General features: G+C 52.0%; 6 protein-coding genes, 2 long non-coding RNA genes, 1 other non-coding gene and 1 pseudogene across 21 annotated transcripts in view; 4 read left to right on the top strand and 6 right to left on the bottom strand.

Annotated features, from left to right (window-relative positions):
- LOC118609331 overlaps positions 1-63,457 on the bottom strand; it is a 65,653-nt gene extending 2,196 nt beyond the window's left edge. Inside the window, exons 1-4 of one of the 5 annotated variants that reach the window (XR_004953280.1) lie at positions 62,963-63,457; positions 60,738-61,053; positions 59,250-59,362; positions 46,804-48,493 (exon numbers count right to left, since the gene is read on the bottom strand). This is a non-coding gene — a long non-coding RNA (uncharacterized LOC118609331). Of the gene's footprint in view, positions 1,471-46,803; positions 48,494-58,998; positions 59,363-60,737; positions 61,054-62,962 lie in introns of those variants that run through there. The other 4 variants (XR_004953276.1, XR_004953277.1, XR_004953278.1 and 1 more) reach the window with 4 other exon arrangements.
- On the top strand, positions 62,010-67,462 carry PDX1 (pancreatic and duodenal homeobox 1). Its single transcript, XM_016156315.2, has 2 exons — positions 62,010-62,511; positions 65,879-67,462. The coding sequence occupies exons 1-2, from the start codon at positions 62,100-62,102 to the stop codon at positions 66,322-66,324; spliced, it is 858 nt and encodes a 285-aa protein (XP_016011801.2). The 5' UTR covers positions 62,010-62,099; the 3' UTR covers positions 66,325-67,462.
- Positions 67,463-78,050: 10,588 nt separating this feature from the next.
- LOC118609525 lies at positions 78,051-78,169 on the top strand (annotated as a pseudogene).
- A 15,678-nt stretch (positions 78,170-93,847) lies between these two features.
- CDX2 (caudal type homeobox 2) lies at positions 93,848-99,403 on the bottom strand. Its single transcript, XM_036228330.1, has 3 exons — positions 98,495-99,403; positions 95,071-95,216; positions 93,848-94,166 (listed from the first exon to the last, which is right to left on the bottom strand). Exons 1-3 carry the CDS (start codon positions 99,027-99,029, stop codon positions 93,927-93,929), a joined length of 921 nt encoding a protein of 306 aa, XP_036084223.1. The 5' UTR covers positions 99,030-99,403; the 3' UTR covers positions 93,848-93,926.
- Positions 99,404-107,386: 7,983 nt separating this feature from the next.
- On the bottom strand, positions 107,387-114,594 carry URAD (ureidoimidazoline (2-oxo-4-hydroxy-4-carboxy-5-) decarboxylase). The gene is made up of 2 exons (XM_016151899.2): positions 114,266-114,594; positions 107,387-107,733 (listed from the first exon to the last, which is right to left on the bottom strand). Exons 1-2 carry the CDS (start codon positions 114,438-114,440, stop codon positions 107,387-107,389), a joined length of 522 nt encoding a protein of 173 aa, XP_016007385.2. The 5' UTR covers positions 114,441-114,594.
- Positions 114,595-114,667: 73 nt separating this feature from the next.
- Positions 114,668-120,754, top strand: LOC118609332. The gene is made up of 2 exons (XR_004953281.1): positions 114,668-117,455; positions 118,793-120,754. It is a non-coding gene; the product is annotated as an uncharacterized LOC118609332 (long non-coding RNA).
- On the bottom strand, positions 120,449-173,773 carry FLT3 (fms related receptor tyrosine kinase 3). 3 transcript variants are annotated; one of them, XM_036228391.1, is made up of 24 exons: positions 173,675-173,773; positions 163,078-163,199; positions 158,107-158,306; positions 155,024-155,139; positions 151,055-151,184; positions 148,670-148,797; positions 148,202-148,341; positions 147,953-148,106; positions 146,835-147,003; positions 141,681-141,784; positions 140,889-140,997; positions 140,453-140,631; positions 139,401-139,507; positions 139,139-139,271; positions 138,955-139,059; positions 136,452-136,562; positions 135,446-135,599; positions 133,512-133,594; positions 132,623-132,750; positions 130,153-130,275; positions 128,276-128,387; positions 127,786-127,885; positions 127,218-127,323; positions 120,670-120,921 (listed from the first exon to the last, which is right to left on the bottom strand). In XM_036228391.1, the coding sequence occupies exons 1-24, from the start codon at positions 173,715-173,717 to the stop codon at positions 120,787-120,789; spliced, it is 2,991 nt and encodes a 996-aa protein (XP_036084284.1). In that variant the 5' UTR covers positions 173,718-173,773; the 3' UTR covers positions 120,670-120,786. The 3 variants fall into 3 exon arrangements, with proteins under 3 accessions (XP_036084283.1, XP_036084285.1, XP_036084284.1); XM_036228390.1 differs by lacking the exon at positions 127,218-127,323 and having other exon boundaries at positions 120,449-120,921; XM_036228392.1 differs by lacking the exons at positions 127,218-127,323; positions 173,675-173,773 and adding an exon at positions 167,266-168,568 and having other exon boundaries at positions 120,450-120,921.
- On the bottom strand, positions 137,125-137,243 carry LOC118609667. Its single transcript, XR_004953480.1, has one exon. It is a non-coding gene; the product is annotated as a 5S ribosomal RNA (ribosomal RNA).
- An 18,541-nt stretch (positions 173,774-192,314) lies between the features above and the next one.
- Positions 192,315-311,479, top strand: PAN3 (poly(A) specific ribonuclease subunit PAN3). 5 transcript variants are annotated; one of them, XM_016151895.2, is made up of 21 exons: positions 192,316-193,130; positions 213,357-213,478; positions 214,253-214,319; positions 215,925-215,995; positions 229,595-229,756; positions 252,094-252,241; positions 279,883-280,130; positions 281,193-281,249; positions 282,291-282,395; positions 283,164-283,221; positions 287,558-287,719; positions 287,952-288,068; positions 288,156-288,257; positions 291,725-291,890; positions 292,957-293,047; positions 298,118-298,257; positions 300,577-300,706; positions 301,116-301,180; positions 306,471-306,609; positions 308,812-308,941; positions 309,536-311,479. In XM_016151895.2, exons 1-21 carry the CDS (start codon positions 192,704-192,706, stop codon positions 309,544-309,546), a joined length of 2,718 nt encoding a protein of 905 aa, XP_016007381.2. In that variant the 5' UTR covers positions 192,316-192,703; the 3' UTR covers positions 309,547-311,479. The 5 variants fall into 5 exon arrangements, 3 of the variants coding, with proteins under 3 accessions (XP_036084287.1, XP_016007381.2, XP_036084288.1); XM_036228394.1 differs by having other exon boundaries at positions 192,315-193,130; positions 287,561-287,719; positions 308,812-311,479; XR_004953283.1 differs by lacking the exons at positions 301,116-301,180; positions 309,536-311,479.
- A 4,794-nt stretch (positions 311,480-316,273) lies between these two features.
- On the bottom strand, positions 316,274-455,851 carry FLT1 (fms related receptor tyrosine kinase 1). Of its 3 annotated transcripts, XM_036228396.1 has the most exons (30): positions 455,528-455,851; positions 436,100-436,196; positions 435,490-435,716; positions 417,566-417,690; positions 414,109-414,271; positions 413,881-414,017; positions 411,383-411,557; positions 410,480-410,597; positions 408,308-408,477; positions 407,794-407,953; positions 389,979-390,093; positions 382,754-382,862; positions 376,691-376,999; positions 372,266-372,412; positions 356,882-357,013; positions 348,115-348,221; positions 344,885-345,017; positions 340,337-340,441; positions 336,907-337,020; positions 335,186-335,274; positions 331,653-331,809; positions 331,129-331,226; positions 330,440-330,562; positions 328,797-328,908; positions 327,607-327,706; positions 324,398-324,503; positions 324,032-324,174; positions 321,914-321,998; positions 320,357-320,451; positions 316,274-318,766 (listed from the first exon to the last, which is right to left on the bottom strand). In XM_036228396.1, the coding sequence occupies exons 1-30, from the start codon at positions 455,589-455,591 to the stop codon at positions 318,565-318,567; spliced, it is 4,017 nt and encodes a 1,338-aa protein (XP_036084289.1). In that variant the 5' UTR covers positions 455,592-455,851; the 3' UTR covers positions 316,274-318,564. The 3 variants fall into 3 exon arrangements, with proteins under 3 accessions (XP_036084289.1, XP_036084290.1, XP_036084291.1); XM_036228397.1 differs by lacking the exons at positions 316,274-318,766; positions 320,357-320,451; positions 321,914-321,998; ... (10 more) ...; positions 344,885-345,017; positions 348,115-348,221 and adding an exon at positions 352,634-353,437 and having other exon boundaries at positions 455,528-455,649; XM_036228398.1 differs by lacking the exons at positions 316,274-318,766; positions 320,357-320,451; positions 321,914-321,998; ... (11 more) ...; positions 348,115-348,221; positions 356,882-357,013 and adding an exon at positions 364,372-365,088 and having other exon boundaries at positions 455,528-455,648.
- Between the last annotated feature and the right edge of the window lie 74,149 nt (positions 455,852-530,000).

Consider the following 530,000-nt stretch of genomic DNA (forward strand, 5'->3'; position numbering starts at 1 on the left):
AGTACACAGAAAAGATGCCCTTTATGTCCTCGGACTCCGGCGAGTGAGGCAGAATCGGCAGAGGGAGAAACGGGCCATGCGTTGGCTTGAAAAGGCTGAGCCGGGGGAGCGGAGGCAGCTCAGCTGGCGAAACCCGGGCTTGGACATGCATGGGTCACTGGTCAGGGGTGGCGATTGTGAAGAGCTATCCAGTCACGAAATCCATCTCGACAGTGTGCGCCGATCAGTCACGACCTTGTGGAGGCGACACGTAGCAGCCTGGAAGCGAGGAACTCGGGGTTTGCTCATTTGACCGGAGCACGGCGCTACCCTGGGGTCCCGTGCCACACACTCGCCATATGATCGAAGCCAAAAGGGGTACAGGAGGCTGGATTTCCTTTGCCGAGGGGATTACAGCCCGTACCTCCATGTTTAACTCTCCGCTCTCTGGCCCTGGAACCCATCCAGCTGGGGGTGGGGGTGGGGGGAGGCTGGGGGAAGCCGGGCACTTGGGCACCTTACACACTCAGCAAAGTTAGGGGCAGCTCCGGCTGGAACTGGCTGGAGCATCTCTCCATCCCAAGCCTGGAGTTAAAAATAAGTTCACTTTGACTAATTTCAACTTTTCCACCATTAAATCTGCACCTGCAATGTCAGGGGTCACCAAATAATAAAATGTGGCATCTTTGAAACTGCTCAGTCACGTGAAAAGGGCTGTAATTGAGTAGATGCATTCTCTGAAGCCCCACCAGAGACACACGGCTCAGGGCCAGAGGGAGGAGGAGAAGGATGGGGGGCTGGGGGGGGGCGGGGAGGGGAGCAGGGCCAAAAGCAAGCCAGGCTCCCGGAGGGTGCCCTGGGAGCAATGGCAGCCTCTGATGAGGTCCCTTGCTTTTGAAAGTCGAGACTAAAAATAAATAAATGTCCCGCACATTCACCCCGTACACACACCCCGCCCCCCGTGCCCAGGCCGGCGCCGCTTGGTCAGCAGTTTGACCTGATAAATGCGCTTGGCTGGCATCAAATAGTCCGGCTTTGACCGGTCCCATTTAAATATGTGAATTAGTCATGAAGCAGGACACAGCTTGGTGAGCTCGCTAAATTGTTGGACTCTATTGAAGGAGAAGGGAGAAGAAAGGGAAGAGGCCTTCAGCCCCTCCGTCAGGTGTGGAGGTGGGTGGCACCCCAGCCTGGGGCGGGCCTCCTCGCTGGAGCATCCGGGCTTTGCCCAGGGGGCCCTGGGTGGGGCGAGGGGGCGGGGGTCGCTCGGGGCCACTTTGGGCTCTCGGCACAGAGCTCCGTGGGACCCGGGCCTTCCAGGGGGCTGCCTCAGGTGGTAGATGTGCTTCCCGGCCCAGCCGTGCGGGCATCCATGGAGGGACGCCCCGTGCTCAGGCCAGCGGGGACCCCTGGGGTCGAGGTCTCCACGGAAAAGGCCAGCGTGAAGGGTCCGTGGGTGTTTTTTTCCTCAACCGCAACCACCGCCAGTCCCTGGGAGAGTAAGGCGAGGAGAGATGGGTGGTGAGAGAAATCGGGGTGGCTACCAGCAGGGTGAGGGCAGGGTGGGGGCCCGCAGAGCGAGCCGCATCTTAGCAAACACACGCGGGCGCCCGGAGTCCCTCCGCAGCGCCCCAGGGCGCACACATCCCCGGGGACCCGCCTCCACCTGCAGGGCCGCGCGCACGGACCTAAGGGGGTCATTCGCCTCCACGCTCCGGCTGCTTGGTGCGCTTGGGGAGCCGGTGGCCGCGGGTCCTACTGTCGCAGCCCCCTCTTCCTGGCTCGGATCGGGCGCCCTGTCCCTCGGGCGGCGATAACAGGATTATTACTAGCGCGCAGCCCGGGGCAGCAAGTCCTCGGCGTGGCCTGCGGGCCGCGAGCCGAGGAGGGGCGAATGCGAGTCGGTGCGTTTCCTCCAGCAGCAGCGTGAGGGCCGGGGGCCGGGGGCTGGGCAGGGGCCGGGCAGGGGCCGGGCGGGGGCCGGGCGGGGCCCGGGCGCGCTGGCTCTGGGTTCCCCGAGGCGCTGCAGGCCTGGCCGGCTGCTCGCCAAGGCCGAGCCGGGCCACGGAGGCCGCGCTCGGAACCGTGAAGTCGCAGCGCCCCCTGCCAGCGCGCGGCCGCAATAGCGGGCAGCCGGGGGAGCCCCCCGCCCCCCTCGGCCTGGGGAAGATCCTCCCAGGGGCGGCGGGGAGCAGCCCCGCCCCCCCCCCCCCCCCCCGCACCGAGAGCATCCGGAGCTCAGCGCCCCCGGCTCGGGCTTCCCTCCCTCCCCTCCCCCACCTGCCCCAGAGGCCCCAGGAGCCAGCGAAGGATGCAGCCCGCTCCCCCTCGTGTCCGCCAGGACGGCCCGAACCCCGACGCCTCCTTATTTGGTGGTGGTCCTCAGCTGACCGGATGCTAGGATAACGGCGGTCTCAACCATTAGTTTTTTTTTTTATTGATACGAGCATCTCCGTTATGTTTTTTATAGTCATCTCATACTACGAGCATCTCCACCACCGCTCAAAGATGTCATCGCTTGTGTGCTTTGGAGGCTTATCTGTCACTTCGGGGCCCTAGGAGCCCTGAAGAAAACAGGCAGATAAGCACTGCATGGATACCACCTACGAGAGCCTGTCCCGTGGTCCCGATGTCGAAGGAAGGCCAAGAATCTTACTTGAAACTAATACAATAAAATTTTAAAGACGAGAGAAAGAATGTCAAGAATCTAGTCCGAGTCCTGACTTGAGACGGACCCTTCTTCCCTGCTGGCCTCCACTCCTCTGTCCTTCCTAGGTCCGGTTTTCACTTTAATCCTTCTCCCAGAGCTACACGCCCGTTTCCCCCTCTCTACAGTGAAACATTCGATTTCGAACTCGTCCCACTAAAACACAGTTCTCCATGCTCTTCCCTTTATATCCCAAGCATCAAAACAACATCACTCAGTACACGCCGCCATCAAGCGCTGTTTCAAGCGTGGTATTCACGTGTCTCCCCGGGGAGCAGCCTTCGGGGGTGAATTGATCAACAGTCCGCCGAAGACACAGCTCCTGACTCGAGCGGGCTCTGGCGTGCGCTCTCTGGAACTGGCCCTTGTCACCACCAGAGACCCGGATGCGCAGAGCCATCCCGGAGGCCTCTCTCTTTCTTAGCTCCATGTCCCTGTCCGCCCGGCCTCCCTCCCTGTCTTCGGAATATGCTGCGTGTCTGGCTCCTTCTTGCCCCTCCACTGTCACCTCTGGAACCGAGTGGCCATCCATCACGAGGTGAGGCTCCTGCCCTCGCCCCCGCCTCCTTCCCCTCTGATCCTCACAGAGGGATCTTCCGAAAGCGACGTCAGATCATAGCAAGGATTGCAGACAAGCCCAGAGGCTCTCCACCGCGCTCCAGGACTGGACCCCAACCTCAGCTCCTTTGCCGTCTGCACCCCGCCTCACCCCCAGCCCCCTCGTCCTCACTGAGTCTTTGGCTACCGCTTTCCACCGGGTGTGTTTGTATTTATCCCCCAGGCTCGGCTTTGATGTCCCTTGTGTGAGCTCACGACCTCAACTGTTCTTTCTTGCTGGGTCACGTTCCTTGTGTCCACGCACTTACAGACACTGGTGTTATCTAGGGTTTACAGTCCGGCGCCCTCATTGGGCAGGAGGTTCGGTGACAGAGAGGACAGCATGTGTCTTGGCCACTGGTGTGTCCCCAGCACAAGCCCGGGTTCCAGCTGGAGCAGGCGCTCAGTCGAAGGAGAAAATGCACCACTGGCCTTTCTGAGCTTGACGTGCAGTTAGATCGGAGAGGTTTTAGCGGCCTGCCTGTGGCCTGGCACCCAGCAGGCGCAGGCGCATGCGCAGCACCGCTCGCAAGACTGCTGGGCGGATGGGAGGTGGGGAGGAGTGAGCGGCAGGCAGGCGAGAACCTTCTAGACGAGAGAGACTCCTCGGAGAGAATCCCTCTAGAGTCGGGCCGTGCAAGAATGCAACGGGAAGCATATTCGGTGTTTCTGTTTCTCGGGGGAAAAAAAACAATCTTTTGTCTTCATAATTCAGAGTGCTGAAAGTAAAGCCATCTCTATAAGACCCCTGTCGGGGAGGATAGCAGATAACAGAGTTTGGGGGTCTATCCCAAGGAGGGGGGCCCTAAAAAGCTACCAAGATCCTGCATGAGGCCTCTTTGGCGCTCCCCTGAGCAGAGCGCAAGGCTGCGGGGCGCCGGAGTGTGGGTCTTGGTGACTCAGCAGCCCGCAAGGCTGCACTTGACCCGAGAGTCCGGCGGGGCAGGGGCGGAGCCTCGCGCCCCCGCGGCGCCGGCCGACTGCACAGCAGAGGGCGCCAGAGAGCTGGGCGCGGGCCTGGCGGGGCGCACGGGGCGCGGGGAGCCCGACCCCGCGGGTCTAAGGCTGGGGTTGCTCCTTCTTCCTGCCCCTCCCCACGCCCGCCCCCTGGTCTGTGGCTTCGCGCTGTTTCTGGTGGGAAAATGCTAAATGGCCCTTGGGATATCTGTGAAAGAAGAGCTAGCTCTCATGACTACTGTTAATCAGGTGACAGGTGGTCTTAAAGAAGCCAAGAGCCTTCGGGATAAGGGCAGAAGTGGGATTTGTTTGGGGAGTTGGTCTCTCTCCTTTTAATTGGCTGTGGGGTGTGGCATTTCAGTGGTTAATGGGGTTTGGGGGGTTGGTTTTTCTATGTTCAGGTTAAAATTGTCTTTCTGGGAAAAGGTGCTTTTTCCCCCCCAGAGTGATTTGATGCATCTCTAGTGAAAAGCCGCAGCCGTGAGGTTCTGCAGGTGGGTGCGGAACGTGTCGCAGCTGCGGTGTGTATGCCCGGCCCCGTGCGCTGGCACTGCGGCCCGCCTTGCTCCGGCTCCCACCGGGCACCCTAAAGTCCCCGTGTCCTGGGCCAGGTGTGTGTGCGGCTCCGTGCCGGCAGGCGCCGGGTCCTTGTCCGCACCAGATTTTGCTAGTCCTCACGAGTTCAAGCGCATCCTTGCAGATCCCAGCTTGTCCTTGCTCCCCCGGCTTCATGTCCGGCTTGTCTTCCCTTCCGCTGGCCCTGACTGTCGACAGTAACTTCAGGGCCACCACCAAAGGCAGAGGCAGCCGCCAGCCTTCCAGGTACCAATTCCCCAGCTTCCTTTAACACATCCCTGATTCCTCATCCGCTGCTCTCGCCGAATGCTACGGCTGTGTCCGGGATTTTTATTTCGCATCCAAATTTGCAGGATCGTACGTATCACAAGATTGTCCCCGCTTTCACAAAAAGGATTTGCGCGTGACCCTTACGTGGCCGCCTCTTGTCCACATTTTCTTTTTTTGTGACCGACTTCTTTTAGTAAGTTGCCGGCAACGTTTTCCACTGTATGGCCACATCCTCACGTCTCTCTCTTTCAACCTAATGTCCTGCTCTAGCCCCGTCTCCCCTCTACCATGCACAGTCTCCGTGTCCCTGAGGTCGCTGGACAGTCCCCACCTCTGGGACATGTTCCGCACGCCTCCAGCCTAGGGCCCTGGCTCTAGCCTTTTCCGCTAGAATAACGATGCACTGTGTCCGGTCGCGGTCCCTCATTCTCATCCAGGCTCGATCCTCCCGCGGAGCTGAACGACTCGGGCAAGTCTGAGTTACTCACAGTCTCGCCGATCGCTCTGAGTACTGACCAAAACGTGGACAGCAGCGGCTCCCGACAACCAAGCGGCTACTTACACCACCAGGCCCTGTTCCTTATGTGTGCCTTCCATGGACGAATTCTTTCCTGTATTCCTTGGAATAATTCTGTGATGTGGCCAGTGTTGATATCCCCATTTTTCAATGAGGAAACTGAGGTCCAAAAAATGTAGGAAACTTTCCCAAAGCTACTTCTTTGTAGGAAACTAAAAGGAAACAGATACACAGAGTTCTGTGTTCTCTTCACTTGGTTACACTCTGGCTTCCTGGCCCCCCGGACAGTAACCTTTTGCAAAACTGTAGTGTAACAGTAGGACCAGAATGGCGACATTGATGCACCGACAGACAGGACAGTTCCATCACTACAGAGCCCCCTTCTGATGCCTTATTATCACCTCCCTCCTTTCTCCTCTACCTTGTCCTTAAGGACCGGGAACCACTGCTCTGTTTTCCATTGCTACGATCTTGTCATTTCCAGAATGTTCTATCGATGTTATCAGGTGGTGTGTCTGTTTTAGAATCATCCCCTCGAGCTTCATCCAAGTTTTTTCACATGTCGGTGGTTTGTTCCTCTTCCTCGCTGAGGAGTTTTCCATGACATGGAGGGACCACAGTTCGTCGAACCGTTCTCCCATCCCGGGACATCTCGATGGTTCCCAGGTTCCGGTTATGACAAATCCAATTGCTGCAAACATTCGCGAGCAGATTTTTGCGTGAACTCAAGTTTTCCATCTCTTCGGGGTAAATGCCCAAGAGTGTCGTTGTTGCTTTGTACGTTAGATGCGTGTTCAGGGTTTTTTTTTTTTTTTAACAAAATGCCAAACCATCTTCCAGAGTGGGGTACCATTTTTCGTTCCCGCAGCAATGCAGGAGAGACTCGGATTCTCCTCATCCTTACCGGCATTTCGTGTCGACATGGTTTTTTATTTTAGCTGTTTTGATGAGTGCGTTGTGGGATCTCGTTGTGGTTTTAATTTGCGTTTTCCTAACGGGTAACGATGTCGAACATCTTGTCCTGTGCTTTTTCACCATCCGTGTCTTTACTTCAGTGAAACGTCTGCTCATTTCTTTTTCTCATTTTCTGACAGCACGATTTGCCCTTGACTTTTAATGGCTGTATTCCAGATACTAGTCCTTCAGCAGATACTTGGTTTACAAATGGTTTTTTTTCCACAGTCTGTAGTTTGTCTTTTCATCTTCTTAATTGGGTCCTTCAGAAAGCAAAAGGCTTTCATTTTGATAAGGTCCAGTTTATCAATTTTTCCTTCTATGAATCACGCTTTTGGTACGAAGTCTAAGAACCCGGCCCAGCCCTAGGTAACAAAGATTTCCTCCTATGTTTTTTCTTTTTTTTTTTTCCAAAAGCTTAAGAGATTTCCTTTTCCCATTTAAGACTATATTCCATTTTGAGTTCATTTTCATATATGATGAGACTTTGGTCAAGGTTCTTCCTTTTTTTCTTTTCTTTTTTTCTTTTTATTCTCCTTCTCCTCCTCCTCCTCCCATCCCTTCCTCTGTTGTCTTTCTTATTTTTAACATACAGGTGTCCACTGGCTCCAGCAAATTTGTCAAAAGGGCTCCCCTTCCTCCGCGGCGTTGCTTCCGCGTTTTCGTCAAGAATTCATTATCGCGGACGGGTCCGCCTTGATTTCTACCGCCGTGTGGTCGGCCGTAATGATGAAGAGCGACTCCTCCTACTTTTTCTTCTCTTTCAAGCTTGGTGAGCTATTCCAGGTCCCGTTCCTTTTCATACATGTTTTCGCGTTTGTTGTCTACAAGCCGCCTAACGTCCGAAGTGCGATTTCATCAAGGTCAATGTCCGGGTGTCACAGGGACCTCTTCAAGGCATAAAATGCATCTTATCCGTCTTTGTAACTCCCGGGGCACCTAACGTGATGCTCGGCACAGAGCAGCTTCTCCATGAACATCGGCCTGGCGAGTTCCGGACCTGGCAGATCAAAAACCACACCTCCGCCTTCGGGCAAAGACGGACAACCGATTTCACAACAGGCAGAGTCCACCGTCTCCAGTGCTCCTAGGTCCATTTACACTTTCAGTTCATCGCATTCACTTCTTCTAGGTTTCCTTCCTAAAACCCAGAGGCGGCCTGAGTTATTTTGGTCGCCTGTGAGCGGACTGCGTCGCACGGCTGTGCACGACAGCTTTGCAAACTCCTCTCTGCCCTTCCCACAGGCACCCAGAGACAAAGCACATCATCCACCAGGAAGAAAACAGCGACCGAGATCAGAAGCTGTGCTAGGGACTGCACATAACGAAAAGAATTGTAGAACGTGATGTCCGCCCTCAAAGAGGGCGCAGTGCGAGCTGCGTGGCAGATGCTCCGTCCGGGGCGAGGTCCTCCTTACTGTGTTCTAGCGTCTTGCTGCAGCGGGCAGTGGCTACCGTTTCTAGCAGTTTCTATTACCTCCTCCTCGGGATTCCCAGAGAAAGGCCCGAGGCTTCTCGCCATCTCTCCTCTTATTCTTCAGCAAGAGGTTAAAATATTTGCCGTCGCCTGCCGTCCAAAGGATTAATAAGAGGGCTTCGAAGGCCTTTGGAAAGACGTGCTCCGTTGCCAAGGAAATCTATTATTATTTTTTCCTTATTCAGAAGCTAAAATAAGCCACAGGGAGGATCGCAACCCTCCACCTCCGCCTGCGTTTATCTTCAGAAACTGTTTTCTTTTCCATTCGGTATTAAGAAAACAGTCTGGGTACTGCGATTTTTTAGGGCCCATAAACCCATAAATCTTCCTTCCAGACTCAGGGTAAATAATCCTCCATGGCCCCATAACTGAGGAAGTCAGAAGTGTGCCCATGTGTGGCTTGAGAGGTTCTTTGCTCAGATCCTGCCGTGGCGACCCACCTGGGCAGTGCTGAGGCACCTTCATCCTTCTCAGCCTCTCGGCAGCCGTCAGCACGGACACCTGCTCCCTGCACCTTGAACTGACCTTTGTTTCTGTGACGCACCTCCTGGTCCGTTTTCCGTGCGCTTCACGGGACCCTCCTTCCCAGGCCGGACCCTGTAAGCTCGTGGTTTTCGGGGCTCGGATTGGGCCCTCCCCCTTCCTCGCTCTGTGCTCTGAGCAGGTGGGCTCACCTTCCCTGTGAGCTTTAGAGCCCATCTTGTCAGAGGGACACAATTCACCATCCTCTCGTTTCCATGTGAACGGCTTCTGGAGGGTACCGTCCGCCTGGCCTCTCATTTCACTTCTTGGGGGGCCCGGGGGGAGAACTGGGCTTGCCCTGCTTGGCATCCTGCTCTGTCTTTGAAATCTGCCCTCTGCCCTCTGCCACGGATGAGGGCTGAAGAACGAAGCCCTACCGTCGTTCACCTGGGCCGGCGGCATTGGACGTGCAGCGCTGTGTAACGTGGAAGTATCGCCAAGCCCATCTGGACGCGGACCTAGACCCACAGAGCCAGGCGGCTGCGTCAGGAGCAAAGCTGGTATTTCGTCCTCGTCTGCGAATTCCTCGGTCGGTTCTAGACTCCGTAGGGAAGCACGGGGTTGTTTGTCACTCTCTCTCCACGCACACGCATACACAGTTTTTATTTGCTGACAACACCCAGGGTTCCATATGGATCCCGGACTTCTCCCCTGAGCTGGTTTGCATCTCAACCTGTACGTCTCATACGCCGAACAAGCTCCGAGATGGGACGCGTCCCTTCCTGCACCTCAGCCTGCTCCTTCAGGTGCGCGGTTTACCTGCTGCAAGTTCCGGGAGCCAGACAGGTGTGTTTGAGCGCCCACGTCCCGACCCTCACAGCCCATCCTTCACCAAGTGCTCCCTCTCCACCGTCTCCGAGGCGGTTTAAGCCCAGGCCGCCTCCCGTGGAAAGTACGGCGACGGTCCCCTAACTGGTCTCCCGAATTCCCTCTGGTTCCACTAACCGCCACAGCCGTGCGCACTCGAGATGAAGATCTCAAGATCGGCGAAGAAACGCGACGCACGGCAAACGGAGGAGGGGTCGCGCCAACGTCTGCGACCTTCCCATCTGAAACGACAGCGGCGGAAGACGGCTGGGCAGAGACCACGAAGCTGCCAACCCGGAATCTTACGTCCAGCGAAAACGTCCTTCAGAAACGCAAGCGAGGCGACTCCATCTTCAGCCACAACGGAGTCGGGGGGATCGGATCTGCCCTCCCGCCCCGGAAACCTGGAAAACTCGGCCGAAGGCGCGAAATGATTGTTTTCGGACATGGGTCAACAGGCAGCGACGGACATTGCTCCCTGAAAGACAGACACCAGACAAGTTCCAAATGTGGTCCCCGGGGAGCGCGGGGTGGGGTGGGGGCAGCTGGACAGAGCTCAGGGGTCCCCCCGAGTCGAAGAGGCAGCGTTAAGCGGCAGTGGGTTTTACATAAAAACATGGAGAAATTGAAAGTAAGTGGACAGAAAATGACACACCATGCGAAGAGTAAGCACGAGAAGGCTGAGGTAGCTACACTAATATGAGATAGAGCGACTTCAGAAAAAAAAACCAAAAAACAGTATTGCCAAAGAAGGACGCTATTTTGTGAGGTCAATACATCAGGAAGACAGAACACTGTTTACAAATTAAATAGTGACAAATGGTTACTCGAGCCATTGTGCTGAATCACTACGTTGTACACGTGACGTTAACATAATACTGTATGTCAATTATAATGAAAGATAATCTAATAAAAGAGAAAAGGAAATAAAGTACATACAAATAAAATAATTTATTAAATGTACTTTAAAAAAAAAAAAAAAAAGGACAGAACAATTCCGTGTGTGCATGTGCCTAGTTAACAGAGCTTCAATATCCCAGAAGGGAAAAAATCGATGGAAATAACTCGCGATGGTTGCGTAAGGATACGAACATCTCAGGAACTGATAGACCACGAGAAAGGATTCGACAAAGAGTTAGGTGGATCGGACAACAGCGCTAGCCAGTGTTGTTTCACGAGTGATTGTAGATTACTGCACCCACCGGGATACAGCTGCAGAATGCTGCAGAATGCACGTGCCCCCCGAGGGCATGCACTCTGCGGCCCACGGCAGACTGTGTGCCGGGCCATACAACAAGGCTCAACAAATGTAAGAGAATGCAAATCACACAGCGCACATTCTCTGATCAAGATAGAATTACGTGAGAAATTAATAACGCTAATATCGAGGAAGGCTTCGACTATTTGGAAACTAGACAGGTCACTTCTAACTAATCGACGGGCCAAAGTAGAAGTCGTAAGAGCGATAAGAAAATATTTTAACCTGAACGATAACGAGAATAAGTCAAAATGTGTGTGGTATAAACGAACGGTGTTAGAGAGAAAGCTATAGCTTTAAACGCTTATATTATGAAAGTAGGAGGTTTTACAAAGAGAAACCTAAAGTTCCACCATATGGAGCTTTAAAAAAGAAGAGCGAAGTAAACCCGAGGTAACTAGGAGAATGGGAATGATAAGGACAAGGGCAGAAACGAAATGCACAGTTGGACAAGAATGCCAAGGCGCTTCGATCAGGAAGAAATAGTCTCTTCGACAACCGGACCTGGAGCAACTGGACCTCACGTGCAAAAGAATGACGTTGAGCCGCCCCTCCCGCAAAGTAACCCAGAACGGAGCAGAGACCTAAGACTTGAAACCACAAAATTCTAAAATGAAAAAAAAGGAGTAAATCCTGGTGGCCTTAGTGATGGTTTCTTACAGATGACCCAGAAAGATGTGATAAAAGAAAAAAGAGATAAATTCGTCCTCATCAAAATTAAAAACTTTTGTTCTTAAAGGATACCACCAAAAAGTGAAAAGGCGATCCAAAGAAAAGGAGAAAGTATTCGCAAAGCGTATATTTGATAAGGAACTTGTATCCGGAATATATAAAGAAATCGTACCAAAAAGACAAAACGCTCAATTGAAAAAACGGGCAAAGATTTGAAAAAGATATGGAAAGAAGCAAGAAGCAGATGGAAAGATGCCCCATCTCATTAGTCACTAGGGAAACGCAAACCCAAACCGCAATGAGATACGATTTTATACCTACTGCGAAGGATATATTCAAAAGTCCTGTAATCACAAGCGTTGGCAAGGACGTGGGGAAGCTGGAACCCCCACACGCTAATGGGGGGCATGCATAATGGCACAGCCACTTTGAGCAACAGTTTGGAAGACCTTCAAAAAGTTACACGCAGAGTTAGCACACGACCCAGCAATTCTACTCGCAGGCATATACTCGAGAGAATTAAAAACACATATTCGCACAAAACTCGTACCCAAGTGTTCGTAGCAGCATTTTCTTCATAACAGCTGAAAGGTCGAAACAACTCAAAGATCCATTAACTGACACACGGACAGGCAAATGTGGTGTATTCATCCAACGGAATGCTATCCGGCTGTAAAAAGGATGTGTTGACATGTTCTATGACGTGGGAGAAACGTGAAAATGTGCTGGGTGAAGTCAGAGGCAAACAGCTACACGTGTGCGATTGCATTTATTAAAACGACCCGAACAGACAAAGCTTTAGAGATCAAACATGAATTAGTAGTTATCGGAGACCGGGGGAGGAGGAGAGTGGGGAGTGACCGCTAAGTGGGGATGGATTTTTTGCAGGGAGGAGATAAAATGTTTTGGAATAAGATGACGGTGACGGTTGCATGACTATAAATATAGATAGATATAGTCAAAATCACTGAATTCCGTGCTTTAAAAAATGGGTGAACTTTATGACATGTCTGTTCTTCCTCAGGAAGCTGTCATTACAACCATGACGAAGTAGGGTTTGTTCCAAGAATTCGAAGCTGGATTAACATTAGTAAATCAATCACTATGTTTCATCATGTTAATAAAGTAAAAAAACACGATCGTTTCCATAACTACGGAAAAAGCATGTGAGAAAATTCAACACTCGTTTGTGATAAAAACACAAGAGCTCAGAATGGGAAACAAGCCAAACGTCCGACAGGTGAGTGCATAAACAAGATGTGGTATATCCATACAGTGGAATATCACTCAGCAATGAAAAAGGAACAAACACCTGCCACACACAACAATGGGGCTGGACCTCAAAATCATCATGCCGAGTGAAAGACGCAGGTAAAAAAGAGTACGGGTCGTGCGTGTCCACTTATCTAAAAGCCGAGGTCGGCGGCCAGGGCGGAAGGGGGGATGGGCTGCAAAGAGAAACCCGGAAGGGGCAGGACGTGTTACGAAGGTCCATTGCAACGGTGGATTCATGGGGCACAGATGCAGAAATCGACAGACGGGACACCGTTAAACCAGAAGGCTTGTGCATAGCAAAGGGACCTCCTCCCCCCGCCCCTGCCCCCGAAAAAACAGAAAGGCGACCCACGGAACAGGGGAAGTATCTGCTACTGACACTCAGCGTGACGGGGGTTTTCAGTGGATCCTGGGCGTGTGGAGTATTCACGCGTGTGACTCCAGGTCTCCCTGAAATCTGCCTGCCCCAACGCCGCCCTGGTGGGGACACAGACGGCTTCCCCTCCCTAGTCTCTTTCTGTGTGACGTTTCCTGCAGAAAAGTTATCCTGGGAAGGGAAGGGATCACACGGCAATATTTTACTGTCCTGTTTATCATGCGGGCTACGACATATTGATTAGAATAAACGAAACGCTTCTGCTGAACTTACTCCCGGGTTAGTCTGTGTAACCTTTTCAAATTCAAGGTTGTAAAACTGAAATTTAAAAGAGGCACAAAGAAAGGCTCTCGATGTCCATCATTAAAACTCTGAGACAATAACTCTGCGATGATAAACTATCGTTTTTCTCTTCTGATGTTGCCAAAGATCGAAAGGGCTGATTGCAGTGCATCGACATTCCTCCACCTGGTGTCCGGCCTGCTGGGCTGGGCCTCTGTTTTCATCGGCTGGGTCTGTCACCAAGCGGGCGGATGTTGGAAAGTCATGCCTGGGCTTTACTCTGTGTTAGTAAACGTGAGGTACAATTTCGGTGGCCACGTGAATTAATAAAACATTCTTGGAAAGTAACTTCGCAAACATCGATCAGGAAGTACACACCTGTGATCCAAGGACTCAACACGCAAAGACAGAGTCACGTAAATGTACAACTATAGATGGTAAGGGTCTTCATGGTGGGCCAACGTGCTAGTAGTGATGTCACAGAAGCTCGGTGACAGGGAGCCACGGCCTGCCCCCTGCTCGGCAGGGGTCTGGAAGGAACGCGACAATCCCGATGGCGGTCCCTGCCTCGCTGACAGTGGCAGAGGGACCAGCCTCCCTGCAAAGCCCACGTGTCCAGGAAGTTCTGGGAGCCATTCTCGGAGGCCACTCCCTCGGTCCATCCAGTGACATCGTGACCTTCTGAGTTCTAGAACGCACCACTAAGTCCCCCAAACAGGAAGCGGCTGCTGCCACCCCTGCAAATGCCACCCCCCAGCCCCCCAACACCCAGGACGCTGGCACCCAGACGCTGAACAGTCGTCCCCTGCGGGGGCAGCCACAGCCGCCTGCAGAAAGTAGCCGGGAGCAGCCGAAGGGGACCTATGACCCACCTCCGTGGGCCAGGTGCAAGGGGACCCCTGACCCACCTCCATGGGCCAGGTGCAAGGGGACCTCTGACCCACCTCCATGGGCCAGGTGCAGGCTCGTGTGGAACGCAGCCTGATTCGCAGTCAGATGCAAAGGAGCCCGGAGAATCGGGTTTTCCCTTTCCAGTCTGTGGGCAGAGAGGCCACACTAGAAAGAGGGTGACAAGTGCCACACCCCCCACCCCGGGGAGGCTCCGTTAGCATTTCTGGGTTCTTCCCACACTAGGAACCCCGGAAATCGGAAGTGGCCGGGCCACCTCGAGGAGCGCTGTTTACAGTAGGATGAAAAGGGTCCGATATTTTATTTTTTTAATGTTTTCCAGATCCTATTAGCTTTGGCTTAAATTCTTGAATATTGTCATGTGCCTCCCCCGCCAATGCTGAATCTGCCTTCTACGGACAGTCCTGACGGCCCAACCTAAACTGTACAGCCAGGGACTGTTTTTCAGGGAAGTGTTTTTAAAAACCAACTTCTCAAAGGAGCGCACGAGCCCCCGAAAGGTTAGGACACCCCGTGGAGCGGAGGAGGGCTTTCGCGTGACCGCGCTCAGCCCGAGGGAGCAAAGTTCTCGGGGACGGTGGGTGCTGGTGGCAGCCGTGAAGACGGGAATCCCCCAAGTGCCTGGTCCTGCTGAGACCCCCAACCCCTCCATCCCAAGTCTCCTTCCAGGGTCCCCGATTTATCGACCCCGAAGAGCTAGATCTGATTGTGCATCACGGCCACCTGGGGGACTAAGGTGCCAAATTCCAGCCCCGACCTTAAGGCAGACCTACGGAATCATAACTTTTGAAGCGAGAAACCAGTTTGACCAGATGTCTGAATTTTTAACATACTAGATGGGTGAGTCAGATGGGGCGGGAAGTTTAGAGACCCAGTCCCGAGGCCCGTGTGCTTTGTTTCTTCCAGGCCCCGCAGTCCTCCCTGGGTGCTCTCTGCCCCGTGCTGGCTGCCACCCGGTGCACAGGACAGTCCGGGCACACGCTCAGGGACAGGTGAGCACTTAGTCACTCCGTGACCCGTGGGCCCTTGCCCGAGCGTGCACTTCAGGCTTCTTGTCTGAACAGATGAACACTGTCACCTGCTGCAAGGTACTGGGAAAGACTGACTCATGGGAAGAACTTTGAAATCTGCAGATAAAAGGCCACGCCGCCGGTCCCCTCAGGTCCCTGTCGTCGCGGAGAGAAAGTCACAGTGAGGCGATCAGGGCCACTGCTTTCGCAGACCGCGGTAAGTGAAAAGGTCGGTCTGCTTCGCGGCCAGCACGTCTACGCCGTCAGCGACCACAGTGATCACCCCCGGGCCACGCCGCAGAAACACGGCGCTGCGGAGGGTTTCCCCAGGACATCAATTCCAGACGTTGCTACCTGGGCTCTGCCCCAGCTGCGGAATCTACGGGCCGCGTTCGCCCCGTCCTCGTATTCCCGTGGACCTTAAACACCCTTTATTACATCCGGCAGGAGTCAGCATTCCGCGGGGTGAAGGGCGGGGTGGGGGTGGCGTCTTCGCGGGGCAGACAGACGTCGCCAGGGGCCAGCGGCTTTCATCCTGCGGCTGCTGAATTTCACATCTATCAATACTTATCGGCTGAAACCGTGTCAGTTTTATACATGAAAACGGAGCGGTCATAAATCACGCCGTGGGCGGGGAATCCTGGGGGACGAGGGGCGGCTCTGCTGGGAAGCTGGCCAGCCGTGTGCGTCCTTTCCTTCTGCGCACAAGGCCACAGGCTGCTGACCCACCGAGGACGAAGGACCGGTAGGGCCCGCCGTTCATTCCGCTGGGCGGGGCGCCCCGGCCGACAGAGCAGAGGGCACGCGCCAGCCTCGGAAGCCTGGTCGCTGCCTCGATTATAAGACATTTTCGTATTTCCCTGTTCTTCTCGTAGTGTTTTAGGTCACAGGTTGGTAGCCACACATGCCTCGGAGCCCGAGGACATACACCGCCCACGACAAGCTTAGAGGCTGATTTCTTCGAGACCTAGTCTAATTTCTTTAACTCGAGGCGGCATTGCATGACCGACGACTCTCGGATCCATCTGCGGAACACTTACTGTGTTCACCGTCCAAGTACCCTCCAGGAACACCCTCAGGAAGACCCCGCCACCTTACAGGTGGGAAAAGCCAGGGTTGCAGAGGGCGAGCGACTCGCTCAGGGTCCCACCGCGCCGAGTGGCAGAGCCGGGACCGTGCACCGAATCTGGTGCGTTTGCAAAACCTGGGCTCTCGCGGCGACAGGATGACACAGCCTCCGTTAGGCTGGGCCAAGGGCGACGACCCCCCAGGAAACACCCCAAATACGTGGGCTTCGACCCCACACGCCTCTGTGGGGACCTCCTGACCGTGGAGAGAGGATGTCGGGCGGGGGGCTAGTTCGGAGAACGGCCCATTCCTTAGAGGTCCTGGCGGCGGCAGCTCTCAGACGGTCGCCCGCCCGGAGAACTCAGTCAGCAGGTGGCCGGCCCCTCTCGCGATCTTCGGGGGCCCGAGGACGTGCATCTCCGAGAAGCTTCCCGCCGACTCGCCGGCCCAGGAACCCCACTTTGAGAACCGCCGCTGCGGCCTTTGAGACGCGTCCGGCCCGCAGGTCACGGTCGTTGAGATGTCCCTCGCACGACCGGGCGTCGGCCTCGGCACCTCCCCCCGCCCCCAGCACTGACACGGCCCTTCCCTGTCCTCGGGCCCCCGGGGGACGGCTCACACGTGTCCGGGTCCTGCCTGTAGAGAGTTCTGACGGTCGCTGTCGCCTTCGGCCATCGTCCCCTCCCGGCGGGGTCACTAAGATAGAAAACGGCACGGAGAGGATGATGCAGTGCACCCGGGAATGGTGGCGCCCCAGTCATCGGCCGGCACCGTCTCCGGGGGCCCCAGATTTCCGCACGCCCTTGGGTGGCACGCCACGGGTCACCGCGTCACCCACGCTCGCCTCGGACTAAGGCGACGGCGGCCTTGCTAGTCGAGGCCACCCGACCGGATTCTTCCCGGGACGCGGGAGTGCGCCCGCGCTTTTAAGAAGAAGGTGCGGGCGGGCGCGGGCCAGGGACACGGCTTGCAGGAGAGATGCGCCTCTGGTCGGCGGCGGGCCACCGCGGCCACGGGAAGAAGCGGCAAACGGAGGGCTGGTCGGCCCGGCTTCGGGCGCCCGTCCCCTGCGCCGGCGGCTGCGAGCGTCTCTGCCTTTGTTTCCTCCCCAGTCGGGTCCCGCGTGTGCTTTCGAGGACCATCCCCGGGAAGGAGCCCGCGCCTCCCTCCCTCCTCCACCGCCTTCCATCTGCCTGGTCTCCTCGCCACACCCAGCTCCGCCTCGAGGTGACCTTTCCTCAGCACAGACGCCGCCGTTCCAGCCAGCGCTGGCCGCTGGTCATGTAGCCAGCCGGCGGGGACTGTGGCTGCCCTGAGCTCCTCCTGGCCCCCGTCCCCTCCGGGCACCCTGTCTGTGGCAGAGACCAGATTCTACCGAGCTTTCTGAGCAAGTCCATGGAGGGCTTCTGAGGTCCCACACTGCAGGTTAGACACCCTCTCCAACCGGGGACATCGTCCCGGGTGACCCAGCACCTCTGCTGGGGCTGTTTGCAGGGGGGGGGGCAGGGGGTCTGTGCTCAGCTCCCCTGCGACGCTGGACCCCGCCCCCCCCACCTCCGTGCCCTCTGCAGAGGCCCACGAAGCATCGCCACGGGCCCGGCTTGGGGTCCAGCGCCGGGAACTAACTCAGCGTGGCCATCACGCCAGTCGCCGACCCCAGAAACCGGTGCTCCCGGAGCCTCGGTCCCTGGCCTAGGGCCCCTCATGCAAGACAGGGAGGGAGCGACCCGTTTCCTGGGCCCGGGATGTAGCGGCCGTGGTGGAGAGGAACGTTCTAGGCGTGGAGACGACCTGGCAAACGTGGCCCAGACGCTTTATTCAAGCACGGGAGGCACACGGGGGAGCGCGCGACTCGTAAGCCGGGGACGTCGGCACTCGGAAGCGGAGCAGGGGTGCGACCGGCACCCCTGGAGTCGCCAGCCGCTCCCCCGCCCCCGCTGAAGGCGACCCCGGCATGACACTTCGTGCGCACGGGACGCAGCGCGGGCACTTCCGCCTCCGGCTGTGCCGCTGGGGTTTGCGTTCGTTTTTTTTTTTTTTTAAGTTTTTTTTTTCGATTACAGGTGACGGACACTATTATATTCGTTCCCGGCGTACGGCATGGCGATTAGACGTTCACGCACCGTAGGAAGCGATCGCCCCGCTAAGCCTGGTAACCGTCGCGCACCATGCGCAGTTACTACGGTATCATCGACTAGATTCCCCGTGACCACTCTTATAACTGCCGACTCGCACATTTCCATCCCTTCCCGTTGTTCACCCATCTCCCCCCAAGCCCGCTGCCCTGAACAACCATCAGCATGTTCTCTGCTTCTGTGAGTCTGTCCTGTCTGCTCATTTATTTTGGTTCTTAGATTCCACACGTGAGTGGAATCATACGGTATCCGTCTTTCTCTGTCCGCCTTATTTCACTCAGCTAGGTCCATCCACGTCGCCGCAGATGGCCAGATTTCATTCTTTTTATGACCGAGTGATATCCCACTGTATGTGGGTATCACGTCTTTTTTATCTGTTTGTCTATAGATGGGCACTTACCGTACCCTGGCTCTTGTAAATAATGCTGCAGGGAACATAGGCGTGTGTAAATCTTTTCGAATTAGCGCTGTGGATTTCTTTGGCTAAGAAATGGAATTGCTGAGTCGTAAGGTAGTTCTATTTTTAATTTTTTGAGGGCACTTCCTCCCATTTTCCATAGCGGCCGCACCATTCAACATTCCCACCAACAGTGCACGAGGGGTCCCTTTCCTCTGCATCCTCGCCAACGCTTGGTTGTTGATTTATTGATGACGGCCATTCTGACAGGTGTCATGGCCATTGTACGCTGATGCATGTGGATACTTGGGTAGGTGTCGCGAATGGCACGGCTATGGGCCAACCCGTCCATCTTTGATGAGCAAGGCACACACGCCCGTTGGACATGTGCCCGTCTGGAATTGCTGGGTCGTAGAGCATGTACGTGCTTTGCTTTAACGGCTCCTGCCAACGGAGTCTTCGGAGCGGCTCTGTAACTTATATCCCCACGTCAGCAACACTCGGTATTATTTTTCCGCCACATCGTACCACCCTGATGGGTGATGGGCGCACGGTGGTGTAACATCCTGGGTTTCATTTGTTTCTCCGAAGAGAATTGATATTGAACATTTTTTTTTGTAAGTTTAACGCCCACTTGAATATCTTCCCTTGCTCAGTTTTCTCCTAATTTCTTGATCCTTCGCTTTTGTTTTTTTTTACCCTACTTTCTGTCAACGTGAGTGAAAATTTGCATTTGTTCAGTCTACGTCTGGCTCACGTGCGTGTTCATGGCCAACTGTCAGAGAAAATAGTAACTACGTTAACAGCTAAGAGACATAGTATCGGTATTATCTCATTATCTGCATGATCCGATTTCCCGTAGTATCGTTACTGTGTATTATCTCATTTCCCCTTCACGAAGACCCTAAGAAAGGCCTTGTACCTTGATCCCCTTTTGGCAGAGGGGTAAACTGAGGCACAGGGCGGTCAAGCGACTCACAGGCGCTCGCACGGCTGAGTCGGCGGCTGCGTTGGGGTTTAAGCCCAGGCAGCCCGTCTCACCCTGGGGCGTCTGCCGCTAACTCTGCGCTCGCTGGCTTCCAGGCGTGGGGGAGCATGCGCCTAGGCGCCTGGCCAGACAGGCCCTCGCGGCTGGGGGCTCCCTCCCCCTCCGTTTCCCCTAGTGGCAGCCACGTCCCCTCTGTCCCCTCTGCTGACTCGGGGCTCCTGTACGGGGGAGGGAGGAAATGACTATCTCACAAACCGGTTCACGACCAGCAAAGTAGAAACTGCTTAGCACTGAGGCATGTCACAGTCGCCATCAAGCGCCCGCGCCCACACGGGAGGAAAACCGACGGAAAATGCTGGAAGGTATCCCGGTGGAAAATACAGGCTCCCTTCTGGCCCACGATCACCCACCTTCGAGCTAGAACTGTGGTCAAAATAATAGTAACAATAACAACATGAGGGCATATCTCTCATAAACTCGCAATTGGCCCCGTCCACCGTTTGAGTAAACAGAGAGGCCTTGGACCTTGACCCAAAGACCGACGATCTTGAACTCCAGTGGGGAAAAAAAGGGAGCACGAAGAGCCAGGAGCCAGCGCGCGCGGGCAGGGACCGCTGCCGTGTCCCTGCAGAGGGGGTTGCAGGGCTCTCCTGACAGCGGCCCTGTTGGGACGGGCTCTTTGCCAAATCCCACAGGACCCCGAAGGTGCCTGGCCCTCCACGCAAGGGAAAACCAAGTCCTGCCAGTCTGGGCTCCCCTCTGTCCCTTGCTCCCCAGTGTGGCCCCCCCCCACCCTGCCTCCCTGGCCACCTCTGTCCTTCTGCTGTGTCCCCCGGTCCCCGCCTCTCCCACTGCTCCTAGGGGACAGACTCTAAGAGGCCAACGTGAAATGGCACGTTCTGGGGTCCCCGGCGGTAAGGAGAGGAGCCCACCGTGGACGGGACAGCGGCCACGTCAGCTCACGGACACCCCCGCCCTGCTCACACCTCCGCGCCTGTCCCCGTGTGTCCCCCCTACCCCGGCCCCTGCACCTGTCCACGTGGAGCGCACTCGACCAAACGGGAGCCCACTGTGTCCCCCGCACCCCCTCCCCCCACACTGTGTCCCGTGACTCGCCCGCAGCTCCACGGCACCTGGCCCAGCATGTGGCTCACGGCAGGTGTCCCTCTGACCAGCTGTGAGGGACCAGGCCAGAAAACGGACCGAGATCCTGACGCTCGGTGGGAAACGAGGCCCCTGTGACGCGGCCCGTAGTGGATGCGCCCGATGGGTGAGCCCGGGGCGAAGCAGCCCCCGCCCCCGCCCCCTCCGGGCGGGCGCGTCTCATCCCGGGGGCATCGCCTGCTTCCACGGGATTCCGCATTCTCTCCCAGACCCAGGGGGAAAGAGGAGGAGCGGGACCCCAGCCAAAAGGGCGACTAGGAGTGATTATGCCCCCCTGCCCCCCCTCCCGCCCCCCGAGTTCCACGAACACCAGCCGCGGAGAAGGGGCGGTATTGACCCGTCGGGTGGACGTCTTACTAGCCAGGTCAGAGAAGGGGCAGCCTCGCTGGCCTGACCAGCAGCCTCCTGGGCCTGTCGCCTCGGGTCACCTCGGGCCACCCTGCAGAGAGGCCACTGGCTCCCCCTGACCTGGTCAGAGGCTCGGCTGGTGGGGGCTACCCAGGAAAGAAAGGGTCGTAGCAGCTTCAACACAGCGGGAGGTGACCAGACACGGAGCATCTGAGTCCTTGCAAGCACACTGCTCAAAGCCAGCCACCCGTTTACACACTCTGTGGCCCCGACGACTGCATTCCAGTCAGCGGCCAGCATCCTCTGAGGCCGGCAGCCCTCGCCACCTCAGGAGGAAGGCCGTCTGGGTCTGAGAGGATCTCATTACCAAATGATTTTTGCCCGGAAGGGTCCAGGCGCTGTGTAGCATGGGGTCACCCCTCACTTTACAACTCCGATTCTTTGTGCCTCACCTGCTATTAGCCCCTTAAGTGTTCTTTTGGAGGGCCGGTCACAACCCTGGACCAGACACCTGGATCCTGTCCTGACTCTTACGTCGCCCGGAGTCAGACTCAGCACAACCCGCCCACCAGCGCGAAATCCAGAGGCCTCGCCCACCATCGGTGAATCCGTACTGTGGAATACTACGCGCTCATGAAAAACGCACAAACACAGGGTGGTCTCTAAAACATCCGGCTGGGTGACAAGGGCAAGGTTACAGAACAGTGTCATGCAGACGGGGCTGTTCACATGAAAAGGAGGAAGAGAACATGTGTACGCATGTTCACACGGTCTCCGGAAGACTTTTTGAGCACCTGCTAAAACAGGCTGTCTCCAAGACGGGGATTCGGAGGGACAGAAACAGGGCAGCAAGAAAGTCGTTTTTCGACCTTGACCCTTCCGAAGTTCGAGAATGCGAATATATGAACTATTCATTAAATGTTTTTTTGTTGTTGTTAAATAACATTAGTTGGGTTCACGAGGTAGACAGGATGAGAAAGAGAGGCGGAAGTCAAAGCCAATTCTGAGACCTCTCATGTGGTCGCTGGATTAGCTAAAATATGGACCCTAAGAAGAAAAGGAAGGTTTGGGGGAAGGCGGATAAATTTGAACTTGGACTGTTGAGGTGGAAATGCAAGAAATACTCAAACAGCGATAGTTACAAGGAAAACGAAGGCATGCCAAGAGGCAAGGTCGTATTGAAAATGTAGATTTGGGCTCGTCTTTTCAGAAGGGCCGTTTAAAGCCATGAGAGTGGATGATCGGCTAGTCTATAATAGAAAGGGACCGAAGCCTCACTCAACCTGCTTTGGAAATGGAAGGAGGGGAATCCACTGAGCAAATGACTATGACGTTTAAGCAGTGACACAGATATGGCTGAATTGAAGGATTCGTCTTCCTTCTCGAACCTACCGAGTGAGAACGTTTCTCCCCTCAGAATCTCGATAATGTTTTTTCGAGGCGATTCAAGAAATGCAGCAGGGAAGGAAAGAAAACTAGGAGACAGTGCTGTGGGGACAGGTGGCCCCGAGGGACGGTTTCTACCTTAGGTTGAGAGCTGAGCCGATGTGGAGGGAGCGAGTTAAGATGGAAGGTCCTGCCGCACTCACAGAGCCTGGCGTGACGAGCTCGGCTACAGGACCCCTGGGCGGAGGCAGAGAAGTTTCCACTGGCCCTGAAGGGAAGGAGGAAAGAGGGACTTGGCTGTGAAGACTGTCCCCAGAGGAAGGAAGGATATTACTTCCTCAAAAAAATCAAGCCTAGGCCCGCCCCCCTCTCAAGATGGAAATAAGATCATGCTTAAAACAAACAAACAAACACAAAACACGGCAGCTTAAAACAATACCAAATTTTTGTTTTTTCGTCAGGAGTCTGTGATTTGGCGGGGATCAGTGGGGACATCTACTGATGTCAGCTGGGACCTCGAAAGGGACCCATCCCCAAAACGCTCAGTTACCAGGCCGGCAAACGGCCCTTCACTGAGGCTTCCTTTTCAGGAGGTCTCTTGATGGACAGTCTTCCTCGCAGCCTGGCGCTGGCTTCTGAGAGCAACTATCCTGAGGAAGAGGGGTAAAAAAGAACTAAAAGCCCCCTTATTCCAAATGACTCTGAAAAACACAAATCGAACTGCGTGAAGAAATCCAAGACTAAAAACCTAGCCAAGAGTTTAAGGTTCGGGGGGAAAGATGGAGGACAGAAGGTAATTATCAGCTTTTCCTTTTGCAAACTTCATTAAAATATTATTTTAAGAACCAATAAGTCTGAGAGGATGAAGAGAATGGGAGAAGCAGGGAACAAAGTTTTGGAATTTTAAACCAGAGAGATAAATAATAGAGATAGAAAGAAAGAAAGAAAGAAAGAAAGAAAGAAAGAAAGAAAGAAAGAAAGAAAGAGGGAGGGAGGGAGGGAGGGAGAGGAGAGGAGAGGAGAGAGAGAGAGAGGAAGGAAGGAGAGTACTTCATTCCTGCTACATTACAGTCCTTCCCCTTCACTCTTACTCCTACCGCCCTCTCTCTCCCTCCTCCATCCATCCTCACCACTCCAATCCCTCCCCTCCCCTACTCTCTCTCTCCTCTCCCTCCCTCACTCCGCTTCCATCCTGCCTTCCTCTTCCTTCCTTCCTTCCTCCTTCCTTCCCCTTCCCTCCTCCCCTCCCTCCCTCCCCTCCCTCACCTCCCCCTCCCTCCTCCCCTCCCCTCCCTCCTCCTCCCTCACCTCCCCCCACTCCCTCCCTCCTCCACCTTCCTTCCTCCATCCCAAAGAAAGAGCCTGAGCCAATAGTGGAGAAATCACAAACCAGTATGATTGACAGTTCATACTTCAACACAATCTAAGAAATTGGCTACATCAGTAAAAGTGGTGGCGATCATGGGGAGTGCTTCAAATACAGCGGATCGATGAAGGTCTGTGAAAAAAAGAAACAATCCCCACAATCCGGTCCGCCGCTCCGCAAGCTGCCTTTCCCACGCCCCACTCGAAACCGGAGGGGATGAAGCAGCCGTTTCGGGATGGATGGATAGGCTGCAGGTGGAGTCGAGGCGGAGAACAGGTGGGTTAGTGCGTGTTGGATGCTGAGGCCCTGGGAGGAGACTGGACTCTTCTCCGGAGGACATGCCCCGTGTGAGAGGGTCTGCGGAGAGTGATGTCCAACATTTCTCCAGTAAATGCCCCAGCCTGAGTGTGAGCACTGGCGAAAACTCGACCCCACAGTGCTTGACATTTCCTGCAGCTTTCTCGTCGTTCTCCACTCTCTGACCTTTAGACCACCGAGGATTGCCAGTCGCCTGAGGAAGTCTAACCTAACACATAGGGACCAAAACGCACAGAGAAAAAAAATCGACGTGGAGGAAACAGAGCTTGCGCAGGAGGAGAAGTTTATAAAGCTACCACGGGGACCCTTAGAGAAAGAACAGATACTGCACCCCGAAAACGAGAACGGAATGCTATGTCTCGATGAAAAGTCAGAGAACGATAAGAACTGTTGGAAATTTTGTAAATATAACGGAAGAGATGGGAAACTCAGGAGAAGAAATAGAAATATAATCGGGGGAGACTACCTAAAAAATAGACCAAAAAGTCTACAGCCATGCCACCTTTGAACAAGTCCAATCTCATGTGATCTCGGAAGCTACGCAGGGTCAGGCCTGGTTAGTGCTTGGATGGGGGACCACCTAGGAAGACCAGGTGCTGCAGGCATAAAAAACAATAATAAAAATAAATAAATAAAGGAAAAAAATAGACCAAAAAATCAAAGATATAGAAATAAGGTGAAAAAAGTTTTTTAAAAAATTAGAACTCCAGCCCAGGAGGCGCCACATCTCACTAATGGATTTGGGGGGTACGGGTGGAGGGGGGAAACGGAGGGGAAATGCTCAGAAATGAAACCATCTCAAAAAGTTTCCCGACATTACGAAATATGAGCTTCCTGATTGAAAACGCTTCCTGAATGCCTGGCACATTAGATGAAAATAGATTCGCCCCGAGTGACATTTTGCAAAATTTCAGAACAGTAGGGACACAATGAAGCTTCCCCGAAGAAAAAGAAAGACACCCAACATACAGGATCAGAAATCAGAATGGCTTTGGAGTCTTCAAATCCCCAAAGCAAGCAAGGGAGCAGTGCTCTCAAAGGCTGAAATTTACTCCCCGCTGAGACTGTTTATCAATAAAGCGTGAGCGTAGAATACGCCACCCTCAGCCTGCGTGACGAAACCACGCGCTCCCGAAGGCGTACGCTGTATGCAGTTTTATTCTTGCCCACATGTCTGTGGCTTAGCAGAAGATGACTCGTTTTTAGGCTGCGAAGTTTGCAGGTCACCTGGGGAGGCTCTGAGCCACGTGTGAACCCCGACCGGTAATCTAAGCAGAACTGCAAGGTACTGTAACTGTAACTTGGAGAGCGAGGGGGTGGGAAGGGTGACTATGGGGAGACGGGGGAGGAAGCTGAATCCTGGATACTCTGGAAACAGTAGTACAGGAAGAGCGTGAGCTAAGAGCCCGGTTGCCTGGGTTCGAATCCCGACTCGGTCACTTAACGGGATGCGTGATCTTGGGCAGGTTATTGGCTATCTCGGTCCCTCTCCCGTAAGATGGTGTTAATTACACTACCCACTTTTCAGCACCGTGAGGACCATTAAGTAAATTCCTAGATGGGGATTGCCCAGAAAAGTGCCTGGCACATGCTGAGTGCCGTATAAGTGTAGAGGTGCTTGATTCTTAGGTGCGTTCTAGTTTGAGCGAAATAAGAACTAAAGATAAAGAAAGAGGAAAAGTAAGAGACGGCAAGCCATGGCTGAGGAAGACAGCGTTCTATCTCTTTGATGTCGGAAGGCCAAAACGGTCCCATGATGTTAAAAACGGAAGCTAGAGATCGAAATATCGACTTCCAGAAGCACACGGGAGGTGTCTGTAGCAGGAAAAACTTGCCGACTTTCACTTAATCCAAGAGACAGCAGTGCGTTTGTAATTAGTAAAAACAGCTGGGCTCAGAAACGTTCTAACTCAGCGGTGCCCAACCTTTGTGGCCCCAGGGACCGGGGCTCCTGTGAGACTCTGACGCCTGAGGACCTGAGGCGGAGCCGAGGCGGTGATGCTGGTGCTGGGGGGCGGCTGCGGATGCAGGTGAAGCTTCGCTCTCTGGCCCACGCTCACCTCCTGCTTTGTGGCCTGGGTCCTAACGGGCAGCAGACTGGTCCGCAGCCCCGGGGGGGCTGGGGACCCCGGCTCTAACTGCTGCCATATAATATTCACTCTTCTTGGACATACTGCTCCGGTCCTCCCTGCCTCCTGTAAGTCATTTGCGGTCCGTTAAGAAATATCTGTGAATATTCATAGTCCCAATGCTCGCACTCTCTCTCTCTCTTTTAAACCACTGAATATTAAAACACTAAATAAGTTTGTAAGCTTAAAGCAAATTTATCGTTAAAATCTCCCCTTTTTTCAATTGTGCCATTCTCCTACAACTTATATTTTCTAGATAGGTTTGCTCTCACCTATTAAAATAAACAACCAACCAACCAACCAACTGATCCCTGAGAACTTGTCTTAAAAATAAAAAGAAAATCGGCCAACGAAATCAGAATATGAAATCACTCCATATAAAATTAATATAAGAGAATGGGCTGACAAACACACACCTGCATTTAGGATGTTTTAAAAGAGAAATGAAGGCGTAATTTCGACTGAAACTAAAGAAGAAAATGCAAAGCAAAATCAAGCAGAAATAAAACCAAAATAGGTCTATTTAGAAAACCATTAGAAATCCTAGAAATGAAAAAGAGAACTGTTGAAATAAAATATGCAACTGACGGGATAAACTCTAGCTATGCCACAGTCAAAGATAAGACGGTGCACTGAAATATAGTAGTGAGAAATTAAGTCAGAATGCCGTACAGAGAGGCGAAGAAAAAATTAATGAGAACCAAAGTGACCTGGAGATAAGGTGGAGAGATTCCAAAATGCAAGAACGAAGGGCGAGGCAGAAAAGAAACCTTTAAAAAAATATGCAGGCAATTTTTCCAGAATTGAAGAAAAACGTTCTCATGTACATTGAATACTAACCCAGAAAAAAAAAAATTCCACACACAGATACATTCTAGTGAAACTTGAGAGCACGAAGGATAAAGGGACAACCTTAAAAGCCAAAATAGACAAAAGGATCCATTATCTACCAAGGAATTTCAACAGGCTTCTTATCAGAATGGTAAACGTCAGAAGGTAATGAGGTAATACCTTCCAATGGGCTGGGAGAAGTGTCTGTAGGAACCATTATCATCTAATTGCCCTGCATTTATAGGAATATAGGGAGAATTTACATAATCAAAGGACCGCTGCGCCAACCAATGTTAGGCCAAGTATTTAATAACAGGAAAATGAGTAAATAATGGTTTAGTCAAACAACAGAACACTAAACACCCGTTAAAATGCATAACTTTACCTCCACCCATTGACAGGGATGTATCTCAAAATTATAAGGTACCATCGGCCGGGAAGATATGCTCAGGCCTCTGAACTCGTCAACTAAAGGAGAATTAAAAAATCGAAAAGAAGAATTAACGACGAGGTTAAATCTTTTCCTTCCGAAAAACCTCCTCCTGCAAAATATTCCTGTGACAGCTTTTCAACATCCAGGTGATCCTATTTATAATTGATCTCTTCTCAGCCTTTTGGCTAGAATCGGCGTATATAATTTGTGATCGATTCCCGTTGATTACTCTGTTGACTTATGAGAGAGTGCAAAAAAAAAAAAAAGAATTATCTTTTAGTTGTCAGGAATGAGGAAAAGCAAAATATCAAGAGCCAGCTTCCTTTTATTCATGAGGAGCTAGACCAGGAAGCTAAAAATGCTTGAGAATAACAATGACATCTTGTCGACAGTTGATCCCCAGAATGGCAAACGCAATTATTTGTTTGAAATGAAGTATTTTGCTAGGATAGTCCCCAACTGGCCTGAGGACAGGTAAAAAAAAAAAAAAAGTCAAATATGGGAGCTTTTCCCCAACTATTAAATAACTAGACAAATAAATACTATTTTTTAAATTTTAAGAAGAGATCTTATGTTTAGAGTATTGAGGCTGTTTTACGTACTACCTCCCAGTTAGCCCCCCTCTCTGGAGTCTGGTGTCCCCAAATGACACAGGTACTTCTGACATGCCTCCTTGGTACCACACGCCCCAAATAACATCTGTCCTCTCAGCTAGACCGAAAATTTGCGAATGCAGGGACTGCCTTGTTCATCTTCAGAGCGCTAATGTTTATGCCTGACTGCCGTGGTGTTCAGAAAGCGTTTGCTTGCTAAATAAATCAAAGAACGGGTCACAATGTAATACTAGAGGATGTTAGCAGGTGGCGCCATGTTTTCTGTTTGAGCAGAAGAAAAAGAATAACTGGGTATTTGAGAAAAGAAATCCAGCGCACAGGGGCTTGGGGGCCGCAAAAGCACCCTTACTTACTGATACACTCACACGGGTACCTGGGGGAAAGTACACCTGCACACCTGTTAATAAAAGTCCCTTTCTGCGAGGGACTTTTAAACGCAGGCCCAGAGTTTAATTCACGCCACTGTGTGGGGTCACTAACTCTTTCCGTGGTTAATTTTAGAAAAGTGAACCCGCCCTTTATAAAAAAGCTGTGTCTAAATTGTCGCCTAGTGAAATTACAATAAAACTATGCGCAGACATAAATAATCTGAGCACAAAAATTCCTTACATTTTAATGAAAGAAAAGCTCATATAATTTTCTAAACAAAAGAACCCAAGAAGTGATTTAGACATATTTAACAGATATACAAAAGTTTTAAAATTTGATTTTTGTGACAAGACGACATTTAGCTGCACCGATATCTAAATTCTCTATGTTTCCTGGAAAATCTAAAGCCTGGATAATTAATGAATTACTCAGTTCATATGTACCCAGGGATTAAGTGTTATGTGAACTAGCTTTTACATCCTTTCCGGAAAGAGAGCATTCTAAATGTTTAAAAAATTGTGGGTGGGCTTAGTAGCCAGGCAACTGTTCAATTCAACGTTTATTGAATGCCCCCTCTGAACCAGGCACAGGGTTAGATATTAGGCAGGCTCTATTAAAATATAATAAATTTTATTTTTTAGCTATAACAAACGGCACTCATGCGGCATTGAAAAATTAGAAAAATAAAAGCAACCATAATACAACCATCGCTATGAACATGTGCGGTACTTCAATCTAAGTTTCTTCCCTAAAGTTTTTAAAATCTAAAATTTTAAACCTCACTATACACGAGTTTTTTTCCCACCCAGCATTTTAATAAAATTATTTCTCATGTTACTGAAACTAACTTCCTAAACAAAATTTTAATCTTATTTAATAATGTACAGATTTTTACAGCTTTGCTAACTGTTGAGAAATCTGTCCACAGAAAAACTGCATCTTCCACACACACGCCAATAAAATATGAAAATGCCCACTTCTCCACCTTTATTACTGAGTAGGAAGATTCCTTTAAATATTTGCCAAAGTAAGGGCAAGGCTTATTATCTTGAGTTTTTCCCTGTTTTCTATCTTACATTGCAAGTTAAAGTTAGCATTTTTCATATGCTTAACAACAGTCTATGTTACTCCTTTTATAAATTCCCCATTTATTTTTTTTAAACTAAGTTTTCTATGAACATGAGAAAAAGAATTTGTCCTTTTCTTACTGATCTGTTAAGACTCTTTGTATTTTAAGGGCACTAATTTTCTTGTCTCATGTATTGAGATTTTTGAGTTTTTCAACGTAGGGAAGCTTTTAATTTTTATATAGTTGGTCATTTTTTTCATGGTTTCTACTTGTAGTGTCAGGTATAGGAAAGAATTCCCGACTTTAATATTAGATTCAGTTATATTTTTTTCTAGTTTAATATTATTTCTTTTAAAAAGTTTTAATACTTCTGAAATTTATTTGGCATAAGGAGAGAGGGATCCATTTCTTAAATAGCCATCCCTCACAAAAATAATAATTAAAACGCCACCTTCATCATAGAGTAAATTCTAATATGTACTTTGATGTGTATCTGGATATCTCCTTTATTTTACTTATCTGTTGAACTATTTTGGCCCTAGAATTATACTGTTTGATTATAATTATATAGGGCAAATTTCTCCTGATTATATTTTTTTTCAAAAATTTAAAAAATATTCTCCTATATTTATTTACCTAGATATATTTTATAGAAACATTCAGTCATGTTCCCCAAAAAGCATCTCACTGGAATTTTTAATTGAGTGTCATTATATATATATATATATATATAAACTTGGAAAAAATTGATGGCTTTACGATATTGAGTCTTCTCATCTAGAAATTTTATGCAAATCTTCTTTTAAGTCCTTTGACTTTAAGGATTTAAGAAGACTTTTGTAGTTTTCTTATAAGGGTCCTGCATATTTCTTGTAAAATTTACCTTTCCATTTTTTTGTAATCATATATTGAATCTTGTTTTAAATTACATCTCTAATCATTAATTATTGGTGATGACACTTTGGGCATAAGCTTCTTTTCCTGTATTTTCAAATCGTCTCTTTATAATAGACCTCAAGAAATGGGGTAACTTGGTGTAAGACTATTGATACATCCAAAGACCCTTCTTGCCAAGTCGTTTTAAAAATTTCACACTCCAAGTAAAAAATCTAGAAGTACCTGTCATTTTTGTAAAGCAATAATTAATTTGAGGGAAATCATATATCCTTGCTTCCCGACTTACATTTTTTTTGCAACTTGTGAAGACGAACATTTTCCCGTAAGTGTTGGCGATTTTCCAGTCATCTGCATAAAAACATTGCCACGAGTGTAAATGATGTTTGCAGGACTCAAACGCTATTGGATGAGCCAGAGTTTGTCTCATCCAGGGATGGGCTAGATGGAACCATGTTTGATTACAGAGATGGTTGGGGGCCACCGGGGTCCAGTCGGTGGGTGTCTCACACTTTACGGGACAGTCCCGCATAATAACGAATGTCATACAGAGCATTGCTGTGCGTGAAAAACCGATCTACAATTGTCTGCGCATAACCTGATTCCCTTTTACACACACACGCATGTGCGCCATTTTGATATACACTGAAATTTCTAGGACTGCGACTGTAATGTAAATCGAGACAAAATTTCACTTTGAGTTGTTTGGTTATTAACAAAGATTGCTCAACAATTCCATTGGAAAATTATGTCACCGATGACATTGCCAACACAGCACATCTTTTCTGATCTGTTTTTGTAACTGCGTCAATCACAACACTTCTAAGAACAGTGCAAGAATCTGACTAAATAATGGAAAATTCTACTGTAGTCATGCTCAAATGTTTACATGTAAAAATACATGTTGGTTTACAACAGGTTATTTAATTTTCATTTATCCTATGTATTAAAACCAGGGCAAAATATTTTAATACTATTATTATTATTATTATTGAAATATACATAGGTTATATTGTCTATAAATTTAATTTCGAGATAGTAAAGGGGGCATTGCAAAACACTGGCATAAAAAGGGGATCTTGACACATTAAAATATTAATGCCCTATGACCAAATTTATACCAGGAAATCAAAAACTGGTCACTATTATAAAATATTTTAATGTAATCCACAATACTAATAGACCTAAGGAGAAAAGTCCTATGATTACCTCAACAAATGCTGAAAATCCGTTGATAAAACTGAATGCTCATCCCTCAAAACTCTTGAGAAATAGACTAGATGAATACTTCCTTGACCACTATTTTAATCACGTTATTTTAGTTTCTGTATTTTGAGGCTTTGACATCTGGGTCTTTGCCGAGTTCAGAGGGACCAACCCTGCCCGGGTTAGCTAGTTCCTCGACATAGTAATCAACTTGCCTGCGACACTACCTCCTTTATTGGGGTCTCACATTCCAGGCCACCATCCACCTCCGATCACCCCAGAGCCAATTAAGAGGCAAGCAGAAACAGTCCTTAAACTCAAAGGCCCGTCCAAACCACTCACACTCGCCATTCTGAGCCTGCTCGCCTGGCCCCCCACTTTCTTCCCATGGAAACTGCGGTAAAGGCTCCTGACCACATTTCCCCCCTCACTCCCTCCTGACTGCCCCTGGGCTCCCCCATGTGACCCCCGTGGTGCGGCACGCCCCCTTCTTTTGGATCTGTGAGTATAACAAGCTATCTTTCATTGGACGTCCTCTCCTGATTTGTTGGCCTTGCCGTACTTAAATAATAAGAAAACCTACATTTTAAAACACATAGCAAAATATATAAATTTCAGTCCTGAGGCCAGCTTCTTTTTTTTTTTTTTAACGGGGATGCCTAAGAGCTAGTCCCGTTAGCCGCTAATGAGGCTAGATTCCCCCCCATCTCCACAACCGTTTAACATTGTTCTGGAAGCACTAGTCAGAACAAAGAAAACAAAGGCATCAGGAAAAGAAAATTGAAAATAAAACGAGCTAAATTTGTAGACGACAGAATAGCATGTCTGGAAAAGTCTAGAAAACCAATGATAAGACAATCCCAACAATGATTCTGTAAGACAGCAGGGCATAAAATTAACATGCAAAAGTAAATAGCGTCGACTTTCAGTTTCTGGTCGGATACGGAAAGAGTCTGAAACTCATCACTCACAAGGGGAAAATAAAAAAAGCTGAATGAACTGAAAATCGACACTCTTTTTTAGATCCGTCAAAGAATCGAGGTCACAGGGCAAACGGACACCCTGAAAACTGGAGAGACAGACAGGCGGACGCAGAGAATCATGGTTTGCAGGGAGCAGCTGGAGACTGGCAGGAATGTAAGCCTTAGAGCACTCTTCTCTCTCAAGAGAAAATGTTTCTCCAAAGCCTGGGAGACCTGGGTTTCACCAGAGCCCAACAGACCTGGGCGGGAGAGAAATACCCAGCTCCAGCCCCCTCTACCTGTCCTCACCTGACAGAGGGGGAAGGGTGGGCGTCTGGCTGAGAAGCACTTGTGAATGTCACAACCCAGGGCTCACTCAATAATAAAGCAAGAAAAGACTGAGATCTCATCCTAGAACTCCACAGAATGTTCCCGGCCTCCCACACCTCGTGGCCACACCCGTAGGGCCCCCGGTGAGTACAGCTGGAAGAAAGGCAAATCTCGGACCCTCTTTAAGAAGGAGTCTCTAGGGAAACACAGAGACAACAGGGAAGACAAAAAACAGGGACATTAGGAGAAATCTGAGCCCTGGAAAAATATCACAGCCACAGCGAAGAATCAACGCACCCTAACTCCTCACTCTAAAGGCCTATTTACCTCCGTTTCTTTCACTCAGTACATCTTGCCTGGCTTCCAATGAAAAATCACAAGGCATGCTAAAAGGCAAAAAAAAAAAAAAAAAAGAGTCTGAAAAAGAAAAAGCAACCATCAGAACCAGATTTATATACAGCAGAGATTTTTGGAATTATCAAACCAGGAATTTCAAAAACCATGATAATATGCTAACAGTTCTAATGGAAAAAAGTGTGCAATGTGCAAGAACAGATTGGTAGCAAGCAGAGAGACAGAAACTCTAAAAAAGAATGGAGAAGAAATCCTAGAAATCAAATACACCATAACGTAAATAAAGAATGCCTCAGATGAGCACTTTAGTAAATATGACACAGCCAAGGATAAAATCAGTGAACTTGAACATAGATTTAAAAAAAAAAAATGAGGAAGATCTTTATGAACCCATATGGAAATAATATTAACTTGGAAAAAAGCAAAATAGAACATAGATAGTATGTTATCTTTCGTGTAAGAAAGAAAGGAAAATTAGAAACTACACATATATCTGGTTATCATGATCCAGAGAAACACAGGACCAGATGATGATGAAGCTGGTTACCAAAAAGGACAGGGGGATGGAGTAGAAGGGATACAGGAGAAAAATGACAATTCTAGGAATGTAATTTTTGCACAGTTTCGACTTTTGAGAGCGTGTTAATATTCTACGTATTCAAAAATAAAAGTAAATCAACAAGAATGCCTCCTTTCAAGGAAACGAAAAGCTAAGGCTGAAGGCAAACAAAAAAAATGAACCTGATCATATGTCAAACGAATACCGGAACGATCTACATGGGGAGAGAGGGTGCAGAGCTAATCCGAGTAACCAGTATTTTAAATTGCGGTAAGATATACATAACGTAAAACATATCTCCCCTCGATATGGGACGGGGTGAGTTTGGAGGGGCGGGCAGGGTGAGGAGGAAGATAAAAAATTGCCAACAAATACTGAACTCTTTTTAGTAGGTTTATTTATAGTAGTGCTATGGCAAGAATTCTGGAACTATTTGAGATATATTATAGGGTTGAGCCAATGAGTCAAGTGTTGCTGTTGTTGGAAGCCAGTTCTCATTGTAGATAAAGTTCACACAATATGGAATGTGGGAAGCCGAGAGACAACTCTGTGGGGATGGGAGATTTTGGCATAAACTCATTTTTTCTAAAATATGTATGTATACGTAAGTGATTATGTGCACATGTATATATGCATGTGTATGTGCATTGTGTATGTATTTGTGTAAATGTTCATGTTTATATTTCCCAGGATTGTCTGCCAAAAGAGGTAAGAAGCAAAGAAAGCCCGATAGTGATGAGCACCCCAGAAGCCAGAACTTGTTCTCTAACATCGTTCCCCACAAAAAGGAAGGAGGACATCTTGGAAAAATGGCTCATTCCGGCTTCACAGGATATATCTAAGATGAACTTGGAATGTGATGCCAGGAAGTAAGGAAATACTTTTTATAAAACTGATGGATGCGTGCCATGGAAACCGGATTAAAAGGGCTCCCACTGCCCAAATCTGGCACAATTTTTTGAGCACCAAAATAATTAGTATAGTAATTAATTATAAGCCATTCAAAACTAGGAATGCATGAGTCTTGATCACAGCAGAGTCCCGAGGGCCGACTGGAACTGTTGGGGGGACTTCACAGCTGCCAAATCGTCATTTTGTGACCATCAGGGTAGTCGGTCGAGGATCACTAGTGGATGAATGGATAAAGAAATGTGGCGTATGCCTATAACGGAATTGTATTCGGCCTTAAAAAGGAAGAAAATTCTGACACGTGCTACAACGTGGATAAATCTCGGAGATGTTGTCTTAAGCGAAATAAGGCAGTCGCTGTAATGATCCCACCCGTGTGAGGTACCTAAAACAGTCATGTCCGCAGCACTGAAGACAGAGCTGGGGGGAGGAGCCAACGGAGAGCTAGTGTTTAATGGGGACAGAGTTTCAGTCATGTGACATGCAAACAGCTCTGTGGGTGGTGGTGAGAGCCGTACACAGTGTGGACGTACTGAATGCCACCAGAATGCGCACTTACAATGGGTAGAACATCAATCTTGCTGTCTGTATTATAATATTTAACATATAATAATATTTTCATCTCAGAAGCTAAGCAGGGGCGGGCCTGGTTAGTACTTGGATGGGAGACCACCAAGGAAGACCAGGTGCTGGAGGTGTGCAAAATAAAAAAAAAAAAAAAATAAGAGATTGCAAGCTGACAAGGTCCTTGCAATCTGTGAGGTCAACCAACGTTTGCCTCATCTTAAAAAAAAATAATAATATTTTTAAAGACTCGTCTCTGCATGTTGAACCCAGAAGGAAATTTTGACAAAGAGCAGGATTTTGCATTGTTTAAAGCATCTCTCCACCCTGCTTACTGGCGGCGGTGAATAAATCTGGCTGCAACTTGACCAGGGGATCGAAATTACTGTTATTTATGTGGGGGGGGGGGCAGATCATGTGTCTCCGGGTGCGATGTCCTGAGAGGCAGACCAGGAACAGTGGACAAACGCAAAACAAATGTTCTCTCAGGAAAATGGTGTTGTAAAAGACAAGTGATGGAAACGTTTCAGGTTTGAAACTAATAATAAAATAAAATGCTGGGGGCGGGGAGCCTAAAGAGACACGTGCTACCTGACATTAAACTTGATCTTGCACAGGGCGGGGAAATGCTATAAAGGGCATTATTAGTTCAACTGACCAAATTGGAATATTAGTAGCAGACTAAAGTATTATGTCGATAAAAAATACTCTCAAGTTGATAACGGTTCTGTGGTCGTGTAAGAGCGTATTCCCATTCTTGAGAAATGCAAATCGAAGAAGTTGAGGGTCAAGAGCTGTGATATTTGTAACTTGCCCTCGAGTGTTTCTAAAAACCAAACCGTGTGTGTGTGTGTGTACTCTGCACCTAACATGTAATCGATCAATGTTTGCCAACAAAGGAAGGAATTAATTAATAACCAGTTGCCTTTGTCTGCTCGGGCTACTGTGATGATATTCCATAGATGGAGGTTAAACAAAAGAACAGAAGCCATGTACGTCTCACAGTTCTGGAGGCTGGAAGTCCAAGATCAAGGCGCTGGCTAATTCGGCTCCAGGTGAGGTCCCTCTTCCTGGCTTGGGGACGGCCACCTTCCTGCTGTGTCCTCACATGGTAGAGAGGGGACGCTGGTCTTTTCCTCTTGCAAAGATGCTAATTCTATCCCAGTGACTTATCTAAACCTAATTACCTCCTGGGGCACTATTCATACAATAACTAGTCCTCCGGCTCTGATTCCCAGTTCACCCTTATACCTCCCCTCATTCAGGGCTATTTCTTCGGGTCATTGAGAGGTTAAGAGTCTTTCTGCCTTTTTACCTGCAGTCTCTGGAAAAACTATTGTCTCTGAGGCCACCTGAGCCCAACACCTGGTGATTTCCCTGTTTTCTCCCCATAAAATTTTCTGAACCGAATGACCTTTTCCTGCTCACGCCCTCTCCCGGTCAGCCCTCTTGGCCTGCCTTTGCTTGCAGCTTCTCGATCCTCATGCTTTCTGCATCCACGCTCGTCATGCAAGTTTTCTACTTTCTAATCATCACTCCTCGCCCTCAAAGAGTCAGCTCCAAGAAATGGAGCTTCAAGAAACAGTCAGCTCCAGGCCAGCGGTAGTTAAACCCTCAGGTGTTGAACCAGTCAACATGATGGTGTCAAAATAAAGCTAACGTCCATGGAGGACTGACTCAAGCTAGACATTATCCTGAAGTGTGGTAATTGCGACATTTCTTTTTCAATCCTCAAAGAAGCATTATTTTTTACCCCATTTAGGAGCCAAAGTTTGAAATAAGGCCTACAGAGTTCACCTGTTCGAAGTGACCAGTTCAAAGTCCCAAAACTAGTCAGTGGCAAAGCGAGGACTTGAACTTGTCTGTCTTCACTCCAGGACTCGTGTTCTTAACCACACCGCCATACCACCCTCCCCAGTGGAAGGATGTAGGACAAGAAAAAGGTCAGGTAAAGAATCTTGGGAAACATGTAGCTGAAGCAAGGATTTGTCCCCTTCCGGGTCAGATGGGAAACTGGATGCAGATGTCATTTGAAGCGGGAAGAGCCAGGCGAGGAGGTTTTTGACCTGTGCCCATTGTTTACGGTACACACCTATCACATCTGCCAATTACAATTGTCCCTAAAACTTGCTTGCCTAGCTTTAGGTACACTCTCATGACGTCACAATCTATAATGATGTCAATGTTTCTGTCACCGTAGGTCCCTGAATGACTGCGTGTGACAGACCTTCCTTCTCTCTACTGTAGGCCGTAAGATTTAGGAGGTTATCTGTCAAGTGCCTGATGTTACCTCAGTTAACACTTAAGGAGATTCAGTTAAAGAGTAAAACCAGCTCTCCAGAAATTAAAAAAAGAATTCTTCCCGGACTTAAAAATTCAACAGCTGAATTGAAGGACAGAATGATCACCCTTGAGGTAAAAGAAATTTAGGTTTTAAAGACCACATGAAATAAATAACTTCAAATCGGGAACAAAAAATACAAAGAGAAGGAATGTATAAAGGAAAACGAAAGACACTTGGAAGAGAGACCCCGGAACCCAGTAGTAATAGTAGTCCCAGGAGGACAATAATGTGACAGATCGAAGAAAGAGCGACATAGAAATGCTCAGGGAGAGTTTCGCTACCTCGCAGACTGACTTGCGAAGTTTTAAGTGAGGTGATAAAAGCGCTCACGCCTAGGCATATCCTGGTGAAATTTGAAAATTCCAAAGTTAAAGATAAATTTTGCATGCTTCCAGACGCAAAGAACAATTTACTCAACAAAGAAAAAAAAAAATTCAACCAGCACTAGGCTTTTTATATGCGGCACCCAAAATCAGTGGAATAATGGAATAATGTTTACAAATTACTAAGGGAAAAGGACTAAGAGCCAAGAATATATAACATGTCGAGATATTATCCACTCGTTAGAGTGAAAAAAAGGTACTTGCTGGAATGTAAGGATGTAGAGGTCAAAAAGAAGCTTGTCAAAGAGGAGAAGGAGTGAGGGCGAGGAGAAGGAAAAAAAGAAAAAAAGGATAAAAGGAGGAAACAGAAAAGGAGCCGATGGTAGGGAAAGAACTTTGCAATATGTATGGTTAATCTAAACAGATAACGATTGACGGGGGTGTGTACTACGAACACAGAAGATCCTTGAAATACGGGACATACAGTGAGGGAAAGCCTAATCATAGTCTGGAACTAAAGTAATATTCATCTCAGCAACACCCAGGAATTGGGAGTTAGATGAGTACATGTTACAAGTAATTACCGTCTCGCGCCTGTTAGAATAGCTGTAATCAACAGGACAAGTAATAACAAATGTTGGAGAGGATGCGGAGAATAAGGAACCCTCACACACTGCTGGTGGCACTGCGAATTGGTACAGTCACTGTGGAAAAGAGTATGGAGGTTTCTCAAAAAACTAGGAATTGATCCAACAATCCCTCTACTGTGTATTTACCCCAAATACTTGAAAACTCATATTCAAAAAGATATTTGCACACTGATGTTCATAGCAGCATTATTCACAGTGGCCAGGACATGGAAGCAACCGAAGTGTCCTACGATAGATGACTGGCTAAAGAAGCTGTGGTACATATAGACAACGGAACATTACTCAGCCGTAAGAAGAGATGAAATACTGCCATTTGCGACAAACTGGATAGACCTCGAGATAATCATGCTAAGCGAAATAAACCAGACAGAAAAAGTTGAAAATCACATGATCTCACTTATACGTGGGATATAAACCTAAAAGCAAGAAATGAGCAGGACAAACAAACAGAGACTCACGGACATGGACGATAGACTAGTGGTTACCAGAGGGTAGGGGGTGGGGGAGGAGCGGGGAGGTAGACAGGGTAAAGGGGGTCAAATATAGGGGGGAGGGGGAGGTGAAGTGGGTAAAGGGGATCAAATATATGGTAGCTGAAGGAAACTGGACTTTGGGTGGTAAACACAGAATATACAGATGTCAAATGATAATGTACACCTAAAATTATATAATTGTATCAACCAATGTTACCCCAATAAACTTAATTTAAAAAAAGTAACCACAATAAACTTTTCTTTTTGTGGAGGACGAGGAGAGCCCTGTGGGGAAGGAGCATTTGCCGAAGTTTGAGTTCATTATACCCAAGAGATTTTTGACAAAGATGCAAAAGCAACTTTATGGAGAAAGGATGGTCTTCTCAATAAATGGTGATGGAGCAATTGTACATCCATAACTTTTTAAAAAGACCTAAATTTTATACCTTGTATGAGAATTAATAAAAATGCATTATGGTCTTAAATGTAAAACCATAAAACTTTCAGAAAACATGTCTGGAAATATACTCTGTATGATTTCAATTCTATGCAATGAATGGTGGTTTTGCTCGATAGGCCAGGAGATGGCTTATCTTGGTGATAGGGCGTCCGAACAGAATTATATATTCTGCTGTTGTTGGTTAGAGTGTTTTATATTTGTTGATTAGAGCTCATCGGCTGATTATACTGTTCATATCTTATCTTTTATGCTTTGCCAATTTCCCATCTAACGGTTCCAACAGCTGCTGAAAGCAACGGATTGAATTACGGATTTGCCTTTTGTTCCTTTCAACGGCCTCGTTTTTTGCTTCGTGTCTTTTGAGGCTCCACTGTTTCCAGAGTAGACGTTTGGCATTGTCGTGGCTTCCTGCGGGATTGATTCTCTTATCGGTGTTACAGCTTCGTCTCCAGTAACTGTCTCGACTATGAAGTCAATTTTAGCTGATGTCGATAGAGCGACTGCTTTATTATTATTATTATTATTAATGTGTGCATAGCGTATCTTCTTCCATTTTTTACTTTTGACCTACCTATGTTGCTAAATTTGAAGTGAGTTTCTTGCAAATAACACATAGGTCAGTGGGTTTTTTATCCACCCTGGCAACGTTTGCATTGTTGTATTTTGACAATTTACGTTTGAGGTAATTATTAACATGTGTGCACTTAAGTCTGCCATTTTAACATTCCTTTTCTGTTTTTGTTTTTTCTCTGCTTCTCTCTTCTTGCCTTCCTGTGGGTTACTTGAACATTTTTAGGATTCCACCTTGATTTGTTTATAGCATTCCTGAGTGTATCTCCTTGCGTAGTTTCCTTAGTGGTTGCTCTACATATTATAATACACACATGTGACTTACCACTACCTATGGGCATCGGCGTCTTACCACTGTGTACGAGGTGAGGAAACTCCTCTTCCATTTAAGTCCCTTTACCTCCCCTACTTTTAAGCATCCATCTCTTGAGTACTAGATGTTGTTATTTGTATTTCGATCATCGAATATGATTTACAAACCTCATAAGAAGAATAGTCTACTGTAGGTACCCATGTTTCTGCTGTTTCTATTGTTCTTCCTTCATAATCCTCCAAGGATTTTTCTTTTATCATTTATTTCTGGTTGAAAAACTTTCTCTAGCTGTTCTTCTAGGGTAGGTCTGCTGGCAACGAGTGGTTTTAGTATTCCTTCTTCTACACATGGCTTTATTTCTTCTTCATTCCTGCAGGATAGTGTCAACGGATACAGTATTCACAATGAATGATTCTTTGCTTTCAGCTCTTGAAAAATGTTGTGCCAATGGCTTCTGACCTCTATAGTTTCAGATGAGAACTCTGTTGTCATTCAAATTGGTGTTCTCCTATGTGAGACCTGTCTTTTGTCTCTGGCTGCTTTTAAGATATGTTGTCTTTAGTTTTCAGAAGTGTGATTATGATATGTCTTAGCATGGATTTCCTTAGATTTATCCTGTCTTGGGTTCACTCAGCTTCTTGAATCTGTAGGTTTGCGTCTTTCACTAAATTTCCAGCCATTATCTCTTCAAATACCTTTTCAACCCTACTTTTTTACTCCTTCTCTTCTAGAATCTCGATGATACAAATGTTGGATCTCTTATTATTGTCCCACAGGTTCCTAAGGATCCGACTATTTTTTTTCCAGTCTATTCTCTGTTTTTTTCAGATTGTGTAAATTCTACTGATCTGTCCTCAAGATCACAGATTCTACCCTCTGTCATCAACACTACTATTGAGCTAAACCAGTAAAATTTTTATTTCGATTAGTTTGTTTTTCAGTTTTATAATTTACATTTAGTTCTTTTGTCATTACCTCTTTGCTGAGATTTTTAAATTTTTTTTCATTTGCTTTAAGAGCTCTGTAATTTCTTGTCGAATATTTTTACGATGTCTGCTTTAAAATATTTGCCAGATGATTCCGACATCTGATTCATCATGATGTGGCTCCAGTTGACTGTCTTTTCTTGTTGGAGTCTGGATTTTCCTGATTCTCGGTATAATAGGTGGTTTTTATTATGCCTTGACGTTTCATTATTCTGTTAGAAGTCTTGGGTTTTAGTTAAGTCTCTTATTTTAGCAAGCAGTCGCCGTGTTTAGATTTAGCACTCATACTCCTGGCTAATTCTGTGGACTCCGGGTCTAATGACAAATTAACTTTCAGTGTCATTTGGGTCTGCTTGGTGTATCCGGTGCAGCTGGAGCCTCCACTTGTCCCCGCATGTGCTGCCTAATGGGGCACGAGGGGCTTCCAGAGGCCAGGCCGCCCGGCACCTTTAGGCGGGAGAGGGGAGTCTCGGGCCCCAAGCCGCCCCCTCGCTGTGGCGGGAACGGCCTGGCCAGCGTCCTCCAGCCTCCTGATACCTCGCGTTGGAGGAGGGGGGCTCTCTGGCCGGGCAGGGGAGACGAGCATGCCCCTCCGCCACCTACTGTGGGTGGGCGGGTTTCCTGAGTTATCCCACTTGCTGGTGCTACTGAGCTCACACGGTACTGTGGGCGGATCTCCTGTTTGGTCTGGGAGAGGAGATGAGCCCCCCGCCTTCCCCGCCTTCCCCGCCCCAGCTGCCTTCTGTTGCTAGGTTACAGGTCGTCGGGAAACGGCAGGCCTCGGTCACGTGTTTCTGTTGGTTGGGCGGTTGTAAGATGCTACTGGGTTCGCGTGGTACTGTGGGCGGATCTCCTGTTTGGTCCGGGAGAGGAGATGAGCCTCCCCGAGCTGCCCTCTGTTGCTAGGTTACAGGTCGTCGGGGAAGGGCAGGCCTCAGTCACGTGTTTCTGTTGATTGGGCGGTTGTAAGATACCTTACCGCTATGCAGTTCCTCCTTTCCAGGGGTCCCCAACCAGTCCACCCTCTTTCCACCTTCCAGAACTGTCCTTTAGTTTCTCTTCTGTTGTTTCCAGAGGTTCGCGTTGTACTTAAGAATGGGAAGAAGCAGAGAGAAATGAGTCTACACTATCTCCCGTTGACCACAGGTCTAATCTCCTTTTAGGGCCTCTACCTGACTAAACCCAGCTCCCAGGGAGAGATTCAAAGCGCACCGCGATGTGGTTCAGAGAGGCGCCCCCGGAGCTGGGAGCGGAATGGAGGCGAGCAGAGAGTGGGCTCAGAGAGGCAAACGAAGGCTGTCCGGCGCAACAACCATTCTCGCGAAGGAAAAATCAAAACGCTTTTAAATATGCGAAGACTGAGATTATTTACCCGCCAATACCATCTTTAAAAGAATATCATCCGACCCCTGTGTTCATTGTAGCATATCTACAATAACTAAAACATGGAAGTAACCTAAGTGCCCATCCATAGACCATTAGGTAAAGAAGACGTAATACATATATACAATGGAATATTACTCAGCCATAAAAAAGAATGAAATCTTACCACTTACAACAACATCGATGGACCTAGAGGATACCGTGTTAAGTGAAATAAGTCTGGCAGAGGAACGCAAATACCATGCAATCTCACTTAAATGTGGAATCTAAAGAACGAAATAAATGAACAAACAAAACAGAAACAGACTCATAGACACAGAGAACGAACTGAGGGCTGCCAGGTGGAAGCGGGCTAGGGGCGGGGTGGAAAAGGGGAGGGGTCACGAAGTACAGCCTGGTAGTTACAAAACAGCCCCGGGGATGTAAAGCTTAGCCTGGGGAATTAGTCCCAGGGATGTAAAGCTCAGCATGGGGAATACAGCCAGTAATATCGTAATAACTGTGCGCAGTGTCAGGTGGGCACCAGACTTACAGGGGGAGGGGAATCACTTCGTAAGTTACATAAATGTCTAAGTGCCATGCTGTACGTCTGAAAATAATATAAAATAGTATTGAATGTCAACTGTAATTGAAAAGTAAAATTTTAGAAATGCTACAAACACGGAAAGAATCAACAGTCAGAGAGTGAGAAGAAGAAGGAAGGGGAGAGAGAGAGAGAGAGAGGAGAGAGAGAGAGAGAGGAGAGAGAGAGGAAGAGAGAGAGGAGAGGAAGGAAAGGAAGGACACGGAGTGAAGGAAGGAATGAGAGGAAGGAAGGAAAGGGAGAAAGAGAGACGAAAGAAGAAAGAAAGAAGAAAGAAAGAAATAAAGAACGAAAGAAGAAAGAAAAAAGAACGGAGAGACGAGCGTGTCAGAGAGCAGGAGAGTAGAGAATAGAGCGGAGGGAGAGAGAGGGAGGGAGGGAGGGAGGGAGGTGAGGAAGGAAGGGGGAGAGAGAGAGAGAGAGAGAAAGAAAGAAAGAAAGAAAGAAGAGTATCATCTGAAGAAGAAAAATAATCTCAGAGAGAAGGATGAAGACTCAAGAAAGTGAGACTGGAAATGAATAAAATATGTTGCTATATTCAATTAAACATTTATTAACCACCAAGAGATCTAAATCTGGGATTTGGAAGAGATGCGCCGTATCCTCATATAAAAGTAAAAAGGAACACGCTGGGTGTTTTAATGAACAAAGTGCACTACTGCCCCTGTCTTGTTCTGAGGAAGACAGTAGTCTTAGAAAACTTTAGACTTTGTGTGAGAATTTACAGTCATAATTGACATTTAAAAAAAATGTAAGGGAATTACTAAAAGAACAGGAATTTAACCTATAATTTCCAGTCATGTATGCAAGGAAATGGAAAATGTTACTATTTTTTATCAATTTTTTAAAGGCAGGAAAAAGAAGAGAGAAGAAGATAACAAAGCCCCCCCCAAAAAGATGGCAAAGCGAAAACACAGACTCGTTCGCTCGCACGCTTCAAAGGCTCGCGGAGCACAGAGAAGCCTCGGACAAACCATGTGGTTCAGCAAAAGGCACATCGTGCCCGGCTGGCCTGCCTGCCTGCCTGCAGTGGGACCCAGAGCTTTGAAAGGAGTCAGGCGTCAGGCGGCCTTGCTTTCTCCTGAGAATTGATGATTAACCAGCTCTGTGAAGGAGGCATTGATGCGGCGTGGGGGCGGGGGGCGCAAAAATCGATCCTAGGAACCTGTTTCCTCTTCTCTCTCTCTCCCCCCTCCCCAGCCGCCGCCCCACCCACCCGAAGCTGGGCCTTCAGGTCCATTCCTTCACCGGCTTCCCTTCCTTTCAGGCCTCCGGGCCTAATCGGTGAGCACATCTATGTTTTCACGAGAATGTCCCCAAACAATGAAACAACCAACAGCAGTCAGTGTAGGGAATCCAATCCGTCCCAATCCAATCCATCCGATCCACGTCTAAGTCCCCAGGACTTAGCACCACAGCGACCAAGACACAGAGGCTGTGGAGATGGGAGGGAGGGGGGGGAAGGGAGGGAGGGAGTGGAGAGGGGGGGAGCATCCATTGGCACTTGTTGTGCACCTGCTGCGTGCTACACGCTGAGGAAACGGAACCGCAAAGACATGGCTTTTACGTTCGTGGGGTCCGTGCAGGACGGCGCAGAAGGGCCTCAGCGCCATTCGTGGGACCCTGAGAGATTTCACGGACTGAAGCACCGAAGCGTTGTGCTCCCCGGCTGGTCCCTGGCCCCCCCCAGCCCCAGCCTCAGCTCCCCGGCCAGGCGGCCCTAACAGAAGACCACGGGCCAGACCGGGTGGCATCTACACCATCACAGTCGGCGGACGGGGTGACTTCTGTGGCTTCTACACCGCCGCAGACGGCTGCTCACGGCTCCGGAGTCCGGACAGAGATCTAGGCGCCGGCAGGTTTTAAGTCTGGTGAGAGCTTGCTTCTTGGTACAGAGACGGCTGTCTTGTTGCTGCGTCCTCCTCACAGGGCGGAAGAGGCAGGGAAGCCCTCTGAAGTCTCTGCGACAAGGGGACAATTCCCATCCGCGAGGGCTCCACCCGCGTGGCCTGTTTCCCAAAAACCCCACCTCCAAATGCCCTCACGTCGAGGGTCAGGATTTCAACACACGAATGTTGGGAGGACTAACGTTCAGCCGCCGCGGGGCCTGACCTTTGTGGCACCAGGGACCGGGGCTCCCGTGAGAATCTGGCGCCTGAGGATCTGAGGCGGAGCTGAGGCGGCGATGCTGGCCTGGGGGCGGCTGCAGGTACAGGTGAAGCTCCGCTCGCTCACCTGCCACTCACCGCCTGCTGTGCAGCCCGGTTCCTAAAAGACCGGTGACCCACACAGGTCTGCGGCCTGGGCTTGGGGACCCCTGGCCCGTACCACCCTGCCCTGGCCCTCCCTCTCCCCACTCAGGCAGAGCTGATCAGGTTCATTGTGCGGTCAAGTCATGTGACCGAACAACCCGCTGGCAGAACGCTATGACCGCTCTTGTCTCCTTGTCCCTGCCGAGTGTGAGGTGGTCGCACACGGAACTCGCTGGCGTGTGTCCTGGGTCACGCGTTGGTTGTTCTAGGCCCCAGCATGGCGGTGTGCCCGGCGTTGGAGCCGAGCCGCACACACTTCCACGAAACGGGCAGGGGGAGAAGGCAAAGCCTGGACCGGGTGATGCTTACCGCGCACTGAGGTCGAATCGTGTCACAGGACTCGAAACACTCGGCGGCTTCCACAAATGGTGCAGAATAAACATTAGGGAAAAGGAGAATTTAAAAACCCGTGTAATGTCACATCTCTGAGGTGCCTTCAGAATGCCGAGAGGTGATGTCCTAAGACAGCTCTGGAACCTCGGGAATTTTCTGGGTGTCCCTGTTTTTAGCACTTCTGGGTCTGAAAATTAAGATTCTCGAATGCCTCTTCCCAGTACGAGAAAGGGCTCCCAGGCACGCATGAAGGGCGCCCCGGAATCGCAGCACCGAGGTCACCACGCTATGGAATGAGAGCTGAGCTGTGAGCAGCAGCCGGGAGGCCACTGTGTGCAGCTGTCGTGGGGACTTATTTATCCACCTGGGAGCAGAATTTTCCAGGCAGGGGAGGAGCAAACCTGTCTTACTTGTGGCCAAAAACTGACCTAGCTACCGCCGTACTGGCAAGTGTTTTTGTTTTTTTTGTTGTTGTTGTTTTCTCTCATCTTTGGGGCTAAAAGTGAGGGAGGGAAGAGTGATAAGATAAATCATCTGATTTTGAAAATAACTTTTTTACTCACAAGTGAACAAAAGATAGTAAAAGAACAGAAATTACATCAATGTGCCTCCATAAATAATTTCTCTTTTGAGCCTCATGCCAACGCCATGAGGTCATATTCGTACTGTCATTCCATGGTTGAGAAAAGCAAGGTTTGTCTCTATTTATTTCCTAGGCTGCCATAACCGATTACCACAGACTCGGCGGCTTAGAATGACAGAAGTGTGCGCCCTCGCCGTCGGCGAGTCTCGGCAAGCTGTCAGCAGGGTTGGTCCCTTCTGGAGGCTGTGAGGGAGAAGTCACGTGACGCCTCTCCTGGCTTCTGGGGGTTGCACGCGGCCTCAGCATCCCTGGGTTTCAGACACATCACCGTTCGGATCAATATGGTATACTCTGCAAGCTCTGCCTAACGTCGACAACTCAGTCCACACGTGCATTCAGGGTGCCAAAAGGTGATTTAGTGAGGTAGCTCTGTAACCCTAGGAAACTCGTCTTAGCGAAGCTTCTACCGTAGTGACCCCTCCGTGGGCCGCAGCCTTACCTAATTCTTCACAAAGGTCTCCCAGTTCTCGAGTTCTCGAGTTCTCCCAGGCGCTGGGAGAGCCTTTCATCAGACGTCTCGCTAATGGCTGGTCCCGCAGATGTCCATTCACTGTCACCATCTGCCCTCCTTAAACCACGGCCCCCGACTAGCAGGGACAAGTCTAAAATGCAGATCTCCTGGCTCTACGTGCAACGCACCTTTTCAGCTTGGCGGTTTCCTCGAGGTTTTCGAGTTCCATTCCATCGGCACTGCACGTGCGGTGACCACCTCTGGCTCCCGGGCCGGGCTCTGGGAGATGGCCCCAGCATGAGAGCTGCCAGCTCACCACCCAGGCCTCCGGGACACGCCCTCAGGTTCAGAGAATGCCCGAGGGCGCTCACCTTGCAAACAAACAAAGGCCTGAGCAAAGGACGAAGAGGACAACAGCTCATGACGAGGAGAAGCTGTTTTTCTCCGATGAGAGGATAAGGAAAACAGAGGAAAAACTCTTTTGTGGACATGGACAACATCCCAGCAGTGGCTGGAACCTGAGAAATCGAACAAGAAGGGAAAAAACGATAATAATGGCTCCGCCTACGTATTTCTCTTACAGGCGTGGATCACGGGCGCCCACCCCTTGGTTTTGAATTTGAATCTGATTCCATTTTCGGCTTCGTCCCCTCCCCTTCCTATGCTACTTTCCGCTCTGTTGACCTTTGAAGGATAAACAGAGGTTTGGCGGGATCAGCGCGGAGGATCCAGGAGGCAGCTGCGATGCCGCGAGCAGTTCCTGGGGTATTTGTCTGGAGTATTTGGTGCTTAGTGGGAAAGGCGGCTTGAAGACAGGGTTGGCACCCAATCGAAGGACTCGTTGGGCTTTTTGCTAAGGAATTCGACTGTACTCCTTAGCCAATAGATGCTTGCTGGAACAGAGACGCTTTGACTGAGAAAATTATAAAACTCGTATTGTGGGAAAAATAAGTCTGGCGGTGAAACACACGTCTTGAGACGAGACGGGCGGCTGGGAGCCTTGGCGGACGCCCGTTTCAACAGCCCAGACGAGACTCGGTCCTCGCTCAACAGCGGCCAAGCGTACCAAGGAAAGGCCATTCAAGAGCTGGCTCGGAGGGTGAGCGGACGGGAATTGGGAGCCTAGCGGATCTGGGTATAAAACAGAAGGCAAGAGCATTAGATGAACCATGCTCCTCGCGAGAGACTCAGCAGGCTCACTCAGGACTCTGAAATGACTTTCCTGAACCCTGATCGACAGCCCGAGAACCGCTGTCTGGTCTCGCTTCGTACGGACACACAACCGTTTTCTCCCGAACCGGCCCCATGCACTTTCCTTTACCGACGGCACGATTCCCGTCTCTCGTCCCGGCCCCGCCACGCGGGGGTGTCCTCAAGAATTTACCCACGGTTCTCTTCCCTTTTCATATTCGATCTTTCAGGAAGGCAGTCGGCACCTAGGTCTCTAGCTCTGCACGCCCCCAGTCCTTCACCTCCAAACGCCTCTTGAATCTTCACCCCAAACTCAGCACACTCAAACAGCACTAACCGTTAGCTTTCTCTGATAGCTCTACCGACACCCCGTTTTCAGGGATAAAAGAGCATAGGTATTGGAGTCAGAGTCTGTGTGAACATATGACTCAGCCCACTGCTAATGAGGCAACTCCAGGCAAGCAAATCGACCTTTCTTTACCTCTGCTGCTTTGCTAGGGAGACAGGGGTAATGATACTTAACTCGGAGGAACGGCGTGAGGTGCAAATGAGATCCTACGGGCAAAGGGTCCGGCCCAGGACCTGGCTCAAGGTCATCACTCCGCAAATATTGGTCCCCGCCTCCTACACCCCGTCCTCTACTGCTTATCCAACAGGTCACCAAATCCTAGTGTCTTCCTGTTACATTCTGGATCTTTCCCTTTGTTTTCCATTTCCGGTATGATTCTAGACCTCACGTTCCCATACCTCCCCCATTCTTTTGCTCTTTCTGAACTCGTCTAACTGCTTCAGTCTCCCGCATCCTGGCTCGTGCGCCATGGTGTCAGACTCATCCTCCTAAAGCATCGCCTTCGTCCTGGTAGATGTACTTGATGCGCACGGCTGGGCACGCGAATAAATGTTTCTGAGACGTGCGTATGGGTACGTGCGTTGGTCCCTCACACCCTTGGTTTCTTATAACTTATGTGGAACATCTTTTCCGCGGCCTCCACTGCCTTTGTACCGTCCCGCGGAGGTGAGCTCTCGGTCAACACCACCGTCGCCCGGCAGCTGACAAGCCTGTTCCTAGAACATTGCTCAATTTACAGCGACTTCTTTTCTAGAAGACACAAAGTTCACGCATTCATCGAATTCCAGAAAACGGCAGCAGCAATGGGAAGGGGAAAAGGCAGAGTGATTTTAGAGGAAAGTCTCCAGCCAGGTGGAGCCCATGACGGAAGACAATACCCTGTCCACGGGGGCGCTAATGACAAAACCCTGAGAGATCGAAGGCCACGCCGGGAGGCGTGAGAGGCTGTGGGGCAGTCGCCAGAGGCTGGGGTCAGGGAGGGCGCCACGGGGGGTCGTTTAACGAGAAAGGAGCTTTGGTTTTGCAGCTGGACATTAGAGGTAAATTTCATGAAGACGGTACATTTCATGCCACGGGTTTTGTTAACATGATTAAGTCTTTTAATATCTAAAAAGAAAAAAGAAAGAAAAAAGAAATCCTGAAGGAGCTGAGGCCGTGCGCCGCGGCTAGGGAATTACCGGAGCAGGAAGGACAGCGCCCTCAGATCGGGGGACGAGTCCTCATCGCGGCTTGCCTACGTCCCCAGCACGACCTGCGGTCCTCCTGTCATCCCCCCCATTCGTCTCCGCGACAGAGATCATCTCACAGAGATCATCTCGCTGCGTTTAAATCTCCTCCCAGTTGTCCGACTCGCCCACGAGACTAGAGGGTTTTTTAAAGCAGAGGTTCTCTCTCGACTATGGCTTCCCCTACACCCAGCACAGTGCGTGGCACAGAGTAGGCATTCCATAGAAAATTGTTGAGTATGAGGGAAGGAAGGAAGGAAGGAAGGAAGGAGGGAAGGAAGGAGGGAAGGAGGGAGGGAAGGGGGAAGGAGGGAGGGAGGGGGGGGAAGGAAGGAAGGAAGGAAAGAAGGAAGGAAGGAGGGAGGGAGGAGGGAGAGAGGGAGGGAGGGAGGGAGGGAGGGAGGGAGGGAGGTCTAGGCACTCTATATATGCATTCTTTCTGGAGCATCTCCCACATATTATTAACTCACGGAATACAGTTCTACGTGGTATTATCATTATCTCCATTCTCAGAACCCGGAACTGAGCTACAGAGAGGTCAAGGAACCTACTCAAGGTCATACAACTCATGAGTAGAGATGCTGGGATCCAACCTAAGACGGTCCAGCCCCAGAACCCATGCCTTTCGCCGCTCACCATGCCGCCGTTCGGTGCATGGGACATACAAAACACTGGCCAGCTGGAAGTCCAACGTTAAACTGCTAACGAGCGACGAGGCCGGCCAGATCCTGTCTGCTTTTAGGAAATAACTGAGAATTGGACCACAGAGAAAAGCCGAATCGTGTCTATATGAGCGCCGTGTTGGCCAGCTTCCAGTAAGAGGCGGATGCGCCACAGTTTAAGGCACCTGGAGTTCTCAGGGTGCGGGGGGGGGGTGTTTATGGGCTCGCTGTCCTCCCCCTACTAGAAGATAAGGCCTCCAAGGGACAGATCATATCTCGTCCTGTTACATCCCCAGAGCCTGCCACAATGCCTGACGCAGAGGAGACAACTAGACGAGACTTGGTTGAAGGGAGGACGAGAGGAACAATCTTGAGCCAAATTAACATTTACAGCAACACATCAATGTCACAGTTCAGCGCACCCTGAAGTCTATGCATTTCTAATAGTAAGTGTTAGAATTATAATTTCGCCTCTTGCAAACTCGCCGTTTCGTTTCATTACGTTTACTATTCTTGTGGAGCAGGTACCTACGGCCAGAAATTTGAGCAGTAAGGACCCGATGTATAAATTCTCTGCACATGGCATGAGTAACCCAATCAAATAAACAAACGGGGATCGTTGGGAATATTTACAAGGAAGCGACTTCTGCAGGGTTCCGGTGAGTGCCAAGTGCCATCGACCCAAACGCCGGCAGCGGAGATGAGAAGCATGTGTCGGGTACGGATGGGATCCGGGTAAACTTGGCCGTGTGAACGATGTCTCCCCCGGGGGGGCTGGGGCGGCAGGGGGCTATGAAGTTCCCGAAACCCCATGGAGAATTTCGTGTGCTGACACACGCGTGCGTCTTTCTGGGGAGGTGATGGGCAGCGTTCACGACAGCCTCAAACAGCCACTTAACTAAAACCCCCAAGTCGGAGCTCCGGGGTTACTATCAAGGCTTCCCTAGTTTTTAGCACCCTGTCTCCCTCCCAGGCGTCAAATGAGGAAAAACTATGTGACTCCTCTGAGTGGAACGGAGCCGTGCTTCAAGGCTCCATAGGGATGGAGAGGGTAAGAGAGAGGAGACGAAATTCGTGGAAAACCTAGGAACTTGGTGGACATGTGCGTTGCCCACAAAGTTGCCTGCTAAGGTGCTGGTTACATCCGTCATTGTAATTAGTGATTTTCTTGGGAGTTAAACAAAATCGAGTCTCCTCAAGGACAGTATCGAGAAAAGGGAGCTACAACGAGTTGAGAGGAATGAGGAACTACGCCTGTTTACTCCTTTTCAAGATCATTCCACCACCCTTTGGAAAAAGCTCTGAAACATAACTCAACTCGGTTAAATTCTTTTTTTTTTTTTTTTTTCAGCTGAAATGCACATCGACCATCGCCAGTTCATTTCTCTCCTCAGATAAGAACCAAAGTCCTAGAATACTACGAATACTAGAGATGGAACAAGATCGGCATTCTCTCAAAAAATGGCCCTGAGGCGGGGTGAGAATAGGTTCGTGAGGAAACGCAGCTGGAGAAAAAGGGGAAATTTGAACGTTTCCTGCAAGCACTTTTCCTTACTGAATTTCTCTAGTTATTGTATGTAAGTTTGGCTACCGGTCATATAAATACAAAAAGGTAAATAGTGTCACTCCACTCTCTTGAGAAAGCTCCAAATTCTGTGTAATTACAGGCCGGGAGACAGATAACACCAGGCTAAGGGTTAGAAACGTCTGTTTGCCTTTTTTGTTATCACTTGTCACGATTTGCTGGGAAGGTAAGAAAACACTGCTATTTATCTGGACCCGTGGCAATCTCTAACTCCAACTTTTAGAAACTTCAAGGTTCGCCTGTGACCATGTTGGCAGAGTCTAATAAATTGCTTTGCAAATGAAGCAGATGACGCTGATTGATTATATTCTACAATAAAGCATGAGCGAAAAGTGAAAAACATGTATTTTCTTCCTCTAAAATGAATTTGATGTCCGTGTTTGCCTCTTTCCCAAGAAAACCAGTGGAAATCAGGCAAGTTTACATATAGGTTGCCCACAAAATCTGGGATGTATAGAAAATATAATTTTTATATATATACAGAAAGTACAAAGTATCATCTATGGTCACCTGTGTTCAGACTTTAAGGACATCCTACAAAAGGTGTTAATCCAGAGACAATGAACTGTGAAAGGATTGGAAGATGAACATTCAGGCAACAAACGTGGGTGCGAATTGGAGCGGCAAAGACAGACTAACCTGCGTTTTTAAGCTCCTCAGTTTCCACTTCCCCTTCAGTTATCTAAACAAATCGGGGCAGCGTTTCATTTAGTTACTTGCTGTGATGAACACCTGCCCCGTGGGAGAGACGGCTGTCCTCAAACCAAGTTAGGGTTAGCTCGTGACTCTTGAACTGAGTCATCAGCGTTCGCATGCAAAGAAATAAACGTGGAATGCCCCTATCAAACCAGGCCCAGTCCATGCTGTGCTTTCAGAAAGATGTGTCGGTAGGGAGAGCATTTCCTGGCACTGAAGACTCAGACGTGAATTATGGAAGGTCTAGGAAGAGCTTTCGGTATGGGGTGAGTACTGAGATAGGAATGAAAATCAGGTTGCCCGGATGATCCAGACGTTCGAACGAAAATTTCCCACTTAAGGTGTTCAATATTCAAACCATTGTGCAACAGTCGAAGTTCCAGAAAATAAAAATAAGAAATGATACGCATTAGGCTTAAAGACCCAAATTCTTTCCCATGTTTTCAATTACCGTGTCTAAGTGATTAGAATTTGGCGTAATTCCTACCTTAGGCACTTTCTCTAAGGAACCTAACCCAGTTAGAAACGTTTAGTTAAAAAAAAAAAGTTTACTATCCAGAAAGTTTTCCTGTTTCCAAGATAAGAAAGCCTGTTCTGCCATCCCAGCAGGCAAGGGCTGTTTAAGTTACTAGATAACAAAGTTGTTATTGATTCTATTATTTTTACTCTTCCTGATTCCCTGCAGTCCAAAGAGAGTTTGTCAGACCGAGAAGGATTTTATAAAAAAAAGAGCAGTAGTTGTCGTTGTAACAGGCCTCATGGTGACAGATGGGATCCCGGTGTTTTCTTGCTGCCCTTTACTCAGAAACAAGGAGAACAGAAAGCAAATAACCAAGAAACCAGCGCGCTCCTAGTCTCTAGACTTCTCAGCCCTGAGCCACAGTGCTTGAAAATCAAATATCACCCTTCTCCCGAATCTCCTTTTAGCCTGTGGTTGTTAACCAGTCGAACATTCCCTTATCACATGCTCATGTGGGCGGAATTAAACGGAATTAGCTGCAAATTATATAAAATTCACTTACCTTTAAAGGAAGCTATTTGGTCATGTTCAGTGAAGACAGCGTGGCATTAAGACACAGGTTAATGGTCCTGCCTGGAGATGAATCAATTTGCCTTGGTTTTATTGCCTCGCTTTATTTGCCCTGATGTGTTCGCTACTGTGGCTGGAGATCCTGGGCCCACACCGGAGCGGCTTCCACACCCCAAGGAGAGTCCTGCTGTCTCTGAAAGGGCTCGTTGGGGGTGGGTACAGTCACAGAGGGAGATCCTGCCTTTCTAGTTCCTCCATCACATCAAGAATGGATGTGTAAGAGAGGAAGCAAAGTCTGTGCAAACGTTCAGGATTTACCTGTGTTTTATCCCATGTAGAGATTCAATCAAATAACATGCTTTATAGACTCCACCAAAAAAAAAAAAAAAAAAAAAAGACTGTTAGAACTAATAAATGAATTCAGTGAGGTTGGAGAACGCGAAATCGATACACAGAAATCTGTTGCATTTCTATATACCAATAATGAACGATCGGAAGTAGAAATTAAGAAAACGATCCCATTTACGATGACATCAAAAAAGCATAAATGACCTAGGAATGAATTTAACCAGAGACAAGAAAGACTTGTACTCTGAAAACTGTAGGACAGTGATGAAAGAAATCGAACGAGATTTGCATAAACGGAAGGATATGCCATGCTCGTGGATTGGAAGGATTCATGTCGTTAAAATGTCTTTATTACCTAAAGCGTTCTACAGATTCAATGCAATCCCTAATAAAATACTAACGACATTCTTCTCAGAACTAGAACGACTAATGCTAAAATTTGTACGGAACCACCAAAGTCCCCAAATCGCCAAAGAAATCTCGAGAGAGAGCGAAGTGGGAGACGTCACCGGTCCCGATGTCGAACTGTACCGCGGAGCTGTAAGAATCGAAACGGCATGGCGCGGGCGTAAAAACAGACACTTAGATCAGCGGAACGGAGCAGAGATCCCAGGAACAAGGCCTCACTTATGAGATCGATCAAAGCACCGCAGAAGAGGCGAAGACGGGCTCCTCGATAATTGGTATCGGGAAAACTGGACCGATACACGCGAAAAATAAACCGGGGCGCTCGCTTACGCCATATACGAAGTCAAACTCAAAACAGATGAAAGACTTAAATGTAATACCCAACGCCATAGAACTCCTGGAAGAAAACAGACGTAACTAACTTTTTAACATCGGTCTTAGCAATATTTTTGAATGTGCGACGAAAGCAAAAATAAACAAATGAGACATCAGACTAAAAAGTTTTTGCATAGCAAAGGAAGCCATCGACGAAATGAAAAGGCGGCCTACTAAACAGGAGAAGATATTCACAAACGATACATTCAGTAACGGGTTAAGATCTAAAATATATAAGGAAATCACGCAACATAACACCAAAAAAAAAAAAAAACCCAATTACATAATGGCAGAGGATCTGAAAAGGCATTTCTCTACAGAGTACATACAGATGCCCAACGGATGTATGAAAAGATGTTCGGCATCACTAACCATCAGGGAAATGCAAATTAAAATCACAGTGAGACACTACCTGCCACCTGTCAGACAGGCCGTCATTAAAATAAATCAACAAATAAACGCTGGCGAGGACGTGGAGAAAATGATACCCTGGTCCACTGTTGGTGGGATCGTGAATTGCTCCGGCTACTATGGAAAACGGTATGGAGGTTCCTCAAAAAACAAAAAATAGAGCTGTCATAGGACCCAGCAATGGACTACTTCTGAGAATTCATCTGAAAACAAAATCACTGACTCAAAAACATATATGCACCCCCACGTTCATTAAGCATTTAGCTGCGGTAGCCACAACATGGAAGCAACCGAGGTAGGGGGCCATCGAGAGAGGCGTGGAGAGAGAGAAGGTGTGGTCCAGATTCACGATGGAGTATCAGCAACAAATAAGGATGGAATCTTGGCATTGGCAACGACGTAGATGGACCTACAGGGTATTAAGCTAAATGAAGTTAGTCCTAGAAAGATGAATAGTGTACGGTTTTCCTTGTATGTGGAGTTTAAAAACAAACAAGCGAACGAATGAATAAACCAAACAGAAACAAACCTATAGACACAGAGAACAAGCTGTCGGTTGTCATAGGGATGGGGGTGGGGGATGGGTGAAAAGAGAAAGAAAAGCATGCTTTCTGCACTGACCTAGGTGTTTTTCTACAGCGTTCAGACAAGTTCGTTTTGATTCGAAGGCCCATACTTCATGCTCATTTTCTAAGAGTGTCTGTGAGTCTCCATACAGTAAACAGATTATCATTTAAACGTGATGCTATTGCTGTTCTTATTTTCGATTCGTAGTGTGCATAAGAATGGCCTTGGGTGTGTCTGAAATGCAGGTTGCCAGGTTCCACCACACCCACACGTGGTTTTTCGGAAGGCACAGGATTGAGCTCAGAAATTCGCATGTTATAAGCATCCCAGAGACTTTTTTTTTGAGTGGTATAATTGGTATACAAGATTCTATACATTTCAGGTACACGCCATCGCAATTCGATATCTGTCTGTCCTACACGGCACCCGCCACAAGCATCCAGTGTCTTCGATACATGCGGTTCATGAATCACACTACCCTGTGAATCCGGGTTATTTCACTGATCAGGAGGAGTCTGTGCCTTCGGGACTCGCCTAAAGGTGGATGTGGGGGACAGGCAGAGGAATCCCTGTGACGAGGGTGTTTCTGCATCTTCACAAAGAAAACCAGGGTGGCCGTGACCACTGTCCCCAGCCAGAGGACAGGGGAATGGAGCAGGAGCCCAGGCCTGGCCCAGCTGGACACCAGAATCAGTCTCTGGTGTCCAGCTGGGCCAGGGCTGGGCTCCTGCTCCCATTCCCCTCTCCTGAGCCCTCTGAGGTTTTCCTCTGCGTTTATGAATGACAACGGCTTCATCTTCGACCCAGAAGTGAAAGGACCGTGGACATGAAGCGGCCTCCGGCCAGAGGACAGGCTCACACCTGGATTCTACCCCTACGCAGATAGCTGATCCCGACCGGGACGTGATTAGTTGGCCGCTTCTGGTCTTTCTTTCAGGCTTTCCTGGGCTTGGGGAAGGCGAAGCCCCTGGACCTCTTTCTCTCTCTGCAGTGTGCGGAGGGTAAGCTGGAGAGATGCCACCCAACCCCCGCCCCCACCCACCTTTAAGCGCTTCGGGGCACATTCCCCTAAAACGCAGGGATCCTTCCATCCATTGCTTCCTGCCAGTGTTCCTGAGTGGACCTCCCAGGCCTACCCATCTGGGAATGTCCTTGTGCATGACTCATGCTAATAGCTTGGCGACTTTTGGATGCAGTGATGAGGACTAGTTAAATGCTCGTAGGTGCGTTGAAAGCTACGCTAGGGCGGAGAGAAACACACGACCACTTACCGAGCGCCTTCGGAGCACCAGGGACATTACGCATTGTGTCTCGGTGATTCTCACAGAAGCAAAAAGTATTTCTTGTTTGTCCACTGCATAGGCAAGATAGCACAGTGTCACGCCCAGCAGAACAGGCCTCCTCAGCTTGGATCCAGGCCCTGCCACTTACCGGCCATGGGATCTGAGCAAGCCGCCTCACATCTTCTCTATGCCTCGGCTTCCTCCCCAGCAAAATGGGAACGAGAATGTCTACCCCATGGGGCTTAGTGAGGATCAACGTGGTCACATGCTTGCAGCAGAGCCTGGCCCCACGTGTGTGCTATTATTACTATATGCAGTGGGTCTGCCTTACGGGTCCACTTTACAAATGAGGACGGGGAGGCGTAGCTGAACTTGCCAGGGGACACGCAGCTTGCGCAGGGCAAAGACTGGTTTGGAAGAGGGGTAAATGCAGCTCCCAAGAGCTTTCTCTCATCCACGAAGCCAGAACATATTTCTACTGCTGGGTTTCTCTCCCTCAAACAGATTGCGGACAGGCACACAGGAAGGGCTCCAGAGATGTTTCATGGGGAAAAAAAAAAAAAACAGTGTGGAAAATATTCATCCTGCCAACTAAGAAACCACGTGGAATGCAGGATGGTTTCGGAAAGCTGGCCGCCCTGACCTGGGCGTGTGGGTCGAGCCTTCCTCAGGCTTCTGCTGGAAGCTGCAGGTAAGAAAGGTTCCCAGGAGAACAAAAGATTAGTCACAGGAAGCTGCGATGGGAGGGAGGGGCCTGGAAGGCAGAGAAAGGGGATGTGAATGGAAGCCAGGAGCTGCTAACCCAGGACGGAGGCGGGAGCGGGAAATGCCAGGGCCGGCATTTCTGGGGACCGCGAATCGGGCTGAGGAGCAGAAAAGGGAGCCCGAGTGACAGCAGGCCAAAGGGACGCCAGAGGAGGGGCGCGCAGGGCGCCTCAGGGCCACTGCTTCCGCCCACACCCTCAGCGGCAGAGTAACCTGTGGGCCACATAAGGATTAAACTGGAGTAAATGGCGGGTCTGGGGGTCCCGTGCCTGGGGAGGACGCGCGGGGGTGGGTCGAGCGAGCAAAGCACGGTCCTGGGGTGCGCGGAGTCTCCCCTTTTCTCTCACACTACAGAGAGCTGGTGAGCTAGAAAACAAGATGAGTGTCCCCTTAAATTAGACGTTGAGGCTGTATTTAGCTACACGATGGTGGCGGGGGGCGGGGCTGGTTGAATTTTCTGGAGAATAATTTCCACTCTCCACTTACTGTTTTGCCCTAGAATTCGACAGAGAACCTTTTATTCAAAGCCAGAGGTCCTTTTTCCTGAGAGAGGTTTTCCTCGGCCTGTCTCAGACCTGGGTACCAGACCTTGAGGAAATCCGAGGGTATGAGCAGCAAAGGATGGTCCACCCTGGGGAAAAACACACCGCCTGCTTCCAGCAGGGAGGAAGGACTAAGGTCCTGAAATGCCACGTAAATTATGCGAAGAATATTCGCATTACATCAATCACACCGTTCGCTTTTGTGTTTCAACGCGGCACATAATTTAATTTTGATTTTTAACAGCGAATTCGTTATCAAAACAAATGTGCTCTAATTAGTTCGTTAGGAACACATCCTTAGAGTTAGGTGAGGTTTCTCAGTTTTTGTTTGTTTGTTTTGTTTGTTTGTTTTTTATAATGGAAAAGGACGGCTTAGAAATTTTTATCATGAAGCCAATTTCAGCCTTTGGCGTGCTCGAGAAGCCACCAAACAAGACTCGGCCACTCACCGGGGAGCGAGGTGACCGGCGCTCTCCAGGACGCAGGCGGGTCCCGTCAAGGGGCGGAGGGGACAGCGCAGGCAGGGACCTCCAGTATCAGCGAGGGCTATCAGGACGTCCTGCTAATAAACGACTTTTTCACTGTCCACACTATAATTGGTTTACAGCCTTTCTTGTTTGTTTATCCATAAGAGCCTCTGTTAAATGGCTCGGCAAGGCGCTCTCCTAATGGCCCCATATCGCTCGGGGCCTGTAGGAGGCGAGTGCGACGCAGGCGTCAGCGGGACGCGGAGCGGAAACGCATTTCACCTGTAATGGACCTGGCGGTTTTATGACACCAGGAGCTGCATGCGCAGGGCAGAGACCGCACGAGCCCCGGGCCGGGTCTGCGGGTGAAGTTTTTTTTGTTTTTTTTTTTGTTTGTTTTTGTTTTGTTTTTTTAAATATATATGGATAGGCGTTATAATGAGCCCATCCAAAATTCCTGTTCGCTTTCTCCCACCCGGCAGTTGTAACAACACTAGGTGGCTGTTTGAGTCGGACCTTCCCCGGGCCATTTCTTTAGGCACCGAGCGGCAGAAAGCGCCACTCGCGACAGTGAGCGCGCGGCTCGGCCGGGCCCCTTCGGCACCCCTGCTCCCCGCCCTTGGGCGCAGCCCCGATTCTGGGATGTCGCCCACGAGCTTTGCTTTCTGCTGAGCGCCTCTTTTCTTTCTGCAGGGCCGAGCAAAAAAATATATTAAATGGGAGCAAATGAAGCGTCGAAACGGAGACCAATTTACAGAAATGGGCAATTAGCGAGGAGAGCAAAGTAAACACTCCGGGTCGAGGGTGGCAGGTGAGGCTGAGAGCAGGGGCGGGGGGCTGCCCCCCAGTCCAGAGTCGGAGGGGGCGAGGGAGGAGGTGCGGAGGGGGGAGGCGGCGGCGGAGGGGGAGGGGAAGAGGGGTTGATCTTTGTCCCAAGCGGACGCAGGGAGCTCGCCGCCGGCTCATAACCGCGTCTCCAAGTCAACCCGCGGGCGACCTGACAGATTATCTCCGAGGGTCAACACCCGGCGGCGCAGCGACCCCCGCCAGCCCGGCGCTGGGATCGATGTAGTCACCCGCGGGGCGGGCGATAGCATCGCGTCCTCCGCGGCCGCCGGGAACAATGGACTCATTGACGCGCGCGCAGAGATCAGGCGCGCGGGTCCCACGGCCTCTCTCTCTCTGGCCTCCGAGGACCACAGGTGGCCCTTTTCCCTGAAGAAATGGCCAAAACTCCCCTCCCCCCCACACACACACACCCGCCGGGCTTCCCCCGCGAGCTGCGCGCGTCACCAGCCTCGGTGGCCGGCGCGCGCGCCTACGCGCGGGAGGAGAAGGCGAGCGAGCATCTCGCCAGGCGAGGACCGCGCGGCCGAGGCCAGACTCCCCACGGCGTCTGAGAAGCGCGCTCCACCCGCACGCACGTAAAACACAAGCATGTCCCCTGGGAGCAAACACGGGGACAGCTACCTGAGAGAGGGCGCGCTGCGGCTGGGCGCGCAGGAGTCAGCTGGCAGTGATTTCGCTCTTGCTGGCTGCTTGTGGTAGACGCTGCGTCCTGCTGAGGCTGTTTGTCGCCGAGGTGCCCGGTTGTTCTAAAACCCGATGCTGCGGTCCGAGGAATGGGGTCATTTCGGCACAACCTGGTCCGAGGCCGCCCAGGACGACCAGGGCGAGAGGGGAGGTGGCGTCGGTCAAGCGCAGGCCCCCCCCCCGGGGGGGTGCGGGTGCCACTGTGACCTGGAGATTGTCCATCCTCAGCACCCTCGGATCCGAAAAAGCGGCCCTGTTAAAGTAGGGACCCCAGAAGTTACCCCAGCGGTGGACCCCAAAGGCTGACGTTGTCAAAACAAAACAAAACAAAACAAAAAACGCAGCGCTTTGATTTCTTTTCTAAACGCTCTGCACCCCTCCCCCTCTTGCCTTATTCCAATCGGACGCGGGCGTTGACGTTTTCGCGGCGAAGGGCTCCAACAGGGCCGGATCCGTACCGAGGGTCTGGAAACCCCGGCCCCCCCCACCCCTGCCCCTGCCTCCCAGCCACGAAAGGGGACGCCCCTCCTTTCCCCTCTGGCCTCATTAGGATACTGCATTCTGCGTTGGCCGAACGAGTCCCGATTTACCTAAACCAAAACTAATAATACCTGTTGGTTTAAAAAAGAATTTAGAAAGCCACCGTGAATGCTTCTGAAGTCACCCTGCAGAAATCAGATAAAAAACGAGGAATGCGGGCTCTTTGTGTGTCCGCTCGCTGACATCCTTACATGTCTCGGACGTGAAATAGAATCAACCAACCGCGTCTAAGGCGCGGCGCTGGGGTCTGCAAACTTGTTTGACAGTTTTAAAAAAAGTTTAAGTGTACGACCTCAACATATATATTTAGGAAGTGTAGGAACGAACTACTCTCTTGTGTACATCATCAAACGTCCAAGGAAAATAGTGGGGAGCGTGACGAAACGGGTTCTCTCAGTGAACAGGAGTCCCAAGGTTTCCAGGCGCGCCCCACTTTGGGGAGCCCTGCCAACTGCCCATACGGAGATGAGTAAACTCAGCTGAGACGGAACATTGAAACAGATCAGGTGCTCTCGGGGACCTGGGCCTTGCTTCTTAAGGCAGTCGGCCAGGCCAATTGTGGCCGCGGGCTGAGCCACGTGGGGCGCAGCAGAGCCTATGGCGCGGCGGCCGCCCGCCAGCCCCGGCGCGCGGCGGACTCCGGCTGAGCGGCGCAGAGCTGTCAAAGCGAGCAGGAGCGGCGCTGGCACCGGGAGGGCCGCACGCTCCAAGCGCCCGGCTCCTGCTCCCCGCGCCAGGCGCCCGGCGCGGGCGGCAGCCATGAACGGCGAGGAGCAGTACTACGCGGCCACGCAGCTCTACAAGGACCCGTGCGCGTTCCAGCGCGGCGCGGCGCCGGACCTCAGCGCCAGCCCCCCTGCGTGCCTGTACATGGGCCGCCAGCCCCCGCCGCCGCCGCCGCCGCCGCCCGCGTTCGCCGGCGGCCTGGGCGCGCTGGAGCAGGGCAGCCCGCCCGACATCTCCCCGTACGAGGTGCCGCCCCTCGGCGACGACCCCGCGGTGGCGCACCTGCACCACCACCTCCCCGCTCCGCTCGCGCTGCCCCTCCCTCCCGCGGGGCCCTTCCCGGACGGAGGCGAGCCAGGCGCCCTGGAGGAGCCCGGCCGCGTGCAGCTGCCCTTTCCGTGGATGAAGTCCACCAAGGCGCACGCGTGGAAAGGCCAGTGGGCAGGTAAGCCGGGCCGCCCAGCCCCTGCCTCCGAGCGCTGCCTAGCGCCGCTCCCCGTTCGCGTCCCCGGCGCCCGCGTGCAGGCCGGGGTCGGAGGGACTGAACCGCGCAGGGTGACAACGAGGCCGTCCTGCACAGACGCGCTTTCCCGGTCCCTGTCGGGGCGTCTTTGCCGCTCAGCTCTCCTGCTGGGAGCGTAAACCCCTTCCTTCCCCCCACGCTGCGCTCCCAGCGAGCCCGGGCCCGGCCGAGCGCAAGGCTTCGGACCCTCGGGGTAATCCCTCCCGGGAGTGCGCGCGGAGGAGGCCGGGCTGGGCTCGGGGCGCCTCTGACCGGCCGGGGCGCGCCTGCGGGGCCCCCGCGGCGCACTAGAGCGGCGGCGGGCACTCAGGGGCACCCCGTAGACGCAGGAGAGCAGCGGAGGAAGCCTGCTCTCAAGCCGGCGGGGACTCACCGCAAGGCCGGGGACCCGCCGCGCACCTCGGAGCCGGGCGGCCGGGCCGGGCGTCTGCGGCGCGAACTCACTTTTGCGCGAACGGAGGCGTTCGGGGCGGGGGCCCCCCGCGCTGCTTCCAGGAAGTGGCTGGAAGGAGGACGGAGATGCCCTCCCCGCTCAGCCGGCCCGGAGGAGGGAGCCCTGCGTCCCCGCCGCCCCGGGCCGCGGCCCGGGGTCTCCCCGGAGCCTGGAGGCGAAGAGCCGAGCGGTCCCCGGGCTGTTCTCCGCCCACACCCGGCCGCGATTTCCGGCGCGGCCCGGGCCGCCCCCGCCACACAGTGTTACCGCGTCCGTGCCGCGGCCACTTCTGGTCACGCCTGTACTGCAAACAGTTGACTTTCCTTCCAAAGCGCAGTCGCAAGTCGGGGGAGAGGCTCCTGTCTGCGGGCTCTGGCCCTGACCTTGACCCTGACTCAGCCAAGCAGGGCTTGGGGGGCCCGGGTTCGCCCACGTCGCCGGGGCTCGCCTCGCCTACCTAGTTCATTCTCTCGCGAGGGCCGAGTGTGAGCACAGGACCGAGGTCCTCCCCAGCTCCAGCGAAACCCCGGCCCAAGGGGGCCCAAAGTGTGCAAGGCGCCTCTGCGCACTTACGTGGCCCGCAGGGCCAGGGCCTCAGGCCTCGGGGTCTCGGGGCGGCGGGAGGACGGCGTCCCTCGATCGGGGGTGGGGGACCGCCGGCCGTTGGTTTCCTGCCGGAGCCGCGGTCCCCCCAGGGCTCCGTCGGTACCCGCAGAGCCCTGGGGACGCGCGTTTCCGGCCTTCCGCGCCCTCTTGGCCGCTTCCTGGGAGGTGGGAGGGGAGGCGAGGGAGGCCCTGCGGTGGGGTAAGTCCCCACCCCGCTCCTGCCCAAGAGTGGCACCCAGCGCTGGTGGAGCTTGGGCTCTGGGGGACCCAAGGAGCCAGAAAGTAAAACCCGTGGGGAGCTGGGCCCTGTCTCCTAAGGCCCTCGGCCAGGCCCAGATCGGCAGGGCAACATGGTCCGGCTGCAGCAGCGGGGCGGAGAGGCCTCCAGCGCCCCCTGACCCGCGCAGGCTCAGCCCACGGGTTCAGCCGACCCCCTTCCTGGAACCTGCCTGAGGGTACAGCTGCCCAGCTGGGCCTCGCTGGAACTTTTCGAAGGAGCCGAACTTCACTGGTCTGGGAACCCGCCTGCCCTCCCCTGGTGGGGTTCCCTGCTCCCGGGGACAGGAAGTGACCAAAGGGCTTTCGTTTGCAGTAGGGGGTCTGAATACTGATAGCCACGGGGATTTCTAAAAAACTCCACCTGGGAAGCGAACCGCCAACGCCTCGCCTCCCGGGCCGCTCTCCCCTAACCCGCCGCAGCGGCACCTGGCCGGCTCCCCAGCACCACCACCCCCGGCCTCCGCCTCGGCCTACCTCTCCTGCCAACCTCAGGGCTCGGGTCCCCAGGTTGTGGCCACAGCGGGGCCCCTCACGGCACATTGGGGAGGCCCTCTGGGAGGGCCAGAGCCCCAAGAGATTGTGGGTTGAATTTAGGAACGTAGAGGGGCCTTTGAAAACGTCCCTTTAAGGCGCTGAGCTTGTCCCCCAAGCAAGGGGAGGCTTGGACTCGAAAGACCCAGAGTCGCGGCGCAGGGAGCAGCTCCTCTGCAGACTCGGCAGAGCCTCTGCCTCGGCTTCTGGGAGCCCAGTTTCGGCCTGGGGGCGGGTGACCCGGGCAAGTTCCAACGTGTAATTAACCCTACCTCAACCCCCTACATGCAGACGCACACACTCGCTCTTCAACTTCTTGAGGAGAAATGCTCCGTCCCTAACACAGACAGGTGTAGGCCTCTTCCTGGGGTTTCGGTGGAACTCACCCCGCTGGTGCCTACAGGCCCCTGTCGCAAGAATCTGCTCAGAAAGGAAAAAGTGGGACCTCCAGGAGCTGGGCGCCGAACACGGAGCGTGCAGGGCTCATGTCCCTGCCGGCGGAGACCTTGACCCGCCACCACCGCCCTCCTTAGAAAGGCTCTCCGCTCCGCAGCCGGGGCACACCGCAGTGCCTCGTCTAGGCCCCTCTGCTAAGATTTGGGGCCCAGGACATGGCGGCTGAGGCCCAGAATAGTTTCTCTTCTTTTCAAAGGCAGAAAAGCCCAGCAATATTATAATGATACATATATATTATAAAATATATAGTTATATTGTGTTATAATATATTATAATATATAGTTACATTATATTATAATATAATATATATAGTTATACCAGCGCAAGGTTTCTCAGCGTTTTTATTAGCTCAGAGTTTCTCCAACTGAAGGGTGCACCTGTTACTCGGTGGTGGAACCAATTTACTGGGTTGAGATCTTCTTGAAAAACTAAAGAGTGACCAAGAAGAAAACTAAGATAGCATCATGGGAGGTAAAGGTTGATTTCATGTTCTGAACTCTTTTTGTCAGTTAGAAATCAGTGCGGGAACCGGGTAGTGCTCCGAAATGTATTTCTCGTGGTGGTGGGTCGTTGTGGGAAAGTTAGTTTTCCTGTTTTAAGTCCTGTAGTGTAGTCATTTTATTGCCTTTGATGAACCGAGTAGCTTTAGAGTCCTACTTTGCGCATTTTAATCAGCATCAGCACCGATTGAGAGAACCCATCCAAGGATCACTTGTTATTAGTCCTCCACCCCCTACCCCCCCCCCCGCCCCCTCAGGGTCCCCAAGAGCCCAGGCCCGTGACCTCCCAGAAAAGGCGACAGTCACCAGGGAGGGCGGCCTGGGCCCGTCCTGGGCTCTGGGGTAGGGGCGGGGGCTTGCACGGAGGAGGCAGGGGTCCTAGGGTTGGGGCCGAAGGGTCGGGTCGCGTGGGCGGGGCAGGAGGGGACGGGTGGGGGGACAGGGGGGAGCCCCACTCACGTGCCGTGCCGCCCGCCCCCCGCAGGCAGCGCGTACTCGGCGGAGCCCGAGGAGAACAAGCGGACGCGCACGGCCTACACGCGCGCGCAGCTGCTGGAGCTGGAGAAGGAGTTCCTGTTCAACAAGTACATCTCGCGACCCCGCCGGGTGGAGCTGGCCGTCATGCTGAACTTGACCGAGAGGCACATCAAGATCTGGTTCCAGAACCGCCGCATGAAATGGAAAAAGGAGGAGGACAAGAAGCGCGGCTGCGGGACCGCGGCCGCGCGCGGCGGCGACGCGGAGCCCGAGCAGGACTGCGCGGTGACCTCCGGCGAGGAGCTGCTGGCGCTGCCGCCGCCGCCGCCCCCCGGGGGTGCCGCGCCGCCCGCTGTCCCCGCAGCTGCCAGAGAGGGCCGGCTGCCTCCTGGCCTCAGTGCGTCCCCGCAGCCCTCCAGCGTCGCGCCCCTGCGGCCGCAGGAACCCCGGTGACAGATGGGGGCTCCTCCCTGCCAGTGGCTGCGACCACTCACAGGGGAGGCGCGGCGGGCCTGGGACCCCGGGTGTGGACCGCCGGCCCTGGCGGTTTGATGGGGCCCCCGCCAGCGGTAGGAGGGCAGAAGCCCCGCTCGCAGGCACCTGTGCATTTTGGGGGCCAGTGGGGAGACGCTGGCCGACCTTTCGGAAAGAGAAGACACATTTTCTGTAAATCCGGGGCCTCTTCTGGTGATACTGTTGGACTTGGCCACGCCTGTCGCAGTATACGGGTAGCAACGATCCAGAACCGAGTACCTCTTCGGAGGAAACGGTTCTTCAAAAGACAACAAAATCTGTGCAAATTGGACTGCTCCCCAACACACGGCAGGCGAGCTGGATGGGGCGCCTTTCTCTGCCCAGCAATTGAGCCATTTGGATTCAGGCTTCCGCCTTATTTAGAAAGAATTGAGAGGACATGTCTGAGGGTTCAAAGGCCCAGTAGAATCGATGCCCCTGGACTAGAATAATTCTTCCCCTTCTTCTTCCTTTTAAAGTCCTTTTAGCGCGCACTTCAGCCTGCATCTCTCTCCTCCGAAGGAGAAAAAAATTGTGCAAGGGAAGCTAAGCAGCGAGCAGCAGCAGGACTGACTTGTAGGGACAGAGCAAGAGGAGGGTACTGTCAGCCCCTTGGGGACTTCCAGACGGGGGAGGGGAAGCTGGGCCTGGAGCAAGCGGTTTGGGGGACAATTAGCGCGGAGCCCTGAGGCATCTTCCTATTTAGAGTGCGCATTTAGTTCCTGGTCACCTGGCTGCGGGGTTGGGGGGAGGCTGTATGGAAGGTGAGCAGGGTGACCTGGCCCACTCTGTGACTAGACCTGGCTATAGTCACAGAGCCAGTTTGATCTCCACATCTTCAGAGGTGATGTAAGTGCACGCGCTTGAGGAGTTTGGGAGACGAGTTATTTTTATTTAAAGTCTTAAAATGACCTGACCGTTCCTTGCACACAGGTGTGTGGTTTCCAGGTCAGTTCTGGTTTGAGGGTCTGGGCTTTGCACGCAGGCGATGTTTGTGGGAAACGCTTAATAAATGTGGATTACGTGGAGAGGGATGTAAAGGGGTCCCCTTGCTTTGTGTCTGGTCTCCGTCGCAGTACAATGGTTCCGTTTTATTTCCAATATTAAAGCAGCACTGATTTTAAGTTATCTAAGCCGGGACGGCTGGTCATTAAGAAGCACCCAGTGTGTGTTGGGGGTTGGGGCATCGTACGGGTGGGTGGATTTTCGGTTTGGTTTGGTTTTGTTTCATTTTTAACTTAAGAGTCACTTCTCAAGATGGATTTCTTAGGAGAAAGAGCCCTGAGGCTTGGAGGAAGGGGGTGCGGCCGCGGAGCAGGGGAACCGGCCAGAGCCCCCAGGGGCCCACGCGGCTGGCCCCGGCCACGCCACGCCGGTCTCCTCTTTCCTCCCCGAGTGAGCACTGGCTCAGTGAGGCCCTTCCCTGTGGCTCATCAGAAGGACAAGTCGCTGAGGCTGCAGCCTGGGGACCCCAGAGTGTCTGGTGTTAGAGACAAACAGGCTCTGCCTGTCAAGGGGCTTCCCACCCCTGGGCCTGCATGCTCCTCCCAGCATCTCAGCCCCTCCGTACCCCACGCTGGCAGCCCCCCCCCCCGCCCCCGTTTGCTCCCAGGAGTCACTACCACTATTTTCTTTTGCAAAGAGACTCGGGCTTGGACTTTGTTCTGTTGTTGGTTTTTGCTTTTTTTGTTTTGTTTTGTTGTTGTTTTATTGTTGAGAGAAATCAAATCCTTCACTCCTCCGCGGACAGAAAGGGGTCCTTGCTCATCAACGGGACCCGTCGCCTGCAGCCTCCCCACCCCCGCCTGGGCTCCAGAGCCCAATGGATCTGCCTTCTAACCTCGGGTCCCTCAAACACTGAGCCATGACCCAGATACGATTATTCAACTTCCCTGTGCCTCGGTTGCCTCATCCCTAAAGTGGAGGTGGTTCCTGCCGCGCAGAGTTGTGAGATTTAAATTGAAGAGCAGTGTGAACCGCTTGATTCGGCTTCTAGAAGGTACTTATCCCTCCACACTGTCAGCTGCTTTCTGACTGTCCGCATTTTCGGAAGCCGCCGGGAGCTGCTGCTGCTGCAGACGCCATGCGGGTCTCCTGGCCGCAGGCCGCCCTCTGCTGTGACAGATCCCTCGCTGTCGCTGTGGATGTGGCTCTTGTTCACGGATCTTTACTGTGCGCCTCCTCCTAAATGACCTCCTCTGATTTCCTACAGCCACCTCCGCCAGGTAAGTGACTGTCGGCGCCGTCCATGAGGGCGGCCCATGCTGAGTGGCAGGGGGACCCGCTGGGGCTCAGCTGCCCAGTTGGTGGAGACACGGAGACTTGTCTTCTGGGGCCGAACAGGTTTCCAGGGCTGCACTCCAGCCCACTGCCCTCCTGTCCCAGTGTCGCGGGGTGCCCTGACCCACCGCACCTCTCCACACGGGTTCCAGAGTTCCCCAATGCAGGGAGCAGAGGCGGCCTCCTGGGACAGGCCAGGGCGAGCAGGGCGCGCACACTGACTCGGGAGGACACGCAGCCGCAGTCCCGCGGCGGGCGGGTCGCTAGGCTTCGTTCAAAGCGCCACTGCGCGGCTTCCTGGGCCGCCGGCGCGCGCGCCTCCTGCGGCAGAGACCTGGGCCCTCCGCCCTGGAACTGGACTCCAGCCCTCCTTAACGCCCCGTGTCCTTGGGTAAATCACTTAATTCTCCGTTTCCTCTTTCACAAAATGAGCTCCTATACGAGGATGAAATGAAATGACGTCTTCGCCGACTCTATGGCCCGCCTGCAGCGCAGGGGGCTGGTGGAGGCGATGCCAGCAGAGGCCCCGGAACAGGCCCGCTGGCCAGGAAGAGGGAGGAAGGGGTGCAGGCCGAGAGCGGCACGGGGGCACAGAAGGCTTTGTCCCGCCTCCCGACTCGCGTGGGGCTTGACACGCGAATCCCCAACTCTGCCCAGCCACCCTTTGCCAAGTGGCGAGTGAACACTGATCCACGGTCCCAAGGGCACGGGGCGCTTGGAGCTCCGACCCGGAGCCCCGCACGGACCCAGTATTCCAAGAGAGGAGGCCGAAAAGATGACATCGCTCTGGAGGCCGGAAAAACCAGCCAGCCCAGCCCTGGGAAGGGCCGCTCTCTGCCCATCAGGTGATCGTCTCCAGGCCCCAGAACTGCGAAAGTGACGCGGACCGCCTCCCCTCGGGGCAGCCGGCCGCCCTCTGCCCTTCCCGCTGACGCGTGCTCTTCTCAAGCGGAAAACAGACTTCGGGGGCCTCCAGGAGCCACTGCGGAAGGGCAGGTTCCCACGAACGCTGCGCGCAGTTCCCGCACGAGTGCGCGCACTCGGCTGTGCGCTCTGGGACCTGGGGACCGCGGGCTCCGACACGGCGCGAAGAAGTCCAGGGGCCCGCCAGCTCCTCTATTCCCCGAAGATCCTCGGAGCTGCAGCCACGAGCCCCACCGCTGCTCCCCGAATCCGCGGCGCGCGGCGAGGTGCGTTCATGGAGCGCCCCGGCCTGCGACGGACCCGGCGCGCACCGAGCGCCAAGTTGAGCTGAGCGTGCCCGGCGGGCACCGCCCGACCGACCGCGGCGGCATCGTCCTGGCTCTGTCAAAGCTGCCGGTCCCGGGACTTGGAGAATCCGGCGAGGGTTCCCCGCCACACACAGCCTCCCGCAGAAGTCGCTGACAGTGCGGGCTTAGGGCGGGGGGCCTTGGAGAGCCTGGCGCTGTGCGGGACGCGGCCGGCATTGTTGCGACTCCTTGCGAATAGCATAGCACCGCACTGTGCGGGAAATCGCTCTTGGCAAACAAAAGCTCCTTTTCCTCTGCGGGTTTTTTTTTCTTCGTACATGTTGGCTAACACAGTTACTCTAAGAAGGTCACGCCTTAAAAGCTAAATTCGCACGTCACAATGACAGCTGAGAGTTGGTGGTGATTCCAGGTTCTGCCTGGCGGCTTGAGCAGGTTCGACGTCAAATTCCCTTGTTCCTTAAAGTCAGAAGCCTGAAGGCAGCGCTTACCCGGCCCCCACTGTGCGCGGGCCACGCTGGAGTCTCACAGTGCTGGCCCTGGACGCGCTCGCAATTTTTTAAAAAGCCAGTCACCTTTTCCGATGGTCGCCGTCACAGCCGCGGGGATTGGGTGGATTGCGGATGAATTTACCAGAGCAGAGAGGAGTCACTTGGGTTCCCCGCACTTCTCCTTTTAAACAACAAAGGCTGTTGGGATTCCCCAAATTAATTGTGGCCACCTAAGGCTAGCGCTGTCACCCCCGGCGGCCTCTCCGGAGCCTCTCCTTGGGCTAATTCGGTTCCGGGCAATCCAAGTATCACGCTGTCCTTTCAAGTTGGTGAGTGGGCCCGTTCTTATATTCCCATTCTCTCTCTCCCCCCCTCCCCTTCCCCCCTCCCCCTCTCTCCTCCCCCTCTCCCTCTCCCTCCCTCTCCCCTCCCTCCCTCCCTGCCTCCCTCCCTCTCCCTCCATGTGTCCCTGTAGGTATGGCCCGGCCCCATGGTCTCTGTCTTGTTGTGTCTGACTATGCCCGTGGCTTTGTGTGTTTACCGTTGCGCATGCAGCCTTGGTTGCAATGGTGACAGTGATCAGCGTGTGTCTAGGGGCCAGGTTTACATTCATACGTTCTCTTTCTTTCCACTGGCATGGCCGTCCGCTAAGTGTCTAATGACATTGCTACTGATGGAAACCGTCCCCGCGGGTAACCGCCTCAATTCTTCATGTTGACACAATGTTTGAAAGCAGGAAAAGCCGTCTTTAGAAGAACAGGGCTTGGAACTTGGTAGAAGCTGGCTGCTAAAGTACTGCACGATTGCATAAGGAATTTCATTTTTTTTCTTTCTAAGAAAAAGTGCAACACGAAGGTCTTTCCTGACACCAACAGTGTCACCTAGAAACCCTCCTGAAAATCAAGTAGTTAGAAAGGTCAGGAGAGGGACGTTCTGGGTTGTCATGGGACCAAATTGTCCTCAGACCCAACTCTGCCAAGCCAGGCGTGGCAGCCATAATCCTAGTGGGAAACTGAGGCAGGACAGTAGGAAGCAGAAAGGCTGCCCTGCAGAGGAGCTGGGAGCAAGGTTAGCTGACAGCCAGCCTTCAGAAAATCGCTGCCTACAGACAACCTGAGCAGCGTGAGGGGACTTACAGGTAACTCTGGGGAGGGAGGGGAGGTCGAGCTCTGCAAATAGTGGCTACCAATTGTCGTTTTAAGAGTGAAAGTGACCCGCTGACATAGGTCTTTGGAGTTACCTAGTGATAACCTGTCAACGCCATGATGGAGAGTGTGCTATATAGTTAGATCATCGCGAGACAGAATGGGTACAATAAAATTCTATTGCTGGTTTTTTTTGCCCCCTTGAAGTTCTTTTTTTTCTATAAATGAGAGGTCGTGGCTTCTGAAAGCACAAATAACTCCAAAACCGAAAGTAAATGAGAATCTTGCACGCGGGCTGATGATATCCACACAAGATTCTTGTCTGCATCGTAGGGCACGCTGAAGTCTCACTTGCAGGGATAATTATACATGTAAAGTAGGGGCAATACTTCTGCTGTGAGTAATTTCTATCGTTCGAATAACTTCCATTATTTTCCCCAAATCACAATGAGTCTGATTTCCAAAGGAATGCGTTTAAAAAAATCACTTCTCCCCTTTACACATGCTCTAAAAATTCAGAAGTTTCGCATTTCTAGATATATCTAGAAATACTGCCAAATTAAAATTGATATATTACATGGAACTATTTCCACTTAAATAGTTCTAGAAACTGAATGAAAACATACAACATCATCTCCAAGAGTTTTTTAAAATTAAAAATACTATGTAATTGAAGTTGTTGCAGTAAATGCATGGTTTATTTTTATTTAATGCTGAAAGGCTAATTTTTAGGCCAGAGGTATAGTAGAACAGATTATTTCTCCCCTGGACCAGTTGACCTTTCACAGGGGTACAAACAGAAAGACTTTCTAAAAGCACAAGCCAACTTTCCAGTCGCCTTTCGTCCTCACGTCCAACGGAGGAAAAAGGGAAGGCTCTCCGGCCTAACGTGGACATTAAAATCGCTGCTTCTCAGCACCTGAGGCAGGTGAGCTAGGGCAAATGGCTTCATCCCTTTGAGCCTCTAACTCACCTGTGAATGAGGGATAACGCCATCTCGCCATCTCGCCATCTCGTGGGAGAGTCACGAGGATTAAATAGAGTAATGTGTGTGAAGAATACGTTAGCAAGTGGGCGGGGTTCTTTAAACACCACATGGTTCCCCCAGAAGCTGAGGTCCTTCTTGTCCCAGTAGGGCAGGGACACCACGTAGCTCAGTGGGCCTCAGAGGCCACGACAGTGACACAACCTGAGTGTGTGCCTTCTTCCTCGGGGCCCTTGGATCCTGCTTCTGGCTGGGGCAGATAGGTCTTCATACGAGCTTCCTACGAGCAACTGGGCTGCAGAACCGCATTGCGGCTGCCCAGGCAGGAGCAAAAATAAGCCACCAACTCTATAAAACACAGACTCGAGAGCCAGCCACCTCCATGTGACACCTCAAAGAGTGCTGAGGCCCAGATTCCACGAGTTTTGTAAGGCACACCCATTTCAACTAATTCAGGGAGTGTCTGTCTGATGAACAAATCATGGAGTCTGTTTACAGAGAGACGCATCAGGAGGAAGCGTCGGGGAGATCGCAAGTGTGGGGGGGTGCACTGCGTTTTGCTGGCTCTGGAGACAGGGCTCCCTGGAAGGACTAGAGGGAGGCCTCTGGGAGCGAAGGGCGGGGGGCGCCCGGGTGAACAGCAAGGACATACAATCGCAGGACCCGGATTCTGCCAGCCATCTGAATTTTCCCAGAGCCCCCGCGGAGGAGCCCTGCTGGCCGGCAACTTGACTGCAGCCGCGGGAAGCCCAGGGCACAGGGCCCCGCTTGGCCAAGGGAGGCTTCTGGCTTGCGGGCACTGGGAGACGGTAAGTCCGTGTTGTTCGAAGCCTTCGATTTGTTACTGCAGCGCTGGAAAACGAATATCGTCCTCTTTCCTGTGAGTCGTGCTACCCCTGCTCAATCAACCTCTCATTTACAGGACTCGGGGTCGTGGAAACACCAACTTCCAGCAGGCCGTAGAGCGCAGCCTTTCGCCTAGATGCGCCTTGTCTAAGCGAAAACGGAAGGGGTAAGGCATTCAAGGAAGGAGGGTAGGATAGATGTTGGCGACAGCTGGCGGCCTCCCCTCTTGTGGCCAAGGGTCTGTGTAAAAAAATCGTCATCATTTGGTATTTACTGCAAAAAAAAAAAAAAAACAGACAAAAATGATAGCCGTTATTACACCTAGCCCATACATGGAGCCTGTGTTTGGATAAAAGGACGTTTGTTCAGACGAACTCGTGCGTTCGCTGTCATCGGTGGGCACTCTGCGACGCAAGGTTGGCCTGGTCTACCAGAAAGCTCACCGCGAAAACTTGCATGGCGTTGGAGTTCATCCCTGTGTCCTGCCCCAGCATAGCATATTGAAGAAGGCCGAGACGCAATCAGAAAAAATTGGCTTCTCCTTCTGCATTCACGGTTCATCGCCCTTCTGAACTACTTGACGAACACGTTGGTACCTTTAAGTCTGTTTTCTCATTAGCAAATTAGGGGAAATACCCGCCTCACGGGGTTGTCGTGAGGGTTAAATAGGATGATGTATGCGAAACTTACTTTTTAATAGGGAAACAGGCCCTAATTGTGAGAAGTAATTAGAAAACGTTGGGTCTCCCTTTCTTCTAAATCAGTGTTTTGCAAACAGCAGGTTGTAACCGATTAATAATCGCTGAAGTCAGGTTAGCGAGACGTCATCAGAGTTTTTTTTTTTAATTAAATAAAATAGAAACAGTGTGTTATGCATAGCGAGGATAAGGATTGCTTCATGAAACTTTTTTCAGTGATACATGTATACATCTCAGAAGTCCTAAACGACATTTCTACTTCGGTCGCCATACCAACTTTTAAAAACACTGCTCCGAATAATGTTCGACCTTCATTTTATGTGTCTTAAACCTTTTCGTTTTAAATGCCCTGTTTGGTATGAGCCTTTATTGGAAACCAACTCAAATCCTGTCGGGAGGGAGAAACTTGGGCTAAAAGTGAGGGAGGAAGGGGCGGGGTAGGGGACGGAGCTCACGCCAAACCCTTTTAAATCCAGATAGGATTATGAAGCTTCCATCTCGGCCACCAGCCACCCCTCCCGTGCTGTCCTTTGTGCAGGTGGAGCTAAGCTGTGACTGAAAACGACGCTTCTCCCTGGACGGCTGGCTATTGGCTCACCCAGCGGGAGGCGAGAAGAGCCTCGGATCCAGCCTTTCTGCTTCCTCTTCCTGGCAGTGACACGGGGCCGTGTGGCCTCTGACACCTGTGGCTGCTTCCGTCTGTCCCAGTTTGCAGGTTTTCCAGAATCGGACACGGACGGTCTCACGACGACCCGCTGGCCAGCAGCCTCCTCAGCGTCCAGGGTGTGCCTCCCCCGCGGCTCTAAGTGCCCATGTCCTCCCGTCACCCCAGCCTTGGGCGTCTTGCAGTCACTGCCTCGAGGATACTTTAGCGTTTCCGTCTTACTTCCTTGGTTTTCCAGTGTCTGATTCTTCTCCCTGTCGAGGTGACTGGCTTCGTTCCTGTTTTCTGACTAGCTCTTGAGCTGGGGGCCGATTCAATGTGCTTTGAGGATAAGGGTGAGTCATTAAGAGTGGAAATTACAGGATTTATATATTTTTTCAGCTCTAAATCCTTCACTGAGCATCAATTCTCGGCTCCTTGGAGACCCCACGTAGACCGTTCGTGACCGGCCAAGAGAAAAGCATTCCGTTTGCCCATGTGAACACATCCGACCGCTTAGCTTATCCATTTAAGGGCTGAGCTTTGGGATCCCTATAAAAAAGATACAGTGTGTTTTTGTCCCCACAGGACATGTTGTTAAGGAATGACATGGAGGAAAATCTGTCATTCATTTAAAACATTACGTTATCCAAAGTTCACATTTTGTTTGACACCGGAAGCTTAGGAAGCATGCTATTTCTTATGTTGTATTTATGTTTTAAACCCTGTATATATACACTCACACGTTCATTTCCCGTGTTATTTCATAATGAATTTATGGGGGTAAATGAAGCATGTTAAGAGAAACGTCCTCGTATGTCTCCGAGCCCTCTTAGCCCCTCCACGGGCCGCAGAACGTCGGGGCTGTTCATTCTCTCTCCCCAGACTCTCACACCTGTGTGGTCCCTGCTTCCGGCTGCCCTGGTTTCTCCTTCCGCATCCTTGCCCCCGCCCCCAGGTGTGTCGCCAGGTGTGCGGCCCCAGCCGAACTGCCCACTCTCTCTAGCGCCATCTCCCCTAGGCCAGGGGTCTTTCTAACACGTGAATGTGATCACGCCTCTCTGTTCCCTGAAGCTGGTCAAGTCCAAAGCCCCAGCCTGGACTCTCAGGTGTCCCCCACCCCTCTCCCCCCGGTCCTCTGAGCCCACAGGTGTACGTGCAGGTGCGGAAAACCACTGTCCTGTCTCCAAACGAAGTTCTCTTGCCTCTGACGGGCAGGGCTGGCCAGCTGCCCCTCCCCCGCCTTCTCCTCCTCCTTCGTCCTTAGTGAACATTTACCGGGGAAGAGCTGTCCCAGGCTCTGGACGCGGCGCCGCGTTCTCTCCTAAGTTTGTTCTCCAGGAACCTTCCCGAACCTGCACAGCGTCCCCCTAGAGTATCTAGTTTCTGAGACGCACCCCTCCCCCAGGACGTGGTGCATCTCTGTGTGGTCCCCGCCCACACGGAACCGGGGTGGGCCTGCGTGACACTTTAGCCAGGGAACTGCAGGAAAACTGCTGCTGTCCCCCCGGTTCTGGGCCTGACGCTTAGGAAGTCTGGCAGCGTGCTTCGGGGACAACCAGGTCAAAACCCCAACCGCCTTGCTGAAAAGACAACATGGAGCGTCCGCCTGAAGAGGCTCCAAAAAAAACCGTGGAGGAGGAGGAAATCCGCCGGCCCGGGGTCTCGGTTGAGCCTCCGGCCGTGGCCACCATCAAATGGTGGTCACATGAGACCAACAGAACCCCCAGGCCAGGCCGGGCCAATCCGCAAAACTGTGCGAAGGATGAACCCCCTAAGTTTGGGGCGGTTTGCTGTCTGCAGAGGACGCGTTCCCCTCCCCCGCTCTGCATTCCCACAGCCCCTTCCCTCCGCCCCTCATCAGGCTCCTCCTTGAGTCGCCTTGTCTGTGTCCCCAGATCGTCAGTTTCTTAAGGGCGATGATTACGTTCTATTAATCTCCTTTATCTGAAAAGAGTCACACCTGAGGCGTTGCGAGTAGGTGATTGAGGATTCACTAAATCCGTGGGAAGCCAGCCACCGCTAAGGCCTTTGGCAACAGGCTCGTGTCGCTATGGTCGGAATGCAGAGGTCTAGGAACAGCTGGTACTGCCGCAGCCGCCCCACGTCCGGAGCGATGGCCATCAGCGGGACGTGGCGTTTGGCCATGCAGATACATCTGCTGGAGCCAGTCAGCCACGACTCTCACGAGAAGAATGACCTCCGCCTGCCCTCTGCCTTCCAGATATTGTACGAACGCACCTCGCTGGCAGGCCCTTACCTGCATCTGGAAGTTTCGCTGCAAAGACTTCTGGAAAGTATAGGTTTTAGCCTTCCAGCTCATGCTAAGCAGAGGAGACTCTAGATGGAGTTAGAAATGAGTATGGGGGCCAATCGACAAACATAGTATGTTTCTGTATCCCTTCCCCTAATGCATTGATGCTCTAGTAAGTAGAAAGTCTCACGGACACGTGTTGAATGAATTGATGAAAATACACGTTAATGAGCTTATCATTCGGTCTAGCCTAGCCTATAATTATGGGTTTATCGTGGCCCCCTTTCTGTGAAGGATGCTGGGAAGGCAAAGGTGAATAGACAGTGAAAATATTTCCAAAAAGCAAAATGCACGGGTAGAGCCGAGCTGTGTTGCGGTGAGTGTGAATTTTGTAAGGTTCTCGCTGTTGATTCTCCGGTCTGTATCTTCCTTACACTCGTGAAAGTCAACAGGTAAATACAAAATCCATTTCAGATGTTAAACTTTTCAACCTGTTTTGCAAATCTAACCAATTTCTCCAAAAGTAAGGAGGTTGCTTTTTCGAGGCCAGCCGTGTAGCTGATCCTGGAAAGCATGCATGAAGCATGCGTAAAGAAAATAAATTAGCCACAAAGCCTGTATTCTTGAAAATAGTCACGGCGAGGGCCATGTTGACAGGTAAACTCTGTGGCTTCACCTTGAACTTTTTTTACCTTGGAGGTTAAATAAATCACTTCACACATGCTATTTATTTACCCAAGCTATCACTTACAGAGCCACATAGCTGTCAGATCCTGAGAGATGAAGAGGAGGGGAGACGGAGGCAAGAAATAGGAACTCAAGTCTCCGATTTCTTTTCTTAGTTCAGACATTAGCTATAAAGGCGGGTTAAGATCGCCAAGTCAGCCTTGTTCTCTTCACTACTTTTAAAGTGCAGGTATTAGACAGGTAACCATGCAATGCTGATGAAGTATCAGAAAAGTCCTCATCCATCCCATTATCCCTGCCTACTGCATCCTGAATTGCTCAGAGGGTTGCGTGCCCACAGGGCTCCTGTGCGGGACAAGCCCGTCCCCCTACACAATTAGCACAGCTGTTTATAGACACAAGACCAGAGTCTGCGGCCATGCCATCCTGAACGCGCCTGATCTCGTCCAATCTCAGAAGCTAAGCAGGGTCAGACCTGAATAGTACTTGGATGGGAGACCACCTAGGAAGACCAGGAGCTGTAGGTGTTAAAAAAAAAACAACAACAACAAGATGAGGATTTTTTAAAATTAATTGATCTTAATTGGCGATTTCTTTTTTTGAAACTTTTTGTGTGGTTTTGTGGTTTGTTTCCATGACTATCGCTGCGATCTTGGGCTCTTTTTATAAGGTGTTTTATAGTCGTTTTTAAAGGCTAGACAAAACCATAACCAAAAATTAATAATAGTTAACTCCGGGGAGGGGAACGAGCCATTCATTTATGTTTCACTCCATGTTCTTCTGAATTTTTGTATTTTTGACAATGGGAGTGTCCTAAGTCAAAAGTTAACAGTCAACTTTCTAAAATGTTATCGATGATTATGAACAGAGGAATTACAGAGGATTTTCCGATTTATTTTATTTGCATCTTTCTTTATGTTAAGAAAAAAAAATGAGCGTGATTCAAAAGCACGTTGACTAAATCGTCACTTTTCCGGCAGAAGGTGCAGCAAATACATCAAGCACGACTTGGTCTGCCCTTCGAAGTTTGTAAACCCTTCCTCGCCTCATTAATCATTGACTGGCCTGGGGAGCCCCGGCAACCAGAAACGAAGGTGGGGGTGACGCTACTCGGGACTTGGGGAGGCTGCCTGACTCAGGACGCCTTCTTCTTCGCCCTGGAGGGTTCAAGGCCAGGCTGGCTGGCTGGGGAGTGGGAAAGCTTCTAGGCCCGCTGCTCCGCCCTTCCGTAGCTGTCAGCACCCGGTGGGAGGATCCCAGGGCCGCTGAGCAAGCGGCCTTTGTCACGGGAACTTCATATGCAGTGATTCCTTATTGTAGATTTTTTTTGTCCGTTTGCTTGTTTTTAATTCCAAAAGCGTGAATGAACTGACTGCTGTTGACCAGGTCCTGTGCTGATTCCAGGGCATAGAACGAGACAAAATACGGGGTGCCTGCGCCCAGGAAGTCCGCCGGCAAAAGCAAGACTCGGACGGGTAACAGGGTGCATTAGGACACAGGGAAATAAGAGATGGGAATCGTAGCAGAGTTTGAAGCAGGAGCCGAGGAGAGGGGAGCGAAGAGATTCGTGCGGAGGAGACAGCTAAGCCAAGGCCGGGAGGCTGCAGAGAGCGTGAAGGAAGGACAGTCCCCGCCTCGCTGCGTTGCCGCACACGCTTCGTGGCGTGCGGCGACACACGTCCGTTCATTCGCGTGCAGCCCCGGAGGTCAGGAGGTCAGACGTCGAGAACCCAGGTGTCGGGAGGGCCGCGTTCCTTCTGGGAGCCACCGGGGTGAGTCGGTTCCCTTGTATTTCCAGAACCCGGGGGGCCACCTGGGTTCCTGGGCTCCCGCCCCTCCTCCCTTCACTCCAACCTCTTGCTTCCATCACCAAATCCCCCCCCCCGCCTCCCCCCTGTAAGAACCCTTGTGAGGACATTGGACCCACCGGATAATCCAGGATAATGTCCCTGTCTCGAGACCCAGTGTCCAAGCACGGCCAAGCTCCTTTCGACTTATAAAGCAACATTCCCAGGTTGCAGGGATGAGGACGCGGAGAGGGTGGGGCCCTTATTAACGCCCCCACTGTCCCCCGGGGACCTTTACCCTCTAGGTCATCCTCACAGCTCTCCTTCCTCCGGGCCGCCTGCGTGGCTCCTTCCCAGGTACTAGGTAAGCGCGGGCCGTTTCCCGAGCTCGTCTCGCACGTCAGTCTCTACATCTGGAAAATGGGAACGCGCCCCAGCCCATTGGGATTTCGTGAAGATGAAACGAGGCCGTGTATGTGGAGCACTCAGAGCAGCGCCTGGAACAGAATAAGCTCCGAAGGGATCCACCTGTTGCTGTGGTCACTGTTGCTTTGGGGACCCAGGTCTCTACTCCGGTGTCACCCCTGCGAAAATGCCTTCTCTGGCTCCCTACCTAAAGCGTCCCTCTAGTAATTCTCTACGTATCTCTCTGTTTCTGTTTTTCTTTGTTGTTGTTAATTGTCGTCGTGGTTCATAGCAATAGACACAGTCTCGTCTGTGGGGTGTAATTACTCGATTTATCGTTTTCCCTCTGCCTCCTTCATGTCTCATTCATCGCGGATTCCCCAGCACCCAGTGTGACGATTGGCACACAGTGGGGTCGCACTAAACGTCTGTCGAATGAACAAAGCAAAGTCCCGAGCCCTGTGTCGTCCAGTAGAGCAGCCATTAGCCACACACATGGCTGCTGAATGCTGAAAAAGTGATGATTCCAAACTGAGATGAACGGACGGACGAAATACACATCAAACTTGGGAGACCCGGCATGAAGCAAAGGATATTAAATACCTCATTCATAATTTCCATATTGTCTACATGCCAAACTGATAATAATTTGGATGTATTAGGTGAAATTAAATATATTAACATCAATGTCAGCTCTTTCTCTCTACTTCTTTTTAATATGGCTACTAAAACATTTGAATGACATGCGTGATTCAGATTTTATTTCTATTGCACAGCATGCCCTGGAAATCCCTGTCCGCATGTGTGCTAAAAGTGAGTTTGAATCCTTGATCCACATTTTACTAACTGTGTGAACCTAAGCAATTTATTTAACTTCTTTCAATAAAAATTAGCTGTCATTAGCTAAGTTCCAAGGCAGATATTTTTTTTCTTGTCAGAGAAGTTCAAAGCTTTGTAACTAACAGAAAATAGAAAAAAAAAAAAACAGGATAATATGAATCTGGAAATTTAGCAGACACTTCATAGTGGTTTAAGGGTGACCTTACACTTTTAGTTATTTATATTTCTGATGGTTTGTAGTTTTTACAATGACCGTCACGCTGGAAAGAAAAAAAATGGATGTATTTTTTTAAATAAATAGCAGTTTGCAAAAAAAGAAAAAGAAAAAACCCTTAAATTTGCTCCTTGTAAATGCCCATTTTCAAGACCTAAAACTGAAGACGCTGTCCCAGGGGGTTAGCAAGGCACGGACATCTCTCTCTCGCCTCAGCTCTGACGATGGTCTGTGTGTAAATGCCGGGGCCATCGGCCACCGAGCCTGCTGCGGGCCACTCCCGCCGCGTGCTGGCCTCCCATTCCGGGACCCGCTAAGCCAAACGAATGTCCAGGAAGGAACCACGTAAAAAATCCACACACTTCTTTTCCAAATTGTTCCTTTTTCCATTCCGACGTTCCTCTAATCATTTTAGCAATGTTACGATACGCAACACAGAGTCTCGCGCTTGGCAGATCCGTAAAGAGGGGATGACTCATTAAAGGGATGAATACGCGAGTGAATCCGATGTAACCAGCATCTCCCCGCTTCCCATCCTTTCGTTTCTGCTTCTCGCTGTTTTCATTATTAGACTATATTTTTTTTTTCAGCACATTTGCTTCCTTCTTTCTTTTCCCTCCTCTAATGCCAATATGCATGGATTTCTTTATGTTTCTTATTTTTTCTATCACTTACTTTCACGCTCTGGTCTTCTTTTAGTATAGTTCCCGGTGAGATTTTTGGGAGACTTGTTTGGATTCTCCATTCTGCCTCAGAGTCACAATCGTGGTTTCAAAATAACTCTTTATAAGTGTAGTATATTAGCATTTATCTCAGAAAGGAGGGTGTGAAAACTACACACACACACACACACACACACACACACACACACATACACACACCATGATAATATAATCAATAAACCAGAATGTGGACTATCCCACGGAATGAATAAACCGGTTTTCTTCAACAAATAAATTATAAGATAAAAAAGAGATTGAGGGTTAATCTCTGCTGCAGATTAATACAGCCATAAGAGATATAGCGACCAACCATAACTTGTGAACCTTTTTTGTATTCGAGTATAAACAAACAAAACCATAAAAGAAACATTTACAAGACTTATGAGACAATTGTGGCTTTGAGCACAAAGTAGATATTTGAAGATACTAAGGAATAATTGTTATATAATTGAGGTATAATTGATGTATAACATTATATTAGTTACAGGTATATAACATAATGATTCGATATCCGTATATAGTCAAAATGATCACAATGATAAGTCCAGCCACCATCCATCGTCATATAGTTATAAAACATCTTTTTCCTATAACAAGAACTTTCATGATCCACCCTCTTAGCTACCTTCAAAAACACAACGCAGTACTGTTAAGCGTAGTCACCACGCTGTACATCGCATCCCTAGGATATATTGATTTTAACTGGAAGTTTGTACCTTTCGACCCCCTTCACCCATGTCGCCCACATCCCGCCTCAGGCAACCATCGTCTGTTCTCTATAGCCACCTCTGTTTCTTTTATGTGTACCGTTCTTTGTCTCTGAAAAAAATTCCGCATATATGCGAGATGATGCGGTATCGATCTTTTTCTGTTGGACTTACGTCGCTTAACACGATGGCCTCCAGGTCCATCCAGGTTATCTCAGACGGCAAGATTTCCTTCTTTGTTATTGCTGGCCAGCATTCTGTTGTATCTATGTATCACGTTTTCTTTACCCACGCATCCATCAGCAGACATGTAGGTGGCTCCCACATCTTGGCGATTGTAATTAATGCTGCAATGAACATGGGGTGTATACCGTACATCTTTCTGAGTTAGTGTTTTCACTTTCCTTGGATAAATGCCCAGCAGTGGAATTGCTGGGTCACATGGCAGTTCTATTTTTAATTTCTTGAAGTACCTCTCTGTTATTTCCCACAGTGGCTGCACCATTTTACGCTCCCGCCAATAGTACATGAGGTTCCCTTTTCTCCACATCCTCACCAATACTTGCTAGTTCTTGTCTTGCTGATGATAGCCCTTCTAACAGGTGTAAGGTGATGATATCTCATTATGGTTCTGATTTGCATTTCCCTAATAGTCAGTGATGTTGAGCATCTTTTCATGTACCTGTTGGGCATCTGTATGCCTTCTCTGAAAAAAATATCTATTCAGATCCTCTGCCCATTTTTAACGAGGTTTTTGGTGTTCTTTGTTTGTGTTTGCTCTTTACTATTGAGTTGTATGAGTTCTTCGTATATTTTAGCTATTAACCCTTTATCAGACATATCTGACAAAGACAAAGCTTGGGGAGGAGAGAACCTGGGTGTGGAGGAATGCAAATAATTTGTGGGCAGAGGACGATCCACAGAATGCATGACAAGCCTGAGGCTGCCGTGCGGTAAGGGACCAAGCCACGTGAAGAAGAGCCTGTGAACAGTCCCAAGAGCCCAACTTTGGACTCATCTCAGCCTAAGGACCAAATACATGAGTAAAGAAAGCTCTAGATGGTTTCTACCCCAGACACTCAAGTCATCTGCGCGTGCAGACATTGCTGTGCACTGTCTGGATTTGTGACCCACGGGTTCCATGAACATAATAAAATGCTTGTCGTCTGACACTAAGTTTGAAGTTGTTTGTTATACTGCAGTAAAAACGCCACTGTATTAGTTTCCCGTGGCTGCTGTAACAAACTATCACAAATTTCGTGGCTTACAACAACAGAAATCGATTATCTCACAGTTCTGGAAGCCGGAATTCCAAACTTAGTATCCCTGGACTGAAATCAAGGCGTGAGAGGAGCTAGCTCTGCAGACGATAGGGAAATCCCTGCTCCCTGCCTCCTCCGGCTTCTGATGGCCGCTGGCATCCCTTGGCTTGTGGCTGCATCACTCCGGTCTCCGAGGATCATCGACTCTCTCACTGCTCCTTTCTCATACCGTGTGTGCATGCGTGTGACATCTACTTCTGCCTCTCTCTTATAAGGACACTTGTGATAGCATTTAGGGCCCACGTGAATAATCTAGGCTAATTTCTCCAGCTTGGGATCCTTAATTTAATTGTATCTGCAAAGACTGTTTGCAATGGTGGTTTTTGGTGTTTTGTGTTGGTTTCCATGTTGGTATTGGCTTTTTTTCCCCTTTCATACAAAGTAACATTCACAGGCTACAAGGATTAGGAAATAGATATCTTTTAGAGCGCTGTTTCTCGGCTACCACAACTGCAGAGTCATAAAGATCATATTTCGGAGGTGGTTCCATAGCGTAGTGGTTAGCATGTCTGCTTTACACGCAGAAGGTCCTGGGTTTACACCCCAGGGGAGGAGAAGGTCCTGGGTTCCTGCTCCAGTGGAGCCACAGTCCATGGTCTGTGGCCACGCCACCCTGAATGAGCCCAGTGTCTGATCTCAGAAGCTAAGCAGGGTCGGGCCTGGTTAGTACTTGAATGGGAGACTACCTAGGAAGACCAGGTGCTATAGGCATAAATAATAATAATAATAAATAAAAGATCACAATTTATGTGGTCTTTTGTGTCCTGCCTTTTTTGATGTATGAGCCAAAGGTTTAAGTATTCCCCAGGTTATTAAAAACTCTGAAAACAACAGCTTTAAAGGTTATATTATATTCTACTGAATGGATGTACTATAATTTACTTATCCAAAATCTTAATGTTGGACACTCACTTTCAACTTCCTATTTCTGATTATCTCCTTGGGTTAGTTTTAGATGTGGAATTACTGAACTTAATGACTATTTCAAGGCTTGTGAAATATATCGACAAAGTGCCATCCAAAAACGTGTGCATTTACAGTCTTATCATCAATATAGGAGATGCCTGTTTCACCACACCCTCGCCAGCATGGAGTATTGGGTTTATTTTTAGTTTTGTATTATTTGATGATACTTCTTTGAAAGTCTAGTGGTTTTCTTATCGTTTGCATTGAATTCTTTATATATTAAAGATAACAATCCTGTCATTTTTATAGCAGATACTTTTTTTGTCTTCTGTTTTGCTCTTAAATTTGGAAAATCCTGTTTTCGATAGTTATCCATTGTTTTCTTTATAACATGTTGCTTCGCCTTTATACTTAGAAAGTCTGCCACATTCAGAGATTAGACTCAATGGTGGTTGAAGTAGCCTGGTGTCTGACATCCGAAAAACCTGGATTAGAACCTATCTCACGGGGGTAGAGATCAGTTGTCACAAAGATTAGATAAAAATCTAGAGAATAATAGGTCCACGCAAATCAGAGAAAATGTAAATGTCCGATAAACATGAAAATATGATCCACTTGCTGAACAATCATGCTTGTAAAATTAAATTAGTTACCATCTTCTGTTCATCAGATTAAGAAAAGGTTAAAGGATAACCTCTAGTGTAAAGAGGACATGGAGAAAGAACTCACTCATAGGTACCCGCGGTGGTAGTGTGAATTGCCAAACCTTTTTCGAAAGCGGCAACTATATTTATTAAAGTAAACATTTACCGTGTCCTTTGACTTATCATTTCCAATCTAAGTAATCTATCCTTTAGAAGACAAAGCTACAAAAGAATATATGTGAAAAGATGTTTGCGTTTGTACCGTTTATAATAGCCAAATGCTGACACAGACTTGAATATCCATCGGTAGGGATGTAATTAAGTAAATATGCTTGTTTTCGGTCTCTTCCTTCTGGAAAGGAAACTCCCCGAGAACCGGGATTCTTATCTGTGGTCCTGATGCTGTTTCCCCAGCACCTAACAAAATAAACATTCGAAGAAATCATTGAATAAATGAGTGAATAAAATTCTGGTATACCTAAATTTATAAAATGTGGTGGCTATTAAAAAGAATCCGTTGGATTTATAAGTAGCGACCTTGGGAAATGACCACGATATATTATTATTAAGTGATCCAAGCAAGTCACAAAGGAAAACGTGACTCTGTTTGGGGTGCTTTTTGAAAAGGAGAGCTAAAAGGAGAATGAGATGATGTATGTTTGTGTACGCACAAAATCATTCTTGGAGGCATATGGCCCAGGGTGTTAATATTGGTATCCCAGAGGGCTAGGACTCAAAGAATGGAGGAGAAGTTCTTAACTCATCTTCACGTTTCTGCACAGCTTAAATTGGTTGGAAGGAATTGTCATTTCTTAAAACAATTAACAAAAGCTTAAACCAAACCGGACTCTGCTACGGGAAAGACAGTATGTCAGAATCCTTTCCCCGCACGGTAGGACAAAGTGTCCTTGTCACTGTGAGATATCACATTGGTTTCTTGCCTTAGTTTACTCGATTTCTTAACTTTTGCTAAACACCTCAGGCCATCGCAGATAAATTTCGCTCCCCGCACCCTCCAGCCCGCCTCTCCTTAGTTTGCTCTGCGCGGTCCCTTCCTGCCGGTCCCTCTCCTGTTAACCCTGCTGACTCTCCGGCCCGCTTATCTCTGGACTGCGCCTTGCAGCCAGAGCCGCGGGCGGGCGCCGCTTCCGCGCGGCTGCTCGCCGTGTGCGCGCGCGACCTTTGCCACCTCCTGCGCTCGGGGAGCCGGAGGACGTTTGCAGAGCACGTGGCCCAAGGGTCCTTATTCCAGCGCCCTGGTTTCCGGAATGCGCCCCAAACACGAGTCCCACCTGCAGGGCCGCGGACCCCGCTTGGAGGAGGGGGAGGGGGAGGGGGCGACGTCGCAAGGCGACGTGTCCGCGAAGCGCCTGCGCGCCTCCCCCACTATTAATATTAACTGGTATTGAGACTTGGCCCTTCTGTCCCCGGGGCTTCACCCAGCAGGAAGTCCAGGGCGGCGGTGCGGGGAAGGGAGTTGGCAGGCAGAGGCGACCTTGAGTAAATTATTTAGCTGGGAGCCGAGATGAAGAGGGGTTCCGCCCTCCCCGCCCCCGCCCCGTCCTCCACTCTCCCCAAAGTGGGCCGGGGTTGGGGACCAGCCCTCGAGCCGCCGCTGGTCGTCGGAACCGGGGAGCATCCGGAGGCCGGGGGGCCAGGGACACGCTTCCCGGCGGGGGCGCGGCGGGAGCGGCGGGCGGCCCCGAGCCCACCGCGTCTCCGGGGAGAGGGCCGCCCCCGCCCCTCCGGGCGGCCGCGGGAAGAGCCGGGGGCGAAGGTGCGACGGCGCACCGCGGGAAGGTGGACAGGTGCAGGGGGGTCGTTCGCACCCGCAGTGCGAGGCGGCACCCCGTGCGATGGGCCCCCGACCCCGTGCGCTCTGCTGCGGGCCGGCGAAGCAGCCGAGGGGCGCGGAGGGCGCGGGGTCCCCCGCAGCGTCCGCCCCGCAGCATGCCCCCAGGCCCGCGGCCCCAGCTCGGCGGCGGGGCGGGGACTGGGCCACCAGCCGCGGGGCCCCGGCCCCGAGTCCTCTCCGCCGGGGCAGCAGCGCCGCCTGCCGGGCGCCTCGCGCCGGTTCGGCCGCGCCACGCGGGCGGGGACACCGGGCCCGCGGGACACGGGCCGGGCCGCGGGCGGGGCCCCCGTGAGCGCGGCCGAGCGCCCCCGCGCCCCGGTCCTCGCCGCGGCCCCGTCCCTCCGGCCCCGCCGTGCGCCCCCGTGGCCGGGGCTCCGCGCGCCTCCCGACCACAGCGCGGCGCGCCCCAGGACGTTTAATACCCGTGATGACGAGGCAACTGCCGCACCCCGGCTGCCCCAGAGAAGAAAAAGAAAGTGCCTGGGACCTCGAGGCGCGACTTCCGGGGACGCGGGCGGCGGCGACACAGTGGCGTCCCCAGCGCCTCCCGCCTGGCTGGCGCGGCTCCCGGGCGGAGGCCCCGCGGCCGGGCCCCTCGCTTGTCCCCACACCTGGGGGAGGCCGGCGAGCGCGGCCCATTTGGACACCTGTCGTCGGAGGGCGGAAAAGACAGGACGCCCGCGGAGAGCTGGCGCGGCCAAGTGGCCTTGGGGAGGGTCCAGGAGCCTGAAGCCAGGTGACTCGTCCATCCAGGCCGCAGGGGAAGGGCGAGGCCGCCGCTACCTGTGTCTTCCCCAAGGCCTGGGCCGCCGGCACAGATGTCTTGATACCGGGCCCAGCGCTTCTCCCGAGCCTGTATTAGACAACCGGTCTCTTTGAGCATGAGCAGGGCCTTATTCCATTTTTTTTCTGTCTAAAATATTCAAAGATTCTAAATTCAGAGGTAAAGGTGGGAGGCAGCGATAAATGAAAAGTTCCCGCTGAAGAAATAGCTCGCCCCCTTCCCTGTTTTGTCTGGCTTTAGATTTGCAAAAGTAGCTTTATTCCGCGCTACCAAGTCCACCTAAAAACCGACTCACTGAACAGCTGCTGATGGCCTGATCGTTTGGTCATTTAGTCCATTTGGTCATCTGGCCTCTTAGCTGTCAGTTCTGGCCAAGTGTCCACCCGAGAGGAGCGACCCTAATACCAGATGTGCATTTCAAGACTCTAACTCAAGAAATGAGAAGTAAACGCTGATTGTGGGTTTTCTGTGGACTTAGGATCGTGAACAAGGACTGTAGCTGAATAAACATCTCATGTGTTCAACAAGATATTACTAACATATCTAAAAGTATAAAGATGTGTAGGTGAAATTCACAGGCATGATGAACATTTTAAGAGGAACGAATGAAAATAGAGGAATTCGACTTGCCGATATTTACATTATTTGCAATAAAGGAGTTCGAGGAAGAGAGTCACATTTTTATTTTTCATGTGTGTGAATACCAGACAAGCAGGCTTTCTTTTTTGTTCTTTCCGCATGCTTCTGCATTCCTATTTATTGGACAATGGTCTCTGGCTCTTGTTTAATTAGGTCTTTATTCTGTTTGTTTCCGGAAATGCATTTACACCCTACCATAATGCTGCCTAGAAAACGGAGTGTGTGTGTGTGGAGGGGGAGGTGCTGAAAATAGAATCTAGTTATGTCGAGTTTTGTTGTGGTTGTTTTTTTTAAATACATTGTGTACACAGAGTTAAATAACAATATAATGAGTGTCTTTAGAGCCTGCCCAGGTCACTTTTAACAGCTCTTAATCTGTGGTTTAGGTGCTTAATCTTTGCCGCTGATTCTGCTAATTGACAATAAATTAAAATTATTTTAGTGCCATACAACACGCCATTGTACCTGAGCTCCTACCTTGTTTTTCATTGTTTGCTTTTCTGAGGTCGGAGAGGAATTTATGAACTGCCACTTGTATACAACCTATTTTATTATTGTCATCCTGCAGATACAATGTGTCATGATAACAGACCATCAATCCTGGAAGTTCTGAGATAACATATGAACAATTTTAAAAGAATCTCTTTCCTAGAAATTAAAAACACAGGTAGTAAAATGCATGACTGCCTGGGTTCTTACTTATCGATAAAATATAAACTCAATACATGAGCTGAATATTACTTTTAAGGAAAGTAATGTACGTGTGTGAGAGAATGGTTGGGTTATCATTCGATCTCAGGGAGCTCCTTATGGATCGCAACTGGTCGTGCTCTGGTCTATGGGTTTGATCTCTAACCCCGAATCACCAGCATCCTGCAGAAAGAACAAACTAGTCATTTAACTCTGAGGCTCTGACAAGCCAGTCGATATTATCTATGTCCACTGAGATCAAGGACAAATCCCAATTTGGAAAAGCTGTTGTTAAATATAACGTTTGGGTACAAGAGACAGAAGAACCAAAAGGTCACCTACGCGTCTGCCCCCACCTTCCCTAAACTGATTCTTCCAAGAAGAACGTCAAGGTAAATGTTGGTATTGTCTCAGTAACTGAAAGATTCTACTTTCCTTGTTTGGAGTTTGAAGGGTTTGTTTGTTTGCTTGTTTGTTTGTTTGTTTGTTTGTGTTTGTTTTTGTTTTTCCTAGCTCTAATTTCATAACCTTCAAGAAAGTAATGCTATAAAAAATATATATATTCTCTCTTCTCTCTGATTTGTAGCTAAGTAAATTTAGTGATTGTTTTGGCCCTGTATCTCTCAGCTCATCCCACAGTTATCAATAAAACCTGCTGGGCTGCTAAAATCATAGTCATCCTCTTGACAAAGAAGGGGAGAAGAGGGAGGAAAAAGGCAAAGGAAAAAAATGGCTAAATGTGAGAGTTATGGGGACTGGAAGTTTGTATGGTCCAAATGAGATTTAAGACGATGATTTCAATTTAAAACATTTTAAAACTTAAACACTTAAAATCAAATAACAAAATGAAGAGTGCAGAACTGATATGGAGATGTTGGGACGGAAATTGTTTCAAAATGAACTTCAAAAAGCGTCCTGATCAATTTTAAGAAGGTTCCCAACCACAACCTCAACGAATCTGTCTCCTTCCTGAGTACAACTGTGTTTGGGGAAAGAGCGAGTAAGCTATGCAGATCAGAACTCACCTTCACATCTGAAAGGTTAGTGCTTCCCCACTTGAGATCTGCCGTAGACATGGAGACTATGGAAATCAAGACACAACAGACTTGAGGCTGTTTTGAAGTAAGCAAACCCTAATGCATTAGAAACCACTCTGGGGTGGGGTCATTCTATCGTGATAGAGACGTCCTTGTTCAAAGGTTCTTTGTAAGGACCCTTGAGCACTTTGCAGAGAAGATGGTTCATGATGAAAAGCAGCAGGCCTTCTGTGTGATTACCCGGATCCCCTTGTAAGTGTATGCTGTAACTGGCAATCGGGGACATCGCCTCATTTGGTCCCTGTATTGCAGATGCGGAAGTGGTGGCTCAGAGCTTGTGATCTCCCCAAGGTCATTAAACGAGTAAATAGCAGCCTGTCTCTAAAACCAGGTGTGAATAGGGCCCCTAAAAAACGTATAACCTCTCAAGATTCTGCAGCTGAGATTTCTTTCATTCCTGCCTTCCTTTATTTTTTTCCTGGGTCCTTGTGAATAACATCACAAGACTATTGCTGTTTATATATTTAGATTTCTGTTTAAGATTGTTTTTTTTTTTTTTTGACTGACACAGGCCCCTTACTGGATACTATCAGAAAGAAATGAAGCTTTTACCATTGAAACTTTTATTGCTTTCATTAGCAGTCCATCTTGTTAACTTTATTGGATGAATATGGTAAAGCCACGAAGTACTCACAGGAAAAAAAAAAGAGTCAGGCCAATCTCTCTCCATATACACCTTTTTTGATATGAGTTCCACAATGCTGGTACTCCCCCCTCCCACCCCATATTTATCCTAAGTTCTCAGTCTTTCCATGTATTAGTATCTCGTGCAAAAAGACCCTTTTAGAGTGAATGGTGGGCAGCTCTGTCCTGCCAACTTTGTTTTTCTTGAAGATCGAACACATCCAAGAATCTTCTGCGCCTGCCTTAGCTGAACTTCGTTTCGACTCGGCTCAGGGCCATAATGGGGGCATCTCGCCGGGCCCCAGTTTAGAAGCGGCCGGGATGGAAAAGACGCCGGAGCTGGCACTTTGCAGCTGGGGCGAAACGGGGTCCGTTTCCGGGTCCCCTCCGGAGGCGACGGGAGCGCGGCCCCGGGTCTTCCCAGAGCGCGCGCGCCCCCTGGCGGCCGGGGCCAGGAACGGGGCGCGGGAGAGCCGAGGGATCCCGGGGTCCCCCCACCCCGCCCCGCCCAGCGCCAGAGGCGCGCGCGGCCGCGAAGTCGTTCTAGCAAATACAAACCCGGGCGTCGCGGCGCCGACCTCGCTAAGCGCCCGCGTCCCCGGGTTCCCTCGGGCTCACTCCGGGGGTGGGGGGCAGGGGGGTGTCCTGGCGTGGGAAGCGCGGTGGCCGCGCTGGCTGGCGAGGCTCCGCATGTCCTGCCTTTCGCGGGGCGCCCGTGGGACGGTGGCGGGCGGGTCGCCACCCTCCCCCCTCGCCGGAAGCGCCCCGCGCGCGCGCGCACCGCCGGCCCGGCCCGGGCCGGGCAGGGGAAGCGCGCGTAATCGCTTGCAGCGGGACAATGCCGACTTTTGAACCTCTAACCACTAAGCAAACAACCCTTGTGCTCTCGCTGCACTGTCCAAACAAGGTTTATTGACAGGCGTTTCACGGCAACGCATAGCAACCGCGGCGGCGGCGGGGGTGCGGGCGTCGGGGCGCGGCGGGCGCGCTCCCCTCCCGGCGCCCCGACACCCGGGGGCCCCGACGGCGCCCCTGCTCCGCGGACCGCGAGCCGCCTTCCCGCGCGGAGAAGCGGCGCGGCACGCTCCCCCGACTCGGAGGCCAGCCCCCCATCCCGATCCCCCAGAGCCCCCTTTGCCAGCCCTGAGCATGTGCCCCCCGGGAGGGCCACCGGCCCCGGGAGATGCTGCGGGCGAGCGGGCATGTCTCGCAGCTCTGTCGTCCTCCCGGGCGCTCGGGGCGCCTCCTCCCTCTGCAGAGCCGCCGAGGAGGGCTGGGGGGACTGACGGGAAGACCGGAAAGGGCGCGCGAAGCCCTCCTCCCCGAGACAGGGCCAAGAACCTCAAGGACAGCGGCCGCGCCCCAGCCGATGGGCGCGTAACAAGCAGCCACCACTCAAAGGATCTCCTTAGGCTGGTTCTTGACTTGTTGTTTCAGGGGGTCAGGGGATGGGGTGGGGTGGGGTGGGGTTAAGGACAGCGCCCGACAGTGCGAGGGGTGGAGGCAGAAAGGGGCCCACGTCCATGCCGGAGGCTCACAGCACACCGTATTCATGGAAATGTTGCCTCAGGGAAACAGGAACTAAAATATTTTAACTTAAGGCTCCTGTTTAACTAGCCAGATCGGGAGGCACCCCAGGGAGAAGGGAATCGCTAGGGAAGGGGACCGACTGCACGACTGCGACTGCCTCGTGGTGAATCCGATGACACTCTCTGAGGGGGGCTCTCTGACCCCCAGGCGCCCCCCCCCCACCCAACCCCCGCCGCTGGCATTTGCGTTTTGCCCAAAGGCTCCCCCATGAAAACCACACGTTCCACAATCCAAGGCTGGGCTCAGGCTTGGGGGCAGGGAAGGTCTCGAACCTGGTCCCTCAAGGCTTCTGACGCTCTGGGGTAAAACGAGGTTGTCCAGATAACCTTTTCCACACCCCCCTCCTCCCTGATTGTGCTGATGCTCACCAGCAAATCGAGACGATTTTCACTTCTTAAAATAATAACAACAACAATAATAATTCTGGAACGAATCCGAAGACAACAAATACAGAATCTGAAATGTGGAAAGCTCATTTATCTTTTTTTTTTTCCTTCCTCTTTAGAAAAAAAAAAAATTCAACCGTGTTCAAATACGCCCACTTCCCTTCACCATCTCACGTCACCCCCCCCCCCTCTGGATCCAGAAGGCTTTTTAAAGGCCGGCCTGGATGTTACACAGGCCGACAGCACCAACAGCAGCAACAACTCCCCATCTTCATCAGCCCCGAGATTGTGAAAATGACAGGAAGTCCAGGTCAGCTCTGGCATTTACAGCACTGACATACATCCAGCCCAGAGAAGCTCTGGTGACAGGCTTTCTAAACAAGGCTCTGTCCGGGGGGGCCCCCTTGTCAGGCCTGCAGTCCAAGAACCACCCCCCTCACAGCCCATCCAGTGCACATTGACCAGCCGAGCCATCCCTGGTCTGGGCAGGGAAGAGAAGAAAGACGACCCCGGAGGGGTGGGGGGTGGTTAAGCGGTCTTTGGTCCGTCCAGGTCCCTATCTTAGCTGCCTCTGGCTTCTGCAGTTTAAATCTTGCTGCCCTTGAGGCAGGAGGGGCCAGCTGGTCCTTGGACAGCAGCCAGCAGGCAGTAGCCATCTTGGCTCCAAGCACTGGAGCCCACCCCCCACCCCCGAGTCCCTTCGTCTGCTCAGCTCCGACCAGAGATGCAGCCTGCGGATTTCGAAGGCCAAGAGCTGCGGAGGAAGGGGCCGAAGCCCGGTCCGTTTCGCCAGTCCAGGCCCTGCTTCCGCCTGGACCACGTGCTGGTCATTTTTCTATCTCCTCGCTGGCAGAAAGAGTCAGACCTGCGACGGTCGAAATCTGGGACGCTGTCTTCCTTGGGGCCTCCAGCCCCGCTTGTCTTGACCACGCCTGGCCCGGCGCTTCCTCCAGGGCTGGATGAGATGGTGCACACCTGTGGGCGGGAGCAGAGGGTCTCTCCCCTGCGGCTCCGGAGTCCACGCTCCTCGTGGCTCAGCCTGGAATTGCTCGCTGCTGCAGGCCGCTGCAGGTCACTGGGTGACGGTGGGGTTCAACACGCCGCCGGCTGGCCCCAGAACCCCAGGCACAGAGCCAGGCAGGGGGCCCTGCAGGGAAGACACAGGACTCAGGGGCTCCGGGACGCTTCTCAGGGGCCCCGGCTGCGGCGGGAGCGGCTGGGGCGCGGGCGGCGCGGGCGGCTGCTGCTGCTGCAGCTTCTTCTTGTTGATCTTCCTTTCCTTCGCTCTGCGGTTCTGGAACCAGATTTTAACCTGCGAACGGAAAGGTGGGGAGAGCGGAAGGTGAAGGAGAGAATGGGCGTGGGGAGGAAGGACGAGGCGTCCACGCCAGTACCAGGACCTCCCTCCGCAGCGCCCGGACGGAAGGGCCCCGAACCCCGGCTCGGCCTCCCCTCAGGTCCCTCCCTGGCGGCCCAGGCCGGGGCCCTTCCCCAGCCCCATTCCGGCTCCTGAGAGCAGGGCCTTCCTCCCTCCTTGGTCCCCGGATCTCCTTGCAAAGGAACCTTGACCTACAACTCCACTGGGAAAGCTCAGAGTCTCCCAACTGTGGACAACGGAAACCCAAGGTTCTTGCTACGCTGAGCAAGAGGAGGCCGGTCTGGAGGTACTTCGGCCGCCGACCTTTGGCCTCTCGGCGCTAAACTGAAAAGCAATATTCCTCACCTTGGGGCCGAAAATGAGACTTAATGTGGGGCTTCCTGGCTGCGAATGTGGCCAGTTTTGTTTTTTCTAGACCATGTAGAGTTCAGGAGCCCGGCCTCGCCCCTTTAGTTTTTATGGGCAGGGATCGGCTTCCTCCATTAATTTTTTTCCCCCTTAATACAGTGCTGGGCCCGAAGAGAATAGATCTTTAAGTCATTTTTTTTTACCCAAATAGAATTCTGGATTAAACTAACGTTGTTTTTTCTTACCCCTCCCGACTCCCCAAAATAGAAAACAAAACAAAACAAAACTTAGCGTCATCAATAAAAGGCAACCACAGGTGGAAAGAGCCTTTTAAAAACGCCCTCCATCCCGTTGCTTTAATCTGCCCACGGAACTAGGTGGGTGCTCTCACCGGACCTCTAACTCCCCTCCCCCCCACCGCCCCCCTCCCCTGAACGCGACCGCGGGGCCTGGCGGCCACCGGCCCCCAGGGGAGCTGCGCGGTGCCCACCTGCCTCTCCGAGAGCCCCAGCGTGGCGGCCAGCTCGGCTTTCCTGCGGATGGTGATGTAGCGGCTGTAGTGAAACTCCTTCTCCAGCTCCAGCCGCTGGTGATCCGTGTACACGACCCGGTATTTATCTTTCGTCCTGGTTTTCACTGGAGGAAGAATTAGGGCTGAGAACTAACTGCAAGGCGGCCCATCAGTCATGGGTAATGACAAACCTCCCTAACCCAAAGGCCATTTCTCTTCCTGCGCAGCCCCGGGGGGCCGGGGTTTGGCTGGTACCTGCGGGGTCTGACAAGACCCCCCAGAGGGTCTGGGGGTGGGGCGTGGGGCTCTCCCCGACAACTAAACTAACCTTGGAGGTTAAGTGGTTTTTTTTTTTTTGGTTTTGTTTTGTTTGTTTTTTGTTTTTTCAATTGAGGAAAAAACTGAGAATTTCATACACAGAGAAGAAAACGAAACCCAAACACCTTTTGGTGAATCAAATACCGTGATGGAGCCCTAGGCCCAAGGGGACAGGTGTGGGACAGAGTCCCAGGAATATTCAGATTTTCAGGCCTACCAGAGACCGTGGTCGCCCGCAGAAAAGCAGCCGCGATCGTGGCTGTGTGGTGGGGGTGGAGGAGGGGTGGGGGTTATTTTCTGATGGCTTTATTCCAAGTGGAAAGCGGGGTGCAGGAGGGAACAGGTGTCCTCAAACCATCAGAGGTACCCCCCCAGCGGACTGCGGCCCTCTGGAGGAATTCCGAGCTGGGGCCTGGCAAGCAGAAAGCCCCTCCCACCGGGGACATTTATATATATTTATATATATATTTTTATACACACACACACACACACACACACACACACACACACACACACCTCTGGAACCTGCTTTGGCATTTCCCACTTTTTTCTTTGGCAGTCTCCTATTTATTTCGGCTGCACAGCCCGCCAGAGCTATCCTAACCGGGATCTGTGCTCATTGGATTGTCAACATATTAAACCTCGGATTGATTGTTTTACTGAAGGGCTTTGACAAATAGAGCCGGCGCAGTGGGAGCAGGCCCTGCCTAGCCCGGCCTCTGCACCGGGTCTGTCCTGGGTCAGCCCTCCGCCCGGTCCCCGCCAGGCCGGGGCCCTTATGACAGCAGAACTGGTTCTATCGCCCAGCGCCCAGTCCGACAGGAAGATCTAAAGGTCTGGGAGCTGCTCAGAGGTGTTTAATGCCCCGCAGGCCGACTTTGTTCAGGTAAAACCCTTTGCAAACCACAACAAAAGCGCCCTGGGAAGATACAGGCCGGGTCAGCGGGAGCTCCCCCAAGCCGCTGAAAGGGGAACACGGCGCAAACAATGCAGGACAAGGCGATCTTATCAAAGAAAAGCCCTTTCAATGCCTTAATAACAACCGCATTCTGTTTGAATTACCACTACTGAGCAAATGGCGGCCCGGCTTTCATCCCCCTCTGCGCCAGGCGCATCAGCATAAACACGGCCCGCCAGGCGCATTTGAATGGGCGCAGCGGCCCCGACCCCGCGCCCGCCGGGAAAGCGAAGGGGACTCACACGTCCCGAGGGCCTTCCTAGGGGCGCGCGGGTCCCCACGCGTCCCCGCCTCACGCCACGCGAGGCCGCGCGCGGGAATCGCAACCCGAGGCTCAGATCGGGTCGCGCAGAAAGTAGAGGCGCGCCTGGCGCTGGAGCCAGGTCGGAGCCACAAAGGACGCGTCTCCCGGGCTGCGGAGCGGGGCGCGCGGGAGTCCTCCGAGCCCGGCTCCTCAGGAGCAACTTGGGGTGCTTGGGGACGGTTCTTGCCAGGGTGCTGCCCTTTCAAGTATCCCGGAGGCGCCGGGGAGCGCGGTGACCAGGACCCCTGCGCTCTGCGGCCCGCGCGCAAGGGTCTTGGAGGCGCCCCGCACCCTCTGGGAACCACGGAGGGGGCTGGAGGAGGGGACGAGATGAGAGGGACTTGCCAGAATTCATTATTGACTGCGAAAGTCACCACCCTCTTTCCGGGGCCCTAAAAGAGACAATGGCAGGGCCGGGAAGGTGTATATCAAAGCGGGCCGGGCCGGGCACCACCCCCTCGCCCCTGACAGATGACGCTCCGCAGAGGAGCCGGGCTCCGGCCCGCGGCCGCGGCCCCCCCGCGTCAACATCACAAGGGCGCCCGGCGCCGGCTGCGGCCTTGCCACCTCGGTGCGGGACTTCACAGCGGCCTCTCATCTGCTGACCCCGCGGCCCGGGCTCCTGCGGCTGCCCTTCCTCTCCCCCGCCCCGCGCTCTCCCGGCTCCCCGAGGCCCCCGGGCCCCCGCCGGCTGCGTCCCGGGCAGACTGGGGAAGGGGAGCCTTCTTCGCGAGCGAGGTCTATTCCAACGCCAGGAAGGGACCAAGTCGAGGTTGCGAGGCTGGCCCTGTGGCCTTTACCCTGGGTGGCCGCGTTTCCCACCTGGACGGTCCTGGCATGTGCCCGGTGGCGCAGAGACCGGTGCCCAGAGACAACCCCCAGCGGCGCTCGGATTTACACGGCTGTAACAGGCCATAAACCCCTGCGAAGTGGCCACAACCCGCCTGCGGCCTGGCTGGGTCGCAAAGGAGGGAAGAGGGAAAAGCGGAAGTGCAGCGGGCGGGGAGGGCTTCACGGAGGAGGGGGCCGCCACCAGGACGCCCCCTCACGCGCCCGTGCGCTCTTCCTGCCCGCCTGGACACACGTGCCAGGCCAGAAGCGAAGACTTGGCACCAACGCGCCCCCAGTCCCGCAAAGCCAGGATCTTGGCAGGGACATCCCCTGAGCAAGCTTCTTGACCGCATGCGTGTGCACGTACACACTCACACACACACGCACACGCACGCACGCACCCCGAGACCCTCGGGTAGGGAGAAGGGCCCCTGCCGGAGCAGCGCCTGCATGCCCACCCAGGTTTCCTCCCGCCCGCAGCTTCTGGCGCTTAGCCCTCCCGTTTCTGATTGAAATGACCCCTTTACAGATCAAAGGTTCAAAGGCCGGGCGCGCCCCCTTCCTCGTTCCCCTGCAGCCCACACCTCTGCCCGGTCTCCCGACTCGCTGTGGCGCCGATCCCAGGAGTCGGCCGCGCCGCCCTCCGGGTCCCCGGGGCCACCGCTCTTCCTGAGCAGTGAGACGCGGAAGGAGGGCGTGGGGGGAACGGTCGGGGCGCGGCGGGAGGGGTTCCCGGCCCCCTCCCCCCGGCGACTGGGAGCTGCGCGCCCCGCGCGGGCGGCGGCGGCGGCGGCGAGGACGCGGTCCGCCCCGCACGGCCGTGCTGCTGCTCTGCCCTACTCTGAGCACGGGGTGCGAGGCCCCCCGATATTCACCCCCGACCTCCGCCAGCGCAGGCGCAGGAGCTGGGGGCGCCCCCAAGGCCCCGAGCTCCCCGCCCCTCGTTCCCGGCGCGGATCCCCCCAGACAGGCCGGGGCGCGCCGACGCTCACCTTGGCTGCCGAGCGCCGGCTGCGCGGGCTTCCGCATCCACTCGCACAGGCTCCGCCGCTGGCCGCCGGGGGACAGCTGCTCCGCGGCGGCGGCGGGCCCGGGAGCGCCGGGGTTGAGAGTCTGCAGCAATCCCGAGGCACAGGCCGGCGCGGCGGGCGGGTGGTGCGGGTGGTGATGCGGGTGGTGGTGCGGGTGGTAGTCTGCGGGGCTGCCGTAGCCCATGGCGGCGGCCGGCGACCCCCCGTTGAGGCCGTGCGCCACGGCGTTGGCGGCGGCCGCGGCGCCCCCCGGCGCGTAGCCGTTCCAGTCCTCGCGCAGCGGGGCGCCGTACGCCGCGGGCCACGACGGGCCCGGGGACTGCGCCGTCTCCAAGTTCGCGGCCGCCGCCGCCGCGGCCGCCACATGGTAGCCGCCGTAGTCCGGGTACTGCGGGGGGCTGACGAAGTTCTGCGGGGCCAGGTTAAGGCCGCCGGAATGGCGCACGGAGCTGGGGTACATGCTCACGTCCTTGTCCAGGAGGTAGCTCACGTACATGGTGGCGGGGGCCCGACAGCCAGCCTCACCATGCTGCCCGGGGACGCACGCTGACCACGGCCGCCGGCGGGCGCGCAGGGGACGCGGCGAGGGGGCGCGAGGGGCCGCGGGTGGCTGCGCCCCAGCCCGCGCGCCGTGCTGCGCTGGCTCCTCGCGGCGCTTCTGCCTCTGAGGCGGTCCCTCCCACTGGCCTGTCTCCTCCCTCCCACCCTCCCTTTCTTCCTCCTTTCCTCCCACCTCCTTCCCGCTAGGCTGCGGAGGCGGAGAAGACCCGCCACAGGCTGGCGCGAGTGAGCCCCGGGCCGGCGGCCTTGCGTGATTAACGAGTGTTTACAGGACTCTATTAGTAATGACACAGACACCAATGGCCGGAGACGTCGAGGCGCAGCGCGCACCCCGAGCACGACCCTCTCTCCCCCCCCCCGCCCCGCCCCCGCCACCACCCGCAAACGCGATTTGCATTTTAAAAGATGCGGGGAGGGGGAGCTCGCGAGAGGGCCGCGCGACCCGATCGCAGCTAAATATTCAAACCTTTATTGTGGAGAGCTTCCTCCTTCTAACCTGGTGCACTTTAACCTCCAGTCACAGGTTCAAAGAATGAAAGCAAGGGACTTGCAAGAGAAGGGGGTGGCGGGGGAAGAGCTGTCTTGGTGGGAATCTGGGCTTGGGGACTGAGGAGTTGGGTTTATGCATTTGCAGAAGGGGGTGGGGGGGGTTGTCAAGAAGCTCCTTCTACCTCAAAGATAAAAGAATAGGGAAACCAGTGCTTTGATGACGACGTTTCCAGCCAACCCAGGAGGTGACAAGCCCAGCCAGAGGAGATGGTCCGGGTTCCTTCCCCCTCAGCGCCCCTGGCCGGAACCACGGCGGGAGGCCCCCACGACTGTCACCGCTGATCATTTATTTTCCTCCCCAAGGAAATCGTCCTCCCAGAGGCACGAGATACATTATGACCCTAGCTTCAGGCTACCTGTCCGAGGTCATCTAGCATTTTGGATGAAAGTTAGAGCAATTTATTTATTCATTCATTTATTTATTTTTTAAAAGCATTTACACTCATGGCTCAAAAGTCTTAACTACAAACCGAGGTAGAACTCAGGCTGGGTGGGGGCAGTAATGGAGGGGAGCAGGGGGCGGGGTGCTAGAGCACAGGTAATAAATATTCTGTCCCCAGAGCCGGGCCCTGGTGACACCGCGTGTTTGTGAAAATTCGGCGAGCTACACGTTTGTGTTTATTAGACTTAAAGAAGTGGTTAGAAAGCGAGGGGAAGAGTCTAGAATGTCTGCTCGTATGTGCCGAGGTATTTTCATGTGTTACACATAATACCTAGGCCTTAAAAAACACTTTCTCCTTCACAGAGTAAAATATTCTCAGAGGAAAATTGGTTTTCTTCATCTGCAGAGGACGGGAAGGGAACCCCCGCCCATTACTTGTGATTTCTTCTGAAAAGCATCGAGTGAGGCAAGGTTGAGAGGATCCACCCTGGTTTTTGAAACGGTGTCCCAGGGGTCGGGGGCTGGGAGTGGAGACTGTGGGGACCTTGCAAGCAGGGCCTGGAGGGGGATCTGCAGAGACGGGAGCGCGGGATGACCACGACATTCTGCTCGCCCGCATCGGTGTAGCAACCCCGGGGGAGCTGGCCCGCGGCGGACCCCATCCGCCTTCCCGCGGACCTCAGAGCGCGGCAGGCTGGGATTCGCAGGGCTAGCCCGAGGCCCGTGCAGGCCACCTGGGTGGCTTTGAGTGCGCTGCTCGGGACAGCCAGGCGCTGGCCTCTCTCCTGGAGACCTGCCCTTGGTTCTCATTGTCAAGCGCTCTCTGGCGTTTGTCACTTCATCCTGTCATCTCTGGGGCCCTTTGCAGTGAGTGTCCTTTATCTCCCTTGTTCCTCACTTCTCCCTAGACTGGGAACAAAGCCGGTGTCCTCCTCTCTGCTTCACAGGTGACATGCACCGAGCTGCCCTGCGCGCAGAGGCCAGGCCCGAGCAGATGCAGGGCCTCCTGCTTGCTGGTTCCGCCCCTTCTCTGTGTTTCTTAAGGAAAGTGGTTAAAATGGGATTGGGGCAGGGGGGACAGGGGTAGGCCCAGCACTCAAGAGACGGACGACCAGGTCATCCGTGTGGACTTTCTGGGCCTGGCTGGTTCAGCTTCGTGTCATCAGGCCTCTCAGAAAAAGAAAGAGAGAGAGAGAGAAGGAAGGAAGGAAGGAAGGAAGGAAGGAAGGAAGGAAGGAAGGAAGGAAGAAAGAAAGAAAGAAAGAAAGAAAGAAAGAAAGAAAGAAAGAAAGAAAGAAAGAATTGCAAGCCCCATTACAGAACTCAAAGCCCTGAATGGGGTACGTGTGTGAAAGGGGTGTCTGCGGCCCTGATGGGCAGGAATGTGAGAGGTTAAGTGGTGGGCGCTGCAGACGTTTGATCTAGAAAGCGTCTTCCTCCTCTTCCTGGAGACACAATCCCTCCTTCCGTCCCCCAGCCCCCCTCCCAAACCCCGAGCCCTGGAAGCTAGCCGAGGCCGGGCTCGAGCCTGTGTCTTCGGAATGTGGGCATTCTTTGGAACAATCACTTTATTGGGGACGGCCGTCCCCTCCGCCCCGTGGTGGCCGCTTCCTGCGTTTTTATGGCCCGGCCGCCGGCCACTAGCTAATTGTCCCCCCGGTTTTCCAGCTGTGTCTCTGTGCCCTGCCCTGGAGAGAGGGCTGTGGCCTGCCCACCCAAATGGGGGTGGCCAGCGTTGCTGCGGCCCCAGGGGTCATGCCAGGCCCCCAGGGCTCCTGGAGCGCAGGGAAGCCTGAGGCTCGCTTGGGGTACGAGGGCTGGAGAAAGGAAGCGATGGTGGTGCCAAGGGGACTCCGTGGCGGCAGCATGGCCCCACCCATGTGTCCGGGGTCCAGGCTGCTGGGTGAAAGGAAGGGAGCGCACGATGATGGCCTTGGACAAGCTCCCAGAGGAGAAGTGTCCCCTCACGTCCAGGGAGAGCCCATCGGGGCGCCCACGGGGGCAGGGTGGGGTGAGCAGTCCGAGAGAGGTGGCTGATGGGAAGGGACCCTTGGCATCTGCTCATCCGATGGCTTAGACTCCGGCATGTCTTCATTGGGTGCCTATGCCGAGTCTCGCCCTGGACAGGGGGGCTCCTCCGGCCTCTGGGTGCAGGCGAGTGGCCCTAGGAGGAGGCAGGTGCCACCCGTATCAGGGCCCGAGAAAGGCTTTCTCCGTCCTAGACCCCCAAGCGCTTGTCCGCTTCCTTAGAGTCTTCGGCCCGAGCTGAGAAGCGCCTCTCAAGGCGTCGTGGAGGTTCCCTTCCAGCTAGTACCTCTGGTCTTCAAGCCCTCCACGCATCCAGCCACCCAGAGAAGCCTTCAGCAAATCACTGTGGAGGAGGCCAAGCTTCTTCAGGGCTGGGCTGGGGCTGGGGCTGAACTGGGGTCCCCGGGCGGCGGTGGGGAGCCAGAGCTAGAGCAGGCTTTTAAAGGCTAAAGAGTGTGAGAAGAGAAACCCAGGGAAATAAAGTGTCAGGAATACTACAGGGGCAGCCATGACTTGGTTATCGAAGGGACATCTCTTTGTTACTGACAGTGTAGAAGCCATTCCACATTCCTCGGAGAGGGTCGGGGCTTCCAGGATCCCGCCTGGCGGCAAGGACAGGGGCGCAGAGGGGGATGGGGCCACCGGAAGGGGCGGGCTGCTCCTCTGGGCAGATGAGACACTCCTTGAATCCACAGATCATTGACAGGGCTCCCTCCCTGCTCAAAGGTCCCCGGTGTTTGCTCCAGCTTGGGGGACCCTGCTTTCCCCCATATTTGTGGCTCCTGGAAACTAGGGAACCTGTGACCCTTGTAACTGAGAGAGGGCAGGCTGTCTCTACCCACCTGAGCATGCAGGTAGATACTTTCTGTATCCCTTAAGATCAAGGAAATGATCCCTCTCCGCCCCTGCTCAGGAAACCCTCACCCTGCATTGGCCCGTGTTCCCAGGATAATTAAGCGACAGTAAGAAGGAAGAAAATGTGGTCTGATAATATTCTTCAGCTCAGCAATTTACATCGCTGGGGAGAAATGACTCAGGCTCCACTCCTCTGGAGTTTAGGGAGTTCCTCGGCCATTGCATCCAACAGCACCCCCCCCACACACACACACACAAAGGAAGGCTTGGCGACTCCTGGTTTGACCCCAGCAGCCCCACCTGGCCCGCCAGGGGCCACTCTGCGAGTCTCTCTAGAAGGCAATGATGATCACGATGATCACGGCGTCCTTCCTGTGGGGATCACGATGATCACGGCGTCCTTTCTGTGGGGCTGCCCAGAGTCCACCGCCTGCTCGGCCCCTTCAGGCCGCATGGACCCCACGTGTTCATCCTGCAAAGCAGGCGGGGGCTGCAGCCGCCCACAGCTGGCCAGGCCCCATTCACAGGAGCAGATGTGTCCCTAACCAGCGGAGTCAGGAATGTCCCCCCCCCACCCCAAACAAACCGAGCGTCTGGTCCTCTCTGACCGCTAAAGGAAAAGTTCTCGAATTTGCGGGAAGGTCTTTGGGAAACAACCACCTTACTCCCCGCCGTGGGGGATCCACCAACTGTTCTGGTCTAAAAGGAAGGAATACATTTTTTTTTTTCCTGCTCTTCTATCCAAAATAGGTTCTCAAAGCCAGGAGATCTAGGAAAACAAAGAGCCTCAGAAGAGGGGGTGGTATCTGGGTGCAAAAATTCGGTTTTGCTCATTGGGCAAAGTAAATGGCGAGGTGACCATTTTCTTCCTTTGGGCTGAAGTTAGTCTGTGGACGCTGTGTGGATCCCATGATGCAGTCCAATTCCGTGTGATGGATGAGCAGAGGGGACAGCTTAACACACCAAGAGGGGGCACCCAGGGTTGCACCCCTGATTCAGGGAGGACCAGGCTCTCGGGCCAGCACCAGCTACGTGTTATCACGTGGCCTTCGGTGACCATTTGTTCGCTGGCCAGTGTCTCGTGCCAACGGTGACCATTGTTCCTCGCATGAAAATACGTTCCGAGGAAGCCCTGCCCGGCAGGCTGCAGAAGAGGCTCAGATGAAGACCCAGCTCTCCCTGACTTGCTGGGCCCATGGGGAGAGGTAGCGTCCCCAGACAGGAGGCAGGGGACTCCGTCTCCGTCTCCGTGTAGCCTTTCCATTTTACCAAGGAGAAATCTGAGCTCAGAGACCGTGGGTGACTTTGCCAAGGTCGGCCAGCTAGCTCTGCCAGTCATGAACATTGCATGAGCTCCCATAGGCGCCTTCTCTGGAACCCCTCATGCTCTGGGCAGGTGTCGATTATTACCAAGGCTGGTGCCACCCTGAAAACACTGGCCCACCCCCAACACGGAACCAACGAGGATGACTCCGGGAATCCCAACTCCCCACCCCCCAACAGTACCAGAAAAATCAGGTTCTGCTGCGGGGACAGTTCAGAGTACTTTCCCTGTCCTGGGTTTTTTTTTTTTTTTTCTCCTTTACACAGGCACCTGCTGATTGCAGTTTATTCGCTTATCAGATGAAGAGTTTTCTCTAAATTCCATCCTCGATTTTCCCCCAATCGCCAAAGGAGGTATCCATCTACTTTCGTCCCACAGTAAATATTTTCTGAAAAGAGCTCTTGCTTATTTTTGAACCAGATCTGATGTCCTGTGGCTGTCCTCTGATGGAAAGGGAGTGGTGGCTATGCGAAGAATGTGCGTTGAGATGTCTTCCCCCACCCGTCCGTCCCCTTCTTCCCTCGCTGGTGGGACACAAAGACCCAAATAAGCCTCGCTCTCTGGGGAAACAAAAGGCGCCCCACTCGGGTTCCGGGCTGGGCCCGTGAAGTCCCGGCGTGCGTGCGCACTGTCGCGCGCCGTCCCTCGGAGCGCGCGCGCGGGGCTGGGGCATTTAAGGGGGGAGTGCAAATCGGCGAAGCAGCCCCCCCACCTGGGAAGGGCCTGCGCATGGGGGGGCTGAAGGGTTCCTGAAATGGAGATCGGGGCCTCAGCCTCCGACTCTCTTCTTAGCGTCGCTGTCGCTTCTTTAAGGAATCGGTAAGTCAAGCGTAAATGTTCACCCTGGCAGCTGCTCCGACCCCGTCTGCGCCCGCGACCCTCGCTGGGCGCGCCCCCGCCACCCTGCTGCCGCGGCCGGTGCGGTCGGGGCTTGTCACCCGCGTGCTGCGTACTGGAGCGCGGAAACCCGCAGACATCTCGCCAGGCCGAGGCCGGAGCAAGGCCAGCGCGTCTCGCTGTTGGAGCCAAAGAAAACCGCCCTGCCTGGACAGGCGACCCAGCCGCACGAGGGACAGCCTCCGCCTCTGCTCCCACCGGAGGAGAAAGCGAGAGCCACCGGTGGCCTCGGCCAGGGCCCGGCCCAGCGCGGCGCCGAGTCCCGCGTCGCGCGCCCGCGACTGCGGGGGCGCCCGCGTCTTTGAAAGAGTCACCGCGCAGTCACGTCTTCCTCCCCTTCACCTGAGGCTTCTTCGAAGGGGCGCATCCAGCGTCTTCCCCCACCCGTCCCCCCTCCTGAAGAAACAAAGTGTCCCCGACCAGCTTTGAACCATTGAGATGTAGCTGTGAAATGGGAGATACCCGGGTCTGCCCTAGAGGAGGCCTGGGCGACGTCTACACTGGTCTGCAAACACCGTTGGCAATTTCCCTGGGGAGGCCCGCCTAGCTCAGGGTGAGGGCGGCTGCAGAGAGAGCCCAGACTCTGCCCCTGGGGGCCCATCCTTCCACAAGCTGGACTGAGCCAGGGCTGGGCAGGGCGCCTTGAATCTCGTGCCTTATTCTGAGTGTCAGGCCAGGCACTCCTGTCCTGGGCCACGGAAATGCTGTTTGCCAACCAACAGGTTTCACGTGTGGGTGTGGAGAAAGCCCCCAGCTGCCCCGGGCAGGGGGAGACAGGCTCTAGCGCCCCACCCCCCCAAGGGCTCCACCAGTGCCTCAGGGTCCTACAGGACAGAAACAGAGTCCGGAGTTCCCTCCGGGGTGTGCACCTGGCTTCCCCACACGCAGAGAAGGCGTCTGACACAGGTCCCGTCTGCAAAGACGCTGGTGGCCTCGGCTCACTCCCCTGGGACCCCCACATCCCCACCCGTCTCACCAGTTTCTGGCCCTCCCCCTCCCCACAACAGGGAACCCCGTAAGACGGGGAAGGGGAGTGAGGTGCTTAGACCACAGCCCCTGGTGCTACCAGAGTTTCTTCTTTCTGGTGAATTCGAGCCCCCGGCCAGAAAGGGCAGCCTCCTCGCTTTCCACGAGAAAAGGCGCTGTCGCTGCTGCCGCTGCTGCCAACCCAGCCCGAGCGTCACTCGCGGAGGTCTGGTCCGGGGGCGGCCGCTTCTTCCCCTGGCCGCGCTGAGGCCGCCGCGCAAGGCCTGTTCCGCCTCCGCCGACAGAAGCCTGAGTAGTACTCGCCGGGGTCGGGTAGACCTCCCGGCGTGTGTGGCTGAGGGAGAGAATGTGCTGGGCTCGTCCTGCGGTGGCCGCCGTGGTGGACCCTGTGGCCGCCAGTGCAGGGAGCGGCTGGGGCCCCGGAGAGCCCATGCGCTCCCCAGAGCCGGCATGCTTTATGCGCCCCGATTTCCCTCCACGGCCCGCGTTATCCGCGCTCTGGGGTCGGTGGGAGCCAGAACACCCGTGACCGCTCAATGAGCATTACTAAATTAGCATCATTATCATTATTACTATTTTACATATTTTTATTTCTTTAATGACTGATGGGTTTCCCGTGCAGTCTGACCAGCCAGCTGTCCTGGGCGGCCCACCTCGGGGAGAGACGCGAGGCCTCCCGCCCCCGACTTTCAGGCGCGTGGGTCACGGAGACGCCCCCGCTCCCTCCCGCCCACCGTGCTCGCACACGGGGCCACCCGCCCCCCGCCCCCGCGCGCCAGGCCAGGCCGGGGCCCGAGCTCGCGTTCCCCTCCCGCAGCGCGAGAAAGCCGCTCCCGCTCAGGTGTAAATGTCGGCGCAGCGAACGAGGTGGAGAAGAAAAAACGAACAAACAAGAAACCAGACAAACCGCTGCAGAACACAAGATCCCTTTTCCTTGCGGCTCGGGCCGGGCGGGAGAGGGTGGGGAGCCACGCCTGGCTACCCGGCGCTTCGGGATCCAAGGCCGGCGGCGCCCGGGGCCGCAAAGGGCGTGAGAATTAAAGCAGTGAGCTGGATACATCGGGGCAGAGCGCCAAACTACAGGGATATTTTGGGGACCGTGCGCGCGCGCGTGGACAGTGTGTGTGTTTTGGGGGTGGAGGGGGAAGAGGGGGGACAACAGAGCTCATGATTCCTATGATGGCCTCGATCCCCCCTTCCTTTGTGCAGGGCAGGGCCGCGGTCCCCGCGCGTCCCGACGTGCGTCCCGGGTGGGCGGCGCGCGCGGCCGCTACCGCAGCGCGCGATCGCGGCCGAGCAGGTCGGCGAGCCGCAGGCGGCCGATCTTCTTCACCTCGCCCAGGGCGGTGCGCAGCTCCTGCTCGGGCGGGCACCGCAGCCGGCGCGCCAGCTCGCCGGGCACCGCCGCCGCGTCGCTGCGGCGCGCGGCCAGCACGAACGGGAAGCCGAAGCGCGCGCGGTACTGCGCGTTGAGCTCCGCCAGCCGGAGCCGCTCGCCCGCGCCCAGGCGCGCGAGGCCCGCGCCGCTCTGCTCGCGCTGCGACTCGGCGCTCAGCGTGCCCCGCTGCAGCTCGCTGCCCGCCAGGTCCGGGTGGCAGCGCAGGACGCCCTCTTGGCCTGCGGAGAAGCACAGACAGACGCGCGACGCCAGCGCGTTACGCGCCGCGGGCAGGGCGCGCGGGGCTCCCGCCCGCCCCTCCGCCCAGCGGCTTCGGGAGCGAAGCCACGTCCCCGGGGGTGGGGCGGGGGGTCGACGACGGGGTGTCCTGCAGGCGCGAGGCGCCCAGCGCGCCCGCCCCTCAAACAGATCCCGACCCTCGCGCCCCTCCGTCCCTCCCTTCGGCCTCAGCCGGGACCCGGGGGCGGGGCGGGAAGTGACAAGTCTGTCCTTTGAGACCTTGGGGCAAGAAGAGCGGAGGGGAGAGGCCGCTGAGACTCGGAATTTACGACTTGCTCGGGCGGGAGCAGGGACGCGATAAGGGGCCGGGGCGCTTCGTACCTTTTCAAAGTCCTTTGCTCTCAGGGGGGCTTTGATGTCGGAGAGGGCCGGGCACAAGGGCCGGGGAATGGGGTGCGTTCCGTTCCCAAGGAGAAGGGCGGGGAGGGGCCGTGGGGGTGACATCCGTGGCGCTGGGCCAATAAATGCCCCGGATTTTGCGATCCTTCTGGAACCAGGCGCCCAGAGAGCCCTGGAGACGAAGAGCTTCGCGGAAACCCACGTCCAGCCGGAACCCCGCAGCGCTTTGGATGAAAGCGGCCGCTCTCCACCCACCGCGTTTCCCTTCTCCGACGCGGACCCCGAAGACCGCGGAGAATAACGCGTTTCCTTTCGTTTCCTTTCGTTTCGTTTTTTTTGTTTTGTTTTGTTTGGTTTGGTTTTGGAGGATAGCTCCTCGTAATCCCCAGCCCTCCAATGGGAACCCCTGGTGTAATTCCTGGGATTTCAAGGCCTGATCCAGGGCTTTCCCTGAGCCCCCGGCAGCCCTTCCGTTCAGCTCTTCGGGGAGAGGATCGGGATCCTCAGGGCGGGGCGCGAGCCCAGATGCGTGACTGGGAGCTGTAGGCTGGCCCGGGAGGCTAAGGACACCCAGCCTGCTGAGTTGCTCGATGTTAGCGTTAAAAACAACTCATCTACCTAAAACGCAGTGCCTAGTGCCCGCGAAGGTGGGCAAAAGGCTGGTGGTCTCAGGCGCCGTCAACCCGGGGTTAACTGTCCTCTGGGCCGGAAACAGGCAGGGGACTCTGTGGGAAAGGGAACCATTTTAAACCCCCTTCACCGCGGTGTACACCTCGCCTTACTCAAACCACAACGTTTCTGGGAGACTGGGATTAAATCTCTTGGACCAGCGTCCTGAGAGGTGGGAAAACTGGGAGGCTTCAATGGAGACCCCGAAAGGGTTAGGTGACCTGCCCAAGGTCACTTAGCCAGCAGCTGACCACGCCTGGATCCTAGACTCCAAATTACGGTCATCTTCTGGGCGCTGGCTGCCCCTGCAGGGCTAAGGGGAGTTTAAAACGAAACTCGGATCCCCAGTAATCTCATCTCATCACCACGCGGTTTTAGAACCCTCTCCTGGGCCTTGTCCCTCGGGCCCTGCAAACAGGTGACAGGCCTTTTCCCACATCCTGCATTCAGCCCAGACTGACCAGGTAGTGTGAAAATGCAGGCGTTACATTTCCTACATGGGGGACCCAGGCCTGGGCCTGGCGGCTGGACCACGTGGCCACCTGATCCTGGAGACGACCTGGCTCGGGGGGAAGGGGGACTGTGAGTCCTGGGTGGCCCTATAGCTCCCCACCTAGCAGGACAGCCCGAGTTGCCTTTTTGCATATGCGGATTCTCAAAGCATCCTCTAGGTGAGGGGGCAGTCCTGGTCCCCTCACAGGACCCTCTGTCTCTGGGCTTCTGTTCCCCCTAGACGCCCAGCTCCAGCTTGGGACCCGGCATGGGGGCAGGGCCTGTCCCCTCACTGTCCCCCCCGGAACTCCCCTGCCTCCCCGCAGGCCCCACCTGCCTCCTCCCTCTGGCCCCTGCGCGCCCGCCTCTCACTCCCCTGGGTTTGTCTCCTCCGAGGAGAACCTCGCCTGGGGTTAATGTTTGCCTAGGAGCGAGCCTGTCATATCCTCCATTTGCAGAGAGGAGAGGAGGCCCAGAAGGGGGAAGAGCAAAGAGAAGGAGAAAAGAAACTAGAAAAAGAGGACTTGACGCACCCCCCCGCCCCCGCCCCCGACACACCTCAGCTGCAGGAGAGAAGGTGTAGGGAGTCAGGCCCATCCTCCATCTTTATTACCCCAACCACTGAGCCCGTGTGTACCTCTCAGGAAGACCCCCTGACCTGCAGCGAGGCTCCATTCTCTCTCCAACGTGCACCTGTCGGCACTCTCTGCCTGGCCGTAAAGCCCAGAGGGGTGGGTACTTCCCACCTCCCTGCGTCCAGTCCTGTGGGGCCCCCCACCTGCAAGGAAGGCCCAGGCGCTAGCTAGCCAGGCCAGTCGGACGTCTCAACGCTTGACTGCCCTTTAGCCCTTCTTAAAATCTTAGACTTCCTGACTATGCGTGTCCCATCTCGAGGTGTACGTGTGGCTACGCATTGATTGTTGCAGCCACGAGTCCTGGGTCTTTGCACCTAGAAGAATTCCGGGTGCAGAGCCGACCCGCCTTGTTCCAACAGAAGAAGAGCCAGGCAGGGAGTGGGGGCCGCCGAAGAGCAGGCACGTGGCCTCGAACCCATTCCAGCCCGCCGGTGTCCCTACGTCGGGGCCCGCCGGTGCATGCTCCCTCCTGGTACGTGGACCAGCTTTCTCTCCGCCGAAGACCAGCCTCTCCACCGGCGTTCTTGGAGCCGGTCCCTTCCCATCTCACAGACCGCAATGTCAAACAGTGTCTCCGCCACAATCCGCTGCTGCCTTGCCGTCAACACGCACATCAGTCCTTGACCCACTCACCCAATGACTAACATTGGAGTGCCCAGGACTCGGCACTCACGTACCTGCCCATCTGCGTTTACACTGATGCCCTACGTGTTCTGGTCTAGTTCCGTGGCTTCAGGTGCCTCGATTCTCTGATGACACCCAGATGTAGCCTCGCCCACATCCCTCCACGGGGCTCCTTCGCTGTGATCCACCTGGAGACGACTCTGTTTTCATCTGGGTGAATCCTGGGCGTCTCAGACGTCAAAAAACTCCCATTCTCCGTCCTGTCCTCTGGGGTCTAGAGTCTGTCTAGACTCCAGCCAGCTGCCCGCGCTAAAACCTTCGGAGCCAGCCTCGATTTCTCTTCATTTCTGATCTGCCTCCCGCAACAAATCTCTTCCCCCTCCCCCACAAAAAAAGAATCAGTTGGCTCTAACTCTAAAGTCTATTCCGAAAACCCAGCCACAAGTGTCCGTCTCTCCTGCTCCGATCCTGGTCCAAACGACCGGCACCTGTCACTACTGCCACCACGGCAGCCCCTCCACCGCACCCCTGTCCCCTCGCCTCCCCCCACTCCTCACTTCTGCCCGACCCAAACGCGACGCCTTAAGGAAGGCCTCTGTGAGTACGTGTCTTTTCCTACAGTATTACATATTCTCTTCTACTCGTTTCTAGACTCTGGGACGATCTTATCTATTCACGTTGATATCTTCACTAGCAGGTAAGCTCCCTGAAGGCAGGGGCATGTCTTGTTCACTGCTCTGTCCCCAGTTCCGAAGACAATTCCTGAGGCGTCATAGTGGGCCCTCGATAAAAATTTGCATAATTCTGGGGAAGGAGTGTTATAAGGCTGAATGCCTTATACCTGTGTTCAGGGGATTCGTTAGCATCCAACTCCCTCATTAATTCGATGACTGTGTTTTGAAATAAGTGTCAAATCACGAATCGTTGCCATTTTGCAGTGCCAAAGAGAAATACACAATTCTATTACGACACTTTTACTGTTCTTTGATTGTTAACACAGTACTGACTTTTAAATCAGTACTGAATTGGCTCATCGCTGGCCGTGTGTGTGTGTGTGTGTGTGTGTGTGTGAACCTTCCTCTCTTTACTATGGCTGTTCCCCAGTCCTGGAGGTCAATAACTGATGGCCTGAAAAGGTACTTTGCCTGGCAAGGCAGAAGCTGATTATCGATCCTGGACCGCCACCTACCGGCTAAAAGTCAGCACTGCACAGCCTGACTGGATTGCCAACCTTTTTACCCTACCAACGGGATCTGCGGTTTCCGGTGAACTGCGGCCTGTTTTCTGAGATCCGTTTAAAACAAATTTTGGCCAGGTAGGCCACCGTCCCTGACACGCCTCTTTAAAGGCCCCTTTTGCTTTTAGAATGAAAACCGAATTGCACCCAGTTTTTTTTTTTTTTTTTTTTTTTTTTTTTTACTATTCAAAGAATAAAGCTAGACTATGCAGTAAATCCACCCCCGGATTTTTTTTTTTTTGATTATTTAAACAACCAGCACAGGATCTGGGACATCAAGCGTTAATGTTAATTCCATAAATTAGGGAACAGATAAGTTGAACCTCTGGAAACTGTTTCTGGACTCTGCTTCCGAGTCTTTGGAAAATCCTTCGGAAGCCGTCCGGCCGACCACGGGGTTCGAATCCCAGAGCTGCCACTTGCCAGCTGTGTGTCCTCGATCCAATCCCTCAACCTCTCTGCGCTTCGCTTTTCTCGTCCGTTAAAATGGGGCTAATAATGGTAATTCTCGTTTCATGGGACCAGCGTGAGGATCAAACGAGTTTGCACGTTCGGAGCGCTCGCCTCGAGTGCCTGCAACACAGTGACGGTTGGAGCCGGATCCGGCTCGGCCGTTGCTGTCACTGTTATTTGCTAACGGCAGCTGTCCAAGGTCGTTGAGGTGGCTGGGCAGAGGACCCACCCAGACAGCACTGGGGCTCTGCTCCCAGCTGCCTGACGGGAGAGCGGGGACCAGCAGGGAAGTCCCTTAGCGAGACCTTCGCCAACCCCAACTAGAGCTTCTGGTCACACAGGTTGGGGGTGACCGCTCGTGGGAAAGGGGACAGAAACGGGGGAACTTTTACTTTAATATCTAAGCTCCTCCTGGTGCAGCATAAGCCCCAGAATGGGTGCTGAATAACGGGATAAGCCATGAACGCCAGATTTAAATTATTCACACTGTCAGAACTTTCTGGCACGTTCCCTTCCCAGGCCCAGCACCCCTTTGGGCATAGAGACAGGTGGTGGGATTTGACTCTTCGTTTTTCCTGATTTTAAAAAAATGGCATTCGCACCCTTGGGGAGTAGCTTCCCCCTGGGGTGTGTGTGTGTGGGGGGGGGACTCCCGCCAGGTGCTTTCCCCCGTCCAGCTGCTCGGCAGGCTTTGGGCCGGCGAGCTGGAGCCTCTTCACTCCGCAAGCTGGACACTTGTGCGTCACCAGTCGGAGGCTTCGGTGTCCTGCGGCCTCCCTAGTGCCTGAGCCCAGGGGTGCGGGGAGGGCCAGCTGGGGAGAGGCCCCGAGAAGTGGGTGACAGTCAACACGGCCCCGACAATTCTGTCGGTTTGCTTTTTCAACACTAGCCCCCATGCTTCCTGGATGCGCCTAAAATGAATTCAAATGAGTTTCTCGCTTGGGAGACAGTCACCTGACGATGGGAACCCCTCCCGGATGTCAAAGTCCTAGGCCGATGGCCTCACCTGGGAGACAAGAGAGCAGCGGCTCTCTGTGCCCCAGCTCTCTGCGGCAGGCCCTCCGTGGGGACAGCCAGGCCCTCGTGGGGACCGCCAGGCCCTCGTGGGGACAGCCAGGTCCTTTGTGGGTCAGCCAGGCCCTCCTCGGGGACAGCCAGGCCCTCGTGGGGACAGCCAGGCCCTCATGAAGACAGCCAGGTCCTTTGTGGGGACAGCCAGGCCCTCGTGGGGACAGCCAGGTCCTTTGTGGGGACAGCCAGGCCGTCGTGGGGACAGCCGGGCCCTCGTGGGGACAGCCGGGCCTTCCGGGGGAACAGCCAGGCCCTCTGTGGGGACAGCCAGGCCCCCGTGGGTACGGCCCACCATCCTGGCTGCCTCTGGGAAGCTTGAGGACACCCTCCACTGCTGATACCCGGCTGTTCGTCCGCCTCAGTCGCCTGAGGTTCGCTCGAGCCTCTTCCCGCCCCTCACCCAAAGGTGCCTCCTTTCCTCTCTCTACACAGAGGAAATCCACAATTTCTTTCCCTTTCTCCAGAGGAATCCGTTCAGATTTTTGTCTTTTTCCCGTCACTTCCCCCAGGACAGGCCGACGGGAATGAGTTTTACTCTCCTCAGCAGTCCGGCCCGAACTGATCGTTTCTGGTAAAAATGTCAGCCATTCGCTCTTTGCCCCTGGGCTCCGAGATATCCTGATATGCAGCTGTCTCCTGGCAGGCTGCACACAGGCCGGTCCCGCAGTGAGCCGGCGCAGCGTGGGGGCGGGGGGCCCAGCCTGACCTTCGGCCTCTGCGCCCCAGCGAGGCCAGGTTTCCTGGTGACCTCACAGCTTTAATATTTAACAGCCACTTTGCAGGCGCCAATATACGTTCGCCCATGTCGACCCCGGGTCAGGAGTTTCGGGACAGTGAACCTCACTATAAAAACGGCTACACGCACGTCCAGGCCGGCAACGGCGAGGCGTGGACTCCCGCGAGCGCTCGGCCGAGGCGCTCTGCGGCCCCTCGGAGGGGCCCGGGCCTTACCGGGCACTGGGAGGGTGTCGAGGAAGGCCGAGAAGTGCTCCGCTAAGTCGTCCGCGTCGCGGAACGGGCGCTGGGACCAGACGGCGGCCGCCACCACGGGACACCGCTCGACCACGTTCCCAAACACGTCCACGAACTCCCCGAAGTCCATGGAGTTCACCGTCCCGATGTCCATGGCCAGGAGGCGCGGGGGCGGGGGCTGTCCTCTCCGTGAGCGGGTGACGCCGGCTTGTGTCGGCCGAACGCACGAGCTGTGCTTTATGCGGGGCTTGTGCAATGCGCAAACACAGGCCACGGTTCCCGACCCGGGCAGGGCCGGCCCGTGCGTGCCGAACGCCTCCAATCGAACCGCCCCACGGTCCCAGCCGCGGGGGGGGGGGGGGGCCGTTGTCACTCCCAGCATTCATTTAAGCCACATAGAGCTCTGGTGTCGCGAACATTTTAAAGCCAGCGTGATCCAGAGCTTCCCTGGTAATGCAGAGATAGGTCACGAGGCGACCCACTCGGAAGTCGGCTCCTCCTGCTGCTGGTGAGGATGAACGGGGTGCGCAACTCTTTCTCTGCCTCTGATGCTTACCGCGGTAGACAGTCGTGTCCATGCAGAGTCTGGCCGGTCCTCGGCCATCTCTCAAACGCCGCGGTGCGTGATTTCCCCCCTGCACAGGCCCCTCCCTGCCTGACTTCGTCACCTCTCAGCCCTGACGGGGTTCGTGAGCCTGGACGTGGGGTGTCTTGATGGCTTCTGCATCCCGGGTGCCTAGAACCACACCCGCAGCGGGCGGGCACTAAACCCCCCAGGGGGGGGTGGATTAGCCGCACTGATTAAAATTCTTCGCCCTGATGTTAATCTCAAAACCAAAGCCCAGTGGGGGATAAACGCAAGGCGATCCAAAGAATTTAAACATGAGGAAAGAGGTCGCTGTCATTCCCCTTTAGATTAGGACGTGGAAACGCCAGCGTTTTTCCAAACACCGTGCCGGCCACACGTTTGCTTTCATCGGAATCAAATCCAAGGGGACAGTAACCGCGCCCGCGTTAACGACGCGGCCACATTCGTCCCTGGGATGTGCGAGAGGCGGGTGACACAGTAGTGCCTGCGATCATCTATCGGCGGTTGCAGATTTGGTCTCGACTGTCTCCGGGGACACGTCCCACCCCGACGACCTGGGCCAAGGTCACGGGGACCTCGTCCTTTGCGCAGAAGCGGATGAGACGCGCTCTTCGGGGGGCGGGGGGGGCGAGCCTGGTGTCGGAGCTGCGCCCCTCGCCTGTCTTGTGTTCAGACGTGGAGGAGGCTGTGCGGGATCGACGCACGTGTGTCGCACGCCCACGTGTGTGTGGGGACGTGTAGGATCCCACGGTGCGTGTGCGGCGCCCGTCCGTGGCCCAGGCGTGACCGGGGGACTTCTGATCCGGGCCTCGCCACCTGCCGTCTGAGCTTAGGCGAGACATTGACCTTCCCAGTTTCTTTGTCCATACGCCGGGGGTCATAACGGCATCCACCTCCCGGGGCTGTGGCCACGGTTAAGTGAGTTGCTACACGAAAGTGGTTAACACAGCCCCCTGCTCGGGGCCACGCGGGCGCCGACCAGCGCTCCCTCTGCACGGACCGTCTGTTTGACCAGCCACGGACACTTCTCTCCTTTTCCTTGGACCTGCGGGTTTGTCTGCAGACCCAGGGAACGGCCCGAGAGCCACATGGTCACCTTCTCCCTCCACCGCGGCCCTCGGCCTCGGTTCAGGGTCAGATACGCCTTTGGGGAGAGGGAAGGTGTAGTCAGCCTAGGCACCCCGCCCCGCTCCGTCCGTCCATCCAGGCTCCCGGGGCAGGGGGTGGAGAGAAGGGGACCCCAGCTCCGCCCAGTCTTGTCCCCACCCCTTTTGCATGCATGACCCCCCACTATCTCCTCCTCTTATCTCTGCACCCCAAGGGGCTCCTCAAGCATGGGGCGTGGAGCCTGGGGGTTCCCCATTCCTCTGAGAGACGCAGGGGAGAGATATCTGAATTCGCGAGGGGAAAATCCTTGGGCTCAAGGAGATGCTGGCACGTGCGGTGACCCCCTGAATCTCCGGCCCCCACTGGAAAGCTACCCTCCTTTTATTCTCCCGTTACACCAATCACGCGATAATGGAATTCCAAATAACCTACGACACACGGAGCTTGAAGGCGCGGGGGGTTGAGGAACGAAATAGGCATGGATATAGAAACGACACTCACAAATAAAAAAAAGAAACAGATAAATTAACGATACGAAACTAGTGTGGCAGCCTATGCCGCACTAAACAGCCCTCTGGGGCTTACCTGTTTGACCCCGTTTGACCCTCGGCAAAAAGCCGAGTTATTGAGCTGTGCACTAGAAATAGGTGAATTGTACAGTATAGGAACTACGCATCCAAAAGCTGGGTTTTTAAACTTAACTTATATAAAGACGTGGCCTCACAATTTGTGTCTAACCGTATAAGATATGGTTCTTAGATTCCGGCTGCTGAGTATATGATAGTTGACTTTGCTTTAATTTTTCTTTTACACTGAAAGACTCGTAGCAGCAGCTGGAGAAAATTATGAAAAAGCCAGGGTCGGATTTTTATTTCCTTTCTCCGTCGAAACAGTTCACGCACCCGCTTCCTTCAACGATAGACAAGTTTTCATGGACGGAGCGTACGCAGGACTTTTTCTCTATGCCAGAGAGACGAATGGCCTTCCTACGCACGCATCTGCAGTTCAAGGCCGATTTTGGGGGTCGGGGCTCCTGTACCCCTGCTGCTTCCGGGGGGCTTTCCCTGGCTGGGGACTGAGCCAAAGCAAGAGGAAGAGCCACAGGAAGGAGCCGAGACAGCCACGGGGCCGTGTGGCTCTGAGGCGGGCACGGAGCATTCCAGGTCAGGCCTGCACGTACCGCCTCCCTGGATCCAAGCGAGTGGCTTAACCTTCTGAACTTGGCTTCATGGGCTGTTAAACGGCCACACGACGAGCTCCCACCTCACGCTTCGTTAAGTGAAACGATGCACGGGCAGCCTTGAGCGCAGTTCTGGGTCACCGTGTGTCGTCAAGAAATGTTCGTTTCAAGAACTCAGCAAAGCAACCCTTGAAGACGTCCCGCTAGATGGAACACGCCAGTTCCAACAGGACACACTCCGTGTGCTGCACCCCTGTGAGGTCCCCGGAGGCGTCCCATCCACAGTGTAGAAGGTAGAACGGGGGGTGCCGGGGGCCGGGCGCGGGGCGTGGGGGGTTGGGACTTGGTGGGGACAGAGTTTCAGTCGGGGAGGATGGGAAAGTTCCGGAGATGATGGCAGGGAGACCTGTATAATGCAAACGTACCTGATGCCACTGAGCTGTACGCTTGAAAATGGATAAGACGGTAAACTTTACATGCCCACCGAAGCCTTTTCTGCCTCATTCAGATCATTTAGGTTTGAACACAGGCTGGGCCTCTAGACACTCAAAGGATGAGACTTTCTTACCCAAAAATTCCCCCCACCATTCTTTTTTTTTTTTTCCTTCCTGTTGCTGATGGTGATTGTGGCATAGACAGAAAGGAATGTGAATGCTGATCTCACTTTTTTTTTGACAGAGTGATATTGGGAGTGGCAGAGGAATTCAGAGAACTCTGTTACTGTGAAAGTCCTTCACGAAGGACTCAGGAGAGAGAAGGCAGGCCGTGGGGAGGGAGGGAGGGAGGGGTAGAAAGGAAGATGGATAATTGAAGGGCTGGAGCTGTGATAAGAGGTCACCCAGGACATCGTCTTGCTGCGGGCCAAACACCCCTGGGTGCTTTTCTTAGTCCAAAAAAATCTCCAGGAAATAGACTCTTTCAGTGCAGGAAGCCAGTCCAGGCTCACACAATACTGAGCATGAAAGATGCTCCAGGAAGAGGTTCGAGAGTCAACCGTGCGTGCAGGTGAATGCACGGCCCCCAACGGAACGACAAAAACCAGGTCCCGTCAAAAAAATCTGACCTTAGGCTGCTCATTGCCGTCGGGAAGGTGATCGGTCACGCACCTAGAATGCACGACGGCCATCAGAGTTAAGAAACGACTGGATGCTGAATAAAGGGACAGAAGTTATATGTAGAGAGGGTTGTTTTCCTTCCGATCAAGTGCTGGACCTTTTCTGGAATTCGGCTTCTTAAAACGTGTCTTTCCAGGGTCCAGGTGCAGTAACCAAGCCAGGCCTGACGCGCGGGTTAAAACGGCGGTCCTGGGGCGCCACCTGCTGGCGGGAGCGCGGCAAAGGCGCGGCGGGCGGGGCTGTCCGAGCCGCCGCAGCGCCGCGCCCCTAAAATCGCGCTCGCCAGTTGTGTTCTGACCGTGCTACCAGGTGTCTTTCCGACGGGGGGACGCAGCTTGACTCAAACTGAGCCTGAATCCGCGGCGAGAGCTGCGCTTCGTGGAATCTTATTTCATTTTCCGCACTCTAAATGTCCCGTCCGCGTGGGAAGTTGCGAGATGCGAGAGCCTCGTGTGACACCCACCGTGAGCGGGTCTCAGAAGCACGACGCTGATTTTTTTTTTCTTTTTTAAAAGAAAGCAGGATCTGGGAGTCTGCACAGAGCGTGATACCATTGCTACAACGCTCGCGAGCAAGAGGACATTGCTTTTCAAGGACATCGACTTCTTTGGTGCCTTTCCTGCCGCCACAGGGGGTGTGCTGGGTAGGTGACTGTACCCCAAAAACGACCTTGTTTGGCTCTGTCGGCAGTGCGGTCATGTTCAGCACGTGTGTGAGTCCTGACCGAGATCGCTCTGTCCGGAGGGAAAGGAGGACGGTCCCGGAAATGTTCACTCACTCGTGCTTTCCTCCCTGAGACCCCTGATGAGGTTTTTGACCAGCAGTTCAAGAGGGCGTCCCCAGCGCCTGTGACTCCACGCCCTCAAACCCTGTCAAGATGACAGAAGGATACATACCAGAGAAGATGAATCAGTATGGCACTGGGCGCTAGGAAGAAGGCCCCTCACCAACCAAAGCAGAGAGGGCTTTCTGGCGAGGGCCAAGCATCCGGGGGAGACCCCCGGGCCAGCCTCGGAGGCTGTGAGTCGGCCCGGGCACACGCTCCGAGGTTCGCAGGCTGTGGCAACGGGGTGCACGGGTTCACCGCATCAGCAGAGGATCTGCTGGCCTGACCGGAAGGCCGGGCCGAGGCGTGGGCTGCCAGAGGGACCAGAGCAGCTCCACAGATCTAGGACTGGGACGTGCTTGTCACGGTCGCCAGGGACGAGTACCGTGTGAAGAATAAGCTCCAAGTCCTGAATCCCGGCAGGGTACAGAGTTCCAGGACAAGAGGGCACATTTATTCCAGCTCAGAAGTGACCGATGCGACTCAAGACTTCAGGATGACGGATCTGTCGGTGACTCGGAAAAACAATGGATGAAGAAGAGGTAGGAAGGAGAGTGAGGTGAAGAGGGATTAGTGGATCTGAGTTTATGGTGGCCCTAGTCCGCAGCCAGGGGTTAAGACCAGAAAGGGAAGCGCGAGTGACAATATTGGATTGTATCTGTGGGCCAGACGTTGATCTAAGTGATTTACATGTTTAGATAACATACGCCTCTATTTATAACATACAGACATGATCTATGTAATGCATCTAACTCTTACGGCAACCCTATAAGGTAAACGCCATTAGGATCCCATTTTCCAGAAGAGGAAGCTGAGGCCCAACATCGCATAGCTACGAAGTGGCGGGAAGAGCTTTCCAGCCTAGGCGGACTCTTGTTTGTAACCCCTACACTAGAAGGGAGGACAGGAAGGAAAAAGAAAGGAAAAAAACGGCAGAACGTCACCACATTCTCCACCCGACATGTAATGACAAGTCCAAGTTTATCGGCCTGGGGGCTGGAGGGTGCTAAGCTTCGAGGGACTAAGGGTCTGCATCAAGGAGCTGCAGAGGGGACGGCAGGTGACCACCATGAGCTGTTCTCCTCCTAGTCCGGGGGCAGGAGTCAAAGGCCCTTTTAAAACCGATGAAAAAAGTGGGCCTTCTCGGTAAGGAAAAAAACGCACTCGACAAACGAAATATCACACACAGTTTCAGTAGGTCTGTGATCTCCAGTCAAGTCTCGACCTCGACGCACCACATAAACAGCTCAATAACGAACGTTTCTACAGTAGAAATTTTATTTCCATTCATAAAATATATCACTAAATAGCTGAAAAAGTTACATATTATTTTAAAACATAGATTTTTAAAAAATCATATCGGCTTCTCCTTAGCAAAATGCTTTTCTGTTTTTATGTATTTACAAGAATATACTATACCTTGGGGACACAATTCTCACTCGAGCCAGCCTGAGAAGGCCTTCGGATGCAGAGCGAATCACCGGCTCCTCCTGCCTCGCGCGGAGGCTGATTCGACGTCACAAAAGTCCCATTGAAAACAAGAGTGAATGCAGAGAGCTCCTAGAGACAAGCCCAGCAAAGCAGTGGTTGAGAGTATACTTTCTTTTGGTGATGAAGTTGACTCGTTTTGGTCTTCGGTAACCTTCTGAAGGTAGGCGGACTGGGAGGGGCGAGTCCGTAAGACTAAATTGTTTCTCTAGAATCTTCGACGCGAGCCTCTGGGGCAGACAGCCCTGCATCCACCTGTCTGCTGTAAGGTCGCCTGTTTTGGTAGATGGAGGGGCATTCTGCAACATGGCCGTCCACGTTCTGATACATCTGAATACGGGAAAGATGAGGGACACTTGTTACCATCTGATTACGATTCACGTGTCACGTGCCGACGTGGCACGTCATTACTTATTTTTACTACACGCCTGCCCGAGAGGCTATTTATTCTACGTATCAACTGACAAAGCAATTCGGGTCCTTTCATTGACTCTCAAATCAAGTCATGGTCAAATATTTGATTTCGTTCTTACCCCTACTCTGAGACAGAAAATCGCCAACTAGAAGTCAGAAAGCCATGGCAGAAAAAACCACAAACGAGAAAGGCCACTCTGGAGTCTTCACTTGGGAGTTGAGCGACTTGTAAACTTTTCCCCAAAACAGAAAACAGCTCTACTTTTTTTTTTGGGGGGGGGAGGAGGGTCCGGGTATAAAATTAATACCTATTGATCTAGATAATGAACGCAATATGGAAAGTCGCACGGCAAAACGCTCAGACCATCAGGAGTCCCCCCACGACGTCGTCTTGGAGGGCGCGGACTGCTCGTTCTGTTTCGGAACCCGGTTTTGAATGATGAACACGGTGTTCGTGCGTCACATTGCCAGTCATACTGCTCGCTCGTCGCACGCGCGACACGTTTTCGCTAGTCACCAAACACGAGCGCATCTCGTCACTTTAACAGCAGCCCGGGGTCCTGCCGATGCGCCATAATCGACTTCGCGATGGGTCACTTACACGGCGCGCGGTGCGAAAGCGCACACGGGAACTCGTCTGTCTGTGGGAGTCGCGAGGGGAGTGGTTAACGGGACGCACCCGGGAACCGTGACCACCTGTCTGTGGGAGTCGCGAGGGGAGTGGTTAACGGGACGCACCCGAGAACTGTGACCACCTGGCTTGTGCCGCCACAGGCGGCTTTCCTGACTCCTACTCCCATCGGCTGGGTCTGGAAAGACCGGTTTCTGTCGCGCGTCACCCACAACGGCTCTTGACGTCTCCAGCAACATTTGCCACCCCCCACCGGCTTCTGCTTCATGATAAGCAAAGCCGAGAGCATCTTGGTCCTTCCTCGACAGCCGTTTGCGTTTCGTTGTGAGCAGCCTGCTTATCTCCTTGGCCCTTTCGTATGGGGATGATACATTTTTCGTAGTATTTTTAAGAACTCTGTGACGTAGGAGTTGTGCATTCTTTACTTAAGTTTAAAGCTCCTTCCCTCCCCGCCCCCCCCCCCCGCCCATTATTGTTTGTTTGTTTGTTTTTGACAATCAGTTATAGCCTTAACTGACTGGACAGTCTCCTCCTCTGAATTTTTCTTTCTAGAAAACAAAAAAACATGTATATCCTTTCGATCCCGGTCTGCATGATGACAGTCTGCCTGCACCCTTTGAGACGAACAGTCACAATACATCTTTTTTTACGACGCGGACGTGGCAGTTGGCTGAACCAAATATATCTGTAGCACTAAATCTCTAACCGTCTGACGGAGCCTGTGACAAAAACACCAGTAACGCTCCGAAGCCGACGCGTCCACGCCTGACTTCGTTGTCTGTGACATGCAGACCCGTTCTTCCCGGATTTTCTGTTTCGCTTCGCACTCTGCCGAACACTCGGCCCCACGGTCTAGCTCTCTCTACACCCACAGCCAGTCACTGGGTCCGGTTCCGATACAGCACATCTCATACTGTCTCTTTAAGTGACTTTTTTAAAATGAATTTTTTAACTGCACAGGAATACATGACACGTTTTCCTTACAAAGGTTTGACACTCTAGATTTTCCAGTATATCAATGTAAAGAGGTACCGAAGAGTTTCTTGTGCTTTTGAGAATGGGTCTCCTATCCATCGTTATGTTCGTTTCATTCCGAATGTTATTTATTGGCCCTTCATCTTTTTTCTTAACTGTTCTCATCACAGTTAGTGTGCTTCGGTGGCACATTGGGTACTTTGTTAAGTTACAGTATTAATGCGTTTTGAATATTATATTTAAATAATGTAATATTCAGATCCTAAGTCAGACGCTTACTGTGTTACTTTGGGCAAATTACTTAACCCCTCTGTACCTCAATTTATTAATCTACAAAGGAAGTAACAATAGAACTTGCTTCATTAGACTGATGTGAGGATTAAGTGAGTTATTATGGGTAATGTATTAGTAGAGTGTGTGATCAACACTCAGAAAACGTTAGCTATTAATTACTCCTATTAATCCAGAAAACAACTTTCGGCTCTCCTGACCATCTTCTATTCTTACTTTATTTTTGTCATTGTTCTCGGTTCGTGTAATTCTGCCTTTATCTCTAGTAATCCCTTCCTTCTTCCTTCTGCTCCGCCCATTTTCCTCCTCCTCTCTCTCCTCCTTCTTTATGTTTTTTATTAGCTTCTTCCGTTGAAAGTTTAGTCATTTATTTTTATTCCTTTTTTGTTTTCTAATAAATGAACCGAGAGCTATCGATCTGGCCAGCTTCCACAGGTTGTAATCAGCGGCGTCTACTTTTATTTCTTTTTCCTTTTCCTCCTTTTTCTTAACCAAAGACTTGAGTTTCAATTTCTGATACGCGACTTTGGGGCTTTTTTTGGTTGCTATTAATGATTTCCCATCCCATGGCACTGAGGTTTATGACTATGGCCTGTCTGATAAGAATTTTATTCATTTCGAATCCTCTTTCTTAAGAGGCTTTACTAATTCTTGCTATTCTGTGTTACATATTTCCATGACGCCTCCGTTTCTCTAGTCCCTATTTTGCTGGATTGGTCGTGTTTTCCAGGGTCTTTGCTCTCCTCTGCAATGAACTGGAGGTTACGTGTTATATTTCTTTTTTACCCGTAGCTATATTTACACTTTTCACACCCATTTTATTCTTTATCCGGCAGCGTGGCCGCCCCTGTGCAGAAGCCCCCTGGACCACGCCCCACTGTTTTATGAGTGCTTTTCCTCACTCTTTCAAAGTATCCTCTGTCTTGGGTTGTCCCCGTCCGTCCAGTCTTAACTGCTTGTATTGTCGCGGGCATTTCCCGCCGTCTCTGGTCCATACAGATCTCCTTGCTTTTCGAAAGCGATTAATGACGGCATCCCTAGCCGATGCCCTTCCTTGCAACTCCTTTGCCTGCGCGTCCCCAAGCTCACTCGCACGCTTCCTTCCCGCCGGAAACATTCGCCTCCCCCTTCCCCTACGCTCAGCATTATGCCGGCGGCTGGTTATACAACGGTGAGCAGCACAGGGTGGTCTCTAACCTACTCCCAGGCTGACGTTCATTCACTTATTTACTACGAAACGCCAGCAGCACCGTCCCCAGTGATGAGAAAAACAGACCGGTAAAGCAACACCGGCGCATTCCGTGATGTGCGTCTCATCAAGTGTCAGAGGATTCAGAAAGAGGGGGCTGAAATCTGACGTGGGGGGCTAGGGAAGCCTTCGAAAGGCGGAGACGATCTGATCAGGTTTTTTTTTTTTTTTAATTTTTAAATCGAGGTATAATCGACGTACAACACCGTATCAGGCGTACGACGTAATATTCGGTATTTGTGTATACCGCAAATGATCGCCACGACAAGCCTAGTGGCCACCCGTCACCGCACGCAGCGATCTGGGTCTCTGAGACGCGTGTCGGAGCGTGTCTGTCCGTTCTAACATCGTCATTGGGTCACCATTGTCTGCACAACGCCCTGGCAAGTTATTCAGCGACCTCCCCGCTCTAGCTCCACGGCGCCGGGGTTGGGCTGCATCCGCAAGTACTAACGGGCGTTTTCTCTACGCGATCCCTTCCCTTTCTCCCCTGATCTCTGAGGATGATTTTCGTCCCCTCGTCCCTGGTGAAGCAGACGCAGAGACTCTACAGGGACCGTTCACATGAGAGCCTGGAAAGATCACCCCGGGCACCCCGGCGAGGCCTGTTTTCCCATTGGAGAGACGGGATGTGACTGTCCCTCGGGGACGCAGAGAGGTGGAGTGGCGGCAGAGGACGGGGTTTGCTCATCACGGGAGGGTCGCAGGTGTGGTTGTGTAGGTTATGCCTTGCTCAGAGGCGCTCTGCCAAGTGGCCAGGTGGGGACCGAAACCCATCCGTGTGGAGATTGGAGCCCGCCTGCCCCCCCAGCCAGGAGTAAGGGCGGCTCTGGCTGTATTCATCCCGCCCAGAGGGGGCGCCACTTTCTAACCTAACGCCGGCCTCCGGGGGCTCTGATTCTGGGAGGGGGACGCACCTGCTCTCCCAGAGGGCCGGGGAGAGAGAGCATGTAGGAGCTGGGGGCAGGGAGAGTTGGAGACCCATCCTGTCCTTGTTTGCCCTGAGCTGATCGTCACCCACGGAGATCCTGCCACTCAACGATTCCAGGTGCCCGAAGGCCCCCTGGAAAAGCAGGAAGGGGATTTGGACATCCCTTGGGGGTGGGTGGGGACCTGAGGGGACAGCCGCATGCAAGCCCGAGGTGGCCCCGAACAAAGCCAAGGGCGTCCTCCCCGCCGTGGACCCTCCCGGTCACACGGCCCTCGCAGTCTTACCTCCTCCACACCCTCCCCACACCGTAGCCACAGCCATTCACGCCCCATTCCACTCCTTAGCGCTGGCCCTTTATCTACACCGCGCGTCCAGCCCCCAAACGCCCCAGCACCCAACAGCCAAAACGCTCATTCGGCCGCAGTCCTCGATCTTCACAGTGGGGCTCAGAGCCCGGCCCTGCGACTCTGCACCCAACTCCCCGGCGGGTAGAAAGCGCTCGGCCCACCTCCTTCCTCGGGCATCTCACTGGTTTCTCTCTATAATCCTTTCGTTCCCTTTCATGGAGTCATTGGCTGTTTACAGGTGGTCTGCTCAGTAGCCTGTACGGTACTGGGGGGCTTCCCATCCCCCCCCAACCTCTTCGATCTACTTCCCTGGCAATAACTCAGTTTCCATATGAGGGAGACCCCAGAATTAAAAATGGTCTCTCTCTCTCTCTTTCTTTCTTTCCTTCTTTTTTTTTTTTTTTTTTTTAGGATACTTCTGTTCATAAATCATACACTTCGACTCTACAGTTTTTAGCACAAACTAGGGACGGGACTCGGCTTCAATTCTCTTTCCTTTGAATTTGACTCTTTAAGAGAGTTATGTCTCTCTTGCAGCGTTTAGTATTTGCAGCCTTAACATTCTCTGTCCACTACTGTAGACAGGTTTGCCTTTTGGGCATAAATATCCCTAAATAGATCATAGTTTGGGGTTTCCAATGGTTATGGTTTATTTTCTATTTTCTATTAGTTTCAGATGTGCAATACAGTGGCTAGCCATGTATGTAACTTATAAGGCGATCGCCCCCAATTAACACCCATCTGGACCTACGCATGGCCGTTATAATAACATGGACTCTATTCCCTAGTCCGTGCTCCACATCTCTGTGGCTGTTCTGTACCTACCAATTTGTTCGCCTTCATCCCTTCACCTTTTTTGATTCTCAAGAATTTTGAAGAAGAGGACAGACGACCCCTTTAGAGAATCGGATCCGTATTTAACGTTTGTCGAGGACTAGGGGCCGGTCGGGTGCTCGGCCTCTCCACGTGCGTCCTCTTAATTCTTCCTTACAGCTCCGTGAAGTAACATCCGTTAACCCCATATTTCAGGGGGGGAAAGCCAGACCCAGAAAAGGTTACGTGACTTACTCCAGTCACCGGGAAAGCAAACAACGGAGCCAAGGTTTGAGCCTAGGCATTGGGGGGGTTCGGGGTCTTGCGCTTCGTTCGCTTCCTCTAGGGGGTCCTCCTTTCACTACGGCGGGTGGCACCGACGAGGGGGAGGACTGGGAGAGTAACCCCACGTTCCCAAAGCTCCAGCGCCCTCCGGCCTGGCGACCCGGTCCGCGGGCGAGAAAACTCAGGCCCCGGGAAGCAGAGCGACTGGCCGTGACTCACACGGCCACCGGGCAGAGGGCACAGCTGGGAAGCGCCCGTGGTTCAGGCTGATGCTCTGCGCCACGTGACTGACGGGGCACGTGTTCCGTCCCGAAACTGCGTGTCGACCGGGAGAGGCCCGTGACACCTGGCGGCCGGGGGTCAAGCTCTATTTAGGCGTCTAGCCCTCTGCACTGCACACTTAAAAGCATTTAAATTCTTAACCGATTGGCTGAAATCTTCAGGAAAACTCTTTTCCCCCCTAAAATCACTTATGGGTAATTATACCTCACCCTATGCAACGTTTTTTTTTTTTACTTTAATTACATTTTTTTTTTTTTCAATTATAGTTGACGTGCAATACTATATTCGCTTTAGGTGACCTCCAAAGGGCAACCATGAGGATTACCCTTGGTGTCAGGTTCTTAGGGACTCGGCAAAGAACGTCCTCGCTGCTGTCCTTTGTCACGCTCAACGTGTGACGCCACATACCACTTCTTCCGCGTCCGCCAGCTGACAGCCCAGAAACGACGTCAGGTTGGGGAAGGACGGCCGCTTCCTTGAGTCAAAAGCCCAGCAGGATTGCATTATAAAGTATCTGTAGGAGCAACGGCAAGATGGGGAGATCCGAATGGAGAAAAAAGGGGACCGTCCTCTACCCAACGAGCACTGCCGAGTGCCAGGGAGCCGTTTACGGCTCGCTCGTTCTGCGGCAGTCACTAGACCCGACTGCGAACTCATGTCGGGAAGGACCAATTCGATGGCGGACAGAAACTGCTCTTTAAAACACGTGGTGTGAGCCAGAGGCGGGAGGTGGAGCCTCGGCATTCGCAAATCCCTCGGGCAAAGGAACGAAACCCAGACGTGCGGGTATCTTAGGGGGGGAAGCGGTTTCATTCAGAAATCCTCCCAGACAGAAAAGAGTTTTCTTTTTTAAAAAGAGGAATCCCGTGAGCTTCGCAGTACGGAGTTTTACTTTTTTTTTTTTTCCTCGCGCATTCGGAACGAGACAGCTGCATTTTTCTGATTTCAGACGCTTCGCGGTCTAATTCGAACTTACATTTCCTCCGTGGCATAAAACGGCTGATCCATCTGAAACCCGCTCTGAATGAGTTTGTAGAAGTTAGCGTCCACCGGAATGCCCGGGTAAGGATTGACGCCTGAGGAAAAAAACACACAAGGGCGCGTAAGCATCTAGTCATTCTTCATTTGTTTATTATTCACTCGTTCAGTTAACAGACGGGTAGACAGAGCTCCCCAGGAGTCAGAAGCTGCATCGTGCCGGTGGGCAAAGGCTGGTTCCTGCCTTCGAGAGGGTTACAGGCTAGTGAGGAACACAGACTACAGACGCCAGCAAAAAAACGAACAAAGAAATAAACGAAAAACCATAAAGCGACACCTGTTGTAACAGAAGTAAGGCTCAGGAGCTCTGGGCACATTTCGGGTGGCATTTTATCCACTCTTTGGCTCGGGAGCCGGCGGGAGGAGGCCGAGGGACAGAATAACCAGGAGCCCTGTGCCCGGGGAAGGCCGCAAAGTGCGGAACGTACCGAGTGAGAATATCTCCCAGAGCAGTATTCCGTACGACCAGACATCACTCTTAATGGTGTAGATCCCTTCGAATAGGCTTTCGGGAGCCATCCACTTCACGGGCAGGCGGGCCTGTGGAAAACCCAAGAGAGCAATAGTGACTTCTCCACGGACAGACATCACTTCTCATCCCTCGTGAGCTGGAAGAGAAATATTATCTTCCTGAGGCCACTCTTGGCATGTCACTGAGAAAAACCCCATCCCTCAAGCCGAAGTGTTTCGCTTGCGAATTAGCGTTCGGACTCGGCGGCCTCAGAAAAAGAGCCACCTGTGTCTTTCAAACGCATCCTGAATGAAGATGTGGACCTGGCAATCGGTAAGCTTAATGGTGACAGTTTCCGTGAGGGGCGGCAAGCAGGTTGGATGCCCAGAGCGGAGTAGATACTCCCGAGTTAGCGGGTGATTTTGCGAGAGCGTCCTTTGGAGGGACTTTAGGGAAAACGTCCTCAGCGAGAAGGTCGTCACCTCCAGAAACGACGCCAGCCCGTCTTGTGGGGCTTCGATAATTTCCGGTCGCACGGAAGTGGGGGTTGGAAGGAGTGCAGCCTCAGGTTAGAGTCAGGACAGACCCAAGGACAGAGGCGTTTTTCACTGGCGTCTCTTTCATGGGTTGGGGGCGGCCCTTCACGGCGCACATCTATGCCACTGAGTAAAATCAAAGCTCGAGATCGAAGCCGGGCTTAAATCCGTCACAAACTGACCAGCTGGCAGAAATCGAGCAGGCCGGCCTGGCGAATCTGACTGATTAAAGGGACTGACTACCTGTGGCTCAAAATGGGACTCCCCTGCCCGCACAGGAGGCCGTCGGCCTGTAGGGTGAGCGCCGCACCGCCATCAGTGGGCATGTGTTATATTTACGATTCCAGCCACAGTGAGCAAGACCCAGGCCTGAAATCAGCTCAGACGATTATTCGAGTCCAGCATGGATACGGCCGAGTTTGGTTTTCAACGTTTACCGGACGTCTGCCCTGGCGGGAGCGTCCAGGATTCACTGGTTCGTTCCCATGACAACACTATGAGGTACGTGTATAATCCTGAGGTGACCCGTGTCCTAATCACGGGCAAGTTACGTTTCTGCGCCTCAGCTTCCTCACCCACGAACAGGGACTCGGAGACTAACCGACTTAACCTACGTGCAGCGCGTAGAGCAGGGTTTGGCACTGTATCAGCATCTGTGGGTGTTGCGCCTTCGCAAAAGGGGGTGTAAAGCAGAGTGAAAGCCCCACAACGAGTAGCCAAGAAAGAGAGGAAGAAGGGTGTCGCGATGCGTAAAAACCATCATCTTTCAGCGGCGCAACGTTACCGCCTAGTCTGGCGGTTCTCTCGCACACGACACACTCGTCCTCAGTTTTTTGTTGACGACAAGGTTCACTCACATCATAGGTTTCCCTGTGTAACGCTACTAGGAAGGACAGATATTTGTTGACTGATCTTTAATTTAAATGTTGAGCCCGTTAGGAAGTCGTAGTTCATATTTGATCTCTGCGCTGCATTTTTCAAATGCTTACTCGTAACTATCACCAGATCCCGTCATCGGAAACGTAACTCGATAGTCGCTTTATAGTTAAGGGAACCGAAATAAATACTAATGGCGGGATTCGTTTTTAACTGGGGACGGCACTCGAAGGACCCTAAGCAACCTATTCCGAGCAGCCCAGGGATTGCCGCAATGCTGCCGATTTGCTCGGTTCTCATCACAGACGGAAGGAAGCGGCAGAAAAGCCTGCTAAGCCTGAGAAAGCAAACCCGAGGACGTTGGAGGCTGTTCCTCGATGCGCCCTGACGCTGAAAAACACACGGAACTCAGCGGAACGATGCGTAAGAAACGGCAGCTCACGTTGCCCCGGATGACGTAGTTGGAGTCACTCATGATGTCCCGGGCCAAGCCGAAGTCGCAGATCTTCACCACTTTCCCACGGGTCACGAGCACGTTCCTGGCCGCCAGGTCTCTGTGGACGCACTGCAGGGGACGAAACCGGAGCGTTATTTACTGAGTCAGGTGCAGGGGACCTTGGCGTGCAACCTTTGCTACAGCTTCCAGTTCAGCAGGAGTCACAGGTGACGGACCACGGGAACTTCGCCAAGGTGTCTTATCTTTACCGGGCCGTGAACAGTCATCGTGAAACGCGACCCACTCTGTGAACTAGGGGGCCCGGTTCATCAGCTGCTGGTTCTGGAATGTTCCCTGACGCCTGCCGTCCGCCTCCCAGGCCTCCGCCCTGGGGACCTGCACGGCCTGTCTGGGCGGGATCTGGCTGGACCCCCCGGCGGCCTCCGGTGCTGCCCGGCCGGCCCCTCCCGCATCGGGCACTTCCCCTGTGGGCTCTGCAGGCGACTCGGCCCTGTTCGCCTCCTGCTGCGGTTCTGGTTCCTCCTGCAGCTCCGGGCTCTGTGCCTGAGCCCGCTGTCCTTCCCCAAGGCCGCGCCCCCGCCGGCCACATCCTCCCCTGAGCCACTGCATCCAAGCCGACGGATATGACTGCCGTCACCCGGATCCCCAGTTCCTCTCCAGTTCTGACCCCCACAGCGGTCTGAGCATCGTTAGGCCGACCAAGCACTTCCCGGCTGAGCCTGCTTCGCTGCCCGAGGAACCTCTCTCACCACCTCTCCCGACAAGCTTCCCCCTGATTCTGCGCTCCGACCCGCAGCCCACATTCCCTGCTGGTTTTCCTTCGGAAAGGCCTGTCCACCTCTCCTCCCCGAGTGCCTGTCCCTCCCCTGGGTTCCTAGGACTTACTGGAATACAATATTTATCGCACTACAGGCTAATCCTTGCTGTGCATGTCTGCTCGCCCCTCTCCCCTGACGATGAGGTCTGACTCTGTACAGGCGGCAAACCAGGGCAGACGATCCAGGTGGTACCACACCCCACCCTCCCCGCCAGCCCCGGCGCCAAGTCTCCAGAGACACCTGCGAAAGCACCGTCATCGACGGGCAGGTAAACGACAGAGGAAGAAGCTCGAGACCAGGGGTCTCTGGCAGCCGGTCAGAACGTGAAGAGAAGAACGTGCCGCAGGGATGAGGGACGGGGAAAAACTGAGGTTATTCTTTATTTTTTTTACCTATTGAGCAAGGATGCCCAAATTTGCAAAAGAGAAGCAAAGAAGGTAACGGGCATTTTTAAGAAAAAAAAAAACAAACCCTTGAGCTTCTAACTGGAGTCGTGTTCAATAAACGGATTAATGTGGAGAAAACTGACTTTTAAACACCGATTGTCTCCTATGAACACCGTAGAACTCACTTATCGTGGTCCTCGTTTTTGCCCGTTAATGAAGTATTACAGGTGTCTTCACGTGGACTCTAGATGTTTCTTACCACGTTTATCTCAAGATGATTCATAGGTTCGGTTGCCATTGTGAGTAGGATTTCCTCCCCCGCCCCCGTTCCTCAAAGCTCTTGATTTATTTCGTGTCAGTCTTTTTTAAACTGAGACATAACTGACGTATAACATCATACTGCAGACCGTCATTGTTTAAAGGAAAAAAAAATACAGTTGGAACGGTCCCCTCCCAATTCAGGGAGGAAGAGAGAGAAGGCAGAGGGAGGGGTGCGGACCGGACAGGGAGGGAGGGGGTACAAGAATCGAGGAAAAAGGAGGAGGAGAAAGTTTGGGGAATAACGAGGCCACGCGAGGTCAGCGGACGAGGGCGGAAGCAGCCAGAATGGCTTGAATCTGCTCGCGGGCGGGAGGCCCGAGAAATGTCAGGGCGCAGCCTGGCCGAAAGGCAAGTACAGAAGGCATGCGAAAGGGAGGCGGAGACCAGGTTTGAGGCCAGGTTTGAGGCCGGCGCCAGGCCTTCTGGTCACAGCCCTAAGGGATCCGGGATTATCGGCCGAGGAGGTGATAGGCGCCCAGGGCCACCACCCATCACAGGATGGACGGACGCTGAGCAGCAGACAAAGGTGCCCGACGTGGCAAGCTGGGGACAGGTTATCTGAGCCTCCAGTCACCCCTGGGGCCAAATGCCCGTGGGGAAGGGAATCACCTGACAACCTGAATGGTGGGAAGAAAGGCCAACGCCCCACACTGTGCGTGGGGAGGGATCCCCGGGACTTTCTACCTGGAAATTTGAGAGGACCGTGGGCAGCCTGGGAGGACAGTGACAAGCACCACCTAATCAGGGGTCCCAAGTCTTTATACTATAATTAACCCTAAGTGACGCCCACGGTGGATGAGGCCGGGAGAGACATGTTAAGGGACAGGAGTTAAAACAAATAAGAAGGAAAACAAAACAAAAAAAAGCACCTCTCATTTTCAAAATTATCTCTGGTCCTTGGTGTGAGTCTCTTCTTTAAAAGGAGCTTACCGACTTAAATTCCAGAAATTCCATCCCTTTGGCGACTTGATAAGCGAAGCAGAGAAGGTCTTCGAAGGTAAGCACGTTCAAGTCCTCCTCGTCTTCCGGCCTCTTCCGGTTTTCGTATTCCGTTTCGTCTACAAGATAGGACCAGGCCTCGTTTTTTTTTTTTTTTTTTTTTTTGCCAAAATGCTAAGAAGCTGCCTTATTAAATCTCTACGGGGAGGTTCTGAAAGCCCCAGGGTATTAAAGTTTGTGCCAAGACGCACCAACAAAGCTCTCGGATCATCATGCGAGCTGAGGAGTCACCTAAAGATTCTTTTCTGCTAGAGGGATAAAGCAAATCCTCCAGGGGCCTCGGGGAGAGATGGCTCCCTGCTCTGCCAGGAACTTCAGAGGCTCTTTGGCACTGGGTAGTGTTGTCACATCGAGGAAAGAATTAACATCCATCAGCCTGTCACGTTTTGTGAACCAGATGATACAATCAATGTTCTTCCACTTAATCCACCTAATAGTCCTCGGAGAAAGGTATGAATTAGGCCCATTGTGAGTCAGGGGGTTCAATAATGCATTCAAAGTCACGAGCCGGAAAGGGAAGAAGCCCGATGCGGACGGACCCGAACGCTGACTCAGAACTCACCCTCTGCAGTGGGGGCTCTGATTAATTTATGGCCAAATGAAAGAACCCTCCGTGCTGAAACATTGACATGAGATTCACAATGTATAAACCATTGGGTTTTAGCTACTTTTAAAGCAAATCTGCATTAGTAAGGCCTGTGGATGACAGCGGCAGAGAAAGAACACTTTTGCACTTACACACTTAAAAAAAAAATGGCAAAAGCAGAAGTCTTGTATTCCTTTCTCTTTCAAAGTGCTACTAATTAGAATACAATATTACCTTCGGATTGAAATGAATTCCCATTGAAGCCTGAGATTTGATCCCCGTCCTGGTGAATTTGAACTTCTCTCGAACCGGGCATACTGTTAAAAAAAAAAAAAAAATTGTTATTTCATTATTTATGTTCTTCTTCTGAGTAGACGTTTTGTAAAAAAAAAAAAAAAAAAAAAATACAACCCATCAAAGAAATGAATTCCGATTATAAATGGGCCTTTAGATTAAAAGCACAGCATGAGCTTGTCCTTTTCTTTTCTTTTCTTTTCTTCTTTTCTTTTTTTTTTTTGTGGAATTAAAAACATCTGTGTAATGAGCCAGCCTCACTGGGGAAGATGTGGGCCCGTTATCTGATGAAATCTTACGGCCTCTGTCCCTCACCACGACTCTGTAAGATGTAGTGTCCAAGTCACGTGTCACAGAAGAGAACTTAGGCTTCAAGTCACGTGTCACAGAAGAGAACTTAGGCTTCGTGAGATGAGCATGATTAGCAGAGATCACGGGGCCGTAAAGACCGCCTCTAGGCCTCACGCCTCGAGGCCTCACGCCTGGGCCCCTGTCTCTAGGCTCGGCCCACCTTCCCTGTCTCGGCTCCTGTCAAACGGGTCTAGAGACCTCGGAGTGTCCCACATCCTCCTTTTTTTTGAGGTGGCCTTTGTAAATCTCGTTCCCTTTTCCTGTGAGATGAATAAGTAGTAAGAATAACAATCTCTTTGATGGAACTCTTCGCTGAGAATTTTGGATATAGACAATGATTCCATTCACTCCAACATAAAAAAAGTTGACTCCAACTTACAGCTTCCAAATCTTTGGAAAAAGCTTGATGCGTTCCAGCCACAAATGGTCCCAAAGGAACATTTAATACCCCAGCGACAGACTGAACCTCAGGTACGAAGCTCGCCAGCCGCGGTCACTGCTGGTCACCCACATCTGACTCACTAGGATAAGCGCTGTGTTCTAGTATGTGGGTGACATTACGTAACTTTCTCGGTTTCAGAATTCGAACTGAGAAAGGAGCGTGGAAGGCAGGACCGGAATGACGAGGTGACTCGCTAAAGGGCGACCACACAGAGACCTGAGCGGGGATCCCCTGTGGGGGCCTTCCAGCTTTGAGAGGCTGGGTCTCTGTCCTGAAACTTATACGCCAAGAAAACAAGGCTGCAACGGCCAACGCGGCCTCCAAAAGTCCCCCAGGGAAGACACGAGCCTCTGACCAACGTGCCATTAGGGTAAGGGAGAGTTTTCACGTGTGCAGGAAAACTGGGGGGCGCTGTGGAGGGAGGGATCGCTCGGGACGCCCGCGGGCTCATTCCGAAGGGTGTTCCCCAGCTACCACATTCGAGTGATTAGCGAGGAGTTTCCAGACTTCTCCGGCCTTCCTCCGCGCCCGCCTGGGACGAGAATCACGGAGGGCTGGCGCGGGTGGAGGACGGTCCGAGGCGGCGCACGGACACTAATGTGACCGGCCTTTACTCTGTCCTCACCACGTCGCGACAACGGATCCATCTTACTTTCTTACAATCCAATTCGTGAGTTTGAAGCTCTTCTGTGCACTCCTCCTGGGACCTCCGTGAAGATGTCCAGGGCTTTGGGGAAAAGGTTCGCCCTCTCTACCGTTACCTATGTGTCAACCAGGGGGTCGAATAACGCACATTTCCCCAAGCTGGATGTGCGTTTGCGTGGGATTTAGGCCCAGGAGGACAGGCGCCGGCTCAGCGACCGGCCCTGAACGAAAGGGAAAGTCCTCCTCGTTTTCAATTGACAGGGAAACTAGCCAAGACAAGCGACTTTTCCAGGTCTTCGGACTCACACAGATGACGCGACACTGGACGTGGCCCTTAGAAACTGGCCAGTGGGGGGGGGAGGGGAAGGACGCCGTTGAACCATGATTCTCCGCGCTCTAGGATGTGCGATTGTGACACTTTGACCTAGTCTCTTACCTGGAATTTGGATGCGACTGGAAAGTGGGATAAAAACTGAAATTGTGCTCCTTGAAAATCTCCGTCCACGTCCTGTGAAATTTTTCTCTTTTACTTCTTAGATAGTTGAGAAGATCACCATAGCAACAATATTCAAAAATCAAGTAAATGGGTCCTGAAATAGTGACAGTTTTCACTATGGGTATTCAAATACCAAACGTTTTGTTTTTGTTTTTGTTTTTTTTTTCAGATGTCTGCGTAGCAGAGAACACCCCCCCCCCCCCCCGAGAGTTCACTTCTCCCCTCACTCGGGGAGAACACAACTTTTTCTGAGCCTAACACGTCTTACACTTGAAACGCGACTTCAGCTTTGAGCTCACACCCATTGGAAAGCAATGTCTTCTTGCTGGTTGGCCCTGGGTGCACGTGTGGCCTCGCCAACAGCCCCTACCCGCCTAGATGCTCCAGTTTGCAACTGGAAATAATATACATAACGGGCACTTGGTAAATGTATGTCGATTTGTTGTTTGCCTGCGGAGGGAGAAATACATCCCCGATCTCCCCTTAGGTCCAGTTTCTCTTTTTTTCTCTTCTTTTAGGCCCAGGTCCAGGCAGGCTGTCCCAGACGGGATAACCCTCGGGCACATCGCTTGGGAATTTCTAGGCAGAAGCGAGAGACTCAGAGCGCATGCTGCCCGGAGATCTGGGAAAACAAGCTTGGGAATCCGCCTTGGCTGTGTGACTGTGAACCAGCCCCGCCCGGGCAGTGGCCCAGCTTGGTGGCCGCATTCACGCCACCTTCCCAGCTGGGGAGAGGCAGAGAGAGAAACGACAAAATGGACTTCTGGTGTGGTGACCGCTGCTAAGGAGGTTAGAGTCACCGGCCACTTCCCGGTGGGGGGAGGGGCCTCATCTGAGTCTAATCCCACTGCGACTGAGGAAAAGGGGGACTGAGTGACAACAGGTGTCCTCTCGGCCTTCGGGCTGAAATGCTTTCGACTGGGAGTTTTCAGCGGGGAGAGATTACCTGTCTGTGTGCACGCTCCCAGCAAATTCACGATATTCTCGTGGTTTCCCAGATGCGTCATCATTTTGAGTTCAGACATGAGAGCTTCTCTTTCAGAGCTGTCTGCTTTCTCTATCAAAGGAAGGGCATTAAAAATAAAATAAAAATAAAAATAAAATGCAAAATGAAAAAATAGAAATGTTAGGTCATTTAATGCACTGACACGTCCCTCAGTTCAGAGCGGGTCCGCACAAAAATTTTGAAAATACGCAAACTAATCCGTGCGTTTGAAATAATAATATGCTGTGTTTTCAGAAAGAAGTCCAAAGGTTATAGCATAAAAGTCGAATCTAATAAGGTGCCTTTCTCCTGGATGCTTCTCCGTCTGCCAAAATAAAAGTCCTTGATAGTGACCCTCAGAAAACAAAACAAAATAATAAGATAATAACACATGCTTGCTGATGAGCTCGAACGTCCTGTGTCATTGAGGCTGATGTGCCAGTGGCCGGGGCACCCCTGCCCGGGTGGGTGCCAGACCCTCGAGGCCAGGGGAGGGTCTTCGGACTCCCCTCTCCGGGCTCCGCACACCAGGCAGCCAGCATCCGCCCCTCCGCTGACTTATCTTTTTCTTACAAACATAGTGACTTTCCTTACATTCCATGAAGATTTGTTTTTTGTTTTTGTTTTGTTTAAACGCCCACGGCACCTGGTCTTCCCAGGTGGTCTCCCAACCAAGTACTAACCAGGCCTGACCCTGCTTAGCTTCTGAGATCAGATGGGATCGGGTGTGTTCAGGGTGGCGTGGCCGTAGACATTCCATGAAGACTTGATTAGCGATGTCCAGGTCTCACGATTTGGTCCTGGGAGGCGTCCTAACCATCGGGGGTGTCCTTATTTCCAGCATCTCGGCTTGGGGCGTGCACCGTGACCAGTTAGCATGTCTCCCATTGCCTCGTGTTTGATAGAAATGTGTGGCTTTCACTCGTTCCTGTCTTAGCCTTCATGGCCAAAGTAGTATTTGATGCTTAACTTTTTAAAAATGTTTTTAGATGCCATTACCTGACATTCATTCATTCCTTCATTCCCTCAATGAGTGTTTATTGTCTCGATGCCTCATGCTGGGTATGAGGCGATATGCCAGGCATGGGTGGGGGGGTGGGGGGGGGTGGGGAATATGACAGAAAAGACTCAGCCTCTGTCTCGCTGCGGCTCAGGGTCTCCTGGGAGAAGGAGACGTGACCGAACCATTCCGCTCTAACGCGATCAATGCAATGTGGCTAATGAACGTAACGGTGCTGTGGGGCCCCACCAGGAGGACACGGCCCCTAGCCTTGGGGGAGGGGCCACCACACGTCTATGCCGAGACCCGAGGACATCGGGAGTTAGCCGGGTGAGGAACGCACAGCGGGGAGGCAGAGAGGAGAGGAACTTTCCGTAGAGAAGTAACGGAATGAGCACAGACCGAGAAGAAAAGGGAGCACAGCAGCATGGGTACGGACAGGCCAACGGGCAGATAAAGACAGTAACCAGACACTTAAACGAATGTCCCAATTACATATCGCGATGACCCCGGGGGAGTCAACAGTCTACAGAGAGCCAAGACGGCATAGGGCGGGACCTTGATCTCGTCCCCAGAGTGAGAGGGTCCCCTGAGGAAGTGATATTTAAGCTGAGACTTGGAGGAGGAGTTGGGCGGAGCTGGGGTGTGGCGGCGGGGGGCGGGGGGAGCATGGGGCGCTTAGAGGAACCGAAAGAAGGCTGTGAGCTTGGGGCTGGGCGGGGAGCTGCCGCCAAGCCCCGCGGGGCCCCTGCGGGGTATTTCGGGAGTGATTGAATGAGACTGGAAATGTTATGTACGAAAATGACAGGATCCGCTCTGAACTTCGTAATCGTCACTTGGGCTTCGGGGTGGAGATGCTGAGAAGAGGTAGGGGTGCTCAGCGGGACAGCGGACGGGAACACTTCTGGGGCGTTAGGATGGGGACCCTGTCCGGGATGCGTCCTGGGTTTCCCGTTCGCCCGCCTGTGCAATGCGGCTGTCATGGGCACTTGTGCCAATCGCGGAGGACGGCACATCGAGGGAGGGGCGGGGTCGGAGGACTTGCTGGATGAGCTGAACCCCAGGGACTTTTGACGGGCGGTGGGCCCCAGTCAGCAGCGGGGGGACAAGGGGCGGGGAGCGGTACAGAGTCCCAGCTCACCCTTCTACCCAGTGCCTGCGTCGAAATGGCCGAAACAGCATCCGCCTGTAGCAACGGGATCCCCAAACCCCGAAGCCGAAAACAAAAACGAAAAACTGAGCGAGAAAGAAGAGGCGGAGTTCGGGGTGCACGACCTGCATCTTACGATCGCGACGTGGCCGACGCTAAGCCCAACGCCCTCTCCCTTTGCAGCCTCGAAAAACGGCAAGCAGTGGCCACAGAAATGATGGGAAAGAGGTGAGAGGTGAGAGGTGAGGGGTGAGAGGTGAGAGGCCAGGGGCTGCGTGGCCCACCGGGGGGGCTGTCCTTCCACTCCACTGTACCTTTCAGCATTTTGACCGCAACTTGAATGGAGACTCCTGTTTTGCTGATTCCGTAAGCTGTTGCGTTCATCACTTTTCCAAAAGCACCCGATCCTAGCACTTTGCCTGCAAGACACATGGCGCGTTCAGGACCCCCCCACGGAGAGGAGAGGCGACGGAAACGTCTGGAACAGTCCATTCTTACCGAATTCTAAATTTTCTCTTGGAAACTCCCATTTGAGGTCATATTCGTATTCTCTGAAGTCGACGTAGAAGTATTCATTGTCCGAAGAACCGGTCACCTGTACCATCTGCAGCTGGCTTTCATACCTAAATTGCTTCGGAGATGAAATAACGAGCCAATTAGCAATGGGCAGTTCTTCCAAAACAGGAAACGGCGATGCATTTTTACTTGTTTTTTGTTTGTTTGTTTGTTTTTGGTTTTTGTTTGCGTTTTGTTTGTTTACCTTTTTGTACTTGTGACAAATCAGCATGGTTAAAACGGCAATGAAGGGGAGACAGAGCCCTATGGTCGCGTAGAACGAGATGTTGTCCTGGAGAAAACGGAAGGGACCTGCAACCAAAGAGCATCACTCAGCAGCGAATTAGTTTTCCCGATCGACAGCACAGGTAAAGGCCACCACAACCTTTGGCATCCCGTTGAGTCACCATGATTGGCAGCCCTCTACTAGTACGAGCTCTCTACCAGTACCCCACACAGCTCGAAGAAAATAAGGCATAAAGCGGCTGTCCCCAACCTTTCTGGAACCAGGGACCGGTGCCCCTACGATAATCTTAACACCCGAAGATTGGAAGTGGAGCTGAGGCGGTGACGGTAGTGCTGGTGGGTGGCTGCGAACCCACCTCCTCCTGCGCGGCCCGGTTCCCAGGGGGTTGGGGACCCCTGGTATAAAGGACGCATTTCCTTCCTAGAAAATTTTAAATGATTCCGAACCCTTTCTTGAAAATCAATTACTAGGGTTATAAAAAACAAAAATCACATCTATTTAATTGGATATACAAGTCAGATTGAAAAAATAACTTTGTGTTCCCCGATGAAGAGACTGTGTAAGTGTGGAGAAGGTAGTTTGAGTTGCTGGTGACTCTACGTGGCAAGTATAAGGGACTGGGTTTCAGAATTGCTTAACTCAGGAGGGCTCTAGAAAACCAAACGAAAAATGCTAAAACAGCAGACTCATGGCAAAACAGGAGATTAAGCGAAAGGGAAAATGGTGGCGGCGCCGAATTACTAAATCTGTTTCTCAAGAATCGGGTCTTTCGGGAGATACTGTCGGAGTTCACGGTTCTACCCCATCATCGCCCAGCGCGTGAGTCATCGTGACGTCAGCTCCCTCTGCCCCCAAACGACACAACGCTGTACCTCCGTGGGGATTCCTGCCTGACAAAAAGCCTTCTCGGGTCACCTGTGGAACCTCGACTCTCTTGTAAAAGTCCCCAAAGAAAAGAGAAGGACAGGGACTAACTTCCAGCGGGGAATTCCTGAAGGCCCGCCGTGTACCTGGGGAGTTCAGAAGAATCGTCTCGCAGGACGTGCCCAGGGAATTGTACGCACAGCATTTCACCAGAAACCCTTTGACGGCCTCGCTCATGTTCAGAGTACTGCTCGATATCCACTGTCCAAACACTTTTCTGTTAGCCTTTTTACTCCAGATGCCTTCCGTGATTTCTTCCGTGCAGCTGAAAAGATACAGCAGACGAGGGCACATTAGACCGGCGGAGCCACCGGACCAACGAGCTCGAAGACAGGCACATCTACTCTGATGGTCAGAAACCATCTAGGACCATGTGTGATTACGAGGAACTCGTAAGGTGAGCGTTTCAAACACATCATCGTATCTTCTTAAACTGTGTTCGCGAGAAAGAGCCAACGTGTCAGAGAGAGTGTGAGGTCCGTGTCCTTCCTACATGAGGGACGACGCCAACGTGTGTCTTACTTGGGAGACGTGTCTGAGCATTTCTTCCAGGTCCAAGACGGCAGCGGGTATCCATCAGAGGAACAGGAAGCCTGACTTTCGGACGCCTCGGCTAGCACCTGAGGTTTCCCTGAGGAGAATAACATGGACAGTAAGCAACGTGAGGCATGGTACTTTCCAGAAATGGTTTCGAGGTCAGCTGCGTACAGGCTGCCTGTTTACTCCGAGCAGTCTATGCTTCTGGGAGGGTGTCTCCTGCAGGGTGACTCAGGACGTCTGGCTATTCCCTCCTTTGCCCTTGTCACGTACCCTTCTGCAAGGCAGGCCTCCCCCCGTCTGTGGCCCACCGCCGCCCCGCGGCCAGGCGCCGCACAGAGCTGAGGCATAGCCCTCTATTTCCCCGCCCACTCCAGAATGACTCTCGGCTTCACAAGTATCTGCAAAAATCCCAACGAAATGCACTCTCGTCTTTTTATGGACCAGAGATGCCAAAGTCATCAAAACAAGTAAATGGCAGGTAATACGACCTCCGGCTTTTCCTCAACATGACCTTCCAGAGTTCTAACGTCTGTAAAGGTCACAAATAAAGCAAAGAGGACATGGGACAAGTCTCTTAGCTTCAAAGGATGAACACCGAAAGTGACACATGTATAAATAAAGCCGGGTGACACCAAAGTAAAATTTCAAAACACTTCCTGTGTATAAAAAGTCTGACGACATTCCCTCTACGCCGTTACGTAGCTCTCCCTGGTCACAGTTAATAAGTCATTAGGGAGTTATGAGATTAAAGTCGCATTTGACAATTTAACTTACTTCGTATGTTCAGCGTGAATATTTTTGTGAACTGGGCGTCATCATTTTCTGCATGGAATATGTATTCTCCCGGCTGGTGTTTATGGTTGCAAAACTTAGATAGGCTGTTTGGAAAAGAATTAGAGACAGACTGATTAGCCTGACTCTTGCAGGAGATGCTGAGGTGAACGACGGCACCCACGGGAGCCATCTCCCCGGAGATACTCAGTCTCCGACGTTCAGTAAACAAGGAGGCGTCTGTGTGCTGGGCCCTTGCTACTCCGAGTGCAGTCCCCGCGCAGGCAGGGTCGGCCTCGGCATTGTCTGGGAGCCCGTCAGAAATTCAAAATCTCAGGCTCGCCTCTCACCTGCCGACGCCGGAGCCTGCGTTTTGAGATGCGCTCCACGTGATGCTCACGCACAGGAAACGTCGGGATGGGCGGATCCGGGCTGGGGGCCTCAGAAGGTTCCCGTCCCTACCGGGCTGATCCATTTCCCAGAAACCTAGAAGAACCTCTCTATGGGCGGATGAGCCAGCGACTGAAAGATCAGCTCTCTGACTTGGGTCAAAGTGGGACCTATGACCGACACAGAGGGCAGCTAACGGTGATGAGAGATTTCCACCGAGTTTGTACGGAAACTTTGGGAGGTCTCGGCAGGCTCCAGCACCCACTGGGAGGGCTCGCCAACCACTCGACACGTTCTGACACGGATCACGATCTCGGGGGTGGTCGCCGTGCCCACGGGGCATCGGGTGCTGGCCGTCACAGTGGCATGTGGGTGGCGTTGGACAGGCAGGGTGCTGGAGATGCCTTTGTGCATTGGAGAAATAGAAAAAAACTTCCCTTAGAGTAAGAAAAGCTCAGGCTTTTTCGGAAGGTATTTAATCAGGCCTCCTGTGTGGAACCTGCTTGAATTTAACAACAACAACAACATAAAAAATGACTATGTGTTTTCTACAAGGTGCTGGGTAGAGATGTAAACAGGAGAAGGCTGAGCAGAGGCGGGCCATACGCGAGGAGTCGTGTGGGCTGCAAAACACCCATAAAATCTGGCTCCTGTCCTCAGAAAGATCATAACCCGGGGAGGGGAGACAAGACCTGCATCGGCAGAAGAGTCAAAGCCCACAGAGGATCAGAGGGTCAAGGGCCAGCGTTGCCGGGACAGGCTCCGAGGACTCCGCGGAGGGCGGGCTCGAGCCAGGTCTTTGTGGATGAGTCAGTGTTAGTGAAAAAGAAAGAAAAGACTCTGAAGAGACATGTGTGGCTACGGCAGGACTTGAGGCACGAGACGGGGACTCAAAGGCCACACGGAGAGTGACGGGGAGACCTCTGGACTGGAGCAGAGGTGCATCCTGGGAAAAGAGGGCTACCTGGGTGGGCGGAGCCGACTGCCCGGCGACCTCAGAAAGCCAGCTTAATTATTTAGGCCTGATGGGGAAAGGAGAAGATGCTGGGGACCACCGAGCAGGAGTGGGACAGAGTGACCGGCACTTTTGTTCAGACCGATGGCGGGAGAAGGAGCCCGTCGGACCCCACGTTCGCTCCTGCGTCCCACCGTCATTGGCGGAGCCTATGTGTGGGAGGGCTCGGGGGGACCGCGGCGAGTCAGGAAAATAATGGGTTTGCGACCCCACGGAATCCACAGCTTGGTGGCGCAGGCGGACCGGACGAGAAAGCAGTCACGGCGCACTGCGGGGCGTCCGAGGACAGCAGCAGAAGATCGGCCTCGGGGGGTCAGAGCATGGGAAGGTGAGTGGTGTCGTCTAAGGGAGGGACACAGGAAAGGAGAGGAAAGGGGGCACGCAAGGGGCGTCCCCGAGAAAACGTGAGGAAGAGGACAGAACTCCGGCTGATCCCCCAAAGGTGGGATCACGGTCTTAGCAGCTGACAGCAGCTTTGAGGCCCTGTTCATCTGACCCCAGAGTCACGCATCCTTAACCTCAAGGCAAAAGGGAACTCGGAGGGCTCAGCAATGAGAGGAATTCACGGCCCTGACCTGTCGAGTTAGCACTCAGCGAACTTTTCTTTCGTTTGTCTTATCTCGTTTGTCTTACCAGACGGGAAGGCTGAAGGCGTAAAAAGGCCTCGGGGGAATGGGGTGAAAAGGGGGAGGGGGAGTCAGAAGTACAATCTGCCACTTATAAAATCAGTCGCGGGGATATAAATAACGGTGTAGGGAATAGAGAACATAATACCGTAATAACTGTGTGCGGTATCGGATGGGTACTAGACTTATCGAGGGGTACGTCATGCGTTATGTAAACGTAACCACCATATTATTGTGTGTCAATGATCATGGAAAAAGTATTTTTTTTTTAAAAAAAAAAAAGACGTAAAAAGGGGATTTCTTCTCCTGACCTACTTCTGCAAGGACGGAAGGGCCGGCGAAGTGGAAGTGTTGAAAGCTTGGGAGAAAGCCAAATGATAACCCGAGGGAGAAAAGGAAATCACCTACGCGAGATCCCCGGACTTTAAGGGACAGGGTTTAAGTGGTCCAAGAAGAGAAGGATGTGAACGTCTTTCAGGGAAAATAGAATTCTCCCTGGACAACAGCCGAGGACCCTGCAAAGGATCGAGAGAGAAGATAAGGAAAGAAGCTCTGTGGCTAGCCAGGGACCGTGCTGAGAGCACCCGACCATTTGACAGAAAAAGAAATAACCGATACAACTGGAGACGACCCCGCAGCCCAAAGCAAGGCGTTGGCGAACTCTCTCCTTTCCAAGTCTTCCATGCTATCTCACGGAGCACTCTGGCCAAGGCGCATACGGGATAGGACCCGAAATGTCCCTGCCCCTCATAAATGGCCTGAACACAAGGTGGCTACCCGGGTCGTTTTAAACTGCTTGCGCTCCTGTGCACGACGGTCAGCGCTCGTGACAGTGGCAACCGTGGGGCTGAGCCTCCTCTGGAAATTCCAGGGGGACTCACAATCAGGCGGCCGGGAGAGGCGAAGCTTCCTCTTTCTCCTAGTGTTTTTCTAGAAATGGCCAACCAGCACGAGGCGGGAGATGAGCAAACTGGAGTTTACAGTGACATCATACCTTGGTGACTGAGGTGTGTTCTCGTTATGACCACGAGAAGGGTTTTCTCCCCTACACGATCAAAATACAGGTCATTTTTACTTTCCTTTCAGAGCCTCGAGGGAAGGAGGAGAGAGAAAGGACAGGTTCTTTCAGGAGCTACGAAGTAAAGGGCGCTTTATTCAAAGACCAAGGGATTATCGAAGTCAAATCAGAATGTGGAGAATAATAAAAGCGGGTTTTGGGGAAGCTGAGAGCTTGTGACACTGGAGAGCCAAGAGCTCGCTGACCAGACAGACGGAGGTGGCTTTACGAGCACCGAGGGACACCTGATCAGGAAGTGGGTGATCCTATCTCCCTCAGGCAGAAGTTTCGCTGGGGCGGGGGGGGGGGGGTGCAGCCCACTGAGGTTGAATCTGATCTGTTTGAATTTCTGTCCTGAGTTAGACACAGAGAGTCGGGGGGCGGGAGAGAGGTGCCCACAATTTTATTTTGGTCTATACAATACCATGCTCATTTAAATTTTATTTCAGGGGGGCCGACAAGCCAGGGGGCGTAGAAGAACCATTAAAGAAAGACTCCACAGTGAAGCATGGCCCGGCTCATAAAGAGGCATGCTTTTATTTTTAAATAACCGAGGTGCATGCTTGCATTTTTGAGAATCTCACACTCTTGAAATGAGTTGGTGTCAAACAGAGGCTTTGGAGTGGACGTTTTTGCCGGAATCCCAGTGCGGCCATTGCCCAGTGGCATGACCTTGGGCAAGTCACCTAACATCTCCATTCCTCAGTTTCCTCATCTGCGAAATGCAGCTAGTGATAGTATGTATCTGCCTCATACGGTTGTTGGAGAAAGTCTTGTTACGTTTTTATGAAAGCGGTTTCATATCAAGTGCCTGTCATAGTGCCCACTACACAGGAAACACGGTATATCGATTAGCTGATCATTATTATGAGGCTCATTAAGTCCAGCAATCATTTTAAATAAATAAAAAACAACTTTAGATGCTTTGCTCTGGGGCATACAGTAAGTGAGGAAATCACACTAAAATAAAAAGAAAGATGCAAAGATGCCCAACAACAGGAATTAGTTAAAACAAAATTTTCTAAAAAATGGAACACTGCGCAGCATTAAAATGATGATGTAACTAATGTAAGATATAATAATATACTTATTAACGTAGAAAGACAATATTTTACAATGAAAAATCAGGTTGTAAACGGCACAATTAATTTTCTGTTTGTCCAAAAACCTATATTTGTATATTTCTATCATGGTGGTTACCAAAAGTCTGAGATATAATGTCTGGAGGTGGGATTATGGGGGTTATTTCCATTTTTATGTTGAAGGCAATTTCAGAAAAAAAGAGTGAAGGGAATCGACCCTGGCCTGTGTCACTGGTCCAGCAGCTCAGTCTATTGCCGTATTTCATAAAATGAGATTCTGAGGATTAAAGGAGACAACCCACATAGAGGACTCTGCACAGCATCGTCTGGCACGTGGCAACAACCCAGGAAGTTTCTTCCGTTCTCAGTGAGTGCGTGTGGGTGGTACCTGCCAGCCGAGGCAGGCAGGGCTGGGTTGGAGCCCTGGTATTTCGCCGTACCCTGACATCTTTTCCTTCCTTTCTGTAAGCGCTCAAGGCTCATCATCTCCTTCAGAAAACAAAACAAAACAAACGAACAACACCCAACCCTAGCAAGAGGCTCTCCTGGCTTCTTAATCACACATCACTTATTGGTTCGAGAGCTTGCTTTTCTGTTTGTCCCAGAGAAGAAACGTGTGTCCCCACCTAGAACCCAGCCGAGTACCACACCGCTGCGACACATTGTCTCAAATTGGAAGCAATACTCTGGTGACTCAGAACATGCCAAGGAACCCTACTCAGACTCACAGGACTCTTTCAGTTTTGTGTGTGTGTGTGCGCACGCGCGTGTGTGTATGTGTGCATGCACGCGTGTGCACAGTGGCTTACACCTGAATTGATTCTATTATTGTCCATTTCTGTGTCCTCGCCTCTGCTGTGGGTTTGCTCGTCTTCGGGGTCAACTCGATAACATGTGAACTCAGAGCACGAAACCACCCTTCTGCTAAGGCAGACGGAGAAGCCGGGCTGAGACCGTGTGCGAGTCGAGATGCTCTGTTTGCCTTACCTGTACCCGTCGTCGAGGCCACTTTGTTCACAAGGAAAAGATTTTCGGGAGAAGGTCCACGTGCATCTGATTTGTGGATATGCTTTAAACTTGACAGAAAAACAAAACTCTTCGTACTGGTCAATTTCATAATCTTCCCTTGTTTTGGAAGCATTTATAAATCCCTTTTCTGTAACAACAACAAAAAAAGCATTTATAAATTAGATAACGGGATGAATACAGAAACATATCTAGACGATAAGTACCTTTTAACTCATGGGTCGAATGCAAGAAATTAAATTTGGGTCAAATTTAAATCACGCTGCAGGTCAGATTTGATAGTCCGACAAGAAACGCAGACATACCCCATCATAAGCCTGAGCTGGATGCCTTCGGAGTCACGATTCCTCTAAGAATTGAATGTAATCATTGACTCTTTTCCCCGAAAATACATATAAATAAGCCTACAGATTTTGCAGACAATTTCAGATGGTTGAAAGAGCTCCTTCAGCTCAGCTGACCACGTACAGAGAAGGGGTCCCCACCCAGAACCGCTCACAGTGACGCGTCCCACGTAAAACGACCTCAGGCCACAAGGAAAAGAACGCTCTAACCAGCAACACTCACAAGGTCTCCTGTGGAACCTTCCTTACGAGTGTGAATAAGGGAATGCCTTCAAATCTTCGCCTTTTCGTGAGGGCCGAAGGCTGCCACCGAATCTGAGATTACTTAAAGCGTGATCATTTTCAAATCCTCCATATCTCACCCAAATTTGAATACATCTAGGGGCTTGTCCGGCTCTCTCGGCCACTGCTCACTCCCTCTCTGTTAGTTCTTACAACAAGTTTTCATTAAATGCCGATTTTGTGCCAGGGTCCACGGGGTAGAAGGAATCACCCCTGCCTGACCTTACAAAACTCACAGTCTACCGGAAGACAAAATTCCACGCGATGCGCTAAGTAGGAAGACAGTGACATTCAAGCGGGCTCGGTTTAACCGGCCCAGAAGGGAGCTAGTGTCTCTCTCAGCGTTTCGAGTGCAACGTGAAGTTAAAATCATAACCGGCGGCACACACCTCCCAGTCAACACTGAAGCAACTAGAATTACGAGCGAAGAAAGCGCTGAGCAGCCCGCATTACCTATGACGGTGACCAGAGCCGACTGGCTTGCGTGCTTGGAAGAGTGGCAAGTGTAATACCCGGCATCATTTCTTCCCGCTGACGATATAAAAGCAAACAGAATCCGTATCATAGTTCTGTTTGTGGCATAGGTACTCATCTCAAAGTAGCTGCCCTAGGTGTCAACAGAACAGAGTGAATTTAATGAGTTCGACCTGTCCTATCGGGTCGCGGTTTCTGCATCTTCAGAAGGCAAACGCGGGCTGTTACCTCGGCCAGCGCCTTGTTTCCTAACTCCCAGCTGAGCCCGAATTTGTGGTTTACGTGAACGGCTTTGCACCTGACCCATAAAGGTTCTCCCACTTTCAGGAATAACTGCGGCAATGTGGTCCGAGGACTCTGATTTAGATCTAGAAGACAAAAAGATCCCGAGTTAGAAAAAAAGTGATTTTTCTCCTTCACCGCAAACTATATCCTGAACGTTCTGAAGATGTTCGAAGGTGTGAACGTCATCTCGAACGTTACGAACCTTTCATCATGTTATCAATCTTTAAAATTAGTAAGTTAATATATCTTTTATGATTTTATTAACTCTCATAGCAGTTATGGAATCCATTACAAGTCGATAAAAGAACTGGAGGATTTCAGAAGTCAAATGATTAGATTGTCACAGTTAGTCCCGGATCGTTTCTAAGGAATAGTCACTAAAAGTGGAAATCCGTAATGTTATGGTCTTACCTATTGTGAAGAGCTTCGTACACTCCCTCCCAAGCTTATTTCTTGCACAGCATTTTATGTCTGTGCCAAATAACTCGTAGAGTACGCTCGCCTCCTTTGTAATCACATCTGGGCTTTCTCCCTTACAGCTGCAATTAGAAAATAAATGCCATTTCACTAAACGCAGTTTAAAATGACAGATGATCGATGTACCGTATGATCCAGCAATCCCTCTACTGGGTCTTTAACCCCAAAGACTTGAAAACTCATATCAGAAAAGATGTTTGCACACCAATGTTCATAGCAGCATTATTCACAGTGGCCAGGACATGGAAGCAACTGAAGTGTCCTATGATAGATGATTGGCTAAAGAAGCTGTGGTACATATAGACAACGGAATATTACTCAGCCATAAGAAGAGATGAAATACAGCCATTTGCAACAACATGGATGGACCTCGAGATAATCATGCTGAGCGAAATAAGCCAGACAGAAAAAGTTGAAAATCACATGATATCACTTATATGTGGGATATAAACCTAAAAGCAACAAATGAGCAGGACAAACAGACAGAGACTCACGGACATGGATGATGGACTAGTGGTTTCCTGAGGGGAAGGAGGGGAGGTAAGGGGGAAAAAATGAATGACAAAAAAATAAATATAAATATAAATAAATAAAAATTAAAAAAATAAAATTACAGATGAATGTTCCGGAGAGGAACAAAGTTGAAGGTTCTAGGGCCTTTTAAAGAGTCCTTTACAAAGAGTCTATTTGAGAATGCAAAGAAGGGGACCGGCGAAAAGGTAAATCAAACCTAAATCTCTGTTTTCAGCAAAGTTCAGACGAGAACCAGTCAGTCACTCGTGACCTCAACTAACTAGAATGACGCTCGAGAGAAGTGCGTAATAAGATGGCTTTAACGTTTGTGTTTGGTGGCCTCCTTCTGTTGTTGTTTACAGAGAAAGGAAGAAAAGAAGCCTTGAGAAAGAAGACACGGCGGCGGGGGCGGGGGGAGGAAGAAAGGAAGCGTGACTCGATTTTAACGCGTCTCAACACGTTACGTATCTTTTCCTTGAGGCCGTAAGGGGACAGAGAGGCTCATTGCCAAAGGCGTCAGCTCTCCCAGAGCCAACAGGAGAGCTGAGCCTCGGGGTCACTCCTGAGGGACGGCGCCACGTTCCGGGACCTCGTGGGCCCCTCCCAATCCCACCTGAGCGGGAGGACTTCGGTGGCTCAGGAGTTCCCCAAAGCAGATGTGGCTTTTACTGTCTGTGTTCAGTCCCGTCTCGCTTCTGGATCACTTTGCTGAAGTGCATTCTTTTCTTTGTTTATGCATCATTCCTTGAGGTTTATTATTATTATTATTATTATTATTATTATTATTATTATTTTAGGACAATAATTGGGTTCACTGTAGGAATTTTGGAAAACAGAGAAAAGCCCAAAGAAAAGAATTTTAAATGGCCCGATTCCTACCACCCAGAGATGACAACTGTCATTAGTGTGTAGCCTTCCGATCATTTTATTTTTTCTATACACACATTTCATATCTATCTACAGGTGATCTCTTTTCCTTTTCCCTCGAAAATCCGGGATCATATTCATATCATCTAGTAACCTTTCTTATCTATTCTCCTCTTTAGTCCTATTTTTCAAAAAAAAAGTCATTTAGTAAATTTTAATTAGTTCGAATCGCATGAATTCTGACTTTGTGAAAACTTTTCTTACTTCGTGAAAACTTAGCTATGGCACATACAAAAAAAAACAAAAGTAAACAGTTATACGGTACCTACTATCTGCCAGGCACTGTTCTATGTGCTTTGCAAATTTCGATTCGTTTAATCAACCTAGCAATCCTTTAAGTAGGTATTTTCGACATCCCCATTCTTCTGATGAGAAAGGAGAGGTCGAGGAACTTGCCCAAGGCCACACGGGTAGTCAGCAAACCAGGGTTTGAACCCCAGCTGGATTCTGTGTCCTTCAACAATCATATTAAGCCACTTTTCCAGAATAAACAGAAGAATCACCAATTAAACATTCATTCACAGGGAAATTTCTTACTTAGAGGGAACTGTACGCTAAAATCCGTACCTTCTTTGTCCCCCGGCCAGATGCTCAGGGAGCTAACAATCCTATGACTTAAAAGCACTCTTACTTGTGTCATTTAACATCCGGGGAGGACTCTGTAGCTGAGGAAAACAATACAGGAAAACCCCAAAAGGGATCCTTACTAGAACATTCCATCGTCCTCCCTGGGCAGGCCATGCTGATCGCTCTCTAAGGAGCCCAAGTTGCCTGCTAACGTGGTGACAAGTTCCACCGTCCAGCCCGCGTGATGTCCACTACATGGGGAAAAGACCACAAAAGTAAAGGCAGGGGCAGCTACGTCCACACGTGCCGTACCTTCCACTCTGTGAGTCGCAGAACACCCATTCCACGGTGGGTTCTGGAATGCTCTCAGACACACACACCAGGGCGTCCTGGTCTTCCATTTTCCTGAAATACGGTCTCCGTAAGGTGTAAGGCAGGGCATCTAAGGCAGCGCAAATTACAAACATTTTAATATTTTTAGAATAAGTGTCTTAGCAGCCCCCCTCAGAAAAAGAACATCCTACATCATTAAAAAAAAAAAAAAGCTATTGTTTTACACTACAGCAATGTCTTCTGCTCTGCTCCAAATATATATAATAATAACATATCCCCTCCTCACTGAGATATTAAATTCAACCCTGGCTGAAACGCCAACGTCAGTATTTATCCGCTTAGCCAAGTTCTTCGGGCATTTCGTACATCTGTAGACAACTAAAGTTGAGTGGAACGAAGCCACGTAAAAATACGAATACATCGATACCCATAAGGAAAGGAAAATTGGAAATAACATAAAGTTGAAAACCCATACTAATAAAAAAAAATATGTAAATAGTTTGAGACCCAACTTTCTTCCTATAATTTTATCTAGATCTCCGTAGACATTGGTTGATTTAGAAATGATGAAATATAGTAGGATGGACTTAGAACTGGGACCAAGTGAGAGGTTGGGTTTAGACTCCTACTCACAGGGACCATCCTTCCTCGTCCCTCCCCCCTCCCCTGCCCTCCACGGTGCTTAACGTCCGAACTTTCTTTCTATTTCTTCTTGACCCACTCTGGGGTCAGGAGTTCACTACCTCCCTGAGACGTTTACTCCAGTTTTAATAAATCTTTTTTTTTTTAAAGAAAGTTTCCCTACGCTAAATTTCAATCTCCCTTTTTATAATAAATTTCAAAGTTATTATTTACTATTTTATATAGGTGCGTATATGTATGTATATACACACAAAAGAATATACGAAGTGTAAAATTTGGAAGCGTGATAATAAAAATGAACATAGCCGTGGGCCCACGCCCGACTCAATAACCGCAAATATTAATAAACATCTTCGAGTCTACTTTTATGTTTCTACCCACTCCTGACCCCAGGTAACCCGTCTCCCGAATTTTGTGGTTATCATTTCTGTGCTTTTAAACAGATCCTCCCGACATAGATCTACGGCCCTAAACAATGTGTTAGTTCGTTTTGCCCGTTTTTAGCTTCAACGGAGGGTGTCCCTCAATGAGCAGGGACACCTTTTTCTCTCCGCTTTCTCACGGTTTCATTCTCTCACTCAACCTTACGTTTTATGCTATACTTCATTCGATTTTTTTTTTCTTGTTACTGCTACGTGGTATCCCATCGGTGAATAATACGTTATAATCTTATTCCACTTCCTGGCGGGGGATGTCCGGATGGTCCCCAGTTTTCTGCATCCCCAGCAATGGCTCTCTGAACGCTGTGTACGCTCCTGCTGAGGCGGCGTGTAGGCATCTTAGTCACACGCCCAGCAGTGGTATACACGGTGTGAGCACGTTCCGTCTTACACACCGTGACGATCGCGTTTCCCAAAGCGGTTGCTCTAATTTCCACCTACACAGCAGGCTGTGAGGGTTCCCAGCACTCCATGGGCTAACCACATCGAATTTCCAACCACTTCATGGGTATAAAATGATATCCTGGTGTGGTATTAATTTGCATTTCTCGATTACTAATTGAATATATTTATTGACCATTTAGGTAACATGTTCTGAAAGTAAAATGAACACTCCTGTCTTTTGTTCATTTTTGTTATTGTTTTTTTTTCTTATTGATTTATAGATGCACTTTGTCTGTTATGACTATTAATCCTTTGCTGATTATGTGAATTGCAAATATCTTTTCCATTTCGTGGTGGTTTTTTCTTTCTCCCCCTGTAATTTCTGACCATCGGTCTCAATTCTACCTTCTAGAGAAATTTTTTTTTAAGTGTCATTTTTGCTTCCACATGACAATCTTTCATACATTTCAAGTCAGAAACCAAGGTCAAGGGAGATAATCACCATGCAAGGTATTCGAACTAGTCAGCCCGCCAGAAGAATTCCTTCTCCATTACCCGGCAACCGACCTTCTCCTCCCCCCAAAATAGTTCCTTCCCTATGCTTTACATTCCCAATTCCACGAGCTGCTCCCAACTTAGGGAATCCCAAGTTCTTCACGATTCTGGTTGCTCTGTTTTGTCAATATTCATCACTAACGCTGCAGAACTGGAAATAACAATCTTCCACGGATTTCCTGAACCCAGACATTATATTTTCATGAATGCTGCCAAGGTTCAGATCTCCTTTTTCAGCAAGCTTGCCATACCGTTGGTTACCACTGAGCTTGTGGTTTGCTAAACCCTTTCCTCTTTTTCACGTGGACTTTTGCCAAGTCTCTCCCACCTGATTTTTTTTGAACCCACCACCCAGCAGAATGCTAAAAGCAGGTTACAATTTACTAGAATGATTGTCGTTAAGTTTTTACATTGGAAATCTTGAGTGAAAAGAAGGTACCCTAAATAAAATAGGGACCAAGCATAGGCCCAGTTACCTGAAAGAAATTCGACTATAAACACTTGGTGACAACTGGGGAGGGGGACAGGGAACGAGACCGAAATCAAAGGGCAACAGAAGGTACCTCTTGTCTTTTGAGCCTCTAGGGCTCTGGTCCCATGAAGTTCAGAGTCCTTGAAGGGCTTTGCAGGACGAATTTTGATTTTTACCTACTTTTTGCCTTACTATAGAACCAAACACCCCAACCTCAACCCTGGGAATGTGACACTTTGTGAATCTAAACAGCCACACGTGCCCTTGCTGTTGGTAGCTTGGGCGGCAAGGCCCAAGCCTGGTGGAGCAGAAAGTGGAGACCTGGCCATACTCGGCTCTGGCCGGGCCCATCGCCACCCCGGGGGGTCCCTTCCCTCGGCTGCGTGAAGACAGCAGCATTGTGAGGACCGAGAGGGTGTATGCAGAATGCCCTCGGTGAGGGTTCCTCCTGAGCAGGGCACCCCTGGGGGCTGGAGGCGCACGCACCACGCCCCAATTTTGTGTCTTCCAGTCACTGACGAGGAGGGAGGCCCGGCAAGTTGGACCGATGGGCAGCCAGGGGACCTAATTTAAAATGGCACAAAACTGGGGTTTCTGAAACTGTCCTGGTCCCTAGAGGCAGTAGGGCCTGTGTGAACGCACCCACCTGTCACAGGACGTAAAGCGTTCGGGCACATGGCGTGATTCTGTACAATCGCCAGGCCCGTGCGCAACTGGGGGGCAACAAGGAGACACCCGCCGGAAGACACAGGCAGGTGGCATTTCCGCCAACCGCACGTCTGCCTCCCTGGTCACCGCTTACAGCGTGTGTAGTGACCTGGCCTCGGCGTACATGCAGTCGCCAATGCGTGGTTACTTGACCTCCATTTTTACGTTACTAAAATTGAATGAAATTAAGATTTTGCTTCCTGGGTCACGCTGGCCACATTTTAAGTGTCCGACAGCCACCTGTGGAAGGCGCAGACGCAGACATTGTCATCATCACAGAGAGTTCTCTCAGGAAGTGCAAAGATCTTACAAGCCCCTGAGGTATATGTACTTTGACCCCTATTTTATAGATAAGGGGATAGAGAATTAGGGGGCATAAGCAACCTGCCAACGGTGGTCACATCAGATCCAGAATAAGAACCTGGGACTGCTGATCCCAAGATCAAAATAAATATTCTCCATTTCTTCCCTGTCAGCCATCTGTCACTGACAAAAAAAAAAAAAAAAAAAAAAAAATTGGGGGCCTGGAAAGAGGAAAGAGGAAAGTCCTGGGCTTTTCAGGGTGCTCATACTGATAGTCCCCATGGGTCAGGCCGGAGAGTCTCGACAGATTATGAGGATGGCTGAAGATTCAAGCACATGTTGGTGGAGAACAAATGTCGTGTCCAGAGCAGATGGGGACAAAGCCCAGGGGTTCTAAACAACGTCGTGGCCAATCGCGAAGACCTAGTAGTGAGCTGCACTTACTTCTCATACTCACTGTAAACAATACTGTGTAATTGGTCGCTTCGCTCTGAATAAAAAGTAGGTATTCTCCAGCCTGGGTTTCTGTCATTTTCAAAATGAACATGGAAACAACTCCCCTGAAAAACAAGAAAGAGAACTGGCTATTTCGGAAAGCGTGTGAAACTAAAAACACAAAATTTCACCTTGAGTCACAGGCGGTGGGGCGGCTGCCGTACTCCCTCTCTGACTGTGGGCGCGGACGGCCGCTCCGTGAAGGACACAGCTCGCGTCACGTGCCCAGCACTCAGCCTGCGACTCGTTAGTCTGACCTTGACTTCCAACCAGTCCCTCCCTCGGGAGCAAGGGGCCTGCATTCGGGCACCTCCGCCTCGCGCTCCCCAAAGCCCCTCGTGGGGGGGGGGATCTTACATCCAAAAACACAGAGGCTTGGTGGCGTGTCCGCAGGGGCAATGGCGGACCATTCCCTTCAAGGACAAAGCACGTCCCACAACCACACTCTCTCTCTAGATGAAAGAGCTCAAGGAAAATCGGACACGAGGTATTTTCCTATGAAGTAATAATACATCGACATGTCGCATGGATGTGAGGAGGAAGCTGTCTCAATGTCTGTATTTTTAACTTTTCAGATGTTTCGTAAAGATATATTTGGCCAAGGAGGTTCTCTTCGGAGAAACAGCTTTGATGTGTGTTTGCTGATGTCTGTTCTCATGAAAGCCTAAAATATTCTCTAGCAGTTCGCTGAGTGAGGCCGGATGCGAGTGTACACCTTCTGGCTTCAGCCCCTTACTACCCAAAGTGCGGCCTTTCTTCCATCATCTGGGAGCCGACAAAGATGCAGACTCTCGGGCCCCGACCAGACCTACTGGACCAGACTCTGCATTTTAACAAAATCCCCAGGCCACCCAAACGCACACCTCCACGGCAGGACCCCGAGCGACAGAGTTCAAGAGTATTTGTGCTTTGAATGATGGACCTAGAGGGAGATTATGCTGAGTGAAAGAAGTCAGACAGAGAAAGACAAATACCACAGGATTTTACTTCTACGCGGAATCTAAGGAACGAAATAAACGGACAAACGAAACGGAAACGAACTCATAGATACAGAGAACATTTCGATGGCTGCCGGATGGGAGGAGGGGTTGGTGGGTGGGTGAAAAAGGGGAAGGGATTAAGAAGCATAGACTGGTAGTTACAAAATATTCACAAGGATGTAAAGCACAGTATAGGGAATATAGTCAGTAATCCTGTAATGGCAATGCGTATTGGAGGGATTACTTCATAAACCACATAAATGTCTAACCATCATGCTATACACCTGAAACTAATATAAAATAATACTGAGCATCAACTCTAGGTGAAAAATAAATAAAAATTTAAAAATAACCAAATTTTTAACCTAAAAAAAAGAGAATATTTGTGATCATACTCATATTGACAGTAAATTAGAGGTTATAGATTTGATTTGTTTCTGCAGATTTTTGGTAATGTGCCTTCTTCCCCTGAAACACTTGCTCTCCTTGTATCATTTGAATATCGTACAAAATTAGAGGCAGTTATCAAAGCTTAGGTGTTGGATCTTTCTGGCTACAAGTCAGAGTCCAGATAAAGTTTTCACTAAAAATGTTTTGGTACTAAGTTAGCTAACCCACACAAGACCTGTGACTTTGGCTAGCCAACGGGCCCGCCTCTCCTAAAACGAAAAAGACCACCTCTCACTGAGTGGAAGAATCCTACCTTTTCACTCTGCTTTTGGGTCGCCATCCAGTCAGAACTTTGGTGCCATTGAGGTTTAACAAGATCATTGGAACATTTTTAAGTCAAAATTCTTAATAGGAGAGGGTTTTGGTTCAACTCCAAGACAAAGGTAACCGAAAAACAGAAGTGAGTAATACAGTTTCAAAAGAGGAAAGGAAAATAAATGTGTTCCGAGATTTAGAAGCAAAGTTCAGAATTACAGACACCATCCTGAAAATTACTTAAGAGTTTACTTGATCTTAAAGAAACAAATAGAGAAACTTGGTTCTAGTCCATCCCAGAGATGATCCCCCACATCTGATTCAAGCAGCCTGACCGATACCCCCATTAGGGTACTGGGTGTCATTTACTGCCTTGTTTCTACAGCTACGGGGCCGCCGGAACACTCCCCGCACGAACGAAGAATTAGTGAACGAGGAGGCTTAGAATTATTTAAATGGCCCGTGGCACTTGCTTCCTGTCCCTCTCTGGTCTCAGTGAGAGGACAGAGTCAGCGAGGGAGGGCAGTAGCAAGGACAGCAATTGGGACAGAGTCGGGTCCGGGCTTTGATTTCAATCCACGACTCTCGGCTGAGACGCTTCTCTGGGTCATGAGACCAACGTTCCTCTCACGCAGATCGATTTCTCACTAAAATGTCGTATGGATGTCATGTTGCAATTCTGCTTGTCATGCTGCGAAACCAAATAGGTAAAGCCAAATGTTCCTTCCCCAAGCATTTCCCAAAAAGAAGCTTCTCGTACTGTGACCAGAATGGGATGAAAACTTTCTTTTCATCTTTAAGACAAAGTCCAATTAAAAAACAAGACTCCTTAAAAATGCCAAATAGTCTGTTTACTCTGCTTTACATTTTACCAGCTACTACTCACTGCTTTCTTAGGCCCTGACTATACCTCTATATCTGTATGTAATTTTTTAAATTAATGGTCTTTTTTAGAGCAATTTTAGAGGTACAGAAAAATTGAGCAGAAGGTACAGAGAAATCCCACATACAGCCCCCCTGCCCAGGCTTCCCTCTTATAAACTCCTTTCTAGGTGTGCTGTATTTGCTACAATTGGTGAACCAATATTTATATTAACTAACAAAGTCGATGGTTTATGTTGGCTTCGCTTTTTGCATTGTACATCCTATGGGTTTTGACAAATATATCATGTTGTGTATCCACGTCCTCACTGTATTTTTGTTCATGATTTCGCTGGAGATCAGTGTTACGATGGACAGGTACATAAATTTGAAAAGAAACTCTAAACGAAGCAAAAAGCATTTTGACGGTGATGAAGTCTTCCTCCCAAAATCCTTAACATCTGCACATCTACCATTCTCCCTTACCTGTTTTGCGAATCGAAGTGTGGCTGGCAATTCAGGGAGCTGTGTTTAAAGACCCAGAGACAGGAAATGTCCCCTGGGGTGCTGACCAGCACTTGGAGCGTGACGGATGCGGACGCCTCGACCTCCAAAGCTGCTTCATAGACCGTCCCTGAGCTCCCGGTCCTCAGGGCACAGCCGAGGTCTTCTGGAGATTCTGACGGCTGTGTCACAGAAGGGAACAGCGTGAATTCACGACAAGAGCGTGTTCAATGAAGTCTCATCTCAGCTGGAACCTTGACCAAATACACGCATGCCGACACACCGCACACCGTGCCCAAGGCGTCAACGCACGTCATAACCCATTGAAACGGCCCATTAACTGTAAGTCTCTAAAGGAACTATAACGTAAGGCCGCACTACTGAAGTGTTTTACAGGCTGTGAAGGGTTGAATCGTGTCCCCCTAGAATTCGTATGTTGAAGTCCTACCACCCGGTAGCTCAGAATGTGACCTGTTTAGAGATGGGGTCTCCACAGAGGTCATTGAGTCAGGGTGGGCTCTGCTCCAGTTTGACTGGTGTCCTTCTAAGAAGAGGAAATTTGGAGACGTGCCACGTGAACGTGAAGATGTCACGTACAAGCCGAGGAGAGAGGCCCGAAACGGACCCTCCCTTGGAACCTTAAGGAAGAACCAACCTACTGACATGGAAAGCCCAGGTTTTTAGCTTCCAGACCTGTGAGACAGTAAATTTCTGTCTCTTATGCCACCCGGTCCGCGATACTTTGCCACGGCGGCTCTAGCAAACCAATGTGCAGACCACAATCACAAAACGTGTAAATGTTTTCGTGATTATTTGTATGCAGATAAGAATCTACACAGTAATAGTAAATTGGTATTTGTGTTAGAGGGAATTGAAAAGCCAAAATATTTGCTGGGCGGATATTCCCCAGAGGCTCATTGCCTCCCTGCGCTCCTTGCCCGCTTCAAAAAGTCGAGATCTATTAAGAGGAGGGTGTGATACCAACTTCTGCTCCTGGGCCCCTGACACGCCGCATTGCTTACACACACACGCACACGCGCGGACACACACAAAGCTTCGTTAGGGGAAGAGCAGGGGAGCTCGTCTGCTACTGAGCTCGAGTCGTATTTCTGGTTCTATTTGTTCACTTATTCGGTTAGTATCAGGTAAGTTCATTCGGTCAGTATCTGATAAGGCGCTAGATCATCTGCTGGGTGCTCTGGATCTAGAGAGAAAAGAGTTTTCTTAAAGAGTTTTGAGTCTAGTAGGAAGAAATAAATAAAACACGAAGTGAAATACAAGGTGTCCCATAAAAAGATACGAACTACTGTGACAGGTAACTTTAAATGCCCCGGAACGTCAGGAGAGGCAGAGGTGGCCTCCGAACGGGGGGTGGGGCGGAGGAGGAGGGGGGCACACCTTACCGAGGTCTAGCCATAGAGCTGAGTCGTAAACGATGGGTGTAGAATAAAGTTTTTTGAAAAACTGACATCTTAGAAGAAAATATCTGCAACTTATATTACAAATAAAGGACGAATACCCCTGACATGCAATTCGTGAAAAGTGAGGGACGCCGAAAATCACAGCAGAAAAATGGGAAAATGAGATAAATAGATAATTCTCACACACACACACACACACACACGCACATACACGCACAAAGGATATAAAGAATGGCCCTTGAACAGATGAGAAATGTTCAAACTTACTTATAAATAGAGAACTATAAATTAAAACAAGAAGTGAGATATATATATGTACACATATATCTCACTTCTTATTTATTAGACTGGCATGAGCTTTAACGTGTGACAACACATTTTGTCGGCGAGGCCATGAGGGAACAGCGTCTGTCACACGTAGCCGAGGGAATGCAAACTCGCGCGGGCCTTCTGGAGGGGAATTCGGCGACATGCCTCATAACGCTACATGCGCACTCACTGTTTCGATCTCACTTCTAGGAATATACCTCCGGCAGTGACCCGCAGCGCCACTCGTAATGGCAAAATGTTGGAAATAACCTAGTGCTTGTACTCAGGGGAGCGGCCGAATGCGCAGAGCGGCAAAGCCACAGGACGGGGTCCCGAGCAGCGACAAGGGAGAAAAAGAACAGTGAGCAGACCCGCAGGGATGTCCTGGGAATGTTGTCACGTGAAGAAAGCTGGATGCACAAAGTATCGACCGTCAAGTGCGCTGCTGCGCTCCATGTAAAAAAAGAAGCGGATACAAGGAGATACGTTTGTATCTGCTCATCTGTGCACCAAAAAAAAAAAAAAACAAAAACAAAACAGGATAATACTGCAAATCTGTAGGGATTGGTTAAGCACAGTAAGCATAGGAGGCGGATGGGAAAAGGATGGAAACTTGGTAACAGGGATGAGGAGGGAGGGACATTTCTCCGAGCATACCTTATTACCTAGCCGTGGCTTCTAGGACCATAATCCTGCTTCCCACACCCCAAAAATAAATAATTAAAACCAATCGGGATATGGGGGGAATTCAAAATGGCACACACGCGTAATGAACTTGATGGGTAACGAATAAATAACGTAACCGTAGTGAAGGGGGTGGGGGGGGGGGAAGAGGAACCTGAGTAGTTTAGGAAAATAATACTTCGGATACAATAAGGTGAAAGACAGAAAGCGCGAACACGAATCGTGCGTGCCGGTGGGTAAGCCCGTGTCTCAGCGGGGTGTGGGGTGATGATTCTGAGACTAGTTCCCGTACGCGCTAGGATCGAATACATGAGGACATTCTCATCGCGGGAGCCGGCTTCCTACCTGTCAGAGAGAGAGGTGTAAGTAAGGAAAGAAGGAAAGTAAGAATGAACCGTTTGGTGCCACACGGACATCAAAGTTATCAGCATGAAGTTATGGTGATCGCTAGACGGAGAGATGGTGGAGAGATAAATATCGTGGGAAGGGAGGTTAGTGCACATGTGCGCGTGCACACATGAAGTACGTGTCTATGAATCCACACCGACACGACGACATCATCGATTGAATGCATAAGAAAAATGACGGTAAGGGATAGCTCTTCCCAGAAGGACGTCGATTAATAAGCGTAGAGGGAACGAGGGAAGAGGAAAGTCAGCATCGGGCACATGTCGCAGTGGTGACTGTTGTGGACAAAGATCCAGCAGCGGGAGGTAAAATTAGCAGGTGGAAATTGGAGGAGGAAAAGGGTGTTCACATCCCCCTCCCACCCAAGTACTCGCTCGTTACAAAGCAAGAGCGGTAACTGCAGTGGAGAAACTCAGCGCACCACCCGAAGCTTCAAAGAGAAATGAGAAACGCTGGACAGGCTCAGACGTCCAACAGAAACGAAATGGGCTGCGGGGAGGGTGACATCGTCCGATTTGGGTCCCAGGACAGACTGGTCACCTTAGAGCTAAGGAAGCAGGTGCTTTTTTATTAGATGGCTCTGTCTGCTAACAAGGGCTGGTTCATTCAAGACGCCGCCGAGATGCAGATTTCCAGAAAGATGCCTCATCTGAGAACTGTGAACTGTGAGCGAAATCAAAATCTTTCTTTCTTTCTTTTTTTTTTTATAAAAGCCACAGACACCCGAAAAGGCCCACTTCACACAGAAGTGGGGAAATGCCCGAAATTACTTCAGCGTCAAGGAGATGACAGCTCACGACGAAGACGGCTCCCCTTTGCCAGAGTTGGGGTTCACACAGTCGTCTGCTTAGTGTTGTTTAAGAACCACCGACTCCTGGATATTGCCTAAGAATAAAATGCACACTATGTGAAGAAATAACACAAGACTGACTAATAGGAACCAAGGCCAGTCATTGTTATTTTTTTTTTAAGGCTGTGTTTTATAAGAAACACAAAAAACCTATTGCACACCGATTTTAAACTTTGAGACTATTTCTAATGTCTCTGATTTGTTAGGGAGGCCCATGGGTTCTCACGTCATGTGTTTGTGTGTTATAGCTACGCAGAAAACAGCAACTGCGTGTTCGTATAAACCCTTAACCAGAAATGTCTATGGAGTGGGCTAACCGAGGCTCGCTTTTTATCATCCATAGACTTCTTTCTTCACATGAACATCTAATGCTTTCAGTTCTCTGCCGTTCGAACATCTTTCATTTGAGTAAATATCTAGGCGAAGTTCGATGAATAAATAGCAAGAAGGAGAAGAGGAGTTAGAATCAAGGCTGAAACTGGAAGGGGCCAAAAGCAGATTATGGAAGAATCTGCACATCAGTCTAAGTCCTGGGCCGTCACCGAAGGTCCCACGTACTTTAGGACGAGTAAATAGCCTGGTGGCCCATCCGAGGTGAGCAGCAGAAGGAAGAAGCCACCTCCAATATTCCTGTGATTATAAGGGAGCTAACGAGGGCTCGGCTCAGGAAAGTGGCAGCCAGACTAGAGAATGTGATGTGCTTATATGAGAACTCGTAAAGGAAAAAAAAAAAAAAAATGATAGCACTTGGTAACTGACCTAATGAGAAGAAGGCAAGGGAGAAGTAAATACTCCACAGTGAGGCTGAGCCTCCAAGCCTGGGAACGGGACAAGGCCAAAAGCAGAAATCGATTAATACAAGAACAGGAGCAGGTTTGGGGAAACAGAAATGAAATAAATGGTAGAGGCGGACTCCAATGACCAAACGGAAAACATATTTATCTCTACGCAGGAGGCGGCTGGAAACGGGGGACTAAGGCTTGAGAGAGAAGCCTGGATTCTCTCTAAGGAGAAAGAGAAATCCCTGCCTCTCATTCAGGCCGTGTATCAGCGTCCTGCCCAAAACCAAACCCAAAGAGAACGTGACCCTCGACGCAAGGGAGAGCCAGGTAGTGATGAGCATAGATGCTCACCTGCCCCAGATATGAGTACATGATATACTTAGACACGTAAGAAGAAAGGCCCGTGTAGACCTGGGTCTCCTGACAGTGGGTCTCATTCGCTTACAAAGTATGGTCTCCGGAGAAAATAGCTAAAGTTACGATATTAATATTACTTTACCGTGGGAGACGGTGGTGATATCCCCGCCGATGAATCATTCTTCTTGTGATTGATTAAAAGACACTTGATCGCAGGCACATCTCGATTCATCACGGTCTCAAATACGAAGGCCGAAAAAACAACTGCAAAACAAAACAAAGGCAAATATGTATTCGTCTTGCACCAGAACGACAGAATGGAAGGTCATCGGGGAAAATCAGACAGCAGGAAAGTTTGCAGGAAACACAGTCTTATCCAGAGCCTCTTACTGAGCGGAGGTTCTCAGTAGTCCTCGGCCACACGCGGCAACGAAGCTTTTAAAATCAGGCGGGTGCAACCGAGGAGCTCATTGTGAGAAGACGAACCGCTTCTTCTTCTTCTTCGTGGATGCTTGTGGAATCTTTCCTTTGTGCATTAAGGTTTTCAAAATTATGTGCTTTTGTGAAGGTCTATTTCCATCCGTGGCGTCAGATACTCGGTGGGCCTTTTCAATCTAGAAACTCATATTCTTCTCTTTGGAGACGTTTTCTTCAATTGTCTCTTCGAATCCTTCTTTCTCCTTCACTTTATTCTTCTAATATTAAGATTTTTTTTTTTTTTTTCCAAATGGCTGATGAACCTTGACAGGCCGCTCATGCACGAATGAGGCACGTAATCATCACGTTAGCTCGGCGCACAGACCTGCTGTCTGATCTTCTGTGTGTGGTTATCTCTAGGCGTGTTCACGGCTGGTCATATTCCCCAAAGAGTCAGCCTGCTGCCCACGTTGTAGGCGCTGGTGCTGGCAAACTCTACTCTTTTGGGATCCTGCAGTGGAAATCAGATGGCTTCTCAGCTTTCTCAACCCAACCTTACGATTCGGCTTTCTTCGTATGTTTTCAAGCTTTAAACATTTTATTTTCTCCTTCCCCCTTTGTCTTTATATGTTTATGTCTTAAAAATTTTTTTTTAATTGTCATTTGCACGGACATTTGAGCGTACACAGGAGGTAACATGTATGTAGCTCGTAATCTGCTCTGAAATCTCAGTATTGCAGCTATGGGAACTACATATTAAGACACATTCACTGTTTTGTCTTAATCTGTCTGTATTATTTTATTCTTCATGGAAGAAGCCACTAGTATATACCAATGCTAGTGGACCATACATGAAAATTCACTCTAAATTCTGACGTCCTAACAAATAATGTTTATTTCTCTAGAACCATTCACATTCGTACACATAGTTTTCAATTAATTGTATCGATAGCGTAGAAATCATTTTATATTCTGATTTAAACATAATGTATCATGCACGCATTTCTCACGATGCCGCATAGAATTGCTTTGCATTCCTTCAGGAAATCTAAAATGGCCCGGTCATTTCCCCCGTTGCTATCATCGTGTTATGGCTTTTCCCTGCCATTTGAAATACTTCGCTAAGACTCTCACTTTTAAAATATTATTTCCTTGGTATAAATTTCTGGAAATGGAATTAGTGGATCAAAGGATACGAACATATTTAAATGGGTCTCGATATGCACTGCCGCGCTGTTTTCCGAAGATGCTTTTCTGTTTGATGTTGCCACGCGGGAGGTGAAAATGTAATAATTTTACTACAACCTCATTAGCGTTCAGTCATTATGAATTTTTTATTTCCCTTAATGCAGCCCCTAGTCTTTTAGAGAAAACCAAATGAGCACAACTGCAAGGGTAAGGGGAAAAAAAAGAGAAAAAAAACGACTAAAAAGAGTTTAAGAAACTTTCCTGCCCTGCTCCTTAATGTGTTTTATCCCGACTCTTTTTTATAGGTTTTATTCAGCATAGTTAACATGCAACAAACTGAACACATTTAAAGTATATAACCGGATAAGTTTTGACATAAATACACACACACACACACACACACACACACTCACATCTATAAGATGGTCATCGTCATCAAGAGAGTGAACTTATCCATCACGCTCAAACATTTCCACGTGCTTAATTAACACGTAATCCCTCCCTCCTCCCCACTTCTGGACTCCTACAAACAAAGCTGCTGTGACCATTTGTATAGAAGCCTTGGTACAGACATACGCTTTCATTTTTCTTCGTAAATACCGAGCAGTGGCACACCTGGGTCAGGTGGGAGGTGTCGGTGTGACTTAAGTGCCAAACTCTTCTCCAGAGAGGTTTTATACCTTTTTATATTCCCATCGGCATCTTCCGGGAATTCTAATTGCGCCATATCCTCACCAGCGCTTGGTATGGTGAGAATTTTTTATTTCAGCCATTCTAATAGATATTTTATTTCTCACTGTAATTTTATTTGCATTTTTCTACTTGTGATATGGAGAATCCTTTCAGATGCTTCTATGACACCTGTGTATTCTCTGGTAATATGTCTGTTCACATCTTTTGCCCAAATCAAGTCTTTTTAAATTATGTTACTGATTTTCTTATTATTGAGTTTTTACTGGTATATTAACAACATGTAACATTGTATAAGGTTAAGGTATAAAACATTATGATTTGATATATGTATGTATTGTGACGTGGTTACCACGATGAGTTTAATGAATATCCATCACCTCACATATTTACAATTTCTTTTTTTGTTAAGAGAACTTTTAAGATTTACTCTTAGCAACTCTCAAATACATAATAAAGTATTCGTAACTATCACCACCATGCTGTACATTACATTGTGAATTTGATCTGGTGTCAGATTTTTTTGCATTCTATTAACTATTTGTGAACTTTTTTTCTGGGACACAGTTAAGTTTGTTTGCAAATGCTTTGTTCCTTTCAGGTCTTAAACTTTTAAGTTTGGTTAGATGGGACCAGAGCGGTGTTTAGTCCAGGACTAATTTTTTCCCACTGGTGGGCTTCATCAAAATTGATAATTCATGCTCTTCAAAAGACACTGGTCAAAAATTGAAAAGACAAGCCACAGATTGGGAGAAAGTATTTTCAAAACACATATCTGAAAAAGGACTTGTATCCAGAATACACAAAGGACATTTAAAACCTGATAATAAGGAAAAAAAAAAATCCTGATTAAAACAAAACAAAACAAACAAAAAACGGGCAAATGCTTTCAGGAGGTACTTCAACAACAACAAATATATAGGTTGGTAATTAAGCACACAGAAAGATGATCGACATCATCAATCATTAGAAAAATGCAAAATAAACCACAATGACATATTGCTACACCTGTATTAGAACAGTTAAAAAAGCAAAAGCAAACACTGACCATACCAAGTGCTGACAATGACGTTGAGAAACTGTGACTCTCAGACATTCTTTGTGGGCATGAAAAACAGCACAATCGCGTTGAAAAACTGACAGTTTCTCCTAACATTGAACGTTCCTTTAGCATACAGTCTAGAAACACAATAGCACCCCTAGGTATTTACCCAAGAGAAATTCAGAGCAATGCTCACACCAAAACCTATATTAAAAAATGTATAGCTGCTTTATTTATAACTGCCAGAAACCAGAAGCAAACAAATGAACTTCAGCTGGTTAATGGATGAAGAAACCATGACACATCCATACAATGGAATAGTATTTAGCAATAGAAAGGAAAAATATAGAGATACGCATAAAAAATCAACCGACATACATAACAACATGGATAAATCTCAAATAAAAGAGTCTGTAAAAGAAACAGACTCAAAAGGCTACAGGTTGTAAAATTCCAGTTGTAGACATCCTGGAAATGGGAAAATGATAGGAAAAGAGATCCTGGTTGTCAGGGGCTGGGCGTGGGCATGAAGCCTGACTAGAAGGACGGAAGGGAAGTTTGGGGCAAAATGGAAATGCTCGACATCATAACAGCGGTGGTAGTCATGTGACCGTCTGTGTCAGTTAGACGCATGAAACCAAACACTGAAAAAGGTGAAACTTGGTATACAAACATGGTACGTCAATCCTGGCCTTTAAAAAGCCAAGGGAAGAGTTTGCCACCCTCGGAAAGTGAGGTTCTTCCCCAGAAACCGTCCCAGAACTTCAGGGGCACTTCCCAGAGTCCAGCTAAACCCACCACAGAAAGTCAGGGCACCCCCCATTGACAAACCTTTCCACCCAAGTCCCTTCCGAGGCAGAAAACTGGATGGGGCTTGCGGATTCCCAAGTCTCTCTTCTCAGGGGAGGGAGAGAAGGGGGAGGTTATCCGCTTTGATAACTTCGAATTTCAGCAAGTCATTTATTTAATCACGTTCAGCCCCATTTTCCTCACCTGGTAAGAGAGAGAGAGCACAAAAGACGGCTGCGGCGTAATGAGGAACTGGACTTCATTCCCGGCGCCCCGGGGAGTGATGGGAGTGTCTTTTGTCATTCAGAAGGGGCCCCACTGGAACGCCACCGAGTTTATGCTAATGAGGTCACTCAGATAGCCTCAGGGTGGGGCTGGTCAGCAGAAAGACCCCGTGACCGGAGGGCAGGAGCTTTCAGCCCCGCCCACTGACCCGTGGGCAGGGAGGAGGGGGAGAAGCGTCTGCAGGTGACCTGCGTCAAAATCCTCAGGCCCAGACAGGTGATGAGTCTGTGGGTCGGTGAACGGGTGGGGGCGCTGGAGAGGACACGGGCGAGCCAGGCCTCTTCCCACGCACCTGCCCCGCGCATCTCTTCCTGGCTGTTTCTGAGCTATGTCCTTTTATGATCACCTGCTGATCCAGTAAATAAAATGTTGCCCTGAGTTTCGTGAGCTGCTCGAACCACAGGAGGGGGTCAAGGGGACCCTCTGGTCACAACCTGTCGTCAGAAGCCCAGGCCACGCCCAGACTGCAGGGACGTGGGGGTCCTGAACCCTGGACCTGCGGGATCCGACAGTGCGTCCAGTTAGATAGCGTCCGAGCTGAGTGATATCGTCGGACGCTCATGCGGAGCCGTGGGCGCGCTCGCCGCGGGGACGCCGCCCCCGCACGCGTTGGTGGCCCGTGCCCAAGCGCTCGCTGTTAGCGGTGGTTGCACAGCGGCGAGACACGCAGAGGTGTGCGCGTGGTTTCCCTTAGAACTGAGCAGCTCGACCTGTCCGAACCCAGTCTGCACTTTCTCTGCGAGTTCTCCTGCCTTGGACCATCGTCCGTTGGCTGGCGAGTTACTGCTGCGCTCCCGAGCGGCCCCCAGGAGCCTCCGCCTTGGGTTGAACCCGCCTTTTTCCTTCCGAAACCTACTCCTTCTTCCATCTCCTCTCCCTCGGTGGTGACACTAACGCCAGAAACCCAGAGGTCACCTTCGGCTGCTCCCTCTCCCTCACCTCCCAGCATCCCGGTATCCCCAAGCCCTGACCTTTTAATCTCTCGATAATTCCCAAATCGATCTGCGGCTCTGCCCTGACTCAAGCCCCGCTGGGCTCTGGCCTGGACGACTGCCAGCATCTTCCTAGCTGGCCTCCCTGCCATGGTCAGGTCAGCCTGCCATCCGCCCTCCACATGGACATCGGAATCGTCTTTCTCAACTACAATGCGGAGTGCGGCGCTCCCACTTAAAACCTCTCGACTTGCAGCGATGTTCCTTAGAGTTGCAGACCACTTGGAAAATCTATGAAGCAATCAACCCTCTCTCCAAAAAATTTAAAATATATATATGTATATATATATACACCACGTGTACACCCACCTCCCCACCCCCTACACACACCCCCACACCCCGAGGGACCGCGGAATTCCATGCAGACCGTCTTGGTCAACGTGCTAAAGTCCGAGTCCCTCGTCAGGTCACTAAACACTCCTTAGACATCACACACTGAGCCCGTGGCACCCCTGGCACTCGTGGAACGCTAACCATTGCCCGGTCTTTAGACAGTCCTCCGAGGGAATAGCCTCGCGGGCTGGCCGCTGCTCCCCCAGAGGCCTCGCACACACCGCCTCTCAGCGGCCGGAAGGGAGTTAGGACTCCCTGTGGGCTCTGGGATTCTTCCTCGCGCTGTACCTTTTTCTTCGCTGTCCTGTTTGCCTGGAATGTCCTGGTCCTGCCCTCTCCACGTCAAACCCTTCCTTATCTTTCCATCTGGGCTCTGGCTTCGGCTCTTCTTGAAAGCCTACCCTTATTTTCCCAGCTGGGTTCCAGGCCCCACCCCTGCACGTGGACCTCAAATCGCTATGCCATTTTCTTTGTATATTCCTGACCCTTTCCCGGTGACACTCCCAGCATTAGACGGTGAGTTCTGGGAGGGCGGGTACGAGGCCCTGGACACAGCTAGTGCTCAAAGTTTGCCTGAGAAGCAAAATTGGAAAATCCTGTGACTCTGAAGCCTAAATATTTGTCCAGGCTTTATGTGTCTCTCTTTCTGCAATGTACCTGCCCGGCAAGGAATGCAGCCGCACCTTACAGGTACCAGCTGATGAAGGACTAAGATAATGCTTATCTCCCTTTCAGAAATGAGGAACGAGTGTGGAGTAAAGGACATTTCCCGTGTCGTTGGTCATAATATGTCCGCCTGTGTTTCTCCGAGCCCAGAACCCCTCACATCAGAAAAACTGGAACTCGACCAGCAACGCGTCCGAAGACCGAACTCAGTCTCACAAATAAAACACGACAGTTTAGAGATCTAACGACACTATCCTGTTCTAGTGGAGACCGGAAATAATCTCAAGGAGGGTTCTTGGCTGCCGATTGACTTATAATGACAGCAGTGAAAAAAAAAGTTTTACTGTTTAACCTAAAAAATACCAATAGTTCCTCTTTTAAGGTCTTATGCAATTTCTCTAGCCACAAAAGAACGCTGTGTGTGTACTTTACATTATTTTTAAATTTCCTCCACGTGTGTTAGTACCCATAAAACAGAATTGCATGATTCCAGTTGATGAAAACAAACGTTTTCATCACTTGAGGACCACTGATGATACAGCTTGAGAAGGTATCAACCAAAAGTAGGAAAATCACCTAGGCATAAAGCTCACACCTCCCCCTGCTCCCCCTCCTTCAAAAAAAAAAAATAAGACAGAAAAGCCTCCAGCCACGTAACTGTGGCTACCTAACTGAGAAGTGGTCAAAGCTTTTATGGAAGTCAGGGTAAAAATCTTAAGATCACAAAGTCACCTGGTAAAAGCCAGACAACTCTACTCAGATAAAACGCCTACTGTGAGCGTCACAAGAGTTTGCCATTTCAGAGTGGATGAAGGATGCAGCATTGTGGGCAAGACGGAGCTGGGTGAATTATAAAGCGGACGAAGCTAATTTCAGCCCTTCAATGTCCCCTCTCCGAACTCTTATTCCTATTCTCTGCATGGTCCGTTTCAACATCAAGAAAAAGGATAAACTACAACACTTCTGAGATGACGTACTTTTTGTCAAATCAGAATCTTTACCGAAGACTGAGGCAGTATCTGGGATTTCTGTGAGGAGTCAGCAAGATTCTAATCTTGAGCATTGACTGTGAGGGCTCTTGTCACACTGCTTTCTGAGTTTCGTCGGAAAATGACAAGACAGAGGACTAAGAACTGTGGAGAAAGCGACAAGACTGGGCCGTCCTGTGCGCTTCTCTAGCGAGCAAAAAGGCTCTCTGGGAGCAAAACGTCGTCAACAAATTTGTGCAAAGAACCATTTAGAAAATTACTTCCTCCTAAACCTAAAAGATGGTCATATTTAACTCAGGAACAGTCCATTTTTTTTTTTTTTTTCGAAATGGCAGAGCAGTTTCTTTCCCACAACCATTAAATACAGAGCAGCCATGTTTGCGTAGTTTTGGGGAACAGAAAATCTGGATTTCTGTCCTGACCTGGTGGAGGCTTCTCTCACTGAAGAATGCTATTTTTCTTCTATAAATATTTCATTATCGCAAGAACTGTTACGGAAGCTTAGGCTGACTGAAAGCAAGCTTCATGCTCAAATGCTTTTCCCGGGGAAAGACGATCTCCATACATTTCTTAAACAGAATTGAATTCGCTATTCCGATGTAAGTTGCCCCAATGCCATCTCTTTTCTCTTTGTACCCCTTGTGCCTAGCACAGAAATGGGTATTCCATGAAAGTTTGTCCAGGAAGAATGTCATCTGACGTCCCTGGAATCTAAGTAAGCGGTCCTCCCCGTTTAACAGCGCTCCACCTGGCTGTTTTTCAGTTAAATGACAGGAGAATTCAACAACAAACATCTTCACCGATACCTAAGACTCACTGAACGTGCCTTTTTAGTTATAAAAAGTAGAGCCATTCTTTCATGGACATTGTTCACAATTAAACCCAAGACGATGATTTACTACTACATAGGTACATGTGAAGTACCTAGGAAGAAACGAATAGCCAATCTAAACGTGTATAATGGTGACAATTCAAACCAGACTTTTAGAACTGAAGGGACTTTAGCATCAGGTCACCGGGTCTGGTGTCTTATCCAGTCCGAAGCAACCTTTGCCTGGCAACTCTCCCTCCGCCTCCTCCTGGATCATAACCCCTTTAAGCAAGCAGTTCACAAGAAGGTAAACACAGTGACTTAAGGGACCAGGACAGAAACGGCAAGCGAAACGTGTAATTCAAGGCTTTGGATGTGAATTTCCTGACACCCGTGAAGGAGATCGCGTGTCCTGGGTATCGACGTAGTGACCTTCTCCTATCCAGGGTCAGCACACAAAGCGGTGAAGGCCATGGCAAGCACTTTTCCGATCTAAATAGCTTTACACACTGCTTGGAATCATCATCAGTATTCGCGAAAGGCAGAGCTTACGGTGTCAGGGGAACGGGGATCGCATCTTACAAGTCGAGGGATCTAAAGCTCGGAGACGTTTTAAAGCCCTCGCTCCTAAGCTCCTCACTCTGTGCATCTATCGTCAAGAAAATCTGTAATACTGAGATCTGGCAACGCTCAGAGGACCTGGAACTCCCATACGCCGCTGGCGGGATGTAAATTGGTACAACCGCTATGAAAAACGGTTGGACGGCACCCAGCAAAACTCAATAATCGCCATCCCCGGTGATCCAGTAGGGCTGCTGTGGGTATCACCCTAGGGCATGATGGGCGTGTACGCCCACTGAAAACACGTAAAAGGATGTTCACAGCAGCATCATTCACATCACACAAAACCGAAAACGGCCTACGAGTTCTTCCGCGCCAGAACGGATGAATAAGTTGCATAGTCTATTCATTGCTAAGGAATAGCACCCAGCAATTTAAAAGATTACCACTGTTAGTGAGGCCGGGGTTGAATCTCATAATCACAACGTTGAGTGAAAAGAAGCCGGATGTAAAAAGAGTGAATAATCATGGTCTGGTTTACGTGAAGTTCAAAAAAACAGGCAAACTGCTGGCGTTAGAAGGAGAAATAGTGGCTACCTTTCCGGAGGTACCGGCTGAGGCAGGGCGGGGCTAGACTCTATGTCTTGATCCGATCATGATTATGTGGGCGCCACGTTTGGAAAAACTAATGGAGTTGCACTGTTCAGATGCGTGCGTGTTTGCTGTAAGCAAATCATACCTCGTTTACAAAAAATCAAGAGGTGGAGAAATCTGGGGGCTAAATAAAGACTTCAGCTTCAGCGTAGTCGCAACTATGACCTGCACACTTTCCGAAAGCCTTTGTGTGCCTCTGAAAAACTTACTACTCAGCGTCCTACCTAACAGAAAGCTAACTTTTTAAATTCACAGACTGGAAAACATAGCGCACTATACGTTTGAAACACACATATTTAGCAACTAGTAAAAATGTTTAAGAAACGCAAACTTTGGTTTCCCACGCCTTTCCTCCGTATGTTACATTTCTTACTCTGTAATGATTTGTAACAAAAGTTATTGCACATAATTCCTGCACGTCTGTATTCGAAATCTCATCTCTATTTGCCACAGAGGCTTCAAGTTAGAATCTCAGAATCTGGGAGCCGGGAGATCCAGTTGCAAGATGGCAGAAGGAGGTCAGGGACCCGAGGCTCCCAGAACTCTGTCTCTGTCACCCCCAAACTGGGGTCGACCCTCTCATCTTTCCAAACGGATGAAATGGATAGAAAGGGATCTCATCCTCTCTCTCTCTCTCTCTCTCTCTCTCTCTCTCTCTCTCTCTCTCTCTCTCTCTCTCTCTCTGCAGTAATATCTGTGCTATGTGGGAACCGTCAGCCGAGTCCTTGAAACTCCCTTGGGGTTTAAAGCCAGGATCAAAATCCAGTCGTGAGGAGGAAGAGGCAACCGATATTTTAGCATGTAAATCCCGTTTGCGTGACATTTCCAACGTGTGTGTGTGTGAGGGGGTCGTCATTAGGGATGATTCGCTTTGGGGGCGAACGCGGGCGAATTTTCCAATCAGAGTTCACTCCATAAATAGAAAACCCCGAAAGAAGAGCGAACGACGCCACCCGGCAGCTCGGGTACCCAGGGTCGGTCGCAGCGAGGTCCGGAGCCTCCCGGCGCCGGCCTCGGAGCCGCGGATGCGGGCGGCGGGCCGGGCTCCGGGGCGCGCGGGCCGGGCGGGCGGAGGGGGGCAGCGCAGGCGGCGGGGCGGCCCCGGGGCCCCCGGCGGCGCCTCGGCGAGGCCGCCCGCGGAGTCCGGGCCGCGCGGGTCGCGACTTCGGGGAGGAGGCCGGGGGCCGTGCGGCGGGGAGGGCGGGCGCGGGTCCGGGGCGAGCCGGGAGGGCGCCGCGCAGGGGAGGGGACGCGCGGGCGCGGCGGGGACCCGGAGGCGCGCGCCGGGCCCCCAGGCGGGCCGGGGGCGGGCGGGGTCTTACCGAGCAGCGGCAGCCGGCCGCCGCGGCGCGCCAACGCCTGCATGGCCTCCGGAGCGCGGGGTCCCCAGGCCGCGCCGGCCCAGCGCTGCGATGCCGCCCCGAGCGGCGCGCCCCGCGCTGCAGGTGGCTCGCTGAAGGATGCGCGTCACCGACCGCAAATTCCCTCGGACTGGTGCAAAGTGGCAGGGGGAGGATCCCTCTCGCCACCCGCAGGCGCCAGGCGGGCTCGCAGAGGTTGGGCCGAGCCGGAACCAGCGCCCGGCGCGGCGCCGCAGCCGGGCCCACGTGCCCGCGGGGTCCGCAGCCCGCGCTCCGCGGCGCCGGGGCCGCCGGGGCCGTGTCGCCGCGGCGGTCGCACGCGCTCCGCCGCCCTGGCTGGGGAGGAGGCACGGCCGGGGCTGCCTCGCCCGCGGGAGCCCCGGAGCACGCGTTCGGGTCCGGGGCACCGGGCTGCGGAGAGCCAGAGGCCGCCCTCCCTGCGCGCGCGGGTCTCCGAGGCCCCAGGACGGAGCCGAAGCGCGCTGCACCTGCGACCCCCGCCCGCGACCCCCGCCCGCGCAGCCCCGCACGGAGGGGTGCGGGCCGCCCTCTGCTGCCCCTGGTCTCCCCCGCCTCTCCTGCGATGCCCGGACCCGGTCAGCAGCGGCAGCAAGAAAAACAGGCTCGGCCTCAATGTCGACCCAGGAGGGAGGCTAGAACCTATCACAGACACAAACGCGAAACAGTGCGTCCCAAAGGATGTCTTGAGTCAGCCGCGCCATGCTGGCTGTTCTTCACTGCGTAATATTTCAGGTGGAAAGTTGCTTTATTTGCAGTTAAGTCGAAGATTGGGACGCCCTGGACGCCACTTCTGACCCCTCCGTTAACCGGCCCTTTGAGCTTCCTTAGCTGCCGGCCGTCCTCCCAGACTCCCGCTTTACTCATCTGTAAATGAGGGCGATGGACCACATGGCTTATAACGTGTCTCCAAATTCTAGGAATTCCATGCTTTAAATTACTTTAATCATTTTCTGATAAGCATAATAATCATTTTCTGATAAGCATAATGATTAAATTACTTTAATCATTTTCTGATAAGCATAATAATTGACAGTGTTCGGTCTTGGCCATACGAATACGACCCTTTTCCTCCACCGTAGTCTATAGTAAAATAATCCCCGCCTCCTCCCACCCCCCAAAGGCATGACGAAAACTTTAAAAGTGTCTACAACGGTGCCGCCATTGTGCACAACAGTGTGGCAGTCCCTCCGAAAGTTAAAAACAGCATCGCTGAGTGATGGAGCAGTACCACTTCTGGATAGATGCCCAAAAGAATTCAAAGCCGCGGCATAAAGAGGTATTCGTGCACCTACATTCACGGCAACGTTATTCACAATAGCCAAGAGGTTCAGGCAGGTCAGATGTTTGTCTGCGGATAAACAGATACACAAAATTGGATGAATGGATAGACAAAATGTGGTATATGCATACCGTGGAGATTCTGACACATACTACAACATGGATGAACCTTGAGGACATGCTAAGTGAAGCAAGCCAGTCAGGAAAGGACCAAGATCATACGATTCTACTTATAGGAGGGACCCAGAGGCATCAGATTCATAAAGACAGAGAGTAGAATGGCTGTGCCGGAGGCTGGAGGCAGAGAGAAAGAGTGCTTGAGATGGCAAAGTCTGCGTTACGTGCATTTTACAGCAATGAAAAATTAAACGAAATTTGTAAGTGTCTCTCTTGGGTCAGGCACAGAACCAGTGGAAAGGGCAGGAGTTAAGCGAAGGACAGAGAGAGAAAGACGATGATTCAGGCCGGTGGGTAACGGGAAGAAGGGTGGGCTGGCGAGCCTTCGCCTGGCCGAGATCTAATGCACGACCTTTTATCTATAGCTTGATTACTGCAAGCTTGAAAACAAACAAACAAACAAACCAAAACCTCAATTCCGAGTTTACGCAGTATCAGCTCAGGGTGAGGCGCTGCTGTTCAAGAACACAAAGTCATGACGATACCGCTACCTTTTCAAAGAGTCTCAGACACACTGCGGAGCGCCGCGAGGAGGGGTGGTCAGAGGGGAGAAATTAGGAATTGTTTCTGTGCGCACCCGATTCGTTCCCTGGAAATCGGTGGAGAAAAATGATTCTAGAAAGAGCCAATTTTATTGATGGAAAAATTTTGGAGTGTGACGTATGGGGTACCACTTAGAAGGTGAGATAGTGCCCACCGTTCTTTGAAGTGCGCCGAGAGTCAAATCTCTGATGGTTCCTGATTTATTGCTCATGACGCCCGTTAAGAAAGGTTGCTGTACATTCTCTAGAGCCCTCCATCGCACTGCTGATTTTGCACACCCGAGTGTAAATGGTGTTTCCAGAGCTCATGATATGAATGAAGCCCATTATAAAGAGGCTGCTAAGAAGCAACCAGGAGGGATAAGATGAAAAAAGAAATTGGAAGAGTGAGTTTGTTTCTGGGCCAAATGGAATGTCTCGCATGAGTCCTCCAAACTGTATTTTAGCTAGATTCTTACCACCGTAAAGCTTCGCTGCTGCATAGCCATGAGTAAGCGGCCATTCATCTGAGAACATCCCACAAATGTCTTCCTCTCTTCCTTCAACGATTGTGACATGCTTTCAATGGCAATCTATAGGTGAAATGCTTTAATGTCATTTTTTAAATCCAAAGCTTTATATTTTCCTGAAAACAAGGGACAAGCAAAAGGAATATTTGAATAGGATTTCTGGGACTCCAGTTGAAATATAAACTATATAGTTCATCTTTCTTTACGCATCTTTTATTAACCGAGCAGATAGGACCAACTGTTAGTTAGCGAGGATTCGGCGCCGTGGGTAACTCTCACCCACTGCTAGTGGGACTCTAAGTTGGTATAAGCATTTTGGAAGATTATTTGACATTACTTACTAAAATTAAACACGTGCATACCCTACACCCATCAGTTTCACTGCAGATACATACACACCTTAGAGAAACTCACATGTACCAGGAGACATGAACCAGAGTGTTCATAGCATCGTTTGTAATATCGAAAAATGAGGGAAAACGAATGAACTACAGTTTCCTAAAACAATATGGATGACTCTCAAAAGATATAACGTTGAAGTGAAAAGCAAGGAATGGAATAATAGACAAAAAGACAAAATTAAACAATATTCACTTCAGGAACAGATTCATAAGGGGCATAAAGGAAGTGGAAGAATAATTATCACAAAAGTCATGATTTTTCTTACCTTGGTGATACTCCGTTGTCTTTTTAACCTCTGTGATGGGGGCTGAATGTTCGTTTTATTATTATTCCTTAAACTATATAATTAGTTTTATATACTGCTATGAATGTGACATATTTCACGATGAAAGAAACTTAAAAACAGAAGCTTGGCACAAGACTGCCGCCTCTGAAACACTCTTACCCAAATAAACAAATAAACAATGTTTGAATCTGATTAAGATCCGAGGTCCAACTATCAATTTACAGGCAATACATGGGACATGGAGCAGGGTAGACAATGACACAATAATACGATCAGAAAATTCCAGACCCCAGAAAACTTTATAGAACAAGTAACGGTTTCTTTAACGCAAATTTGCAATACAAAGAGAGAAAGCATTGGAGGGCTAAACTATAGACTGAAAAACGAAACTAACAGACATATCGAGCAATTTCAACGTGCAGTTGGAGATTTTTTTTCCTTGAATTTAAGCAAACAAATTTGAAAAAAAGAAAATAATCAAGAAAACGTGACCCTGATTTTATCTTTGACATTAAATTATTGTTTAAAAATTTTCGTGTGATAATATTACCCTTATGTATTTTCGAAATAGTGCCTAGCTTTCTAGAAGGGCATTTGAAACCTTTACAGACAAAATGACATAAAATGGGAAGGTCAAGAGGGGAATGGGGAATAACTAAAGAGTTTAGGGCCTCCTTGACGATGATGAAAATGTTGTAAAGTTAGATTATGGCGACAGTTTCACAACTCTATAAATATACTAAAAACCATGGAGTTGTACACTACACAGGTGAACTATAGGGCCTGTCAATAAAACTGTTAAAAATTATATAAAGTCTGGAATTTCCTTCAGAATAATTTGATGTGGGGGGCTTGAGTGGAGGGATCAAGATTGGCCATGCGCGACAGCGACTTGAGAGAAATAAACTTTGATCGTATTCCATCCACTGGATCTTGGGGTCTCTTTGTGACAACGGCTTAGGCTGTACCCTGACAATTTTCATTCCCACCATTCCTTCATGTAAACCGGAAGGGAGAGTCATAGTGAACTAGAACTTCAAGCTCATTATTGCCTATCCGGTTTCTACACTGTTTCTGTCTGGAAGGACCCATTTCCTCGCCTCGCCATTTCCCTTGCCTCTTACAGTCTGCCTAACTCTTATTCACCTTCTAGATTCATCTGAGACTATTCTATGGTCTCCCCACTGCACCCCAACTGTGAGTCAGGTAGATCCTCTTGTTTCTCAAGTCTGGGAATAGGACTTTATGTTTATCCCTCTCCAACCCACACCCCGTCCACAGCCTGAACTGTGATTTGCACTTGTATTCATAGACCCTAACACAATTACTAGCAGGTGGTATGCTCTCGGAAGTCATTAAGTGTTTGCTGCATTTGTTGACAGGTTTCTAAAACGCTTTTTAATACAGAAAATTTCAAACATACACAAAAAGCAGAGGGAACAATCAGCTGGTACGTGTATCTATCAATCACGATCATTTTGCCATCCCTGGGGATGGGTAGAGTTCAAGAGCAGTCTTCGCAGATAGTGCTTGTATTAAAACGGTTACTTTGGTGGGGAGAATTTCGATCGCTGTGGCAAGCTGGTAAGGAGATACTTTGGAGCAAGGTTTTTTTGTTTTTGTTCTTTTGTTTTGTTTTGTTTTTTGGTGGTGGGGAGGATCTTCAAATCAGAGCAGGCGTTTTCAAATGGAGAGGCAATAAAAGAAATAAAGAGTGATTCTGCATTCCTTCTTTCAAGTAACACCGATAAATGCCTTCGGAGTGCTGGGCACTGGAGCTACATAGGTAAGGGAGAGAATTTCCATCTTCAAAGAGGAAGGTGATCTAATGTGGCTCGACAGCCACATAAACAAATGCTTGTACCAAGGGATTCTAGGGGCCCGACAGAACGCATGGCCAGTTCTCTGCAAAACGTTCCCCCAGCCTAGATCCCGGGCTTTACCTCGTGGAAACTGCTTTCTCTGCAGCCCTCTCAAACGCTACTTCTTCTCCTCCGATTCCGTGTATGGTGGAGCCTGGAATATGAGCATCCTCTCAGCTATTCACTGCTACTTACACACCACGACCTCTTTTTTTCCCTCTTTTAAAAAGAGTATTCTTTTTCCAGCAGAGGTGTATATGCTTAACACACACACACACACACACACACACACACACACACACACGCGCACGCACAAGGAGGGAGTACACAGCATACACAAATACCCTAAGTGCCAACTAGTAGCTGTTAACAATTGGATGTTACTCCATCCAGATGTTTATCTACACATGCATGCATACAGAGATTTTTTTTTAAATTTAGATTTAAAAAATAAGGTCATCTTCGACATGCTCTTTTATAGCTTGCTTTTCAAAAAATCAAATGTCCATGTTGATTTTTCTACAAAGTTAGAAATTCCATCATATGGATGAATCATAATTTATGTAATCGATCCACATTGCTGGGCATTTTATAGCTCTTTTTATTTATTTTATTAATATTCAGCAAGGTTACAAATTTTAGAACTTAGTTTTTTAAAGCTGTGGAGCTCAACTTACGAATCTTATTTTATTCATAAATCTAATATAGTTTGTCTTGAAATTTGAAACACTCATTTTTATTTGTACTTGATTAATAATCATCTTATAAATTCCAAGTATTAATTATAAATTTATTATTGAACCTCCCTAAACATTTAAGACTTTTACCAAATTCTCTTACACATTTCAAACTACAAGTCGCACATTTAGTCAATTTATTCCTCTTTAGCACTTCAAATACCTAATGAAGTCTAATCAAACTTCCAGAGTATTCAAGGAGTATTTACATGAGTAATAAGGCAAAACTTGTAGACTTAATAATCAGGTCCCCTTAAGTGATAAAACATTGATTACAAGTTTAGTTAAATATTTCTAAATATTTCACTCGAAAACGTAAGTCTATCGTTGGTGGGATTGCAAATTGGTACAGCCGCTATGGAAAACAGCATGTAAGTTTCTCAAAAAATTAAAAATAGATATACTTTCTGACCCAGCAATTGCACTTCTAGGCATTTATCCCAAGAAAAAAACAAAACTATAATTCTTAGAGATCTATGCACCCCAATATTCATGGCAGCACAATTTACAATAGCCAAGATATGGAAGCAACCTAAATGTCCATCAATAGACAACTGGATAAAGAAATTATATTTCATATATACAATGGAATATTACTCAGCCATTTAAAAAAATGAAATTCTACCATTTGCAATGATGTGGATGGACCTTGAGGTTATTATGCTGAGTGAAACAAGTCAGAGAAAGACAAATACCATATGATTTCACTTATATGTGGAAACTAAGGAACGAAAAGAACAAAATAATCAAAAATGGACTCACAAATACAGTGGACAATTTGGTGACAGAGGGAAGGGGATTTGGGGGGCTGGGAGAATGGGGCGAAGGGTTAAAGAAGCACAAATCAGTAGTTGGTAGATGGTCACAGGGGAGCATGGCAGAGGGATTGCAGTCAGCATTAATCTGATGGCAGGCGGAGGGCCAGGGGAGGGAGGGAGCAATTGGGGGGGTCGTTTTATGAACTATTTAGATGCCTGACCAATGTACCGTATATTCGAAACTAATTTAAATAAGTAATTTTTAAAAAGTAAGTCTAATATGTCAGACTCTCTGAAACATAAAATATCTCAAATTGTGAAGAAAACAAACAGTGATTACAAAACATGACAAATTGCACACCTGAAACTTACTGGATTTTGTTAACCAATGTCACCAAAAAATAAATTGAAAACAATTTAAATAAAAATAAATAATGGAAAGGAAAAAAAAAAACTTATTACAACATCTGTACAAAAGTATTAACGTTGTGATTTGGCATCAATGTTTTTACCATCCAAAAACTTATATTTGTCCTTTCCCAGACTTGCAAGTTCACTCGTCTGACTATGAGAAGCTCAGGCGGGCTGCGACCTGTGTTTGAGATCATAGGTTATAGGTCATATGTTATAGGTTATAGGTCATAGGTTATAGGCCTGGCATCAGGGGGTGAGCACCTGGGTACATCTTCCGGTCTTTATTTGGCCGATCGCTTTTTCAAACCATTTTTTGTTTAATGAAAATCCTGATGTATTCCTCCTCGTCACTGCCATTCGTTCAAAGCTATAACCTCTTACGCAACTTTTCATTTCCTGAATCGAGTTGAGGGGACATTGTACCCCACTCAGTCACTCTCATCATTCATTCGCACCTCTCCACTCGACTGTTATCATGATGAAGTCCACTCATCCACCCATCTACCCTCAAAGAACGTAGTCACCCTTGCCGCCAACGGCTTTGACCTCCATTCAGAGGTTTATTTCCATGGTTACAGCACTCGAAACTCCTGCACCTCCGAAATCTTAAATTTCAATATGTCGTGTTAATAGCAACTCTGTATCAATCCCTGGTCTGCACCTCAATTCAAATCTATTAGATGTGCGTGATTAAAAACCCGCTGGGGCTAATCTGGAAGGTGAGCTTCAGTAGACTTTTAAAGGAAGGGGAAGGAAGAACGTGGTTTGATGGACAGAAATATAAAGGATCTGTCACCAAGTGAGACGCCGGCTACGTGATGGCCATGTAGGGAGACCTTGGTGGGTGAGTCAGGCCACAGGGGAAAGCTTCTGTTGGGATACAGTGAGGGGTGACTTAGTTAGACAGAAGGAGGAGGATCAATTTTATATGAGGGATTTGACTTGAAATGAGAATTGGGAGTCATTCTCAGAGCAGCACAAATTCGCAGGTCACGGAAAAACAGCAGGAAGACTTAAACCTTGACGGTGACATGGAAGAGTCTCGAAGGGTGACGAGCCATTACGTGCCTACGGACAAAATCATTCCTCAGCACTCTGGCTATGGGTTTTTATAAAATACGAGTTTCGGAGAATTTTAGTAGTGCAGTTATGATTTTAGGGGATGAACCGTATTTTGTATGTTTCACGGTGTTGTTCCTCATAAATCATGAACATCATCCCTAAAGACCCCAGCATCCTAGCAAACAGTAAGCAAGTGTCTTCGGTTAGTTAGGATTACAATAAACACATACGTATCAAAGACATTTGATTACATCTCTAGATTATGGATAACAATTTTAAGAGAGTCACTTTAACTAGAGACTCTCCTGGCTTCAATCGGTCTCAGTGAATGAAGGCATTATTAATTGATTTTGGTTAACGTTAAAATGGGTCATGACTACCTTATTCCTTCCTGGTGGCAGGCAGCTTTTAAGATGGTCTCAAGGATTCACATCTCCTAGGATCTATGTCCTTGTGTAAAAACCTTTGACTGGAGACTGGACCTAATGCATCACTTCAAACACACAGAAAATGGGAAAAATGACATTTATGAGGCATGCCATTTACGAGGCTGGGTTGCAAAGAGATGGAAGCTTCCATCTTGCTTCTCCTTCGTCCTCTCTCACTCACTCGCACTGAGGGAAGTTTGTTACCCATCCTGAGCTTCCCCATGTGGCAAAGCAGTAATGTCCCCGGCCAAGAGCCAGTGAGGATGTGAGGCGGGAGAGTGGGAGTCAAGACAGTGACCCTCCCCGATGGGTCCTGAAGCCCTGGCTTTGATCGAAGCCTGTGGGATCCTGGGAGCCAGGAGGAATCGCCCTAAGCCACACCCTGAATCCCCACCCACAAAACCTGTGAGATAACAGGTACTCCTTGTTCTACGCTGCCAAATGTTGGGGTGATGTGTTAAGCAGCAATAGAGAACTAATAAACTCCCTTTTCTTTAGTCTCTATTCAAACCTTAATAAATAAATTGAGAAATGTAGGGAACTTGGGTCAAGCAGAAAATCATTAAATTCCACGAAGGGATGAAAAGTTGGAGAGCTTTGAAGATGAACAATGAGAATTTACTAGGAATCATATGTAAAAAATTATATATATTTTTCTATCATCAGTATAAAACTCCCTTTGGGTTGTCATTTTTTTTAGTAGGATGAATGCATTTGTGTTAGCTCATCCACGCATCAGTCTTCATAATTTGTAAGGGTCGTTCGTTTAAAATAAAATTCCTCCTCTGGATATTCCAGTCTCAATCAAGTCCTACTTTATCAGCACAGGGTGCGAGGGTAGCACCCATAGTAATGCCAAAATGGTTGTTCAGGTCTTTGGCCATCTTCACGTGGCCAGTCTGTGCCCCGCGCTGTTCTTGACGAGCCGATATTTACGGTTATCCACGGCTGCCCACGGAAACGCCGTCGTGGTCCAGGTCTGGATTCGTCTTGTAAATACTTGAACTGTGTTTGCATTTCCTAAAATTTAGAGTTACCCAAAGTAGATTTGCATACCCAAACTGTTCCAAGCATACTTAGAAGTTTTCCTATTAATAAACATAGATGAGTATCAGTTGTTACATTTCAATTCATTATGATAGATGTTAAAAGGGAGGAAGTGTAGGGTGCCGAGGAGAGACGGAACAGCAGGGACCTGATGTGAATTGGACGGCAAGAGAAGGCTTGTCCGCGGAGAGCCGAACGGAGGCCTATCGAAGGATTTGTACAGGTTTGTCAGACAAAGTGTGTGTGGCGTGTGGAGGGGCCGGGGGGCTGCATCCCGGGCAGAGGTGATGATGGCGTGTACTAAGGCGTGGATGTGGGAGTCTGGTGTCCCCAAGAGCTCCAACAGGGCCCGTGGGGCCGTGCAGACAGGAGGCGAGCTGGAGAGATACATGATAACATTCGTTCTGGGCTTTCAAGGTCATGCCCAGGAGTTTAGATACATGTTGAATTCAAGGGGAAATGATGAAGGTTTTAATGGGGTGCGATGGGGTGTGATCTGATCCTCCAGTTACAATTTCTACTTTTTACTTTTCCCAGCTGTATTGAGATACAAATGGACATGTAACATTGTGTAAGTTTAAGGCGTGATGATTTGATACATTTTGATATATTTTGAGATGATTACAATTAGATAAGTTAACACATCCATCACCTCACATAATTATGTGTGTGTGTGAGTGGGCACGCTCACGCTGAGAACATTTAAGGGCTACTTTCTTAGCAATTTTTAAACTCTAGTCCCCACGTCGAATATTAGGTCCCCTGAACTTATTCATCTCATAACTGGAAGTTTGTACCCTTTGACAACTTTTTTTTTTTTTAATGTTTGGCTGGTTTTTGGAGAATGGATTCTACGAGATGCAGTAGGAGGCTAACACAGTCATCTAGGAGAGAGGTGACAATGCCCTGAACAAGGGCCTTGGCAGCGGATGGGAAGAGGAGAGGCTGGCTGTATTTTGAAGGTAGGGAGTTAGGGAGGAGGAGTGCTTAGGATGACGCTCAGGTTTCTGCCCGAAGGAACTGGATGTTTGGAGATGCCCTTTAATAAGATGGGAAAGGCCGGCCAAGGAAGTCTGGGGAAATAGCGAGAAGGCAGTTTGAGTGATGGTACGGTTGCAACGTCCGTGAAAATTCAAGTTCGACGTCAGGTACACGTTGTGACATACACAACAAGAGGTCAGACGGAAGGTGTACGTTTGGGAGTCGCCGGCTAATAGATGTTGTTGTCGCTGATTTTTAGTTTAATTCCACCGTGGCTAGAGACTGCATATGATTTCAGTCCTTTGGATTTCGATGAGAACTGCTTTACGGATCAGCATGTGGGCAGGTTTATAAACGTTCTGTATACATTTGGAAAGAATGTATATTCTGCCATTGTAGGTACAGTGCCTAACAGGGCAAATTTATTAATCATATCTGCATTTTCTGTATCCTTGCTGATTTTGTCCGCTTAGTCTATCAGTTTTTGAGCCCGACTTCGATTGTGGATTTGTCCATTTTCTTTTTAGTTTGGACAATTTTGCATTACCTGTTTTGAGTACATATTATATATACAAGTTTGGAACTATTAAATCTTTTTGGTGACTTTAACTTATCCATACGAAATGTCCTTTGCCTCTACAAGTATATCTTGTTGTGTCTGAGTTATAAATAATTTACCAGCCTTTATTTATAATCAATTTTTCGATTCCTGATTTTAGGGTAGCATACTGTGGTATACTTTTCAAAGATGGCTTCAACAATATCTCCCATCTCACATACTCTTCTAGAAACCACCTTCTCCTCTAAAAGGTAGAGTGGGCCCCTACCCCTTGCATCCGGGTGAGTGGATGCCTGCTTCCATGATTAGTCTGCAGCGGAAATGCTGCTGCGTGAACCTGGCGACTCGGCTGCCACGCTGCCCAGGCAGCCCGTGTTTGAGGACGAGGTGTAGCAGAACTGAGACTCTCGCCTGACAGTCCTGGGCGGTCTCCTATGTGACAACTAGCATCGACTTGCCAGCCATGTGAGTGAGACCCCTTGAAAATGGATCCCCAGCTCCTAGATAAGCGGTCTTAGCTGACTGCGTGGGGCAGAGATGGGCCATTCCGGACAAACACAACAGAAATGTCAGATTCACGAGGAGAAATCAATGACTGCTATGGTTTTCGGCCACTGAGTCTGGGCGCGATTTGTCATTCGGCAGTAGATGAGCAGAGAGTGGGTGGGGTTTAGCAGTGGTGTTCTGGATGACTTGGAATTAGTGCTCTGATCTGATTAGGTTTAAGGGTATTATTTACCCTGTTTCCACTGGTCACGGGGGCACAGGTTAACTGCGCCGTTGGATTAAGGGTTGAGACTGCACCTGGCCATATTTGGCTTTTCATGGTTGTAAATCAAAGAAGGGAATTATCGTGGTAGCTGGGTGACAGATCCTATGCAGGGGAAACTGGACTCCTGCCGCACAGATAGATAGGACAATCTTCTTGAACGCAGGAGACCTCCTGGGGCGTTCGGACCACTCCCCTGTCCAGTGACTAAAGCCAAGGGCAAACGAGGACTGCCCCTAACAGACAGGATTGCTAAAGGCCTGGGCCCTTCAGGAATGAAGGCTTGGGTCATCTCAGCCGATAAAGAGTCATGAATGGCCAAGGGCGCTTGCTGACGGTCAGCCATGACCTTGTGATCAGGCTAAAGAAACAGGACTGGAATGGCTCTTTCTTATTTCGGATTTGAATATAATTGTGTACGTTAAACACCTTCTTCCTCTCCCCTCCGAATCCCCTACATTTGTGTTAATAGTAAGTAGGCTACAGGATATCAATAGGACAGTGTGTGTGATTCAGTTAGGAGTGAGTATCAGCCAAGGATAGACAAGGAGACTGTATCCCCCTCTGTAGGGAGGGTTGCTGGTTTTACGTTTATGAAGGTCAGCTGATCATCTTCGCTGGAACCATGACTTTGCTACCATTTTTATTTTCAGGGAAAAACATTTACAGGAAGAGCGTGCATAGATACCACGTGGACAAGTCAAGGACTGTGGTGGCTTTGTGCTGTGTCAAATGAGCTAACCTGGAACTTGTATTTAGCAGAATTCGTTTCCCAGTTCGGGTCTTCATTAGCGCTGTGCGCAGGAGGAACTTGCACGTGGTTTGGAAGGTGGCAGTGGAGGCCACTGCTCCGCAAGGTGCCCTGACGGGTGTGGGGACACACTGGGGCGTGAAGCTCCCTCACCTTCTGTTTTTATGGTTCCTGGGCCAGGTGCGCACACGACACCATGATGTCCCTGACGCCCGTGGGGAACAGACGTGGCTTCCAGTTCCTCCTCACGAAGTCCAGTTGTCCTCTTAGGCTCCAGCGTGGCCTTGCTCCCGTTGGCATCCAGCGCCCGGTCCACCCCGTTGGCGAGGATGACCCAGGGTGGCTTCGGCTGACGCGGACGCCAGCGCTGCCCAGACGCCCCCGACTGGACGAGAGCGCATCGTTACGACGAGCTCCTTATTCTTCATCACTCACGGTGGTTGTACTTCTCTGATTGAACCCTGATACGCACGTCTTCCTTGTTTCTTAATCCAACCTAGAGTCTTTTTTTTACATTTTATTTTAAGAAACTTCATTTTCCATCATCTTATTTCCATTTCCTGTTTCAGAGTCCGCTGAAGAACGGCTTAAGGCCTGAGCGGGGGCGGCCGAGCAGACGGACCCGCAGGGCGCCTGCACGCCTCCGCTGGCCGAGCAGCGAACTTTCCTCTGGTTTGCATTCGGGCAAACATCCAAAGTCCGAACTGAACTGTTTCCTTGCTCTGTATTGGGCGAAGTGAGGGGGGTTAACAGACTGTGCGAAAGACAGTTTCTTGCTTTGGGGGGCATCGTTTTAATTTCACTAATGGCGTATCTTATTAAGATTCTTGCTTTGACGGAAATATATTTCTTTCCAGCGAGTCTCCTGATTTAAAGCTTTTCATCAGAGTATAAACTTGAAAAATCTGCACTGAAACAAGTATCTAATCTTTGAAATAGTAAAATCGATTATTTATGTTGAACATTATTGAATATAGAACGATCAGATTTAAAACTATGATCGTGAGCATATCATATGTAGTAGAAATATTAAAGTGACTTTCTGGGGTCAGGGTGCCAACGGAAATGGTGGCAGTGGGCTGTGCTCAGGCAAAGATACTTCTGGAAGGCTGGGCTAGCTGAATGGGAGCATAACAATGATATGCTTGGTTATCGGGGTTATTTCCAAATGACAATTAATATTAAAATCATATATTCTCACGGAAATATAATACAAATGAGAGTCTCTAAGTCCTTAGAAACTTGTAAAGTAAGGTAGCACACTGCTTTTGGTACCACGAAGGCTCAAAAATCTGTACAACATACACAAGTATGTTAAGTATGATGACGGTGACAAAAGGTCTCGGATACTTGAAAAAATCTCTCAACATAGCAGGTATTTCTAAGTGCCACGATAGGAAGGCTTTGTTTTAGCGTACCAAAAATGTGTCAAAACCAGGTTAACACTGGGCAGTTGCTAATAGCTTTGTATAGAATTACAGAGCAGAATGTAGAGCATGAGATGACAGAGAACTTTATGAATATACAAGACATATACATATAAAGGCAGTTTTGAACTTCATTTCTGGGACTCACTCATCTATATGCAGTTTCCACTCTAGTATTCTGACACTTAATAACACAATTGCCAACCAGCCACTCGGAAGATGTGACGTTCCCGCCCTCCGCCCCAGTTATTGGTACTTAATACAAATTAATATTAACATTAGCTTTTAGCAATCTATTGCTTGGGGAATGTTGCTGGAAGCCGCCCAGACAAAAAGTAATTCTCACACTGCATCCCAAAGCAAACATAATTGATGCATTATTTGCAGTTTTGAATATAATCTTCATTAGCATGAGAATGACTCAGAGTTGAGTAAAGATTTATTTCCAGTTAAGGATACTCAAGCATGAGCCTTTCCTAGAGACACACCTACTATAGGAGAACGCAGTTGCCTACAAAACGTGTTTTTAGGAGATACGCAAAGCAAGAAAAGTAAGACCCTTAGATAATTTTTATCTGCATCATGTCTTTTCCATTCAACGATAGGTCTTAGACAATAATGGCACACACGTCTATCTTCCTGTGAACACTTCTAAGATTCCAACTGGACTAATTATCAACGACGCCTCAGAGGAACATTGTTCTGCATGCCTCCTTGAGCACAAAAGTGTTTTTCTAGGGTAGATAACTAGAGTGGCATTGCTGGGGCACGGGGTGTGGATATTTAAAATTGCATAGATATTGCCAAATTGCCCTCCAAAGTAGCTGTGTCAGCCTGCCCTCCTCCCAGCAGTGTTTGTTTCTGGGATTTTCATTTATTTTTATTAAATTAATTAATTATTTACTATGTTCCTGGGATTCTGAAAAACAAAAACGTTTTTGGTTTTGATGACAAAAGGTTCACAACGGAAAGGAAGGGATACCTTAAAAATTATTTAAGGGCGGAACTTTACAGAGTCACACAGTAAGAGAGGCGAAACAGAGAAGATGCTGGAAAGGGAAGGACTAGATTCCTGAGGGAGCGCTAGGGGAGGCTCAGAGCACGAGAGAAAAGCTTAGTCCTGGATGGAGGGGCTCCTGTTCTAATAAGTCAGGGCAGCGTTTTCTTTTCATGGCTGCATTAAGTAGAAAGCAGAAGGTTTGGGATGAGGGGATGGAAGATCGTGGGCAGATTTTTAAATGGGTTACACAGGGAAAACGGGAAGGCGTGCGTCTCTTGAAGCGTGTTCAAGGAACACTGACTCCACGAGGTGACTAGAGCGAAGTGTCCTGTAGTAAAAACTTTTTTAAATTTTGCATATTATATCCTGCTTTTAGAGAATTAAGACATATCAACACAGTAAAGGCTCTGAAAAAGATTTGAAGTAAATAAAGTTGTTTACCTGTTTTCCCAACTTTCTCACCAACAAAACTTTTTTCTTTGTGGAATGCCAATTAAGACTGTCGAGCCAGTCTTCCATGAAATATACCTTGAGAAACATGGCACAAGCAAAAATTCGAAGAAATGGCCAGAGTGTCCAGCTTGTCTTCATAAAATTTATTTGAAAACAACGAAACCAAAAACACAGACTAATTTAACATCCGTGTACTCACTCCTCAGAATTAAAACATTAAGATTAAGTTCCAGTAAATTTCGATACTTTCACAAATTTGAAAAGTAGAAGAAAAATGAGAAAAACCAACTCTGACATCTTACCACCTTAGTAAAACTACTGTGTTTTGAGAAAGTTACTTTAATTTGTATATTAGTTTTTTTTTACTGTTTACATCATTACAATAATACAGCATACATAATTTTGTATGTTAAATATTTACACTGTATCATAGCAGTAGTGTACAGCTATCATTTTTAATAGCTGCATAATATTCCAAGTAGTAAGTCTACAATTTAGCCATTCTCCTTGCTTTTAGAATTCAGGTTGTCTCGTTTTTTATTTTTTTGCAATGAGCACAATGGAGCATAAAACTTATTTATAGTTATTTGCATAGGATTTATTTGCCAAGTAGATAATAGCTTAAAGGTTTGTGAAAATACACTGCTCACTTGCTTGAGGAGCGAGAGACTGTATCATCAGCGATGCATTAAAGTATCCGTCTGCTGTTTTCCCCAATTCAATTCAGGTTTCGTTTGTTAGTGTGTGTCAATTTTTCCGGCCAATAGAGAGTTACAAATCCTAACCTGTCATTTAGTGAATTATGTATCCCCACTGGTTTTGTAACACATTGTGATCTGCTAAATGTGCTACGTATTTCTTCATCTGGGTAAGAGATAACATTCTTTTCCTCATAAAAAGAGTCTAAGGACAGAACCCAAAGGAGGGCTGTAAAGACCATGCTGACATGTATTGATACCATATTGTTCAAAAAGCTCCAAAGCCACTTTGTTGACACTTCCATTACAAGCAATAAAGTGTACCGAAGTCGCCTAACTCTAGTTTTCTCCATCTTGTTCACCAGGATTTAAGAGAAAACTTTGGCAAATTGAGGGGTGACTTATCTTTGCATTTCTCTCATCATTCCCAGTAACTCCTGAGGGCACATGCTATATCTTACACAGTTTTGTATTTAGGAGCCTAGCAGAGCACAGGCTTGGTACATAGTCCATGGCAGATTTTCATTAAGGGTTTGTTTAATGATATGCTAATTTGGCATGAACTTAATGAACCGCTGTTGTCTCACCACAGACACCATTTTCCAAGCCATCCATAGACGCGTATGTTCATTTAGAGATGGCAAAATGCGTAATGGAAAGAGCACATGTTTTGTGAGTGGAAATCCTGAATTTACGTCCGGGCTTTGCATTTCACAAGCTGGAAATTTTGCCTAACTCCAGGCCTTACTCAGTTTGCTCATCTACAAAACGGTGATAACCCATCTTCTTTACTTTCCTCATAGGATTCTTACAGGGATGGAAAGTTTTTTTCCTAAGGGGAAATCTGATTATGTCCTTACTTGACTTTTCAAAACCCCGTAATTTCCCTGCCTACGATTAGTGACAGTACTACTAATAGCAATAGCTATAATCTACTGAATTCTTACTAAGCATAGGACGCTTTACACACTGTTAGTTTATACTTTATGACGTAGGTGCTATTTGATCTGCTTTACAGATAAGGCACAAAGAAGTGAAGCAACTCACCCAGAGTCACACAGCTATCAAGTATAGGTGCTGATTTAGAGACTCAGATCTGTCTGAATTTAAAAGATGTTCTCAACTCCTGCTGTAAGGTATCAACATTCTCCCTAAAGTGGAACATCTGTTCGATCTTCTAACAGCCAACCTGATAGGTCTGCACTGTAGACACTGGTTTATAATCACCTGGGTACTTTCTGCCTCCCCGGGGAACCAGAGGGTAAACAAGGACTCGGTGAAGACCTAGCTCCTAGCACAGTTCCTGGTCCATGTAATGGGCATTAATGAATATTTGTCGAATAAAGAAACATGGGGAAATGTTTTTAAACGAAGATGAAATACAGTGTTATTTTCGAATTTAGCCAAGGAACATCGCCAGGCTTACCAGTCTGCGGTCTATGGAATCCACATTTCCCCCTTTCCGCAGTGTGACGCACTTGGCTTATAACCATTCTTCTGTGACCTGTTCGCCACAATTCCTTAAATACTGCCAGAAAACATTCCCCCTTCATAATTGCAAAACGGCTTTCGGAGAAAATATTTTACAGAGGAAAGAATGAACATGTTAAAATTACTTGTCCCTTTATAAAGATTTTTTAAAAGTCCTGGAAACTTTTTTTTTTTGTAATATAGCAGGGCAAACCGTCAGAGATCGCTGAGCAAAAACTATGTTTTAAAAATGAATTTAAATCAAGACAAAGCTGACGGAAGAAAAGCAAACTCGTACATTCATAAATGAGACCCCCGTGTGCTTGCCTAGGCCGTGCTGTCGCAGGTGGCATCTTATTTTTCATATTTTACTGAAGGCTTTCAAGAACATAAATGCAGAGAACACGCGCACTGAACCCTTTTTTTTTGGGGGGGGGCGGTTCAGCTTTTCCATCAAATGCCCAGACATTAAGGTGATCGCAGCTCTCGTCACCTTCGGAGGGACAGGAAAAACGGCAGGGTGGGGAAAACGAGGGAGAGAAAGCGTGGCGCACAGGGCGAAGCTATTCGAACGGAACGCCGCGGGCTCGGGCTCCGTCCCCAGGTGCGGCCCCTAAACCCAGGACCGCTGGCATTCGGCTCACGTCGTCCCTCCCGTCCAGAAACCGACCTCTGGCTCCCTACGTACGAGGCTGCAGCCAGGGAGGGGGGCGCTCGCGTCGTGAGAACGGCGCCGCTCGAAGGGGCGTCCGGCGGGGACGGGGATGGGGATGAGGACGGCGATGATGCTGAGGACGGTGGTGATGCTGAGGATGCCGCGGCCGCCGCCCTCCCGCCCGCTCCGGGCGCCGGACGCCGCGCCAGGCCCCGCGCGGCGCTTCCGCTTCCCACAAGCCCCCGCGGCGCGGCGCGCATGCGCGGCGGCGCCGGCCGTCTCAGGAAGAGGAAAATGGAATAAACAAGTCGGCGGGCCCCGCGCGCGAGAGAGCGAGTGGAGGCAGAATTTAAAAATAAACCGGGGCCTCCGCCCTCCGCGCCCGCCCGCGGCCGCCACCGCCGCCCCGCCCCTGGCCCGCGCCTCCGAACTCCCCGTCCGGGCCCGCGCGCCCACCCCGTCGTCCCGCGCGGCCCCTTTAAGAAAAGAGAACGAGAGAGTGAGTGCGAGCGAACCCCAAGTCCCCCCGCCCCTGCGGCCTGCCCCCTCCCCCCGCTCCCCGGGCGTCTCCGGCTCCCGCAGCGGGACGGGCCCGGCCGCCCGGGCTTCCGTGCGGCCCCGGCTGCGCCCCGCGCCCGCCCGCGGTCTATGGTGGCGGCGGCTCGTCGGGCGGCAGCGGAAGCCGAGGCCGCGGCGGCGTTGCCATGAACAGCGGCGGCGGCCTCCCGCCCCCCGCGGCCGCCGCCTCCTCGCCCTCCTCCTCGCTGGCGGCGGCGGCGGCGGCGGCCCCGCCGGGGGTCGGGGGCGGCCCCGGCGGGGCGGCGGCGGGAGGGAAGCTCAAGTACTGCCGCTACTACGCGAAGGACAAGACCTGCTTCTACGGGGAGGAGTGTCAGTTCCTGCACGAGGACCCGGCCGCCGGGGCCGCCCCAGGCCTCGGCCTCCATAGCAACAGCGTCCCCCTGGCGCTGGCGGGCGCGCCGGGCGCCGGCTTTCCGCCCGGAGCGGTGCCGGGCGGGGGCGCCGGGCCGCCGCCGGGGCCCAAGAAGCCGGACCTGGGGGGCCCGGGCGCCGGAGCCGCGGCCGGCGCAGCAGGCGGCGGCGGGATCCTCGATGGACCGCGGCTGGCAAGTGAGTGCGGGCCGGGCTGGGAGCGCGGCCTCGGCCCCGGGGCGGCGGCGGACGCGAGGCCTGGGGCCGGAGGGGCCGGATGCGGCCCTGCGGCCGGGCGAGGCCTAGGCCGGGCGCGATGCCGCCCGCCTCCTTCCTGCTTCCCCTCCCCGCAGCCCCGGGGGCGCCGCGGGCAGAGGGCGCGCCGGGCGCCCGGGGACGTGGGTGGGTGGGCCGGGGGGATGCGAGTGGGGGCGGCGAGGACGGGGGAGGGGCCGTGGCGTGCGTGGTGTGTGTGTGTGTGTGAGTGTGTGTGTGAGTGTGAGAGAGAGAGAAAGGGGGTGTCGTTTCCGGGGGGTGTGGAAAGGGGCCGGCTCTGCGGGCACATGTGTTTCGCGTGCCCGTGTGCAGCGGCGCCTGCCGAGTGTGGAGGTCCCCGGGTGGGTGGGTGTGGGGAGGGGGCGGGCGGCGAGGGGCGGGCTCAAGGCTTCGCAGGGAACAGAAAAGTTTGTCTAAGGCTCAAGCGGGAGAGGTTTTCCCAGGCAGGACATGCTTTCGAAGGATTAGGGGTGAACGGACAGCAGCTTTGACAGTGTGTCAAGGTTTAGTCCAGGCTTTGGAGTAGGAATTCCGCCAAGACTTGCGTGTCAGCACAGCCTCCTTCCAAGCTGGGAGAAGTTCGCTGGGCGCCAGTAAGGCTGACTTGTCTAACTTTGTGTGCAGCGCAGTCTGAGCGTGGAGGCTGCAAAGCCCGTCGTGTCCAGCGAGCGTTTGTGTGTGGCTTAGCGCTTGAGTTCGGAAGTCAGGGCCGCGTGTGTTTCTTACAGTCATTGGGCATCATCGTTTGATTCGGCGCTTTTTAGTTGTTTATGAGCAGAGTTTACACTTATGATAAGTGTTTTCATATCATCTGCTTTACAGGATATTGCCCTTAAGGAAACAGGACAGCAGGTGTCAGATTTTCCTTTTCTGCTTCTGAATATATTGAGCATTCCTAGACCAAGTGGGAAAGTCCTACCTTTTGGTGAATTCTGAACAGTTTTTGATCGTAAAACAATTTGATAGGCAACTTGGAGGTCAGAACACTTTTGTCTTTTTTTTTTTTTTTGAGCTACAAATGCATTTGATGTTGTAGCATTTATTTGTTCTTTGAGGATTATTAAGTGCCTTCCTAGAGATTGTGTGTGTGTGTGTGTTTAAAGATTGTGTTTCTTTTGCTGGGGTGGCTCGACTTTAATGCGGATGTATTTGGTGAGGTTGATAGGCTAAGAAGATTAATTTGTTACTTAAAATGTTTTGTCACAAATGGTTATGTTACTGGTGGAATTTTATCACTTTGAGAAGCAACTTTGCGTTTTCAAGATAAATTTGCTGGTGTGCGAGTTGTGGCTGAAATTAAGAGTAATGTTTGAGTAGTAAGCAGTGAAATTGAACAGTAGTTCTGTTACTTACAGAGAGCCACTTTACAAAGTGCTGGTATTCGATTGAACATTTGATCTTTCTAGGATTCTCTAATCACAGAGTAGTAGATTCGGTACATGAAAGCTAGCTAAAGATGGGAGGCGGAGGAAAAATGCTAGCAATGGCTCATTTCATGTCTCACAGAAGGAAAATAAGGCTATAGGGCCTTGAGAGGACAAGCATTTATGCTAAGAAGGCATTTTACAGTTCGCAGTTGCGCAACAGTTACTTGATGAAATAGCTGAGTTCTGTATCTGGATTATGTGGGACCCGCTTTAATTTGACAGGGTGAAGCCTAAGGCTCCTCTTTTGCACCGTAGGCTCCTTGGTGACTCTCAGTAACCTAGATGCGACTCCTTAGGAGGGAGAGAAAACTGCCTCATGTCAGTAAGTGGCGAGTAAAATTGCTCAGGGGTCAGGGAAAGAGGATCGTGTTGGTCACTTAATGGCTACTTTGAACTTTTACACCCAGTTCATTTTTCGTCTGCTTTTTACCTTTACTGTTATCATACGTCGTGCTTCATCTTATACTAGGTTTGTTGAGTAAGTGTGTGAGGCAATAGAGGCCGGTCCCAGATGGCAGCTTAGGAGGCGGCCGAGCTCACCGCCCCCCCGCCCCCCACGAACACACCCAACGTACATCTCCGTGTAGAGCAGCTCCTGGGGAGAGACAGCTGAGGGCTTCTGCATAACAAGCGGCAGAGGGGGAGGGGGGTTAGATCGAGATCGAGGGAGATCGAGGGAGATCGAGGGAGATCGAGGGAGATCGAGGGAGATCGAGGGAGATCGAGGGAGATCGAGGGAGATCGAGGGAGATCGAGGGAGATCGAGAGATCCCAAGATCACCTAGAGGAGGTTAGGGAGCCTCGCGCGCTCTCCGGGATCTGAGGGAACCTCCAGGACCGGAGAAACCAGTGAGCGCCGTTGCTCACATTCTCCTTCCACCTGGATAGTGCAGGTGGGAGCCCTATCCAGGTGCCCTGCTGACGTGCAAGGCAGCAAGTGTGTGTTCCCAGCCACCCCTCTTGGAGGAACAATGGGGCAAGGTAGACTGTGTGCCCCTGACACCCCCACCTCCCCACACACCTGGAACGTGATTTGGCGGGTCACACGGGGCACTGCAGTGCATGTCCACCAGGCTGCCTCACCGGGATTAACATGGCGCTGAAGCGCAGGGCCACCCGCCTGCTCTGCCCAGAACCCGTTCTGGCGGAGGACAGCTGGAACGGTAGCCGCCGTGCGTGTGGGCACACAGGCTGCCCACGCCGGACCCTTCTTCTAGCCACAGGGCACCTCCAGCACCACGGGTGCCTCCCCAAGCCACCTGGGTCACAGTACACAGAGGCTGCTTCTATGCAAGACCCCTTTTGTAACATTGGGAGAGCTAGTGATTTCATCTAATTCACAGGAACAAGCACAGGAAGTCAAAAGAATGAGAAGCCAGAGGAATATGCTCCTGATGAAGGAATGAGAAAAAACCGTAGGGAAAAAACTCTAATGAAACAGAAATAAGTAATTTGACTGGTAAATAATTCAAATAAACAGTCATAAGTAAACCCACCAAACCTGAGTGCGGAATAGAGGAGCTCAGATTGTCAACAAAGAGAAAATGTAATAACCGACCAATCAGAGCTGAGGACACAATGCCTGAAATGCAGATACATTTGAAGGAATCAGCAGCAGATTGGATAACACAGAAAAGCGATTACCCACCTGGAAGCTCGAGTAGCGGAAACCATCCAATCAGAACAGCAAAAAGAAGAAAGAATTTAAAAAAATGAGGATAGTTCAGAGTCCTCTGGGGCAACATCAGGTGCACTAACATTCTCATTACAGGGATCCCAGCAGGAGAGAGAGAAGGGGACAGAGTGTATTTGAAGAAATATGGCTGACAACTTTTTTAATTTGGGGAAGGAAACACATTTAGGTCCAGGAAGCCTGTAACCCAAAAAGACCCACACGAAGACACTGTAATTAAAATGGCAAAAGTTAAAGAGATAAACTTGAAGGCAGCAAGAGGAAAACAAGTCACATACAAGGGACCCCCCCGCACCCCCTCCCCCATAAGGTTAATAGATGATTTCTCAGCCAATACTTTGCAGGCCAGAAGAGAATGGCAGGAGATATGCAAAGTGCTGAAAGAAAGGGACCCACCGCCTGGAATACTCTGCCTGGCAGGTTAGTCAGAGTTGACGGGGAGGAAAAGAGTCTCACAGACAAGTGAGACTTAGGGTTCATCACCACTGAGCTGACTTTACAAGAAACGCTAAAGTATCTGTAAGTAGCAAGGCCAGAACCAGAAATAAGAAAATACATGAGAGAAAGAAATCTCAAGGGTAAAGGTAAATATAGAAAAATCATGGTGAATCAGCTTCTTAAATAGCTACCATGAAAATTTAGTTAACTAAAACTACAATAAATAAGGGATATACAAGACAAATAGATCTAAAATATGATGTCAAAGGCATAAGTGTGGAGGGGAAGTAAAAATGTAATGTTTTCAGAATGTGTTTGAATTTAAATGTCTTATCAGCTTAAACTAGACTGGTACAAATGTTGATAGATATATATGAACCTCACAACCCAAAAACCTGTAAAAATACCCAAAAATCAAGAGAAAAGAACCCAAACAAAACACTAAAGAAAACAAGCAAACCAAAAAGAAAGAACTTGAAAACAAAAACAATGAACAAAATGGCAATGTGTCTACCTATCATTAATTAAGTGTAAATGGACTAAATACTATAATCAAAAGGCATAGGGTGACCAAATGGAGAAAAAAATAAGACTCATCTATATGCTGCTTACAAGAGACTTATTTCAGATAGACACAGATGGAGGCGAAGGGATAGAAAAAGATACTCAATGCGAGTAGAAATGAAAGCTGGAACAGCAGTTCTGATTCAGATGCTCCCTGATTTCACACAGTATTACAAAGCTGTAACCATCAACACAGCAAGTTAACTGGCGCAAAAACAGACCCATAGACCGGTGGAACCAGATGGAGAGCCTAGAAATAAACCCTTGCTTATATGGCCAGTCTTTGACAGAGGAAGCAAGAATGTGGGGGAATGACAGTCTCTTCAGTGAGTGGTGTTGGGAAAACTGGACAGATACAGGCAATAAAATGAAAGTGGACCACTCTAGTACATGACATACAAAAATAAACTCAAAATGGATTAAAAAATGGGAGACCCGAAACTGTGAAACTCCTAGAAGAAAATATAGGTAGTGAGCTCCTTGACATCGGTCTTAGTAGTATCTTTCCGGATAAGTCTCGAGCAAAGGAAATAAAAGCAAAACTAAACGAATGGGACTAAATCAAACTAAAAGGCTTCTGCGCAGTGGAAAAAAACCATCCACAAAACTAAAAGACAACCTGCTGCATGGGAGAAAATATTCACGAATGGTATATCCAGTAAGGGGTTAAGAACCAAAAAATATAAAGAACTCATGTAACTCAACATCAAAACAGAAATGACCCAATTAAAAAATGGACAGAAGACACAAATAAACTTTTTTTAAAGAAGACATACAGATAGTGAACAGACGCATGAAAAGATGTTCTGCATCACTAATCAGAGAGATGCAAATCAAAGCCACAGTGAGATGTTAACCTCATACCAGTCAGAAAAACAGGCAAAAAAAAAAAAAAACCTGAAAAAACAAAAACAATATAACAACTGTTAGGTTGTGGGTAAAGGGGAACCCCCCTCCCCTGCACACTATTGGTGGGATTGTAAAATAGTGCAGCTATTATGCAAAACAGCATGGTGGTTCTTCAAAAAATTAAAAATAGAGCTGCCATACAACCCAGCAATTCTGAGTATTTAACCTTAAGAAAATTGAAAACGCTAATTCAGAGAGATGCATGCACCCTATGTTCATTGCATCATTTACAATAGTCAAGCCGTGGAAGCAAGCTAGGTGTCCCTTGATAGATAAAGATGATGTGGTACACACACACACGGAATATTCAGCAATAAAGGAAGTTTTGCCATTTGTGACAGCATGGATAGACCTAGGAGGCATTATGCTAAGTGATGTAAGTTAGCAAAAGACAAATACTGTATGATTTCACTTGCACGTGGAATCTAAACAAAACATGCGCACAAACAAAACAAAAACAGACTCCTAGAAACAGACTAAACTGATAGTTGCCAGAGGTGGGTGGAGGGAATGGGAGCAGAAGATAAGGGGACTAAGAGGCACAAACATCCAGAGAAGAAGAAAGGTTTGCCTTTAAAAAAAAAAAAAAAAGCCGAAAAACAAGTAGACGAGGCAGTTCATAGCACATTCTAAAAGGCATTGCTATTAGAAGTAATTTAAATTTTGTCAGTTGCTGACTTGATCACTGAGACAGTTTTATTTTGCTTATTTTTTTCTTTGCTGTTTAAATGTAAGATCGTGCAGTGTTTCTTTAGCTGAGAGATCATAAATTGATCTGCTCTGATAAGCTGGATCTACCTGCAGAAATACGTTGTTTGGCATTCTTCTGAGTGAGTGAGAGAGAGAGAGAGAGAGAGAGAGAGAGAGAGAGAGTGTGTGTGTGTGTGTGTGTGTGTGTGTGAAAAGTTTATATTGAGGTATACATACTTTGGGGAAAATGTACAAATCATACAAATCATACATTCTTGTAATTTTCACAAGATGAATCCATAGCTTGTAATCAGCACCCCAGAAATCCTGCTCTTGCCCCCTTCCCAGTCACTCTCTTTTTCCAAAGGTAACTACTGATTTCTATCACTACATTCTAATACTGTAGGTTCATTTTTCACTTTCTTTACGGTTTTTATGAACTTTATTGGAATGGAATCGTGTCGTATGTCCTTTTTTTTGCATGTAGCTGTTCAGTTTTCTCAACACCCTTCGCCGAAGAGACCGTCTTTCCCTCTGGGTATCATTGTCTCCTTTGTTACAGATTAATTGACCGTTTGTGTGGGCTTTTTTCCTGGGCTCCGTGTTCCTTTGGTGTATGCGTCTTGCTTTCATGCCAGGACTGTGCCGTTTCGATGAGCAGCCTTGTAGTGTCGTTTGAGATTAAGGAGCATGTCCTTCCAGCTGTGTTCTTCTTTCTCAAGATTGCTTTGGCTTCTCGAGGTCTTCTGTGGTTCTGTACACGTTTCATGATTGTTCAGTTTTGTGAAAAATGCCATTGGTATTTTGACGGGACTCTCATTGACTCTACAGATCGCTTTGGGTTGTATGGACATTTGAACAACATCGATTCTTTCAATCCATGAGCACAGTGTATCTTGCCTTTTTTGGTGTGGTTTCAGTTTCTTGCACCAGCGTCTTAATGGTTTTCAGGGTACAGGTCTTTCATTTCCTTGGTTAAGTTTATTCCTAGGTATTTTACTCTTTTTGGGACAATTGTAAATGAGATTGTTTTCTTAATTTCTCTGATAGCTAATTGTTAGTGTTTAGAATGCAACCGATTTCTGTATAATGATTTCATATCCCGCGGCTTAATTGAATTAATTTATTGGTTCTAATGGTTTTTTTTTTTGTTTGTTTTTTATGGCATCTTTAGGGTTTTCTATGGATAGTATCATGTCTTCTGTGAGTAATGAGTTTACTTCTTCGCAGTTTGGATGTCTTTTAATTCTTTGTCTTGCCTAATTGCTGTGGCTGTGATTTCTAGCGCTGTGTTGAGTAAAAGCGGTAAGGATGTGCATCCTCGTCCTGTTCGTGATGCAGGAGAGGAGCCTCACCTTTCACTGTTGTGCGGTGTGAGGTGCGGTCTGTCATCTCTGCCGTTTATTATGTTGAGGTACCTGTCCCCGCGTACCCACTTTATTGAGAGTATTTACCAAATGCTTTTACTCCATCTATGGAGACGATCGTATGATTTTTCTCCTTCATGTTGTTCATATGGTGTATCATGTTGATTGATTTGTGGATGTCGAATGAGATTAGCGCACCCCCTCCCCCCTCCCCCATCATAATTTCCTCAAGAGTCAGCCAAGTTTTTGGTCTGTATAAAGAGTTCATGTGTTTTCATTGGTGAATTTCTCTTTTTTAACTTGGAAAGTTTATATCCATCTTTATTTTGGAGCAACATTTTATCTTTTATTTTTATTTATTTTATTATGGTGACATTAGGTAACGGAATTCAGTAAGTTTCAGGTGTACAATTTAGCAGCAACTTTTTTTTTTGTTTGCTCTCCTATAGGCATATGTGCTTTTGTGTGCAAAACTGTGAATATTTACAATACTTAGAAATGATACTTTAAAATTTCATTATAGTATTTCAAGGAGCATTTATTGATAGATTTGAATATTTATTTTTTATTTCCAAGTTGGTTTTTATTCGAGTTTTTAAATGATAGATGTCATAAACTTCTTTTGCAAAAATTTCCATTGGAACAGCAGTGTATAAAGTCATAGTGAACCAGTCTCCTCATTTTATTGCCTGGGGGTCAATCATTATGAGTGGTTTTTGTGTGTGTAACCTTACATTACTCTTAAAGGCCCTGTTTCCAGATAGAGCCTCAGTGGGGTCAGGGCTTCGGTGTATGAACGGGGGAGGGCGGGGCTGGGCAGTTCAGTTTGTAGCATGCACGCGTGTGCGCACACACACTCTTGAGTTTTGCAACAGTATTTTTCACATTTATTTTCCATATTAACTTACTTTATATTCTATTTATAAACAAAATTTTGAGCCAAAACAATAAGATAAAATATTTATTTTATGTACTGTTGTCATATGGTTGTTAAATCAGTACATAAAGTATCTGCGTCTCCTTTCAGCGTCTGGGAATTACTGCTGGACGAGGGGTCCCGAGATTTTGCTTTCCATGCTCTCCTAGAAAATAACTCTGCGATCTTAGACTTGTCATTTAGTCCACATAGTGAGACATGTCTTTATCTGTAAAATAGGAGAACGGGGCATTGAGGACATGTGTTTTCTAAGTATTTTATGTCCTAGAAAACAAATTACATCATGTTAAATCATTAGAATTTCTCTTTCTCTCTCAACAACTTCTAAAAACACTGACTGCTCAGCCCTTTAACTTCAGTCTAGGGAAGGGCGTGCACATCTCACTCATCTTGGCTGAATTAATTGGGGTGTAGATAATAGTCCTTCATGAGAAAGCTTTCTCCTTTTGATGTGTCTTTTGGTATCTCTCTTGCTTTTTCTTTAAAAAGAAGGGTGGTGTTCCTGTTTTTCCAAAAGTAGTTTTTAATTGTATTTTTAACATTAAAAATTGTAGATAAAGGAAAATAGGAACAGTATCTTTTGTTGTAATTAAAAATGTAATACATGCACAGGTTTAAGTTTTAAATTACATGAAAGGGTACACAGTGAAAAATAGTCTTCCTCCTTAGTTGCCTGATTCAGCTCTTTTCAATTTATTATGTATCTGTTCAGAAATATTCTTTGCTTATGCAACCATTCATATGTTTATATTTCCTTGCTTCTAGTACGTACTTACATACATACATGTACGTGCACACACAAAGAAGCCTGATGCACTTTGAATTTTCTTACTAAATTGGTTATCTTGTAGTTTCTTCCACATCCACACATAGAAATCCATCTTACTCTTTTTAATGCTGCATAATATTCCACTGCAAATTATGTTATCCTTTTTAATGGATATTTAGATTGTTTATAGTTTTTATAGCCTTTTGCTATTACAGATGAAGGCACTAATCTGTTATATATATATTATGTATATTTATATATAAATTTACATAACATGATGCATATGTTAAGGAGCACGCAGACTTCTGTAATCTGCTGCAAACTCGGTATATCGAAAAAACTATGTAAACAAATACCTTATGATTTCACTTATATGTGGGGATCTAACAAAAACTTGAACTCGTAGATAGCAAGAACAGATTGGTGGTTTCCAGAGGCTGGGGTGAGGGGGGGGGTGAGTGGTGGGCGAAATGGGTGGCGTTGGTCAAAAGGTACAAACTTCCAGTTATACGATAAATAAGCCCCGGAGATACAATGTACCACAAGGTGGCTGCCGTTAACAATACTATATTGTATGTTTGAAGGATGCTGAGAAAGGAGATAGTAAAAGTTATCATAAGAAAAAAATATTGTAACAGTGTGTGTGATTGATGTTAACTAAACTCACTGTGGTTGTCATTTTGCAATATATACATGTATCAGATCATGTGCACCTAAAATTAATACACTGTCATATGTCAATTTATATCTCAATAAAAAACTACGTATTTTATACAGCATTAGCTGAAAGTAAGGTATTTGAGATAGTCATCCCTATCAGATCTGTTCCAGCAAAATTTTTTTCACAGCTGCTCTCATTTAGAGATAGTTATGTAAATCTCTTTTGTAACTTAATAAGGTAATATTTGTACATAATTGCTGGGGAATTTCATTTGTGTATTTACTAAAAGCCTAGAATTGTTATTTAATAGTCTCTCATTGTTTATCCACATTCTTGATAAGGATACTTCAGGCTGCTTCCGTAAACGTTAGGTAGAGAATGAGGAAGCTGGAGACACTGGAAAGGACTTCGTGTATCATTCGATTTCTTTCTTATTTTGCTCATCTGTTCCTAAACTTATTCTTTTTCTTCATATTGCCATTCTTGAAGCTGACTATGTACTTGATGGAGAAAATGAGACTAGGGAGAAGAAAGGCAGAATGGAATGGGTCCTTTAAACCCTTGTGGCTCACGGACTTCACAGCGGTGTGTCAGCTCTCTGAGGAAGAGCCTTCTGGACCACACAGGACCTGGAAAGGCAGGACCAGGAGTCTTTTCCCTGCTCTCAACACTTGGAAAAACCATCAAGGAAGCGTTTAAAGTAAAACTTTTAGCGAGGTCCTCTGATATGTATCATGAAAAGATTTAATGTATACAAATAATGTGTTAGAAAAAGTTAGATTATGGCAAGTTTTCAATTTAGTATGATTTGGGCTGAAAGAGATTCATTCACTCAGTGAACAAACATTTATTGAGCACTTGACTCTGTCTCACGTACTGTTTTAGATTCTTGGAATACATTAGTGAACCAAATAAATAAAAGATTTTTCTCTGTGGACCTTTCATTTTAATTGGTTAAAGTAGACAATAGTTATAAACATAACCCCCATTTTAAAGTATAACAGAAGACAGATGCTCTCAAAAACGAAAACGACGACTCTGCCCCTGATTTCTCAGTGAACCATGGGCTTGGGGGATCTGCTACTGATATTTTGCCCAAGGAGTGCAAATTTCCTCTTTCCATGATGAAATTCTGTATCGCTTTACTGAGAAAACAGTTAAGAACCGCGGACAACTTCTCAAAACGTTTATTGCTTGATCGGTAGCTTTCGATTATGTAGAAAAAGCAGTTATCTTGGCACAGATCCCAAACCAAAACACTTTTATTGGAAGACGTTACTCAGTAAGTAAGCAGATGGACAGTACTACGTATCAAGCAGCTTCGCCGGGGAGCCCCGTTTATTTAGTCGTTTGTGGTCAGCCGTGCGGCCACACCATCCGGGAAGGCCTGCGGCGCTGGAGCGCCCCTGGGAGCAGGTGTACCAGAGTCTTGCCACACTGCAGTTCTTTCTGATCGAGGCTAAGTGTCAATGCATATGTTACAAAACATGCGGGTCGGAACAGTGTGCTGTCTGTGCCCCAGTGTGGAGCCGTAGACTCTCGGCTGGGCGCTAGCTGAGCCACACAGACCCATCTAAAACTGCTGTCACAGGAGTTTTTTTGGTCTTGCCATATAGGCACGGCTATGGTCTATATAGTAGGAGGACTTTGGCGAGGGCCAGTTTGCCAGACAGGCAACTTTTAAAAGTGTCAGCTTGCCTCTGTTTTATGCAGATGACTTATTCTTTAGTAAACAACATGGTGTCCGTGTACTCTGGCCACTGACTAGAGAGCGTAATTCTCAAACGTTTATTTACACCTCTGTGCCAGGTGCACAGGCATTGGGGGAACACAAACGTGTGTAGTCTAGTAAAAGGTTTTGAAATGTATACATTTCGGCATAGTACGATACGCCATAGATATAAAATGTATAAGAGACTCTGTTCAGGGATATATTGGAAGGTTTCTTGAAGAGGCGATATTTGAGCTGCTTTTTTGAAAGATGTGTGAAACACCTGGCGGAAAAGAAGGGCGTGCTAGGCAGGTGAGAGCAAGGATGCGCAGAGGTTTTGAGAGAAGGCGCCGTACGTGATTTTGTTGTCTGGTCATCAGGTGTGATAAAGAACAGGCTGTATGTTGCGGAGAAGGGTACCAGACAGACGGCGTGGCCGCATGGCGAAGGCCCTTCTAGGCCGCGCTCAGTGCAGTGGCCAGGTCTCTGCCTGAGGAATATGGCCTCGGTAGTTCCTCTGGGCTTCCAAGGGGGCAGACAGAGACCATCAGCGTGGGTAGTCTTAGAGAAGTTGAAGGGAGAAGTGCTAAGGACTCGATTCAGCCGAGCAGAATCAGCATAGGGGACCCGTTCGAGAGGGGTTTGGCAGAGCGGCCACCGGAGGGAATGGACGAGAGAGAAAGGCGCCAAGATAGATGAGTTTTTAGCTTAAACGTACTTGCCGCACGTGTCTCGTTGGAAACACTTACTAATAGGCAGGTTTCAGTGTCAGTCTGGGCTTTAGGAATGACTGAGGAATGTCGTGGAGTGGTTCTCGGTGCCTTTGAAGTAAGATCGTTCTGGTTTGAGATCTCACCTCTGCCACCAGGTGGGGGGCATGAAACAGTCCGTGGCAGCCCGTATTGTCCCCTTCCTTTCTTCCCTCCCTCCCTCTTTCTGTCTGTCTCTCTCCTCCCTCCCTTGTTTACTCCCGTCTGTCCATCAGAACCAGGACCGAATGTTTCCAAGCAAAGGAATGGGAGTTTAAGAGGGAAGGGCGGGTCCCGATAGGTTCCCGAAGAGCCGAGTCCTTGAACCACATTGTCGGCTCTTTACGGAATTCCCTCAGTTAGGTCGTGGTTTACTATTACGTTTCCTACTTCTGCTGAGACTGAATATATAAAATGTTTCTAGAAATCTTCCTTTCAGCTGTATCGAAGATGTTCCTTCTGTGTAAAGATTCTTGTAATAATTTCTCTGAAGAGTTTAATGCTAACAAGTGCTTTTGCTCGCAAAAATTCTTTTACTCGGTGAGTATATTTTAAATAAACTTTTTCTTTTTTATCTTGGCTATTTAGAAACTTCTGAGCTTAATGTTTACCTGAGATAGTTTTCCTTAGCCTCTGCTTTTGGTTTAGTAATTCCCCATTTAACCTTTTCTCTCTATTACGTGGCTTTCTTTGTTTTTCTTAAACAACAGACATCTCTTGTTTTACACTGGCCCAGGAGTGCGTGGTGTTGTCGGGGTGAGTTTCCCTAAAGGCCGTGAGAAGCGACCTGGTTGTGGTCTCGCCCAGCTGCTGGCGGGCCGCCTGCGGGCTTCGGCTTGCGGGAGCATCGCCCGATGATCTCTGCTTCCGTCCTCCCAGCGCGTTCCTCCTGTGTGCGGATCTGTGGCCACATTCCGCCTTGTAAGGTCACAAGCCGTACTGGGTTAGGGCTCACCCTAATGGTGTCATCTTGTCCTAATTACATCAGCGGTGACCCTCTACCCAAATGAGCTCCCATTCTGCCTGAGGTACCGGGGGTGAGGACATCAGTATACGAGTTTTGGAAGGGCATAGTTCAACGTACAGCAGTCGTGGAGTAGGTGAAAAATGAGATCAGTGCTCAGAGCGCCCGGTGCACCTGACTTGCGCCTGGTGCTGCCGAGGCCACGCCTCCCGGCAGTTGCCACGTGCTGTGCTGGGGACCGCGACATGTGTAATTGATCTTCTCACGCTCTGCGCAGAAACTTTATCACGAGAACTGGAGATACAGTGCTTGTCATTAATTACTGTCTTTTCACAGTCCCTTTGCACCGTTTTTAAGTTTGTGAGCTTTCGAGGGAAGTCCAGTCCTCAAACAGACCACTGTGCTCTGTCCAGTTTGGGATTCGAGTCCTTTCTTCCAGATGACTCTGTGAGTTTTGTAACGGATGTGTAAAATGTTCCAAGCTACCTTTTCATGTAGTACAATGTAAAAAAAGGCTACACAAGAAGTTCCCCTAATGCATTCCATCCAAATGGATATCATTTGTATCCATTTATAAATTTATTTGTGAAAGAGCAAGCTAACTTTTACAAATAACTTTATAAATGGACACAAATGATACCCACAGAAGTAACCACGGGCACCGAATGCCAGGCAGGCATGCCAGTATACTGAGCTGTTCTCACAGCGGCGCCTGGGAAGTACGTGTTCTCATTTTTGTTTTACGGAGAAAGAAACTGAGACTCAGCTGAACTGTGGTGATGAAGGGCAGTAGCTGGCAGCTGGGCGAAGCAGGCCCCGGGGGAAGGTGTGTTTGCTCAGAGTCCGTGCTCACCCCGCACACCCAGGGGAGGAGAGGGCGGCGTTCCGCCGTGTGTGCAGAGGCCCCCGATTCTCGGACCTGTGCCCAGCGTGTTGTCATCTAGCATCTCAGAGTCTCAGTTTCCTCATCAGAAAAATGGAGGCAAAAGTTACCATCTGCGTGGGGTGTTTTGTAAAGTTTAGATGTGAACACCTATCTTTTATCAAATTTTAAAATTACCTACTCTCAAAAAGCGTTTAATTGTAAATAAGTGTTTATACAAATGGGCTAATCGATTAGGGAATACAAGAACTAGTTCGGAATGTCAGTTTGCAGATCACTGAGATGAATAGATAGTATAGAAACATGTAAGAATTTGACCGTTCCACTAGTCGAAGATAGCAATAAAAAGTTAAAAAAGTTTTTTTGTAGTCAAATGAAGGATATGAATAGTATCTAAAGGGTTAGAGGTGGTAACAGCTTGGGGTAATTGGAGAATGCATTCCGGAGACTGGAGGAGAGGAAGCTGACGGTTACGATTACCTGGGAGAGAGGGTGCTGGCCCTCTGCGTAGGTTCCTTCACCCGGGTCCCTGCCACACCCTGTGAGTGAGATGAAATCGCCTCCTTTTTCAGATGAAGACGTGAAATTTAGAGGGTCGTTCGCTCAAGGTCATCCAGCTAGTAAGCGGCGACAGCGGGGTTCGATACCAGTGTCTGACTCTGCGCATTTTTCCTTTTCCATCACAGCTGGGTCTCGAAGAGGAGCATAGAGCTGGGCGTGTGTGTGTGTAGGAGTCGATGGTACTTTGTGTTGTAAAGCGTAGACTTTCGGAATATATAACGAGGGTGTCATCTTGACTGGAGGATAGAGTTCAGTGTTATGATTATTGTAAAGATCTTTTATAGTAGTCGTATACTTTTATTATTTTACATTATAATCCTCGATCATTTGGAAATATCAGTGTTGGTATTCAACTCTTCACTGATTTGGAAAACTAGCTTTATTGAACTAGTTTACATACTATTAAATTCACCCATTGCAAATACACAGTTAAATTATTTTTAGTAAATGTGTTGAGTTGTGCACCTGTGAAGATTTTTTAAAGTGTTAAAGGTACCGTTTTTCATAAGTTTCAGTGAAGCCTGCAGGGTAGATGGTACGATTCTCATCTGATCAGCGAGGGCCTAATCTCCGTTTCATCAGTATTCACCGGGTCTGAGGCTCAGACCTGGCACTTCATGGAGATACTGGAATGAGAGGTTGGGACCGGAGAGTACCAGCCGTTCAGGTGTCAGATGGGAAGTCTGGGGCTCGTCCCTCGGGGTCAGCACCGCCAGCATCTCGTCCGTGACATCCTCGTTGACGGGGGAAAGCCGCTCGGTATTTTCAGCAGGTCCCTTTTTGTAAGGTGTGTTCTTTGGTGTTCTGGTCCCGCAGGCTGCTCTGTGTACAAAGGGTTCTCTGGTCAATAGATTTGAGACATACTCTATGTCCTCTTGGATCGGTACAGTTCACATTGTATATGCAGGCTGGGGAGTTGTGCAATAAAAAAACAAGATGGGTTTACTTCCCCCCCACCCCCAGCATTTTCTGAAAAGTAGTATCTAATATAGTGTTCCCTTTGAGGAACATTGATCACTTGATGTTTTGGGAGATTAAACTCATTTCATCAAGAAGAGAACAAGACTAACCTTGAAGAACATGTTATTTAGTTAAGCTGTGAGTTGGACGCTTTTAAAAAGTAGGTTATTGTGGTGCACATTGATATGGTAATCGTGGCAGGGTGACTGCTGACAGCTGTAGACCCTTTAGTTTAACGTTTGAGTGGCTCACGGTCATTTAAAAATTGAAGGCTTGTCTACGGCCAGGCCATGCCACCTTGAATGAGCTCTCTGATCTCGGAAGCTAAGGAGGGTCGGGCCTGGCTAGTACTTGGGTGGGAGACCACCTACGAAGACCAGGTGCTGTACACATAAAAACAAAACAAGACAAAGAACAAAAAACCTGAAGGCTGGAAATTTCATCTTTTGACTCCTAATTCCCTCTCTTAAAAGTTAAATGGCACTTTAGTGCGATAGAGAAACTGCTTTCATATCCAAGTCTTTCACTTACTAGTTTTATGACTTCGGGTAAGCTGTCTAAATCTCTCTGAATCACAGTTTGCTTCACTGCAAAATAAAAGGGATGTTAACCTTGCCACAGTTGTCCTTCAGGCTAAGTGAGAGTCTTGTCTATGTGGTGATGCCTCAATTATTATTCCTTAGAGATGTAATAGTCATAATAATAGGGATGGTAATAGACCTTTCATGGAAATACTGAGTCTTACTTAAAGTGAATTGCAAAAATAAGGGGTAGAGAAGTAGAAAGTTCTTGATCATCTAGTCCTGGTAATTAGGATCCCTAACATGAACTATGCTTTTGCAATTTAAACTTAAAAGTGCTCTACATTCCTTTTCTGCTCGAACATCCTATAATGTAGGTAGGACACGTGTCTGTTCTTATTAGTAACTTAAAAAAAATAATATATTTGTGCTTATATTGAATGGAGTAATATAGCATAGGTTGGTGATTTTCCTCACTACTTATAGAGCAATTCTCATTCCTTTCCTTCCCTAACTACTAACTTTCGAAAACAAGGAAGTTCGAGTGTAAATATATGTGTGGAATGGTTTCCCTCTGACTTTATTGAGATATTATTGACATATAACACATGCAAGTTTAAAATACGTAACACGATGATTATAAGTGTATACACACACACACACACACACACACACACGGCAAAATGATTACCACAATAGGGTCGTTAACACCTCTCCTCCTTCACATAATTACCCTTTTTGTGGCAATAACTTTTAAAATCCACTTTTCTGTATAGCATTGTTAATTATAGTCGCCCCGTTGTGCATTAGAACTAACCTTAAAGCTGGAAGCTTCTACCCTTTGGCCAGCTTCTCGTTTCTCTCACTCCCCACCCCCTGGCCAACATTGTTCTACTCTATTTCTTTGAGTGTGGCTTTTTTAGATTCCACATATAAGTGAGATCCTACAGTATTTAACTTTTTCTGATTTGTTTTACTCAGCATAATGCCCTCAAGGTCCATCCATGTTGTCTTAAATGGCAGGATTTCTTCCTTTTTTATGGCTGAATAATGTTCCACTGTGTGTGTGTGTGTGTGTGTGTGTGTGTGTGTGTGTGTGACGTTTCCTTCGTCCATTCATCTGTCAGTAGATACTTAGGTTGTTTCCATGTCTTGGCCGTTGTGAATAATGCCGCAGTGAACACGGGGTGCAGATAGCTCTTCAGGAGAGCGATTTCATCTCCTTTGGCCATGTAGCCCAAATTAAGATTGCTGCACCCTTTGATACTTCTTAAGTTTTTTATTTTTAAATTTTCGAGGACCTTCCATCCTGTTTGCCACCGCGGCTGCACCGTCCTGCGTTCCCACCGGCAGTGCCCGAGGGCTGCCTTTCCCCACGTCCTCGCCAGCACTCGGCTCCTGTCGTTTTGATAATGGCCATTCCGAACAGGTCGAAGTGATGCTGTGTTTTTGCTTTGCATTTTCCTGATGATTTGAGATGTTGAGCATCTTTCATGTACCTGTTGGCCATTTGGATGTCTTCTTTGGAAACACGTCGATTCGAGTCCTTTTGTCATTGTTTTAATCACATTGGTGTTTTTTTTGTTTTGTTTTGTTTTTTTGCGGTTGAGTTGTATGAGTTCCTTATATATTTTGGATATCAGCCTCTCGTCGGATAGCTGGTTCACGGATGTTTCCTGCTGTCCTGTGGGGTGCGTTTTTGTTGAGCTGGTGGTTTCTTGTACTGTGCTTTCTAGTTTGGGGTCGACCCACTCGTTTAATTGCGCGTTCAGTGTCATATCCAAAACCTGTTGCCAAGACCAATGTCGAGGAGCTTTTCCCCTTTCGTTTCCTCTAGTTGCTTTATAGTTTTGGGTCTTTGTGGGGAATGTTTAGTTAAGTAAATTAATCCCTAATTAATGGCCGTATTTAGCCCTCCCCCTTCCCCTTTTTGGTTAAGTCCAGTCACATGACTCTCTGTCAGGGAGCATACGGTTTCTTCTTTCAAAGTTGTGCATCTTGAAGAAATATAAACTAATTTTAATATAGTGAAAATCACGACCAGGAAGTTGGTAATATGTTAGGACAAATTCTGTTTCTTAATGATAAAGTATTATTAAAGGATAGGAAGTTTATAAGGTGGTTTTATAAGGTCCAAGGGACAAAAATTTAATATTTAGTTTACAAATATTTTGTTATCCTTAGATGCTTATTTCAGTGGTACTTGCTTAAAATCTAGTAAGATCAAACATTGACCGTAGACATTTGAATCCTAGCATGTTCAGTACTAGTTTTTTCATATTTTATATAAGCTAAGACAATAAAAGCAAATCGGATGTAAATTTTAAAAAACATTTGAAGTAAAAATGCTGTATTAAAAAATAATTTGACTGAAATTGTATTTGGAATTGTACTCTATTTGTGAAAACCATTCTGTGTTATTTAGGGAAAGATAATGAGTAGACCAGAAAGGTTTTGGTGTAGACCAGAGGAACTTCTCCCCTTATGGATTTCTCTGTTGCCGTCGTCATCATCATCATCATCATCATAAGGATAACTATGTTATAGAAAAGCCATAAGAGAAAAGACAAACCTCTCCTATTGAGTTAACCAGTTAACAAAAGATTTACATTTTGGTATATTCGTCAGTCTTATCGTCTGTGTGTATATGTAACCACACACAGTTATTGCACTATAAATAAAAATGTTTTCTTTTTTCACTTCACACTGTATTTTTGACATCGGTATTTAATCTTTTTTTCTACAAATGAGGATAATAAAGATTTTAAACTTTTACGAGTGGAGAGGGGAGTGTAACAACCCCCATCGCTCAGCTTCAACAACGATCGTTTCCCAGTCTTATTTGGTCCCTCCTCCCAGTATTTGGTTTGATTTGCTGGAGGATTAAATATACCCCAGACATTAATTACCATGATTTTTAATTATTTTGTAGTGTTCAAAATTTAGTTATTCGTTCTTTTGGGCATTACACATTATTTCTAATTTTTTGTTATTAAAATAATACTTTTAACACCTGTCCACAAATGAACAGAATGATGACCATCTTTGTTTATAAATCTTTAGATGTTTCTGATTATTTTCTTCAGCTATAGCTGAAATTGTAATCACTAATTTAAAAGATAGGAACCATTAAAGATAATCTTTTTGTAATTATAAAATACACTTTAATTGTGGACACTGTGAGAAATAAATTTAAAAAACAGAATAAAAATTACTTCAGATTGCTTTCTAAGGAATTCCTCTTTGCATTGCTCTAATACTATAGACTGGGTGGCTTGTAAACAACAGACACTTATTTCTTATAGTTCCGCTGAAGGCTGCAAAGTCCAAGATCATGACACCTGCAGATTTGGTGGCGTGGTTGGTGAGGACCCACTTCCTGGTTCATAGATTTGGCGTCGTGCTGTGTCGCACGTGGTGGACAAGGCTGCAGAGCCCTGGGGTCTTTTTAGAAGACCACGGGTCCCCTTCATGAGAGTTCCACAAAGGCCCCACCTCTTCCCACCATCATCCTTGGGGGCGAGGATTTCAGTATATGAATTTTGAGGATATACAGAAATTCAGATCTTAGCGCCCACATCCACCTATCAGCATTTCTTTAGTTCTTGGCTGGGGTAGGCGTGGTTTCAGTGATTCTCAGGGGCTCGGCCCAGAAGAGGGGGAGCCTCCTTGCAGTCTGGCTGATTTATAAGGTATGAGGCTTTGCACCTCGCTAGTGCTTAAAAACAGCAGCATTCCAACTGCTCATTAGGAAGTGGCGTCTGGAACGGATCGTCTGTGACTCTGGTACACCGTGGATTGTTCTCCTAGTTAAAATCATTTTCTGCATCCCGCCCTTCAGTCGGCAGATGGCTCGAGTCGTCAGGGTTCCTGAGCTCTGTCCCACTGCCGCCTCTGCCGAGGGGTTTTTGCTGAACTAGGAGCTGGTGCGAGGCCGCGGTCCGTCCATGCGACGTGCGGTGAGATGCTCGCCGCGTTACCGCGCGAGGGGCCCCAGGACAGCGCGGTGCTTTCTGTGCTCTCGCTGCCGGCCACTTGCGACGTTAAAGGGACGAACACTTGCTGAGAAAATCAGAGACGCAAGTGTGACTTGTTTCTCCCGTTGGGCTCGGTGGCTCTTAGGTGACTGATACAAAATAAGTCTCTATCTCCGTGGGGAAACAGCAGTCCGCTTGAGCGTTAACCAAGATTTAGAGCTGAGCCAGGTTGATTCGGTCCTGCCTTTTGTTACGAACAGGTAAATAAGTAAGTGCGACCGAGCCTGGGACTCCGTAAGCCACTACGGGCGCACTAACCGCATCCGCGTTTCGTGCTTCTAAAGCCTGGCTTCCCCTTCTCTTTCAGTTCCCGGAGTAGACGGTGGTGCTTTGACGGACGCGAGTCTCCCAGACTCCTACTTCAGCACCAGCTTTATTGGAGTCAACGGATTCGGAAGTCCCGTAGAAACAAAGTATCCCTTGATGCAGGTATTTCCAGCCGAGTCGACGCCGCACTGACCAGCGGCATTTATGGCAGAGCTGGCGGGCGTCTAGGGTCTCGATGTGTTCCTAAGCTTGTTGGTGGGGATGTGGCGTTTTAGGAGACGACGAGGTGGGTCGGATGTAGGGGGGCCATCCTCCGGCAGTGTTGGAGGCAGAGTGAGCTTTCACGGGAGGGGTGGAGGGTAGGATGACAGAGGAGCATCAGAGAGAGGTCGAGAGAGCGAGAGACTCGTGTCACCCCGTGCGTGTTTTGCGGGTATGGAGTGAAGCCTTTCAGGATAGACCACAGAGGCCGCGACACGTGTTAGGAAAGCATGGGACATGTGTAGAGAACAGGGACATGTTTTTTTAGGATTATGCAATCTATAAGGCACACAAAGGATAATCCGCAATAGGCATTGACCGAAGATACTGGGGAGCATTTATTGACTTAGTCACTTTACATCTTCTTGGATGGATGTTGGAATTTCTATTTTATAAACAAGGAAACTTAGTAGATATGTGTCTCGCCCGGGGTAATAAGTCGTAATAAGCGCAGTTCAAAATCGGTCTGCGTGGGTAGTGGGTAAAGTTTTCATTTGATGTGCTCTGCAGAGCATTTGGAGGTTTCCGAGAATGTCGTCCTCCAGGCAGCAGGGGTTAGTGTCGGCAGTGTGACAGATGGCCAGGAGGGCGGAAGCGAAGGCCAGCTTCAGTTGGCAGAACATCCTTGGTTCTGTGCACCTTGGTGACGTGATGTGTGTGCATTTCATTTTTCAGAGAATGACTAATAGTAGCAGTTCCCCAAGCCTTCTAAATGACAGTGCCAAGCCATACGCAGGCCATGGTAAGACCTGGTTCCTTTCTCTCTGTTACATGTATAGTTTTCACTCTAAAAACAATTTCTACGTTTTGGAAATTTTGACAATTGTGAATAGATATAAGGAAGAAAATAAAAATCTATTATTTCACACTCAGAGATAATTATAAAGATTTAGATTCCTCACATGTCCATACTATCTAGTAATATTTAATTAAGAATATACATAGTGATAATAACAAATTGTAATAAATATACTTTTAAATGTCCTGAGTGTCTCAATCACTACAAATTAAATTCTATTCTTTATTTTCATAATTTACTTAAATATTTTTGTTTCTGTGTTTTTTTTTTTTTTTTAAATTATATTCCAGTCTTTGATTATATGTGTGAATCTGCATTTGTATGTTGAGTTAATTCCTTTGGAAACATTCTTAGATATGGAATTATTGTTTCAAAGATTATGGACATTTTTAAGGCTTTTGATACATAATTTTCAGGTATCTTTCTGTAACCTATTTTAAAAATAAATGTTCAAGAATGGTTTTTAAAAAATATATAATAATTGAATGTTAACATTGCATCAGTAAAACATTAACAGTTATTAATAATGGCGAGAATAAGATCGTGTATGTGGATTATTTCCTGTGGTAGACCTTTTCCTTTGTGTATCAGATCTCTATCATTCTTTGGAAATTTCAGCCTGTGTTTCCTTTGCTGTAGAAAAAAGTAGCAACATTTTAATGTTGATTAAAATTATTAGAGACTAATTTGTAGCATTATAGTAGCTTTAGCATTCCTAAAGTGTTTATATGCTGACTTTATTGGAAGTAGCATAAAGAATGAATAATGCTAACTTGTTAAGTGCCTTGAGTGTATAAATTACTTAAAAATATCTCATATTTTGCTATTTTATTAGCTTCTTTCTCTTCGCATGTTTAGTTAAATTAATGTAAATTTTAATGATGGAGTATACTGCAAAAGTTCAGGCAGAAGAAGCCAGAGAACTCGAGTGGCAGTCTGTATGTAGTGCGTGAAGAGATGACGGTTTAAGTGAGGACGTTTACTCTATTTTTTTAGGATTTCACAGATCATTTAATGAGAAACGAGTTAACTAAAACTCTGAAACAAAGATAAAATATTTCAGTGTATATCATGCACACCTTTACAGAAACTCTTCTGATTTGTTAGGTGAGAAAGAATTTAGAGTTATACTTTGGTTTGTAGCTTCTAGCCACAGAGTAATAGAACTTTGAACCTGTAAAATCTTTGGAGTTCATGTTTGTATTTTAAAACTTAATTTACCTTTTTAAGAAGAATATCAGCTATCTGGTGATAAACTTAAAAATACGGACGATTCTGTAGCGTAGATGGTTTTGCTGAAGTGTCGAAAGCCAAGTCCGAGCACTTGAAGTGTGTCTGACTGCTCCCGCTCCCTTTATTTTTCTCATGATCTCTAAACATTTGCTGCAGGCAGACTGACTTCCCTCGTAAACATTCTCAGTAACATGCTTAAGAGTTTTTTTTTTTTTTTAATTTCATTTTTCTTTTAGTTTTACGCTAAGCATTCATTATTAAATTTGTGGGTTCCCGGACTTACTTGTATGGAAACTTATTTAACTTACCTTCCAGATCCGCTGACTTCTCCTGCTTCATCCTTGTTTAATGACTTTGGTGCCCTCAACATCTCTCAGAGAAGAAAGGTAGGTGAGATTATAAATGGCTCGTAGAGGTGATAGTTGGTCATTGCCTAGATAATGAATGGTCAATAGTCCTATAAGTGGGGGGAGGGCTTTTTATGGACCGTAATGTTTTTTGGCCTTTTGTTTACCCATTTCTCTCTTACGTAGAATTTTATTAGATCTCTGTGCATGGAATAGAGACCTTTTATGCAAAAGGATGAAATCCTGCTTATTTTAGCTCATTTTCTTTATCTTAACGTATTCTGTTTTGAAGATAATATCTCATTTAGTGTCATAGTTGCCGTTGATGTGCTCATTGTAGGTTTACTGATCACGTTTTTGTTTTCCTGCTGCTTTGCTTAATTTCAAGATTTCTCCCCTAATTGAAACTGCTCATTACAAGGCAAACTTAAATCTGCAGCTTTTCATGATTGGCCCAACTATTTAAAAAGTTTAAAATCTCTTCATATTAGAAATTTGATTTCGTTTGGCACTGAAGTTGACAGACTGTGTGTAGATTTTGAGGCGTGTCATAGGGACTGGGTCTGTGACAAGGGGAACGAAAACTTTTACAGTTCAGTGCTTCGAGGCTTAATGAGAATCATGTTAATGCCAGTAATATATGTGTGTGGACATGTGTGCATGTGTTATATTGTTTAGATTTTAAATTTTTTGGTTAGGATCAGTAGCAGCAAAAGATGTTCAGGAGAGTGTAAATCTTGGTGGAAATTACCATAAATTTACAATGTTAATTCAGCTCCCTAATAGAAGAAAAGACCCAAAAGAAAAGAATATTACTTTTAGAAAACCGATATCTTCAGATGCTTTCAGGATGTATCTGTTCAGAGGGTAGTATAAAATGAAAGTCCAGAAGACTGGATGTTTTCAAGACAGAAGAATTTATGGGGTCAGTTCTTAGTGCTACCCATTTTGACACAGGTGAGAACTAGGAGGTAATTACAAATTGCATTTAAGCAACTGGAGTGGGCAGACTAGAATATATGGGTTTGATTTTGTAGACTTCCTTATTGGCTCTCAAGAAGAACACGTGTCCTCTTGCTTTGTAAATCTCCTAAGTCAGAATGTGTAGTTGGAGATCCGTATAGTATTATTGGAATAGAACACAAGCGGATTCATTGGCAGGAGTGAGAAGTGACAATAGCCGTGGAAAGGAACAGTAAAATACTGAAGAGCAGGTACAGCCTAGAAGTCAAGTCATCTGGAGCTATTTAGCGTAGGGGAAAATAGAAAGCTCTTAAGTGGCCTTAGGGATCCCTCTAATGGCTTCTTCACATCCTTAAATTAATAATCACTTAACTGTGATAAGTAGTCTTTCTGATGTATGAATAGAAGGTAAAACTAGAGTCGCAAATAAATGCTTAGAAGTATTCCTATATGAGGCTTTGGTGGCCTACGTCTTCAAGTTGAAATAAATGATGAAGATCTACTGACATTAATTTTGAGAGAATAGTAAAAATCCCTGTAGACTGGCAGAGGGAAGATATAGTGCCCTTTCTTTTAAAATTTTATTTTAGTAAAGGAAAATAATAAAAGGAAATGTTACTACAAAGGTGATCACAATATTTGGAGAAATATTAGAGTACCTCCTGACAGAAGCAGATTCATATAGTGAATTTTTGAGAGTCTGGGTCTCTAGCTTTGTGACCTCAGGCCGACTTTCTAGGCCGTAATCTTCACATCTGCGGAATGATGAATGTGGCCTGGATGATTGCTGTTGTGTCTGCTCTAAAACTCGTCTGTCTACTCGAAGGACCTATGTGTCAGTCTCAACTAGAAATTTGGGGTTCACGTCGTGTGTCTTTGTAGGACCATATTTTCTTGCCATTTACATTTCAAGTAGTATGTAGGGACATAAGAGTTCTTTTTCCAGTAGCGGGCTGTGTCATTAGGAATCTGTAAGGGCGCAGGTTGCATATGTTTTAACATGGTTAATGGTTGAGTGGAGAACGTTTAAAATCTCTTTCTCTTAGAAATACTGTCGGCATGAGAATATTGCATGCTACGCATTGTGAACTGAAGGCACGTGGAGACTTTGTCTGTTTTTATTTTGTAGTAATTCATAATATCTATTTAATGATGTGATTTTAGTGGAAGTTAACTCACATTTATAAACATTTAATTATAATTCCATGTTGATCTAAGCAGGCCGTCACGATTACTGGGTGACCTTTTATCGCATAATGATATCGGAGAACAGGTAGTTAGGCCAGACTTCCATTTCAGAGCTAGAGAGGGAAATCATTTTCTGCAGGTCTCAGGTGGGCCCATCCCGGGGCCAGCGATGGTGTTTTTTGCTGTGGGCGTGTGAATTATCGGGACCAGATCAGCCATGTGTTTTTACTGTAGGTAGCCTTACTTGCGCTGTGTGGAGAATTTAAGAAGAATGGACTTTTTCCCGCTGCTTTCCTCAAATTCTGTTGAAGAGGCAATACATGAACCTGCTAGAGAACATTTACACAGCAGCATATTAATTAGTACCAATTTAAATATCTGATGATTGCTGAAGAGCAGAGAATTTTCTAGGTCCAGAAGAGTTTATGGAGAGAAGGCGTTTTGAGTGGGGTTTTTGAAGGTGAGGAATGTGGAGAAGCAAAGATACTCAAACTTGATCGCAAGTGGAGAGTTAGGATCATCAGTCAATTTTTACATTTTCTTCTTTCCATCATAGTTAAGCTAAGAAACTCTGGCTGGGGGCCGTGTATCTATAGGGACTTGTTGAAGTAAAATGTGGGATATAAAAAACTACAAAGAGGTTAATTGCCATTTTTCTGGGCTGATTTATCGTTAAAAATGCAAAAAACTTCCTGAAGAATTGCATACGGAGAATACATACCTTGGGGCACCGCTGTGCATCGGGACCAGTGCTAGTCTGTGAGTTGTCTGTCACCCATCTGTAGGGAAACAGAAGTTAAAACACTGAAAGCAAATGGCTAGAAACATCTGTAACAGTTTGATAATACAGCAGCATCCAAATCCATGACCATTTTTCTAGCAGTTTTTATTTTGCAAGAGTATAGAACCATGACATGTAGGAAGTTTTAAAAGAAGTCATCTTTCACAATGCATGTTGAGAAGCACTGATTTTTTCCCTTTATTTTTCACATTAGGGATACATATTTTATAGATAGGAGTGTAACCATTACTTGAAAATTGTGTAATTATATTGGCCAAGTGTGGTGTTGGAAGAAATTGAATTATGGCTATATACTCTGGGGAGAGTTACCCCCGCCCCCCCCCCCCCCCACACACAGACACACTGGAGGTGGAGTTTTGTTGAAGATCAGCGAATGTATTAGAGGCCAGTACAGGAGGAAAGCTTCACGGCAAGATAGATGAGGCGGAGAACCGGGACGGCAGCAAAAGACCGGAGAGTCACCGTGACTCACAGATACGATCACATCTGCAGTGAAGGTTTTGCTAATAAATCCTTTGGGCGCAAAGGAACTTTTTAACGAAGTTCGATGTCAGAATACAGATGTTCGTAAACGAAGCGAGTCGGTACTGTGACATCTCGCTCCACGTGTTCTTGCTAAGTTGTGAGTTTTTATGCAGGGCAGCCCCAGATGCTGGAGACAGATTCTGGGCAGAGTTTCAGAATGTATGTCTGGCATTCTCGGCTTCTGCTTTTATGTCTGTCTTGGCTCTTTTTGCTCTTTTTAGTCATGTGGTCGTTATCCTATCCAGATTTCCCTCCTGCCGCCGTTAAAGCAAAACAAGGCTTTGGCGCCTGTTTTTACATTTCTTGCTCTAGTCGTACTTGAGGATGATATTTCAAGCAATGCGCAGCTTTACCTGGGCATTGGCATTTTATTTCTAATAGTGGGATAACAGATTTTCACTATTGTAGAATTTTTAGATCTTAATAACACGTTACATTCTTTGGACTTAGGAGACACAGATTTCTGAAGTGTCATGTTTGTTTCTTTTGTTTATTTCAAAGCTCTTTTGTTAGGACAAGGGAAGTGGGTCAGCAGGGGTTGGCTTACCTGCTGAGATTTCGGGGGTAGAGGCCCCGTTCTGGAAGGTTCTGCGTGAGGCGGAAGTTCACTAGCAGCACTTCCTCTCAGCGTGGAACCTGCTTCCCGTGGCCGTCTGTCTTCGGAGCCCGCGTCCCTCTCTGCCATCTGCATTACGCACTAACCGATGGCACGTGGTGGGTGTTTTCTGATTCACTTGGTTGTTAAAATTTTTCTCGTAGCATTTCTGTTCTCATGTCTTCAAACGATGACTTACATTATTTCTACTCTAAGGAACAAAATATGAAATACATAACAAAGAAACTGGAGACTATGGTGGAGTTCTTTTACGGAGAAAGCTAAAGTGAATTTGGAGAAATCGGAAGGATGATGCGTAGACAATTTGGCATGTAAATCCTTAATCCTTCCGGATTAGGTTCGTTTTGCTTTGAACCAAGTACTGAGCTCAGGAAAAAGAAGAGATGAGGGGAAAATGGAGACGATACTGGAAAATACCTGGAAACTGCAGTCTGAAACGCGACCTGTACAGCCGCCGTCGTAGGGATTTTCGCGGGTCTGGCCGAGTCCCTCAGATTCCCAGCTCCGGTGCGTTTGCAGCGCTGAGCGCCGTGCGGCGGTGTTTTCGGGGGATTTTCGTGCAGCACCGCAAGTCGGCGCCCTCACCCCGCCCTGCGGGGTTCTCCGCTCAGCCGCCGCGCACCTCCACGTGCCACGCGGTGGCGACATGTTCCCTCCCGACCTGAGCTGCGTGTCGGGTCGGTTTGAGTTTGGGAGACGTACCCGGATCCCTCCTGGAAGGTGCCGGAGCCCAGCTTCGTATAGGCGAAGAGCTCGCTCAGAGCCTCCTGGCGAGTGTTTGTTTCTCTCCAAGAGCGGTCAGCGGGGGATGGCAGTGACCCAGTGGCGTGGCGCCCTGGTTAAGGGCTCAGGGTCTGGAGTTGAAGGCCCGGCGGGCCTGTTTCTTCACGGGTCATCAGGTGTCCTCAAGCCCGGGCGGACTTTCAGTTTCTTCGTTTGCAGAATGAGAGGTAATAGTGCCTACGACGCGGAGCTGTCAGAAGGACTTAGCACGCGGTGCTGGCTAAACCTCTGCCTAAGCCTGGTCGGGCAGTTGTCAGCTGTCATTAAATAAATAAATAGCCGCTGCCCCTCATTCTGGTTGAGGCCGTCTTAGAATTGTCCCCGGAGAAGCAGCTCTGTAGCTGCTCTGAGGGTGTCTTTTTCCTTTGAGGTGCTCAGGTCACTTCTCTGCCAACTTTGCTTTTTTCCTCCTCCTCCCTACATAGCTGTTAGTTTCTCATACATTGTCCTCAGATTTGATGCATAGTCCATCCGGGCTTTTCTCACGATGTAGCAGCAGACAGAAACTTCGTTTCTGATCTATGTTGGCGATGATTTTCTGTTTCTGTTCTAGGTAAATATAGTAAACTTAATTATTTTATAAATTAAATGTTTTATATTTTATTATATCATTTAATCACCCCAAGAATTCTTGGAGAGATACTATTATTTTTTTCTCCATTTTATGGGTTGGGAAATGGAAGTTTCGAGAGATCAAATAATTTACCTAGAATAATATATTTATAATTTAGAGAAAAAAATCTCTCTGGGGTAATATGAGAGGGTGAGGTGAGCGAGGCTTCCAGGAGGCCGTGGGGAGAGGCCGCTGGCAGGTAATATGTGGAGGAGATAAAACACCCATCGCTTTTTCCGACTATGCGATAATCCCAGTTTAAATTTCTGTGTACACAAGTAAATTTTTGATAATTGACAGGTAATTTCAGAAATCCCGCACAAATTTATATTCCTATTCATAGGTGCTGGTTTTTTTATAGCCTTGAAGACAGATGTGAAAATTGCCATCTCTCTGTTATTTTATAGGTAAAAACCCACTTATTGTTTGGATTTGATTCCTGGTGCTGCTGAACTTCTCTTTTCTGTTTGTTGGCCATCGTTGTTTGTTTCCTGTCCTTTGCTTTTTTCTATTGGGCTGTCCTTTTTTAATTCGTCGTCAGCTCTTCATATATTAGAGATTTAGATGTTTTAATCCCTTTCCTCATTTCGTTTTTGGTCTTGAATTTCACAAGTAATTTATGCTGTCAGTTTCGGAGTGGCGTACTTAGTCTGATTGGCTTTCATTAACTACATGAGAAAAGAGAAAAATATTAAGGTCATTTTGGTTAAAATGACATTGTAATTCCCTTTCTGATGAGTTAAGGATTTTAAATGGAAAGGACCATCCCTGTTTTCATGTAATTTGACTCCTCTGTCATTTTATTGCTAATGATCTATAGTAACAGCTTCCCTTAGCAAATGGATATGTTCCTTCCTTTGCATTTCAATGGCCAGTTAAATATGACAGTCTTACTATTTGTTTCTCTCCACTCAGCCTATTCTTTTCTTAAACTGCTATGCAAGTAACATTAGATTGAAACTTGTTTAAAAATGCCAGTTCCTATAGAAAAGGACTTAACTTTGAGTGAGTTAATTTTATTTTCCTGCTGAATGAAGAGTACTCCACGTTGAATTTGTAGGATTATGTTGAAATAAAGGTGTGCTTTGGAAAGAATAGATTAAATTTTGTCCTAACAAATTAGGAGTTCAACCATGTGCATTCTGTGCTTTGTTTTAGTTGGGCCTTTGTGTGCAGTGACCCCTTGCTTTTGTCAGGCAAGAAAGGGTCTTCCAGATGGATTGAAAGGGAATTTAGTTCTATTGATAAAGAACTAATGAGAGATTTTTGTTTGGTAGCCTTTTTCTTGAGGTCTGTATGGTGGTTTGGTGATTGACATTTTACCGTATTTAAACACGTGAACCGAAACAGCGTACCTTAGATGTGTAAAATATATTGTTGTTGGCTATAGACATTATCTAGTTTCAGCTTTGGGGATTTTGAGTTAGTTCTTGCCTAATAATGATAGTTTAGTGACACCCTGGTGCATTTACCACCTGGATTTAGGAACTAGTGAGTGGGTCATTCCGAGATGGTCGGGTTGACTTCGCACTCTGCTTTGGTCATTGTGTTTACAAAGCATGGCAGCTGATATTCAGAGCTTGACGTAACGGGTGGTGCTTGATCCCAATTTTCCTAGGAAATGTGGAGGTCAGGAACGACTTTGTAAAAATGAGACGAGAATTTTCATCCACAAACATGCCAGCCAGAGTTTTCAGCTGAATTTAACCAGGACTGTGTAATTTCCCCTACTTTATTTAATTCCCAAGATTTGTTCTCCTTGCATTTTGAGAACGGGGAGGAGGGGCTGCCTCGTCTTGTTTCCTTGGATGACGACTCTGTAGCTGTTGCTTCTTGTCTATCCCGTCCACGCCGATTAGGTCCAGAGAGGGATCGATTCAGCTAGGCGTTTGTATTTGGTCATTTTAGGATTAGCTAGGATAACGTTAAGACTGTAACAGGTTGAGGAATGTTAGAGAATGCGGAATACCGCGGCTCAGAGCGCGAGCTCGGAGCCGCCCTTCTGTTGCTGCGAGTTGTTTCAGCCTCTGCCGAGCCTCCCGGTCTCACCTGTAGCACAGGTGAGATGACAGTGCCCGTCTCACAGATTTATGAGACTCGAATGCATTAAATGCGTATAAAGTGCCTTGCTCTCGTCGGATGGTAGTTGTAATTTTCTGTCGCTAATGATTCTGCAATTTTAAAACATTTTTCTGTTTCTGAATGTGTACGAGATGAATTTTGATTAACCACTACCTCAGTTTAAGTTCTGTTATAGTAAAGAGCATTTCTGAAGATTTCTGCTTCAGATCGAGATTGGGTTTAAGTGAGGGGTCCACGCAGGTGCACGCGACAGAGCGGAACCTGTTCCTAATAAGCCCTGGTGGTAAATGCACCAGGGTTTCACTAAATAGACATTTTAGCACGATGGGTGGTTTTGATAAGGGCCTGAAATGCATATAAAAACTTTTTAGATCATTACAGTTTATTGCGGAAATAACTTTGCTGTGGTATTTTCTTCCTCCACGTCTTGTGTTCCGGTTTCGTTCTAAAGCAGAGGATTAACAGAAGCTGCGGTTTGGTGCTCCAGTTCTTTAGAAATGGAACATGGCCTTCCTTGCCTTGCAAGGGTAGTCCACCTGATCTCGTTTTTGGTGGCAGAAAAACTCCATGGTAACATTGAAGTTTTAAGAACAGGAGTAATGACTACTTTGTAGGCTTTCTTAAATTTACATAGATAATATTGGGGGACTCCTCCTCCCCCAGGATTTGACTCGTAGTTGAGCTTAAAAATGTATGTTCGTTTGTGTATGTATATTCTGTTCTGCTACATTTGCTGTAATTTGTATCAGTTTTTACTTAGAACCTCTCTTCACCCTCTCCCCTATGTGATTTGTGTATGTGATTTGTGTATTGACGTCACAGATTGAAAGGTCTTTTTGCCTGTCCATGCATGAATCGTTAGCAGCCAGTCTGTTTATCTGTAGACCTGCTTTTCTATAGACCCACTCACCTATCCTATCCTACTATCGTCTTTATTTAAACAATGAAAATGTAAGGAATTTAGTATATTTTCATGAAAAGTCCACACTAATGAATGGGAGGACAAAATGCAGCATAACCTTTGAAGTTGACTTGTGTTGTTTTGAGTTTTAAGTCTTTTGCCTGTGGAAGAAATCCATTGGAGTCCAAGTGGGAATGATTTGTAGGTCTGGATTTGCCATTCAGAGTTTATTAAGGTGGAGGGAGCCTTTACAATCCAGGTGTATCAACACATCTAATTAACTAATAAATTAGGTAGAGATAATTCCCAGTGTTGATGATTATGTGAAAATTAGTTAATTTATGTGATTTAAAAAATTCAGATGGTTTTAATCAGTTTGGGGATCTGTTTTTTTCTTGGTGGCTTTAGATTAACCACTGATGGTTAATGAAATTATAATCCTGTATTTAGTACTCATCATTACAAGTATGCTAAAATATCTGGATATTTAATTAATCGAGGGAAGACCATTGTCAGCCAGGAGAGGCTGTGAAAGAAATGCAGGTTTATTTTCAAAAAAATACATCATAAAGTCTGGGCTAGAGGTTTTCTCGTGGACCCTCGGCAGTGGCCAGAGGTAGGCTGCTGAGCTGTCCCTGCAAAAATGATGAATTAATGTGTTCGTTGAGCATCATCTGAGGGGGGTAACATTTCATACACGCGTACTGCTATTTTCCAAGTACGTGAAGATGCTTTGATTAATACATGCAAATTATATTAAAGCGGTATTCATGGTGACTTTAAATTGTCAGTGATCGTTTCAGAGCACAGAGAGTGAAAGTTATGATGTTTTTGATGTTTACACGGGGGTCTTAAAATTCAGGGCTTTGGAAACTTTCTGTCACAGGATGACAATTTGACCTCTCCAGTTTGCTTCTAATAATTAGACTGTGGTACACGGTCATGTGTGGTCGGTGATGTGTAGCGTTGTGGAGATGGTGCCGTTTTGCAGTTCTACCAAAAAAATTGTGCGTTGAAAGTTGGTCTGTTGCTTGGTAGCTTGAACGACATTTTCTATACAAGCAGTGGTATTTATAGATTTTTCTAGACTGTGAACTTTTTAGGGGCAGGGAATAGAGCTGATTGTTTTTCTGGGCGGGGCAGAGAGCCTTATGCTGAAATGTCGAGTCAATGAATGAAAAAAAAAGTGTGTAGAGCTGAAGCAGCCCCCGAATCAGCTTAGGCGGAGAGACTTGCCCAGCTGTCAGGGGTGAGGGCGGACCCCTTAGCCGCGCTCGTCAGAAGGCGCTGTCGTGGGCTGGGGCAAGGACTTGGGCAGGGCCCGAGCGTTGGGGCCTGTGAGGGACGGTCTTCGGCTCTGAGCATCTCGGTCGAGCTTTCAGGAGTTGTGCTGCTGAACTGTAGAACCCTTATTCCTTTCCGTCTCGGGGGTGACCCCAGTTTCTCTCCGTACCACTCGTCGATTCTTACCCCGGTCTTCTCTCCGACCTTCTCTAGAACTTCACCACTGAGAGTGTGGGCCCCAGCCCAGCAGTGCCCGCAGTCTGGGAGCTTTTGGGGAACGCAGAACCCCAGGCTTCACCCCAGGCCTGCTGGGTCCGAGTGTTTATTTTGACAGGACCCCCAGATGCTTCATGCGTTTGTTACAGTTGGAGTGGCGCTGATCTGGGGGATGTTGTTAAACCTTTTCTTAGCCTTGAAAACTTTTGTTCAAGGCCTAAGTTTTTTTGAAATGCCCAATAAAACGTGTAGAACCATTTTCAGCTACTCTCTTGTGTTGTTTATTTAGATTTTGGGAAGAATGATAAAAGTCAGTCCCTTGTGGCTCGAGTCTCAGTAAAAATCGTGTATTAGAGAAAGAGGGGGAGAGAGGAACGGGGACACGCCAGTCACCGGCTGCACTGGGTGTTTGCTCGTAGGAGCAGAAGGAGGCTGGGCGTTTGGATGTACCGCGCCGAGCAGCAGGGCTGGCTGTTTGCCAGGGGGAAGTGGCATCCTAAGTGCTCTCATTCCTAGTCGTGGTCACCGCAGGCGGGCAGCGTGGGGACGGGCAGGGGCAGCGAGGGAACCCGCCTTTGCCCATTGCCTTCCCAGGGCTGGCCTAGGAAGGGGTTTCTGGACGCCGAGGGCCAGGGGACAAGGGAGAGGGTGGTGGCTTTTGTCGCCTCTGGAGGAGGGGTTGGGACCCTGCAGAACTCAGACGGCTTTGAGGCACAACTTCAGGAGTCGGCGTTTCCTGTGAAAGTGCGTTTGGCCCGTTTTTGCTCCTCTTCCCTTCGACGTCTCCATTCCCGTGAGGCGCCACCGGCAGTCGGTCCCCGGGGGCTGCTCTTAGCCCTGCAGACCCGCCCCCGGGACCGCGGCTCTGTGCCCGTCCTTCGCCCGGACCTGGGATTCCCCAGTGGGGCCGCGGGAGATCCGTCTGGAGATACTGGCACCGGCGGGTCGGGTCGAGGGCTGCTGGACGCCGCACAGCGCCCGGGGCCTGTCGCCGGCCCAGAGAAGCTGTCCCCTGGCTCACCGCCCGAGCCCGCTCCTTTGTCCACCTGCCTCCAGCGCCACTCTCATCCTTAAGTAGCAGGCGTGCCCGGTGCCCGCGGCACGGCGCCAGCCACAGGAGACAGCGGCCCGCGTGTCTCAGTGCGCTCGCGCTCGTCCCCCACGGCCGTGTCCCCGGGGTCTCCCTGGTGCCGGGCACGCGCGTTCCCGAGCGTCGCTGTCTGTCTGTCTGTCTGTCGGGCCAGCGACTCCTCCTCCACCACCGCTCCGCACTTCGCCTCTGCCCCATGGCCCCTCACGGCGCCTGCGTGCATGCCATCGCGGCGACTCCCGTGGCTCCAGCTAGGCTGCATCCTCCGTCCGAGGGACGCTGCGCGTTTTCTTCATCGCGGCGTTCCGAGTACTTAGCACAGCTCCTGATACCAAGTAGGCTCCCGGGTGGTTAGTCGGGAATACGTTTTTCTTCTTCGAGGCGTGAGTAATGGTTCAGGTGATTTGGAAGTGGGTTTACGGATGAGGTTTTCCTGTCCCTGGCTTTGTGCGCGGCGGGACTTCCCCCGCCTCCCCGCCGCGCTCGATGCCGCTGCCCCCTCCGATGCCGCTTTGTCTCCTGTTGCGTGTGGCGGTAGGGCACGTGCTGTGGGTGCCTGTGTCTTACTGTTCATTGTCACCCAGGTTTGCGTTTGGATTAGACCTTAATCTCTTGACTACACGTTTAGGAAATCCACGTCTGTCATGGCACGTGCTTGGGCATCTCTTCTCACCCTAAAGGACAAGCCTTAGGCTGATTACAGGTCTTGCGGTGGGGGCAGAGGATGGGGTGGAGGGAGAGGAATGGTGACTTTCTCTTTGGAAAAACAGAAAACATAGCGAGAGCCCTTGGGGAGGGAGAACGGTGCATTGGAGTCATGTAAAACCTCTTTTCTGGTATGTTTCTTAATCCACTGCTATCAGAAAATGCACTAATTATAGTAACAGGGTCAAAAGCAAGTCCATATTTGTGAAGGATCTGAATAACAGAAGAACATTTAAAGCAACCTTTTTTTTTGCTTTCAAATAAATGGCTAGAATATTGTCCTTGTATAAGTCCTATCTGATAGGCTGTGAGTTTGTTTAAATGAATATTTTTTGATTTGTTGGAACTTTTTTGATAGGATAATCTTTAGCCCAGATATTTTCTAAAACATAAATTTTTAAATTAGTGAAAATTTAGATAAGGTTATATGAATTTTACTGGATAGTCCTTACAGTTGTGAGCCAGGCCACTAGAAAATGTTCCAAAGGGTATATTTTTATTCTCGTCTACAAAAGTTGCTCACGATGTAGACATAGAGGGTAATTGAACTGGTCCACGATTGCACAGAGGTGGAACTATTTTAGCCCTAGGAAACTCTGTCCACTGCATAATTATTGGGTGTGTGGGCAGTCTGGCTGCCGTTCTTATGCGATTTTAATCTTTTTTTTTTCCTCCTTAAAGACAACGTAGCAGAGGTCCGTTTGTGGAGTGGAGAATCTAAATCTCATAGAATAATTTCCAAAGGAATTACTTACAATGTCATTTTGGAATTTAGAAATCAAATGTTTTTTTCAAATTGGTTGTCTTTATACTGGAAACAATTATTTTTTATATCTTTTTTGTATTTGTCTTGCTATGGCACCCTTTTTTGAAGAAAGTTATTTGCTTCACGAGTCTAATGACAGAGCAATGGGTAGACATAGGTTTTCTTATTTCAAGTCTTAAATTAGATGCCCTCCCAGAATGTATGAGTAGTCCTCAAAGGGAAAACAATGTATGCAAATTCCCTTTAAGATGCGATTTAGCGTCAATTTGCTGCCATTAAGAGAAGTAAGATGGTAGAAACTGTCATTAGTTTTCCTGTATGACAAAGCCCTGCCAACCACTAAGACTGTTTATTAACCTTATTACGATATTAGCCAGTGAGATCATACTTTTATTGGATAATTTACGTAGTATCAAACTGTTCAAATTACTGTGATTTATAAGGCCAGTGGAATTTTTGTACATATATGTATTTTTAATCTGAGATTATTTCTTTTCATGGAGCACCTTAAGTTTCGTGTTCACTTCAGACAGAACGATGTGTACCCTGGCCTGATGTGCATAGAATTAAAAAATATTTTTTAAATCCAGTTTTTAGGAATTAGCCTTTTAATTTAAATGGGGGTAGTTCTCAGAAGGAAATAAGGTAGTGAGATGGGGAACAGAAAAATATATAGCTTTTTTTAATGTATATAGAAAAATATGTAGAATTTTTTCCCTGTGTTTTGTGCCCTTGAAGCCATTTCTTCATATTGCAGTGAGAATAGGTAAGTGTCAGAGTAATGCAAAGCGTTTACTTTGCTGATAAGTTCATTTCTGTTCATTAAAGTCTTATCAAATCCGACTATAATGTATTTCTCTAACACATCTGTTGCTTTATATAACATCGCTCGGTCCGTTAGGACGGTGGGGCGTTTTGGAGGTGTGTGTCGGGGGCGGGGGTGGGCAATGGCGGGTGGTGATGAGGACGTCAGAGGAAGCTCTTAGACATTTTACTTGTTTCCTCCTCCACCGCTCCTGAGACCTTCTCCGTGTTGGCCGTGTGAGTGTAGACGAGTGTGGGGGATGTTAGGAGTGGCCTGGTTTCTTTCCTTCTTTTTCCTAGCCAAGGAAGTACCGCCTGGGGCTGCTGGAGGAGAGGCTAGTTCCGATGGGATCAAAGGCGCGAAAAGCAAAGAACCCTATTGGCTGCCTTGCCGACAGGTGTAAATCAGGAGTACCCATCAATATGGTTTGGTGGAACAGAGTCACAGAAAACAATTTACAGGTAAAAATAATTTTATTAGACATTTTTTGAAAGTGAATATCTTGGCTGCTTTCTGTGTCTGTGGGGGGTGGCTGTGAGATCGGGTGGCTTAGGTGATCTGCTTAGGGGGTGTATGTATTTTTTTAATCACAGTGAGGTTAGTGGCCCTTTAACCTGACTGATTTTGTTGGGTGACTTTTTGAGCTTTCTCTGGTTGTCCTTTCCCTATTCTTTTATTACATTTGGTTTTTCCCTTTTGGATCCTGTTAACAGTTCAGTTATTTTTAATACTCAGTTACTTAGGCTACTACATTCAAAAATCATATTATAAAACTTATTGATTTTATTTATTTGGGATCCAACAACGGGAAGCTCCATATGGTGTCTTTTTGCACCCTTTTGGTGGGAAATAAAAATTGTATGTGAACAGACTTGTTGAGTGTTCGCTCTAAAACCATCTTCGATAGTACATTGTCATAGAGTTATTACAGGTGCATTTTAGTCTCTGACTCTGCCTTATTGCAGAGTAATGAAAATGAATTTTTATAACTCAAAGGCTAGCTTTTGTACAAGGTTCTGAAGTTCCCATAAAATAATTGAATTACATTCAATTTCAGTTTGTGTTATAATCTCATTTTAAAAAATTGGTAATTGTATGATATTGATCTGTTAATCAAAATTTCAGTTTAGCTAGAAGTAGAATATCTTTCCTCCCTTACGTTCTGAGTAAGTTGGTATTTTTAATATATTGCTAGCCAAAAGTCTGTAATCCCACATACCCATAAAACAAAGTTAACAACTTGGTTTTATTTTTGTCACCAGCCTTTTTTTATAAAGGGGCTCCACAATCTTTTGTTCCGTTCAATATTAATACCATAGCAATACTTGTATTGCCTTAGGCATAGAAATAAAGAAGTTATTCTGAATACTGCAAAACATGGTATCTGCCCCAACTGAAATTTTGGCAGTAAATATAAAGATAAGGAAAAACCGGGGTGTGTGGGTGGGGGGTGCGTAATCATATACTTAAAATTTCAGTGTCGAGTTTTGGATATGTCATTGCCGAATAGCAATATGGTTTACTGAGTTTTTGTCTGAGATCAGGAGACAGGTTTGATGTGGATTGTTAGAATTATCTTTCAGTTTTGAAAAGAAGGTCTGAAAATAAATTGGACCCCAACTATATGAGAATAAATACAGGTGTAACTGGAACCGTTGGTGGGTTACGCAGTGAAACGCTGATAATAAATGCAGAAATAGAGCCACCTGGCCTCCCCACGGCCGCCCCCCTTCCTTAGGCAATTTTCCAAAGACGCCTTTTTAGTGCAGCTTGACCAATTATTAGAAGAATTATTATTAGTATAAGAATGTATGCTAGAATTAATCTTTAATTAATTAAAATAGCTAGTAATAGATTTGCATTCCATGTGAGAAAGATCGGTGTTATCTGAGTCTCGTATTTCAAATACTGTTATTGTTTTATGCTTCAAGTAGTTCTTTCCTTTAAGGGCGTAGGGAATGCCTCAGTAGCCTGGTTTGACATTGGAGGGGCGATGGTACCTCACACTGTCAGTCACGCGTTGAAGTGTTGAAACACCCGTCTTGCCATCCTCGTGGATTCCTAAATCGGGTACCTGGTGTGTATGCAGAACAAAGAGCATGCCGGGACATTTTTTTTCCCCCCATTGGGGTTTAGTACGATGCTTGCTTCTTAATACTGTATATTTTTCACATAAAAAATTTAAAGGATCGTATAGCTGGATACATTAATCTTTCCTATTTCATTCGTTTCCTTTCCTTTAAAACTTAAGTTTTCTCAATCACGAGATCAAAGAAATGTTTCTATTTTATTTTAGTAATTATAGCTATGTTCCCTAAATGGTCACTTTGTGCCAGGCTCTGTGCTAAGCTCCTTACGTGTGTTGTCTCTCTCAGTCTCCTGATAGCTTATGGGACAGATGTCATTGTCAACGGAAAAGCGTCTTCAGAGACGCTAAGTAACGTTAAAGTTCAGCAGCAGTTAGAAGAGCAGAAATTTGAACGCATTTTTGTCAGACTTCAAAATGTCCACACATCTCTAGTTGTTCTAGATTGTTAATCGGTTTGTCTAACTGGTTAACCAGACTTCTGTCGGGAGACTTTTCTGAGGATGAGGATGCAGACATAGCTTCCCAGACGTGGACGGCGACTTAGGCATAACTCTGCAGTCTTTGCAAGGTCAGCCTTTTCTCCTCGTGGTTCATCTTTTTCTCAGTGATGTTTAACTAACTTTCTTTTGGAACTTTGAACATTTCTTTACATTGATTTCTTAATCTTTACCTAATGTCTTTTGAAGTTTTTCCACTTCTAAAAACAAAAGAAAACCAAATAACAAATGAAAACCTTAAAACAACAACAATAAAATCTGTCTCTGAAGGTTTCTGCTTGATTCAATCATAACTGCATTTATTTTCTTCAGTGATGGATTTCTTTTAAGAACCCATGATTCTCAACCTATTAGTGCTTAATAATCTTCGAATTTATTTTCTACCAGGAATCTCATGATATGAAAGCGCCTGTCTACCATACACGTGACACTTGTAAAACAGTGGTTCATGCTTTCATTCTAAAAAATACATAGTGTGCTGATTAGAGAATCAAAGAAACCTAACGTTTCCCTTAGTTGTTTGTAGCTTGGTGAAGACTAAATTCGGTCTTTCCGCGGCTGTTTGAAATGCCGGTGGCGCCCCGGGTCTCCGTGCCCATGCCTGCAGGTCGGCGTGGTGGCAGGCCGCTCGCGCTGCTGGTCCAGCCCGCCAGAGACCCCCTTCCCCGCCGCGCCCGGCGCTCTGGCCCGGCGCCGGGTCCTGCCGGCCCCCTCAGCATCCTCGCCTGTGTTCTACCCTGGCTCCTCGTCACCCCCTGTTGCCGGCTCACTTCACGTGTTCTCTGCTTTCCTCTGTGTGCCGGAGGTTCCTAAAATTGTGTTTCTGTTAGAACCGTCTTCCGAATTCAAGACCTCAGTTTTTTGTGCCCCCCGACACCTCTCGCGGAGATGCACATCCCGCTGCCACTGCGGGCTCGGCGTGCAAACGATTTTTCTGCTCTGCAGATCTGCTTTTTAAACAGTCTCTTCCGTTTCTTCCTTAGTGAATGGCTTTCTCTTCCCCGGCACTGAGGCTGCAGATCTCGACTTCTTCGCCGTCGTCTTCCACACTCTGCTCTTTCCTGTAAGAAAACGGCAGTTGAGAAAAGCCTCACTGTTAGTAACTGATGGAACTGAACTTCTAGTCCAGATCGATTTAATTCCAAATCCAGAGGTGGTTCCCCTGTATCGTCTGCCTCTAACCCCTGGTCTATAAAATTCTCCAGTATTTTTCTCCTCTTCCCTCTTGTAACACCACCGACTAGTTTATACCGCAGCTCGTGCCCTCTGAGTGATTTTTGTCAGACCCTTTCCGCATCCGTTCTGCCCCTCTAGGGCTGTCTCTCTCTAACCATCACGGATATTAAATTCTAATCAGATGGACTCTTTTATGCCTCGTGTCATATGAAGTCCATAGTCAGTTCTCCGTACCTGTGTATCTCTCCCATTGTTAACTGAGCCTGAAAAAAATCTTTCCTCCCTTTTTCTTCGAGTTAGTTCAAATGCTACCTCCTCTGTGAATACTTGCTCCAACACCTCAAAGAAACAAATGTTTTTTTTACTGTTTCCACAATACTTGGTGGTGTTTAACAGTCATTCATTCTGTTTTATAGTGAGTTGTCTTTTCCCACTGGATTGTAAGCATTTGAAACTAGGCGCGTGTTTATCATCTTTGTGCCCGTAAGGCATTTTGCTTGTCCCTCAGCGTTGCCGTCCACTGCCCTCCGATGCATCATTCTAAGACTTTCATATGCTTTTAGGAATCGGTTATGTGTGTTCTGAGAATCATAGCCAGCATACATTACCATTGCTTCGTAAATTATCACTGCCGATTTAGCACGTAGGTGACTTCTTTTGAAATGTTAGAGGATCTTCTGTATTTTAAAAAACTCAAAATTTGACATTGTCTGAAGTATTATTAGTGTTTTTCGGTATTCCGAGCCTGGTAGTAGGTAGTTCTAATGACTTCTCACAGCCTTGGTAAGGGGCAGGGCTTCTCCACTTTGTGTTCTTCCTGTGACTTTGGCCCGCACACCAAGCAGGTGGTCGAGGAGGTCGCTGGAGGCCCCGCATCGGCAGTGCTTTATTTCACCGAAGTGCAAGTTCACGTTTACGTTTTCTCAGTCTCTGCCTCGGATGTTTACCCGTCTCTCTCTCTGCCTGGGCATTCCGTGTGTGAAGTCAAGAATTTTCATTTATTTAAGATTACACTTTTCAAATGCTGCTGCTTTTTAGGACTGAAGTAGTTTATCACCTGCCTTTCAGAATTGTGAGGATTCAAATTTCCAGGCACATAGTAGATATTGAATAAATGTCCCTTCCTCCAGTTTTACCTTATCACTTTTAAATTAGAGATGCGTGTGGCGTCATGGCACATGTATCGAATGAGGCAGTGGCATTGTCTTTCAGGGGCTTACGCTTTAATGCTGATGCACGCGAACATTTTTAAAGACGAGTTTAAAACTTTGTGAAGGAGTAACAGCGTGTTCCCACCCTTCACGTAGGAATTAGGTGTCAGCTTGAAAGAAGGGATAAATGCATGACTTTGTAAACGTGTCAGGGTATTTCGGTTTAAGATTTCTCTACAATAATGGCATGTTAAATACACTTGTTTCAGAACTTCGGAAATACTGGGGCTGTGGATAGTGAGTGGTTGGCATTACCGGTGTTTCAGCACCCCCCAGCGTGGTGCGGATGAGTGAGAGCCCTTGGACAGTTGGGTGTGCTAGGTTCATCCTTGTCAGCATCTCTTTTGATGGTGTTTTTCCCCCGTGTGCTGATTAAGCGGCATTTCTCGTGAGGAGTGTTTAATTCTAAGAATGCTCCCATTAAAATTTCTCGTCCCACACATTCTCCTGGACTCTGGTTGCTTGTTACTGGTGTTTTTAAGACCCCAGGGAGGTTTTGTAAACGTTCTGGATCTACTTGACACTCTAGTTCCTCGCCGAGTTTTGGTGTTACTTCAGGTGATTTCTAGTCTCTAGGGCCCAGGAAATGGGACTGTTTGGGCTTCAGTTGGAAGGATTGGAGTTTATAAGGGGGAAGCTTCACCCTGTCCACTCAGTTCCTGAGGACATTGAAGAGATACGGAGCTGTGGTGCAGCCAGCAGGCTCCCCTGGGGGCGCTGCTTTCGGCCCCTGGTCCCCCTCCTCTGGCTGCTGTTGCAAACCTTTGCATTCTCCCAAGACCTGCTCGCGCCTCCCTGTCACGTTTGAGTAAATGACTTGTGCCCTTCGGGCGGGGGGGGGGGGTCTTTGAGAGGGAATCGCCTCGCGTGTCACTCGGCTTTCTGCTGTGGTGCATGTTTTTGTTTTGTGCCCTTGTTTACTACTTTGACTCGTGTTGGACAAACAGGTGTTCGTGAACAGTGTGCTTCAGAGCCTGTCTCTGTTCTTCCCAGCAGTTTCTTCCACCGTTTATCCCTTCTCAGCTTTGGGCGGTCGCGGTCTGGACAGTGATTTCTTCCTCCCAGCTTATAAACGCGCCATCGTTCGCCAACCCTCGCCTGGGAACTTCTGCCCTCTTAGCTCCTGCACCGTTCTTTGGCAGGCCCCTTTGGGGTCCCCTGGCCCTCTTTGCCCTGCTCGCAGGACCCTCCGGGCCTCCACCCTTGACTCCCTTGCCTTTACGCCATCCGGTGACCTGACAGGTCTTTAGCCCGTCGGCTCCTGCGGTCCCCTGCGGCCTCCCGGATGCGCTTTATGTCCCGCGGGTCCCAGCACCCACTCAGCACCTGCTCCTGAGCGTCCCCCGCTCCGTGGCCTGCGGCGCTGGAGACGCGCCGTCTCCGGTGCGCGCCACGCTGTCCCCTCCAGACCTGTGTCTGCGCCGTCCCCGTGCACAGCCGTCCCCAGCCGGCCCCAGCCGTGTGTCTCGGTCGTTGCATCGCACCGTGCTTTTCGGTTCGTGAGCTCTTCTCCACGCCTCCGTCTTCCTCATCAGCCGTGTTCTTCGGCCAGTAAGGCCTGTCGATCGCGCCACTTTGGAATAAATGATCTGCACGCCACCTTCATTTCTTACCTGGACTATTATGATTTTTGTTGTCTCTTACTCGGTTTCCAGCTGCTGGTCTTTCAAACCACTGCCTGGGTGATTATCCAATCCAGGTCACTTAGAAGGGTGTCCAGCTCCCTCTCGCTGTCCCCCTGGTTACGCCGCGGACCTGCTGAGCTCCCGGCCGCAGGGTGAAGAGAGCCGCGCGCCTTCCGCCTGCGCATGCGCACGCGCTCCTTGTGCCCTGCGCTGTCGCGACTCCTCGCGCGTGTCTTCGGAGTCGGTTCAGGCATCTGGTCTTGCGACCTCATTAGACAGCAGTAAGCATTAAGAAGAGACAGCTTTTCCCTAGCGTTTACATCGCTCTAATAAATATGATTTTTGATATCTTGATGTTCTGAGCTCTTGGGGCTGTGCAGTTAGTTCCGGGGTACATTCTGTGCTTGTGCAATGCCAGTTTGGGAACTTCTGGAACACGGCGCCTGTGTGTTTCACGCCTCTGCCCTCCGCAGTGCCAGCACAGTGCCCAGCACTGTGTCTTAAGTATCAGCTGTTCAGATACTTGAATGAGTGAATCTGGGTCGAAGGTCATGGAGCAAGATGAGTCTTTGGTCTGATATTCTGAAATTTAATGCTTTTTGCATTTTCGTAAATCATACTTTATTACAGTTTCATCACATAAAATAGCATTATGGAAAAATGCTTGGAAAAACCTTAACATATGTTAAATTTTATGACTAAATATGGCAGGATTCTTGGTTAGATAGAATGCCTCTAAGTAAATATCTCTTACTGTGCAATGTGACAGGTCTCACCGTTGTGTAGCTGTGGATAGAAGTGTGCATAGGCGTGGAAGACACTTACGGCCATAAAAAACAATTCTTGCCTCTCTGGAGTGCAGTCTCACTCTCCTGGGCTACTCATTAATTGACCTAAGTGGATATATATTTTTTTCCTCTCTTTTTAAGCAGAGTAATATCTTTTTTTCCAACTTTATTGATGTAATTGACAAATCAATATTGAGAATGAGCTAGGTGGTCTGCCACCAGGACCATTAATGATTACCGTTCCTGGAGGACTTTGACATGTAAATCACTTTTCAGTGACAGAAGAGGAAGTTGTTCATTCGTTTTTGTTTTTGAATGTCTTTTATCCTCCAGATACAGAGTTTGCTTTTTTATGCTCATGGGTTCTACTGTTCTCAATTTAAATACTGCATATTTTATGTGAATTTTTATGGTAAGGGCTTAAGTGGCTTCATGCTTTACAAATCTCAACAAACTGTCCTAAAACATTTTTGCAAAAATTATGTACGCTTAATGAAAAACTTTCAGATACTACAGAGAAGTACAAAGAAGGAAGCAGAAATGTTCCCAGTTCCCTCACCACCCGGAAATAACATCTCTCGCCGTCGTAGTGAGCGTTTTTAGTTAGCCTCATTTTGCATTTATACACACACACAAGCATTCCCTCCTCCCTACCCTTAGATATAAGTACACTATTTTACAGAAATAGCAATTTAGTATAATTGCTGTACTGTAGCCTGATTTTTATTTGATTTTATTTCTACTCATAGTGGTATGGGCCTCTTTCCATGGCACATGAAAATACACCAATCTGCGTGATTTTTAACGGCGGTTACACACTATTGTGTGTGCCCAAATCCACATAACCGTATCCTGAATGATAGATGTTTTAGCTATTCCCTTTTTTAAAAAAAAAATTATTAAAAAAGTGCTAAACTTAATTTTTTCTACTTGTGTAATTTTCCTCTTAAGCTTTAATTCCTTAGATGTGGCCGTGCTAGTCAAGGGATGGGTTTATTTTTCATTTCGATACATATTATCAAACTATTCTCAAGAATAGTGGTTCTGGTATTAACCACTTCTGACAAACTTGGTAAAGGGTGAACTAATGAGTATCTTTGGAAGTTCACGTGCTATAACTTCAAGCTGTCACATAGAATTACTTTATGCTGAGTTTTCTTTTTAATTCTACCATAACACAGAGTTTATTACTAATTGGTTTTCTTTTGGCAGGTTCTGACATACACGTGCTACTTTCCCCTTAAAATAGTCAGGTTATAAATAGAAGAACTTGTATTTAAAAGAACACTGATGTGACTTTCGGAAGCACTAGTAATCAACTCTCTTCCACTGTTTCCATCAATTCGATTCTGACTTATGTAGAATATCATATTTCTTCTTTCGGGGTGTTCATCAGAGGACCCGGCTTGCTTCAGAAAATTTGTACTCGTGTAGACTGATTTAAAAAATACTAGTAATATTTAGCTGTTAATTTTTAACTTATAAGTTGAACGTTGACTGGACTTGAATAGGTCAGTTTCTGAATAACTCAGAAGTTGAGTATATTTTGATAATAAATTTTAAACTGACCGTATTTGGGTATGATTGAATATGGGGAAATAACCCATTAAATTAACAACAACAACAAAAAAAACTAGTAAAATGTGAACTTGGAGGTTCTGATTAGCCATGCAACTTCTCCTTTCCATCTGGCCTTGTTCCTCTTTCTTCTGTGTTATTTATGAACACTGAAGACTAGTAAAAATAGCTCTGAACAGGGCCGCCCTTCGTGTCTGAGGGTCTCATCTTTTTATGACTTTTTAGATCATTTTACCAAGGCAAAGTGCTTGCCTCTTCATCCCATTCTCCACATCAGGGACCCTCTTCTACCCTCCCACATAATTCATTGCGCTTTGTCTTTTTTCAAGAAACACACACACACACACACACACACACACACACACACACTTTCCCTCCCTCCCTCCCTCCCTCCCTCCTTCACCTGCCTACCCACTCATATACTGGAACATGAATTTTTTGAATTAGTCTAAACTAGGCTCCTTTGTCATTCCAAAGAGGGAAGAATAGTAGCGAAGGTGAGAGATTGGAGTTGTAGGTTTTGAAAAAAAGTACATAAGGTTAAGATTAATACTGACATTTTATCTCCTTTTTTTTAATTGACTTAATTTGATCAAAGACAGTGGAGACTTGACCAGCTCAATCTAATTGAGTTTCAGCAACAAAGTCATTAAAACTTTCCTTCTTTGCCTTTCTTTCCACTTTTCCTTCCTCTTTCTCCTCCTCCTCTTCCTCTCTTTTTTCTCCTTTTCTTCTTTACTCTCTTTTATCATGGCTAGAAACTGAAAGATGGATTGGAGTTGAGCAAGACCAGTCAAGTTGGTCTCTTGGGACGATGGTGGAGTAGACCTGAACAGAGACGATGCTGGCCTAGCCTAGAAATGGGGAGATATAGTAGAATCTGAGAAAGATGTAGGACGTAGAATAGACTCCATGACTTGATAGTTCAAAGGTACCTGCATTATCAAAAGGATAGTTGTGACATAATTGATGTGTTCTGGAAAGAGATGATGTAAAAAGCAAAACAAGACTTGAAAAGAAAAGTGAGTTTTACCGGAAAATAATTGATTTGCTCTCAGATGGTTTGAAATGGTAATTGCAAAGTACCTCCTTTTAATGGTGTCTGATCTAGCCAAAACAAGGCTAATTTTTATATATCGATAACTTAAGGTCAAATTAGGAGCATCTCATATTTTGAAAGCATCACCACTAGATTTGTCTTCTGGACTTAACTCTCTCCAAAAATAGCCAAAACAAAACAAAACAAAACAAAACGAACAAAATACATGAAACAACAGTTTTCAAGACTTTAGCTGTCAGCATTAGAGGATAGTGGTCCCCGACAGATGAGAAACAAATGAGGCGGGTTGGGTTCTGTGACTGCCGCGGCTCACCGCCTGCGGGGTGGGGATGCTTCCAGCCAGGCGCATGGAGAGGAAACGCAGGTGGAACCCATCCAGCCGGGGTACCAACCTGGAAGGTCACGGAGGCCACGGTGGTTACGGTTCACACGAGAAAGTGCTGGAGAGAGAGCGCGTGCACGGGGACAGCACCGGACGCTTGCGGAGGGCCCCGCGAGTCCATGCCTGGACACCGATCAAAGGTGTGAGTGAGGAGGCTGCCTGGCCTGAAGAGATTTCTGACACGGCCACAGGAAATAATCTTCAGAGCTCTGCAAGGCCAAGAATAGCTCTCATTCTCACCAGCCAACCCTGAAAACATCGTAATTCATGAATCGTTCAGTAGGCTGATGGGAGGTCTCTTGCCTCAGTATTGGGGCCCGATTAGCCTCAGAATAAATGTTGCCTTAGTCCTTCCTAATAAGCTTAAAAGCAAGACCTGGAAGGATCGGACTGATTTTTAAGCAATTTACGCTGGAAAACAGCTGAAGAATATTTATGGGAATAAAAAAATCTCAGCATCCAGCAAGTTAAAAGTTAAGAGTAGTTGGCATCCAATCAAAAATAACCAGATTTGTAATAAAAACAGGAAAATATAAAAAGAAGAAAATAGAATCAGTCAAAATGGACCTGGAACTGTCACATCGGTAGTGTACGAGAAAACCAAAGCAGTTGTCATAGCTGTGTTCCGTAAGCTCAGGAAGCGGGAGGAAAGAGTAAACTTGTTAGTACAGGCACAGAAGGTACTTAAAATCCAAATCCAACTTGTAAAATTTAAAACTGCACTATCCGAAATAAAACATATGTTGTATGGAATCAGTGGCAGATTAGACATTGCATAAGAAAAGATCAGTGACCTCGAAGGCATAGCGGTGGAAACTGTCTAAGAAACAGAGAGAAAAAGTGAGCTGCGAGATGACCCGAAGCAGCCTGACACACTCGTGTTTGGAGCTCCTGATCTGGAGGAGTGGAGGTGCACACAGAAAAAAATGTTTTAAGAAATAACGGGCAAATGTTTTCCAAATTGAATGAAAACTGTAAACCCACAGATCCAAGAAGCTCAGCGATCACAAGCACAAAAGAACCATGGGGCGGGGGGTTGATAACCTGCAGCAAGCATACCAAGTCAGCAGCCAGAGGAAGAAAGGTCCATTTTTGAGATACAAAGATGTAAATACAACATATTTCTTATTGGAAACAATGCAAGCAAAAAGTTTAAAATATAGGAAGGGAAAACATGTCAACTTAGAGCATTCTTCTCTTGGAGAAAACATCCCATAAAATTGTAATCGGATGAGTGCACGTAAAGACTGGTGGGATGTGAATAAGGTGTGTGGCTTAGTTAGACCTATTGCACCAGTGTTAATTAATAAGGTTTTGAAAATACACTCTGGTTATGTGAGATGTTAGCTTTGGGGAAAGATGGTGAAGGGTACCACTTCTTGTGAGTCTTAAGTTACTTCAAAATAAAAAATTTAAATGCTTAAAAAAGTAAACACTTTTTCAGACATAGAGGAGTTGAAGGGATTCCCCATCAGCAGAAGTGTTCTTTGCAGTAGATACTAGAGGAAGTACTTCAGGCAAAGAGAAAACAATACCCTCTGAAAATCTGGATCTATACAAAGAAATGAAGAGTGCCGGAAATAGTAACTCCACGAATAAATAGTCATGCTCCGTGTGACGCTGGGGATATGCTCTCAGAGATGTGTTGTTAGATGACTTTGTCACTGTGTGAACGTCCCAGAGTGTAGTCACACACACCTGGGTGGCCCCGGCTGTAGGTACGGCCCGCTGCTCCGAGGCCGTGAGCCTGTGTGGCCTGCCACAGAACAACACGTTACATCAAGCAGAGGAGAACATTGTGCGATTAAGAGACGCAGAAACCACTAGCTATGTGAAGGTGCTGCGGGTTTAGCACGGCGCACTGTTCTGCAGCAAACTTCTTTATAAGTAGAGGACACGCCAGCGATAAACATTACAGTACTACGCAAACCAGCGACAATCACTTATCGTCATCAGGTGCCAGGCGCTGTGCGTAACTGGACATGCTATGCTTTAAGATGGCTGGCAGTGCAGTAAGTTCGTTTATATCGTCACCACGGACACGCGTAACGTGCTGTGCTATGACATTACGATGTCACTAGGCAATAGAAATTTTTAGCTCAATTACAATCTATGGGACACTGTCATAACTGATCTGTTGTTGACCAAAATGGCATATGACTGTGTAAGAAATTTTCCTTGTCATTATTTAGGTGTCTTTGAAAGATAATTGAGTGTTCAAAGCAAAAATAGTAACTATCGTAGGGTTTATAACATGTAGAAATAAAACATGATGAAATAGCACAAAGTGTGGCAGAGAGAAATGGAGGTATAATACTGTGAGCTCGCTACGCTACATCCGAAGTGGTTTGAAGACTCTTGGGTAGTGGGTGTTTTGAATTGAATCGTGTCTCCTTCAAATTCATGTTTAAGCCCAGCCTTTAATATGACTGTATGTGGAAATGGGGCCTTTCAAGAGGAAATTAGGGTTCAGTGTGGTCATAAAGATGGCGCCCTGATCCAGCGTGACCGGTGTCCTTGGAGGACAGACACCAGGGATGCACGTGCGCGGAGCAGGGGCCTCGGGAGAAGCCAGCGCTACTGCAGCCTTGATCGTGGAGAAGATAAGTTTCCGTCGTTGAAGCCACTCCGGCGTGGTATTTTGTCTCGTCCCAGTGGACTAAGACGGTCCGTGGCCAGTTAGATATGTTACTGCGAAACCTAAGGCAGCTTCTACAATAATAGAACAGACCGTTAGAGCTAATAAGAGAGGGGATAAAACGAAATAAAAATGTCTGTTAATCCCAAAGAAGGCAGAAAAAGGACAAGGGGAACAAAAAACAGATGGCACAGGAAACAGATAGCGACGTGGCGGGTAGACTGACAGCCAGCCGCATCGACGGCCGTGTCAGACGTGGGCGGTCAGACGTCCCGATAGGAAGGCAGAGCTTTCCAAGTTGGATTAAAAAAAAAAAAGGAGATCCAACTATATGAAGCTGTTAAGAAACCTACTTGAAACATAAAGACAAAAATAGGTTGTTATACCACGCACTAGTCCAAAGAAAGCTGAGGTAGCTGTACTCATCTCAGACAACGTAGATTTCAGAGCAGGGAGTATTAGGGACCAAGAGTGTCACTGATAATGATGAAGGGTACAGTTCAATGGGAGCGTGGCTATACCATTCTTAACTGTTTGTGCACCCAATAATGGTGAAAATACACGCAGCAAAGACGATTACAGTCGCAAGGAAAAATAGACACGTGATGATCAGGATGCCAACACTCCTTTCTCAGTAGTAGACGAGGCAGCTCTACCAGCCTGATACTTACAGAACGCTCCGCCCAACGACAACTGAGTGCATGCTCTTTTCAAGCGCACATGGCACATTGGTTAAGACAGACCGATTCTGAGTCGTGGAACAAGTCTGGATAAATTTAAAGGGATTTGAGTCAAAAAAACATGTTCGCGGACCACGATGATATTAAATTAGAAATCAGTAATGACAGATCTTTGGAGAATCTTCAAGTATTTGGACACTGAATAACATACTTTTAAATTACTCATGGGTCAAAGAAGAAACAGAAAAATCAGAAAGCATTTTGAACTAAACGTAGTTGAAAACGTGTCAAAAGTTGCGGGCCACACTAACGCAGTAATCGGAAGAGAATGTATAACACTAGATGCGAATGTCATTAATGAAATGTTCCTTGATAGTGTTCCCAGCTCTACATTAAGAAACTACAAAAGGAAAAACTCAACCCAAAGAAGCATTAGAAAAGAAAGAATTCCGATCAGAGCAGAAATCAGTAGAAAACAAAAATTAAAAAAAAATTAATGAGACCAAAACCCAGTTCTTTGAAAAGATCCATAAAATTGGCATATAGCTGGCCAGACTGAAGATAAAAGATACAAATACTGTTGTCAGGAATGAAATAGGTGACGTCATTCGATTCTGCAGATACTGCGTAGACAGTAAGGAAATGTTACGAATTTAATGGCAATAAATTCGACGAGGGACAAAGCAGACAGATCTTGAAAGATGCAGATGACCCAAGTTTATTCAAGAAGTATTAGATGATGTGGTCACGCCAAATCTTTTAAACAAATGGAATCTGCAATGAAAAACCTTCCCATGAAAAAGGCCCAGATGATTTCACTGGTGAATTCTACCCAGTATTTAGGAAGAAGTAGTACGAGTTCCACACAAACGTTCTCAGGAAATTAAAAAAGAGGGACCGCTTCCCAGCGCATTCCACGCGGTCAGCACTACCGTGGTGGCGAAGGCAGAGGGAGCCTGCGCGGGGAGCAGAAGGGAGGCCGCGGGGGTGCCCCCCTTCTCCGCGGGGGGTCGGCCCGGGACCCGGAGGCCACCCCCCGAGGGGAGGGGGATGGCAGTGGCGGCGGTGCTGGGTGGTGAGCTGGGTGGTGAGCGGCGCGGAGAGGCTGCGTCCCGGAGCCGCTCTCCCTGCCAGGAGCCCAGCCGCCACCACCGCTCCAGAGTGTCCTCCATCACTGCCTTGCGCTTTCCGTGAAGAACGCTGTTCCGCGGCCCGGTGAGACGCGCTGCCGAAGCACGTGATTCTTGAATGGAGGATGATCATAGCTGACGTCAGGGGGTCGCTGGCCCCAGCGGTACCTTTTACGTTGGAGCGAAGGGTCACCGAATGGCCCGCGACAGGTGTTTTTAGTGTGACGAGAGTCAGTCCCCAGCGGCATCTCTTCCATGTGAGCAGGACAGGTAGTTACTTCTCGTTATGTGGTGTTTTCCCAGAAGCGAAGTACTTAGGGAGGAGCTTCGGAAACGGAGACGGGAAGCAATTCCAGAACCACAGCAGCCGGGACGGACGGTAACAGTTTCAATGGCATTTGCCCGTTTCTCAGTGAGGAGTTCCTCGGAAGGAGCTCCGTTCTCGTGGGCCACGTGGCCAGACGACGAGCTCTCCACGCCGGTCGCCGGGCGGCGCTGCAAACGGCCGCGGGGTTCCGGGTGCATCACACAGGACGCTGGCAGCTCGCCGGGCCTGCCCTGGAAGCAGACCTGTAGGGACAGGCACATGCGTAGAGATCGAACGAGGGAAAAACAGCGCCGTAGGATCAGTCTTAAGAACAGCGAATGTGACCATCATTTCTGTGATCAGTTATTTGGAACTTGGAAAATCGCGGTTGGAGGTTCAGTCGGGAGATGACGGGGACGGCGGGTCTGGCGGTGGGGCACACCCGGCTCTGCCGCTGCCTGTTTTGCCGAAGGCAGCAGCAGTCGGCATTTCATGGCCACGTGGACGACGCACCCAGCCTGATCTCAGAATAGAGTCGGAACGCGTATTAAAGTTCCGTTAGCAAGGGAGGCCGGTCAGTTTCATCCAGAGGCAAGTTCCCCGATATAGGTGTTATGGCTGCCACGTGATGTTCAAATCCAAAGCGGACTTGAGGACTCACACGGCAGAGGCTCAACACATGCCACTGCTTCCCGAAATAAAGACGTGCGATCAGTCGGAGTGTTATCTCCCAGCCTGTGACAGTGACGCTCTCCCGTGTACGCCCTGACAGTGGCCGTGATGTGACAGCTCAAGAGCAGAGTGGCCCTGTCACCATCACGGTGACGACCATCTAAAACGCCTGTTCTGAGACAACGCGGTATTTTCAGCTACTACACACGTGCTTGAAAAACTAGGAGAAACCACCACAGAAGCTGGTTTCCTTTCATGTTTTTCTCCTGTGAGGCAGATGTGAAAAAACAGTTTAAATTTGGACATCGGCAAAGGGTTGGTCTTTGGTGAAATAAACTTTTTTAAAAAATGAATTTTTCAAAAAATAAAATAGAAAAAATGAGGACTTTATGTAAAAAAAAAATTCAGTATCTTTCATGTATATATAGAGATAACAAATTCTTAACAAAAAACAATTTTAGTGGATTGATTCCTGGTGGTATATAAATGAATAATACCATGAAGAATTTAAACTTGTTGCAGTCATGTGAAGTTGGTTTAATATTAAGAAATATCTATCAATGTAATTTATCATATTATCCAACTAAAACCATATGATTAACTCCATAGATAGGAGAAAATATTTGACAAAATCCAACATCCATTTCTGGTAAAAACTCTCAGCAAACTAGAAATACAAGGGAACGTCTTGAACCTGAAAAAGAGCTTCTCTACAAAAAAACCTCCTGCAGTTAATGTCATACTTAATGGTGAAAAACTAGACAGATGCTTTTCTATCTTGATCAGAAGTGAGGCAAGACTGTATGCTCTCACCACTTTTATTTAGAATTTTTACCGGATGTTTTCTATGTAATAAGACAAGAAGAAATCAAAGATTGGAAAGAAATAAGGGAAAATGTCTTCATTCACAGAAAACAATCATCTGTAGTTAAAGTATAAGCCATCTGTAGCTAGTAAGATGGAATCTACAAGAAAAGCTATTAGGACAAATGAGTTCTGTAAAGCTGCATGACGCAAAGTCAGGATACCCAGCCCAGTTTTATTTCTCTGTCATACTGTCCTGAATGGTGGCCTCCAACAGACAGGTTCATGTTTTCACCTTTGGAACTTGAGGATTTTACCCCTTTTAGAAAAAGAGCCTGTGGATGTAATTAAGGTGAGGATCTTAAAGTGAGATCATCCCGAATTATTCAGGTGGGTTCAGAATCCAGCGACAAATGTCCTTACAAGACTGAGGGAGGGAGGTTACACACAGAGAAGGCGATGTGAGGATAGGTAAGAAGTTGAAGTGATATGGGACAAGCCAAGAAATGCCAGAGAATGCTGGCATCACCAGAAGCCGGAGAGAAGCAGGGGACGGACCCTGCTCCAGCCTCTGCAGGGAGTGCCAGGACCTTGGTTTTGGACTATGGACTAGAAGAGAATGAATTTCTGTTGTTTTAAGCCATCAGATTTGTTGTAATTTGTTACAGCAGCCACAGGAAGCTGATACAGTTAAACTAGCAACAAACAAATTGAAATTTTGTAATTTATGATATCAGAAATACAAAATAGATAAGTCTGACGAAATGTCTGAATACTTGTACATTGAAAGCTTTAAAACGTTCCTGCAGACGTAAGGAATTCAAGAAGACCTAAGTAGACAGAGATACAGATCGTGTTTGTGGCATTGGGGACTCTGTTTTTAAGATGCAGGCTCTTCCTGAAGTGACGTGTGCATTCCTGCGGTCTCCTTTACAAACCAACAAGCTTATTCTGACATTCGTATGACAATGCCAAGGACCCTCAGACCAAACCAGATTTTGGAAAAGCAAAAACATGCAGGAGTACGCTACCTGACTTCAAGACTTACTGTGAAGCAGTCAAGGTCAAGTGCTGTTGGCATGAGGTGGATTGGCGTCAGTAGAACAGAGAGGGTTCAGAAATTAACCCGCTGGTATGGTCTTGATTTCTGACAAAGGAGTGAAGGCTATTTGGTGGAGACAGGGTGATCTTTTTAACAAGCAGTACTGGAATAATCGAGTATCTATATGCAAAAGAATTAATTTAGACCCATGCCTCACACTACAAAAATTAACTCAGCATGGGTCATAGACCTAAATGTAAAATATGAAGCCACAAAACTTACAAGAGAAAACGTCTGTCACCTTTGGTTAGGCAAACCAAACACATGACCCATGGAAGGAGCATTTGATAAACGGGACTTTATCAAAATTTAAGGACCTTTGTTCTTTGGATGATATTGTTAAGAGAACGAAAAGACAGATGATTGACCTGGAGAAAATATGTGTGTATCACGTATCCGAGAAAGGACTTCTATCCAGGATTGTCAAAATACCGTGACAGAAAACAAACAGACCCAGTAAAAAGGGTCAGAAAAACCCGAACAGACATTTTTACTGGAGAAGATACAGAACGACAAGTCATTTGGGAAATGCAAATTAGGACCACAGTGAGACACCACTACACACGTATTAAAATTTCTAAAATGTCAGAGTCTGCCAAAGCTCGCGTTCCTGAGCACACAGTGCCGGCGGACGTCCCGAAATGGTGCGGCCGCTTTGGGAGACAGGCGACCAACTTTCAGAAAGTTTACATACACACATACCATCCGTCCCAGCCGTTTACCTCTAGGTGTTCACTCAGGAGTAATGAGATGTGTTCATACAAACCCCGGGACACGAATGGTCACTGCAGCTTCGTGTGCACCAGCCGAAGACCGGAAACAGTCTTTGTCCCTTGGACGACAGGATAAACAGATTGTGGTATTTTGATGTTACTGAGCAGTAGCAGTAAAAAACAAAGGAAATATTGATAGATAAATCTGGATGCCAAGCGAAAGAAGCTGGTCAAAAAAAAAAAGATTAATATTCTAGCAGATACGGACTACTCTGTTGTGACAGGAAACTGATCACCGTTTGCCTAGAGACCAACGTGGGGGAGCAGAGAGGAACGGGGGTGTTTGGGAGGGGTCGTGGAGACTTTTTTGGGCATGGTGGATATGTTCATTATTTTGGCTTGGGTAATGGTTTCACGATTGTCTACCTATGTCAGGAGTTCTCAAAGTTTACATTATAATTGATATTACATATCAGTTATATCTAAATAGAGCTGTTAAGAAAAAGTTATCAGGCCATGTTTCATTCAGAGAGTAGGAAGATTACTGATAGCAACTTAAGAAGCCATTAAGACATAAAGCAAGTTAAAAGCTCATCCTGTGGAGCTGTGTCTTGGGAGATCCTTTATGGTTTTATAAGTTTACTATGTGATTAAAAATAAAGCCTGAGCAACATTCGCCAGTATCACCGGGTTCTCAATCATTCATCACATCATCTTAATGAAATACATAGTAATATTTGTGTTCTAGTTTCATTTACTATAAATCTCTTTCTTTTCTACCTAATAGAAAAAGAATACTTAATGGCTATAGTTTTTATGTTGTTGCACTACTTACTCAATTAGTTTCTTAATTTATGGGGCTGATTTGTTGTAGTCTTAAATAAGTATTCCGTTTGTAGTGGTGTCCCGCAGAGTATTAAATACTGTTACTTCAAAAGTAACAGCTTCCAAGGAATCATAGTAGAAAAGCATAAAGTTGGGTTAAGCCTGAGTTAGAAACCTCATCAGAAAATAGTTTCATTTGTAGAAAACCTTTATGAGTCAGTCATTTGCAGGTAGGAAATACTGTATCGTTTTGGTTGGGCGGGATATGTGGATTAAAACAATTCACTTAAAATATAAAGATAATTACAACAGTGCTTTTACAGCTAAAGTCAGGACTTTTGATGTAGTCTCCTTCTGCCCAGAGAGTACAGGTAGGTGTCATATTCAGATGCTGGGGGACGATGTCAGTTTGGAGAACTTACCGTATAAAAAGCACTCAGTCATTTTAGCCTGAAAGACTCAGTGTTAATTTAAGTTTATGAGAACCTAAAACTCTGTTGATCAGTTTTCACAAAGTGAATGTCTGTTATTTAACTTAAACGTTAATTTTTTTCAGATGTCCATTTAGAGCTGTTTAAGATAAGAGTAAATATTAGGATTTAAAATATGAATAGACATTAGAATAGAAATAGAAGTTATGAATAAAAATAATTATCTAATAATTATATATAGTAGTTATAATGAATCACAAATTTAATATAGGAACATATCTGGGTACTTAGGAAGGAATTGTCTAAATCATAAGGCAGGAATAATAAAACTTCGATTTTCTTTTTCACCATTCCTTTTCTGGTTTATTGCATTCTCTTTAGCATTGCAGAAGTTAGACAAATAATTTGTGTAACCCAAGTCCATGAGTCTTCTTTCTAGATACAGCCTTTGGCTCCCAAAGCTAAAGAAATTTTAAAATTTTCTGATGAATAAATAATTCCTTTTAATGTGATTGGTTTTAGTTACCAACCTTGCCTTTCAAAAAATTTTTGTTCTTAACATTTAGCATGTGTTCTTTAGTTACTTTGTAAAACCCTTATTTGTATTTTAAACCAGTAATATTAAAGCAGTTTTAGAGTGCGTCTTTTCATTGTAGTTATTTTAACTAATTTTATTATCAAAAAGTATTTGTTATTATAGTAATTTGTAATTATTACTTTAAATATTTCCGATAGTTCTCCAAATTGGCTGTGGGATTCTGTATTACCTGTTAATAGTAGTAGCTCTACTCTCGTATCTCTAGATTTTGTGGGGTTTTTTGCATTGTATCTAAATCCTATATAATTCTTTTTTCTGCTTTTTAAATCCTTTTACTCAGATACTCAAAGTTGAATGAAACACTTCCAAACCACTCAAGGGAAATAAATGCCTTGCCATCCTAAATCAGACCTTAAAGAAAGGAGGGAAGGATTTTAGGTCCTTTTCACTTTTTAATTAAAATTCACTATTGGGTAGGATTCTTTGCATTGTGGTTGTTGCATCTCTAGAAGACACAGTTTCGTGTGTAATTTTTCATAGTTACATTAATTTTAATAACTTCTATCATAATAAGATTTGAGGTCTGTTATAATTTGTTAGAATGATATTTTATGTATGATTTGTTTGGGAAAGTAGAAACAAACTTTGATCTCTTTTCTTGTTTATAGAATCCCTTAAAAGTAGTCTTTAAAATTTATCTAAATACATTTAATTTAGAGAAACTCAGCTTTGAAATCAGATAATTTGTCATTGACAGTAAATGTAGGATATGGGTGAAATGGAAACTGGCTAATATTTCTCAAATATGCTAAAAGTTTTTGTATGTATGTATAATTTTCTCTGTCTAAATTTGCTTTTTTAATAATCTTATAATCCTGAAGTGTCTCCATCTCTCCTAGGCATTTTGGACTCTTTTACTAAGATAGCTGATGCTTTTATCTTGACTCCCATCTTCTAAAATAGGTTTAGGATTAACTGGTATATGTTGACTTTACCTCAGCAGTGATCCTGTTAGTAGCCATAGGGATTAACTAGTAGAACTAGGGATTAACCGTCAATAAAATGCAGTGGCTTATTTTCTTTTCCAGAAATTAAGGAATTGACCATACTTTCAAAGCACATGCCACTGTTTTTGAAAACTTCAGAATTTGGAAGGTTTTAATGTGTGCGTGTGTGTGGGTGCGTGCGTGCATGTGTGTGTGAGAGAGACGGGGGAGGGAGAAGGAGAGAGGGAGGGAGGAGATATTTTTTCCTCTTTGGAAAATATATTTTGGCTAAGGCCTGATTCTTTTTTTCTCTCTCCATTCTTTCTGTACATGTAGAATATTTTAATTAAGCTCAGATTAACATTTCTTCTATATTTTATTACTGTGTTTAATTTTCCCTGGCACATGTGTAAAATATCATTTTAGAGTTTAAAATGAGGTTAGCCAGTTGGCTTATCTTCCAGATTGAATAGTTGGAACTCTTAATTTGACAGTTTAAAGTGTCATTCATATCTAATAGTGATGTTTTCTTGAGTTGTACAGTAATTACTCATCTGATTTTCTGCTTTCTTAACATTCTTATGGTTAGTTCTAAATACTTTTAAATGATTACATTGTTTGCGATGTGATTTAATTCTTTAAACTCAGTTTCTATGTGCATATAAAGTGCGGGCCGAAGTATGAACATACTAAATTATTTTCTTGGTTGACCCTGTTCAAAGTTGAATTCAAATGATATTCATGTTAACGGTCATTGAATCTTTATCAAACTTAAGCATGTAGAATTTAAAATGGTCACCATTCAGAAGAATATTTAAGATACTCATTTGTTCCACAGGGACAAAATATAGGCCATTTATGAATCCAAAGTACAGTTTTATAATGTTCTAGTAGTTCTAAAAGCAAAAGTACCATGCCACTTGAATATATAAAGTATTGTGATGTAGTAATTTTTAAAAATGTAATCTCATAGTAAAATATATTTATTATAACAAATTAATATTTTGCAGGCATTGGGGCCTCTGTTATGTTTTTCTTCTATTTTGATTCCTCCCACATGCTTGCCTTGTTTTAAAGTATTTTTGTTATCTTTAACTGTTAAGTACATGGCATCTTATTATTGGGGAAGTGTCTTAAGTGCTTACAAAAAGAAGTGATTTAATTTTGGAACGCAGGCAGTTTTGACCTTTGGTCTGGTAGGAGTGGTTTAAAGATATTAAACTTGAAACTTGTTGCTCAGTTTTGAGGTCGTCTCAACCTCCCAGTTCTCTAAAGTCTGTTAGTTTGGTAATGATGCATATTTGACAATAAAAGCAACATTTACATGCTTCTGAGGTATTAGTCATATTTGACAAATGAAATGATTAAAATTCTCAAATTTGATTAAAATGTTTTCCTCAAGCAATTTAATTATACTATCTCAAAATAATGGGAACGCAAAAACACTGTAAATCCTTTCAGTAAATATTTTACTCAGTAAATAAAGTACTGTGGAGTAATGCCTGGTAGATTCGATGTCTTTTGGGCGTAAAGTGTGTTAACTTGCTGTATTTGATTTTTGAATAGACACCAAATCCTACCGCAAGCGAGTTTATCCCTAAAGGAGGAGCAACCTCCAGGCTGAGTAATGTGTCCCAGCCAAACATGTCCGCCTTCTCTCAAGCGTTCTCTCACTCGTCCCCGGGAGGTCCCGCCGCTGCCGGGCTAGCGCCAGGTAAGTTGAGCCCCTGTTTCCAGCGAGTCCCAGATGCCAAATCTGGAAGCGACTAGTTTATCAGAACTGAGATTGTAGTACTTGGATGATTCTCATTTGAACACACGAGGTTATCATGTTCCAGGCTTTGGTACCAGACCAAACGCGTAGTTGAGAATCTGAAAGCAGAATTTAAATTTGAACAAAGTTTATCTATAAGGATGTTTAAAAGCACAGAAATAAATTTACAGGAGAAATGGTTATTTAGGAAAAATATCTGTCTGGACCTTAGTGTGTCCCTATTTTTTTAGTCAGTGAGGACACTTTTTCACTCAAAATCTTCTTTAAGAGATAAGAAATAGAATATTATTGTGTGTATATGCTTCAGTTTTTTTGTACTAAATTGCTAAAAAAATTTTATTTTATATCATAATACAAGTTTAGGTGTATTAACTTGCAGATGTTTGGTTATGAATCTGTTGTAGGTTTTAATTTGTAATTTTAAATTCGGTAAAGTATTATAAACAATAGTAGGAAAGAAATGTATTGGGGGTCATCGAGGTCAGGAAAATAGTACTTTTCGATCGTTTTCTTTTAAGTTTACCCATAATGGCAGAATTTGAACAAATGTACTTATACCCCAGGAGTCCTGAGACATCGTTCAAAGTGACCCTTTGCGAACCCTGTTTTTTTTGAAGTCCCCTCTTTCTTAAAAATTCATGCAAGTTCTGCATTCTACTCCAAACATCATATTTTATGTAAAAATATGAAAAATGTCTTAGGTAATTGACATCACCCATCTCTACTGTCATGTACCTTAACCAGGAATGTCAGGTATGAAAATTATATCGATTTAAGTGCTGAGCAGGTTATCTCGAGTCTGTAAATGTTTGAGCCCCTCACACAGGTGGTGTTTCTAGAACCTGTACTGGACAGTCATCATTTGGTCTTGAATGTTTCAAAAAATAGAAACAACAAGAAATATATGTATCTACACTGAATGAAGACAAAAGATCTGTCTAGATCAGCCCGAGCTTATTAACCCAGTTAGTAGGGGGAGTGTCGGTTTTGATACCGATGTCAAAATCCAGGACCTTTTGGGAAAGAAGCATGGTGAAGGTCACGGTAGCTTCGTGGACCAGCATCTTGTGTGGCACGTGAAGGATGCAGGAGGCTCGGAGGCCGAGCAGCTGGCGTTGCCAGGGCTTTCTCGGCGCCTCCTCCCCTGCCCTTCTGACGCCCTGCCTCTCCCCTGGTGTCCCCCTCCTTCAGTCCCCGCCCCCCACTTGTCCTTTTTCTTTTTTTCTACTTTGGCTCTTTTCAGGTCCAGTTAGATATGTAAACGTTTCCCCTCCTTCCCTAACGAGCAGTGTCAGAACTGAATTTCCCCGGTAGCGGAAAAGTCCGCTTGTGTGACTTGGCCCCATCGTGTCCGTGAGCGAAATTGGCGTGGTACTTACACACCTCAGGTTCTGGGTGCTCGGGCAGTGTTCACACAGCACCCACAGGAACGGCCTCCATGCGGCAGCTGGAAAACTTCGGCTCTCGTCACTAAGTGCCGGTTTATTTTGGCCAAATAACTTGGCTTTCCTTGTTTCAAAAATATTGCATTCACACATTTGATCAGACTAGTTCAATCTTGCCGTTGCAGAAAATAAGCTCTTTAAGTATTGGAAGGGGTAAAAATGTCAAGGGGAATTTTAGATCTTATAAACATTTAGTTAAAAAAATCCATTATTGCCCTGGTATTTGTTTAAGCTCTCCAGTAGGTATTAATGTATGCTTAGGCATTTTATTGGTCCCAACTGGGTATCGCAGCCCAATTTGGGATGCAGTTAATTAATTTAAAAATAAAATTAGCTGAGAAACAACTTGCTCTTGTACAGAGCTCTAGCATTAAAATGGTCATTCTGCCTCCTATAATGAGAGGGATTACTGTCTGAAACCATTGGAAATAAATAGGTCAATATATCATATTCAATGTATTCCTGGAATTGTGATACCTGTTATTTAAAAATTGTTCTTCATTCAGATGATAGTCAACTAAGCTAAAATATTGTCCAAAAATACTGGAATGATGAATGGTTTTGCGTTTATTAATATTTCTCCCTATTTTTTCCTTTTAGTTAACAGTTTTAAAACACTCTCTGGAGATGAGCAAAGAAAAAAAAATTAAGTCTGACGTTCAGAAAACCATTTTACCCCTTTAATGCTTTCCATCACTTCTTACCCACGAATGTTCTTTTTTTCGAGGCCTAGGAAAGGTTCTTGACATTTCTTCTTGAAGGTTGTAAAATAAAGATGATAAAGTTTATTTACCTGCCTTAGTGGTGATTGAATTTATTGTTAATGCTTCTTGTCTTCTATAGGTGTAACCTATTGATAGTTTTCAGTCATAAAGTTTTATTTTTTTTCAATTTCTATTCCAGATTATTGCCCTTGAAAATAATGTCAAACTACTGTTTTTCTAAAAAAGAAACAAAAAAACTCCCCAAAAAACCAAAAATAAGACCTTAAATACTGGGACTTAAATGTAATGTCATTTTCATTATATATGAAAAAGTACATACTTAAAATATACATATTTTGAAATGTAAAAATATTTCAGCAAAGTTAAGTGAATATTAAGATTTGGATTTCCTCAAACTAAGGAACGAAAGCATAATTCTGGGGACAAATTAGATCCTGAATGAATCAACTCTTTATCAACTTACTCCGATCACTTTTAAAACGTGATTTGTATTTTTTTTAAAAGTTTTAATACAACAAGTAAATTTAACACGTGTCATTTGAATTTATTCCTAGCTAGTTAGGTTTAGAAGGTGCTGAAAGGTGTTGAAACATGCAGCACGTTATGTTGCCTTAGCTTCTTCCCAGCCGTTTTGTTCTGTTTTAATGGAAGAAGTCAAGGATCCGGAGGCTCGTTTGCTTTATGCACCTTTAACCTGGGAGCAGTGGCTGCCCTTCTCCGCCAGCCCTGCGAGGGTCTGGGGCATGGCGCTTTGCTTGCGCCTCGTCGCATTTGTAAGCGCCTACAATTCCGTGCACATTGTTCAGTTTGTAAGTACGCGTTTTTTTCTGGTCACAGCTTGTATTACCCTGAGTTTCACAGCCTTCCACAAGTTAAGGACCACTGGTTTGACACCCCCTCAGCAAAATTTACTTCCACAGCATGTTACAGTAAGGATACTTTTAAAGTATTGTGTGGTCTAAAGATATATATTTTCTGTTAACTTTTGCTTTAGGCAAACAATTTTTGAATAGATCTTTAGAAGTGAAATTATGACTAAGTGTATATGATATGATAGTTTACGCTTTGATTTTTAGTGCCATGAAAAATAATTTTATCATGAGAACCAGTTGCTAAATGTTTTTCTCCATCAAAATTTTTCCTTAGCGTGTTTCGATTCGATAGCAGACTTGGCATTGGCCAAGTCTAATTACCTTGAATTACCTAGGCATTGGCCGCAGTCTGCTGGGAAGTGATTTTACGAGAGGTCGCACCTGGAGCATCCATTTCTGGGGCTGCTCCGATAGGTCACCTGGTGGTTGATGGGCGGTTCTGACTCAGGATTAGAGCCTCCTCGTTCTGCTTGATTGTATGTGGACACTTGGGAGGGGCACAGGGGTGTTCTTGGACTTGAAAATGCCACCACTGATTTACAAAAGAGAGAGTCACACGTGACTTTCAGTATTTTTGAATAGTCATTACTTCAAGATGAAGATAGTACAGATTTTTTGGACGATTGTTATGTTTTATTATAAATTATTATGGCAAATCTCAGATGACTGATTTGGGGGAAAGCATTTATACTAAACTTACTGTTATTAAATAATTATATTCATTTATTATAAATTGTAAAATTTAGAAAAATCTAAGGAAAATATGCTTTTAGATTCAGTTTTTTGAAATCTTTATCATTACTTACATATTTCCGAGGGTGCCAAATCGATGGGTAAAAGTAGCTAATATTCTTTAATATATTTTTTGGCTTGGTCAGGTAGGAAAAGGGAAAGGGAAAGGAAAAGAGGAAATTAATATTGATCCATCTCTTTTGTTCAAAAATATTAAAAGATTAAATGATGTATATAATACACTACTTAAAATAGAGTTCTCATAATGATGAAAGAAAGGTTTGGATAAAGAGATCCTTTTTACTTTTAAAGTTCTATGCTAAAATATAAAGTCCCATGATTCATTAACTCTGTGGTGTTTCATATCTGGATGGAGAAAAGGAGGCTTGCTTCATTTCGATTGATAGTAGTTCGCGTGTGCAATAATCTGATGTTGGTCATTAATTAATCCAGGTGGAACCTTTGGGTTTACATAGTTCAGCCTCGTGCCAGTTTAGAGGTGGCATTTCTGACAGATTGTCATGTAGCTTCTGCTTTGTCACTTGCAGTAGCAATGAGGAATTCATGAGCTAACCAGAGCAGCCCAGTGTACGTTTTAGTAGTTTAAATAAAAAGGAAAATTATATCTTATGCTGAATCAGACTCTTGTCTTTTACCCACCAATCCTAGTTCTTTCCCTTTGCGTTGAGTGGGATAAATCAAAATTTTTTTTATAAGAATCCTTTCAGTCATTTTCTTTTTTGCGCTAGTTGTATGCATGTGTGTATCTGTATAATTAATCTGAAAAATAGGGCAAACTGGGAAAAAAATATTAAAATTAACAAATAGTACGGTTAGAAATCACGAACCGCTTGTTATAAGTCATAATGGCTGGAACACTAGTAGGAATAAAGTTAAGTCCACGGACATGTCTGTCCAGCCGTGACACTATTCCGATACCCAGCTGAGGAGAGTGCACATCACTGGGAGAGCAGGGAACTGCTAGCGATTTTGCAGATGGGGAATATCTGAGTTCATATCTAAAATTTCACGGTGTATCTTAGACTCTACGTTAAAATCACTAATGGCATACAAATTCCATAAGCTATCATTTGAGATTATTTTGTTTTACAGAGTGATACAGTTGCTGAAAATAAAAATTATAAAAAATACATGATTCTTAAACATCATTATGACGTCATTTCTTTTTTGCACAAATTTCGGCATGTAGATGGTGCCTCGTAAGCTTCATTTACATTTTGGGAAAACTTTTGGGAGGTCGTCTTTTAAGTACAGTGAATTTTAATGATTCAATAAACATCTTTGAAGAATCTTTAGAAACTTCAAGTATTCAAGAGGGCGTAGGTGAATAGTCAAATGAGGAACAGAAATATGCCTGTTAGCGAGTTGAAGTGCATCAGACCTAGAGTTCCTGGGTGTTTTGAGCTGCTAACACTTTCTTAGAACCGTTAAAATAGTCGTAAGTAAACTCGTTAAGGTGCATGTTTCCATTGTTGTATCCACTTTGTTTTTCAGGTCTGTTCCGCAGAATCACTCAGACCCTTCCCGTTTTCTAATTGGGGATTACTTTCTACCTAACAGTAAAGACGTCGAGTTGAGAGGGGGGTCCCCGAGGCTGCGCGCAGAGGGCCCGAGCTAGTCCGGGGGGGCTGCGCTAGGCGTGTGTGTGTGGGACAGATGCTGACGTCCCACGGGGGTCAGGGCAGCGGGGTGTGGAGGGGGATCTGGGCTGGTGTGGCTGCCGGCCGCGTCCCTGCCCCGCCGGGCATTTCAGGGGACCGAGGGGAGCCGGGGAGGGCGCGGAGGGGGCTGTGGGCTGCGCCGCTGCCGCTGGATGACCTTCCGCTGCTCAGGGACGCTGGCCGTGTGTCCTGCTGGGGCCTGGCCAGCTTGGCCCTTAGTCAAGGGGGAGGGGCTGGGTGGGGTGGGTCGCGGCCCCTTGGACTGTAGGTTTGGTCACCTGTGGCTGCAGCGACATCTCCTGCCGCCCTGGGGCTGTTCTCTGGGGACTGTGACTCGATCGCCTTTAGACGACAGTACCAGTTTTTCTGCTGAAGTCGCCGCGTGGCTTTGGGCGCGCCTTCAGAGCCCCGCGTTTTAGCATCTCTTCTGTAGGAATACGGTAATACCGGATGCTTTCTAATCTAAAATGTCATTTTGCGACGTGTCGCTCTCTAGAGGTTGGTACACGGAAAGGAGACAGACAAGAGGGCAGTGACGAGAGGTGGCAGAAAGGACAGAAGACGTTGGCTTTTGTCCTGGACTTGAAACGGCCTGTGGCCTTCCTGGCTGGCGTCTGTGCCGACAGGTGGGGACGGGGGCAGGTGCGTTTCCGCAGCGGGGACCCTGGGAGGGTCCGCGTGGCTCGCGGGCGCTGCGCGCGGGGCTCTGGGTGACCTGGGCCTGGCCAGCGCGTTAGTCCGCGCCGGGGGCCCGGCCCGACCCCGCCGGGTGGGGAGGGTTAGCAGTCGGCTTTTTACTTCCATTCAGTCCCGCAGGTTGAGAGCTCTAGGGGTCGTTTCTTCACGAGTTTAGGCTCAGGGGTGCCTGGTGGTCGGACCTAGGGCGGGGAGACAGAGTGAACAGAGTGACTGCCGCGGGCGCCGTGTCCGGTGACTCCGTAGGGAGGCACCGAATGGTGGCAGCCGCCCCTGTTCCTTGAATTTCTCCTGGTTCTTCTCAGCCTGACCAGTAACGGTCGTGTATGAAAGTCATCTTTCTTCCTGACTCTTCGTGCCTCTCTGCGTTTACGTTGGAGTCGGCCGTGCGGGAAGAGTCTCAGTAAGGAGAGGCATGAGAATGGATCCCGCAAAGCTCAGATGTGGGCCACTCGTGTGGACGGTGACGATGTCCAGTTCTGGGTTTTTTAGTCCTGAATCTCTTAGTATATTGACATGTCTGAAATGAGATGTTTTCTCGTGATTTCATAAACATTTTCCCATGTTTTAGATACAGTTATCCAGATTTCAGACTGGTATTCCTATAAATAGTAACTAAAAAGCCCTTGGGGCGGTGTCCCTTTTAGAAAATGGTAAGATCAGCAGGGTGTTAACATAACTGTAGTCTCTAAACTGCTGTCCAAGCTGTAACTACTGTGGACCATAATCTTACTGCCCGCGGTGTGTGACGTTGAAACAGATAGGTCCACGGTGTCACGGAACAGCCCCGGGCAGGTGCTCGGCTTGGCTGTGGTGCGCTCGGCGTGATCAGTGATGAACCCCGGGCCCTGGCTTCCTGCGGCGACGACCGGCCCTCAAAGTCCGGGCTTCCGTTTCTCTAAGCGGCTTGGCTGCATTTCCCAGGCTGCTTTGGAGGCAAAATTTTAACTTAACAGTCTGTCCCTGGGACTTTATCTTATTTGCATCTTTTCGTATGTACTCCAAAGAACTGGCCAGAGCAGCCGCAGTAAGTGATTTCTCCTTTGTCATGGGAAATGAAGCCTTCCGCCACACTTGACCTTTTTGGATGTCAGAAGCTTTATGGCTTTGTCAAAATGTTACATTTTCAGCTCTTTTTCGAAGAAAGATTTCTGAAATTTGCAGTACTGTTGCTTGAAACAAAATACAACTTTTTTCTTTTTTTGATGGCTCACGCTCAGCTTTATGCGTCCCCATGATTGGCCTGACCCAGAGTACAGTTGTCACTCTGAGCCCCAGTAGTTTGTCACCGCTTAGGCCTTCGCCCTGGCCGTGGTCCCTGCCCCAGCACGTTAGGTCCTGCCTCCTCCAAGGTCGGGCCTTCCCTCCGCTCTCCCAGGCTGTGAAGTGGTGCCAGCAGGTGGTTTTCCTGGGGTGCCCTTTTGAGGACCCTGCCCTGCTTGGTGCCCCGTGCCGTCCCCTGGCCTCTTTTCCTTATAACCCCTTTCCTCCTCCGCCCTGCCGCGGGCTGAGGACACGAGTATGTTTTTAATATCCTTCTTTCTTTTTTTTAAATAAGGAAAAGATTTCGCGTCAAGGACTTGAATTGTTGCCTGTGAATAAGGTACATCGCCTTTAAATTACGGCTGAGGGTGGTTTTCCCTTCTTTGGTTCATGTCTACCTTCTGGATAAATGAAGCCACCAGATAAGGAGCCATTGAATTAACCGTGACAGGGGTTACCGAAGCTCAGTCAAGGTCACAGATACAGTTTGAATAAAAGTGGGCAACAGGGATTTTTTCCTACCTTAGCAATGTTAATGGGACAAAAACAATGTATATTAATTATTATAAGACATATGATAAACTTTCAGAATACTTGAAAAACGATTAGCTTAAGCACCTGGGCTATTTAAAATTTTAAACCCCGTGGATCTAGAATTAGTAATCGAATATCTTATTTGCATGTTACATGTTAATTAGATGTGTTTTAAGTGATTTTATATAGAAGTCTAAAGTTAATGATCTTGAATTTTTGGTGAATATAATTTTTTATAATCAGGTACACTTGTCTAGGAGTTAGTTTCTTGTCCCTAAACAACACAATTTATCACTACGAATGAAAGATGCCATTCACTCATAAACATTATCACTTGAGAGGAAAAAATGGTTCTTTTGATCCAAAAGGGTTAGGTTTGGCAGCTAACACCCATCCTGCTCGCTTTTTGTTTTGGCCCTTTGTTTAAATAACCTAAGGGCTGTGATTTAAAAGACGGCCACCATTGCCGATCCCGTCATTTCATATCATGTGGCCAAGTTTGAGGGCCGAGCAGGTGACACTCTTCTGTTTCCTCAGATAGTATAGTGATCAAAGTAAGCTGCCTGCTGTACACACCGGTCGGTTTAGTTCTTAGAATGGCAGTTCAAACCCTAGCTGGTTTTTAAAAATGTGAACGAGTTATTCACATTTTCAGGGATTTATACGCTGTAATTTACACACAGTCAATTTTCAATATTTGTGGAATTGATTAATGAAAACTCTTAAGGAAACGAAGCAGTTGATAGAGGCGAGGCCACAGTTGGGCTGAAGGACGATCGCTGTGTGTAGACGTGGGACGCAGGACAGCGTGCAGGCCTGGCCTCCGACGGGCGTCACACGGAGGGTGTGGCCGGCAAGGCGCAGGTTGGCGGCGTCATGTGAACGTACCAGTGTTTGCCTAAGTTTGGTCAACGAGATTAAACACATTTTGTGAGAAAGCATTAGGGCACCTCGGTTTTATTAATGCGCAAATACCTTTTATCTTACGGCTTAGATATTCAGCCAAAATGGAGTATGGCTATGTAAATCAGTTGCTGAAATTCTCCAGATACTGAGTTGCATTTATCAACATGGGCAGACCAACATGGCTTCTCTTAAAGTCTATTTACATGTGAAAAATGAAGGAAAAATGAAGAAAGCTTTTTGGAGCATGTCGAAAATTGACATTTTTACCATGTAATGTAATGAGAGAAAATAGTTGTACCTTTAATCAAATATAATTTTTATAATTGAAATGTTACTGTAATTCAGTAAACATTTTATACTTTTTATTTGTGATACCTTCATGGTCCTATTCATATAATTTAAAAATCTAATCTATGAAATGCATACTTCATTGAGAATTAATTTCTGTAGGCTTAAAAACAAATAATATCCACAGATTTAGATACATATATATATATTAAGAATCAGAGTAAGTATTTAGATAAGGTATTTAATTTGTATCAATTTGAGTTCTGGCATAACTAACTTTTATCCACAAAATTTTTTTAAATGCTCTCTTTTATCATGTTGGGTATAAGCTATAATCCGTTAACAGGAAAATAACTTGTATGTAACATCTGTGGTGGAATCATGCCTCTATTAAAGAATAGTCTGAGAGCGTGTACAAATTTCCTGTCATTTTTACAGAATGAGGTTTTAGGTTTGGCCCAGTTTAGAACTTACCTGAATTTACGGATTTAAATACTATTTTCTTATCTTGTTTTTCCTTGAGTAGACTTAACAGGTGGCTAGCATGTATGTTTTGTTAAACTAGAAAGTCAGAGTTTTAAGTCAGTAATTTCAATTAAAGGCAAATAAAATGCGTTGGTGTAATTGGAAGACTCATAGTAGCTTTTGATCGTTGCTTTTAGTAATTCTTAAAAACAATGGGAGAAATCCTATTAATAACCCCATATACCTTTTCTTAAATTATTAGTAATGAAAACATTTTTAAAAATAGTTTCAATGAAAAACACTAAATAGGGTGCAATTTTATTTTCTTATTTGCTATACAGTTGTATAGTTTCTTGCCTATTTCCATTTTATTATTATTAGTTACTTGACACATATTATTTAAAAATTAGTTACACATTTTTATTTCTTCCATAGAGAAGCAGGGATTTTTGTCATTTGCTCAATTGTATTGTTTCTTGATATTTTGGAAATTATGACAGGCATATTCTCGGAGTTGTGACTTCTTCCTTTGGATTCACTGGCCGAGATTAGGTTTACAGTCCGATTTGTCTGTTCTCCCTGATGACAGAACTCTGGCTTTTCTTCTTTATTTGTATAAAAATGTTTGTAATTAAAATTTTTTATCTAATGAAAAGTAATTTATTTTCAGAGAAATTTTTAGTTTTGTCACAGAAAATAAAATGACTTGGTAAAAATAAATATTAAAGCATCTCCCATTTTTTAAATTTTGAGAAATTTAAGTTTGTCGAAGGGTTTTTTGTTTCTCATACTTAACTCCTGGAGGCAATTTTGTATGTACTTGAATTCACAGGAAATAACAGTAGACCCTGGGGGAATGGCTTGGAGAAACTATTAAGCATATGTTTAGACTTGGTTATATCATAAAGTAATACTATATTTAAACTGAAATCAGTGGAGAACATGACCGCTCCCTACTTCCCCCTTATCCCCCCCAAAAATGAAGGTGTGTTTCTAACAATTGTGTAAAGTAATCCTTTTATTTTGCCACTTTAATAATTTTGACTTTTAATTCTAATGTACAATAAGACAAGTAGTTGGCTTATGTTCATCAAATATTTCCGACTATAATGGATTTATCTTATGACTTCAACTATTAATACTAGATAAAGCTACTGGTGTGAAAACTAGCTTGGTTCAGTGTTAATCTTTTAAAGACTTATGATAGACGTGCATCAAATAAACACACACACACACGTGTCCTGAACCTGCCGTTCCTGTCCCCACGTAGGCCTGTCCTTGCCCCCCGGGTCCCGCACAGTCTGGGTACAGAAGGCCGCCCTGGTCGGAGGCCAGTGCTGTGGGACGGCGTGGGCACCAGCCGGGCACAGCGAGGTGCAGCGGGGCCGCTTCCCACCTGAGATGCCTTCGGTTCCGTGGGTTTATAGTTCAAATGTTAGCGCGTGTGAAATTTTTCATTATTTGGAGTTTTGCTGTGATTTTTGTGGAGCTATTGTCTGTGCGCACGTGGATGTGTAATTTCCGTGTATTTCTAGAAGGTGACAGGCGCAGGGACCCCAGACTGCTCGCGTTCACTGTCCTGGTTTCAGCGCTCCCCGAAGCGAGCGGAGCCATGCGGAGGTCTCTCCTCGTGACCTTAGCGGAATCCGTGTCCTGACCTCCCCCCTCCCCCCCGGCTCATTTCGGGATTTATTACTTCTTCTTCCTCTGCGTTCCCTTTGCTGAGCGAAGGCTTTTTCTCGTCTTGCCTTTCAGCTTTAATAAATTGGGTAAAAACCGTCATCCTTTTCCGAAAGCCATTCGAGGGAGAAACTCAACACTCGCTTTGCTCTTTTTCCTCCCCTTTCCACGGCCCGTCTGTGACAATCGTCTCAGCCTCCATGTCGCACCTCTGGGAGACGCTGTCCCCACCCTGGACCGGCCATCGCGGCCTCCTCCGTGGTCTGTCCGAGCAGCCCGATTGGCCTCCCCCCGCAGTCCGTTTCCCCGGGAGAGCAGACTCTGAGCCGCAAATCAGGTCGTGGCTCTGTAATGTCGTCGAAGTAAACGCGAGGCCCGCACTGCCCGTGCGTCGCACACGCCTTCCCGGTCCAGCCGCTCAGCCTTTCCGTCGCGTGTCCGGACCCAGCCACGCTGGTCCCGGTGCCAGGCCCCCTCCCGGCCCGGCCCGCGCACACGCCGGGCCTCCTGTTCCTTCTGTGGCCGGCCCCCCCCCCCCCCACCTCTTCGGGGTCAGCCGACAAGTCGCGAGGGAAGGCCTCTGACCGACGTAAAGGAAATTTTCCACCGTTCGTTTCTATCGTGTCATCCTGTTCGCCTCCTTTCAGAATTTATCACAAGACGAGTTTAGTTTTTGTTTAAACCAGGACGAGTGGTCCTCCTCCCTCCCATTGGAACGTACCCTCCCTAGTGGCAGGAGCCGTGTGCAGATGCTCGGGGAATGGTTTTAGAATTAAAATACTTGAAGATTACCATGGAAAGACGGACGGACAGCTCCTTCGCTGTTGCAGGACGCCTCGTCCCCTCCACTCCGCCCTACGGAGGGCGTCCCCCGCTGCGAAACACACGTCCTGCCTGAGACCGAGTCCCCCCGGCCCTGCGCCCCTGCCCGGGCCTCGCCCTGCGGAAGACTCTCGGTCCCCTGCGCTCTGGCCGGTGTTGCACGGGTGAGGCCCCCCCGCCCCTTCCCCCGCAAAGCCACTTCTGCTTCTCGGGGCACCGCTGTCCCCCAGCTCTGTGCTTCCGTGGTGTTTCGAGTTGCTCAAAGATTTTTTTTTTAAGTTTTATCTGTATGTTTTATATACATTTCTTTCTTCCGCTAAAGTTAAATAAATGCTTCTGGAGAATTCTTTTAAAAATCATTTCATCTATTATTGCGATCGCACGTGGAGACCTAGAGTAAATGCTAAAATTGAAAAAAATAGAAGCATGTTAGTGTGTGAACTTGGCGAGATCAGGACTGGGCCCTGTTCCTTGGATTCCCGGAGCCTTGCTCGGCGCCTGAGCTCACGCTGCAGTTCCTGTCACCTGCCCTCCATGGTCAGAAACATTTCAAACATAGGCCTTTGTCATTTAAAAATGTCACAGGCGATTCTGACATCCACCCTCTTTAATTCTAAAGGAGAAAATAAGTTCAAAATGTGAGATTTGAAGGAATGTGAGCTTTTATCGGAATCAAATGAGGGTATCCAGGAAACAAAGGTTTACGGAAAAGGAAATATTTGAGGTGCATTTTAAAGGATGGCTAGAATTTCTTTAAACATTTTCAACACAGGCAGTTGGGAATCTATGAAATTTATTTTTGTTTTTGGTTTCGTTTAACCAGTGTGAAAGCAAAGTACAGGAATGTCCTCAATCAGTGAACTTTCAAAAACCGGGCCGTCCCCTCCAGGGCTGGTGCTGGTCATGGGCGGGTCCACGGGTCCCTTGGAGAGTCGGGCCGGGCAGGGGTTTTGGTTTTCCTTGTGACCAGCCGGCACGCAGTTTTGTTTTCTTAAACCAGCATGCAGTGATTGGACGGGACAGTGTAAGTCACTGTCATTCCCTAACTCAGTGGACAGGGCTAGTTCCGCTCGGGTTCTTAGTCACTGCTTTTGCGTTATGTGGGATTTCTCTTTCGTTAATCTTTTCAAAGAAATATTTTTGAAGTCTGCCATTTGTGTGATGTGGAAAGCCATCACTTGCGATCTATGAGAAGAGTAGAATTTTCTTTAACAGTGGAAAGTGCCGGGCAAGTGGAAAAGGTCAGGTTGGGCAGAAACCTGGGACAATCAATGAAAAGTGGCCCTGAGACAGGTGAAATCTTCCCGTCGCGCTCTCGGCCCTGTTCGGGGCCGGCGGCTGCGAGCTGAGGCCGGAGAGAAGGCGCTGGGCTCTGGGCCACCCGAGTGGCAGGAACTTGCCCCGCAGCCGGGGCACCAGCTTGACACTTGTCATTCCTGCCCCTAGGGGGACCTGTGAGCCAGGAGCACCAGAGCCCAGTGGGAGCTTCCAGCAGCGGTTTGTAGAACTCCTGTGAAGTCTGTATACAACCCCTAAACCTAAAGTTATAGACAGCGGATAGATAGAACTGGCAAAGGCAGGGTCAGGTTTATCACATTTACTCATAAAGTTTTTCAGGGAGAACAACGAGTCTGCGCTATTTTGTTGAGCACAGTGGCTTGAAATTGGTGAGTGGAGAATAATAGTCTTAATTGCTCTCCTTTTCTGTATTTTCTGTCGTATAGAACATGAAAATCATGATTCACATGAATGAGTTGTATACTCACGTGTTCGACTTTATCTGAGTATATAGGTATTTAAATTAAATATTGATTATTGAAGAGTCATTGTCTTTCTAAAACATAAATCATATATGTCCACAGGGGTGATGAGACCAGAGAGGCTTTGTTCTGAGGTCTGCCTGGAAATACCGTCACCTAATATAAATTAAACATGTGCTGATAATCTCTAGTGTGTTAGAAAATGAACACGTGCTAATTTGGACCTGCATTTGTGATTTCATTAGTGAAAAAAAAATAGATGGAAGAAACTCAGATCCAGACTTTGCAGACGCCGGAAGCATTTCTGGAAGCCTGGGGTTCTGCTCCTGCGGTTTGAAAGCCACCGGCCTGGGACCTGTTCTCGGGGGAGGGGACAGGTTAGGGAAGCGGGAAGGTTTGCAGCTTTCTCAGCTGCCACTCAGCTGAACCCCAGAAGACGGTTCGAGTGACTTTTGTGCGTTGTCCCAAGGATGCTATACAATAGGTCCCATTTAGTACACACAGTGGGTCGTTTTATTAGCTCATTAGAGCTTATTAACTCTCCTTTCTCTGAGAAAGTCTGGGGAAGTGAGAATCTGTAAGGCTTTCAAACCAAACCAAACTAGAACCCCCTGCAAACTACCGAAGTGTCAGCTGCCTTTGTTCAAGTGACCGCAGTTTTCAAGACACGGCATAGTCACCACTAGTTAGTTCTTCATAAATCTGAGCCCCCAGGCACTGAGGTTCAAGAATTTTTCCTATTACAACTCGAAAATGACAAAATAATTTTGATTAGAATTTTTTCCCCATCCTTGAATAAATAATGGAATTCACACATTCTTGCAAATTAAAAATCATATCGCTCACTGTCATGACTCTTCCTGGAGATAATCTTGGGTAACATGTTTGTTTTATGAAAACCCTTTAACCTAAGTCACGTGGAAGGACAGAATGACATTTCAGTGTTCTGAAACCAGCTTGAGCTCTTAGGTTGCCTTTCTGAGCCTTTTCCCCTTCCATTTCTGTAGTCGCTCATAATTGTAGACAAAACCCCCAACTCATGGCGTGGAAGCCCCCTTTTTTTGTCGTGGTGTATTTCGAACCTCAAAGGCTGTGTGTGTCGATTGGGCGGAGGGTGTTTATAGTGTCACTCCTTCTTATCTTTTGATTCAGAATATTTTCTGAATGAACGAGGACCTTGCATTTAAGCAATTATGTATGTAACACTTCACGAACTAGTTTTTTATGTCTGCCCTTTAAGCAAAGCTACTGTGGATGTATAGACTGCTTCTGGGTGGAGACATCCCCCCCGCCCCCACACACTCTACACACACGTGCACACTAGGAAAGCAGCTTTTCAAAGATTAAAACCAAAATAACAGCTTGGCCCCTTGGAATACGTCCCATTTATATTCCCTGCGAACTTCTTGAGTGAGAAACCCTGTGGTTTGTGTGATAACATCTCGTAAGCTTTTTTAGCTGTTTAACATTTCTTGCTATAATCAAGAGCAAGCTTTAACCAAGCACTGCCGATGGCATATAGATGCCTTCGGTTCTTTGGCTACTTTTGTAGTTGAAAGGAAGTCGAACTATTATTATTATTTTTTTTTTGGACCCAATACGTTGTCCTTTCCACTTGGGTGTTGAAAGAGCTTATGAGCAGTAGCTGTTCTGATTTTTGTTGGTTGTTTTCTCTAGGGAACAAGCTACCCTCTGAGTCAGCACTGGACTTGAAGATAAATCCTACAATTCATGAAACTGACTGATTCGACTAAAGGATGGATAGTTTGGGCAGCGTTGGACAGCTCTAAGCGGGGTCTGTTTGTTTAACTGGAGGGATTGTTGAGTTCAGCAACTTTCAACTCCCCTAATCATGAGGGGTTGCTGTTGCAAACCCAGGGTTTGTGGAGGAATCAGTTTTGGCGATTAATATCAATATTTGATCGATTCCGATTTCGTTTTCTCGCCACACTTCATGGGAAAATTCTCTAACGTGTAGAAACTTTACTGTCGTTTGTGGCCAGCGAGGAGCCTGCCCCGTGGGAGAGGTCAGCCTAGGAATTCCGCAGCGTCCCTATGAATCCAGGTTGCTCCTTTCTCATGGGGTTACAGACATTTCTCTCAAGTAAACCTTTTGGCATTTGGGGTGTTTCATCTTTGCAAAGGGAGTTCGCATTTGTGGTTTTAAATTTTTAGGATTAAATCGAACATAGTTTGATGAGTGTATATTTTACTAGATCAGTGAATAATATTTTGGTTTATGATTAATATTGTAATATGCTTTTGATAATTAGCAGTTTTTGCCTTCAAAAGTCACAGTGTTTTTTTACTTAGCGGAAATGCGATTGATGTTTAATTAAATGGATTTATTATCTGAAACATGAGGGATTTGAGCTACAGGAAGAAAAATTGTCTTACCCTTATAGTGTCGGCAATGATAAATTATGCAGGAATACTCCGGATTGTCTTTCTGGAGTCTTTTTAAAAGTGACGTGGAATGACAGGGAATACTTTGGCTAAAGGCACATCGTGTGGGTTAAGAGTTAAAGATTTATCAGTATTTAATTTTATTTTCATCATCTGAAAGTTAGTATGATTTAAAATACACAGCTATAATGGGAATTTTACCTAGCCAGTATTTAACTTGATTATTAAGTTGTGTAGACTAGAAGTCCAGATGATCTCACAGCAGAGTTTTGGAAAATGGGGCTTTGGGCTGGTGAGCTTTCGTGCGGTTCAGCTTCCGGTCCATCCGCCACGTGACTGCTGTGACCTGAAGCATGTGCTTTTGGTGAAGAACGTTTTTAGCAAGTTTTGATAATTATCTGCAAAGCTGAATTTGATTGAATGATCAAATTATTATGGGCAAAGAAGTAAAGGCTGGCATTTATTATCTTAGCTTATACTTCTGAATCATTGCTTTTTGGATGATGATTTGTCTTATTTTGGCCAGTCCGAGGGTTAGAACCATTATTTAAAATACATTCCTATGTGATGGTTGTCGCAGTTATATCTTTATTGGTATCTTTTTCAAGTTTTCTTATCTCAGTTTGTGGCTTTAAAGGCATGGTAAAATGTCCCAAAATTAGAATTTAGTAAAATACCTTTTTTTTTTTTTTAAAACTTGATGGCAAAATCTCGAAGGATTATTGCCCTCAGTCCTCTTGTTGGTCAAAAATAATATAATAAAGATTCATCATAGCCTGGGTTCTGTCGTGCTATTATATAAAACTCAACCCATCGATTTAATAATAGCATTTTTGGGAGAGCAAAAATTATCTGTAGATATGTGAATTTAAAAAAATCTATAATTAAAAAAAAGTCCAAATGTGCACATTGCTCCGTATTTTCAGAAGCACTAAGCGCTGGTCCCGGCCGGAAATCGGAGGGTCTCCGACTCCCACCGGTCTGCTGCGTGGACCGCGGTGCTGTGGGACCGGTTCCTTTGCACGGCCCCGAAACTTTTAGGACTGACAGTGTGATTTTGAAGCTTATTGTAGAATTCCAGAAACTTTAGCAGATAAATGTTTCAAATGATTGTGCCATTCTCTCTCCCTTTCAACATTTTATATGTTCTGAAATTCGACAATTCTTTTACCTCGAATCACATTTTCTTTTTAGACTCTACATTTTTCTTCCAGGTACTTTATTTTCATGACCATCAGGGATGTATATTTAGGTTAAATTCAGTAGTATGAGAGTGCTCCAGTGGGCTGTGTTCGCACTCAAGTCCCCTAGATTCTCGTTTAATTTCTGTCACCACTGACTTTATATGACCAAATAAATCATTGAACTATGCTGGGCCCCAGTTGTCTGATTGATAAAAAGAGGGGAGAGGTGTAATCTACTTCTGGCTTAAAAACTGGAAATCGTAAAGCATTCTCTTTAAACTATTGGCAGGTTCATGAAGAAGATTCTTGTTTATCTTCAAATTTAAGTAGATGATTAAGTCGATTTAAGTATCTTTAAAGAGATATAGAGTTTAAGAGTGACTCTGAGGTGATTACCATGAAGCCGAAATACTGACTAAGAACTTCTAAATTTAAGATTTTAAAATTTATATAAACGGTAAATCTTTGCCTGACATCATCGGTACGTTCTGCGACTTTAATCAGAACCACGTGTAACAAACCGGTTACCGTCGGCTCAGTGCCTCAAACGGGAGTGCCACCCCTATGGCATCTGGCCTGCTGTGTCCGTTTATTACAAGGCAGTAAAGGCGGTGATCACTTTAATATTGCTTCGGACTTACGTTCAAGGGTATTTAAAATCTAAACGTAAAAGAAATCGGTTTTATTTTAGGTAGAGTTATTAAGTATTCAGATAGCTTTTCTGTATTTCCTAACCGAATCAGGTAACTATCATGGGAAAAACTTTAGGGCACATCATAGAGCATCACTTATAATCAGTTATTTTCCCCTACAATTATTCTTACCCCTTAATAGATTTCAGTCGATTGACACGACAGTCTGCTCTCTAACCTTCACGTTGCCATTCAGTTTTTAAAACTAAATATTAAAAAACGGAATCTTCTGTTACCTTTTAAAAAGCAGCATATATGTGTACGCTCTGTGTATATGTACATGCATCTTAACTATCAGAGTCTTTCGGGATTTAGGGCTATTTAGGATTCATTCCAGACCTAGAATTTCTGGGACAGAGGCTAGTAATGATTTTTAAGCCGTCAGACTTGAAAGCAGCTGTTCTTACCATGTTCACACCAAATCCATCGCCTCGATGGTCCTCTTAAGGATTGATCAGAAAGTTGGCTGTTCCTTGAGAATAACGGTTTGTTTCATACACTTCTAATATTTAAATAAGTAAACTTTCTGAATGGCTTCTATAATTTTAGTATGCTAGAAGCTAAAATATGACTTAACTAATGCTGTTACGAAGTATTTTCTATTTAATGTTAGTAGCTAAGATCTCATTTTAAGCCATAACAATTATATTTAGTTAGTGTACGTTTGTAGGTAGTTCACATACTAGGGATAGGAGCTCATGAAGCACATAGGTTCAGCTCCTTTGTGCACGAACTATATTTATAACGAACTTTTCTTTGTCGTATTTTCTAGCCGTGGAGTGTACATCCCTCATATATGTAATTTTTCTAAACATGTATGGACAAAATGTAGTGGAATCAACATCAATCCACTGCCCTAACTTAAGGCTTACTTTTTTTGTCCTCCGCCTTCTCTGAGGCATATGTTTAGATATGAAAAAGGAAACATTTGGCCTTGTATTTCTCCATGACAACATTTACAATAGTACAGAACAGAATTATAAAAACGTGGTGACTTACTGGAGACAGTTCAAGGCGTTTGTGCAGAAATGAGTTAACACAGCAGACCGGAGACTGCTGACCTTGGGAAAGCCTGCTCGCAGGGCTCCCGCTCCCCACCGCCCCTCGCAGGACTCCCTGCCTCCCACCCACTGCCCCTCCCTGCCCCTGCCCGCTGGTCAGGCCTGGGATCTTGGAGTCGGGGGGGGGTTTCCCTTGCCCCCCCGACTGATGGGGGCGGTTTACTGTGCCTAGACGCTCTGCAGACACTGGTCTGCTGCACACCTGCTCCCCGGAGAGTTTGGGGTGCTGGGACGTGCTAGGCAGAGGCGCCTGTGTGACCTTCCCCGATGAGGACCTCTGCCGAGGGGCTCTGAGCAGATACGTCACACACGTTGCTGGGGGAAGCGTGAGCCGTGTGACCCCTCATGACAGGAGGAGGGTGTACGGAAGCCCACACGTGGATCCCTCCGGACTCCCCCCCCCCCATGTGTCCTCGTCCCTCGAGGTCTGGATGCGAACGCTCACGACTTTGCCGTGACGACTCTTGGTCACGAGCGCCCCTCTGAGCCCGGTCCTTATGGTTCCAGTGAGTTTCCGAACGTGGGGCTGGCTTTGGGGACGCCCAGTCAAGAGTCCCTGTTAGTAAGGTTATGCTTTAAGAGAAGTTTTATTTACACCGTTATCATCAGCATCATATGGAGAGTTCAGTGCGTTTCTGACGTATTCTGTAACGTTTTATTTCAGAATGTTCTCTCCAGTAGACATCTGGCCTGCGTACAGTGAGTTAGTTACCTAGAGCGTTTTGGAGATTTGTTTGACAGGTTGCATCAGATCACAGATAACTCTATGGTATCTCAACTTTGACTTGTTAAAATGATTGCAATTGAATGTTGTCATTAAATTCACCCCTGCTGAGAACAGCTAGTGATAGAAATGGACTAAAAAAAGTAAAGCCTGTCTCTGAAGCACCGAGCGCACGGGTGAGGCGAGAACAGTGTCCCCAGCTGACTGGAGCGGACTTTTTATCGTTCCCATTAAAATCGTCATCGGCAAAGTCGGGAAAGAATCGATTAATTCTTAATATGGCTAAGACCCTGTTAGAATTGAGCAGTGCAGTTTAAACTTAGTGGTTTTTTTTTTTTTTTTGGCAGTAAATATACATCGTTTAATTTTGGGGGGAGGGTGGGTGTGATTGGAGAATTTGGTTAAAAAATGAATAAAAGCGAGAATGGATGTTCAGTAGTCACTCTGTGTTTCATGTTGCTGGGCGTGATCATGTCAATTTCTTGGTACCGTTTCCTCTTGCACGAGCCCCAGGGATTGGCGCCCTTGTCGAGAAGGTTCTGCTTCCCAGTTCGGTATGAGACATATTTGGTGATTTCTGATCTAACTCATTCTCTTTAAAGCAACCATACACGACAATTTATTATTGGGAGTTTAGTTAGGTTATTGGAATTTGGTTAAAATTGTTAGTGTCACCTCGATAATTGATAGCATGCACATTTCCCTTCCCTTTTTAATTATTTATTTATTTTCCTTTTGTTATTATTTATTTATTTTGGAACATTTGCGTTTCTTCTCCCAACTTCTCGCCGCGCTCGGGTAATTCTGGTGACGGTGTTCTCCATTTCCTGATCGTGGCTGCTGCTGTGTGATCCGGTGGTACCAAAAAAAGAGGGAGCTTTTGCCCGTGCATCTTTTTAACAGCCGTCGCGTGCTGATGCGGTGCCGGTACACGTGCAGGTCGGGGCACAGAGAGGGCTGAGGCACAGTTCTTCCCTGGGAGGGAACAGGACGGCCCTGGGGGCGTCACACGTGGTTGCTAGGCCAGTGGGGGAGGGTCATCCTGGCCGTGAGCGTGGCTGTTTCTTTTTTCCCAGGTCTTCTTAAATGTCTTGTCGCGGAGTTTTATAGTTTTCTGTGTTCAGGTCTTACACGTGTTTTGTTAGTATATAATATTTGTTGGTATTGGTGTCTGTAAAAGTAAAATTTTTCTGATTGATTATTTCTATCATGCAGCTATGTGGTCAACTTTTGTGCGTTAGTTCCTTCGATAAGTTCTGTTCTCGTATTTTGTAGGTTCTTACATTTGAACGATTATCTGCAAATAATGCTAGTTTCATCCTTTCCTTTGTAATTTGGCTTCTGTTTGGTTGCGGTGGCTGAGGCCTTTGGTGTGGTATTGTACAGAAGTGGTCACGGTTGACGTTTTTGTCTTGTTCATGATTTCAAAAGGAATGTTCCTGAGTTTTTATATCTAGGAGTATCTTCATTCTGCCATCTCATATACATTTGTATCTGAGAAGAGAACTTTTAAAAAATTTCTCCGAGAGAAGAAAATATAACTTCTGTTTTTTTCCTAGAAGGGGTTTAAAAGTAACCTAAGCATTTGTTCACAAGCATTTTACTCAGTGACTCCTGTGGGTCGCAAAGATGAGCAAGACAAAAATACCCATTTTTATGGCATTTCCAGCTTTTATTTTATGACTTTTTTAATTTGAATTGCTTACCATTATCATGTCAGAAGTTTCAGTTGATAGATAATTGCCAAGTTTTCTTCCCAGGTAACAGTTGATACTGAAAGTGTTTGGCAGTATGAGTCACCCACCCTTTTAATAGTTGTCTGAATAAACGTTTTAATCTGCCAGTTCAAGAAGAGGCCAGTGTCATGCTGGTTTTATTTGGAACCCTTTAATTATCAGCGAATATGAACACTTTTATCTTTTCTATGAACTGGCTAGTTGTGTAATTTGTTCATTTTCTGTTGCTTAATTTCTATTTTAATAATGATTTTAAGAACTACATTGTATGCAGATTTGACCTTTATTAAGTGTTGCAAGCATCTTTTTGTTATCTAGAAATATCTTTTAGAAGAAGTTAAATTGATTAACATCTTTTTTGATCTTTACATTTGTGTCTTTATAACATAGTTTAAAAAATATTTCAGATACTTTTTATTTTAAACTCTTAATATTCAGCCTGACTATTATATATATCAGGAATTTAAGAGTATAACGAATGAAAGGGTAAGTTACTTTTATTTTCTCCAACCGTCTGTTTCCTTGTATCTTTATTCTCTAATTTATTGATGGCCGTTACTCTAGCGTTTATCGGTTTTTGATACCTAGTGGTCTCACACTTTTTTTACATTTCGCTACTTCTTCTTCCTCTATCTTTCTTTCCTTCCCTTTTCTGGCTGTTCTTAATGATTCTTTTTTGCACTTGGATATAATTTGTTCGGCTAATTTAAAAAAATTCTATGATTTTCGTTGAACTAGCATTATGTTTTTAGATTTGTGAAGGGTAGAATTGACATCTTCATCACAGTACGGGTATTTATTTTCTTTTGTTCCAGTTATGTTTTATTTCTGTTAGAGTTTTAACCTTTTTTTCCCCACATAAACCCTACAGATTTGTAGTTAAGTTTATGTTTTTATTGTTGTCAATTTTGTGGATTTTTTTTGCAATGTATTCGTTGCCCATCCCCCCTTCTGTTGGATTAATAGAGTTTTTTTTTTGATCCTTCCTCCCTCCTCCCCAGCAATGAATTAGATAGCAACTGTTTTTTGTTGAGATAGAATTCACAAAGTATAAAATTCACTCCTTCAAAGTATACAATTAAGTGTTTTTTTTAGTATATTCACCAGGCTGTGCAGCCATCAACACTAACTCCCCAACATACGTACCGCCCCCAAAAGAACTCCGTGCCTGTAAGTAGTTGCCGCCCGCTGCCCCTGCTGCCCCCGCTGCCCAGCACCTGGGAACCCCCGGTCTGCTTTATGTGTTTGCGGCTTTGCCTGTTCATAGATTCTGTCTATGGCATAGCTAGAATCAGACGGTATCTGGCCTTTTCGTGTCTGGCTTCTTCGACCTACCACGATGTTTTCAGGCTTCATTCACCTCGTAGCATGTGCCAGTATTTCCCTTTTCACAGGTGAATAATATTCCACTGTGTGTATAGGTCACATTTTGTTTACCCATTTATCAGTCGATAGGCCTTTGAGTTTTCACTTTTTAGACAATTACTGCTGTGAACGTTCATGTACACACCTTTGTGTGAATATATGTTTTCATTTCTCTTGGGTAACACACTCAGGAGTAAAATTTCTGGGTCATATATTGACTCTCTGTTTAACAGTTTGAGAAACTGTCACCGTTTTCCAAAGAAACAGCCCCATTTTACATTCCCACCAGCCGTGTATGAGGGCTCCAGTTCCAGTGACACTTGTCACTGTCCTTGTTTCCGATGAAGCCATCCTGGTGGGTATTGTCGTGGTTAGTCATTATAGTCCCTAATGACTGTGATGCCGAACTTCTTTTTATGTGTTCGTTGGCCATTTGTATATCTTCTTTGCAAAAATGTTATTCAGATTTTTGCGCATTTTAAAATTTGATTATATTGTTGAGTTATAAGAGTTCTTTATATATTCCATGTACTGGACCTTTATCAAGCCTATGATTAGTAAGTGAAAAGGGTTGCCTTTTCACTTTCTTGATAGTTTCCTGTGAAGTACAAAAAGTTTTAAATTTCGATGAAATTCAGTATATTTTTTCTTTGGTTATGTGCGCTTTTGGTCATATCTTAAGGAACTATTGCTTAGCTAAAGGTCGTGAAGGTTTATACTTAGAGTTCTTTTTTTTTCTTTCTCTAGATCACTTTTTTTTTTTTAATTATGGTGATATTGATGAGCAAAATTCAGTGTTTCAGGAGCACAGTTTAGCAGTATATCTTATTGTGTATTCATCGCCCACAGTTAGATTTCTTTCTGTCCCCACATATTTGACCCCCTTTACCCCCTCTGCCTCCCCCTCCTCCCCACCCTCTGGAAACCACTAGTCTATAGACCATGTCCCTGAGTCTCTGTTTGTCCTGCTCATTTGTTGCCTTTAGGTTTCTATCCCACATATAAGCGATATCATGTGTTTTTCAGCGTTTTCTGTCCGGTTTATTTCATCCAGCATGATTATCTCAGGGTCCCATAAACTTTAAGATGACAGCTCTCTTCCCTTCTTACTTGGAATGGATTATTTCCTTCCCTAGCGTCCCGATGCGGTCTCCGGGCACGATAGTTGTCCCTCCCCCGCTCCCTCCCTCGGATAATCTGTCTCTTTTCTGGTAGCTTTTCTTTTTGACATACTGCTATTTCACCTGATTGATCGAAAGGAATTTATTTTTACTTGTTCTGTTCAGAACTCTCGTTCAGGATTGAATGAGAATCCTTCTAGAATGATTAGTCATTGAAAATCACTGTTTTTTTCTTTGAATCTTGCCTTTCCAGTATTCTTCATTTTTTTCTCCTGGATGTTTGCCTTCTCATTCTGCTTTTTCTGTCCGTTATTTACTCTTTCTTTCTTATTTCCCAGGTTTTATTTCTAGGTACTTTCCTCAGATCCTTTTCTGGTTTGATTTTCTTTTTGAGTATGTCTGCCTCTTTCTCTTTAATTTTAACGATCGTATTTTTCACTCTTAAAGGGTCTAGTTCGTTCTGTGTAGGAGGATCAGATGCTTTCTTTTTTCGTGGTGTCCGTCGCTTCTTCCATGTCCTCAGTCATGTAGCCGTTATTCCGTCCTGTTTCCAGGGCTTTGTTCTCTGGGCCTATCTCCCGAGGCGGGGTTCCGGGGTGCACTGTGCGCCGGGCTGCAGGTCCTCACTTGGGGCGTTCGCTGAGGCGGGCTTGATTCCCGGGGCCGGGCCCCGGTGTCTGCGCCCCTCCGCTCAGTGCCAGAGCGCGTCGGGCGCGGTGCTGGCGTCTCCCTGGGGTCCCTGTGAGACGGGGGCTCCTGGGGTTTTCCGTCCTGTGTCTTCGCGCATCTGTCTGTCCCGACACCGCTCCCGCCCTCCTCCTTCCCTTTCTCGCCTCGGGGCCGACACAGCTTTCCTCGGTCACCTTCACGGGTGGCGCAGCTTTCCCAGACGCCTGGCCTTACCCTGGGGGTTCAGTTTGTTCCCCACGTTATGGGCCGAAGGCCAGCCCCAGTTCAGATATAGAACTCAGAATCCAGTGCTGCAACGTCGTATTAGAATAGCTATAAAATCAAAAATTCTTACGAGAAATTTTGCTACTTACTACTTGTAAATTCTGCTGTATGTGAATTTCCTTCTTAACGGACCTCAGCTTGTCTCTGCTAGTCTCTGCCCTTGTGTTCAGACTCAGAGACTCTGCCTTCGTCGCACACGCCCAGTGTGGTGCAGAGTCCCTCCCTCTCCGCACACAGCCCCTGTGGCCACACTACGTGCGGTGGGTCCCCTTTCCAGGCCTGAGTGTAGGACAGGAATTGGGCAGCTGTAGAGCTTATTGGCTAAGAGCACAGGCTTTGCGGTCAAATAGACCTGAATTACAATCTTGATTCTTTTGTTTAGTAACCTGTATTTGTCTTTAAAATAAGTTTTAAAAAATGTTTTAAGTTATTTCTCCTCTGTGAGGTAAGTGTGATGTGCCAACCTCACAGCGTTGTCGCGAGGATCAAATAGACCGATGTTTGGGAAGCACGTTCACTGGTCCCTGTCACATATGAGGTGCTTACGAACTGGTGGACACGTTGGTTGCTGTTATTTAATTTAAAGGTAGTGAATTTACTCATCTTTGGTGACTTGGCCGGTTTTATCTTGGAAAGGCATCGAGACTGGCTTTAGGAAAACTACCTCAAATGCATTTCACAGTAGATGAGTAGGGAGTAGTTATCCTTTGAAAATAGTCTAATAACCCTCCCAGTTTCTGCTGTATGGATTAACCTGCCATTAAATGTATGGTATAAAGTTAGAAAAACAAAGAACTCTGGAAGAGTTTTTTTAAAATTTTAATTAGGCTTATATATACAATATAGTATCTTGGCTTCTTTATAAATGTTGTTTTTTTCTTTTAAAAGGGGGTTTTAGATTTATAAAGTGTCTCGTAGACACATTTAATACCTACTTGAGAATTCCTGGCCGATTTTAATGTTCATGCAGTAGACATTGTATTACATGGGGAGTTAGGAGACGTGGGTTCGAGGCCAGACTGGCTGCTGACTTTGCGCGTGTGTCCTTGGTCAGATACCCCCCCCCTCCCGCCCCCCAGTTCTGATCTGCGCTTTGGTGCTTGTCACCTGACCTGTGTCACCCACCCACCTACTCGGAAATTGTCACAAAAGGACAGAGTAATTATGTCGCGGCTTTTTAGAAAACGCAGAGGGCCTTCCGCAGTAAAGATAAGCGTCCTCTCAGTTCTCACTTTATGTTTGTTCACCTCCATCTTTTCAGAAAACCTTAGTGTCTTACGTATTCTTGGAAACTGAAATTCATATCCCAGCTAATCCTATGTCTGTGACCAGAGGCATTTTGGTAACCTTTATTTGTTTATTTTGTGAGTTGCGAGATGCCACAGTCGAAGGCGAAGAATTTTGGCGTTTCCTACGTAGCCAGAAAACAGTTTGTGCGTAAGCTGATGGTTTCAGGAAGTGTGACTGTAGCTCCAGAAACACTTTCAACCTCTGCTCAGAACCGATGACTTCCATTAAGCCTTTACTGAACTCGACTGGGTGTTAATTACTGTGCATCCATTTGCATTTATGCATGTAGTTTGCAGTATATTAAGTTATATTCGAGTGTCGTGTAGGTCATTTTATGTCTTTCACACATGATGATCTGGCTTTGTTTGCTCAGCTAGATTGGAATCTCGCGAGGGGTAAAGACATTGTGCAGGGAGTTCTGCACATAAAGCTTCGTTACTGGCCGTGTTTGGGCAGAACTTCCCCTAGAACAGAGTGCTGTCGGTCGGCCTCGTTTTGGAAGTGTGCAGACATTCCCAGTTGTTTGAGTGCAAACCCACTTGGAGTGAAAGACAAAAGGCATCAGAACAGCTTGATGAAAAATGTGGCATTTAATCTGCCATGTGGTTCAACTAAGACAAGACGTTTTTGTTTGTTTCTTTTGCTTTTTAAACCATTTCGTTAATCGTATCTGGCCCTCCAAATCTAGTCAATCTCATTAAACGGTTTGATTTTTAATACTGTAGTATTTTAGGGGAGTGTGGTATTTCTGTTGTTAATAGCCGTAATTTTAAATGATTCTTAACGAAAAGGAGTTGTGCCTTTTATAAAAGAAAGGCGGTTATAAGAGGCAGAATTTTGTAAAGTGTCTCAGTGTATTTCATTTTTTCTTAAATTAATTTATTAAATTATCGGTGATTTTTAATTCTCATGTAAACCTTGATATGGAGGAGACTATTCTTGTAATAAGTTTCCCCATTTATTCGGAAATGGCTATATTTGAAAACAAAGTTCTTTATGTTTGCTTTAATTAGCACTTCTCTAATCAAAACCAATAAAGTTACATCTATTTATCTTTGCGCTTAAAGAATTTACTGTAGATGATGTTTCTTCCACATGAACGTTTGCGTTTTACTTTCCAGACTTTTTTCTCTCAGAACCAGTTTTTGCTCTGAGAAATGTTTTTCTGTCGTCTTCAGGAATGTCATTGTCCGCGGGGTCGTCCCCTCTTCATTCCCCCAAGATCACTCCACACACTTCTCCTGCGCCCAGAAGAAGAAGTCACACTCCAAACCCAGCGAGCTACATGGTGCCTTCCAGTGCCTCCACGCCTGTCAGCAACCCCGTGTCGCAGACGCCGCCCGCCGGCCAGGTGATCCAGAAGGAGACCGTCGGCGGGACGACGTATTTCTACACGGACACCACGCCAGCCCCCGTGACGGGGATGGTACGTCTGCGTTACGGGCGGCGGCCGCGCCCTCGGGACCGGTCGGCCGGTTAGTGACGAGCAGGTGGACCCTCCCGCGTCCCTCCAGTGGGACGTCGAAGCGGGCGGTCCGTGTTGGAACGCGGACGCCAGTCCTGGTCCCTCCCCTGCCGGGTGCTCTGTGTTCGCATCAGTGGGAACTCAGGCTGCGTTCAGGTCTGGTTGTGCCGCGCGAGCTCCAGTTCAGTGCCCGGTGGCGTGGTCCGCTTGTGTGGTCACCCGTTGCTTGCGCCAGCTGGAGTTGACGTTTGCCGACAGCGGGGAGCCCTGGTCAGAAGCTAGAGAAAGGGGGCGGTTTCTGGTCAGTAGTTATGCGAGCGACGCGCCGGTGAGCCCCGGCCTCAGGCGGGGCGTTGATTTCACGGCCACGTCTCCGGGGAGCGGGGTCACGGTGGAAGACGCCTCCAGCACGGATCGTTCCCTGCGAGGAGGGAGGCGGCGCGGGGCCCGGGGCACGGAAGAGGAAATAGCCCGCTGCCAAAGCACCTGCGGGGCGGCGGGGGGAGGGGACGGCGCGGGGACAGTCGTCGCGCTCCGTACACATTGTACCTTTTCACATTCGTTATTCAAAAGTTACTATTTTTAACTATAGAAAAATAAGTGGTAGATGAAGAGCTTGTGACTAAGTTCTGCTGAAGTAGGAAAGTCGGGCTAAGCCGCAGACACGCGGCACGTCCACGTCGTCGGCTTGACGAACCGCGCGCGCATCCCAGCGATAAGCGGGTTTCGCCCCACGAGTCGGTCAGGGATGGGGTTGGGTGACGCGCTGCCGAAGGGCGTCCGAGTGGGAAGCGGACGTGACTCTTTCGTCGTTGATTTTTAAGAGGCGCGGCTCTGCCATTGTTTTGTGACTCTTGAGTCTCAGCACCTCTGAGATGACTTCCCCGACTGTCCCTGGGGTGATAATCTACTACCTCGCCACGTTAGAGAAAAACCGACAATGTATATAGAAGTGCATGTGTTATAAATCATGTAAATGCTTTTTAAAAAATAGTAACAGTGTTTTGTTTTTTTTTTGGTCAGAGATCTTTCAAAAATTATCACAGGACAGCTTGCCGGACAGAAGGTCAAATAATTGAGGTAGAGTACAGACTTTCCTTGGTTCTCTCAAGTAGGAATTCCATCAATGTTTTGCCTTTTGGGGGGCTTATTATATCTTATAACTATTTACGTTTTAATTATATTTTAGTTTAATCTATAAAGAGGTTCTTTTGTCACAAAACTGTCTCAGCTGTTTCTGTAGAGATTACATATGGCTTATTTTAATGTTTTTACCCTTCAAATCACTTAAAAATATGCTCATGGTAAACCTGAGGTCATTAAGGCCGACTACGCTGTCTGCAGAAACCAAGGCAGACGCAGGGCGAAGGGACCTTGTGAGGGTCGCACGGCCACTTCCTGCTGACATCAGCGCAGAGTAATTATCCGACGGCATCAGGAGTCGGTTGAATTAATTTTTAAAAGAGAACAAGATGTTTGTTTCAGCTTTTGAAATGAAAAAAATCAAGCGAGAGAAAAGATTCTGTCGCACATACTTGGATTTTGCCTCGTGGACCAGTGAGGGCTGCGGAGGCGGAGGCGGAGGCAGAGGCGGCGGCGGGTGGTGGTGGCCGTGGCAGCCCATGTCCCCCTGCGCCACCGGCCACAATGTGCCGGCCCTGCGCGCCGTCGCCGTCGGAAGCGCTGCTTCGCCCAGTGTTCGGGTGACGCGGAGGCCAGCCGCTATCCGGGCGTCCAGGGCGCGGTTGCCCGTCCTCCGGCTGCGGCCCCCACCTTCGCCTCTGCTTTCTTGTCCCTCCCAGACGCTTTCCAAAACACGTACGGGCCCCCTTCGTGTCCCATTCACCCGGAGAGCTGCTTTTGCCTGTCATTGGCGCTTAAATTTTACTGTGTCAAAAGGAATGTTTCTTTTCTTGTCAGATTTTTCATCTCGATCATTAAATATAAGATTACGAATGAATTCATTCAGAAAGTCTGCTGGTTAACAGCTGTTCTCTGTCATTGAAAGATTTGCAATGTATCAGTTTAGCATTGTCAGTAAAAGATTCAATTTCATCAAAACGATGATGCAGCTTATTAATTGAAGAAAATTGCGGTTACATTTTCTCCCTGCCTTTTTAGGTGTTTCCAAACTACCACATTTATCCTCCAACCGCACCTCACGTTGCTTACATGCAGCCGAAAGCAAACGCACCCTCGTTCTTCATGGCCGACGAGCTCCGTCAGGTAGGCCGGCCGGGGTCCCAGTGGGGAGAGGGTGCCCACGACAGCCGCCTGGACGCCGGACGAAGAGCAGCTTCTCACATCAGACTGTCGCAGTGTCCACTCCAGCGATCCCCGCCGAAGCAGACGGGTTTAGGGTTCACGAGGTCTCGTTGACGTCGTTAAGGAAAGCTGGTTTTCAGAACCATTGGGAGTCATTGTGCGTCAGGGTATAAACGCAGAAATGTGAATGGGCCGTCTGCACTTCCTGTGCCGTGCATCAGAAACTTTCTTTGAAATATATAAATAGTTTAAATGGTTTCTAACCTTCAGGCAACTTTTGCTAATTTCTATAAGTCAAGGTTAGGTAGTTTGGCCCAGAAATAAACCTTATTTGAAGAGAGCTTCATATTTTCTATAAAGCAGGTTTCATAAAATAATTTTTTGTTAGACAGGTATTACTCGATATGTAGAATTTCATTTTACATATGATTCTCAGAAAATCTTTGTTTCCCGGAAGGAAGTCGTAGCATTGTGACGTTCATCAGTGCATTATTGACCAGCTTAGAGTGGACCTAAGTTTCCAGCCAGAGTTGGTTATATGCCGTGGGTTGTGGGGCGATCACTTAAACAGCCCTAATCAGGGGCAGGCCTTTCCAGGACTGGAGTTTAAATATTTACTGTTCTTAGAAATGTTATTTCATGAAATACTAATACTTATTTAGTTACAATGGGAAATCCAGGTCTCAGAAGCTGGGCTTAGACGTAAACATACTTGTTTTCTCCTCTCAGGAGCTGATTAACAGACATTTAATAACGATGGCTCAGATCGATCAAGCAGACATGCCAGGTAAACGCGGGTCGGCTCGCACCTCCTTTCCACAGACACGGCGACCCTTACGTGGCCCTGTGTGCTTGCACATCGTACACTGGCACTTCCCGTTGAATGAATGCATTTATCTGTGATCTAGTTGACGGGTTCCAACATGCCACTGATCATCTAGTTCATTTAAAGTAATGCTACATGTGACAATATTTTAGTTTCTCAAGAAAGTCAGGTAGTTTTAGAATTCATGGCGACTTCGGTGACTGTGCACTGGAATAGTATTGTCTTCTGAAGCCTGATGACAGGTTCCCAGGCAGAAAGGAAAGTGATTGTTATTATTTCTGAGATTACAGTGTGCTGATTAAATGCTTTATGCCTTATTTTCTTCCTTACAAAAATCCCGTGACGTAGGTACTGATATCATGGTCTCCATTTTACGTATGAGAAAAACTTAAGTCAGCAGGCAGGTTAAGTAACTTGCCTTGAAGACCCGCGGCTGGTAATTGGCTGACCGAGTCGGAATGTAAACCAGGGTGATCTGACGACACCACAGTGTTTCTAAGAGAACATTAAAACCTCTTTCTCCAGCTTGTTCCGCTCATAGTGAGATTAAGTGCAGCGTAACTCAGCAGAGCTCTGCCAGTAACGCAGCCGCAGCGCCTCCGCTATAGGGATCATCTCAGACGCCGCGTTGTCGTCCAGGATTCGGCGCGGTCCACTCCACGTCCTCCTGGCTGCTAAAGAATGAAAAGGCGTGCGTCTGGCTCTTAGGTCTCCAGACTTATCTTTGCAGTGTAGACAGGCCAGAACTTACCTGCCGTGACCTTCGAAGGGCTCAGGGTGGGCTTTCCCCTTGATCATTTAGCGCTGTCTTTAAGGCCCTAGTGAGGGCAAAAGGAAAAAGGAAAAAGAAATAGGTTTATTTTTGCCTCTCTAGTCTTTATGGCTAATTGTGTATAAATCATCTGACTGTACATTAGTTGTGATTTGAAATTATAATAAAGTTTAGGGAATAGCTGGATATGAGATTAATACATGTCAGTTGCATTTCCATAGACCAGTAGTCAGGGATTTTAAAATAAAAGAGAAGGTGCTGTTGACAGTGGTTTCAGAATACCTGTCTGAGGAACAAATACGACAAAAGACGTGGAAGATCTTAGGGGAGATTTATTACGATGTAGTGAATAAGACAAATAGAGTGAAACGCTATGTTCATGAATAGGAGACTTAACGATCAAGGCGTCAATTTTTCTAATCTGATCTCCAGATTCAGTATAATTCTAGTCAAAGCATGTGAGCGGTTTTTACTCAGAATGCTTCTGAGCCCTGATTCGGGCCCTGACAGTTCAGTCACTAGGGGCTCAGTCCCTCAAGATTACTGCCACTGCAGATGCCAGCCGAAGCGGGGCTCCCTGGCTGCCCCCGCTTTCGTCCCGCCAGCTGCAGATTCGGGCGTCTCCGCAGCCCACCCGCTCGGGCTCGGTAGCTCAGGATGACTCAGAGCTCAGGAAGGCCCTCGACGTGCCGTTCCTGGTTTATCATAGAGGACGCAGCTCAGGAATGGCCTTGCGGAAGTGAGGCACCGGGCGAGGCGCTGGGGGATGCCTTCCTGCCCCCGCTGGGTGCCCCCCCCCCCGCACCTCGGCGTGTTCATCAGCGCCTGAGCTCCCCGAGTCTCACCACCGAGGCGTCTTTGTGGACGTGTCGTGGCGTGAGGACATTGATTGACTCAGCTCCCAGTCCGCCTCCGCTGCCTGCCTGCTGTAGGCATAGGGCTGGAAGTCCAAGCTTCTGACCAAGGTTTGGTCCTTACTGTTTTTTCTTTTTCTTTTTTTTAATTACATGGCAACATAACAGGGCTTTTCATAGTATGTGATAAAATTTATCAAACAGAAAAGGGCCAGGACTACCCAAGGCACTTTGAAAATTATGACCAGGAATCAGCGTGTCGGGGAGGAGAGGTTCGTGTCGAGTCCAGTGACCACAGTGGCATGGTGGCGAGACTGGGTTAGACGGGTCAGTGAGTGGAGCAGCCTAGGGACAGCGCAGACGCAGCCCGTGGGGGACGCGGGGCAGGAAAGCGCTGGGAAATGGTCTCCGTTATGGTACAAGGTCAGATCGGATCGTGGTCTCAGACCACATCCGGAATTCAGCTCCAACTAGGTTAATAGCTTACAAAGCAAAATTTAAAAACGCTTATGAAATATAAATGAGTCGATTGAACGTTTCAGTAGGGAAAGAGTTTCTATACAGGATGCAAAGATTGCAGACTCTTAAAAGAAAGTACTGGGGAGTTCCACCAAATTCAAACTTAAAACCATCCAAAGATACATGTAGTAAAGAAGAAACTTGTAGGAAGATACTTACACAGCTGGCAAAGAATATGAAAAACACAAATCAGCAAGACCCTGAACAATCCGATCAAAAAATGACCCAAAAGATAAGAGCTGGCATTTCACGAAAATGGAAATTTTGATGATCAGTAATGTAAGCGGTGTCGAAGGTCACTGATGAGGAGGGAAGTATGAATAGAATCCTGCTTTGAAGCCTGGCCGCGGAGGCAGTGGGGAGACCCACGGGCGCCCCAGGACGTGGCCGTCCGTGCTGTGAGTCGGGAGCCGGTGGGCACCGGGGGGGCCGGAGTTGAGGCTCCGCGCACCTGCCCCGTGAGCCAGCGGTCCTGCCCCGGGCTGCGGGCAGCCGCAGGCGTGAGGAGCCCCTGTCGCGTCGCCGCTCACGGCAGCGGGACCCTCGGGCGGGCCCGGCGCCCACCCGAAGGACGGGGCGAGGCGGCCGTGATGGCGTCAGGCAGGGGACGCCGCGCCGCCCGCAGCGCTGCGGCAGTCTCGGCGAGGGGACGCCGGGCGAAGAGGGGACAGTGTGCAGCGCGCTCCCTTTCTGTGAAGGCCCCTGAAGCTCGCATTCGCTCACGTTTGCGTGAACCCGTGTCCGTGCTTAGACACGCGTCACAGGCACACACGCGGGAAACTGTAGCGGGTGCAAATGGATGTGACAAAAAACTGCGAAAAAGGGAGAGAAACCAGGGGGCGAAGGGCGGCGGGCTGTCGGGCCCCGGGCCGCCCCCAGCGCCAGCGCCCCCGCCCCGCCTCGGGTCCTCAGGCGTCAGGGTCTCACGGGGGCCCCGGGCCCTGGTGCCAGGAAGCCTGGGGACCGCCGCCGGGGTGACGGTTCTCTGCCGCGGCGCAGGTCGCCCGTGCAGCGTGCGGGACTCCGCGTGGTCCGCCGCCCGGCACAGCCAGGGCCGGGCAGGCCAGGAGGCAGGCTTGAGCGCCTCGTGTCCCACCTGGATTTCTCAACAGGTATATGTCAAAAATTACCAATTCTATTTGTGAGTTTTTATTTTTTAAGAGATTTATTGCCATATTTTAAGAATAGTGTTGAACAAGTTTGTGGTAAAAGTTAGGTGAACAGGATAGGGTAGAGAAGAGGGGGTCACCCTGAAAGTTCTGCCATGGTCCTTTCTAGAAGGATTTCTGTTCAAAACCTGCATGTTCGCGTATCTGCTTTTCACTCGAAATGTCATGTGTGTTCCTAAGTCATTTGAGATATTTATTGAAGGGAAGCTGTCCGATTGGAAAATATGGTTGGTTGTGTCTGAATCATTAAAAACTACGTGTCTTTTTGGGTTGTAAAACACATATACACGTTTGTCCTAGAAAATAGGGAGCAATAAATTGTACTCTGTAGAGAAACCAACCACTGAATACATTTTCCCATACAACTTTCTAGTTTTTATAGGAAACAACAAATTGGGATTCAAGTTAATCAGTTTTTAATGCCTAGCAGAGTATCACGAGCAAATCCCAATGCGTCGTATTTCCTTAATCATAATTTCCTTTCTTTGAAGAACGTGGCTGGCATGGCAGTGAAGTTGTTTCAGAATTTTTTTTATATCTTGCTAAAGATTAAAACTGTGCTTTTTCACTGAACGAATATCTTTATGCTTTCAAAACAAGAATTCATAGCTTAACGTCATTGTCTAAATATGTTTTATACAAAACAAAGTGTTGGAGAAACAAAATCTATCTTGATTTTATTCGGCATCAGAATCAGAAATGTTTAATGTCTAATGATAAATTGTTTCTAACGTTTGTTTTATTGTGCTATAAAAGACATATTTTCGAGTGTATGAAATCTAGTTGTTTGGTTGTGTTATAATGACCATTTTATTGATGGTGAAGCCAGTTTGTTTTGTAAGATTGTTTTGAATGTTGACACTGTTCTTTGATACGAGTGTGTTTTGATACCAGTGGTTCGTAGATTTGATTTCTTCTGTGTTACTCTGAGAGGTTTATGCATGCCCGCAAGCTAAAAGTCGTCTCCCTGTGAATCACTCCAGCAGTCCCCACAGAAGTCGACAGCTACCATAGCCTGTTCCCTCTGGAACCGCTGCCGCCACCCAACCGGATACAGAAATCAAGTAATTTTGGATACATCACATCTTGCTACAAAGCCGTAAATAGCAAAGATGATCTACCATACTGCCTTCGGAGGATTCACGGTAAGGAAGATAAATTATCCTCTTTTAGAAGCGTGTCATTGAGGCTAAGATTATTCAGACATTTCCGAATAAATTTAATATATGAATCGAAAGGATGATAAATAAATGTATGGTTTCATTTGGAAATTAGTGTCTCGTAAGTGCTGTGTATAACATGGCTTTTTATTCACACTTCTGATGAATAAGGAGGAGATGGCATTTACAGTTCAGTGGAAACATTTTTCTTTTTCAGGTTTTCGTCTTGTTAACACAAAGTGCATGGTATTGGTCGACATGTGGAAAAAAATTCAGCACTCAAATATTGTAACCTTGCGTGAGGTATTTACCACTAAAGCATTTGCAGAGCCTTGTGAGTAATTCGTAACTGTCCTTCTGCTTGTGGGCCTCGCCGTGGGAAGCCAGATCGCAGTAATGAGTGTTTGTGTTTTGTTTTAAGCTCTTGTGTTTGCATATGATTTCCATGCTGGAGGAGAAACTCTGATGAGCAGACACTTTAATGACCCTAACGCTGATGCCTATTTCACAAAGAGGAAGTGGGGTAAGAAAGAGATGCGAGCCAGCTTTATTTTGATCAGTGTTTCTGCTCTGGGGAAGAGCAGTTTTGCATTTGAAAATACATGCGAAATCATCCCTGTAGTCATGCAGCTTAAAGACCCTGTCGCGTTTTCAAAAGACTCGCCTCGAAGGAGTGGGGTGTGCGTGTAACGAGTCAGGAAATAACTTATCACGTGCCCAGACCAAGAGAACATGGGTTGGGAGAGCCTCCTGTAGGATCTGAAGTTTAAAAAACAACGTAACATGATAAAAGACGTATCCTCTTAAGAACTGTTTTCTTAAAAGATATAAATCTTTTGGGATAGAGATGATTTGGAAAAGTCTGTAAATTGAAAAATAACCCCTGTAGCTTCACCACGCAAAACGCAGCCGCCGTGAACCTCGGTGTGTTTCTCTTTAGTCTTGCTGTTTGGTTTCCTTTTCTATTGTTCTCTTTATTTTATTTTGTTCTAGATCCTGTTGCATTTTTGAATTTATTATAAACAATTTCCCCCTTTTTTAATATTTTCTGAATGTAATTTAGTGACTTTCTCAGAGTCCAGTGTGACCATATATCATTTATGAAATTATTTCGCTAAACAGATGCTTTTGTTTAAAGGAAAGTTTCCATGTCACTAAAGGAATTAGTCTTCGGGATAAATTTTTATGTAACTTTTATTTAAATGGAGAGTATTTTCTTTTCTTTTTTTTTTTTTTGCCCCTTCCTAATGTTTAAAGAATTGACATAGTTCAGTTATTGCAGAGAACCAAAATATTTTCATTACAGTCTAACGGAAGTTTATTAGAGGGTAAATCATCTCAGAGTATAAGTAAATTCATTTTGAGATGTCTGTGAATTTATGTATTTGGGGGCAGAAAGGCGTGTATCATTTTCTTGTTTGAGGGCGCAGGACAGATGTATTGCATTCTTTACATGACTTTTAACGCTGTAAAGATTTTCTCAAATACGTACTGAGAGAAACCAGGGAGGGAGTCACAGTACTTTCTTCTGGATGCTGACTCCTTTACGGACCGGTCGTGGACAGAAACACCACTTCCGTTTCCTCCCGACTTTGCCCTGACGGTTGAAAGAAGAGAACTGTGGTTACATGGCCGCTTCACGCTGACGGTCTGGCCGCACAGTGCGGTCATTTTTTTCGTTTTGCCCTGTCATGTGTAGATGCGTACATAATTTTGCCGAAAGGGATGTGGTATGACTTCTACAGATGAATATAGCCGTAGTAGTTTAAGTTTATTTTAGTAATACCACCTGTGAACTGACTGTTGGCTGTAATTTATAGCTGGGTTTCTCAACCTCAGCCTTGTTGACGTTTGAGGTTGCATAGTTATTTTCGTGGGGACCGTCCTGGGCCTTGCAAGGTATTTAGCAGCGCCTCGGCCTCTACCCACTAGATGCTGTAGCACCTTCTTCCCCCAGTTGCGACACCAAAAATGTCTCCAGACATTGCCAGACGGCCCCTAGGGGGGAAAAGCTGACCCCCTGCTGATTTATAGCATTCCTTTCAGCTTTTAAAAATCTTAATTATTCTGTTTTTGGTGTCGACCAATTGTTTGTGTATGATTACATTTTCACAGGAATCGGTCCTTTTTCTAATATTTCAAAGTATTGTTTGAATGGTAGTAACTTTACCTAAACCATGCTATACATTCTTTGCAGCAACTTTTAATACAAGGCAGTCCTATTTTCTGTGTGCATATTAAAGAAAAAAAAAAATAGGCAGTGTTTGTATAAACTCGCACAGATACAGATGAAAGCTTGTTTTCTTATACTACTTAATTTATTACCTTAGCACAGGAAATTGCATAAGAGCTACACTGATTTAGAAAACGGGAATAATAATACCACCATGCCACATAGGGGCTGTGATAAGTTTAAAACGAGACAATGTGGGTAATGAGACCGAATCGGCACATTTATTAGTTTCACTTAAACTCTTCTTAGTCGTCTTTGACATCGTCTGGCCATTTGTCACTTAGAGCCACTTTTTGAGTCATTTGACACTGTTTTCCAGTTTCCATGTTCGGTTTTGAGGGATAGCAGTTTTCGTATTTTGTATTTGCTTTTCCCTGGTAATTGTATCCCAAGCCTTCGGCGCCTGTTTGCTGTGTTTTATCTCCGCAATTAACCACTTAACTGTGTTGCTTTTAGACCCGATTCACAAAAGGTTTGTTTACAACCACATGACCACGTGGATCTATAAGGTTATATTTTCCGAAACACAGCGGTCCCCCTTTATCCGCGGGGGATATGTTCCAGGACCCCCAGTGGATGCTCGAAAGTGGATAGTCACGAACCCTGTATATACTGTTTTTCCCTATACGTACATGGCTCTGGTAAGTTTAATTTATAAATTAGGCACAGAAAGAGATTAACAACAACAATAAAATAGAACAATTATATAACAACATACTGTAATACAAATTATGTGCACATAGTCTCTCTCTCAAAATCTGTGGTTATACTGACCCTTCTTATGATGCTGTGGGAGATTCAGTACCTGCATGGGCCATGTGAGGCGAGGCGGATGACGTAGGCATTGTGCCGTAGCGTTAGGGTCTGTCATCCTGCACATGCGTGAGGAGAGTCATCTGCTTCGGGAGACCCTTTGTCATCGAGTCATGATGATGTCGATGGCTGGCGGTCGGGAGCAGGCGATGTCAATGGTTGGGGCAAGTTAGTATTTTTGCACTGCGGTTGACCACAGGTTCCAGAAAGCGAAACTACAGATAAGGGGGCCACTGTACAAAATCTGGGTTCGATTTATGTGCCTGCTCAGATTCGAGGGTTAAAAATAACCCAGAAAACAGTATCAGGAGGCACTTACAAGAGTCGATAGAATCAGGATGGCTGCTTCCCACGGCGGACCAGGGTGTCTTTGCATTGCATCACTGCACATGAGTGGCGTTCAGAGTTTGACATTTGCGTCCCCTCGAATTGGATGTTACATCCAACTGCCGAGGAGGAGTCAGGAAACGTTCTGTGCCAACGGTGGTGGACGCCGGGGTTTCCCTCAGCCCACAGAGCGGACAGGCCTCGGCGCACGGGCGCGACCGAGGCCGGGACTGTCCACCTTTTAAGTCAGAGAACAGTCTCCACGGTTCCCGTTTTTAACCAGAATTTATATATTTTGAGTTCACAATTAAACAGCGTCTCGAAATAATCTTTATTGTTCGATAATTACAATGGTCACAGAAGAGAGGTTCCCGCTTGTAAAGGTGGATCTCCTGAACTTGGTGCTTTGGGCTCATCTCTCCAATTCTGACTAATAGACGAAACTTGAATTTTACGTATATACACACACACGCATATGTGTAAATTGGCAAATCGTGTCATGAAGATAAATGGACTCTGTGAATTTTGGTTTGAATGTTTTAATCTTTGGGTTGATGGGATAAATGAAGACGTCTGTTCTTTTCTCTCTTTTCTTTTCTTCTTTCTCTGCTTCGCAGGTCAGCACGACGGGCCTTTGCCCCGCCAGCACGCGGGCCTGCTGCCGGAGTCGCTCATCTGGGCGTACATCGTCCAGCTGAGTTCTGCGTTGCGCACCATCCACACGGCGGGTTTGGCCTGTCGCGTCATGGACCCGACGAAGATCCTGATAACCGGCAAGACGAGGTACTAGCATTTTGCATTTTGGCTTCTTCACTGAGCGTCTAATGATGATTTGTTTTAATTCTGCCTTTTCATATATTCCATCCAGAAGAACTGCTGTGACTTTGAGTTCATTTGTAAGTTTAAAAAAAATGTTGAATTCTGAATAAATCGCCTGGTTATTCCCCAAGGATCTTTAAGGGGTTTGGGAGGCGTGCGTGGTTAGGGGGACGTGGAAGTAGCATCAGTACGACTCTCTGTGTGCCACTGTGCTTCTCAGGGGTTAGCGTGACTCAGAGTCACCTGGCGGCTCGCTGAGCGCAGATCGAGTTCTCGGCCGGTGAATCTGGAGTGGGCCTGAGAACCTGCATTCGTAACCAGTCCCCGGGGAAGCCGCAGCTGCCGCTGGGCCCGGCTCTGAGAGCCGCTGGCAGAGGGCGCAGTGCGCACACCCCGACTTAGCTGTTGCGCGCAAGCGGCTGTGACTCTGAGAACTGCGCAGCTGAAGGGCCGCAGGGTCCGGTGCCGGGGCCAGGTTCACCCCCTGGCTCCGCTGGTTAGTGCCCCTGGGACCCCGGGACCCCACGTGCTCATACCTTCCGAGTCAGACACTCCCCATCTCCGCTGCCCACGTCCGCGCGGTACCCGTCTCAGGGGAGCGTTGGGGGGGCGAATGAGTCAGTACAGGTAAAGCGCTTCGCACGGTGCCGGGCACGTCCTCGGCGGATGCCCGGTCCTCTTTCCGGCAGTGACTAACGTGCCAAGAAGGAGCCTCGTTCTTGTCGTGAGGGACCGAGAGGGGCAGCCTGGTGCCACGGAAGGCCGTGGCCTGGCAGTCAGAGGTCCGAGTCAGCCCTGACGTTATCAGTTACCGGCCTGCAACCTCGGTCCGTCACTTGAGACATGCGAGCTTTTAACGTCCTCATTTCTAAAACGGTGGTTGGTCGAGATGATACGGGGGTAGGAGAGGGGGTTAGAGTAGACAATGTTCTGAGTCCTTCAGATATTATAGGAAATGTTAAATTTCCACTATTGTATAATTTTAAAATCTCATGTTAATTATTTTCTTTAAATTCTCTGGTCTTTAAAGGTTGCGAGTAAATTGTGTTGGAGTGTTTGATGTTTTAACATTTGATAACAGTCAGAATAATAATCCGTTGGCATTAATGGCTCAATACCAGGTGAGTAAGAATTAACATGACTACTTAATAACTTAGGGCTTTTTTTTTTTTTTTATTTTGACGAATTTTGTTTATTTTAAAGTACTTCCGGGTTTTCGGTCTGGGTGGTCTCTATGCAAAGTTTGAACATTATTTCTTGGTCACTGTGAGGTGTTTAAAGCCCTAACAAGGTGGAATGTGCAGGGTCGAGGACAGGGTCAGACTCGCGCTGTTCAGATCCAAATGTGTTTATGTGATTAGGGAATTTGTTCTCAGCAGAGACTAAAACATCCATGATCAACTGAATGAGTTAGATTAAATGCGATTGCACTTTCTTCGCTTTTTTAACATATTATAAACACACCTGTCACAGAACAGGTGTCCCACTACCAATCTGAATATATTAAATATTTTCAAAGGGATAGTGTCGTATTGCCATTTTCTAAATCATTTTTTCTTTTGCTTCATCAAAGCCTCCTCATACGTTATCAGAATCTGGCTATTGTCTGATTTCAGAATCATAGTGTGGCTCCAGGCTCCGTCGTGTTCTCAGCTATTTATTTGTTATTTTTTGATTAATCGAAGACGCGGGCGAGTGAGAACCTGTTTCTGTGAGGGGCGTCACGTGTAGCCGCCTTCGCCTTTGTTGCTCTGCCGGTGACACTTGCCACTTAAAGTGACGTTTCAGTGCGCTCCGTGTGCGTTACAGGGCGTCACGTCGTTTGGATGACACGCAACTGTCATTTTAAGACGTTAGTTCTTTTTGTCTAACAGACAGTGATTTGAGATTGTTACACCTTACAGCGTGATCGCCCCACTAATTCTAACACTCCTCCGTCGCCGTGCAGAGTTACCGCAGCGGTATTAACTGGGTCCCCCGGTCCTTGTCACCCCCCGCCCCTCCTTCTAGCAGCCATCCCTTCGTCTCTGTTTCTGTGAGACTGTTTCAGTTTGCTTGTTTTTAGATTCCACATGTAAGTGGAAGCATACGATGTTTGTCGTCCTCTGCCTGATTTCTTTCACTTTGCATCATACCTTCTAGATCCATCTGTGTCGTCTCACGTGGCAAGATTTCATTCTTTTTTTATTGCTGCCTAATGTGTGTGTGTGTGCGCGTGTGCGCACTGCATCTCTTATATCCATTCATCTATCGATGAGCACCTGGGTTGCTTCCACATCTTGGCTTTTGTAAATAAAACGGGACCATTCTATTAACCCCATATGCATAATAACTCAAAATGAGTTAAACACTTAAACGTAAGGCCTCAAACCATAAAACTTCTGGAAGAAAAACATAGGAAGTATACTGACATCAGTCACCTCGACAAGGAAAAACAAAAACAAACACGTGGGACGCCGTCCCACTAAAAGGCTTCTGCACAGCGAAGGAAACCGTCATCAAGACAAAACCGCGTCCCACCGAATGGGAGAATGTGTTCGCAAGTGACATGTTCGGTGAGGGGTTGATACCCAGAATATAGACGAAAACTCATGCAACTCAGTAACAAAAAATTAAATAATTTCATCAAAAATAGGCAGAGGATGTGAAAAGACAGACATTTCTCAAAAGAAGACATGCAGATGGCCAGCAGACACATGGAAAGATGTTCAGCATCGCTAGTCGTCAGGGCAATGCCAGTCAGGGCCGCAGCGAGATGTCACCTCGCACCGGTCAGAATGGCTGTGGTCAGAAAGTCAGCAAGCAACAGCACGTGCTGGCGAGGACGAGGAGGGGCGGGGGCTTCGTGCACTGTCGGCGGCACTGCCGACCGGTGCCGTGCCTGTGGGGGACGGTGGAGGCTCCTCAATAAACGAAAAATGGATATATGCTATGGCCCAGCAATTTCACTTCTGGGCATTTATCCAAAGAAAAGGAAAAACACTGATTCGACAATATATGTGCACCGCGGAGCTCCCCGTGGCACTATTTACAATGGCCAAGGCGTGTCTGCCGACTTCAGGTCTCCCCCTCAGCCGGTGCCCGCCTGTCCCTGCCGCAGCCAAGCTGCCCTGGTTGGTAGCGCCCCCTGGTGGGCGCTGCGGCAGGTCTGACTGCTTTCCGGGCAGCACCTGCTCCTGCCCGCGGGGCTTGGCCCCTTTCTTACCCAGGGTGCTGTTTCCCAGCTCCTTCCCTTCTCATCTCTGTCGCAGTTACTGACCGACTGGCTCTGAAAATTTTTTTCATAGTCTTTGTGCTGTTAAAAGTGACCAATTATTGATTGTTAAAATACTAGTGATCTTCATATATCCAAGTAAATAACATTAAGTTTTTGAAGAGAAACTCGACATCATTTAGCATTGTTGCCTTCAGCCTCTGTTGCAAATATCTAGAAACCCAATGTCCACCTTAAACAGCAGCCGGACAGTATCTTCATTCTCTATGTGAAGAGTTCTTTTGTATTTTAATTCCTAGTAAAAGAAAAAGATGAGTTTGATTTTTTTCCCCCTTGGTCACAGCAGTATTGTTTCCCATTTTTTCTTTGCAAATGCACATTATTTTGGTTATGGGTTGTGTAGTTACTGTGAAAAAAGTTCTTCATAAGGAAACGTAATCCCAGGGTTCCAAACAGACGGCTTTTCAGCAGGCATTTGGGGGAGCTGGTCGGTAACTTAGCGACGCCTTCGTTCGTGAACGCAGGTTGCTTTGAGCCCGCCGCCACCGTCCCTTCCTCTGTCAGCAGCAAAGGCTAGATCAGGTTTTTCTTTCTTTATTTTTCGGGGGTGGGCACGTGTGTGGGGCAGGTGTTCTGTCTGGCTAACAGCAGGATAGAAGAGAGAGTGAAAACCGTGCCACCCGGGGGTCGTGAGTCCCGGACGGGCCCAGGGGAAGGACTGTGTTGTGTCTCGTGGTCTGTTGTTCATAGTCTGTTTCAGACACATGAGTAGAGACTGACTTTCAGTGAAGTGGACGTAAGTAGAGCCAGGGATGGACTCGGAAAAATCAAGAGGTCAGGAATCAGGAAGAAACTGAGAATGCTTTGGGGAGAAAACCTCCAGAATTCAACAAATGGGGGGGGGAAACCAGTTGGAGGCAGGAAGCAAAATGACAACTGGGAAGTCACTCGGGAGCGGGGGCGGCACCCGAGCTTTCGCGGTGTTAGAGCCCGTGAGAGGGCCGGGGTCAGCCTCCCTTTAGAGACCGGTCCCAGCTCGACCTGGGTCATGCGTCGGGTGTATTTTACTTTAAAAGCGGGCACTCCCGCCGCTAGTCAGCTTCGGGAAGGCGGTGGGAGGGGCCCGGGCAGGTGACCTCACGTCTTAAACCTGTTCAGACTCGGCCGTCTTGGACGTTGGTTTCCCTGTCTCGTGACGGGGAAAGTGGGGTGTTCCTCGGGGTGGTTCGGTTACAGCCCCAGTTCAGGTTGGCGCTGGACTGACCCCCCCCCCCCGCCCCCGTCGTGAGGCCCACGCGGCGCAGGGGTCCGACGGAGGCCACCGTCACGTGCTTCGCCGCCCACGTCGGGGCGCAGCGCCGATAGGACTTTCCCGCTAGCGTCGACGTGCGCCGATTTCTCTTGGCCGCCGTTTTTACGGTTTCACAAAGTAGCTTGGAGTGTTTGGGTTGATGTCGGGGACACGGACGGGGCCCTCCAGGAAGCAGGCGGCGGCCGCAGGAAGTGCCCCCCGCACGCCGCCCCCCGCCCGCACCTCGCGCGCAGTGTCCGAGTTTCTCTGATGGGCACCTTCGTCCTGGCGGATGCAGAGCGGCTCGTTCCCCTCGCCAGGCGTTTCCTTGGCTGCTGGCTCCCACGTTCCAAGTGTCAGATCCACACGTGCCGGCTTGGGGTACATGTCTGACAGGAACTTTGCCGGGTCGTTTTAGTCGGCAGTTGGACTTCCTCATACTGTGTTTGGGTAGAATGCTGCGGAGGGCAGCCGTATAGTGGTAAGGTGTCATCGGCGATTGCCGTGAAGTCCTCACCTGGTTTCACAGGTACACCGTTCATAAACGTTCCCCAAAGCGCAGGTTCCCACCCTGGCCCGCATCAGAACCTCTTGAGGAAACTGAAAACCACGCACACCGTGAACTTCCCTGCAGACTCACCCCGGGCCTGGGATGGGGGGCCGAGGGGCCACCGGTGCTTTTTCTGGGGTTTCTTCAGCTCCTCAGACAAATTGTAATGTTTAGCTGGGTTTGCAAACTCCTTATGCCAAATGAGCGTTCAGCCAGTGAACACACGTCAGTAATTCAGATGAGGCCTCAGCGCTTGAAGCTGATGGACGTTTTCTGCAGAGGCTCCTTCAGGCGGTCACCCGATTCTGAGCTGCCCCGCCGTCCCAGGCCGTGCTCATTAATAGTCACCTGCCAAGCAGGGCCTCGGGGCGGCCGCTCTGTTTGCTGGATCCAGTCACGATAGGTAACGAGAGCCGACCTCAGTCCGACCGCTGCCTTTTGAAAATCCTTCAGAAGGAAAGCCTCAGAGTGGTAAACCTTTAAAAAAACAAAACAAAACAAAACAAAACAAAACCAGGCAGGCGGCCAGGCAGGCACAGACTCGGAGGTCCCCTGCAGAGCCCGGGCAGACGGCGTGCCCCGGGGTTTCGGCGTTCTCGGTGTTCTGGAACATTCTCCGGCGTCGGGGCCGCCGATACTGTGTTTGAGATGATGCAATGACTTTTCTTCAAGTGATTCTCCGAACTCCACTGTATTTTAGGCATCATGGAAAAGGAGAAAAGCGCGTGCCACCGGGGTAGTGGTCACAGTAGGGGAAGCGTGTAGTAACCAGCTCTCAGTTTCTCGTAATAATGATGAGATCGGTTCTCTTTACGTAAAATTTAAAAGGGGCCGTGAGGCCGCAGCTGCATATTCATGTATCGCTCAGAGCGGCGCCTCTCCACGCGGGTCTGGCGCGGCCTCCATCCAGTCACCGGGTGCCGTGGAGGCCGCGGACCCGCCCCGGGGGCGCGGGCGGGTGGGGGGGGCGCTCGGAGTCGGCCGGCTGGGGAGTCGGGGCTGTGAGCTCGGGCCGAGGCCTGGGCCGGGCCCTGCGGCTTCCCGCCGGGGCGCCTCGTCCTGCGGGCAGTAGTGTCTGTGTGACGTCTGTGCCTGTAAGATAAACATTAAAAGTTGTATTTATTCTTTCATGTCAGCAAGCAGATCTGATATCGTTAGGAAAAGTTGTGTTGGCTTTGGCTTGCAACTCTTTGGCAGGAATCCAGCGAGAGAATTTACAGAAAGCCATGGAACTGGTGACAATCAACTACTCCTCCGACCTGAAGAATCTGATCTTGTAAGTTTCACCGTTTGATTAAACGTAGATGATGCTCACGTGAGATGTGACAGCTTTTCACAGGGCCTTCCAGTAGTGATTCTGTGTATTTTAGTCCCACCGTTCAAAATCGGGCAAAGCGCAATTAAACAACTCGTGATTTATTTTTATTGCTAGGTGTACAGTTTTGGAATAAATTCATGAGCCGGTGTGTTTGCTTAAAGGACGAAGGGCCTCCTCTAAGCCGCCTCAGTGTCGCCTAGCTACATGGGACCGTTTAAGCCGAAACTAATTAAAATGACATAAAAATAAGTGCCCCAGCTGCACTGCCACGTACAAGGGCTCAGAAGCTGCACGTGGCTTGTGGGACAGCGACCGAGAACACTTCGTCCCCGCGGAGAGCTCGGTCAGACGCGCCGCACCGGAGGGCGCCAGTCCCTGTGCAGAGCTGTCGCACGTCACCCCGACGGGGCACGTCGCGTGGGCCCCGTGCTTCCGCTCCGGGGCCCTCGAGGACAGGTCCGAAAGGGACTTGGCTCCAGAGAAAGCCACCGTGGCCTCCTGTCACCACAGGAGGACTTCTCCGCCTCCGTCCCTCTAACCCTTAACCCTGGAGAATTCAGAGGGCGGACAGCGGGGCCTTCGCTGTCAGTGGCTGTGGAGGACAGAGGCTGGGAAGGTCGAGAGTTTTCCCGTTATGGTCTGGAGGCAGTTAGAGCTCACGATCCTTCTCAGGCGTGCGAAGCTTCCAGCCGTCCCTTCTGGCCTCTGTGGCCAGGACAGTCCGCTTTCCGTTGGGCCCAGCCCTGGGGTGTGGGCCGCACACCTGTGCTTTGTCAGATGCCAGACGCCAGCACGAGTGTCGTGATCGTGACAGCGCTGGGAGCCGGTGTCGCCCGGGTCCTGTTAACAGTCAAGTGAAGCGATTTCTCTCAGAAATGAAAACATTTGTTTCACATATCGTCAGAGCAGTGATTCCTGGCTTTAGTTTGCAGCACCTAGCATATCGCCGATTTCAGATTATGCTCTTCATAGTTTTTTTTATGTAGCAGAGTAAAGGACGTGAATGTGACAGAGTGGCCACACGTTAGTAAGCGATAAAACTGGGTGACGGGTACCTGGGGAGCCATCATACAGTCCCTACTTGTATAAATGTTTGACATGTTCCTTAGGAAGAGAGTGAACGAAAAGGTCACAGTTTAATACCTGACCAGTAACTGATGTTTATAGAACGACGCACCATGTGTCAGGCCCTTTCGAACGGATTGACGTGATGACTTAATTCACTCGATTCTCCTAACAGCCCTATAGATTAGGTTCCGTCATCAGCTCCGTTAGAAAGATGGCAGAACTGAGACAAGGTGGGCGAGGTGGCCTGCCAGCCGGGCAGCGTGTAGCAGCGTTAGGTTCGAGGCGTTGGACGTAAACGTGTCAGAACTTACAGAGAGATGGCCGCGGCGTAGGTTATCCCCACGGGCAGAACCGTCCCGTTATTTAACAGGAGAGCGCCTGCCATGGGCCAGACACTGAGGGTGCTTTGAACAGGTCCCCCGCCTCCTGGAGCCGCCACCCTGATGGGGAGGAGGCAATAAACCCGTGAGCGAGTGAGACGTTTGCGGATGGCGTTAAGTCCTGTGAAGAAAGTAAGACCAGTTACAAGCAGAGTGGAAGCAGGGGAGGCGGCTTCATGACGGGCAGGAGGCGGCGCACCTCACAGATGAGCAGTGATGGGCGATGGGTAACCATGGCGTTCTGGAAGGTGGCCTCTGGAACACGTGACGTTGCTCTGCCCTGGTCATGACGGCAGAAGACAGTTAGTTAATGGGTCTCTTCTGATGTGTGCTCGTGCGTGAAGATTTCTTGGGAACGAAGGTACTGTGACAGCTCAGATGGAGTTCACCAGAGCAGAGGGCAGCTTACTAAAAAGCCGAAGCTCAGTTGATGTAGCCCAATTGAAGAGCCAATTTTAGTTTCAGAATTTATTTTTGAGGAGCAATGGGGAACTCTCTGCACCCACAACCGCCCCGTTTGGCCTCTCCAGGAAAGTGGGCGATGCTTCCTGTCTCCCACGTTGTAGAGGGGGTTTGGGAAGGGAGCCGGCAGGCGACCCTGGCCAGTGTTCCCATCAGAACGACAGAGGGGTAGAGAAAGGGCCCCGTCGAAGTCTTCCCCGTTGGCTCGTGAGATTTCCCCGAGCAAAGAGGCGCGATGGTCCCGCCGCGGACGTGGCCTTGGCCCGCGCGAGGCGCGTCTCCACCGTCCGCGCCGCACGCTCGCGGGCCGCCGTGGTTTCCGCGCCGCGCGCTCGGCGTCCAGGTGACCCGTCTTTCTTTCGGCCAGGTATCTGTTGACTGACCAAAACCGGATGCGGAGTGTCAATGACATCATGCCCATGATCGGTGCTCGCTTTTACACTCAGTTGGACGCTGCCCAGATGCGGAACGACGTCATCGAGGAGGACCTGGCCAAGGTGGGCGCGGCCGGGGCGAGGGTGGGCACGGCGCGCTGGGCCGAGCGCGCTGCCCCTTCCCCGTGCCCGGACGCAGCGCGCGGCCTTTTAATTCCACGTTTCCTGGGCATTCGTTTTCTTCCTTTTGTTCATGGCTTTGCTACAGCGACATAACAACGTCATCTTGGGGTTTTTTTTAATGTACGTTAATTTTAATAATTCTTAAAAATGGCCCGTTGCATAGTCTCGAGTGTTAACTATTGACTGACTCGGACACGTTGCATTTAAAAGCGTAACCGGAAGGTGGGGATGTTAGGGTTGATTGTGTAAAGGTAATGTTGGTGCAGGATACGAGTTTTTGTAAACGTTTGCTTTTATGTTCAGTTAGCTGGAACATTAATATTCTCTCTCTTTTTAAAATGTTTTATAGGAGGTTCAAAATGGAAGACTGTTTAGGCTTCTAGCAAAATTGGGAACAATCAATGAGAGGCCGGAGTAAGGATTTACAGCATTTTACAATGTTCTTAATCCAAGGCGCTATTTTGCATAATAAGAATGAGTACATCTTATTCTTACTGGTTTAATGTGGAAAAAGAAAACTTCTCATGGGAAGCGACCTTCAGCCTATGGTTAGGGTGCTGTTTTACGATCACAACCTTGGCATGCTTGTCCTTAAGGATTTTGCACACGCACACGTGCGCACACGCACGCACATACAGAAGACGCACCGTGTCGGGAACCCCGCCGTGGCCGCCCCCGAGGGGACGTGTTGTGAGCGTCATGCCACCCCTGTCCTGTCTCCCTTCCGAAGTCTGGTCCATTTAGATCAGGGACTCGAGACTATCTCGCCATTGCCGGCCCCGTATCCTGTTAGGCGCATCCTTCGTGGCCGCCATACCGGTGACATCGGAAAGGCGTTGCCGCTTTATGCATTTGCCTCGCTCGCGAGGTACCGCTGAGCACGTGCTGAAGAAGCAGAGCTGGCGTGTGTGCGACACGACCGTGCCGACGGGCAGGGCCATCGCCACCGCGTGCGGGGACCGCGGCGTGGCCCCGTGTCTGTGCGAGGGGAGCCAGGCGACGGCAAACGGCGTGGCAGTTTCTGGACCACAGGATTCAAGTCCACTTACTTTCTCAGAGTTAAAAGACTCAGTGTCTTCCTTAATTTTTGTGAATGAAGAAAGCACGTTCAGCCAGATTCTAGTTCTTATTTCTGGCATTTGTCTTTTTCCTAAAATGTATGCTTAGAGTGCTTTTTCTCGATTTTTTTCAGTATTTAACTCAGCTAATTTTTTTATCCCGTGGAAGATGTTTCATATTTCAGATGCCTTCCCTTCACTGAAAACATACACACACACACACACGCACATGCACACGCACACACGTGCGCACACACACACACGCACACACACACGTACCAGTTAACCCATAGAATTTGATTGTCTTTAATCAGCATCGACATTATTATAACAAGGTAAATATTGTTCATATCTGCACTACGTAGTAATCATAACTACGTTTCTGTTGTCTTGTTTTTAATCTTTGTTTTCAAGGAGTCAATAATTATCTTACAGAGAAAACTAGTAAGCACATGGAAAAAGTCTTCCTGCCCGTTCATTCCAAACTCTGTCAGTTACAAAACACCTTTCCGCGCGGTCAGCAATAGGTGACCCGTGAGCTCCTGTTCTTCCTGCCCCGTAGAGAAGTTGTCCCTGGGGCCTCTGTCCTCTGTCCTGTCTGGGCTGCGGTGCCTCGAGTCTGCTCACACTCCCGTAGAGCTGGAGCCCCCTTCCCTGTAGCCCCGGGAGTTTTCATGGTCCCTCCCTTCCGTTGGATACCCTGTCTCTTTTTTCCTTGGTTTATTCTTTTTAATTTAATGGCGCACATCCTCCTGTAGCTTCCTGAGAAAGGTGAGTTTTTTGAGTCTTTGCCAGTCTGAAAATATCTTTATTCTACTTTCACACTTTATTGATAGTATGATTGGGTATAAAATTCTAGATTGTCCTCAGAGAATTCCTTTTGCTGATTAAATCTTTTCAGTACGTTACATGTGAGCACATTTTTTAAGAAGTAGAAAAGGACCCCTGAAGCCCGACGCCCCCGGCCTCCCCAGTTTCTCCCACCTGCCCTTGTCCCGTGTGCCTGCCCCCAGGTGACGCCCGTGTCTTCTTCCGTCCGCCCCCCCCCCCCGCCCTCCAGTGTTAACACGCAGACATCGCACACCATGCAGCGAGGTACATGTCACTCGTTTTCGCGTAACGGTGTGTTCTAGAAGTCACTTAGCGCATACCAAACACGAGTCACGGTAGTTTACGAACACGACCTAACGTGACGCTTATCACAGCCCTGTGGGACGGGTGGTGCTCATCTCGTTCGGCAGAGACCCGAGGCGCAGGAAGGTGACGCGTCAGGGTCAGGGGCCCGTGACTAGTGCGCGTATGCGCTGGGGTTCACGCCCAGGCCCTGGTCCCGGAGCCGTGCTCTTCGCCCCGCGCCGAGCTCCCCGTGGTCTGCGGCCCTGCAGCAGTCGGGTCTTCCGTCCCTTTCCGGCATGAACAGGCCGGCCGGAGCATACCTGATGTCGCGTGTGCGTGAACACAGCCAGCCGTGAAGACCAGCTCAGCGGAAACGGCACCGTAACCCGTGGGCCGTCCTCGGACTCCGGGGCCCCGTCCGCCGGCCGGGGCGGCCTCGCGCTCCCGAGGCGTGTGCTGCCTGCCGCCCCGTGGTCCTGACGCGTCGCGGCTTCCTTCCTGTCCCGTCGTTTCCCTTGCCCGTTTTTATTTTCAGTCGGGCCGTCTGTTTCCTTTTGATGTGCAGGACGATCTAGGGAGATTTACTCTTCGTGACCTTTTTCCTTTTCACTTTACTTTTGACTCTGCTTAATTTTTTCCTGCGCAGACATTCGTGTATGTAGTCTGATGAAATGTCCCTCATGCGTTTAAGTTTTGAGTCATAGTTAGAAAGTTAGGACGGCCTTTTCCACTGTAAGTTTGTGAAGCAATTTTCTCATGGTTTCCTCTAGAATACATATCTCTTATGTACTTGGAATTTATGTGGAATCGAAGATACGATTCCAGCTTTTTTCTGCCAGAAGACTTTCCTGTGGCCCAGAAGCTATTTATTGAAAAGTCTAGTTTTCCCCCTCTGGTTTAGGGCAGTGTCTGTTTTAATGATTGCCATGGTAAAATCCAGTTCTGACAGGTGCCAGGTTATCTTAACCAAGACAGGCTTTTGTCTTCCTTGGTGTTAAATTGATCTTTGTAGTCATAGCACCCCAAGTTTATTCTTAGGTACGTTTTCTTGTTGCTATTATAAATGGGAGTCCTCCCCCCCACCCCCGTCTGTCTTCTTAGACTGCTTGTTATATGAAGCTTACTGATTTCTGTAAACTTTGTACTCCGCCTTTACCTTATCGTTTGGTTAGTTTTCCCAGTAGATTCTGTTGGGTTTCCAGGTGTATAGCTCTATCTTCAAATATTGGAAGTTATAATTCCTCCTGAATTTCTATACTTTTCATTTCTCTTTAAAGATTGTGTTAGCTAGTGCCTCTGGTACACAGTGGCGTAACGCTGACGATAGTTTCGTTCAAAATTTAAAGCGTTTCTTCATTGCTTTTTAACTTCCAGACAGACTCAAAGCGATTTTCTTTCCAAATTCTTCTCCTCCCTGCCCATGCTTTCTGAGTCTTTCCTGTATCACGGATGTTCAGGGATCCACACCGACGCGCCTCGGTGCGGCTGTCCGAACATTCCCATGAAGCAGTGCGTGGGCCCTGAGTGTGTTCGTCGTCGGCGTTTCTTTGATAACTTCTCTCTTCTGGGAATTCCTGTCATTCGGACGTTAGACTTTGCAGTTGATCTTCTAATGTTCTCATCTGCTTTTTGCATCAGATCTTTTTATTCTACTTTCTAGGCCTCTGTCTCAACTGATTTTGTCTAAAATTAAAGATTTTTTCCCTCATCCTTTGAATTCTTAAACCTCTGCTGTGTTTTTAGTTTCCAAGAGCCGCGTGCTGTCAGGGTTTCCCCTCACAGCCCCGCGTCCGCCTCTCAGGCCGGCGGTCAGAGCTTTGCCTTTCGGTTTTGGTCTGCCCCCGGGCTGTCTCATAGGAAACAGGAGTTTGCTTTGCTTTGTTTTATTCTCCAAAGGATTTCTGATCCTTGTGTCCATTTGCATTAACAGTGAGGCCCTTAAAAGCTAAGGAAGCTCCCCGTGGGTGGGGGCCGGGTTGTGGCCGAGCAGGATGCCCGTTAAAGCAGCTGTCCGGATACTGTCAGGTGTGATTGTTTTTCGGTTTGGGTGGACTCCCTGCCAGGGTTTCTGTTGGACAGATCTGCAGAAAAAAGTCTTCTAGGCTTCTCCCTGTAGCCTAACCCCATGGCCACGCTTTGGGGAGCCAGGCGGGGGAGGCGTGGGCCGAGCAGCCCGCCGCCTCGCCCCCGGTCCCACGCGGCCCGGCGTCCTGGCGCCCGTTCCAGAGACGTGTCCGGTGCCCTTCCGGGCGGATCGTGGCAGGCGGGCGTGGGGTGGAGGTGAGAGGTGGCCGCTGCTGTCCCTGGAGCCCTTCGTCCCCTGCTGCTCCAGCCCCCGTCCCCCGGCGCCTCCATGGTGCCCCACGGCGCGGGGCGGCGGCTCGTGTGGCCTCGCCCTGGCCACGCCCCCTGTGGCAGCGCAGCCCGGTGTCTCAGGCGCCCCGAGTCGCCGCGCCGTCTCTCTGCGTCCAGCTTCCTCGTCGGCCAGCCGGTCCTGTCCCTCGTCCCTGGGTGGTTGTGGCTTTCTGGAGGCACTCGCTGTCGGTCGGTGGGGTTTGAGGGGGAGGGGAGGGGCGTGAGTGGCTGAGCAGCTAGTCGGAAGCCCCTGGCGTGGGCTTTGCGGGGCCACTCGTGCGTGCCTGCGGGGCGTCCCCACCCGAACGGCGGCTTTGGCCCAGGGCTGCGAGGCCGCCTTCTCCAGGTCCTGCTTCCGAGCTGCCTCTCTATTTTCCTTTAGTTTTACCCTCCCCTCTCTGCGTCCCTGTCTTTTCTGCCCCCCCCACCGTGTACTCTCCTCCCCCCTTGGAGCTCCTCCCCCGCGCCTGTCCTGGCTCCCCCAGCCCCTCCCCCAGCCCCACCGCCCTTCGCAAACCCGATGCCTCTGAGAGCCCCCCGCCCCCCACAGCCTTCCTTACCTCCCGCGCGAATTCAGGTTTCTCTTCTGTGCCGAATTCCTTCTTCTTAACAGCATTCTTTAAATATACAGTTTTGGTCATTTGCTGTTTTCCCTGTTAGACCATGAATGCCAAAGGTCACTGAGAACGGCCAGGTGGTCGGGGACCCAGAGCCGGTCTGTCTTGGATTCCTACACGTTTTTCTGTTCTCACCAGTGAAGTCGATCACACCCCTGACCTTCTTTCCACTCTGTAACCTGAGGGCGGGAGGGAGACAAGACCATCTCTGTGCCCTATTTCTAAAGCCATCTGAAGCTATTTCTTCCCCGTTTTATCTCGTGGTGAGGGCCCAAATCAGGAAGCCAGTGTAGAGTCGGGTCAGGTAAGGGGTGATTGCCCTTGAGAATTAGAAACTGTTCTTCACATACTTGCATGTTAAATGAGATTTTTTTAAAAAAAATAAATCTGGGCAATCTGGGATTAAAATGTGAAAAATGAAAATTTATAGCCTCTGGGATTAAAAAAGACTTTCGGGGGGTGGGGGGAACTATACAGAAACCTCCGTTTTTTCGGAGAATAAGCGCATGGCCATGCGGCATACGGACGAGTTACTGAGGTGAACTGTTACCTCCCCAGGTTTCAGAAGGACCCCACCTGGTCAGAGACCGGAGACCGGTACCTGTTGAAACTGTTTAGGGATCATCTTTTTCATCAGGTGACTGAAGCGGGCGCTCCCTGGATTGACCTCAGTCATATCATTTCTTGTCTTAACAAGGTAATTTGTATCGATTTTTAAATCATAATGCTGTTTGCGGCTTGTAGAGTTGTATCCTCTACAAATACTAAGAGACTTAAGAAATTAAGATGTACTCTACTGTTTCCTGCAAGACATTTTAGTAATAATTTTTAGGTGTATCTAAATTTTTAGAACGGGAGGGTTTTTTTAACACCTGCGTGAATAACTTTAGAATTTTTTTATTGTGGATCTTTTTATTGTGATAAATGTCACAAAATGACTGCCTTCTCCTCCACTCATGCTTTATTTTATTTGCATGTTATTTTGTTATATCGAATAAGACAGTGAGTAGGAAAATCAGAAGAGTAGTCTGTGCTTAAACGACTAAAAAGCTGAATTCTAAGGCGTGGCACTGTCAGCCCCGTTGGAGGTCCTGCATGTTACCGCTCATTTCCTGCTGGCCCCAGGTGGGCGCCCAGCAGGTGTGGCCCCAGGTGGGCGCCCAGCAGGTGTGGCCCCAGGTGCGCGCCCAGCAGGTGTCGTGCACATGAGAAGCTGGAGCTGGTGACGTCGTAGGCCCAGCGTTGTAAGTGGGAATCAGGCGGTCAGATGAATTAAGTCGGTGAAGATGTGGCATACATTTGCTTGAGAGGCGAGCTCTGTGTATTTAAAAGGGCAGGTGCAGTGTACAGAGGAAGAAATGAGTTTTCCTTATGAATTTCGTGGAGTTACGGAGCTTAGAATAGGTGTCCAGAGGTAAGCCTTCGCCTTTGGACAGGTCTGTGACTGCAGCAGGTCGGCACACGGTGGCCCACGGGCCAGATCCGGGCGGTGGCCTGTCTTCGTACAGCCCGCACGCTAAGAAGACTGTGGCAGAAGGCCGTGTGGCCCTGGCATTTGCAGCCTGTGCTCTGGCCGTGCCCTGGCGTGAGCTGTCCCTCCGTGCAAGCACGGGGAGACACGCCCCCTGGCTGTGACTTGGAGCCGCTGGCTGTGCCAGGCGGCCGTCCAGGGCAGCCGCCCTGGTGTTCGTTCTAAGCACCTCTTCGCCTCGTTTGCATTTCCTTAAAACTCTTCAGAGAGTGTCGTCTGTAACCTGCATTCCGGCAGAACCGAGCCGTATGCACTGTTGAGCTAATCCAGAGTGGTTCATGTGCTCGTTTGCCTTTTTCCCGTAAGGGAAAAACATTTTTCTTGAGAGCAGCGAGCGGAGAATAATTCTGCCGGTCTTAGGAAACCGTGCGCACAGCATCAGGGCCTCGGCGACCACAGCGCGCCTCACGGGTGACGCACGGACGGGCCCCGATGGCGTGCGCGGTGGCAGACGTCTCGGCGAGGGTTTTCGTAGCGAATCGGGGTAACTGAAAATGTGAAGAAAGTTTATTCCGTCATATAACGAGTAGTAAGTGAAATTTAAAGGGTAATTTAAAAGGTTGGATGGCCTCACTGGTGATAGGTAAATTAAAATTTTACATAGTTTACTTTGGTAGAAATGACTGAAATTAACTGGTAAAATGATATGAAAGTTTGAGTCTTCAGAATTGGTTTTCAACATTTTAATGAATGAATAAAAAAAAATGCACATTGAAAACTAACAAAAATAAAGTGAAAACCACGAGTAAGTTATTTGACGGACTGAGGATCAGCATTTGTGCTTTGTAAAGACCTCGTTGAAATCTTAGTGCCAAATCCGGCCGGTCCCGCTCCCCGGCCGGTCCCCACACGCAGCCCGTCCCTACGCCCCCTGGCCGGTCCCGCTCCCCAGCTGCCCTCCGCCCCTGACGCCCTTCGGTCGGCAGCTGGCTGTATGGACTAAGCTGTAAATAAGTCTTTTTCCCAAGGAGGTGATTCTGTGGAAGAAAAAAAATAAGTGGACGAAGGTGCTCATTGCCTCGTGGTTCGTGACACGGAAATGAGTGGGCGATCCGGGGGAGGCGGTGGACCTGAGTGTTGCCCGGGGGCCCGGGACGGCTGGGGGCAGCGCGCGGGTGGCGGGCGCCCCGCTGGGCTGCCTCCGCCCTCGAGGAAGCCGGAGGGCCGGCCCCTGGGGCGGGGTCTGAGCGGCCAGCATGGTCGCCTCTCCCTGTACCTGCCTCTAATAACCGTTATGTTTGCTCACGGCAAAATAAAAAAGGGAAGAGGCGCGTGGGAGCCGAGCGCGTGCGCCCCGTGGGGCCCCGGGGGCGGGCGGCAGGCCCCGCGGCCGCCCCGGCCCCTCACGCCCCGCCCCTCCCGTTGCAGCTGGACGCCGGCGTGCCCGAGAAGATCAGCCTCACCTCCAGGGACGAGAAGAGCGTGCTCGTGGTGGCCTACAGCGACCTGAAGCGCTGCTTCGAAAACACTTTCCAAGAACTGATCGCAGCCGCCAACGGTCAGTCGTAGTGCTGGCGGGCGCCCCGCGGGACGCGGCCGGGGCCTGCCCAGCAGCGGGGCGCCCGCCACGCCCCCGTCACTTGAAGGCGCGCGCCGCCCTCGCCCTGCGCCGCGCCCGGTTCCTTGCGGAGCGAGGCGACCACGTCCCAGCTTTGCTTTTCCCACTTGTATATGCACTAATTTTAATTTTTTAAAGACTGTTTTCTGACCTTCGACCTTTGGCCACGTCGTATGCTCACGAAGGGAATCTGTTGTGAGGACGTTTGGGGACGACTCCGGCGGCGTCTCTGTCCCCGAGGGCGGCCCGGGCGGGTGCCGCGGTGCCCCGTGTGCGACGTGGGGCTTCTGCGTCGCTGAGTCCGTGAGGACACTCGGAGGGACGCCAGGGCCCGTGGGGCGCGAGGTCCCCGGTCGCGTGATCGGAGCCCTTTCTGCCCGACCGTCGGACACGCAGCGATCGCAGGGGCCCCTCGAGCTCCCCGCCCCAAGCTCAGCCAGAGCCTTTTTAAAAAAGTGTTTTTCTGCTAGTCAGATGCACTCACATTTTATGCGATTTTTTTTTTTTTTTTTTTTTGGTTTTTTTTGGAACTAGAAAACAATTAAGACGTCGCGCCGCAGGCCCGCAGCGCAGGAGCAGGCGGCTTCCGCGTGGCTCCCGTCCGCCGCTCTGTGCGAAGCTCTGTTCCTGGCCCACAGCCTTGTCGTGGTCCTTTACACTGGATTCCGCAGGGACCTGTTCAGAGGCCGGACCGGCCCGGCCGCGGGTGGCGCCAAGAGCCTGCGGGCCCGACGGCCCGACCGGGACGACCCTCCGCCGTGCCTTCGCCGCCGCTGCTCAGCCCAAAGTCATGGACCTTTCGATAAAACCTGACTGTGCGGGACGTCCCTGTCGGAGTCCGTCTCAGGAGTTTGGCGTTTTCCTCCTCTGAACTGTCTCAGCATTCGGACGTGCGTTTGTCGCCAAACTTGGGTGTTCGTGGAATTTCTAGTTACCGGAATACCTATTCTTTGATACCGAAGACTGCCAAACACATAGGAACTTTGTTTCTTACAAACCAGTGATGAAGACCCCCTCCTTTCCCAGCACTGAACGCGTTGCTGGCCCCGGGTGCTCGCCACGCGGCGGTGACCACGGCGTGGCCATCGCAGGTCCGGAAGGCGTCCAGACGCCCGCAGCCGACGTCGCGGTCTCCAGTCTTAATAATCACACCCGTTTGTAGCTTTCAGAGAAGTTTTTAACATTTCTCTGTCCACTTTTTATAAGCTTTAAAGTGATTTTCTCTGCCTTGAGACTCGCGCCGAGAAGCGGCGCCCGTCCGGCTGACGGCCGCGGGGACAGGCGCCTGCTCCACGCGGCGGCATCAGTGGCTGCGTGAGAAAGGAAGTCGATCATCGCATGTGATCTGGATGGATTTTAAAGGAACGTAATGTTCACTATTCAAGGGACAATTAACATTTGCCACCATGTTGTTCTTTTTATGCAAAAGGAACAAGAACTTGGAGACTTTGACATGCAAAAGTCTTTTATCATTAGCTCATGTATTTGAGGAAGAGCAGCTGTCTTTTTATATGTTTTTTGACAAATCATATTGTAATTCTTTTGTACAAAAAAGAACTACTTGTATTCTAGAAGAAATATGAAATGCTTAATTTATAAGCGGGCTGGAGATTTTTTCCAATATTGTTTTCTTTGAAAATGAAAGGGGATCATCTATTTTAGTTTTGGGGCCTGGGAACTTTTTGAAAATTTAATTTGGGGACCAATGTTTTGTGAAAGCTAAGGAAGGATGGGGGTAAACCAGGGCTCGAATCTCTCCTTCTGTGTAGACCAGCAAAGCGCCCTGTGCGAGGCAGACCCAGTCACACACCCAGGACGTTTGCATCATAAATGCTAGTTCGCTTCAGCCCCTAGTAACCTCAGGACTTGGTCGAATATAAAAGGTAGACAGCTGATACGTTTTCATGGGTAAATATTGTCAGCCAGAAAACAGTTGGTGTCAGGTCATGCGTATTTTTTTTTAAGCTTCGTTTTATATTTATTTTTCATTTAGTTTTTATTGGGAATGGTTTTCAGTAGAACTCTCGGTTCTGCCGGGGCGTTTTTTTGGGGAGCCCTCTTTTCCATAGTGTAATTCCATGTAAGAGGTTGTCTAAAAGTTAGTCTTTTTAATTCCTAGGAAGGCTTTTGATACCTGAGAATAGTCGAATCAAGGACGTAAACTTCCCGGACCTTCCTGTCGTGACAGAGCGCACAGAAAGCACAGCCCTTGAATCATGCAGCGTTGCCCATTTCACTTTTTTGTACCTGTTTGAAGTTCGGTTGCTGTATTTACTTCATTGTAAATATTTTTGAGGGCACCTTTGTGTTTCGCTTTTGACCTTGGTTCTGCGATTTGGATGTCACGAAAACGTCCCTGAAAAACACCAGTATGTTACGTTCTGATGTCATGATCCCAACATGGGTTATTCATCTTTAATCCTGTTTTCAGTCTCTATGTGTACAGCAATATTTTTAATAAAGAATTACAGAGAGAAACTTGGCCTCCTCTGTTTGTTACCGGTTCATTTAACGAGACTTTAAAAGGCTCAGTGTTTCCTGCGCATCTCGGAGGAATTTTCGGCCTTCGGGTAAAATGGTGGCGGATCTTTCTCGTCAGGTACCTGATGACCCGTTCCTCGTCTGCCCCGAGATGCCGCGCAGGTCACAGTCCTCACCGCGCCCTCAAAGTTCGCCAGGAAATAGCCCGCCTTCGTTATTTCTGCATCGCTCTAGGACATCGGTAATCACTGGGGACAAATGACATCATTCTATTTACAGCTTTCCGTTTCTGGTAGTGCCGTTTCCATTTACAAAATATAGTGATTCCCGCTCTCCGACGACGTCAAGTCCTAGAAAACGCGGCGTTGCTGTGTGCATGTTATGTGGACACCGGGGGCAGCGAGCTGCCCCTTTTTTTTCCTAAACGGGGAAAAGGGTTTAAATACCTTCTGGGGTCTATTCCAGGCCATACAAATGCAAATATGAGTTCTTACTGTTTGTAAAACTCATAGTCCTCCCCAGACACTCACGTGTCCTGCGAGGCTCACGGCCGGCTCGGGAGGGAAGACCTCGTGTGGCGGGAGGCGGAATGACGTGTTCCTTCAGTCCCTGGGAAGCTTTCTGTGCAGGTGAAGGGTGCCCCTCCCCCTACATCTCCCAGGTCTTTCAGAAGCATTATTCAGAAGGTCAGGGCAGATGAAGAAAATACGGCAAGATGTTAACGTTTGTTGCATCTGAGTTTACCGAGTGTTTATTATGTCATTTTCCTGTACATTCGAAGTGAAAATTTGAAAACAATACGGTACAGGATAAAAGGGGCCTCTGGGCTTGGGCGAAGAGTCGCCAGAGGTTAGAGGTGACTTGCTGCCGCAGGAGCTGGCGAGCTGCCTCAGGGAGGTCGGGGAAGGGGGAGAGTGAGCGGAGCGGGTCTTTCACGTAGAAGGATCTGGAAGGAAATCCAGGGAATCAGATGCACATCAAAATGAGCACGGCAGATGCGCGGGGTAGAAGGGAGGTCAGCCTGCGCAGGATGGAGGGTGCGTTTGGGGATCTTTCGGGTTTAAATCTCTTAGGAGAAAACATTGAAAATACTCTCTAGCCAGGCCGGCGTGACATCCGACGCGCCCTGGCTCACGGACACACGGTGGCTTCGTTATTTTTCTCTCGTGCTCAGAACAGTCAAAAACAGCAGGTTTTTTTACCCCTCCACTTACACATCTGTGAAATATCCTTCTATAAAAGGGGAGGGGGTAGGAGGTGAGGAAAGAAAATGGTAAAAAACGCACGTCCTTGAAATGGGTTTAGAACGGCTCGCCGGGAGGATACCGCCGGGTCCAGGTCCTGACCACCCGGCCGGCCAGCCCCGCAGCCGGGGAGCTGGGGTCCCCTCGTCCCTCGCTGGGTTTTCGGTGCCTTAGTTCTAGGAACCAGCGCACAACACTGACCTCGACGGACAGACACGTCTGCTCTGCTGAGCTTTGCCTCTGGCAAAAGGATGGACGAGGTACACGGTCCGTTGGGGCGATGATAACGATTATAGAGAGAAAAGGAAGTCGGGTAAAGGGCGTGGGGACGGTCGCCAGGGTTAGCATCGAAAAATACAGAGCAGTCGAATTTCAGGTAAGCAACGGATAATTTTTTTTTTTTTTTTTTTTTTTTTTTTTTAGTATAGATAGGGCTCAAATACTGCATGGGGCATGTTCGTGTTAAAAATGATTTAAAATTCAAAGGTAACTGGCCGTCCTGCGCTTCACCTTGCAGCTCTGGGCCTGAGCAGCGCGGTGGGGCCGGCAGAGTCGCCGGCGGGTGTCTGTGTGGCGGGCTCCCTGTGCCCGGGGGCCCAGAGCTCCGGGCTCGGGACGTGCCCGGGGCGTCCGGGGACCGGCAGGAAGGCCGTGTGGCCACGGTAAAGTCTGGAGAAGGCGGGCGGGAAGCTGACGGGACGGGGCGGCGTCTTGGGGGCGGCTCCAAGGCCATTTTGGCGTTTACTCCCAGAGGAGAAGCCGGGGAGGGTTCGGAGGATGGGGGACTCGACATGCATCGGGAAGCAGCCGTCGGTTGGGCCGCCAGCTCGGAAGCTCTTGCGGGGTCTCAGTGAGAGGTGGTGGCGACCGGCCCTCTGGGGACAGCGGAAGGGGGCATGACCGGACGGGATTCTAAGACGTGGTCAAGGTCGAGCCCACTGGGCGTCCCGATCTCCCGGGCCTGCGGCAGGGGAGCAGGAGAGGGAGGAGTCAGTGGCTGTGAAGGTTTTGGCCCAGCGCTGGCAGACAGGACATTCCGCTGGGTTCAGAGAGGTCGTTCCAGGAACGAAGGGGCGTCGGAGGGCGGGGGACAGGGAGGGCTGGGAGGTGAGGACAGACAGTGCGGAGTCCGGCGTGGGGCCCGCTGGAGGCGTGTAGTGCACATTCGTCCTGGTTTTGCGACGAGCCGCTCTGAACTTAGTGGTTCGACACAACCATTTACTACCCTCAGGGATTCTGGTCAGGGATCCGGACAGGGCGCAGCCGTGGGGGGGGGGGGGCTTCTCTGTTCTGTCATGTTGGGGCCGCGGCTGGGAAAACGGCCAGAGGCTGGAGTCACCTGGTGCCTGAACCGAGTGACTCAGAGGCCGGTCCCAGCAGGGCACGGTCACCGGAGGCCCCTGCACGTGGCCTCTCCGTGCGGCCCGAGCTCCCCGCGTGTGACGCCGGGGTGTTTTGGAGAGAGACTCGGACTCGCGTGAAGTTGTCCGGCCCGGCCTGAGTCACGCACGCAGCGTCACCGCTGCCGCGTGCCGTCGAGCCGCAAAGCCAGCTCTGGTCCTGGGAGAGGTGAGAGTCGTGGGGAGGTGTCAAGGGCCCGCGTGGGATGGGCGGCCCCGACGCAGCCGGCCAGGAGAGCCGGCCTTGCGCGGCGTCGGGGATGTGACCTTGGCACCCGCGTGCACGTGACTCTGCAGGTGAGGGGCGAGGTCTGGTCCACGCATGTACTCTGCGAGTCGCCGTCGTACAGATGTCAGAGAAGGCCCCGAGCTCGGTTGAGACGATGCCATTTGCGTAGACCGAGAAACGGCCCGGGTCGGAGCAAAGAGCAAGTCTGTGAGCCAGACGCAGACGACTGAGACAGGAAGAAAAGCGTGTGGGGGCCTGGGCCAGAGGAGGGGCGATGTCTCCAGGAATAAGCGTCGAGTCGTCGACGGGGCAAGAGAGATCGGGCCGTCGGGGTCGGCGCTACGGGGTCCCCGATAGGCCCGTCCAGGGGGGGCCGTGGGGGCGGGGGGAGCTGGGAACCAGGAGCCGGGCCAGCTCGCTCCCTCTTGCCGGAGAGAGGAGCCGAGAAGCGGGTGGGAGCCCGAGGGGAAATGGGAAGCTTTTTCGGTTTGAAAAGCGAGAGAGCGAATCCAGTGGCCAAAGGGGTAGAAAGGGCGGGTCAGGCGAGGGGGCGGCGAGGTGCAGCGTGTCCTCGAGCAGGCGCGAGGCGGGGACCGGCCGCGCCCCGCGGGTTTCGGGCAGGTGTTCCGGGGGGAAGGCGGGGTGCGTGAGCGCAGAGGCTGGTGGGTGGGCGGGTGCTCTGGTGGGATTTCAAAGTTCTCCTCTGATGGCATCAATTTTCCTGTTGACATGAGCAGTAATAGGACCTATCGCATGGCATTGCTCTGCAAACAGGAGCTTCTTCCCCTAAAGCACTCGCAGTAGTTGTGGCACATAAAGTTAATGTGGTTTAGTGTGAGCTCAAGCATGCACCTTCTATTCAAATGGGATTTTCAAGACGACCTTTTATCGAAGACTAGCGCACACACGCAAATTGTCAAATAAGCGTGCGGCTCGATGAGCGATCCCGGAGCGGACACTCACGTACCACGCCCGGGTTCAGAAACAACTCTGGTGGCATCTGCTTGGTTTCTGGTTTGCTTTATTTACTTTTTCTCCCTTAAATGTCCTTAGTTCAAAAAATAGAAAGTGAGTAATCCCTGTGTCAGGACCCAGGATATTTTTGAAAACTTCCCCGGCTCGTGAACCCCACGAGGCTGGTGATATGTGTCGGACCGAGGACTCCAGTGACCCTGACGGGGCCATCCTGCTGCGGGACAAGGGAGCCAGTTCCCAGATGTGCTGTGAGTTTCCGGTCGTGAGAAAACTCGGACACTCTGACGTGATCCAGTTCCCTGAACATTCCCCAGATCCTTAGCCCAGATGAGTGACGCCACCCTTAAGTTATGAAAACCACTATCTTGAAAGAATTTCGGATTCTCGAAGATAAAATGTTAGGCATGTGTTTCCTGAGATTAGTCACGAACCCTTTTCCCTGTCTTCGTCCCCCAAAAAGCAGGCCTTTCCCCTTGGGCCGTCTCCCCAGTCCAGTTTCCCCATGATGCTGTAAGGCGACACGTCCCAGGATGACGTGTTGGTCACCTCCTCTGTGTCAGTGGGTAGTGGCCGCCTGCTTTGTCCCCGCCCCCTGCCCCCCGCCCCCCGGGAGGCGGGCCAGGACGCTTAGCTGGCGGCTTTCCTCAGGAGGGCTCACGTCTCAGGCTCTTGCCTGCGCGTTGGGTGTGGTTTCCCACACACAGCCTCACACACGCACCCTGTAGTTGCGGCCCTTGTCTGTTACCGTTTGCATCGAGGGCACCTTCGCCTGCAGCCAGCACTGCTTGTGACTGCGCTCGCTGTGCTGGAGCGATGTCGTTTGTCACGCGCCGATGGCTGGAGCTGGCTGCCCCCGGTCACAGTGCTGTGTAACGTCCCCACCCCCAGGGAGACCCGGGACCTGTTTTCATTTAGAAGCGAATGGGAAGAAAACGCAGACACGTCTTTGGAAGTTAACTTTATTATATGAAGATAGCATACGAAATACATTCATAGTGGCTAGAGGTGTAAGGACCAACTCACGCCTTATTGTATCTGCAGCAGACGGGTTGTTGGTTGTACGAAAGTAACTTGAAGATTCCAGTTTCCTTAAATAGTTCTGCACACACACGCGCGCGTCTATGTACACAGCTCCCCCACCGTCAGCCAAACACGTGCTCAGGCGCGGGGTGCGTCACGTCTCGCTCGGAGCTCCCCGGGGTGGGGCCGGGCCCAAGGGCCGAGGGGTTCGGGCGGCACCGCCTACACTGACCGGATCTGCGCCTGCGCGTGCCCCGCCCCACCCCGCCCCCGCCCCCAGGACCCCGAGGGGCAGCTCCGCGGCCCCGCCCGCCGCTCCTGGCACAGGTGGCGAAGGGCTCCGCCGGTCACCCAGCGCCTCGATCTTCGGTGCCGTTTTACCGGGGCGTCCGCGCGGGCCTCGGCTGTGCCAGGGCCGGATGGGAGCGGCGGTGGCGGCTCCTGCAGGCCCCGGCCCGAGGCCGAGAGCCGAGCGAGCCTTGTTCTGACATGTCTGTCCTTGGGTAGGTTGGTGCCACTAAGGTCTCGTAATGATTGAGGGCTAGATGATCGAAGCTGAGGTGTTAGACGCAGAGCTAGGGGTTTCCTTGGTTTCCACTCACCGCGGGCCCCTCCCTCGCCTGCTGTGAGAGCGCGAGGACCACGAGGCCTTTCCTTTCCCCGCCTCCGCCTCCCGGCGTCCCTGGGGCTCGTGCGCACGCGGAGGCGCGAGGTCGAAGCCCCCCCTGGGGCCTGTGGTCTGGACCCGCAGCAGGGCCACCACCGGGCCCGCGACTCCCCCCTCTCCCCAGAGAACCTCCAAACTAGACTGGCCGCACCGGGAGGGCGGCTCGGACTCTCCTGTCACCTCCATTTCGGGTTCTGGGGTTGAGCCACGTGCGTGATGGGGGCACGTGCGTCTCCACCAGCAGCCGCAGCTCCCGGCGGCCCGTCGGCCCTGCCCGGCGTCCTGAACACGCAGCACGGAGCAGAGCCGGCCGCGCGGCGCCCTGTGCCACCCCGGCCCCGTCCCTCCTCGGCCACGCGGCAGAGGGAGAGAGGCCCCCCCTGCTGCGGACCCGGAGTGCCTGCTCTAGAAACGTCTTGCATAGATCACACACCGCCTTCCCCCACGGAGCATAAAGTGCTGAGTAAACAGGCTGACGCTCCACCTCATCCTCCCAGGAGACAAACGGGGGACTTGGGACTCTGCGCGCAGTGAGAAGGAACCGGCCCACTGTCCCTCGGGTCCCAGCGGCATGGCGGGTGGCCCGCCTGGCACGGAGGGGGGGCTTTCGCCGCCTCCCTGCCGTGACCCCTCGCCCGGCCCCCCCACGAGCCACACAAAACGCCAGCCCAGTGCCCCCCACCACACGCCAGAGCAGGACCTGACGTTCCGTTTGCAGACGACTCTCACTCCGGTTAGCGTCCTGTGAGCCTCCGGCCGCCGTGCCGTGGAGCCAGCCCAGGCCGGGGCGGCCGCTCAGCGTCCCTGCTGCGGCGGCCGGCCGTGTGGCCTCGGATTTGAGCGCCACCCGCAGCACTCGAAATGAACAACGCGCCCCGCGTGGGGCGGGCAGAGCCGGCCCTGCAGCTGGGGCAGGATGCGCTCTGCGGCTCCAGTGCTTGTCTTTTTCTCGCCTCAGCTTCCAGAAACCGTCCCCGCATCCCTCGGTCCCGTGTGCTCCCAGCTGGGTTTCTGACGGGGACCAGGTCGGATCGGGCCACCGTGGGCCCTGCCGGCAGGCCTCTCCTACCCGCACCCCACGGCCCGGCCCCGCCCCGCCCCCCTCGGGCCCTGTCCCGGTCCCTCCTCCCTCCTCACACGTCCGCCAGAGAACCCCAGGGGCCCCCAGAGGCGTGGCGGACACTGCCCCGCCTTGGGGCCCTGGTTCTCGGGCCGCGTGGCCCAGCCGCTGTGTCTCCCGCGTCGTGCGCGGCTGTGAGCCCGCGGCCGCGGGGTGCAGAGCGGGCCCGGCTGTGGGCCCAAAGGGTCCCGCACCGTGAGTGGGGTGCGGGGGGGGGTGGGCTGCGGGGTCTTCCCGGGGCAGCGTCACTGTCTATCTGGGGTCTGGGGTTACATTCTTGTTAGTGGAAAGAAGAAGGCACGACTGGACATCACGACCAGCAGCCGGCCCTGCGGGAAGGCAGGGTGTCAGCTCAGACGCGGTAATACTGGCGAAAGCGGGCGTCCGGGGACAGGCGTGCGCGCGGGGCGCGGCGGGCGCGGCGGCCTCAGACGGGAGGGGCGGCCTGCGGCACCACCGCGCTGTAGTCCGGGGGCGGCGCGCAGCTCGCCATCGCCCTCTCCAGCTCGCAGTCGTCGCAGGTGAACCTGCGTCTGCCCGCGGCCACGCGCCCGCAGCCGGGGGCGCAGACGGCGGGCCGGCCGAGGGCGCAGAGCCCCGACTCCCTGCTTCTGCTGGTCGCCCTCGAGCTACAGGGAAAAAGAGAAAAACCACCGTGATTGGTTTCCCGGAATCAAACCCTGAAACCCCCTCTTCACGTGTCTCTGTCCATCACTGTCCGAGGGCTGACGGCTCCGAGACCCGTCTCAGCCTCTGGTCACACTCTGCTCCACAGGGGCGCTGGGCGCTGGGCGGAAGGTGCTCCCCTGGCTGGGGGTGCGCTGGGGGAGTAGATGCGAACCCTTAATTCCAGGGAGAAAACAACTCTGAGACCTGGGCAAAGCCCCCCTCGTCCCAGGTGCAGGCTGCAAGATGCTCCCGCCCCCTGAACGCTGGCGTCACGGCCCGGGACCTCTGAGCAGCGCCACCCAGCGGAGGGCCTTCGGGGGGGCTGTGCCTGGGTCGTCCGGGTGGGCCCTGGCGGCAGCGCGTGCACCCCGCTGCGAGGCGGGGGCCCCCGGCAGGGGCAGGGGCAGCGGACGCGCTCCCCGCGGAGCCTCTGCCGGGGCACGGCCGGCCCTGTGGCGTCACAACAATAAATCCTGCTTGTTTTAGCGTCAGGTTCGTGGTCGTCTGTTCCAGTGGCCTCGAGAAGTGGGTGCGCCGCCCAGCACGTCCGTGTTCTAGAACGGGGCGCCTGAAGTCTGGGGCTGTACGTCGCCGACGAGGCTCGAGGGTGAAGAGACTGCTTGCGGGTCCTGCATGTCACGTGCAGCCCCGGACAGGCGGGCGGGGGCGGGGCCTCCTCGTCCCTGCGTGTCTGCTGACTCTGGCGGCGGGGTCGGTGACGAGGGACCTGCGCAGGGCCGGCTCGTCGAGCCTTCGGTCCGCGATCTGCGTTTTCAGCCTCCGAGCAGAGGAGCCACATGCAGTGTCCTTAGTCACGAAGACCCAGACGCGCGGGGCCACTCGTCTTCGGGCACGTCCCAAACAGGAAACAGCACGTGGGGCCCTGGTACCCCCAACGCGCCCCCCCGCCCGTGTCCCCGCCCTGCTGGGCCCGGCGCTCCAAGGGTCGACTCTGGGGCCACCACTACCCTCGTGAGAGACACACGTGCCGAGGTGTGCCTGCGACGTCCTGAGTTCACGCGCGCTGGGTGCGGCGTGCGGACTGCCACCGGGAGGCGCCGGCGGCCCCCCGGCTTAGAGCGGGGGCAGCAACGCGGCAAGTGCCCTGGTCGCCTGTCAGTTTAAACAGCAGCTTCGTCGCGACGTGAGCTACGCAAGTCACTGTGTCCGGTGCACGGGTCGGCGCCGCCGTCGCCCCAGTCGCTGTCAGGACACGTCGCCGCCCCCCGGGGAACACCGCCCCCGCTCCCACGCCCAGGCGCCGCTCCTCCCCGCGCCCCGGCGGGCTCCAGGCCCCCTTCCGCCCGGCTGCGTGTGCTGGGCCCGCCCGTCCTCGCCGGAACGTCCCGCACATTCTCTCTCCCTAGACCCAGCGTTCCTTCCTAGATCTCGGGGCTCACGTGTCTGATTTTATGTCCTCCTTGTCTTCCTCTGCCGGGCCTGAACCCCGTGGTTGAGGGGGGCCCCTAGCTCTCGACACCCCGTTACACCCCCTCCCAGCACGGCCCTCATGTCCCCCCCGCCGGCCGCAGGAAGACGCCCCTCCTCACCCGGTCTTCAGCGAGGCCGGGGCTCTGCTCTCAGTCCACGAGAAGCGCTTCAGCAACGCGGAGGCCAGCGGGGCCCCGTCGTCCGCCCGGTGGCCCTGGAGGGGACGAAGGGACACGTTACACATCCTGCTCGGCCCAGAGGGGCCCACGCCGACCCGGGGGGCCGACCCGGGGGTGCGCACCTGAGGCCCCTCCAGGCTGTCCTCGCCCTCCGCAGCCCCTGCCCCTCAGGACAAAGCATCCCCTCTACGCTGACGGGCCCCAGCTCTGCCCCTCGCAAGCGGCGCCTGTTCCCAGTGGCCCTGAGGCTCCTCTTCCCGAAGGCGAAGAGGATAAACTTAAAAGGGGGGACTGCAGGAGACGGGGGCGTTTTTCACGGTGGCTTTGCTGCGACCGCGGGCGAAGCACTGGCGGCCGCGTGCCGCCCGCTGCCCGGGGGCCGCGGCTCAGCCCCTTCCCCGCCGGCGCAGGGGCCTCCAGGCCCTCTCGACCTGGCGGCCAGCGCTCCGCGTCACACTGACCCGGCCCCGCGCCCGTCTGTCGCGGGCTGCGTTCACGCCCCTCGCCGCCAGGAAAGCCGCCCGCGCGAGCCAGGCCAGGCGGGGCCCCGGGGACAGAGGGCTCCGCGGCCGCGGACCCCTTTCCTGGGACGTGGAACCTGCGGCCCCAGCCGCGGCACGTTTCCAGCTCCGCTGCCTCCGATCTCCGCAGCTGGTCCGCGCTGTTTCTAGAAGCTTCTCTGGGGTGTCTGAAGAGGTTTGGTGCTTTGTGATGGCGACGGCGCCGTCACAAGGCCACGCTGTTTGCAGTCACCAGCTTTACCCAGGAGGGGGTCTCCCAGGCCCTTCGCGGGGCACAGTCGGCGCCTCTCGAACGGCCCTGTGCACAGCCCTGGGGAGCGCGGGGCAGTGCGGCGCCTGCCTCGGCGCGTGTGGGGGGCCCGGGAGCCAGCGTCTCAGCCCGCCCAGGGCCAAGCCTGCGCCCGAGGTCACGCCGTGAGCGGCAGGGCCCTGAGGCCTCAGGGGCCCTCCTGCCGGCCCGCCCTCCCCCACTCCTCTCGCCCCGTGTCCCAGAGCTTTCAGGGCACACACTGGTCGAGCCGCTTGTTCGCAGGGCCGTGTGCACTGCTCCGCCCTGCGTGGCCGTCCGGCCTCCAGACGCAGTGGGACAGAGCAGAGGCCTGGACGCCAGGCAGAGTCCTTCCAGCTGCTCGGGCTGCTCTGTGACAGCACAAAGGGCCGCCGCTCACACAGGTCTGAGTCCGCCTGCCCCCCCGAGAGCGAGGTTCCAGCGTCGGCAGCCAGGGACGCTGGGAACACACCACGGAGCGGCCCGAGGGACTAAACTGGCCACTGGAGTGACTTCTGAGTCACCTTCCAGCTCCAGAGAGACCTGCTTTCAAATGAGCACTGCGTCGCTAAGTCCTGCCGTCGGTCCCCCGGAAACTGCCGTTCCGGCCACCGCTCGTGGCCGGCCCCCGCCGACGGCGAGGCAGTGGACGGCCGGAGTCCGTGTGGGCGGCGCGGGGTGCACGGCGCGGCGCCTCCCGCTCCTTACCTGCAGCACGGAGGCGGCGCCCGGGGAAAGTTCGTCGAAGGTTTTGATTCTCTCCAGGCTCACGAAGTGGAAAGCGTTCACGTATCTAACGAAGCAGCAGAGAGAAAGGTCAGCACAGGACGTGCGTCCGGCTTCCGTGAGTCAGGAGACCGCGGGCCCCGTATCCCAGCTGAGAGGAACCGCGACGCCGCAGGAGCCGCCTCGCCCCACGGCCGAAGTGCCCCCCCCCGGGTCCCCCGCAGGTCCTGGCGGCACCGCCGCTTCCTGCCCTGGCTGATAATCCACACTGCGGAGTTTTCAGCAAAACCGCAGGGCGGCCAGACAGACCCGGTGGTGGCGTGGCCTCTAGTCCCTTGTGGAATCGGAACCTGTCGGCCTAGGGGACCACTGAGTCATCCCCTGGCTGAACACCCTGCGTGGCGAGGGAGGCGTGGTGCCCGGAGAGGTGACGTGGCTTCATCACGTAGCTGCCTACCTCTAAAAAGACGTGAGGGACAAGCGACAGGGCGGGGCCAGGCCGCCAGCTGGTGCGATGGCCGGGGACCGGGGAGCGGGGCCCGTCCGGCCGGGGAGCAGGGCCCGTGCGGCCGGGGAGCGGGGCCCGTCCGGCGTGCTCGGCTCTGTGATTACAGCCTGGGAGGGCCGGCGGTGTCTGCGTGACCTCCTGTACCCTATGCCCCAATGTACTACTGGTGATCGGTCAGGACACCACATGATTACTCTCGAGACACGTTCACCTGGTGGCTGAGGTTCTCGGTCTGACGCCGTCACCATCCGCGAGACCCAGTTCTTAGGGCCTAAGAATAAGCAACACACTGGAAGGCCCCCCCCCCCGCCCTCCTCCGACCCGGCGGCTTATTGAACGCCAGCTACTCTCCGCATCTTCAAGAAACGGATGACTCGACCGTTTCGGCCTCTTAGGCCAGCTGAGGTATGACCTGGGACCCGCCACCACAAACTGGGCTGGCTACTGGGGGTCGGGCTGCTCGTGAACAGCCGCCCGTGTTTTCAGGCTGCTGCGGCCGCCCCCGGGCTCCCCGGTCGCCTGCCAGGCTCGGCTGAGCCGAGCTCAGAGCCCTGGGCTGTACCTACTGCTGCTCACGAGGCCAGAAGACCCACGGCGGCCGCGTGCCAGGGTCCTGGCTGTTGGGAACGAGGGTGAGGAGCCGGGCCAGGAGCCACTCTGTGAGCTTCCTCCGCGGGGCCCCGGCTCCCCATGTCACGGGAACAGCAGCATCTCTACGGGGTCGCCCTGAGCACCGGAGGGGCGGGTGTGTACGAGAGCCCAGCACAGTGCCAGCCCACACGCAGCCCACACGCAGCCTGTGTGTGTGACCGTCGGTGCCGCGTGTGCACGCAACATCCGTGACCGTCGGTGCTGGTGTGATACGTGTTTAACTGTCGGTAACGATGTGCGTGATACACGTGTAACCGTCGGTAATGATGCGCGCAGTGCGTGTGGCTGTCGGGAACAATGTGTGTTTCATGTGAGTTAGTTCTGGGCGCCTGTGACCCCCGGGTGAGCGCCGGTGCTGAAGCGCCGGCCCCTGCGCCCAGGGTGGGCACTCGGTGAGGGTTTGGCCCCTTCCTCCTCTGTGGTGATGACAGCTATGTTTATCAGTTAAGAATAAAACCCACTTTGCTTAGTTTTATCTAAGGGCTCATGAAAAAAGTATTATTGAAAAAAAAAAAGATGAAGGAATTACTCTAGAATAAGATAGACTGAAAAAAGACAACACGTTATTCTTGACCAGATCCTGCTTTCTTTTTAAGGTATCAGAGGTACCCGGGGAAGTTTGCCTGTTTAACAACATTAAAGAATTGCCGATTCTTTGTGGTAACTTCGGTGTGGCCACGTAGGAGAATGTCCTTACGAGACGTGTAGCGAAGTATTTAGGGGGGAAGAGTCACAACGCCTTAAGCTCCCTCTCCAACGGTTCAGCGAAGAGCCAAACGCACCTGTGGGGAGCGTGCGCACAGCCAGACGCAGGTGCGGGGGAGACCTGGGCAGGGCCCAGGCCGGGGCTGACTACGGCTGGACCTGGGAGGCGGACGGCTCGTCTGCTTGTGTGTGGGAACACTTTATAATGTGAATTCGGGGAAAGCAAGGACGCTTACCTGACGTCGCTGGAACTTCCGGAATGAAACCTCGGAGCCGCGACGCCTTGCTTGAAGAAGTCCTCGGCGGGGGCGGGGGCCGAGCACGGGAACCCGCCGTGCGCCGCCAGCATGGCGCTCAGGGGGATGTAGTCCTTCCCGTCCTGGACGCCAAAGACAGGGCCATGCTGTGCGACTGGCCTCGGTCTGTCACTGCGAAACCCGTCCGCGAAAACCGCGCCGTCCCCCCTCGGCCGAGTTCTGCAGAGATGATTCTGCACGTGCGCGCGCACAGTTTGCTTTTACTGCTGCTAGAGCACATGCGACAGCCTCCGACCACACTCACAGGCGCCTGGCTCCGGGGAGCCGCGGCGAGGTCCGCGTTACCTGCTGCACGTTGGCCTGAAGCAAGTCGCCCAGCAATTCCACGAGGTCGGCGAACCGCGGCCTCTCCCGGGGGTCCCTGTGCCAGCAGTCCAGCATGATCTGGTAGCTGTCGGGGAAGCACAGCGCACAGCTGCGGAGCGCCCCGCACGCCGCGGGAGGGACGCGTCCGCCTGCGCGTGTGGCCGGGGCTGCTGGCCGCGGACGGCTCGTCCACACGGGCCCCCGCGGCGGGGCGTGCCCTGCGTGCGGGAGGCTGAGCTGTCGGCAAGGGGACCAGCGCAGTCGCGGTCACACGGGGCGTGGCGCTCCCTCCGTGTCAGGGTGGGACAGCGCCGGGACGGGGACAAGTCAGCGGGGACACGAACGTCCACGGGCGAACGGTCTGCCGTGCCGTGCCGGGCGCGGGCTGTGGCGGAGCTGGCGAGGGCTGCTTACTAAGCGCCCCGTCCACTCCCGCGCTCGCAGGGGACCTGGAGAAGCCCCGCGCCCGGGCCTCGTGTCGCCTCTGGGAGGGGGGTGTGCCCGTCGAGCGCGAGTGCCTCCGTGGGCTGTGCGCACGTCCCCGCGTGGGGCTGTCCCCACCCCCTACCCCAGCACGTCAGCGCTCCTGGGCACGACAGCGTCTTAGCGTCAGGGAAGCTGACGCGCGTCCTGGGAAATAAACGTTGGCAGGGTTCCCGTGGGGCTCCTCTGCCGTCCCGCTGTACAGGGCCCGAGGGTCCACGTGGGGGAAAGGGTCCCCACGCGCCGGAGGCCTGCACCACGCCGCGTCAGGACAGATCCTCTTTGGGCTCTTTGCTCCCCTCGGGAAGTGTCTGCTGTGAGTGACCTGTTCCCTCAGAAGGTCACCTGGACTAGATGCTGACCAAGTCGGTGCTGGGTCAGACCCCGGCTGCCAGCCCCGTGCGGGCAGAGGCCCGGTCTCCACACCACTCCCCAGCACAGGGCCTGGCTGTGAGTGCTCAGAAGGACGGAGCTGCCCCCCACGAGCCCTAGGCCGAGCTGCGACACCACGGGTGAGCCCTGGCATCTCTGGCCCTGGCCACGCTCAGCCGCGGGCTTTCCAGTCGCGACGGCAGCCCAGGCGTCCCTTAGGACAGCCCTGTCTCGTGTCCACGTGTACAAAGTGTGTGTGTGTGTGGGGGGGTTAAACGTGGGGGGTGTACCGGGGAGAGAGGAGAAGAGGACGGGGACACCACGGGCCACGCGGACGTGCAGGGTTTGCGTGCTGACTCTGCGCAGCGCGACAGGCAACGCTCTGCTGGACAGAAGGCGTGACAGGCGCGTGGCGCACACGAGCCACACGTCACACACACAGCGGGGACTTGAGGAAGCGCGGCCACCCCGGGCCTCGAATCTGAGTGGCAGCTGTCCCGGGCGCCTCTGACAGCGTCGCCGGCCCCGGGAGGCGGGGGCCCCGGACCCTGCCGATGCTGGCGGAGCCCTAACAGCGAGAGCACCGTTCAGTAGACCGGTCCCGAGAGGCCACCGGTGTGGTCCGGGTGGCTCCTGCAGCTCCGATTTAAGCCGGGCGGAGTGGCGGCACCGCGTGGCCTTCAGACGCCCTCCGAGGGTGCTGGTCTTCCAACGCGAGCTTTCCTCGAAGGGGGCACTGGGGTTCTGCGTTCTGAGAGCACCCTGTAAGCAGCTGGCCCACGTCTCTGCATGAGGGACGGGGACCCTCCTGCCTCCAGGGCTGCTCCGGCCCGGCGGCTGGGTGAGAACCGGGCGCAGGCCCCGCGGGGCGTGTGCTCCGGGCCCTGGCGACGGCCGGGTGTGCTGAGCACAGCAGCTCCGGCGTGTGTGCCCTGGTTTTCTCATCTGTGAAGCGAGACGGGGCCAGGACCCACTGCACGGGGTTGTTATGGGCGCTGGAAAAATCAGTATCGGTTAAAAGAGCTAAACACAGGCCGCGTCTGGCCCTCAGGAAGCACTGAAGAGCTGTTCAGTGAAGAAATGTCGCTAAACGCTGCGACTTGACCGCAGCTGTTGCTGCCGCTGTTAGTGGGACAGAACTTTTGTGATTTTCCGACGTTGTGGAAAGTGGATGGAAACATGTGACTTGAAGCACGAGCGGACACGTCAGAGACGTTTCTTCCAAGGAGCGTGGCGTGTGGTTCTCATTTAACGGTCCCGTCGTGCGGGAGACCAGACCGGTCCGAGGGCCGGCCTTCCTCACCTGCCCCGCCGCTGACTGATGCAGGACAAGTCAGTTCACTCTCAGAGGCTTCGATTCATCGCTCATCGAATTCGCACTGACGGACCTGCCTGCCTGCCCCTCGAGGCCTCTGGGAACTTCACGTGGGGTGGCAGGCGCGGGGGACACGTAGACAACCCTCAAGTGCAAAGCGGTCTCGCTTTAAACCACATCGCCTGGTCTCTCCGCACGCGAAAGCGAGCGAGCAACTAGGACCTCTCGGTGCGGCCCTGGGCCCTCGCACCTGTCCCCAGCTCTCAGAAGACGCTGCCCCAGGCTGCTCCCCGACTCTGCCTTCCCACGCCTCGGTCCGTCCTCCTCATCCTGGGTCTGACCTGCTCTTGTCTCCAGACACGAGGGAAGGAGACGGCCATCTTGCACTCGGGCCAAGCCCACACTTCCTTCGTTCCCTGAGCCCTCCCCGAAGGCCGCCGCAGGGCTGTGAGAGGACCCAGTGTGCGGGTGGGGCGGGAAGCGCGGCCGGCCAGCTCAGGAAAGGAGGTGCCGCCCAAGTCCTTGTCAGCAGCTCAACACAACTCAAGTGCCATCACATTCCTGCCCGGCACTCAAAGGACAAGGTGTCCACAGGGCTTCAGGAAGCGCGTGTCTGAGAGGCGAGCCAGCGCCGAGCAACGAGGCACCCTTCGCCGCCCAGAGCCTTCGCCCAGAGCCTGCCGCCTGCCTGGAGCCGTGGGCCGCGCAGCGGGCAGCTGCTGAGCCGGGCTGATTGGCTCCCACGTGGCTCGGTTCCTGGGTGGCCTGTTAGTTTCACCTGGATTCACACCTCGGAACTGAGCTTCTCACTCCAGTTCCCAGCCAGAGGCCTTGAAAAGTCAGTCAGAGGTCGAGACAGAAAACAGGTGAGGGTGGGTCCGGGACAATGTGCCTCACTCTGGGAAATCCTCCCTGTACACCTGGCCGACGGCTCCATAGGACTGGAACCCTAAAACCCAGGGAGCCCCCCGCCCCGGGAGTCCTGTGGGGTGAGCGCTGTCGGGCCCGGGGGACTCACATGTCAGGCGTCGCGTACTCGGGGGCCCGCATCCTCACGCCCTCTTTCAGGCGGCTGCAGAAGTCCTCGTCCACCTGCATGCCCGGGTACGGGGACGCACCTGCGGGGGCACCCGAAGCACGGGGCGGTCAGCGCCAATGGCCCAGCAGCAAGCGCCCAGGGATGGTGATGGGCCCCGCGCATGGCGCCACCCGCAGGGACACTCGACAGATCCTCGCTAGTGACGCAAGCTCGGTCAGGGGCCCGCGGCGCTGGGCGTGAGCCCCGGGCCATTCCCAGGGCTGCTCCTGTCCTCTGAGGGACCCCTGTCCTGTCCCCGTGAGCAACTCGAAAGCACTCCATCCACCGTTGGAAGCGCATTCCTTGCGTTAAGGAGGCTCTTTATAAAAAGCCAGTGGACCGGGCACCGTGGCTCACTCGCACCTCCGTGACTGTCATTCACCACTTTCTTGTCATCGCCCACAGAGCCGGGGACTCGTTGCTGTGCTGGGCCTGAGCCCCAGGAGGCTGAGTGGGGCGGGGCGGGGGACCGGGCGCGGCCACAGGGGCCTGGGCTGCCTGTCCCCGACGCCCACGAGCCCCTTCCTCTGAGGGAGCCTCGTGGCTGGGGCGGGGGCGAGCCAGGCTCCGGCCCCGGCCGCGGGCCTCCGCCGCCTCCGCCCCCTCCGCCTGTGTGCCGCTCTCCCGAGTGACAGCTGCCGGTAGGAAGCAGCTGGAGGCGCATGGCCCTGGCGCTGGGTCAGTGCGGGGCCGCTGCGGCCGCCCAGCTGCTTTCAAAGAGTGGAAGCAACAGGTGCCTGTCATCGAAAGCAGGGGAATGGTTTTCACACATTACAGGAAACCAGGGATGTTACGGGGTGACTTCTATTTGCTCTGAAAGGCCGAGTTTTGGCAAAGTGCAAAAGCCTGTTGGCCGGACCCCACACGAGGAAGGCCTCGGAGCGGCAGCGAGTGTCTGCGAGCCGCCGTGGGCACCGCACGCCGGGGCTGGCCCGAGTTCCCCGCCACTGGCCGCGGCCGCTGCTGGAAGCAGCAGAGACGGTGTCCGAGGCACACACCCCTCACACACGTTCGCCGTGGACCCCTGCCTCCGGACGGCTGCCGGCTGCCTGGGCGCTGACCTCGAGCTCGGGCCCACCCCAAGGAGGCCGATGACTGGGCTCCGCGACCGCTCCCTCCCCCGAGGTTACCTAAGGAGAAGATCTCCCAGAGCAGGACACCGTAGGACCACACGTCGCTCTTGGTGCTGTAGATCTTGTCAAAGATAGACTCGGGAGCCATCCATTTCAGAGGGAGCCGGGTCTGGAAAGGGGCAAGGGGCCCGTGAGCAGGAGGATGTGTGAACAAAGCACGCTCAGCCTGGGTGCCCACGGGGTCGCCGCCCAGAGAGCGCTGGGCCCGGCAGCCACTTCCTGGAGCCGCCCCGGTTTCCTAACGCAGAGCGCCCGCGGCACGCGGGCTCAGCGGGCTCAGCGCGAGTGCCGTGGGCCACGCCGATTCCCATGGAGATGGCATGTGCTCAGTGAGCCCCACCCACGCCCACGTCTGGCAGGCCTGCGAGAAATTCCTGTCCCCCAAAACACTCGCGCTCCACAGCGGCCTGAGAAAGCGTGATCCTAATTAGAAGACGGCCTGAAAATGGAATTCCAGGGATTTTTCCTAAGAAAAAGGATTCTGAAAGGCATTCTTATGTAAAAAGACAGGGTTTTAAGAGTCAGTGAATAGGGGGAGTGGGCCAAGGCACGGGAAGAAGGCAGGTGACGGGGGCACTCGGGGGCGCGCGTGGCTGGTTTTCACGCGCGGAGGCATTCAGCTCTCCTCCGGACGGATGGGAACCGACAGGAAGCGTGGGATGCGGAGAGACGACAGGAAAACTCAAGCGGGAGGGGCGGGGGGAGGCGGAGACACAGGTGGACAGAGGAGGACAGACGGACACGGAGGGAGATGCCATCCCGCGCATCGGGACTCCCCGGGAAAGCGGTTTTTTTTTTTGCCATGGTTCTCAGAGTGTTGTCTGGGGCCCAGCTGAGCTAGTGGCACCTAGAAAACTTGTTAGAAAAGCAAATTCCCAGGCTCCACCAAGACGCACTGAGCCAGGATTTCGGGGGGTGGGGCCCCACAAGTGGTAGTTGCAGGAGCCCTTTGGGTGGTCTGTATGCTGCTCGCTGAAGTCTGAGAACCTCTACTGCAGAGTAATGGGCCAGGCCCAGACGCGGGCTCCAACCCTCAGGGTGTGGGCCAGAGAAGAGAGGGCGCAGGAGGTCACCGCAAAAGCGAAACACAACTCTCCGTCCAAAACCAAGCGGGGAAGAGCAGCCAGCGCGAGCCGGCCGGGCCGCTGGGCATGGCAGGCAGGGCTGGGGGCCGTTTCCTCTCCAGCAAGATAACGCTCCTCCGCCCCGCCCCCGCCCCACCCCTTCCTGAGCGCTATGCACCTGCTGAATCCATCAGTGGGTTTATCTGAGGGAAGAGTCCAGGCTGTTCTTTCCCGTGGTTCAGAAAACTCCCACGGGAGTCCGAGGGAGGTGCCGGTGCGGTCCCACCGAGGCCCCACTGAACACCGCTCAGGCTGGCCATCTCGGGCAGCGCTGCCCAGAGGACAGGGACCAGGCCAGGAGGGGGGGATCGACAGAACGAGGGGACGGCGGCCTTTCGGAGCCCCACGCAAGGGCTGTCTGGAACACAGCCCGTCTGGGCTGCTCGTCTTCACAGAAAGCACGTGACGGCTTTCGGGGCCCACTGCCGAGGAAGTGTGAATGTTTACCAAGGGCTCCGGTCTGCGGCTTAGAATGACAGGGTATAAATGAGCCAAATAAACAACGAACCGACTTACATCTCCTTTTCTCACATAATCGGGGTTCTTATAAATATCCCGGGCGAGGCCGAAATCACAAATCTTCACCACATTGTTCTCAGATAAAAGGATGTTCCGCGCTGCCAGGTCCCGATGGATGCACTGTAATGAAACGGGCGCATGACCAACGCGTTTCCTCGGTCTGACCGACCAATTTCCTGCGGCCCCTCCGGGTCATCATTCTTCCCCACTCGAGCATCCGTCACCTGACAGAAGTGGCCCCCAGCGCCCATGGAGCTGCCGCAGACCCGAAGCGCCTCTTTACAAACGCGGCCTTTGGACGCCCTGAAGGCGAGATGTAGCCCGAACCCGCTCTGCCGGTACTTTGGGGGACAGCGCCCTGGCCAACAAAACTGGCGAGGGACTTCTCCCCCGGGAGCAAAACCGCCCGCAGCCTTCGATCCCAAGCGGTGGCGCCCAGGGCCCGGGTCTCTCCAGTCTGAAGCCCAGGATGGCCTCTCCTGGAGCTGAGGACCGAAGACGCGTGCCCGTCGAAACGCCTCGCTCGCCCTGGTGTAAATGAAGGCATTCGCCATGTTCACAACATTTAAGGACATGAGTACAAGCAAATACTAGGAGATGTGGATTTAGAGCAAACTTGTGTCTGTCCGCACAAGCGTCCATGTGTCTGTGCTTGGCAAAGAACAACACTAAAGAGCAAGGCTGACCTTTCTGGAAGACAAGAACTCCATGCCTCTGGCCACTTGAAAGCTGTAAGAGATCAGATCTTCCATGGTGATGGGCTGCTTGCAGAAATCGTCGGAATCTGGAAATCATTAAAACGTAGCTGTTTGTAACGGTGCTTGTTACTCCGCCAAATCCCACATTGGAACAATGTGAGCAAAACATAAAACCATCCAACAAGTGGACCAGAGTTCATTTTCAAGAGCATCTGAGTTTCAATAGGAATATCAGAGATTCTTCCAGGCCTCCAGCCCCTTTTAGCAGGGCGTGGGGGAGGGGGCTGAGCCCTCAAGACAAAAGGCCTGTGGGGAGACAATCTACAGCTCCCCATCAAAATTAGCAGCCCTGAAAATAATCTTAATTCAAATCTTATCTGCTTGGGACATTGCCCTCTGAGTCTCCCGGATGTTTATTAGGCTGATTAATAATAATAAAAAAAAAATTCAGGGATGCATAGCATGTTGTAAAAATATCTCCGACCGCAGGACAGGAAGGAATTAATACCTACCCTCCTCTTCCTCGGCATCACTCAGACTTCTCTCTTCCTGGAACCCGGAGCTCGCAAAGCTCTCGCTGCTGGCGACACTGTCCAGTCTTTGTTTCTTGCCTTGCTCCACGTCTGGCTCCATTTTTTCCTTCTTGGGCTCCATGTGTAACGCTGCGTCCTTTGAACAGACCGAGAAGGACGCAGATAAAGGGGGTGCCACTGGGGAAGACGTCAGTCCCTCGAGCTGGCCATCGCCCGCGTTGAGAGACTGTCATTCCACGAGAAGGACAGTGAATCAGCAGCAAGGGCTTTACGAGGGCCGAGCAGCTGGCCACTCCTGGGTTGTGGAGTCTGTTTTGCCCTTGACCGGGCTTCTAGACAGCACGGGGTAGGACGTGCGAACATCAACGGCAACTGGCAGTCACTGCGACTCTGTGAGCAGGAATGTTAAGGGTCTCGGGCGCTTTCTCTCATTTAACCTTTCTGACGGTTTCATGCCGCATGAAGAAACAGCTTCAGAGAAGTCAGGGACTCAAAGTGACATGCAGCTAGCGAATGGCAACGCTTGAGCCCAGGTTTCGCCAGCTCTAGTCTGTGCCCTTAACTGCGTCCCCATACCTCGGGCCACCGTGTCAAAGATGATACGGCGGGCAGGAGAGGGGCCCAGTGAACTGGGGAGCAACGAGGGCCGCAGCTACCAACCCCTCTAGTCTCCCTGGGGAAGGGGGAGCACGAGCATTTCTTTTTCTTTCCTCCACTGAAAATAAAAGATACAGTTGGATCCTAACGGGTACAAACAGCCTCTGGGCCTGGCCGGGGCACCCGATCCCCAGCGTACATCCTGGCTCTTCCAGTACCTGTGTGACCTGGGGCAAATCACCTTACTTTTCTGGGTTTCATCTTCCTCACCTGAAAAGCTCTATCATCTGTTATGTTTTGACTCATAGAAAAGGAGTTCTTGGTTTTGGGTGTTCATGTGGAACCCGAAAAGATTTTTATCACGTTTAGTAATTCCTCTAACAACCGCGACAAGAGAAACTTGGTCCTCCCAGTGGCCCCGTGACGGACCGTGTATCCAGGCTCAGTTCTGCTAGATGCCAGCACTGAAACGGGCTGAGAGGGACCGGGCTTCAGTGGCTGGTTTCCCTTGCTCCTCCAGCGCGGTGTGGCAGTGCTAAGATTAACCAGGCTCGCAGGTCCTGCCATGGCTTTTCCTAGAAATGCCACCAAGTAGGAGTGATCCCTCCACTAGAGGGCACAGTGGGAGCAAGCAGAGGACAGAGGGCGCTTCGGGAGGGCCAGCCTGCCCAGCTCTCAGAGTGTGGTGGTGGGTACCGGGCTCCTATCCCCTGAGGAGAGAACTTCCTGTGCTGCAGTGGGGGAGGCACGCCTCCGCGTGAACATCCGCCGCCACCCCGGGGACCTACCTGAGGACGGGTAAAGAATCTAACCCTTTGTTACTGCGTCTTCCCGAGGCAGTTAGGTTTGACTCTGCTCAGTCCGGGCCTGGAGTTTTGTTTCTCACAGGACCCTCCCCAGCACTGACGGCAGCAGGGGGAGAGTGCGGGCGAGGGCGTCGACGGGCCCACTCACGCCAGGTCTGGGCCCGCGCTCTCTGGGGCATGTCGCCAGGGCCCGAAACTCACGCTCCCTCACCCCCTCCCTGATTCCCCGTCAACGGCATCCGCAGCTTTGCTTATCCGTAACCTCCTGTTAAATAAAGGTTGATGTACTGAACTTTTGAGACTCTGGCAGAATACAGTGAGTCTATTAAAACAATTTTCAAAGATCCTGGCGAATTTAGTTGGAAAATGAAATCTCCCATTTCTGTTTGGCCTTTGGTTCTCCCTTCACCTTCTCCTTACATTCCTTTAGGTTTCAAATATGAAATACGGCCGCGTGTTTTCCACGAAAACACTAGGCTCCACCGACAGGGAGGCGAGTCATTAAATATAGCCAGGGGAGGAAGCAAACTCTTCAAAACAAAGGACGCACGAACCCAAACGCTCCATCCTGCCCTGGTCCCTGGGGTGTTCTGCTGGCTTAGTTCTTCCTGAAGCTCGTCCAGGATTTCAGGACTGAAGGGCGTTTGCACTCTTAGCTCGGGGCACCACTTTCCACTTTTTCTTTTTCTTTTTTTTTTTTTTTCCCCTCCTTGTCCAACGTAGTGCACAGAAAAAGCATTGAAAGGGGAGACAGGAGGGCTGGGTTCTTTCCCCCCGATTTCATCTCTTGGCAAGTATGTGTCCTTAAGCCAATCACCTGACTTTTCTGGGCATATCCATAACATGCGAGTGTGAACTGGCTGATCACAAAGATCTCTTTCAGCTTTAAGATACTAGTTATGAGAAAGCATGGTTTAAAATCGGGTAAACTACAGTCTAGAACACCTGCGTGTTTTTGGCTGGGTCAAAGCTACAGAGATGAGAGGATGGGCCAGGTGTCCAGAAGTTCCTATCTGTGTGCCACATGATGACACTCGCCCATGTGACAGAGATGGGCACCATACTTGGATGTTGGACACTCGATTCATTACACAGATCGTTATTGGTCAGCGGCATTAAGTTGGGCTCACCCAATCTTTCCATCTCCATGAGTCAATAATGATGACCATGATAATTATTATTACTTCCATTTGATAAAGGAGAAAGTGAAACTTAGCAGGACTGAGTACCTTGCCCAAGGTCCCAGATTTCATCACTGGTAGGAAGAGACAGGATTCAAACCCAGGAGGTCTGACTCTGGAGTCCGATGCTTAACTCCACACTACATTGATTCATCACCAACACTGCTAATTATCAGTCAATAATGTCGCACTGTCTCCCAAGCTTCTCCGGCTCAGGGAAAGAAACAACATTGTTGCCGTGGGTCACACTGGCAAAGTTTTATTAAACTCTTGAACTTGGTTTGCCTTCAGGACTTGGACCCATGTGTTCCTTTTACTAAATACTTTATTCTAGTGGGTAAGACTGATTTGGTGTCTGTATACGGGTGACAAGGGTGGGAGGGTTGGGGGAAGTGGGAGAAGGGGCCGTAGGAAGAGGAGAAAGTGATTTCTTGGGCCCCATCGTCAGTCTATTGTTGACTGTGAAGTCAGTTGATTGAGTCCTAAACTTCTGTAATCTAATAAATGGAGACGATTAGATTTGCTATCATCTTTTAAGAAACAAATGACTAAGTGATCTGTGTGTGTTTCTATATATCTAGAGAGAGAGAAAAAAATAAGGTTATCAAGATGACCTGATAGATATTTAGATAGATGGCTAGTAAACTTTAACCCCTAATTATTGCTGCATACACTAAGATCAAATGTTCTCGGTGCTGTCCACAGAGAGTGTGATATATAGTGAAAACATTTTTAAAAGATAAACAATTTTAAAAGAGTGCAGTATATGAGCATGGAAGGAAAAAATAGAAAAGGAGGAAAAAGCAGATATTGAGTTTTAAGCTTAGTCATTGATGGAAAAATATAGGTTTCTCTTGCTTTATGCTTCTACAGCCTAAATGGAAACTCATTGCTATCTTTCAAAACCTCCAACTGCAAAATTCCTTACCTTGTTGAGAAAGAATAAGTCTCGTTTGCTCTTGAGGTAGTTGGATAGGTTCCCATATTTGCAATATTCCACGATCACCATCAGGGGCCCTGTAGCCAAAACAGCACATGCTCAGCCACACCCAGCCGGTCAGCTGTTTGCCAGCCATCAGCGGGCCTCAGAAACCTCCAACCGTCTTGTCTTTATATTAGCGGGACCTAGGGATGCAGCTCAGGGTGAGAGACTTTTTTACAATTTAAGCTAAGAAGGGGTTCAGAAAATACAAAAAGGAATAGGAGACAACTGCGGGTGGGGGAGAAGCAGAAAGACTAGAAGGAGAAAGAACTGAAGGGGGGAGGGGCCAGAGCCGGGGCTCCACATGTGACTGCCAGCCAGAGGCTCCTCTGTGAGCAGAGGGGCCTCAGGACACTGTCACCCACCCCACTGTTAGGCGGCTTAAGAAGGGCTCAAGCAGGGACCAAACTTTTTTGTAAAGGACGGGACAGTGAATATTTTAGGCCTCGTAGGCCATACGGCTGCTCGCTCGGCCTTGGTAGTGTCGAAGCAGCCAGAGTGACGGTGCTCAATAACCCCTTAGAAACACCAATTTGAATTTCACACCCATTTCGAGTCACAAAATATTATTCTTTCACGTTCCCTCCCCCCGCCTCCAACGATTTAATAGAGTCACATTCAGCTCAGAGCCTGACCCCAGCGTCTCCCGGGTCCTGGTCAAAAGGAAGCAAGAGGGCTGGGAAGAAAGAAACACCGAGCCGCACGCTGACTCTCGCGCGGCGCCCTGAAGACTCGGCACGCGGCCGGCCGCGGGTCGCGACTTCCGGTTCCAGGTCAAAGCGGGGTGACCCGGAACTGGTCGTGCCGGCGGCCGCCAACGTTCCGTGAGGCCGCGGCCCTGGCGGCCTAGTTCTCCCCGGCTCCCAGCGGCCGGGTTCGGCCCAGTAGAGGGGTGTTGTGTCTCTCAGGACTTCGCTGGTTTAAAAATGCGAGTTAGAGACCCCGACGACACCGTTCCCTACGGGTTACAGAACAGGCGGTGGCGGTGGCTTCCGGTGGTTCCACGACTCCCCGCCACCCGGGAGGATTCGGTGCGTCCCGGCTACCTTCCTGGGGGCCAGCGACCCTCGCCTTTCCTGGGGAAGGGGTGTTTGCAGCCTAAAGCCGGCTCTGCGGGGCTCAGACACGCGCCCCAAGGTGGGTTCTCTGGTTACCCCCGGTCAGAATCACCGGTGCAAAGGGGAGGCAAACAGGACGAGGTTGCCAAGGCAGAAAACTCGAGGAAGAGCTGCTCACCTGGCTTTGCTCAAGGATGATAGGGAAGCAGGTGGCTGTGTCTAGGTCCCTGGGACTCTAGTTCTGGCCTCCCCAGCCCTTAGCGCCTTCTCCCCACCGCCGCCCCTAGCCGGTAGGTCTTCCTGGCTACCTTTCATCTCTGCTACCTTTGTTCAGCTTGGAAAACATTTACAAGCGTAGGTCCTTTACACCTTTCCTTCTGGCTCCAGCAGTGATCACGCACCTACAGAACCTTTCACTGAATAGGGAAGGTTTTTCTAGGGTGGGTGCCCCCTTTTATAAGTGGACAAACTATTTCCTCTGCACTGGCCAAAAGGCCATTTTCCAGGAGGCGAGGGGGAGCAGGGATGGGGAGAAGGAGCTGCAGGTGGGAGAACTCCACTGTGAGCGCGTGCACCGCGAGGCAGAGCGGCCGGCCCCTTCTCATTTACCTCCTTGCTTGGTACAGGCTCCCAGCAGGTTGACGACGTTCAGATGGTGGCCGATGTGGGTCAAGATCTTGAGCTCAGTCATCAGTGCTTTGTACTCGCTGGCCGTGGCCCCCTCTGTGTGAGAAGCGAGGAAGAGTCAAGGCGACCGGACAATGGGGCCCTTTCCGCCGGAGGCGGCATTCCTGCCCCCAGGTTTGTCACTGTTCAGCTGGTTGTTTCGCTAACTTCCCCACATTCTGCAGAAGGGCCAAGTCTGCAGACTGTTTTCATTACTCCCACCCTCCCGAGCCAACATCCTTTTGATTACAGTAAGGCCCAGCATGGCGGTGGGGTTAGTCACCGCGTTTCCTCTCACTGGACCTAGTCCTGTTCGGTAATGGGCTGACTCAGAGCCGGGCACCCTGTGGAAGCGCCTTCCAGAGGCTTCCCTCTGTCAGTACCAGGCACAGCAAGAACCATCCAGGCAGGGGATGCGCCCACAGTGCGCCTCTTTTTCTCGCTTTTCCCCTCTTTGGGGAGTTACAAAGAAGGAGCACAGGGGGCCTGTAAGAAGCAGGGAGGCCCCTTCTGTAAACATCGTTGTCGTGTGTTACATGCTCCCTATAGCCTTCTCCTCCCCAGAGTCCTCAGGGTTATCGCAAGTTGTGAGGATCCTTTAGCATCTGACTTTAGTTTCATTCTCGGAGATAAACAACATCAGTCTAAGAATTAGCAGAGTCTAAAGCTGAATTAAATTTGTTATCTCTCTTCGTTCCCATTGGCTGATTTCTAAGGCATTTAAACATTTGAAGTTATTTTTAGAAGTAAAAAAGTCATATAATCTTGTAAAATTTTCTAACGATGTGATGTTATGTAGAGTAAAAAGTGAAAGCCACTCCAACCCACTTACCTTTTTAGAAGTGACCACTGTTAGACGTTAGGCATTTCAGACCTTTTTTTATGCATTTATAAATATCCGAACAAAGGGTTTTTTTGTTGTTGTTGTTTTTGTTTGTAGAAATGGGATTACATGTATATTTTTAAAAATTTGCTTTTACCCCCTTTTATATGTTGAAGACTTTCCATTCTTTTTGATTGATCAATGGCATTCCTAATGTTTAGACTGTACAGGGTGGTTTTTGTTTGTTTGTTTGTTTGTTTGCCATTACAAATGATGTAGCCTGTGTGTGATCTTTGTTCACATATGCGAGTATTTCTTCAGGACAGGCCTGGAATGGGGCAAGGAATGTGCATTTGACACTGTGGTAAATACCGACGTGGTATTTCATAAGCACAAGTCATTTTTTAATAATAACCAGATAAACTCTAGAAGCCTCCCTATGAGCTTGGGATTGGCTCACTCAATATTTATTTGTTAGAAAAATAAACAGCATGATTACTCTTCTCATTTCAGACATGGGCATAAGGCCCAAAGGTTAAAGGTTTTACCGAAGGACGCTTTGAAAGAGCTTCTGACTCATGGCACTTGACAGTCTGCCTTTGCAGTTTCTCCTAGAAACAGATGGTTAGCCAATTTAAAAACGAGAAAGCTGAATGGAAGTGGTTTTTAGGAATTTTACATAGTGGGTTATTTGGCAATCTTTTTCAATCGAGGCTGATGGGAACTAAAAAGATAAACACTTATAAAGATATTAGGCACACTATTTCTGTTTGCATGGAGTAGATTCTCTGGGTCTCTAAAAAAAGCTCGAGTCAGAATTTTTCCTCTCAGACTCATCAGTCGCTGCATGCATTTATGCGCCTTTAGCACCGAGGGAAACCAGGCTGTCTGGGCAGGGCCACAGGTGTCCTCTTGCTCCCATGACAGACAAGCGTGGGCAGCAGACTTACCTCTCCTAGAGAGAGTGCGTGGTGGTGCTAGGCAGGGAACTGGGGCTGGCCGAGGAAGCAGATGCTTCCAGATTCAGTGTGGTGTGTCTCAGGGTTGGACACAATGTTGCCTCTGGAACACAGGCCAGAATCGTTTTTGGAGCAACGGGGCATTCCGGGAGGCGGTCTCTGCAGCCCTCCTGCGTGGCACCGTGCCGTGGGGGAAGGCGCTGCCCTCAAAGCTGGGGGACTGGCATCGGACCCTTCCTTCTGCACTGGGAGCTTGCAGAGGCTACAGCCTTTCTGGGCCACGTGTCTTCATAGGCACCCTGGGATAATGTCTACCTCGCAGGCTGCAGAGGGGACAGTAAGGAAAATGGCACTTCGGGTGGTCCCTCCACATGTGTTAAAGCACCCAGGCTGCGGCTTTCTCACACAGCAGCCACGCTGGTGCCTCTTCTCTTTGGAATCTGGGGTGGGGCTGTCCAGGCTGGGGAGCTGGAGTGTAGGATTTTCACAGAAATGCCTGCTGCCATCCGAGTCATCCACCTCCCACAAAGTCCTGGCTCCTGGGCGCAAACTCCCTTCCTGGTTACTTTCAGACTAGAACTCGGGAGTTCTCTGTAGAGTTTTATCAAAGCCTTCCCTTGCAAAGGACAGCCTTTCGACGTGGAAAACGTTATTACCCGATACTTCTGCAGTGACAGTGTTGGTGCCGGAAGAGGAGCTGTGAAGTCCCCTGAGCAAATGGCCCCCTTCTCCGGGAGCCTTCGCTGGGTACCTGCCTGGTCGGGGGCGTGGCTCCCCGAGCCTCAGTCCCCTGCCAACACCTGGGAGACTTCGGAAGGCGGCAAACTGGCCATTGGGTGTTCAGTCCTGTTTTTTTTGGTTTGGGGACTTTAAAACGCGTTAAAGTGACATGAAAATCTAGCACAAAGGGGAGATGAAGTATTTTCTACGCAGGGACCTGAGTCTTTGAGGTGTCTGGTTTTCGCACTTTTCACTGATTTTCGCCAGCAGCCTGCCTTGTGGCGGCGCTCACATGTCACCGCGTGACCTGCCTCCAGCCCCCAGTGCATCACGGGCTGGTCGTATCATTCAGCGCTAGGAGGATTTGTTTTTGCTGTTGTTTTTTTAAATTGCTAAAGAGAAAATGTTTTCTGGTCGGGACTTGACAGTGTGAAATAATCTGTGGTTCGGATCCGCTCATTTGTTCCAGTTTTCCTCCACAGTCGGGTCAAGCCCCAGCTTAGCCCTCGGGATTTATGATGTGCAGCTAAGTTTCCATTCTGACGTCATAGTGGATCATTCCAAAATGTTGAACCTGTGGTTACCATAGTCCCTGATCGTCTAGGGTCTGAGATGTGGTGGGAGAAAGGTCTCCAAGGTCACGGAAATGGTTTTCCTGTGGACCGGGCTGCGTTGTTTCATTTACAAGGCCTGCGCCGAGCTCCTGCTGGCCCACTCTAAAACTCCTGGAGTCAAGACGCTTCTGGCAGCAGAGGGGAGTTGCGTGGCCAGAGCAGAAACAGCTCGTATGTGTTCCCAGGCTGTGTTCACCTTGCACCAATGTTTAGGGGGTGCAATGGGTCGGTCGAAAGCCAAACTACCGTGTCCATACCTTTTAGCATCTTCACGGCCACCGTCCGGCACGTGGGTGATTTCTTAATGCCAAACGCAGATGCTTGAACCACTTTCCCAAAGGCCCCTCTTCCGAGCGATTTGCCTGTAATGAAAAGAAGACACAGGTTTATTTGCCAAGCCAGCTGGGCGAGTCTAAGTCTTTTTCAGGAAGGAGCTGCCACCTCTCCCGGGTGCGTACGTGAGGCGCGTAGCTCTGAAGGGGGCTCCGATGAACTGGCCCCGGAAGAGTCAAAGTTAGGGACACATTTCTGGAGATTCTTCCTCCCACCTCTGTCCTGTGCTTTCGAGGCACCCTCATCCTCCTTGGCTGGGCTGGGCCCCTGGAAGGCTCTGGTGCTGGTGGACAGTGGGTGTCCTCACAGAGGCCCCCGGGAGGGAGAGGCCACCGAGTCCCGGGCAGGCTCCTCAGTTGTTCAGTAACCTGATTAGCAAGCACGTGCCCCTGCGCTCCACCTGAGTCCCTTTTCGTGCCGCTGCGGATCATCCGATGTGTTTTCAGCAGACGGGGAGAAATCGGGCATGGTGTTTATTGCTGTTCGTTACAATAATGCTTCCTAGCTAAAAACCACTAAGTCGTATCTGACTTCTCTGTCAGGCAGAATATTCCCAGGATCTAACACGACTTCACCAGATCACAAACCTTCGTGGTCGACCCCTGGGAGCAGTTTGCTTCAACCACAGAGAGGTGGCCAAGTGCAGTAACAGAGCCAGGCGTCTGCAGGGGCGCCCGTTACGTCGGGCTGTGACGACTGTTCACCCCTTCTTTCCTCACCCGTCCATGGGACAGCCTGACGGAGAGCGGCTGTGACCGTGTCTGAATGTGCCCAGAACCTCGCCCTGTGCCCGCTGCGCAGAAGGTCCCTGTCTATTCGTGCAGAGGGAACAGTAGCGCTGGGGAATTTGGGGGCCGTTCAAAGCCAGTCTCCTGCAGCCCCGGGCAAACGGAGGGGATGTGAGACCTGGAAAGCGATGGGCCCTGAGGAGGGCACCCCGGGAGCCCTCGGCTCCCCTGCATCTCAGGGGCTAGGTGGCTAAGGAGAGCCTAGACAAGTCGTGCACTTCAGGCCTGATGGGGCGAAAGGAAGAGCGAGCCAGAGCGGTCACCCTTTTTGGTTCCTGGGGTGGGGCGGGGGGAGCCACGAAAATGCCTCTGGTCGAAAGTTAAGTCCTCGTAATTAGAGTGTTAATTTAACACAACAGCCTCCTCTCCCTGGCGAGTCTTCTTTCTCAGACTGTTCCGATAACATGCCTTGAGTTAGCCAGCCAGCCAGCCAGCCAGCCAGCCAGCCTCCCTCCCTCCTTCTCTCCTCCCTCCCTTCCTCCTCTCCTTCCTTCCTCCTTTCCTTCCTTCCTTCCTTCCTTCTTCCCTCCCTCCCTCCCTCCCGTTCCAGTCCCTTTCCCCAGAGGACGTGGTTTTGCATTTGTTCGGATTCTTGCACAGGGCGCCACGAAGGTTCCCCGCCCCTCCCCCGTTCGAACCCGCACGCTGTTATGCACAACCGCGCGGTAACAGAGGTGCCGCCGCCCCACCCCCGCCTGGTATCTTCACTGCCAGCCGCCCGGCGTCCACTTGGGAGGCGAGAGAATTGCATTTTCCGGCGTAGTCACGTGAGCCGCTTGTAGCTGTCTCTGCATCTCTCTCAGAGGGACGCACTGGTGACATGCTCTTCCTCTGGTCGCGTGCCCCTGCAGTGACTGACAAAGCCCGTTCCGCCCAGAGGACATGCCCTGCACAGGGACATAGTCGGAGTTTCCTTCTTCAGACAAAATTGTCCAACACACGGGCGAGCATGCGGACTCTCGGTTTAAGTGGCAGAGCCTCGGGGGCCTGGCGGCGCCGGATGCGGGGACCGTGGGGACCGTGCGGAGGGGGCACCAGCAGGCACCGCCCCCAGCCTGGCGGTGCTGCTGCGGCCAGTGGAGGCTGAGCCCCTGCGCTCGAGGATGAGAGCGTTTTTCCTCCGAAGGGCCTTCCGCCGTCTCACGCGAAGAGTCCCGAGTCTGAGAGACAGTGCGACACTCTGGACCCTGGGACAGCCGTCCACAGGCCACCGAGGCTCCAGCTCGCTTGGGGCGGGTGGGACCCTTTCCCTCGCAGCCGTGGCCTCCGAGCACTCCCTTAGCCGTCGTGGCAGCGTTTGGGGACTTGGCTCCTGTCAGTGAGGAGCGGTTCGTCCTCCCTCGGCTCCCCCCAGGGTTTCCCTTTGCTCTCTCGGAAGCTCGCTGCCGCCTCTCGCAGCCGCACGGGGCTGCCGCGGCCCTTCACCCGTCTGGCCCGTGGGACCCCCTCGGCAGACCACGGTTCCAGTTTCAGGAAGCCCGGTCACACTGGCCTTGACCCCGTCTGATCCTTTTCCCCTTAAGACCTTCTTAGTGCTGCCTACGTGCCACTAACTGGCCCGGCACAGTGCTAGGTCATCGTCATACGATGAGGGGACGTTGGAATTTCCTCCGAGAACGACTGGCCGGGGTCCCCGGGGCGCTGCGGACCGAGTGCGTGGCAGCACGGGGCTGGCCCCCGCCCGTCACTCGGGGCCGGTCTGACGAGGGGCGGCAGCGGTCCAGGCGCCGTCCGCTTGCCGGGCTCCTCGCGTCGTTTCCCGCGTTGGCCGATTCTGCGTTCGCTCTCCAGTGGGAGGACGCGATGGCGGACGTCCTCCCAACTCCCGTGGTAGTTTGGAGCAGCCGAGTCCTCTCTGAGGCTTGGTGAGGGATCACTAACAAAACCGTTTCTTTACTCGCCGGATCTCAGGAATTTCAGTGGCACCAACGCCTGTGACCTAAGCTCCCCCTGGGCAGTGTGAATCCCGACTGCGCTGCCAAGAGAAGCCCACAGGGCGCACACGGCTGGAATGGGACGCGCCTGGTCCGTGTGCTTCGTGCGTCTGGGCCCCCTCCGCAGCTGCCCGGCCAGCCCGCCTTTCCTCTCCCTCTGCAGCGTAACCTTGGGTACTTTCCGGGCCAGACGCTGCCTCGGATCGCTTTCTGCCATCTACTTGGCTGAACAAAGAAACACCAGTCTTAGGGCTGTTTGCTCCCGAGTCAGTAGGAGAGCACCCCTCGGGCCCTCAGGGCCACGCTGTGTGCCGAAGGACAGGTAGCTGGTGTGCCGCACTTTCTCTCAGTCGTCAAAGACACTCACGTATCCATTAAGCAAATCATAGCGTCTGGCAACTCTGAAAAGTAAGAGCCGTGAGAAAGACCTTGGACAAGGAGACTCTCCTGGAATGGGCTCGCTGAGACCCATGGGGCCTCGGGGGGTTCCGGCGGGGGCCCAGCAGTGTCTTTGTGTGTGGTGGATCGCGATGACATTAGGCGAAGGAACGAAGAAATGGGAAGCTCGTGCGCCCTGCTCCGGAAGAAGCATGTTTGATCGTGGCCAATAACTGGCAAGCGGCGTGGCCTGAGAAAGGCTTACGGCTGTGGGGATGTGTCCCACGTCCCCTGCCAAGGTCACTGCAGGGGCCGGGCTGGCTGCCACGCAGCTCAGACGTGCAGAAGGAACTCATCTCCTGTGCCACCTGCCCTGAGCTGCTCTAAATCTAGCCGATGTTTTTTTCCCGTCAGCACCATTACTGGCTTTCGCCTCTCTCTCCAGCTTTTTACTGCTTTCCAGTTTTCTTCCTCAAGCCAAAGAGAACATGCTCTTGGGGCCAAAAATTCGTTCTCATGGAGGAGGAACAGTCAGCGGAATCATTCCAAGGCCCCAGGAAACAAAAAGGTCGTGTCTCCCCCTCGGTCGCCTCACACCTCAGCGCGGGCCGCAGTGGGGCGGGGAGGCCGTGCCGTGGAATGGGGACAGCGGCCCTCGCACGGAGCGACGAGCTCCAGGAGCGCGGGGGGCACGATCTCTCGTCCTGGTTCCAGCCACTGACGACTCTGGCGTGCGTGGGCGCGAGTGCAGACCTCTCAGGAGCGTTCACGGGAGGGAGTGCGTGGGGCCCTGTGTTGTGTAGCCACGGCGGGAGACTAACGCGCACTGCGATGTCAGGGCTGGGGGAGCTTGGGGGGAGCTGGGGGAGGCACGCTGGCCTGGCGCTGATGGCGTCCGCGCTACCTAGAAAACAGCAGCCCTTGCCCTGCAAGTGACCCGCGGGCCTTCGCCGCTGGGCGGTTCACATGCCCCGGGGGCTCAGCCCCGTACGTGGCCTCGCACACGCGTCTGGCCGTGCCGCGCTCGCCCTGCGTGGCGTGCGGGGCGCACAGGCCTAATTCCTCCCCGTTGTCACCAAGCGCACCTGCGCCCGTAAGGCCCCAGCGGGGCTGTGCTGTCTCCCGCGCTTCTCCGCTTTCACGGCGCGCTTCAGCGTGCCGAGCGGACGCCGAGTGTCTGCTGCTCGGAGCAGGTGCCCGAGGGCTGCGGAGAGCGCGAGCAGGCGCTCCCTGTCCCCTGACCTCGCGGCTCGGCACCTAGCAGGGGCCTTCGCCCCCGCGCCCACCCCCTTGCCAGGCCGTTGAGTCGCAAAGCAGTGCATACAGTAGGTGCTCATCCCAGGGTCGGGACTCTGTCGGACGGATACGTTACCCAGTTTGAGTCTCTCCCGGGCGAACTCCCACTTGCTGGCGTCGTAGGGGAGACGCTCGCACTGCTCGTCCAGCGGCACTTCGTCCGGGTCCATGATGATGGACAGGTAGTCCGTCTTTATTTCCGTGGAAGACTGAGAAATAAAGAGACCCCAGAGTAACCAGCAAGGAACCAGCTTAAAGACCCCCGGCTGTCCGATGGGAAGCAACGCTTGGCATGTCTGCTGCTTTTGGGGTTCACCTGCTTGAAACCTGCGGTGGGGACAGCCAGGAGCCCGCCGTGTACACCTGCGCACATCACATTACGCGCGCGGGGTCAGCGGACAGGCCTTAGGCCCCTACGCTGCGTCTCTGTGGTGCGGGCGCTGCTGTCCTATCTCACGTGAAACACTCAGATTCTCCGGAGACCTTATTGGTTGCTCTTAAATAGCCCACGACAGTCCTCTAAAAAACGCAAAGCATTTTCATAAAACCGTTCCAAGCAGCGACTAACAATAACTTTCCGTGGCCGCTCTGTGTCAGCGGCGGTAGATGTCACACATGGGCCGACAGGGCACTCCGCGGCGGCGGCCTCCTTGTGCTTGCAAGAAAGGCCAGAGGGGGCAAAGTAAGCCCAGCCCATGGGACAGCCGAGAGGCACGAGTCTGTGAGGTGAGGGCCTGTCCCCTTAGCTGCGGCAGCGGCCTGAAACGGCTCCAGGGTCTGTTAGTGGCGTTAGGATGAGATTTGCCTTCAGTTAGAAGTCAAAGTGGGCTATTTCACCTGGGACTTGTAGCCTCATTCCAGCCGTTGGCGGGATGTCAAACGAGGAAGGCGAGCATCTGCCTTCGAGTGCTTGTTTTATCTGGGTAATGCCAGGCAGCCCCAGGAAATACCCTTTATTCCCCAACGCGCTTACTGTCTTAGACTCAAACCCCCGGGTGTATTTCTTGTTACTCATAGAACTGACTTCCCTTCTGTGGGCTGGACAGAGAGGAAGTAAGCTCGCCCACCCCAAAAGTTATGTGCATTTTATTTAAAGGCATTCTAGGGCCCGTCCTTCAGCGCCTGTCCTTTACAGGGTCAGAGTTCAGCAGAGAAGACAGCCTCCCCACGCACCCCATCCCACACCCGTCCACATTCTTCAGCCCTCACCCTGCTCTGGGCTGTCACCGCTCACCTCATCCATCACTTGCAGTCAGACTCTTTCTCACAGAAATTATCACTAACTGCTCAAGGCAGAAAGATTTGCCTGGCCCCCACAAAGCATGGAAAACAGGAAGACCTGGAGCACGTTTGTCATGAGCTGCCATTTGCCCCGGTGTCGGCTGGAAGGGCCCAGCCTGGCAGGCACTCATGCGGGTCCGTGAGGCTGCGGGGGGTGGGAATTCCTATGCGGGGTCCTGGGCGTTCATCAGAGAAGCTGCCGGAGCAGGTCACATGCCTAAACTTTTCAGTGTCCAGTGTGGCCAAGGCCACAAGTAGCAACTCCAGCCTTCAGAGAGCAGAGGAGAGCTGAAGCCTGGCAGGGACACCTGGGTTCTGCGGGGGCCGGGGTGGGGGTGCCAGTGGTGTTGACAGAGGCGCCGAGGGGGCAGGCGATGGAAAGCAACGTCCCCGTGAGGCACCTATGGGGCGTCATGGTTTATGTCAATAAGGCAGAGGAGAGGAAGCACCAGAAACCTGCAGCGAGGGCTCTGAGGACAGCGTGATAGCAGACTCGTAGCTGACGAATGTTTATTCTTGCAGCTGACATTAACACTGAGCAGCGGGGGGTGCACCGCCAAGCGCTTCGGAGCCGGGGCGTGGAGGCCGACCAGGCCGACCCGACTCCACCACTGCTCGACCTCTGACCAGCCCGGAGCGTCGGGCGAGTTGCTGACCTTTCCTAAGCCAGTTCCTTCTCTGTAAAATGGTGATAATGAGGGTCCTTATCTCAGAGAGTCCCGAATATCAATGAAATAATCCACGTAAAACTGTCAGAACTGGGCCCATGCGAGTAATAAGCATCAGCGAACTAGCTGTAGTTATGACGCAGGCCTGGGCAGGGGAAAAAAGGGTGAAGTCTATCATAAATGAGGGGTTTACGTTGCGGTTCGAGAGACCGCATGCAAGTAGCTTCTGACGCCTCGTTCCTCTCTGCCCGCCACAGCCACTCACTCGTCCCGTTCCACGGGCATTCTGTTGAGATGGTCATCTCTTCCTCCCATCCTTTCTCACGACATCGGAATGCCGCAGAATTCTAGACGTGCCGCACACCTACTCGGTGTGGTCCCCATTTGCCTTTCCGGGTTTGTGTCCCTGTGCCTCCCGTGTGCACGAAGCAGCCAGTGCTGCCCGGGCGCGGGGAGCTGGGTGCGGGGCGCGGGGAGCCGGGCGCGGGGAGCGGGGAGCCGGGCACGGGGAGCCGGGCGCGGGGCGCGGCAGCTGTGCTTTTCCACCGCTTCCCTTCCAGCCGCAGCCTTCAAAGTCCGTCTCTGAACTCTGCTGTCTCTGAGGTTCTTTCTCCCCCGGCCTTTGAACTCCCGCGGCCTCTGGGCCTCCCTCCCTCCCAGGCCTCCCTCCCTCCCTTCCGGTCTTCCCTCGGCTGACTCCTGTCCACGTTCACGTGTGTCTGCGGAGCGCAGCCGGCCTCCGCCCTGGGCTGCGCACACTGTCATCCGCCCTGCACTGTCACCGGAGAGGCCCACGCAGGGCCCGGCGCTCCGCCTCGAGCAGGCACGGTGAGCGGACGCACGCGGAGTGTCGGCACCCCCCCCCCCCCCCACTGCGCGGAGAGGAGCAGGCCGGCTGCAGGCCTCAGAGGAACCCGGCGCCCTGACCTCCGGCCCACCTCGCGCTCCCGGGAGCTGTTTCCCCAGGGCTCCGGCGGCGTGCAGCACAGGGCACGTCTCCGTTCCTGTGTTGACAGGTGTGTCTGCAGTTGACTTGTTTCTTTTATTTCTGAGTAAGGTTCAGAAAATGAAGGTTCCACGGGTCTCACGCTGAGTCTAATGGAAAGACTCTCTTGCGTACTTTTAGGTCCTGAATACCCCCTCTGTGCCTGGGAACATTCACCCGCCTGTGTCGCAGCCTTGTGCGAGCGCCCCGCTTTATGGATAAGACGTTTGACTGCTTCACCCCTCAGTGCTCGCCAGGAGCGAGAGGGAAGGGAATGGGCTAGCGTTTGCTCAGTGCCCGCGCGAGCCGTCGGCCGGGCGCCTTAGACTCTGACGTGGAAAGGAGCACAGAACCGCCCTGAAATGTTCTTACCCTTTTCAGTTTTCGGATAAAGAGAGTGAGCAGGAGCCAGAAGAGGGTCGCGGCCACACACGTGCACGTCAGCGTGATGAGCTCCAGGTTCGATCTGTCCGAGGTGCCTGGAGAGACACAACGCAAGACTGTTGCTAAGCCGGTCCTCAGGCTTAGGGACCCTGCGGGATCGGAGGTGGGGCCGGGGCCCTGGATGGCGCAGAGGCGGTTGGCACCGATGCCCTCGGGGCTGCTCATTCCCGCAGCGCCCGTGGTATCGTCCTAATCCACCTGCACTAGCCTAGGAGACTGTCCAGGAATCGTGCCGCTGAGTGTGCAAACTTCATAATCCCAGAAATGGCCAATTAAATATCAGGAGAAATTAAGAATGGGAAAAAATTAAGGCAGATATAAAAGCCATTGAACTGCTAAATCTGAAAGACGTTAAATCTCCCTAGTGGATTTTAGAATTATAAAAAAAAAAAAATTACGTATCAGGGCTCTTTGGGACTCACAAAATTCTTCAAATTAGGTTTTAGAAATAAAAAGAAATCTCAAGGACTGTCATAATTGCTCGCTCAGTCCCTTCAGAACCCCCAGGCCAGCTCACCCATGTCCAGCTTCCCACGTCCAGGGGCTCTGTTGCTGACCTCTCAGCCTGCGGGGACTGAGGTGAGGAGAGGTGACCAAGAGGTGACCCCGCTGGGGTGGGACGACTCCTAGGCACCTCCAGCCCCAGGATCACAGAGATCAAAGGCTGAGCGCTTGTGCCCCAGGACCAGAAAGAAAAGACCCAGAATATTCAAGAGCAGCCTCCACAGGGGAAGCACCGTGGGATTTACAAAGGAACGCCCCCACGGGCAGGAAGGTGTCCCAGGGGACAGTTCTCAGGCATTCTCAAGTGATGCCCTGAGCCTTTAACTTCGTGAAAAGGAGACAGAGGCTTAGTATTAATTTAGGCCAAGAACAAATGAAACTTATTCTTCGTTAGAAGTGATGACCTGGGTGATACCAGTTACTGGGCACTTGGTTGCCAAGCTCCACGATGACCCTGTGAAGTCGGTGGCAGTGACATCCCGCGTCACAGACGAATACCTCGTCTCGCCGGCTCTTGTTTCAGGTCTACAGAAATGGAGCGCACCCACCACAGGCAGGGAGGAGGCGCGAGGGTGAGCGAGGGGCCGTTGGCACCCGAGGAGCGCGCTCGCAGCCGAGGCGCGAGTCGAGGCAGCTCCAAAGAAATGAGGCAAGAAGGGTTTCAGAGGGTGAGAGAACGGAGCGCTGTTTTGGAAGAGGAGACGTTCGAAGGGGATTTCGGGCTGCAGAGGTGAAGGCCGGGGAGGGGAGTGTAGGCGGAGGGAGCGGTGTGCGTAGAGACCCAGCCGGGGCAACGGCGGGGCCTGGCGAGGGCCAGGACAGGGCCAGGCCCCGAGCCCCCCCCCCCTTGTGGCAGCGCACACACGTCCTGCTCTGCGCCGTGGCCCCTGCGGCGTGCCTTTCAGCGGAGAGGACAGACTGACGTTTTCTGTGTGTCCATCTCACGCCAAAGTCCTGCCCGTTTTGCTCCCACGGCTCACGAGATCGTCGCCTCCTGTGCCAGCCCCCTGTCACCGCCTAAATCACGGCGCCGTCAGCTCTCCCCTGGACGACCCCTTCGGCAGCTTACCCAGCCCGGAGTCCTCCCGCCTCGCCTCGCCCTGTGGACCTGGGCCCATTGCTCCGCTGCCACGGGTGCGGTCTGGAGCCCGCGGTCTGGAACTCAGACCCTCGTGGTGAGCGTGCGGGAAGCTGCGAGCAAAGCCTCCCTCGGGAGGCAGGGCTGAGGTCCTCGGCTCCCTCCCTCCCTGGCGTCGAGAGGGGCGCCTGGTGCGCAACTGGTATCCCGGGGACATGGGCCAGGCCGAGCGAGTGAGTGTGGCTGCATGTGCCGCTCGGTCAGCTCGGGGCTGAGTGTCCCTGGACCTCATGGGACTGACTGAGAAACCTCCTCGAAGATGTTTTGAAGTACTACCACCTTTTTCTCCTGTGCATCCTTTCCATGGGAGTATCGTAAGCTCGAGTTAACGTGAGTTTGGATTTTCTCCCCCTCAGTGAGAGGTCGCATGCTGCCTCGCACACACACACTTCTCTGCTTATGCTGTAAATAAGTTTTGTGGACTCCTGCTGGGACCTGCTGAGGGTACAGTGGCCTTTGGCCCTTGGAAACGCTGATAGCATCTCGACAGGGCACTGTCTGCATGAACCGTCTCAGATGCCTCCTGCATGGAGTGCTCTGGGGGAGCCCCCCCTCCCCCCCCCCCGCCACTGTGGGAACATTCCCACTGCATTCTGCGGGGCAGGAAGTTGACCCCCGGAGTAATTCCACAGTCCTTACTCAGGCAAAATTCCTTTCATGGGACCGAATGTGTTTGTGTGCTCTTAATACGTTTAAAGAATCAACTCATTAAAAACATTCCTCAAGATGAACATTTTTTTAGAAGGGAAAGATCTACTTCATATTCTGTTTCTGCTTACTGAACACAAAAATAAGGGTTTTACAAGCTATAACGTAGTATCTCTGTATCTCATTTGATAGCTCGATCTCTGTCTTTATCTGGAAAGTAACCGTCGGAACTGTCCGAGGTTAGGTGAACTGCTGTGGGTGTTTTCTCCGAGGTCAGATATCCACACGCCAGCCTGACCAGACCCAGATTCAACTCGCTGCTGACAGCTGGTGAGCTCAGCGCGTGAGACAGGCCAGCTGCACATGGCAGGGCCCAGGAGGCCAGCGGAAACGGGGTGGGGCCCGACAGTGACGGGAGCTAGCACGGGGTCTCAGGGACATCACTCCCGTATGGTCCGGGGTTCCAGACTGGTGCAGTTATGTTACTCTCAGGCATGTAGGAATATTAAAGTTACCGCCATGCTGTTTATGTGGCTTTTTAGGAATCCGTGCACACAAGCTGGGAACGCCTCTCAAGGATGGTGGTGTATGGAAATGCTGTACTAGGTTTAAATTTGAAGTACATGGTCAAGAGCAATTTCAGGTAAAGAAATTTAAAATTGTCCCCGGGTGCCATCAGTTCTGTAAACCCTTTTTATGACAGCGCGTTAAATCCTTGGGTCAAATAGGATTTTTGTGGTTTGGACCAACATTTGGCTGACTCACTGGTTAAGTCTAAGAAGACTAGAATACGGAAAGTTTCGTTGAAACATGATTTGCTTTATCCTATTAGCAACTAATGGTGTGAGTTCGTGTTTTAAGTTTCCATGTTGCGCCAGATGCCGCATGAGATGTGCCGATTTGGATTGCCATTATCGACATCCGTTGTGTAGACGAGCACTCTGTAGCACCAGGAGGCGAGCAGTTTGCCCAAGGTCACGGTGCTCGTGAGCAGCGACACACCTGGCTTCAGAGCGGGGAACAGTTCTCAGCTCTGCCACTTCCCAGCTTGGTGACCTGGGCAACGTCCTGAGGCTCTCTGAGCCTCAGCTTCTTACTTGTCAGTACTAAAAAAATCCTTCATTGGATTATTGCAAAAGTTACGTAGGCTAATGCACATTATGTGCATGTTCGATTAGCCTAAAATAGAACTGAATTAATTTCATCAACATTTTTGAATTCTCGGCCGAGGACAGCTTTATGTCATTGTTTAGATCTGTGGTCCAAAGGCAGGAGTACCCCGCCCCCCGCCTTCCTGTGTGAAATGAGAGTGCGGCCAGGTCATCTCTGTCCTGAGCACTCTCCTCTCCTCCAGAAACCCCCCTGGACTGCCAGCACCCATGAAGGGAGTCATGCCGGTCGCCAGCAGCGTCTGTGGGGTGTGGGTTAGCTCCTCGCATCCTCCCCCGTGCCGGGAGAGGCCTGGGGGCGAATGCAGGGCAGGTGCAGGAGCAGCGCCGCCGCTGTGGAGGACACTCAGGGTTTGGAGGGGAACGGAAAACGGGAAGTAGCCAAGGGTGCTCGAAGGGGCGCTGGAGACCCAGCCCAGCGCTGCGTCGCTCTCCCCTGGTCCTCGCTCTGGGGCTCTTGCTCCAGGACCAGCGCGTGCTTCCTGCTGCGCACGTCCTTTCCCGAAACGCGTTAATGTGCAGCGGCCGCGGCACGGACGCCACTGCGGGGCCCCGCGGCAGCCCCGTGCGGTCCGCATCTGCGCGCCCACCAGCCACCCTCAGAGATGCCGAAAACGGCGGTTAGCGTTCAGGTGGTTCTCTCCCGTGTGACGATACGTGCTATCAAAACAGCATCTCAATAGCAAGGCCTCATCGGTTATGAGCATGCATTTGTGCATGTTGCCATGGCTTGCAGTGATGATCATGGCACATAGTTATCGTAAGTCGCCGGACGAAGATGCACCATGCTTTCACGGTCACAGTCCCACTGAGTTCCAGGGGCTGTGGCACGCTCTGTTAATTTCGGAAATTATTTTGGTTAGTAACAGTCTTGTTGCTTTTAAGTTGGAACTTCCCCTCCGAGAGCTCCCCTGTGCTCCTGGGCCGTCCAAACCAAACAAGACCCCTGATTATTTAAAGAAGCTACTTTGACTCCACAGCCCACTCATCCTTTTCAGCTACAAAAATAACACATTGTTTTATCTATGAGTATAAGAATCCTTTTTCAAAGGAAATAAAAAGAGCAGACAGTTTCCTTCCTGGCGAATTCACGGACCTCTTTAAATCTGTTAAACATAGCCACAGACACAACTTACTTGCCGGCTGCATTTCCTAAACTCAGCCTGACAAGATGGGTCAGCGGGAAGGGTCTCTTTCGTATACAGGGGAATCAGTCCAAAGCCAGGAAACCTTTCACAGCCACCAGAGTGAGAAGAACAAGGCCTTAGAGTCTAGGGCGAGAATCTCGTTTCGGAGGTAAAAACACTAAGCAGGTATGTATCCAGCTGTCCGAACAGCATCCAAGCACAGAAGCTTTACTCAGTGAGCCCAGAGTGCTTCCATTAGACTGCAGCTAACTCATAAGCCACACGATACCAACTTGCAAAAAAATTTCCCTTCTCCAAATGATGCCCTCGACTGGAGCCGAAGCCGCCTCCTTGAAACGGCACTGTCATCTCCCTTTCCTGGTTCTGGTGTATCAGAGAATGAGTTAAATGTCTCCTCGGTCTGAAGGCTCCTTAAACATCTGAAGTAAGCAATCACATGAGCCCAAGTTGTCTCTCTTTTGGGCTAAGCATTCTCATTTCCTTGCACCGTTTTGTCATCCTATCAGGGCTATGGCTCCATTTGATCATGCTTCTCTCACAAATGGGGACAGTATTTTGGGTGTGATTGGATGATTGCAGGTCAGGTCATCTGTTTTCTCAGCTAACCACAATTTTTAAGCAAAGAGGTTGGATACAGCTTCGCTCTGAAAGCAGAAAAAAATATGAAAGAGAGCAAGAGAGAAAGAGAGCAAGCAGAAAAATTATGAAACGCAGGCACGAGAACTCAAAAAGCATGGCAGCTGAGGGCAATGATGGCTAAACAGGAGGATGGATGTGTGTGTGTGTGTGGGGTTGGGGGGGAGGCCATGTTGTGAACTATACCGTTTCTCTAAATGACACTGAAAATTAATACCGCACGAGGGAAAAAAGGTCATGAATCTAAAGTACAAATTCCTCAGAACGTTCTGTGGACTAGCCAATAGGAAATATTTGACATTATTTAGACTTCGTTATCGCCAAGGAAGATACCGACGGAGAAGGTCCAGAACCGCCTCGTAACTTGCTGTCTGCTTCCTGCCTCGTTCACCCTGCCCATCCAGCGTCCTGCAAGGCCTCCTTTTGAGAGCAAGTGCCCGCCCCATCCCTTGTCGCCTCTAAGAACTCCTTCAGCCCTCGGCAACAGCACCGCGTGGTCCCGTAGAGCAGCTGGTGTTTCTGCTTTGCCCTTGGGAGGAGCTCACAGTGCTGCTTGACCCGGTACTAACTGTTTCACGCGCCCCCAATCTCCCTTTAGCTAGGTCTTCAGACCCACTGCGTTAGGGATCGCGGCTTCCGCTTGCACGTTCTGCACAGTCCTGGGCGGATAAAGAGGTGGTTGCGTTCGCAGTGAACAGAACCTGGCGTATCTCTGTTGCCTTGAACGGTGTATGTATTACTTTTCTCAGACTGACAGGCAGCGATAAGCTTTGCGTTCAAGGTACACGTCGAGGGCCATGGGAGCACAGAGGGGCAAATAGTGGTGAGCCTGGAGGTCCGGTGCGGAGAAAGTGAATTTTAAAGGGTGTGCAGGGGGAGGACGAGCTGGGAGGAGGCCTGGTCAGGCGAAAACGCAGCAGACCAGACCGGGAGGAGAGCAGCGTGCAGCCCAGCTGGGCGCTGGGCGTGCGGGAGGGGGAGGGGCGAGGATGGAGGATGGAGGAGCAGCCCCTGAGGCAGAGGAGCGGAGGAGAGCGGGAACCACTGCAAGATTTAAGCGGGGGAGTCGCCTGTCGTAAGAGTGGCCATTTAAAAAGAGCGCAGTTTGGGAGTGGACCCGAGGATGGCGAGAGGAGCAGCGGGTGGGCTTTTTCGGGGGCTAAGAGGTGATGTCAAGAGAGGACGTGGCTCGGGGTGTCTGCAGCTGATAGGGGCAATTCAGGGGAAAAGTACCCCCTTTCCTCGAGAGCAAATGACTCGGCCTGACCGAAACTGACAAGTTAGTGGCAGCAGTATGCTTAACGTCTGACTTTTCAGAAAAGCGTGACATTAGTGGGAAAAGGAATCAGTGTAGGAGATCTAGACGCAGGTACGGAGAAACCCAAAGGAGGGTAACTGAGAGTCTGGAAGCTCCGTCTTACACCCAGGCCTGGCAGACGGGGTCCTAAGGTGCATCGCAAGGAGGGGGGTGGGGGGCACGTGGACCCCAGGGCTGCGAAGGCGAGAGGCCGGCCTCGGGTCCCGGGCTCTCCGCCTGCGCGTCGTGCGACCGTGGGCAGGCAAGTTAACCTTGTCGAGTCTCCGTCTCCCCATCCCAGTCTGAAGATGCTGCTCTTCACGTCCTTGGATTCTGGTGAAGTGCGTGGGACAAGTACGTCAGGGGTCTAGCACGGTGCCCACACATCAAGGTGCGACATAAACATCGGTGTCCTGCTAGGTGCTGGGCGTGGCTGCGGAGCCCAGAGCCCCGTCAGACACAGTTCCCGCCCCAAGGGTTTGTGGTTCAGTAGGGGGGAGAGCATGTCAGTGAGTAGGCCTTAATACGATGCCGGGCAGGGGCGAGCCCCGAAAGGCGCCGGACCCACGGTGTGGGAGAGGAGACAGCAAAGGCATGTCTGACTCAGTGGGCATCCTGGAGGGCGCTACAGGCCGGGGGGCATCTAAACTGGCTTTTGAGGATGAGGAGGATTTGGATAAAACAGGGAGGGAGCCTGGACCACAAACGTCCCAGGCCACGGCCGGCCCACGACCCCCAGCAGAGGGAGGGGTGGGCACAGGCGCGTGGCTGGGGCGGGGCGGGTCGGGGTGCGTCGTTGCGGGTCTGGGTTCCGGAAGAACCGCTCTGTGTATTGCAGGTTGTTGTGAGGCCTTGGGGGGGTACCTCCTGGATGAGGGCTAGGGGTCCTCCTAGCTCTCTGCTGCTGCACCCTCTCAGGTGGGGGTCCCTCCCGGCCTGATGCTGCCACTCCCTGGGGGCCCCATCTGGAGTCCTCATTAGGACTAATTAATGACCCTTTGAAGAAGGTGTTAAAGAGACAGTCACGCTTCATAAACTGTTTTCTCCCCGTGTAAGCAGAAGAGTTGAAATCGTCCTTTAAAACAAGGGTCATTGAGAGACGAGTAGAACCGTGACTAAAAGTACCCGGGAGCGTCGCTCTTGACTTTCTGAGCGTGTGTATTTGCGGTCGAGGACTTTCGGACCTTTCGGGAGACTGAAATCAACACGTGAGAGAAGGGGAACGATGCTCTGTTTCAAGGAGCCCGAACTCTCAGAGTGACAGTCTGTACGCGGTGTGAGTCCCCGAGTCTGCGGGGCGGAAGAGCTGATGTCTGTCGCCCTCTCCCCGGCCCCCCAGAATCCATACGCGGTCTGGAGTCTCCTGGGAGCGTGGAGACGCAGGCTTCCGATCAGACTCCATCGTTTCTTGTGACACCTCAGTGTGCCGTGGACGGTCACATCTAGGAGGTGCCACTCTGATATTTGGTGACGCTGTGAGTGCTATGTTTGGGTGATTCTTGGAGAATTGAAATCGAGGTCTGAACTATTTCTGAATGGAGGCCACATGGCCCCAGCCCAGGGCGGGGTCAGGCCTCTTTGGATTTTGCTGCTAAACAAACTCCGAGGCCTCTAAAGAGGAAGCACTTGGAGTGTTTTTCTTAAGTGTGGTCTGTTTGTTACGTATTGATCTTCTCTGATAGCATTTTGCCGCTTACGTCATGTTAAAAGGCAGCGTGTGCAGACGTTTGGAAGCCGTGTCTAGCTCATGGGAATGAGACCCAGAGAAGGCGTGAACCGTTTCCAGCCTGTGGGTCCCCCGCCCCCACCCCCGTCTCCACGTGCCGTCCTCCTTCGTGGATTTCTCTCTCAGCTGTGGCCGCCGGCCATTGTCTGGGTCACTGTCATCACGCTAGCGGCTGGCTTTCCTCTCTTCCACCCCCAGGGACTGTTGGGGTGGCCGCGCTTGAGAGCGGCCAGCCCGTCTCCACCTGTGCCTCCGCGTGGAACCAGACAGGCCCTTCCCAGCGGGACGGGGAGGGGCAGGAGGCCAGGGGAAGGCGCAGACCTGAGGGGGAGGGCTGGCAGGGGACCTGGAGGTGAAAAGCTAAGCTAAGCGAACAGGGAAACAAGGGACTGGGGAGGGGGGGCGGGCAGCAGCTCCGGCCGCAGTTACCTTGCACGGTGAGGCGCGCCCAGCTCTCCGCAGACCCCTTCTGGTTGGTGGCCTTGCAGTGATAGATGCCCTCATCCTCTTCGGTGACCCTTTCAATGAACAGCGTGCTGCTTCCTGGTCCTAAGATAATCCCTGCGGAGCGAGAGGTTCGATTAGCGAGCCTGGGTGGCAAACAGAACCGGCTCCCCCGTGACATGGCCCCCTCCCGTCGAGACGTGCTCAGACAAGGAGGCCCCCGCGCCAGCCGCCCAGGGCGGGCCTGCGTCCTTGCTGGCTCTGGCCCAGGCTTTCCACACTGATCGAGGGGGCCTGACCAGACAGACTATAGGCTGTATTTTATTAGTTTTAATAGTTTGTATTTCCCCAGATTATAAAAGATATATTCAATGTAGAAAATTTGAGAATTATTGGAAAGCATAAAGAAAATGTACGATCTTACCTTCCTGATATTTTTCCTTTAGTCTTTTAAAAGTGGACATCTTTACAATTTGTTCATTTATATAATATTTTTTGAGCACTTGGTATTACACTATTCTAGGTCTGAGAATTAGCCTACAGCATCTCTTCTGGCTTTCTCTGACTTAGACTGAGATGCTGGCGATACACTAATAAGCAAGGTAAAGAAATCCTCGCCTACAAAGGGCTTGATTATAGCTCTGGAGAATTACAAATAAATAATGTAATTGCAAGTAGCAATGAAGTCTGAGATGAAAAAGATTTATTAGGGCAAAAGCTGTTGGTTCATATAGCCAAATTGCCTTCAAAAAAAGATAATAGCAATTAACACTTCTAACAGCAGAGGGTAAGACACTGTTTTAGCCTTGTCCTGCTGGTACCGAGCAGAAGCACCTAAAAAAGTATGAAACACAAAACTTTGCTTGTTTGACGGCGATCATGATCGTTGCGTGATTCTTTGACCATTCTTTCGTGGGTCTGGGAGCCCTTTCTGTTTTCAGAGCACCCGTTCTGAGGAGTTGAAAAGGTGACTGAAGGCTAGTCCGGGGGGAGCGCAGGAGGGACGCAGCGAGGACAGAGTGGCAGCTGGGCGTCCAGCGCTGGCCGCGCTTCAGGCAGGGGCCGGGGCGGGTCCCATCGGGGCGGCGGGGAAGGAGCGCCAGGCGGACCATGCGCCCGGCCCCGCCGCCCAGCCGCGCATCTCCCGGCGCCGCTCCCGGCGGTAAGGCGCGGCCAACACCGACTTCGCGGGGCGCGCAACTGCTGCGAGCTGAGCTGCGACAGCGCCGGCGACAGCGCACGCAGCCCGCACGGACGCGCGGTCAGCGGCGTGGCGTGTGTGACGGCAGCGCCCCACGTGTGCCAGCGGGCCTGGCCCCGGCACGCTTTCCGTCCCCGAGGGCCCGGCTTAAATGGCGCCGTGAGCAAGTGCGGTCGGAGGGCCTGGGCGTCACCCCGGGGCCAGGCGCGCAGCGGAGGGGACGGGTCAGTGCCGGGGCGGCGCGCCGACGCCTGGCCGAGCCACCTCTGGCCACCGCCTGCGGGACGGCGGGGCGAGACGGTGGCCAGGGTCGGCAGGCACAGCCCCTCGGACACCACGGCCACGGCCACGGCGCATCCCCGCCGGAAGCCGCTCCGAGCCCCGCGAGGCCCTTTCTCAGCCCCGCTCCCGCCGTCGATCCCCCCAAGCCTCTGCCCACGCCTGCGCGCGGCCGTCCCCCAGCTGCTTCGGGGCGTTCGCCTGGCGCCTCGCCCCCTCCACGCCCCGACTCCCGGGACGCAGGCTCTGTCGCACGAGGAGCTCAGCTGTTCAAAGTGGGCGCTCTTTTTAGTTCAATTTTTTTCATCATGATTAACTTTAAACCTTTAACAAGAAGAAAATATCACCCGTGCACCCGCCGTGATGATGAGCATCTGCCGTTTTGCCATCTTTGCCTCACACGCCCCCATGCGAACACGGCCCCTCGGCCTCGCTTTCCAGGGCCGCCGTCCCGCAGCCGCGTGTGCCAAGCTCACGGACGTTCCTGTGCTATTCTCCACAGGCACGTGTCTCCGTAGAATAGGTAACGTTGTTTTGTGAATTAAAAAATTCTAAATAAATGGTATCACGCCGTATGTGTGCTTTTTTGACTTTTTTTCCTGTTGAGCAGTGTTTTAATATTTATCCTAGTTGACATGTGTAGATGGAGTTTGTTTTTAACCGAGGTATGACACTCCATTGTAGAAAGAAGCCACAGATTCAAAAAACCCACTGCTCTGCCAGAGGACGGTTAGGTAGGTGCCACTCGCCTTTTTCTTTTTTGCGATGCTGTCGTCACGTGTTTTGCTGTTACAGAGGCGGCTGCGACGCGCACCTGCCACAGGCGCGCCCTCACCGTGTGTGTACCCGTGCTGCCCAGGGTTATCCCGTGTCGGCCCTCCCCCATGCAGCGAAACCGCCTTTCAGCGGGCATCAGTTACACTCCGGCCAGCAGCGCGTCGCCGTCCTTCCCCCGTGTCCGTGCCGATGCTGGTACTGTCGGGTGCTCTGACCGATGGCCACATGCTGAGTGCAGAAGGGCGTCTCGCCGTGGGCGTAATCTGTAGTTCTCTGCTCGCTGGCGTGGCGGGACATCTTGGCTCATTGTTGTTGGCCACTCAGGCTCCTTTCCTATGAATCGTCTGTGTGTGTCCTACGCCCATTTTTCTGTTGGCTTACTTGCCTTTCAATGATTACAGTTTGTTTTTTCTTTTTTAACGTGTCTTGGCTACAGATCTTTTGTTGGTGAAATGTGTGGCCAGTCTTCCTGCATTCCACGAACAGTCTTTTCAACTTTGTTTATGGTGGATTTTTAGTACAAAAGCTTTTAAAATTATGATGTCAAATTTATCAATGATTTCCATTATCCTTTGTTCTTTTCGTCATCACTTGTTTAAAAAGAGTCCTTTCTTACTCTGATATAAAGAAAGTATATGCCTTTGTATGCTCTTCTATACATGCAAAAAATCTGTTTAGAAGATTGATTTAGAGTTTCGTCTTCTCTTACTTAGGTCTTTCACCCACCTGGATTTTTTCGGAGAGAGGAGTGTGTGTATGACGTGAGGTAAGGGTCCGATTTTTACCGTATAAATCGCCAGTTATCTCAGCGGCTTTTCCTCACTAAGCTGTTTTTTTCCATTGAATTGTGGTGTCTGTTCTGTCAGATACGAAGCTTCCACGTATTTTTTGGTCGTGTGCTCGGGCACGTGACCCGTTCACCGTGACCCGTTTATCTGTCCCACACAAGCTATGGGGACTGGGCAATGTGTCGGAATCTGGTGTGGCGTGACCCCTTCTTCACAAGTGTCTCTCAGCCCTTTATACTTCAACGTGAATTGCAGGGTCAGCTTGTCGAATTCTGTGGAAAGCGCTGTTGGGGTGTCGGTGGGAATCCCACTGGATTTATATGACAGTTGGGGGAGAGTCATTTTTATTTTTAGGTTGAACCGAACGAAATTGCCAATGTTTTGACCTGTAAAAACGGGCCAAAAAAGGTTTAACTTAATCATTAATATTTTCATCCAAGAATATCAAATATCCTTGAGTTATTTAGCCCTTCTTTTATGTCGTTTGGTGGTTTTATGACTCGCCTCCTTAATTACCTCGTTCTTTAGTTGTGTTTAATCCTAGATATGTTGTAATGTTTGTGGTTATGCCAAAGGGTATTGGGTTCTTGGTCGAGTCACTGTGCGAGCTTTGTCGCTGGCCTTCGGGCGTGGGTCACGAGGTCTAACGTGTGGAACACACCTGGGAACGTGTCTCCTCGCAGGCCGCGCGCTTCTGGAGGGACCGCCTGGGTGCCGCCAGCCGCTAGGACGCGACGATCCCGGGGGTGCTGGTGGTTTATTCCTTCACCGCAGGGCCGTGTCAGGTTGGGTCACAGGCCCCAGGGCAGGGTTTGCAAAAGTTGTTGTCTTCAGGGGCCAGGCACATAACGCGAGGGGTGGGGGATGAGATCGTGGGGCCGGGTGGGGGCGGGGTGGGGGCATCTGTGGAGCGGAGAAGGCCCGAGTCCCGTCCATGGCTGGGGCATTCGCTCCGGTCAGCTGAAATTAGTGAATTTGAGTCCAGTATTGTCTTCTGAGTTTTAAAGCTCATGGTTTTTGGATGTTGGGGACCAAATCGACGTCCGTGAATGCGGCGAGGGCCAGTGACAGCGCATGTGCCAAGCGGACGCGACGCGGCTCTGGCGTCGAGGGCGCAGGTGCAGACACGCCCCTGTGTTCTTACCGAGCAGAGGCCCCCCTGGTCTGGCTCCGGCTTCCCGGCTGCTGTCCCCGCGGGTCCGCGGTGCGAGCCACACCCGCCTGGCAGCTCGCGACAGGCCTCGCTGTCTCCGCACACGTCCTCCGATGCTCCTGAGCCCCTCCTCCGGTGCTGTCGTGCCCCCTCGTGCGGGCCCCTGCTCTGGCGCTCACCCTTGGGCGGCCAGCCTGCGACCGTCCACTCTGGGCTCTGGGGAGCGCCACTCTGCCTCATTGGTTACTGAGTCCTTAGTACCTAGTGCTGTGCCGGCCGCCGGCCGCTGCCGCTCAGCAACCGAGCAGATGTCCGAGGAAACCAAGACGGTGGCGATGGGCAGTTAGGGGCGAGGCAGGCAGGGAGCTTCGCGGTGTTCGCGAAGGTCAGGTCTTGGGGCTTGGGCACGGCCAGGGCCGACGCCCCACGCGGCAGTGTTGACTTGCAGCCTGCAGGCGGGCCGGCTCGCCTCGGTCCTGGAGCCGCATGTGGGCTGCCTGCACCATCCTCCCGTCAAGGAGCTCAGCTCGCGGAGCTCAGAGCGGCCAAGTCGGGTAGTTTCATGGTCCAGGAGCGCTTCCCGCTGAGCAAGTTCCACGGGGACGTGCGGCGCACCCCGGGAACCTGATGAGGAGACTCCTCGCTGCCCGCACCCCCAGGAATCTGATGAGGAGACTCGCCGCCCCTGCCGGTTGCTGCTGGGCTTGCGGCTCAGGGTCGGTGATGTTGGGCTGTACCTTTATCCATGGCGTGCAATCTGAATCTTAAACGTGGGTCCAACCTCTTCAGGTTTTAACATTTTTAAGGGACTTTACAAAAAGTTGCATTTCTTCCCATTTTTCTGGAAGGCGAAGGGCGGTCTTGCCACTTGCCTGTGAGCGCCACGATGCCCAAGGGAGCGCGGGGCTCGAGTGTGATCCACGCTCCACCGAGGGGGGGGGCTCCCCAGGGCTTCGGGGTACCCGCGGACACAATGCAGGCCGCTGTGCGCCTGCCTCCCGCTCCCGACGCGAGGCTCTGACCCGTCGCCAGTCCGGCCAGCGACTCCCGCTCCCTTGCTCCGTTGAGCATCTCTGCCTCTGATTTAGGCAACGTTACGTCCATCCAATGTGGCCAAATTAGTGGTCATCATTGAAAACCTCTTCTTCACCCATCAAAGTCCAATTCAACTGACATCCGTTCATGAAGCCGACCCCAGACTGCCCCGTCCGAGGAGCTGATTCGTATCCAGTGGATTCACCAGTCGACTCTGTGTGGACGTTTTCAAAGGTAAGGCCCGTTTCTCTTTCTCTAGAATATAGCAAGACGACTCATGGTACGTGATTAATATGTTTGTTGTTTTAATGAAGGAGAAAGTAAATGTTGTTTGTTATGTTATGAGTCTTGGCTCTCCAACTAAGTGATAACGTTTTTGAACCTGGCACCTGGTGTATTTTCAGTAAATGGCGGCTGCGATGCTGCTGCTGTGTACAGTCCTAGGTGCTGCAGGTACAGAGTCAAGATGGCTAGAGGTCACCCTGAGAAACTGGGGACAGGACGTCTGATCGACTTCCCACAAAGAGCACACAGGAGGTTTCATGTGCTGTTAGCTTTGGAGGTTGGGGAAACTGTCTCTGGGGAACAGAAATCCGAGTTTAACGAACTACGTAGGCTTACAACATTGGGAAATGAGGCACGATGGATTCGCTAGGCGGAACTACAGAGGTGGTTGGTTCCGGAGTGTTCGGTGGTCACTGTGAGGCTTCTTCCCGCTCTGTGGAGGATTTTGCCCTAACTCAAGCGTCATGGCAGAGCCTTGGCAGATGTAAGGAAAGGAGATGGCGAGATGCGGAATAATCTGAGACACAGTGAGCAGCGGCCTCCGTGGCGACGCGTTGGTGGGAAGAGAATCGTGAGATGTGTACAGCACGGGGTCTAAAGGGGTCTCATGGCAGCGCGATCCCCAGCGCGACTGCGTTTCTGCAGCCGTGAAGGAGACAGAGAAGGGGGAGCTCTTAGGAGGGATGAGACCGAGGACGGGGTGAGAGAACGGTACCACGTCCCTCTCCCGGTGATGGGGCGGGGGGAAGCCGTAACCAAAGGCCCTTCTGTTTGGGGTGATGTCGAGAGCTCCGCTGTTTAACTTAGGGAACTCGGTTATGATAACGGAATAGTTTCCAAACGCTTTTGGGACACTGTAAACTGGTCGACCTGGAGGGCTTATGGCTGAAGGGAGCACCTTGAAACCGTGCCCCAAACACGTCTTTTGTAAACATTTAGAAATGAGCGTTTTTGTGCCTCTTCTCTGTGAACTTTGCCTTTGTGCTAATTAAGTATTTCAGGATGATTCAGGCCCTTCGAGTGGTCTTGAAAGATGCGTCGAGTGTTGCTAACTCTGTGGTTATCAGCTGTAAAACTGTAGCCATCGACTATGTATGTCTATAAATTGTAAACACACATGTGCATGCACACACATGTACACACTCATGTGTACACACACGCGCACTCATCCCTGCCCCAGTAGGGTCTTGTGCTATGTTCAGAGTTGCCACAGCCCCTCGTGAGGCTGGATGCATTTATACTGCGGGATACAGCCATTTACCCGCAGCGGCCTTTCTGTGTGTATGCAGTCAGTTCTGTTTCTATGGCCTTTTTCAGACAGGGAAATAAACGGTATTACATTGCATGAGAGGTTAAGGTAACCTCTTACACAATGCAGTACTATTGATAGAAGAATAGCTATATAAATAATGGGAATATATACCATATCATAGTGTCTGGCCACTAAAAAGAATGAAACAGAATAATATGTACTGATGTAGAAATATCTCCAAGATATACGTGACGAAAGCCAGTCATAAAACACACCGCACAGCGTTGTCTCGGCGCAGATTGACTCAGAGCTCCTGGCTTTCCCGCGTGACCCGCGACTGGTCCCTCCCTGTAACCCAGGGTCTGTTCATCCAGCAGTTGTTACTTATCACCTGTCATCTTGCACGAGAATGTAGATTCAAAGTCCCCGTCTTCTTCCCGCACCTACTGTGTGCCCGGCATGGAGCTGCTCTCACCGAATGCAAAGCTGCTGAATGAACGAATGACTGAATCCCATCTGTCATTTGTCCCCCACACACGTGTGTGTGTGTGCCTCACACTTATGTATATGCGCATATATAGGTAAAAAGTGGAAAATTGTTGACAGAATACACATCAACAGTTACCATGTGTTCATCCTCCATAAGGGAGATTTTTATCACTTATTCTATTTCTGTACTATGTAATCGTTTACAATGACAATGTGTTCACGTATTCCGTATTTAATGAAGTTGTAGGCTTCTTTACCATCAGCAAAGAGCAATTGAATTTGAATTTAAAAGCTACATTCGATCCAAATGCTTAAACATTTGCTATTGACTACATATAGAATGATAAAGTATTGCCGAAGCAAGGAAAGTAGGTCTATACCTCACAAGATTATACAACTTTGGATTAAAGTAAAAAAAGGACGAGTCAGAACCCATTCCATCAGATTATTGGCCCCTTATAAAGTGTGTGTGTGTGTGTGTGTGTGAGAGAGAGTGTGTGTGTGGGAGTGTGTGTATGTGTGTGCGTGCGTGTGGGAGTGGCATGGCATATAGTATGTTTTCTGTTTTATTTTTCAGCGACATTCAGTTTAATTATAATGGCATTGAACGCAATGGCTCCGTAAGCTAATACACAGTCTTAGTGTTTAAGGCTCCTAGCTAGCAGGAGATTACGCAGAAATCAAGCTTATCGCTTGGATGTGGCATGGAGGGGAAATAACCTTTCCTAATCTGACTTTCTCGGCAGCGATTTGAGTCAGGCGAGCAGTGGGTGGAGGTCGCTGGGCAGGTTATCTGAGGTTATTTGTGTGCGTACTCTCCTTGATCGAGTCGGGCATGGTGGTGACCCCAGTTGCACTGCTAGGCGTCACTTCAGGTCCTGGTTAAACTGCTTCGAGTTCGTGCTTGCAGACAGGCAGCGTTCCATGCAAAGTCTAGACGTGTAAAATAGGAAAACCTCATCTAGCCATTTTGCTAAGTGACCGAGAAGACGTGTCTAATATAACATGTGAGTTTTCCCTCTTCAGCCACCCAGCCTTCAGCGTAAGTTGGGGACTGAGACCCCCTCCCACGAATAGCCCAGGCAGGGACTGTAGTTTTGGGCTGAGTGACTTTGGACGGTACAGTCCCTGAGATCTCTGGACGGCTGCTGGGACCCTCCGCTCCCCCATCACAGCCCCGTATTTATGTCTGTCCTCTTAGCTTTTCCGCGTTCCCCATTTCTTTTCCCCTGATGCTGGTCCCTCAGGTATTGACTGCTCTTCACACAAAACGAGCTGCCGACCTTGGCCGTGTCAAACTATAGTGCCATGTGTTGCAAGAGGTCAAAGGATCAAAAGAGGTCACTTCGTAGTCAGAAGGGAGGCGCTTGAGTGGGCACGAGGTCTCTGCGAGAGGCTGGACGAGCTCCGCAGCTACGTCGCGGGGGTGGCGCATGCTGCGCGCGCACCCAGCGGCACAGGCTGCACGCCTTTGTGGTTGCGATGGTAACATCTCAATAACAAAAAAGGGAGAGGCTCTTTCCGAAGGGATGTCTACACTGACAAGTTCTCTCCCATTGCTTACATTGTAAATTTTTCATGGAAAATTCAGGGCCTTTATAAAAGCGTGCAACCCACACTTAAAACAGCTCGGAGGGGCCCCTGCCGCAGATGTGAATGGGTTTGTGTCGCCTGACGTGTGCCCACCCGTCTTCGGGTCTGGCTGTGGCCGTCAGCTTCCCAGGCTTCTCTGGTCCGAATGGGGACGAGAATGCTGTGCCGGAGAAGACATCGGAGACATTTTCTTTGGGCAAAGCACTAGGCGTTGCCCGGCGCCGCGCGCGCCTGCGCAGGACCTAACCGCGCTGGACCTCGACCATACAGAGACCTATTTGGGGCCAAGACTGATTCTCCATAAACGACTTGTACTGATTTCCAGTGCAAAATGGAGCTTTACTGCCGGGTCCCTTTACTTTCCTGGCCGTGAACCGTGGAACTCCCCAGCCGTACCTGTCAGTCTCCCTGAGCCAGCCAGGTGTGAGCAGGTCGCTGCGAGCGGCGCAGGGCACAGGGCCACGTGCTCGGCTTCCACTGCGCAGGGCCAGGCTCCGAGCCCCGGCTCCGAGCCCCCCAGCGCCTGCAGGTGCTACGTCCTCCCCGCCTTAGCTCCATCCCTTTTCCTCACCTTCTGAAGGGACGCTGACCCTTAGGAGGGGACGCAGTCTTGGAGCTGTGGCATTGCCTGTGGATGCCCCTCAAGGTGCAGCTAAACCTGAGAGCGGGTCTGAAGATTCTGGCGGGGGGGGGGGGGGCGGGGGGAGCTACTGGCGCATCTGCTGGAGAAGCCAGGCTTCCCGTGGTCTGGGCACATAGCCAGGCCCACTGGCCGAGTGGGGGCGACAAACGGCGGCCGGCCCGCCTTCCCGCGCACTGCGCACGCGCGCCGGGCACTGCGGTACGTTTCATTTCCGCAGGATTTCTTAATGCCCCGAACAGATGGGTTTCGTGAGAAACGAAGGGCAGTTACTACTCGAATTTTGCAGAAGATGCTTGACGTTTCTGAATTGCATTCTCAGTTAGAATCGAGCAAAGCTACTAATCCTAAAGCCCGAGCGCAACAGTCCTGAGGGCGACAGAGTGTTATCCCTGGCGTTGGCATTCCCGTCCATCTCTCCCTGTCCTCCTTGCGATCTTTCCTGGATCTGTGACAACCACTTCCCACGTCACGTGCGGTTCCGTCCATGCACTCACCAGCACAGCAGGTCACGCAACCTGAACATGCACTACGGGTGCAGAAGTTTGGTGTCAGTGATACAGCGATGACAGGAAAGATGCCCCTTTAGGTCGCTAGGCAGTCCTAGCGACTGAGATGCCATTTAGGAAGGAAAACGGTGCGTTAGAGTGAGTCTCTCCTGTTCCGACCTCAGTCTACTGGAGACAGAACTTATGCTTTCTAAATGCTTTCTTGTTCCAATCCTACTGCTTTAATCTCAAAATATTCTAGAAATGTTTTACTGCCATAGCAATTTAGGTAATAGTTTGATGATGGGTTTTTGGGTTCAGGCAGGCTTTATTAAAAACATCTCAGGTCAGTATTGCCTTCCGTTCTCTGAAATACTCTAACGACCTTTTCAGAAACAATGGTCTCTGCACGGTTATTTGCGCGGATATTCATGCCTCGCCCTGGCGTAGACGAGGCTGCACAGACCTTCGCCATACCCGCTTCACAAGTGTCCCCTGAGTCCTTAACAGCGCCACCGTCGAGTAGGCCGCCGGCAGCACTGCTTGTCACACAGTGTGCCCTTTGAACGCATTTGGGACCTCGCAGGAGAATCTGGGAAGTGTGAGGTAGAAAGGTGATGTTCGATCGTGTGGAGGAGCTGCCGGTCCCTTGGGCTGCTGGCCAGAGAAGTAACGGAGACTCTCGGGAGGCCCACGCCCGCCGAGGCGACCTCAGACCGCGGCCCCAGGTCTGCCTGCAGAGCTTTTACCTCTCAGCCCAGCGGAAGTGGACGCTTCTTAAAGGGGCGACACCACCTGTGTGCCCCCAGGAGTCAGACCGCGGCCCGCAGGACCGGCCGACGGCCCGTGTCGCCAGCGAAGGCTCCTGCGTGGAGCGTTTGCAGTGCCGGCCACGCACGCTGGTTTTCCTCCACGCCCAGGCCGTCACGTGACGCCCACGTGAGCTGGCCCACTCCCGCTGCGCCCATTGCGTTCGAGTAGACACGTCTCCAGTGTCCGTCCTCCTTCGGCAGTTCGTGCCCGGCCTGCCCTGCCTAACGCTCCCAGTAGCTGCTTCATTTGGTCCTGATTCGGAGGCTTCCTGCCTTTGTTTCTTCACACATATTTCCTGTTTCCTCTTTTACTCCCTTCCACTGTCTGTGCTCAGCGAACGACGGCCGAGAGCCTACCGCGTGGGCAGCGCTCAGGTGTGAGGACTGACGCCCACACGACGCGTTTTCTCAATTCTCTAATGGTTCACAGACATTTTAATCCTGTGATTGAGCCGTAATAATTTCTACTTGTCCCACTTACTAATTTACCTTACTCCATTTGTAGCTTCGTTAAGTCTCGTGCCCAGTTGACCTGATGACAGTGAGTAAGTTGGGGCGCACAGGATTTCTGCTGAAGAAGCTGTGCTCATTAAACATGCGTGCGAACGACCTACTTCAGAGCTTTAGTTACTTGGATTGCTTTGTTGTTCACTGCTGTATTCACCACACCAGACATAAAGCGATGCCTTACAAACGTTTGTTGAATTTACGGATATGGAAGGAATTCTGGACCTTTTAAAACTGAAAAGTAACGGGATTTGGGTTCAAAGTAATTTCTAACTTTATATATAGCATCTCCACTTCTTAAAAAATACTTTAAATATTTTTATTATGCTTTACATTTTTAAAAATAAATAATTAAATTATAGTCTTTAGGAAGCTTAGTTTGAAGGGGTGGGAACGAAGAGATAGTTGTTGTTTTAAATACATGCTTGTTGATGCCCACAAGGTCATTGAAAGTGAGTGCCTGTCTGTCCTCTTGCGAGTGACACCTCGCATGCTGAGTGCGGAGCCCAGGACCTGCCCACGGCCACTCCTAGTGGGGACCTCGGTCAGCCACCTGCTGACCCTGTGACTTGGAGCCAGTTAGTCCTTCCTCGCCCTGTGTCTGTGAACCAGGCGTACCAATTCAGGAGACCTCACAGAAGTGTTCCGAGGGGCAAACGAATCAATGTTAACAAAGTGCTGGGAACGGGCCCGGTGCCTGATGGGGGCCGGGTCAGTTAAGCACCCGCGACGTGCTGGGTGCCTGCCTCCGATGGCGGCTGCGGAAGGGAACCGAGATATCTACACATCTCCTGGCACAGTGCTTGGGACCTGAGGAAGGCTCAGTCAGTCAGTTTTTTAATGACGGAGACATTGAGATTTTGTGCCCATAGTCGATGGTTTTAAAAATAAGCACACATGAAATGAGAACGAGTGAGTAACATGGTCTGTTACAGGCACTGCGACACCCAGACGGCCGAGAGAGGGGTGTCAAAGAAGGGTCCCTCGGGGTGGGGGTGGGGGCCGCTGGCCCAGAGGCTGTGGGAGGGGCGGGGAGAGGGAGCAGGCTGTTGCGTGGAGGGGCGGGTCCCGGTCAGCGCGGGGCGCCGCCCGGCCGGTGGCCCGGGGAGCCTGCGGTCGTGGGCGGAGGGCGCCCTCTCTGCGGGGTGTTGGGCAGCGAGCTCCCCAGGGCGCCTGCTTCCTTCTCACTTGGGGGCCCCGGCGGCATCGCCTCACGTGCCTGTGCGCGAGCTTTCCCGCGCCTGCCGGCCGAGGGTCCCTTTCGTCCCTGCTGGATGCCCTTTGGCCTAGGACTTCGCTCTCAGCTTTCAGAACGCTCTCTCAAAATTGCATTTCTCCTACGGATGGCTGTGCCCCACCGAGAGCTTTTCCTGGAAGGAAACGTGTGGGGACAGAAACGTCCCCCAAGTCCTGTCGGTGGGCATCTCGTGGCCACCCGTCTGGCGCGTGAGCCCTCGTGTGTGCCCTGCTTCCTCGCTTCTATTTTCTTTGGAATAGAAGATGTTGTCACTTAAGAAGCAACAATAACAATGGGCCGGACCCCGCCAGTGGTCCAAGGTCACAGAAATCCCGTCAGTGTGCAGACTCGCCCCGAGCTGCCCGGCTCCCCGGCCTCCAAGGGGCGCAGCTTGTGCTCGGGGCTCTCGGGCTCAGCATGTGACAAGCGCCTCTCAGGCCGCTTTCCCCGTCAGCTTTGGAACGGCCAGTGAGCCGAGGGCTGTCACTCTGGATCCCTGTCACCTTCACTCATAGGTTTGTGAAAGAAGGAATCACAAGGAATTGGTGTTTTTGAAGATATCTCCGTGTGCGAACGTCAGGGCCCTGGTCACAGAGCATGCCGCGCTGGCAGATGGATTCACTGCCTCGAGCGGGGCTCTCACGTGTGAAACTTTGTAAATGTTATATACATGTCAGAGACTGTCTCCAGAAAACTAAGAAACAAAAGGCTGGAATAGTTTTAAAGAGTGAATAAAGGGAAGACAGGAAATTGGCAACTTAGTACAGTTGAACTCAGTAAGTGCTAATATTTGCTTATTAGAATGATATTTATTAAAGACTTTTATAAGAATTTCTGTAAGATTCTTCGATACTCTTCTTTTAGTCCTCAGAAGATTTTTTTTTAAAAAAAATTAAAAAGCTGGGAGGAAGGTGTATTTATCGGATTTCGACTTGCTTGACGTTTGAGCAGTCTTGTTAAATCTTTGACACCTTCCAACGAATTCAGACAACTCGCTGGCCAATTTCTATATACACGAAGTGGGTCCAAAAAGTGGCATTTACTAAGTTATGACGACATGTAACTTAGTTACGCTAACTCATTTACACCTCGCCAGGTGCCCGTGCAATGGCCAGTGATATCCCAATGCGATAAATGGGGAAATGGAGGCTCGGAGCGTAAAGACAGGCGAGAGGCCCACATGCTCTGACCCGTGAGGCGGCGCTACATGAAGCCTCCCCGAACGCCCGGCTTTTTCCAGGTGCGGTGGCTGCCGTGGGACAGTCCCTTCCTGCTTATCCTCTGGTCCTGGATGGCCATGAGCTTTCAGATTTGTTCAACTCTAACTCTTTAACCTGCACCCCAGTTATGAAAATGGAACTTGGGTCCAATGTACTTCTTTCAAAGAGTCGCCCAGCGTCTGACATTAACATTTCATGAGACATGCTCTCATGAAAAAAAAAAAATCTAAACTGATGGCAACTGCACGCACCTGACTTCTTTGGTGCAGGACTTCTTTGGGCGTTGGCTGTGAGCTCTGACTCTCTAAGGGGAGGGGAGCACAGGTGTGGGTCCAGCAGCCGTTCACTCACGGGCTCATTCATCCTCCCGTCCTGGTAGATCCTCAGAGGATCTGCCATCTAGGAAGCGGCCCATCTCAGCGTGCCATCTTGGGCCAACCGCTTTACCTCCTTTGGCCTAAATTTTCTGTTTTACAAATGAGACTAGAGATATTCCAAAGGTCCCTTTAGCTTTAAAAATTCTATGATACAGTTCCCCCCCCCCCCCACCAGCACCCCCAAACCAAGTCTAGGCATTTGTGCTGCCAGGTGACCTAGCTGAGGATAGGATAAGACTTTCTGAAAACCATTCATCCATCCATTCATTCATTCATTCATTCATTCGATCATTCACAAGTGAAACATTTATCGACTGCCACGCACTGTGCCAGGTTCCGAGAATAGAAGGACGAGATGCAGATAAGACCCAGACCCGCCATCTGCCCTGAGGACGAGGGCCTGATAGGCCGACGCACCGCGGCGAGAGCACGCGCCTGCACGGTGGCGCCGTGCGCAGGGACGGCACAGACACACGTGGATGCGTGACCGTGACGAGGCCCAGCGAGGGAGCGCAGGGCCCTGTGTGAGCAACAAGGGCTCGCGGAGGGCCTGCCTCACTGTGCAGGTCTGCGTCTTCGGGGGTGCAGGGCAGGTGCTCCTGGGGCCCCAGGAACAGAAGCAGCACGGGGTGGGGGGGGGTGCAGCATGATGTTATGTCTGCAATGTGCAGTGACCTCTGACCTCCGAGTGTGGCAGTTGCTAGAATGTCGAGTTTAAGGCAGGGGAGGGTGAGCATAGGGCTGTTTTTTGTTGAGGGAAAATGCACACAGGACCATCAGTTTAGATTTTTTTTTTAACCAGTATTATAAAATGTCGTTAAAATATTATTCTTTTTACTAAATTGTTAAAACGGGTATAGGTGAATTTAGAAGATCATACACCCGCACTGAACGTCATCTGTGCCAGTTGTCCAGAGCTCCGCCGGACCTCACGCCCGGGGGTAGTCCTCACACTCCCGTCGCCCAGGCGAGCCGAAGCCTCCCTGAGCGGCTCTGACGGCTTCTTTTTGAATGCCCCCTAAAGCGGGCTCCAGGAGGACCTTTCTGTCGGGTCCGGAACGGTCTGCAGAAGACCTGCCTCGCACAGTCCTCATGTGGAGTTCGCAGAAGCATGAGCTAGAGCCCCGCCCCCCGCAGCTGTACCCGCAGGTGCTCCAGGTGCTGGATGGAGGTGGCAGGAACCTCATGGGGAGAGGGGACGATGCGAGAGCGTGAACAGGGGACAGCGTCACTTACCGGGCTCTTGTTGTATTTTGTGGTTGTTTTTGAACCAGGTGATCTGAGGCTCGGGGACGCCGTTGGCGTGACAGTCCAGAGTGGCGGAGCCGCTGACGGCCACGGTGTGGTCGCTGAGATTGCGCAGCAGGTGTGGCGCTTCCTGATCTGGTGGACAGAGAGAGAGTCGTCGTTACTGGTCAGCGTCCCCCTCCCGCCGGCCGCGCGCGGCGGCACGGAAACGCACGCAGGAGCAGCCACGCTCGGCCGCGAGGTTCCACGCGTGTTTCTCTGCCCCGAGCTTCTCTGCTGCGGTCAGCCGACCGCATCCTCCTTATTAAGCTGGAGTAATAAATCGAAATTCGTTCAAACACAAAGAAAAACCCAGAACTACGTTCTGTGTGTTTAGATGTCACTGTCAAGGTTTCCGCTTGGCCAACCAGTGTTCTTTCTCTTTCTGAGAGAAGCTTTTCTCAAACCTAGGGCTTCCGCATAGTATTTTAGGAACTGGAAAGGCAAGACGTGGGGTTTAGCTGCGCCGATGAGCTAACTCGAGTTCGTGTTCGTGTCGCGTGTCTGCGAGGGCACGTTTGTGTCCTCAGCTGTCGGTGACCTACACTGTGAGGCCGCAGACCCAACAGGAGAATTTCTTGAACTTCGAAAGCTTTATTGATTCCTTCTTCCCTTCCCAAATGCAAGCCACCGAAGGGTTCATTCAAGAGGCAGAGGCACAGATTTGTGGGTTTTGCACTATATAATAGTACAAATATTATATTTTATATTATTTTCTCTTAGAACATACAAATATGATACAATACAATTTATTTTAATAAAATGCCAACCCATATAGTACAACAAAATGAATGTAATACATTAGGATGCGATACATTACAACATTAAAATCCCATTAAAACCCCATGTCGGAACACCAGTACCCCAGGGCCCTAGCGAGGGGTGTCGGGTGTCTACGGGTCAGTCCTGCTGATGTGTGTGCATTCTAGTTAGGCGGGGGCAGACGGGTGGGTAGCTCGAGCTTCCAAGGGGAAAGAATAAAGGAATACAGTCTGTCCCACCCTCCCAAGTCGTCTGTTTCCCCCTTGCAGGAAACCCTGGAAGAGGAGTCAGACGGTTTGGGCACAGCTTACACACTCTGCGTCACCGGCTTCCGTCACGCAGACGAGCCTTCTCTGCCCATTTCTGAGCCCCCATCTTACTGTCCTAAAACTGCGAACGCTGCGCAGGGGTGACTACGGGGCTGTGAGAGGGGCCCGGTGGCAGGCTCTGCTCCCGGGCCCCCGCCGCGGCCTGCCGGGCCCCCACACCTCTCTCTCCCTCTACTCCTGCAGCCAGCGCTCGGGATTAGCATCCGCCCCGGCGGCCTAGCGCTCTCCGGGTAAAGCGTACTGTCGTGGGACTGATAACGAGTCGGCGCAGCGTAACAGGGCAGCGTCGCTACCTGTCAGGGGAAACAGATGCTCGTTAAACTCTGACTTCCATAGCCGATCATTCGTCTTTCTCATTCCGTACAAAATGGACTCTGAGGCGAGAGAGCGTGCTGCTGGGGGCGCCGCGGCTCAGGACTCGCCAGACAGCGCGCGGACGACAGCGCTGGCCGCCCACCTGCCCGCCTCGCCCTCCTCCCTGCCGTCCTGCCCCGGGCAGAGCCACTCTCGTCTCTCTGTGTTCGCGCCGTCTGTCAAATAGCCTTTCCTAGTGGCAGCTGCGGCCGTCCGTCTAGTCCTTTGGCTCGACGGCTCTTACAGGGGCCGTGGCCCGCCGCCTCCGGCATGTCTCGCTCACAGCAGCCACGCTGGAGCAGCTCTGAGCACCGTCACTGTTTCCCACGCCCTGAGTGGCCGGATGACCTGCCACTGCCCGCGGGCCTCGTGGCACGGAGGAACTCGGAACACAGGGCCCGCGGCACCCAGCTTGTTTTCGAGGCTGCGAACTAGCGTCAGCAGCACACGCACATTTTAACGCACATGTCACGAGGAACTCTGTCACGAGGAACTCCCACGGGCCCCGTCCGCCCTGCACGGACCGCAGACCAGAGCCGCAGCGGGCATCTCACACACACAGTCCACGTAAACAAGTCTGAAACACGTGGTGTTATGATTTCTTTTCCTTTGCGCCCGTTTCTGAAAGAATCTCTCCTATGAGAACAGTCTCATTTCTGGCTGGGTTCTAAGGGGCCCGTTAACCGAGGAACCGTTCTGCCGGTTCCCGCTCTGTACTTCACAGTCGTCTATTTTGGTGTTGCGATAAGGCAGGGGCGTGGAGCCCGTTTTCGAGCCTGTCGTTGAATGGAAACAGCAGCCACTTTCCGAACAGAAAGTCGGGAGTGACAGAACATCCTGCCGTCGTCAGGGCCACAGATGGCCCCCCGCCCGGGCGCCGCTCGGCGCGCCTGCGTCGGGCCCAGCGTCCCCTCCCCGGCTTTCCGCTCTCCACCCGCAGTGGGCACGAGGAACCAGCCTCGCGCCCGCGGCGCCCTCGCCCTCGCCCTCCACACCGGGCCCTTCTCCTTTCTCTTTCCCCAGGATCCTCCCTTACTCCACACCCAAAAGAGTAACTACTGAAAAAAATTGTTGTTTTCTTTTTGGAACTGCCCAGAAGGATTAATTACACAGCAAACAATCAATTACAGAATTCTTAAAATCTGCTCCTGTAAATACGAGCACCCTGCCTTCCCCTTCCCCACGGAAACCGCAGTTTTAAGGGGAAGGAAATGATAGATCCTGCATGTCCAGTCCACTCCCCAGACCAGCGGCCGGTCCGGCTCTCATGAACACGCAGGCCTCCCCGTCCGTGGTCCTGAGGCCCTGCTTCCTGAGGGAGCACACTGGCTCTAATGAACAAAGGCGCCAGGCACAAGAGCCATAGGTAAAATTTCAGACACAATTGATAATTCTTCCCTCTGGGCTGACAACTTCCAGGTTGCTGATTGTTTTCGGCTCTTGCAGGGGCTCTGGAAATGGTATTGTTTACTCTTTCACACTTGACAAAAGCAATTCCCACGTGAAAGACCAGTTTAGCCGTGGGACAGAGTCTGCTCCCTGAAGTAGGAAACGGCGAGAGCGTTCCCAAGCCCGGGAGGCTGTCACTGTCACCTCCTGTTGGGCGGCTCGGCCGCTGTGCTCTCAGCCGTGCTATTTTGGTCATTATAGTTTGTTTTCCAGTAGTTCATGCCAATCCCGTATAATGACCAATCATAGATGAAAACAACCAAACAATGCTAATTAAATTGGTGAAAAAGGTCACTTTGCCCCCAAATGCAAGTTTAAAATAAGGGATTACAGTCTCTCTCGATTTAAAAATGGTGTATCTATTTTTCAATGACTCTGAATTCTGCTTCTGTAGTTTTGCTATTTCTTAATCCCCACAAAAATCCTATTAACACAGGTTTATGGAGAAAGTGGACTTTTTAGTGGGCAGATTATAGATTTACATTTAGAAGAATGCGTTAACTCTCTGGTCACAGTAGCCTTTATTTCCTTGATTATCATTGTGGTACACCTTTGAATGCCATCAATTAAACAGGATAAAGTTCTTTAAAAGAATAGCCAGGGGACAGAAATGTTTAAAATGAAGGCGTGACCCACTCTCCTTCAGGGGCTGTCACTAAACTGTTCCGTCCACTCAGGCAGCGAGGAGGACACCGGGCCCTGGACTGGCTACCTGGAACTGCACGGGGTGGGGGAGTGGGCTCGATTTGGGGGGCTCCTCGTGATCCATACTGCGATGAACCCTTCACACCTCTGAATTACACCATCATCTTGTGCCCGGGGCCCATTTTAGAAGCTCCAGTTTAAGATTAATGTGCTTAATGTGAAAAAAAAAAAAAAGCATTTTCAAATAAATAAGCATTGTGACTTGCTATCCAGGTGCTATTTACAAATCAAGAGCAGATGAAATAGTACACAACAAACCCAGGCAGAGGTCCGACAGAGTCTCAAATTCAACCGCGCTCATTCTGAGCTGGAGAGTTAACTCATTCGCGTCCGTCTTTGGCAGAAACCAGCATCTGTTTAAATTATTCGGTTTGTGCAGCTTCGAAACTTAACAGTAAAAAGAGGTCGGCATCAAAGCGGAAGGAAAGGACCGGTTCCCAGTTGTCTGTCGGGCGGGAGAAGACAGCAAAGGGCAGCGCAGAGCGCGTGCGCGGGGTCCTCCACCTGGGCCGCGCCCCCGGGTGCCCGCGGGCCTGCGGGGCCGGCGCCGGCCCGGGGCTCATTATTACTGGCAGCTCCAAACTCATTTTGGGAGGAGCATCTCCTCTGGGCTGGAAAATTAGCAACAGTGACCACAAATCAAGATGATATGAGACAACCGTGACTTCTGAGTGAGTCCTTTAATGTTTCACATTACTTTGTGTGGCACAATCACTCCTCGCGCTCTTAAATTTGGACATCCGAGAGAAAACGGCCTTTTTGTCGCAGTGCTCACCTCTGATTGCAACTTCTTTCTTCTGAAGGATTTCTTCCCCTGTGAACAGGTTCCTGGCTCTGCAGGCATAGGTGCCCGAAGCCTCCAGGGACACGTTCCTGATGACGAGGTCCAGGGTGGCGGAGAGGGCCGTGGAGGCGGCCTGCCGCTGCTTGCTGATGCTGTGCTGCACGGTGCGGTTGCCGGCCGTCCGCAGCAGAAGCCACGTGAGGTTTCCGTACAGGAACCTGTTCGCCGTGCACGACAGTCTCAGGTCCTCCCCCTCCGCGGGCGTCTTCTCCAAGCTGACCTGGAATCCGTTCGGCACGTCTGTAAAAGAAGAATGAAGAACTTGGGTTCATCGAAAAACCAGCGAGCCACCCGGAGGCAGTCAGATCTGAGAACCGCCCCTACACGAGTTCCCTCCGCCCGGCCCTGGAAGGGCGACGACCGATCTCGTTGTTTGAGGGGACCTGATGGAAGGCGGCGGGGGGGACCCCGCTCAGCCACCCCCGCGGAGCAGGAAGCGCCGAACGGGGCCGTGGGGCCGGTGGACATTTTCCTCACTCGCCCAGCACGGCCCTTCGGAGTGGAATTTGCTTTACAGCTTGGGACGAGAACCACGTTTCTGCATCGTGTACGGAGCGACCACTGGTAAGAACGGGCCGAACAGCGACGTCATAACCGACTCGTGCTGCAAACCGGGGCTGCACGCGGCGAGCAGGCGGCCCCGGGGGCGCGCCGGGGGCCGTGGGCCGGGCCAGCAGAGGCTGCCTTGGCCCCAGGCTTTCCTCGAAGAGAAGCACCCGGTTCCCCCAGCGGCCGCTCCCCCAGCGGCCTGCAGCCGGGGCTCCAGCACCCGCCGCCTGGGGCTGTCTCACCACCGTCCCCGCCTTCTGCCGGGCCATGGGCGGAGGGCAGAGAAGGGCCGGCGTCCCTGCCTGGGCCTCCCTTCACGGGGACCGTCCCACTCAGACAGAACGGAGCGAGGGTTTCTTCTGGAAATGCAGACCACTCACCCCCAAGAACTGTGGATTCCAACGTGGGGGCAATGGTGGGGGGCGGAGGGGATCATTTCAAATATCACGTTCATTCCCAAAAGCTTATTAGACCTTTTCTGAATGCGACTGTCAGCAGAAGCCATCTTCTCTGCTGTCCTTCCCCGGCCGACCTTCATCCCCATCTCCTCAGAGCCTCTGGCGAGTCCCCCCTCCCCGCCCCCCTCCACCGCCTTCTCGCCTCGGGCCACCGTTCGGCTTCTGCATGGGACTTGCTTGTCATTCTGGACCATGTCACCAGGGGATTTAAAAAAACCATTGGCCGCTGGCCCTGAACTGACCTGCTCTCCAAACCCTGGCCTCGGGTGTTACTCGTGGTGTATCTGTATTTGAGCAAAGAGTTTGGGCCAACATTTTACAAAGTACTTTGAAGATGAAAAGCACTGTGTTATGCTATTATTATTATTATCCTTTGCGCACAAAGCTATAAAGAAACCTTTAAACCTTAAGGGGACAATAGTCCAAAATTAGATATCATATCAACTCTTTCCTAAATCTCACTTTGCTTGTTTTTCTGATTTTTCTGGGCTTTGGCTTTATTCTAAAGTGTCACGTCTGAAGAAATGCCAAAGTATTCATTTGAAACCTGGGAGCGGGGCTGACAGTGGCTCATGGGGCCGTCAGTGGCTGGAGAGAGAGGAGGCCCGTGGGGGCTTTCCTGCTTCTAAAATGAAAATTTAAGAACGTGCCAGAAGGTGCAGAAGCCGCTGACAGTCGTTTTTGACATAACAATGAGGTGTCAGAAATAGCCCCTCTAATTCAGCATCTTTTTACATGTGGGACATTTTCCAAGCGCGAGGACGAAAACCTGGCCATCACCTTTCACACGGACATTGGCACAGAAGTACTGTGCACTGGTGGCGGTCAGGGCATTTCTCGAAAGACCACAGACTCCATTTACGAGGTCTCATCCTGGTACCAGAGCCCAAGGGAGCCAAGTAACACCACCGAGATCATGTAGAGAGTTTCTGTTTACTTTAGTGATTTGAAACTTCCTGTGGAAATAGCTCACAGGCTTCCTGATGGAAGATTTTGTTTATCTTTGCCAAGCACCACCAGGAATCTCAAAATAAAATGCGTTCAGTGACACGGGGAAGCCGGGGAGATAAGGCGGCTCTGTTCCTGTTGCGCCCTCAGTAACTGTGCGGACGCCCGTCGCCGAGCCGGGTGCCAGCGGAGCGCGGCGCTCACGCGGGGGGAGAGGAGGGGACCCAGCGGGCTCCGAGGTCTGCTTCTCGCGTGGGGGGCACCATTACTGAGGCAAGTCCCGTGCGTATCGCCACGGGACGGCCTCTGACGGGCGCCGATCGCTTCCTCGGCGTACCCCTGTGGCATTCCCTTTTGATCCATGGAAGATGGTAAATAAAATGTCCCAAACTAGTTAATGAATCCAGAGGGACTCTTCCCTTTAATTCACGCTGATTTTTTTTTTTTCAGTCTGAGTACAAAAGCAGACCCAAGAAAGAAAGAACTGCCTTCTAACTCTCCACGTGAGCACAAGAAAGCTTCCCACACTTAGGTGTCGCGGAGTCGGTGCAGGCATCCTCGGCACCTTCTCACCTCATCCACCTGACACGTATCACACCCACGGCAGCTTACGAGGTGTCCCGAGAGCGCTTCACCCTACGGTTAGACGTTGTGACTTGACCGGGCAAACGCGGACTGAGCTCATGAAAGAGACAGGCACGGGAATGACAGGGACGAAGGGCGTCTCACTTGTCCGGGGGAAACAGAGACAGAGCCGGCTTCTCTCCGCCTGCTGAACTGAAGTTACCGTTCTCTACGGGGAAAGTGCGTGGTTCCGGGGAAGCTTCGCTTTTCCAGTGCAGGCGACGGCGGGGGTCAGAGGCGCAGCCGTGGCGGGGTTCTGGGGGCCCCGGCTGACCAGCTTCCGTGAGCCGGGAAGGCAGCCCCAAGGGCTGTATGTCAGGCGGGCAGCATGCCTGAAATGAGGCTCAGTAAAGGTCCAAGTCTCGATCTGGGCGTAAAGCGGTTACATTTTCGATGGATCTTTTACAGCGCCGCCTGCGCTAGGTCAAGTGTAAGTGAACACACATGCACTCGTTTTTCAGAAAACAGACCTGTGTCCGGTCTCTTCTCTAGTGAGAGCAAATCTCGTGACAAAGATTTGAGTAAGAAAACGGTAATAATTAGTTTAGAAATAAGTTAAGTGAAAGACTCTTATCACGAAGCAAAACTAGAGCTTTTCAGGACTGGTAGAAAAGAATTCAGAGAACTCTATGCCAGGCAGTGGCGGCTTGGCTGGCTGAATTTGTGCGCCGATTTAAGATTCAGGCTCTTGAATTTCTAGAGGAAAAAAGGCGTGAGCTTCAAGTCGGCACGTTTGAGTCGAACTCTCACTGTTCCTTTCTGAGGACAAGCCTTGGGGTCTAGAAAGGTTGCGGCCATTCATTCCATGGTTCTTAACTGTGTAAAGTGGTGGGGGGCGGGGGAGGGGGATGTTGAGTCCGGCCGGGGCCATGCGGCGGCAGCGAGGCCAGGTGCAGGTGTACGACGCAGCGAGGACGGACCCGGCGGGCTGGACGGGCTGGACGCTGGGCACCAGCGCGCCTTTCCTGGGACCGTGAACTTCAGGACGGGAGCACGCCCCCCCTCCCCCGTGCACATCCTCTTCTGGTTCCGCCTTCGTCTCAGGCGCGAGGGGTCCCTGGCCTGGTCCGCTGGTGGCTCTGTGTGGCCGTGCCCCTCCCCACAGTGGGGACAGTCTGCGGGGCCAGGCGGCCATGCCCTCCCGGGGCCTGTGCTACCCCCACTTCTACATCTTTCCTGGGGACTCTGTGGTCCCAAAATTCCCTGGGAAGATGCCCCCAGGTCCGCCTGCAGACGGTCTCAGGTCTCCTTCCTCTTCACGAGTCTGTTCTCCGAGGTCTGAGCCCTTGTTGCTGAGCACAACACTTCCGTGTCCCCGGGAGGGCTGTTCGTGAGCACTGTCGGCAGAGGTTGGGCGTGACAGCTGGGGAGACCGTACACATGGGTGCATGGTGCCCCTCGGGGTGGGACGGAGCCAGGAACGGGCAGGGAAGACAGGTGAGTCCAGCGCTGGGAGATGCGTGGGCTGTCAGGTTGCAGGGGGAGCTGCCGGCGGGCGGGCCGGACCCCGAGGCGCCTGGGCGAGCTCCATCCGCACCTCCGGGCACCTCCTGTCCCCTCCACCATGGAGCGCTGAGGGGCCCCGGGACTCCACATCTGGGCCTCACCTTCGGGTCGCCGTGAAGGTGTATTTGTCCCCAGGGACCAAACACATCTAGCAGCTTGCTCACTGGGGTTGGAACTTGGAGGCGATGGGTTCGGGGCCCCCACCGGCGCTCTGGCCTCGGCTTGGCTCACATCCCAACCGCCCGCCCGTGGGCTGCGACCGCCTCACGCCCGGGCCCTGCCGGCCCTGCCTCCGCCCTGGGGGCCCAGGGCCGCCCTGCACCATGCACGCGGCAGTTGAGCGAGTCACCTGAGCTTAGTGCGACCGGAGAACTGGATTTCAGTCCATTTTATTCTAATTAATTAAAAATTTAAAAACTGAAGCAGTCTAATATTTTAAAAAATGTCGATGACATGTTGAAATGATGATATTTTGGCTATAGTGGGTGAAATAAAATTAATTTCATGTTTTCCTTTTTCCTTTTTAAAACTCTGGATACTAGAAAACTTTAAATTACAGACATGGCTCACATCATGTTTGTGTCGGACGCGCTGGCTCATGCTGGTGATTCAGCTGTCACGTGACCTGCACGTGCCTTTCGATGCCAGCATCTGTGTCATTCAGCCTTCTCCTTCGTGTCCTTGGTGTTAAAACCACGTCCCTAGAAGCCAGGGCCACACCGCCGTCCCCACGGGCCGGCGCACGGTGCCCCCGCACGCACGCGGCCGCCGCGCGGCCCGCAGCCGGCTCGCTCGGCGTTCCGGGCCCTCGACCACGCAGACGGGTGCGGGTTCGCGCGGCACCCTGTTCTCGGCCACACACACAGGGCGGCACACTCCTCTGTGCCTCGTCCGTCCGCGTCGCCCGACAAGCGGCCCCTGGGAAGCCGCCCTCCACAGCCTTCTCGCAGCAAAGGGCTCAGCTGCTCCGCGCGAACGCGGACTGGGTTTCCCGCCACGTCGCCGATGTCCAGGGTGGCTCTGCCGTGCGCCTCTCACGTCCCTTCCAGCGCCGACGCCGGGAACCCACTCGGGGTGTCACCCATGGCCCAGCTCCTTGGAGGCCCGGCCTGCTCGCCAGCACCTCCCTGAGACCTGACGGCCCACGCACCTCCTGACTCTGGCCCTGCCTGCTTCTTTCTGGAAGGCTCCAGGCCGCTGCCGCAGCCTGCCCCTCACAGAGTGAAGTTTCCAGAGCGCTGGCAAGCCGCCCAGGTTTCCTCAGAAACTGGGGGCGTGTGGAGCCAGGCGATTGTTTTTATACTTTGAGCTACTTACTTCCTTCCTGTACCCGCGGAGGGACACAGGGAGGGCCACTTGTGTACCTTGAAAGTTTTAAGACTTGCAGAGACTGTCATATTTAAAGCTGAACATTCTTAAATGTTACCAAAAACTAGCACATTAATTATTGTCAGCAAAGTTCAAGTTCAGGTTTTTACGGGAGAGCCTCATTTCCCAAAACGGCGACATGAAGTCGTGAAACCATTAGCTTCTGGGTTAACAACGGAAAGTCATCACACGTATTATAATTTGTTTCCTTGGTTATCATTGAACGACTGCTGTGTGCCGGACCCTGTGCTAAGTACTGACGAGAGTCAGAACGTGAGCGCGACCAGCTCCCAGGCCACCGTCCGGCGAGGCAGACGCGAGTCGCTCTGAAAGAGGGTTCAGAGGCGTCGCCCTCTGGGAGACTCGGCGGTGCAGGAGGCCTTTCCTGCGAGCAAAGGACGGAGGTACTCGGAGTTTGACAGTTCCACGGAATGTCATTTGTTTCTTTAAATAAAAATCTCTCAATCTATGAACCACTCAATCTATAACGAGGGGCCGAAGTCCCCGGGCTGTCTTGGTGGCCGCTGGGCGTGCGACTTACCTGTGATATAAAAGTTTATGCTCCTCTTGGCCGTTCCCACTTTATTGGAAGCCACGCAGCTGTAGATCCCAGGGATTCTGGACTCAGCCACAACCAAGGTGCTGGCCGTCTGCGAAAGGAAGGGACATTTTAGCTGGCGACAGGACAAAGAGCTCTTGGCACATCCCAGAGTTCCTTCTGAGGGTCCAAGCGATTCGGCCCTCCCGTTCATTCAGCAAAGCTTGTACCACACAGTGGTGGTTACCAGAAGCTCTCCCCGTGCCGAGCCCCAGCAAGAATGGAAAAATAACAGGAAAGCAGGTCCTCAGGGGACCGAGGGCTGTGACCTCCGACTCGCATGAGGGTGTCAGGCTTATTTCTCTCGTGCTGCTGGCGTGACAATGACAACCCTGACGCTGGGGTGCAGGACTGCACGTCCCACTCTGTGAGGCGGGCCGTTCTGCGCCGCTGAGCACAGGTGAGGCCGGGGCCGTCTGTGGTTTGGCTGACCCGAGGCCGTGGATGCGCTTTGGGAACAGGGGCCTTTGCTGGTTGGTTCTGCAGTGGGCGTGTTAGGGGAGCAAGGCTGGCCGAACCATTTCTTTCACGTGCTCAAAGAAGGTGGCCTTGCAGCCCCGATGATGCGGACAGAGAGGCGAGAAACTCCTAACCAGGGCTGTTGCGTGCGTTTGTGAATTGCTGAATTTCCCTGTCTGTCCTTCCCTAATCTAGGAAATGAGGGTGTAAGTTATGAATTAGCCCAATATCGTTTCACTAGATTTTAGTGCTGTTATTTGAGAAATTAGACCCTAAAGAAAACTAGGAGTCAAATTTGTGTGACCTTGAAAGCACTTTTTCAAACTGTGATGTCTCAGAAAGTAATCAAATAGATATAAGCTTACAGGCTCACTTTACTGTTTTTTTTTTTTTAAGACAAAGGTTAGTAATACAGAAAAATTATTGAGTTTTGAAATTCAACTCAACCTTGCAAAAAAGTAGTACATACTATAAGCAAAAAAAAAAAAGAAAAAGAAAATGCTAGTAAGGTTTTCATATTTAAAAAAATGTTGATCCCGTTGCTTATAAACTGCTGCAGCCTGCCTCCTGGGACACGAATACCGGGCCGCAGGCTTCGAAACTGCGGCGGCCGCGCCAGCGAAGCGCGATGGCCGAGCGACGTGCCGACGAAGGCTCCGCGCAGGCCGGAACGTGGCCGGACTTCCGAGGCGCGGGGCCCGCGTGCCGCAGGGGGGCTGCACGCTCGTCTGAGCCGCGAAGTCGCACGCGCGACACTCAGGTCCTCGCATCCCGGTCGGCGGAGGAAGGCGCCGCCGTGCGTGTCCTACGGACCGGGAAGACCGAGCACACACTCCTGCTGCTCCAAACGCTGTCGTTTTCCCCGCGGTTGGTGAATGTCACGGGACGCTTCCTCTTCCGTTTGTGGGATCTGTTTGATTGTGCCACCCTTTCACCCTCTGTGTGGTAATGAAATTACTGGAAACGAAAGCGTCTGCACTGCGTGGCATTTTAGATTTAACTTAGCAGACATTTACTGAGTGTTCGTCAAGGCGGTGCCCACACGTTTCAAGGCACAGAGATGAATATGACGCAGTCTGCGTTCTTACCTTGGAGTGGCTACTTTAAGTTGATAGAGATGACGTCCCTACGTGAAGATCAAGCATTATTCCTCTTTCTCGTGTGGACCACCACTCACACAAAGGCAGAGAAACAGTGAAGAGTCAGGAGGAGAGCTCAGATGTCTCTCTGTTTTGATTATTCATCTTTATACGCTGAGAAATAAAACAAATTCTGGATAGCCGCTTCCTTCCACATACTGCGCCTACCCCTCAAGTCACGGAGAGTACGAAAGCCGGAGAGAAGCTCGGAGGTGGCGGCGTGAAGGCGGCTTGGCTGGTGGCAGCTGGAAGGGCCCCGGAAGGCTCCGCCTGTTCCGTCTCGGGAAACCTGGGCCAGACACCTCACCCGGCGCAGGACAGGTTCACAGGCCAGGAGCACACGCGCCGGCCGCCGGCCGCCGGCCCCCGTCGCCGCCTGCCTGTCCCTGAGCTCCGCGGTTCCCACGGCGCCCGCTCGCCGGCGCTTTCCTGCGCAGCCTCGGCGGAACCCGATTCAGATCCTCAGGTTTACGGCTGCTCCGTAAACGAGTGAAAACCCCCTTCTGCCTGGCTTCAGGCCGCCTGACGCTCCGGACGGCGGTGCCCTGAATCTGGAAGTTGGTTCCTATTAAAAGTTATCTTGATCTCGCTGAACTCAGAGCAGCCGAGAAGGAGAGCTGGGTCCCACGAAAAGGAAAGTCGTCAGAGGGACGCGCCTGTCACACCGGGGGCCTGCGCGGGCCATCCGGGATGGCCACGGCCATTTACGAGACGCCAGCAGTCAGAGAGCTCCGAAGCTGTCTGTGCTCGGAACGGAGTGGGGGTGCCTCGGAGAGGAATGGATCGGGCCTCCCGGTGGTCCGTGGAGACAGGAAGGCGTGTGGGTCTCATTCTGCCCGAGAGTTCCCTTCCACAACAGACACCTCCCTCGCCGTCCAGCCTAGGACTCAGCCAGGACTCACCGCTCCAAAGCTCCTGTTAACACTGAACTAGGACGTGACACAGGTCGGGCTGACACGGTTTCTCTGGTCCTGGGTCCCTTGGGGGGCCCCTTGCTGTGCACCAGCTAGTGTGCGAGGCGTTATCCTGGTTCATCCTCCCTGGGCCCTCGGACGTGGGCGTGTGACCCTGTTCTACAGAAGCAGCCGCTCAAGTCACAGAGGTTAAGTGACTCACTCACACATACGCAGTAGCCCGGACAGACCTGGGTCGTCGGACTCAGCGCCTCTGCTCTTAAGTCTCTCTGTAAACTGCATCTTGCCTTAACACTCCTTACACGTAATGGCTCAGCTTTCTTGGTGGAGTTCTGTCTAGTCCTCGAATTAGGTTTTTCCTCGAGAATACCTCCTTTAGTGAGCCCGGATAGAGCACATAAACTAAATGCTACCGTGGACAGAAATTCGAGTTTCTTTCCTAGTATTGTATGCAAGCTGCAAGCTTTGTTTTCAATGGATATGGTGTATACAGTTTGAAGATATGATTGATGAATGAAAAGTTATAATTAAAGAAGAAAATTTAGAAATAAGATGAAACTTATATCCTATGATCAACTTTATTAAAAGTTATCTGATTTCTAGAGTACTTCTCTTTTTCCGGAGAATATGTTTTTAAATTATAAATGAAAACATTTTCATGAAAAACAATCTGTTTGACAGTTTGAAGTATAAACTTGATAGAGTTGGAAAAAGGAGCTCAAGCGTGAGTCTTAGGAGAGTATAGGACAGTAAGACTCAGTATAGGAGCCTCCTGAATTAAAGGGACAAATCCAAATCATGACCAAATGCTATTGTTTCAGGGGGGAAAAGTAAAAATAGCGTCACAGTTGGAACGCCAGTACCAACTTAATACTCAGTGAGAGGAAGTGCCAAGAATTTGAGTTGCAACAAGTGCTTGGAATTATAATCGCTTATTTCGTAAGGTACACTGAAAGAAATTCTCGAAGATGTATTCCGGTGTTGTTTCTATAATTAGTTTTCATTTGCCACAATTTTATTTTCGCTCTGAACACCCACAAGTGCGTCTACTTGTCCTGCCAGGACCGCGACGACTTAGGTATAAGAAGCAGACTCTCCAAGTCCATCCCCTGGTTTATTTGTATGACTCAGGGACACGGATGAAAGCTGTCACCAGGTGCTGCAAGTCTGGAAGTCATCCGCGTGCCTGCCTGCCTCCTTCCCGCTCGGTGTTAGTCATTCGCCACTACAATGCGATTTGGACCTCCTGGCACAGAGTAGATGGGACGATGCGTGATTCAGCTTAATTTCCAGCATTCGCTTGTAAAGAAGGCCTATCTGTGGAACAGCGAGTTTAATCTCGGGGTGTTTCTAATATAGTTTCCTTTCAAGTGTCTCAGGAAGAAATAAAAGTAGATATATTAAGGTAATGGAAGAATCTAAAATTAACCCAGGGTGGCACATTTGAACCACGTGATGGAAAAACAGAACGCGAGAACTAGAAGAAGCCAGCGAGCGTGCGGGCAGCGCAGCGCGAGCTGTGACCCCGCGACTGGGCGCTCACGCGTCCGCCGTCGCCCGCCCCGTACGGCGCACTTCCCGACCCAGCCGCAGGATGGCTTCAGTGGGAACGCCGCTGAAACGTTAACATCGCCAGGATTCGCCAGGCTCGGAATTAATGCTGTGAGACACGATTCCTGCGTGTTTTCTCTAGCACAGGGCCTTTGCTGCCTCCCGTTCCATGCCTCCGGACCCAGCAGTCTGGCCGCCCCATTTCCACAGAGTGAAAACTCCACGTTTGCTGTCAGCAACTCCATTGATGACTCACTTTTCACAGTCTAGGCCAAAACTTGCTAATGAGGAAATTGACTTTTATTATCCTCTACGCTCTTCCTTGAATTACATGAAACAAAACAAAACAATGAGGGGAAAAAAAAGAAAGAAAAAAAAAAGAAAAAACCCGCGAGCCCCTGAACTCCAGCAGGTGCCCCAGTGGGCTCTTTGTGCCCTGGTCTGTGCGTGGTGCTATGGTGTATGCCGGCCACGAGCCCGGAGGGAAACTGGGCGATGTAGCCTTAAATTGGGACTTTACTGTCTAAAAATGTGCAGAACAGAAAGCGGTTTTAATTGTAAAGATGAGACCCGTGCAAATCATTCTGAAATAGCAAAACTTCCATCTGTCATCATCGTATGAAAGGTAAATTTTTTAGACACATGGAAAGGTACATTAATAGATGCTGAAAGTAAAAGTAGTAAATTCTTCTAAGTTTAGGATGTGAAATTAATCATTTACTTAAAGTCTAATGTGTTACAGTTACAGCCGCTAATAGGATGTTAATACATGTAAACAGATATACAGATATCGCAACTGTTTACAAAGGGCACGCGGTGGTTTTCGTGGCATGTAATTGTTTGACAAACGGTCTTCATTGTACGTGATCGCAGTCACTGCAGAGAATTGCCTTAGCGTCTGTGTGACAATCACCTTTCTAACAATAGTTTTCCTACCTAGGAAAACTATTCTGAGCTCCATCTTTCGGAAGCGAGAACTCGGGCTCGGAGAGGTGAGCTGATGCGTAGGGGGTTACGCAGCACGGCAGGTGGCCATGGCCCTGTGCTCTGCACTGCGGGGGCCGGTGCACGGGCCAGCTGTGTCCCGGAGGGGTGGCGCGAGGCCGCTGCGGAACCATGGAACCGCCAGTCCGCAGACGCGGCTCCCGCCTGCCCAGGAGCGGGCCGGAAGTCCCGTGATGCCGCAGGCGGCGTGGCTCTCCTCCCGCCGGCTCTTAAACAGGGACCGAGCGCAAAAATCAGGCCGCTCATCAGAAACCTCCCTTAACTTCTTCACTGTCCATTTTCTTTTCTATTGTGTATCTTCGTGGCTAGGATACCAGACTAGGACTAGACGCTGCTGCAGAAATTAAGCTCATAAGTTCTTGTTTTAATATCTAGCCATTAACAGTACATCCTCTCGATACGGCCAGGAAGAGGCAAAATGAAATGACACAAGCGTCTTGAAATTCTCTAGTACTTTGTGACAGACAACTTGATTTCTATTCTGAGGCAAATTCCTGTGTCATCACTCCAATTAAACTTGAACGTTTATGGAATTTCCTCTTTCCTAAATACGTCACTAAGCTGCTCTCGCATCAGTAGCTACGCATCATGGGATATCTTAAACTATCGTCCGTTTGTATTAGAGAAAAAAACCTTAAACCACTCACAGCTACTGCTAGTCTTAAAAACGTTTCCTAAATCCTCGACGAGGGGCTCCTGACGTGATCACGCCGGCCGGCCGGCACCGTTCCGGCTGATCTCTGATGGGCCGGGTTGGCACAGCGCTGGGGTTTGGGGTAGGAAGAGTTTCTCGTTTGCCACTTTGAGCTAACTGTCTGATCGCCCCAGTTTTTACCTTTAAAATGGAGGTAACCACTCTGACTGGCCAAAGAATGACGCTGCCGTCAGCACACGCCAAAGAGTTTTACGCGGCCAAGAGTCTGGGTGTTATTTGTGGTGGGTGTCAGATCCTGCACGGAGCATGGCTCCATCTCCTCTGTCGCCTCCGAATGCACGGAGGATGGCCCAGTAAAGAGCTCACGGCAGCGTGGCCACACTCGAGCAGAAGCGCCGTGTTAGCAGACTGCTCCCAGTCGAGATGTGCACGTGCAGACGGAGGTTTCGGAAAGGGCTTATCTGGGATTGTCTTCCTTTTTAAAGCTTCGCTATCCCATGTCTGATAATAGCATATTTTTCAGTATGTTTTCCACTAATTCAACAGAAAAAATGCCTCCAGGTCTTAGATCCACCAAGATTTGCCTGGTCTGCAAGACGTCAGCTTTGCCGAGGCTCAGTCCAGGTTAGGGGAGTGGGGAAGGATGGGTGCCGTGGAGGCAGAAAAGGCACCCGTTAGGCCCTGATTCTGTTGGGATGGGGGCAGGTTAGAAGTCTCTCCCTCTCTTTAGTTGAGGTGTAAGTGGCATGTAACATATTAGTTTCAATGTGTGCAACATAACGACTCGTTATTTGTATATGTTGCACAACGATCACCATTATAAGTCTAGTGAACATTGGTCACCATTTTCAGGTGCACATTTTTTTCCTCGTGATCATAACTTTTAAGATCTGTTCTCTAAGCCGCTGGAAACATGCCATGCGGCATCGCCCCTGCCCGTGTTCCCCATGCTGCGCGGTGCGCCCCAGGACTTACTGACCTTGTACCTGGAGGTCGTGCTGGTGGCCGCCCCTTCCCCGCCTCGCCACCCCGCTTTCGTGTGGCAGTGACTGACTGTCAGTCCTGGTCACGTGCCAGGCTCTCCCAGGCAGCCGTTAGGAAGCCGGGCCCCGCCCCAGAGATTTGAGGTGACGCGATGGGGAGAGCACTCTAGCACACAGCCGGGGCTGAGAACCCGGCCTCAGTGCCACCTTCGAGGGGCAGCCCCACCTTTTCCATTAGGACTGGGTCCTCGTTCCCTTGGGACTGGTGGTCAGCGGGGGACCCCGCAGTCCGAGTGGCCTCGGGGTGCCGCTCCATGAAGACACAGCTCAGACGCTGCCTGTCTTCCCTCCGAATTTTTGTATGAGCATTTGAATTACATCCAGTTCTAACGGCCCCAGAATCGGGAGCTCCGCGTGCGTTTTTAGAACAAACATCCCGACGCTTATTTTTACAAAGAATACCTTGTTCTTTCCTTCTATGACTGCCGTGCGCTGCGTGATGCTCTCGATTCTGTTTCCTGTGCTGCTGTCCGGGCGCAGCAGAACGGACTCTTCATTATGGGAGCAGATGCCGTACCTAGGTTTAAAAAGAAAGTCGGTCCTCACCACGTTGCTTCGCGGCGTGGGCCAGCCTGCGCGGCAGGAGAAATGAAAACCACGGCGTAAGCTTTTGGACGACAAAGCACACATTTTCTTCTTCTCCTTCGACCTTTTCCCCCAATATCCATCCTCCAAACTTAAAAATAGCCAATATATTCTGCCTGATCTGAAAAAAAAAAAAAAAACCTACCAGTGTATCCTATACACCCTTCCTGTTCTAAATGTTAAATATGAAAGAAAATGCATAAATTAGAAAATTTGACATAGATTTTAATTAGTTCCCAGTGGAGGAAGCATGCAAACAGGAAAACATGTTCGGTCAACGAGTGGAAACCTCCAGGAAATAACGGCCTTTCACAGCTCTGAAAGGCTTTTAACCAGAACGTTCCATTGGGAAGCGGGTGTCTTCAGTGTGTGTGGAAACGCATCGGCGAGCAGTTCTGAGTTCTGGGCCATCACGGCCTGCTCTTTCACCTCTCGGGCCTCAAGGGCTTCATTATAAAATAAGGGTGTCAAAATCATTGTCTTGTAAGATCTTTTTTGTTTCTAAAAGTCCACGAGATCTCATTGTTTTACACTCGCTACCCGAGTACCATTTAAAGAGGCGTCTCGACCGCTCCCTGGGAGACGGTGTATTCTCTCAGAGACACGTTATCACGCTTGCTTCACGCGGCTCACCACTCACGTCGTTGCTGTAAATATCTGCTGATCGTTTATTACATCTTAAGTATCCTGTGTTCTGCACAAATGAAAACCCCCGACGTCAAAAACGACACTTAAGCGCACTCCGGCCTGGGCAGTGCGGCGCCCTGGCTGGCTTTCGCCACTCCCTCAGCACCCCCCAGCCAGCGGCTAGACCAGGCCCTTTTGCTCCCAAGCCTTCAGCTACTGGGTTGGGGGAAGCCCAGATTCTCTCATCTGACAGTCAAGGCCATCCCCGGGCCATTTCCCCGCCTGCTCTTCCAACCCGAACCCCACAGAAGCCCGTGGTCCAATCGGGCTGCAGTTTGCAGGGTACCGGACCAGGAGGCAGAGGGGACACAGGCCCTAGTCCCACCCTGACTTCTCCTAGCCCTATGACAAGTTTTCTCTTCTAAAAAATAAGAATAAAAATATATCTGCCTTGTTAGTCTCGCGGGATTACATAAGCGTTAAACGACGTAATTCACTTAGGTTTTGTGAATGACAGATGCCATAGAAAAGTAAGGAATTGTTTTCCCTGGATCTGACCACATGCCGTGTGCGCCCTGAGCCCGCCATCATCATGCACTCAGTCACCACGCACTGGATCCCCGCCCACCCCGCCCACACCGCGGTGTGGCCTTCTCTAAGCAGCTTGTGGTCCCTGCAGATCGGAACCACTCCATGAGCCTTGACAAACTCTCCCTTAAAACACGCCTTGAGATCTAAATACAGATTTCTTTGAGACGCAGCGCACATACACGGAGAAATGTTTCAGGTGCCCCAAACACGTGTCTGCGAGCTGACAGCCCGGGCGGGCGAGGCGGGGGGGCGGGGGGACCGCGGGAGCCCGGCTCGGTCCCCGCAGCCCCCTCCGCCACCTCTCCCAGCCGGATCGCCTCACGCCCTGGTTTTTACGCTGACCTATGCTGAGACCAGTTCCTTGAAGCATTTTGTGTCGTGACCTTCTGGACTAGAGTTTGTAGTGAGCAGAAAGCTTGCTGGGTTCTGATTCATGCATGTCTTGGGCAGATTCTGGAGATTTTGAAACTGAGAGAAACTTTAAAGCCCAGTACCCAGAAAGGATGAGGGGTTGGGCCTAAGCAGCTGAGGCGTGGGCGGGAAGATGGGGGGCGCGAGGCAAAGCGGGGCCGGAAGGTGCCGAGCGGGTCGCGGGCGGCTCCACGCTCCGTCCTCTCGTCCCGGGCCTGGAAACCACGCGGCCTTCGCGCGCCCCCCTCGTGGGCGCACGCCCCGGGATCCCCTCTCTCTGAGTCGCATTCCGTGCTCCCACGGCCCTGCTGGGCGGCGGCCACAGGGCGACAGGGGCCACCTCTGTGGAGTCGCTGTCCTCACAGCTCAGCAAGGGCCGGCGGGTAGCTGACCCTCCATCCGCGCGTGGAGGCGCACGCGTGCACACACACACACACACACGCGCGCACGGGGCGCTGACGGGGCGTTTCCGGTAAGAAACGAGGTTTCGCCTGTTCTCGTTACTCATCATCTTCGAACACGCCGACACACGGTGCCGTGAACCCCCACGCGCCGTCGCCCAGACTTAGCAGTGATCCAGGTTTGCCGGGTCCGTTCATCTAATCTGTCCCGCACGCCTTTTTATCTTTTCCTTTCGTGGAGTGTTTTAAAGCAAACCCCAGACATTATGTCAATTTTGCCCCGTGTATCCAGTGCAAATCTCTAAAAAATATGCATATTTTCTAACGGAACAAAAATGCCATTATTGTACCTAATGGAATTAGCAATAATTCCTTGGTGTTGTTTGTACCCAGCCCATATATCGGTTTCCCCTAAAGGTTTTTAAAATACCTGTTTTTATAATTAGATTGTAAGATTTAAAATTTAAAAACAAAGAATGACTACGAAGTGACCACTCCTTAAGGAATTTGTGTGATTTCCACTAGCGATTCTTATAATCATAGGGTCAAAGAAAAGAAACAAACAAACCCATCTGAACTCTATTGATTAGTAAACAAAATTCAACCCAAGGGAAATTACACTCTTTTTTCTTTGACACACTTTAACGATGAAGTTTTACAATTGCGATATGAGCCAATCTGCCCTGTTTCTCATTCCTAGTTATTCTCCTTGGTCTCGGCTGTAGTGCCCATACCTTAAACCCACACCTGGCCTCGTCTTTCACATGCACTCGGCGCACGTGTATCAGCACATCTGATGCACACGTGCCTTGGAGGCAGCTGGGGGCACGCGTGCACCTGTGTTAGACGGGGGCTTACGGCACGCGTGCACCTGCGTTACACACTTGCATGTGGAGTCGGTGTTGTGCCGTCACACAGCTGAGATTCTGGACGCGAAGCCTTGCCTTCCATTCTCTCTCTCCCCAAAGGAATGGGGCAGCCTCGGGCCAAGCTCCAAGCTTCACACTCCTGGTCTTCAGGAAGCGCAGAGAAATCTGTCAGAGTGGAGCAAGGCGAGGCATTTCCCACGGGGAAACGCGGTCCGCCCTCCGAGGTCACTGGGGGCTGTCGACCTTTGACCCCAGCCCACCTGTAGGCCGAAGGGCAGGGCCGTGGCTGCCGGGCACCAGCCCCATATGGAAACCATAGGCCAGATGACCCAAGGTCCTCTAATTTGGTTTTCTAATTTGGGGACTGTTAGCTTTTCCCTCTTTGTAACTGGAACCATAAAAATAGAATCATTTAGGAGCCTGACTATGCAGCAGCACTTGAAAAGGGATCTAGGGGGAGGGGAGCGCGCCTGCTCTTAAGGAAGCGATTGCGCCATGTTTGAAGATGCAGAGATAATCGCTGTGCTGGGAACCGTCTTGAGGGGGGAGGAAGCTGAACAACGAGAGGAAAGCGGCGCTGGCCCCTGATTTCGCACAGGAAGCCGCAGCGCCTCCTGCCACAGGGAGATAAGAAAGCTCCCAGGGGCCGAGCCGGGCAAGGCCGCCGCTGTCAGCCCCAGCTCCACGCTGTCCTCGCTCCGCTCCAGGCCCCTGTCCCTGTCCTGGCGGGACTCAGGGCTCCGACCTCCGTCTGCGTGTGGCATGCCAAGTGTAGTCGCGCAGGGGTATTTTTAACCGTCAAGAGGGAAGGAACTTTCCGGGGTAAGAGTGTGCCCGTCCACTGCCCTGGAGCCGAAACAAATTCGTTTCGGGCTGGAGATGATGTAAATAAATGAGAAGACAGAGGCCAATTATGCAGCCACCACGTGGAGTGGGGACCCTGGTGTGTGACTCGTCAGTCTCTGTAACTCCGAGTCGGAGCCGCCCGGCGGGCCCTCCACCCGGTCCGCGGTCCCAGGCTCCTTCCCTCGCCCCGTCACGGGGGGGCGTCCCCGCCCTCCGCAGACGCAGACGACGTCGCTGACCCACGTGCCCCGGCTCGACTGTCCTGTGGCGATGGGTTTGCCCAGTTCCCATCACGCTCGTAGTCGTTGGCTCGTCTGTGCCCGAAGCCGCAGGGAAAGGGACCTGCAGTCCCGGCAGCGCTGCCCGCTGGTCCCGCGGGCCAGCCAGCCGGCGTGGGCCGCGGCCACTTAACACTCACTTCGCGGCCGTCCTCTCAGGTGACGATCGTGTTCCCTCTGCGGTCGGCGGTTCACGTGCACCATTGCACCGATCTGTACGGCACCCTAAAAAGTAGGTGCTCTCACCCCCCATTTAACGGATGAGGGAACGGAGCAGTCGCGAGGCGCCCAAGGCCGAGCGGCCGGACGTGGCAGAGGCGGGGTCCAGCCCGTCCGGGCTGCTTTCAGAGTGCGTGCACCTGCCGCCCGCCCGCCCGGCCCGCGCCGGCGGCCACGCACCTGCGGCCTTCGCGGCCCCCCCGTGCACAGACGGCAGCGCGGCGCGGGCGCAAGCCTCGCTCCGCCCTTTCTGTGTAACACGCTTATTAGCTTCTGTCCCAAACCAGCAACAACGACTCGTCACACGCAACCAGACGTGCTGCGTGTGCGGCATGCACCCCGTCTGCGGTTCGTTTCCGGTAGCGCCCGCCGTCCTCCCACAGCGTGAGAGCTTCACAAATCCAGCGTGGGAGACACGGGGCGCGGGCGCCCCTGGGGACCCTTTGCGTTCCCCGTGCTCGTCCTTGGTGTCGGCTTCGGACGGTTCTGCTTCTCGGACTTTCTTCTTTCCTCCTGCTTGCCTTCCCCCACCCCCACCTAAGGCGCGGAGCTGGCCCTTTCCCTTCCCCCGAGGACCGATGGCTGCGGCTTCCCCGAAGCGGCCCCCACGTGAGGAGTCCCCGGAGGGCTGGGCCGGCGCCTGTCTGGACCGCCACCTCTCGGCACCTGTCATGGCGCCCGGGACCCCTTAGTCCTCAGTAGGATTCCAGCGAGTGTGGCGGCCGCCCCAGGGCCGGAGGGTCTGCTCTACAGCCTCAGCTTTAAGACGGACAGAATCTCTTTTAGGGTCCCCTTTCACCCGATGACAATTGATAGCAAGCTGACCTTCCTTTCCCAGTCTCTGTTCTCCTCACTTCCGACTCTTGGCTGGCGGAGGGGAAGGCAGCTGTCAGGGAGCAGGCGAGGTGCCCGGCCCGGCTCTGCGCACATTTAAGCTCGTAGGTCCTCACGGTCGCCCAGTGGAGCAGGTGTAGCAGTCGCCAGTTCACAGATCCTGTGGCCCGGGAGGACAGGGACTCCGGACAGCCCAGCGCCTTGCTCAGCTCCACGGAGCACGCAGCCCGGGGTCGGAGCCCCGATCTCTCTACCGCTCTCCACCACACCGAGCTCAGCCGTCGCCCAGGAGGGGTTCTGTTGCCAGCGAACCCCCACACCTTTACCACCACGCTGCACGGGGCGGGTCTGGTTCAGAGTGGGGTTCGAGGCCAGACACCGGGAGAAGTGTAAGGCCAGCTCCCGCGAGTGAGACGTGCCCAGGCCTTTGGTGGAGGGGGCGGGGGCCGAGGAATACTTGACATTTTTGACATCAATTCTGGTTAGTTTTGGTCATAAAGATGTTTTGATGCTAAAATTATAGGAACTCTTGGTTTTCTACTGGCCAATGACTTTTATCATTCTAAAATATAACAAGAAAAAGTCCAACTTTTGTCGCAATCTGTTTTCCTCTGGGAGGAAGGTAGGCCACTTTGCCATGACCGCTAAAACGCCCGTGGCGGGCAGACGTCTTCACACAGGGCCCCCGGGTGAGGGTGGGGCGGGCGGCCGTGAGTGGAGCACCCAGCGCCCGATGGCTGCCTGTCTGAGCCGGAGCCACCGCCTGGGAGTGAGACATGTACCGATCGATGACTAAAGCACATTTATTGGGAGGAGGAAAAAAAAAAGAGGCTCTTGGAAGCTCTAAAACGTCCCGAGACAGAATAAGTCCCCTCGCTCGGTTTTCTTGCCTGGGTGGTGGTGACGTGCGGGGCTTCTCGTGTGGACCCCGCTTATCTGTTGGGGAGACCGGGCGGCGATCAGAGTCTGTGCACAAAGCGTGCTGCGTCCTTCACCGCGTCAGGAACCGGGCAGAGCAGTCGCAGAGCGGATTGAGGCTGCAGAGTGTCCTTAGAAAATGGGAAGGGCAGGACGCCGGCCGGAGGGCAGGCGCGGTCGGCCCCGCCATGGCGGCCGGCCTGCCGGAGCGCTGTGGGCCCTTCCTCTGCCGCAGGGGGCGGGGGCCTCAAAGCGCGGCGGCCGAGTCCGAGCCATCAGACCGATGGGCTCTGCCGACGCTACCTTCCCCCTCCTCTCGCACGCTCTTAAAACAAACGGAACCGCGCAGGGGAGAGGACGCCGGTGGGGCACGGCCCAGGGCCGGGAGGACTGTTCAGAGTCCCGGGGCCTGCTCCTCTCGCCCCAGGAAGGGGCCTGCGCCTTCAGGGCGGCCCCGGGGTCAGGCCGAGGGGGTTCTGGAGGGCGACTCTGTGCAGCGAGAGACCTCGTGACGCTGTGGAGCCCATGCTGAAAATCACTTCGTGTCTGAATGGAGGGGGGGCGGCGGGGAGGAGGCTGTCCCGGGCCTGAGGCCGTGGGTCAGCTCCTCGGACAATGGTGGAGGGGGTCCAGCGGCCTGGCCACCTCTGTTTAGATAAGCGCTTTTCCGTGAGCGCCTTGGCCGGCGCCTCTTCCTGCTCTCGCGGGCCCCTTGGTCCATTCACACTCCCGCGGCCCGGCTCCCAGCCTCTGCCGCCCTCCTCCCTGTGGCCCCCAGTGCGCACTCCGGCGAGCCCCTGCCCGGCTCCGACGCACGACCCCGGAGCTGGAGCCGGAGCCGGAGCCGGAGCCCAGGCGGCCTGGCGGCTGGACACCGGGGCCAGCGGGCGGCCGGGAGGGCGGGTACAACCGGTTTCGGGCCTCGCAGAGAACGCCCACTGTCCGTTCATTCATGATCCTTCTTAGATGGGTCAGCCGAGGGAGGGGCACTCGATCCAGAGGAGTCTTCAGGGAAATGTCGGGCGTGGCTGCCAACTCCCTCTGCTCTGACGCACTGGAGAGGCCTTAGGGTCGACTCTGGCCACCGAGTGACGACTGTCAGGCCCTTGCCGCGCTTTGCTCTCGGGAACAGGAAGCGAGCAGACCACCCTTGTGATAGTGGTCGATACCGAAACGTCCAGAAAGCCCTGAGGTGGGGGCGGAAATCACAGTTTCGCCTAAGGACCGCAGGTCGCAGAGCTCCTGGACCCGAGTTCAGGTTGTGGCTTGATAAGTTCCTAGCGATGTGAAAGCCCCGGCGTGAAGAGAGGCGAGGAGCCAGACCGGGGAGGAGTCGCTCTCGTCGACCCTCCGGCCCCGCGGGGGCTCCGTGCGGTCGGGGTCTGACGGCCCCCTCTGCCTCGCACGCCTGGTCCCTGTCTTCCTCCCTCGCGCCAGCTGGAAAGTGGAGCCCGCAGGCCGCGTCTCTGGGCGAGGGGCGCCCCCTCCTCCTCGCGTCCGGATCGGCTGCTGCTCATCGTGCTTCCTGTGCGCCGTCGCCACAGAACCATCGTTGGGAACGCCGTGCCCTCGCCGCCGCCGCCTCGGGAGAAGCAGCCACAGGCCGCCAGGTCTCCGCAGTCTCGTCACAGGGCTCGGGACACGATCGGAGGGGAGGCGGTGGCTGTATCGGCAAACGCGAGGGCGGCCCTAAGTGGGCCGGCACACAGGGCATGGCGCGGCTGTCACCGCGCCGGCTGACGGCTGAGCAGCAGGCGCTGCGTCTGACTCACCCGCTCGACCGCAGGGCTCGGCCGCCACCTGGGCAGCAGGAGCAGAGCTCAGGCCGCAGTCAACGCTGCCGGCCGCCGCCTGCCGCCACCGTGCCGGACAACGGGACTGACCCCCACGTGACCGCCCCACGTGCCCTCGGCCGAGCGCCGCGTCACCGCCGTCCGCGGCTGACCCTTCACAGTGCGGGGTCCCGACGGAGGCCTGGCCGGGGGTCTGGCCAGCGTCAGCACCTGGCGACCTGACAGCCGGGCTCGGTCCCAGCTCAGCGGCGATGCCCGCCCGCGGGGAAGCGTCTGCCGGTCTCGTGGGAGACGATCGCTGACCAGCAGCGTGTCCTCTCTTCAAGGGCCGCGGAAGTGGGGGCTCGTCGCCACCGGCACCACGTGGGCGAGCTGAGTGACGGCTCGTTCACACGGACCCGCGTCAGAGGCAAAGCCGCGTCCTCTGGGGCGCACGCCGTGTGTGCTCCTGCCGCGAGGCACAACGCAGGCGCTCGCCACGGGGCCGGTCGGCAGCGTGCGGACGCGTCGACCCGTCGAGCGCCGGCCGGGGCCGGGCAAGAGCCCGTCAGCCGCCGCGGGCGGGACCGGTCTGGGTCACGGATGTCTGGACCGCCACACTTGGACTCACGCAGGCGAGCAGAGCCAGGCGAGCAGCCCCGTTACCCTCCCAAAGAATCCGAAACTTCTGCCGCGTCTGGTCCCGTGTGCACGTCCTCGGAGACCAGTGCAGGCAGAAGGCCGTCCAGAGACGTGGGCCCGCTTCCCGGGCGAGCGCCAGCCTGCGGCTCGCAGGGGACGCTGGCGTGTGCACGACCACCTCGGCGGGCTGCCCCGGGGCGCCCCGAGGACGCTCCGAGGACGCTGGCTGGCCTTCGGCAAGCAGACTGAGCCCTCGGCAGTGCGCGAGATGCCGGCTAAGCCCCTCACGGATGCCGCCCCTTCACCCCCCGGACCTCGCGGCGACAGTGGGGGTGTCGCCGTGACACGCAGCAGGGGGCTCAGACCCGAGGGGCGCGGACGTCGCCCCGGATGTCAGCTGCGGGAGGGGGCTGGGCCCCCAAGCCAGCACGCAGGCCCGGCACCTGGGGCCTTAAACCTCCTGCATCCGACACGGCTCCCGACGTCAGGACAGGCTTCTCCAAACACGCTTGCCTTCTGGGTCACGAGCGTTTGACCCACGGCACTCGTTTTAATGTCTACGTCGGCACAGAGTCGGGGCCAGAGGCCGTGTCAGAGGCCACCCCTGTGTCCAGGCTCCGGCCCGCCAGGCAGGGCGGGCTCCGCGCGGGGCGCTGGAACCCTGCACCCCACCCGGAAAATGGTGATAACCACAGTCTCTGCCTCACGGAAGCGCGGCTCGGACTGAACGAGGTACCGCACACAGAGCACACATCAGGTGCTTGCGACCCTGAGGGTCAGTGCTGAATAACTTTCAGTTATGAAGAAGATAAGACTCGAAGTCCGAGGCCATACAGCCTTCCACCGGCCGTGATTTCCCATTCGGCTCTCAGCAGGCTCTACCCATCTTCATTTCCTCGCCTGACTTGTCCAAAGACGTCTTCACGTAGGAGAGGATTTCTCAGTGAGGGAGCAGTTGGTGATCCTCTCACATCACTCTCGACGACGGAGACGGGGCAGGAGGAGCAGTCAGGCCCGTAAGGCGGGGTAACGATGCGCACCCACACACCTTCTTAAGAAGACCGAGCGGAAACCCAAGTTCTCGGCTTCCAAGGTCTTGCTCTTCCGACGTGGAAGGCAGAGTTTCAGGATGAAGGCCTACGGTGCAGCACGCGCGAAGATGCGTGCAGTGGTAAGACCGCCACCGAGTCCGGCAGGACGGCAGGGGGGCCCACGGGGGACGGTCGCCCGGTACCTCGGGGTCGGCCGGGCCGACGGCGGCAATCGCCCGGCTCAGCTGCGCGGCGCCCCTCAGGGAAGCCCACGTCGGGTCCGCACGGGCGCGGGCCGCCCCGGCCCCCGAGCGCCTGGGCTTGCTCCCGCTCGTCCTCATCCCCATGCAGCGTCGTGCTGAGCCTCCGCGGGAAGCGCCGGTGACCTGGCTGGGTGGCTGAGCCGCGTGGCTTCCGTGGCTTCCGTGGATGGGGGACGTGAGCCCGGCCGTCTGGAGGGAGCACCCGGGAGGAAGGACATGCCGCGTCCTCAAGATGACGGGCAGGGACGGGACGGTGGACGGCCCCGGTGGACAGTCAGCTCCTGAAACACCTCCCTGCTCAGCCCGAGAGGTCACCTGGGCTTCGGCTTCCTCGTGGGAAAATGGGGGGCAGTGTGCCCGTTAGGCGCCACTGCTGCGCAGATCGGGGACAGTGCGCGGCAGGGACAGACACGGCTCCAGCGCTAGGAGGTGTCGCCGGTCACTCCCGTCACGGCTGTCAGGACGGAGCCCGTTGCACTCAGGGTGATCGAGCCTCCCACGGGGCTCCTGGGGAGGAAGGCCTGCGCCCCTCCCAGCCGTCCCGTCTTCCCCATCGGCCAGCTCCTGCTTTTCGCCTGAAACCACGGGCTGGACCGCACTTCCGGCGGCAGCCTCCAGGCCAGCGGAGAGGCAAGCGGCCCACACGTCTCCAGGAGCAGGGCTGTTCACTCCCCTGCTGCCTGGGGCGCTCGGGCCAGGCGGTCAGTTCCTCCACTCGGTGGTGGCCGTGCCGGTCCGGGTCTTGCAATCCGTGACCGTGGCCAGAGAAGAGCTGAGACGTGCTGCATGCAGCCTTCTTAAGGGATCTTCCCAAATGTGTGTCGCTGTCTCGTGGGGTCCCCCGCCCCGGAAAGCGGCACTGACGTCCACTCAAAACGCCCCTGCAAACAGCGGCCCGCACAGCCTTCCCCTGGCCCAGCCTTTCGCTGCGATGTAAACCCATAACGAAACGTTCAGTAGCCCCTGCAGGACACGGTTAACTCGTAAGGAGCAGTAACTCATCATACTCAGCGCGGCCGGGAAGAGTGGGAACAGGAAGACTCTCACGAACCGGCGGAGAGCGGCAGAGGGGCGTTTGGCAGGCGGGCGCGCGCTCCGTGGCCAGGACTTCGTGCGCGGTGTTAATGAGGCCACTGCCCGGAGGCTCCCCCCGCGCGAGGGGCCCCTCTCGGGAAGTGGACACGACCTTGGGCCGCACTGAGAGCCGCCTGTGTGAGGCGGCCGGCCGGCTCTCGCTGGTTGGTCGCTCACGCTCAGGGCCCTGAGTGTCTGGGGAAGTGGCCTTTAGGGTCCCTGTTCCGACTCCTGGTTCTGCGGGTGGCACACCTGGTCGGCGTCTGCCCGTCCATTCCCCACCGCACAGAGTGTGTGTCAGGAGACACACACTCGAATCGCAGGTGTGCCGAGGACGGGGCCACGCAGACGGAAACAGGCCCCCCGTGACCGTGTGTCCCGAGGAAGAGGTCTTTTAAAATTACAGCTTTCCTCAGATGCGTTTGGAAATGTTGGCTATTTCAGGGTCTGAACAGTTAAAACTTTCATTTTGTAGTTAGGAAACAATACGGGACAGAAAACTGTTTTGGCCTAAAAAGCAGACCCATTCATGCCAGTGGTCAATTAAATTCGGGTCCTTGAGTCCATGTCTAATTAACTACCATTAGCAATTGTCTTCGCCCTGTTAATTTCACACACCCCACTGATGCGCTAAACTGTGTTGCTCCCAAATGACTCATCCCGAACACGTCCCTAATGGCTCAGGACCCCCTTCCTCTGCCAATGTGCTGACGTAAACAATAGAGCGCAGCAATTAAGCGAGCCCGCCTCAGAGTTTCTAGAAGCCCCGTCTTCCCTTATTTTGCAGGCCACCCCCACCTCCACCCTCCCAAAACCCAGCAAACCACACTCGGTCCTGGAAGGAGACCTTTCTCTGGGCGCCCACAGCAACCTCCTGCCGGGACGGAGGAGAGCGTTTCGGGAGTGGGATGTCAAGTTAGTGGCAGGGAACATCACTTTCCGTCACACTTGGAAAGCACGTCGTTACCGGCGACTCCTGGCCTGACACTTCAGAGCTGTGGGAGCCGTTCCTCAGATGCCGCGGGCGGATCTTGGGTTTGTCTTAGAAAGTCCACCACCTTGGCTAAGAAAGTAAAGAGTACTCCGTCCCCTCTCCACCTTCCAGACGTTGAGAATCTGGCAACATTTTTTTTGCATCCTTGGCAAAAGACCAAACAGGGCAGGCAAGGTTTGGGGGCGCACGGGGCGATCGCAGGAGCTGGACTGAGCCTGGCAGAGGCTGGCGCTGAAGACACGTGGGGGAGGGGCCGCCACGCTTCTGTCCTCGGCGGGTGGCTGTTGACGTGACCACCGACCGCCGAGTCAGCTCTGGGCCCTGGGACGCGAGCTCGCCCTGAGGCTTGTCTTGCAGCCGTTTCTTCTTCCACAAGTTGATGTTTTCCGTTGATCTGGCACTGACCTTCGGGTCACGCCGCTTTGTAATTCATAAGAAGCAGAGGGGAACTACCGGGGTGTGACAGCTAAGAAATTATTTCAGGCTTTTCTAAAAGGAGAAAGTGTAGACTTCAGAGGTTTCGCTCACGGCATTCGATGACAGCTGTGTCTCCGAGGAGAGGGGAAGCACGGCGCTGGCCATTGCAGAAAGGGGAGCCGGAGCACATCGAACGGCCCGCCAGGGTCGCCCGGAAGTCGGGGCCGGTGCCGAGAACAGATCCCATTTCCTTGATTCCCGGGCCTCTCGCCCTCGGACCTCGGCGCGGAAATCCCGCAGGTAGGCAGAGCGCTGGAATGAGCAGCCACCATGCGCTCGGTCGTATGTGACAGAAACGTAGATGCTGCAGAGAGACGACATCGTTGCGTTTCAGCCGTGGCCGGTGCCCAGTAAACATCCGTGCGGCAGCGGATAGTGCGTCCGGCTTAGCACCAGCAGTGTGCAAGGTGCACGCGAGAGGTGTGGGACCTGTTAAAGCAGCAGGAGCCGCGGAAGCACCTCACCGCGTGTTTTGTTGGCCGTCACAGGTGAAGAAGAGGAGATTGTCACGAAGAGCACGACACACCTGACCTTGTTTTACTTAAAGGGCACCGACGCAGCGTGTGTCGCAAGCCCGTTATAATCTGCCCGCGCCGGTTTTCACCGTGCGGCGGTCGTTCGTGACCATGCAGTGGGAGAGACGCTTACAGCAGCCTGGGCGCGGGGCGCAGCGGCGGGGGTCGCAGGCCGCAGGCCTCGGGCCCCGAGGGGACGGCCCAGCCGGCAGCAACCGTCTAAAAGCAGGCCCGAGCTTTAAAAGAAGGGTGGTCTGAGTTCGTGCAGATGCCAGCGGAAGCCCACCCACCACCCTCGCGTTCGCGGGGGGCAGGCGACTTGTCCAGGCACACAGACGTCCGGTCAGGTCCCCGAGGGGCTCCTCGGCCCTCACGCACGCGCGAGTAAGCGCAGCCTCTCGGCAACTTCGCGTCCTCCTGAGAAAATGACACTGCCAAAGTGGGGTGCGGGTCTGCAGGACTCGGCCCAAACCACCCTTTCCCCGTCCCCGTCCGTCCCCCAGAGGAGGCCCCTTCCGTCCAGCCCAGCCCAGCGCCCTGTTCCGTTGAGGGCAGCCTCCCTGCTCGGGCCGCCTCGCCCAAGCGGCGTTTCCTGTGAGCCGGGCCCAGCCCTGTGGCCAAACACACTGAGAGCCATGAGCCCAAGACCAGCTCAGCGCACGGCCCGTCTCGTAGTGCTGCTCAGTTCTTCAAAAGACGGTGGGGGGGGGGGGGAGGCGAGGTTCAGGAACTCCCCGGGAACTCGGCCCTCGGCCCTCGGGGAGGGGAGCCGGACCTCCCACGGCCACTCCGCCACCGCCGCCGCCTCGGGGGCCAAGGCCAGCATCACCTCCTCCTGCGGGGAAGCGGGCCGGTGGGACGGGCCGCCCTGGGGAGGGACCTCGGCACCCACGTTGCTCTCGGGTCTGGTCCTTCTCTCCTTCGCCTCGTCTGCGTTCCCTTCTTTTCTTCTTCTGAAAAATCACGTCATGTTTTCCTCGCTTCTACAACCCGGACCCACTAGATTTCTAATTCTGAGCACGGAAAAATTACATTTTACTTTCCACAGTTTGTGTTCACTTCTCAGAAACATTAGGTAAAAATTCTCGCTATTGCGAAACCAGCTCTACAGTAGGCAGAAAATTGTTTCCCAGTTCCACAAAAGCTTTGAGGCCTCATTTAAAAGTTGCCCCTCCCGTTTCCGTGGTGCCGTGCCCCTCCCAAATGCTCTGTGACGTGCATGTCACCCTCTTCACCTCACGCGAGGCGGAGCTGCGAAGGACCCAGCGAAAGGTGCGAGCTCACGCACGCTGCCCAGGCTTGTGCCAGCCGACTCCGCAAACGTAGGGGTTTCTACTTAGACGTCTCTGCCACTTCCCGAGGGCGAGAAAACCTCCAAATTCTACCTCATTCCGTGCTCATAGCTCTGGATGTTATTCAAAATGCAAAAGCGATATTCTAGTTCTACTTTGCCGCCCAAATATGCAAAAAAAAAATATAAGGGAGAAAGATTCGCTCCATTTCCTCTCAGCTCATTAGTTAAAAACAAAAACAAAAACAACAAAAAAACACCCTTTCCCCCTCTTTTTCCCTAATAAGAACAAATTCTAGGTGAATCGAACTAGTGTTATTCCGTTAAAACACAGCTCAGCTGTCTACCACAACGCCTTCTAAAAAGAAGGAACCTTCCGTTAAATGTATTTATGTTTCTTAATATCCGTAAAGATGAACTACTTGAGCAGCAGTTCTGATCAGTTTTAAAATATACTTATATATTTATTAGACTTCAGAAAATTATACAATTTGAGTTAGTCTGAACCTCTTTAATCTAGACGCATTCACCAATTAATAGTTTGGAGCTACCTAAACACATTCCAGCCTCAAAACCAATGCTTTGGTTGTGGCCTTTAATAGAACCTAAAATGTAAATACTGAAAACTGGTTTACAAATTCGAGAGTAACGTGTGCACAGCAAGTCCTCGGTGTCACTGACAGGTGTTTGGACACTGTGACTTTAAGAAATGACGTATAAGGAAAGCAGCGTCACCCGAGGCTAATCAATAGAAACAAGAGTTAGGTTCCCACGGCCTATCCCGGGTGACAGAAGCATCACTCAGCTTCTAAACGAAGACCCTGATCACGTCTGGTGTTAAACACGGAAGGAAACGTGAGCTCCGCATCCACCCGAGACAGACGAAGAAGAAGTGAGATGACCATCTCCCAGCGCGCGCTCGCCGGTCAGGGGCGTGGCGGCGGGAGCCCGTCCCCGACCGGGCCGCTCAGGGCGCCAGGCGGGACCCACCCGGACAGGGCGCCCTCCCATCCCAGGGCCTCCCATGCCTGTCCGCGCCTGCTCAGATGGGGACAATGGGGCCAGGCCAGGTCCCCGCACGTGCACGTATCTGGGACGTGGGGGGAACCGGAGTCCCCGGAGGAAACCCACGCCGATACCGGGAGAACTCGCACACTCCACAGGGACAGAGGACGCACGGACAGGGGCCCCGCGGACAGAGGACACACGGACAGAGGCCCCGCGGACAGAGGACACACGGACAGAGGCCCCGCGGACAGAGGACACACGGACAGAGGCCCCGCGGGCAGAGGACACACGGACAGAGGCCCCGCGGACAGAGGCCCCGCGGACAGAGGCCCCGCGGACAGAGGACACACGGACAGAGGACGCGCGGACAGAGGACACACGGACAGAGGCCCCGCGGACAGAGGACACACGGACAGAGGCCCCGCGGACAGAGGCCCCGCGGGCAGAGGCCCCAGCCCGGAATGGACGTATTTCATCTTTCCCATGTTATAATGTTGTCACTGTCATAAACAACTTTGACCGAAAGGACTGAGGACCCGCCGTATGCTAATCGCCTAATCTCTCTTGATGATCACACACACATACCACTATGCAAATAGGTTACTATGCAATTCAAAATAAGACTTTTTCAAGTTTGTGCAATAGAACATCCCTTTTTCAAATATCATTTACTAGAATTCCTGTCTACAACTGAATCTAAATGTTGATCTGAGTATATAGAATATATTTGTATAAAAACATATTTGAAAGTTTTTAGTAATTACTGAGGGTTTCATTGACCTGTCAATTCTAGCTCAGCTCTCTCTGACATAGAGTGATTCTGTTTCCTTCCTAGTGCACAAAGGCCCCGGCACTTCTAAGTTTAATGTACTGACTTAACTGCCAAAACCACTTTTTCAGCAGATAATTTCAAGCAGCAACATTTTTTTTTAAATGAAGCATCACTGAAAAGTGTTAAAGCCTCCATTTCTGATCTGCCTTGTGATTGGTAAAAAATACCAAAAAAGCGAAGCCTTTAACAAAGAATAAGTCAAATGGTCAGCAGGCATGTACTGAAGATTTAAGGCACTGCTCTGAGTCTTGAGCGAATTCCATGAGGAATGGGGCAGCTTTGGGGGTCCTGGGCAATGTAACCCCCTGACGTGGGGGAGGGCGCCCGCACCACACAGAAATTGGAAAAACAGAGCCCACGTTTACAGAGTTCCACTTCCGCTGACCTTGCTCCCCAAATCATATTTTATTAGCATTATTCACACCTAGCTTTATAATAATTTACTCTATCACTCATAATTGTTATAACATAGTTACTAGCTGTCATCCTAAATAGAACTGAAATTTCAGATTTGCTGTTATCAAAACAAAAATTAAAAATATCTGTAAAAGCCTGTTACTCCATAAAAATTCAACTCTACACTTACATCCAAATCTAATAGCTTAAAATATTTAGTTATTTTTAATTTACTTACGTGTTAGGTTAGCCCAAATATTTAGGCCTTAAAGAAGTGAGCCCATTAATATGGATGCCCACCCTCCAGTCAGCAAAACACACACACAAACAAAAGAAAGTATATCTCACTTTCTTTTGCGTCAGATACCCACAGTGGTAAACAAGGAATTTAAGATTTTTAAGTTCTCCACATTTCAGCTGAGAAGTCAGACACGTGTGAAAACAGCTACTTCTCAGAAATTCCATCACTCAGCAGTAACCTTCAGTATCAGAGTAATGTGCCTCAAACTAAAACTTAATACAGAAGGCGAAGAGGAGTCGAAATCGTGGGGAGAATCTAGAAAACACTTCTGTCTGTTTATGGTAGAACTATGTCTTGTTTGCTTTTGGCAAGTTAAATTTCTTGAATAACAGTTCTCCCAAACGCTCTGCAAGCAGAGTTCAAAGCAATAAAGAAAAGTTCCGGCATAATGACAATTCCTGGGCAATCTCAATAATATCTTCCTGTCGTACCTATCAGTTCAGTCCTGTTCATCAAACGAGCTCCCACGAACTCTCATTTGTACCATCCCTCTAAACCGAAATGCGGAAAACGCAAGCAGAGCCCCGTCGGGGTGCAAGGACACACCGCAGAGTGAACGGCGGGCGGGGGGTCTTCACCCGGCGCGCACCGCGGGCGCCTGCAGTGTGTCAGACCCGGGGCCAGCGCTCGGAGCTCAGAGAACAGACCAGGTGGGCGCACCTGGTGACGCAGGGGGCGCCCGTCAGCCGGGCGGGGGAGCGTGAGCAGAGCCCACGAGAGGCGGGTCGTGGCTGCCGGGAAGGCGGTCCCTGCCGTTTGGGAGACCGGTGTGAAGCCGGAGTCTGGGGGTCGTCCACAGGAAATCCAGAGACCGGAGTCCCACCCCGAGGGCCCAGTGACGGCCGACGGGGCGCTCGCTCCTGTCCCTGTGCTGGCAGAGCTGCAGGCCAGCGGGAGCAGTTAGGGAGCGGTCGGCAAAGTGGGGGGAACTGGGCAGCGCAGGGCAGGCGCTGGCCCCCGACGCGCCGCGCGCCCGTCCGCGAACGCCCGTCCGCGCCCACCGAAGAACCTCGACCCGGGTGTCAGCGAGGATGCGCCCTACCTTGCCTTCGGGTGGCTGTGGTCGCAGGGCTGCCAGAACCACTCGATCACGGGCTGAGGGACGCCGTGGACGGTGCAGGTCAGGCTCTGTCGGCTGCCCAGCGGGTGCAGCGTCAGGTCCGGAAGTGACGACACGGCCTTTTCGTAAATCTGGGGCTTCACTGCCGAGGGGCGGAGGACAGACCCGGAGTGAGGGCGCGCTGCCCGGGCCGCGGCGCGCGGGGCCACGCTGTCACCGGTCTCGACGTCAGGGGAACAGCACACCCTCCCGTCCGCCATGACAGCGCCAGATTTTAACAAGCAGAAGTGTTTCGAGAGCATTAAACACCTGACCCCATAGCAGTAGATACGGCACGGCGGTAATTACGAGAAGCCACGTCGCGTGTGGAGGTGGCTTTGAAAATCGTTGTTCGGATTTTCGTTTTCTTCAATGCCGTCTCACTGACCTCTGACTTACAGATGCCCGTCGACCGTACCCCAGCAGACCCAGGAGGAAGTGTGAACAGCGACCTTACCGTTCACGATGAGCGTGGCCGTGAGGTTTTTGTTCACGCCCGACTGCCTCGCGCCCAGCAGGATGGTGTACTCCCCCGCGTCCTCCGCAGCCACGTCCTTGATGATCAGCGAGTAGCCGTGAGGCAGGTAGCGCGCAGACCTCTCCATGGCGGGCAGTCCGTCCTTCAGCCTGCGGGGAAGCGCACGGTCAGGAAGCCAGTCCACCCCGCCATTCACCTTCGTGAGCTCACGGGGATGCGTCTCGAGCCTCTGAGCCTCAGTGTTCATTAAAAAATGTGGACGCTGACTTTTCAGTAAAGCCAGGTGTGATGTGCAGACCGGGAAACGCTTCCTCTTTATTGGCAAAGAGGAAGAAGTCAGCCGAGGGAAGACAGAGAAGCGAAGGTTTGATGTACCCACAAGGGGAACGGTCGCCGGTGCGACTTAAGTATTAACCCAGAGGCACCAGCTGATTCCACTCGAGATGTTTTCCAGAATTTTCCATGAGGCTCCATCAGTAATACAAGGGCCATTGTACGTCACATCAACTAGATCACTTCTCCAGATAAAAATAAAAATAGATTTTCCTATTGTGGTCTCAATGTGGAGTTCTTATTAGCTATATAAATGGTCATACCAATTGTCCCTTTCAGAAACTATCACAAAATCAAGATTGTCAAGATTTGTTTCCCCCAGGAAGAAAGCTAAGGCACGAAATTCACAAATAGAAGGTATAACTTACAGAAGGTATTTTTAAACCTTGACTCTAAGTCGGTGCTTAGGGAACCTGCAGCTATGCACAGAACCGGGGAGCAGGACGCTCACCCCCGTGCCCTGCACCCCGACGCGTCCGTGCGGGCCCCAGGTTCTCCAGTGTTCTAGGGTTTCTCAAAGATCTCTTCTAACTCGAAAATTCTGCAATTTCATTAAACGGCACGGTCTCTGAAACGGGCGGTTTCGGGTCTGTCAGTTTACTGCCCACACGAAGGTCTGCGGCGCCGGGAGCAGCCCCGGCTCGTGTCCTGCAGGCTGCACAGCCCGGCAGGGACGTCCCTTTGCTGGTGGCCGTGTCCCGAAGCGGTCACAGACACCACCCCAGTGCGACTTCCAGCCGGCTCCCATGAACAAGTCAGTGCTTTTCAAAAACGGATCGAGTCCTGGTTTTGGGGTAGGTCCGTGCTCCTCAGTGACCAGAGGGGACACCGTCAGGCGAGGGAAGACGAAGCTCCTGGTCAGGGCCGATGCGCACCCGCGGGGAGGAAGCTTCCTGTCACCCGGTTCGGGGGCTGTGAAGCCCCCCACGCCTCTCCCCGGCCACGGCACGAGGGGGCAGAGCGCAGACTCAGTTACCTGGTCAGCGGCCGAGGAAGCCGGAATTGAGCACAATGCTCGCCTGGCACCGGGAGCAAAGTGCGCTCTGGGCGCGCGGATCCTGTCTCGGCGCCACCTCCGCATTGTGCGGCTGTTTCCCGGTCAGCTTCGCGGTGCCCTCTTTGTTTAAAACGCAATGACCGGAGCCAAGGAGATTGGCGTTTAGAAGTGATTTTCAAAATGACTGCAGATTATAGCAGATTACATTGTTTTGCATCAGGTGTGTACGAGCATTAGCAAATCTCTGCTTCAGGAGTTTCTGAATATGCGAGCTTGGAGCCAAAACAAACGCAATTAGTTCAAGTAGGTCCATTTGTCCCGCCCTGCGGCGGAACAAGCCTCGTCTCTGTTAATATTTGTTTAATTTTAAAACAAGACGGGAACTTTCAACCCAGCTGCATATAAAAGAATTATTTGCAGATAATAAAAGAATTATTATCCTCGTCACAAGGGCGCACTTCTTCAGGGTTAATGGAGCGTGTCATTGTTCAGGACGCCTCCTGGTCGTCGCCCAACGCGGTCCATTCACAGGATGTTGACATCACAGGGAGGTTTAGAGATGCAGGAATTTGGTCACAGTGAGTGAAGGACCAAAGCTCAAGAGCACTGAAAAGCCCTGGCTCTGCCCTGGCCCAAGCCCGGCCCGAGCCCCGGCCCCACCGGCCCTGCCGCGGCCCCTCCGGCCCGCTGCATTCCTGCCCCAGACTCAGTGCTCCGCTGGGGTCTGCGGAACTCGTCTGGGTTTCTCTCCAGCCCCCACGCCCCCGCGCGCCCCTGCTCACGACGCGTACGGCGCGCGTCAGGACAGTGACTGCTCCTACCATGCCACCTCCGGCCGGGGGAACGCCTTCACCTTCATGGACACGCGGCACGACTTCCTGCCGGCCACGGTTTCGAGCGTCTGCTGCTTTCGGAAGTTCACGCTGATGAATGGTTTGCCTGGGAGAGAGGCGACGGGCGCATTAGAAGAGACGCTGCGTGCATGGACGGCGCTGGCCTCCGGTCAGGCCTCGCGGCGAGCCCAGGGGCTGACCGCGAGGGACGCGGACGGGGGCAGCGGGGGGGGGGGCACTTCGCTGTCTCCGTCACAACAGCACAAACTCAGGAAGCCGCTGCTGAGAGCCCGACAGGAAGGAGCTCCCCGAAACAGCTAACCCGACGGGGAAATCGACGAAGAAGCAACGGGGGGCGGGGCGGGAGCCCGTCGAAGGCCACGGGCAGCGCCGTCCCCGAGTTTCTGGTCCTCATGGCCTTTCTTGTCAACAGTGGAATATGGATTTTAGGGAGTCTAGACAGGTTTACGTTTTGTTTCGTTTTGTTTTTTAGGAATGAGCCTATTGGAATTAAGCAACAATATGAGGATTTCACGAGAGTGAAACCGAACAAAACAGCATCCGTTCTGAACGATTTATCATACCACGGTTTTTATTTCTCTAACTCAGAGTAATACCTGAGAAAATGTCCCCAGAAAATAAAGGTGAACACGATCGTTTTCCCGTTTTCTTTATATGGAACGTAAGTGCTGATTTCGTGTGGATCGCGGTGCGACCTGACCGAGTTCCTGAGCGCCACACGCGCTCTCCAGTTCAAAGGCGTTAGATTTAAAGGGCGCACATGCGGTCTGCGTCCTGACGGGGAGTGCGGGGGCCCGGCCGAAAGAGCCCGCCCTGGCTTTGCGGAACCTCCCACCCCCCGCGAGGAGGGCGCGGGGCGCGGCCGCTTACCGTAGACGTGCACCGAGGCGTTGACGGCCCTGGCGGTCGGGCCGCTCGCCACGTGGCAGGTGTAAAGGCCCCTGTCCTGGCTCTGCACGCGGTCGATGACGAGGACGCTGTGGAACACGTTGGCGCGGGGGTCGCTCTGGTCGATCCGCCGCCGTATGGCAGCCCGGCTCTGCTCCTGGGGGGAGGCGGGGCAGGCGCGGTGATGGCCGCGCCCCCGTCGCCAGCGCTCGCGGCCACGACCCGCGCGGACCGGCCGCCGGGGAGCGAAGCCCGGGGCGGGGCGGGGCGGCCCGTCGGGAGGCCGCGTCCGCCCGCGTGCGCCTCGAGCGGGGGCCCGGTGGCGTCCGCCGAGCGCGTCCTCCTCAGACAGACTCTACGTGCTGCGTCTCCGCGGCCTCTCAGCCCAGCGCGGGCCGACGGACAGGATCGCTGTCCCTTCGCAGGTGGACACTGAGGTGCCAGACCGCGGCCAGAGCAGGCCGGAGCTGGGCCTGGGGGGGGGGGGGACCTGGGGCCGTCCCCGGGCGCACACACCCCCCCCCACAGCGACGCGGTCCTGGGCGCGGCCGCCACGCGTGCGGGCACAGACGCGGACCACGCCGTCTCCTGCGGCCCACGACAGTGCTCCTCTGGACCGCCACGCGAGAGCGCAGCGCCCCGTTCCGGCATCTCGCCCCACGCGGCGCCGGCCACACCGGCTGGACCTCGGGCCAGCGCAGCCTCAGGCGCGTCCAGCCGCCCCTGGGGGTGCCATCCACGCCCGGGGGGCCCATCCCGGACCTGAGAAAGTGAGGTCGGCCACCTGCCTGCTCCCTTCATTGCTCCTTCCTCTTTCCTTTTTCTGTATTTCAGCACTGCATTTCGTACCACGTGCTACGTCACCTTCCCACGAAGGGGGCGTGGGAAGAAGACCCTGGAAGCGGAGCCGGGGTCCCTAGCCGGGCTCCTCCGCGCCAGCGTCGCCCGCTCCGCCCCCCTGTCCTCTTGTTCCCCGGGGGACAGATGCTTTAGGCCGCTTCTCCCTTCTCGGCAGGGGCCAGAGACACGTCGGTCGCCCCCCTGGACATCGGAAACTCACCCGCCCGAGGAACAGACCGGGGGGCTCAGCAACTCCGTGCGTAGGGGTCGCCCCCCCCCCACGAGGATGCGCCCCGTCCCTAGCGCCTGCCTCGGAGGAGAACCGACCGACCCGTGTTCAGAGCCGCGTCGTTCAGAGCCGTGTCGTTCGGAGCCGCAGCCACCAGCCGCGTGGGGCTGGGAACTGCACTGGCCACACTCGGGCACGTGGCCGAGCACTCGCTGGCCGTGCGGCTGCCGGGCCCAGTGCCGGGGGCACAGAATGTTTCCGTCACGGACGTTCCCCTGGACAGGGCCATTCCGGAAGATGCGTGGCTTTCAGCGGCCACATCACGCTCTTACTTAGAGCAGCCACACGAACCGGGCTAAAGTGCCTTCCCTCTTAGCCTTATTGAGAATATTTGATTTTTATCAAAACCCGGAAAATACCGCCACAAGTTGTAGCATTCCTCTTTAAATGAAACGCTACCACCTTCCAGAAAACGCTTTATGACTAAGGAGTCTTCAGTGTGCCCCATCCCGGGCAGCGGTCACGCCTTGTTGTTACTCTGTTCCCATGGCAAGAAACGCTGACGGGAACCGTCGCCCGGGGCTGGGGCGCTGACCTCTCGCACGTGGTTTAATCGCAGTGGTGTTGGTGACTGTGCGATCTGAATAATGCGCCCAACAACCACACTCGGGAGATGCCACACAAGGCACAGTGACACCCGGGGAGCGAGGGCTGAGGTCGCCGTCAGAGCTCCGGAACTGCGCACCATGGGCTTCCCATCTACACAGTCCTCCAACAATTACCGCGTACGCGGACGTTTAACTCGAATAAGAGAACCCAGCTCAGTCCTCATCCCCCTCGTCTTTCTGAAGGCCAGAGTGGCTCCTCTGTCGCTTCCCAAGGGGACACCGGGCGGCTGGGCAGCGTTATCTTTTCTAACCATGTTCCGATCAGGTGCCTGACTGTCTGCCGGGATCTTAAATCAGTGCGCTGACAACAGCTTTCTGCCACTGCTGCTGCAAAGGAGAGTCCCTGCCTGGCGTTCAGTGATAAATCTCTCTCTCATCTCTAAATCCTGGAGGACAGTTTCCAAGGATGAAACAAAACAATCCCCTTTTCCACCTAGAATCATGCAATAGAAAGACCAGCCCGTACACTTCAAAAACAAAACCCCCGGACATCAAAAGGCCATATCTGCGCATATCAGACTCGTGAAATGCCAGGCAAGGAAAGCACCCCAACCAAACCTGAATGCTTCTTTATTGACCCAAACTGCCGCAGGAGTCAGAACACTCTGATTTTTCCCACCGCAAAAAAAAAAAAAAAAAAAAAACCAAAACCCAAAAAACAAACAACAAAAAAACCCAGCATCATTTCACTTACTAAAAATAAATACTCTCCTACAGAAGACATAGAAAAGTGGGTCACTCACTTCGGCGGGGTAACTCCAGGTCATTTGCACTCTCGTGTTCAAGGGGGTGGTGGCGGTACAGTCGAGGGTGAGAGTCTGACCGCGGAGCAGCTTGACCGGGCCGGGCGGGCTCATCTGGACGTCGAGGATTATGTTGGCTGCGGGCGGAGGAAACAACACGGTGTGGTTTCGAGTCAGAGTTCGGGCCGCAGGTTACGGCCTCGAGCACTTGGGCTTCCGCTCACTTACTCTGTCGGAGTGTGAGATAGTTGGTCTTGTGCACGTGCCCGTGGATGGTGGTTTCACAGGTGAGGAGCCCTATTTCTCGGTATGTCGCCCGGGAGATGGTGAAGCCCTTCCTGCTGTCCCAGGTTATTCTCTTCCCGTCAGGGACCAGAGTGTCAAGTGGGAACTGGAAAGGGAGAAACGGGCGTTCACAAGACCGCGCGGACGCCGCGGCGGGGGCGTCCCCGGGTCGTGGGCCAAGGCTTTTCGCCTGAAGTACAGCTAGCATGGGCGAGACAAATACCGGCTCGTTACGGGTGGTCCTTCGGGTTTCTCTGCAGGTGCTGTTTTTCTAATTTATTGTGATAAGTCAGAGTAATTGCGGACATTTATCATCAGCCTTGGCAACAACCGGCACCCGCCCTGGAGGGACCGAGTCTCTCTGGCTTCTGGGAACCTCTGTAATACACCGGCCTGATGCTCAATAGAGAAGCCGGTTGGCATTTCTCCCGCTGGGGCTGCCACGCTATCCTCAAGAGTCCACTTGTCCTCCTGCTGTGCGTGATTTACCTAAGAGGTGACGGTCTTTGAAGGACGAGCAATCATCCCAGGCCCCCGTGCTCACGGGGTCATCGTGAGGAGGCTCGGGGCACCGTCCGCCCCCGGGAGGGAAGCCCCCACGACCCCAGCCCAGGCGGCCAGCGGACGCGGAGGCCAGAGGCCCTGTGACGAGTGAGCGCCATGCTCTCAGACCCTCCGGGGCCCTCCCCAACACAGGGCGTCCAAACAGAAGGAAAGACTCCGGATTGGGTTCTGCCCTTATGTGTGAGCAGTCTCCCTCGGGATCGGACGCCATCAAGGGTCACTGCTCCACAGGGGGCCGGGCCAGATGCTGCTGATGGCCGGGCGCCCGCCTCAGGAGCAGGGCCCGCTGGCTGCCACCAGTACGGATCCCTGTTTGGGAAAGGAGGGAGAATCAGATGACCTCCCCGCCAGGGATTAGGAGGGCAGGCCAGTCGCCGTGAAGTTTTACATCCTTTCTACCTTCTTTAAAAACGCGCACCTTTCATGACTCTACCCGTTTATCATGTGTTTGTGTTGCTTGTTGGAGCAACCGTTCCGGCTGGGACTTGTGGTCCGCGGCTGAACGTCCCAGAGGCACCAGTGGCTCTCCCCCAGGGGCTACGTCTGGATTCGTGCACGTGGGACCCGAGCGTCCCTGGGTTTGGGACGGATTGTGTCCCGTTTGTGAAGAACTGGAAGCAATCAGAGACGCGAGGCGTGTCCCAGTGAGTCGGGACTCCACCTGTGGACTTAGGGACGCTCCGCATTCCCCGGGGAGGAAGAACGTGCTCTTCTGACTCGGTGTGAACGACCGAGGGAAAATTCAGCAAACTTTAGGTCCAAGACTGAAATCCACTATGCTTTCACAGTATGTGAAAACGGGCTTGTGCCGAATCTGAGAGACGGGTTTGCCGACAGGCTCCCTCAGCACGGCTTACAGATACAGCAGAATTCAGGTGTGCGTCTCTTTCCGATCTACCCGTTACTGCCACTAGTAGAGGTTCAGTGACGCCATAACTTTATCTCTAGCTGACAAGTGCTAAAATAGCAGAGGACTGTGTAGCTCGCCAGCCGTGGCCGTGACGACATGGGCACACAGAGGCGGGCAGCGGGCAGCCTGCAGGGAAGCGCTGTGTGTGTGTGTGGGGGGGGGGGGGCGTCTCCGGCTGACGAGGGCGCCACCCGCGCGGGCGTGGGAAGGGGGGGTGGTGAGTTACGAGAAAGGGGACAATAGGAGAAAAGACGGGGAGAGACTTTGTGTTCTGTTATGTCAGCTCAGATGTGTAACAGGTCAGAGAATTTCCAGCATTTACGTGTCAGACCCAAATCCCTGTTAGAACTTTATGCTTCCGTCTCTCTGTCTCTGTCTCTGTCTGTCTGTCTCTCTCTCTGTGTCAGAGATCTCAGGCAGGAGAACACAATAGACCACCTGCCCCCACCCCCAGATTTCACACGTGGAAATCCAGAATGACCTTTGCACGAGGCGTGCGTTCGGGTCAAAAGGGGCTTGCAGGGAGCAGAGAAGGTTCATCTCCCCGCGGTGTGTCCGCATCGGACTCAGAGTGTGAGGCCATGATGCCACGTCGCCGAGAGCCTGACTCGGGAGCACGGCGAGTGTGGGCATCAGAGTGCCAGGTCAGGTAACAGCGGCCGCTCACCCTCGGCCGGGCCCCTGGCACGGGCCCCTGTGCGAAGTGCCGTCGAAGGTGGCCCCTCGGCCGTCCTTCAGCCGTCCCCACCTGCGGCAGAGGGGCCGCTAACGCGCCCGTCTGCCCAGCGGGCCGGCCCAGCGTGGTCGGCAGCCAGGCCGGGAGGCCCCCGCTCCCGCTCTCACCGCCCGGCCTGCCCCCTGCCCAGACTCGCCACTCGGGGGAGGCTGCCGCGGGCACGGGAGGGCCAGGCGGGGCGTGCGCGGGGCCTCGGGGTTCCTCCACCGCCCGGGTCGGACTCCCCCGGCGTCTCCAGCTGTGACGTCCAGCGATCGTGCATCTGCTGGCCGTGGTGCACAGTCGCAGCGGGAGCCCGAGCCTGTCGGTGGACCGTCCCGCGGTCCTGCCCCTCAGTCACGGCAGGACAGTGAGGGCGGGAGGGAGGCGGGAGACGCCCCCGTGAGTCCGGCCTCAGGGTCCTGGCGGTCCTGAGACTCCCTCAACCTTCCCAGCGCCTTCCGCGCACACCCCGAGCGGCATCTCCGGGGGCGCGGCGAGATGCTCCCCCACACGCCCTGAGCGTCCCCTTAAAGCCCAGGAGCTCTCGGGGTCCGCTGCGGTTCTTCCCCGACCCCAGCGACATCCTAAGCCCTCGCTGCGGACGAGCTGGCTGGAACGTCACACTTCCGGCTTCGTCTGTTAGATTCTACCACATCCTTTTCCTTCTCCACATGCACAATTTACAACACAAAATGAAGAAAAACCTCCTTTACAGCATTTCCCCCCTTTTCCCCCCAAGAGGCTAAGCTCGATGCCCCGCAGGAGACGAGCCTCCCTTAGGCGAGTTCCCAGCTCACGCCAAAGGTGGTGGCTCCAGGCGACACGGGTGGGGGTCGGGGCCCTGAGGACCGGGCGCCCGCCAGGCGGCCTGGATTAACCGCTCTGCCAGCCTGTCAGCTTGCATAAGCAATAAATTGGTTTTTCGCACGTTTGCAGAAACTTGGATTTGTGGCAAGCACCAAAATGTTCACGATTTTAGTTCTTTCATTATTCATGTAGATTTATGCTTAAGAAATGATCATCTTATTCCATTTAAACACGCACATGGGTGTAATTTCTAGCACCTGACGCGTCATAGTAAAAGGAGGCTGTAGGAAGTCAGGAGCCCAAACGTCTATGAGGAAACCGTTCCCCAGACACGGAATACCGGAACGCTCGTTACGCTCGTTTGCGGAGGAAGGATTCCGAGCAGCACTGCTCAGTTTTACCTTTTTTAAAGTGACGGAGATGGCGGGCGAAGTGACTCTGCAGGGAATGACGAGCTCCCTCCCCTCATTCATGTATATGATCTCGGGCATTTCGCTGTGCACCTCTACGAAAGGCCTCCCTGTATCTGGATGGGAAGAGAAGGGAAAAACACACACGCACGTGAGCAGTCTGGACATCGGGCCGGGGGCCGGAGAGGCGGCGCGGCCCGCAGACACAGTCGCGGTTTGGGGCGGGGCTGTTTAGGCCACCGAGGGGAAAAGCCATAAAGGTGCACGTGAGAGGGAGGGGGACATTGTGCCGTCCCCCCCGCCCCGCCGAGTCCCCCCCGCCCCGCCGAGTCCCCCCCCCCGCCCCGCCGAGTCCCCCCCACCCCGCCGAGTCCCCCCCGCCCCGCCGAGTCCCCCCCCCCGCCCCGCCGAGTCCCCCCCGCCTCGCCGAGTGCCTTGGAAGCGCCCTGGGCCCTCTGCGGGTGTCACAGGGGTGCAGGGCCCCCTGACTTTGGGGCCCAGAGGACACAGGTAGCGGCCACGCAGATGTCAGGCTGGAGACGGGATTAGCATGTGAATGACCGAAGCTGCTTCCCCGGAGGACTCGCTCTGACTGAAGTGAGGGTCCGAGCCTCTCAGCGGGGAGGGGAGAGGCCGGAGGAGCAGCGGGGAATCCGCGTGGATTCTACACAGTTTTAGGTCTGTTTCCCGCGTACGCACCTGCTCGTGGGACAGTGTGAGCAGGAGCACGTGGCGGGGTCTGCAGGGGCTCCCTCGGCACCAGGGTGCCCGCCTCAGGGCCCAGGAGGGTTCGGACCACCTGTCGGCCTCCCCGTTATTCCCCCGGGGGCCCCTGGGGACCCGACCGGGCACCAGCTCCTTTTGAGTCCCCGCGGTGCGCCAAGGCCTTGCCCTCGGCAGTCCGCTGACGGCAGGCCCCTCGGGGGTGGCCCTGCCCCCTGCCGCCTTCTCCCCTCGGCCCCAGCCACACGGCCAGACGGAAGGAGGTCCTGCGCTAACTCCGCCTCGTCCTGAAACCAGGCAGGGCCCCACCTGCTCCCGGTCATTTCAGTTAGGTAGGGTGGGGCCCCGGTCCGGGAGGTAAGAAGGCCACAGGAAGACAGACACGGGACCGTGCGGCGAGGGCGGAGGTCGGGGCGGGCGCGGCAGGTGAGGGGTCACAGGCGGAGGAGGCGTGGCCCCCGCACCTGCGCTCCGGGCCTCTAGGTTCTCGAGCGTGGGACGACGCGTTTCTGTAGTTTTAAGCTCCCTTCCCCCCACCCCCACCAAAATAAGAGTGACGTGGCCGCAGCCCGCTGAGGGCGGGACACCGTGGCACACACTGGACAGGGCCCCACAGGGAGCCCGTCCCCACGGCCCCCTTGTGCCCATGTGATTCGTGCACACCCTGTGGGAGCCTTGCCGGCCAGCCCCGTGCCACACGCACCCTGCACCGCCGCCCGTCCAGGGGCTCTCCCCGCACCCCAGCTCCCCGTCCCGCGGAGCGCCCTGACCCGGACCCAGCCGCGGACCTCTCCGGCTACGCACGGGATGGTAGATTCCTGGAGAGAGCGGGTGGAGGAAAACGCCTCGTGTGTGATGAATGAACCGGTGAAGGGTGGGCCGCCCGGCCCCGTTTTCTGGAGGAGGCACCAGGGGTGTGAGCAGATGAGCTGTCCAGCCCCGGCAGAGCCAGGCCCGAGGCCGGACCCTCCGGAGGCGGCTTCTCCAGCCAGTCGCCCCATCGAGAGACGGGCCCCCCCGCGGGAGGGGCTGCAGGCTGCCGACGGCTATGGTCGTCCAGAGCCCGGGCTGGTTTTCACATGTTCTGGGGAAAGTGTGTCCCGTGTCACACCATCTGCTGTTAGAATTCCTCCAACGGGACGACCGACAGGACGCGACGGGGCAGCACAGGCCAGAGTCAGACCAGGCTAAGGGCGCGCGCTGTGTAGCCTGGGTCTCAGCCTCGGCTCTGCCCCTTACCAGTCGCGAGGCGAACCGCCTCGCCCTCTGCCTCCTTCACCAAGTCTGCTTTACAGGGTCATAACGAGGCTGGCATGGATTAACGTGTGACAAGCATGTAGAACGGTGTCCTGCAGATGGCATTAGCTCTTACTTTTCTTCTTATTATTTTGAAGGAGTTGAACATACGGGGAGAGGGCATTAGGCTACATGGAAATCGCAAATTCTACTCATAATCTTAACTATAAACCTATATATATATATTTATATAATGGCACCAAAAAAAGACAAAATGTATGTGCTGAAATGTTAATGGTTATCTTTGAGTCGTGGCTTTATGGGTTGTCATCATTTTCTCATTTACTTTCTTCCGTATTTGTCAGACTTTCTAGAATGATCATGCATTATAATAACATTTTTAATTATTGAATTTAAGTCTCGTATTATAAAGCACTTTCCATTTTTCCTTGAGAAAAACTATAAAGTTTGCCTTTAATTCACTTTCATTTCGTCCAGTATAATGAGACACAAACTGTCATAGTTAATAGTCACGTGTCTATTAGTGAAGCTCAGTGCACGTAGTAGCAGATGCAGAGAGGAAAAGTTAATTATACAGAGACAAAGATTCACTTATCAGCACGAAATTCCTCCCCTAAATAAAGCTGCTGAGCTAGACATTCAGGCAGGGACGACTGAGGGTTGATCACTCCTTTCCTTCCTCCTGTGAGTCTGTATTTTTGTCCCCTTTGTGAGTCCCAAGGTAAACACAAACACCAGGAAATGGCTTAATTCACGTAACGAAACTGTAAATCCTTCACATTTCACGTACTGCCTCCTTAAGCGACCATTTGCAACCAAGGACGCCGGCACCGAAGTTCCCGTAGGACACAGTGCACGTCAGTCGTTTCGAGGCTGATGAACACCGGTCCAGGCGAAAACAGGGGGGTTCGTTCAGCGCAGCTTTGGAGTTACTCCCGCTGTCTCTCTGGGTGCCCCAACTCTCGAATTTTACTACAGCCATTGGCCCTCAAATGCCGATCTGAATCCCAGCACTGGGCCCACCCACGACGATTTCTGTTCAAAGATGTCAGGATGCCAGCGAGTTGTGACCATCCCAACACAAATCGAAGCGTGTCGCTCGCATCACCGTTATGGGGGCGCTGTGAACCCGCCGTGTTCGCGGACGAGCTCAGGCCGTGGGCACACGCACGCTCACAAGCAGTGTGCCCCGGGCTTCTTAACAGTCCGTTTCCTCCGCAGTTTGCTTCAGGGAAGGGCTGAGAATGAACTCGCCTGACATGTTAGAAGACAAATGTTTTCGTTCTGTGGGACCCCAGATACAGAAGAGGTCACGGTTCCATTAATATCGCCGGTAGAACCACTCACCGCTCCCGTAGGACACATTCGTCTTTGTCACAGAATTACAAATGCCTTCCAAACCCAGCCACCACCGTGGAGTGGCTTCCTGAGGCCGAACCGGCTGGCCGCTCCAAAGACACACTGTCACCAGGGGCTCGGGCCAGCACACAACGAGGCAGAGGTCACCCCACCCTCCCCTTTCCAGACCCTCGGAGCTCAAAGCAGCAATGGGAACCGGGCACAGAAGGTGAGGTTCGCTCGCCCGGCGGAGGCCTCTGGGCCGCGCCCTTGAGGACCAGGGGGTTCGGACGCGGGAGGATGGCCCAGGGCCCAGCGCTCACGGCGTCCGGTTTCTAATGTCTTTTGAATTCCTTCGGGATCTGTAGCCACGGTGGCACAGTAGGGCACACGGGCACGGGCCGCGCTCCACTCCGCTCTGCATCACCCGGGAGTCCCGCCGAGTTTGGAGTGCACGCGCGAGCGACCCCCAGCACTCAGGCTTGAGAATTCAGGGAGCTTTCCTGACTTGAGGGGTTCAAGAGTAAACACCTTGTTTCCTAGCACGTGATTTTCACACACTTTTCCTGATTTCTCTTCCCTTTAGTTCCGTTTTCCTCACCTCTAAGTCCTGGTCAGGACGACTCCTAGTTATTCTAAAAGATACAGCTGTACTTCGTTGAGCATGAGGTGCGGAGGACGGAACTAACGCGGCAGCCCCACGAGGGGGGTCCTGTCCGAGCCCGAGGGTTGTCCCGTCGGGCGGGGCTTCGTGTCGCGGGTCACGCCGACTTGCCCAGGGAGAGTGTGTTCCTTGGTGAAATAGCTCATTCGGAACATGAGCCAAAAAAGGGGAAAGAGGAGCCTGCCCATCAGCGCCTGTGAGGAGTCCAGACAGCTTTGGGGTGACCACAAGGAAAGCCGAAGGAGCTACACTCACATTAGGCAAGGCAGACTTTAAAACTAGAAATGTCACGAGATTTAAAGAAGGACATTTCATAGTAATGACAGGGCCAGTCAATCAGGAAGATATACTAAGTACAAACACACGCGCACCTAACAGAGCCCCAACGCACGTGACAGAAAACTGACAGGAATGCAGAGAATCAGACAAGGGACAATAACAGAAGATCTCAGTGTCACGCGTCCGCTAACGGGCAGAGCTGGACAGAGACCGAGAGGGAAACGGGCCACGTGGACGTCACTGATGGCCAGCTGGGCCCAGCAGGCGCCTGCGGGAGGCTCCGCCCATCACGGCTCCGCCCGTCACCGCACGGCGCACGTTCTTTTCAAGTGCACGTGGAATGTTTCCCAACGTGCGAGGCCATAGAACAAACCTCGATAAATGTGAAAGGATAGAAATAATACGAAGCATGTTCTCTGACTAGTCGGGAAACTCATAAATAAAGTAGAATTTAAACAACGCACTCCTAAATAACTGATGAATCAAAGAAGAAATCGAAAGGGAAATTAGAAAATACTTCAAAATGAATGAAAATGAAACTTACGGGATGGAGCTAAAAAATGTTGAGAGGGAAATTTACAGCTGTGACCCTAGACTGAAAAAGAGGAAGATGTCAGATCAATCATCTAAGCTTCCACTTTGGAACTCTAGGTAAAAAAATGGCAAACGAAACCTAAACGCAGCAGAGGAGAGGAAGTGATCAAGATAAAAGTGGAAAATAATGAAATAGAGAACAGAAAAATATTCAATAGAGAAAAATCCATGAAATTAAAAGCTACTTCTTAGAAAAGATAAACACAACTAGCAATCCTCTAGCCAGACGAGCCGAGGAAAAAGAGAGAAGGCAGATGAATAAACTCAAACAGCAGACATTACGACTGATGTTCCTAAAACAAAAAGCCCTAAAGAGGAACTTGGATATGTCGATAAATCAGGTCACAGATGAATGGACGCGTCCCTAGAGAGACACAAACTACTGAAACTAACCCAACAAGAAACGGGCGACCCATGTAGACCTACAACTAAAGAGGCTGCATTAGCAATCAGACTGCCCGCAAAGTAATCGGCTGCCCATGAAGAAAAGCCCAGGCCCAATGGGCAAGTGTATCCTATCAAACCTCTAAAGAACGAATACCAATTCTTCACAAACTTTTCTAAAATACAGATCAGAAGGGAAAACTTCTCAATTCTTTCTGAGGCCATTATTATCCTTATCCTGAAATCAAAGGTGTCACAAGGAAACTACAGATCAATCCCTTTAATGAATGTGGATGCAAAAAAAGCTCAACAAAGTACTAACAGACTGAATACACATTAAAATAATCACGCGCCGTGACCAAGGGGAACTTGTTCCAGGAACGCACGGTTGGCGTACCTTCCCCAAAGTAATCAGTGCCGTTGATAGACCATGTATGTAGAATAAGAAACCAAAGCCCTATGGTCATAAGTTTTAATAGATGCAGAAGAAGCATTTGACGAAACCCAAACCCCTTTTATGATTAAAAAAAAACAACAACAACACTTAGCAAACTAGGGATGAAGGGAACTTCCCCAGCCTGATAAAGGGGACCCCCAGGAAAAATTAACAGCTAACATCACATTTCACAGTGAAAGGCGGGATGCTTTTCCCCTAATGCTAGAAACAAGTCAAGGTTATCCACTCGCCTTTCTAGTCAATGTCGTGCTAGAGGCTTAGTGGCTATTCTGAATAACGCTGCAAAAATGTTCTAGCCAGTGCCGTCAGGGAGGGAGGGAGGGAGGGAAGGAAGGAAGGAAGGAAGGAAGGAAGGAAGGAAGGAAGGAAGGAAGGAAGGAAGGAAGGAAGGAAAGAAGGAAGGAAGGAAGGAAGATGTTCTTTCAGATTCGAATGGAAGAAGTAAAATTTTCTCTATTTTCAGATGACGTGATCCGGTATATTGAAAATCCTAAGGAATCCATTAAAAATTATCAGAACTAGTAAATGAATTCAGCAAAATTGCAGGATCCGAGATCATTATACAAAAATGAATTATATCTCAATATACTTGTAATAAACAATTTGAAAATAAGAAAAAATTCCATGTACAATAGAATCAAAAAAAAAGTAAAGGATTTGAGAGTATATTTAACAAAAGAAGTTTAAAACTTCTGAAACTAAAAAAAAAAAAAAACCCACTCTGGAAGGAAACTTTGCTCATGGATTGGAAGGCTTAATATTATTAAGATGATCTATAAATTCCATGTAATCCTTATCAAAATCCCAGCCGACATCTTTGTGGAAATTGACAAGCTGATTCTAAAACTCAGAATCGCAAGGACTCGGATAGCCAAAACAATCTTGAAAATGAAAAACAAAGCTGGAGGACCTACTCCTCAATTTCAAAAGTTACTACTAAGACGAGGAACAACTGATTAATCCAGTGCTGTACCGGCGTAAGGACCGACAATACAGACCGATGGCGCGGAACTAAGAGCCCGGAAACGAGCCACGAGCGCGTGGTCGGTCGGTTCTCGGTCGGTTCTCGGTCGGGCTGCCAAGACCGTTTAATGGGGAAAGAACAGTCTCGGCAACACGCGGAGCCGCAGCGACGAACACCACACGCAGAAGATCGGAGTCGGCCCTCCACACCACACCGCACACGCGCACACACGCGCACACACGCACACACGCGCGCACACGCGCACACGCGCCCACGCGGGCCGCGGGCCCAAGCCTAAAGCTAGAAGCCACAGACGTCGCGCTTCGGGTCTCGGGTTCGGCACTGGATTCTCAGGCATTGTACGAGCAACAAAAGAACCTAGACCAGCCGGACGCCACCGAGGTGTAAAACTTCGGTGCTTCAAAGAGCACTGTCGAGAGAGCGAAGAGAGAGCCCCCAGAACGGGGAGGGTGTCTGCGAATTATGCACCTCGTATCTAGATGTGAAGAGCATGTGGGCTATACCAAAATTTAGGTATCCCACGTAATACGCCTCTGCGCGACAACATGTAGAATGTTTATTACGTAATTATAAAACCTGTTAACATACAACAATGAACCGAAGGACTCTTACGCCTCAGCGACAAAGGCAGCCTAAGCAACAAACGGAAGAGCGACCTGCACAGACTCTCTCCAAAGAAGATACCGCACGTGGCCAACAAGCGATTGAGAAGGTGCTCGGCGTCACTCATCAGGGAACTACGCATCTCCGCCACAGGGCGGTACCGCCTCTCCCCGCCGCGGCGGCTGGGGTGACGGAGACGCAGTAACGAGTCCTGGCGAGGACTCGGCCACATCGGGCCCCTCGCACGCAGCCTGTTTGGGACACAGTCTGGTTGTCCGTGGGGTGATCACGCCTGCGACCCGGCCGTCCCTCACCCGGGCGTCTGCCTGAGGAGTGGAAACGGCGTCACGCAGCTCCGTTCACGCAGCCGGAGAGCGGGGGACACAGCGCCGCGGCGCGGGGGGCTTGGCCCAGCTGCTCCTCGCAGCGTGCCGCGAGGGCTGAGCACGGCGCCTCGCAGCGTGCCGCGGGGGAGAAGCCAGCACGCGTGCTTTTGACTCGAGGACGGAATGCCGCACGCTTTACCATTGCGCTGCCATGAAATGTCCGGGACAGGCGCATCTGCAGGGGCAGAAATTACACCCGCCGTCACTTAGGGCTGGGGACACGGGGGGCACGGGGCGATCGCCACAGCGTGGGGTCACGCCGAGATGACGCCGTGTCCTAAAACGCACCGTGGTGACGGCTGCCTCTCTCCGCGACACGCCAAGCCCATGAAATCGTGCACTTTAAATCGATCGTGTGATGTGTGAGCTGTACTTCAAAAGCTTATCGTGCAAGAAAACGGAACTTTGGGTTCTTTCTTGGGCGTGGCGACCCACTCACCGTCCCCCGAGCCGGACCGTTCCCGCGGATCCCCGCCTCACGGGTCCTGGCGACCTTGCGACCTTCCCCTGCCCTCCCCTTCACACCGGGTGGGCCGCCCACACGACAAAGGGGGCTGCCGCCGGGACACGGCCCCCCCACTCCCGCGGCAGCGCAGGCCACATGTCACACGCGAAGCGCCTCCGCTCAGGTGGGACGCCCCCGGCCAGCGCGTCTGAGCATCAGAGCCCACACGGCGCGGACAGCGACTTATCCTCGTCATCCTCACAAATATCATCAAAACTCATCTCCGCCAACCCGAACACCACGGCCGCTGCCACCCCGAGGGGCGGATGGGTCCCCAGACCCGCGCGTGAGCCCGACCCCGGCGCCTCTCACAGCACGGTGGCAGACAGCGGTCGCGCTCCATCGGACGCGGGACGCCATCCCAAAAGAGAAAAGTTTAAAATGTGTGTTTTCCTGACTGCCTGTCTTTCTTTAAAAGAGAGACACGTAGTTTCTCCTCGTCTCGAACACTCGCCCTGAAGGCCCGTGGGCCGCGCTTGGCCGCTGGAGGCACAGGGAAGGACGGGGACAGAATGGGGCGGGCAGCGGTGACGCGCATCCCTCCTGCCGCGTCCCCTGTGCGCCCGACCTGGGGGCGCCGGCACGGTGCCCGGGGGGGACCCGTGCCCGGGGGGCCCCGTCTTCGCAACCCGGCGTCCGCTGACGTTTATGGAGAAGGCACCAGAGGAAGCGAGAGAAACGGCGAAGTCAGGGCGGCCCCTGTGCCCAGCACTGTGCCCAGAGCACAGCCCGCGAACTCGAGGCCATGGCGCGGGCCGCCCGCCTCCCCGGCACGGACCTGCCGCGGCGGCCAGAGGGGAGAGCAGGCGCTGAGTGCCGCCCGGCAGGAGAGCCGCGGCCGCGTTTTGCTGTGTTGGGGACTGGTAACAGCCTGCGTCCCTTCGCGTCCTTGGAATGAAACGAGGTGACGCGTGTGATGGGCCGAGCCGGGCCGGGCCACGGCAGAGACACACACCGGGCCCGACGCGGGTCTCGGCGGGGGCGGGGGGCGAGGCGGCATCTCGCCCCGTCCCACCGTGTGGGCACCTGCCCTTGCAGGACGCGGAGCCCCCGAGCAGCTCGCCACCTCCCCCCACGGTCCACGCCACTCTGCGATGCCGCGCGCGAGAGGTGAGCTCCCGCCCGCCGGACCCGCCCGCCTCGCCCGCCTCCGTCCGCAACGACCCCGCCACCGGGACGGGGCGGTCGGGATGGAGCCTCAGCCGCGTCGCCTGCGGACACCGCGCGGGACGCGGCTCCTGCCCCAGACAAAACGTTCCGGCTCCTCCCACTGTTCCTTGCCCTGAAGGTGATAAAGCGGCACCTTGCTTAGCACCCCAGCCCCGAGGCAGGCACCGGGCTCTCGGCGAAGTTCAGAGCGTCGGGCGGTCTCCTTGGAGGTCCTGTTTTCACCGTCGCTGCGGAAGGGAAACTAAACACGTCGCCCGAGCGCGGCGCGTCTCCTGCCGCTGTCCGAGGCCGGATCGCGCTCCGTGGACGTGGGGCCGCCCCCCCGGAAGCGTGACGTCGCCCTCCCGGGAGCTCGTCTCAGCCGCGCCTGCCCGGGCTGGGGTCGCGGGTCCCCCGAGCCACGCAGAGCCTGTGCGCTTGCTCCCGGCACACCGCGCCTTCGTAATCCCGGTTCGCGGGGCCAGTCTGTTAAAATGTCGTGGCTCACGCTTCTGTCACGTGGTAAATGAGGTTCTGCGCCCCGATTGGCTCATTTGCTCGGTGTGCCCTCGATTTCCGATCAGAGTCCAGGAGGCCAGGTAAGACGAATGCACGTTAAAAACCGCTCTCCTTTCTTGCACCCAGCAAACGTGTGGTGGGCGCCTCCGGTCCCAGGGCCCCGAGCCCGGCGCTGGGGCTGTCACGGTGAGCGGGCCAGAGTCGGTCCCGGTCCTCACAGAGCTTGTCAGGAGACGCGCCAGACCCAGCCTGGGGGAGCCTGGCGAGGTCCCCAGAGGAAGGCCTGGGGGTGCGAGCGAGGGGCTGGCGGCCCCAGACGCAGCGACCCTGGGCCATGCCCCCATGACCGCTCTCTTCCCTTGGTGCCTTGCAACCTGGCCGACTTGCCCCTCCGAACTCTAGGCGCCTCGGAGCTGAGTGTCTGCTTCGTAACCCCCACTCTGCCCAGCGCGGCGCCCTGCGCAGCACGACGCCCCCTGGCTGAGCCTCCCAAGCGCGGGCCACGTCTGTCACCGTCTCGTTTAAGCTCCTCACAGCCCGGGAAGGACGCGCGTGCGGATGAGGAGCCCGAGGCTCGGAACGGGGGCGCCAGCCGCAGAGGCCGCCGCTGCGCGCTCCGCCCGCGAACCCCGCGCCGGGGCCCTGCGAGCGCGCGCCGGCGGGAGGGCGGCCGTGCGCGAGCTCTGTGGCTGGCCACGTGGGCAGGCCACGTGGCCTTTCTGTGGGAAGGGAGGGAACGATGGGCCACGCGCATCGAGCGCGGCCCGCACGGGGCGGGACCGGAGTGTGAGCCGTGGTCCTCACGAGGGACGTCGTGCCCGGGCCCAGCAGGCATGCACACAGGGGTCAGGACCCAGGCCGGACCCAGGCCACGCCGCCTCCGTGGGGCTGGTGAGCTGACGTTTGCTGAAGGCAGGGAGGGAGGGGCGTTTGGGCTTCGGCCGCCACTGATTTTGAGTGGCGCAGCGAGTGAGCCGGGAGGACCGCCGAGGCGACCCCGGAAACGCGTCAGGCGAGGACAGAAGCCTCACCCGGCCAAGGACGACGCGGGCGCAGCGAGGGCCTGAGGCCCAGAGCGGACGCCTCCGGGCCTCGGGCAGGCGGGCTTGTCCTCGTCCCCGCCGCAGGAAGTTACAGTGTCAGCAGCTCGGAGCCTTTGCAGCGGGAGGGGATTTCTCCTGAAAAAGTCCCTTGCTCAGTTTCCTCAAAAGCGTACTCGAAAGAGATTTTTAGAAAAATTCTTAAAACCATAAAGTTTCGATGTGCTCGTTTCCACGTTTCTTGCCTTTGTTGGGGGACAGAGGGGGGATACGGTCGACTTCCTTGCCTTTGGACTTCGCTGCCGTCTGGAGAGTTTGTAATTCTACGTCATCGCTAACTTGTCGAAGTCTCAGGTGATGTCCAGAGGCCTCAGGCAGGACTGTTCGTTCCGACCGTTTCTGAGCATTTAGTAGTTTGCTCACTGCCTGGTGATACACAACCGTTTTTGCTAGCAAAACTCAGCAGCGTGGCTCTCGGCGGCTGCGTGCCCACGTTTTCCGGTGCGGAGCTTAACGGGGTGCCCCGAAGTGCTCGCTCCTGGAGGAGTGGCCAGGACGTTTGGCAGGTGCCGCCGCGTGCTCAGGGAGAAACTCCGAGGACCGTGCCAGGCCAGCGCAAGGTCGGGGGGTGGGGGTGGGGGGCTGAGGAAGGAAGACGCAGCCAACCAGGTCCCCAGCACGAGCGGCTCTGTCTCGGCCACGTGTGCCCTGCGGTCACGCGACAAACTCTTCCAGGAGGGAACTGCGAGCGGGCGGGGCCCGAACACATCCAGAGTGTGCCCCGCCCAACCTTCAGGTGGCTTGAGGGGCCAGTGGGTAAGAGTTCAGTCCCTCGTCTCCAAACTCCGGCCACGTGGCCTCCGCGGCTGTCCCCACGACGGGCGGAATGGGTAACCTCCTTCCCGCTGCAGCCCCGAGGGAACACAGAACCAGGCTAGAGGCGCCTGTTTCCCTAGAGATCAGTGTGTATCTTAAATCCTAGAAACATCCGCTTCCCCTCCTATATAACTTTAGGGGAACGACAAAGAAATGCTAGCGAAACCTGACCTCGTCCTACGCTGTTGACAGCGCTGTGTGCAGAGACAGCCAGGAGGTTCCCGGGAGTTCTTCATGAGTCATTCGAAGCAGGCCTCTGGGAATGCAGGCGGGCCGCAGCCGGCCGCCCTCAGCAAGCGCAGCCGGGTTTCCCGGCGAGCCGACCCCGCATGTCCACCTGTCTCCCGAGCACACGCGTCGGGCAGTGCCGCGGGCACGACACACGGCCTGTCTACACCCGCGGCGTCCGGGCGATGCGAGGTGGCCACACGTTTTCTTTTCAACCAGCCACGGGCCGAGGTGGCGGCGAGGGTCGGACCCTCGGACGGTCCCTGCCCAACGCTTTGGAAACCAGTTCTTACCGACGGGTCCACGCGAGTTTCGGGAAACCGGCGGGAGGGGCCGCGTCTCAGCAGCGTGAGTGGGGGCGCGGGGGGCCCCGTGGCTGAGCGGGGAGGGCTGTACATGCTGAGACCTGACCCCTCAAACCAGCGAGGACTCTAGCAATTAACCGAGCAAGAATCAGCATACAGCGTCACAGACTCGCTGAGAAGTCCACGCCTCAAGCATTCCGCCACCTCGTGTAGCTAAGAGGGTTTTTTTTTGTTTTTTTTTGTTTTTTAAAGCTGGTTTCTTAATTGTTTTCTTCCCACAAAACGTAAACGGTTTAAGCCCGTTTTCCCCTGGAGGGGAATGCTGGTGACTAGAAACAGTATTTTTTTTTCAGAGGTGTGACCACGATGCCACTGAAGTGCTTTCGGGGGCTCTGGACATCCGGCCCGCCTTGCGACGCTCCCTGACCTGTGCAGTGGCGTCCGGGGGGCCGGCGGGGGCAAGCCCTCCTTCGCGTCCCGGCCGGGACGCTGACAGACACCCTCAGTGCGTTCCCGGCTTACAGAGGCGACCGTCACCACGGAGGGGAAGGTGGCAGCCACGAGGCTGCGAGCACGTCCTCGGCCAGCGGCTTTTTTTTTAAATTTCTGTTATCTTAAAACATTTTATGTTAGCTCCAGATGCGCAGTACGACAGTCAGGCCTTTCTGTAACTTACCGGGCGAGCCCCGCCTCAGCCGGGCCCCCGCCTGGCGCCGCGCACGCCCATCGCAGTGCAGCTGACGGTGCCCTTGCGCCGGGCCCCGCGCCCCGTGCCGCGCGCCCCGCGCCCGTGAGGCCTGCCACCCCGGCGTGGCGAGCGGGGCAGCGAGCGCCCGCGGCCGGCCACACAGGGACGCCGTGCCACGCCGATGGCGCCCAAGCCGGCTCCGTGCCCTCGGGGGCAGCGCAGAGCCCGGCGGGGTCGGGACTTGTTCCTCTAAGGCCTCTAAGCTTTGAAGTCAACGGCTGAAACCCCTGTGCCGCGGGGACAGCCCGAACCGGGGACGTGGCCCGGATCCCCTCCCGGCCCGCCGTCCTGCTAGCTCTGTGTACCTCCCGATCCCCCGGGCCGTCTCCTCACATGTGAAATGGCAGGAGCAGCGCCAGCTCGGCCCGTCTCAGAGACACGAGAAGGCCTGCGGGCCCGCAGGCAGTGCCGTCTGGGGGGGGCCACCGCGCCCTCCTCAGAGGACCCGTGCCGCATGCCGGCACCTGCTCAGGGCCCCGAGTCCAGGCAGGACGGCTGTCCACTCCGCGTGCTCACGCGGAGGCATCGCGATTGTCCTCTCCCAGGACGTCTAGGTTCTCAGAACCGCTGCTGCTTTTCGGTGACCTCCCCGCGGGTCTGAGCATTTTCTTCCTGAAATGAGGCCGCCCTGCCGAGCTTGTCCGTTCACTACGTGCGGGGGAACCGACGGAAGACGATCTCTTATGGAAATGCTCCAGCCCGTTTGCTCAGATAGACTCAGGGAAAGCAATCGAGGGAAGAGAAGCAGGAGAAAAGAGATGAGCTTCGCGAGCGGGGAGGAGCTGGGACATGCCCACCCGACCCCGACACTCCCCTCCGACTGTGATTTTTCACGCGAAGACATCGCTCTTAAATGGCCCTGTAAGGCTCCAGCCCCCAGAGGGCGGAGTGCAGGCCGACCTCACAGCGTGGGGAGCTCAGCACGCTAAGTGCGAGGTCTTCCGACTACAGCGGAGACGCCGAAAAGCATCGGCACTTTGGAGATGCCGTTGAAAACCCAGGAATTAACGACAATGATTTCAATGGCGTACTCTAACTTCTAGAAAGCTGAGTTGGAGCCAATTTCTCATCTGTACTGTAGGGTCAGAAAGTGCAAAAAGGTTTTGTGTTTTGTTTTCTCAGTAGAAGGGATGAATACCCCCTGAGTAGCCCTAACACCACAATTTTTCGCGATGAGCAGAGCATTAAGGAGTGCTTTGCAACTGGCTTTTCTTTCTGACCCGAATTTTGTAGCTCCATTATCAGAAGATTTCGTTCATTTTCACAAAAGGAATCTTTCAAAATCCGTGTGGGATTTCTCAGCTGCTCTCGTCCTTCGTGGAGACCGAGCAGAGAGAGGGTGTGTCAGGAGACACGATCGTCCTGCATCGAAGATTTAGCGAGTCCAAGCCCTACGGCTGCTCAGGGTCACTGTGACTCCTCTCTCTCGCTCACGCGCCCCGACCCACGCATTCGCCCAGGCCAGCGGAACCCCTCCGGTCCATCAACTTCTCTGCTTCCCCACAGCTACCGTGGCGACCGGGGCCACCAGCCGTCCTGCCCGCACGCAGCAGCCCCGCCTGGCCTTCCTGCCTCGGCCTCGTCCCCTCCGCCCACCACCGAGACTCTGGGGGACAGCCTGACCCCCTCATCCTGCTGCCGACACCGCCCCGTGGCTCCCCAGTAGCCCAGATGTGGGATGTGGGGTGAGTCTTACTCCCTCACAGACGACGACTCCTGATTGCCGTGAGAATTAAATGGTGTAACGCAAATCCAACCGTTCGTTTAAATGAAAACAAACTATGAGTAACTCCTTCGTCATTATGTTAAGAGGAATTTTAATTTACCAGTGAATTCAGCCATTAAGTGGTTAAGCATAATCGCTTGGGTAACTAAGTTAATCGGATGACTCATGCCAGGGCTTCCTGGATGCTGCACGCGGTGATGATAAGGTGGTGATGCTGATTTTTCTCTGCACCGCGTGTCAGAGGTGGCGTCTGAGTTAGAGCTCGCGTGGGACCGCACCGGTCACACAGCACGAGGCGTCTGTTCATCACCCACAGGCTGGAATCGGTGCTTTGGAGGCGGATCTGCACGGCCCTGATTCTTTTCCTTGGAACCCTATCAGATTCCACATCTATGCCTTTTCAAAAGATATAGTGTTTCTCATCTTTGTAGAAAAACAGAGTGAAATGCCCACGCATCTGCAGGTGTTTACCAGGGGCAGAAATCCTCCCCACAGAGTAACGCGTTTTAAGAGTCAACGATCACAAGTCAGCGATAACCCCTTAATATCTAGGGAGCAGTCACAGCTGCGTGTTAGGGACCGCAGGAGTTTTAAGAACCCCAGAGACATTTCTGAGTCGTCACAGACAAGTCCTGTGCCCCTGAATGAAATGAAACCTCTAATGCAGTAAAGACCGATGAAAAGAAGCCTAAGGCCAAATTTTCTCAGAAAAAGAATTAATAAAATAATGAGAAGAGGAAATGGCACCAAATGTTCGAATCTTTGGGAAAGTCGCCGCCGCCCAGCGCCTCCCGCCACGGCCGCCCTGGGGTCCCGCGGACCGGGCGACGAGGCCGACACCTGCCCGCAGTGCGGTGACAGGCGCACAGCCGACCCAGCCGACTGACGAAGGCGACTCCGGCGCTCTTCCGTGGCCGCCGTCGCTAATCCGGGATCTGTTAGTGTCAGCGCTATTTAAAACAATGCGTCTCCTGATGGTTTTGCCAGTGAACGCAGCGTTCACGGCGGTCACAGACACTCCACAGCAACGCCCTACGGAACACGAGCAGCGCGTCCCACAGCCCGCCCTCCTCCGCGACGGTCCTCGAACAGACCGTCGGCCGAGGTCCAGCCAGACGCGCAGGAGTTCTGAGACCCTGGGGCTTGTGACCTGACGCCAATGCCGTGGATGGGACGGACACGTGACTCGGCGGCTCGACCGCCCCTCCCAGCCTCTGACCGACGCCGTCCTTGGTCGCGGCCCTGTCCCTATCAGCCTGAGACCCAGCCCCATGCCAGTCCCCAGGCAGGGTGCTACGCGGCCTCTGTTAGCCGCTTCAGAAAGTCACTTAACAGACATTACCGGGCGCTCACCACGAGCCAGGCGCGGTGCCGGGGAGGCACGCTGCAGGGAGAAGTCGCGGAGGCGGACGTGGCCCGCGCCCTCGGGTGGCTGAGACTGGGACGTGGCCCGCGCCCTCGGGTGGCTGAGACTGGGACTGATCTGACGGCCGCGGCCACGGTCATTTGCCAGATCTACTTTGTCACGTGGTTGGAATGGAAATGACTCTGAGTCGCTCAGTTTCTCTCACCACCGAAGGGGACTGAAGACGGGGGGGCCCCGCGTTCCCTGCCTCTGTTTCGCCACCCCGTGAGGTCCGTGCACAGCACAGGAGTTAAAGGTGAGAGCAGCCGGCCGTTATTTTCAGAGAGAAAAGATGGTCTCCTTTTACTCGCTCATTTGACCCACGTGTCAGACTCTGATAAACCCTTCGCAGGAAGTTTTACGAGAATGTTAGTATGAACGAATGTTACTCTGCTCCCCTAGACAGACAGGAAAACAGTGGGTTTCTCCTCCCCGAGCGCCAGAGACATAACCTGCCACGTGGGCACCTGCCACGTGGGCCTAGAAAAGGCAGCAGGCGGCCGCTCGTCACCGCCAGGCTCCGCGTCCCTCCCCCACCCCCGGGCCGCGCGCACGCCTCACGCCCCCCCGGAAGCCCCGTTGCTCTGCAGCAGACAGCGGTTTGGAGAGGCAGGCGCGGGAGAGTGGCTCGGCCCGAATCGGGGGACAGGGCTGGAAGGGCGCTGTGCCGACGCCGCCCGCTGCCCCTCTGTGTCCTCGGACCCGTCCTGGGTCTGCCGGCGGCACGTCCCGCCGGGCAAAACGCTGGCCGGCGACCTTATCTCGAAAATTAAAAAAAGGTCCCCGCCGAAACGTCACTCTGGGGACCGCGAGTTCCTCACGTCGCCCGGACGCGGCCCCGCCAGGTGAATCTAGGCTGCTGGTGCTGATGGCGGGCTGTTTTGTTTCGTTTTTTAACTTGATCTTGGGTCTGAGGTACCTAATCATTTCGCCTCGTCTTCTAGAGCCTCTTTGTTATTGTTGTTGTTGCTTAAACCCCTCAACAAGTTTTGGAAACCGGCTGAAACTAAACAAGGAACCAAATGGCAGGGCCTCCTTCCTTCCCAAGGATCCGTTTCTGTTATCAACTTATGCTTCCTCAAGGACTCTGCCTTTCTCCCCCCCGCCCATGGTAGTTTATTTATTTCTGTTTATTCTCTACGGAGGGAAGACCATACCCCAAAAACCATGACCAAAAAATGATTCCTTTTCATCTTTTGCTCTTTTCACTACACAAGGGCACATGCAACTCTTGTATCATTGTAATACTCGCTTAAGGAACAGGAAATAATGCAACATCATCAAACGGAACCAATTTCGTAATATTCAAGAGACATCATCAGCAACATAATCACATTTGTGAATCTGGTAGAAAGAACAGTGCAATTCCAGCAGTTGTGTTACATCTCGTGTTCTGTTTTGGGCTTCTCAATAACTGAGAGGCAGAACCTAGATCTCGTCATTCATTATTCATCCGACGACGTGGCACTAAGTGCTGTGGATACAGCAGCGAACGACACAGACAAGAATCTCTCCCCTCGGGGGGCCTGCAGTTGACCGACTGGTCCTCGAAAACTGAGGCTGACACCGACACTCAAGAAACGCATTCAGAAACGTGTTCTGCGAGTTTCTACAGCGAGGCTCGAGCCTCTCGCGTGGCCCCTTTCTGTCGCCGTCCAGGGAAGGCCCCTTTCCGGTGGACCAGGGTGGGTTTGCGACCACTGCGAAGCTACAGGAAACAGGGCGTAGGAAAGGGAAGTCTTACCATTAATAAATATGTAGGTCGTAGACTCCGCCTCCTCCTCCTTCGAACCAGGCGTGGACAGATACTTGCAGCTGTAGAAGCCGGTGTGGTGTGCCTGGGCCTCGGTCAAGTTCAGAGTGCTGCAGAACTGCCTGCCTTTGCTCCCACAGGCGGACTGAGTTATGCTCAGCTTTCTGCTCTCATTCCTCACGGTTTCAGGCAAAGACCAGGAGTGGGCTGCTCTCCCCCTGCAATCACAGATAAGGAAGCGAGGCGCGGTCAGGGAGGGGCCAGGTCCCGGCCTCGGGACATCAGGGACCGCTGTTCTGAGGTCCTCTCTTAAGTGTAGTCCCTTCTTCTTCATAGAAACGCCACCTATCTGGAAAAGCTTTAAACGGCTCAGGCTAAAGATGCAAAATCGTCCGGGGCTTCCCTTCCCCCGGTTCCTCTTGAGCGAGTGGGTCTCTCCCGCAGGCGAGTCACCCTCCACATGGGGCAGGACGCGTGTGGTGTGCACTGTTCGAATCACCGCAGGCCACCGAAGTCCCCGCCTTTCTGCTCCGAAAGGCCACCTTTGCATTCCACCCGCCTTGGGGCGGTGCGGCTAGGTTACCCCGAAACAGCCGCTTACCTGCACGTGAGGTGCAGCGTCTGGCCTGCTTGCACGACGTGCTGGGCGCCTTTCAAACTCAGTTCAGGACCTTTCAACTTTGAACCGGAACCAGATCCTGGAAAACAGAAGTTTTGGCATGAATTATTTGTAAATTGTCCTCTCATCTTTTCTATTTTTGTTAAGTTATATTTTTCCATAAAGGTGACTTTTCATCTTTAACTTACTTGCCCATGCAGAAAGGTACATTTAATATAAGTTTCTCTTAATTTCCTAATTTTTCCCATCCAAGTCTTGACCATGAATATCATCTATCCTGTGATTCCAAATGAGCCAAATAAGACCCAAAAGTCCATCAACACCATTAAGCTGTTAATTAACAGCAAAGCACAGACAATGCCCTGGGTTCCAGATCAGCTGAGTCGGTAGTGGAGCCGCGGTATTTCGGGCGGGTCATTTCTCTTTCTAAACCAGTTTCCTCATTCAGAAAAGTCATTCTAGAACCAAAGTCAGTTTCAGAAGCCGTTGGGTCAGCCTTACATCATCTCTGAGTTTCTTCCGCCATGGAGCAGAAAAGGGGGAACTGCTCGCTCCTACGTGACACTTGGCAAGTGTATTTCGTGGAGGCGGCGGACGGACAGTGAAGCGAGGGCCTCACGTCCATCCTGTCCACCGGCCGTGTGGCCCTGGACGGTCGCCCCTCTCGCCACAGCTCAGGTGACATAAACGAGTATTTTTACAGTGACTTTTGTATGCGGTAGATTCTGGTATCAAATTACTACTGGGGGAAAGTGGTTTAACGTTAGCATTTAGTTTAATTTAAATTAAAATCACCGTTTCATATAGACATAGTTGGCCTGCCCCGTAACCCCTAGGAAAGCACTCTGGACTCTGGTCACACGCGTGCGTTTCCTGGGGCAGCATCCGGCTCAAGGTTGGGGACCCTGGGAACACCGGGTTGTCCCAAAGCCGTGGCCGGCCGTCGATAGCGCCCGCCCTGCGCCTCGAACAGGCCGAAGTCGCTCCTGCGCCTCTGTCCAGTACGGAATTCTGGGGATTTAGCTGAGCGATTGTGCGAGTGCCGGAAAAGCCCCAGCGCAGCGTCCTGTGGAAGATTCTGGCATGACTAGCAGGCGCTCTGTGAGGTCTGCGAGGCAGTGATGAGCCCACTGGCCCAGGGGCGGCCGTGGGGAGAAAGCCTCCCCTCTGCAGGCGTGAGGTGGTTCCTGCTGCCTGCCGCTTGCATTTCCAAATCGTACAGGTCTTTCCCCCCCGCCCCTTCCGATTATCATTATTATTCTGGCATTTCCCAAACACAGTTGGCATAATCTAAAACAGCCTTCGCCCGCCCTGACACAGCCAGAGAGGACTCGGCATCTGCAGTATGGAACACCAGGAATCCTGACCCTCATCAAGGTTAACCTTTAACCTCAAAGGACCACCCGGATGCCGGCTGAGAGAAGGTCCCCCAAGGAAGATGCCATCTGCCCCGTCCTCTGACCCGTCCTCCACCCAAAGCAAGATGACACAACCCAGTGGTTAAATAAGACACAGAGACAAAAATAGGATTCCTGGAAAGTATAGTGGGGAGAGATTAAAAAAATGTTTTGCGGCATGATTCGCGTCCGCTTACGTCGATGAATTTCGCATGTGGAATGAGGAAGCTGGATACAAGCGGTCGATGAGGATCAAGGAAAGGGGAAGTCTAAGGGAGTGGTTTCTCAGCAGCTGGCCGCAGAGTGCATCACCTCTCCCCAGGTAACAAGAAACGAGAGTCTCGCAAAGATCGACGGCGGTGCCAAGACGCGGCTTAACAGGAAAACTCACATGGCAAAGGAGAAAGGAAGAGAAATAGCGATTCTCCAAACGGCATTCGGCCGTCAGACACGTCTCTGCGGCAGCCGAATGCGTGTGCGCCTGTGCGAGTGACGCAGGTGTAGCTCGCGGGTTCCGAGCTGCTGCAACGCGGCAGATAACGCGCTCCGTCTCGGCGGCCACGCATCTGGAGCCAGAAACGCGTCCACGTCCACGGGGCGGCCATCGCCAACGCCGCCCGCAGTCAGTGGCTCGGAGTCGCACTGCCCATTCAGAAGCCAGTCCGCAGGAGACCTCATTTCCAAGGGCGGGGTGCCACGATTTAACAAAGACTCCCCCATTGTGAGGCTCGGGTGGGACCCAAACATTCCCCTGTTTGCCACGGTAGCCTCCGGGTCTGGCTTAAAAGACTTATTGTCCCCTCGGTGAACTAGGTGGTCTGTGAACTATTGTGTTCATCAAAGTCAACTACAGTATAATCAGAAGGGACAAAGAGGTCTCCTTATGTCAGGAAAAGTATTATTCAAGTAAAACAACAACAACACAAAAACCCTCGCCGCGGACCAAGGAAATGGCCTTCGTCACGTGCTCCCGTATTAGGGAAAAAACCCAGTAGGCAGCACGGGCTCATGGCGCGGAAGCCCGAGTGCGTGTCCGCGGACGTGCGTGAACGCTGCCGCCGAACGTGGTCTGTTCCGCATCTGCTGGTAGGTGTGGAAAGCAGGACCTCGCGACCGAGGAAGTCTGGTCTCCCGAGCCGGCCTCCGGGGGGCCCCACGCGGCTGCCCTGCAGGGCCACGGCCCCCGCGACCGAGGCGCTCCCCTCAAAGCCACTGCACAGGGTCCCGAAAGAGGGCGCTCCCACCGGAGACGGCGGCGAGCCAGCCCCACGCGGCGCTTCGGCCAGACGCCATCGCCCCCTTCTACCATGCGGAAACCCGGGGGTCACTCACTCTCTGCGGCAAAGGGGCCTGTTCAAACACAAACCGCGAGGCGCCCACGTTTCCGTTTTGTATTTAGCCACTGATCTCCCCAGCTCTGCCGCTGACCGAGCTGAGCTGCCGTGACTGTGGGCTCGCCGTGCCGCGTGAAGCCTCAGATTTCTCACCCGACAACAGAGGGGGCCGGACTTAGATATTCACCATCCCTTCCGGCCTAAAAACTCTGCGACCCTGAGAACACAGTAACTGCTACCCAAACCACGAGTCAGAGTCACATTTAAAAGATACCTACGACTAATAAAAAGACCAATACCTCAATTTGACAAATGGGCAAAGGATCTGAATAGCCGTTTTCCCAAGGAAGATGTTTACATGGCCAATGAGCACATGAAAAGATGCTCGACATGACCAGCCATCGCAGAAGAGCAAACCAAATGAGATTCTGCCGCACGCCCACCGGGGCGGCCGTGGGAAAAGAGACAGACGTGAACGAGGAGCGCGGGGGAGGGCGCGGGGAGACGGGAGGCCTGGGCATCCACAGGCGGAAACGGCCCGCGTGCCCACCAGCGGTAAACGGATACGAACGGACACACCGGGCCGAGGAACAGCAGCCGGGCGCAGAGCCTGCCCGTCACACGGCCCTGTCTTCGTGAAATGTCCAGAACGCGCAAGTCCGCGGAGACGGGGGGGCCGGCAGGTCAGTGCTGGGGAGCGGGGGGGGGGGGGGGGCGGACGGAGGGCGAGCGGCGATGGACGCGAGCTCCCCTTTGGGGCGATGAATCTGTTCCGAGGTAGTGGCGAAGTCCGCACACGTCTGTGATTGTTGATTCTACCATTTACACAATTTAAGGCGGTGAGTTTTACGGCACGTGAACCTGATCTCAATAAAGCTGCTCTGTGAACAAACTCATGACTAAAGTAATCGCAGCGTTAAGCTGAGGGCTGGAGTATCAGGCTGTTTCGAACTTTGTTGTCACATGCGACCCCATCGGTGTTAGATTTCGACTAATTTTTCCAGCTAAAAGCTTTAGAAGGCTGATTTTAGAGAAATCATTTTTCCTCCAAGTTCAAGAACATCACTATGTATTAAAAGTTTTACAGACATACTGCAGAAACTCACTGTGTCCCTGAATTACAATCTTTTGAACTTAATTTAAAGTTACAGTTAAATCACATTTAATTGCATACTTTGAATTTTAACTGAATTTTTATACAACAGATTTTTATTGACAAATAAAAATTAGATTAACAAACTGAGCCCTGTTGAAAATTAGGTCGTGAGACCTCCTAAGGAATCTGCCGGCTTCCTTCTATATTAAAATTACTGATTTCTAAAGTGCTCATTTTTAACACAAAACCTGGTATATTAGGTTTATTTCAAATGAGATGCATCTGTCTTTGATTTCACCTACCATGTTTTCAATAACACATAATCCTACATGACAAATGATCCCTTTATCTAAATAGAAATCCCCAAGTATCATGTTTCTGAAACTTGACTTCAAGATCATGAGCCTCTCCCAAGGTTGCATGGGGTTAATTGAGCATAATTCATAATAAAAGAAGATATTCTTTCCTCGAGATGTAGCTGATTAAAAGCTTATGTCGCAGAGACCGCACCTCACAGGATTTCCCACCGGGAGCAGGAGAGGGAGGAAGCCGAGGGGTCCCCTCGCAGGTGAGCTGGGTCTGCAGAAAGGACCGCCATTTTTGTCTGAGCTGCCAGTTCCCACGAGGCTCCAGCACCGCACAAAGGCTGCGCCTTGGTCCGGCCCCCGCGCCTCGCGGCTTTTAAAGTGCTGACCAGATGCCCGCTCTGCCCGGACGCGTGAGGACGCAGGCCTCGTGTGAAGCCCACGCTGGCCGAGCCGACCGGCACCGCGCCTTTCCTCGCTCCCGGGTGATGGGCAGGAGACCAGAGGGCCAGCGCTCACCCGCCAGCAGGCTTGGGGGGAGGTGGGCCAGCCGGGGGTCTCCGCACGGCAGGTGTGTAACCCGGGCCCCCGTCAGCCATGGCCTCAGCTTTAAAAATGCGATTTCTCCCCCTGCAAGACCCCTGGCCTTCAAGCAAGCAGGTGCCTATAGAAACTCACGTGCGGCAGACCCGCCCAGGCTACCCGCTCTGGGGGTTGGCATCATCTGGGCGACGCTGGCGTGTGCCTCTTAGCCACGGTCGTCACCCCCCAGGCACGGAGGAGGCGCCCGGCCGGCATGAGACAGCGCCCTGTGTTTGACGAGGGCGCAGAGCTCTGACTCGCTGCTAACCAATCCCCGATGCAGACAATGGACAGATCGAGAATGTTTCGGGTTGGGGTGACGCTGGTATTGATCTCTGGGGTCCCCAAAGGACCGACTACTGAGGTGGCCGCTGTCCAGCAACACCACGTTTAACCCCGAGAGAGTCGAGGATCCTGGGGACTTGCCGTGAGCTTTTTACATTTTTCCGTTATGTTAAACTCGCTATTTTACCACGGGGTCCCACACCAGGAATTCACTGGCTTCTGGCTTTGTGGTCTTCGCGCTTCTAGGTAATCCCGGAGTCACTAGATTTGGAAGGTGCCTGACCTCAGTGCCTTGATGGAAAACTGTAAACAGTCGTTTCTATAACACTTATGTCTTGGATTCAGGAGTAAAAAGACAAGTGAAACTTGAGCAGTTGGCACTGCCCGGCCCTGTAGCTATGTTCATTTGAACACTTTCACTGGGTTTTGTTTTAAAGCTGTTTTGCAATTCGGATTTTTAATCCTCGGTTGGCAAAATCCAAGAACAGCTTTTCCAGAGCACATGGCTCGAAGGACACCCCACCCCGGGATGCTGAGCGGGCGGCATCTCGAGCCCGGACAGGAGCCTCATCCCGTCTGCGCACAGGTTACGATCACCTGTAGTCATTTCTCCGTCAACCTGTATGAGTCGTTTGAAAGGAAAACTGCCCGGTTTTGGACGTTCACCGAGAGAAAAGTCCTCTAACAACTCGACATTCCAGCGTCGACGTCCCCGAGGGCGCTGGCTTCCCCGAGGGTCATGGTTTAAGAGGGCGCGTTCATTTATCATGAGGCCTGTCGCCAGGCCGCCATCGGGAGCCGAACCTCCCAGTGACCCGCGCCTGTGCGCGGCTCCTTGTCATGGGACATCAGAGTTCATCGAGGCCGGCCGCTGAGAAACCCCTGCCGTCGCCCCAAAACACGCTCCCCTCCCCACACCGCTGTTCCTTATCGAACAGGTTCAAAAAGCACCTCCCGTCAGAGCTGCCTGACAGACAACACGTCATCTCGATTTTCCGTGTGATGTCACGGATGCCCTCGGAGCTCCGGGAGCAAGGGTCAGGATCTGGCTGCCAGGGCCTGAGGCACAGCGCGGAAAGCATCTGGCGGAGGGGCTTGGTGGCTGGTGGCCCTTCGCGCGGCCACGCACGGCGGGGCGAACAGAACGCCGGTCTCCGTGCCCGGAGCCGGGACCCGGCTTCGCTGGCAGGGCCCGGCCCCGCCCCGTCTCTCTGTGGGCGGGAGGAGGTGCGCTCCGTCTGAGGCGAACTCCCCACTGGCCAGTGCTCCTACCCCCCGTCGACTGCTCAGAGGACCGTGGGGGGCTGGCCTGCAGTTGCCTCGCGTGGCGTGGGCCCTAGTCACCAGCAGCGTGTGCTGTTCACATTGATTTCAGGCCGGAACATATTACCTTTCAGGCCATGAACACCTGAAAACGAGGCGGAGGTTGTTTCCATAAAGACAGTGACATGTGCGGCGTAAGTCGGGAGCGCTTGGCTCGGTGGAAGTAACTGGTGTTCCTGCTGTCCATCCTCCTCGTGACCACCGAGCTGTGACACGGTCCCGTGTCGGGTCGGTGACAGTGCGCGTAGCTGGAAGGGCATTTGCACACGGTGCGTCAGGAACAGCTCTGGCCTTAATAAGATGCTGGAGCTTAGACAGACAGTGATTCGTCTGGAAGCAGTGCGCAGTGTGTGTGTACGGCCCACGGTTTTACAATCTGAAGTCCTCCCTAGCCTGCGTGGCACCAGGGCGACAGTCTGGCCGACCCCCGAGTGTTCCACCAAATACTCTGTGTCCGTCACCGCTCAGTGCCAAAACTCCAGGCGTCTCTGGAGACAAGGACGGCAGGTCTCAGAATGCCGTGGACATTTTCTTTACACGAATCCCCGTGGGTTCCCTTAGGGAAGAAAGCGACCCAGAGAGTATCTGGGGAACAGCCTAGCAACTCGCTACGTGACCTCCCCACGCAATGGCGAGAGCAGAACTGGAATCAGAACTTTTCGATTTTAGTTTGGCCACCGCCTGTAACCTGTCACGTAACAGATCATCTGCAGGTTCACAGACAGTTCTTTCTGGGGTTAAAAAAATAAAATGAGTATATCATGGAGCTGTCGTGACGCTATTAAATAACCATAAAAATACATCGTGCTGAAGCTTTAACTTGGAATCCAAAATAATGCCTTAAATTTTTGTATGAAAAGCAGTGAGGCGAGGCTAGCATGCAGGCAGGGAGCCAAGCCCGCACCCCAACACTCTGCGCCGTTCGCCCCAGAAAACGCCGAAGACGTGACAGCTAAGCCGGCGTTTGGCCCATTCTCTTTCCATCTTCTTCGGCCTCATTATCTAGTACAAGTGAAGAGAGGGCGCCTCTGGCTTCGCGTGTAAAAACAGGGGAGAAATAAAAGGAGATTGGAAGGCCGACCGCGATAAAGTTCTGACACTAGTTTTAAGCTCACTCTGATCATCTGTGATGTCCGAACTGCGCAGAAAGCACATTTCGAGAGTACTTTGCTCTCTATGAGAATGTGCTTTATGAATTCACGTACTAAGAGGAAAGTTGGGAGAGCCCTATCTTTGTCAACAAAAACATCCACGAAGCCCTCCGACGCTTGAGATTTAAATGGCCAAGAGCGTGGGGGGCCGGATTTTCGAAAGCGACCTGAGCGTACCTTCCAAGGCCCAACAAACACCATTTTTGACTCTCGTGTTTCTGTTGGCAAACCGGTCTCCTTCTAAATTAAACAATTTGAGATTCAGCGGCTTTTCATTGCACATAGTTTGGAGACCAATGGGAGCCGACTTAACTAGTCTTTTTAATTCTGGGTTCCTTTCATTTTCAAGTTTTCTTATGACTCACTTGATATACATAGTAATACTTGTCATCGCTGTGCCTTCCTAAGATTTTCGAAACTTAAAAAAAAAAAAAAACATCTCCTCTGAGCTGGAACTAATGTTATACAAGTTTTGCTGAGAGCCAAGGTTCTGGAAAGTTCTATTAAAAGCAGTACCCCAAACCTGGAGAAGACCGTTTTTAAGTCTCGGGGTACTTGTCCTCATACACTTTTTAATAATAATCTATCTAGAACTTTGTTTCTAGAATTAGCCTTTATGACATCATCCAAGAAATCACATCTCCGACGAAAGGGAATGCAAAACAAAGCACTGCTTTCTGCGGCCACTTGGCCATTAACCTCACAGGCCTTAAAGCCCTGGAGGACAGGACCAGAACCAAGCAGCAGAAGTCACACAAAGCCAGACGAAGACCTCGGCAGAGAGGCGGCAGGGGCCCGGGTACCAGCGCGGTCCCCACGAAGTCGACCCACTGGCACCTCTGGGAAGAGGCCGACGGGCTGGGGTCGGGGCCGGGGTCGGGGCTGGGCTCCCTGCCACGACCACGAGCCTGGGGACGCCTCCTCCGACTGCCCCCTCTCCCTCTCCCCCCGCCCCCTGTTCTCCCCGCCCTCGATGTGATGACCCCTCCCTCTCGCCCCTCACCTCGTCCACTCCTCCCACCTTCACCCTCGGCTCTTATTCTTCCATTTCACGTTTAAACGTAAACCCAGACGGCTACGCTAGTACGAGGCTAGACAAGGGACAAACAGTATGTATAGATACAAATAGTTTCACAGTTACAAGTGCCTGCTTACGGAAATAGAAACTGGCTTTACATTTGCATGCTACCCCGGGGAGGTGCGCAGCTAGCCCGGCCCCAGGCCTGGGGGACGTCTCTCTGGAGGATGGTGCTGAAGGGGGGACCGGAAGGAGGGCTGTGTGTTTGCCGGAGCACCAGGGCGTGTCTCTCTCTCTCTCCTTCAAAGACTTGCAAACCTTCAGACTCCCTAAAGCGCGTCTTTACTTTTTAAACGATTGTTTTACCAGCTGCCCTTCAAGTCACCGCATCTCAGACCCTGCTCCCCTTGACCTCTTGGCTGAGAGGAGAAAGTCTGTTATCTGCTTCCAGTGGTGTGTGTGTGTGCGTGTGCGTGTGTGCGTGTGTGTGTGGGGGGGGGGTCTGGGGTCTACCTGACTTCACTCGCTCCTAGGAAATTAGCCACAAGTGATCATCCACGACAAGACATACCCAGGTCGCACTCTGCGGCTTGAAATTGTGGGGGAGGAGGCTGAGGCCGGAGAGGCAGCGGTGAGGGGGGCGGAGGGGACCCTGGGACGTGAGGTTGGCCGGGGCTCAGCCCGTCCCTCCCACGCCTCTTCCTGGCCGACGGCCGGGCCAGGCTCAGAGGAAACAGTGTTCGACCCGCATGCTCTTCCCCGAGGTGGCTGGTGAGTGCCCGGTGTCCCTGGGCTGAGCCGGGGGCTGGGAACGGAGGGTCCCAACCAGGGGGCCCTCTTCTGTGCTGCCGGGGAACCTCGAGCAGCTGGGACCGTCCCGGCCTGCGGGTTCAGCTAAAGCATCTCTTGGGAACCACGTCCTCTCATGGCCAGGCAGCTCGGACCCTCATTCTGAATCCCAAGTCTAGATTCAACACAGGAGGACGTGGCCAGCTCAGCCAGGGGTACGACACGGGTCCCTGGAACCAGAAGTGGGCCCGCGTGGAAGGAACAGAGCATTGCAAGCGTGCGGGGAGAGTCGCCGCCCGCCCTTGGACACACTCCCGCCAGCCTCCTCCAGCCACACTCTTCCTCCTCCTCCAACCGCTCACACCAGGTCCCTGGGAGAACCAGTGAGGGACCACGAGCCCCGCAAAGGCCCCCGAGCCCCAGGGGGACGGCGAGGACCGTTGCGGTCAGTTCCGCCAGCATTTGCCGAGTGTCCGCTGCGTGCCGCACACTGCTGGACGCGCGGCTGTGAAGCCGGGTCGGAAGCAAGCCCTTCGTGTCCAAGGGCTTTCCCCCGGGTGGCCTCTTGGGACATGAGCCGTCTAGAAGTGACTAGGTGGACACCAGGAAATGCAGACGATCACCCACATCAACACTGTGGCGTGTCTGCCTTCTTCTTAAAGGACCCGTTTTTGAGCAGAGTCACAACTTCTTTGCTAACAGAAGTGATTCCTTTCAGTCAAATTCACAGGTAGCGTCACAAAATAAGACACTCCAAGGTAAATGGCACAATTAATACAACCACGTTTACATCTTGAAATAAAACAATGTGTTAATTGATGATAATGGCTTAAGCACCTTTCGAGTGAGAATGTTAGGGTGCTCGGTGCCTTCCTGCACTCAGGCACAAACCTGGAACTGTGCTTGATGTGGTCCATAGTTTTCCCCGTGGAATCCTAGCAGAAAATGCAGCATTCCAAAATACATTTCGTGAAAGAAATTTCTCCCTAAATCTGTACTTCACATTCTTCTAAAATGGCGAGCGAATTATCCCAAGGAGGCAACCCCGTGCCCATCTGCCTGGACAGAAAAGCATGTTTAAACTAAAAACAACTCTTTCTATATTTTAGAATTTTACTACCTCTAAAAAGAGATATATCTGGTTATAGAATTACCAAGTTTAATATCCAGTTCAAGAAAACTAAAGTGGAATCGGAATTCTTGAAAATTGGCATCCCCGTTAGTTTCCTGAATTTCTAAATGGCTGTGCGTGGCAAACAATCGCATAGGGTGTTTTTCAGGTACCAGTTTTGAGGACCGGGATGGGGGACTGAGCGGCAGAGCCTCGTCTAATCTCTGCACGCACCGTGCGAGTCAGGTGTTCCCTGGCCCTCCAAAGGTTAGAGGTGCACGAAGCCCACTCGAGGGCAATGGTGGGATAGTGAGAACTCGGTGATAAACAGGGGAATTGCTCAGTTCCCACGTTTGTTTTTTTCTCTAATTCTAGCAGATTTCCCTATGGAGAAGATTTCAAAGCTGTAAAAATGTCCAAATAACAGAGGACAAGAACCCAATCCAACAGGAGGCGTTAAGTGGACAGGAGTTAAACTGCGTTTTTGGAAAAGGCAGCGAGACCATCAGCCCCGGGCAGAAACCGGCGCTGCCCCACACACCTGCGGTCTGCAGGCGCCTCTGCCCCAGCCTGCTCCGCCGGCCGCCGAGCGCCGAGCGCCTCCGCTTCCTCTCAGCCACGCAGGAGAAGCAAGCGCAAACGTCACACGGCGCAGTGCCGCCCCCCGCCCCCCAAGGTTTCCACCTAGGCCCGTGGATGTGCCTTGGCCGCCGTCCTGCTGCTTTGAGTGAAAGACAGAAGTCCTCAGTCGGCGGCAGGATAGGGTTTTTCTCAGACTGGGACACATGTGGCCGGATCCCGGTACCCCAAGGGTCCCTCTCCAAGTGACGGTTCAAGAAAGAAGTAAACGGCTTCCCCCCGCCCTTCTCGACTTCGCGCAGGTCTGAACATCTGCAGGGAGTGATCTAAGGAAGAGCGGGAGCCCCGAGGCCTGCTTCAGGGGCGTAGGAGATGCGCCCACTTCCGATGGTGGCTCAAGGACCGCCCGTCACGCAGGGCGGCGGCAGCTCCTGCCACACAGGCTCTGGGACCCGCGGCCTCGTCCCAGACACCTGTTCCAGACCCTGAGAGCCGGTGCGGTTTTCCTGAATTTCTGGACTTTCCCATTTCAGGTATGTCAGGTGGACGACGGAAAGAGCGTGGGTTTAAAACCGACCCGGTCCGTTTGCTCCTAAGGGCGTGACCCTCGGCAGACCCCCGGTGTCCGGGACTTGAGGGTCTTAGCGCGGAAAACAGAGAGGTACCAGTGCGCATGCCCAGAGAGGCCGCGCGGCCGGGGTCAGCGCGCCCCCGCCCCCCGATCCGCGTAGCCCGGCCTGGGCGTCCTTCCCGCACCCCGGCTGCGCTAGGATGGCGCCCCCAGCCTGTGCGCGCGTGGGAAGCGGGCGGGGCGGGGCGGGGCGGGGCAGGGCGGACGAAGTCGCGGCCTGTCCGCACGGCGCCGGAGGCCCTCGGCTGGCTCGGATTTTCAGGAAGGTTCTTGAATGTTCGTGGATAAGCGAACGCGCTCGGCGAAAACCCTGTCCGAACGGCAACAGGACGGCGTCGGCCACGCGCAGCCGTGGACGCTCCGAGGCCACATCAGGCCGCGGTGGCCGTGGCGCCCCATTTGCGGGGGACGAGCCTCCGAGGACGGAGGACGCCAAAGGAGGGGGCGCGAGGCGACCTCGCCACGCCGCTGCCCCCGGCGCGGGGGTCGGGGCCTGGCCGGAGGGACGGGAACGACCACGGCCTCGCACCGGAGCGTGCCCGCGGCCTCCGGGATGCGGTGAATGACGGATGTGATGCAAAGGGCTCCACAGCCCACAGCGGGCAACAGGGCCCGGCCTCCCCCTGTCGCTGCCCCCCCCCCCCAGCATGCAGCCGCCCCCCCCCCCGCCCGGTGTGGGGGCCAGCTCCGCCCGCAGCCAGCCCGCGACTTTCCCCGCCAATGGGGACAGGCCATCAGCACCCCACAAAAGTCGGCAGAACCTCACCGCTCACACAGGTAGAAGTTGCCACGCACGCGGGGGCCACTGAGGCCCGAGAGGGATTGCGACCCCGGGGCTCAGCTGGAGACGCAAAGCTGGCGAGGCTCGGACTGCACGCGGCCGGCGGGACTCAGGACGGGGCTGGACCAGGGCGCGCGGGGCCGGTCAGGTCCACACACGGCACCTCTCAAAGGGCGCAGGAGACGCGTGCCCAGGTCCCCATGGAGGACAGGCTGGCGCCCCGTGGCGTGGGGCAGGGCGGGAGGGCCGTGGCACGGACGGCCACGCGGAGCCGCCCCTCACGCGTGCCCCATCGGCAGCGGGGCCACCTCCCTGTCGCTGCCGGTGGCGCGGCCCACGCCCTCTGCCCGGCGGCTCCTCCTGCCCGCGGCTTGCACACACTCGTCCTGGCGGGAACACTTGGAAATACCGTTTCCTCCACCTCGTCACATGCCAAGTGACGCCCAGTGCCTTCTACAGACGGGCACCCGGGGTGCGTCGGCATTAGGGGCGAGGGGGGTGGGACAGATGCGCAGATCCTGGGCCCCACCCCACTCGCACTGAATCAGAAACTCGCAGGGGTCAGCACTCTGCAGCGTGGCCAGCTCTCCAGCTAATCCCGATGTCCAACAAAATAGGAGGGTCGTAACCTCGGCCACCCACTGGGATCACCCCGGAGCTTTAAAATGACCGCGTCCCACTTGGTGGCTGTGCGAAGCGGGTCGGGACTGCAGCCAGGGCCGGAGGGTTTGGGACGCGGAGCCTAGGCCCCGGAGAGCCGCGAAGGGCGTCCCAGAGCGCAGACCAGTGACTAGCCAGGGTCCCGCTAAGGGAGACACAAGTTCACGCGGTTCCCCATCTGTACGTAGTGGAAGCCAAGGCCTTTCATTTACACGAGGTCCACTCTGCGCCTCTTTTAACAGGAGAATCCGATCATCGTTACGCCTCGGCGGGTGTAGACCACACGTGGCTCTGTGGCTTGAAGGGAAACCCACTCACACTCCACCCGTCAGGTGGAAGGGTGGAAGTCTAGGCTGAGAAAAAGCGCCCGTAAGCACCGTGACAATCTGCACAAAGACGGAAGCATTTGCCAAGCAAGACGCGCAGTAACGGGCCGAGGAGGGATGTAAGTGCCGAACACGTTACATTTCGGGCGCGTAGAACCGCAAAGAATCGTGGTATCAGCTGCAGCACGACAGCGTGAGGCCGCGATGCCCCCCGAGGCCCCCAGAGGGGACCCCTCCGGTTTCTACCGCCGAAGAATTTTGTTTTAGAAACAAATCCCTTGTAAAACGTTTCGTTACGGTTAAAACCGATCTGTTTAATGCTGTTTTGCTATTTTCCACCAAGTCCCTATTTCCTAAGACCTCAATCTTGCGCCCGGGATGCCGCGTCTTCGAGACCACACACCTCTGTCTCTGTGGACTGCAGGTCCACGCAAGTCTGAGATTTTGTAAAAAGAGCCTTGGAGTCTCGAGGTGTAGGGCACGGGTGTCCCAGCGGAAGACGGGGCGCGAGGACAGCGGGAAGCCAGGAGAGGCTCCGGGCGCCAGGGGCGAGTCCCTCGGTCCCATGGGTCAAAGGTCATCACCAGCGTGCCGGAGAAGAGGATTCGGATCCCGACGCCAGAGCTGAGAATCCTGCGCTCACACCAGCATTTCTCCACTTTCCACGTGCAAACGAAACATCGGGGGACTTTTTAAAAACACCCATCCGGTTCACGAGGGTCCCCACAGAGGCTGGGCCAGGGACCGCACCCGGGAAGCGCGTTTGGGGGTGCGTCGTGGGCGTGCGCGGAGGGGGGGGCGGGGGCGGGGAGGGGCGGCGCCAACTTGAGGCCAAACCGTCATTTCTCATTTTGGTTTTCCCGATCGCGTCTCACGCCCCCCTAGCAGGGCGGGCCTGCTGTGGATGGCCACGGAGAGCCCATTCTAGGACAGAGGAAGGGGGCAGGTCAGCCTGGTCCACGCGGAAGGCCGAGGCTCCTGCTGCAGCAGCCCAGGCCGCGTGCGGTCCACCCCTGCGGTGTGCACCGGGCCGGGGGTCTGCGAGCTGCGCTGCGTGGCCACCACGTGGGCCTGGCGGGGAGGGGCCGAGGCGCTGGGCACCGCGCTGGCCGGGGCTGCTCAGACCGGCACAGACGGGAGCCCAGCTCCGGGGGCCAAGAGCCCAGGGGAGCTTCACTGTGAAGCTCGGGAAGTGCGTGCCGCAGGCAGGGGACTTCCCGCTTCGAGGTCACTCGGCGCAAAGGACAGACATCAACTGTTAAGAACAGCCCCTCCGAGGTGTCCGCCGTGACCAAGGCCACATCTACAGACTGCCTGGCCCTGAGAGGCTTCTTGTTCACAGTGAGGCTGCGGCCACACCATCCCCTGGCTCGCTGCACTCCGCCCCTCCCCGGGCCCCCGTGCCAGGGTCTCTGTTCCCCAAAGAGTGAGGGCACAGCCACGTGACCACGCCAACGACGCTGGCGAGAAGGCCCAGAGGGGGCCCGCGGGAGCGGGCGGGCACGGTGTCTGAGCTGGGCCTGGAGGCAGGGGAGGAGATGTGGGGGAGGAGATGCGGAGGGAGGATGTGGGCCCAGGCCACACGGAGCAGGGCCGTGCGAGGCCCGCAGGGAGGGTGACTCATTTCTGCAGGGTCGAGTTTGTGTAGCCGGGACACGTGGATGGAGGGGAGCAGTGCCAGATGAAGCTGGTGTCCTGAGCCACAAGTGCCTGAGGCGCAGGGGTGCACAAGGGCGACCTAACCGGCCCCAAGGAAAACGCATGGCACCGAATCCCTCGCAGTCCGAATTCAAACCCGTACGGGCTTTAAGGACATAGATGAAAATTTCATATTAAAAAAAAAAAAGATGTCATCTTACCCCAATACACTTAATAAAAAATAAAAGATGTTAGAGCTTCGAAAGAAATTTTAGCCCCCGAATAGCGTCACTCAGGAAATATCTGAGCACCCCACTCCGTTCCAGGTGGAGGAAATGCAAAAACGAAGAAGGATGACCGTATCTGGGGTGCAAACGCTGGGTTCTGTCCCCCCACCCCCGACTGCCACTAGCCTGTCACTGACCTTGGGGGAAGGTGCCCAGACTGCCCTGGGTGAACCTTCTCATCTCTGAGGGGAGCAGACTCCCTCTGTGAGGCTCCATCTCGCTCTCCAGTATGTGTGTCTGTGAGACGGAGCGAGTCCCTCAGTCCCTCGAGGACAGAGGAGAGAACCGACCGACCGTCAGAAATGGCTTCCCCGAGATGCCGGGATATCCCCAGGAGTGCTTGACATCCCCCCCCACATCCGCCCGCAGCAACGCAGGAACTCAGTCCCCTGCCCCCAGCAGACTCCAGGAGCCGTTTCCTTAATGAAACCCCCTGTGGTCCCAGATGCTAAGCCGGAGGCTTCCCTCTCCAGCCCCCCTCAGTTGCCCCATTCCTCCCATTTCCTTCCCTTCCCTCGAGCCGGTATAGAATCCAGTACTTTAATCAGCAGCACACGCTTTCCAAGGTACTGGAGAGTGTGAGGAATTCGCCCGCCGCACACTACAGCCGGCGGGACGGTTCTGTTCTGTTCTGTTCTGATCTGTTCATCAGTTAAACCCAGTGCAACAGCCGCTTCTGAGGCTTTCAAACATTCCGAATATATCTTTACTTAAAAAAATAAAAACAAGGCCAGGTTTTATTGCCAATGTCCCTCCTCCCCGATCCACAGTGACAAGCACTCTGCAGATTTCCGTTTGTGCCTGATACACGGTAAACTCCTGGCTGCAGCTAAAGCAGGAGCCGACGCCAGCAAGCATGGCATCTGACGCGCTCACCCTCTCTCCTTTCTCACCCCCCCTCCCCCCCCACACGCACATCTCAACCTACAGCACCGCAGAAACCACCGCTGTTATTCCCGCTTTGCAGTAACAGACGCCAGCCACCCCCGGGCAGTAGAGAAGCCTCCCTGAGGACGCGGCACCTTTCGGGGTCCATACAAAACCATTTCTTTGCGACATACCTTTCTCCACCTCGAAATCACACCCCTTCCAAGTAGATTTAGAATGTCTCGCCAGTTTTTGGTAAGGAGAACAAAGCGATTATTTGGTTTGTTCTAAAACATCCTATAAAATAGGTTCTGTTTTAAATAAGAGGCTTCGTGTCCTCACGGAAATGGCAGCTCTTTAAAAATAAAGTTATCTTGGATCAAATAAGGGAGCGTCAATAATAACCAAAAAAAAAAAAGAAAAAAAAGATGCATATGGGTTTTAAATGACCGGTCCCCTGAGAAGAGGTAACGAATGTAACTCGAGCTACGCGGCAGAGTCTGCTTCCCAGAGTTACGCTTCGGAGCGAAGCCCGAGGTGACGACTCCACCGGCGTGGGCACCTCTCGCAGCTCGGCTCTGGCAACCCCCTGAAAACCACCTTAATTGTCTGGTCAGGTGCAGTCCGCCAGCGAGAAAGAAAAAACAGTGCGATTGCAGACAGCAGGGGAAACCCACCCGGTCCACCCCTCCAGCCTGGCTTCGGCTTCTGGATGCAAATGTAGACGCGGGAGGGCGAGAGGGAGGGCGGGAGGGAGACACCATGTCAGCCTGTTTCTAAGAATCACTCATGGAATTTCAGAGCTGGGGGAGGGCCTTAGAAACCAGCATCGATCCCGAGTTTTACACACGAAAACCGAAAGGCCACTTGGCGTCCACTTGGATGGCCCATCGTGGAATTTTCAACAGGCAAAGAACAAACTTCAAACGAAAACTAAATAAAGTAAAAAATATTGAGGGACTAGAGGAGGCAAAGACCTACAGTTCAGCCAGTTCAGCCGGGACTGGGTGCATTATTTGGAAGACTAAGAGGATTGGCCGGGGTGCTAAATAATTAGCATTTAAAACAAGCAATTCGGAACAAACACAGCCAAAAAAAAAAAAAAAAAGCGTGGCTGCATAAACCTTGAGGAGAACAACAAAGGCTGGGAAAATGTAAAATTAGCTTCATTGTGAGAATGACTGCATTCGGTTTGGAAATGGCTGTTAGGTCCACGTATGCGGTGGTTTAACTTCATAACGTAGACGCCCCTCACAAAATGTACAAGTGAAGCATTTCCAGTTAGCTTCAGCAAATCGTAAATGTTAGCTGCTCAAACACTTGAGAAAAAAAATGGGGACTGAAAAATAGGGGTTTGTGGCTCTAATCAACGTGATGCCTTAAAAGTAAGAAAATAAGGCTTTGAGTGGCAAAAAAAGAGGACCGGTATCCTTTTTAGAGGAATACTGCAATATAGAGGACTTGCGAGCATCTGAATTCTTGGCATCTTTTTTTATTTCCCAGGATATTCGGAAGAAGGTAAGTCAACGCTTTGGGGGGGAAATGCATTATCTATGTGTATCCCCGGACCCGGGTTAGTTTACCCTTCCACGCACACGTGCGCAGCGCTCACACGCAGTAGCAGTGACCGATGAACAGGCAAAGGCCCCTGAAGGTGAGCCGAACCTGGCACAAGGTACGGGCGGGGCTCCTGATAAACCCACAGGGTAAATCCCCATCCCCAGAGCCTCAGCCCCCGGGGTTCAGTTCCGGAGCCCAGATTCGCTTTAGAAAGCAGGGAGCTGACTTTCCCGGAGAGGCGTCTGCTCGCCCGGCGGGTGAAGCCGTGGTTTAGGGAGGCAGGCTGTCTTCCTATAATGTGTCATTTTTTTTTTTTTGATGACAAATAATTTCCAAGATTTCCACCTCATTTAAGTAAAACAAAATCAAGAGAAATCACACAAGGGTCTCATGTTTCTGTAAAGCTTCCCCTGATAAGGAAGAGAACTATACTTCACTGGTCAACCGCAGTTTTGAAACAGAAATAAAGGTAAATCTGTGCGAGGCAGAAAATCCAATAAAAGATAGACTCTTCCCTCCAGTTTTTGGATTCACGGCAATTTACCGAGATTCACTTTAGGTAATGGTCTGCAGCAAGTTATTTAAATTCTCTAAGCGCTTGTTTCAAAATAAGTGACTTTTCAAAACAAACAAATGTATTTTTGAATTAGAAAAGCGATATTTCATTTAATATAATAGCAACTTTCCCAACTTACAGCGAATTCTCACACGTTACTTCACCTTGCCTCTCTGGTTAATGGTTTCACGCACTGGAAGTTATTTACAAACTGCCAGTCTAATTAGTCTCCCCACTGTTACAGCCTCGCGATTTTTAACAAGCATCTTAAAAATTCAGCGCTCACACCTAGTCACTTTGCACCCGGGGATCTTTGCAAATAGGTGATTTTACGTTATCGCCTTTTGTTTCATATTTTACCTTTTCTCCGTGATGCTTAAAAGGAGGGCGCTCCGAGATCTGGCTTCCTGTGCCCGCGGCACGGCCAGGGGCTCGGCCGCTCGGCCCGGCCGGGCAGAGGCGCGAGTCCGAGCCCCGAGGCCTCGCGGGCGGTGGCGCCCGCACCCCGACCGCCGTGCGACCCCCCCCCCCGCCCGGCCCCGACGGCTCCGCCGCCCGTTGCCCCAACGCCCGGCGAAGGGACCGCACCTCGCGGTCCAAATCGTGCGCCCTGGCCTCTCGCCATTCGAAGGGCCGGCGTGCGGTGCCGCGGGGACCTAACGGTATCTGGGTCCTCGGCCGCCCCGGGCGGCCAGGTTCGCCGAGGTCCGCGGCCTGGGCTGGAGCGGCCGCAGAGGGTCCCCCGGGGGGCCGCGCGCCGCGGCGGGCGCGTGGCCGGCGGAGCGGCCGCTCCTAACATAACACTCTCCGGGCACAGCCGGGCTCGGGGACCCGCAGCGGGTCGAGGGGTACCAGCTCTTGCCGTTTCCGGGGTTCTGCTGCTCCGGGCGCCCCCTCCCATAGGGCCCCTTCCTCCCCTCTCTGGCGCGACGACGCGGCTGGTGCCCGACATCGCCACCCCGACCCGGCGCCCGCGGCCCCGCGCCGGCTCGCCCGGCCGCCGGTCCGGGGTTTGGCAGGTCCGGGGCGCGGCGCCGAGCGACGGCAGCCGCGGGGTCCGGCCCAGCGCTGCCCGGGCAGGCGGTGCCCGCGCGCCCCCCGCGCCCCCCGCGCCCCCTCCCCGCCGCGCCTCACCTGCGAGCAGCAGCGCGCCCAGCAGCGCGCACAGCAGGGCCGCGGCGTCCCGGGGGCGCCGCATGGTGCGCGCGGCGCGGCCGCCCGAGCTGGGTCCTCGCTGTCCGCCGCCGCCGCCGCCGCGCCCCGCGCGCCCCGCTCCGCTCCGCCGCCGCCGCCGGGGAGACGGCCACCTGCCCGGCGATCCGCGCCGCCCGGGGCCCGCGCCGCGCCGCCGCCGCCGGAGGAGCCGCTGCAGAGTCCGGCCGGCGCTGCGCTCCCTGCGGACCGCGATGCGGAGCCGCGCAGGGCGGGGGCCGCTTATAACCTTCGGGCAGCCCACTTCCTACCCCGGCGCCTCCTTCCAGTGACGTCAAGGGGTCCCCCACCCCTCATCCGCCTCCCCACCTACCCTCTTCCTCCGGGACCGCGTCCCCTTCGGCTGCGGAGAGGGGCGGGGGCCGCCGGGGGCGGGGAGCGCGCGCGGGGCGGGGCGCGCGGCCGCGGCGGCTCAGGGTCCTCGCCCCGGGTCGCGCGGCCCCGGCCCCCCTCGGCCCCGGCCCCCCTCGGCCCGGCCCCCCTCCCGCCCCAGCGCTCAGGAAGTCCTCGCCGGCTCCCTCCGCCCGCCTCGCTCAGCCCCGGGGCCGCCCGCGGCTGGGAAGGGGCCCGGCCGGCGCTCCGCGCCCGCCGCCCGCGGGAAGTCCGCTCCTCGGGAAGCCGGCCGCGCCCCCGGGACGGCGCCCCAGGACCTGGGGGTGAGGCGCAGCCCGGCTCCCTCCTCTCCCGTGGCCTCCCGCCTCGTCCAGCCGCCCCCGGCCCCGAGGCACCCCCCTCCCCCCCGGCTGCCCCCAGACGTCCGCGAAGGCGCCCGAACCCCCAGCGCCCGGGACCCGACCGGGAGCGCCGCGGGGCACCGGCCGCCGGCCCGGCACCTTCGGAAGACGGCGACCCGCCCGGGCCCCGGTCCCCGTCCCCGGGCCCCGTTCCCGGGCCGCGCGCGCCCCCGCCGCCGCCCGGGTCATTTCCTAAACGCCCTGCTCCCCAGAAGCAAAACAAGGCACAGCGTCCCGGCACCTTCTTAAAGGCCGAGGCGTGAAACTGGTCCTGCCACTCGCGGGGCCCGAGCACACGCACTCGGTTTCCTAACTGCGCGGAAACGAGCCTCCCCGGCGGCGGCTCCCGCCCCGCGAGCGAAGCGCCGGGCGGACCCGGGGACGCGGGTCCCTCGCGCGGCGCGGCTTCCTCGGCGCCCGCGAGTCCGGCGTCACCCCGAAGGCGGGAGCGTCCGAGGCGCCCCGAGCAGCCCGGCCCGGTCTCCGCCGGCAGCGCCGCTGGGGACGGGGGTTCCGTGGGAACCTGCGGGTCGGTCGAGACGGCGCAGCGGCGACGGCGCCCAGACGCGGCCGGCGACTCTCCCCGCAGCGCGGACCACCTGCCCGCCCGGGTGGCTGGGCGGCCGGCGGAGCGAGGAGGGGTCCCCGCCACCCGCCGCCGCGCGCAGGAGACGCGGGGCCGCAGCCCCCCACCCGCCCCGGGAGACGCGCGCAGGGGCGCCCGCCGCCGCCGCCTCCCCGAGCCTGATGCCTCCAAAACCGCGGGCTCGGCCGGGGGCCGGTTAGGCGCGGACCACAGGGCGGGAAGCCCACGGCCGATCCTCCTCCAGACTGGCCCCCCAGCCCAGGCCTCCGTCCGGGACAGACCCGGAGAGCCTCGCCGCGGAGCGCTTCGTCTCTCCCCCCGCGCTCTCCCGAGGGAGAAGCCGTCCGCGTAGCTCTCCTGCCTCCTCACGGGGACCGCGCGTTGCGTTAGCGCCGAAAACACTGTGATGAGCTCTCACCTGCGATGAGCTCTCACCTGCCTTCTCAGGGGCTTAGGATCTGGAAAGGGGTTTGTCACGCGAAGAGGCCAGGACAGCGCAGCGCCAGCATCTGGGGCCCGGCGCGAGCGTGGAGCCTGGGTCTACGATGGGCCCAGGGAAGAGGTGGTCTGTCCCCAGGACTCAGGGGCGCTTCTCAGGCGAGACGCCGAGCTGCCTCTGGGGGAAAGCGGTCCACAGTGCACCTCCCCCCCCCCCCCGAAATTTCATATGACTTTTCAAATGCCATTCGATTCTCTAAAACGTGCAGAGAGACAATGCTCCAGAGATCTGCCATGGGAAATGAACATATACTGTGTTCACTGGCGAAGAAGCCAGGGCAGCTGGAACGGTTCATAACCTGAGAACAGTGTACGGTACTAATACTCTGCTCAATTTAGGGTTAAAAGAGTCACGGTCGAATCTAACTTAATTTACAGCCAGATCGTCGTGTGTTGAGGGGTCCTCCACAAACCCCCCAAATATGCCTTTCTCCCCCTACATCGGCAGATAACGTTTTGATTAAATTCATTAGAGTGGCCCCAACTACTCTTCCGAAAAGTTCCGGGCGTGTGATGATAGCGATTTCTTTACTACTTCCTCCGTCCGTCACCTTGGCTCCCCCCACAAAGAGCTCGAGATGCTGCACGTCGTTCCAAGGCTTTGCTCACGATTTCGCTTTAGCTTAGGTGAGTTTTGACACTGAGATAAACGGATACGCTGACGTGATGAGGAATAAAGGGATGATGGCCCTCAAACCCTTTCCTCCCCGAAAAAGAAGCACTGAGAAGAGGTCTCACAGATCTCGGGTGATGGGAAGATCTCTTTCAACGTGCCTGGTGGGTATAAAAAGCCATTGAAGTGGACTATCTGCTTCCTTCCTGCCCACAGACAAAAGGACATTTCATCTCCTGCAGAACCAGACACTCTCTCCTGTTATCAGCTCTAAACATTCTCTTGAGGATTCTTTCTAGGCCCTATACAGAGGCACGCTCTCGGTCACACCAGCGGCTTTCATGTTCAGGACTGAAGGACAGCGTGGGAGCATCGGTGGGGGAGACGAGAGGGGACCCAGGGCCTCGTGACTGTGCCGCTGCCCAAGGGTGGGGCTCCACCAGGAACCTCACCCCCATGAGGGCGAGGTAGCTTCAGACCCAGGAAAAACAGACTGCGTGACCGCACGCCACGTAGCGTAAATATGTGTGGTTGACCACAAAGAGCCAATCGTCCAAAGCCCTGCTGTGCGTCCACCTGGCTCAGCCTCCTCCCCCTGAGTAGCACATGCTCACTGCAGCAAGCTCAGCTGACGGAGTTCCCTAGGGCCAGCTCCTGCCTGTCCCACACGCCTCGCCCCGCTCCTGACAACCTGCCCCTCACCTGGGGTAGTGCAGTCACTCACCTCATTTTGAGTTTTGCGGGGCTTCAGCTTCTTTTTGAGGCCGTGTGTCCCAGCACTGGACTCCTAGTTAACCCCCGTATCTCCTTCCACGCCCCAGGGGCTGGGCATCCTGTGCTTCTGTGGCTGCAACCGAAGATCGGAGGGGCCTTTTCTGTCCACCACTTTATACCTGCCTCCTAGGGGACCTACTCTGAGCCCATGCCCGGAGGACTCGCCACTGAGCTGGGATCTGGCCAAACTCATGCAGGCCCAGCTGTGACAGCTCGAATCCAGACCCTTAGACACAGTTCAGTTAAACATCTCTGACTTGGTCCAAATCTCTCTGGTCTCCAATTCTGCCATTCGGTGCATTGTCTGTATCTCCTGCTTCGAATGATCCACAAGTAGGAGAAGTGCGCCGTCTGGATCATCATAGAAATTATTAAAGAGGACAGAGCTTAGTGAATGAATGAATGAATGAATGAATGAAGCAGTTTGAAGACGTCCAGTAAACCAAAGTAGTCCTCGGTGTCGTGATTTCTAGATGTGTGTTCGCCAAGGGAGACAGACTGCGTATTAACTCGTTAACATCTAGCTTGTCATTATTTAGGCATAATTGACCGTCTGAGCAGGAGGTAGTAAGACAGATAAGTTTTATTCAGGTTATTCTAGGAGAGTTCAAAAAAAAAGTCCAGTGATCCAGAGATCACTAGAGATGATCTCACAGGAGAAAGGAAAAGCAGAAAGGAACAATGCCCGTGGAAAAAGTAGAGGGCTAAGGAAACCTGTAGAAGGGTCGTTTATTCATTATAATCGATGATTTTGCCAGAGGTTAATTTTATCTCAGCGTATAACTGTCAGCTATTGATTTTTTTCTCTTATTTAAAAACATGTTATTTTTAATACACTCTTATAGTTAGAAAACATTTTAGAGACTTGAAAAGGATGAGGAGAGGGCCAGAGGATGACTCGAAACTGAATCGTCTCGACGTGAACTCGGTGATCGCTTTGGTAGATTTTTCACACAGACCACTCTTATTTTTCCATGTTTCTACGTAGCCTTCGTAATTATTATATTTAATAGCTGCAAAATATTATCCTATGGCTGGACATTTTAATTTCATCATTATAAGTAATTCCAAAATAAAGTTAATTTGATGCTGACATGTTTTTTAGTCAGTTAGGCGTGTGATGCGTGCGCACACAATATTAACTGTGCGCCTTGTCATAAACCAACAGTGACCTGGCTGAGCAGTCAGAAGGAAAAGGTTTATGTCATGATGCAGGAGCCAGAAAATGTATTCTTTTTTTCCGTGGATACGTCTTTCTTTCAGCTGATACATTTTATGCGCACACCCCTTACACAGTCGTGGCCGGTCTCGTTGGAAATCGTCCAGAAGATGTGATTATTGTGCTATAAGGCCTTACAGTTCGTGTGAGACGGCCAAGCTTACATAAAACATTGGCAAACAACTCCACTGCAATTAAAAGTGGGAACAAGACACAGTCGTACTAAAAAGAGTCGTTAATTACCGAAACGGGAAACGGTTTTGAGGGCAGTAACAGATTTGGATCAGCAGAGAGAGAAGATATTCCGGAAAGAAGGCGAAGGGAGCACAGAGCGTCAGCTGCTGGGGAGGGCGGGCGGGGGGGGAGCGTGGACGAGAGAGGCCGGCAGTGCGGAGAGGTGCCAGGGGACGGAGAGGTCGAGGTCAAGCAGGCAGGGCTGAGGGCCCGTGATGACTTGGTAGATCCGTTTAGCTGTGTGTAATCCTGCCGGTCCGAGATGGTTTGGGATGGTTAGACGAGCACTCGGGGGATTAAAGGGGGAACGAGACTGAAAGGAACGGCATCAACGAGCAAATAAATGTATGAGGAACAAACTGCTAAGAGGCGAGAGGATCGGGCTGGAACAGTGACTGGCGAGGGGAGCTCCGGTTAGCAGTCCAGAGACGGGGTGAGAGAGAAATTCATGCGGGGGTCAAGGCGAGGGAGGAGGAGGGGTCCAAGAGGAGCTCCCGGGAGGATTCCGGGCTGCGCTGCGGGGTAGTCCCAGGGTGGGATGCGGGGAGGGGTGGGGAGAGGAGGGGGGTGGGGCCAGGACCAGGTCTGAGCCAGGTGGAGGTGAAAAGCCAGTCAAAAGCCACCTACTTGATTCTGCTGCTGGAGCCAAGGCAGGGTTTAAAGTGATCATCTGGCTCGGGTCCAAACGTTTAAGGAAACAGAAAGTCATCCTCAGCAGATGACTATATCTTAACGCGGGACAAAAATCGTTTACATGTACATAATGTCTCTGAGTTCTGTGTACTAGGTGGGCTGTGACTAGGAAGTTTACCAAAAGCCAGGAGTTTCGTTTCCACCTCTGAGTACGTAGGGGTGGCCAGCAGCCTTCTGGACCTCCGGCCTTCAGTCTGCAGAGTTCCTCCAGCTCCAGACAGAGCTTCAGGGCAGGTCTCCTGGCGGCTTCGGTGGAAGACCATCCCTTTCCTTCCTGCACCTCTTCCAGACTCCTCCCAGATGCATTTCTCGTGCGTCTCAGCCCAGGGCATGGAGAAGCCCAGCCGCCCTGTCCCGGACCACAGGCCCGCCCGAGTCAGGGCTGCGGCGTGGGCCTGAGCCGTCAACGGATGCAAAATCTAGCACACCTGGCATCTGCAACAGAGTCGGGTCCCCAAGCTCACCTGCCCCCAGCATGGAGGGAGGAGCTGAGTAGGAGCAGCCTTCGTTTTTACTGTCGAAAAACTAGGAGGCCATAAAATCAAGTTCTGGCTAAACTGCTCAATTGCTTCCCACTCTGGCCTGGAAAACACAACATCGTCAGTTGCTTCCTCCTAATTTTTAGACTGCTAAATGATTTGGCTTCGATGATTTGATAATAAAAGCTCCTGCGGAATAAGATATCAGAATCGCCGTGTCTGTATTTTGGAAGACGACTGTTTAGCCTCACAGAAGGGAACAAATTCATGTCAAGATAGGACAAACGGATCTTACTTTTGGACATAAAGCACATCAATGTCTGAAGCACTAAGGCAAATACCGGTGTGGTTTTTTTCTGGCTGAAATTTAAAACCCAGCTACGTAATAGTTTATTATTTAAATAAAATTCCCTTTCTTCACATACCAAAGTAATCACAGAGGAAGTGATAAAATGTCTGAGATTCGCTCCATAATCATGCAAAGAGAGTAAAGATGAAACAAGATAGGTCCGATGTTGATCATGCTGAAGCTAGGTGGGCAAGGGTACGTGTGCGTGTGTGTGCGCGCGCGTGTGTGTATTTTTTCCTATATATATGTATATGTTTAAAACGTCCTCTGAATAAAACACGTTTTTCTTGTTCAGTCTGAAACTGAAAATGTAAACTGTCAGCCCAAAGTAAATGTGAGGACCTGAGCCTAGGACAGACATGAGTCCAGGGAGAGGCAAGGGACGGCGCATGTCGCCTGGCGGCCAGAGCTTCGCGTTTGCTGGTGGCCGTGAGGACACGTACCCCCCCCCCCCACGAGTTCTGGGCAAATCCAGGGCGTGGATGAAGAGGTCCGAGTAGGTCTAAAGCGCTCACATGGGGGAACGGCTCACGGCTTGAAAAATCCACTTGATTTGAGAAGACCTGCTGTATCAAGGAGTAACAGATAAGTAGAAACGAGATCGAGAAGGAAAAGGAAGAAGGAGATTAGGAATGTTCTTTCAAAGAAGAATTAAGAAAAAAAGCAGTGTCTACGTGGAGAGAGAGGAAATGCACAAGCTTTGAAGGACTTTTTTCCGTCTCCGTCCTATTTATTTAAAAATTGTGGATGGCAATCATTAAAGAAAACGAAATTTAGGGTAAAAGAATAGAAAGCCATGCTTAATCATCTAACGATATCATTCAAAAGGACTTTCAAAGCTATGTTTAGAAAACCAGGCAGGATTTGTTGGCAAGCATCCTAGGCAACTTTAGGAGCAGGAAGATGGTATTGCAAGACAATTGGCTATTTTTTCCTAAAACCTACGAAGAAGTTCCAAGGTTGGAAAAATGAAGGTTCTAGAAGACTGAAAGTAAAACATAAAATCATAAAATGTGAGTCACAGATGAACCTCATAGACCACTGATCCCTCTGGAGGAAAACCTGTGATGTGCTTTGCCCACAGTGAATCTGGATCTGGAAATGACCTTGGGCCCACAGCTCACACTCACCCTGGCAGCTCCCCCTGCCCTCTGGTCTCTCGATCCCAGGCCTGCGGGACAGGAAGGAGACCCGTCTGTGTGAGGCGACCTGGGCAGTCCGCAGAAGGAAGGAGTTGCCTGCTCAGGTCAGCTCAGCTCTCGTTCAGGTCAAGATCACCGCCTCTGGGGAGAACGTTCCCCGCACCCAGAAAGCAGCATGAAACCAGGAGAGAACAAAGAGCCCCTGCGGGCTCGCAGCCTCTGGAGCCGCCCGCCAGGGCCTCTCGGCCTCTTCTGGGTACGTGACCCTGAGCAAACCACCTGCTGAACTTCTCCAGAGAACGGGTGATGACGTAATAGTAGTTCTGCTCTAAGGTTAAAGATTAGATGTGAGATTAAAGGAGGAATCCAGAGAAGCACTTAGAACAGCTCCCGGACCGGAACGCGCCCTGAGTAAGTGTCGGCGGGTACTGCCCTGGTGACGCGGGTCCGCAGGCCCCGCCGCTCGCCCCCCCGCGCCCGTTCCCAGGGGCCGACGGCGCCCCCGCCCTCGGATGGCGGGTCTCCGGTGGGGTCTGGCCTGGGCGGCCGACACACTGTCTACACTGACCGGCTGCTCCCTGAAGCCTAGACCCTCTTCCCTTCCTCGGAGCATCTTCTAAGCCCCTGCTTCCTGTCTGAATGCAAGGGTCCCCTGATGCTCGATGTCTCCGGTCGCCAACCTGCCTCTGGACCGGAGGCCCTCAGACTCCCGCCCGTCCACTGGGACATGACGTGGGTCACTCGGCCACCCCTGCAGGGGACTGCCACGTTCCCCTGCTCCCCTCCCCCTCCATCTCGCCCCGGTCTGGCTGCCCCTCTCATCCCAAGTCGTCCTTTCCTTGAGCATCCCCAACACCACTGCCGCCGGGGACCGCCCGCTAGCATCCCACAGGCACGGACGAGCGCCCCCCGCCCCCTCGGCACGGCTGAGAATGGCCGTGGCCGTCACCGGGACAGCGGCGCTGGCCGCCCCCGCCAGGGCCCCCCTGTCCATGTTGCATCATGCCATGTGACCCAGCAGAGCTCTGGGCCCTGGAAGAGCCCGTGGGTCAGGGGCCTCATGGAAAGGCCGGCAGAGGCAGGAGCTGACAGGCGGCCGGCCCGCCTGGGCCTCCTGCGGCCGCCGAGTCTTCCGGCGTACCTGGGCAGGCTGCGGCCGGCTTTGGCGTTGGCTTATTCATTCTCTACACTTAAAATGCTGTCCTACTTTAATAAACACTCTTGGGGGTCAAATTATAATCTGGTACACCTGAAAATTATGCGATGTCGTTAACCAATGTCACACCGACAAATTTAATAAAAACGATTTTCTTAATGGTGGTGGAGAAGGAAAAAGCAGGAATCTTATGATTTCAGTTTCAAGAAAGAGCAGCAATTATAATCAACCACCACCTAAAACTTGATTTCTGTTCAGAAAAGGCGCACTAAGCCGTCCCGCATGAATGAAGAAAATGCGGCGTGTCCAGCGAGGGCCACGTGACTAGGTCCTGTGCACATCCGCCGGCCTCTCAGAGCGGGACCTGCCTCCGTGCGGTGCAAATCGCCCGACCTCTCAGAGCCTCAGTGTGCTCCCCCGCGAAGTGGGGACGATCGCAGAACGAGAGCGTCACCTCGCGTGGACTTCTCCGCGGTGACCCGCCGCGCGAGGGGCTGACGCACTCGGCGCGCGGGAGCTGTGGTCACGGTCCCCGTCGTCGTCATCGTGGGACGTACTGTTTCATCGCGGCGTGACGGTCATGATGCTCCCCAACGAGCCCCGTGACCGTCTGGATCCTCCCGCCGCCCGTGAGACCCTCTGTTTAAAGGGTCCGGCTTGCCGGAGAGCGAGGCTCCGGAGCCCCGGGCAGCTTCACTGCTGACTCCAAAGTCCTGCGATCACCCGGGTAACGGCCATTGGTTATTGAGACTCCGTTTGAATCCTTGAGGCCAAGATCTAAGAAAATGCACATCTCGTGGCAGTTTTCCTTTGGGTGGAATTAATAAAATTAATAAAATTCTTCCAACTACATTGATCTGGAGAGCGTAGGCGGCGTCTTTCAACGCAGGCTATATTTGCACGTGACGTGGAAGTAACTGTCTTTGCCAGAAGTTTGTCGTTCTTAAACAGCAAGAGTGTGTCGTGATTGTGAATGCGCCATTGTACTTTTAACTAAATGAATAAAGTTGTGCCACGTCCATGCTAGTGAGGTAGTGCTCTGGGGACGCCGAGAGGGAGGCGCCCCGCCGTCCGCGGGCAGAAGGCAGCAGGGACACCGAGCCCTGGAGGCCGAGGACAGAGATCGGAGCTTCGCATAGAGCCGCTCGCTCCCTCGCTGGGTTGAAAGAGTCGCCCTTCGCCGAGTGAGAGAGGCCAGTCTGCAAAGGCCGCACGCCGCGTGGGTCCACCTCCGCGACATTCTGGAAGAGGCAAAACCACGGAGCAGTGGGAGGGTCCGTGGCGGCCGGAGGCCGGGGCCAGGGAGGGCTGAAGAGCAGGGCACGGGGGATTCGCAGGGCAGTCAAACGGCTCTGGGTGACACTGTAATGGCAGATCCGTGTCATCAGACCCACAGCATGTATGGCGCCGAGGGCGAAGCCCAATGCAAGCCGTGGGCTTTGGGTGAGTAAGGGGTGTCAGCGTAGGGTCATCGGTTGTGACAAATGTGCCGATGTGACAGTAGGAGAGGCTGTGTGTGTGCATGTGTGCGTGCGTGTGTGCGTGCGTGTGCGTGTGTGCGTGTGTGTGTGCATGCGTGTGCGTGTGTGCATGCACGTACGTGCCTGCCTGTCTATCTGCTGAGGGGAGGCGTCATGGGGCACATGGGAACTCTCTATAATCTCTGCTCGACTTTGCTCTGAACCTGAAACTACTCTAAAATATAAAGTCTTAAAAAACAGTGAAACCTATCAAAAAAAAGAGCGAATCTTCACATTCATGATTGACTGACCCGCGGGTATTTCGGGCTTGCCTCTTTACTATTTTTAGCATTCACAGAAGTCCGGGGCCTGATTTTTAAAAATATTTCCCAGTGTTCGCCAGCGAGATATCACGATCAGAAAAGGAGTCTGCGTGTTAAAATAAAAAATGAGAGGGCACTTGTGGGCGGTCGCAGCGACGGAAAGAGGAAAGCGTTAACCCCAAAGCGGCGAGGAATTTAGCAATTTGAGGAAAACAGCAGGTCGGCCGGCGGGCAGGGTCGCCGCCTCCGGACGACGCACGCGGGAGGAATGTTGGCTCAAGTCCATCGCGGTAGCGGCCGACGTGCACCTCATGCATCTCGAGACTTTTCTTTACTGCCCAAGCTCCTTTCCTGGATGTGCCCTGACTCCAGCTCTGCAGTTAGGAGAACGCGAAAGAGCATTCGGCGTCTCAGAGGCGGAGTGGGCCCGAGACCCCGGGAGGGCTCGGAAGGGCTCTCAGAGCCGGCGGGGACCCAGACAGCTGGGCTCGCTCAGACAGGCGGCAGGGAACGGAGGTGGCGGCTGGTCCCGTGGGATCCAGGCGAAGCTGAGCCCTCGGCTTTGGCCTGGGTGGCCCGGCTCTCCCCTCCCTCGCCTGCCGGGAAGCAACAACGCTTGGGATCCCGCCCCTGACCGCGCGGCCGGGGGAGCGTGGCGAGCGGCCCGGCTGCCCAGTCTCGGTTTCCTCACCTGCAAACCAGGCCCACCTCGGGGGGCCGCGTGAAGCGGCAGGTGTGTGGACGCTTCACGCCGCACGCTCGGACCCCCATAAGTGCCCAGCGGGCTTCCCCACTAAAACGGCCCCTTTACCGACCTCCTCTGCCGGCCTCTCATCACAGTTTGCATTTTCAAGAGCTTGAGTCTTGTTGGCTCAGCCAAGCCTGTGGCTGGGTCTGCCCTGGGCGGAGGGGGCGAGGGCACAGGTGTGTGTCCAGATGTGTGGGCTCCGCCTCCACAGGTGAAGGACAGCCCTCCTGTCACCGTGAGTCCCGGGGTCACACGGGAAAGGGGTCCGCGTGGGTAGGGGGCCAGAAGGTTTGGGGTGAGTCCGATAGGTGTTTTCAACTCAAATATATACACAGGACCAGGGACTGAATACAGTCCCCCAGAGATTGGGGGTGAAGTCACTGAATGTTATTACCATCTTTCATCTATATGCCTTATTTAATTAAATCACACTTTAAGTAATAAGTTTGAATTTACTTACAGATCCTAAACCGCTTAGGACAGGGTGGAGCCCTTGAGTAATTAAAGCTTAAAATATTACAAGCCACTGTTTGTTAATACTCACGTTTAAGCTTTTTTAAGACTGTGTCTACACAGAGAAAAGCGACTGCAAGCCTCTCTGGGTGCTTCACGTCTTGTTGTGAGTCACATGTTCCTTTTTTAAAAGATGTCATAACTCGGACCCTTTATTGATTAAAAAAAAAAAAAAATGAACCGGCCTCCTTTCGGGAAGGTTTTGAACGGCGCTCGGGTCCAGGGAGGGAGATGGCCAGACACCTGCAGTGAGGGTAAGTGAAAGCAGAGGAAGGATCTGGGCGGGAGGGGCGCGGGGGCCGGCAGGGGCGCGGGGGCGGGGGTGGGGGCTGGCCGGCAGGGGCGCGAAGGTCGGAGGCCGGGAGGGGCGCGGGGGCCGGCAGGGGCGCGGGGGGCGCGGGGGCGGGGGTGCGGGGGCGGCCGGCAGGGGCGCGGAGGTCGGAGGCCGGGAGAGCTGACCCTGCTAGGCGGCTCGTGTCTACGGGTCGTCATCACCTTTGCTCCAGGTCCAGGAAAAGGAGCCTAAGAGGAAATGAGAGGACCCCCGAAACAGTGGACGGAAATCGGGGTGGACATATCCCCCAGGAGGGCGTCAGCGAGGGGTGTCCGACAGGGCTCCCAGCCAGGCCGCAGCCCGGGGGACCCTAGAAAAGGGGCCTGGTGACAGTCCTAGAAGGAGAAGATTATAGGCAGGAAACCAGGGTAGGAACTCGGGGTGGGGCCGGGGGTCGGGCGGGACCGGATCAGAAGGCCCAGAATCCAGCGAGGAGAGCGGGGAGAGGGTGGGTGCCTCAGGTGGCAGGAGGCGGCTGCTTGCTGAGCCCCAACCTTCTCCCTCTCGTGGAGACTTCTGTTTAACGCAGACGAGAACTAACTTTCCGGATAGGGTTCAGCAGAAGACGAAAGAGTCAGCCACAGTAACCTACTCGGGTTGAGCCAACGTGCATGGTCCGCGGGAAGGCCAAGTGAAATGTGACCACTTCACATTTGCCAGCCCTAAAATCCGTCTCCCCGAAGGTCATCCAGGAAGCGACACAGCTCATTCAGCTTAAACTCGGCCGATCCTTTTGGGAGATGACTGGGGTGGGGTGGGGGGGACAACTGGCCTGCCTGCGGCGGCCGTGAAGCCAGGAGCACAGGCGGCCTCGGGACTCTGACGCTGTGGCTGCAGAAAACTATTTTTATCGGAGAGAACAGAGGATTGAAACCTTCCATCATCCACCCCGCCCCAGCTCTGAGCATTTCTTCTCAGGAACGTTTCCTGTTCTTTCTAGTTCCTAGAGCACAGAGCATATTCAGAAATTTCTTTCTAAGGGTCGATGTTGGGGAAAAAAAGTTCAATCTTGACTATTTGCTGCATTAATAGGCTGGGCATAGCCACCTGCCCTTGCCTGTGGCTGTCATTCTTCTGACACACACATCTGCAAAGTCGTCCTGAGCAGCAGGACCCCAAATGGAATCATCCGAGCAGAGGATCCTTCTCTGCTGGCCCCGGAAGCACGTCCGTCCGCACCGCCCCTGGAGAACCGACTGCCACCGGAGGGCATGAGCATCACTTCCTGTGCCACCTGACACCTTTCGACCCCTGCACTCACTCCCAGATGTCACCCCTTACCATCATCAGACATTCATCTGTGTCTAGGCACAGGCCAGCGAGAGGTGTGGCAGATTCAAACCGACCTCGGAAGAGGCTCACACACGTCTGAGAAACACCGCCAGGTAAGTCACAGCTACCACAGTAGGTTCAAATCAGTCGCCCACTCCAGAAAAAGCCGCGGGCCGCGAGGCTCTCGGGGGCCTGGAAGTGCTTTTGCAAACGCAAGGAGCACCCCGGGAGAAGTAGCTCGCACACCACGGGCTTTTGCACACTCTGCCACCACGAGTACTCACCTCGTCACGCGAGGGCCATGGCAGAGGGCCAGCTTTGTCATCATTAAAAGCCACTTGCCGGGCAACGAGGTCGCGCTCGCTCGACAAGTTTATTATGCCTCTCGGGGATGGCGCCACCTCCTTCTTCCCAAATTTACTCCCGCAGACCACAGGCTGTATCGTCTCTTTCCTGAGATTATAAATAAGATAAAGTAGAATTTGATCATTCATTCATTCATTCATTCATTCATTCATTCAAGAGCTTAAGCAGCCTCAGCTTCACCCAGGGCTCCGCTCAACGCCCCGCTGGGCAGAGGATGGTACAGACTGGAGCACCTGGGAGCCAAGCTCTCAGAGGATGATTTTCGCATTACAAAGGGCCCCAGAGGGCTCCAGGGTGCTTCCCTGGAGGATTTAAATATTCGTATTGTCGTACAGACAATTAACTGTTGCAGCTGGAGGAGAAGGAAGGGGCCCCACGAAGATGTGGGCAGTCAGGAAAAAAACAAAAAAACAAAAAGAGGCAGATTTAAACCTGAAGTGTTAGAAGCCTGGTGCCAACAATAGATCCGTAATGTCAGTAATTCTTATTTATATCCTACTCACAGAGTAGGAAGTCCTCAAAGCGCTGTCTCAGCGTTCTGGGTTTTGATCTGAACATTGATTAGGCATGATGATAAACTCAGAAATCAGGGGCTTCGAGAAGAGAGAGGGAACACGGGATTTTTAGGGCAGTGGAACTGCTCTATGATACTATGATGGTGGCTACACGTCACACACATTTATCCAACCCACAGAACGTCACACACATTTATCCAACCCACAGAACGTGCAGCCAGTGGCTAACGTGGAGCACTGGGCGTTTGGTGAGGAAGATGTGTCAACGTGTATCGATTATAACAGATGGTGAGAGATGCTAATAATTGGGGAGATTACGCATGTGGGGTGGGGCGGGGGCGGATGGGAACTCTCTGTACTTTCCCCTCAATTTTGCCAGGAACTTAAAACTGCTCTAAAAAAGTCTATTAAAAAAAAAAAAATCCTGAGTTTAAAATTTGACGGGAAATAACATTTTTCCGAACGAAATTTACATAAAATATTCGAAGAGTCAGCTGCAAAAGACGCTCCTCACGTCAGGAGGAGAGGGGCGCCTGTGATCGTACCGCGATGGCATTTCCACCTTCTTCTCCCCAGTGCCATCGAGGGCCGGGGGAGCGCGGGGCGGCCCGTGCTCTAGAAATGTTCTGTACGGGCGTGTGCACGGCGCTGAACGTACGGGAAGTGGGGTGTAGGTTACCCGCGCATGTAAGTCCCATGGGTAAGGTCAGCAGCCAGGACTTCTGTGTTCCCCACCTTCAGAGTGGGCAATGGGAGGCTGAGGCAGGGAGACCCAGGCCAGGGGGGCCCAGGCCGGGGGGACCCAGGACAGGGGCACCCGGGACAGGGGGGCCCAGGCCAGGCGCAGCCAGCTGCATGCTTAAGGATGAAGGCGAAGAAGACCCTACCTGCCGGATTAGCAACCTCGGGCTGTTCTTCCAAGGACGCAGTCAGGGCAGGGGGAGATGAGCACCCGACTAGCTGTACTAAATGGACCCGGTGAGATGAGCTGGCGACCTGTATTGAATATGCAAATTTGGGGACCGCCTGGGGAATGCGCTGCGTTGCCCGAGCTTGAGCTTGGGCACCTTGGAGTAGAGCCGCGGGGGCGGCGTGGGGGCGGGGGATGGCCGGGCAGCGGGGGCCCCTTCTGCCCGCTTCCCCTTTGACTCGGACGGGGACGGGCCGCGGGGGCCGAGGCCCGATGGCCCCGGCGCGAGGGTCACCGCTGAGACGCCCGGGCCATCTCATTGTTCGGCGCGGCGTTTCCTCCTCCGGCTGGACGCGAGCGGGAAGGGGCCGGCCGGGCGGGGCTCGGGGGTGTCCGCAGAGGCCGCCCCTTCCCCTCTCCCGGAGCTCGGGTTTCCCGGGGTGTGTGCGGATTCTCAATAAAAAGGGAAAAGCACGACCCAAGTTAATTTTCCAGCGCCGAGAGGAAACGCTGTTTCCTGCATCGTACAAAACTGGTGCCAAGCAGACTGACACGGGAGCCATTGTCCCGCTGACAATGTGGCGGGGCGGGGGCGGGGGGGGGGGCGCCCGAGAAGGGGGGCGGGGGTCGCCCGGGCGTTTGATCTTCCCCCGGGCGCATGCGCGGTGCGGGGCACTCGTGGCCCGTGCGCCCTGCGCGCACCACGGGCGGCGGCGGGGGCCTCGCGCCCCGGCCCCTCCGAGGGAAGGACGGGGAGCGGCGGCTGGAGACGCGGCCAGAGGAGAGAGGGGACGAGGGGGGCGACTTGGCGCACCGCGAGGTCACCCTCGGGGCTCGTTTGAGTCCCGCAGCGGCCGGGGCCACGCGCGCGGGGTGCAAAGCGCCCCCGCTCCCCGGGGGGCCGGCGACAGCGGCTGGACTCGCGCGAGGCCGAGGGGCCAGGGGCTCCCCCCGGGGACAGGGGGACAGCGGGCGCCGTGCACCAGGCTGGAGGGGGCCCGTGGGGGGACACACGCCTCGGGGGCGTCGCCCGCCCCCGCCGGGGGGACCGTCCGAGCTGGTGGCGCTCGGAGGTGACTTCGCAGAGCAGGCGGAGCCGTGCGGTGGCCTGGCTAAGGTCGCCCGGGCGCCCGCAATCAGAGGTCCCCCGCAGCCCCGGCCCGGGGGCCGCGGGGTCACCCCTGCGCCCGCGTGACCTCCCCGCCCTCCTCGTTGGGGACGTGAAGTGCTGGCCAGGAGGCCGCTCCGGCCACGGCGGGGCCGGCGATAAACAATCGCACCGGATGCCCAGCACCCTGGACTGTCACAAGCCCCTCCAGGAAAAGATAAATCACAATAAGAGAGGAGCTGGGAGGCAGCTTCCCCGCGGAAAAAAATAAATAAGTAAAAGCTCGGGGACTCGAGAGTAAACAAGAGAACGGAGAAGGGCCCCGGCGGGGGAGATGGGATGAGCGTCACCCACCCCCACCCCTGGGGGGGGGCCCAGTGGACATGGGGGGGAAAGCAAAACGAGCCACATGCCTGGTTCGCGCCTCGGCCGTCACACCCATGGACGGCTGTCGCGTTGGGGGTCCCACGCCTGCCTCCCGCTGGGGGACCTTTCGGGACGGGGCCGAGCCCAGGGCTGTTCTGGAAGACCACGCCGAAGACGGATTTCCTGAGGAAAAGACTGCTCCACGGGTTCGCTCCTTGGGGTCCCAGCTGTCAGCGCCCCGGCCCTCCGTGACCGCGCCTCGGTTTCTTCACCCAGGCAGTGAGGGAGTCGCCGTCGCCCGTCACGGCCTCTGATGGGGACGGGGACGGCCACACTGTCCCCGTCGGAGGCAGGACCAAACCGGCGACGGACAACTCCAGGCGCCTGCTAAGGACGCACACCTGAGGGGGCTGCTCCCCCCCACCTGGACTTGGGGGACCAAAGCAGTCTTTAGCTGCCGGCGACAGGGCCCGGCCCAGGCCTCTGGGGGTCCTGCTGAAGCCCCTTCTCTCCCCGCGGCCCCCCACCCCACCCCGGGGCCCAGGGGGAGCACTTCGGAGGTCCAGTAGCCGCAGGAACTTCCAGTGGCCTGCTGGACACGGCCCGAACGTGCCGTGTGCGACGTAGTAAAGTTCTGCTTCCCTGAGTGGGGTGATCGTTCACCACCGACACGCTCATCACGCGCCAGCCGGTGTACGCCGGGCCGGTCCGGCTGCGCCCGCCTCGTTCACGCCGTGTTAGCTTTTCCATGACCTTTTCCTCCGTGCGCATAGTTAGCTTCACAGGCGTTTTGGGTTAGGAAAGCAGGATGAGGAGACGGTGGGCCGGCCGCGCGCTGAACCGCCGCCCTCGCCCCGTCGGGCCCCAGGCCCCGAGCTCCGCTGCGGGGCACACACAGTGCGTCCGGCTTTCTAGATGTTCTTCCAGAGCTCGCGTGCCAGACCTGGGGGCCGAAGGCAGACACCCTCGGGTGTGCCGTGAGTGCACGGCCTGGTGGCCGCTCAGACGTTGGGGCCCGCGGTGCTCTGAGGACCACACGGATGGGCCCGATGGGACGCTCTCATGGCCGGAGGCCGCCGAGTCGCCCGCCTTGGATAGCGGCCCCGTGTGAATCGTCTTCGTAGTCCCGGGGCCTGGCCGAGGGCACGCAGGACAGGAAGCGCTCGACGCGTGCGAAGCTTATCGGCTTCGGAGGCGACGCGAAGTCGAGTTAGGACGCAGAACTGATTATAGAACCAGGGTCACCCCGAACCCCGGCAAGTCGGTGCGCTAAGTCAGCCCACAATGAGAACGTTCGAGGTCCCCGTCTTGAGTCTCCCAGCATCCGATTCTGCACGTTCGGCCTGGGGGAGGTGTAACTGAGTGGCCCGCCGCCCGGATTACAGCTGACGGCACCGGAGACTGCTGTCGAAGAATGAACGTGACCTTAGAGCGCATTAAACGTAGAGGCTCCGGATGGGAGTCTGCTCCGTGGCGTGCAGACCGGCCCCGGTCTGGGCTCGGCCCCGTGCTCCCCGTCATGGGAAGAGGTTTGATACCGCCACACTCACGGAGAGGAGAGGGACGGGGTGGAGAAGGACCGCGAAAGGGCAGTCGAAAGAACTAGAGATGCTCAGCGTGGACGAGGGAAGACACTTTGGAAGACGCGAGAGCTGCTCTCAAGCATTCGAAGAGAATCTTGGGGCCGATAGAAATATTCTGTGTCGTGACTGCGGTGGCGGTCACGGGTCACCTGCAAGGGTGACTGTTACTGTCTGCCAATGACGCCTTAGCAAAAGGGACCCAGAGGAAGCCCGGGTTCTACTGGCCACCTTCCGGTGACCTGCATGAAGCCGGCAGTCGACAAACAGTGGCTGAGCGAGTGAAGGTGTCTGTGGGAAGCTTTGCTTTTCAGTGACGTCACATCGAAGTGAAACTGGGAAAGAGAAAGTGCCCCAGGACGCCGGAAGCTTCCGTGGCCTCCGGCCCGGGGAGCTGCCGGACGCGGTCCAGAGGGTCCCAGTGGCAAGGGACCCCCGCATGCAGGAGAGATGCCGCCTCTCGGGGGGGCAGAGGATGCCAGAAATGACAGGCCCACCCCAGGGGGTTGGTCGCTCCTTCTAAGTGTATAATCTAGCAGTTGTCTTTTATTTACTTATTTTTCGAGAGGCAACCAGCACTTATTCGAGATTAAAAATAAAAGAAAAAAGAAAGAAAAGAACAGCTATTCGGAAGCACCGATTCAGGCAGAAGCCCGAAGGGTATTCCAGTGTCCGGGGACAGAGACGAGGGGTGTTTGTGAGGAAGGACAGGGGACCACGACGCGGGTAGAAGGAGGGCGTCTCCGCGGCTGCAGACCGGCCGATGCAGCGCCGCCGAGTCCAAACCGCGCGCGTGACTCTCAGCCCCGCCGTCGCCGCGGGCCCGGGTCCTTGTCGTCTTTGCCAGCAGATCTCGGGGGGCGCGCCGTTGCTGTCGGCACAGCCCGGAGGTTGTGTTCCCCGTTCTAGGCGTTCGGGGTTTGAAGCCTCAGACGTGCAACAACGCAGTCCCTCGGGCCCGGCGCCCGCGGCTCCGTTTTAAAGCGGCTCCGCTTACGGATGGAATTTTTTGATTTCGATTTTTGATTTTTCGACACCTGGCAAAGCCAGACGCCCGGAACTGGCTTTCGGCCTTGATGGGGCTGTGGTTTGCTAACCCATTTGGTGTATGACGGGTTTTCATGCACTTACTTGACCTGGGGCGAACCAGATTGGAAATGCTGTAATGGCTTTTTTTTTTTTTTTTGCGGGGCGGGGTGCAGGGTGGAGGGCGGCGGGTATCATTCGTCGGGAAGCTTTGCTGGGATCAAACTCAGAAGGAAACATTGGAAGCCATATGGTTGGAGGTCATGAGTTTGCTACTTCAAAAGTTAGGCGGGCCGAGCGGGTTAGAGACTAGACAGAAAGTCGTTCAAATCTGGCCAGAGACTGAACTCCTTGAATCGCAACCCTACTCCGGACCTTGGTATGCTGGAAGCATTTGTCTTTCAGAATGGATTATGCAACAAATAGCTGATAAAACTACGGCTCCAATTTAAATAATATGCTACCACTAATTTCTACAAGAGTATAGTTGCTTTGGGAACATACGACCTTTCGTATTTATAGATCAGTTGCTTTACTTTTGTTTTGTCAAACAACTTACTTTTTTTCTCTGTCAGGATAGTAGGATTCTTTTTTACATCATTTAAACTGTTGTAAGTGTACAGCTTGGTAGTGTTAAGCATATTCACATTGCGTGCTGTGAACTCTGCTCATCTTGCAAAACTGAAACTCTGTCCCCATGAAGCAACTTCCCATCCCCCCGTCCCCCAGGCCCCGGCGACCACAACTCTACGCCCGTCCCTGTGCACCTGGCTGCTCCGGGTCCCGCATAGACGCGGCGTTATATAACATCCGTCTTTTGGCGACTGGCTTGTTGTTCTGAGCATAATGTCTCAAGATTCATGTTACGGCATGTGTCAAAATTTCTTTTCCTCTTATACTCCATTGTACGTATGTATCATGTTTTTCTTCATCCGTTCATCCACTGACGAACATTTGTGTTCCTTCCTCCTTTCGGCTACTGCGAATAATGCTGTGATGAGCACAGGTGTGCAGACGCCGCTTTGAAACCCCGCTTCCAATTCTATTCGAGATTATCTATCGTTTATCTATCTGTCTGTCTGTCTGTCTATCTATCTATCTATCTATCTATCTATCTATCTATCCGTTTATCTATCTATCCATCCATCCATCCATTTATCTATCTGCTTATCTGTCTGTCTGTCTGTCTGTCTGTCTATCTAATCCATCCATCCATCCATCCATCCAAGTGGAATTACTGGATCGTATGGTCACACTATTTCCAGTGTTTTGAGACAACTCCATGCCGTTTTCCAAAGTGGCTGCACCATTTTTACATTCCCACATCCTTGCTAACAGTTATTTTTTTTTTTAATAGAAGTTATCGTAATCGGCATGAGGCGGTATCTTATTGTGGTTTTGATTTGCGTTTCCCTAACGACGAGTGCTGGTGAGCATATTTTCATGTACTTACTGGCCACTTGTGTATCTTCTTTCGAGAAATGTCTATTCAGTCCTTTGTTTATTTTAAAATTAAGTTCTTTTTTTTGTTGTTTTTGTTTTTGGTTGTTGTTGAGTTGTAGAAGTTCTTTATGTAGTCTGGAACTGAACTCCTTATCAGACTATGATTCGTAAATATTTTCTCCCGTTCTGTGGGCGTCTTCTAAGCGACAGCGTCCTCCGTGTGGGGGCAGCCGCAGCACGTCGAGTTCGGCATGTCCACATTTCCCCTGGTCCGTCCTTCCCCAGACTCGCTCTCCGTGCCCTGTCTCTGCATCTGCCGAAGCCAGAAGCCGGGCAGCCAGCCTCGGCTTAAACGACCATCTTCCCTCCGCCACCCAGTTCCGCCAGTGCTGTGTGTTACGTAGCTATCAGTCATCGATCCTTCTTTTCCTTCCGGCTTGGCAAAGTCTTAGCTAAGCAAGTCTTAGTCAGGGGAGCTTAGGGCCCTGACTGCACACCTGTGCTCACGCACGCACACACGCACACGCACACTTAAACACAGTGGAATGTGTGTGCAGGATGCTGCACCCCTTGTGAACAGGCAGCGAGGTGGCTGGGAGCTCTCTCCAGGGACTGTCTGAGGACACCGCGGAATACCGGCGTGGCTTGGGAGGGCAGGGCAGTTTGGCCTCCCAGGGGACGTTTGGCAATGTCTAGACTGCGGGGCGGGGATGCTCCTGGCGTCCCGTGGGCGAGGCCGGGGGTGCTGCAGGGGGCAGGACAGCCCCGCAACAGAGAACCATCCAGCCCCAAATGCGGGTGGCGCCAAGGTGGCGAAGTCCCACCCCGAGATGATCCTGAGCTTTGGACCCACGGCCCTTCACCTGGGGGCCGCCTAGGACTGCGAGCTTGGCCGCCAATGGCTCGCAGAGCCCCCTGAGCAGGCGGGAGCCGCGCAATGTCTGCTGGGTGACCCGTACCCGCCCGCCGAGGTGTCCTCGGCCAGCGCCCGACGCCGGCGCCCAGAGCCCCCGCTCCGCGGTGCCATTTGCGCTCCAGTCCGAGGCTCGACCGCGGCCGGAGCCGCCTCTTCTCTGAGCTGCTCCCCTCCCCTTTCCTGCCGGCCTCGCCTCCCTCCAGCCTCCTCCCGGCAGCCCCCGCTCCCATACACCGTTTGTGCCAGAGTCCCCGTCTCCGCTCTGCCTCTGGGAGCCCGACCTCAGCCATGGGGCTCGACCGGCGTTTGTCAGGGGGAGAGAGCAGAGCGAGGCGCACCGCCCAGTCCAGCCCGGAGGGCCCGGGTGCACCCCGTAGGGCTTCGCCGCCAATCACCGCTGGCCCCCAGGCGCTCAGCCAAACACGGACCAAACGAAGCCACGTCTCAAGGAACCGAGGAATGGAAAACAAAGACAAGGACGTGCTCCTTTATCAACCCGGAAAGATGCGATGAAGTCAGCGGCAAGTGGGAGGCGAGGTTCCCCTGGACAGAGGGACGAGCTCGTGCAAAGGCCCCGAGGCAGGCTACCACGCGCACACGCACGCACACACGCACACGCACGTGCACACACACATGCACACACACGTACGCACACGCACATACCACCCCACCGCCTGTACCACCGCCGCTGACCGGAAAGGTAGCGAATGTCCCAGGGGCCTAGAAGACTCCAGGGCACCTGGGCTTGCGGAGTTCCAGGAGCAGGAGGGTGGGAGAAAGTTGAGAGAGGAGGAAGGGCCACTTGCCCAGGGCCTCCTGGGAGAGGCACGGGGGTCTCCGCCGGGGCGGGATGGGAAGGTTTGAGGCGGCATGGCGAAACACTCTGTTTTCTGTTTTAAAAAGATTATCTGACTCTGAAGCCTTTCCTGTTAATAGGGAAACTTCTGTAAGTTCAAAAGAAAGATGATGGACAGTTTCGAGGGTGAGACAATGAACTTTTTTCAGTGTGTCCTTGAAATCGTGAAAAGCCATTTTAATTTCCAGGGTCATACAGAAAGGGTTTAAGAGTAAGGATTTGTTTTCAAAAGTAAATTGATGGAAGTCCATAGGCGTATGAAACTTTTATGAAATTTTATTTCTCTTCTTACGCCATAGCAAAGGGTGCACATTAATTGAGTGATTTTTATTTGATTAGGTAATTTCAGGCGGATCTCACACTCAGGAGTTTTATTTTGACAGCGCGTGTGCAAAAGGCTTTGGCAATCATTTGCAAGGATACTGTTAAGCCTTCGATTTGAAAATCCTGCTCGCATGTACCACTGCTTTCAAAGCGACAGCTACTGCTTTGCAGTGCTAATGCAGGTATCGGGAATCATTTCTTTAAAAGATGGGGAAAAAAGTAGTGCCCAGCTATACAAATTCCATCAATTTAAAAGCTGAATAATTTCCATTGAACTGATCAAAAGCTGAATAATTTTCATTAAACTAACTCCCATCAAATTTTTCTGGTATACTTGCTCACTTGAAATCTTATTAAACTCGTTCATTTCTGTGCAATCGCAAGTTGTTTCATTGGTAGTTTATTTTATACGCGTTCTCGCGATGGGCCGTTTCAGTAATGAAATCATTATTTTCCTGTGTACTGTTAAAGCAGTTAAAAGCCATTTTAATTTTAATTCCTTTTCTCTTAGAAGTTGATGCTTGCTGGCTTGGGGGGGCATGTTCAGCGGGGACAGCCGTGCACGGGGGTGACCTGGGAGCAGGTCCCGGCGACGACAGAGGCAGGAGGCTAGGCGGCTCAGAAAGAAGGTCGTGTGGCCCCGGGGAGGCGGGAGACAGAGATGTGTGCGTGCAGGCCTTGGGGACACCCGGAAGTGGGGGGCAAAGACGTGGGGAGCCCTGAGCAGCGGCCATGACTTCAGCCTGAGCAAAGGGCTCAACCGGTCACCTACGGAGCCGGGGACGCTGGGAGGAGGAGCTGGCTCACTGGGTGGGGAAGGACACGTGACTGAAAGCTCAGCGCGTCTCCAAAGGGCGTCGTTGGCGGGGCAGGTGGATGGGGGACTCGGGAGACGGCAGGTGTGCTTCGGAGGTGCTCAGCATGGGAAGGCCGGGCGGGGAGAGCCTGGGACTGCACCAGGCAGCCGGCACTTGCGCGTGTGTGCGCGCGCGTCTGTGCGCACGTGTATGTCCGTGTGCATGTGTGCACGTGTGTGCGCGTGTGTCTGTCTGTACGTGTGCGCGCGCACGTGTGTGTCCGTGTGCATGTATGCACGTGTGCACGCGCGTGTCTGTGCATGCAGGCGTGTCTGTGTGCGCGTGTGTCTGTGTGCACGTGTGCGCGCGCACATGTGTCGTGTGCGTGTGTGCACGTGTGTGCGCGCGTGTGCACGTTTGTGCACGTGTGTGTCCATGTGCGTGTATGCACGTGTGCGTGCGTGTGTGTCTGTGTGCGCACGTGTGTGTGTGTGTGTGGGGCACAGACGAGCCCGAGACGGATTCTGAAAGGCGACGGCAGGGGAGGCAGGAGGAAGGGCGGAGGGGCCCCTCTGCTCACTCGGTGAGGTGGGAGACAAGGCCGCCGGCGGAGGATCAGAGTCGGGGGCCGCGGTGCTGCTGGGCGGAACGGTCGCGTGGGAGTGTCACAGAAAAGCAGGGGGGCGGCCACGTGGTGGGCGGGACGGTGTTGGGACTAGAGACAGGGACCGGGAGGACCTCGCCCAGGGCGTGGCCTGCACGTGGGCGGCCGATCTCGGCCCGAGAGGCCAGCGTGCTGGGTGCGTCGTCTGCAACGTACATTCAAACGGCCCGAAAGGGGGCAGGAGCCTGTGTGGGAAGGAAGACAGGCGGCCGGGCGCCGGGGCCTCCGGCACGTGAGTGTGTGCGTGTGCGCGCGTGTGTGTCCGTGGCCGAGGGTCTGTGCACGGCAGCCATCAGGAGGAGAAGGTGGCACGAGGCTGGCGTGAGTCTCACGGCACAGGGCTTTGTGCGAGCGAGAGGGAGAGACGTGGCCGGCGAGTGGCGGCGGCGACCCGGGGACACAGCTGTCCCCTCGGTGGTGAGATGCGAGGGCCGTGTGCTCCGGGGTGGGGGACATCCCGAGGGGAGCCAGGTGCTCCCGCCGGAGCCGACAGCGGACTGGGGGGGCCTGCTGAGCGCGACGTGGAGGTTTCTCGGGCGGGGGCAGCGGGGGAGGGGGTGGAGGGGAGGTTGGGCTGGGGATCGGGTGTGACCGGTGCGGGGGTGTGACTTGGGGCGAGCGGAGAGGGTCGGGCTTCTGGCAGCGACTGTGGCGATAGTGGGCATGAGCACGTAACCCCGTTCGTAAGCCTCCGACGTGGTCGACAAGACGTCCGATTTGGGACCCCAGGAGACGTCGCCTGATTGAACCTCCAGGTCAGCTGACATCCTGCTAAGCATCGCCTGCCACTCCCACCCCCACCCCCGTCGCTGACCCTTCAGCCCTCGGCGACGGCCTCCCGGCTCCGGCTAAGATTTCTAGGCCCGCGACGCTCCGGCCGCGGAGCGTGTCTCCGAAATCGAGTTTGGACTGTCTTCTCCCGAAGCCGTCCATCTGTGATCTGGGAAACGGGTTCTTTTACAGGATTCGCGTTCTCTTAGTTGTCCGGTTAACCGAAAACATGCTACTTCCAAGGGCGTTTTCTTTGAGCATTCAAACGTCCCTCCTGAACAAAAGGGAGGTTCAGCGACGTTGCCCGTAGACCGGCCTAATCCTGATTCGTGCAGTAACGCAGTAATGTTGGTAGTCGTAGCGCTACATCTAGTAGTAATAGTCCTGCTCCTTCTTCGTCCTTTGAAAAAATACTAGAGAAAGTACATCGGCTGCAAGTATTTTTTCTGCAGACCCCCCAAAATTCTTCGTAGTCAGCCAAATATGACAGTGAGGTCTGTTTGTTGGATTAACATCGTTGATACTGTAAACGCTGCCAACCCCTGCTTCAGAGGAAAAATACCGCGTTATGCCGAAGACACAGGATTTTCAAATGCTCAATTTTATAACTGGGAATTTTCCATCTTGAGACCCTAGCGTCCCTCAGCAGAAACGCTGCTTTGGGTTTCTGTTTTACAGGGTGCTGGCATTCAGCATAGTAAGGGTACAAATGAAGACTTTATCAAGGCCACAGGAACTGCTGACAGAAAATGTGAGTCAGAGTCAATTTGGCGTGGGTGTCGTTGGCATTAACTTTTGGTTCTATGTGTCTTAAACAAAGGAAGTTGTCTGAGGAAATTCTCCGTGTGCTTTAGAATTAAAAAAAAAAAAAAGTCAGACCCTCAACCACTGTGTAAAAGGTTTCAAACAATCAGAGTATGATAGTCATTGACAATAACATGTTCATTGACGTGGCTCCTGCCTGATCCCACTTAAAATATTCAGAGCTGTTCCTGACTGTAGTGCACAAAGATTCTTTCGTTCTGATACCGTGTGGGGTCCACAATCTCAGCGTGTTTTGACACTCCCGCGTTCTGCCCGTATTTATGGAGTGTCTGCTTCTGGCAAGGCACTGTCAAGTTTTTAGGGGGAGCATTAATCCACGTAAATAAACCGTTATAACGCAAAGCACATGCGAGAAGAGCTATAAGAAGCCCCAAACACTCCGCGCGTTCAAAGAAAAGAGCATTATTTCTTGCCAGGGAAGGAGAGGGGGTCGCAGAGGAGGTGGGATTCGAGTGGCGTGTCCAGGGACCGGCGAGCCAGGCACAGAAAGGAGGTGATGGGAAGGGCAGCCAAGGTGGGCGAGGTGGCGGGGGGCGGACTGGGCTGCACGTTTGGAAATGCCAGGCGGAGCGGCTTGGGGAGAACGCAGGGTGCAAACAGCAGGGAGAGTTGGAAGTCTGGGCTCTGCGGGAAAGACAGCGGGGAGCCGTCGAGAGCCGAGAACCCACGCTGTCGGAAGCTAACCTCCCCGGCGCAGGTCGGGTTGTTCGGAGAGGGGAAAACTGGTGCAGAGCCGCAAGCTACGGCACCACGCGTGTCCCACGTCTGAGGTCCTCATCGTCATCGTCATCGTCATCGTCGTCATCGTCATCGTCATCGTCCTCATCGTCATCGTCATCGTCATCATCATCGTCGTCATCGTCATCATCATCGTCATCATCATCATCATCATCATCGTCATCATCATTGTCATCGTCAGCATCGTCATCGTCATCGTCATCATCGTCATCATCATCGTCGTCATCGTCATTGTCATCATCGTCGTCGTCATTGTCATCGTCAGCATCGTCATCATCATCGTCATCGTCATCGTCATATCCTCATCATTGTCGTCATCATCATCGTCATCATCGTCATCGTCATCGTCATCATCATCATCATCGTCGTCATCATCATCGTCGTCATCATTATCGTCATCATCGTCATCGTCATCATCATCATCATCGTCGTCATCATCATCGTCGTCATCATTATCGTCATCGTTGTCATCGTCATCATCATCATCGTCATCATCATCGTCATCGTCATTGTCATCGTCATCATCGTCATCTTCATCATCATCATCATCATCATCATCGTCATCATCATCATCATTGTCATCATCGTCATCGTCATCGTCATTGTCATCGTCATCATCATCGTCGTCATCATCATCGTCATCATTGTCATCATCTTCATCATCATCATCGTCATCATCATCGTCATCGTCTTTCACAACTGTGTATGAGATGCCTACCAAGTGCCAGGTGCGAGGCAAGCCTTGAGGATCAAGGCAGGATGTGCTGGAGGCTAAGTGCTTGGAGTGGTCAGATGGTAAGGTAGGTAGAGTCAGGGGGAGCAGTTTAGATGAATACATTCTGTTGGGAAAACAAAACAGTATCTTTCCCCGTCCAGGAAGAGGGGTGGGTAGGGCGTTGGAACACCCTCCCCTTTACAACGACGACGACCACAGGGTACAGTACGTTTTTAGAAAACCTTAGAAGCTCAGATATGACAGGGAGGAATTTAACTAGGTTGGGGGTCGTGGGAAAGGGGAGCCCAGGGTTCAGCGACCCGACCCCTGAAACTGCTTTTGTCGCGAAGACAGTTCTGATCCAGGAGGCCTTGAATTTGGGATTTGGCCACCAGGAGGGGTGAGAGGGGAAAATCCTAGCTCTCCATCCTCAAACTGGGGGACACGATTTCATCCCCCCAGGTTGGAATGCGTCAACGTCCATTAACATTTGTACCGAAACCTGGAGAGCTTCGACCCTTTTCAAATATGCTTTTTCTAGAAAGTTCTTTTGAACTATGAAGACCTCTGAGACTCTCTGAAGTGAACAACCACAGTTTCTGCGATTCAGATCCTCGTATCTATTTGTGCATAAGGGAGAAGAAGAACCCACTGGCGACTTTCGGTTTCTGGTCCAGCGTGTAGGCTTGGAAGTCGATTCTCCATCCTAACAAGTAAAACACCAAACTAACTGGAAAATCAACGGCTCTTCTTGCATCTGTGAGAGACACAGGGCAGACGCACGCAGGCAGGTGTGCAGAATCAGGGTTCACGGAGCCAGCCCCACACCCCACCCCGACGAGCACTCGCTGGCAGCCAGTGCTGGCCAAGCAAACGTGGCCCGTGGTGGCCAAGGGCACAGCAGGGGCAAGTCCGAGAGATGGACGCTCCAGGGCACCCCGTCATGAGTGGTGCACCCCACACTTTCGGGGAGTCCGAGGTCCTGGTGGCCATCCCCTGTGCCTCCGGCAGGGCCAGGGAAAAGGGAAGCACAGTGAAGTTCACGGTCCAGAGCCCAGGCTCACTCAGAGTCAATCGAAAAACGCATTTGCCTGGGCGTGAAGAGGACAGCGAGGGACCCTGCACCCACGTTGACGTTTGCGGCAGCCGTGGGAAGAGGAGATGAACGAACCCTGCACCCCCAGGATAGCCGGAGCCAGGAAGCGGCACCTTGGGCCACGCCTCGCTGCCACGAATGGGCGTCTTTGTCTCTGCTGTAAGATGATAGAGTTCTCTAAACCCACGGGCATAGTCCCCGCCTGCGGGTGACGTCTTCCTTCCTGGACGCTGGCCGACCAGGTGGTCGGCCGGCCCCGGGTCAGGGCACTGAAAGTACCTGTTCTCCTGCCTTCCAGGTTCTTCCGGCCGGGCTAATCATCGGATTAGCACGAGGCAGATTCACAACAGGAATTGTCCAAAGTCTAGTACGAATGTACATCTGGGGGCGACCGAGCAGTGGAGGTTTATACCCCATTTTGCACAAAGGAGACGGAGGGCAGGGGTCTGGGATTTCAAGGAGAAAGTGGACAATTTCTCCTTGAGAAGGAGCAGACGTGTGAGTAGACACTCCTGCCGGGCCACCCAGAGACAGTGGGAGGCAGGGGCAGCCCCGCAAACAGGCTTTGCTTGATTTCTCCCCGTCTGCCGCACTCGGTGTGTACTGTGACGCTGAGGTGACGTGCCTTTCCTCCAAGCAGGTGTTTCTGTCTGCATTCCTTTAGGCAGATAAGGAGGAGGGTCAAAGGTTCTTTCTGAGTCTCATGTTTCTTAATAAGCGGCTTAGAACCCGATGTTTCAAAAGGCACGTGTAGGGACGGCAAAGCTTTGATCCCCCGCAGCAGCATCCTGATAGGCGGCCGGCCTGGAGAACGGGCCTTCGGCCCGGTCCCTGAGGACAGACGCCTGCACACGCCCACCCATGGCCGGCCGGTATTGCGCTGTCTGCATGGCCGCTGAGAGTCGAGCCCCGCACGTACGAGTCCGCCGCGGGCCTGTTTGTCACGTAATAAAGCAGACGAGGAAAGCAGGGGGCACGTCTGTGTTCCGAGGGGCCCTTTCGCACATTAACTTACTGGCGGCCGACGGAACCGTGCACTGCACACATTGCCCTGTTTTTCTTATATGAGCTTTTCCAATTTGTGGATAGATAAAAGGATGAAAAAACAAACCAACCAACCAACCTCTGGCTGGAGCACCTGCTAACGTATGGCTAGAGCACCTGCTAACATTTATTTATTAAGAGAAATAAACCGTTGTTTCTGCAAAAAATATATATAAATAATAAATAAAATAAAATAAACCCTGGCTCTCAAATAATGGTACAAATGATTGGTACTTGGTAGATATTTTACATTTATGAAGTTTTTTTTTTTGGGGGGGGGAAACCCTTATAAGGTGAATATCAGGACGCCCAGCATATAAAAGACACTGAGGCCCTGTGAGAAGGTGGGCTCCCTGCAGCCCTCGAGGGGCACCCCGCCCCCCCTAAAAGCGCATTCGTCATTGCCTTCACTGGTTTAAGGCCCATCGTCCCCCAGGCCCGGAGCTCGCTGAGTTCAGGAACCGGATTAGACTCGTTCACACCTGCAGACACGGGGCCGAGCAAGGTATTTATTTATCAGGTGTTCAGTAGGTGCTGGTGGAAGGAAAGAAAATGAAAAAATAAAATAAAGTGAAACTGGGTTCAAGGAGAGAAGCTTGTCTGGAGCAGAGATGGTTTGGGAAAGTCCTTGTTTGGGGGAAAACCTGGTGGCACAATGCCCCCCGTTTCTGGACTGGCGCCCTCAGGAAGTCGTACACGGCTGATAATGGAGGCGAACCTGCGCCCAGGGCTTCGGTGCAGACACGATCGAGACTGAGAACCCCGCCACCCACAGCCAGCCCCGAGGATGGCACCGAGAAGCCCGAGGGCAAGGACAAGACCCTGCAGCGGGGCCCCCGGGCCCACGGAGCGCCACGGCCACGGGTGTATGTGCGAGGCTGGCCGCGCCTCGGGGAGCCCACGGTCAAGCCCGGGGTACACACGCCCGCATCCCCCCCAGCTCAGGACCACGCTCGAGCCCGCGCCCCCAGGGGTCTCCGGCGGGCAAAGCCCGGGCCCGGGCCCCCCAGGAGGGCTCCAGGGCTGAGGCCTCTCCTGCCATGTGAGGAGGGAGGGGCCGTCGGGTCCTTCTGCGCCTTTGGACAAAGAAACCTGAGGCGGGGTCTGTAAAAAGAAGAAAGAGAATCACGCACCTTCCGCCGGGCGGCGGCGAGGACGGTTCCGGTCGGTCCGGTCAGCGTCGCAGGCCCCGGCGTCGGGGACGCGCCACGCGGGACACCGCTCGGAGCTTCACACGAACCCAGTTCACGGATTTATTTCAGAAATTAAACGTTTGTTTTTATTTTTCAGTTCCGGCGAACACCGCATCGTTTCCGGCGTGCAGACAGCGGTTAGACGTTTACATACGTCGCGGGGGGGCCCTCCCGCCCCACGACGGCGTCCGGCGGGTGCGAGGCCGCTGCTGTTCTCCACCCGGGAAACAGAGGCCACCGACGGTTTCCGGTCCGGGCCCCGAACCCCACCTGCCACCCCCCCCAAATCCGCAGAGGGACCGCGGCTTCCGCTCAGGGACTGTTTCTGGGGCGGCGGAGGTCCCACGAGCGCGCGCGAGGCCAGAGAAAAGGCTGCGGCCGTCCGCACGTGGTACCGGCCACAGTTCTGCCTCCGGCGTGGGAAGGGATCCCCTGTCTTCAGCCCACGACACCAGAAGCAGCAGCTGCCTTGTGTTCGGGGTTTGGGACGGAGAACCGTGCCCGGGGGGGACACTCACGTCTGTGGAGGGTCACGGCGGACGAGCAGCAGCAGGCCGCGTGTCTGACGGCTCACCCCGCCCCCGGGGTGGTTACTCGGGGCGGCCGAAGCCCCCATGTGCTGCTCTCCCCACCACGCCCAAGCGAATCTATGTCCCCTGTCCTGGGAGCCAGGCGCGGTGCCGGGCCTGGGGCACACAGAGAAGAGGCACTGTCCATGCCCTCAAAGAGTCCACAGCCTAGTGAGGTTCTCAGCCACGAACCCCAAATTGCATCGCAGCAAGACGACATGTGGAGAGAGACGCTGGGGCTGGGGTGGGGGTACGTGGAGGGGGCGCCGACTAGCTGGGGGCAGGGGGAGCTGGGAAAGGCCACGAGGAGGAGGTGACATTGGGCCTGGGGCTCAAGGTTCGAATGTCCCTCCGTGGAGGAGGACGGAGCCTTCGGAGGCCGAGGCCAGCCTGCCAGGCGGGCGCGCACGTCACAGGCGTGACGAGGGGTGCAGGGGAGGCGGGGCGAGGCGGACGGTCAGGTGGGAAATAAGTCGGGGCCGAAGCTCACTTCGTTCTGGCATTTTCTGTGCGAAAAATGACGCGAGCCTTTAGACAGCTCGCTGCACGCTTACGCCCCATCCGGAGAAGCAGAGATGCGTCTCCCACAGCCTTTCCAGGCAGGAGGCTCCCATGAGGAGGGGTGGGGGGGGGCGGGGTGAAAGACCACACTAAAGGCGTCTTTCCCAGACCCGCGCGCCGGCGAAGCCACTCTGCGCGGCGACTGGCCAGCCGAAGTCAGGCCCGTGCTGTTCTCATCTCTTGGCTCGGTTTCTTTTTATTATTCGGCAGCTTTGCTCAGAAGTAAGAAACACAGCCGTGGTCTCGATCTTGAGAGCACAGAAAGCTGCTGTTTCTGTCCTTGCTACCTTGGCTGGACGCCCTTCCCGCCCGGCCCCAGCAGTGGCCTCAGGAAGAGGGAGACTCTCGTGCTCCATACGGTTCGAGTTGTGGGAACACCGTCCAGGCGACGCTGTGAGCTCTGGCCAGCAGTGATTCGGCCGGATTCCGGGAGGGAAAGAAATCCGGGTCCTCTGTTCAGGCTAATTATTTCGTATTGTTTGGCTCTTCCCTATCACACAAGCAGTCAGTCGGCGTGCTGGAGGCAAGATGCAGCGTGTGAGCCGAAGCCAGTGTTAAGACAAAGCAGGCCGGTCCCACTTACGAGAAAGTGAAAGCCAGCCTCTGACAGAGGGAAGGGAGCAGCCTGCCAGCGAGCTCCTCTCCCATCCTGAGAACCTGCCACCGAAAACCAGAGGGTGCCACCGCCTGCCGAATTAACCCTTCACGCCTCTTGGTATCTGCAGCGGGGCCTCGCGGCCGTTCACGTCGATGCAGACACCTTTCTGTTAGAGGCAAACCGACCAATTCCCAGGAAGTCTTTGAGGGGCTTAATTCTTTGGGCAACACACAGGGAGATTCGGGAAGAGATTGCGAAGGAGAGTGTTCGAAACATCTGGTTCTTATTTGAACGATAATGAGAGATGTGTCTGAGAACGCAAGGAATTGTCAACGCCGAGAGGAAGCACATTTCTGTGGGACCGCGTGTGCCGGGCGACGTTGCACTCACGGCCCCGAGAGGCGCGGCATGGCGCGGCGTTTCTCCTCGCGCCGTTTCGACTGTTTTGGTGACAGGCTGTTCGCAAAGGAAAGGAGAGGGAAGAGAATGAGACTTTACCCACCCCAAGGACGGATCGAGGTGTTTCGAAGCCTGAACGGTCCACAGAGAGGAGGTGGTCGATCACATCTGCTTTCGACACGCTCATCGGGGATGAAATGAAGGTTTTCACCGCTGCCGTCTTCCGTCCTTCCCAGCGTGGTCGCCTTTTCTGAGGACGCGGCCTTCCCCTGATGTCCCCAAACCAGGGCGGTTTCGGTTCTGTCGTTCTTCGCCTCTGGCCACGTTTCAGGTCTGGCTCGCTCTGGGCCCCACGGGCTGGTCCTGCTGGCGGCCCAGGCGGAGTCTCGGCAGAGCCGTCAACACCGGATTTCAGATGCACCGATGAGGGAACCGCAGAAGGGCGTGAGCGCGACCGTCCGCCCGCCCCCTGGTCCCGGCTCGCTCCGCCGTCTCTCCCTGGCCAGCTTCTCAGGGCTGACGCCCATCAGGCTCCCGGGGAGGCGCACGGCAGGCATCTTTTTGTTTTTTTTTTTTTAAACTCCCCAGGCGATGTTGAGATGTAGCCAAGTCCGAGAAGCTCGCCGTCCACTGTGCAGCATCATGAGCGAGAGACGCCCTGAGACCTCCGGACCAGCAGCCAAGTGCTCCCCAGCCTCTGCTAGGAACTTTTGGGGGAGCAATACATATATATATATATATGTTTGTCAAGACAGGTAAAGCAGCATTATCCTTTACTGTCATGATCATTTCAAGAAATAAAGGCCATTTTTAATATCAAAACAGCAGAAAGGACATAATCTCAGAATAGTAAAAGTCTGATCCCAGGTGCATGCACACATCCCTATGTATGTGTGCACATCTGTACGTTTGTGTATCTATACGTGCAGAGGTCATCATATTTCCTTTTCTCTTTTACTAAGAAAAGCTCTTGGACCGCCTGGCTTTGGGAACGACCTGGACCCTCTCTGTAGTGACCGCGAACGGAGCTTTTACTGCACGGCACGCTCCTGTCTAATTGGTTTGCATGTATTGAAATCGCTTAATTCTCACGACTCTCAGATAAAGAAATGAATTGCGGGGAGGTTGAGCGGTCTGCTCAGGGCGCACGGCGTGGAGCCAGGGCCGTCCGACTCCAGAACCTCACGTGCTCAGCCACCTCGCCGCACTTGGGGCTGTGTGTGCGGGCGTCACGCTGTTCAGCAGACGGTTACTACGTGGCTCCGTGTGCTGGACCTTGCGATGAACCTCAGGAAGACAGAGGTGAATGGGGGTACACCTAGGCCCTTGGCGCACGCTGATCCCCCCGACGCTTCGCGTTGGTTTCCACAGAGGGGAGGGACTGGAGGCAGGAGACGGAGGAGGAGCCGTCCAGCTCGCCTCTGCCCCCCTGCTCATGGCTGGGGCTGGCTCCTCAGGTCGACCAGATGATTGGGGATTTGGCAGGAGAAACCCAGCTGACCAGGCAGTGAGCTTCCTGGGCCAGGTTCCTCTCCTGAGGGAGCGGGTGGTCAGCAGGAGTCCGAGGCTGCCGATGGCCATTGGAGGGGAGGGGAGGGGGGTCTGGCCAGTCCACTGCTCTTCCAGAAACCCGACTGGCCACTCGGCCACCGAGGAGCCTGGCCGAAAGCCACGACTGGGCTCGTCACTGGGCGCAAGGCCTGGGAATGAGAAAGGGCTGGTCTCCCTGTGAAAACGGTCACCAGGCAGTCGCTGCTCTGTCCAGGGGACCAGCCCTGAGAACACGTGACCCGGGGAGAGCTGGCACCGGGGGCTGCGCCGTTCGCCCGCGAGGGCTGCCGGGCCCCGAGCCTGCGTTAGCGTCCCGCGTCCACAAAGCTCTGTTTGGCCAGGGAGCCTAGAGCGGGGGTGCCCCACCCCGGCCTGGGGGCCGGGGGCGCGGGAGCTGGGTCTCCGAGGACCACTGGCGTTTCAGACTTCAGAGAAGGCGGCATGCCGGGCAGGGGGCGGGCGGAAGCAGGGCCCGCGAGGACGTGGCTCGCTGTGCACGGCGCCGGGCCCCGGGCCTCCTGCGGCACACGGCCTTGCGTGTGTCACCCCGAAGGCGAGGAGGCGCTCTGAGGGTTCGAGCTGGGCGTGACGTTTGGGCAAGACTCTCGTGGGGAGCGGCGGACAGGAGGGCCCGCCAGGAGCCCGGGACAGTGGCCAGCAGAAGAGGACGAGGCCTCGCGGCACGAGGACGTGGCTGGGGGGGGGGCGGGGATGGCGGCAGCCCCTCCGCGGCCCGGCGTGCTGAGGGGCCCGCGGTGGGAGCCCCGTCTTGCTCCGCGGTGGGCCCCTCCCCTGCGGGGCGTCGCGGAGCTGGACCCCCGTCCCGCCAGCATGCCACGGGACCGTGCTGATGGCCGGCGACACCCAGAGAGTGGACCGGCCACCTAGAGCTGTCGTGTGGGACGCGCCGGCCGAGCACCGGCTGAGGAGCTCGGTTCTGGCTCCCTCCCCCTGGGAGTCGCCGGGCCCTCATCTTCCCTGAGTGCGGGCTCGGTAACCGGTTCCACCAGTTTTTCTGAGCTTGTTTCTCCCTCCGCCACTCCAGCCTCTTCATCGAATCGCCTAGCCGCCAGGCAAGCACGTCCTGTCCTTCCCGTTCCTCACCCCAGCCCGAAGCCACCGCCCCGCTATCTCCCATCAGCTCCCAGCCGGGTTCTCTGTCTCCTGTGGACCCATTTGGCAACGCTTCTGCCTGGGGCCAGCGGGTGCAGGTTAAACTCCCCGGGCCCATCCTGTGCTTTAGGAACGCTCAGCAATGCCTCCTAAATGCCTCCCGAATTCCTCTGAGCAGGAATTTCAGGCTATTGAGCAGCTGGACTTTGGGCTATGCGAGTTTATGGCGACTGTGAGCTTCAGCCCACTGCCCCTGGCTCAGACCAAGGTTGACCAGGCAAGACTTCTGCGTGGTCCTTCGGTCCTCTCTGTCCTCCAAGACTGGGCCCAGCTCATGAGGAGGTAGCCAGATTCTGGGCCAATCTGAGGATCGCGGAAGCAGCCGATTTTAGCAAACCGTCAGGGAAACTAAGTGTAGGACTGACTTAGATCTCGAATTTTCTTCTGGACCCCGCAGCTCAGAGGACTCGCCTATGAAACGTGGTTGGCGGGTGTCAGCCGGGGCCAGCTCGGGGGAGGCCGGTGGCTCTGGGACTGTCTCCTGGAAGTCTGGCCACAGGGGTCATTCAGCTATAATGTCATCCTTCCCCATCCGGGGGGCTTCGTTTAGATGTGAGCTGGGTTCGCACCGAGCTTCTTGTGAAGTGGCCTTACTGTCACAAAGCACCCAGACTCATCCAGGTGGCTCCCGTGCCAACAGGCAAAAACCGCCCCCTGTCGACACGCGGGCCCGTCCGGCGGGGCCAGCGGCTGCAGCGGGATAACTTCCGACTCCATCCCACCTTTGCTCCGGCCCCTCTCCAGTCTCCCGGCAGCGCCATGGAGGGGGTGCAGGACCAGGGGGCCCGGGACTCTGGGGCTTCGTGGCTATTCTGCCCCCTGAGCAGGGCCGCTTGTTTGGGCTTCCGTCCTCTCCTCCGAAAACATCGGATTAAAAAAGGGATTCGCGGAGACGGAAAGAGAGAACATACGCGGAGACTCTCACGTTCCGTACAAAGCGGTACAATTAGGATTTTCCGTAAAGGTCGCTTCAGAGCTGACCCTTCGTCGACGCATTAAATTTTAATCCATTTGCCGTTGCTGCTTCTGTGTTCGGGTGGCGTTTAGGCGCGTGCTGATTCGGCAAGCAGTTATCAACGCCGTCGTGACGGGGAGGCGCCGTCTGCGTAAATGGGTGAATCTATGCTTTTCTCTCTCTCGTATTTTCCGTGGCCGCCAATCCAATCAGACCACAGTAAGCGTCGAGGGTCGAGAGATTAGAGCGGAAATGTGGAGAGAATAAATAGAGGCACACTCCGCTTTTGGATTTCAAAGTAGACCGTGAGTCTCATAGCAGAGACAAGAGAAAGAAAAAGCACTTGACTCTCAAAAAGCATGGTCTCGAAGTATTTAGGGCGCAGAGCTTGTGCCGTAAACGACACAGTTAGGAGGATGAATGATCAGATGAGAACGGAGTTTTGCACTCCCAGGAATCATGCAGACCAAACGGGGCGGGCAGAGAGGGAAGTCAGGGGACCGTAGAGGCGGGCGGGGAGCCTGGCTTGGCGCCAAGGCTTTCTCACGCGGGTGGGACAGAGCGGCGGTCAGGTCAAAACGGCGGGCTGGCCCACCTGCGCTGGGAGGGGGTCTAAGACAGCCCCGCCGACTTCCCTCTGTCCCCGCTGCGAAGCATCCAGACATTTGCATTCCGTCCTTCCTGGACAGAGGCAGGGAGATACCCGAGTCGCTACATCTGCAGAGGGGGCCGGCGTGACCCATGTGGCCACCGTGACAGAAACCAGAAGAAACGTGACCATCTCAGCCGTTGGGGGTGACAGCAAACGGACCTGTAGAAGAGGGAGCATCTCGGCGGACGCCGGCATGGGTGCATGGCGGCGGGCGACCAGCGATCCGGCGCCTTGCGGGTGCGGCGCTGTGTTAAGCCACGCGAACTTAGTTAGCCCTGTCCCCGGGGAGGAGAAACTCTGACTCAGTCTAGCAAGTCCTGGCTGGGCTCGCTCTGAAGGGACTATGTTTTGTTTTGTTTTGTTTTGTTTTGTTTTTACCACCAACAGAACGGCTCGGGAGCCAAATTAATTCAGTTAAAAAAAATGAAGCCGTGCAGTTCCGCTTCTCTGGGTTTCGTAGATTTTGCAGCCATGGGAACACAGTTTCCTCGTGGACTGAGGGTTGAAAGCACTTCCGCACCCATGTGGTTCAGGGCCGATAGTCCCCGGCACACTCAGGGACAGCCACACCGGTGTCGGTCTGGCTGGTCGATGATTTTACCATACCGATGACTAAATGTTTTGAGATCACCCTGAAATCAAAAGCCTCCCGACGTGCATAGCCTCGCTGAGATTATAAATATTTCCATTCATTTATTCATTCGATAAACATTTAAATTACTTCCACATGCCAGGAACTCCGTTGGCAAATGAATGGTGAAAAGAAATGTTACAGTTATCGTGGGCCTTACGATCTAGTGGGTAAGGCAGACAAAACTCAAGAGTCACAAAAATAATTGTTACATTGTACTTGTGACACTTGGTGCCCGGGGCCAGGAGAGTTCGTAACTGTAGTCGGGGGGCAGGGGGACACCCCTCGAGGAGAAGCTGGAGCTGGTAGGCCATGAGAAAGATTAGACTCTTTATCCTCAGACAAAGAAAAAACAGGTCCCGGGCAGGGCAGGAGGTTACGGGGGACTGTGCCTCCCCGGAGCCGATGTTCGGTAGAGGCACGCGCCGTCCTGGGAAGGCTGGGGGCTTGGAAACAGACGAGACTCACGAGGGGTTTCCTCCAAATTCCCTCCCGGGTTACTTCCTCCCCCCGCCCCTGACTCCACCACGCCCACCTTCTCCTTTGGCTTCTCCATAACGGCTCGCCTGTGCAACGTGGACTCAGCCGGGGGCCGCCCCGGCTTCTTTCCCTCGGTAGGAATCGTAGGCGTCTGCTTCACGTAAGTGAGGCTAGTTACGGAGGCATGCCGGGTCGGTGGACATCTCTCGCGTCTGCCCGCCCGTCACGCAGCCGGTCCGTTGTCCCTCAGGGAACCACAGCTTCCCACCTGCTGCCTCCTGGCCCAGCCCAAGGCCGAGGATGACCGCTCAGCCTCATGACCAGGTTCCATCCCATCGAGACTGGCACGAGGCTAGAGAGACACCCAGTTCCACCAGCGTGGCTCGGAGCCTGGCTCTGGGGAGCCGGTCTCTCTGAGCTGGCCCTCTCGCTGGCGGCCCAGGGCCCGTGGGACAGGTCCGGCACGGGCAGGCCTCGCTAGCCCACGCTCTTGCTTTCTCATCATCACGGCATGCTCCTTCCCTGCAGCAGCTGAGCGAGTCCCCGGTGACACTCTCTCCGGCCTGTACCTCGCTTCGACGCCACGTGCAGACCGGAGCCCGACCTCGGCTCCTCCCGCGCCGGGGAGGCGACGTCCTCTCTGCCGAGTTCCCGGCCCCGTGTGCTCCTCGCTCCTTTGCGTCCTCGATGCGCTGGCCTCGTTCTCCCGGGCGAAGCCCAAGGCTTGTTTCCCGGTGCCGTTCTGCAGACCCCGAGCTCCAGGGCCCACGAGCCCGGTCTCCTTCTCGGGTCTCAGGCCACGGCCCTCGGCTCCTTCGGTCCTCTCCCTTCTCGTGGACGGTGCTCGGCTGACTCTCCGGCTGGCCCGTTTCCTGCCTCGGTCTCCATCCTCTCCAGCTGCTTCTCCTTGTCACTATCAACATCTTAAATTCCCCCCAACTTGGAGGTCCATCTTTATCCGTATTTCAGGCCCCAGATCTCTCTCTCGCTGTCTTTTAAGGTATCTCCTGAGGATTGTCACTGTCTTTCAAATCATGGCTCTTGCAAGGCGCATGCCCTCGCCTTCTGGCCGACGGCAGAACAATCCACGCGTGCCGCCGCCGACAAGGAGAAGCGTTTTGAGAGCTGGGAGCGAGGACGGGTGGAGTGTGTGCTACCCGCTCACGTGGTAGGTAACAAAGCTGGAGACCGGAGAGGCCGTATCCGTCCCCACTGCGCCGAGAGTTGCTTGGCAATTGCTTCATGGGGAAGAGCATCACCTAGCCACTCGCGTTGCTTGGCGTCCTTGAAGTATCGCAACCCGCGATCCCGTTTGTGAAACAGTCGCCGAAATGAGAGCGGCTCGTCCCCCACGAGTTATCTGTGCCGTCCCGCATCGGCTTCCGGGGGAGCCGCGGCCGCTCCTTCGGATTCGGGAAGGAAGAGCGTTGGGGGGGGGGGGGCGGGGAGACACTGACTGCTTAAGATTAACTCGAGACGCGCGGAGGAACAGACACTCTTACCCGCTGCTGACCACCTCTGCGTGATGCAAACCGGCCCCGTCTGCACGGAACCTCCCTGATCTGATCGAAACCCACGTTCGGTGACCACTTGACGACCGACGACCTTGAGCAGACCGATGACCTTGAGCCACGGGTCCTGTGGCTGACGGGGACGCAGCCGCTGGGGTGGCCGGGCCGGCAGATTCCCACCGCCAAGTCACGGAGCCGGAATTTGGGTTCCGCTTCCTAAGCATCCTTCCTCCGCAGGTCCGCGCTGCCCCACGCCCCGGGCACCCCCCCCCCCCCCCCGCACGCCACCGCGGCCGCCTCGGTCTGCATCCTGATAAAGGATCTAAAGAGAAAACACAGCGGAGAGTCACGTGAGAGATGTTGTTTGCTTCCCTCTGTTCGCGCCCCTTCCTCCCTGTGTGTCTCTCGTTCAACGTACATTGAGCCACTCTGGGGCATGTCAAAAAAAAAAAAAAAGGAAAAGGTACGGGGGTTCCCATGACAACGCCCCCACTTGAGTAGTTATCCCATTCTGAAGAGAAGTGAGTCTTGGGGGTCGTTTCTACCCAAAGTGTCGCTTCTCCCCGCCCTCCACATACATCTCTCTGGCATTCCTTAATTTTGGGAAGGCTGCAGGTTGTAACTCATCCCTTTATCCTCTATTAAAATATAAAGACACTTCATTCGGAGAGCTCATTCACAAAATGATGGCAGCCATTCACACTTTAGTACAAATGAGCGGATCAGATACTGTAGTATTCATAGATTTTTACCAGAAGAGAAGCAAGTAAAAATCATGGGCCCTGGGAAATGGGAGACTAGAAAGAGATGTGTCTTTAGGGGAGGGGAGTTGGGGGGTGGGTGAAAATGAAGCAGAAAGGTGAAGCTGAAGAGAAAGTTTTCTTCCGAATTGTTTTTCCTACGTCTACTGGCTCATCTCTCTCTCTCAGATGTTACGTCTCTTCTTTGCGGGTACAGCGCATCAACACTGTTCCAGTGGCACACAATATTAACCGATTCCCTGAAATCACTCCAGTGTTCGGCACGGAAACCACGAGACACCCGCTATACTTTCAGTCAAATGCTTTTCAGTCAACAAATATTATCGAACGCTGTGCCAGGTATTGGGCATCGGGATAGAGAAACGAACAAAGCAGATCAATTGTTTTGACCCGTATAGTGAAGACATTTGTGCTCTTTGTCTAATTAGACTGTGCTTTGGAAGAAAAAAAAAAAAAGAGGCATGTCTGTCTGGCTTGTTTGCGGCAGTGTGTGTGTGTGTGTGTGTGTGTGTGTGTGTGTGTGTGTGTTTGCGTGTGTGAGACAGCAAAGGTATGAGGAAATCAGTGAGTGTCTGGGAGGGGTTTGCTATATATATTTGTCATTATTTTGAAAATCCAGCTTACCTCGAAGGCATGCCTTGACTGCTCAGCCTGCAATGCACACCATTATCTCCCCATTTCCTCTGGTCATAAAGTTATAAAAAAAAAAAAAATAGAGAATGAATTCCTGGAAAGCCATTTCATACTACAAAACCACCCGAACTGATTACCAAAAAGCAAGGAAAACTGGAGCACAAATGTGCGCTTTTCTAATTATTTATTAAGTTTATAAAACCAAACACTTGAAAGCGGCCTTGTTAACATTTCTTTGGAAGATTTTTCTTTAAAATGAGCCCATTCGAATCCAGGCTAATGATGGCATCTGCTGTCAACACAGTCTTCCTCGACGGTGCCAGAAGGCCCTCGATATCATATAAAACCTCAGAGGCATCCTTCTCAAGCACCTTTTTCCTGACTGAAGGTACACAGGGGCCTTCGAAGTTGCTCGAATGGTCGCAGTGGAGGGGCGCCCCTCTCCTGGCTCGCCAGCCGGCCGGGAGGTCTCTCTCTCACGAGTCAGGGGCTGTTGGCTCCGGCGTGTGCAGACAAAACCCTCCATGCCCCCACCCACGGCTGGCTACCTTACCTGTGGGACCCGGTGCAAAGTGCACACGACGGCTCCTCGTTCAACACTTAGTAAGAATTTCCAGAACATGACAGCTGAGTGTCACACCAAGTGCAGGCCCTTCCGAGCGCAGAGCTCTGGGCGAGCGACGTTTGCCTGCCCAGGAAGCCGGGCCTGCACCCACCTGGAGGGACAAGCAGCTCGGAGAGGCGTCGGCGGCATCGGGCAGGGCCTCGGCCAAGGTCAGTCCCCGTCCCCAAGGTCAGTCCCCGTCCCCGATACACGCGGGTCTTACAAAATGTCCCCGTTATCACCTCGTCTTACTCGTGGGCGCCAGGATGGACTCATCGCAAGTCCCGCTCGTCCTGCAGGCGTGAAGACGCAGGCGCACGGCAGACGGGGTGCGTGGGCGGACTCAGGGGGAGCGTGGGGGGCCGAGATGGTGTCAGAGAACGAAGGGGTGCCCCCAGCTGTCCCCTCGCTTCTGATTTCTTTGTCGTAGTCCTCGATTCTCCACATTTTTAACCTCAGGTCATTTCTTCGGGTCTCGTTCTTCCGACCTGCCCGGAACAGGTGCCCATTCTGCTTAGGGCCCTCGCCGAGGTGAGGCTGAGCCACAGCGTGCTTGGACACCCCGAGATGGACACGCGGCGACGGGCCCAGGAGCATCACACCCACCGGGGCCACGAACTTCCTCTGACACATGGTCCAGAGGAAGAGGAAATGTTTGACACACATCTCTGATCGCTTTTGCGGGAACCGCTTTGGGACGGTCCTGGTCCAGAACGGCCAGGTGACTCATGAAAGAATCCGTATTCACTGGCCCTTTCCTCAGAGGCCTCCATGAAATGACTCACACCTCCGCATGCTAGGTTTTATTGAGAACGTTGGATGAAAGCCTTTCCCCTGGGAACAGGAAGCGTTCGGTGGGAACAGGAAGTGTTTGGCGCTCTTCACACGGGCCGAACGCCCCCGAGGGCACGGCAGCTCACACGGTGCTGATGGGCCGACCTTCTCCGTCGGGGATGCGCGGTCTGGTTGCACGAGCTAACAACGTCTGGATGCAAATCCAGGGTCTGGGCCAAGGTCAGTAGATCTCGGAGGAAGGTAGGTCCATTTTCCAAGAGCGTATCCGTCTTCGGCACCGTTTTAATCATCCAAATTCGCAGAACGCAAGGCCACACGAAATGCGTCCCACGGAGAACGATTAGCAGGAGGCCCACAAGTACAGGGACAGTGGGGAGGGCTCGGTGACCGGGTCTCGGGACCGCGGTCCTCGGTTTTTCCTACGGAGGTTCCCGAGGTATCTGCGGTCCACGGGACGCAAGGGAGAGGGCGTTAGCTGGGGACCCACGGGATCCGCGGGGCAGACCACGAATTCTCCAGCCAGTGGTGTCATTTCAGACTCGGGGGAAGCAGGACGAGCAACGACCAGGCCGCTGAGGGACTTTACACCAAAGGCCAGTGGATGTTGCCGAGTATATACCCTGCTGCCTGCAGAGGATCAGGGGACCTGTTTCCTCCGCTACCAGGTTCAGGACAAATAAGCCACATGTCCGCTCCCCCCGCCCCCCAAACCTCAGATGCCATCTCAGAGAAAGAAGCTGGGGACGGGGGGTTGTGGAAACTTTCTCAGACACTGGGCAGTTGTACCGGACAAGCAAAACCCTCCCCAAAGAGAGAATTTAAATGATCAGATGGACTCAGCTTTAACCCAGATCGGACATTCAATTAAAAGAGTCCCAGGAGCCATTCGGCAGGAGCACGACCAAACGATAAGGTTATTTATAGGCCGAAGTCAATACATTTTTGTCTGCACATCAAATCGCGCCACATACAACGTGAGCCAGCAAGTCCGCTACACACCTGTGACGTGTCTCACGCTGTGCAGGGTGCGGAGGGGCACAGCCCAGTGTGGGACGGAGAGACGGAGGTGAAGAACTATTCGCACCGCTGGCGCGCTCCGAGACGGGGGACCGACCGCCCTGGTGACCCAGGCGCCCCGGAGAGAGGCATCGGATTGGGAGTCAGGACGCAGGGAAGGCCCCCGGGAGGGAGCCTTGCCTTCCGTGTTCCAGAGCAAGCAGGTGTCAGCCCGGATTCCGGTCCTAGGTGAAGAAAGGAGGAAAGACGGAGAACGGCAACAGGGAGGCGGGAAGGGGGGGCCGGGGTTGGAGCGGGGACGCAGCCGGGGTTTGAGGGGGGCGGCCGGGGTGCAGGGAGGTCTCGGGAGACGATGCCGCAGAGAAAAAACAAATCGATGGAGAGGCGACTCGTGCACTGAGACGCGGCGTTTGAATTTCGGCTCGAGGGACGTAAAAAATCACGGCCACCTTCTAGCGGGTTCCGGACAGAGCCGGACTTCCACGTGAGAGAGAGAGTCCAGCGGGCGGCGTGGAGGCCGGGGACCGGAGGGGGCAGAGGAGACCCGGGGACAGCGCGGGGTCCGAGCCGAGGGACGAGGGGCGTGCGGGGCGTTCGGGCGGGAGGCTGACCGCGGAGACGGAGCCCGCGGCGCTTCAGGCCGCCTGGATGCGGGACGTGGCCGGGGGGACGTGCGGGCTGCTGGCGGCCTCACCGCGGCAGGCGCGTCCCCGCGTCCTGCGGACGGCCACCGCGCTGCGGCAGGAGGCGGCGAGTCGGGCGACGGCCGTGGCGGGCGAGTCCGCGCTGGCCCCGGACACCCGCGTCGGAGCGGCCGGCCGAACCCGGGGCCTCTGGGAGCAGAGCAGGGACTCGGCTCGTTGTGGGCCGTGTCTGTCTGGCAGCTCGTTAGCGGGGACCCTAATGAGGCCGCGGCGGGGCGTTCGGGATCAGAGCCGGTTCGCAGCGGGGTGAGGGGTGAAGCTCGCGTCTTCCCTGAGTGCGCAGGGTCCCCCCAGATGCACCCCGCTCTCGGTGATGAGCCCCCGACGCCGCGCGGTCTCTGTCACTGCCCCTGGCTCTTTTTCACGTCACGTACCCAGTCGATTGCTGGGTCCCGTGGATTCTGTCCCCGCAGGATCTCTCGATGCCCTATTCACACCGCCTGCCCCTTAATCCAGCCCCCCCAAGAAGCCGCGTCGACTTCCAAGCAGGACCGACGACCCTTCACACAGCACCGACCTCGCCGCGTGGCGCTGTGACCTGACGATGACCTTCCAGGGGGAGCCTGGACTCCGGCGTGGCACAGCAAGCCCCTCCTGCCTGGACCCCGCGCTGCCGCCCAGCTGCCCTCTCCCCTTGTCTCCCGCCAGCCGCCCCCACCCCGTCTTCCCTGCTCTGTCGAGGCTGGAATCACGCGGTCCCCTCCCCGACGTGACCTGCCCCCCCCACATCGGTGCTGTCCCGTGCTGGCCGTCTTTCTGTCCACGCCGCCTCAGGTCCGTGGAGACCAAGTCCGCACCTTGGTCACCTCCTGTGTCCGGGCGGCAGGCGGAGCGGCCGGCATGCATGCACGACCCAGCGAGGCGTGGTCAGACACGGCTGCTTCTCCGAGGACCTCGGCGGGGAAGGGGTGCCGTCCGAAGCCGCGTCTTTTCTTGTTTTTATTTTTTTAAGATGGGAGAGAGGCGAGCCCGGGGACAGAGGGTCGCTGCGGGACGAGTCGGGGCGGGAGCCGGAAGGCACAGGCGGCGTGACACCTGGGGACGGTGAGCGGCCACTGCCCCCGAGAGAGCGAAAGCCACAGAGTGGGCTGAGAAGGTCCTTCCACGGCTTTTCCCGGCAGGCGCCCGAGTGGGTGGGGCAGAGCAGGGTGGGACCCGAGGAGGCCGGGGGAGGTGCGGCGTCAGGGAGAGGTCTGGAGTCGGGGAGCAGTCCGGAGTCGGGGAGCGGTCTGGGAGTTGGGGAGCAGTCCGGGAGTTGGGGAGAGGTCTGGGAGTGTTGGCTGCTCACGAAGGCAGAGCAGCAGCCGGCTTTATTTCATGCAGAGGCGGGTCGGCCGAGGGGGCTTAGGGACGGTCCCAGGGCAGAGGGAGCGTTGTCCATGGGCCAGGGCACGAGAGAGGCAGGTTCACCTTCCCAGAGGAGGTGGATGAGACCAAGGAAATGCTCCCCCAGTTTCTGAAGTCTTCGATGAAAGGTGGGCGATGCGTTCTGGCCACCGTGCGTCCTCCATGAGAGGACATCGATGGTGTATTTATTTGAAAAGTATTTTATCAAAAACGATCATTTGAAGATGGACGGTAATATGATGTCTTCCCCTGCATGTGTGCACGCACGCGCGCACGCACACACACACGCACACGCACACGCACACACACACGCACGCACGCACCGAACATTCCTCACTGGGAACTTCTCTCCATAGGCCTGGCCACTCCTGCACACTGGCCTTCTGAGAGGGCAGAGGAAGGTCGCTTTATGAAAAACAGTAAATAAACGAGTTTAACTTAAAAAAAAAAATTTAATACTTGTTATTTCACCATTATAGCTTCATTCCTTTGGATATTTTAAGTTCCTATTTAAAATGTAAAGGCCTGGGTCACAGGTAGAGAGTCCTCCATAAGCCCACCTATAAGTAAACAGTCCCAGAGGCTGTCCTGGGAATCTTTAGTTCTGAATTATCTTGACGTTGCTGACACTTTGGCCGGACATGTGTTGTCCAGGGCCCCAGGCCTGCTGTGCTGGGACTTAAATGTCACCATGTGAACTTTCCCTTCTGGCTGGCTTTGGTTGCAGGACATGAACCTGTGTGTACGGCCTCAGGTCAAAAAACAAAATTAAAAGGCAAGTATCCGCATTTTCTGACAAAGGCTAATTGCCTTAATGTAAAAAGCACTCTTGCAAATCAATAAAAGATGAATACTATGGAGAAAGTCGGCCACAACAACCACCAAAAAAAGAGCCAACAAAAAAATCGAGAGACAATTCATAAGGGAGGAAATATAACGTGATTAAGAAGCAAAGAAAAACGGTTGAAACTGGCAAGCAATTAAAGAAATGCAAAACGAAGCAACGGCGAGATACTATTTCACTTACCAAATCGGCAAACATTTTGTCTTGCTTTATTAATGATAAAATTCAGTATTGGCAGAAGTTAACGAAAACGGATCTCTCTCGTACTGTCGGAAGGAGGGTAAATTGGCAAGGTCCCTCAGAATTTGGGATATTTATCGGTGGCCCCTTTAACCCAGCGTTCCTCAGCGTGTGCACCAAGGGAATTGGTTAAATAATCTATGGTACGTCCACACATCACCGTTGAAAATCATGTTGTAGGAGAAACACTCTGTGTCCTTGATTAAAAAAAAAAAATTAGATTTCAACATGACCTGTGCAATACAAATATAATTTTTGATTAAAACCATATATAAGCCCGAAGAACCAGATTCTTTGTGATAGAAAATTATTGCGTTTGCAGTTAATTTCGTGTCCATGACTGTGGCTCCTTAAAAATCCAGCATAAGAAATTCCTCCAGCAATACCTTAGTTTGTGCTACAAATAGTTATTAATATGTGATGAGCCAGGCACTTGGTTTCAAGACCACCTTCTTCCTCGCCTGGCTTCCTCCTAAGTCACCAGATAGAGACGCGTCTGCCAGCTCTGCCTTCTCTCAGCGGTGACGGGTCGGCTCACCCCCGGGCTCTTCCCTTTGCATTCAGCATTTTCTCTCTGGATCATCCCCATCCATCCCTTAGATTTACACACAGGTCCGTTGGGATAACTCCCAAATCTGTACCTTCATCCTAGACCTTCCCACTAAGCTCTAAAATTATGCCTCCAGCTGCTTCCTCACCCTGCCCAGTTGGATGTCTGTTACTGGTTTATTGAGAATTTTCAACTCATTGGGAGTATCTAAACATGAAATCATTTCACGTTTTCCTATGGCCGCCCAATTACGCTATTCCGGATAGTCGAGAACCTTGAAATAATCCATTCCTCTTCCATAATGTTCAGATTATTAAAGCAGTTTCATTCTAGATTTTAAAATCTCAGTATTCTTCATATTCAGATATTATCTCAGTGGCCAATTCTGTCTGGGGCAGGAAATGTGTAAGATAGTTCCAAAACATCTTAGAATGCCAGAAAGCAAGGCATGGACCCTGCCGAAAGAATTCAGGAGCCAACTTGAAGAGCTGGATAAGGATAGAAACATTTGAAGAATAAAAATTCTTAACTGCAGTGGATCAGACACGTTAAAATTATTAGATCTTTCAGTTCAAGCAAGACTAAAAAACTCAACTCATTTGTCATTTTTTGAGCATGTTAGGGAACCAGCACGTTATTTTGACAACTTGTAAATAGAAAGAATAAATTCTTCAACTAGTTGGTGAAGGGACATTCCTTTTCATAGAAGAATTCCGGCCACTAAATGAAGAAGGACTAAATTGGACTATTGGAACCTCTGATGAAATGATTGTTCTTGGCATTGATAGTCACCGGTGACTAAAGAGAGACAACGCTAAAAGAAAATACAGGTGAAAAGCTTCACGACATGGGATTTGGCAGAATTTCTTGGATAAGACAAAACGCACAGGTAAAATTACACCAAAAAAAATACTACATCAAAATTTAAAACTTCTGCGCATCAAAGGGCACAGTGAACACAGTGGAGAGACAACCCATGGAATGGGAAAAAATATTTGCAAATCGCGTATCCGATACGGCCTGAATAGACCTCCAAAAATGATGCGCAGATGGCCAACAGGCACACGAAAAGATGCTCCACATTACTCATCATTAGGAAAATGCACATCGAAACCACGAGGAGCTATCGTCACATACCCGTCGGGATGGCTGCCTTCAAAACACAACACAACGCAACACAATGGAACACAACACCACACCACACCACACCACGCCGCCAGCAAATCTCAAGTGCTGGTGTGGATGCAGAGAAATGTAACCCTTGTGCCCTGGCGGCGGGAATGTGAAATGGTACAGCCATATGGAAAACAGGATGTCGGTTCCTAAAAAAAAAAAAAAAAAATTAAAAACAGAATTCCCATATGACCCAACAATTCCACTTCTGGATATACACCCGAAATCATTGAAAGTGGGGTCTCGAAGTGATATCTATACACCCGTGTTCACCGTAGCATTATTCACAATAGCCAAATGGCGGAAGCAACTTAGGTGAGCTCTGGCGGATGGATGGACGGATGGACAACAAGCGGTTTGTCCGTACAATGGACTGTTATTCAGCCTAAAAAAAAAAGGAAGGAAATTCTGACACATGTTACAACACGGATGAAGGTTGACATTATATCAAGTGAAATAAGCCGGTCGCGAGAAGACAAAGCCTGGATGAATCCACTTACATGAGGGACTTGGAGGAAATTCGCAGCGGCAGACAGTAGGAAGGGGGTTGCCAGGGGCTTCGGGAGGAGGAAAGGGGATTGTTGTTTAACGGGAAGTGTTGTTTAACACTTACGATGTTTAAGATGATAAATTATATGCATGTGTGTGTGTGTGTATATATATATGTGGGGTGGGTTTTTGGGGGCCATGATTAAGAGGAGGCAGAGACTGAGATATATTCTTCCTAGGCAGGAACAAACCATCACTTATGGAATCGTCTTGCCAAAGAAATCAAACCGGTTTAAGTCTGATTGAGCTTCTGGATCTGACCACCAGTTTACAGAAAACACGGGACAAAGGGCTACGTCGACATCACAGGGAATGCATCTGCAGAATCCGGACTGTGGGGAACTCTGCGGGAAAAGCAACTGAGTTTCTTCAACAGATAAATCGCAAGAAAAAAAAGTAGGAGCAGAAGGAAACCATAGATTAAAAATCTCAAAAGACGTAAAACTCAATTGCAATGTGTGAAATTATTTAGATCCTGATTCGAAAACACCAGGAAAAAATATGCATGATGCAATTAGGGGATATTTGGTAATATTCAGAAATCCGATGGTTATTTTAAAGTCCTCATACGTACTAATAGAGTTATGGGCGAAACAGTGTAATACTTGGGACTTGCTTCGAAACAATTCGGCGTGGGAAAGTTGGAAGCCATAAGTGGAGCAGGACCGGCTTTGAGTTCACAATTATGGAAGCTGGTCGATGGGCGCCACGATATTCCACTCAACGCCCTTCTCCTGTCTCCCCAGCAGGGTGGCCAAGGGGACGGGGCGTGGTCTGCAGACACCTTCACTCTCTCGCCCCTGCACCTGGCCTCCCGGGCTGGCTGCCCGGGTGACAGGTGGTTTCCTCTCTCCGGATCACTGTGGCCCCCTCCCCCAGTCTGACCATTCTTGCGGCGGGACTTAATGCCGGACACATCTATGGGTTTTCCAGATGACTTTCCGACGGCCTTCTCTGCTACGAGGTCCTCAGGCATGGAGGGCGGTCTCTATCACCATTCCGAGGGTCACCCCACAGGACCGACACCTTGTGTGGGGGACCTGAAGGCAGCTTAGCGCTGGCATCTGCTGAGCTATCTGCAAAGCCCACAGGGAACTCACGCGTCTTCCCTGGCAAATGGAGGAATCGTGGGTTTCCCCAGCCGCCTGTCCCACGCCTTGTCCACGTGGGGAGGCATTTGACAATGTCCGGGCGGCTTCGAGACAAAAGACAGATCTGGAGGCTGCCGCTGGGGCTGGGTTGGGCACGCCCACTCTTTAGAATCGATTATGTTCGGGTCTCTCTCCTTCATTTATTCAGCGAATGAAGGAATGATTGAAAAAATAAAAAAGCTCCGTGTAAAACATGGCCATATGGCGTCTACCTTTCCGTTCTGCTGGCCCGAACGCTCCGAACGGGGAGGGTCCGGATGTCGTGTGATATACAGAATGGGCCACTGGAAGTAAGTAAGCGCGCTGATTATGATTATTTGTTTAACGATTCCGCGTTCCATGAAAGAATCTCTGATAATTCATTAAATATTTCAACTCCCTTCGGGTTTGTTTTACAGACAGAAAGAGCCGCGATCACACCGAGGGGCATAAAGTTAATGTTCGAGCATCAGCCCGATCCCGGAAGACGTTTCCCGCTCCGAAAGTGTCTTTCCTAGCAGAAAACGAACACACAGCCCAGAAGAGTCAGGGGACGCAGGCGCCCCAGCCCCGCGAAGATCGGGACGGGGAGCGCTGTGAACAGAGGCGTGGCGCCGAGGACGCCGCGAGCATCACTCAGGTAATCGTCATGCCGGTCCCACGTGGCCTGTGTCATTTTTCCACTGAGAGACGAGGCGAATGACGAAGCCGGAATTCCGCTCTAGCCCCGTTTGACTCCAGAAGTTAAGCTTTTAATCGCCAGGTGCTACCTACAATAAAACACTGAGGATACTCACCTGGTTAGCGTCTACGTATGTAACATGGCACAGATAGACAGATGTGGGTTACATAGTTAATATTCAAGTTAAATGGTACTGACCTTCGAAGATGCGGGATTTGTGAAACGCGTACTCCACATAGTTATCAATCTTTACATATTTAACACTGCTTCTAATTTATCATAGAAACTGCTGTCCAAAAAACAAAAAAACAAAACCATTAATCACAGGGTGGGAGTCGAATATGTAAGTATTTCTCGTTACTTGTCTGCTGAAGAGCAAATGGGATTTGCCTTTGCGATGTTGGAACCAAACCAAAAAAAAAAAAAAAAAAAAAACGAGTAGCAAAAGCTGCTGAGGTAAGTTAAGCCTTATCGTAAAAAGAAAAGGGGGAAAAAAAAATTTAGCAAGTGTTATAAATAGTGACAAACTGGCAACTACTTCAGTTTCTTAACAGCTCACCAGAGGAAGCGCAGAGAAAACCTGGTAATTCCCTAAGACAGTAAAAAAAGAGGCCATTCCTGCCCGAAGAGTAGCTGGCAAGTTACTTATTTAACGTGTAAGCGGAGGGAGCCGAAGTAAAGCGAAAGTCACGCCAGCCCCGAGGAAGAGAGAAGGACGGAGAAGAAGGAGAAAGAACCTCTCGGGGCCAAAGAGTCGTCACGGGCTCGGGCAGCGAGAACAGAAAGAGCCGGCCGCACCTGAGCGCCCTCAGGTAGAGAGCGCTGGACCCCCAAAGGCATTCCCGAAAACACACGAACCCCAAACGCGGGAGGGGTGACATCGCCCAGGCCACCCGGTGTCACTGCAGGGAAGAGGTGTGGGCGATCCGGGACACCCAGCTCCCCGGTCGCGAGTGAAGCCAGCGGCCCAGGGACACCCAGCTCCCCGGTCGCGAGTGAAGCCGGCGGCCCAGAACGACGACCTTGGCCCAGAACAACGACCTTGAGAAGGAGCATTGGAAGCTTCCAGACACCGCAAAGGCGTGGACGCTCTACCCGCAGGTCAGGATTAGAAAAATCAGGTTAGGTTTCACCCGTTCTGTAGCCGCAAAGGCCTGAGCCGGGTTTTTAATTTCTCGAGGGTTAGAAGTCTCCACCGAAGAGGCAAAGAAAGAAGAAGGAAGGAAGGAAGGAAGGAAGGAAGGAAGGAAGGAAGGAAGGAAGGAAGGAAGGAAGGAAGGAAGAAAGAAAGAAAGAAAGAAAGAAAGAAAGAAAGAAAGAAAGAAAGAAAGAAAGAAAGAAAGAAAGAAACGGGAGAGAGAAAAGATAGTCCCCCTTCGACGACGCAAAAGGAAGCCTGAGAAAAAGCGAGAAAAGAGAAATAAAATGGGAGAGGATGTTAAGCCGTTAAGAGGGTTATCGAAGTCAGGCTAAGGGACAAAGGCCCCTGTTGGCGGCTGCTCTTCGAGGTGAGGCTGCGTTTTAGCGGCACCTGACAGGAATAGTTGAGGGGAATTACATCCTGCGCCCGGTCGGGGAGGAAGCCGAAACCCAGACTTTCAGCAGGCGGGCAGGGCAGCGTTTTCAGTCCCGAAGGCCATTTGCATGGGCACATGTGTTTCTTGATGTTTTAAAGGAAGGTGGAAATAGAGGTCAAGGGACCGCCACCCGGGCCTGTGTCGCCCACACCTCGAGTGACTCAGTGCCGCTGGCCGAGCGCACACCGCGTCCCGAGCGGCTGAGGAGGATTTAGGGGAATTCCCAAGGGAATCTCCACGAGCCATTTTTATGATCCAGGATGTTCAAAGAGAATTTACGAGTCGCCTCAGACACGCTGTGCAGCCAAATGCCTTAGCTCCCTGTAGCTTAAAATATTTGAAAATAGCTCTCCTTTGCATAAAGACCAACGTAAAGGGCTGAGACTTTTCGTTCGCTTAGAGGAAACTATACATTTCTTAATGCCGTGTGCGTTTGGGACATGTCGTCACATTTGGTGACTCATTTATTTTTTATCTGAAATGTTCTTCATATAAAAGGCAAATTATAGTTCAGCCTTAAGGAAAGCGTTTAGGTTTGGCACCTGAGACAAAAATATAAATAAATTTAATTTTCCTACATAATCAAAAGAGGGCTGAGATGAATTCGGACCCTTTATCTCTTTCCCACATAAAGCTAGCAGGTAATTGTATTAGTTATCTACTGCTGTGTTACCAATTATCCCAAAGCTTAGTTGGGTTTTGAAGACTTCACATTTTCCTTTTTTTTAAAGAAAAAAGGAATGTAAAATATTTCATTAATTAAAAACATCGATTACGTGTTGAAATGATAATATTTGGGGTACGGTAGGTTAAATAACGTAGACTACCAAATTTAGTCCACCTGTTTCTTTTTGCTTTTTTTTTTTTGTAACTAAAAATCTTAAGCTTATATGTGTGGCTTACGTTTATGGCTCGTATCTTATTTCTAATGGCCTGTGTCCTTCCTGGTTACTGGGAAAACTCTGCCGGTTTTTTTCGTGCCCCCCAAAATCAAGGGAGACTGCAGCCTGGGCCTCCAGGCCGCTTTCTCGACCCTACCTCCCCCACTCGCCCGCGGTCACCTGCCCACGCTCACGCGTTGTAAATCCCGTCCCTGGCCAAGGTTACGAATAACCACGAAGCAATGCGCCTTTGGCTGTGGCCTCCCTGGGTCTTCCCCGAAACCCTCTCCGAGTGCCCCTACGCCGCGCGGGGCCCCCGTGATGCGCGGCGAAGGGACCTCCCCGCCCAGCGAACGCAGAGAAGGGGCCCTCCCCAGGTGGCCCCGTCCGCACGTAAGCAGCCCGTTCCCTCTCCCCAGTGTAAACCCTCCTCACCATCACATGGCAAAGAATCAGGCCCCAGGGTTGTTCTGACGATCCGCGTGGCTTTTCTCTGTGAAAATACCACGTGGACCCCTCGTGGGCGGCACAGGCGGAGAGATGTCCAGGACGGCCCGTGTGACGTTCAGCCGCGCGTAAATTGAAACGTGTATAAACCCTCCATTGCGTTCACCACGTTTCTTGCTCCTAAATGACCCCTCGCCCATCATCAGTGGGTATATGTATAGCCATCACCTTCCCCTTGTGATCAACATACGCATTTAAAGAAAGCTCCGAGTCCCTTCTAGTCTAAATAAGAAACAGTGAATGATAATGCCGTACATGCTGGGGACGTCCCCGAGCAATACAGACTCCCAGATGAACACATAGACACCCAGATGGCCGCGGACTTGCCTAGATGTTCCAGCCCTTAGGGTTCGATTTTGGGTGACCCTTCTCAGCCTCTCTGAACATCATGAAGAAAGTGAGAACAGCCATACTTTCCTCGTTGGGCCCGGGCGAGAATCCCTAAGATATCATGTTTATAGCACCCAGCACAGGGCAGGGCCCATGATAAAGGGTCTCAAAAACTGTTCATTTCACTCAGATTTTCCGTCCCTTCCTTTACCTGACCTACATACTATGGGGGCTAAAGTCGCTGTCACCTCAGTTCTGATGTTTTGTGTAACCGTAGGCCGGAACCCCATTATGATTTGTGGCTGCAATCAAGGATATAAAGGTCTCTCTTCTCAGAGGCCGCGGTGCAAGGCGGAACACCCCGATTCGGAAGCACAGCTACGACCGGGCAAACCAGCCGCGACCGATAACGAATGCGTTCATTAGTGAAATGAATGACAGCGTGGTGTAAGAGCCCTCGGTGTGGTTGTGCAAGTGGCGAGTGTAGACGACGTGGGTCTGGTGAGAGGCGGGGGGTGGCAGGGAAACCACCCCCTCCGTCCAGCTTCTTGGGAAAGGCGCTGGGAGAGAAGTCTGACTTTGGGGTCATTTGCATACTGGTAGGAGCAGGTATTGAGCCAGACACGAAGGGGTGTTTCCGGTACAGGGTGTCGCCTGAGAGAGAGTTCAAAGGCCGGACAGAGAGGAGAGGAGACACCCAACCTCAGCCGACATGAGTTACAACCGGCACCGAAGGAGTAAATCTCCGATCCGCACGGCGGACCGACGGGGTCAGCCGCCGAAGCTCCTGGAACGTGCGTCCATCAGAAACGTCCCGAGAACTGGTTCCGTTGAGGACCCGGGCTTACAGCGAGGCGCAGGAGGCTCGGAGCCATTCCGAAGGGAGCCGGCGGCTGGCAGCGTCCCGAGGAGGAGCCGGAGGGGCCGCGATGAGCCACGCGGACGGCAGATGGTCAGGGAGGGACGGACCGTGTCTTCGCTGTCCCAAAGACCGCCTGGGAGCAGGCGGCTGCCTCCCCCGGGGCCCGGTAAAGGCAACGCAGAAGAAAGTATTTTAGCTTCCGCAGAAGAACGTCACAGGGAGAAGGGAAACTGAGTGATTCCTAGGATTCCGGGACAAAAGAAAAACCGCATCAGAGGGCTGTGAAATCTCATTCCCAGGAGGTTTTTCCTGAAGAGGCGAAACCTCAGTTTATCGCATTCGGCAATGAAAAGATGCTCAAAATCATTCATCTTTAAGGAAATGCAAACCAAAGCCACAATGGGCGACCATTTCACATCTACAAGGTTGACCAAAGTACAACGGACAATGACCCCGTTGGTGAGGATGCGGAGAGAGGGAGCCCTCAGACGCCGCCGGTGGGGGTGTCGGATGGTGTGGCCGCTCGGGAAAACAGCAGCTCCTCGAATGGCTGAACGGAACTTCCGTAAGACTCAGCAATTCCACCTCTGGGTATCCATCTACCCAAGAGGAATAAAAAACTGAACGTCCACACAAAATCGTCTACGTGTGTGGTCACAGCAGCGTTGTTCGTGAAGGCCCCAAAGTCGGAACAACCTGCATGTCCGTCAACTGATGAACAGATTTAAAAAAAAAAAAAAAATGTAGTACAGACACACAGTGGAATATTATTCTGCAAGAAAAAGGGATGAAGATGTGTGGGAAAGCATGGCCAAACCTTGAAATCGTCATGCACGTCGAAGGGGCCGGCCACAAAAGGCCACCTGTTGTGGGATGTCATTTATACGAAGTTTGTAGAGGGCCCCTTGCAGCCACACGCTAGTAAATGTTTAACAACTGACTCTTCGATGGCGGGGGGTTGCTGATTCGGAGCACCTGCCAGTTGCCCGGATGTGAACATTCGCGTACAACGGACAGTCTCAAGCTGTCGCCGTGAAGCCGCTGAACGGAGCGACGGAGAAGAGACAGGCGAGAACACACCATTATACGGCGTTGCCGCCTGACACACACCCGCACGTAAATAACCTCGAAAACGCAGCACATAGCAAAACGTAGTTCAGTTACAAGGTTGAGTCCTGAGCATTTAGGGCCTTTGTTTTTAATACGATCTGCTTAACTCTGAGTGCGTGGAGGCAATTTTTAACGATGGGTTTATCAGCCGATTGACAGAATCCTGAGAACCGAACACTTGGCTCTCGAGAACCTGCACGCTCTGGCCCCCGCACCCCCGGGTCCCGTAGCGTATATCTGCCTGTGGCCAGACAGCAGCAGGGAAGAGTCAGGCGATTCCTGGAAGACCGAAAAGCAACTGGCAGCTCTCTCTTTCATGAAAGTGTCCGGCTCTCTCATAGTCACCGGATCCCCAGCCCAGGCCCAAGGAGGAATCCCACGGGAACAAGGGGAGGTGGGGGCGGGGGGTAGAGCAGCCGGATCCATACGTCCTCCGCGCCCTGTGAGAAGGCGGCATGCCCAATGCTCGTGTGCGCATGGCCACTGAGGGCCAGGAGGCCAGCCGGTGTCTCTCGATGTTGACGCGTGAACTCTTTGAAAAGAGAAGAAGGTCTCCTGAGATACCCACAGGCATCATGAGTATAAACCTGCTGGGCTTTTCTTAATTAGGCACGTTCTCCCGCAGTCTTCGAGATGGTCTCCCAGACGTCCAGTTTTACGCGAGTCAAAGGGCTTCCCTGTTTTGGGACACGGTTTACCTGACGTGGCGAAGGTCCCCTTTCATCTACAGAGATTAATGTGGACGAGCGGACAACGTCTGTACTGTCCCATTCGAGGAACAGGAAAAACAACTCGAAAACATACATCGCATTCCAGCCACGTGACTCCCAGCACGGCCCAGCGCCGGCCAGGCCTCGGCGGTCAGAGCTGCGTCGCCTGTAGGGATGGTGATCTCCGTGGTCCCTCAGAGGACGTGGTGTTACGGTCTGCAGCCCGGGGACCACGGGATCACAGAACGAGCTAGAAGAATCTCACAGAGCTCTCGAGCGTTAGGGGTGGGGAAACGGAGGTCTGCAAAGTTTGCCACACGAATGTGAGGTCTTTTCGGAAAATTAAACGGGCCGTTTGCCTTTCCTGGTCTACTGGCCGTCTGTTCGCCTCTCGTCGTTGCAGGGGGCTGACCTGTGGGGGTCACACCTCAAAGTGCGGTCCCAAGACCGGCAGCACCCGCACCCCCTGGGAACTGGTCAAAAAAGCAAACGCTCAGGCCCACGTTGACCTACTGAATCAGAAGCTTTCGGTGGGGTCCAGCGCCGTGTTTTACCAAAGCCTGTGGGTGCTGCTGGAGTTTGTTCAAGTTCGAGAGACTCTGGATGACGCCAGACGGTTCCTCAGCCTCTGGCTTCCGGGTGGGCCTTGGCCAGGGCAGACCCTGGCAGAAGGCCCCAGACAACGAGTTGAGGGTGATTTGCATTCGGGTGCCCACCCCGTGGGGTCGTGGAGGGACAGCTGCAGCCACACATGCACCGGCGGCCTCCGCGTGACTCCTGAGCCACGTGACTCACCCCATCCCAGGCCGGTCAGGGGTCCCTCCCCACCCCCCGCATGACAGGTGGAGAGAGAAACTCACGCCGGAACACTGGCCTCTGGCTCCTGGTCCCCTACGCCCCACCCACGGGGGCCCTTAACTCAGCCTTCTGCTCATTATCCCAGTCTAGATGCGCCTCCCGGGACAGTCACCTGACACACATCCGGATGGAGGGGTGCCTGTCCGGGGGACCCAGAAGGAGCACAGCGTGGCTCTCGGGGACTTCTCGGTTGGCGTGAGAACCCTTCCTCTCTCCTCTCGTTGTTACATATCACGTAGCAAAAGATTCGGCCGGGACCGGCTCAAAACCCGATCTCTGTTATTCGCCGACGCATCTCCCCTGCTCACGAGTTCTTCCTCCCCCACCCCCAACCTCCGACTCTTCTTGTTTTTTTTGTTTTTGTTTGGTGGTAAAACACACGTCACATAAAACTTACTGTCCTGGAACCGTTTTTCAGGGGACCGGTGAGTGGCTGCATTCACCCTGCATTCAGCCGTCACCCCCGCCCACCCACAGAACCTTCGTCATCCTGCAAAACCGAAAGTCAGTCCCCTTTAGATAATAACCCCTCATCCCCTCCCCACCCCAGCCCCTGGCACCCCTGTTCCGTTTCTGTCTCTGTGACTCTGATGACTCTGAGCAACTCAGAGAAACTCAGAGAAGTGAGATCGTGGAGAACTTGTCTTTCTGTAAGAGGCTCGTTCCGCTGAGCACAACGCCCTCGGGACTCGTGCACGCTGTAGCCTGTGTCAGGATTCCCTTCCTTTGTCAGGCTGAATAAAATTCCTCGGTTTGGACGGATCTCATTATTTTTCTCATCCGTTCGGCCCTTTTGATAGACCCCGGTCGCCTCCACCCCTTGACTACTGCGAACGACGCCGCGGTCAGCAAGGGCCTGCGACCGCCCCCGCGGGTCCCTGCTGTCCATTTTTTTCAAGTCTATCCCCAGAAGCGGAACTGTGGGGTCACGCGGGAATCCCACTTTTAATTTTTTTTCGGGGACCCGCCATACTGTTCTCCACACTGACGGCACCAACTTACACCCCCACCAACAGTGCACAAGGGTCCCGGGGTCTCTGCGTCCTCACCAACACTTGCCGTTTTCTGTTTTTCTGTTTTTATTATTATTATTACTATTATTATTATTATTATTATTATTATGGCAGCCATCCTAATGGGTGGGAGGCGGTATCTCATTGTGTGTGTGTGTGTGTGTGTGTGTGTTTAATGACATTTCCTCCGCCTGGAATGCCCGCCCCGTGTGCCCGTGACATTCCTCGCCCAGGGGAGATTAACATCGCTCTCCTTGTTTCGTTACCGCCGTGCGCTTTTATTTCAGCCCCTGTGGTCCCCTCCGGGATGCTCTTGGGGTGCTCACCTGCCCGCGTCCTCGATTTGGACCCAAGGGTCTTGAAGGTAGACGCCTAGGACCGTTGGCCTTTGTGTGTCCCCTCGCGCCCGGCCCAAGGCCTCGCCTCGTAGGCACTCAATCCCCAAACGGCTTGACGTGACCGAGGTTGTCCGGTTAGTGAAAACCCGAAGCCAGACCCTGGCGGAAGGAAGGCCCGTGAGCGGCTTCCTGGCCGTGTGCTGCGGCCAGTGCCCCGTGGGCCGAGCGCGCGGCCTTCTCAGACCGGTCGCGGGCGAGCCTGCCGGTCCCCCGCGACGGCCCGTCCTGACCGGTTGTGTTCACCCCGGTGTGTTTTAATGGCATCCTCCGCTCACCTGTCCCTCTCTGCTGGCCGATGAAGAGGTACACGTTCCCACAGAAAACCCAGAAAGAGAGGTAAAGGGCGGGGAGGGGATGTCATCTCGGGCCCGAGCATCCTCCAGGCCCCTGCCCGCCCCTCCAGTCTAGGGGGCATGGATTCATCAATCATTTTGCTCTCTGGTCCCCTCCTCCCGGGTTTAGCCACAGGAGTCCCCTAGGGATTATGGCTTTGGCCCCCTGCCATGCTGCTGACCAGACAGACCGCAGTCGGTTCAGGGACCACTGAGATCTTCGAGAAAACAGCTCTTCTTCTCACCTCAGGAAAGGGACTTTCCTCTGGACACTGAAGAGGGCAGTGGGGCTCGAGGGGTCACCGCATCAAGGCCACTTCCTGCCTCGCCTCTTTGATTCCTTCTCTAGAAAAGCTCAGCCGGGAAGGAGGTAGAGACGGGACCGCCGCGTGGTTCGAAGCCCCGCACGCCCTTCAAAGGGGGGCACGCGAGCGTCGGCCGTCACGTCCGGCGACGCGCTGCCCACCCCGCCGCTCCCTCCCGGATGCGCGGCGCAGGGCTCGGGGGGCGAGGCCGCTCGCGGTGAGCAGCGCCTGGGTCTCCGCCGGCGGCGTCCGGAGGCACGTCCCGGGCCCGGCGGTGGGCGCTGCGGCCCTCCTCCGGCCCGGATCGGAGCGCCTGTCCGTACTTGCCCCAGTGGGAGCGTCGTACATCGCCTCCATGTCTGGGAGTGACCGAGAGTGACAGGGTTTTTCCAGGACGATGCTGCCCTTTTTCACGGAACATTCCAGACGTGCCAGCTTCCGAGGGCGACCGACGTCCTCGGTCGGTTTCGGAAGCCCGCCCGCCGTCTGAGCTCACCGCCCGTCTCCGCCACGAATCGCGTGACCTCGGGCAAGCGCCTTGACCTCTCTAAATGTCAGTTTGCTCATCGGTAAACGGAGATAGTGCCGAATTCCATAACGACCGCACCCAGCTAATCCATGTGAAACATGCAGCTCAGTGTCAGACACAGAGTAAGTAGGGGACACCGGACTGATCCGTGTGACTCAGAGAGAGCAGCTTCGGCAACGCGGTGCAGTCGCGAGACGCCATTCCCAGCACCTCCTCCCACGACCAGCCGCGATCGCCGGCGCGGCAAGCAGCGCCCCTCAGGTTTATTCTCGGCCCCTCAAAGCTCCGCGGTTCTGCTGTACTTCCCTGCTCCTCTGCTGCCCTTGTCCTGCCCGTCCTCCTCCCCGTCCATCGCCTTCAGGGCCTGAGGGGTGGGCCTGGACAGACGGGGACGCAGTCCCAAGGCGCGCGTTCACTCCGCCCCCTGAGGGCCGCGCGTCGGCCGCGGTGCCGGACAGCGCGGGCGTGACCTTGAGCCGGCGCACGTGGCCCACCGTGACGGAGCCTCCGGCCCGGATCGGAGGGCGCGGCACGGTCACTCTGTGCTGGTTTCTGTTCCTTCCGCGTCCTGAACATGTCACGCACATTCCTGCCCCGGGGGCCTGTGCGTCCACAGCTTCGGCCGCGGGAATACTATGTCCCCAGACGTCCTCCTGACTCGTCCCCTAGTTCCTCTGAGCAGGTGATGAAATACTCCCTTATCAAGATGCTTTTTCTGAGCGCTCTACCTAGAACAGCCCTCATACCCCTGTTCCTGCCTCTCTGTTCCGTTTTTTTTTTTTTTTTTTTTTTTTTTTTTTAGTGCTCTCACGAACGCTTGCTGAACTGCCCTGTCTCGATTTGTGAGTCGCTCATCTCTTTCCGCTAAAATATAATCTCCAGAGGGCAAGGGATTTTGATCCATCAGTGGAGCTGGAGCGGTGCTTAAGACACCTCGAATGCTCAGTAAATATTTATCGGTGAACGAGTAAATGCGAACCGGTGTTTAAACGTTCAGTGAGAGGCTAAGGAGCTCAGCGTGCAATTGGAGATGTCGAGGATGGGCTCCCGCTGTGATGGGCGCCGAACTCAGATGTGGGGCGGGAAGGAAGGCGGGGCAGGTGCAAGAAGACCCATGGAGGGGGAGGGTGGCGCCCTCGGAAGGCCGAAACGTGTCGGCCAGCGGGGGAGGCCGGAGGGGCCGGTCCGGGCGTCCTTGTCATGTCATACTCTCTCGGCAGGTAGAGCAGGTAAGTTACAGTCACGTAGGGACGCGGCGCGCTCGGCTTAGGGGAGCAGCCGCAGGTCGAGGCCGGAGTAGGGCGAAACGGGCGAAGCAGGGAATATTTAGTAGTTGAATCTCGCGTTAAACCAAGTCAATAAATTCCACGTGGTCGTTTCGTCTTTAATATTTTTCAAGTTATTGCTTGAATCCGGCAACTATTAGTTAACTACCCACTATGCGCCAGGCGCTGTGTCGTCACGGGGGAGAGGGGGCGACCAACCCAGATGTCTGGTGGGGTGAAGAAAAAAAAACAACAAAAACGTGAAATAGCCTTGAGCTGTAATGAAATCTGAAGGAAGCGAGTACGGCCCAGGCCAAGGGGCCGACGTCATTGTCACAGGCGACGGGCGTCGCGAGGGCTGGCGCAGGCCCTGGAAATGGTCGGGGCCGCGCTCCCCGACTTCGTTGCCACTGCCGACGACATGCGCCCAGACGTGCTTCGGAGGGCGCTCGACCGAGGGCTGGTCACCGGCGGGCGATGCTGGGGACGCTCGTTTTATCCTGCAGTTTCTCTTCCGCTCAGTCTGGTCCCTTCCAAGGACGTCTCCGGGCTGCCCGAGCCGTCCCGGCCCACTTCTCACTGTCACAGTTCTGTTCCTTTTGCTTCACTTCCGTCGGGCCGGTGGGTGTGAGCGCAGCATCTTCACAGAGTGCGGCATCCATCGAGGGCCGGCCCCCCTCCCCGGGGCTGGGCAGACAGACGGTCAGTCAGCGCACGTTTACGGAGGGTCTGCCACCTGCCGCCCGCGAACTCGTCTTCCAGGTCCCAGGCCTCGTTCTGCTCCTGCCGGGGTTGCCAGCCGTGGCCCCGTGTGAGCGGCCCCCCCACGGGCAGCGGGGGGCCCTGGCGTAGGCACCCTTCCGGCCGCCCCTGCGTCGGGAACAGCTCCCCGCACCCCACCCACGGCTCGGACGCCTCTCGCCACCGAGACGGCCTGCGGCATCCCCCTTCCTTCCCTGGAATCTCTTCTGTAAGGACGGTTCTTCCCCTCCAGCCCGGCCCTGTCTGAGCATGTGCCTCCCACGACAGGCGCTCTGGGGTTCACCTGCCTGGCGGCCGGCACGGAGCGGAGCGTCTGGGCAACTCCACGTCCCTGTGGGCGGGCTCCGCGCGGGCTGCCAGAGGTCAAGAACTATCTGTTTATTTGCACAGTTATTATTACGAGGTGAATGTGTGAGTGGAGCGTGGGAGAGATGGTAGAAAGCGGTTATCGGCGCCGACGACCAGGTCTGAGCTCTGTCTCTCCGTGACCGGGACAAGAAAGGGCGGAGGCGAGTCTGCTCCCCAGGCTCGAGTCTCCCCCGGCGGGCAGCCGCCGCGGCCCACACCCCTTCGTCTCCCACGGGATTCGAGACGAGCTTCTTAGCAAGCGAGGCTTTCACTCCGCAGAATGCATTACTGCAATCCGGCTTCACAGTTGCATGTGGAAACGGCCGTCTCTCTCTCCCTCCTGGGTCCACCCAACCTGCGTCTTCACCCCGACATTCTCGCTGACTTCCTCCAATCTGAACCCCCATGGACCCCTTTGTGCAAAGGCTGGGGGACTATTAATGAATGGATTTCTTTTTTTCTACTTTCTAAGTATTCTTTAATGCGTTCCTATAGCAAAAATAGACATACTTCACAATTTTTAAGATAAGCTTTATGGTTTGCGATACTTTTTTCGATTTAATCTTATTTACCTGGCGTTCACTCTGCCGCCCGTGTATTTAAATATTAATTATGCGGCATTAGAAGAGGAAAGGTAACAAGCGCTTCCACGAATACAAATAACGTTGAGCAAATGAAATAATCCACTCCGTTCCTGGCTACACGAAACACCGTGTAAAGTGAGGATTCTCTGTCCTGCCTGAATGTTGGGATCGCGCGGGGACCTTTAGAAAAATCCTGACGTGTGGGTCGCAGCTACCAAGATTCTGATACCGCAGCTGGGCCGAGATGTGGCCAGGTTCGGGGTTTTTACAAGCTTTTCAGGTAGGTCTAACGTACTTCCAAGGATGAACACCACCGATGTTCAAAAAAAAAAAAAAAAAGAAAACAAGAATGAACATTTATCAACTTAAATTATTTAATCAAAATAAAGGCTCCGCGAGAGGATCTCCATAAACTACAAACACTCTTGTTCAGTGCAAGAGAAATGTATAGTGTCGCGGCAGTTCGAAGCTGAGGCCTCCTTACCTACCACCCACGTTACTTCTCTTTAAAAGTACGATCTGACTGCTGTTAAGACAGGCAGCCCCCCTGCGGTGGGCCTGGGAAGGTCTGAGAGCCCCCATCACCCAGCGGGCCAGCCCCTGCTCCGGCGGCGGGCCTATCGCTTTCTGCGTTAAATGTTTCTGTCGTTTGCATTTGTACGATGAAGGTGAACTATATTTGTAATTTGTAATTCTTAAAAGCCCATACCGAGGTAACCGGCACCGAGCAGGGCTGTGGTCGGGCTGAGGAGCAGCCGACGTCACCACCCCAAACCTCTGTCCCCTTCGAGGTCACCTATGGGTAGTAATGGGGTTTTGTGAGGATTCTCACGAAAGGCTCAGTCCCGCAATTCTACCTATATTATGTTACCTAGAATCATTACCATAACGCTAATCTGTGTCATTCTTTTTACACTGAAATCGTTCTATCTCTACCTTATTTGAACCTGGCAGCCGAGGTACAGCAAGTCCCATTTTTTGCGGACGGAGAGCTGAGATCCCAGTCACGGGACACTCGGCATTGCCGGGGAGGTTCCGGATTCAAAATCCGCCTTGTTCCCTCCAGCTCCGCCCTCACTCCGCCCTCCACAAGGCTCGGTTTACCGTGGAGTAATGCTGGACGAAGATGAGGTCACTTTGAACGCTCTCCGGAGATGTCCGCGGAGAAAGGGAAGAGGAGCGAGCGGCTTCCCGAGCTTCTGCGCCGCGGTCGGCCCACAGCCGCTCCGTAAAAGCCCCGGGGCGCCCGGAGCCTGGTTTTCATCCAACCTCGTTTCTAAGAAACGCTCCTCCCTCCGGTGGGTTCCACCAGAGTTCACTGCAGGGGGCGCGCAGCCAATCTCCTGTTTTCTCCATGTCAGGCCAGGCCACGGTCAAAAACTGTGACTTTTTTTTTTTTCTTTTAGCATGTAAAAGAGAACAAATGAGCTTGGCTGCTTTTTCCTCACCTGTACGGATTGGGGGGTGGCGGGGTTGGGGGGGCAGGGATCGCAAACCACAGAGACGCGTTTGCAATGAACAGGACCTACACGAGCCAGCCACGATGATATGGGCATAATTACCAGGGGGAAAGGTCCAAGTTTTGAACGCCTGTCAGAATCCTTCAACTTCTCAAATAATCCTACCAAGAAAAAAAGAAAAAAAAAATCCCACGCCGATCGGGCCCTGGTGACACATTAGGAAACAAGGAAGTCGACTGCACGTCACGGGGAGGGGACAGGCTGACCTTCTCGCCGCAGGAAGCCGGGGACGCCCAGGGCTTCTGTGGCCCGTTCGCTTTGAACACGTAGCTGGGGACGTGGGGTTGAGTCTGAGTCAATCGGCAGTTCCGCGGAGGAGAAAGTTCCTGAGCAGGATGCCGAGGGGGAAGGAGGGGCTCCTCGGGGCGCACGTAGGGACTGCACGGCCCTGCTGGGCGTCTGCCGACAGAGGGGCCGCAGGGGTCCGGATTCGTAAGTGGCACGGGCCTTCCCCGTCACGCACGCCGGGGCCGGGGCCACAGAACAAACGGTCCCACCGTGTGGAGCAGATACGCTCATGGCAGGAAGGGCGGGGGCGGGGGGTGACGTCTCCGTCCCCAATGAAAGCGAGCTCGGAAAACACCGGAATGTCAGCAGTCCCGCTGCATACACGCAAGTCACGACTGGACGTGGGAGGCTGTTCGTCAGGAGTGTCCACGGTGAAGGTGCTCATCACAGACAGGGACAAGGCTCAAAGCAGGTACGCCGCGGGCCGCGTCTGCGGTCCCCTCCACCGAGGACGGGTTCCGAGGCTCCGAAAGGTGAAGGGATCTGATCGGCTGGCGTAGCATTCAAGGGGGCAGAGGTGAGATTTCAACTCGGTTCCGTCTGGCGCCGAAGCCCCTTGCTCCGTCTCCACTGCCAAGTTGTCACTCAACGCAGGGACAGACCACGGGACAGCTTAAAAAAAACAAACACACACACAAACAGACACAGCCAGAGAAGGCTGAGCGCCACAGGAGAGCACCCAGTCGGCCTGGCCGATGGACCCTGTCATGTGACGAGGCCCTGACATCTGGAGAGGGGCTGACCCGGGCTGGCCCCTGCGTGTGCGCTACGTGACGCGGGGCCCGAGTAGGATGTCTGCAGAGTCTGGCGTATTGTCTTTGCGGGTGTGGTGCACTATTGTTCCAGGACGCACACCGAGCCTGCACCGTGCGAGGGATGCTGCTCACCTGGAAACTGTGAGAGGCAGAAGGGGTCCGCCCCGCGCAGGTGTCTGCACCCAGGGGAGGCATCGAGCGCGGAGGACACCAGTCCGGTCCCTTCCAGCCGGCGTAGAATTCGTGCCACGAGCCGCACAGGGCAGAGGAAGGCACTTGGGCAGAAATGCTCCAGTTCCTGGGTAGACGGGGGCGGCCGAGGGGGTGTTTTTGTCTGGGCCGCATTCCTCCGCGTCTCGGGCCTCCACGCCCCGGCGACGGTCCCGAGCACGCTCCACGTCGGTCTCGGTCTCGACACTGGGACTCGGTCACACTGCGCTCTGCGCACCGCGTGTTATAACGATGGTCCTCGGGTGGTGTGCCCCCCACAACGGGCTCCCCGCACGCCTGCCGCTCGTGACTCGTGCTTCGCAGAGGGGTCTCTCTCTGTTTTTTGAGGATGTGCAAATCTGAAAACCCAGCAAGCATCCTGGCCAGTGATATCCGAGTTCTGCCAAGTTTGTGTGGTCGGAGGATTACGTTTCACTTCCTTAGACAGGAGGAGTGACCTCGCGACCTGGGACCCTCCTCCGATCAAAAGCGGGGCTCGGGACGCCTCGCGTAGTCCTGCGACAGATCGCTCGGGGACAGCCACTCAGGGCATGACGACGACCTGTCTCAGCCTCGGTATCGTGTGGGGCTCTGCCATGATGCGCCGTCAAAGGCCCAAATACGTCTGGGTCCATCGAAGAAAACCGCTCAGGTTCTGATGCTGAAAGATCTGAATCTGGTGTGTGTCAGTTGACTACAATGTCGTCCGCTAGGAGCTTCGTGGGCGTTCCAGGCCCATCTTACCGACGAGGAAGCTGAGACGCCAAGAAAGCAGGCGGCCAGTCCACGGTCAAGGTCACACGGCCAGATCGAGGATTTTTGTGAGCGTGGTGGTGGCCATAAAAAACAGGTACCATAACGTTTACTGTCTTAACCATTTTTAAGTGTGTGGATTCGCACGCCGTGCAGCAGGTCCCTAGAATTTTTCCATCTTGCAAAACGGAAGCTCTGTACTCATCAAACGAGGACGCCCCGAACCCCAGGCATCTCCCCCTCTCCTTGCTCCTTCCGTGAGTCCGACCGCTCCGGGCCCCCCGCATAGGCGGGATCGCACAGCACTTGCCCTTTCGTGTCTGGCTTACCGCCATGTCCTCGGGACTCACCCATGTCGCGGCACGTGCTGGCATCTCCTCCCTCGTGAAGGCCGCGTACTGTCCCACCGAACGCACAGACCGCACTTGCCCTACATACAGATCTAGGCTTCTCATCCAAGTTCGTTAGCCCCCCCAACCCCGCAACCCCGCGCTCTTTTCCTGCGAGCCAACCACGTGAACTTCGCCAGCGCCTTCAACCGGAGAGAATCCCGAACCTCAGTCACACGCGACGTGGGAGTCTAATGGGACCGCGGCCGTGCCCCCCCGGCGCGGACCTCGGCGTTCGGAGCCCAGAGGCGGGGTGCCTGGGGTGCTGACGAGGCCCTGGGCCGACTTACCAGTTCTCCGTGGGGCGCTGCTGTCCACGACGCCGCTCGCCTGCAGGCCCGTCCCGCCTCCCACCCCGCTGCGCCCCTGCACACGCCGGGCCTCTCCCCTTCTGCGAGTCACGTACCAAGGGCTCTGGGACGTCGCCAGCTGAATATAAATAGCCCCGAGACACGCACTCCCCACCCTTCCTCACCCAGCCGCCCCCGTTGCCCAACCGCTCCGTCTTCTGCATGCGCTGGGCGGGTGGCCTGTCGCTTCTGCGAGTCCAGCCTCGGGAGCCTTTGCGGCCCGCCTGGTTTTCGTCACTCACGTCCGCTGCCAGGGACAGCCACTTCCTTCTCTGCGGCCTGTCGCATGCCGGCCCCTGGCCGGCCGCCCCCTCGCCAGGGCCCCGCCCACGTCCCTGGACCAGGCCGGTGGCTTTTCGAGCTCAGAGTCGTCGTTCTTCGCATCCTCCCCGGACACACGCCGGCCCTCCGGCTGCGCCCCTCCCCCCTCCCCTGGGGGGGGTCCCTCTGTAATCAGCGCCCCTGCGAGGCCGTATCACCCCCTACGCCAGGCTCCTCCGGGACCATCCGACAAATCAGACGTGACGCTGGACCTCCTACTCAGGCCCGCCCGGCCCTTTCTCCAGCTCATGCCCATGAGCTCCTGCGGGGGGCTCTGCTCTGGTCCGGGGCATTTTCTGCCCCCGCCCCAGATCCATGCGCCTCACACTCCCCTACACACCCTGCAGACCTGGGGCCCCTGGCGGCTTCCCCGCCTACTTCTCCCTCCCTCTCTTCGGATGGCCATGTGCAGTCCCGGCCAAGGGCACCCCATTGTCTCATTTGTCACCTCCGACCTTTCTCGGGTTGCAGTATCACTAGTCTGTTTCTTTATGAATATTTTCATACACTATATATGGATTTGCCGTTTTCCCCTGCTAAGTTTCTTTGCGAATGGACTAGGCCTGCTCCTCATATACACCCCCCCCAAACACACACACACAGCATTTATTACACCATAAATAAATTATGCCACATAGAATTCAGGGCAGAGGGATTCGAGATCCTATAAGAGCCATTTCTCCAGCCAGGATGAGTTTTGTGGGGTCAGCAATGGGGGAACTGGGACTAGGGTCTGGACGCTCCAGTTGGGGTGCAGTGTCGTTTAGCAAAACGAACCCTGACAATGATCCCTGATAAGTGGGGATGGCAATTCGATGCCTCTGCTCAAGTCCGGCACCTAAGCCAAGAGGTCCCCGCACTAGACCCCTGGGCACGCTGGTAGAGCCCCACACTTCAGCATGTCGCCAAGAGAGCACCCCAAAATTTCCCCCACACCATTGACCCTCCGTCAGCTCAGGGTGTGTAGAAGGGCCGAAGGAAGGGGCGCGCCCTGCACAGGACAGCGTGACCAGGAGGCCCTGCCCCCCGCAGGGACCAGGGGCCGTGCTCACAGGCCGAGGCGCCGGGCCCAGCTCGCCGGAAGCCGAAGGAACCACGGAGCAGACACGACCCGCTCTCGTCCCCAGCCCGTCACAGAGGAACCCCCCCCCCCCCCGAGAGGAACCAGGGCCCTGAAGCCGAGCTGCCTCGTCGCGGAGCCGGTGGGTTTTCTCTCCCCGGTGCGTGCCCCGCGCCCGGCAAACAGCCGCCCAGCGTTTGACTCGTGAATCAGGTGCTCTGCGGCCGGCAGGGGCTTCGGATGTGGCTTAGGTGGATCCTGTCACTTCAGAGACGAGGACCCAGGACCCGAGGAGGAGCAGGGACGTGGCCGGGTGTTGGGGACCCAGGCCCAGGGCCCCCGCGCCCAGCCTGCCACCCTCGCCGCCCGCCTCAAACACAGGGGATGCCCCACGGAGGGCGACAGGCCAAGGCGAGGCGGGTTCGCCCGGCGGCGAAGGCTCGAGCGAAACGACTGGATAATCGCGAATGCATCGCCGCGTGGACGGTAGGCACGTGGAGGTGACGTGCGGACGGGGACGGTGGGGACAATCGTCCTTTCCACATCCAGATCGAGCAGGTGCAGAGTGGGGTCCGAGGCCCGAGAAAGTCAAGGCAGCTTCTGGTCCTTGCCAGGCCCCGGGCCGGGGGGGCCTGGGGGGCCTGGGGTCGGGGTGGGGCAGCTGGGAGGTGGAACTTCAGCCAGGCTCACTCCAAGGACGCCCGCTCCGCCGTTCGCGGGGCGCGGGCTTGCAAAGCCTTCCTCCCCGTGCGTTCACCGTTGTGGCACAGTGTTTCACGGCGACGGAGAAGCACTCTCGGCTCGCGCTCTCCGTGCGTGAGGACGGCCCGTTCCCACCTCCCCCGCATCCTGAACCGAGAGCGGACTGACTGTCCGAGCGCTGAGGCGAGGAGTCGCCGGTCACCGCTCTGCGGTGGCCGGGAGCCCATCCGCCTCCACGTGCGAAGGCCTCGTCTCCCTCGCGGGATCAACCGTGTGGAGCAAGAGGCGGAGAAATGGATGTAAAAGCTTGTTACGAGGAATCCCATAAGCCGATGACGAGGACGCTGATTCCGAGTGGTCGCAGAAGGCACACGCCTCCTCGGACCGGGTCCGGAGCGGCCCCGGCAGTTGAAGAAGTGCTCACGGAACGAACGGCGTCTCGGCGGCTGCCGCCAAGTGTCTCTGTGGATCTCGCCGGACGGGATCACTCGAAGCTGGTCGAGTCCATCCCACCCGTCACTTAGATCGAATGGCTTACCATTCTTAGGTCACAAGACAGCAGTTTTCAAGTTCGTGAGCCCCGTCCGCCCACCCAGACACACCGGTTCTCGCTGGGACTTTAGGGGTGACAATGAGGAGGGAGGGGAGGGTGACGAAGACCCTGGGGGTCTTGGGCTAAGGGGTGAGGCTTCGCTTGTGCTTATGTACACAATAAACAGCCAGAAATGGACCCCGAACTATCAGGCCACGGGAGCTGGGAAGGAAGGGGTCCGGGCTCAACGGGGGGCCAACAGGGAGGCGGATGGTACTTTCTGCCCACAGCCCCCCTCTCCCCCAGGCGATGCGAGCTTTCCGCCCACGAGGGGACCCAGCGCCGTCTCCCCCTGAGGCACACAGAGACCGAGTCACCCTCTCGCATTGTTCTGTGCAAGAGGGAGTCAGAGGTCGCGGTCATCGCCGGCGCCGATGGCCTCCGGAGTGCGTGGCTGCGCTCCGCCCTCTGCACACCCGTTCGGCCGATGCGCCCACCCCACGAGGGAGGCACGGTGTCTCTGCCGGGGCTGCATGTTGGCGTCCCCGCTCCCAAACTCCGGAGCTGAAACCGGCTCCCCAGGGTGATGGTATCAGTTGGTGGGGCCTCGGGGGGGGGGGGGGAGGGCAATGGGGTCATGAGCCCTTATGAATGGGATCCGCGCTCTTATAAAAAGACCCTTTGCTTCCCCTGCCACGTGAGGACATGAGAGAAGGTGTCGCGTGTGGACCCGGAAGGTGGCTCTCACCAGACCCTGGATCTGTCTGCGCCTTGACCTTGGACTTTCTGGCATCCAGAATTGTGAGAGATGCATTTCCGCTGTGTACAGGCCACTCGGCCTGCGGTAATGTGGCGTAGCAGCCCGCACCGCCCGCCAGTCACAGGTCTCAGTCTTGCGTGTGGCTTCTGAGAACGGAAGTGGGCAGCCGAACCCCCGAGTGTGTCCGCTGCTTTGTTGTGTGTATAATCCTAGCCACACTTACCGTGCGCCGGGCACTCCCCCAGATGCCAGGCGCAGGCCAGCGAGTGCGTTCTCCGTCATACCCCTGATGCGCCGCCTCCCGGGCGGTGGGGACGGGGCGTGGGCCTTCGCGGCTGGTGCCCCTGGGTGCTCCCTGCATCCTGCTGGGCTGCTGCCCCGCGGATCAGCGGTGCCAGGTCACAGGCGGCACCGTGCTCCCTTCCCTCCTCGCCCTCGTCGCCTCGGCAGCCCGTGAGGATGCATTTGTCCACCGCACCCCGCGCACGCCGCACCTGCGGGGCCCGGGTGTGCTGAGCTCACCGCGGCCGCCGAGACCCTGCGCGAGACCCGCAAAGCCCACGGCCGGGCTCAAGCATCCGCTCTGTGCGGCTGTGGTGAGAAGCGCCCCTGAGCCCAGGACACGGACAGCTTCGCAATTAATCTCATCTGGTGGAAATTGATGCATTCCAAGTATCTGAGCCATTTCTAAAGTCTGAAATAGTCTAAGAACCATGGTTTTGCCAAATCACGATTTGAGATCTCAGCTATTAAAGTCAATACCCCTGCATTAAAGTCAATACAGGTGTATTGACTTTACACCTGTAACCTGTCCAGCTCTTGGTTTGGGGCCTAAATTCCCTTTGCAGTAGAATCAGTTGTGTGTGTGTGTGTGTGTCTTTATTTTTTGTTAAATCAAAAGTTCTAAAGAAGAAAACGATGGAAAAATAAAAGAGCATGTTAGTTTCTGCAGCCTGCCATAATGTTCCCAGAAGCCTGAGACTCTATTTTCTAAGCAGAATGTTAAGCCCTTGACACGCATTTTGTAAGAACTCTATGAAGTGGGTACTATTTTCTTTGTTTCTTTGTTTCTTTGTTTGTTTCTTTGTTTCTTTGTTTGTTTGTTTCTTTCTTCCTTTCTTTCTTCCTTCCTTCCTCCCTCCCTCCTTTCCTTCCTTCCTTCCAACTTCAGAGACACTAGCATAGCATTGAGTTAATTTTGTACTCCTTGGATCAAAGCACACAATCATTGTTCCAGGCATGGTTCTCTCTCATTCACCTTTTATTCATTCATTCATATTTTAAATAACAAAACAAACTTACTGCTCAACCCAAGAACTGGAGCATTGACAGTCACTTACATCCTTCTGTGTGCCCCTCCCATACAATCACTATCCAGAATGTTCTATTTCCTGTTTTCTTCCAACCGTATGCCTGAATACTTTACTGCTTAGTTTTCGTTGTTGCGGACTTTATAAAAAGGGCGGGACACACTTCTGTTCGCTCAGCACCATGTTCCTTAGATCCACCCCCGTTTGCAGGAGTGACCACCGTCCATTCCTTTCCTTCCCTGTGTAGTCTTTCCTACATTCCTCTGTCGATGGGTATCAGTTACTTTCCAATTATTTTTGCATGACAAAGGGCTGTTTCTCTTGGGCATGACGCTGAGTTTACAGGGGACGAAATCGAGGCACAAAAGAATAAAGTAACTCACTCAGGGTCTCCCAGCCAATAAGTGGCCGAGCCAGGATTTGAACTTTCATCTCTCTCGCTGTAAAACCTGTGTGTTGTCATGGCGGAAGCATACAGCCTCTGTCGGCCTTCCCAGGAGGGAAAGATAATAGGCAGTAAAGAACACATTTTCCTTCCTCGTTCTAGCTTACCAAGTCATCCTACCTTCTCTTTGTCTAGAGAAGAAAAACTTGTAAGTTGAGTCAATTAGCCTGTCAAATAAAACCACTCTTGGAAGTAGTAGCTACTCACTCCTCCCTGTTTCTCACTTCTGTTTCCAGCCTCCTGTGCACGTGGGTTGGGGGCATACAGATGTTTTTATTATTGAAAATAGAAAACAAAACAAAACAAAATTTAATACATATCACAACTTTACAGAATGTTTAGAACATGCGGCGGGGGGGACCCTAACCTTCTCTCTCCATCCTCAGTTTGACCCCTACCACTGTTAGGTATCTCTGTTACGTCCCAGCCTGTGCGTAGACGCATCGTCTATACTAGCGACAGAGATGTGTCTACACCTCCCCGCCCTGCGTGTCTTGGCTTGGCTTTTCCCAGAAGCAGCGCCTGAGACCAGGGTTCACTCAAAGGGAAGAGCAGGGAACGCCGCCGGGGCCGTGTGGAGGTAACGCTGGGACGGGGGACAGCCAGCGAAGGTCACGCTGACTGAGCCTGACCCCCCGCCCCCCCCAGGAAACCTGGGCACGGGGTGCAGAACACACACCTCTCGATGATCCCCTCCAGGAGTGCCGGAGCTGGGGTATTCGCACATCGACCCCCCACGGCCATCGTTTGAGGGCCCCGAGGTGGGGGCGGGGTGGGGAAGGGGACCTGGTTCCTCGACTGTGTTTGCGCCCACGGTCGGGGCTGGTCGGATCCGGCCGGAGCAGCTGAGACAGCCGAGTGACATGGGCGGCCCCGGAGTGTCTTCCATACACCGCTTGTTCCCCTCACGTCAATCACAGCACGGCGCTTCCTCGTTGCTACACAGTCCTCATATTTTTACGAGATTAATTTCCTCGTAATATTTCACAACGGGACCGCACTTTAACCAGCCCTCTGATACCGGACGTTGAAATTGCTGCAAGAGGGAACGAATGAGCTGGCAACAAAGAGCTGACTCCTTTGTGTCCGGACTCTAAAAACAGGAGCTGGATACTGGGGAATGGGAAGTTATCTTCTTTTGCTTTCTTTCTTTCTTTTTTTTTTAAATTTGTTTATTTAAATTAGTTTCAAGTTTACAGTACATTGGTCAGGCATCTATATAGTTCATAAAACGACCCCCCCAATTGCTCCCTCCCTCCCCTGGCCCTCTACCTGCCATCGTATTAATGCTGACTGCATCTCCTCTGCCATGATCCCCTGTGACCATCTACCAACGACTGATTTGTACGTCTTTAACCCTTCACCCCATTCTCCCAGCCCCCTAAACCCTCTCCCCTCTGTCACCAAATTGTCTACTATATTTGTGAGTCTGTCTTTGATTAGCTTATTCCTTAGATTCTGCATATAATTGAAATCATATGGTATTTGTCTTTCTCTGACTTATTTCACTCAGCGTATTAACCTCTAAGTCCATCCATGCCTTTGCAAATGGCAGGATTTCATTTTTTTTTAATGGTTGAGTAATATTCCATTGTATATATGAACCGTAATTTCTTTATCCAATCGTCTGTTGGTGGGCATTTAGGTTGCTTCCAGGTCTTGGCTATTGTGAATAGCACTGCCATGAATATCGAGGTGCATAGATCTTTACAAGTTATTGTTTTGGTTTTCTTTGGACAAATACCCAGAGGTGCAGTTGCTGGGTCAACAGGTAGACCCATTTTTAATTTTTTGAGAAACCTCAATACTGTTTCCCATAGCAGCTGTACCAATCTGCAATCCCACCAACAACGTACGAGGGTTTCCTTTTCTCTGCATCCTCGCCAACACTTGCCGTTTGTTGATTTATTGATGACAGCCATTCCGACGGGTGGGAGGTGGAAGGAGTCTTCTTGAAGACCCTGGAAGTTCTCTAGTCGAATGAGCCTATGGCACCTCAGGTGAAGACAACCCCGAGAACCGTGGCAAGAAGTGTGGGCTTGGAGTCAGATGCACTGTTCTTCAGAGCGACACTTTGACTGCGGTATGGGTTCATGCAATAGCTGAACTCTGTTTTCAGAATTTCTAGGGTCTCTAGATT

Source organism: Rousettus aegyptiacus, unplaced genomic scaffold (genome assembly GCF_014176215.1).
Source record: "Rousettus aegyptiacus isolate mRouAeg1 unplaced genomic scaffold, mRouAeg1.p scaffold_m13_p_11, whole genome shotgun sequence".
NCBI lineage: Eukaryota > Metazoa > Chordata > Mammalia > Chiroptera > Pteropodidae > Rousettus > Rousettus aegyptiacus.

Coding starts and splice junctions, on each gene's coding strand:
- PDX1 (XM_016156315.2), top strand. CDS start 62,100: ATGAACGGCGAGGAGCAGTACTACGCGGCCACGCAGCTCTACAAGGAC. Junction 62,512..65,878: donor GTGGAAAGGCCAGTGGGCAG/GTAAGCCGGGCC, acceptor CGCCCCCCGCAG/GCAGCGCGTACTCGGCGGAG.
- CDX2 (XM_036228330.1), bottom strand. CDS start 99,029: ATGTACGTGAGCTACCTCCTGGACAAGGACGTGAGCATGTACCCCAGC. Junction 95,217..98,494: donor GCCGGCGCTCGGCAGCCAAG/GTGAGCGTCGGC, acceptor TTCTTCCTCCAG/TGAAAACCAGGACGAAAGAT. Junction 94,167..95,070: donor TGGGGCTCTCGGAGAGGCAG/GTGGGCACCGCG, acceptor TTCCGTTCGCAG/GTTAAAATCTGGTTCCAGAA.
- URAD (XM_016151899.2), bottom strand. CDS start 114,440: ATGGACATCGGGACGGTGAACTCCATGGACTTCGGGGAGTTCGTGGAC. Junction 107,734..114,265: donor CGACACCCTCCCAGTGCCCG/GTAAGGCCCGGG, acceptor GCTTCTCCGCAG/GCCAAGAGGGCGTCCTGCGC.
- FLT3 (XM_036228390.1), bottom strand. CDS start 173,717: ATGCAGGCGTTGGCGCGCCGCGGCGGCCGGCTGCCGCTGCTCG. Junction 141,785..146,834: donor GGCCTCGACGACGGGTACAG/GTAAGGCAAACA, acceptor TTTTCCAAACAG/CCTATCTAAGTTTTGCAACC. Junction 128,388..130,152: donor ACTACGTCATCCGGGGCAAC/GTGAGCTGCCGT, acceptor GGTTTTCCACAG/GCCCGCCTGCCCGTGAAGTG.
- PAN3 (XM_016151895.2), top strand. CDS start 192,704: ATGAACAGCGGCGGCGGCCTCCCGCCCCCCGCGGCCGCCGCCTCCTCG. Junction 287,720..287,951: donor CTGCCTTCGGAGGATTCACG/GTAAGGAAGATA, acceptor TTTCTTTTTCAG/GTTTTCGTCTTGTTAACACA. Junction 301,181..306,470: donor ACAATCAATGAGAGGCCGGA/GTAAGGATTTAC, acceptor TTACCTCCCCAG/GTTTCAGAAGGACCCCACCT.
- FLT1 (XM_036228396.1), bottom strand. CDS start 455,591: ATGCGGCGCCCCCGGGACGCCGCGGCCCTGCTGTGCGCGCTGCTGGGC. Junction 407,954..408,307: donor GGCCACGCTCATCGTGAACG/GTAAGGTCGCTG, acceptor GCCCCTCGGCAG/TGAAGCCCCAGATTTACGAA. Junction 348,222..356,881: donor GGCGCGCCTCACCGTGCAAG/GTAACTGCGGCC, acceptor GTGTCTCTCCAG/GCACCTCGGACAGATCGAAC.